The 434,154-nt window shown below is 43.4% G+C and overlaps 1 protein-coding gene across 1 annotated transcript; it reads left to right on the forward strand.

The window, feature by feature from the left end:
- Positions 1-84,718: 84,718 nt before the first annotated feature.
- On the forward strand, positions 84,719-350,359 carry LOC145342093 (gamma-aminobutyric acid receptor subunit alpha-3-like). Its single transcript, XM_080187307.1, has 10 exons — positions 84,719-85,220; positions 113,786-113,918; positions 127,749-127,870; positions 183,483-183,550; positions 275,021-275,241; positions 321,992-322,074; positions 322,499-322,642; positions 339,849-340,001; positions 344,120-344,331; positions 349,887-350,359. The coding sequence occupies exons 2-10, from the start codon at positions 113,833-113,835 to the stop codon at positions 350,211-350,213; spliced, it is 1,416 nt and encodes a 471-aa protein (XP_080043433.1). The 5' UTR covers positions 84,719-85,220; positions 113,786-113,832; the 3' UTR covers positions 350,214-350,359.
- Positions 350,360-434,154: the final 83,795 nt, after the last annotated feature.

Below are 434,154 nucleotides of genomic sequence, written 5' to 3' on the forward strand. Positions count from 1 at the left end.
TATACTCTGGAGTGGTAGGGTTACACATTAGAAGTGACAAAATTAAATATTAAATTATTAAACAAAAGCAAAATACTGCAGATGGTGGAAATGTCAAATGATAACAGACAATGCTGAAAAAGACACAACATCTATGGAGAAAGAAACAGAATTAATGTTATGAGTCTTACACAGATTCCATATCCACTGATGCGGCCAGACTTGCAGAGGTTTTCCAGCAAGTTATTTTTATATTGCACTACTAATATCAGGAATTACCCTTTAACCAGTTCTATTAATACTGGAAAAGACCCATTCGCTAGTACCATTAATAGTGGGATAGATACATTACCAGTACCATTAATACTGGAATAAACCGATTCAAGAATAGCGTTAATACTGTGATAGACCATTCAACGGTGCCATTTAATACTGGGATAGTCGCATTAACAGTGGTGTTAATAATGGGAGAAGCTCATTAATAAATACTATTAACACTGGGATAAACCCATTCACTAATACAATTAATATTACCAGAGAAACTATAAGTGCTGTGTTTGCACATTCTCCCCGTGTCTGCGTGGGTTTCCTCCGGATGCTCTGTTTTCCTCCCATAGTCCAAACATGTACGGGTTATGTTAATTGGCCGTGCTAAAATTGCCCCTTAGTGTCCTGAGAAGGATTAGCGGGTAAATATGTAGGGATATGGGGTTAGGGCCTGGGTGGGGTTGTAGTTGGTGCAGACTCAATGGGCCAAATAGCCTCTTTCTGCACTGTAGGATTTCTATGATTCTAATTATTACTAGGGTAAAATCATTCAACTGTACAATTAATATTGGGATTAACTCATGTACCAGTACTATTAATATTTGGATAGAGTCATTAACTGGTGCTATTAATACTGGGACAGACCTATCAACCAATACCATTAATACAGAGAAAGAGCCATTAACCAGTACTATTAATACTGGGATAGACCCATTAGCCAATACCATTAATACTAAGATAGAGCCATTAACAAGTACTATTAATACTGGGATAGGTCCATTCACCAGTGCTATTAATAAGAACATAAGAACATAAGAAATAGGAGCAGGAGTAGGCCATCTTGCCCTTCGAGCCTGCCCCGCCATTCAATAAGATCATGGCTGATCTGTCGTGGCTCAGTTCCACTTTCCGGCCCTCTCCCCATAACCCTTAATCCCCTCTCTTATCAAAAACCCATCAACCCGCTTCTTGAAAATGGGATAGACCCATTAACAAATATCATTAATACTGGGACAGAGGCGTTAACCATTTGAATTAATACTGGGATAGACACATTAACTAATGCTATGAATACTGGGATAGAGCCAGTAACCAGTACCATTAATACTGGGATAACTCCATTCACCAGTACTAATACTGGGATAGGCTCATTAACCAATTCTATTAATACTGGGACGGAGCCATTAACCAGTACTATTAATACTGGGATAGACTAATTAACCAGTACTATTAATAGTGGGATAGACTAATTAACCAGTACTATTAATACTGGGATAGACTAATAAACCAGTACCATTAATGCTGGGATAGACCCATTAACCAGTACTATTAACACAGGGACAGACACATTCACCACTACTATTAATACTAGGATAGACTCATGAAAGAGTACCATTAATACTGGGATAGAGACATTAATCAATACAGTTAATACTGGAATAGACTCATTCAACACTGCCATTAACAGTACTGTAGTATTAATACTGGGAAAGGCTCATTAACCAATACTATTAATAATGAGATAGACCCATTCACAAATACCATTAATACTGGGATAAACCCATCAACCAGCACTATTAATACTTGGATAGGTCAATTCACCATTATTACTGGGATAGATCCATTAACAAATATCATTAATACTGGGACAGAGACATTAACCATTAGAATTAATACTGGGATAGACTCATTAACCAACACCAGTAATACTGGGATAGTATTAATAGAGGTTGAGGAATAGTGGTTGAACTCAGTAGGCCTGGAGGTCAGGAGTGCATCTGCTTCAATGCAAGGAGTATAACAGGCAAGACAGATGAACTTAGAGCCTTGATTCTTGCATGGAACTTGGATGTGGTTGCGATAACAGAGACTTGGTTAACACAGGGACAGGTCTGGCAGCTAAATATTCTGGGATATAAGTGTTTTAGGTGAGACAGAGGGGAAGGTGAAAGAGGTGGGAGAGTTGCAATATTGGTTCGGGAAAATGTTATGGCTGTACAATGGGAGGAAAAACCATGTAATGAGACACTGTGGTTGAGAACTCAGAAACAGGAAGGGGACAGTCACGATGATGGGAGTGTACTACAGGCCTCCCAATAGCCCACGGGAAGTTAAAGTGGGAAACTTTAATTTTCCTCATATTGACTGGAAATCCTGAGGGCTAGAACTCTGGATGATGAGAGTATCCAGGAAGGTTTTTTTGGAACAATATGTGGATCGACCAACTAGAGAGAGGGCTATACTGGACCTGATACTAGGGAATGAACCTGGCCAGGTCATCAAAGTTGCAGTGGGGGAATATGTGGCAAATAGTGACCATAATTCTGCAAGATTTCAGATATTCATGGAAAAGGAAGAGTGTTGTCCTAGGGTTCAGGTGCTAAATTGGGGGAAGGCTAACTACAACGGATTAGGCAGGATTTGGAAGCTATTGTTTGGGAGAGGCTGTTTTAGGGTAAATCCACATTTTGCATGTGGGAGCCTTTTAAGGAGCAGCTGATCAGAGTGCAGGATGGGCATGTGCCTGTGAAAAGGAAGGTCAGGAAAAGCAGGATTCAGCAACCAGGGTAATTGCGAGTCTAGTCAAAAAGTAAAAGGATGCATACATGAGGTCCAGGACACTAAAAAAAGTTGAAGCACTTGAAGAATACAGGGAAAGTAGAAAAGAGCTTAAACAGGGAGTTAGGAGAGCAAAAAGGGGTCACGAAATGTCCTTGGCAGACAGGACTAAGGAGAATCCCAAGGCATTTTATAAAAATATTAGGAACAAGAGGGTAGCTGGAGAAAGAATTGGTCCACTCAAGGACAAAGGAGAGAAATTATGCGTAAAGCCAAAGGAAGTGGGTAATGAGTACTTAATGATTACTTTGCGTCGGTATTCACAAAAGAGGGACATGTAGATTGATGGTGCCTCGGAGGAGTACGTAAACACTTCAGAACAAGTCATCATTATGACGGAGGAAGTATTAGGTAAATTAAAAAGCATTAATATGGAGATCCCAGCATTGGACTGGGGTGAGCACAGTAAGAAATCTCACAATACCAGGTTAAAGCCCAACAGATTTATTTGGTATCACAAGCTTTTGGAGTGCTGCTCCTTCATTTGGTGAGTGAGAGTGAAACTCACCTGATGAAGGAGCAGCGCTCCAAAAGCTCATGATACCAAATAAACATGTTGGACTTTAACCTGGTATTGTGAGACTTAAAAAGTATTAAGGTAGATAAACCCCCAGGGCCAGATGGCATCTATCCTAGCTAACTGAGATGAAATTGCTGGCCTCTAACAGAAATCTTTATTTCCTTATTGGCCACTGGTAAGGTCCCAGAGGATTGTCCTGTTATTTAAGAAGGGTAGCAAGGATAATTCGAGTAAATATAGGCCAGTGAGCTTGATGTCAGTGACAGTGAAATTGTTGGAGAAGATTCTTAGAGATAGGGTTTGTACACATTTGGAACAATGGTCCTGTTAGTGACAACAGCATGGTTTTGTAAAAGGGCGGTCATGCCTCACTAATTTAATTGAGTTTTTTAAGGAAGTCACAAAAATGATTGACAAGGGACGGGCTGTGGATGTTGCCTACATGGACTTTAGTAAAGCATTCAATAAAGTCCCTCATGGCAGGCTGGTGCAAAAGATTAAATCACATAGGATCAGGGGTGAACTAATTAGATGGATACAGAACTGGCTTGGCAATAGAAGAGAGAGGGTAGTGTTAGAGGGTGTTTTTCTGAATGGAGGTCTGTAACTAGTGATGTGCTGCAGGGATCAGTGCTGGGATCTCTGCTGTTTGTAATATATATAAAAATAACTTGGAAGGAAAAATAGCCCATCTGATTAGTAAGTTTGCAGATGGTACTAAGATTGGTGATGATGTAAATAGTGATGAAAGTTGTCAGAGAATACAGCAGGATAAAGATAAGCTGGAAAATTGGGCGGAGAAATGGCAGATGGAATTTAATCCAGGCAAATGTGAGGTGATGCATTTTGGTAGATCCAATTCAGGTGGGAGCTGTAAAATAAATGCAGAACCATCAGAAACATAATCACACAGAGAGATCTGGCAGTACAGGTCCACAGACCCTTAAAACTGGCAGGCAGCACAGGTGGCAAAGGTGGTGAAGAAAGTACATGGCATGCTTGCCTTCATTGGGCTGGGCATCGTGTATAGAAATTGGCAAATTATGTTACAATTACATAAAATGTTGGTTAGACATTTGGAATACTGTGTCCATTTCAATTCTGGTCACTACACTACCAGAAGGACATGGAGGCTTTGGAGGGAGTATAGAAGACGATTATCTGGATGTTGCCTAAGGTGGAGGGTATTAGCTATGAGGAGAGATTGAATAAATTGGGATTGTTCTCCCTGCAAAGACAAAGGTTGAGGGGCAACCTGATAGAAGTTTATAAAATTAAGAGGGGTATAGATAGGGTGAACAGTTAGAAGCTTTTTCCCAGGGCAGAAATGATAATTACAAGGGCGCACAATATCAAGGTAAGGCAGGAAAGGTTCAGTGGAGATGTGTGGAGGAGGTTTTTTTACGCAGAGGGTGGTGGTGACCTGGAATGTACTGCCAAGTGAAGTGGTTGAGACAGATACACTAGCAACATTTAAGACCTATCTGGATAGACACATAAACAGTCGGGGAATAGAGGAGTACAAGCAATTGGTCTAGATCGGACAATGTGATTGGCACAGGCTTGGAGGCCCAAAGGGCCTGTTCCTGTGCTGTACTGTTTTTTGTTCTTTGTTTTAAAGAGCACCATCAATACTGAGATAGAACCATTAACCACTGGGATAGACCTATTAACCAGGACCATTAATACTGGGATAGAGTAGACCCATTAAGAACATAAGAACATAAGAAATAGGAGCAGGAGTAGGCCATCTAGCCCTTCGAGCCTGCCCCACCATTCAATAAGATCATGGCTGATCTGTCGTGGCTCAGTTCCACATTCCCGCCCTCTCCCCATAACCCTTAATCCCCTCGCTTATCAAAAACCCATCAACCTGTGTCTTAAAAATATTTAGCGAGGCAGCCTCCACCACTTCAACGGGCAGAGAATTCCAGAGATTCACCACCCTTTGAGTGAAGAAGTTCCTCTTCAACTCCGTTCTAAGCCGCCCCCCCTTTATCTTGAGGCTGTGCCCCCTCGTCCTACTGTCCTTTCTGAGCGGGAAGAGTCTCTCCACCTCTATCCTATCCATCCCATTCATCATCTTATATGTCTCAATGAGATCTCCCCTCATTCTTCTAAACTCTAACGAGTACAAGCCTAGTTTATTCAGCCTCTCCTCATAGCTCAAGCCCCTCAACTCTGGTATCAGCCTAGTAAACCTCCTCTGCACTCCCTCCAAGGCCAAAATATCCTTGCGTAAGTGCGGCGACCAAAACTGCACACAGTACTCCAGCTGCGGCCTCACCAGTGCCCTGTACAGCTGCAGCAAGACCTCCCTACTTTTATATTCAATCCCCCTCGCTATAAAGGCCAGCATCCCATTTGCCTTCCTGACCACCTGCTGCACCTGCAGGCTGGGTTTTTGCGACTCATGCACAAGGACCCCGAGGTCCCTCTGCACCGTCGCCTGCTGCAGTTTTTCGCGCTATTGATACAGGAATAGTCCCATTCACCAGTAGCATTAGTACTGGAATAGATACATTCACCAGTACCAATAATACTGCAATAAACACATTAACCAGTACTATTAATAATGGGATAGTCTCATTAACCAGTACTATTAGTACTAGAAAACACCCATTAACCAATACCATTAATACTGGGATAAACCCATTCACCAATACTATTAGTATTGGGATACACCCATTCACCAGTACCATTAATAATGGGATAATGACATTCGCCAGGAATCTATGAAGCATTAGAAATGGAAGAGGGATTATAATTAGCTTCTCAACTACGAGACTAAGAGGGGAAAAAATAACGAAGATTCTCAGTCATGATCATTGAATAGTCTGTATGTAGTTGTTAGGTCTGAATGGAATAAGAACAGCAGCATGAGTAGGCCATTCAGCCCTTCAAACCCGCTCTACCATTCATTAATATCATGGCTGGTCTGATTGTGGTTTTACTTCAACACACCTGCCTGTCCATCCTGAACTCCTGACTCCTATGTCTATTAAATATCTTACTAACTTAGTTTGAATATATTCAGTTACCCAGCCTCCACTGCTCTCTGGGAAAACAAAATCCACAGAGTAACAATGTTCAGACAGAAAAAAAAATCCTCATCTCTGTCTTAAAAGGGAGATCCTGCGAAGATAACCTGCCATTAGGAAATATAATTCTATAATTTTTCTTGTGAGGGGCATGATTAAAGGTCAGCTTTGTTTACACGGTGCCACTTTGTCTGCACCAGGCAGTTCACATGCTGAGAATACAGGCCAATGATTGATTTTACTGAATGGGCTGTTTGCTTTAATCTGAAGTAATGCATTTTTGTTAATTTTTAGTATTTTCCTTGGGGGTTGCAGAGCAGGGTTTGATTAGGTTGTTTGACAAGACATAGGATCATGTGTTAATGGGCAGAGCTAAGCTTGCAGGGAAAACACAGTTTTTTTATTTTAAAAATTGTTTCTGAAAGATGCAAGAAGTCTTTCTTTCTCTCTCTCTGGAGGCTGCTGTTTTGAAGCTATCAGAGGACAAGTGTCACCACCACCCTCTGTGTAAAAAAACCTCTTCCACACATCTCCACTGAACCTTTCCTGCCTTACCTTGATATTGTGCGCCCTTGTAATTGTCATTTCTGCCCTGGGGAAAAGCTTCCAACTGTTCACCCTATCTATACCCCTTTTAATTTTATAAACTTCTATCAGGTTGCCCCTCAACCTTTGTCTTTGCAAGGAGAACAATCCCAATTTATTCAATCTCTCCTCATAGCTAATACCCTCCACCTTAGGCAACATCCAGATAATCGTCTTCTATACTCCCTCCAAAGCCTCCATGTCCTTCTGGTAGTGTAGTGACCAGAATTGAAATGGACACAGTATTCCAAATGTCTAACCAACATTTTATGTAATTGTAACATAATTTGCCTCAGCAAGTACGCAACACTTCAATGAAAACAATCCAACTTTGTTCGACCTTTCTTCATAGCCCATGTCCTCCAAACCAGGCAATATCTTGGTAAATCTCTACTGTACCCTTTCCAATGTATCAACATCCTTCCAGCAGTGTGGTGACCAGAGTTGTGCACAACACTCCAAATGTGGCCTAACTAAAGTCTTATACAGCTGCAACATGATTTTCCAATTTCTATATGCAGTGCCCCAGACATTGAAAGCCAGCATGCTATACAACTTCTTGACCACCTTGTCCACCTGAGTTGCCACATTCAGGGAACTGTGGATCTGCACACCAAGATCCCTCTGTACGCTAATATTTTTAAACGACTCCACCATTTACTGTATACTTTTCTTCCGCAGTAGATGTTCCAAATTGCATCATTTCCCATTTGTCTGATTAAATTCCATCTGCCATCTAACGGCCCAGGTCTCAAGTCAACTTATATCCTGTTGTATCCTCTGACAGCCCTGCCCACTATTTGCTATTCCTCCAATTTTTGTATCATCTTCAAATTTACTAATCAGTCCACCTACGTTTCCGTATATAAATATATATTTATATATATTATATATATATATATAATGTATATATTACAAAAAACAGAAACCTTAGCACTGATCCTTATGGAACAGACCTCTAGTAGAAAAGTACCTTTCCACTGCTACTTTCTTCTTCTATGTCCAAACTAGTTTTGTATCCATTTTACAGCTCACCTCAGATCCCATATGACTTCACCTTCTGTATCAGCCTGCCATCAGGAGCTTTATCGAAAGCTTCCCTGCCCTGGTCAATTTTTTTGTCACTTCCTCAAAGAATTCAATCAAGTTTGTGAGACATGACCTCCCCTTCACAAAACCATGTTGCCTATTGCTAATAAGCCAGATGTGAGTACATTCTGTTCCTAAGAATCTTCTCCAATAATTTCTTCACCATTGAAATAAGGCTCACAGGCCCATAATTTCCTGAATTCTCTCTTCTACCATTCCTAAACAGAGGAACAATGTTAGCTGCTCTCCAAACCTCTGGTACCTCGCCTGTAACTAAAGAGAATAGAAAGATTTTGGCCAAGGCCTGAGCAATTTCTTCCCTCACCCCTATCAGTATTCTAGGATAGACCCTAACTGGCCCTAGGGACTTGTCCACTTCAATATTATTCAAAACCACCTATATCACTCCCTTTTTATCTCAACATTCTCCTTTCTACGCTCACCATCAACCACATCCTTCTCCTTTTTGAATACTGATGCAAAGTACTTGTTAAGGATCTTACCCACCTCACCTCGTTCCACACTAACATTTCCTCCGCTGTCCTTGGGTGACGTAGTACCCTTTCCTTAGCTATCTTCTTCCTCTTTATCTGTACATTAAAGCCTTGGGATTCTTCTTAATTCTGCCAGCCAAGGACATCTCATGGCCCTTTTTTGCCTTCCTAAGTCCCTGTTCAAGCTCTTTCCGCTATCTAAGAGCCTTATCCATTTTCAATTTCCTAATATTTATGCACGCTTCCTTCTTTTTTCATTAAGCTTGCAATCTCTCTTGTCATCCAGGATTCCCAAATCTTGCCATCTTTATTCTTTATTTTTACAGGTACATATTTGTCCTGAATTGCAAACAACCGACTTTTAAAAGATTTCCACATATTGGATATGGATTTACCCTTGAACAGCCACCCCCAGTCCACATTCCCTAGCTCCTGCCTAATACTGTCATATTTAGTCTTCCCCTAGTTTAGTACTTTCACTCCGGGACGACGTCTACCCTTTTCTACAAGTATCTTGAAATTTATAGAATTGTGATCACTGTACCCAAAATAGTCCCCCACCGAGACATCAATCACCTGTCCGGGCTCATTTCCCAGAGCCAGATTTAAGATAACCCCTTACCGAGTTGGACTATCTACATATTGCCTCAAGAAGCACTCTTGGACATACTGAACAAACACTACCCCATCCAAGAGCACTAAAGGAATCCCAATCTATGTTGCGAAAGTTAAAATCACCCATCACCAAAACTCTGCTGTTTTAGCATCTTCCCATAATCTGTTGACATATTAGTTCCTCCACTTCACATTAGCTTTTGGGAGGTCTGTAGTACAACCCAAACAGTGTGATTGCACCGCTCCTGTTCCTGAGTTCGATCCATATGGCCTCATTGCATGATCCCACCAAAGTGTCTGTATAGCTGTGACATTCTTCCTAATTAGTAAAACAACACTCCCACCTCTTTTGTCACCCTCTCTATCTCACCTGAAGCATCTAAATCCTGGAATGCTGAACTGCCAGTCCTGCCCTCCTTTCATCTAAGTCTCCTTAATTGGCACAACATCATAGTTCCATGTAGTAATCCAAATTTAAGTTCATCCGCCATACCTGTCATACTCTTTGCGTTAAAGCAAACACACTCAGACCATCTGTCCTATCATGCTTTGTACACTCTTCCTGTGTATTATTTCTCTTAGTCTTACTGAATCCATTCACTGTGTTCTCTACAGTGTCTGTGCTGTGGCCCTTTTTGTTTTTTGTCTTTGGTTTCCCTGCCTTCCATTTTTCCCCTTACTATCTTTGTTTCTGTTGCTACTTCCCTTTTACTTTCTACATCGGTTCCCATCCCCTGCCACATTTAGTTTAAACCCTCCCCAACAACATGAGCAAAGACTCCCCCTAGGATATTGGTTCTAGTCCTGCCCAGAGCGTCTGATTTGTACTGGTCCCACCTCTCCCAGAACCGGCTCCAATGTCCCAGGAATTTGAATCCCTCCCTTTTGCACCATCCCTCAAGCCAAATATTCATCTTAGCTATCCTGATACTCCTACTCTGACTATCATGTGGCACTGGTTGCAATCCTGAGATTACTACCTTTGTGATCCTACTTTTTAGTTTAATTCCTAGCTCCCTAAATTCAGTTTGTAGCACCTCATTTGGTTTTTTTACTTATATTGTTGGTGCCTATATGTAACACAATACCTGGCTGTTCAGCCTTCCCCTCCAGAATGTCCTGCAGCAGCTCCAAGACATCCTTGACCCTTGCACCAAGGAGGCAACATACCATCCTGCAGTTTCATTTGCATTCACAGAAATGCCTCTCTATTCCCTTCACAACTGAATGTTCTATTACTATAGCTCTGTCACTCTTTCTCCTGTCCTGTGCAGCAGAGCCAGCCATGGTGCCATGAACTTCACTGATCCACCTCTCCCAACAGTATCCAAAATGGTATATCTGTGTTAGAGGGAGATGACCTTCCTACTCTTCCTCTATTTGATGGTCATCCATTCAGTAATTTTTATCTGTGGTGTGACCAACTCACTGAACGTGCTATCCATAATTTCCTCAACATTGTGGATGCTCCAAATTGAATCTATCTGCAACTCTAGAGCTATCATGTGGTCTAACCTTAGCTGTGTTTGGACACAATTCTTGCACGAGAAGGAGTGGGCCACCGGAAGGATACCTAAATTCCTACATTGCAGAAGTGGAGCATAACATGGGTTTGGGATCTCCTGCTAAGGCTTAACCCTTAAGTTACATTGTGAAGTTGAGTAGACTAATTGTGGTGTTTGTAAAATTGTAAAATGCTGGGTAGAAAACATGGGTGGCATGGTAGCACAGTGGTTAGCACTGCTGCTTCACAGCTCCAGGGACCTGGGTTCAATTCCTGGCTCAGGTCACTGTCTCTGTTGAGTTTGCACATTCTTCTTGTGTCTGCGTGGGTTTCCTCTGGATGCTCTGGTTTCCTCCCACAGTCCAAAGATATGTGGATTAGGTTGATTGGCTATGTTAAAATTGCCCTTTCGTGTCCTGAGATGTGTAGGTTAGAGAGATTAGCGGGTAAAATATGTAGGGATATGGGGGTAGGGCTTGGGTGGGATTGTGGCCGGTGCAGACTCAATGGACTGAATGGTCTCTTTCTGCATTGTGGGGTTTCTATGATTGTGTGATCTTTTTAAAAAGGCGGTGCTTTTTCGGTGCTTAGAAAGTTAAAAAAATGCAAGTACCCATAGAGCCCAAATCTGAAACATTTGTATCAAAAGACCAAGCAGCAGTGTTACCTAGGCAACAGGATTTCAGACTTTTGAGTTTATTTTTAATTCAACCAATCAATTTGAATTAGGCACTTAGATACCAAAAACCTATTAATTTTAAACCTGATGGTTTTGGCAACATAGGATTAATCCTATTGTGCGGGATACTAATATTTCATCACAGGTATAAAAGGAAGGGGGTAGTGGGACAAGGAGGGAGAGCAACTGTCACACGCCATAGCTCATGGCTCTTAGTGCAAAGCCTCATCTAGATAGCAAAGATACCAAAGAAGCAGAATCAACAGAGAAGGCTCAGAATATTCCAGAAGACACAAAACCTGGTTTGTATTTTAGAAAGTGACTAAAATCCTAATTTTTTGTTATTGAGTGGGAATTGTATTTGTTGGAACAACAGTTCATTAGAATCATGTTTTGTTCGGTTTGTTAATAGTTTAGTTAACATGTTCACTGTTAGATAAATAAATTATTACTTGTTGATTTTAGAGAGAGTTTCAGGGAGTTATTTTGATTTAAACACTAAAAGTTGCCAAAGAGCTGATCGTACCACTTAACACTCACTTTTTGCAGATTATTCGGTGAGTTGCTCCTCTGTCAGTGGTTAGTATTAGTTCTCAGGGGGGTGAATCCATCTCCCCTTCATAACCATTAACTTACAATTACAACTACAATGCCAAGAGAAAAAAGAGAAGAAAAACTATTTACCAGTCAATCACTTTCTTGCTGGCTGTGATGTTATGGTTCGATTTCTTTCTATTTCTCACTTGCCCTCAAGTCTCCCTCGCAGGTCAACCTCTCCATTCCTCCCGAAGATGAGTACCTCTTTTCCCTTGACACTGAATTCCTATTCAGCTCCAGATTTCCGATATCCTCACTCTGGCTGAATCTCACTCTGGCTTGCAGTCATCCTCCCACTGGTGGGGCAAATTTAGTGGTCATGCATTTGCCAAAACAACTGCCTTATATACAGTTGAGGTAAGCTGAGGTGATTGCACATTGGTTTTAAATTCCAAAGTGTTCACACCTATTGAGGCTGTAATCAGGCTTCAATCATTGACAGATAACTGGCACTTACCAATAGTTACCACTCAGCTCCAATTTTCCAATATCCTCACTCTGGTTGAATCTTACTCCAGTTGCTGTCTCCCTCCCACTGGCATGAGCAAGCAACCATACATGTGTTTTAAATTTAGCAACTATACATATGTTTCCTTATCTAATTCATTTATATTGATAATGAAATCAGGCAACATCTGTAACAGTCTCCCATGATCACCTCCAAAACACCAATCTTCACCACCCAGTAAAAACACCTTCAAATTCTGCTCCACATCACAGTCTGCACACTACCCCCACTCAAAATACTGGAGATTCATCAAATGCATTCCTTGCTGCTCTCCATGTGGATGGTGGACTGATAGACTTGATAGACTGAGAGCCTGCAAGATTGGTAGACTGTTATTCTGATAGACGAATGGGATGGTGGACTGATAGACTGGCAAGCTGGTAGAATGATAGACTGGTAAGCTGATAGGTTGGCAGGTTGATACACTGTTACTTGGCACTGAATGTGGTGCAGCAGTAAAATGCTTCCCTGTCTTTGTTTTAGTTTGGTATTTTACATTGGGGTGATGATTCATTGGTTTCATTGCTGGCTCAACGGTGATGTGTTACTCAAAACCTTCAAAACATACAACTGTTTCATCAAAACATTCTGGGTACATTGTCACCTGGTTTTATTTGTATCAGACTGGCGGGGGGTGGGGTGCGTGGGGGCTTTTCAATGAGTGTAATTGTCTTCAACCCTCAACGACACCTCCTTCACCTTACGGTTTTACTGAGATCAGCCGCAGCTCTTCAAAACAGCTCAGCCCCAGGATAGCAGAACCATCTGTCTGTTAACCAGTTCTCAAACTATGCCAGTATATTACCCCCAATCCGATATGCTCTAATTCTCTTTACTAACCTCATTTTGGGACTTGCTGAAAAGCCAAACACACCATACCTACTGGTTCACATTCATTAATGTTACAATTAACGTAGAACAACAGAACCAAAGATCTTCTACAAATACATAAAGGGCAAAAGAGTAAGAAGGGAGAGACTAGTGCCCCTTAAGGATCAACAAGGTCATCTATGTGTGAATCTACAAGAGATGGGTGAGATCCTGAATGAATATTTCTCATCAGTAATTACTGTTGAAAAAAACATGGATGTTAGGGAACTTGGAGAAATAAATAGTCTTGAGGTGTGTACCTATCACAGAGAAGGAGGTACTGGAAGTCTTAAAGTGCATTAAGGTAGATAAATCCCCTGGGACCTGATGAAATGTATCCCAGGACATTGTGGGAGGCTAGGGAGAAATCTCCCCTGGCTGAGATATTTGAATCATCGATAGTCACGGGTGAGGTGCCTGAAGATTGTTTAAAAAGGTCTGCAGAAAAAAGCCTGGGAGTTACAGGTGGGTAAATTGTTAGAAGGTATTTTGAGAGACAGAATCTACAGGCATTTAGAGATGCAAGGATTGATTAGAGACAGTCAACATGGCTTTGTGAGTGGAAAATCATATCTCACGAATTTGACTGAGTTTTTTGAAGGGGTCACCAAGAAGGTAGATGAGGGCAATGCAGTTGATGTTGTCCACATGGACTTTAGCAAGGCCTTTGACAAGGTGCTACATGGTAGGTTGTTGCATAAGGTTAGATCTCATGGAATCCAGGGTGAGGTATCTAAATGGATACAAAATTGGCTTCTTGACAGAAGCCAGAGGGTGGTTGCAGAGAGTTGTTTTTCAAACTGGAGGCCTGTGACCAGCGATGTGGCTCAGGGATCAGTGCTGGGTCCATTTGTCATTTATTTTAATGATTTGGATGAGAATATAGGAGGCATGGTTAGCAAGTTTGCAGATGACACAAAGATTGGTGACATAGTGGATGGTGAAGAAGGTTATTTCCAATTGCAACAGGATCTTGACCAATTGGGCCAGTGGGCTGACGAATGGCAGATGGTGTTTAATTTAGACAAATTGTGAACTAGGGCAGGACTTACTCAGTTAATGGTAGGACGTTGGTGAGAGTTACAGAACAAAGAGATCTAGGGTACATGTTCATAGCTCTTTGAAAGTGGAGTTACAGGTGGACAGAGTGGTGAAGAAGGCATTCGGCATGCTTGGTTTCATTGGTCAGAACATTGAATACAGGAGTTGGAATGTCTTGTTGAAGTTGTACAAGACATTGGTAAGGCCACACTCGGAATACTGTGTACCATTCTGGTCACCCTATTAGAGAGAGGATATTATTAAACTAGAAAGAGAGCAGAAAAGATTTATTAGGATGCTACTGGGACTTGATGGTTTGAGTTATAAGGAGAGGCTGGATAGAGTGGGACTTTTCTCTCTGGAAGCTAAGGGGTGATCTTATAGACGTCTATATAATAATGAGGGGTACAGATCAACTAGATAGTCAATATCTTTTCCCAAAGGAAGGGGAATCTAAAACTAGAGGGCATAGGTTTAAAGTGAGAAGGGAGAGATACAAAAGTGTCCAGAGGGGCAATTTTTTCACAGAGAGAATGGTGAGTGTCTGGAACAAGCTGCCAGAAATTGTAGTAGAAGTGGGTACAATTTTGTCTTTTAAAAAGCATTTAGATAATTAAATGGGTAGGATGGGTATAGAGGGATATGGACCAAATGCGGGCAATTGGGATTAGCTTAGGGGTTTTAAAAAAGAAAAGGCGGCATGGACAAGTTGGGCCGAAGGGCCTGTTTCCATGCTGTAAACTTCTATGACTCTACAACCAGAGAAAAGTTATATTGCAGAAAGAAGCCATTTAGCCCAAAATCTGTGCTGATCAAAAAAAACTATTCATTGATTTTAACCTCAATTTCCAGCACCAGATCCCAGAGCCTTGCAGCTTCCAGCACTTCAGATACAGATCTACATTCCTTTTAAATATGTTGAACATTTCAGCTTCAACCACTAACTGAAGGAATGAATTCTAAATGCCCATCACCAAGAGATTTTTCCTCATGTCCTCTCCAATCCTTCTACCAATCACCTTAAATCTATGACCCCTATGCTAGGGAAAACAAATCTTTATTGTCTACTCTGTCTAGGCCTGAAAAAAAACTTCAACAGGTTTGTCAAACATAATATCTCTTTCATAAATTCATGTTTATTCTGTGCAATCATATCTTCATTTTCTATTTGTCCATTTATTGTAATAGTTTCTAACATTTCCCTGTTACTGGCATCTAACTAACAGATCAGGAGTTCTCTGCTTTCTCTTTCCCTCCCCTATTAAAGAGTGGGGTTACATTTGCTACTTTCCATTCTAGAATCTATAGAATTTTGAAAGCTAACCACCACAGTGTCCAATGTCCCTACAGCCATCTTCTTCAACCTTCTGGGATGTGGCTTATCAGGTCTAAACAGAGGTGGACTTGCAATGAAACGCATCATGCCTAGGCACACAGTCCCAACCAATGGGGTTCCCCCATGCTGGCTGGTGGCTTTGCGGCACCAATCAGAACCTGAGAACTCTGAATTTGCTGATAGGCTCAAGATGAGGGTATCAGCAACAAATGCAGAGCAACACCTGAATGTTGGAGAACCCTTAGAAAAATCAGTGTGCACGAGTTTAGTGACTTTGGAGGAGAGAACAATAATGAGGGTGTCTAAAAATATTTTTTAAAACAGCAGCAGCCCAGGTTTTTTAACCAGGTTTAGAAGGTCAAATAACCAGGCAGGCAACCTGAGCTAATAGCGAGGTCGGAGTTTATCTTGGGCGGGGGAGGGGGTGGGGGGGGGGTGCGCGTGGTGCAAGCTCGTGAGGGTTAAGCAAGGAGGGCCATCAAGAAAAGTAGTGGAGCAGCTCTTGACCCCCAGGCCAAGGCTAAAGGAGGGTGTGCAGGCAACCTAAGCATCAAAAAAACAAACCATTTTCTGTCCAGGTCCAGGGACCTAGGGAGGCCAGGGCAGTCTGAGCAAACACGAGTATGCCTTGGGTATGAATACCAAAGAGGAGGTGCTGATGATTTTACAGGAGAACAGTGGGGTGACTCAACGAGGCCAGCAGTGCTGAGAAAAACTGAACAATGAGCCAAGGGCGAGGTGAGGAGGCCAGAAAGCCAAGCCAGCAACCAGAGAACCAACAGAACAGCGATGTTGTTGAGTGAGCAGTGGCAACCTGAATGCTGAGGAGGCTGAGGAGGGCAAAATAAGCCTGCTCTTTCAGGAAATTTATTCATTAACATCAAGAAAGATCAGTCAATATGAAGAGTCACTCTCAATCTGGCATTCAAAAACACAGTAAGTTGAAGGTGAGGCAAGAGGACAGTTTGTCATTTTACTTGAGAAAGTTTGAAGTATTGAGCAGTTCTTGAACTGCACAAATTATCTTTATCTACCAAAAGTATGGGTGAATTATCTGATGACTTTGACTTGCCAATTTTCAAAGATACCACATCACCTGAAAAAGTTGAACAAGAAGTTCAAGAACAAGTAGTGGACTCTGAATTGGGAATGGAACTACAAGATAGTGCTCAAACTCATTCTTCAGCTGCTGAAGTGATGGAAGAAACTTATTCTGAAGATAGTGCCTTATGGTCAAAATCTGTCCCATTGCGGTTGATTGAATATTCTGTAATAAATGGATCAGAGAACATAGGTAATGTGGAAAATGTGAGCGTTTGGAGGCCAAAAGCAGATTACAAATCTTCATAAGTCACATTTTCTGAGAGTGAAGAGAAATGAAAATTAAAAATAGGTTGATTTTTGGAAATCTCTCAGGCTACTGTGATGCTTGCAAATGATTCACTCTCCCTAGTAAAGGGAAATAAACATTCATCAATAGATACTCTAACTCATAGAAACCCTACAGTGCAGAAGGAGACCATCTGGCCCATCAAGTCTGCACTGACCACAATTCCATCCAAGCCCTACCCCTATATCTCTACACATTTACCCACTAATCCCTCTAACCTACGCATCTCAGGACACTAAGGGTTAATTTTAGCACGGCCAATCAACCTAACCCATTTGGACTGTGGGAGGAAACCAGAGTACCCGGAGGAAACCCACGCAGGCACAAGGAGAATGTGCAAACTCCACATAGACAGTGACCCAAGCCAGGAATCAAACCCAGGTCCCTGGAGCTGTGAAGCAACACTGCTAACCACTGTGCTACCGTGCCGCCCACTGCAGAAGTGTTGGAAGAAAGCCTGCTGATTATGAAACTTCCAAAAGTCATATTAAAGGTATGTGTGCATTTGCTCAAAGATGGAAATTATCTGGAAGAATTGATTCTATGTTATCAGCTCAATGTTCCTACTGGAGGAAAGTGCTGAGGCATGTTATTTCCACAATCAAACAGCTGTCTTCTTTTGGAGCTTCCTCTAAAAAAGACATGATGAGTCATCAGTGTCAAGTCAAAGAGGTAATTTTTTAGCCTGCCTTGAATATTTCAGTGAATTTGATGAACTTCTCAAAGAGCATTTGAAAAGCTATCAATATTGTGGTTCAAAGAGCAACTTTTTAATACACAGAACCAATGATGACTTTGGGCCCAATTTTACCATTTTGATTCTAAGTGCTGATCTGAGCGTAATTCAGATCCAACTGGGAAAACTGCTCTCAGGCAATTCCATATGCACTTAACCTGAAAAAATTTGCGAGTCTGAATCATGCTGTGGGCGGGGCTTATCGTGACCAAGATGCTACAGCTCCAATCAGAGTCTTCAACTGTGCACGTGCAGTGAACAAAAAATTTGAAAACCGCACCCTGTCACATTGCTCCCAGGCCACAGGAAGTGTTAAAGTGGCTGGGAGCAAAAAGCTGGAGCGATGGCCCCCATAGATATCACCCCATCCCCACAACATAACTGTTCCCCTTATCCACCCACCTCCCCCATTACCCAGACCAATCACAACCCCTTGCCCCCTCCTTCACCCCTACTGATCACCCGCAGGGTGGCAGTGAACCCCCTTCTCCCCCCCCGCCCCCCCACCAATCGCCCACAGAGTGGAGCAGACTCCCTCTGCCTCTGGTTCCCCCTCCACCAGGGAACAATCTGGCCTACCACCCTCCTCCTCCCCCACCAGAGAACCATCTGGCCTCCCTCCACCTCCCTTCCCACCCCACCAGAGAGCGATCTGGCCTCCTCCTCCTCCCCTCCCCTCCACCAGTGAATGATCTGGCTTCCGTCCTCCTCCCTCCCCTGTAGAAAGATAGGAAAGGGATACCATAAGATTGGCAGACTCTGCTAGGCTTTTTATTTAATATTAACTCAGATACAGAATTCATTTTATCAATGGACAGCAAGTTTGCTGGTAATTGTAATGAGGTGTTTTAAATACTTTGTAGTTTTAAAGGTACGTGTAATGCCTTTAATTAGTCCATACATAAAAATATATCTTCTATACATTTTTAGAAGTTAAACAAAGAAACTTAGATGCAGTTACAGTGCCCTTTTGATACCAAACAGATGTTAGATACATTCCATTAAAGCACCCAACTGTTGAAATCAAAAGACCATAAAGGAGATTTAATTGCCTCATCAGACACCTTATCAAAAACAACTGATTCAAGAGTAAGTTTTAATGAAGCTGCCTTCACAGTTTCTAATCAAGACAGAGTCAGAAATCTATTAATGTCTCAGCTAACGGAAGAATTATGGTAGGGGACTTAGTAGGAACTGACAAGAATTAATGGTAACAGAATGATACCCCTTGAATTTGTAGGTGGTGATAAGAAGCTCAGTCATTGAATTGATAAGCAAGAGACACATGTATTTCGTTAAGTTGCCAATAAACAAAACTTATCAGGGCTGTAATCAGAGAATGTCCTGAAGGCAAGTTGAGTTGACCACATCCCTTAGAGATTCAGTTAACTTCACTGATAAGGCCATAAAATAATACATTTTTTTAGGACCGCTTTATCAATAAAAAGGATGCCCATCTAAGATTGTTTTAGGAAAGATACTTTGTGAGGTTGCTATCAAAAACAGAGACGTGGGGCCCAATTTTACCAAAACTTTGTGCCCATTTTCAGGCACGAAATCACGGTAAGTTTGGGCGTTGGGTCAGTAACGCGATCTGCACCGAAACCGAGCAGATCGCACCTTTACCGACACTTGATTTGGGTGCGGATCCGGTCAGCACCCCAATCGGGTGGCCTGACGATTTAAATGTATTAGCATGCATTTAATGAACTGCGCACCCAACCCTACCACCAAATCTCACTTTATCGTCTTTGGGTCCGTTCCGGATCCGCCCTGTTACCAACCTGCAGAATAAAAATCCGAAGCAAATTCCTATTCTGCAGGGGAACCTCCGAAGCCCATTCTCCTCGAACACCCTTTGCAGACCCCCCCCACTAACCACCCTGACATACCCGTTCCCCCGTCCCCCCCACAGTCCAAACCCCCTGGGAGGCAGGGCCCCCGGCAACTGTGCCTCCCCCCACCCCACCCTCCATGGTCATACTACCCCGGGAGGCAGGTCCCTCCTTGGCAGAGCACACCCCCAACCTACCTCAATTGCTGCTGTCCCTCCACCATCCTTCTGACCTGCACTCGTTGATGTGGAGATGTCGGCGTTGGACTGGGGTAAACACAGTAAGAAGTCTCACAACAGCAGGTTAAAGTCCTGTTGGAAAGTCCTGTTGGAGTTTAACCTGGTATTGTGAGACTTCTTACTGCACTCGTTGGAGAGCCTGCAGCACCTTCCTGGCCTTCCGCTGGCATCTGCTGGAAAGGGGGGACGCTCAGATGCATCTCTGGTTGGGTGGGGGTGGTGGTGGAGATTCTCCCAAGTCCATACTCCCCCCATCCTCCACCACCTGCCCGCTCCCCCCCCCCACTCCCCGCCAACCAGAGATCCATCTGAGCACCCCCCCACTTTCCGGCAGATGCCAGCAGAAGGCCAGGAAGGTGCTACAGGCTGTCCAACGAGTGCAGTAAGAAGTCTCACAACACCAGTGCAACAGGACTTTAACCTGGTGTTGTGAGACTTCTTACTGTCTTTAACCCAGTCCAACGCCGGCATCTCCACATCATTTGTTTTTCACGCCCGGGCGCGCTGTTTTAGTTTTTTTTCGAACTGCGCATGCGCAGTTCAGAGCTTTGATTGTTCCAGCAGCGCGAAGCCCCACCCACAGCGCGGACCGGATCAGAGTCGGCAAAAAGTGTGTGGGCACGCTGGAACGGGGATTCTGGACTCACATCCGTTTATGACTAAGAGACTAGAGGACAGGCTTAGAGATGATATATTGGGGTATCTCACGAGGTATCGTGATCTCATAGACCATGGTGGTTCAGTATTTTTTCTATTGGATCAGTACTTAAAGTATGTCATTTGTAACACGTTTGATTGGATTGTGTCCAACTGACTATGAGCTGCAGAATTGTATAAACCAGGATGCTTTTCTTTGTCCTGTGGAGTGGTGTCACTGAACCATCGTGTTAAGAGACTACCCCTTGCTAGCAAGTAAAATAAGGACAATCTGCTGGTTAAGCACCTTGTGTTAATGTGTGTTTGCGTTAAAGTTGGACTTGGGAAGTCGAGATTTCGATACCACACCGTGCACCGCCCCCACCCCCCACCCTCCCCACGACCCAGAGAACAATCTGGCCTCCCTCCTCCTCCCTCTCCCCCCACCAAAGAATGATCTTGCCTCCTTCCTGCACCCCCCCAAATAACCAGAGAAAGATAGGGCCTCCCTCCTCCGCCCCCCCTGCCACCACCAGAGAATAATCAGGCCTCCCTCCACACCTCCCTCCCCCCCCCCCCCCACCCCCACCGCACCCCCTCCACCAGAGAATGCTCTGGCCTCCTTCCTCCCCCCACCCTCCACCAAAGAATGACTGGGCCTTCTCCTCCCTGCTCCCCAACCAGAGAATGATCTGGCACCTTCCCCCCATGCCACCACCACCCCCCCACCCCCCGGCCACCTCCCAACAACCAAGCTGGAGCCACCTTTGCTGAGCATGTCTGTTTCGCACCGAGTCTGGACTGGCACACATGATGATACGTGATCTTGACAACAGTTTGGCTTGGGTTTGAATTGATCAATCACAGGCTTGTTTTCATGAGTTAAAAAGCATTGAGGCAGTTTCCATAAGTTAAAAGGCATTGTATTTCTGTGGCTTTTCTGTATTTTTGTGGCTTGCATTATATGAGCTAATAGTGGATGTGCATAGGAAGGTGATTATGTCATTTGCAGGTGGGGCTTGACATCAGTGGTGGGCAGGACTTGACATCACCAGATGTGGAACATCATGTCATGGGGACGGGGCACAGAGTGTGACATAATTGGGGGGGGGGTGCCCAGCACAGAGGAAGATCATGGGGCCCCCAAAAATGCAGGTTTGCCAATGGTTCCAGGGGATTTATCAAATTTCAATCCAATTAATTTTGAGTGCCACCTCTTTACTAATGCTAATTTCTTTCAGTTCCTCACTTTCACTAGTCTGTTGGTTCCCTTGTATTTTTGGGAATTTTTTCTACTTTGCCCCGTAAAGACAAGGTTATTATTTCGTTTCTTCACAATTTTCCTGTGCTCCATTATAAATTCTCCTGTCTCTTCCTGCAACGGACCTACGTTTGTCCTTGTTAATCTCTTTCTTTCCACATACCTAAAGAAGCTTTTAGAGTTGCTCTTTATGTTTCTTGCTAGCTTGCTTTAATATTCTCTTTTCATTTTCTTTGTCACTTTCTTGGTCCTCCTTTGGTGGATTTTGAATGACTGTATTACCCATGTTATGTGCCGCTCTCATTTCCTGATTTATGCTGTGCCCAATGTTTCCTCTACAATTTGGAGGTCGATAGACAATTCCCACCACATTTTGATGTTGTTTGCTGTTTCTTAGCTACACCCAGACTCTACATCTTGAACTTTCTGTCTAAGGTTCTCTCTCACTGATATATTGATCTTGGACAAAAGCAAAGTACTGTGGATGCTGGAATCTGAATTTATTATTTTTAATTATTATTATATCTGCTGGAATTTGACCCTTTGAAGGGTCATCTAGACTCGAAACGTCAGCTCTTTTCTCTCCTTACAGATGCTGCCAGACCTGCTCAGATTTTCCAGTGTTTTCTCTTTTGGTAATATACTGATCCTGCCTTTTTGACAGTGCTACCCTACCTTTGTTTCCTTTTGGCCTATCCTTCCTCAATGACAAATATCCTTGATTATTCAGTTCCCAGTCTTGCTTTCCCTGTATCTCCATAACGGCAATTAAATCAACCGATTTACCTCGAATTGTGCCTTCAAATCATTTACCTTGTGTGAACGCTGTGTGAATTCAGATAGAGTGCCCTTAACATTGCAGGATTCCCTTCTGATCTGATTTAATGCTTACTTTCATTTTATCTGCCTTCTAATTTCACTTACTACTTTTCTACTTTCTGTTCTCATCTTTGCTACCCTCCAATCTGACCTCCCTCTCAAGTTCCCATCCCATCTGACAATCTAATTTAAACTCTCCCCAACAATACCAGCAAATCCCCCTGTAAGGATGTTAGCCCCAGTCTTGCTAAAGTACAGGTCACATCTGCCCCAGAACTGGTCCTAAAGCCTCAGAAATCCGATCGATGCTCTCTCTCCTGCATCATTTCTCCAGCCATGTTTACAGTTGCTCAATCCTCCTAGTCCTCTGCTCAATAGCATATGGTGTGGGTATGCCGGCGTTGGACTGGTGTAAACACAGTGAAAAGTCTGACAACACCAGGTTTTAGTCCAACCTATTTATTTGATAATATACTCACAAGCTTTCGGGCTAGTCCCTTCGTCAGGTGAATGGAGAGTTCTCCATTCACCTGACGAAGGGACTAGCCCGAAAGCTTGTGAGTATATTATCAAATAAATAGGTTGGACTAAAACCTGGTGTTGTCAGACTTTTCACTGCAATAGCATATGGCACATGGAGTAATCCTAACATTATTGCTTTTTAACTATTGGTTTCTAATTTATTTCCTAACTTCCTGAAATCTGCTGTCAGGACCTCCTCCCATTTCCTATTTATGCCATTGGTACTAGTGTGGGTCTTAATTCTGGCTGTTCACTCTCCCCAGGGAGAATGTAGGTGACATCCTAGACCCTGGCACCAAGAAGGCAGCACATGACACTGGAGTAACATCCATGGTCACAGAAACACTTGCCTGTTCCCCTGACTTTTGAATTCCCAATCACTATTGCTCTTTCACTCTTCTTTCTCCCCTGCTGTGTAGCTGAGCTGCCTGTGGTGTCATAGACTTGGATCTTGCTGCATTCCTCAGAGTAACCATTGCTCTTACCAGTGTCCAAAATGAAAAACAAGTTAGTGTGCAAGCAAGTAGCACAGTTAGTCAGTAATGACCATGCTTCTAATTGGTGTCATCAAGTTAAAAGTGGGTGTCCATTGTTGCCTAGCAGCCACATCTTGATAAGCCTGTTTGTACATCCAAAGCAATTAGGAGCTTGCACTAATACTGGATGACGGCATTGTAACAGCTCCCAGGAATCTTTCACCGAGTTACATAAAAGATTTTTTTAAACACCAGCTGCACATTGATGGAATAGAAGCCCTTGTGGTTGATGAATATTCTGGGAGGATCTGGATTGTCAGAGGTTTGCATCAAAGACACAAACCCATTGTTTGTTCTGCCGGCTGTCATCACAGAAAAAATTAACATATTATCAATTTTTGAAACTAACACATCAGTCAACGGTCTTACCCACTTTGGGGCGGTACATATCCTGGTTACGTCTCTGCCTGAGCCCAGGATGGATTCTGGCACAAAATATTGAAGTAACAAGTCTCACAACACCAGGTTAAAGTCCAACCAGTTTATTTGATAGTAATCCCGCAAGCTTTCGGAAACGGTGTTCCTTCATCAGGTGTGTGGAAGGTTCTGATCAGAGGAGGGCATATAAAGTCACACACACATTCACAGGTTTTAAGTCGGTCCACCTCGTGTCCAACGAGGGGCATACACGCGATGGGTCGTACTGGGGCTGCTCTTGGTTGTTCGAGATTGGCCTAGTGCTTCATGTCGTTAGTGTGTGCCTAAACTGGACAAGATACCAGGCAAGACGACAGCTCAGTGACTATCGCTGATTGCTATGCAGACACATGGATTTGGGCCGGTGTCTGTGGGAGTTTGCGCATTCTCCCTGTGCTTGCGTGGGTTTTCTCCAGGTGCTCCGGTTTCCTCCCACACCCCAAAGATGTGCTGTTAGGCTGATTGGCAGGAATAAATTGTCCCTAAATCAGTTTCCCTCAATCTGGATGGCCATAAAACATTAGACAGGGGTCGTGGGGGGAGAGGGGGACTGGTGGTGTTGAGATGGCGGCGCAGGCTCGTTGGGCCGAAGGGCCTGTTTCCCAGGCTGATTTTGTTCTTTGTTCTTTGTTCTTTGAAGTCTCCAGGTCCACTAGCGTCTCCCCTCCCCCACCTGAAGTGGTGCCCTCTAGCAGGATTTACAACTGCTCCCTACTAATGGGGAACAGGTGGCCGACCTTGCTGGCCACTGAGGTTCCCCCCAATGAGTTTGGGAGTAAGGTGGGGGGGGGTGCCCTCTGGACACTGCCAGTCTGGCCCCCTGGCAGTACCCAAGGGACAAACTGACAATGCCTGAGCGGCATGTTGGCATCAGGCAGTACCAAGGGAATGCCAGAGGGGCATATAGGGCAGGGTCTGGTGGGGTGAGATCAGTGGGGGTGGGGAGACCCATTGCCACTTTGCTCAGGGATCGGTGGCAGACAGAGGGTGGACAACAATTGGGGCTGGGTAGGTGGAGGTGGGGGGGGGGGTTTGGATTTGCCCAACGATCAGGCTGACCAGCGATCAGGAGGTCAGCAATGCGGGGCCACTGCACAAGCGCCGATCTCCACTCTGACAGATTGGTGTATGCGCAGTGGCCAGCTCAGCGCTATGCTACCAGCCTCTCCAGTAGGAATAAGCCCCTCACACTAATTTTCAGAGTGAATCCCACTAGGGCACTCTGCAGTGTACAGAGCATGGAGATTCATTCTGAAAATCACACTAAAAAAATTGGCGGGAGTTACTTCAGTTTTCACACAAATTCGGCACTTCAAAGTTTTTTGGAAGAATCGCCCCATATACTTTGTTCATAAAATATTTGGAAGAATAATAAAAACATTTCAAAATGGCCATCACACAAAGTGCAATAATATTCAAGTTCTTTGTATACATCATGCTGGATAGATGTTATAGACATTTCAAAATGGTCATTACAAATGGTGCAAAGGCATGTAAAAGTTGTCTATATTGGTCAAATTGCACTCTGAGATGCTTCAATACAACTGAGGTGCACGCATAATTCACTGTACACATTCAGTGAGTCATTCAGACTGAGGGGGTTCAGTATAATTCTCCTCTGCTCAGTTCACTGTGACTAAAAGGCCTTACACAGTGTCCTTTCCCCATTATGCCTTTGCAGTGGCTGCCACAAGCTATAATGCATCCCTCGGCATGTAATCTTGGGCTTTGGAATGCGTCAGTCTGCGACACTCAGTCAGGGACAACTGCTTGAACTGGAAGCTCAACAAGTATTAGATAGACCAATGAGAGAGCGTCTCTGCCCTGCTTCTCCACTCTCTGTAAGAAGCCTCGCAACACCAGGTTAAAGTCCAACAGGTTTATTTGGTAGTAAACATCACTGACTTTTGGAATGTTGTTCCTTTGTCAGGTGAGTGGAGAGTTTAGTCACTAACAGGGCATATAAAGGCACACACTTTACAGAATACTGATTAGAATGTGAGTCTTTACAGCTAATCTCCTTTTCAAGTCTTAAAGGTGCAGACAATGTGAGTGGAGATAGCATTAAGCATAGGTTAAAGAGGTGTATATTGTCTGCAGACAGGACAGTAAGTGAGATGTTGCAAGTTCAGGCAAGTCATGGGGGTTACAGATAGTGTGACATGAACCCAAGGTCCCGGTTGAGGCCATCCTCATATGTGCGGAACTTGGCTATCAGTCTCTGCTCAGCAACTCTGCGCTGTCGTATGTCGTGAAGGCTGTCTTGGAGAACGTTTACCCGAAGATCAGAGGCTGAATGCCCATGATCGCTGAATTGTTCGCCAATAGGAAGGGAACAGTCTTGCCTGGTGATTGTATTGGTGTTCATTCATCCGTTGTCATAGCGTCTGCATGGTCTCCCCAATGCACCATGCCTCGGGACATCCTTTCCAGCAGCGTATCGGGTAGACAACATTGGTCGAGTTGCAAGAGTATGTGGGGTGTACCTGGTGGATGGTGTTCTCACATGAGATGATGGCATCCATGCTGATGATCTGGCATGTCTTGCAGAGGTTGCTGTGGCAGAGTTGTGTGGTGTTGTGGTCACTGTTCTCCTGAAGGCTGGGTAGTTTGCTATGGACAATGGTCTGTTTGAGGTTGCGCGATTGTTTGAAGGCAAGAAGTGGGAGTGTGGGGATGGCCCTGGCGAGATGTTCGTATTCATCAATGACATGTTGAAGACTCTGGAGAACATGTCATAGCTTCTCTGCTCTGGGGAAGTACTGGACAACGAAGGGTACTCTGTCCACCGTGTCCCGTGTTTGTCTTCTGAGGAGGTTGGTGCAGTTTTTCACTGTGGCGCATTGGAACTGTCGATTGATGAGTTGAGCACCATATCCTGTCCTTATGAGGGCATCTTTCAGCATCTGGAGGTGTCTGTTGCAATCCTCCTCATCTGAGCAGATCCTGTGTATACAGAGGGCTTGTCAGTCGGGGATGGCTTCTTTAATGTGTTTAGGGTGGAAGCTGGAGAAGTGAAGCATCGTGAGCCATTCTCTGCCAATGTAATTCACATTCAAGTCTTAATGCTTTCTAACAATGATCACTGATTTTTTTTTATTTTCTCTTTGCTATCTGCATTTGCTAATGACAACACTCTACTCACCATTTCACCAGCCTCCCACTCTGTTAAACGTACCACATCAACAATCTTTGGAAATCAGAACTCATATTGAATATTTTGATGCTGCAGCCCATCCTCTCACACAACAGTGTTAACAGCCTCACACCCAGATCTCACATTGTGCACAAACATCTAGCTATTCTGCTATGACAGGCCAATCACGCACACATTGCAGCAAACCCATTGACTCTTTTCATTCTGTGTCTTTCATAACAAGGTGGTCTATAAGAGGAGGGGCAGGGTGACATGCATCTTTTAAACCCTTTCGGGGAGACTGTGCTAAAGGCCTAGAAGTGACAGGGGAAATTGCCTTGGGATGACAGTGTGTTGCTTCCTGATAAACCTTCCCAAATCCCACTTCATCCATATCTTGCCATCTGACATAAAGCTGTACAAGAAGTGTCATCCGGTCAGACAGTGCAGTCTGACCATGAATCGTAGAATCATAGAACCCCTATGGTGCAAGATGTGAAAATGGTGCAGAAGAACTGAGGCCCGTGAACCAGATGGCACATATTTAACTTAATTGGAAAAGAAGCAGTGGAGACAAGAGGAGAAATCTTTTACCCAATGAGTCGGATCTGGAATGCACTGCCTGAGAGTGTGGTGGAGGCAAGATCAATGGAGGAATTTGAGGATCATTATGTGAAAATGAAGAATGTACAGGGTTAGAAGAAGAAGGTGGGGGGATTGACACTCAGTAAATTGCTTCTCTGGTGAGCCAGCACTGACACAATTACCTCCTGTGCATATCCACTATGATTCTGTGAATACTATGTATGTTTTTCCAACAACTAACAGAAATTTACCAATATGTCAATGTCTAAAACATCCATTTGCATTACCTTTGCAATTATAAATCTGTACTTATTTTTTAACCATTCTATGTGATGTCACATAGGAAGAAACAGGCTGCTCATATCCTTGTTCTGACTGGTCACATGTTCGTGATATCCTCGAAGTTTGAAATCCATGAAAATCCTGTCAAAGATTGCTCTCAGTGTACCTTTGCAGAGCAAAGTTTGCCATCAGGACATAATACTGGCTAGGCCACAGCTAGAGGATTGTGTGTAGTTCTGGAATCCACATTATAGGAGACATGTGATAGCACTGGAAAGGGTGCAGACGAGATTTACCAGGATATTACCTGGGCTGCAGAGTTTCAGTTATGAAGAGAGATTGGATAGACTGGGGTTGTTTTCCTTGAAGCAGAGGAGATTGAGGGTGGATATGATGGAGATGTATAAAACTATGAGGGGCATAGATAGGCTCAGCAGGAAGAAACATTTCCCCTTGGTGGAGGGATCAATGATTGGGCAGGGGGGGAGCACAGATATCAGGCAAGGGACAGGAAGTTCATAGAGATGTGAGGAAAAACTGAAAGGGTGGTGGAGACAGAGACCATCAAAACATTTAAGAAGTACATAGATGTGCACTTGTGATGCTAAGGCATTCAAGACTATCGGTTGAGTGCTGGAAAATGGTATTAGAACAGTTAGATAGTTTGTCCTTGACCAGTGCAGATGTGATGGGCCAAAGGGCCTTTTGTCTGAGCTGTATATCTCTGGCTCTATGACAATATGATTTGACCATTAGGATACTGCATTGAGAGAAATGGAATCCCTTTGAGCAGAATCATCAGTGGCAAGTCCTGCTTCATCACCAACACACTCAATCTAGTTACACTTCCCTGTCAGCACTACATAACACATCAGTGACACAGTTAGGGTATCATTTATCCTATTGAAGATGGCGCTCAGAACGTGCCCGTCATTGCTGAAGAGCTGCAGGCAGTTGTTCAATTGTTGTGGTTGTACCCTTTTGCAATTAGTCATTTTATCCATGGAAGAAAATATAATCACATTTGTTCAGGATGGCCAAAAGTATTTTAAAATAAATCACTAAAGTTTAACAACTGTAAGAATGTAGGAAACACTTGTACACAACAAGCTCCCAATAATTTGACTTAATAATTAAAGATAATCTCAATAATAATTGACTCAAAGATAAAAGACTCTTTGTCAAAATGTCCCATGGGAGTTTTTACATACACAAACAGGTTTAATGTCTTATCCAAGACAAATACTTGGATTTTCAAAAGCCTCTGATAAGGTATCACAATGCTCAAGAGATGGCTTCAAGAGAAGAAATAGCTGAGTGCATAGGAAACTGGCCAAAGATAGAAAACTGTGCAGGGCCAAAGATAAGAAGACAGTAGAAAGCAGTGTTATTTATAATTTACATCAATAATTTGGATTTAGGAATAAATAACTTATCAACATTTACAGAGTGAGCGGATGCAGCTAACACTCAGGAAAAAACACAGGAAGGTATTGGGTAGGAAGGTAAGGAAAACTTTCAAACCAGACACATAAGTCACAAATTAACTTTAATTTTGACAAATGGGAGATGCTGCACTTTTCTAGAAAAAGAGACAATGCTTACACCATAGGAAATAAGAATTTAAACAAAGTAGAGAGCAAAAGAATCAAGGATAGAGGTGAACAATTCATTATAAATAGCAGCAGGGGTCAACAAAGCAAATAAAATGCTGACGTGGTACTGTGATTTATTCCTAAGTGTATAAAACTCAGAAGTAATGAAGTTATGATAAACTTTGACTGGACCCCAGTCAGGTAACACATAGTGTACTGCGTACAGTTCCAATCTCCATTATCTAAAAGCACATTGAAGCATTAGAGGTGTCAATGATTTGGAAATGTGGAGCTAGAGCTAAGAGGAGAAAAGGTGACTCTACATACTCAATTCTGTTCAGGATTATTTACCCAGTGACAGTGAAGGCTAGTTGTAAAGAAAACATTTCCAGTTGTGGGAGAATTTGAGGGCAATAAGTGCAGAATGTTGCTAACAAATGGGGAAATTGGTATTCCAAAAGGAAAATAGGGCTAAATTTCTTCAGCCAGAGAGAATGTGGAACTCACTTACACAGGGAGTGGTTGGGGCATATTGTGAACACTCTTTGAAAAAATATTGCAGGATACACAATTTTCAGAAAGACAAACAGAATGGCAAAGGAAGCGGGACAGCCCTAATTGTAAAGGATGACAGTACGACTTTACTGAGAAAGTATATTGCCTCATAAGATATTGAGCTAGAATGTGTTTGGATGGAATTTAGAAATAGCACACTGATGGAAGTGGTTTATAGACCCCCTGACAGTACCATAAAACCCCAACACTGCAGGAGGAGGCCATCAACACTGCACGAACTCTCTGAAACAGCATCACCGCAGGCCCGCTCTCCTGCCCTATCTCCATAACTCCATGCATTTACCATGAGTATTCTACCTAACCTATACATCTTTGGACACTAAGAGGCAATTTAGCATGGCCAATCCACCTTCCCTGCAGATCTTTAGACAATCAGAGGAAAATGGAATGCCCAGAGGAAACACATGCAGACACAGGGAAAATGTGCAAACTCCACACAGATAGAGACCCAAGGTTGTAATCAAACCTGGGTTCCTGGTGCGGTAAGGCAGCAGCGCTAACCAATGTGTCACCATGTACCCCTAGTTATACCAGCTTAGCCTATTGAGGGTGCTTCTGCCTCTGAACAGCAGTCACCTATGAGGCTGGGACTCTCCAGAGTTTAGGCCACCAGAGGACATCTACCAAGGTCATCACAGGCATCAGGACATAACAGTCAGCAGGCTACCTCCACCCCTGTTGTGGATGTCAGGGTGGTACCAAGGTGCAGTGGTTGGGTTAGGAAAGTTAAAAGTTCAATTTCCCCGCCTTCTCCACAGTTTGAGTAGTGCAGCAGGCCAGGGACAGTAAGCAGGAGAACTGTATTGGAATTTGGATGCCGGTTGCGATTTTGCCAGGCCATCTTTTATGATGATATCAGCCTCATGCTGGGAAAGAGCACAAGACTGATTAAAATATGGAAATTAACATTTCCATGTCAATAGTGAGCCTGGGATGGTATCATCTGGGGTCACTAATGTTTCTCACCCTGTCGGGGGACATTCCCACCAGTGAAGGTTAAAGCTGGTCCCCAGCAACAGGGGCAAGATGTGATGGCCACGTGGTGGGGGCAGAGGCCATTGAGACCCCCCCGGGAGGCCGGGGGCAGGGATGTACCCCTTGGGCAGTACAGCCTGGTGTTGCCCCCAGGACACGAGGCAGTGCCAAGGGGGTGGGGCCTGGCTGATCAGTGGTGTTGGAGCAGGAACCACTGCCACTCTTCACAGCTATCAATGGGAGAGAGAGGGAGGATGGGGCAGTTGGGGCTGGTCATTTAGGGGGAGGGTCACCCTGGCCACTGGGAGTGCAGGAGGAGGCGATGGGGCTGGCTATGGAAGGGGAATGTTTTTCTGGCCATTGGGGGAAGGCAATCAAGTCTGGCCATGGAGAGTGGGGCAATTGGCGCTGGCCTTTGAGGAGATCAGGCTGGTCACTTGAGTGGGGGGGGGAGGGTGGGCAATCGAGGCTTGCCACCAGGATGAGGAGTGTCAGGGCCAGCGATTGGGGCTGGGGGTGCTGAGACTGGCAGTGGGGCGGGGCATGGGGGTTGGAGAAGCCACTGGGGGCGAGCGATTGGGAGGGGAGAATAATGCATGCACAGTGGCCCACTCAGAGTGCTGATGCTGACCTCTTGGGTGGGTTAGGCCCCACACCTCCTCCTTTCCAGAATGAATCTCCCATGGACTCTATGAAGCACAGAGTGCTGGAAATTCACCCAAGTGCACCCAAAAAACAGGCAGGAAAATCTCCTGGTTTCCTACCCATTTCTATGCACTCCTGCCCCAGTTGCTGAGTAAGTGCCACTTGATAGCACTGTTGATGACCCCTTCCATCACCTTACTGAGGAACGAGAGTAGACTGATGGGATGGTAATTGGCTGGGTTGGATTTGTCCTGTTTTTGTTTGGATTTGTTTCTTGTGGACAGGAAACACCTGAGCAATTTTCCACATTGCCAGTGTTGTAACTGCTTTGGAATGGCTTGGCTAAGGATGCAAAATATCCTAAAGCACACATTTTCAAGACTGCTGTTGGAATATTGTCAGGGTCCATTGCCTTTGCCATATCCAGTGCCTTCAGCCATTTCTTGATAACCTGATAACATGGAGTGAATCAAATTGGCTGAAGACTGAAATTTGTGATGTTGGGAACTCTGGAAGAGACCAAGATGGATCATCTCACTCGACACCTCTGGCTGAAGATTATTATAAATTGTTTCATTATCTTTTCAACAACTGATGAACTGGACTCTACCAACGTTGAAGATATGGGTTTGTGTGGAGCCTCCACCTCCAGTGAGTCACTTAATTTAGCATTCACAACTGGAAGTGGCAGGACTGCTGTAGAAGAGTTCCCTGAACATACTGCAGAAGATTTTACCCCTCTTTGCCTTTGACACTAATGTCACAATCTATATTTTGATTGTTAAAGTCACCCCTTTATAATTTATAGTTGATAACTGTAATTTGCTTGTTAATTCATGTTTAATTTACATTGTTTCTGATTTTTACAGTATAGGTGGTTAACTAAGATGTGTTTGGTTTGTTTGACTCCTGTGCAGTAAAAATTAATTTGTGTTTCACCATGAAACCATCTTGTGGTTTAATTTTTTCAGTAAATAACTGGGATTTTACTTCCAAAAGGATTATTGGTCTCTACTGAGCTCATTACAATATTGACAAAAAGTAGTAAAAGTGCAGGAGAGTTTGAGAGAACAGTTAATAAAGTATACAGTGTCCTAGACTTTGTTAACAGGGGCCTTGAATGTAAAGGCATGGAGGCTATGTTAAACTTTTATAGAACACTGATTCGGCCTAAATTGGAGTATTATATCCAGTTTGGAGCATTGCAGGCACAGGAAATTCATGAGATTCATCCTAGTAATGACGATACTGTGCCTTTAAGGAATGTATTTGGGTCATGTTTCTTGTGCAGGATATCGAAGTTTGTTTTATTATCAGCGCCATTTTGTCTGCGCCAGCAGCCCTGCTGTTGCTGCAGTAACATAATTGATCTTAATTGCTAAAATGTTTGTTTCAATTGGATTAATGCAGGTTTTTTTTTGGGTTTTTCCAATTGGGGCTTGATTTGATTTCATTTGTTATTGCCACATCAGTTAATGATAGGGCATTGGGGAGAGTTACAGGACAAAGAGATCTAGGGGTACATGTTCATAGTTCCTTGAAAGTGGAGTCACAAGTAGACATAGTGGTGAAGAAGGCATTCAGCATGCTTGGTTTCATTGGTCAGAACTTTGAATACAGAAATTGGGATGTCTGGTTGAGGTTGTACAAGACATTGGTGAGGCCACACTTGGAATACTGTGTGCAGCTCTGGTCACCCTATTATATAAAGGAAATTATTAAACTAGAAAGAGTACAGAAAAGATTTACTAGGATGATACCGGGACTTGATGATTTGGGCTATAAGGAGAGGCTGGATAGACTGGGACTTTTTTCTCTGGAGCATAGGAGACTGAGAGGTGATCTTATAGAGGTCAATAAAATAATTTATTTTTTACTTACTCAGCAACTGGGGCAGGAGTACATAGAAATGGGTAGGAAAACAGGAGATTTCCCTGCCTGTTTCTTGGGCGCACTTAGTGAATTTCCAGCACTCTGTGCTTCATAGAGTCCATGGGGAGATTCATGCCGGTAAGGAGGAGGTGTGGGGTCTAACCCACCCAAGAGTGGCATGATAGCACAGTGGTTAGCACTGCTGCTTCACAGCTCCAGAGACCTGGGTTCAATTCCCAGCCCAGGTCACTGTGTGAAGTTTGCACATTCTCCTCGTGTCTGCGTGGGTTTCCTCCTGGTACTCCGGTTTCCTCCCACAGTCCAAAGATGTGGGGGTTAGGTTGATTAGCCATGCTTAAAAAAAAAATGCCCCTTTGTGTCCTGAGATGTGCAGGTTAGAGGGACTAGTGGGTAAAATATGTAGGGAAATGCAGGTAGGACCTGGGTGGAATTGTGTTCAGTGCAGATTCGATGGGCCGAAGGGCCTCTTTCTGCACTGTAGGATTCTATGATAAAATAATGAGGAGCGCAGATCAGTTAGATAGTCAATATCTTTTCCCAAAGGTAGGGTAGTCTAAAACTAGAGGACATAGGTTTAAGATGAGAGGGGAGACACTAAAGTGTCCAGAGGGTCAATTTTTTCACAGAAAGGCTATTGAGTGTCTGGGACAAGCTGCCAGATGTAGTAGTAGAGGCGGCTACAAGGTTGTCTTTTAAAAAGCATTTAAAAAGTTACATGGGTAAGATGGTATACAGGGATATGGGTCAAATGCAGGCAATTGGGATTAGCTTAGGGAGTTACAAAAAAGGAGGCATGGACAAGTTGAGCCGAAGGGCCTGTTTCAATGACGTAAACCTCTCTGACTCTATGTATTAGTATATAGTGAAAAGTATTGATGTTTGCATTGCATGCTATACAGACAAAGCATACATAGAAGGAAAGAGAGTGCAGAATATAGGGTTACAGTCATAGCTAGGGTGTAGAGAAAGATCAACTTAATATGAGGTAAGTCCATTCAACAGTCTGATGGCAGCAGGAAAGGAACTGTTCTTGAGTCAGCTGGTACGTGTCCTCAGACTTTTGTATCTTTTTTCTCTTCGGAAAAAGATGGAAGAGAGTATGTCCAGGGTACGTGGGGCCTTTGATTATACTGGCTGCTTTTCAGAGGCAGCGGGGAGTGTAGACACAGTCAATGGATGGGAGGTTGATTTGCGTGATGGACTGGGCATAGTCCATGGCCCTTTGTAATTTATTGCGGTCTTGGACAAAACCATGTCACATCCATGACACAGCCATGCCAAGCTGTGATTTAGCCAGAAAAAATGCTGCATCTGTAAAAGTTGGTGAGAGTCACAGCAGACACGCCAAATTTCCTTTGCCTCCTGAGAAAGTAGAGACGTTGGTGAGCTTTCTTAACTATAGCTTCGGAATAGAGGGACCAGGACAGATTGTTGGTGATCTAGAAACGTGGAAACTTGAAGGTCTCAACAATTTCCACTTTGTCCCATTGATGTAAACAAGGGCATGTCCACTACGCTTCCTGAAATCGACAACTATCTCCTTCATTTTACTGACATTGAGGGAGACATTATTGTGGTCACATTAGTTCACCAGATTCTCTATTTCCTGTACTCCACCTCGTCATTGTTTGAGATCCAACTCACTATGGTGTTGTCATCAGCAAACTTGAAAAATCGAGTTGAAGGGAAATTTGGCCACATGGTCATAGGTATAGAAGGAGTATGGTAAGGGGCTGAGGGTGCTGGTGTTGAGGATGATCATGGAGGAGGTATTGTTGCCTATCCTTAATGATTGTGGTCTGTGGGTTAGGAAGTCCAGGTCCAGTCACAGAGAGAGGAACCAAACCCCAAGCCACGAAGTTTGGAGATTCCCCTACTTTTGGGAAAAGATATTGACTACCTAGCAGATCTGTGCCCTTCATTATTTTATAGGCTTCATTTAACACCATTTGGAATAATGATGTTAAATGGAGCTGTAGTCAATAAATAGGTGCCTGACATAGGTGTCTTTGTTATCTAGGTGTTCCTGGGTTGAGTGCAAGACCAGGGAGATGGCGTCTGCTGTGGACATGTTATGATGGTAGGCAAACTGCAGTGAATCCAGGCAATCTGGGAGGCCGGACTTGATTTGTGCCATGACTAACCTTTCGAAGCACCTCATAATGATAGATGTCAGAGCCACCAGGCAGTAGTAATTACGAGATGTTGCCTGGCTTTTCTTTGGTACCAGAATGATGGTCATCTTCTTGAAGCAGGTAGAGACCTCAGACTGAAGTAAAGAGAGGTTAAAGGTGTCTGCAAATACCCTGCCAGTTAGTTCATACAGGATCTGAGTGTTCCTCTGGGTAACCCATCCGGGCCAGTGGGTTAACTTTTGAGAAGGGTGCTCTGACATCTGCGATGGTGACCTGAGGCTGCTGTACAGTCCAGTTGGGGATTGAGAAACCCTCTGGTTCTAGGGCACAGTTCAGTGAAGCAGGAGTGAGCCTTAGGTTGATTCGTAAGTAAGGTCAGGTGGCTAGGTGGTACTAGGTTCACAGAGAGAAACCCAGTTCAGTTGCTTTTTGGGAAGTGAAGAAAGAAATATTAGCTTTGGATTTCTTTAAATGCTGGAGACTGGAATCTGCCAGAAACTAAGTTTATGTCTCTGAAGTTCAGCTGTTTGATGATATATACTTCTCTGGAAATTGCAGTGTGGGAGTCAAAAGGCAGGTATCTTGTATCTGTCCAGAGAGGTTAAAAGGCTGGAATCAATCATCCACACGAACGTGTCTGTTTTTGATGTTAATTGGTTCTGAACTAGGATTTTAACAATGGGGATATTGCTTAAATTGGAACTATAGAGATGGATAGCTGTTAAGAATTGTTCTTTGTCATATTTAAATATTTTAATAAAGACAGACTGACGGGAGACCTAATAGAGGTCTACAAAATTATGAGAGGTATAGACAGGCTGGGTAGTCATAGGCTATTTCATCAGGAAGAAAGTGTCAATTACAAGGGGGCACATGTTCATGATGGCAGAGGGGAGTTTAAGGGAGATGTAAGGGGAAGGATTTTCACGCAGAGAGTGGTGGGTGCCTGGGAATGTGCTGCCAGAGGAGGTAGTGTAAGGAGGCACCTTAGCAACATTTAAGAGGCATCTGGATGGGTACATGAATAGGGAGGGAATTGATGGATACTGACCGAATAAGGGCAGGTTTTCTTTAGTTTAGTTAAGGCATCATGATTGGCCCTCCGAGCCCCTGCCAACAGGCCTGTTCCTGTGCTAAACTGTTCTTTGTTTTTTAAAACACATTCTGCTCACTATACAGCCAAAATTTTAAAAAAAGTGAGATCTAGGCTAACTTCACACTATATCTTTGAGTTTCTGATCTGGTCCCTAATATTGGTTAATGGGGAATTTTCTTCTGAGAAGACTGGATTGGTTTGTATTCACCGGCGTTTAGAAAAATGAGAGTCCTGGAGTTTCTGCGTGAGAGAGGGTGATCACTTTCAATTCCCTTATTGGCCCCTCAAGTCAGGTGACCCACTTCTGCTGCACTGTTTTAATGAGACAGACACCACATACAGAGAGACTAGGGCCAGCGGGCATAATCTCAAAGTATGATGTCTTTCATTTAAGACAGAGATGAGGATGAATTTGTGGAATTCTTTACTGCAGGGAGCTATAAAGATTGGGTCATTAAATATGTTCAAGGCCAAAATAGATAAATTTTTAATCAGTAAGGGATTGAAAGATTATGGGGATATGGTGGGAAGGTGAAGTTGAGGATTATCATCTCAGGTCTGTCATGATCTCATTGAATGGTGGAATAATTTGATGGATCAAAGGCCTACTGTTGCTCCATGCCTTCTAAGAAAGTATGCAGGACAGATTGATAGGAATGATTCCAGGGATAAGGATTTCAGCTGTGTAGACAGATTGGAGAGACTGTTACTGTTTTATTAATTGAGGAGAATATTAAATGGAGGATCAAAGTCATGAAGGGTCTGAACAGAATAGACAGGGTGAAACTGGCATTTAGGAATTGGATTATGATCTAAATGAAGGATGTGCAGTATTACAGGAAAAAGGCAGGAGATTGGCACCAAATGATTTGCTTATTTGGAGAGTCAGTATAGTTGCGATGGAATGAATGGCCTCCTTCTGTACTGTAACAATTAAGGGATCTCCCAGTTTTCCTCTTTTCTATATCAGGAAGGTCCCCGTCGCCCCTTTACACTAGGACAAATTCCTCCAGCCCCTTCCTCTTGGTCAGAGAGGAGCAGAATAAGAGAGCACTAGGTTTCATCCACAGTGCAGCCTTCCCCAGGTTGCAAGGTGCTGTACAACGCTCTGCCATAGTGCCGTATGTTCACCGTTATGTCAGTGGTTTGCGACCACCAATTCCACATCCTGCAGCTCTGATAGACACAGCTTCAGAGGTGACCTACACTCAGAGCCATGATGCTTTTAGAGATATCATCAAGCAGCAATGATTCTGCTACCCACACCCCCACGGAGAAGCTTTTCAGAACAGCCTTGATTTGTTACAAGTCACTCGAGAGATGAACGCAATGTGCCCTCTCTTTCTATTTTTGATGTATGTTTTCTCTCTCCTTGGCTGTCCTCCAAATATTAACTTTGTCCTTGATGCCTTTCCCCGACCAGACGGTAGTCCTGAAGCTGTGACACTGCCACTCTCTCGCTGGCCTCATGATCTGCTACAGTCCAACCGCGCTGAGCATCACTAGCTGATAACTATCATCCTCCCGATGATAACTGTGCTGTAGTCCTGCAAGGAGCGATTCAGAGATTTAAAGTCGGCAGAGTGGGGGCCGGGATTAAAGCAGCAGGAAAGGGGGCCGGGATTAAAGCAACAGGAATTGGAACTCGGATAGAATAGCTGGAATGTTACTTCGGATCTGTAACAGGTGGAATGGGAGCTGGGATAAGTAACAGCAAGTGAAACTTGCAAAGTACTGACACAGCACTTGGAACTGGTCAGCAGTGAAATATTGAAGTTAATCATCCAATTCTGAATTTCCAGCTCACGTGGCCACCCAAGACACAGGAGCTTTATCCAGATTCTGTTAATGTTTATTCCTCAATCAATGTCAGAAAAACAGATTAGCAGCTCATTATCACAGTGCTCTCTGTGTCAGTTTGCTGAACACATGAGCTACTATGTTTCCCACATTACAACAGTGACTTCACTTATACCTCTGCTAAAAGGCACATGAAACATAGCTTTGCTTGGATGTTGCAAAACCTACTATTTCCAAAGTTTTCGTTTTTATGTTAAAGTATACTTCATTGGCTGCAAGTCATTTTAGCATGTTCATCTTTCATGAAAAGCACTTCATAAATACAAGTTTTTTTTTCAAGCCTGGTTCGAGTTCCTCCTTTTACCTTATTCTCAACCAAAGTGAGTTCCTTCTGATCCTGTCACTCCTTAACTGTGGCAGTAATTCTAACGTTAGTCTGATATCACTCTCGCTGTTTTTGACTGTTTTGAGGAGATCATGTGCTGCTCTTTGTCTCCCTTCTCCTTCAGCGATGGCTTTGCTGCTGATTCTGCCTTCCTGTTATCACCCGCTGCCTATTCACATCTTTTCTTATATTATTGTCATCTCCTTTTGCCTTGATTGTTCATCCCTTTCGTCATTTAATCTCTTCTACCTTACACCCTGTCAGAGAGCTTCCCTTTATTCTTTCCTCTCACTTCTCCCTGCCTGCTTTAACAACGCTACATCTCGAAACAACCCTCATTCAGACAAAGGATTGTTGACCTGAAATATTGGCTATAACTTCCTGGCTCCCTAATGCGAGGTGGTCCACTTTGGTAGGAATAATGGTAGGAACGACTATTACTTATGTGGCGAAAAACTGCAGCAGGCGACGGTGCAGAGGGACCTCGGGGTCCTTGTGCATGAGTCGCAAAAACCCAGCCTGCAGGTGCAGCAGGTGGTCAGGAAGGCGAATGGGATGCTGGCCTTCATAGCGAGGGGGATTGAATATAAAAGTAGGGAGGTCTTGCTGCAGCTGTATAGGGCACTGGTGAGGCTGCAGCTGGAGTACTGTGTGCAGTTTTGGTCGCCGCACTTACGCAAGGATATTTTGGCCTTGCAGGGAGTGCAGAGGAGGTTTACTAGGCTGATACCGGAGTTGAGGGGGTTGAGCTATGAGGAGAGGCTGAATAAACTAGGCTTGTACTTGTTAGAGTTTAGAAGAATGAGGGGAGCTCTCATTGAGACGTATAAGATGATGAATGGGATGGATAGGATAGAGGTGGAGAGACTCTTCCCGCTCAGAAAGGACAGTAGGACTAGGGGGCACAGCCTCAAGATAAAGGGGGGGCGGTTTAGAACGGAGTTGAGGAGGAACTTCTTCACTCAAAGGGTGGTGAATCTCTGGAATTCTCTGCCTGTTGAAGTGGTGGAGGCTGCCTCGCTCAATATTTTTAAGACGTGGGTTGATGGGTTTTTGATAAGCGAGGGGATTAAGGGTTATGGGGAGAGGGCGGGAATGTGGAACTGAGCCACGATAGATCAGCCATGATCTTATTGAATGGCGGGGCAGGCTCGAAGGGCTAGATGGCCTACTCCTGCTCCTATTTCTTATGTTCTTATGTTGGTTTTGGGGATTATCCCAATGATACCTAAGTTCAATTGCACTACACTGGGAACTGACAAAGTGAACTAAGTCATTAACTTTGGATAGTTCTGCCAGTTTTACACCAATAGTTACTCTGAAAGAGTCAGAAGATTTAAAAAAAAACACTTCTAACTTCAGCATAACTATTTTAAATACCCAGACCCACACAGGACACACCCTCCCAACACTGGCCCCAACAAAGCACCCACCCCACATTATTCCCCACCCACAGTGAATTTCCCCCTCCTCCTAAACTTAACCCCACCAATCCGATGGCACCCCCATGACCTGAAATACCCCCACCCCTCGCCAACCCAACCTGCACTGTCCCTGACATCTGAACTCTCTACCACACATATAGAAACATAGAAGATAGGAGCAGGAGGCCATTTAGCCCTTCGAGCTTGCTCCACCATTCATCATAATCATGGTTAATCATCCTACTCAATAGCCTAATTCTGCTTTCTCCTCATAATATTTGATCCCATTCACCCCAAGTACTATATCCATCCACCTCTTGAATACATCCAATGTTTTGGCATCAACTACTTCCTGTGGAAATGAATTCTACAGGCTCACCACTCTTTGGGTGAAGAAATGTCTCCTCATCTCTGTCCTAAATGGTCTATCCTGAATCCTCAGATTGTAACCCATGGTTTTGGACTTTTCCACCATTGGGAACATCTTCCCTGCATCTATTTTCTCCAGCCCCGTTAGAATTTTATGTCTCGATGAGATCCCTCCTCATTCGTCTGAATTCCAGCACAAATAATCCTAACCTAGTCAATCTCTTCTCATACATCAGCCCCGCCATCCCCAGAATCAGTCCAGTAAACCTTTGCTGTACTCCCTTACAGCAAGAACATCCTTCCTCAAAAGGAGACCAAAACATGTCTGACTCCACCTGCCCTCAATGTATAACTCCTCTCCAGCAACGTCTGGACTCTCCATTCCTAGTTTCTGAACTCTGTCCCCCTGATATCCGACTCTACCCATGTCTGAATTCCCACCCCCTCTCCATGTCCAACTTCTTATCCTGCTTCCCCCCTGAGACTCCTGTACTCTCCACCCCCATGCTTTCCCCCTTCCACGATGCCTGAATTATAGAATTATAGACCGGTGAGTCTTACTTCTGTTGTGGGCAAGGTTTTAGAAAAAATTATTAGGGATAGGATTTATAGTTATTTGGAGTGTAATGAATTGATTAGAAATAGTCAGCATGGTTTTGTAGCAGGTAGGTCGTGCCTTACTAACCTTATTGAGTTTTTTGAGAAGGTGACCAAAGAGGTGGATAGGGGTAAGGCAGTTGACGTGGTATACATGGATTTTAGTAAGGCGTTCGATAAGGTTCACCATGGTAGGCTTCTGCAGAAAATGCAGATGTATGGGATTGTGGGTAATCTAGGAAGTTGGATCAGGAATTGGCTATCAGATAGGAGACAGAGGGTGGTGGTGGATGGTAAATATTCATCATGGAGTGCAGTTACGAGTGGTGTGCCTCAGGGATCTGTTTTGGGGCCACTGTTGTTTGTAATTTTTATTAATGATCTGGATGAGGGTATAGTTGGGTGGATTAGTAAATTTGCTGATGACACCAAAGTTGGAGGTGTGGTAGATTGTGAGGAAGGGTGTCATAGTCTGCAGGGAGACTTAGATAGGTTGCAGAGCTGGGCCGAGAGGTGGCGGATGGAATTTAATGCGGAGAAGTGTGAGGTAATTCACTTTGGTAGGAGCAACAGATGTGTCGAGTATAGGGCTAACGGGAGGACTTTGAATAGTGTGGATGTACAGAGGGATCTAGGTGTGTGTGTACATAGATCCCTGAAAGTTGGGAATCAAGTAGATAAGGTTGTCAAGAAGGCGTACGGTGTCTTGGCGTTTATTGGTAGGGGGATTGAATTTAGGAGTCGCAGTGTAATGTTGCAACTGTACACTACTCTAGTGCGGCCGCACTTGGAGTACTGTGTGCAGTTCTGGTCCCCGCATTACAAGAAGGATGTGGAGGCGTTGGAGAGGGTGCAGAGGAGGTTTACTAGGATGTTGCCTGGTATGGTGGGGAGGTCCTATGAGGAGAGACTGAGGGATCTAGGGTTGTTTTCGTTGGAAAGAAGGCGGCTAAGAGGGGATCTTATTGAAACATATAAGATGATTAGAGGTTTAGATAGGGTGGATAGTGATAGCCTTTTTCCTCGGATGGAGAAAGCTAGCACGAGGGGGCATGGCTTTAAATTAAGGGGGGGTAGCTACAGGACGGATGTCAGGGGTAGGTTCTTTACCCAGCGGGTGGTGAGGGATTGGAATGCCCTGCCTGCTGCAGTTGTAAATGCGTCTAGTTTGGGGGCGTTTAAGAGATCTCTGGATAGGTTTATGGACGAAAAGGGATTGGTATAGGCTAGTGGGTCATTGTTTTTGTAACTGGTCGGCGCAACATCGTGGGCCGAAGGGCCTGTTCTGCGCTGTAATGTTCTATGTTCTATGAATTCTCCTCCCCTAGCAATGGCTAACTCCATCCCCATGTCCAATTCCCACCCTGATATTTGACTCCCATCCACCATGTCCAACCTGCCCCCCCGCCCCCTTCACCCCCACTCCCCACCGTGCTTGCCCTGACTGTCCACTCCCACCATACTGGGGGGTGTAGGTGGGGGGAAGAGTTTGGGTATTGTGGGAGGGAGGGGGTGAGATGGCCACGGAGAAGGGGGTGGAATAGAAAGTACAGGCATGGGGGGGAGGGGGGGAGAGCTGGGGGGTGGGGAGCCGGGTGGTGGTGGAGAGTTTAGACATCGGACTATGTCTAACTCCACTCTCCTCAATATCCAATCCCCTAGCTTAGACATTTACTGTCTCCCTGGCCTGTTATTTTCAGTGGGACATTTAAACTCACCTGCTTTATGGCAGCTATTGCTGCAAAAAAAAGGCGCGTGTCCTCCTTCACTCTTGTTTTACACTTGACACTGGAGCGAAGGACACAGTGTGCTGCCTTGATCTCACCCAGCCTGATATCGGAAAGTCGGGCCAGACTGACGCTGGTAATTTGAGCGCAGGTAAATGGGAACAGAGTGTCAAATCTGCTGCTGAAAACCACTTGGAGGAATTTGTGGCCTGTTGAACTTTGCTTTGTCTAGCTTTCAGATGCTCCCAGAGCGGTGAATGTTTCCAGTGTTTTTTTTGTTTTTTTAGTAAAAGTTTCCAGTTTTCACCATATTTTGTTGTAAATTTTATTTTACTGACACTCCTGTGACTCACCTTGGACTAGTTTACCATGTTAAAGGCACTTTATAAATTCATGTTTTATACTTTGCTGTTGAATCGATTTAAAATAGGATCACGGATCCTTAATTAAACTGCAGAAAGAAGTAACAATTTGTAACTGCGATCCCATTAAATCGAAGTGTTTTGAAGGAGTTCAAATGGAACTACTACCAAATGCCAATGCAACTGGAAGTTATCGTATTTCAAAGCTGAACACTAACCTTTTTAAATAAACTCCCTCTGCTTTTACAGCTTCATGAATAAAGTTCAAGCAAAATAAATTCACACCGACATATTCAACTTAAAATGTGAATCCACACATTTTTCCGAGTTCTGACTCCTTAATGCAGCTTCGACACATTCATTCCTCTCACGGATTCGAAATTCAATGAACACAATTCTCTTTTTATATGACATTCAAGGGCCACGAGCCAAAGGATTATTTTTACAGTTTAAATCAAATCAAAAACATGACAACTCAAAAATGATATGCATGTGCATATATAGAGAAAAAAAATGAATCATCTTAAAACGGCGCACTTTCAGAAAGGACATTGCCTGAAAGGCTTAAAATGCTTCAAACATCAAAGACAGGACGACGTAGGATTAAACTGGTTTTAACCCTGTTAAACATTTCAAAATCAGCAACTTCCAGACATTCGCCTGAGGAATGTTAGAGAATCCCATTCCATTATCTTTTTTCTCCGTTTTGACCACTTGTATGGTTCTTATCATTGCTTGAGAAGTTTGGCGTTTCTCTGGAGGCCTTGCATCCTGACCCTCTTCCTCCCACTCATATCTTGGTGATGCTTATGCTTTCTAATAGCCTCCATTAATTATCTAGAGTTCACCCCTTCCTACGAGGAATTTCTGCTCTTGTTGTGTTGTGGGTGAATAAAACTAGCAGTTATGACAGGCTGTTCTTATCTATCCCCTCCACTTTCCCTTGATAGCGTGTTAAGTTCTGGGCCAGGACTGTCCCAGCCCACTGCGCTGTTCCAGGAGTGCAGCGGGCCGGAAGTTGGGGATGGTGAGAGGGACTGTAGTGAGGTTCGTGACCAGCATCATTCCGGTTGCACGTCTCCCAGGAGTTTAATTTGAGCGGGCCCGATATTGACGCGGAGCTGATTATCCTCATTTCAATATGATTAGCAGGTCCCGGGCAGTATTCACTGTCCACTCCCTCTGGCCAGGGAGTGTCAGACTCAGGGAGGACACAGGGGCTGGGCCAGGGAGACCGTCCATGTGGGGGCGGGGTCTGCAAGGCCGGGGAGGAGGGAAGGGGGGGAGGGGACGGAGGGGAGAGGGAGGGTGGAGGCGCTGGGCAGCGGTCTGGAGTCCTGTACTGTGTCGCCACTGTGCCTGCACAGATCTCCGCTCTGCTAGATCAGCACATGATGTGGAGATGCAGGTTTTGGACTGGGGTAAAAACAGAAAGCAATCTCACAACACCAGCTTTAAGTCCCACAGGTTTATTTATAGCAAATGTCACAAGCTTTCAGAACACGCTATTCCTTCGGTCTTAACTCCTACCCACCTGACGAAGGAACAGCGTGTTCCGAAAGCTTGCGACTTTAAGCTGGTGTTGTGGGATTTCTTTAGGAGAGGTGCAGGGGCCAGCTTAGGACTGTACAGTTGGCCTCTTTGGGCAGGAATAGGCTCTGCCCTTATTTTCCAGAGTGAATCCTGTAGAGGCACTGCAATGCACGGAGTGCCTGAGATGTGCTTTGGTTGGTATGCCCAAAAAGCAGGGGGGAAATACTCCCGTTTTCCCGCATATTGGGAATTTGGATTTTTTTGTAAGAACACGGTGCCCCTCTTTGTCTCATCCTCGACAGAATCAAACCTGTTAAATTGTTAGAGGTCAGATAAACCCCAAAGTATACAATGAAGTTAGGCTAGGCTTACATCCCATCCGGTCCCGGCAACTTATCTATCTTGATCTATCTTCAAAATTTCCAACACATTCTCTTTCTTAATGTCCACACATTCAATCTTTTCAGTCCGCCACAAGCCTGCAGTACAACCACCCAGATCTGTTTCCACCGTGAACACCGAGGTAAAGTATTCATTAAGCACCTCTGCTATTTCTACCGGTTCTGTACAAACTTTCCCACCTTCACATTTTATAGGTCCTATTCCTTCACATCTCATCCTTTTACTCTTCACATATTTGTAGAATGCCTTAGGGTTCTCCTTAATCTTACCTGCCAAGGCCTTCTCATGACCCCTTCTGGGTCTCCTAATTGCCTCCTTAAGTTCCTTCCTACAAGCCATATACTCCTCTAGATCCCTAACATTGCCTCGCTCTCTGAACCTTTTGTACGCTTTTCTTTTTGACAAGGTTCATTACAACTTTCGTGCACCATGGTTCCCATAACCTACCAAAACCTCCCTGTCTCATCAGAACATTGTTGTGCAGAACTCCGGACAAACATTCCTTGAAAATCTGCCACCTTACTTCCGTACTTTTCCCCGTGAATACCTCCTTCCAATTTACTTGTCTAATTTCCTGCCTGATGGCTTCATATTTCCCCTTACTCCAGATAAATACTTCCGTGGCTTGCCTGATCCTATCTGTTTCCAATGCTAGCATAAAGGAGATAAAGTTATGATCACTATCCCCAAGATATTCTCCCACTGAGAGATCCGACACCTGTCCAGGTTCATTAGCCAGTACCAGATCGAGTACAGCCTCTCCTCTTGTAGGCTTATCCACATACTGTGTCAGGAAACCCTCCTGAACACACCTAACAAACTCCTCCCCATCCAAACGCCTTACCCTAGGGATATTCCAATCGATGTTTGGGAAATTAAAGTCTCCCATCGCGACAACTGTGTTATTACTACATCTCTCTAGGATCTGTTTCCCTATCTGCTCCTCAACTTCCCTGTTACTATTGGGCGGCCTAGAGAAAACACCCAGCAAAATTATTGACCCCTTCCTGTACTGAATTTCCACCCACAGAGACGCTGTAGACAATCCCTCCACAGCGTCCACCTTCTCTACAGCCGTGACGCTATCTCTGATAAACAATGTCACTCCCCCACCCTTTTGCCTCCCTCCCTGTCCTTTCTGAAACATCTGAAACTCGGCACCTGAAGTATCCAGTCCTGTCCCTGAGACATCCAAGTCTCTGTAATGGCCACCACATCACATTTCCAAGCAGCAATCCACACTCTAAGCTCATCCACTTTATTCACCACATTCCTGGCATTAAAGTAGACACATATCAAACCTTCGGTCTGAGTGCTCCCCTTCGCCATCACCTGTCTAACCTCCCTCTTACACTGTCTACAATCCTTCTCTATTTGTGAGCTAACCTCCTCACTCCCCGTCACCTCAGCTTGATTGCCTCCCCCCAGAATGGCCAATCAATCTAACTGGCATATCTTTGGAGGAATGACTGAAGTTGGAAGAGAGTATGTCCAAGGTGCATGGGGTCCTTTATTATGCTGGCTGCTTTTCCGAGGAAGTGTAGATAGAGTCAGTGGACAAGAGACTGGTTTGCGTGATTGACTGGGCTGTGATCGCAACCCTTTGTAGTTTCTTGCAGTCTATGGCCAGAGCAGGAGCCATACTAAACTGTGATATATCTGGAAAGGATGCTTTCTATGGTGTATCTGTAAAGGTTAGTGAGAATCATAGTGGACATTCTGAATTTCCTTAGTTTCCTGAAAAAGTAGTGGCATTGGTGGGCTTTCAGGATCATAGCGTAACTGTAGCATCATCGTAGCGGGCCCAGGGCAAATTGTTTATGATCTGGACACCTGGAAACTTTAAGTTCTTACCATTTCCATTTCATCCTCATTGATGTAGACAGGGGAGTGCCCTCCACAACACTTCCCGAAGTTGATAATTATCTCCTTCATTGAGGGAGAGATTATTGTTGTCACACCATTTCACCAGATTCTCTATCTCCTTCTGGTACCTCATTTCATCATTGTATGAGATCCGACCCACTACAGTGGTGTCATCAGCAAATTTGAAAATCGAGTTGGAGGGGAGTTTGGCCACACAGTCACAGATGTATAAGGAATATAGTAAGGGGCTGAGGATGTAGGCTTGCTGATCACCGGTGTTGAGGATAATTGTGGAGAATGTGTTGTTGCCTATCCTTACTGACAATGGTCTGTGGGTTAATATCACAAAATGTAGATTCAGGGTCAACCAAGTTCCCTATGTGGATCACTTACTCATAGCTGATGGTGCAAATGCTGATCAAAACAAAACAATGACCAGACTTCATTCCTTGATACAGAGAGGTCAATGGATGTTGAATGATGTTGTGTTTAACAAGTTCAAGCAAACGATCACAGCCTCGCCAATGCTTCAATACTTTGATGTTCAAGCATCCATATTCCTGTCAGCAGACACTTCCCAGGAAGGACTTGGTGCAGTCTGTATCCAAAATGACAGATCAATAGCCTTTGCTTCAAGGGCCTCACTGAAGTTATGCTCAAATTGGGAAGGAACTCCTCACTTTAGTCATCGCTTGTCAGAAATTCCATCGTTTCATATATGTTGAAATTGATTATTAGCCACTCATAACTATTTTAAAAAGGTATATGCACAACTGCAGGTCATGATGCTAAAGCCACAATGTTATATGCTACAATTTGTCATTTACAAATACAGTGAGTACTTCACTTGACTGATATTCTTTTCAGCACCTTCTTGCCCACAGACCAAGTAGATTGTGAGGAGGATATTGACATCACGGTGCCACGGTGGCACGGTGGTTAGCACTACAGTCTCACAGAGCCGGGGACCTGGGTTCAATTCCAGCCTCGGGTCACTGTCTGTGTGGACTTTGCACATTGTCTCCTTGTCTGTATGGGTTTCCTCTGGGTGCTCCAGTTTACAAAGAACAAAGAAAATTACAGCACAGGAACAGGCCCTTCAGCCCTCCAAGCCTTCCTGAATTAAACTAAAACCCCCTACCCTTCCAGGGACCATATCCTTCTATTGTCATCCTATTCATGTATTTGTCAAGACGCCCCTTAAAAGTCACTACAGTATCCACTACCTCCCTCGGCAACGACAATGTGAAACAGTAGAGGCATTACAGTCCAGAGATGTGCAGGTTAGGTGGAATGGCATTGGAAAGTTATCCCTTAGTGTCCGAAGAAGTGTAGGTTAGATGGGTTAGACATTGTAAATGTGTAGGGTTGTGGAGAGGGCCTGGGTAAGATACTCTGTCAGTGTATCAGTCAGAGTCGGTGCAAACTGGATGTGTCAAATGACCTCCTGCACTATGGGGATTCGATGATCATGACCACAGAAATATTTTGCTCTCCTCAAATCGAGGAACTTAAGGAGGCCGTATAAGCAGAACTCACATGCAGGTAACTCCACAATGTCATTGTGAAAGGCTGGCCCAAGTTCTCAAAGGAGCTTCCCCACAAGTTCCACCCATTCTTCTCTATCAGAAAGGAGCAAATTGTACACGATCTACTGATACTGAGTGGCCAGTGATTCAGCACCCCCACATCTCTACAGAGGTACCGTACCCAGTAACTTCACTGGGTATGGGCTGGAGGCAACAAGATACGGGGTAAAGGAATCCCTGTAATGGCCCTCCATGTGTATGGACATGGAGAGGGAAGTCTCTCGTTGAGCAATACACTTAAATTGCATCAAATTAAGGAATCACTGCAGGTCCATGAGATCCCAGATCTCACATAATCATTCATAATAGCTGAAATCTTCAAATGGATTGGAAAAAAAAAGCAAAGATCTTGTGGAATCATACTCTCGTTGGAAATTGACTGAAAGTGAAGTTTCTTTATTAGTCGCAAGTAAGGTTTACATTAACACTGCAATGAAGTTACTGTGAAATTCCCCTAGCTGCCACAGTCCTGCAACTGTTTGGGTCAATGCACCTAACCAACACGTCTTTCAGAATGTGGGAGGAAACCAGAGCAGTCAGAGGAAACCCATGCAGATACAGGGAGAATGTGCAAACTCCATACAGAGAGTGACCCAAGCTGCAAATCAAACCCAGGTCCATGGTGCTGTGAATCAGCAGTGCTAACCGTTGCACTACCATGCCCCGACCCATCCAACCTCTCTCTCCCCTACTCATGGTTACTCAACAGACATGATGAGTAAATTGTTCAAAATCAAACTCATGAGCCACAATGACACAAATGGCACCTAACAGAAGATAATGATGAACAATGCTCGCCAGTTCCTCTCCAGTGAGTTCAGATATTTGCACAGACATTGGATTTTGAGCAGATCATGAGTAGTCGCCTGTACCAACAGTCCAATGGCTTGGCGGAATCGATGGTTCACTCAGCCAGGCACATACTAAAGAAATGTGCCCGAGAACAAACAGATAATGATGTTGTGCTCATTCCTCAGCCTGTGAAATGTGCCCTTGTCAGCACAGCAACTGTCATCCTGATGCACCAGGACCATGACCCTCATTGTCAAATCCTCTCACAACCTAAAGTTGCAAAAAAACCCGAGCGATGCCCTTATGAAGCGATGAGGAAGTGTTACGTTTGAAATGCTCATGCTCTTTATCCTCTGGGACCTAGTCAATTGGTCAGGATCCAGATCATATCACAAACAGCCATGAGAGATTGGCAGCGGTACGCAGCCATGCCCTATAGCCAAGCCACATGCTTTCCTCAGACAGTACTCAGTACACATGATACTGGCATCATCTACTACAGGTATCTGAAAAATCAATCACCACAATATCCCAGCCATCCAGCCTGCAATCCAGATCCCTACACCAGTGGAAATGAAGGCTCCTCCAGAGAGCAATGCAGCCCTGCAACCACAGGTTCACCACAAGGATGCCTGATATTACCCATACTGAGGACACCAACCCAAGGGCATCTCCAGCACAGCTAACTGGTACAATCATATGCCCAGGGAACCTGTTTATTCATTTTATCATTAGTGTCACAAGTAGGTTTACATGAAGTTCCTGTGAAAATTTCCCAGTCTCCAAACTCTGTTTGGTGCCTGTTTGGTTACACTAGCATGGCCAATGCACCTAAGCAGCACGTCTTTTGGACTGTGGGAGGAAACCAGTGCACCTGGAGGAAACCTATGCAATTATGGGGAGAAACATGCAGCCTCCGCTTAGACAGTGACCCAAATCAAACCCAGATCCCTGTGAGGTATTGTGAGGCAGCAATGTTAACTACAGTGCCACTATGCCACCCATGTCATCCTGATTAAGCCAATCCAAGGTTCATGGATTAGGTGATGAACTTGTCTATGAACAGACTTTGTTATTTAAAAGGGAGAGGAAAGAAGATGTTATTGGCAATTCGCCAGCTGCAGTAGCCCAATCACTCTTTCATTCAATGTAATTAGTTGTGTGTTGTTAGCCCTGTTTGACTTTGTATGTTGTAAATAGTTTGCACTTTGTTCTCTTACAATGTTGCACCTTTGCTATACCTCTATACCACCAGTTGTCCTAACTTAAACAGGAACGATATAGACTGGGTGGTCATGTGGATGCTGGGATGACGTGAGTACAAAAGAGGTCACATGCCAGGAGTGTGGGAATTCTCCTGGAGCATGGCAGATGTAAGATGTAAGAGCTACTCAGTTACTGTGATAAATATCTGCTGTTTGTTAGTCTCTGGTCACCAGTTATTGGAACACAGCGTGGATTGTGGAATGTCAATAAATACTTTATTAACAAGGGGAGAAAGGTTATCAGGAATGTAGGGTTGAGGTTACAATCAGATCTGTCATGATCTTATTGACTGGTGGAGCAGGGTCAAAAACCTACCCCTACTCTAATTCATATACCTGTATGACTTTTCTGTTACAGAATTCTCTTTTCTCAATTATTGGTTTGGCAACTATCTTTAAGTCAGCTATAGTTTTTTGAGAAGGTGACCAAAGAGGTGGATGGGGGTAAGGCAGTTGACGTGGTATACATGGATTTTAGTAAGGCGTTCGATAAGGTTCACCATGGTAGGCTTCTGCAGAAAATGCAGATGTATGGGATTGTGGGTAATCTAGGAAGTTGGATCAGGAATTGGCTATCAGATAGGAGACAGAGGGTGGTGGTGGATGGTAAATATTCATCATGGAGTGCAGTTACGAGTGGTGTGCCTCAGGGATCTGTTTTGGGGCCACTGTTGTTTGTAATTTTTATTAATGATCTGGATGAGGGTATAGTTGGGTGGATTAGTAAATTTGCTGATGACACCAAAGTTGGAGGTGTGGTAGATTGTGAGGAAGGGTGTCATAGTCTGCAGGGAGACTTAGATAGGTTGCAGAGCTGGGCCGAGAGGTGGCGGATGGAATTTAATGCGGAGAAGTGTGAGGTAATTCACTTTGGTAGGAGCAACAGATGTGTCGAGTACAGGGCTAACGGGAGGACTTTGAATAGTGTGGATGAACAGAGGGATCTAGGTGTGTGTGTACATAGATCCCTGAAAGTTGGGAATCAAGTAGATAAGGTTGTCAAGAAGGCGTACGGTGTCTTGGCGTTTATTGGTAGGGGGATTGAATTTAGGAGTCGCAGTGTAATGTTGCAACTGTACACTACTCTAGTGCGGCCGCACTTGGAGTACTGTGTGCAGTTCTGGTCCCCGCATTACAAGAAGGATGTGGAGGCGTTGGAGAGGGTGCAGAGGAGGTTTACTAGGATGTTGCCTGGTATGGTGGGGAGGTCCTATGAGGAGAGACTGAGGGATCTAGGGTTGTTTTCGTTGGAAAGAAGGCGGCTAAGAGGGGATCTTATTGAAACATATAAGATGATTAGAGGTTTAGATAGGGTGGATAGTGATAGCCTTTTTCCTCGGATGGAGAAAGCTAGCACGAGGGGGCATGGCTTTAAATTAAGGGGGGGTAGCTACAGGACGGATGTCAGGGGTAGGTTCTTTACCCAGCGGGTGGTGAGGGATTGGAATGCCCTGCCTGCTGCAGTTGTAAATGCGTCTAGTTTGGGGGCGTTTAAGAGATCTCTGGATAGGTTTATGGACGAAAAGGGATTGGTATAGGCTAGTGGGTCATTGTTTTTGTAACTGGTCGGCGCAACATCGTGGGCCGAAGGGCCTGTTCTGCGCTGTAATGTTCTATGTTCTATGTTCTATGTTCTATAAGTAGATATTCCCTGAATTACTGAGGTCTGATTCACTCTCCATATTTGTTATGTCTAAACCATTAATTAAGGCCATCCAGGAAACCCCAGATAGTTACAGGTTTCCTGTGGCTACAATTGCAACAGAAAGACATTCGGCTGTCAACTGGAATTTCCACATGATTTAGAGTTGATTGCTTTTAAACATTAGCTTTCAATATACATTGACTAATAACAGGATTTTTTTTATACAACTATTCTCATAAACTCACAGAAGGAAGTCATTATGTCTATTGAGGCAATGCTAGCTTTCAAATCCAGTCAACCTTATTTGGCCCACTCTAACCTATAGCTCTGCAAGTTATATCTCTCAAGGGTCCATCCAATTTTCCTTTGAAATCATTGATCCCCTCTGCTTCCATCACCTCATAAACAGTGAGTTCAAATTTATGGAATTACAGCTTGGAAAGGCAAGAAATTCATACAATTTGTTTCTTCCACATGGTCCAAGCTGATCAGATTTACACTTTTGTATGTTATTATTTAGATGAAATGTGAATGATTGCTCTAACCTTTGTAAGGGCAAGGTCTTACCTTTCTACTCGTCTCACTTCTTCTAAATAAAAGGTTTGGTTGTGGGTATCCGCATGTTCCCAGTTATGCCTGTCTCTTTATGGGTTAGGTGGAACATTCCTTGTTTCAGTCCTACTCTGGCCCTCTCCAACAACTTTTTTACTGGTACATCAACAACTATTTTGGTGCTGCTTCATGTTCTTGTCCAGACCTGGAAAAATGTATTAATTTAGCTTCCAATTTCCACCCCTCTATCACCTTCACATTGACCATTTTTGACATTTCCTTTCCCTTCCTTAGCCTGTCTCCATTTCTGGTAATACAATGTCCATCAATATCCACTACAAGCCCACTGATTCTCAAGCTACCTTGACTATAGCAGTCCATACCCTATGTCTTGTAAGGACTCCATCCCACTCTCTCAGTTCCTTCACCTCCATCACATTTGTTCCAATTATACCTTTTTCCAAAATTGCGCTGCTGATATGCCTTCCCTATTCTTTAATCATAGTTTCCATCCTCCTGTGATTGATGGACTATGTCCAACCCATCACCTTGGCAACACTGTCCAACACATCACTGCACCACTGCTCTCACCCTTTCTCCTTCCTCCCCGAAGCAGGATAGAGTCACCCTTGTCCTCGCTTTTCACTCTACCAGTCACCACATTCAAACAATCATCCCCCACTATTTCTGCCAACTCCTCACTCCCCCTGTCAGCATTCCATAGGGACTGTTCCCTCTGGGACACCCTGATCCACTCTTCCATCACAGCCCTATACCCAGCCACTTTTCACGGATCTTCCCATGCAATCACAGAAGGTACAATATTTGCCCATTTACCTCCTCCCTGCTCATCATCCTAGGGCCCAAATACTCTTTTCAGGTGAAGCACCACTTCGTGTGCATCCCCCTTAATCTGGTCTATTGCATTCGCTCCTTCCAATGCAGTCTACTCTAGTTTGGAGAGACCAAATGCAGACTGGATGACCACTTTGCAGAACACCTTCGGTCTGCCCGCAAGTAGGACCCAGGCCTTCCTGATGCTTGCCATTTTGACAAACCATACTGCTCTCCTGTCCACATGTCTACTCTTGGCCTGCTGCAATGTTCTAGCAAATCCTAATGTAAACTGGAGGAACAGCACTTCATCTTGCGATTGGGCACTTTCACCTTCACCCTATTTCCATTCATTTTGTTTTATTTCATTTTATCTTTTTTATTTATTTTTACTTTCTAAATTTTAACATCTTCCATCGTTTCATTTGTCCACTTTTAAAAAAAATCTTGTTTTCCATCTTGTTTTCTTCTCACCAATGGTCCCCCACCACTCCATTACAGCCGTCTATCACATATGTCAGATTGTCCCTTGACACTCTGCTTATCTTTTTTCTGATTTTTTTAATGGTCACTGTCAGCACCATTCTTAGCCATGATCACACCATTTACATCGTCTTTGTCTTTTTGTCTATGACATCTTTGTCATTCTCCCTCTTCCATTCACCTTCACAGTACATATCTCATCCTATTTTCTTTGTCTTCAGTTCTGACGAAGGGTCATCCCAACTCAAATGTTAGCTCTATTCTCTCTCTATAGATGCTGTCAGACCTGCTGAGATTTTCTGGTATTTTTTGTTTTTGTTACATTTATACCATTTGACTGATTTGGGCTGGAGGTACTCATTAAAGTATTGACACCATGGTGAGTTGTTTATCCTAAACAGGGTCCCCCTGGTTTATTTTTTGTCATACATAACCTAATTATTTAAGTGTGTGTTTTGTTGTAAGAGGCTGTGTGGTCATGTTGTTTACATAGAACGTGAGTCCTCATCTCTCCAACTGATTCATATAGGTGTGTTACACTTCTCTATACTTCTCTGCCCGGGGCTTTACATGTTTACCAGCCTACTTATTAGATATGTAGGTCTTGTAGCAACTAGATCCTTATCTACGTGTAGAACGATTCGTGATCCATGTGTTTTTCCTAATTCTGTCATTTCAGTCTTTGACTACCTTTGTTACCACATCCTCCCATCAACATTTTTCTGTACATTTTTTCTGTAACTGAAATACTGGAGTTAAGCAAGATTACATACCTGACCGTTTGTGTCACACTAGAATACACTAAAACCTATCATTGTGCTGATTCTGTCATACTATTATTTTATATCGGCCTGTTACACACATTATTCAAACTAATTTTCTTGTGTTTATAGCTAGTTCTGTCACATCAATCATTACATAAGTCTGTTACACCTACCATTATGTCTCACACATATATTTTACATCAGTCTATTCTTTGACCTAATTCTGCCACATTTATCATTCTGAAGAAGTTTGCAGCAAGTACTACTCTAAATAGTTCACTACCTCTTTTTACACCCATCAATCTACCTCATGCCATCACATCCAGCATTCTAATAAACAATTGCATCTATTGTTTTACCAAATTAGCTTACATCCATTGTTCTAACTAACTGTGTCATACCAATTATTCTATCTGATACTATGCTTTCTTTTCACTTTGATAATGCTATGATTAAATTAGAATGGGCATATGTATTGGGAATGACAAAGCCCTGACTAAAGTGGGAGAACTGCTCCACAGAGCAGTCAAGCAGCCTGAAATCATCAGACTCGCTGAATCATACCTCATAGCCAATGTACCAGACTCCTTTGTTACCCGTCCCACAGGCAAGACAGACCCAGCAGGGACATAGGGCAGGACAATATGAATCAGTCAAGAGGTAGTTAATCGGGGAATCTCAACATTGACTCTAGAATCTATGAAGCCTGGAATGACAAGGTAAAAAGATGACCATAGTCTGCTCTCCCTTTTGAGAGGGAGAGTCGACTGCTGATGATTTAACCTAAGGGTCACCATGCCTCAGGCCAGGGGCTAGGTTGAGAAGGCGGGCCTCAGTCATAGTTAGAGGTCATAGAGGGTTACTGCATGGAAACAGGCCCTTCAGCCCAACTTATCCATGATGCTTTTTTTTACCCACTAAGCTAGTCCCAGTTGTACATGTTAGGTCCATATCCCTCTATAACCATCTTTAACTGACTAAATGCTTTTTAAAAGACAAAATTGCATCTGCCTCTGCTGCTACTGTTGGCAGCTTGTTCCAGATGTTCAGCACGCTCTGTGTGAAAAAATTGCTCCTCTGGACCCTTTTGTATCTCTCCTCTCTCACCTTAAACCTATGCCCTCCAGTTTTAGACTCCCCTACTTTTGGGAGAAAATGTTGACTATCTAGCTATTCTATAAAGACTATCTAGCTGATCTATTGAGATGAATAATCTCAGCTGGCACAGGAATTGAACCCGCGCTGTTGGTGTCATTCTGCATTATGAACCAGCCATCCAGCCAACCGACTCCCAAGAATCTGTGTTAGATGATTACAGCAGTACACAAACCTGTAATCACAGATATTATGTCAAACCTGACATCAAGGCAGCATTTGGTCGAGTGTGGCATCAAGCAGCCCTAGCGAAACAGGTGTCCATGGGAATTAGAGGGAAAACTCTCCACTGATTGAAGTCAAAACTGTGTTGACTAGAAATTGAACTGGGCTAGCTCTGTAAATACCATGGTTACAAAACAGAGTCAGAGGCTCGGAATCCTGCAGAGAGTATCTCGCTTCCTGACTCCCCAAAGCCTGTCCACCATCTACAAGACACAAGTCAGGGGTGTGATGGAATATTCCCCACTTGCTTGGGTGAGTGCAGCTCCAGCAACACTCAAGAAACTTTATATCGCCCATAATAAAGCAGCCCACTTGCCTAGTACCCCTTCATTCACTAACATGAGAATACGAGAAACAGGACCAGGTGTTGACCACTCGACCCATTGAGCCTGATCCACCATTCAGTACAATCATGGCTGATCTTGGGCTTTGACTCCAATATCCTAGTCACTCCCATATCCCTTAGTTCCCTGAGAGATCAAAAATCTTTCTATCCCAGCCTTTCAAATAGTGAACAATGGCATGAGCAATTTTTCTCAAATTTTTTCCGAGGACTTACTTTTACCAAATGGCCATCCTTCGCAACACATGTCACATGGGATGTGTCATGAAATATGATCTCTTATGCAGTATATCAAAAATCGGGGGGTCCATTTCAAATTCATTTTCTAATTTATTCAGCCCATATTCCGGCACAAAGGAAATTGGTGTCAGCATTTTGCAAACTACTCTCATCAGCTAATGCATTCAAAATAAATATTGAAATCAAACAATACGCTCATGTGCTATGAATAGCAAACCACAGAAAGTTGACAATCATTCGTTAGTGACAGATTTCTCATTTATGATGCACCTTTGGAATGCAGAGCTCGCCAGATCTACATGCTGCTTTTAAGTAGAAACTTAATAAGGTACTCTCCAATTATCTCAATCTGTTACAATCCCATCAATAAGCCTCCCTGGTAGGATACATCACATCAATAACTACATGTAGCTGCATCCAATGAAGTCTATGGGAATTAGAGGGAAAACTCTCCACTGATTGAAGTCAAAGCTCTGTTGACTAGAAACTGAACTGGGCTAGTTATGTAAATACCATGCTTACAAAAGAGAGTCGGAGGCTCGGAATCCTGTGCTGATTATTCTTTCTCACATACATCCGTAATCTAAAAAGATTAAACAGCTCAGTGGTTTTCCTGTTTTCAGATGTCATCTCATTTTGAACTTAATTCAGCAAAATTTTTATGCACACAGGGGAAAAATAATGGATGCGATCTTATCAGCCATTGAACCCTCACTCCCATTGCAGCCCAACCAAATCACCGCAATGGGATGGGAACATCCCACCAGTGTGAACGGCCATAAAATTCGGGTCAGTGAGTTGGATTGTGAAATAACAACTATACTTGTCAAACTTTGAAGTTATAACCTGCCTTCACTGTGGGAAACTTAATTTAAATATTAAAATCAGGCAGAGTCCACTGACTAGGCAAAGTGCAGTACTACTGCTAGGGTCACAATTTAAATGGGATTTACTGAACATTTATACCACCTTCAATAAAATGTGTGTTATAAACAGAGCAGCTCTCATTTTTAAACAAGATCACAAAACATCCTGCATTGTTTTAACAAGATCACAAAACATTACATTCGATGTTTTTTTGAACAGGATTCATTTATACGGCAATGAAAATTTACCTGGAGACCAATTTTCAACATCCCACGACCCATCTAGAGGTTGTGTCCACTTTGAAAAATGCTAGGGTAGAGAATTCCAAAATTTCCCAACACTTTGAGTGAAGGAATATCCTCACCTCAGTCCTACATGATCGGGCCCCTTATCCTGACACTGTGCCCCCATGTTTTAGATTCCCCGACCAGGAGAAACAATCTCTCCACATCCACCCTATCAAATCCCTTCAGAATCTAATAGTTTACAATAAGAACGCTTTTCATTCACTTAAACTCCAGAGATTATAAACCCAATTTACTTAGTCTGTCATAATAGGACAACCCCCTATCCCAGAAACCAATCTAATGAATCTTCACCAGAAATCGGCACGGATCTGATTTAAATATTAAAATAAGTATTTGAATATCATTAGTTAGCACAAGACTGAAGTTTTAGTGAATTTCAGTCTAATGCTTATGGGGATTACACAGACTCTATTTCAGTTTATTGATTATCAGGATTACACAGACTCTATTTCAGTGTATTGATTATTATTACACAGAAACTATATTTCAGAGTATTGATTATGGGGATTACACAAACCCTATTTCAGTCTATTGGTTATCGGGATTATGCAGTCCCTGTATTTCAGTGCATTGATTATCAGGATTACACAGATTAAATATTGGGATTGCACAGATCTATTTCAATCTATTGATTCTGGGGATTATGAGGATTTTATTTCAGAGTATTGATTATGGACATTATATAGACTCTATTACATTGAATTGATGATTGGGATTGCACAGACTCCATTTCAGTGTATTGATTATCTATTTCAGACTATTGATTTTGGGGATTATACAGACTCTGTTTGAGCATTGATTCTGGGAATTGCACAGACTCTGTATTTCACTGTATTGTTTATGGGGATTACACAGACTCTGTTTCAGTGTATTGATTATCGGGATTGCATACATTCTGGGCCTGATTTTACCATTTTCATTCTAAGTGCTGAATCTGGGCGCAATTCAGATCCGACTTGGAAATCTGCCTTCAGGCACCCCCATACGCATTTAACCTGAAAAATAATCGCAGGTCCCATTCGCTTTGTGGGTGCTGTTTATAATGCCTGAAATGATTGGAGCTCTGAACTGCGCATGCGCAGTTAGAAAAATGTTTGGAAAAGCACACCCGTGTCAGATCACTCCCGGGTCGCAGAAAGCAGAGAAAACAGTCTGGGAATGAAACGCGACAGCGATGGCCTCCACAGACATCACTGTCTCCCTTATCCACCCACCTCCCCGTTACCCAGATCAATTGCGACCCTCTGCCCCGTTCCCCCGTCCACCGATCACCCACAGAGTGGCAGCGGAACCCCTGCACCCTCCTCTGACCCCACCAGGGATCCATCTGCTCCTCTCCCCCACCCCTGCCAAACCACCACCACCATCCCCCCCACCCCCCCACACAACCAGTGAGCAATCGGGCCTTCCCCCTCCCCCCACCAGAGATACATCTTACCCATCTCCTGCCTCCCCTCCTTCCCCCTTCACCCCACTTCTACCCCCAGAGAATGGTCTGGCCTTGCACGGGTTTCAGTAAAGTGGCCATCTGCGCGAATGCAGGCGCGGATCGCGTTAATGGCCTCACGCCTGACTTTATCTTGTTTTTGTGCCTGAAAACGGGCATGACACAATGATAAAATAAGGCCCTCTATTTCAGTGTACTGATTAGGGGGATTACACAGACACACTACTACATGTACTGATTTTGGGGATTACACAGACTCTATTACAGTGTAGTGATTGGCAGGATTACACAGAGTCTATTTCAGAGTATTGATTACACAGACTTTATTACAGTCTAATGATTATCGGGATTACGCAGACTCAGTATTTCAGTGTATTGATTATGGGAATTACAAAGAATTTAAATGTACTGACTATCGTAATTACATACACTTCATTACAATGTATTGATTATCGGGATTACACAGACTCTATATCTCAGTGGAATAATTATCGGGATTACACAGGCTCTATTACAGTGTAGTGATTATCAGGATTTCGCAGTCTCTGTATTTCAGTGCATTGATTATCTGGATGACATACACTTTATATTCATTATCGGATTACGCAGACTCTATATATATTTCAATCTGTTGATTATCAGGATTACACAGGGTCTATTTCAGTCTATTGATTATCAGGATTACACAGATTCTATATTTCAGTACATTGATTATGGGGATTACAAAGACTCTATTTCACTGTACTAGTTATCGGGATAACACAAACTATATTACAGTGTATTGATTATCGGGATTACACAGGCTCTATTATGGTGCATTGATTACGAGATTACAAGACTCTTTCAGTGTATTGATTTTGGGGATTACACAGACTCTGTATTTCACTGTGATGATTATCAGGATTACACAGATTCCATTTTAGAATATTGATTGCACAGACTCGGTATTTCAATTACTGATTATCGGGATTACACAGATTCTGTATTTCAGTATATTGATCATGGGGATTATACAGACCCTATTTCAGTGTATTGATTATCAGAATTCACAGACTCGATATCAGTGTATTGATTTTGGGGATTACACACACTGTGGGCACTATTTTACCATTGCGTCGGGTGCGAAAACTAGGTAAAGTCGGGTGTGAGGCCATTAATGCAATCTGCACCTGCGTCCATGCAGATGACCACTTTACTGAAACCTGGGAATGGCAGCCATCCAATTCGTACCTGCAATGGGCACAATGGCGATTTAAATGTATTTGCATGTATTTCAATTGAATCAATGAACTGGCCGCCAAACTTTATCAGCATTTCCCCCTTTACCATCACATTCGCCAATCTAGAAATTCGCCAAAATAAACCTGCTGAATAGAAATCTGAAACGGGCGCTCCAGCTGCTGAAGAGTGAGTTCAGAGCTTCCATCAGCTCTCTGACTCAGATCAATGGTAGTGGGAGGAGGGAGGTGGGTCACATCATTCTCTGGTTGGGGAGGGAGGGGCAGGAGGCCAGATTGTTGTCTGGTTGGGAGGAGGAGGAGGAGAAGGTGGAGGAGTGGGTCAGATGTACCTTTGGTGGGAGGGGGGTGGGGGGGGGTGCAGAGGGCTGATCATTGTCTGGTTGAAGGGGAAGGAGGAGGCGGGTCAGATGTATCTCTGGTGGGGAGAAGAGGGCGGGCGGAGGGCTGATTGTTGTCTGATGGAGGGGGCAGGGACGTTGATCATTGTCTGGTTGTGGGAGTGGGGGAGGACAGATCATTGTCTGGAGGGGGAGGAATGAGGCCAGATCATTGTCTGGAGGGGGAGGAATGAGGCCAGATCATTGTCTGGAGGGGGAGGAATGAGGCCAGATCATTCTCTGGAGGGGGAGGAATGAGGCCAGTTCATTCTCTGGAGGGGGAGGAGTGAGGCCAGATCATTCTCTGGAGGGGACGGGGAGGGAGTGAGGCCAGGTCGTTTTGGGGGCTGGGGGGGTGGAGGGAGATAGGTGAAATGTATCTCAGGGGTGGAGGGAGGATGCCCAATCGCTCACTGGTGGGGGATAAGGGTGGCAGGGGTGTCTGCTGTCACTCTGCGGGTGATCGGTGGGGGGGGAAGGGGGCAGGGTTCGTGATCGGTCTGGGAAGTGGTGGAGGGTGGGTGGATGAAGGGGACAGGATATCTGTGGGGACCATCGCTCCTGGTCTTTTTGCTCCCGGGTCACTTTCTCCACTTTATGCAGCCCTGGAGCGATCTGACATGGGTGCGCTTCATCAAGTTTCTTTCTAACTGCGCGTGCACAGTTCAGGGCTCCGATCGTTCCGGGCGCGCTAAGCTCCACCTACAGCGTGATTTTTTTTCAGGCTAAGTGCGTATGGGGGCGCCTGAAAGCAGATTTCCAAGTTGGATCTGAATTACTTCCAGATTCAGCACTTAGAATGAAAATGGTAAAATCAGGCCCTCCGTATTTCACTATATTGATAATCAAGATTACACAGACTCTATTTGAGAGTATTGATTACACAGACTCGATATTTCAGCCTAATGATAATTGGAATTACACAGACCCTATTTCAGTCTATTGATTAGGGGGATTACACAGACTCTGTATTACAGTGCATTGATTATTGGAATTACACTGATTCTATTTCAGTCTACTGATTATCGGGATTACGCAGACTCTGGGCCCAGTTTTACCATTGTGATTCTAAGTGCTGAATCTGGGCACAATTCAAATCTGACTTGGAAATTTGCTTTCAGGCACCCCCTTACATACTTAGCCTGAAAAAAATTGCGAGCCTGAATCGAGCTGTGGGTGGGGCTTATTGTGCCCGAATCGCTGCAGCTCTGATCGGAGCTTTGAACTGTGCATGTGCAGCGGAAATTAAATTGAAAAACGTTTTCCCATCACATCACTCCTGGGCCGCAAAAATCAGATAAGGCAGCCCGGGAGCAAAACGTGGAAGCGAAGGCCCTCTCAGATATCATTCCACCCCCAAAACATAATTGTCCCCCATATCCACCCCGCCACCCAACTACCCAAACCAATTGCAGCCTCCTGCCCCCCTTCCACTCCACCAATCACCCATAGAGTGGCAGCAGTCCTCCCCTGCACCCCCCGCCCTGCCCAATCCAGAGATCCATCTGGCCTCCCCCCCCTACCTCCCCAAACAGAGAATGATCAGGCCTCCCTCCCCCCCATCACCACCACTAGAAAGCGATCTGGCCTCCCTCCCTCCTCCCTTCCACCAGAGAGCGATCAAGCACCCCCTTCCCCCTATCACCAGAGAGTGATCAGGCCTCCCCTCCCCCTCTATCACCAGAGAGCGATCAGGCCTCCCACTCCTTCTGTCCCTCCCCACCAGAGATACATTGGACTTACCTCCCTCCTCCCTTGCTCCCCACCAGAGAATGATCTGGCCTCCCCTTTCCTCCAACTCTCCCCATCAGAGAATGTTCAGGCCTCTTTTCTTCTCCCCCTCCCTCACCAGAAAACAATCAGGCCTCCTTCCTCCTCCCCCTACCACCAGAGAATGATCTGGCCTGCCTCCCCTCTCCCCAGCCCTCCACCACCGATCTGAGCCAGAGAGCCATTGGAAGCTCTGAACTTACCTCTTCAGAAGCTGGAGCGCCCCGAACAGACCTTTGCCAAACATGTCTGTTTCACGCGATTGCTTGGTAAAGGGGGAAATGCTGATAAAGTTGGGTGGGCAGCCCATTAATTCAATTTAAATGCATACAAATGCATTTAAATCGCCGTTGCGCCCATTCCAGGTGTGGTTTGGATCACGGTCATTTTCGGGCCTTGGTAAAGTGGGCATCTGCATGGACATGGGTGCAGATCGCGCTAATTGCCTCACTCCTGACTTTACCAAGTTTTTGTGCCCGAAAACGGGTGTGACACAGTGGTAAAATCAGGCCTTCTGTATTTCAGTCTATTGATTATCGGGATTACGCAGACTCTGTATTACAGTGTATTGATTATCAGGATTACACAGACCGTATTTCAGTCTATTGATTATCGGGATTGCACAGATTCTATTTGAGTGTATTGATTACCAGGGTTGCACAGGCTCTATTACAGTGTATTGATTATGGGGATTACGCAGACTAGGGTGAGGTAACTAAATTAGCTAAATGACAAAATTAGCTTAATGACAAAAGACAGATGGTGGTTGTAGAGAGTTGTTTTTCAAACTGGAGACCTGTGATCGGCGGTGTGCCTCAGGGATCAGAACTGGGTCCACTGTTATTTGTCATTTATGTTAATGATTTGGATGACAATACAGGAAGCATGGTTGGTAAGTTTGCAGATGACACCAAGACTGGTGGCATAGTGGATAGTGAAGAAAGTTATCTCGGATTGCAATGGGATCTTAATCAATTGGGCCAATGGGCTGAAGAATGGCAGTTGGAGTTTAATTTAGGTAAATGCGAGCTGATGCATTTTGGTAGATTGAACAAGGGCAGGACTTACTCAGTTAATGATAGGGTGTTGGGGATAGTTACAGAACAAGGAGATCTAGGGGTAAATGTTCATAGCTCCTTGAAAGTGGAGTCACAGGTGGACAAAGTGGTGAAGAAAGTATTCAGCATGCTTGGTTTCATTGGTCAGAACATTGAATACAGGAGTTAGGACATCTTGTTGAAGTTGTATAAGACATTGGTAAGGCCACACTTGGAATACTGTGTACAGCTCTGGTCACACTATTATAGAAAGGATATTATTAAACTAGAAAGAGAGCAGAAAAGACTTACTAAGATGCTACCAGGATTTGATGGTTTCAGTTATAAGGAGAGGCAGGTTAAACTAGAACTTTTTTCTCTGGAGTATAGGAGGCTGAGGGGTGATCTTATAGAGGTCTATAAAATAATGTGGTGCATAGATTATCTAGATAGTCAATATCTTTTCCCAAAGGTAAGGGAGTCTAAAACTAGAGGGCATAGGTGAAAGGGAAGAGATACAAAAGGCTCCAGAGGAGAAAGCTTTTCACACAGAGAGTGATGAGTGTCTGGAACAAGTTGCCAGAGGTAGTAGTAGAAGTGGGCACAATTTTGTTTTTAAAAATCATTTAGACAGTTACATGGGTAAAATGGGTATAGAGGGATATGGGCCAAATGCAAGCAAGTGGGACTAGCTTTGGGATTTAATAAAAAGGGCGGCATGGGCAAGTTGGGTCAAAGGGCCTGATTCCATGCTGTAAACCTCTATGACTCTAGTTCAGTGTATCGATTGTCGGGATTATGCAGTCTCTGTATTTCAGTGTGTTGATTATCGAGATTACACAGACTCGATGTTTCGGCGTGTTGATTATTGAGATTACACAGACTCTGTTCCCAGGCTTCTACCATCATGTTTTGACTATTTTCAGATACGATGTGGTCTTAAAGTGGGGTGTAAAGTGATCAGCATGATTTGTGACAATTTTCATCTCCAGTGCCATTCTATGACAACAGGATTTCAGGCATGGTCCTCTCTGGCCTCTCGCCGGAAATAGGTCAACTTGGCCTCTCCGGTGGAACTGGTGGCCATTGAAGCCCCTCAGGGAGGCCGAGGGCAAGTGGGTGGTGTTCCCCTTGGGCAGTTCCCGACTGCAGTGCCACCTTTGCACCTAAGCAATGACCACCAGGCAGAGCCAGAAGGTACGCCAATGATGGAGGGGCCAGTGGGGAAGGAGATAGTGGGTGTGCGGCTAATTGTGGGAGGGGCCTGTGGAGGCAGGGCTAAAAGGAAGAGGCCTGTGCGGGGCAGGGCTAATGGTGGAAGGGGGCCTGTTGTCACTTTGTGTGATTGGTGAGGGGAGGACAGCGGGTCCGCGATTTGTAGGGGAGTTAGGAGGTCTACAATTTACCTGGGCAGCAAGGGTCCCCAGGGTCTTCATCTACGGCTGCAGGCCCCCATGATTGCAGAGGTGGGAGGTGCTTCAGGCTTTCTGTAGTAGCAGAAGTCTGACAGTTCTCTCTTTGTCCGTCAGACCCCTGCTACTGCTAATGCACGTGTGCAGCATCAGGGACTTGTACATTACCTCCCTGTGCAGGGTCTTGGGCATATTAAGACCCGGCCACCAGCTTTTGCAGCAAGCAAAAGACTTACTCAGAATTTTGCAGCCTGATTGCTTATTGTTGTTGGGGGTGGGGGGGGGGGGGGGGGAGGTGGGGGTGGGTGAGCTAAAGACCGATCTGAAACTCTCGCAGTTTCAAGTCCATCCAGCACTTAGACATAAAATGGTAAAATGCTGGCCTCTATTTCAGTGTATTGATTATGGGGTTTACACAGACCCTATTTCAGTGTACTGATGATTGGGATCACACAGACTCTGTGGGGGTGGTCTTACCATTGCATTAAATTGGAAAAGTTGGGTGTGAGATGAGTGGCGCAATTTGCACCGGCTTCCACCACAGTTTGCACTTTACCAAGGCCTGAAAATGGCTGCAACCAGGAACCTGCCCAAAATGGTTCAATTTTAATATTTTTGCATCTATTGCAATCCATTTAATGAGCTGCCTTACCAGCACCTTACCACCTTACCAGCACGTCTGCCTTTATCACCATGTTCACGTGTACAGGTATAGAGGTCACTGAAAGTGACAATGCAGGTGAGAAGGTAGTCAAGAAGGCATACAACATGCTTGCCTTCATCAGCCGGGGCATTGAGTTTAAAAATTGGCAAGTCCTGTTGCAGCTTTATAGAATCTTAGTTGGACTGCACTTGGGATATCGTGTTCAATTCTGGTCGCCACACTACCAGAAGGATGTGGAGGCTTTGGAGAGGGTACAGAAAAGATTTACCAGGATGTTGCCCAGTATGGAGGGCATTAGCTATGAGGAGAGGTTGGAGAAAGTTGGTTTGTTCTCACTGGAACGACAGAGTTGAGGGGCGACATGAGAGAATTCTACAAGATTATGAGAGGCATGGACAGAATGGATAGTCAGGAGCTTTTTCCCAGGGTGGAAGAGTCAATTACTAGGGGCATTGGTTTAAGGTGTGAGGGGTAAGGTTTAAAGGAGATGCACGAGGCAGAGGCAGATTTTTTACACAGAGGGTGTCTGGAACACGTTGCTGAGAGGTAGTGGAGGCAGATAGGTAGTGACTTTTAACGAGTGTCTTGACAAATGTATGAATACGATGGGAAGAGGGGGATGTCGTCCCCGGAAGGACAGGGGGTTTTAGTTAAGTCAGGCAGCATGGTTAGTACAGGCTTGGAGGCCGAAGAGCCTGTTTCTGTACTGTAATTTTCTTTGTTCTTTGTCCTTTGTGCACCCATGCTGTATAAAAATCCAATTTGGGTACTCTATTGGTGAGGATTTGTGAGGAGATAAGTACCTACTGTCAGATGGCTCCGTGCTGTTCATGGGAGGGTCCTTTTATGGTGACCATGTTGCATTTTGAGTTGGGAGGGCTCTGCGAGTGTTTGGGGGTTGGTGGGGGGTGGGGGGTTGTTGCTCAGCAGGGTGTCTGATATCCAATTTGCAGCACGGACCCAGGTCTCAGCACTGACCTTGGGTCATGGGGGTGCTGCTGGGTCCTCGTGCATGCAGCACTCTTCCAGCTGCAGGATGTGTCCAAAGCCTTTAAATTGCATTGCTGCAGCTTCAGAATTTTTCAAGTAGCTGTGTCTGTGTTCATTATTGCGCGAGTTCTTGATGTGTGTTACTGGGAGGAGGATGGACGTGGTGGGGTATTTTTGTGGGGAAGCCTATGGCTGGGGAATGGGGAGGGCTGTGTTGCTGCGGGCATGTGGGTGGGGAATGGGAGGGTGTGTTGGTGGGGAACATGTGGGTGGGGAATGGTGGAGTCTCTGTGTTGTTGAGGGCATGTGCATGGGGAATGGGAGGCATGAGGGTGGGGGGGATGATCAGTATGAGCAGTGTAAGTTCCTGGGCTAGGGGCAAGTAGCGTTCATTAAACTGTCCATGTGTTTGTCCTCTTCTCCAAATTTCCACCCCCCTCCACCCCGCCACCACTTTAGATTGAAGAAATGGCTTTTGCGATGCAATCGATTGATCTTGCTGCTCTTTTGGTTGCTGTTGCAGCTGAGGGAGAGGAACAAGAGGATGGATTGTAGGCAGAGGAGGCCCAGGCCTTACCAGTTGCAGGCGTAGAAAGAGATGACCACTAGAGGCAGGAAGCGGTCACCATTTGCCCATGGTGGCAGGGGGGCGGGTGTGGTGGTGGGGATGTGCAGGAGAAGGAGGGAGCAGAGACACTGGCAGTTCCGCATACAAGTGTCGTTTGAATAAATGTGGGACACTGTACGCCGCCGATGGCTCTGGCTCTGAAAGTAGGGATTGCAACTCCTGTGCCACTTTTGCAGGACCTGGCACTTTGGGGCTACCTGGTGCCTGTCAAATTAACGTCCACTCTGAACTTTTATACCACTGACTCCTTCCAGACCCCCAGCGAAGATGTATGTGACATTTCACAGTCAGCTGTCCACACATATGTCAAGGATGTCACAGGTGCCCTGAATGCCCAGTCTGGCCAATATATCAAATTTCACCTGGACTAGACCCTACAGGAAGCCTGGGCTGCATGATTGGCAGCCAACAAGGGGATACGTTGCATCCACATCGTCCTCAAGGTGACCATGAATCCATGAATATTCTTCAGTAGAAAGGGGTTCCACTCCCAAATGTTCAATTGGTTAATGACCACAAGATGAACAGTATGGACTTCTGCTGCAAACAGCCCGGCAGCATGCATGACAGTTTTATTCTGAAGAGCTCAGACATTCTGGAGGCCTTTGAGGAGGAGCCCAGCCTGCAGGGTTGGCTTGTGGGTGACATGGGTTACCCACTTTGGACTTGGCTGATAACACCTGTGACTGATGGGGAGACCCAGTATATTGAGGCTCATGTAGCCACCTGCGCAATAATGGAGAGGTGCGTAGGGCTCCTGAAAGTACGATTCAGGTGCCTACAATATCCTGCATTGTGATGGCATGCTGTCCCCTTCACAACCTGGCGCAGAGGAGAGCTTTTGGAGGAGGAGGAGGATGTGGAGGCCAACAAGTCAGGCATAGGCGTCACTGAGAAGGAGAGTGCCCAGCAGGAAGAGGAGGAGGAAGAGAAGGACCATCCAGGAGCCGGAGGGCTGGCAGCAAGAATGAGGCATGGAAGGGTGCCTAGGGAGGCACAGATTACCAGGTGCTTCACTAACTAGGGGTTTGTGTTTGTGCACATGGGTTCCATCACCCCAACCCCCGCCCCCCCACCACACCAAAGTCCTACTATCTCCTGCAACATTGTAACGCCAGAGTGGCGGGGCCTTATATGCTGTGTTAGAGAGTTTCTTTGGCAGGCAGGAAAGCGGTGACAATTCGCTAAGCACCATTATGATGATGCCCTGGTCAAACTAATTGACTTCCTGAGCTTCGTATGCATGCTAGCACATGCCCACGTCTGTGTTGTGGGTGAGGGATCACCTCCCCTCACTCATGTCGCTCTCCTCTCCCTCACCCCATACAGGGCCCCGGAGCAGTTAGGATGGGGGAGGGGAGGGAATCGCTCATGTTTTCTGGGGAACCAATGGCTTCATTTTCTCTGTGACACAGTATTGAGTGGCTTCCCCAACTGACATGGGCGGCACAGTGGCACAGTGGTTCGCACAGGTGCCTCACTGCTCCAGGGACCAGGTTTGAATCCCGGCTTGGGTCGCTAAATGTGTGAAGTTTGCACATTCTCCCCATGTCTGCATGTGTTTCCTCTGGGTGCTCTCATTTCCTCCCACCATCCAAAGATGCGTGGGTTAGGTTGGTTGACATGTTAAATTGCCCATAACATGCTGGGATGTGTAGGTTGGAGGGATTAATGGGGTAAATGTGTGGGGTTGTGGGGATAGGGCCTGGGATGGGATTGATTGTCAGTGCAGACTCAATGGGCCAAATGGCCTCCTTCTGCACTGCGGGGATTCTATGCTTCTATGACATCAACATGAAGGATCCTTCCGTTGACTGTCAAGGGAAGAAGATTCCTGTTCGAGGCTAATCTGAGACAAATTAGTCACAGGTAGGAGGTGAAAAGACATTTATTGATTACAGTAAAGTGTTTAAATAAGAAGTTCTAACATGAAAACTAAGGTGCTTAAAAATCTAACGAACTAGTGCAGCCCTTTGATTCAGCCATTTTAGTGCAACTACACCTTCCCAACCTTACATGGCCTACCACTATCTTCGTGTCTCCCCCAGAACATACATCAGAGATGGAGGGGGCCAGCTGCCGACCTCTCCCCGTTGCCTATGGTGGTGTGTGTCCTCTGGAGGGTCTGAACCTTAAGGGCCCTGGCTAGCTTCCAGGTGCCTGGGACGTTTTCATTACACCCTTTTCACCCCACTGCCCCTGAGGTGCTCCAGTGTCAGGAAGGGGGGAGTCAGAAGATGTAGCCACAGCCACAGTCTCCTGGCTGGAAGGCCGCAGCATGGACTCAAGCCCTTCCTCCTCCCTTGGGGTTCCTGTGGGCCCAGATCACTCCATGAGACGGCAATGTGTCCACTGGGAGCTTCAGAAAGCTCTGGCATCATCTGGCCCTGCTAGCCCTGGAGGACCACTTGTGTCCTACACATGGTGGTCGCAGCAAGTGCCCTCTGCTACTGGGCCACATTCTCAAGGGCTGCTAACGTAGCCCTGCTGTGTCTTAGTGCTGCCCTGCTAGGTCTCGTGCAAGCTCTCGACCCTCAGCCATGGGCCGCAGAACCTTGAGATCCTGTTGAGTCCCTCAGCTGCAGCCCACTGGGACTCCGCTGTGGCCTGCTGTGACTCGGCCATTGCTTGGAGCCTGCCACTGATGGTGAGGATTCCCTGCCCCAGGCTTTCCATTGTGGATGCCACTCTTGCAGTGTTGGCCTGGGAGGCACGCAAGACAGGCAATTAGCTGATCCACCTGAAAGCTTTGGGAATCCTTCTAGCAGCCTCGCAGTTGGTTCTTTATTCCCTGGCTCTGTTACTGCATCTCCAGCAGCTGAGGGGGAAGTGAACTCAGAGGTCCAGCATGTAGCTTGGGGACAGCTGAGCCCTCGCCTCTGGCAGCCCCCTGCATGCCAGAGGCCTTGGATGTTGCCCCCTCCCCGTGATGCACATTATCAGTTGTGCTCACCAGAGAGTGATTCAGAAGCCTCACCACCACCTGCACCCACCAAAGTGAGAGTATTTGGGATGATGAATTGTGAGGTGGACGTTGATGCCAGAATGGTGCTACCCTCGGAAATCTCTTCATCCATATCCTCCGAGGCCTCACCCGAGGTGTCTGGGGCAGGAGCCGCACTGGGGGCTGCGATGCCAGATACGGGGTGTCTGTATCTGTTTCTGCAACAGAGGACACAAGGTTAAGTTCAAGGGAGGGGGAGGAATCTGGGATGCAAAAAACTTGATTCACTTTTTCCACTGAACATAAAACAAAGCTCAAAGAAAATTACATCACAGGATTGGGCCCTTTGGCCCTCCAAGCCTCCAAGCCTCCTTTCTGGAGAGCCCGCAAAGGGCAAGTGCAGTGATACTCTTGGGGGGAGTGGGGAGGGGAGGAAGGAGGTGCTTGGGTGTCAGGGACTGGAAGAATGCAGGGAGCTGGGGGTGGGGGGATCTGGGGATGATTTGGAGGAAGAAGCTGGATGGGGTTAAGCACTCACCTTTGCTGCCGGCTGAGGTCATTGACCATTTTGTGGCATTGCTTCCCTGCGCTGGGGGCCAGTGCCCTGGCACTGACCAAAGCAGCGACCATGCTGCCCATCTGAATTGTAACCCCCTACCCTTCCAGGGACCTTATGCCTCTATTCCCATCCCACTTATGTATCTGTCACAAGGCCCCTTAAAAGTTACTATCGTATCTGCTTCCATGACCACCCCCCAGCAGCGAGTTTCAGGCACTAACCACCCTTTGTGTTAATAAACATGCTTCATACATCTCCTTTAAACCTTACCCCTCGCACCCAAAACCCATGCCTCTGAGAAGTTGCCTCAATTGAGTGGAGGATTGACAGGTGCTCACTTCTTGACTCCAGCCCAATTATGCTGTTCTGACAGCCCAAATCTCCCCTTCCCTGGACAGCTCCAGCACCCGCTCTTCAAAGGGGGTAAAGACCCAGAGGTCAGGTTCACTATCCTCTCTCTTCATGCACTAACGAGTGTTATGCTTGGTTTTCTGCAGTGGGGACAGAAGGAACCATGAAAGAAATGTTGGCGTGATTTCTGGAGAGCCCTCAAAGGGCAAGCGCAGTGATACTCTTGGGGGGGGAGGGCGGAAGGGGAGGAAGGAGATGCTTGGCTGTCAGGGGCTGGAAGAATGCAGGGTGCTGGGGGTGGAGGGATCTGGGGGTGATTTGGGGGAAGATGCTAGATGGGGTTAAGCACTCACCCTTGCTGCCCAGATGAGATCATTGACCATTGTGCGACATTGCTTCCCTGTGCTGGGGGCCAGTGCTTGGCACTGACCGAGGCAGCAACTGGCTCCCAGGCCGCTTTGCCATCATCTGCCCTGGGTATGAGTCCTGATGGGGGGGTGATGGGGAGAGGGTGTTCCGACTTGTCTCTGCAGTATCCAGCAACCTGCTGAGGTCGCCCTCCATGAATCTGGATGCTGGCCTCTTGCATGTTTCCTTGCACTGCCTGCCTGTGCATCCTTATGGTTTTTATGGAGCTGCCCCTTGTTAGGGCTGATCAGCTACAGGCAGTTTGGGAGAGCATTCCAGCAAGTTGATTGCAGTTTGCTTGTTAGCATCGAAGGGAAGGTAAATGAGCACTTGCAGATATACTGATGGGGGAGGGCACTGCCACTTTGCCTGCAGTCGGTGAGGGAGAAGAAGGAGCAGGATCACGCTGCCTGCGATCGGGGGTGGGGGGGGGTGGGGGGTGGTGGGGTGGAGGGAATAATGGGAATAAGGGGGTCAGTAATGTTGGGGGGGAGTCCAATGTCCATGGGACCAGCATTATCCGGCCTGGGAGGGATGTAGCAGGAAAGCAGAACTATTTTATTTTTTTCTGCACACGCGCAGTTGGAAGCTCCGATTGGAGCTGCAGAGTTTTGGGCTAAGCCCCGCCCACAGGCTTTTGCCAGAATTGGACTTGCTGACATTTTTGCAGGCAGAGTACATATGGGGGGGGGCCTAAAAACAGCCCAAATGACAAATCTGAAAGTCTCCCAGTTTCAAGTCTGCCCAGCACTTAGACAAAAAATGGTAAAATAGCACCCAGTATTTCCGTATATTGATTATCGGTTTTCACAGACTGGATGGCTGGAATTTTACTGCTGCGTTGCACCCATTTCTGGACACGACACAGTCATAAAGTGGGGCAAGAAGCAATTAGCATGTTTGCCATTGGCTTTCACGATCGGCACCATTTGACGACAATAGAATTTCCAAAGCAGTTAGCCTCTCACCAGAAATGGGCGAGAGGAAGATTAATTTATTGAAGTTTATTTATATAAGCACTTCAATGTAATTTGTGAGCCTGGCACTCAATCATCCAGGCCCGCCTGCCCCTTTTTAACCTTGGCAGAAGTAGTTCTCACCGGCAAGGAATAGACATGCTTCCCATGAACGGGAAGCAGTTGACTTGGCCTCATCCGTCAAACTGTAGGCCATTGAAGACCCCCTGAGGGAGGCCAAGAGGGGTGGGGGGGGTATGCCTTCAGCAGTGCCAGATTGGCAGTGTCAACCTGGCACTGGGACAATGTCCACTGGGCAGTGCCAGGGCAGGGCCAATGGGCAGGGGCCCATCGGGGAGTGGCCAATGGGATGAGGCTAATGGTGTAGAGCAGAGCTATTGGGGCCTGCTAAGGGGGAGGGGCTAATTGTTGTAAGGTATTTTGAGTGACAGGATCTACAGGCATTTAAAGTCACAAGGATTGATTAGGGACAGTCAGCATGGCTTTTTGAGTGAAAAGTCATGTCTCACAAATTTGATTGAGTTTTTTGAAGGGTTAACCAAGAAGGTAGATGCAGTTGATTTTGTATCATGGACTTTAGCAAGGTCTTTTATGAGGTACCTTGTGGTAGGTTGTTGCATATGGTTAAATCCCATGGGATCCAGGGTGAGGTATTTAAATGCATACAAAATTGGCTTATCATTATAGAAATCATAGAAATCCTACAGTACAGAGAGAGGCCATTTGACCCATCAAGCCTGCACCGACCACAATCCCACTCAGGCCCTACCCCCATATCCCTACATATTTTACCCACTAATCCTTCTAACCTACACATCTCAGGACACGAAGCATGGCCAATCAACCTAACCTGCACAGCTTTGGACTGTGGGAGGTAACCAGAGTACCCAGAGGAAACCCACGCAGACACGAGGAGAATGTGCAAACTCCACCCAAGCCAGGAGTCAAACTCAGGTCCCTGGAGCTGTGAAGCAGCAGTGCTAACCATTGTGCTACTGTGCTGCCTCTGACAAAAGCCTGAGGGTGTTTGTGAAGAGTTAAGAACATAAGAACATAAGAAATAGGAACAGGGGTAGGCCATCTAGCCCTTCGAGCCTGCCCCGCCATTCAATAAGATCATGGCTGATCTGAAGTGGCTCAGTTCCACTTTCCCATTTTCTCCCCATACCCCTTAATTCCCTTGCCTACCAAAAACCTACCTACCCGTGACTTAAATATATTTGGTGAGGTAGCCTCCACCACTTCAACAGGCAGAGAATTCCAGAGATTCACCACCCTTTGAGTGAAGAAGTTCCTCCTCAACTCCGTTCTAAACTGCTCTCCCCTTATCTTGAGGCTGTGCCCTCTAGTCCTGCTGTCCTTTCTGAGCGGGAAGAATCTCTCTACCTCTACCCTATCCATCCCCTTCATTATCTTATACGTCTCTATAAGATCCCCCCTCATCCTTCTAAACTCCAACGAGTACAAACCCAGTCTATTCAGCCTCTCTTCATAGTTCAACCCCCTCATCTCCGGTATCAGCTGAGTGAACCTCCTCCAAGGCCAAAATATCCTTGCGCAAGTGCGGTGACCAAAACTGCGCACAGTGCTCCAGCTGTGGCCTCACCAGTGCCCTGTACAGTTGCAGCAAGACCTCCCTACTTTTATATTCAATCCCCCTCGCTATGAAGGCCAGAATCCCATTTGCCTTCCTGACCACCTGCTGCACCTGCAAGCTGGGTTTTTGCGACTCATGCACAAGGACCCCCAGGTCCCTTTGCACAGTAGCATGCTGCAGCTTTTCGCCCTTTAAATAGTAATCCCTCCCACTATTATTCCTGCCAAAGTGGATAACCTCACACTTGTGAACATTGTACTCCATCTGCCAGGTCCTCGCCCACTCGCTTAGCCTATCTAGATCCCTCTGCAGACTTTCCACACCCTCCGCACAATTTGCTTTTCCACTTATCTTTATGTCATCAGCAAATTTCGACACCCTACACTCAGCCCCCTCCTCCAGATCATCTATATAAATAGTTGAGGCCCCAGCACCGATCCCTGTGGCACTCCACTAGTCACCAATCGCCAATCAGAATAGCACCCATTGATACCAACTCTCTGCGTCCTATTAGACAATGAATCCTCTATCCACACTAACACCTTACCCCCAACTCCATGCCACCTAACCTTCTGAAGCAACCTTTCGTGCGGCACCTTATCAAACGCCTTTTGAAAATCTAAAAACACCACATCCACTGGTTCCCCTCTGTCTACCGCACTAGTCACATCCTCATAGAAATCCAATAAATTCGTCAGACACGACTTCCCCTTAACGAATCCGTGCTGCGTCTGCTCTATCAAACAATTCTTCTCAAGGTGCCTCGCTATTTCTTCTTTGATGACGAATTCAAGCATTTTTCCCACAACAGACGTTAAACTAACCGGCCTATAATTCCCTGCCTTTTGCCTGCTACCCTTTTTAAACAGTGGCATAACATTAGCTGTTTTCCAATCTTCTGGCACTTCCCCGGAATCCAGCGAGGTTTGGAAAATAATCACTAAGGCATCTACTATCACCTCTGCCATTTCCTTCAGAACCCTGGGATGCATTCCATCCGGCCCTGGGGACTTGTCCACCATCAGTCCCGTTAGTCGGTCAAGCACTACCTCTCTAGTGACAGTAATCGCATTCAGGGCCTCAACTCCTACCATCCTTAATACCCGGCAAACTATTTGCGTCCTCCTCCGTGAAGACCGAGGCAAAAAACTTATTTAAGGCCTCAGCCATTTCCTCATCTCCTACCACTAAATCCCCCCTCTCATCCTCTAAGGGTCCAACATTCACTCTAGCCAGCCTCCTCCTCTTTATATATTTATAAAAACTCGAACTATCCTTTTTTATATTTAGTGCTAGTTTATCTTCATAGTCTATTCTTCCTTTCTTTATCATCTTCGTCAATCTTTGTTGATTTTTAAACCTCTCCCAATCTTCTACTCGCCCACTACTTTTAGCCACTCTAAACGCATCAGCTTTTAATTAATACTCTCCTTTATTTCCTTCGATAACCACGGCTGATTATCCCTTCTCCTATGATCCTTCTTTACCATCGGAGTAAATTTCTGCTGAGCGCTGAAAAAGATCTCCTTAAAGATCCTCCACTGTTCCTCAGCCGTCCTACCAACCAACCTGCGCCCCCAATCTACATTTGCCAATTCCTCTCTCATCCTATCGTACTCCCCTCTGTTCAAACAGAGGACACAGGTCCGGGACCCTACTTTCTCATCCTCCATCTGCATCAAAAACTCAACCATACAATGATCGCTCGTCCCAAGAGGATCCCTCACAACAAGGTCCCTAATTCTATCTGCCTCGTTACATAACACCAGATCTAAGCTAGCTCGCTCCCTCGTAGGTTCCGTCACACAGTGTTCAAGGAAACTATCCCGGCAGCATTCCAAGAACTCTTCCTCAAGCCCACCACGTCCGACATGGGTCAACCAATCAATATATAGATTAAAATCCCCCATAATTATCACCGTTCCATTTCTGCATGCTGCATTTATTTGCTTGTTTATAGCCTGCCCCACCTCCAAGTTATTATTTGGGGGCCAATAGACCACACCCACCAGTGTCTTCCTCCCCTTACTGTTCCTTATCTCCACCCACAATGATTCCACATTCTGCTCTTTGGAGCCTATATCTTCCCTTACTACCGCCCTGATATTATCCTTAATCAGCACAGCTACCCCTCCCCCTTTTTCCTCCCGTCTATCCTTCCTAAACACTTGATATCCCTGGACATTCAGCTCCCAGTCCCTGTCACCCTGAAACCACGTTTCTGTAATGGCCACCAGATCATATCCATTTGTGCTGATCTGCGCCACCAGCTCATTCACTTTGTTCCGAATGCTTCGTGCATTCAGGTAAAGTGTCTTTATCCCCGCCTTTAGCTGGACCCTATTTGAAGGAGCGCTACCAACCTTTCTCATGACCCCTACTCCCTTTATTATTGGGACATCCTTGTCCTTTTCCCATACCTGTACCCTCTCTTTTACTTTAGACATTGTAATTTCTCCTACCCATGCACCGTTCCCGCCCCCCCCCCAACCCAATTAGTTTAAAGCCCTATCTACAGTCCTAGTTATATGATTCGCCAGGACTTTGGTCCCAGCACGGTTCAGACCAAGACCATCCCATCTGAACAGGTCCCACCTGCCCCAATACTGGTGCCAATGCCCCATAAATTCAAACCCATTCCTCCCACACCAATCCCTGAGCCACCCATTCATCTCTTTAATCCTATCTACCCTACACCCATCTGCACGCGGTTCAGGTAGTAATCCAGAGATAACCACCTTGTCGGTTCTGCTTTTTAATTTCATTCCCAGCTTTTCATACTCCCTCTGCAGGTCCTTAGTCCCCGATTTGCCTATGACGTTGGCACCCACATGTACCACAACCACCGGATTCTCACCCTCCCACTCCAGGTTCCTCTGCAGCCCAGATGAGACATCCTGGACCCGAGCACCAGGCAGACAACACACCCTTCTGTATTCTTTATCCCTGCCACAAAGGACAGTGTCTATACCCCTAACTACACTATCCCCAATTACCACTACATTCCTTTTTACTTCTTCCTCTTTGTCCTGTGTCTGCATCACTGTACCGTGGGCAGTTTGCTCATCAACCTCACAGCCCTTGTTCTTGTCCACACTGGGAGCAAGAACCTCAAACCTGTTGTGCAGATTGAGAGGCTGAGGCCTTTGGGTCCCCCCCTCCTTCCTCCCCACTCCCCCCTCCTTCCTCCCCACTCCCCCCTCCTCCCTCCCACCCTTCCTCCTCCCAGCAGCACCCTCTTGTTCCTGACACTTATAGTTAGCCAGTCTAGAGGGTGTGTATGTCTCCTGCACCCCATTATCTACGGTACACTCCCTCTCCCTGATGAGCATCAGTGCCTGAAGCTCAGAGACCAGCTCATCTACTTTGAGCTGGAGCTCTTCCAGCAACCAGCACTTACTGCAGACACGGTCACTGGGAAGGACCTTGGGGTCCACCAGCTCCCACATCTTACAGAAACAGCACATCACATACCCCTCCATCACAGTCTCTTAGTAATTACTGAACACAGTTAAGAAGTCAAACTTACCTGGCCCTTTTCTCCCAAGCCCTTTGATCCTAAGCTCTTACAACTCACTCTGCTTCCCTCTCACTCGGCTGCCCGCTCCCAATGCTGCCCGCTGTCTACAGCAGGCCTCCTTTTAAACATTGTGCGGTAAAAGAAATCCCTTCTCACAAAGCCCCAGGGCCCACTTCCTCTCTAGTTTTTAAATCAGAAAAACCGTTACTAAGCCCGCGAAAATGTTTACAAAGGTAATCGCTCACCTTTACTCTGTGCGACCTTCACTCTGCCCCCTCCATCCAACAATTGTTTTTCAAACTGGAGGCCTGTGACCAGCAGTGTGCCTCAGGGATTGGTGCTGGACTCACTGTTAATTGTCATTTAAATTAATGATTTGGATGAGAATAAAAGAGGCGTGGTTAGTAAGTTTGCAGATGATACTAAGGTTGGTAGCATAGTGGGCAGTGAAGAAAATTATCTCCAACTGCAATGGGATCTTGATCAATTGGGCCACTGGGCTGACGAATGGCAGATGGAGTTTAATTTAGACAAATGTGAGGTGATGCATTTTGGTAGATTGAACCAGGGCAGGACTCACTCAGTTAATGGTAGGGCGTTGGGAAGAGTTACAGAACAAAGAGATCTAGAGTATATGTTCTTAACTCCTTGAAAGTGGAATGACAGGTGGACAGAGTGGTGAAGAAGGCATTCGGCATGCTTGGTTTCATCGGTCAGAATGTTGAATACAGGAGTTGGGATGTCTTGTTGAAGTTATACAAGACATTGGTAAGCCACACTTGGAATACTGTGCAATTCTGGTCACCATATTATAGAAAGGGTATTATTAAACTAGAAAGAATGCAGAAAGAATTTACTAGGATGCTATCGGGACTTGATGGATTGAGTTACAAGGACAGACTGGATAGACTGGAACTGTTTTCTCTGGAGTGTAAGAGGCTGAGGGGTGATCTTATAGAAGTCTATAAAATAATGAGGGGCATAGATCAGCTAGATAGTTAATATCTTTGGAAGGACTGGGGTATGAAGAAAGATTGAAGAAATTGGGACTCTTTTCCCTTGAAAGACGCCGACTGAGGGGGGATCTAATAGAGGTATATAAGATTATGAAGGGTATAGATAGAGTAAACAGAGGTAAGCTATTTCCTGTAATAGAGACACATAGGACAAGGGGCCATGGACTTAAGGTGAGGTGGAAGCGGTACAACACTGATATTAGAGGGAGGTTTTTCACACAGAGGGTAGTGGGGGTACGGAATGCTCTGCCAAGTAAGGTGGTGGAGGCAAACACGCTAGAGTCCTTTAAGAGTAACTTAGACAGGCACATGACTGAGTTGGAGATGGGTGGATATAGGAGAACCTTTCAAATAAGGGTCATTAGCATTGGGGCGTCCCTGGTAATGTAAATGGGTATAGTATGATAATAATTTTTTTTTTCTCTTTCATTCACAGGTTTTAAGTCGGTCCACCTCGTGTCCAACGAGGGGCATACACGCGATGGGTCGTACTGGGGCTGCTCTTGGTTGTTTGAGATTGGCCTCGTGCTTCATGTCGTTAGTGTGTGCCTAAACTGGACAAGATGCTGGGCAAGACGACAGCTCAGTGACTATCGCTGATTGCTGTGCAGACATGTGGATTTGGGCCGGTGTCTGTGGGAATTTGCGCATTCTCCCCGTGCTTACGTGGGTTTTCTCCGGGTGCTCCGGTTTCCTCCCGCACCCCAAAGATGTGCTGTTAGGCTGATTGGCAGGAATAAATTGTCCCTAAATCAGTTTCCCTCAATCTGGATGGCCATAAAACATTAGACAGTGGTTGTGGGTAGAGAGGTGGACTGGTGGTGTTGAGATGGCGGTGCGGGCTCGTTGGGCCGAAGGGCCTGTTTCCTGGGCTGATTTTGTTCTTTGTTCTTTGTTCTTTTCCCAAAGATAGGGGAGTCTAAAACTAGAGGGCATAGGTTTAAGGTGAGCGGGGAGAGATACAAAAGTGTCCAGAGGGGCAATTTTTTCACACAGAGAATGGTGAGTGTCTGGAACAAGCTGCCAGAGGTAGTAGTAGAGGCGGGTACAATTTTGTCTTTTAAAAAGCATTTAGATAGTTACATGGATACGATGGGTATAGAGGGATATGGGCCAAATGTGGGCAATTGGATTAGCTTAGGGGGTTTAAAAAAAAAGGCAGCATGGACATGTTGGACCGAAGGGCCTGTTTCCATGCTGTAAACCTCTATGACTCTAATAGGGGGAATGGACCTGCTGCCACTGTGTTGCAATTGATGGGGGGAAGACAATGGGACCACAATCAGCAGGAGAGTGAGAAGGTCTGCAATCGGTCTCAGTGGTGGTGGGGGTGGGGGGGCGGACAGCGGAGCTGCATATATGGCCATGGGGCTCCGCAATTGCAGTGGGGGGAGCTGCTTCATGATGCCTACAGTTGCAGGGATCTGACAGCTCTCTTTTTGCCTGTCAGACCCTTGCTACGGTTAATGCACATGTGCAGCATCATAGAACATAGAACATTACAGCGCAGAACAGGCCCTTCAGCCCTCGATGTTGCGCCAACCAGTGGAACCAATCTAATGACCCTCTAACCTAAACTATTCCAATGTTAATATAAAAGTAGGGAGGTCTTGCTGCAGCTGTATAGGGCATTGGTGAGGCCGCAGCTGGAGTACTGTGTGCAGTTTTGGGCGCCGCACCTGCGCAAGGATATTTTGGCCTTGGAGGGAGTGCAGAGGAGGTTTACTAGGCTGATACCGGAGTTGAGGGGGTTGAGCTATGAGGAGAGGCTGAATAAACTAGGCTTGTACTCGTTAGAGTTTAGAAGAATGAGGGGAGATCTCATTGAGACGTATAAGATGATGAATGGGATGGATAGGATAGAGGTGGAGAGACTCTTCCCGCTCAAAAAAGACAGTAGGACTAAGGGGCACAGCCTCAAGATAAAGGGGGGGCGGTTTAGAACGGAGTTGAGGAGGAACTTCTTCACTCAAAGGGTGGTGAATATCTGGAATTCTCTGCCCGTTGAAGTGGTGGAGGCTGCCTCGCTAAATATTTTTAAGAAGCGGGTTGATGGGTTTTTGATAAGAGAGGGGATTAAGGGTTATGGGGAGAGGGCGGGAAAGTGGAACTGAGCCACGACAGATCAGCCATGATCTTATTGAATGGCGGGGCAGGCTCGAAGGGCCAGATGGCCTACTCCTGCTCCTATTTCTTATGTTCTTATGTTCTTATATGCCTATCCACAGACCATTTGAACACCCACAACTGCTGCAGGCAGGGCATTCCACGCCCTTACTACCCTCTGAGTAAAGAACCTACCTCTGACTTCCATCCTATAATTACCACCCCTTAATTTAAAGCTATGTCCCCTTGAGTTAGCCATCACCATCCGAGGTAAAAGGCTCTCACTGTCCACCTATCCAATCCTTTGATCATCTTGTATGCCTCAATCAGGTCACCTCGTAACCTTCTTCTCTCCAATGAAAATAACCTCAAATCCCTCAGCCTTTCCTCATAAGATCTTCCCACCATACCAGGCAACATCCTGGTAAACCTCCTCTGCACCCTTTCCAATGCCTCCACCTCTTTCTTATAATGAGGGAACAGAACTGTACGCAATATTCCAAGTGTGGCCGCACCAGAGTTTTGTACAGTTGCAACATGATCTCGCAGCTCCGAAATTCAATCCCTCTACCAATAAAAGCTAACGCACCGTACGCCTTCTTAACAACCTTATCAACCTGGGTGCCAACTTTCAGGGAGCTAAGCACATGTACCCCGAGATTTCTCTGCTCGTCAACACTACTAAGAGTCCTTCCATTAGCCCTATCTTCTGTACTCCTGTTATTCTTACCAAAGTGAATCACCTCACACTTTTCTGTATTAAAGTCCGTCTGCCACCTCTCGGCCCAGCTCTGCAGCTTATCTATGTTCCTCTGCAAACTGTAACATCCATCCTCACTGTCTACAACTCCTCCAACTTTGGTGTCGTCAGCAAATTTACTAATCCATCCTTCTACACCCTCATCTAGGTCATTTATAAAAATGACAAATAGCAGTGGCCCCAAAACAGATCCTTGAGGTACACCACTTGTAACTGCACTGCAGGGACCTACTCATGTGCACTATCTCCCTCTGCAGGCTTTTGGGCAGTTAAGCCCCACCCACTGGCTTCTGCAGCGAGCAACAGATTTACTCAAAATTTTGCAGCCGGAGTACATATGGTTGGGGGGGGTGGGGAACCTAAAAACTCTCCTAGTTTCAAATCTGCCCAACACTTTGGCATAAATGGTAAAATGATGCCCTCTATTTCAGTGTATTGATTACCAGGATTACACAGACTCTAGTTTAGTGTATTGATTATGGGGATTACACAAATTCTCTTCCAGTGTTTTGATTATGCAGATTACACAGACTCTCTGAGAATTGACATATCTGACATAAAGTGATTGTGTACCAGAATTACCAAAGAGCTAAGGAAAGATGTCATTGTGGCAGGAAAGTGATGGTTCAGAAAGCTTGTTCTTAGAAAAATAATTGTAGAAACTAAAAGGGAAGAATGAACATTTGATGATCTATGGTAAATCAGAACAAAACTACACACAATGATAGGAAACAGGAGACATTTGTAAAATGTGCTCCTTGTATTGGTTACCATAGTGATAGAAAAATCACTCTTTAGTACCCAGTAGGTACTAAGTGCTCCAGATAAACAGGATTGGATCTTAATGATTGTTAATAGAATTGGAACAGGAATTCAGGTTTCATGTCTAAAATGAAATGCTTGAACTGAGTAGGACATGTATGTACAGGATGAAGATATGTCTATGCCAGCTCGTGTGTGTGTGTGTGTGTGTGTATACGTATATGTATGCATCTGTGGGTCTTTGCCTGTGCATTAGCACTGTTGTCTCACAGCATCAGGGACCAGGGATTCCGCCCTTGGGAGACTGCCTGTGTGGACTTTATACATTCTCCCAGTGTCTGCCTGGGTTTCCTCTGGGTGCTTCAGTTTCCTCCCATGGTCCAAAGATGTGCAGGTTAGGTTGATTGGCCATGATAAATTGCCCCTTGATGTCTGAAGATGTATAAATTAGGTGGATTAACCCTGGCAAATGAGCAGGGATATAGGGATCGGGTGGAGGTTGAACCTGGGTCAAATGTTCTTTCAGAGAGTTGGTGCAAACTTGATAGGCCGTATTACCTCATTTGGTACTGTAGAGATTCTATGGATCCACACTTCTTTGAGAGAATGTGTCTCTGTGAGTGTGTTTTTCTGTCAGTGCGTTTTTCTGTGACTGTGTTTCTGTGTGTACATGTTTCTGTGAATGCATGTTTCTGTGTTTGCGTGTAAGAATGTGTTTCCATGTGCACGTGTTTCTGTGTGTGTTTCTCTCTGTGCGTGTTTCTGCGTGTGTGTGTGATAATGTGTTTCCATGTGTGTCTGATTCAGTGTGTGCATGTGAGAATGTGATTCTGAGCATGTGTTTCTGTATGTGTATGTGGGAATATGTTCCTGTGTGTGCATATTTCCTTGGTGCATGTTTTTGTGTGTGCGTATTTCTGTGTGTGCATGAGAATGTGTTTCTGTGTGTGCGTGTTTCTGTGTATAACTGAGAATGTGTTTCCATGTGTGCTTATTTCTGTGTCTGCATATGAGAATGCATTTCTGAGTGCGTGTTTCTGTTTGTGCATGTGAGAATGTGTTTCTGAGAGCACATATTTCTGTTTGTGCATGTTTCTGTTTGTACATGTGAGAATGTGTTTCTGTGACCACATGTTTCTGTGAGCCGTGTTTCTGTGAGTGCATGTTTCTGTGTGTGCATGTGAGATTATGTTTCTGTGTTTCCGTGTGAGTTTTTCTGTCTGTGTTTATTTGTGTTTTTGTGTTGATGTAATTGCAGCATGTGAGAAAGAGAATATGTGTGCCTTTGTGTGTTTTTACATATTTCTGTATTTGCATTTGCCTATGTGTGTGCTTCTGAACATGCATGTCTTTATATGTGTGTGTGTGTGTGTGTGTGTGTAAGATTGTCTGTTTGTCTTTGTGTGTTTTGTGATTTGAACAGGTCAGACATCACTGAATCCACCTCCGGGGGAATCTGATGTGCAATGTCAGTGGGGGAGAAAAAGCAGACAACATATATAATCTTCTCTTTCTAGAAACAACATCTCCCAGACACACTGTGGGATATTAGTGAGACTGCAGCAGCACGAGGATATGTATTTTTTAAAAAAATCCCGTCCCTGGTAAGAGCTGAGCGATTGCTTATTGTGTAGTCTGCTTGCAGTGCTAGTCTGGGCTGCTGTTTGAGCTGAATGCAGTGTGCTCTCTCAGAGAGGTGATGTTGGAATTTATGATTCCGATTCCAGACAAAATAATAACCAAGGATTGTCTGAGAAAAGTCAGCATCTTCAAACATCAGCATCCAGCTTGTTGGAGGAGTCAAAGTACCTGGATCTGGAAATGTATTAGTGCAAGAGGTCTGACATGCAGCATTTTGGAATCTAAACTGAATCAATTTATTTGAAAAATACGTTCTGAGGTTGAACTACAGAAGGAATGGTTCCACAGTATGTCTTAGAGGTCTAGCAACAGAGAATGAAGATACAGGGAGTGAGAGAGAAAGAGAGGAATTACAAGGAATACAGGATGGATGAAACAAAGTATTTGTTGCCTGTTATCCAAAGGGTGTTGCGAATATAAATCATTTTGAAAGGTGAGCAGTATTACATATTAGTTTTAAAATTTCTTTCGTGTTTGAAAATATTGTAAAACATTCAGTCAAACTGTAAGGCAAAACTTGGGCCCCACAAGGGACAATAATTCTGGCTGTATTCTGTGAATGTGCCTTCAACATGTAATGTCCAGTGAGTTGCGAGTAAGCTCCTCATGAAAAAATAATTCAGCAATTAAATGTGAAGAATTTGAGTCTGAGCTTTGAATTCTGATCTTTAGAAGTATGTCCAGCAAAACACCCAAAAATAATGCTTAAAATTCAGGTTCAAAGCGATTATGTTTTTTTTGTTGGTGAGCTGGATTAAGACTGGATTTTTTTTAAGTGCTCTAATAAATTTTAATAAATTTATTATAGTTCAGGGAATGTTATGTAGCACAAGCAGAGGGACTGCATTGAAATGATGTGGCTGTAGTGAGCATTGATCCATCTGATTGTTTATAAAGAAATGGAAATATCTTCCAATTCATGTGCATGGTCCTGCTGCTCTGATGACTGCTGGAGTCATTTCACATAAATTCAGTGTATAGCACACACTGCCAGTCCTTTTCATTGTGTTTCCCATGTTTGGATGTTGATGTAAACATGCAACTAAAATGATAAGGGATCATACTGATGGAGCTAGATGTTTGTGGTAAGTGAATTTGCAAAAAGATCGATTTTTGGTGTAGCATTTGAAAATTTGGTCAGTTTTAATTGTTCCAGCAAGGCAGATATTTTCCTCCTCACTGCTGCTATGCTTATGTTGTACACATCTGCACCTGATTGCATTTTGTCACAGTCAGAGCTCAGCTGGGCTCATCTGATTGCTTGTAGACATGGTGCAGGTTCTGAATACACCAGCTGTCAAAAAGATCCCAGCGCTCAGAGTTAACAAAAAGTGACCTCTTATTTCACACAATGAATGTGTGAGTACAGACCCCGACATTACACATGTTGTCCTTTTTCCATTTGGTAACAAAATAAACAATTGACGTGATTAACTTTATAAGTTTCTTTGATTTATTTCTGAAAACCAGAGGCACTGAGTATACAACGGGCACAACTCATGGTTGTTTCTAAGTGCAGTGTCAATAATCAAACAGAGACAACTAACCAGATGCGTATTTCAAATGCAAAAGATCCCCTCACTAAACAATTTCAGGGAATGCTGTTCTCGTGCACGAGATGATTATCCTTTCATTGGCCTGCTCACAAATATTTGTACATTTACAGCAGTTCTAAATCTCCCTGGTGTAAGAACGAGCTTTGAAAACACTGTTTAAAATAGCCCAATACCAGAAGCTCAGTCATAGTGATCCTGTCGGAGCTCACAAATCACTAGGCTCCAGGAACACATTGTTTTGTGCCTATCTGATGTCGCTAATGCCACATGACTATGATGTCATTGATGACACATGAATTTTATGTGTCACATGACTGTTTTCATTGCTGACAGGGCTATGATGTAATCAATGACAAATAATTTTGTTGTCACAAATGACATGAGCTGTGATGTCATTGACGCATGATTTTGATACCATTAATGACATGGTGCTATGATGTCATTGAGGGAACATTATAGACATATGAATACAATTTTATTGAAGGCATTGACATGATTATGATGCAAAAAGTGTCACATTAGGTCATGGAATGATCACAGTACAGAAGAGAGCATTGAGTTTGCAAAGCCCATGCAATCCCTCAGCGAGACAATTGAAGCTAATGTTTCTCTCTGGCCTATTCCTGTTTTGTCAATGACGACTCAAGGATGCGATGTCACTCAGTACAGATGAATATGATGTTATTTTAAGAAACACTATGTAATGTCATTGATTATAATCGGTCGCAATATCACTGATGTCACGTGACAGTGATGTAACTGATGTCACCTGGCTGTGATGTCACTGATAACACATTGATGTAATATCAAGGATGGCGGGTAGTTGGAATGTCACTGCTGATGTTATGTGGCAATGATATCACTGATGATACATAGGTTTGATGTCAGTGACAAGATGGCTGTGATTCAATTGATGCCTTAGGGGTATGATATCAATGATAGCGTATAACATTTGGCGTCAATGATTAGACTTGTCTGTGATGTTATAGATAACACATGGCTATTTGTCATTTGACATTTGGTTATGATAACAGAGATTGCAGGTGGTTGTAATGTCAATGATGGTCAATCGTTCTGGTGTCATTGACATTGTATGGTCTTAATGTCACAGAAATTCATTCCAGTGATATGACTGGTGGTGTTGTGAATGTGAAGTTACCAACGGTACATGACTGTGTTGTGATTGATGACACATGCTGAAATTTCAGTGACACATCGGAACATAGGAATGTAAGAGCAGGAGTAGGCCATCCTGCGCATCAAACCTACTTCACTAATTAGGTTAGATCACGGCTGATGACCTACATTAATACCATTTTCTCATACTATCACTATTTTCCTTGATGTCACTGGTATCCAGGAATCTATCGATTTCTGTCTTGGAAGGCTCAAAGATTGAGCTTCCATTGAGCTTTGGATAGAGAACGCCAAAGGTTCACAACACTCTGAGTGTCAATTTTCCTCTTATCTCAGTCTTAATGATCGATTTCTTACTCTAAGACTATGCCCCCGGTCTCAGGCTCACCAGCAAACATTATATCTCCATCCAGCCAGTCATGTCCTTCATGAATTTTATAAGTTTCGAGAAGGCCTTGACTCTCTGACAGATCACCTTGCCCAGGCCACCCCCCGCTTTATCCCATAACCCGAGTCATTTACCCAACTAATCCCCCTATCCGACACATCTTGGGAAGATCTGGATCACCTGGAGGAAACCCACACAGACACCAGGAGGACATGCAAACTCCACACAGACAGTGATGCAAGTTGGGAATCAAACCCGGGTCTCTGGCACTGAGGCAGCCGTGCTAACCATTGTGCCACCGTTCCGCCTGGACTTCTTCAATCTCTCTTCATAAAACAAATCTATCATCCCAGGAATCAGTCTGATGAACTTCTATTGCCCTCTCTCAATGACAAATATATCCTTCCTTTGATTAAGAGACCAAAATTGTGCATAATGCAGTCTCAGCAAAGTTCTATACAATTGCAGAAATACAATTTTATTCCTGTACTGAAATCCCTTTGTGATGAAGACCAACATACTATTTGCCTTCCTAATTGCTTGTTACACCTTCATGCTAGCTTTTGTTGAATCATGAACAAGGGAACCAGGTCTCTTTGAGTACCCAGACTTGCCAATTTTTAAGTATTTAAGAAAAACCTTTCTGTTTTTCTACCTAACTGGATAACCTCACGTTTGTTCATATTGTATTCCATCCGTCATGTTCTTGCCCATCCATATGGTCTGTCCAAGTTCCCTTGAAACCTCATAACTTACATTCCCACCTAGTTTTGCAACATCAGCAAATTTCACAGTAGAAATGCACAAAGCATTCTAAGAATTGTAGAAAAGTGGTGGTCAAAAGGGAAATAGGAACTTAAGACAATCACAATCACTGGAGAGAAAGTCTGAGGAAAACAAATGGAATTAAGGTCCTCTGGATCTGATGGCCTGCAAGCTGGGGTTTTAAAAGAAGTGGCTGCAGAATTCATGGCTAGAATCTTCTGACAGTTCACGCTGGCAGGGTCTTCCTGACCTATCAATGATGCACCCGTGCCATGGGCTTCTAAGAAGATCCAGTTATCGGTCAATGGCAAATCACCTCTGCTACCATATAACATGATTGTTTGTATGGAAAATCCTGCCCCATAAATACATTGACTGTGACCTTCCAAAATTATCTAGGTTCTGGAAAGAATTTAGCAAATTTGTTAGCTGCAAATGTAACACCACTATTCCAGAAAGGAGGGAAAATGCACACAGGAATTTATACGCCATTTAGCTTCACATCAATCATTGGGAAAATACTGGAATGCACTGTGTTTGACTAATTTATGAGCATTTTCTGAAGACGTAACAAACAGGATAAATGAAAGGGAGTCAGTAGATGTAGTGTATTTGGATTTCCAAAAGGTATTTGACAAAGTGCCACATAAAAAAATTGCTGCACAAAATATGAGCTCAGTTTGTTGACAGCATTATCAATAGAGGATCGGTTTATTGTCAGGAAATGGTGGGTGGGATTCCCTGGCTATGCACGACCCAAGACCAGAAATTCCAACCCAAGCTCAATGGACCTTTCAATGGTCCACCGAATTTTTGTCTCACCTGCTGTGATACGCATGGTGAGCAAGACTGGAGAATTTTGGCCAATAAGTTGGGATATCTGGTTCACCTTCAGGCTGACAAACTGCAACTTGTAGGGTGTTACAGGAATTAGTTAGTAGTGGAGCCTTAGTATTTCTAATTTGTGTTAATGAGTTGAATGAACAGACCAACTGTTTTGTAGCCAAATTTGCTGATGATACTGTTACAGACCAGAGGGGGCCAATTTAGACGGTCCTGATTTCGCTGTTCAACATCTGTCCATAAACAGAAAGGTGTTTTTTAAAATCTGATTTCCCTCTTTGTAAATGGTGACCTATTTTCACCAATCCTTAAATCTGGAGTGTTCTAATCCTCTATGAATAAGTTGCACAACAAATTCAAGGTAAGGTAAAGTCAAATGATAAAAGCAAATGATTGTAGATGCTGGAATCTGAAACTTCACCTTCTGACTGGTACAGAAGGTGAATTCGCAGGGGATCAGAGATGAGCTGGCAAGATAGATACAGAACTGGCTTGGTCATAGAAGTCATGAGGTGGAGATGCTGGCATTGGACTGGGGTAAACACAGTAAGAAGTCTCACAACACCAGGTTAAAATCCGCCGGGTTTATTTGGTAATAAACACCATTAGCTTTCGGGGTTTGCCTCTTCGTCAGGTGAGTGGAGGTTCTGATCATAAACAGAGCGTATAAAGGTACACTCAGTTTACAGAATACTGATTAGAAAGTGTGTCTGTACAGCTAATCAAGTCTTAAAGGTGCAGACAATGCGAGTGGAGATAGCATTAAGCATAGGTTAAAGAGATATGTATTGTCTCCAGACAGGACAGTAAATGAGATGTTGCAAGCTCAGGCAAGTCATGGGGGTTATAAATAGTGTGACATGAACGCAAGATCCCGGTTGAGGCCATCCTCATGTGTGTGGAACTTGGCTATCAGTTTCTGCTCAGTGACTGCGCTGTCGTACGTCGTGAAGGCCACCTTGGAGAACGTTTTTTTTTTAGGCGTACTTACTCGAATGAATCCCTGACACTCTGTGCATTACATTACTTGCCATACCTATCCTTCATTTTCACAGGTACATGTTGGTCCTGAATTCCAATCAACTGTGAAGACAGAACTAAACCTGTTATTTAATTGCTTTGCCTTTTCTGTGTTCTTCATTATAAATAAGGGACCAACATTTAAGTTTAAGTTTTTTTTATTTGTTCATGGGACATGGGTGTTGCAGGCTAACCAGCATTTATTCCCATCCCTAGTTGCCCGAAGGCAGAGTCAACCATATTGCTGTGGCTCTGGAGTCACATGTAGGCCAGAACAGGTAAGGATGGCAGATTTCCCACCCTAAAGGACATTGGTGAACCAGATGGGTTTTAATGACAATTGACAATGGTTTCATGGTCATCAGTAGATTCTTAATTCCAGATTTTTTTTACTGAATTCAAATTTCACCATCCCTACTGTGGGGGGATTCGAACCCGAGTCCCCAGAACATTAGCTGAATTTCTGAGTGAATAGTCTAGCGATGTTACCACTAGTCCATCATCTCCCCACATCAGTGTCACATTAATACTGCTCACTGTGAAAATCCCCTACTTGCCATATTCTGGTGCCTGTTCAGGTCCGCTGAGGGAGAGTTTAGCATGGTCAATGCACCTAACCAGCATGCCTTTCAGACTTTGGGAGAAACCAGAGCACCCGGCAGAAATTCATGAAGACATGGGGAGAATGTGCTGACTCTGCACAGGTAGTGACCAAGCCAAGATCAAACCCAAGCCCCTGGCATGTGAGGTAGCAGTGTTAACCACAGTACCACCATGCAGCCCACTTGTCTTCACTGATTTTTTCTGCATACAAACAGAAGCTTTTACAGTCTGTTTTTATGTTACTTGCAAGTTCACTTTCATTTTTACTCTCTGAAACAATCTCTTGGCCCTCCTCTGCTGAATTCCAAACTGCTCCCAATCCTCAGGCTTGCTGCTTTTTCTAACAGCTTTAATATGACTCCTTTTTGAATTTAATATTATCCTTCAGTTATTTTGTAAATCATGATTGGGCCACTTTTCTTGTGTTTTTGCATCAAAAAGGAATATATAACTGTGTACAGTTCTGGTCACCCTATTATAGAAAGGATATTATTAAACTAGAAAGAGTGCAGAAGAGATTTACTCGGGTGCTACTGAGACTTGATGGTTTGAATTATAAGGAGAGTCTGGATAGACTAGGACTTTTTTCTCTGGAGCATAGAAGGCTGAAAGGTGATCTTATAGAGGTCTATAAAATAATGAGGGGGCACAGATCAGTTATCTTTTGCCAAAAGTAGGAGAGCCTAAAATTAGAGGGCATAGGTTTAAGGTGAGAGGGAAGAGATACAAAAGTGTCCAGAGGGGCAATTTTTTTCATACAGGGGGTGGTAAGTGTCTGGAACAAGCTGCCATAGGTAGTAGGAGAGGCGGGTATAATTTTGTCTTTTAGAAGGCATTTAGACAGTTACATGGGTAAGATGGGTATAGAGGGATATAGGCCAAATGCAGGCAATTAGGATTAGCTTAGGGGTTTAAAAAAAAGGGCAGCATGGACAAGTTGGGCCAAAGGGCCTGTTTCCATGCTGTAAACCTCTATGATTCTATGTTGCAATATAATAATTCATTCCTTATATATTAGCCTATCCATCATCCAGCCTTTTAATTAAGTTCCCCAATCTACCTCAGCCAAGTCACATACCAAGCCCTCATAGTTTCCTTTGTTTGGATTTAGGACCCTAGTTTCAGATCTGACTTTTTCACTTTCCATCCTGGTGAAGAATTTTAACCCGCTTTGGTCACTGTTCTCTGAAGAATCCCCCACAAAAAGATTACCAATTAACCCCTTCATAGAAACCCTGCAGTGCAGAAGAGGCCATTCCGCCCATCAACTCTGTACTGACTCTCCAAAATAGCATCTTATTCAGGCTCTATTCCCATTAACCCCATATTTACCCCACTAATCCCCCTAACCTACATATTTTGGGGCATTAAGGGGCAATTTATCGTGGCCAGTGCACGTAACCTGCACATCTTTGGACTGTGGGAAGAAACTGGAGCACCTGGAGGAAACCCACAAGACAGTCACCTCAGGCTGGCATTGAACCCAAGTCCTGGCGCTGTGGGGCAACAATGCTGGCAATTGTGTCATCATGCTGCTCCTCGAGAATAGCATGCTCCCGAGTCAGTTCCTCAATAAAATCATCTTGTACACCTTCCAGGAATTCATCTGCCACAGTATTATTGCTAATTTGTTTTGCCTAATCTATATGTAAATTAAAGTCATTTGCAATTATTGTAGTCCCCGTTTTTCATGAATCTCTAATTTCCTATTTAGTGTCATCCCCTGTGTTACTACTCCTGTTTGGAGACAAATAGACAACTTCCACTAATGTTTTTCACCTCTTGTTGCTTCTTAGCTCTTCCCAGATGATTCTGCATATGGATTTTCTGAGCCAATATCCTCACTGACTATTACACTGATTTTGTCTTTAACTAACAACACTCACTTCTTTTTCCTTTGTGCCTATCATTCCAAAATATTGAATACCCTGCATATTCAATTCTCAGCTTTAGTCACTCTGCAGCCATGTCTCTGTAATCACAATCATATGAATACCAATTCGGGCTGTTAATTCACCTATCTTGTGTGAGTGCCCCACGCATTCAGGTATAATGTCTTTAGATTTGCCTTTTTTAACATTTTTGTCATCTTTTTAGTAAAATGGCCCTACTTGCTGTCAGCTCTTGTTTCCTCTGCCTTTCGCTTTTTGCTTTTTATTTTGCTTTCTTTCATTTATATCTTCCCTCTCTTATGACTTCCTACTCAGGATACAATCCTCTAGTTTAAACCCTCCACAACAATACTGTCAAATACTCCTGTGAAGATATTTATCCTAGTCTTGCTGTGGTGCAACTGTCCAGCTTATATCATCTTATATGAGTCCCACCTTCCCCAGGATCAGTTCAGTGATTTGGTCACACTGCAGATAAATCAGGAATCCAAATCCCTCCCTCCTAGATTATCTCTCCAGCCACACATTCATCTGGTCTACCCAATTCCTGATCTCACTAGCATGTGGAACTGGGAGTATTCCTGAGATTGTTACCTTGAGGTCCACTTCTAAATTTATTTTCTAGCTCCCTCTACTCTGCTTTCAGGATCTCATTCTTCCATTTCCGGATGTCATTGATGAGACTGTGACTCTGACTTTTCACCCTCCCCAGAAGATACTGCAGGCTCATCCTTGGCGCTGACATCAGGGATGCAATATACCATCCTGATGTCACTTCTGCAGCTGCAGAAACATCTGTTGGTACCCTTTATGATAGAATCCCCTATCACTAAATGGACATGACTGCACTAGAGGGGATTCAGAGGAGGTTTACCAGGATTTTTTTTTGTGCGGGCAGCATGGTGGCACAGTAATTAGCACTTCCGCCTCACAGTTCCAGGGACATGAGTTTGATTCCTGGCTTGGGTCACTGTGCGGAGTCTGCATGTTCTCCCTATCTCTGCGTAAATTTCCTCTGGATGCTCCATTTCCTCCCACAGCCCAAACATGTGCAGGTTAGGTGCATTGGCCATGCTAAATTGCCCTTAATGTCCCGGGATGTGTAAGTTAGAGAGATTGGCAGAGTGAATGTGTGGGGCTTCGGGGTAGGGCCTAGGTGGGATTGTTGTTGGTGGCGCACTCAATTGCCAAATGGCCTCCTTCTGCACTGTAGGGTTCTATGATGTTGCCTGGGATGGAGTATTTGAGCTATAATGATGGACTGGATAAGCTTGGATTGTTTACTTTAGAGCAGGGAAGACTGAGGGGAGAACATGACTGAGGTATATAAGATTATGAGGTGTATAGGCAGGTTCAATAGGAAGCAGCTGTTCATCTTGGTTGAGGGGTCAATCATGAGGGGGCATAGTTTTAGGGTGAGGGGCAAGAAGATCCATTTAAGAGAAAAAAATCGCTAAGAGGGTGATGAGAATCTGAAATGTACTGCGTGGGAAGATAGTGGAGGCCAGGAACCTTATAATTTTTAAGAAGTATTTGGATGAGCATTTGAAATATCATAACATTTAAGGATATGGGACAAGTGCAGATAACGCATGATTGCTATGATTTGATTGATGGTGCATGGCTGTGAGTTCATTGATGACACATGGCTTTTATTTTACTGATGATTCATGGCTGTAAATTCATTGATGATGCACAAAAATGGGCTGCGATTCTCCCATCGAACCAACAACATTCCGGTGGGTCAAGTCAGGAGATGCACATGTCAGCCATTTCGAGGGTTCCCTGCTAGCACATCTCCCAGCTGGAGAAAAACGGGCACTGCCAGGAACCCACCGAAAATGGCAGGCTACTGATTAGAGTGGGTTTACATGCCTTTATATGTCATTATCAGGATCCACACGGCAATCTCCGCCCACGTCTGTGTCTCCCAACTCTTTGGCGTGATGTAACTTTGGCACAAATCAGAGTAGATATTTAAAAGTCTCAACCTGGCATGGCATCCATGAACTGGTGTGAGGAAGTAAGTGCTGCTAGGGGCAGCGTGGGGGATGTTGCAGGCAGGCCCTGGAGATGCCTGGTGGCCTTCCTCCTGCTGCCTTCAGGTGTTAGCCCATGGGCCAGTGATATCTGGGGTGGGGGGGGAGGTGGGGGCCGGGGGGCTTCTATTTTCTCACAGCTCTCTGGGTGAGGTTCCATCAGGGAGTCCCACTTACCCTCCCCCCTCTCTCCTGGGCAGCATTGTAGCCCAGTGTGGGAGGCAGTCTCGAGGGCTCTTGCTCCCCCTCCCTACTGTCCGGGCAGCACTGTAGGGCACTGTGGGAGGCAGCCTCTAGAGCTCCCCCTTCTATCACACCCCCCCACCCCGGGCAGCACTGTAGCACAGTGTGGGGAGACAGCCTTGAGGGATCCTGCTTCCGCTACCCCTCCTGGGCAGCACTGTAACACACTGTGGGAGGAGGCAGCATCGAGGGTTCCCACTCTGCGCCACCCCCCACTTCCTGGACAACGCTATTGCACAGTGTAGGAAGCAGCCTTGAGGCTCCCGCTCACCCTCCCCCTGCATGCCACTTTGCAGTGGCATTGTCTTGCTGCGGGGTGTGGTCAGGGACTTGACTAAGTGCTGGTGTTCTGGGGTGGTGGAGGAGGGTACCATGTGCTAACTGAGGCCTAACCAGATGAAGCAGCTGCTGCTCCAGGCCGGGGTGCAGAGGTTCAGACATGGACTGCGTGGAATCTGCTGTCACTGGGCAGACATCTGGTGCTGATTTGCAGTCTGTCTCTGCCCTGTGATACGGACCAGCAACACGTGCCTGTGTAAGGGATGCTGTAGTTGCACACATTGCAATGGCTCAAGGGCGTGCATTGCCCACGTCTGCACACCGACCTACATAATCTGTGCCAGCATTTGTCATGAACTGGCGTGAGGAGGTAAGTGCTAATAGGGGAGTGTGGGGGATGTTGCAGGCAGGCCCTACAGATGCCTGGTGGCCTTCCTCCTGCTGCCTTCAGATGTTATCCCATGTGCAATTAGTAGTTTATTGTGCTCTTAACATAAATGACTACCAAACCTTGACTAATGCTGACCTTCACCTGTGCCCTCTAGTGAACTACAGCTTTCTAACTTTGGGCTGTTTACTACTTCTTCTTGGTGCTACCCGAGGATGTACATCGGAGGTGAAGGTGTCCAGCTGTGATGCCCTTGGCAGACGTTTCCTGGGTGGCTGGGTCTTGGAAGACCCCAGCTGACTTGCGGGTGACACTGTTTCGGTGCCACCCTGTTCATCTCGCTAGCACTGAGATGCCCTGGTGTGACGAAGGGGGGGATCAGAAAGTCTTGGGATGTCCAGGATCTCTTGGGTGGAAGACCGTGGCATGGGCTCAGCCCTTCCTCTTCCCTTGGTTTGCCCAAAGGCCCCTGGGGGCACTCTGTGGGATGTCAGAGAAGCTGGACTGAACTCCAGAAGCTCCAGTACCACCTGGCTCTGCCAGTCCTGGAGGCCTAGATGCATCTGCCCCATGATGTGTGATTTCTCAGCCCTGGCCCTCTGAGACTTGGCCAAGCTTGGACAATCCTCCCAGGTGTCATCAGGGGGTCATAGGCAGTTTGCTCCAGAGCAATGGAGGCAGCAGCAACACACAAAAAGCCAAGTTCCTCTGGGTCCAGAGCTGTAAAAAAGAGCGCAAATTGGGGTCAGTGTGGCCGGGGGGGGGGGGGGGGGGGGAGGGGGGGGGGGCGGGTGGGAAGCAAAATATTCCATGCAGTATCGCCCTTACTTTGAGGAGGACCTAGGTTGAGGGTACGCTTCTGCTCATTTGCATGCTGGATGCCGACCTGGTTGTCAGTGATCAATCAGGAAGGTCCATCACCATCCAGCTCCATGGTGTGTTCCTCCATGCTGGTCAGCTGCTGCCAGTCAGGCACACCATCACCAGTCTGTGGTGCTTCCCATACATTGTAGATGTTCTTTTCCTGTGGGAACACAAGATGGATAGCAAGCAGTAACATATTGCAGTACATGGTGTGCAATGCGTGCCTGTGTCTTAGCTGTTGTGCTGACAGTTTCGGGGAAAGTGGTCACCAATGAAGAGTGCTCATTGAGGGGTGAGGGGAAGGGGTTAGTTTCAGTTCCTGGGGGAAGGGTCAGTTGTTGCATGTCCTTCAGGCGTCTAAGCAGGTTGGAGATCCATGCCAAGCATGTCTGGGGTTCCAAGTGGGATACTCACTCACCCTTGCTGCTTGAAGAAGGTTGTACATTTTCTTGCGACACTGCCTCCCAGAGCACGGTGTCAGGCATTCACCACTTCTGCTACCTCCTTCCACAATGCTATTGCAGATGTTTCCTTTGGGTTAGAGCCCTGGCTGGGGAACAGACGATCAAGCCTCTCCTCCATGGCATCTAGCAGGTGTTCCTGGTCAGCCTCTGAAAATCTGGGAACAGATTTCTGCACAGAGATGAGGCCAGCGATGTCTGTGGGGGGAGCTGTGCGGGCCAGCAATAGGCCAGTGATATCTTCGTGAGGGGGCTGTGGGGGCCAACAATGAGACCAGCCCAGCAATTGCAGTTGATGATGCATGTTTTTATTTTGATCGTTGATGCATGTGTCTAACTACATTGATAGTGAATGACTAGTTGCATTAATGATGTTTTGCTCTAATTTCATTGATGATACACTTAGTTAATTTTATTGTTGATGCATTTTGGTAACTTCATTGGTGATGCATGACTGCAATTTCGTTGGTGACATTTGCAGTAATTTCATTCATGATGCATGGTTTTAATTATGTTGATGGGGTGTCACTGTGAGTTCATTGGTAATGCATCTCTTTAATTTCATGGTGATGCATGGCTGTAACATCATTGATGAAACACGACTGTGGGTTCATAAATAATGCATTGCTGTAATTTCATTGGTGATGCATGGCTGTGATGTCATTGATGATGCACGATTGTAATTTCACTGATGACATGGCTTTTATTTCACTGATGAAATATTATTGAGTATACATGGCTTTAACTTTATTGATGATGGATGGCTGTAATTTCATTGATGTTGCTATGCAGGAATATAATTGATAATGCATGGGCGCAATTTCATTGATGCACGGCTAAAATTTCATTGATGATATATGTATTTACTTTTATTGTTGATGCATGTCTCTAACGAATGATGGTGAATGCTGTAATGATAATGCATTGCTGTAATTTCATTGATTGCATAATTTCAGTAATTTATTTGATGATGCACGGCTGTGCTTTCATTGATGCATGAATGTAATTGCATCGATGGTGCATGACTGTGAGTTCACTGATGCATGGTTGTAATTTTATTGCTGATGCATGGTTAGAATTTCAATGATGATTCTTACCTGAATTTTCATTGACGATGCATTAATGTAATTTAGTTATGGTGCTGTAATTACATTGATATTGGGTTGCTATGAGTGCATGCCGTTAATCTCACTGATGATATATGGCTTTAATTTGAATGATGCTGAATGTCTGTGAGTTCATTGATGAAGCATGAATGTAAATTAACTGATGATGCATGCCTGTAATTTCATGGAAATCCAATATCAATTAATTCAAATATGCCGTATGCCATTAATTTCATTAACATGCATGGCTGTAATTTAATTGATGATGCATAGCTATATATTGATTGATGATGCATGTTTTTAATTTTATTGTTGATACATGGTATTAATTTATGATGCATGGCTGTAACTTCATTGACAATGCATGTATTTATTTTTATTGTTTATGCATTTGGTAATGTCATTAATGATGCATGGCTCTAATTTCATTCGTCATGCATGGCTTTTATTTGATTGGTGATGCATGGCTGTAATTTCATTGCTGATGTGTGGTTGTAATTTGATTGATGCTGCATGGCTGTTCATTCATTGATGATGCATGATTATAATTTCATTGGCAATACATGCCTCCAAATTTATTGATGATTATTGACTGCATTATCATTGATGACACATGGCTATGGTATCACTGATGATGCACGTCTGCAATTTCATGGGTAATGGATTGCTGTTAGTTCATTGGTGCCATTTGCCATTAATTTCATTAACATGCATAGCTTTAATTTCATTGATGTGACATAGCTATAATTTTATTGATAATGCACTGGTATGAGTTTGTTAATGATATATTGCTGTAATTTCATTAATGCATTAATGCAAATTAATTGATTAATTAACCACTGTAACATCAGTGATGATTCATGGCTGTAAATTAATTCATGAAGCACCCCGCAATGTCATTATTGATGTGTGAATGTAAGTTCATTGATGATGCATGGCTGTCCTCAATGAATTTACAACAATGCATCATCAATGAAATTACAACCATGCATCAGCAATGGAATTACAGTCATGCATCATCAATTAACTCATAGTCATGCATCATCTTTTCTTTTATGATGCATGGCTGCAAGTTCATAATGATGCATTGTTGTAATTTCATTGATGATACATGGCTGTGAGTTCATGGATGATGCATAGCTGCAAGTTCATTGATGATGCATAGCTGCAAGTTAATTGATGATGCATGGCTGCAATTTCCTTGGTGACAAATGGGTTTAATTTCATTGAGGATGCATGAATGTAAGTTAATTGATGATGCACAGCTGCAAGTTCATTGATGATACATGGCTGGAATTGCATTGATGATGCATGACAGTACTTTCACTGATGATGCATGCCTGTGTTTTCATTGATGCATTAATGCAATTTCATTGATGTTGGATGGCTGCAAGTTCATTGATGACACATTTCTATAATGTTATTTATGATTCATGGCTGCAATAGCATTTATAACCTTGATGCGTGGCTGTGATTTTATTCAAAATTTATGGCTGTGAATTAGCTAATGATGCATGTCTGTAATTTCATTGATGGGTGGCTGTGAGTTTATTGATGCTGCATGTCTGTAATGTCATTGCTGATGCGTGGTTGAATGCCATTGATGATGCATTGTTGTAAATTCATTTATGGTGCATGGCTGTGTATTCATTGTTGATGCATGGCTGCAATTTCATTGATGATGCATGGTTGTAATTGCACTGATGATGCATGATTATGAGTTCATTGATGATGCATATCTATGAGTTAATTGATGATGCATGACTGCAACTCCATTGCTGATGCATGTTGTAATTTCATTGATGATGCATTGTTGTAAATTCATATGATGCATAGCTATAATTTGATTAATGCTGCCTGGCTCTGAGTTCATTGATGCATGGCTATAATTTCATTGGTACTGGATTGCCGTTAGTTCATTGATGCTGTTTGCCATTAATTTCATTAACACAGAGCTTTAGTTTCATTGATGTTGCGTGGCTGTAATTGATGATGCATAGCTGTGAACTTGCTAATGATGCATTGCTGCAATTTCATTGATGCATTAATGCAATTAATTGACGATGCATGGCTGTAAATTTATTCATGAAGCATCATTGCAATGTCATTGATGATGCATAAATGTAATTTCATTCATGATGCATGGTTGCAAGTTCATTGCTGTAGTTAATTACATCGGTGGTACATGGCTGTAATTTAATTGATGATGCATGGCTGTAACTTTTTTGATGCCACATGGGTTTAATTTCATTAAGGATGCGTGACTGTAAATTCATTGGCTGAAGGTTTATTGATAATGCATGGCTGTAATCATTGGTGATTCTTGGCTGGAATTGCATTGATAAATCATGACAATAATTTCATTGTTGATGCATGTCTGTATTTTCATGTGGATGTGGTGTATCTGGATTTCCAGACGGCATTTGACAAGGTGCCGCACCAAAGACTGCTACATAAGATAAAAGTGCACAATGTTACGGGTAAGGTAATAGCATGGATAGAGGATTGGTTAACTAACAGAAAGCAAATTGTGGGGATAAAAATGGGTGTTTTTCTGGTTGGCGATCAGTGACTAGTGGTGTGCCTCAGGGATCAGTGCTGGCATGGCAGCGCAATTGTTTACAATTTACATTGATGATTTGGAGTTGGGGACCAAGAGTAGTGTGTCAAAATTCACAGATGCCATTAAGATGGGTGGAAGAGCAAAATGTGCAGAGGATGCTGAAACTCTGCAAAGAGATATAGATAATGTAAGTGAGTGGGCAAGGGGCTGGCAGATGGAGTACAATGTTGGTAAATGTGAGGTCATCCATTTTGGTAGGAATAACAGCCAAACGGACTATTATTTAAATGGTAAAAAATTGCAGCATGCTGCTGTGCAGAGGGACCTGGGTGTCCTTGTGCAGAAATCTCAAGGAGTTGGTTTGTAGGTGCAGCAGATAATTAAAAAGGCAAATGGAATTTTGTCTTTTATTGTTAGAGGGATGGAGTTTAAAAACAACGAGATTATGTTGCAGTTGTATAAGGTGCTGGTGAGGCCACACCCAGAGTACTGTGTACAGTTTTAGTTTCCTTACTTGCGAAAGGATATAATGGCACTAGAGGGGCTGCAGAGGAGATTCACTTGATTGACTCCGGAGTTGAGAGGATTGGCTTATGAGGGGAGACTGCATAGATTGGGGCTATACACATTGGAATTCAGAAGAATGAGAGGCGATCTTATAGGAACGTATAAGATTATGAAGGGAACAGATAAGATAGAAGGAGGGAAGTTGTTTCCACTGGCGGGTGAAACTAGAACTAGGGGGCATAGCCTCAAAATAAGGGGAAGCAGATTCAGGACTGAGTTGAGGAGGAACTTCTTCACACAAAGAGTTGTGAATCTGTGGAATTCTCTGCCCAGTGAAGCAGTTGAGGCTACCTCATTGAATGTTTTTAAGGCAAGGATAGATAAATTTTTGAACGGTAAAGGAATTAAGTGATGAGTGGGCGGGTAAGTGGGGCTGAGTCCACAAAAAGATCAGCCATGATCTTATTGAATGGCGGAGCAGGCTCGAGGGGCCAGATGTTCATTGATGCATTAATGTAAATTCATTGATAATGCATGGCTGCAAGTTCATTGGCTCATTCCTGTAATGTTTTTGATGATATATGGCTGTAATAGCATTGATAACATTGATATGTTATTTTATTTGTGATTTATGGCCGTGAGTTTACTAACTATGCATTTCTGTAATTTAATTGACAGAACATTTCTGTAATGTCTTTGATGATGCATGGCTGCAATTGCATTGATGATCCATTAATGTAAATTCATTGATGATGCACAGCTATAATATTATTGATGACATTTCTGTAATGCTATTGATGATTCATGGCTGTAGTAGCATTGATGATATTGTTGCATGGCTGTGATGTTATTCATGATTTATGGCTGCGTGTTTGCTGATGATGCATGTCTGTAATTTCACTGATGATACACTCTATGATCTCATTAATGATGCAGGCTATTAATTTCTTCGATGATGCGTGGCTGTAATATCATTGATGATACATCAATGTAAGTTCATTGATGATACATCAATGTAAGTTCATTGATGATGCATGACTGTCAGTTCATTGATGACTTTGGGCTTTTAATGAATGAACAACAAACTGCTATAATTTCAACTAAGACTCATGGCATTGCTGTTACGGATTTCTGAAATTTTACATTTCTGAAATATCACTGGTGATACATAATTCTATTGTTAAAACATGGCTGAAATTTAATTGACATCACATGGCTGTAATTTTACTAACGACGCATGTCATTAACTTCACTGATGAACTAGGGCTGTACATTCCTTTATGACACCTGGCTAATTTCATTGATGTTGCGTGGCAGAATGACCTCTGATGAAGCAAGTTTGTTCCTTAACTGATGTCACAAACCTGCAATGTTTTTGATGACACACGGCTGAAATATCAGACATGACGGTAATATCACTGATGACACAGAGTTGCAATTTAATTTAGTTTAATTGGATGAGAAATGGCTGCAAATTAATCAGTAAAACATGGTTAAAATTCAACTGATGATGCCTGGTTATAAGGCCACTCATATTACATTGCTCTAATTTCAGTTATTTCATGTGGATGTCATTGCAGCTGTAATTTCACTCGACATATTCTTAATATTACTGATGACACAGGGCTACAATTTCAGTAATGACACAGTGTAGTAATATTGCTGATGACATAGATCTGTAACATTGTTAATGACACTGGGCTGTAATATAACCGATGACACAGCTGTAATATTGCCGATGACACAAGGCTGTAATTTCAGTATCGACACAGGACTGTAATATTATTGATGATGCAGTGCTGTCATATTGCTGATGATACAATGCTGTAATTTCAGGTTGGCACAGGATTACTGATTACAAAGCCGTGTATTACTGATGGTGCAGTGCTGCAATATTGCTGATGACACATTGCTGTAACTTCAATATTAATGATGTGGAGATGCTGGCATTGGACTGGGGTAAACACAGTAAGAAGTCTCACAACACCAGGTTAAAGTCCAACAGGTTTATTTGATAGCAAATGCCACTAGCTTTTGGGGTCTTTCCCCTTTGTCAGGTGAGTGGGGAGTTCTGTTCACAAACAGGGCATATAAAGGCACACACTCAATTTACAAAATAATGGTTGGAATGCGAGTCTTTATAGGTAATCAAGTCTTAAAGGTACAGACAATGTGAGTGGAGAGAGCGTTAAGCACAGGTTAAAGAGATGTTATTGTCTCCAGACAGGACGGTTAGTGAGATTTTGCAAGTCCAGGCAAGTTGTGGGGGTTACAGATAGTGTGACATGAACCCAAGATCCCGGTTGAGACCGTTCTCATGTGTGCGGAACTTGGCTCTGCTCAGCGACTCTGCGCTGTCGTGTGTCATGAAGGCCGCCTTGGAGAACGCTCACCAGAAGATCAGAGACCGAATGCCTGTGACCACTGAAGTGTGTGCCCTCTTTGTGAACAGAACTCCCACTTACCTGACGAAGGAGTAGCGCTGCAAAAGCTAGTGGCTTTTGCTATCAAATAAACCTGTTGGACTTTAACCTGGTGTTGTGAGACTTCTTACTTCTGTATTGACACAGAAAAATGATATTACTGATAACACGGTTTTGTAATGTCATTGATGACTTAGGGCTGTAATATTACTAATGACACATGATTGCATTTCAGTAATGGCATGAGTTGATAATATTACGTATGACGTGGGTTTGTAATATTGCCAGTGAAACAGGGCTGTAATTTCAGTACTGGCACAGGGCTGTAATTTTACTGATGACACAGGTTTGTAATTTTGCTGACAACATCAGGGTGTAATATTGCTGATGACATGGGGCTGTAATTTCCATGATAACACAGGGCTGCAATATGGGTGATCACATAGGGCTGTAATATCATTGATGACATAGGGCTATAATATTACTAATGACACAGATTTGTAATATTGCCAATGGCACAGGGATGTAATTTCAGTATCGACACAGTGCTGTAATTTTGCTGATGACGTGGGGCTGCAATATGGCTGAGGACAGGATTGTTATATTGCTGATGACACAGTGCTGTATAACTGGTGATACTGGGCTGCAATATTATAGAATACATAGGGCTGTCATATTACGGGTGACATTGCGCCCTATTTTACCATTGTGTCACGCCCGTTTTTGTGGTAAACTTGGGTGTGAGGCCATTAACGCGATCCGCGTCCGCACAGATGGCCACTTTACCGAAACCCTGAATTGGCCGTGATCAGCTTCACGCCTGAAACGGGCGCAACAGCAATTTAAATGTATTTGCATATATTTCAATTGAATTAATGAACTGCCCGCCCAACTTTATCAGAATTTCCCCCTTTACTGCTGCGTTCGCTAATCTGGAATTGTGCCGAAATGGACATGCTGAATAAAAATCTGAATTAGACGCTCCAGCTGCTGAAGAGCAAGTTCAGAGCTTCCAACGGCTCCCTGACTCAGATCGGTGCGGGGGTGGGAGGGGGTGGGGAGAGGAGGAGGAGGAGGGCCTGACCATTCTCTGTGTCAGGATGGGGGAGGGGAGTGAGGCCAGATTGTTGTTTGGTTGGGGGGAGAGGAGAATGGTCAGATGTATCTCGGGGGGGGGTGGGGGGCGTGGTGTGTGTGGGGGAAGGACGCTCATTGTCTGGTGAGGAGGGAGGAGGAGGCAGGTTGGAGGTTCCTTTGGAGGAGGGGGGTGTGAGGCCAGATTATTCTCTGGAGGGGGGGGGGTGTGTGAAGCCAGACCATTCTCTGGGAATGGGGGGCTATTGAGGAGGGAGGTGGGTAGGATGTATCTCTAGTTGTGGGGGTGGGGGGGGTGAAGTGCTGGCTGGTTCATTCACTGTTTGGGTGGGGGGGGGGTGGCAGTTGAATTTCTGGTGGCGGGGCAGGGAGGTCCGCTGCCACTCTGCAGGCGATTGGTGGGGGTAAGGGTCAGGGGGTCACAATCGGTCTGGATAGCGGGGGTGGGTGTTGATAAGGAGGACAGTGATGTCTGTGGGGACCATCGCTCTACTTTTCGCTCCCTGGCTACTTTCTCCACTTTCTGTGGCCCGGGAGCGATCTGACACGGGCGCGCTTTTTCAAATCTTTTCCAACAGTGCATGCGCAGTTCAGGGTTCCAATTGTTTCAGGCACACTAATCCCCACCCGCAATGTAATTCAGACCTGTGATTTTTTTTCAGGCTGAGTGCGTAAAGGGGCACCTGAAAGCAGATTTCCAAGTCGGATCTGAGTTATGTCCAGATTCAGCACTTAGAATGAAAATGGTAAAATCAGGCCCATAGAGCTGTAATATTATAGATGACACAGGGCTGTAATTCCACTGATGCACAGGGCTGTAACAGGTAAGAACCTTGTACCAGCTCCTTTGCCGAGCGTGGAGATGGAAAGGGCATTTGCTTCGGCAGGTTGGTGGTGAATTGCAACACATCTGTCTTCCTGCTTCTACCACAATTCAGTTCCCTCCACCACTGGTGTTAGCCCAGCTACAAGTGGGATTATGCAGCAAGCACAACAGTTACTGCGTTGTGGGCAGCTTGTTACCTCTGGATGGCAAGAGGGGAAAGGAAGTTGGGGCGTGATTCCTCGATCAAAGGAACTCAATTTCTGATCAAGTATGTGGGCATTAGGAAGGGGACCCCAAGACAGCTATTGCATGCCCTTGCTGCCGACTCCCTGCATCCCCCTCCCCCAACTTTACAAGCTTCTCCCCTCTCTTACCTTTTTGTCCTGGCTCATTTTGTCATCCTGGGACTCTAGGAAGTAAGGTTTCTTTCAACAGCTTCTGTGGCTTCCTCCATACTGATAGTGAATGAAGAACTGCCAGCCTCTGATTAGCTTTCTGATCTCATAAGATAAGACTTTGGCTCATGGGGACCTAATTCCAGAGGCAGCCCTGTCACTGGCTTTGGCATTGCTTGATTGTCATATGGAAAAGAGGCAGCAAGCGAAATCCCTGACACCTCAACAGAATTCCGGTCGATATCATTGATGATAATGATTGAAATTTAATGAGACATGTCCCAAATATCATTAATAATACATACTGGAACACATAGGTGGCATATGGCTATAACTTCCACTGAGGACACATGGCTGTAAAGTCATGGATGATATATAGCTGCATTTTCGCTGAGGAAAATGCCTACAGTTTCTTTGAGGACGCATGTTTGTAACATCACTCTGATATATCCTGCCATACTATACACAATGGAGAGACTCCATCTGTGGAATAAATACTTCCACATTTTTGAAATGTTTCAAATATCTGAATGGGAGGAATGTACAAGGGTGCAGGGAGAGGGCGAGGGAGTGGCAGTACATGAATTACTCTTTTGGGGAGCTAGCACATAAACAGTGGGCCAAATGGCCATCTCCTATGCTGTAATGATTCTGTGATTTCATTTGAAGACACATGGCTTTAATTTCATTGATGAAATGGCTGGAAGCTCATGGCTGTAAATAGACTCAAATGCCTGATATGAACGAATTCTTAAGGCTTAATGCTGTCTTTCATTCTTATTTAATTGGCTGTATATATTTGTGATTTTGCTCATGTTTCTGTTATCAATAATATTGAACAGCTCTATTGTCAGTCATGGTGAAGAGCTTGGTTATTAATGGGGAACTGTTGTTAATGTGCTGGTGAACTTTCTAGATATTAATGGAGAACTGTGATGTTGAACAGCTGTCTTACCGGCTTTTATGATGCGAGGATGTGCTGGCTAGGCCAGCATTGATTACCCATTTCTAATTGCCCTTGAGAAGCTGGTGGTGAGCTGCCTTCTTGAACTGCTGCAGTCCACGTATGTACATATACCCACAGTGTTGTTAGGGAGGAAGTTTGAGGATTTTGACACAATACCAGTGAAGGAACATCAGTATATTTCTAAGTCAGGATGGTGTGCTGTTTAGAGAAAACATATAAACAGTGGTATTTCCATGCATCTGTTGCCCTTCTCTTTCTTGACATTGCAAGTCATGGATTTTGAAGGTGCTATTGAAGGAGTCCTGCTGAGCTGCTATAGCACATCTTGTCCTCACTGATGTTACTGGAAAGATACAGGTCCAGAGCATTTGATTTCTGGGATTGCAGTACCCTAGAAGTAGTCCAGGAGGTGCGCTGGGGAAACCCTTTGGAATTCCTCATGCAAGATTGCATGGGAATTACCTGGGGAGCTGAAACTTCCAATTCCTATCATGTCCCAATCCTTATCCTGTCCCTAGAACCATCTGATACTCTGATTTAAATTGGGGACAGAGTCTCTAGCAGAAAAGTAATACAGGAAAAATTAGAAGAATTAAAATCACTTTTAACTCCTGAATCTTCTCATCCTGATCTTTCCCCCCGCATATTCACCCACAGCTAACCGATCCTCACAATTACCCCCACCCCGACTGACACCTCCCGTCCTGAACCAATCACACCTGTACCTGCTTCCCCTGCCTCCCCTGCCTGTTCCCTCAGTCATTGACTAGCTCCTGAGCCCCCAGTTATCCTCACAACCACCTGAGTACCCTTTCAAAACTGACCAGCTCAACCCTTGACCCATTCTACCCACCAACCTTTCCTACCCCACAACTTACACCCCAACCCTATCCGACCCACTTAGCTGATACTTTTCCCTTCTCCCTGGTTTCATGAAGTTCATCTGAACACCGGGAGCTGTAAACTTGGCTGCTTTATGGCAGCAATTGCTATAAAAACTTCTCTGATGCTACTATCCTGCACAGAAGCTGATGTGCTGCACATTTCTCACCAGGCCTGGTTCAGAAGGGCAGGTGAGAAATGTTCAGGGTTCTGGGTCTGTAAAAATGAGTGGAGTGGGAATCCAGCTGGAATTACCACTCCTTAGAAGCTCTGACCCAAGATGTTTAAGGCACTGGGTGGGGTGCCTATGGGCTGCTTTGTCCTGGATGGTGTCAAGTGCTATGGGAGCTGCACTCATCCAAGCAAGTGGAGAGTATTCCAACAAACTCCTGATGTGCACTGCGGAATTCCCAGCTTCTAATCTGCTTTTGTATTCACGGTATTCAGGAAGAGTTGGGCTCTGCACTTCTGGGTCAGGATCAAGGTCATCCAAGCTTTCCCAACTGTTCACTGTTTAATGTCACTTGTTGAGAGCTTGCCTGCTCATTGGATAACACCAGAATCAACATTGGTTGTGTATAATGTAGACAAATTTGAAATTGTCCATTTTGGCAGGAGGAATAAAAAAGCTTATTGAAATGGTGAGAGGTTGCATAATTCTGAAATGCAGAAGGATCTGAGAGTTCTAGTGTATGAATCACAATAGACTAGTGTACAGAACAGAGAAAAGTAATTTCTCCTTATCTCTGTCTTAAATGCGTTACCCTTATTTTTAAACAGTGACCCCTAGTCCTAGATTCTCTGAAAAGAGAAAACATCCTCTCCATATCCATCCTGTAAATATCCCTGAGGATCTTGACGATTTTGATCAAGTTGCCTCTTACTCTTTTGAATCTTAGTGGACACAAACCTAACTTCTCCAACCTTTCCTCAGTCTTTGAAATGTTCCTGAAATAATAAAGAATAACAACCATTAGATAATCCCTTTGAAAAACATTGTCTCTCTTCTCATGAAGTTGTCAATCAAACACAACAGTGACTGTTTAATTTACGTCATGGGTGGAATTCTCCCAAAAAAATTCTAAGTGTCATAAGGGCGAGAATAATGGAGTGATTTGTGTTGGTCTCTCAGACACACTCCATATGCAATCCACCCACATTCAGTTACTTTTTTGGAGATCTGGGAGTTGTATGGTGGTACTAGGGGGGAGGGCAGGGTCTAAATATGCCAGTTTCAGAGCACTTGGGCAATACTTTGTAAGAGTACCCCAATTTCACGGCACACTGGGAGACTCCCTCCCTCCCTCATATATGTTGGGACCTCCATCCCCAATCAGTGGCATGTTTCCCCAATCCCTCTCTGACAAGGGTCACCAGTGTGCCAGGTGGGCCTCACCAGTTGGGCACTGCCCAATGGGCACTACCCAGCAATGTCCCCGAAGGCTTCAATGACCATCATGCCAGGTCTCTGCTGGTGGAGTTCTGATTCATGCTGTTATCGTGTCCCGCCCATAGGCTGGAGACATCCGTGCGCTGGGATTTAAATAGACTATTCAATCCGGTTCATGCCATTAGAAAGGGGCTGGGAGACTTGCAAACTGTTTGGTGCCAGATGTGAAACCAATTTTTAGGCCCACACACTATTCTCCAGGAGCAGTGTGATCTGTGCAAAGTGTACGAGATCAGAGAATTCCATCACTGTCACCCCCCCACCTCCACGCCCCCCCCCCCGCCCCCCCCCCCCCCCCCGCCCCGCCTCCACCCACCCCCTGCCTGTTAAACATACAGGCATCAAAAAACCCATTTAAAGAATAATAAATTTATTAGAAAGCAACAAAATTTGCAATCAAACAAGTCCCTTTTGCAACTGTGCAAAAAAATTCCTGCCAGGCTAAATCCATTTATCGTTCTTGGAGCTCAGCTTCGCATTCATACTGAGGCTATCTTGCTTGGTGGGGCTCTAGCTGTCCCCAGTTGTGAACACTGTGATTGCTGCCTGTTGGAATCCACCTGTCATCCTTAATTGGATGACAAAAGTGATGGTGATCAATTGGAAGGTTACCTCCTGGAGGGTTGTTCTGGGGATGGCCTGAGCACATGGATTGTCTCAGGATCCTCTTATGGGCCCAGTCAGGCTTAGGGTATCTCAATGCCTACCAAAACTCAGGGGGTGGTGAGGGACTGGAATGCCCTGCCAGCTGCAGTTGTAAATGCGCCTAGTTTGGGGGCGTTTAAGAGATCTGTGGATAGGTTTATGGACGAAATGGGATCGGTTTAGATTAGTGGGTTAGTGTTGGTTTTTTTTAAAAGCTGGTCGGCGCAACATCGTGGGCCGAAGGGCCTGTTCTGCGCTGTAATGTTCTATGTTCTATGTTCTATGTTCTAAAACTCTGCAATTCTGTAGCCCCTTTCACAAATTCAGCATATCCCCAGATACTTAAAACATTGTGGCACTTTTAAGATGTAGTTTCTGTTGTAAACATCTCAACAACACAACACACAGCAAACTCCCACAGAGAGCAATGAAATAATGTCCAGCTAACGTGTGTTTTTTAGTGATTGGCCAGGGCACTAGGGAGAGATTCTCTGCACCATTTTGAACTAGTGCTGTGGGATTTTTATATCCATCGGAGGGGAGAGTCATCTCATCCAAAAGACATCATCCCCAACATCGTTGCACTGGCTTAGCACCGACAGTGTCAACCTGTGTTATCTACTTAATTCTTTAGAATGAGGCTTGAATATTTCACTTTCTGATTCATAGGAATGTGGGCTAATAACGGAGGCTAAATTATCATCTCATATAAAAATGGTCATAGATCATAGGGCAAGTAGATATGCTGTGAATGGACAAAAGTAAAGAATCTATCAACGTTCCTGTGGAAACAATAAAGATTTTTTCTTTCCTTCATGGGCTATGGGCATCACTGACAAGGTCAGCAGTCTTTCTCATTCCTCATTACCCTTGAACTGAATGGCTTGCTAGGCCATTTCAGAGGGCATTTAATAGTCAACCACACTGTTGTGGATCTGGAGTCATTTGTCGGCCAGACCAAACAAGAACCTGAGTTTTCCTTCCCTAAACGATATTAGTGAACTGGAAGGATTTGTGTAACAATCAATGATTGTTCCATCATCACCTTTACTTTATATTCCACATTTAGAATCATAGAACCCCCACAGTGCAGAAAGAGGCCATTTGGCCCATCGAGTCTGCACTAACCACAATCCCACCCAGGCCCTATCCCATAACTCCTGACACCAGGGACAATTTAGCATGGCCAGTCCACCTAACTGCACATCTTTGGATTGTGGGAGGAAACCAGAGCACCCAGAGGGTACTCATGCAGACATGGGGAGAATGTGCAAACTCCACACAGAAATTGACCCCAGCCAGGAATCAAATCCAAGCCCTTGGACCTGTGAGGCAGCAGTGCTAACCACTGTGCCACCATTTATTAACTTAATTTAAATTCCAACAGCTGTGATTTGACCCCGCGTCTCCTGGGCTCTGAATTACTGGTCCACTGATATTATCAGCACACCACAATTTTATGAGAAGTTGGGCTAGCAAGGATCACAAAGATGCAGGCCATTGCATCAAATAGTTGGCTTACTACCCACTTCAATTGTGGTTGCACATAGGTATTGAACCTAGCAAAGCCTCTCTGGGCTATTCAGAACCTTTGCAGAGAAACCCTCAATGAAGGAACAGGGGTGTTAGACTCCTTGTTTGAGAGTTGTTTTTCAAACTGGAGGCCTTTGACTAGCAGTGTGCCTCAGGGATCAGTACTCGGCCCACTGTTATTTGTCATTTATGGTTAGTAAGTTTACAGATAACACCAAGATTAGTGACATAGTGGACAGTGAAGGAAGTTATGTCCAATTGCAATAAGATCTTGATCAATTGGGCCATTGGGCTGACAAATGGCAGGTGGAGGTTAATTTAGACATATGCAAGGTGATGCATTTTGGTAGATTGAGCCATGGCAGGACTTACTCAGTTAATGATAGGATATTGGGGAGAGTTACAGGACAAGAGATCTAGGGGTACATGTTCATAGCTCTTTGAAAATGGAGTCGCAGGTGGACAGAGTGGTGAAGAAGGCATTCGGCATGCTTGGTTTCATTGAATTTCATTTCAGAACATTGAATACAGCAGTTAGGATGTCTTGTTAAAGTTGTACTAGACATTGGTAAGGCCACACTTGGAATACTGTGTGCAATTCTGGTCACCCTATTATAGAAAGGATATTATTAAACTAGAAATAGTACAGAAAAGATTTATTAGGATGCTATCAGAACTTGATGGGTTGAGTTATAAAGAGAGGCTCAATAGACTGGGACTTTTTTCGCTGGAGCGTATGAGGCTGAGGGATGACCTTATAGAGGTCTATAAAATAATGAGGGGCATAGACAAGATAGATAGTCAATATATTTTACCAAAGGTAGGGGAGTCTAAAACTAGAGAGCATAGGTTTAAGGTTTCTTTTCTTCAGTGTTCACTAAGGAGAGGGGCCATGTTTTTGAGAGTATGACACAGGCTGATAGGATGGAGGAGGTAGATGTCCTGAGGGAAGATGTATTAGCAATTTTGAAAAATCTGAGGGTCGATAAGTCCCCTGGGCCAGATGGGATACATCCTAGGATACTTTGGGAGGCAAGGGATGAGATTGCGGAGCCTTTAGCTTTGATCTTTGGGTCCTCACTGTCCACAGGGATTGTGTCAAAGGACTGGAGAGTGGCGAATGTTGTTCCTTTCTTCAAGAAAGGAAATAGGAATGACCCTGATAATTATAGGCCTTTTCTCTTTAGAGTGGAGGAGGATGAGACGCATTTTAATAGAGGTTTATAAGATGATGAGGGGGATAGATAGAATGGACGTGCAGAGACTATTTCCTCGGGTGGATGTAGCCATTACTAGGGGGCATCACTGTAAGGTTCATGGTGTGAGATATAGGAGGGATGTCCAAGGTAGATTCTTTACTCAGAGAGTGGTTGGGGTGTAGAATGCACTGCCTGCTGTGATAGTGCAGTCAGACACTTTAGGAACTTTCAAGCGTTTATTGAATAGTCACATGGACCACACCAGAATGATGGGGAGTGGGATAGCTTGATCTTGGATTTGGACATAGCTTGGCACAATATCGAGGGCCGAAGGGCCTGTACTGTGCTGTACTGTTCTATGTTCGATGTTCTAAGGTGAGAGGGGAGAGATACAAAAGCGCCCAGAGGGGCAACTGTTTCACACACAGTGTGGTGAGTGTCTGGAACAAGCTGCCAGAGATAGTAGTTGAGGCAGGTACAATTTTATCTTTTAAAAAGCATTTAGATAGTTACATGGATATGATGGATGTGGAGGGATATGGGCCAAATAAGGGCAATTGTGATTAGCTTAGGAGTTTAAAAAAAAGGGTGGCATGGACAAGTTGGGCTGATGGGCCATGTTGTAAACCTCTATGACTCTATGAACAGTGTATGAACTGAAGAATGTGCTAATTGGAGTACAGAGACAGGAACTAGTCCAACTCTTTGAAAGGCAGCCAGACACAAACCTGTGTGGAGCTGTGTAACCCAAATTAAAATTTAACAATTCATAAAAAACATTACCAAGGATGACAGTAACATTTCTAAAGGGTGAACATGGCAGAAACTAGACAAAGAGAGAGATAAGCAAGAAAGAGAGTGAAAAGGAGCGTTTTGGAAATGAGACTTACCTATCTATTTAATATTATTCTGCTTTTGGTTTCTCTTAGATTTCCATCCCATGTGAGCTTGTTGATACTGGGAACAGATTTAGGACATGGCTGAACAAGTTCTGGGCGTCCTCGTACTCTATGGCCTCCTCGTGATAGCCCTTCTTTCCAAGACCAGCCTCACTATGCATGGGTAAGTGGTTGCACCAAACATTTCATTTTCATGTAGGAGTTACTCAGTAGCTATAGCTGGCAGATATGATTATTGTCCAATGTGTTGGGAAGACAACAGCCAGAGTCAGAGGTGTATTATTTTGGGATTTTGTTGTAAGTGATGCTAGTATTGTCTATTTCATGAATTATTTTGAATTTTCTTTTCTTCATCTTGTTGGGGCATTTGTGAGTTGGGGCAGATTTGATGGATAAACTGTACTATCATACCAACTGTTCAAACATGAAAGGCAAATTCTGAGCGAGTTAGATTAAAGTTTTCAGCATATTGGCAGCATTGGGATAGTGTCAACAGTTCTTCCAATGAGGAAATTTCAACAACTCCATTCCAATTTCCTTGTCTTCTGGAATGATCTGATGATGCATCTTGAGGATTACCTTTCACAGATATCTTTCAGCCAGCAGCCATGAGGAAAAGCTCCTTGGTTTGATGTTTCAGCTGGTTGAAATACAGCAGTGGAAAAGATTAGCTGATATTGGCCAGAATGAGGAGTCCCTGAGAGTAAAGAGTTTGCGGATCCTGGAACGAAGATTTCTGAAGACTTATTTAACCCCATCCTATTGTGAAGCCATCAAGGCCTCTGAATGCTGAAGGGCACAACTCTCATAAACATATTCGAAAATATACTTGCAAAAATCCTCACAAGTGTACTCACTAGTATACTCACAAACTCACAAACACACTCACAAGCATATTCACAAACATGCTCACAACCATACTCGCAAATATAGTTACAAACATATTCACAAATTTACTCATAAACATACACATTTACAAATTCACTCACATATGAAGCAGTGTTTCTTAAGATGTTGAAAACTTGTAAAAGTTCAAGAGGAACTTGGGCATGCGAGTGAAAACAACACAGCAAGTTTGTATGCTGGTTACAACCAAGCAATTAGGAAGTTGAGTGGAATGTTGGCCTTTATTCTTGTACTCCAGTCTCTCTTTATTAATGAACTCTTGCTACAATTGTGCAGGATTTTGGTGAGGACAGACTTGGAACATTTCACAAAGTTTTGGTCTCCATTTCTAAGGACTGCATTCGAGGTAGTCCAGCAAAAGTCACTAGATGAGTTCAAGGTAGGAGAGGGTTGCCCTATAATAGGCGCCTGAGTCTGCACTCTCTAGAGTTTAGAAGAATGACTCATGATTCTTTTGACTGATATAAATGAGATGTCAGCTGGTGAAGCTACAGTCCAGAACCACTTGCATGCCAAACAATGGATGCAACATACTTTAGACAGAGCTAAATGACCCCATATCCAATGAATCAGCTCAAAGTTCTGCAGCCCTGCCACATCCAGTCTAAATGGTGGTAGGAAATTGAACAATTAACCAGAGGAAGAGGATCCACAAATATTCCCATTTTCAATGATGGAGAAGCAAAACACATCAGTGTCAAAGATAAAGCATTTGCAATAGAACTGCCGAATAGATGATCCTTCTTGGCCTCCTCCTGAAATCCCCAGTATCTCAGACGCCAGTCTTCAGCCAATTTGATTCACTCCATGTGATATCAAGAAACTTTTGGAGGCACTAGATACTGCAAAGGCCATGGAACCTGACAATATTCCAGCAATAATTCTGAAGACCTGTGCTCCAGAGCTTGCTGTGCCCCTGGCCAAGCTGTTCCACTACAGTTACAACACTGGTATCTACCCAACAATGTGGAAAATTGCCCAGGTATGTCCTATAGGTAAAAAATGGGACAAATCCAATCCAGCCAATTATCATGTCATCAGTCTACTCTTCATAATCAGCAAAGTGATGGAAGAGTTCAGCAACTGCATTATCAAGCACCACTCAGCAATAGTCTGCTCACTGATGATCAGATTGGGTTCCACCAAGGTATTTCAGCTCCTGATCTCATTACAGCCTTAATCCAAGAACTGAATTCCAGAGCTGAGTGAGAGTGACTGCCCTTGACATCAAAGCAACATTTGACCAAATGTGACATCAGGGATCCCAAGCAAAACAGGAGTCAATAGAAATTGGTCGGGCAGTGGTGGGAGGGGGTGGGGGGTGGGTAGACCCTCTACTTGTTGGAGTCACAATGAATCACTTCACATTTCTCTGCATTAAATTTCATCTTCCCAAAGATCTGTGGGTCAAGAATCTTCCTGTTCTGTCATGTGAAGATCCATGGCAGAAATCTATGACCCTGAATATACATCAACTTTGAATTAAGGGATAGCTGATGACATAAATAAGACTTCATTGCATTCCTTCTTACTCTAAGCCCACTTAGTTTCTTCTCTACTGCTAATTGTCCCTAATCCCTTTTTTTTTACCTAATTTGTCTCTACCAATGTGTACAATGGCCACTGGCTGTTCACCCTGCCCCTCCAGAATATCCTATAGCTGAACTGAGACATTCTTGATCCTAGCACCTTGGAGGAAATATACCATCCTCCAGTCATGTTTGCGGCCACAGAAATGCCTATCTGTTCCACTTACAATAGATTCCCCTATAACTATTGTATTCCCACCCTTTCTCCTCCCCTCTTTGACTGTTGTTGCTTTTCCCTGAGAGATCCTTCCTCCCAACAGCATCCAAAATGGTATATCTGTCTTGCAGGGGAATAGCCACAAGAGATTCCTGCACTGCCTGCCTTGACTTCTTGCTCTGCCTGGCAGTCACCCACTCCCTCCCTGCCTGTAGAGTCTAAGTTTGCAGTGTGACCACCTCTCTATGCATGCTAGCCACAATACTCACTGCCTTGCAGTGTCCCTAGCTGCCATTCTAGACACTCCCTGTACACATATCAACCCCAGGCACTGGAAATGTTTCTGACTTCCCACATAGAGCAGAAGGGGCAAGCAATGGCTTTAAGATTTTCTGCCAATACTTATCCTTTTAAATTAAAAATTTTAGAAAATACTTGAAATCAAATAATATCAATTACTTTCAAACCCTTTTTCCCTGGTCCTCATTGCAATAGAGTGTAGCCCTTACAAACTATAAACCACAAAATAAAGACCTTACTGTCTTGGAGCACTTACAAGATATATTGAAAGGAGAGGATGCACAGTCAATGGTCATGGTACACATTAGTACAAATAACCTAAAAGAAAGGACCAGGGTCTCAAAGCTGAATTCAGTGAGCTAAGAAGTAAGTTGAAAAGTTGGACCTCAAACATAGTGATTTTAGGATTATTACCAGTGTAACATGCTAGTCAGAGTAGAAACAGTGGGATATATCGGATGAATATGTGGCTGAAGTATGGTATGAGGGGAACGGTTTCAGATTCTTGACTCATTGCAACTGGTTCTGGGGGGGTGGTGGGACCATACAATCTGGATGGGTTATATCTGGACAGGAGCGGAGCAAATGTGCGGGGGAGTATTTGCTAGATTGGTTGGGGAGAGTTTAAACTAAAATGGCAGGGGGATGGGAACCGATGCAAGGATCAGAGGAGGGAGAATCAAGGACAGAAATCAAAGACAGAAAAAAGGAATAAGTAAAGCGATAGGCAGAGAAACCAAGAGCCAGAATCCAACATGACTCCAGTGAAGAAACAGTTGAAATGGGACAAATAATGTTAAAAAGACAAGATAATCACAATAAAGTTGATGAAATAATCATGCAAATAGATGTAAATAGTTATGATGTAGTGGGGATTACGGAGAGACATCGCTGCAGGATGACCAGGGTGGGAACTGAACATCCAGGACTATTCAGTATTTAGGAAGAGTAGATAAAAAGGTAAAGATACGGGGCTAAATTGTTAGTTAAAGAGGAAATCAACAAAATATTGAGAAAAGATATTGGGGACAGTCTTACCAATTCTGAGTGCCAAATGAGCATGAAAATGAAAGAGAATCCTGCCATTTTTTGGTGAGTTAAAAATTGAATCTTACATCACTTTGAAGAAAAATGAAGCAAGATCTGTTTCCCGCCAGCAGGGAAGGGGGCAGAGCTTACCAAAAGCCAGCAGATATCAGCAGAGTGCGCCACTGTGCAGTCTCAGACCTCTCTGTTCTGTGCTATTGTACCCCCACCAGCCCCACACCCCCCTCCCCTCACACACACACACACACACCAGCTATTGCAGGGTTCCACATAAATCCATAAATCTCTAGGGCCTGATAATCTACATCCAGAGTATTTAAGGAAGTGGGCCTAGAAATAGTGGATGCACTGGTGGTCATAGTTCCTACAGATTGGAAGGTAGCTAATGTAGCTTCACTATTTAAAAAGGGAGGTAGAAAGAAAACAGGCAACTAAAGACTAGTCAGCCTGACATCAGTGCTGAGCAAAATTCTAGAATCCATTATCAAAGATTTTATAGCAGAGCACTTAGAAAACAGTGATAGAATCAGACAGTCAGCGTAGATTTACAAAAGGAAAACCATACTTGACAAACCTATTGGAATTCTTCAAGGATGTAACTAGATGACGAAAAAGCTGGTGGATGTCCCACATAAGAGATTAGCATGTAAAATTAAAGTGTATGGGATTGGATAATGTATTGAGATAGGTAGAAAACTGGTTGGCAGACAGGAAATAAAGAATAGGAATAAATGGGTCATCTTCCAAATGGCAGGCAGTGACTCGTAGGGTACCACAGGGATCAGTGCTGAGACCCTACTATTCACTATATATATTAATGATTTAGATGAAGGAACAAAATATAATATCTCCAAATGCAGATGACACAAAACTGGGTGGGAAGGTGAGCTGTGAGGAGGATTCAGAGATACTTCAGTGTGATGTGGACATGCTGAGTGAGTGAGCAAATGAATGGCAGATGCAGCATAATGTGGATAAATGTGAGGTTATCCACTTTGGTAGAAAAACAGGAAGGCAGATAATTATCTGAATGGCTATAAATAGAGAGAAGGGCCCTGGGTGTCCCCATACACCAGTCGCTGAAGGTAAGCATGCAGGTGCAGCAGGCAGTGAAGAAGGCAAATGTATGCTCACCTTCATTGCAAAAGGATTCGAGTGCAGGATCAGGGATGTCTTGCTGCAACTATGCTGGACCTTGATGAGGCTGCACCTGGAATATTGTGTCCAGTTTTGATCTCCTTATCTGAGGAAGGATGTTCTTGCTATCAAAGGAGTGCAGCAAAGGTTTACCAGACTGATTCCTGGGATGGCAAGACTGGCCTATGAGGAGAGATTGAGTCAGTTAGGAATATATTGTAGATCAGATAGAGACAGGCTGATTTAGAGAGAATACTGATACTGACTGAAGGAGAATAGACTCTGCAGTGCATGAAATGATGACGCTTGCAAGTAACCTTAATTTTCTTCTGCAATTACGTTTAGACATGTAATACACAGCTGATTGGTTTGTAAATAATAAATAGTATATCAGTCAGTTGAACTGAAATTGTGGGAAGGAGATGGAATGATTGAATTCATGTTCATTCTGCTGACTGGCTGAACATTGAAATAAAGAATTAAAGCCACATAGCTGAAAATGTGATAACTTCACAGAGCTCGATTAGCTCACACCTGAGAAGAATCTGAATGGTATTATTCATGGCTGACAGGATTGGGAGAGAATTGGTTACAGGTGGCTTCCCGCTTGTTTAAATGTTACAACTGTGGAAATGTATTTCACAGAATGCAAATTCCCATCATAGTTACCTGCAAGGCCCAGGTGGGATTGTAAGGGGTAATATAACTAGAAAAATCTCTGCTGTTATTACAGAGAGGACACTCTCTGCTGGTGTTATAGACAGGCCACCCTCGGCTGGTGTTATAGACAGGATTCTCTCTGCTGATATTGTAGACAGGGCTCTGTCTGCTAGTATTATAGACAGGTCCCTCTCTGCTGGTGTTATAGACAGGCCACCCTCGGCTGGTGTTATAGACAGGATTCTCTCTGCTGATATTGTAGACAGGGCTCTGTCTGCTAGTATTATAGACAGGTCCCTCTCTGCTGGTGTTATAGACAGGCCACCCTCGGCTGGTGTTATAGACAGGATTCTCTCTGCTGGTACTATTAACAGGGCTCGCTCTGCTGGTATTATAGACAGGCCACTCCCTGCTGGTGTTATAGACAGGGCTCGCTCTGCTGGTATTATCGTTAAGAATCACAACACCAGATTAAAGTCTAACAGGTTTATTTGGCATGTGATAAACCTGTTGGACGTAAACCTGGTGAGACTTCTTACTGTGCCCATCCCAGTCCAACACCGGCATCTCCACATCATGATGGTATTATAGATAAGACTCTCTCTTGGAAACATAGAGACTAAAAGCAGATGTAGGCCATTTGACCCTTTGAGTCTGCTCTGCCATTCGTTTTGATTATGGCTGATCAAATTTAATATCCTGATCCCCCCTTCCCCCCATACCCCTTGATCCCTTTAATCCCAAGAGCTATATCTAATTTCTTCTTGAAATCACACATTTTGGCTTTAACTACATTCTGTGGTAGAGAATTTCACACATTTCTGGTGAAATTCTCTGGGTGAAGAAATTTCTTCTCACTTTAATTCTAAGACGTTTCTTCCTTATCCTCAAACTATGACTCCTTTATTCTTGACTTCCCATCATCAGAAATATTCTTTCTGAATCTAATTCTAACCCTGCTAGAATTTTATAACTTTCTATGAGATCCCCTTTCACTCTTTTAAACTCCAATGAATATAATTCTAACTGACTTAGTTTTTTGTCATATGATAAATCTGCTAATCCAGGAATCAGCCTGGTAAAACTTCGCTGTACTCCTTCTATAGCAAGAATATTCTTCTTTCAATAAGGACACCAAGACTGCACAAAATACTCCAGGTTTGGCCTATACATCCCTATCAAAACATCCCTATCCCTATACTCAAATCCTCTTGCTATGAAGGCCAACATATCATTTGTCTTCTTTATAGCCTGCTGTACCTGCATGCTTACTTTCTGTGACTGAAGCACAAGGACACCAAGGTCTCACTGAATATCCACCACCCTCGGCTGGTGTTATAGACAGGCCACCCTTGGCTGGTGTTATAAACGGGATTCTCTCTGCTGGTACTATTAACAGGGCGCCCATTCAAGTAATAATCTGTCTTCCTATTATTCCTGCCAAAGTGGATAACCTCACATGTATCCATATTATATTGCATTTGCCATGCATATGCCTCTCATTCAGCCTGTCTAAATTACACTGAAGCATCTCTACACCCTCCTTACAGCTCACCCTCACACCCAACCTTGTATCAATTTGGAGATAATATATTTAATTCTCTCTTCCAGATCTTTAATATACAATGTCAACAGTTGGGGTCATGGTACAGATCCCTGAGGTACCTCACTAGTCACTGCATGCCAATCAGAAAAAGATACATTTATGCCAACTCTTTTCTTCCTTTCTGCTAACCAGATTTCTATCCATCTCAAGACATTCCCCCCAATCCCATACACTTTAACTTGAAATAGTAATAATCTGCTATGCGAGACCTTGTGAAAAACCTTCTGAAAGTCTAAATAAACTACATCCGCTGGTACTCCTCAGTCAACTTTAGTAGCTACTTCCTCAAAGAATTCCAATATGTTCATCAAGTATGATTTCCTCTCTGTGAATCAATGCCGACTTTAAGTATACTACTGCTTTCCATGTGCTAAGTTATGAAATCCTTGAGAATGGACTCCAGCAACCTCCCCAGTACTGAAATTAAGTTCACTAGTCTATGTTCCCTGTTCCCTGTTTCTCACTACCTTCATTTTTGATTAGCAGGCTTACATGAGTCACCCTCCAATCTGTATGAACCAGTCCAGAGCCCAAAGAATTTTGGAAAATGACCATCAATGGATCTATTATTTCCTGGGCCACTTCCTTAAGTACATTTTGTCTGTGGGAAGTCATGTCTGATAAATCTTTTAGAGTTATTCAAAGAGGTAGCCAAGTGGATGAAAAAGGGTAGGGCAGTAGATGTTGTTTATATGGACTTTAGCAAGGCCTTTGACAAAGTCCCACATGGCAGGCTAATCTGGAAGGTTAGGTCACATGGGATCCAGCCAGAGCGAGAAAATTGGATTCAAAATTGACTTGATTGCAGGAAGCAGAGGTTGTTTGTCGGATTGGACTCATGTGACTAGTGGTATGCCTCAGGGGTTGGTGTTCAGACCTTGTTATTCGTTATTTACATAAATCATTTGGATGTGAATGTTTTTACAATCCTGGAGAGGAATCTGAAGAAATTGTATAGAGTGGTGAAGGATTCTTATCCCATGGCAGATATGGAGATGAGAAATAAGAAGCAATGTTTTGCAGGAATGCATTCAACCACATGAGATTTATTCTGAGTCATTTATTAAACATTGGTACGGTAATAGATCGAGAGTGACTCAATGTGGTTTGAATCAACAAAGATCTTATTGCCAATATTAATAATATATACAACAAGATCAGTCAGAATTACAATGCGACTGTTCTACTTGGCTCCCCTAGTTCCCATTGTGAGTTGCATGGTACATGCCCTCCTATCAGTTGGCTAAGCCACCATAACAATCCCCAGGGTCCGGCCCAATCACGTGACCCTTGGGAAACTCCTTAAGGGGCTGTGCTACTACACTCCTTCCCCCCAAACTCTGAAATATACCTATGGTGGGAGGGGTGGAGGTGATGGCACAGTGATATTATCACTAGACTATTAATCCAGAAACTCAGCTAAAGTCACTCTGTATGTAACCAACCCGGGTTCAAATCCTGCCACGGCAGGTGGTGGAGTTTAAATTCCATAAAAGATATCTGGAATTAAGAATCTACCGGTGACCATGAATCATTGTGGATTGTCAGAAAACCTATCTTGTTCAAGGAAATTTGCCATCCTTACTTGGTCTGGCCTACATGTGACTCCAGAGCCACAGCAATGTGGTTGACTCTCAACTGCCCTCAGTAGCAAGCAAGCCACTCAGTTGTATTAATCGCCACAAAAGGAATGAAACTGAGCACACCTCCTAGCAATGGCCTAAACACCGAAAAAGACAACAGCAAGACAAATAGCTGTGTTGACCCTGCAAAGTCCTCCTTATTAATATCTTTGGGCTAGTGCCAGAATTGGGAGAGCTGTCTCACAGACTACTCAAACAGAAACCTGATATAGTCATTCTTATGGAATCACACCTTGTCGATAACACCCTAGACATCACAGTAACCATTCCTGTATATGTCCTTGTCCCATTGGCAGGGGTAGAGGTGGCATAACGTCGGGAGGAAATTGCCTTAGGAGTCCTCAACATTGACTCTGGACCTGATGTGTCTCATGACTTTAGGTTAAACATGGGGAAGGAAACCCCTTACTGGTTACCACATACTACCTTCCTTCGGCTAAAGATTCAGTACTCCTTCACATTGAACTTGGAGAAAGCACACAGAGTGACAAGGGCACAAAATATATTCTGGATGGGGGATTTTAATGTCCACCAGCAAGAGTGCTCTGCTGCAGCACACTGTTCGAGATGGTCAGGCGCTAAAAGATATAACTGCTGAACTGGGCTTGTGGCAGCAGTGTGTACTATCTACAAGATACACTGTAGAAATTTAACAAAGATCCTTAGCCAGCACCTTCCAAACCCATAACCATTTTTATCTAGAAGGACAAAGGTAGCAGATATATGGGAATACCACCACCTGCAAGTTCCCCTCCAAGCCACTCACCATCCTGACTTGGAAATATATCGCCATTTCTTCACAGTTGCTGGGTCGAAATCTTTGAATTTCCTCCCTAATATCATTAGGGTCAACTCATAGCACGTGGACACATTTCAAGAAGACAGCTCACCATTACCTTCTCAAGGGCAAATAGGGATGTGTAATAAATGCTGGCCAGTCAGTGATGCCCATGCCCTATGAATGAATGAAAAAAAGAACAAAGAGAAGGATTGGTAAGGCCCAGAGTAGGATTTAAATAAGAAGGATAACAGTAAGAATCACTAGAAAAACTCATCAAAGATTTAATGACTTGAGAAATTTTTGGAATTCTTCTGCCTTGAATGATTTGCCATTGTCCAATACCACCACTTCTGAAATGCCCTGGATAGCGACTATCTTCCTTAATTTGTTAATGGTGCCCTTGGCTGTTATGGACTTATTGCATGTCCTGCCACTTGGAAGGTGTGTCTACTTAGTATAAGAAACACATGACCCATAAAAGGCCCAGCAAAATCTGTAAATTTGTCCCAACAACCACCCCCCCCCACCCCACTCCCCACCAACCCCCTCCAACACTTCATCTTTAAAAGTTATTTCCATACTTCTACTTTGGTAGGCTTTTAACAAGTCTGACTTCTCTCACACTGCCATCCTTGCATGATCATCTTTTTTACTTTTAACAATAGAGGCCTCTTTCTGTCCACAAAAATTTATGTTATAAACCCACCAACAAGGCAGATGACTGTACAGCCTGTTTAACTTCTATGAAGGCTTCCCCATTCTTCTCCCCATTCCCATCAGTGGTGTTTTTTAACAGCTGGTGAAGTGGAGCTAAAATGATAGAAACAATTTTTAAAATAGGAAGTGACCATACTGAGAAATGACTTCAGCTCTGATACATCTTTTGGCTGTAGGATCTCCTTGATGGTTTTTACCTTTTCTTCCAAGAGGTGTAGACTTGTTGACTTCACTCTAAACCCAAAGTAGGTGACCTTTTCTGGTTGAAATGTACATTTCTCCCGTTTCAACCTAACCCTTGCTTCCTTAAACCATCTCAATATTTCTTCTAAATTTGATCCATGTCCTTCAGGTGAGAAACAAGTGATCAGTTCATCATCCAAATAAACCATTACATAGGGGCTGTCTTGCAAGAGACTGTCCATCATCCGTTGGAAAATGACACAGACTGATAAGACTCCAACCCCATACCCCAACTCGAGCTGCTGACAGGCATGGCTGACGTCAAATTTAGTGTATTTTAGACCTCCTGCTAGTTTAGCATAGAGTTATTCAATTCTGGGTATGGGGTGCTATCTATCTGTGCTCTCCTATTGACAGCTAATTTTATCACCACAAATTCTTACAGCCTGATTCGGTTTTAAAATGCAGACTATGAGTGCAGCCCTTTCAGAGAATAAAACTTCCATCCTCCTGAGCTTGATTTCCACTTTGAGGTGAAGGGTGTAAGGCACTGGATGGGCCTGAAAAATGTAGGTGCTTCTTCCTGATCCAGATACAGCTGAGCTTTAGGTCCCCATATACATCCTAATATATCTCAGAAAACCTCAGAATATTTATACAGTAACTCCGGAAAACCTCCATTCCTCATTTCAGCCAGTTTAACCAATCACAGCCCATTAAACAAAGTCTGCAAAGCTTGATTACCAAGACCAGCAGCTTTGCTGCCTGGTTCTGATATGTCACTGTTACTGTTCTGCATCTAAAGTTCACAGTGTCTCCCTGGTGTATGAGGACAAAATGAGCCATTGTCTGAACCACTACCTTCCTTGCAGTGAGGAGACTGCTACAATGACTTTCTTTGCAGTGATTTGATTGAAATGAGTGCTTGCTGGGCCGCTTCAGGAGGCAGTTAAGAGTCAACTAGATGCAGTGGGTTTTATATCATGTATAGGCCAGACCAGGTAACAATACCAGATTTCTTTCCCCAAAGAACATTCGTAGTGAACCAGATGGGTTTTTATGACAATCTTGCACTTACATGGTAACTATTACTGTGATTCACTTTTCATTCCAGATTTATTAGATTAACTGATATGCACTTCCCAAACTGTTCTGATGGGAATTGAACTTAAGTCTCCAATTCAACAGTCCAGGCTTTTGGGTTACTAGTCCAGTGTCATAATCACTGGAATAGGGGAATGGAATAAATGACCTGGGAATGCTAGTTCTGATATTTTTAAAGGATAGGCTTGCAGACCGCAAAGATTACAAACAGAGTTTTATTGGAAACGTTTTTATATGCTGTTAGGATGGACTACCTGTGGGCGCTCATGAACAGCCGATGGCATCATCAATATGTCACATGATTGGACTCTTAAAGTGACCTTCTTCCAAATTAGAACAAACATGAAAACACAACACTTTCCTCCCCTTCATGTCAAAGATCCCTGCAATGAAACACAATATAACATTAACAATCAAAATTCTCAATATGAACAATTAATACACACAACAGTCATAGGATACCGATTTCTGGGTGGTTGTTAACGAATCTCAGATGTCTGGATTTTCATTTTGGCTGTAATCTCTGATAGTTTTGTTCAGTTAGGATGTCCTCTGTAGTTGCCTCAAGCAGTTGAATTTGGAGGATGACCTCAGCTGAAGTCCTGCCTTCCATAATTGTTTCTGATGTTGTCAGGTTCTGAGGAATGTTTAGGTCTTCACTTGGCACAGTTTGGTGTGGACTCTCAGTTGACTCTGTTTCTGGCAAATTAAAAGTTGGTCTGTATGTCCTCTTCACGTTGCATCATCCCGAGTTTGAATAGTGTAGGAGACTGGTCCTATCTGCGCTAATCTGATAGCAGGTATCCGCTTCTCACTGGTGGTCTAGTTCCTTTCCAATACTCCCTGATCTTTCTAAAACAAGTGATGTTTAGTTAGCCCTGTTCTCACATCACAAAACCTGACTTTCCTGTTTCCTCTCAACAATTTCCCTAGGTGGCTTCAGTAAATCAAATGCTGTGCATAATCGGCATTTTATCATGATTTGGATTGTCCAATGTGTTGTATTTGTGCATGTCATCAGGAATTGGCTTTGTCATTTAGACATTGATGCTTGCTCATGAGTTACCTTAAATGAATGCTTCATTGTCTGAACAAACCTTTCAGCCAGTCCATTTATAGCAGGATGAGAAGGAGCGGATCGGATGTGTTAGATTCTGTCCTCTTTTAGGGTTATTCGGGTTATCCAAATCTTACAGAAATCTCAGTCTTTCTATTGTTCTTTCTGAGGACATAGTCTTCATAATGGCGACTTCAGACCATTTCAAACCACAATGAAAAGCATTTGTCCAGCAGAATCTATATGAAATCTTTGCTATGGCTCTTCCGGTCATTACAGTAAGGAGACTCACAACACCAGGTTAAAGTCCTGGTGTTGTGAGACTTCCTACTGTGTTTACCCCAGTCCAACGTCGGCAGCTCCGCATCGTGACTACCTTCTGGTCATTCCCATGGGTGTAATGGTACTAATGACAGCAGCTTCTGAACTTATGTACAAGTCTAACACATTCTCCCTTACTCCTCAATTTCACTAGCCAGCTCTGGCCATCAAAAATAGCTTCTGGCTATCTCCTTCGTCCTTACTATCCCACAATGGTCTTCATAAAATTAGGAAATGGTTCATTCGCAATGCTGGAATGAGAATCCTCATTCCCCAGAGAAGACAACCAGCCTCTAAAGATAGACTGAGTCTTCAGGTAACATATAGCTTCAAGTCTGGGTTTGTAAGATAATTAGAGATGGTTTGTGAATGATTGTTGTGGGAATTAATATTTCTCCTGGCTGCAAGAAATGTCCATATGTTGACCCTAAAAAAGGCATCAGCATCTCCTCTCAAACACCTGCCCTTGTAATTTCCCTGGCATTGTATGTCGAGTCGGATAGATTGATCAGATCCCAAACTGATTCCATCATACATGGAACACCCATCCTCTTCACAATGATGGCAGTGCTCCCCTGAAACCACATACTTTCACCTCTAGGAGGAAGGGCAGGTAAGTCGGTTGCCAGTTGGTGACGGGATCCTTCAATATCCTCTCAGTTTCCTGGGCCCAATGGACGTTTCCTAAACATTCTTCTCTGATTGTAAATATGCAGCTTTGTTTTCTTCACTGCAGGAACTTTCCAAAGTTTTTGGAAAATGAGATTGATTCTTTATGTTCTTAGATTTTCCAAGAAACATGCCCGCCCAGCACCAACAGAGGGGAAGGACAACATCACCATCTTCACCAGGATTCTGGACCGTCTGTTAGATGGATACGACAACAGGCTGCGGCCTGGACTTGGAGGTAAGAATCACAACAACTCCATTTAGTCAAGCAGCTGAGCTAATTTAAAAGTATTCAAAGTCTGGTGCACACTCTAACTTTCTGTTCCACAAACTATTTAATAAGATACATATTGTTCAGTGTGGTGAAGTGTTCAAAACCCAGAAGGTGGAAGTTAATATAGTTACAAATTAGAAGAGATCTCATAGAATGTTTTCCATCAAATGAGCAGCTGAATTTCTAGGAAAATCCATTGCTGCAGCAGTAAAGATGGACTTCTCTGGGAACTACCACAGTGGCAGTTCAATATTCCCTTATCAAGGAAATTAGGGATGGACAATAAGTTCATGTATTGACAAAGATACCAACATCCTATCAATTAATACAAGAAAAACTTGTCAAGTAAATGCATACCTGGAAGCAGAGACAAGGTAGAGGATATTGGAATAAAGCTGATTTATGAGATCCAAGTTTCTGGTGAGCAGATGTGATGAAGGATAGGGTGAGTAGATGAGATTGAGGGACAGAGTGAGTGGTTGAGGTTAAGGGATAGGACAAGTGGATGAGGTTGAACTGAAGATGGGAAAGTGAGGTTGATTGATTTGGCTCATGGGGTTGAGGGATATGTTACAAGTGTGGCACACCATGCCTCTTCTGATTCAGAGATTTGAGAGCTGACATTGGAGTGGCGTGTTGGGGGAGTGCTGCACTGTTAGTGCTGCCATCTGTCAGATGAGATATTAAACTAAATTTCCATCTGGTCTCTCAGATGGTCATAAAAGATTCCATGTCATATGGGATCAAAATTGTAAAAATTTCAGAATTGTAACAAAAAATTGCAAATGTCACTACATTGTTTCAGAGTGTTATAAGAAAGAAACTTATGTTTCTTTACAGGGTTGATAGTCTAATGTCAATTGCAAGGTGGTTACTGGAATCTGCTATTAGGACCAAAATGTCTAAATACCTCAGCAACTATTGGATAATCCAAGAACCCATACAGATTTGTAAATTTTCAAACTCGTCTAACTGGCATAGTTTAATTTTTGTGAGTCATATTGGAATGTCCATTGATGTTACTCCCAGAAGTCATTCACACAACAGGATATGGGCAAAACTGAGAGTCTATGGAATTCAGGACAATCTGTTGAGATGGATAGGAAACTGGTTAAGAGGTAGGAAACAGACTATAAAAATTATGGCCCAAATTGACTATATGTTACAGTAGTGTCCTTTTGGCACCTGAAGGTTTATTATACTTAGAACTTACTAGAGAATAATAGTTCTAAATTTGCAAATGGGAGAAAGTTAGGTGGCACTGTAAGCAATGTAGATGAGGATGTATAAACTGTGGTCAAACCCATTCTGCAATGTTATGTTCAGGTGTGGATTCCAAACAGGATAGATGTATTTTGAGTGGAGATTCACAAGAATGAGATCAGAGTCAAAAGGATTCAATTATGAGGACAAATTGCCATATCTTTTCTGGAATATAGGACATTAATGGGGTGATATAATTGAGGTGTTTAGGATGATTAAAGATTTTGATTTGGTAGATGTTCCTTTGCATTGGAGAATCAATCCAGTATTTAAGAAATTGAGGGAGGAACACAGAGATTAAAGACCAGTCCATTTATTGTGAGTTGTGGGGAAGTTACTGCAATCTATCATCAAGATATGGGCTGGATTATCAGTTGTTAATGGGGGGTGGAAATGGGTGTGGGTACAGTTTGAAAGTTGCATTTCCAGAGGGTGACTTTGGATGGATCTTCACAACTCTAAGATAATTTATAATTTTCAGAAAATGTAAATGGGCGGGGAGGAGGTTAAACAGACACAAATTAATGCCTCCTTCAGGAATAGAGTGGTATATCCACATTTGGAGCAAATGTGAAGATAGAGGGCATGGTATGTTGGTTAGAAAATTTTTGTGAAAAATCTCTCCTAAAGACTAAGGGCACTGTGACAACTGGAATTGCCAGTTTTTGTTGGGTAAGAGCAACAGGGAAATGGAACAAAGAAAAGACGTGATGGGCTGAAGGCCCTGTTGCTGTACTGTAAAACTCTATGACTAACATAAATGGAGTTCAGGTCTCAGAGGTCACAAACTAATTGAATAGTGGAACAGGCTGAAAGGGATGTTTGGCCTCCTCCTGTTACAATGTAATTCAGAGAGAACTGAAAACCCTCTGGAGAAAGATTGCATTTCATATTCTTTGAAGTGACTGTGCGACTGGATTAAATGAGAACTAATGCTTTCCTTTTGAACAAACAGTTTGGAGGTGTGACAGGCCATTTTGCTGCAGTCAAAGCAGATGGACAGCTTTGTACAGATATTACCAGTTTTAACAAGTATGTTTAAATGAAAGTAATGGCACCATTCATTTACTGAGTGACATTTGCAATCGCTATATTGCAACACAAAAGGTCATTACAATAAATCAGTCCTTGTTCAAAAATTAATATCCATTATCCACCTTCCCCTGCTCAACTTCCAATGTGCCCAGACTCTGGCTGGAATTTTCCACTTATAATAACTTCAAAGGTGACTTGTTGTAATGTAAAGTTATAAAGAGTTTATTACCAATGATGAATAGATATATACAAACAAGAGTCTGACAGAACTGAATACACATCAAATCTCTTGTCCTCTCTGGCTCAAACTGAGTATCCTCCCCTACACAGGTCACATGCCCTTGCACTTGATTGTCTTGGCTTCCTGCGCTGCCGCTCTATAGTGGCCAGCGCGATTACGTGGACCTCAGGGATTGCTCCCTTAAAGGAGGAACATTACCACATTCCTTCCCCCATAACTCCTGAGTTCACATATGAATGAAACAAAAGGAACATCATTATACGTAGGCATGCATAAGTCAACAAGATATCAAGAATACCCTAGGAAAAACTCATTGCGTTAGTCACTGAGTGATTGAATCCAGTAATGAACATATTAATGGTCAATTGTTTCAACTATGCAGGTTGTGGTTTTACTTGGACAGTGTATTATGTGGACCAGCTTAACTGATACTTGGGGATCTCTTGATGAGACATGGCAGCGGTATGAAACAAACACCTGCTTCAGGTTGGGAGATGACATTCTTCAAATGGGTGGTCCACCCTTGTAAGATCACAGGAATCAGACTCCTCATTGGTACTGATGTGGTTTCTAGAGGGATATGCTGCCATTGTTAAATTGATCTGCAATGATGATGCTAGATATGAAGAATGATCAAGCTATTGTGTTTAGAAAATATGTAAATTTGTATTTTACTCACTCTGGCCTCACTCTTTACTACTCACTCTTTGTTTCTTACTCACTCTACTACTAAGGAAGGCAGAGATTTTTCATCAAAAAACTCACAAAGTTGTTAACCACTGAGAATAAGAATTTATAGGACAAAAAGAAGATAATTTGCAAATTACACAGTTTGTACATCCAAAATCACAGAAACTGAGGGCTCTACTTCAAGATCAGGGAAGGGTAAGTAAACAGTTTGGGTCATGTTGAGACCAAAATGGAGGAGGTATTATGTTCTTGTAAAATATTAAGGTAGACAAGTCCCCAGGGTCTGAAGGGATATATCCCAGAGTACTGAGAGAGGCAAGGGAGGAAATTGCTGGGGCCTTGGGAGAAACATTCATATCCTCACCGGTGACAGGGGAGGTCCCAGAAGATTGGAGAATAGCCAGTGTTGTTCCTTTGTTTAAGAAGGGTAGCAAAGATAATCTAGGTAATTTAGGATACTTCAAGACAGGATTTACCCTCACTTGGAAATAAATGGAGGTATTATTAGCGAGAGGCAACATGGTTTTGTGAAGAGGAGGTCGTGTCTCACTAACTTGATCGAGTTTTTCAAGGAAGTGACGAAGATGATTGATGAGGGTAGAGCAGTAGATGTTGTCTACGTGGACTTCAGTAAGGCCTTTGACAATATCCCTCATGGCAGACTTGTGCAGCAGGTGAAATCGCAGCCGATCAGAGATGAGCTGGCAAGATAGATACGAAACTGGCTCAGCCGTAGAAGATAGAGGGTAGCAGTGGAAGGGTGCATTTCTGAATGGAGCACTGTGACAAGTGGTGTCCCTCACGGATCAGTGCTTGGACCTTTGCTGTTTGTAATATATATAAATGATTTGGAAGAAAATGTAACTGGTTTGATTCGTAAGTTTGAATTGTAGATACTGATGAGGACCATCAGAGGATACAACAGGATATAGATTGGTTGGAGACTTGGGCGGAGAGATGGCAGATGGAATTTAATCTGAACAAATGTGAGGTAATGCATTTTGGAAAGTCTAATATATATAGGAAATATATAGTAAATGGCAAAACCCTTAAGAATATTGATAGGTAGAGGGATCTGGATGTACAGGTATACAAGTCACTGGAAGTAGCAACACAGGTGGAGAAGGTAATCAAGAAGGCATACAGCATACTTGCCTTATCAGCCGTGGCATTGAAAATTGGCAAGTCATGTTGCAGATTTATAGCACCTTAATTAGGCTGCACTTGGAATATAGTGTTCAATTCTGATCATCATAGTACCAGAAAGATGTGGAGGCTTTGGAGAGGGTACAGAAAATATGTCACTTCGCGTGGAAGGCATTAGTGATGAGGAGAGTTGGAGAAACTTGGTTTGTTCTCACTGGAGCAATGGAGGTTGAAGGGCAACCTGATAGAAGTCTCCAAGATCATGAGGAGTGTGGACAGAATGGATAGTCTGAAGCATTTTCCTAGGCTGGAAGAGTCAATTACTCAGGAGCATAGGTTTAAGTTATGAGGGGCAAGGTTTAAAGGAGATGTACAAGGCACAGAAGGTGGTGGATGCCTGGAACTTGATGTGGGGGGAGGTAATGGAAGCAGATAAGATAGTGATTTCTAAGGGGCATCTTGATAAATACATGAATAGGATGGGAATGGAGGGATATGGTCCCTGGAAGGGCAGTGGGTTTTAGTTCAGACAGGCAGCATGGTCGGTGCAGACTTGAAGAGGTGAAGGGCCTCTTGCTATTCTGTAATTTTCTTTGTTCTTTGTTATAAGATGCTGGAGTTTTGGATATGAGATATGATGACCTTATTGAACAAATCACTGCTCAACATGAAATCTCCCTTAAATATTGCTAGACACCACCTCTCCCTATAGTGAGCTTGTCACTAGCTAGATGGTTTAATGATGCAGTAGTAGTGGACTTGAAAGTTTGGGACAATAACAAGGATATCCTACACTTCATGGATATGGTTACTAAATTTAGCCTAACCACTGTGATAAAGTTAAAAAGATCATTGTTGATAAGATCATGGAAAAATGGGTAGGAGCAGGCTTAGGAACACTAACAAAACTCCTGCCAGATTATGATGGGAATTTGCAAATAAGGGCTTTCAAAATATGTGCGAAAATCTAAACACTGTAGTAATGCACACTTCAGCTCAGAGCCTGTTTATTAGAGGGCTTTGTGAAAGAAACCATGTGGTAATAAACAACATGTTACATAAAGTATTGGCTGTTCAACCAGGTTGTAAATTGCAAACAGCATTGGCATGGTGGTGTACATAAATAACTCTTTGCAAATGGTTGGGGGGTATAGTCCGTACCAGTTGGAGTGTCGAAGAAATCCAAAGCTGCCTTCCATGCGATCCACTGCCCCTTCTACTTGGAAAGGGACTAGCATTAGCACTACTTTTTTTTAGCTCATCTGAATGCCTTGCATGCAGACAGAAAAGCCTTCATTAAAGCAGAGGTTTTGGAGATAATTTGGTGATCCCTATGGCACTGCATAAGGCTGTCGCAAATACCACTTTAACAAGGACATATGGTATATTATGAAAGGGAAGGCCATAAAGAGTGGAAAAGACCTGGCAAGCTAAGAAAGAATAATGGGTAAGTGGTAATTGTACAACACAGCAATCAAATTGTTTAGGTACATTCTTCATGGTTGATTGGTATACATGGTGGGAGAGCAGGAAAAGCCTCTGGTAAATATAAAAATTGGCTGAATGAAGACCAAGAGACAAGATTTCTGGATTGGCGAAACGATATAAAGATGTTGAAACCCAAAAAGCATAGTATCCATTCTGACACTGAACCAGAAGGTGGTCGTGACCACCAGAAAAGGGTCACCAACTTGTAGATGAAGTCCACTCATACCGGAAAAAAATTATATAGAAAGGGACAGGACTGAATGTAGCAGCCATAGTTTATTGAGAATGAAACCTAGAGAGCAAACTAGAATTCTCAATAGAAGTTGAAGCCCTCATAATGGAGAGAATTTAGTAGCTGCTAATAAACTGGAAAATAGGCCAATAAAGGAAACCAAACAGAAAGAGTTAGAAAGTTGGAAGGAACTTACTGAAGTACCTGATAGGGGGCAACCAGCTTTATCTCAAGGGTGGATTGATACAGTGTGATGATACTTTGCCTTTAAGAAATACATTTATATCATACTTCCTGTGAGGGGTATGTTTAAAATTCGGCTCTTCTACATGGTGCTAATGGAATTCAATGAGACTGCATGTGAATATTAACTATCCTCAGCATGTTTTTTTCCTGCCATGCTGTCATGAAGGTGACCCTGGCATCAAAATCAGATATTACATGAATGGGAGCTGCTCAATGTGAGACAACTCCAAACAGAATCTAAGGTCTCCAAGGATATACTGTGCAAGTTTGTGTTTACCAGTGACTGTGCAATAACTTGCGGTTCAGAGCTAGACACACAAATTAGCAGACTTGTTCTCCAGTGCATGCGACAATTTAGGCCTTGTGATCAGCATGAAGAAACCTGTAGTAACGTACCAGCCTGCTCCAGGAATGCCTATCTCAAGCCAAGGTTTCAGTCCATGACCAGAAACTGTCAGCAGTCAATACATTCACTTATCACAGCAGCACATGCTCCTGAGTTGTCTATATCAATGATGACAGACATGCAAGAATTTCCAAAGCAAGTATAGCTTTTGAAAAACTTTGAACATCAGTATGGGATTGAAGAGGAAGTTAATATGCACAGATTAAAAGTCGACAATAGTCCTGCCCAATCTGTCCTATGCATGTGTGACTTGGACTGTGTCCAAGGAATAACCAATTTCACTTGAGCTGCCTTTGAAGTGCAAAGATGTGCAAGTTAGGTGGATTGGCCTTGCTAAATTGCCCCTTAGTGTCCCAAGGTGTGTAGGTTAGGTGGATTAGCTATGGTAAATGTGTGGGATTACAGGGATAGGGTGAGAGGGGAGACCTGGGTAAGATACTTAGACAGCCAGTACAGACTCAATGGGCCAAATGGCTTCTTCTGCACTGTAGGGATTCTATGATTTTATGACGTTTTCTGAAGATGCGAGGGCAAAACGTCAAATATAGAGAAGCTCACCTGAACTGACATTGTCAAACATCCACGCCATGTTAAGACAGTCACATCTGAATTGAGCTAGTCATGTAGCCAGAATACCTGATACTCACTTACCAAACTGAATCTTCTATGGAGACCTTGGCCTGATTTTTTCAAATGACAGGATTTCCCCCTTCCCATCATCCAAAGAGTTGGCTAGGCCCACATTACCAGCCACTCCAAGTGCAGCCATTTCAAGTTTGAATGAGTGGAACGTGGCTGCAGACAGGACTTCCGCTCCTTGCTCAGGAAGGACTGCAGTGGACTGAAGAACACTGTGTCTGAATTTAAGTCCTGGAACCCGATGACAAGGTAAGATTAAGAGGTCCCAGAACAAGGAGGGTAGGGAAGGCCTGGGAGGAGTGTAAGGGGGATGATCAGGGGAAAGGCTGCAGTGAGATGACAGTCCAGTGGCCAACAGTCAGAAGAAGGCTTCTGATGGTTGGATGGAACCCTACCCACCCTATCCTGCTCAAAATCTAGGCCTGTTCTTTTTCAGACTTCCCCCATAACAGCGAAATTCTCCTGATCTCCTCTTCTGTAAATAGGAGAATGGGATTTCTGTGTATTTCAGGCACTCTGATGGTAACATGCATTTGAGTTTGTGGAACCTTCCTTTTAAGATTTTCCAGATTTTGTTGATCCATACTCACCTTATGCTCATCTAACTACCGCTCCACCCCCCACCCCCCACAACCTCCCTCCTCCCTACAACCAGTGAAAGTGAGAGGGCATGGGATCCAAGGGGCTGTTGCCTTGTGGATCCAGAACTGGCTTGCCCACAGAAGGCAAAGAGTGGTTATAGATGGGTCTTTTTCTGCATGGAGGTCAGTCACCAGTGGAGTGCCCCAGGGATCTGTTCTAGGACGCTTGCTGTTTGTCATTTTCATAAATGACCTGGATGAGGAAGTGGAGGGATGGGTTGGTAAGTTTGCTGACGACATGAAGGTTGGTGGTGTCGTGGAAAGTCTGGAGGGATGTCAGAAGTTGCAGCGTGACATAGATAGGATGCGAAACTGGGCGGAAAAGTGGCAGATGGACTTCAACCCAGATAAATGTGTAGTGGTCCATTTTGGCGGTTCAAATGGGATGGAGTATTATATCAAGGGTAAGACTATTAGCAGTGTAGAGGATCAGAAGGACCTTGGGGTCCGAGTCCATAGGACTCTTAAATTGGCCTCGCAGATAGAGGATGTGGTTAAGAAGGCGTATGGTGTGCTAGCCTTCATTAATCGAGGAATTGAGTTTAGGAGTCGGGAGGTAATGCTGCAGCTTTATAAGACCCTCGTCAGACCCCACTTGGAGTACTGTGCTCAGTTCTGGTCGCCTCATTACTGGAGGGATGTGGAAGCTATTGAAAGGGTACAGAGGAGATTTACAAGGATGTTGCCTGGATTGGGTGGCACGCCTTATGAGGATAGGTTGAGGGAGCTCAGTCTTTTCTCCTTGGATGAGAGGTGACCTAATAGAGGTGTACAAAATGTTGAGAGTATAGATCAGGTGGATTCTCAGGGCTTTTTCCCAGGGTTGCTCCGAGAGGACACAGGTTTAAGATGCTGGGGAGTAGGTGCAGAGGAGATGTCAGGGGTAAGTTTTTCACTCAGAGGGTGGTGGGCGAATGGAATCAGCTGCCGTCGGTGGTGGTGGAGGCAAATTTGATAGGGTCTTTTAAGAGACTTCTGGATGAGTACATGGGACTTAATAGGATTGAGGGTTATAGGTAAGACTAGCAGATAGGGATATGATCGGCACAACTTGTGGGCTGAAGGGTCTGTTTGTGCTGTAGTTTTTCTATGTTCTATGTTCTGTTCTAACCACCCCTCGCCACTACCTAGACATTCTGAGAGCAGAGTGTAGGAGAATAGTGAGAAGAGAATTTACGTTAAAATACAGTTACAACGAGGGACAAGGTTCTTTAGCCTAACCAATCCTTATTGGCATTTACTGCCTACATGAACAAATTGTCTTAATCACATTTATCTGCCTTGTGAATATATATCCCTTCATCCATTTCTCCTTCAACCTGAATGTCACATGTCAGGATGAAAGAAGAACCATGGAATCACAGGCTTATTTGCAGGTGTCACATCATTTAATCTGCCATGTTGTCTAACTTCCCACCATGTGCTGTGACCTTCATCAGAATGCAACATGACATACAGTTCAACCCAAGTATCCAGACACATTTGACTATCATTATGACACCGGGGATGATTTAAAAACAAACAGTTTGCAAGGCCATCCTGTACATGGGACAGTCACATGGTCTACACAAAACCTCTCTATTTCAAATTCATGAAGCATTATTCAACACGAGCTGACACTCAGCACAGTAAAGACACTTGCTCAATCCTTGTCTTTATTTTCATTGATGAGTTTGGTGCCACGTTGATTTAATGTCACATCAAAGTCTTTCACTTCAGTTTTGGAGCTGGCTGTGATAATTGTAGGTTGTATTATGGGGTTTCTGATAATAGGCCTGTGTATCAGAACTGCAATCCTCCCAGCATGCCAGTATCCAGTTCATGCCTCACTGTTCTATCTGATTGGCTCCTAATTATTGTATTTATTTCCATTATATTATTAAACAGACAAAGTCAGTATTGGAGTCAACAGTAGAAAGTGACAGAAAGTGAAATTCTCCATTTGGCTTTGCTGCAATTGTCTTGTGCAGTTTCCCAGATGTGGGCAAATAATATGAGGACAGTGGGTCTCACATTAAAATATTATCCCGTTAAAACCGATAAGTGATGTGGCTCAAAATATAAAGGAGTTTATTACCAACAATGAATAGTGGTTTACAACAAGGGTCTGTCTGACAGAACTAAATATGCGACTATTCTCCAATCCAGCCTGGCTCCAACTGTGGATCCTCCCCAACCCAGGAATATGGGGCCTATCACCAATATGTTTAACTTCCCACCTCAACACTGCATTGCATCCGGCCAGATCACATGGCCGTTAGAGATTGTCTCCTTAAAGGGACCATACTACCAGGATTAACGTGGAACTGAGTACGCACATGACCCAGAGCCAGCGGTCATTGTGATGTTGAGCAATGATATATAAAGACCTAAACATGAAGAAAACTTCTTGTCTGTATCCTTTGCTCTATATATGCATATAGTTACAAGTAGTTAAGGGAGACCTGCTGTTAATCTATTAAAGAACACAGCAACTTCTTTACAGAGCACAGTTCTGTGACCAACACCCTCCCAAAAAAACCAACCTGGATTTGACTTCAAACATCTTCCTGATAACCCCCTACATTTTTTTGTGTTACAATTCCTACAGTGCAGAAGGAGGCCAGGGAGAATGTGCAAACTCCACATAGACAGTGACCTGAGGCCAGATTCGAACCCGGGTCCGTGGTGCTGTGAGATAGCAGTGCTAAACATTGTGCTACCATGCCTTCTTTCCCCTCTGTTACATACAGAAGATGGTGCTTTAGCGTTCGTAGACTGTCTCCCCTTCCCAACCTATCTGAAGTGAGGCTCAAATCCATTACTTTCCGATAGATTTGCAAACGTCACTCAATCATGATGAGACATGTTGGGCTCGTTGGGCCGAAGGGCCTGTTTCCTGGGCTGTTTTTGTTCTTTGTTCTTTGTTCTTTATGAAACTATACACACAAATGGCCTCTGGGAACTGTGACCAAGCTGACTCAATCAGACGTTAACTGAAGTCAAATGCCAGCAAAGCCAACATCTGGATCAATAAACGAACATCTATAAACTAGAAGTTTGAAGAGGCTAAAATAGAGCATAGCTAGAAAGAGTAGCTATGAATACTGAACTCAAGAGAAGATACAAAACAGAAGGGAAAACAAAGAGATCAAACCAATTTAAGAACGGTGTAGAATACTGTTCTGTGATGGATGCTTTGCCACACTAAGGGGATTATATAAATGCGAGTTGTTGTTCATTCAGGCTCACAATAAATCTCTCCCTGGTAATTGAGTACATTTATTATTGTATTTAGAGTTTATTCATTGTTAGTTTTAAGTGATAAATCATTCAATGATGTCTCAGTAGAAATATTATTTCAATATTAGTGTTTGCTTCCATGTCACAGCACATGAACTGAGGCTAAAAGTGATCAGATGAGGAAGTCTAGGTATCTGTGAAGCAAGAAGGAGTTGAGGGTTCATGTACGTCTTCATTAACTGAGCTATTACAAGGTTACAGACATGTGTCCTTATACAGGCTCATAGGGAGGTACACTGTAGCTTTAGCTCCCATTTGTCAGTCTCCAGGGGGATGTTTGTGCTCTAAATTCTCTTATAAATGCTAATGTTCTGTGACTTGCTGAGTGTTTCATGATAACAGTGATCTTATTCTATCTACAAAGATAGTTAAATTCCCCCAGCTCCTCACGGCAATAAAATAGTGTAAATATCATTTGGATCCAGTTTGAATTTCAGCTCATCCCCCTCCACCTCAGCTTTCTTCTCAAACTCAGAGACCTGACCCTCCCTGGATTGGTTAAGCATCATGATGTGGAGATGCCGGTGTTGGACTGGGGTAAACACAGTAAGAAGTCTCACCGCACCAGGTTAAAGTCCAACAGTTTATTTGGTAGCAAACGCCACTAACTTTCGGGGCTTTCCCCTTTGCCAGGTAAGGGGGAGGTCTGATCACAAACTGAGCATATAAAGGCACACACTCAGTTTACAAAATACTGATTAGAATGCGAGCCTTTACAGCTATTCAAGTCTTAAAGGTGCAGACAATGTGAGTGGAGATAGCATTAAGCATAGGTTAAAGAGATATTTATTAGAAACATAGAACATTACAGCACAGTACAGGCCCTCTGGCTCTCAATGTTGTGCCGAGCTATGTCCAATCCCAAGATCAGGCTATCCCTCCCTATAATTCTGGAGTGCTCCATGTGGCCATCCAATAACCGCTTGAAAGTTCCTAAAGTGTCTGACTCCACTATCATTGCAGGCAGTCTATTCCACACCCCAACCACTCTCTGAGTGAAGAATCTACCTCGGACATCCCGCCTATATCTCCCACCATGAACCTTATAGTTATGCCCCCTAGTAACAGTTACATCCACCTGAGGAAATAGTCTCTGTACGTCCACTCTATCAATCCCTCTCATCATCTTATAAACCTCTATTAAGTCACCTCTCATCCTCCTCCACTCCAAAGAGAAAAGCCCCAGCTCCCTCAGCCTTTCCTCATAAGACCTACCCTCCAAACCAGGCAGCATCCTGGTAAATCTCCTCTGCACTCTCTCCAATGCTTCCACATCCTTCTTATAATGAGGTGACCAGAACTGAACACAATATTTCAAATGTGGTCTTACCAATGTCCGATATAGTTGCAGCATAACACCACAACTCTTAAACTCAAATCCCCTGTTAATAAACGCTAACACACTCGAAGCCATCTTCATGGCTCTATCCAATTGAGAGGCAACCTTCAGAGATCTGTGGATATGAATCCCAAGATCTCTCTGCTCCTCCGCATTCCTTAGAACCCTGCCGTTGACCCTGTAATCTGCATTCAAGTTTGTCCTACCAAAATGAATCACCTTACACTTATCAGGGTTAAACTCCATCTGCCACTTTTCAGCCTAGCTCTGCACCCTATCAATGTCTCTTTGCAGCCTGCAAGAGCCCGCCACCTCATCCACTACTCCACCAATCTTGGTGTCGTCAGCAAATTTACTAACCCAGCCTTCAGCCCCTTCTTCCAAGTCATTGATAAAAATCACAAATAGCAGAGGACCCAGCACTGACCCCTGTGGTACACCACTGGTAACTGGCCTCCAGTCTGAAAATTTTCCATCCACCACCACCCTCTGTCTTCGATGATACAGCCAGTTACTTATCCAATCGGCTAAATTTCCTTCTATCCCACACCTCCTTATCTTCTTCATGAGCCTACCATGGGGAACCTTATCAAACACCTTACTAAAATCCATGTACATGACATCAACTGCTTTACCTTTGTCCACGCACTTAGTTACCTCCTCAAAGAATTCAATCAAATTTGTGAGGCAGGACTTACCCCTCAGGAAACCATGCTGACTTTCCCGGATTAAACTGCATCTTTCCAAATGGTCATAAATCCTATCTCTCAGGACCCTTTCCATTAACTTACCGACCACTGAAGTAAGACTAACTGGCCTATAATTACCAGGGTCATTCCTATTTCCTTTCTTGAAAAGAGGGACAACATTTGCCACTCTCCAGTCCTCTGGCACTATCCCTGTGGACAGGGATATATCTTGTGTATTGTCTCCAGACAGGACAATAAGTGAGATGTTGCAAGTCCAGGCAAGTCATGGGGGTTACAGATAGTGTGACATGAACCCAAGATCCCGGTTGAGGCCATCCTCATGTGTGCGGAACTTGGCTATCAGTTTCTGCTCAGTGACTCTGTGCTGTCATATGTTGTGAAGGCTGCCTTGGAGAACGTTTACCTGAAGATCAGAGGCCGAGTGCCTGTGACCGCTGAAGTGTTCGCCAACGAGAAGAGAACAGTCTTGCCTGGTGATTGTTGAGTGGTGTTCATTCATCTGTTGTCATAGCATCCGCATGGCCTCCCCAGTGTACCATGCCTCGGGACATCCATTCCTGCGGCGTATCAGGTAGACAACATTGGCCGAGTTGCAAGAGTATGTACCGTGTACCTGGTGGATGGTGTTCTCACTTGAGATGATGGCATCCATGTCGATGATCCTTGCAAAGGTTGCTGTGGCAGGGTTGTGTGGTGTCGTGGTCATTGTTCTCCTGAAGGCTGGATAGAGGTTGTGCGATTGTTTGAAGGCAAGAAGTGGAGGTGTGGGAATGGCCTTGGTGAGATGTTTGTCTTCATCAATGACATGTTGAAGACGCCGGAGAAGATGTTGTAGCTTCTCCGCTCCGGGGAAATACTGAACAGCGAAGGGTACTCTGTCCACTGTGTCCCGTGTTTGTCTTCTGAGGAGGTCAGTGCGGCTTTTCGTTGCGGCACGCCGGAACTGTCGATCAATAAGTCGAGCACCGTATCCTGTTTTTAAGAACAAAGATCAAAGAACAAAATCAGCCCGGGAAACAGGCCCTTCGGCCCAACGAGCCCGCGCCGCCATCTCAACACCACCAGTCCCCCTACTCCACCCACGACCCCTGTCTAATGTTTTATGGCCATCCAGATTGAGGGAAACTGATTTAGGGACAATTTATTCCTGCCAATCAGCCTAACAGCACATCTTTGGGGTGTGGGAGGAAACCGGAGCACCCGGAGAAAACCCACGCAAGCACGGGGAGAATGCGCAAACCCCCACAGACACCGGCCCAAATCCATGTGTCTGCACAGCAATCAGTGATAGTCACTGAGCTGTCGTCTTGCCCAGTATCTTGTCCAGTTTAGGCACACACCAACGACATGAAGCACTAGGCCAATCTCGAACAACCAAGAGCAGCCCCAGTACGACCCATCGCGTGTATGCCCCTCGTTGGACACGAGGTGGGCAGACTTAAAACCTGTGAATGAAAAGAGAAAAAACATTATTATCATACTATACCCATTTACATTACCAGAGACGCCCCAATGCTAATGACCCTTATTTAAAACAATCTCCTATATCCACCCATCTCCAACCCAGTCATGTGCCTGTCTAAGTTATTCTTAAATGACTCTAGCGTATTTGCCTCCACCACCTTACTTGGCAGAGCATTCCATACCCCCACTACCCTCTGTGTGAAAAACCTCCCTCTAATATCTGTGTTGTACCGCTCCCCCCTCACCTTAAGTCCATGGCCCCTTGTCCTATGTGTCTCTATGTGTCTTATGAGGGCATCTTTCAGCGTCTGGAGGTGTCTGTTGCAATCATCCTCATCTGAGCAGATCCTGTGTATACGGAGGGATTGTCCGTAGGGGATGGCTTCTTTAACATGTTTAGGGTGGAAGCTGGAGAAGTGGAGCATTGTGAGATTGTCTGTGGGCTTGCAGTACAGTGAGGTGCTGAGGTGACTGTCCTTAATGGAGATGCGTGTGTCCAAGAATGCAACCGATTCCAGAGAATAGTCCATGGTGAGTCTGAGGGTGGGATGGAACTTGTTGATGTCATCATGTAGTTGTTTCAGTGATTGTTGACCATGAGTCCAAAGGAAGAAAATGTCATCGATGTATCGAGCATATAGGATCGGTTGAAGGTCCTGTGCGGTGAAGAAGTCTTGTTCGAGCCTGTGCATGAAGATGTTGGCACATTGAGGTGTGAATTGGTTCCCATGGCTGTTCCACATGTCTGGATGAAGAACTGGTTGTTGAAGGTGAAGATATTGTGGTCCAGGATGAAGCGGATGAGTTGTAAAATTGCATCTGGAACCTGACAGTTGTTGGCGTTGAGTACTGAGGCAGTTGCAGCAATGCCATCGTCGTGGAGGATGCTGGTGTAACGTGCTGAGACATCCATTGTGACGAGGTTCAACTGCTCCATGTGTGTTGAGTTTCTGTAGGAAGCCCATCCCCCAAGATCCAGCAACTGCCCCTCCGCCAAAATCCAGATAGTGTCCCTTCAAAATGGAAAAGGTGAAAGAGAAACTGCAGTTATTCTAAAAATGTTTGAAAATATTTGTCTGCCATGAAGCAAAAAGTAAAGTTTATTTGTTAGTCACAAGTAGGCTTACATTCACACTGCAATGAAGTTACTGTGAAAATCCTCCAGTTGCCACATTCCAGTGCCTGTTCGGGTACACTAAGGGTCAATTTAGCATGGCCAATTCACTTAACCTGCACATCTTTGGTCTGTGGGAGGAAACTGGAGCACCTGGAGGAAACCCACATAGACGTGGGGAGAGTGTGCAAACTCCACACAGACAATGACAAGACAGCAATCAAACCAGGGTCCCTGGTGTTGTGAGGCAGCAGTGCTAACCACTGTGCCACCGTGCCACTACCAAAGAATATAATATTCAACATTCACGTGTTTAACCAAAAAAACTGTTGAATAATCATATATAGCAACCTTGAAAATCTTACCAAAATAGCCTGTTTGGCAAGTCTGGGAAGTTCCTGTTCCTTTGCTGACTAACTGATGTGTTAGTCGGGGAATGAATAATCTGCAGGGTCCTCACTGATCTTGTCCTCTAGTTGCGAGACAACTACTTAACATTACAAACAGCCATTAACATCTGCATGAAAAAAGCAGCTAGGAGTTTAGACGGGAAACAAAAGTTTTTATGGTACAAGGCACACCTTGCCCCAACTGCAATGGCCATCAGCTTCAGAACAGAACAACATGTTTGTGTCTACTGGATGCTGCAATAAATGTGACAAATTGGACCATTTCACAAACTGCTGCAGATCGAAGCCACAGCAACTTTCCTTTGCTACCAGCCACATTACAGCTTGGTCAGTCCTCCAAGGTTTGGAGCGCAAGCAAGATGAAAGAATCGGAGCTCAGCCAGAGCAACTGAACCAGTGAACCTCCAACAATGATCTACTGTGAGAGAAATGACATTGTCGCAGAACAGGGTGAGGTCTTCACCACCCTCAACGTAATTTGCAGGAACACAAAACTGAAGGTAAAGATTAACACTGGAGCAAAGTGTAGTGTATTGCCCAGCCGAAAAATATGGCAATTAGACCATTGGCAGCAATGGACCCCAAAACTCAGATAGACCATGTAGCCTATGACAGACAAACCATCCACACTGACAGTGTGGCCATTCTCCACTGCACGCAGGGTAGCTTCAAGTTTCATGTAGTCAACCAGAACATGAGGCCACTGTTAGGTCTTTTGGATGGCATCACACTGGGATCCATCCAACTTAGAATCATAGAATCATCGAAAAACTACAGCACAAACAGGCCCTTCGGCCCACAAGTTGCGCCGATCATAGTGCTGCCTACTAGGCTGACCTATAACCCTCAATCCTATTAAGTCCCATGTACTCATCCAGAAGTCTCTTAAAAGACCCTAACGAATTTGCCTCCACCACCACCGACGGCAGCCAATTCCGCTCACCCACCACCCTCTGAGTGAAAAACTTACCCCTGACATCTCCTCTGTACCTACTCCCCAGCACCTTAAACCTGTGTCCTCTTGTGGCAGCCATTTCAGCCCTGGGGAAAAGCCTCTGAGGATCCACCTGATCAATACCTCTCAACATCTTATACACCTCTATCAGGTCACCTCTCATCCTTTGTCTCACCAAGAAGAAAAGATTGAGCTCTCTCAACCTATCCTCATAAGGCATGCCACCCAATCCAGGTAACATCCTTCTGCACCCTCTGCACCCTTTCAATGGTTTCCACATCCTTCCTGTGACGAGGCGACCAGAACTGAGCACAGTACTCCAAGTGGGGTCTGAACAGGGTCTTATACAGCTGCAGCATTATCTCCCTACTCCTAAACTCAATTCCTTAATTGATGAAGGCCAGTACATCATACGCCTTCTTAACCACATCTACTACCTGTGAAGCGATTTGAGAGTCCTATGAACCCGGACCCCAAGATCCTTCTGATCTTCCATGCTGCTAAGAGTCTTACCCTTAATATTATATTCCTTCATCCCATTTGACCTGCCAAAATGTACCACCACACATTTATCCAGGTTGAAGTCCATCCGCCCAGTCTTGCATCCTATCTATGTCACGTTGCAGCTTCTGACATCCCTCCAAACTATCCACAACACCTCCGACCTTTGTATCATTGGCAAACTTACCAATCCATCCCTCCACTTCCTCATCCAAGTCATTTATAAAAGTCACAAACAGCAAGGGTCCCAGATCCCTGGGGCACTCCACTGGTGACCGACCTCCATGCAGAAAAAGTCCCATCTACAACCACTCTCTGCCTTCTGTGGGCAAGCCAGTTCTGGATTCACAAAGCAACGTCCCCTTGGGTCCCATGTCCCCTCACTTTCTCAATAAGCCTTGCATGGGGGGCTGTATCGAACACCTTGCTGAAGTCCATATAAACCATATCCACTGCTCTTCCTTTGTCCGTGTGTTTATTCACATTTTCAAAACACTCAACCAGGCTCGTAAGACACGATCTACCTTTAACAAAGCTGCGCTGACTACTTTTGATCATACTATACTTCTCTAAATGTTCATAAATCCTGTCTCTCAGGATCTTTTCCATCAACTTACCAACCACTGAGGTTAGACTCACCGGTAGATAATTTCCTGGGCTACCTCTATTCCCTTTATTGAATATAGGAACCACACCCGCAATCCTCCAATCCTCTGGAACCTCTCCCGTCTCCATCGATGGCGCAAAGATCTTCGCCAGAGGCTCTGCAATCTCTTCCCTTGCCTCCCACAGTAACCTGGGGTACATCCCATCCGGTCCCGGCGATTTATCTATCTTGATGCTATTCAAAACTTCTAACACATCCTCTTTCTTAATGTCCACACACTCAAGCTTTTCACTCCACCCCAAGCCTGCACTACAACCTCCAAGATCTTTTTCCATCGTGAATACCGAAGTAAAGTATTCATTGAGCACCTCTGCTATTTCTATCGGTTCTATACAAACTTTCCCACTGTCACATTTTATGGGTTCTGTTCCTTCGCATCTCATCCTTTTACTCTTCACATATTTGTAGAATGCCTTAGGGTTTTCCTTAATCTTACCTGCCAAAGTCTTCTCATGACCCCTTCTGGCTCTCCTAATTTCCTTCTTAAGTTCCTTCCTACAAGCAGTATACTCCTCTAGATCCCTAACATTACCTAGCTCCCTGAACCTTTCGTACGCTTTACTTTTCTTTTTGACTAGTTCATTACAACTTTCGTGCACCATGGTTCCTGTAACCTACCATAACCTCCCTGTCTCATCGGAACGTTGTCACACAGAGTTCCAGACAAACATTCCTTGAAAATCTGCCACCTTACTTCGGTACATTTCCTTGAGAACATCTCCTTCCAATATACGTCTCTAATTTCCTGCCTGATGGCTTCATATTTCCCCTTACTCCAGATAAACATTTTCCTAGCTTGCCTGATCCTATCCCTATCCAATGCTAGTTGACAAAGTACCTCATAAGAGGTTATTGCAGAAGGTCGAGGGACATGGAGTTGGGGGTAGGGTGTTAGCGTGGATAGAGGATTGGTTGTCAAATAGGAGGCAGAGAGTGGGGGTCAACGGGTGCTATTCGGATTGGCGGATGGTGACTAGTGGAGTGCCCCAGGGGTCGGTGCTGGGGCCTTAGCTTTTTACCATTTATATAGATGATCTGGAGGAGGGAACCGAGTGTAGGGTGTCGAAATTTGCGGATGACACCAAGATTGGGGGAACGGCAAATTGTGCGGAGGGTGTGGAGAGTCTGCAGAAGGATCTAGATAGGCTGGGCGAATGGGCCAGGAAATGGCAAATGGAATTTAATGTTGGCAAGTGTGAGGTGGTCCACTTTGGTAGGAAGAATGGTAGGAAGGACTATTACTTACGGGGCGAAAAACTGCATCAGGCGACGGTGCAGAGGGACCTCGGGGTCCTTGTGCATGAGTCGCAAAAACCCAGCCTGCAGGTGCAGCAGGTGGTCAGGAAGGCGAATGGGATGCTGGCCTTCATAGCGAAGGGGATTGAATATAAAAGTAGGGAGGTCTTGCTGCAGCTGTATAGGGCATTGGTGAGGCCGCAGCTGGAGTACTGTGTGCAGTTTTGGGCGCCGCACCTGCGCAAAGATATTTTGGCCTTGGAGGGAGTGCAGAGGAGGTTTACTAGGCTGATACCGGAGTTGAGGGGGTTGAGCTATGAGGAGAGGCTGAATAAACTAGGCTTGTACTCGTTGGAGTTTAGAAGAATGAGGGGAGATCTCATTGAGACGTATAAGATGATGAATGGGATGGATAGGATAGAGGTGGAGAGACTCTTCCCGCTCAAAAAAGACAGTAGGACTAGGGGGCACAGCCTCAAGATAAAGGGGAGGCGTTTTAGAACGGAGTTGAGGAGGAACTTCTTCACTCAAAGGGTGGTGAATCTCTGGAATTCTCTACCCGTTGAAGTGGTGGAGGCTGCCTCGCTAAGTATTTTCAAGAAGCGGGTTGATGGGTTTTTGATAAGAGAGGGGATTAAGGGTTATGGGGAGAGGGTGGGAAAGTGGAACTGAGCCACGACAGATCAGCCATGATCTTATTGAATGGCAGGGCAGGCTCGAAGGGCCAGATGGCCTACTCCTGCTCCTATTTCTTATGTTCTTATGTTCTTATGTTCTTATGTGTAAAGGAGATAAAGTTATGATCACTATTCCCAAGATACTCTCCCACTGAGAGATCCGACACCTGTCCAGGTTCATTAGCCAGTACCAGATCGAGTGCAGCCTCTCCTCTTGTAGGCTTATCCACATACTGTGTCAGGAAACCCTCCTGAACACACCTAACAACTCCTCCCCATCTAAACCCCTTACCCTAGGGATATTCCGATCGATATTTGGGAAATTAAAGCCTCCCATCACGACAACTCTGTTACTATTGCACCTCTCCAGGATCTGTTTCCCTATCTGCTCCTAAACAACCCTGTTACGATTGGGCGGCCTATAGAAAACACCCAGTAAAGTTATTGACCCCTTCCTGTTCTGAATTTCCACCCACAGAGACTCCGTAGACAATCCCTCCACAGTGTCCACCTTCTCTACAGCCATGATAGTATCCCTGATCAACAGTGCCACTCCCCCCACCTCTTTTGCCTCCCTCCCTCTTCCTCCTGAAACATCTGAAACCCAGCACTTGAAGTATCCAGTCCTGTCCCTGAGACATCCAAGTTCCTGTAATGGCCACCACATCACAATTCCAAGCAGCGATCCACGCTCTAAGCTCATCCACTTTGTTCACAACACGCCTAGTGTTAAAATAGACACATCTCAAACCTTTGGCCTGAATGCTCCCCTTCTCCGTCACCTGTCTATCTTCCCTCTTACACTGTCAACAATCCTTCTCTATTTGTGAGCTAATCTCCTTGCTCCCAGTCATTTCATTTTGATTCCCTTCCCCCAACCTTTCTAGTTTAAAGTCTCCCCAGTAGCCTTAGCCAACCTTCCAGCCAGAATATTGGTCCCCCGAGAGCCAAATGCCACCTGTCCTTTTTGTGCAGGTCACACCTGCCCCTAAAGAGGTCCCAATGATCCAGGAACCTGAATCCCTGCCCCCTTGACCCAGAGGTACACGCTCTGCAATGCCAAGCCCCAGAAATGAGAGGGCACAAAGACTTCTTCAACTGCAGTGTCATTGATCAGCTACCAGTAATATACCACATGAGACTAGTTGACTTGGTATCATCAACAGTCTGTACTTGAGAAGAGTGGTAGTCATGAAGCAGAAAGTAGATGATCATCAGGAATGGATGATGACAACTCCCAGTGACAAGGCCACATAATGGGTTCCAGCAATGGTGGCTGCAGTAAAGAATGATGGCATGACCCAGTTCACTTAAATAAGGCACTGCTTACCCTGTGAAGACAGTGGAACAGGTGATGGCAGAAATGCACAACACTAATGTTAGAACGTAGAACATAGAACATTACAGCGCAGAACAGGCCCTTCGGCCCACGATGTTGCGCCGACCAATTAAAAAGCAATGACCCTCTAATCTAAACCAATCCCTTTCCATCCATAAACCTATCCACGGATCTCTTAAACGCCCCCAAACTAGGCGCATTTACAACTGCAGCAGGCAGGGCATTCCAATCCCTCACCACCCTCTGGGTAAAGAACCTACCCCTGACATCCGTCCTATAACTACCCCCCCTTAATTTAAAGCTATGCCCCCTCGTGCTAGCTTTCTCCATCCGAGGAAAAAGGCTATCACTGTCCACCCTATCTAAACCTCTAATCATCTTATATGTTTCAATAAGGTCCCCTCTTAGCCGCCTTCTTTCTAACGAAAACGACCTCAAATCCCTCAGTCTCTCCTCATAGGACCTCCCCTCCATACCAGGCAACATCCTGGTAAACCTCCTCTGCACCCTCTCCAAAGCCTCCACATCCTTCCTATAATGTGGGGACCAGAACTGCACACAATACTCCAAGTGCGGCCGCACCAGAGTTTTGTACAGTTGCAACATGACGCTGCGGCTCCTAAATTCAATCCCCCTACCAATAAATGCCAAGACACCGTATGCCTTCCTAACAACCTTATCTACTTGATTCCCAACTTTCAGGGATCTATGTACACATACACCTAGATCCCTCTGCTCATCAACACTATTCAGAGTCCTACCGTTAGCCCTATACTCTATACATCTGTTATTCCTGCCAAAGTGAATTACCTCACACTTTTCCGCGTTAAACTCCATCTGCCACCTCTCGGCCCAGCTCTGCAACTTGTCCAAGTCTCTCTGTAAACTATGACACCCTTCCTCACTATCTACCACACCTCCGACTTTGGTGTCATCAGCAAATTTACTAATCCACCCAACTATACCCTCATCCAGATCATTTATAAAAATTACAAACAGCAGTGGCCCCAAAACAGATCCCTGAGGCACACCACTTGTAACTGAACTCCATGATGAATACTTACCATCCACCACCACCCTCTGTCTCCTATCCGCCAGCCAATTCCTAATCCAATTTCCTAGATCACCCTCAATCCCATACATCTGCATTTTCTGCAGAAGCCTTCCACGGTGAACCTTATCAAACGCCTTACTAAAGTCCATATATACCACGTCAACTGCCTTACCCCCATCCACCTCTTTGGTCACTTTCTCAAAAAACTCTGTAAGGTTAGTAAGGCACGACCTACCCTCCACAAAACCATGCTGACTATCTCCAATCAATTCATTACTCTCTAAATAACTATAAATCCTATCCGTAATAATTTTTTCTAAAAGCTTGCCCACAACAGAAGTAAGACTCACCGGTCTATAATTCCCGGGGAAGTCTCTGTTCCCCTTCTTAAACAATGGGACAACATTCGCTATCCTCCAATCTTCTGGCACTATACCTGTGACCAACGACAACCTGAAGATCAGAGCCAGAGGCTCTGCAATCGCCTCTCTTGCCTCCCAGAGAATCCTAGGGTAAATCCCGTCCGGCCCAGGGGACTTATCTATTTTCAAACCCTCAAGAACATCTAGCACATCCTCCTTATCAACCGCAATACTGTCCAGTTTACAACCCTGTAACCCAGTGTTCTCCACAGCTACATTTATGTCCCCCTGCGTGAATACCGAAGAGAAATATTGGTTCAATGCCTCTCCAATCTCTTCCGGTTCCACACATAACTTCCCACTGCTGTCTCTAACTGGCCCTAATCTTGCCCTAACCAATCTTCTGTTCTTAACATATCTATAGAACGCCTTAGGATTCTCCTTAATCCTATCAGCCAAAGTCTTCTTATGTCCTCTTTTAGCCCTTCTTAACTCACTCTTTAACTCCCCCCTAGCCAATCTAAAGCTTTCCAGTGCACTACCTGAGCCCTCAAGTTCATCCTGACATAAGCCTCCTTTTTCCTTTTAACCAGCGAATCAACTTTTTTAGTGCACCACGGCTCCCTAGCTCGACCATTTCCTCCTTGCCTGACAGGGACATATATATCAAGGACTCGCAGTAGCTGCTCCTTGAAAAAACTCCACATTTCGGACGTTCCGAGACCCTGTAGTCTCCTAGTCCAACCTATGCTTCCTAATTCTCCCCTAATAGCCTCATAATTACCCTTCCCCCAGCTAAAACTACTGACCCGAGGTTCATGCCTATCCCTTTCCATCACTAAGGTGAACGTAACCGAATTGTGGTCACTATCACCAAAATGCACAACTTCCAAGTCTAACACCTGGTCTGGCTCATTTCCCAGCACCAAATCCAATGTAGCCTCACCTCTAGTTGGCCTATCTACATACTGGGTCAAAAAACCTTCCTGCACGCTTTGTGCAAAAACTGATCCCTCTAATGAGCTAGAGCTATAGCTATTCCAATCAATATTAGTAAAGTTAAAGTCCCCTATAACAATTACCCTATTACTTTCACTCCTATCCAGGATCGTCTCTGCAATCCTTTCCTCAACCTCTCTAGAACTTTTAGGAGGTCTATAAAAGACTCCCAACAGGGTGACCTCTCCTCTTCTATTTCTAATCTCAGCCCATACTACCTCAACAGACAAGTCCTCATCAAACTTTCTCTCTGACACTGTGATACAATCCTTGACTAATAATGCTACCCCTCCCCCCCTTCTACCTCCTTCTCTACTTCGACTGAAGCATTTGAACCCCGGAACCTGCAACAACCATTCCTGCCCCTGCTCTATCCATGTCTCTGAAATGGCCACAACATCAAAGTTCCAGGTACTGATCCACGCTGCAAGTTCATCCACTTTATTGAGAATACTCACATTAAAGTATACGCATTTCAAACCCTGCTCCGCTCCACCCCCATGATGCCGTGCATTGCAGTCCCCATCTATGCCCCCCTCACTTTCACCCCCGCTACTCAGGATCCCACCCCCCCCTCTGAATCAGTTTAAGCCCCCCTGCATATCCTTTGCAAATTTTCCCCCCAAGATATTGGTTCCCCTCTGATTCAGGTGTAGACCATCTCTCTTGTAGAGGTCCCACCTTCCCCAGAATGAGCCCCAATTGCTCAAGAACCTGAACCCCTCCCTCCTGCATCATCCCCTCAGCCACGAGTTCAAACTTTCCCTCTCTCTGTTCCGCTCTAAACTATCCCGTGGCACAGGCAAGAGTCCCGAGATAACCACTCTGTCTGACTTGGCCTTAAGTTTCCACCCCAACTCCATAAATTTCTGCTTAATAACACCTTCCCTTAACCTCCCTATGTCATGTGTCCCCACATGAACTATGACTTGGGGCTGATTTCCCTCTCCCTTAAGAGTCCTGAACACCCTCTCTGAAACATCCCGGACCCCAGCCCCTGGGAGGCAACACACCAGCCCTGAGTCCCTACCATTACCTCTGACTCTCCTATCTGTCCCCCTAACTGTGGAGTCCCCAATCACTAGGCCCAATCTTTTACATCCCCTAACCACCTGAGCCTTCACAACAGGCTCACCTCCAGAGACCTGCTCCCTTTGGCAATCTCCAGTTGATTCCTCCTCAACTGTAGCCTCCAGGACAGAAAACCTATGTTGGAGGGGAACAGCCCTAGGGGATTGTCCCCCCAATTGCTTCTTTCCCCTCTTCCTAGCAGTTACCCAAGACTCATTTTTAGGAGTGACTATCTCCTTGTAACTCCTATCGATGTCCGCCTCAGCCTCCCGAATTATCCGGAGTTCCTCCAATTCCAACTCCAGCTCCTTAACACGCTCCTCCAGAAGCTGCAATTGTACACACTTCCTGCAGGTAAAATCAGCAGAAACACTACTGGTCTCACTCACCACATACATACCACAGGAGGTGCAGCTTACTGCCTGAACTGCCATCCCTGAAACAATTTCCAGCAGGAAAAAAAAACTTCCCACACACATATAATTAGGTTAGAGGAGGGGGGAGGGTGGGATTCTCTACCAGTGTAGAGGATCGGGTATCCTCTCTGAGCCAATTTATACGGTCAGAGACCTGAAAAAAAACTACAAATACCGGTAAGCGTCCTAGTGACGACTTCCGGTTTCTAACTTTAAAAAAAAGAAAAAAAAACACCCCCACTCGCAACTTTAACTGGAAATAAAAAGTTAAAAATTTAAACAAGAAAATTTACCTCACAAATGTTTTCAGCTTCCTGGATGTGAAATGTGGGTTCTGGCCTTTGCTTCAAGGGCTCTTACTGACACTGAGAATCATTATGCTCAGACAGGGAAGGAAATCCTCACCTTATTCTTCGCCTGGCAGAAATTTCATCACTTCATATATGGTTCATCAGCCATGCACATTCTGCACATGATGTTAAAGCTACAATATTCCAATCTCATTGTCGCCTACAAATGCAGTAAGGAGCTCTACTCGGCTGATATCCTTTCCAGAACCTTCCGACCCATTACAGACCAGGCAGATCATCAGGAAGACATAGACATCATGACAATAGAAGTGCTGTCCTATTGTAGGATCCAGGAACTCAAAGATCCTTACAGATGGATATTCCATCATGAGGGGCATGCTAGATTCCTCAAAGGAGTTTCTCCATGGGCCTCACATATTCTTCACCATCAGAGATGAACTAACCATACAGGATGAATTGATAGTGTATGGCCAACAATTTATCATCCCTACTTCTATTCAGAGCTACCACAGTCAACAACTTCACCAGGTCATTGAATTTTGAAATTTTGCACACATATGGGACTTCGACCATATCATGAGCAGCTCCCTATATCCACAGTCCAACATTTTGGTGGAATAAGCGGTTCACTTAGCCAAGCACCTTCTAGAGAAATGTGCCCGAGATCACAGATTAGTGTGCTGCACTCCTCAGCATGTGAAATCTACCACAACAGGGTCTGCCCTCATCAACACAGTGACTCTTTTCCAAGCGCACCTGGACCACTATTTCTACTGCCAAGGCTCTGCTGCAGTCTAAACTTTAAATCAATGTGAGTGGTGCCTCCTGCAACATAGACTGAGACACAAAATGCATTATGATTCCAATGCTGAAAGGCTAGGCCCTCTGACACCTGGTCAAATGGTCAGGATCTAGATGGCACACTGCCTTGACAAGTTGGTGGTAATACACAGCTATGTCCAGAGCTGAACAGCTCTGTGGTAGCGTCAGATGGTGCTCACTATGTACTCAACTGCCATCACCCACGACAGGCATCAGAACCAGTACCAACAGATACCACAAAACCCTAGTCATCCAACCTATAACACAGGTCCCCTAAACCAGTGGAAATAGAGGCTCCTCCAGAGGCTGCAAGCCCTGTAACCATTGGACACTCTGCTGGACTGCCCTAGGTCATCCACACTGAGGTCACCAGCCTGTGAAATAAAGTACAACCAGCATAATCATACACTCAGAGTGTCACCGCCTAGTCTGCAACTGGCCTTTGAATTTCATCTTTACACTATGAAAAGGGGAGGTTGGAGGATGTAGAGGCAATGGGCTATGCACCAACTACCAACTGCAGCAGCTTAATCTGTATCTCACTATATGTGACTAGTTATGTGTTGTTACCCAGTTCAATCTGTATGTTACAAAATGGCTTGTACACATCGTCTGTTCATACACAGTTACATTAATAGTTGTCGCAATTTAAACCCGAAAAATGTAGACTGAATGGCCTGATGATGTGGCTACAAAAAGGGTCACATGTTGGAAGTGTGGGAGTTCTCCCTGGGAGCACAGACAGAGGACAGGCATGAAGTAGCTTCTCAGCTAGTGAATGAAGTATTGTTTTTACGAGTCCTTCTTGTCAGTGTTTGGGAACACAGCAGGTGATCTGTTGGTTTGCAGTTCAAAGAGAGACATGGTTTAAAGAATATGCAATAGTGGGATTGTATTGAGGAATGGAATGGAGTACAAATGCTTTGACTCCAATTTTACTCAGGAGTTAGATATTATGAGACAATCACAGGGAATGCTTACCAGTCACCAATATAGGCTAGTGAGCAGAGGGCTGATAGGAAACAGGATTTGTTACAAATAAGGAGAGGGCAGTGGAGATTTGGATAACCTCATGCTAACAGAGGTTAGAATGTGGGAGAATAGCAGTCTGAAACAGTCAAGTCTAGAAATAATAAGGGTGTTCAAGCAGCAGACAATCAGAGTTGAGCCAAGTTGCTGAGGCCCTAGTCACGGTGTAGAAATATATCAGGAATTTCATCTCAGGGACAATATGAGGCCAAGGCTGCAGATAATCGGGTTCTCTTCAGATGCTTGACAGGGAGATGGGTGGAATTGAGGAAGAGGGAATAACATGTATGGTGGCGATCAAAGTCAATGGCTTCAGGTTTGTAGTATATAATTGGAGGAAAGCTCATGCAGTAATGGATGTCAGATAAACTATTCGGTAATCCAGCAAAAGTGGAGCAGAGACAGCTGATGGTGAGGTCAAGTTGTTGTAATCAGGAGAGCTGAATGGAGCTGAGATAATCACCTGAACTCTGGACATGACACAATCAATTTGTCAAAAGAAACTGTCATGGATGATTAAAGAGGTAAAGTGCAACAAAAACTGAAATGAGAGAATATGAAAAGATAAATAACACACAAATCCTGGTCAACGAGAAAGATACAAAGGACAACAAAGGGTGACAGCACGGATAATAAGAGCTACAAAAAGGGAGTTTGGAAATAAATTTCAAGGGATTTTAAAATCTAAACAAAGTATTGTTACAATTATATTATGGAAAAGGTGGTGGCCAGGAACAATGTAGTTCCCTTGGCAATCACTAAGGGCGATGAAAATAAGGAAAAGATAGAGGTGTTAAATAATTAGTTTGCTTCAGCATTTACAGCACAAGAAAAAGTCTTCATGTCAGAAATTTCAAAAAAAAATGTTGAATTGGGGACAGAAACCCACCAAATTAGCATCAACTAAATAACAGGAATCAAGAAATTTTTGCATTAAAAAAGTGAAAGTTTCCAAAACCAAAGATTTCTGTAGTAACATGTGGCCCTGTAAGGGGCAATCCTCTGAAGGCCATATGATAGAGCTGGACCCTACGGAGAGAGTGCATGAGAAGCCGGACCAGTAAAGAGTAAAGGCGTGCATCCTGGAATGGGGAGGACATTCACCTGGAGCCAGAGAGGAGGAGAGAGTATGCCTATGCATGTATTCTGTCAGACCCTTATCCTTTATATAGTTATATTAGTTTAATAAACCCTTTGTAGTTGGAACTGTTTCAAGTTGCCTTCATTTATTACACTGGTGATGAGGAAAATTTATGCTAATCATCGCAAGGTTGCAGGGTGCATTTACAGGATTGAGGAAGGTGATCAACGAAGCCAAGAAGAAACAAGTACAGGTGCTCTTAAAATGCCTTTAATCATGAAAATAGAGTTATTTGACCAAGAAGTTGAAAGTTGGGGCAATATTTTGAAAGATTGCATAATTTCTTTGTGGCTAACTAGGTCACTGCAGAAAAGAAATGAAACTACTCACGATCTGTGGCCCACAAACTTACAGCTTAGTGAGGAGCCTAACATCACCTGATGCTCCAGACAATTGTTTTTCAATCAAATATTGAGACTGGTCAAAGACCATTTTAACCCCTGACTTTCAATCATTATGGTGAGGTATAAGTTTGATTCTGCTGTGAGGGAATCAGATCTCCAAGTTCATGGCCAGAGTGCAATGTTTAGCATAGCTCTACAAATTTGACCCACCTCTGGGGGAGATGTTAAGTGACCGTTTGGTCTGCGGAATTAACAGTCTCACAATAACAAAAAAGCTGCTGGATAAGAATAAAATCTCTTTGAAAAAATTGGTAGAGATAGGTGACTCAATGCGCTGAGCGAAGCGGAAGTGAATTACAAGGCATGCCCAACAAGGTGAACCATTTGTGATGAGAAATGGCTGCTGTAAGGAACAGCCTGAGTGAGGGTGCTGCAGATCCTGAGAGGAGTAGTACAGCACCAGGGATGGAAATGTGTTTTTGGTTTGGGGGAGAGCACTCGTAGGAAATAGGTCAGTGTAAAAATTATACTTGTATTTTGCAAAATGAAGGGTCATTTGCAGGTTTGGTGCAGAATAAAGCAAGCAGGACAGAAAGCACAAGAAAACAATGGTTAAAACAATTGTTAAAACAATTGGCTGAGGAATTCAACAAGGAATCTGAAACTTATACTTTAAACCAGGTCCAACTCAACAAGGTGCCACCTATTGAGATAGTCCTGATAGTCAATGGCAAACTTCTGAAGATGGAGATCAACACTGGACCCACAGTCACAATCATCTACTATTTTATCTACTTATAAGTGAGAGATGCTGAAGACAGTCGGGACAGCTGCAGTACCAGTATCCTGTAGGAACCAAACAGCACAGTTATCAGTTCTGGTGATTAAGTGTCACAGACCTTGTTTCATGGGTTGAGACTGGTTGAAACAAATAAAATTGGACTGACTAGAGATATTGAATATTCAGGATGGAGGTTTCCAAGCGCTCCTGTGCAAATACTCAGAGGTTTTCTGGAGGGAACAAGGGAGAAAAGAAAGAGCTAAAGCCAAAATTTACTTAACCCTGGGGGTACGCCTGAATTCTTTTGTCTCGTACCTTCTGTACTTCATCATAAAGTGGAAGTGGAATTAAAAAGATTGGAAGGTTTGGGTGTCATAACACCAGTGCAGTTTTCTGAAAACCTTATTCTGAAGCCGAATCTATGGAGCCAAAAAGCTAACTGCAAACCAAAGAGATCAATACCCCACTCCAAGGAATAAGGATCCCTGTGCAAAATTAGCAGGGAGCCTTAAGTTCACCAAGTTAGATCTTAGTCATACACACCAGCGGCTGGATGAAGACTCCCAAAGGTTGGTCATCTTTAACGCCCACAAAGGGTTATATCAGTATACTCACCTTCCATCTGGAGTCTCAACAGCCTGTTCCATTTTCCAGTGCATTATGCAAAGATTATTGCAGGGAATACCCAAAGTCGTGGTATATTTGGATGATGTCCTAATAACTGGAGTGTCCCTGGGCAAACCAAGAAGAGCTCCTGAAAAATTATAAAAAGTCGGCATCCACTTAAAACAAGAGAAAGCACCTTCAAGTTGGATGTGCTTCAAGGTAGGTACCAAGGATTTCAACTCCTTGAGGACAACGTGTAAACTATCAAAGACTTATGATGGCTTAGGAATGTGATGGAGTTAAAATCATTCCCAGGGATGGTAAATTATTCTGCGTGTATCCTACAGAATGTGTTCATGACTCTGGTTCCATTATACCAACTTCTGAAGAAGCATCAATGATGGAAATGAGGAAAGGCTCAAAAAAGTAAAGCAGGCCTTACAATCATCAAAACTCCTTACTTCGATCCAACCAAACTATTGGTAGTTATTTGTGGTACATCACCATATGGAGTAGGAGCAGCTCTTTCCACAAGATGTCAGATAGAATAGAGAGGCCAACTGCATTCACATCCTTATCTGACGCTGGGAAGAAATATTCTCAAATTGACAAGGAGAGTCTTGCAGCTATCTACGTGGTGAAAAGTTTCATTGATATGTATACAGGAGGCACTTCACAATTGTATTGGATAACATGCCTTTGTTGGGACTACTCCGAAAGGATAAGCCTGTGTTACTGATTGCCTCTGCGAGGGTACAGAGATGGGCTCTATTGTTAGCTCCATACAGCTATTCCTTCCAGCATTGACTAGGGGTGCAAATATGAAATGTGGATGCACTCAGCCGTCCACCTCTGCCGCACCCAATACCGTCACAATTTGTACTACAAGAAATAGTGTTGGTATTACCCCTGATGGAGAATTGCTGGTCTCAGCTGCCTGTGTAATGTCGAAAGAGATTGATTGCTCTCCAAAGTTAAGAGGATGGTGCTACAAGATTGGCACTATGACAAGTCAGAGGAGATCAGGCCCTACTTACAGTGCAGGACAGAGATATCAGGCGCAATTCTCCCATCACCACCCACAACTTCTCTGGTGGGTCGTGTGGTAGATGCATGTCACTGGCCTTGTTCCCAGATTTGTGCATGTGCCGGGAGTGCATGCACATCTCCCAGAGCCGACAAACAGTTGCCAGTCAGACCATGCTGGAAACCAGTGGGAAGACAGATAGGTAATTTGAATCTGTTTTAAATGTGTTTTAAATGTATTTTCAATCTAATTATCTGGAACTTTCCAGTCCCGATTGAATCTCCCACTCTGCCAGGAGTACTTCATTCCAGTGGGGTCTAGACTAGCTCCCCACATTCAAGGAACTAGTGGAAGACCTCCCCTGAATGAAGGGGTGACAATCGGGGCCCCTCAGGGGGTTGGGCAGTTGGGAGGGGAGGGTGTGGTGCCTCTGGGCATGTGTATCCTGGCAGTGCCAACCTGTGCACCTGGGACAGCACAGGGGGCATTTTGGCACTGCCCATTTGGCATCGGCAGTGCCAAGGGGGTGGGGCCTATTATGGGCAGGGCCTTGGGGTGGGGGTAGAGTGTCCAGCTGCCATCCTGCAGTCAGGATCGGTCTGGGATGGAGGGAGGGTGATGGTTGTGGTGGGCATTGGGGGGGAGGGGTGGGACGAGGGGTGGTAGTCTCCCAGGAGTGGGGTAGAGGGGCAAACAGACCTTGCCTCGTGAGGGGGGGGGGGGCGTTAGGAGGGGAGGGCTGACCTGGGGGTGGGGGGAAATCAGTGGTGGGGAGGGGAGAGGTGGTCTGCTGAGGTGAGGGGGTTGGGGAATCGCCAGTGCGGGAGGGGGGCATCCGGCCTGGACATCAGGGTGCTTCAGGATGGGGGGAGGTCAGGTCAGGCCCAGAAATTGCTATGGGGGCTGCAATCGCGCCATGGGGGACTGGAGCGGCAGCACTGCAGGGGGCCGAGGCTGGCCAGCGATCGAGCTGCCCAGCAAATGGGGAGTCTGACAGACCGGGACCGCTGCACATGTGCAGAGTTCCAGAGTTGTCAGACTCTGGTGCAAATAGGCACCGCACCCTCCTGGGTTTTTAATGATATTCACGACAGGCAGTGCACAGAGTGTGGAGATTCCGTGAGAAGCTGAACTGACAAAACAGTCGGCATCTAGAACAGTTTTCCTACCAATTCAACGCTTTTGACAGAATCACGGCCATCGTGTCAGGATGGTGTGTTATTGTGGGAGGCCCGTGTAATAGTGTCACACCAAGGGAGTCAGCTTTTACTACAGGAGCTGCATGATGCACACCCTGGACAGAGTAGGATGAAAGCATTGGCTGGAAGCTGTGTCTGGTGATTGAAAGGAATGGTCAACCAGTGCGTGAGTTGTCCATTTTAACAGTCATTGTCACCACTGGTAAATACCCATCAATGGGAGTGGTGTTGTTTGGTATATTTCTAATATCTTGCAGCACATTCTAATATCTTAATCAACCAGCACTGAGTATAATAGATTTTACTCAAACACCCCTGCATATATCAGGCAAACTTTAACAATTTTCTCTCTCTCTAGCTAATTGATGATTTAGAAATTCATAAACTACCCTGGATCCTTGTGATTCTGTCAGTATATTGAACTCTCAAGTCTGTCTCTCTCTTTCTCCTTCTCTCTCTCTCTTTCTCTGGTCTGGAGCTGCTCTTGTTGCTGCCATGTCCTGGGGAAAGCTGGAGAGGTGGGTTTTCTCGAAAATTGTTAGCATAGTTTTCTTACACCTGTCTGGCAATCTTACGGAATCTTTTGAGGATTTGGCCCATCAGTACTTAGGTCTGAGTAGTTTCACTTCATTGTTGATGGGTTTCAGTGGGTGTTAATGAGTTTCAATGGTTGCCCTTCGTTTTTGTGCCCTAGATGTCTGGTTTCAGATTCTAATATACATTAAATCTTTTGTTTCACTGATGCATGTCTATCCCATGTATATACTGGTGATTTGTTTCTCAGGAAATGTATAACTGTCCCTTTTACACATGCTAATGTGTCCTGGGTGTGTCTTTGGTTTCCAGTTGTCTAAGTCTGTATCTTACAAAGGGTCTGTTTCCAGGCAGACTGTTTTGGATTGAGGTAACCCCAGCATACCTTGCTTCTAGGGCTATTTTTAAGTTAGTTCTTATGTCATTTTGCTGTGCCTGCACCCCTGGCCTGATGCTCGTCATGATGTGGAGATGCTAGTGTTGGACTAGGGTAAACACAAGAAGAAGTCTCACAACACCAGGTTAAAGGGGCAAACCCCAAAAGCTAGTGGGTTTACTACCAAATAAACTTGTTGGACTTTAACCTGGTGTTGTGAGAATTCTTACTGATGCTTGTCCAATGAATCCATCCTACTCAAGCAGTTACAGGCTGCTACAGCAGCCAGTCCCACCATGGTTAAGTTCGTACATAGACTTTGCAGGCCTGTTCATGGGACATGTGTTCCTCATCCTGGTTGATGCACATTCAAAATGGCTAGATGTCCAGCTAATGAAACCTACAATGGCCACAACCACCATTGGCAGGTTGCAGCAGATTTTTTGCCATCTGTGGCATTCCTGAGGTCTTAGTGTCAGACAATGTCACTGCATTTACAGCTGAGGAGTTCAGTCAATTTGCAAAGCCTGATGGGATACACCACGTATGTTCTGCCGCGTATCAGCCAGCCTCAAATGAGCCATTCAAACATTTAAAGCTTCTGTGCAGAAGCAATCTCACAGACCACTGACTTTACATTTGGCAAGTTTCTTGTTATCATATAAGACATCACCAAACACTGCCACTGGGATTATACCAACTGAATTATTAATGGGATGATGTTTACAAACCTCCTGGATTTGGAGTTTCCAGATTTGTGGGAGAGGTTGTGGAGGCTAGGCAAGCTTCCCAGAAAGAGTGCCATGACTTGAAGAAAAGGGACAAAGTGTCCAAAGTTGATGATTAGTATTCTCAGACTGTGATCCCTTTTTCTGGACACCCCAAAATTGAAAATAGCCTTCCTGCATCTATCCTATCTAGCCCTGTTAGAATTTTGTAGGTTTCTATGAGCTCCCCCCTCATTCTTCTGAACTCCAACAAATACAATCCTAACCAACTTAATCTCTCCCTATGCATCAGTCCTGCCATCCCAGGAATCAGTCTGGTAAACCTTCTCTGTACTCCCTTTATAGCGACAATATCCTTCCTCAGAAAAGGAGACCAAAACTGCACACAATATTCCAGGTGTGGCCTCACCAAGGCCCTGTATAATTGCAGCAGACATCCCTGCTTCCATATTCTAATCCTGTCATGATGAAAGCCAACATGCCATTTGCTGATTTCCTTCAGTTCCTCCCCTCACTAAACTTTGTGTAACATTTGTAGTACATTAATTGTATCCTATGTTTCTATGGTACCTCACTGTTAAAGTATGTATTTAGTTGGTATGTTTTTCTTTGTTCCCCATTTTAAATTCCCATTTTTGTCATTTGGGTGAATTGAACAGCTGAGTTTTTAATGCTGAAATAGTTTTCAGGATCCTTTCAGAGAGTTAGAATTCCTGTCAACCACAAAATTAGTTGCTTGTAATCTCATTACAACAAAATCAGTTTGTTGTATCAGTGGAGACAAAAAGCAGGCTTAGAGACCTCGTGATACTACAGCCGACGTTTCTTAAGATGTTGTTTTACTGCCCATATTGTCACTGCCATTTATAATTTTCTGCAGTCATTATTTTTAAAGATGACAAAGAGCCAAACATGGAAGTTTCATGAAGTGACTAAAATGGTTTCTGCTTTAATCCTTTACTCACCAAGAAACAACATCAAAGGTCAAATAAATGAACAGTCACATAACTCTGCAAATCCACGGTACACAAGAGACAGCAGTACACAAAGGCAATTCCCCAAAAAACCTCTTCATAAACAGAAAAAAACATATTGTGTACACTATTATTTGAAATTACAAGTTACTCATGTACACAACCATAAAGAAAGTCATCACAGCAAATAGAAAACTGCTCATCCTAGTCTGGTTCACTTCTGTTAGTCTTTGCATTCAGACATTGCACACAAAAGCAGGTCTTCTAATGCAGTGGTTTTTCATCCAGTGTGCCATGAGCACTGTTCAAGTGGGCCATGAAAAAGGTAATAAAAATCAACGAAAAGCAATCACATTGGCGGCGATTCTCAGAGTGCTGAATTGGCGGGAAAACCGTCTTGGATGTGGAGGCTATGGAGAGAGGGCAGAAAAGGTTTACCACGATATGGAGCCTAATATGGAGGCTATAGCTATAAAGTGAGATTGAGTAAACTAGGGTTGTTCTCCCTGGAAAGACGGAGGTTGAGGGGCGACCTAATAGAAGTTTATAAAATTATGAAGGGCATAGATAGGGTTAACAGTTGGAAGTTTTTTCCAGGTCGGAAATGACAAACACAAGGGGTCACAAGTTCAAGGTAAGGGGGGGGCAAGGTTCAATATGATCATGCGGTGGATGTATTTTACACAGAGGGTGGTGGGGGCTTGAAATGCACTACCAAGCAAGGTGGTTGAGGCAGACACACTAGAATCATTTAAGACTTATCTGGATAGCCACATGAACAGATTGGGGGGCAGAAGGACATAAACGGATGGTCTCAATTTGGACACATGATCGGTGCAGGCTTGGAGGGCCGAAGGGCCTGTTCTTGTGCTGTACTGATCTTTGTTTGTTCTATCACGACTGTTCTTTCAGTGCAACTTCAGACCTGAATCTCCACACTCTGTTCAATGTAGAGGTCATAATCATAAATATCATTAAAACCTGGGGGGTGGAGGTGGGGGGTGGGGGGTGGGGGGAGGTGGGGAGGGGAGCGGGTGGATGATGGGGGAGCCTATTCATGCCAGAGGCTGACAGTTCCGGAACTCTGCGCATCCCAGTCGTGGCGAGCCTGGGACCCACACAGTGCTACCCCTGCAGCCCCCACTTCATGGCCCAATCGTGGCCCCCATAGCAATTCCTGGGCCAGCCCCAACCCCTCCCTGTCCTGAAGCGCTCTGATGTCAAGACCCCCGCACTCAGCATTGGTGATCCTCCCACCCCCCTCACGCAGGCAAACTCCCGTGACAGGAGGCAGACCGCCCCAGCAGACTGCCACACCCCAGCCTGTCCCGATTGCTGGCCTCCCTCCAGCCCAGACCAATCCCCATGCAGAGTGGCAGCAGGATCCCCCATTCCCACAGACCACCCCGTAGGCTTGACCACAATAGGCTCCATCCCCTTGGCACTGCCTGATGCCTGATGGGCAGTACCAAGGTGCCCCTGGGCATGGGCACTTTGCCCCTTGGGCATTGCCGGGGACACAGGCTGGCACTGCCAGGGTGCCCATGCCCAGAGGGCACTACTCCCCAGCTGCCTGACCCCCTGGGGGGCCCAATTGCCCACCCTTCACTCCAGCAGGGTTTCCCACTAGTTCCTCGAACTCTAAACCCCACCATAGTTAAGTAGTCCTGGCAGGGTGGGAGACCCAATGGGCCCAGCAAGTTCCATACCAGGCTCGATAATTATGTTTAAGATAAATTTAAAATACATCTAAAAAAGATTTAAATCACTTACCTCCATTCCTGCTGATTTCTAGTACAGTCCCGACTGCAACTGTTTTCCGGCTCTTGATTCCCATGAAATGGCCAACACGTGCATTTCCTGACCCAACCTGCCAGAAATTTGCGGGTCACGATGGAAGAATGGTCCCCATTGTTTCATTGAGTAATATTCAATGCAACTAAAATTATAACACATAAGATTCGTGAAAATTAATCATCAAAACTTGTTTCAGCTTTTTCCCCATATAATAGAGACATAGGGTGGAATTTTCCTGTCTCACCCACCATAGGGATCATTGCGAGCAGGACACGCACCATGCAAATGTCCGTTGACCTCAGATAGGAATTTCCGATCTTGGGGTGAGCGTGGCTGTAACATCCCACCCATAGAGTCATAGACAAGCAGAGAGTGCCTTCATTGCAGGAGGAGGCCATTGAGCCTATCGAGCCTGCAATGATCTCACCCAGGCCATATCCCTGTAACCCCATTTATTTACCTTGCTAGTATTCTGACAATAAAGGCCAATTTAGCATCACCAATCCATCTAACCCATACATCTTTGAACAGGGGGAGGAAATCGGTACACCCGGAGGAAACCCATGCTGACACGGGGAGAACGTGCAAACTCTACACAGACAATCACCCGAGGCCGGAATTGAACCGAGGTCCCTGGTGCTGTGAGGCAGCAATGCTAACAACTGTGCCACCGTGTCACAATGCCATGCATCTTTTGATCCCTTTAGCACCATGAACTATATCTAGCTCCTTGAAAATAGACAATGTTTTGACCTCAACTGCTTTCTATGGTAGAGGATTTCACAGGCTCACCACTCTCTGGGTGAAGAAATTCCTCTTCATCTCCTACATGGTTTAAACGGTTTACCCATTATCCTTAGACTGCGATGCCTGGTTCTGCTACAGCACCATAAGGGAACATCCTTCCTGCATCTACATATCTGTTAGAATTTTATAGGTTTCCCCCACATTATTCCAAACTTCAGCAAATGTGATTCTAACCAACTCAATCTCCCCCGATACATCAGTCCTGCCATCCCAGAAATCAGTCCGGTAAATCTTTGTTGCACTCCGTCTATAGCAAGAACATCCATCCTCAGATAAGGAGACCAAAACTGCGCATAATATTCCAAGTGTGGCCTCAGCAAGGCCCTGTATAACTGCAGCAAGATATCCTTGCTCCTGTACTCAAATCCTCTTACAATGAAGGCTAACATACTATTTGCCTTCTCTACCGCCTGCTGCACCAGTAAGCTTACCTTCAGCAACTGGTGTATGAGGACACCCAGGTCTCATTGCACATTCCCCTTTCTCAATTTATAGTCGTTGAGATAGTCATCTGTCTTCTTCTTTGTAGAGGTCTTTTGATCCTAAAAGGTGAACATTCTAAACGCAAGGAGCCAAAGGGTGAAATTGAAATGATGTGATAGTTTTTACCAGTCACCATAGAAACCAAGTAATGGTATTTGTATGTTTTTTATTGATAGCAAAACAGACAAAACAAGCAGTAAAATTGATTATATCCATCTTTCTTTGCTGGATCTAATTTATAATCCCTTGACCTAAGAAGAAATGGAAGAATTTTATTCTTCCACTTATTGAATCATTGATGAAACATCTGAACACCAAGAAGGAAAAACAAAATATGTTTGGAGATAGTATAATGAGAGTGATCTAGCCTTTGGGTTTTCATGGACAGGAGATGCCCTTGCACTTTACGTGAATGTCTCATCTGCAGAGAGAAGTTGGCAAACTTTGTGATGGTAATATGAAATTCATGACGTGAAAAGATGAAATTCAGAATTGAGTGCTGCCTGTGGAACAGATGCAGGGCTATGAATAGTTAGAAATAGTTGATTTTAGCAGATTTTGAAAATGTATCTGTGGTCATTTTTGAAGAAGAGGTATTCTATGGTAGATTTGTAACATGAATGTATTTGATCTTCATTTGGTTTGTTATATTCATCATGTTGTGACCCTCTTGTTGTGGACCGAATCAGAAAGTCAAGTTAGCCTAGACGTTAATTTTTCCTTTCGGTTTTGGCATTAGGGTGACTATAAGGTATTCTGGTCCAGGTATGATTCAATTGACCTACTAGAACGCTTTTATCAAAACAAACTTTATTTGAGAGCACAGTTAGAATATAACAAAAAGACTAAGCTTCTTTTTACTAATTTAAATGCTTAAATATAACAAGATATAATTCTTAACAGCTCTCTATCTCTGCAGTTCCAATATAAGCAGCACCCCATTGACATGAATTCCTTCTTCAGAACCAGTTATCACCGAAAACAGATATGTTCACGTGGATGCCAGATTTCTAGCCTTTTAACACTCATGGACAGAGATACAGACAGACACCTGTCTTCTCACTCTCATACAACCATCTCCAGAGAAAGATCTACCCCAAACAGCAGCATGTCAGAGAAAGAGACTTATTTCCTGGCAGATTCCAGTCTGACACCAAAGAGAGGCAGAGAGATAATGTTATTCTCTATCAACTCCAAGCAACATCTGAGCTTGATTTCCCTGAATCAGCTTAGCTCTAACCAGTCACCTGATTTTCCTGACAATCAACCTAATTAAGTTCGACTTTGCAAGTCACCCCAGGCAAACACTAAACTAACCGAACAGCATTAGTTCAGATTAACACCAATGTTCAAGCAATTAGGACCAATTATGCTGCTGCAGTAACAATGCAGACTGCCAGATACAGACAAAAGAGCACCAATAATAAAGAACTGCTATACGGATCATGTACAAGGAACATGACACAAATACATTTCTTAAAGGCTCTCATGTAAGCGTATTAATGTGATGTTTATGCTTAATCGATTCAGCTGAAAAAAAGTGGGTGCACCATGGAATTGTTTGTCTCATTTAAATGTGCTGTGTTACTGAAAATTTGGGAATCACTGTATGTGTGTGGGTTATTGGTTGTTTGTCTGATGTCTGCTGGTTCCTGGGTTATCTCTGTGGGAAATGTTATTACCATGGTGAGTGCTGCTGCTGATCTGTCCCATTTGTCATGGAACAGTTAACCTTTTGGACGGATGCTTATTGCTTTTCTTGTTCAATTGGCAAAATCAACTCTTCCTCATCAGCTGCCTGCTGTGAAGGAGCAGCTTCTCCAATTTCATGTATATGTTGACAGTTGTGATGATATATCTAGCTGTTTACTTTGACCGTGTTCAATTGAGATGATAACTGCTTCACACAACTTCCAAGTTATCCAGTGGGTTGAATTTTGTCGATTGTGTTAAATGTTTTCATTCTTATTGGCTCTTCAACACTCAACTCCAGCAATAATTTTGATAGCTCTATCAAAGTGAAATTTGACTCTATAATTTCACTTAGATGTTGTAATTCACTCCTGTTATTACACCTGGTTTCAGTAGTCTGGTTGTGGTGCGACATTATGCACTAAACTGGGCTATTTTTCATGCCCTCAGTATCTATGTTTCTTCACTCTTAAAGTCACCATGTTTACAAAGAACAAAGAACAAAGAACAATCTAGCACGGGAAACAGGCCCTTCGGCCCAACGAGCCCGCGCCGCCGCATCACCCTACACCTATTCTACCCTGCATGTCTACGAATGGAACCCTACTCAGTCAGATTCAGGGAAGAAATAGTGTCAATTTGGTAAAAACCGATTAGCCTAAGAGCACATCTTTGGGGTGTGGGAGGAAACCGGAGCGCCCGGAGGAAACCCACGCAACCACAGGGAGAATGCGCAAACTCCCACAGACACAGGCCCAAATCCATGTGTCTGCACAGCCAGCAGTGCTAGTCACTGAGCTGTTGTGGAGCCCGTCTACCGGTCCAGGATCAAGCACACACACCAACATGAAGTACTAGGCCACTCCTGGAACTTCCAAGAGCAGCCCACGCACGACCCGCCGTGTGAATGCCCCTCGTTTGACACGAGGTTTACATCTGTGTGGGATCTAACTGATTTTTTGATGATTCCCCTGTTAATTTTCACCGCAGCCTCAGCCTTCCATTTGATTGGGACTGCTGTGGAAATTATGTGTAGGCCTGAATTTCTAAACCATTTATCAAATGCCTGAACACTTCACATGTTCCTTGTTCTTCTAGGGGGTTTTAGTTAAGTCGGGCAGCATGGTTGGTGCAGGCTTGAAGGGCTGAAAGGCCTGTTCCTGTACTGTAATGTTCTTTGTTCTTTCTTTGTTGTTTTGTTCTTTGTGAACTGAGGGCCATTGACGTTCATCACAATGTCATGATGACAGAAGTGTGTTTTCAGGCCTTCTACAATTTCACTGGCAGCTGTTAACACCAGCTTGTTTGATACCCAGTAGGCTGAATAGTAGTCAACAGTGACCAAGATAGGCAGATCCAAAGAAGTCAAAGGGGTCTACTCAAAGCTTCATTCATAATCTGTCTGGGATGTCATGAGTCATGACCAGCTCTTCCCGTTCCTTCATTTGATGTTCATTAGAAGAATTCCTTAATCCCTTTGTTTCCGTTTGGACAGTAGAGAATTTCTCTTGCTTCCTCAGACTAGACTTCATTCATTAATGGCTTGCATGGATGCACTTTACCATCTCTTTTCTCATCTTGTTAGAGATAATGATTCTAATCCCTTTGTACAAGATACCATCCTAGAATACCGCTTCATCTCTGTCTGCCCAATACTCTCACAGCAGCAGGTGAGTGCTCGATGGTTTCAGGCCATCCTTTCTTCACTTTTCCTGTCGCACTAGGAGAGTTACATTTCATTATCTAGTTCTATTGATTAAAATGCTCACAAGCAAAGACAAATCCAAGCACTCTTTCGCAACCTGTTTATAGCATCGTTCAGTTTGCATTAACATTCTGGATGCAAATACAACTGGTTGCCCTTGTTACATAAGAGTTGTTCCAAGTCCTTTCTTGTTGGCATAAGACTGCAGAGTGACTTTGCCATTGACATCATAGTACCGCGACACTGGTTTTGCATTCACGAGTTGTTTGATTTAACTGAAAGCTGCTTCTTGTTCTGTGCCCCAATACTATTGAACATTTTTTACAGTGAGCTTGTGTAAATATTCAAACTCCGGTGACAAGCTGGGCAGAACTTTGCCAGTTAATTCACAAATCGTACACCTTCTTCACATCTGTTGGTTGCTGCATCTCTGCTACAGCTTGCATGTTATCATGAGCAGAGCAAATTCCTTTTGCTATCGTGATTTTAGTTATTTTCTGTTACAGCTTTTTCTTATTCAGCTTCAGGTGAATAAACTTTTTTGTGCTCACTCTAGCAGTATCAGTACTATTATTACACAACTGTGCCATTCTAGCTAGGTGTCTGCTGAAGACAGAGGTCTGCAAGTTGTTCTAAAACTCATTTTCACTCTGGAAGCTTCAAGATTATTAACACAATTTATAGCAAGTATATTTATCGGTGCTAACTGTACTTAAAATGGCATTTAAATCTCTAAGTAATGTTGCTTATTTGGAAATGAAACAGTCATAAGTTAGAAAGTAAAGTTGCCTCCTTTGATTTTTAAATATTGTTCAACTGTTAATAGTCAAGCTGCTTCCTTTGTTAGAGTTATATTTAAACTGTGTTATTAAATAAAATTTGTTTTACTATTTAAAAAATCCTTAATATGTCAGTGAAATTACTCCTGGAGAAAAGTATCCTTTCCTCACATTTATGCGAAAATAGAAAAGTTGTTGGGAGCTAGTCTAATTTCCTAATGTAATTTGGGATTCTGGTCCAGGGCCCTAACAGTTACTTGTGATCGTAGTCAATGATGGCTTTTTCCATCATATCTTCATTTCTGTAGGCTAGCAGATCATCCACAATTACTTCTATCTCTGGAAATTCATTGAATATCTTGTGCTGTCTGCATGGATACTCTTCCAGAGCGGTAGAAAAGTTAAGTGACATGCACAACCAGCTGTTAACTCCTAAATAACATCCAGAACCCAGTAAGGAAACCTATTGCTTTCATCAAACTTCACTTAGCGCCAGTGTCTATCTGACACTTCACATTAACTTGATGCTTCCCTTCTTCAGTCTTCATTGCAATAGTCACAAACTACTTGTTACTCTGAAGTGTAAGGGTACCAGCCTGTTCTAGAGTATAGAGCAGGCTTGTCCAACCTTTTTGGTTGGAGGGCCACATTCCGGGTTTTCCCTTGCTCAGCGGGCTGAAAAGCAATTGTTGGAAGAAAAGGCTCAAAGGAATGGAAATTTATCCTGCTGTTACTCCAAACAACATAAATCAGCATCATCATAATCAAGCCTCAGATAAGAAGACTAATTAATCTCTTCTGTCCATTGAGCTTTGCCTCAGTTAGGCAGCTGTCCATGATGTCTTCACAAATACCTGATGTTGTATCCTGCAGTGTCCCACAGCTGATGCCCATGTTTGAATGGTGAACCAGATGCTGTATTCTCATCATGCTTCTTTGCACATGGGACCATGTTTCCAGTGTTCCCTCACTAGCAGGAAGCCCCATGTATATATTCTGGAGGAAAGATGATTTGTAATTTATATCGACCAGCAAGAATCTATGTTTTTTTCTGAGCTCGTCTTACAGGAGAAGACTAATTGAAATTGCAGTTGTAAATGCGCCTAGTTTGGGGGTGTTTAAGAGATTGGTGGATAGGTTTATGGACGAAAAGGGATTGGTTTAGATTAGTGGGTCAATGTTTTTTTTTAAAAATAAGGCTGGTCGGCGCAACATTGTGGGCCGAAGGGCCTGTTCCGCGCTGTAATGTTCTATGTTCTATGTTCTATTGCCTTACAGTGTCTATAGCACTACATGCATGCATTTAGTGAGACAGCTGAAATTGCTTCCACTTGCATGAGAACTCGAGTTCACCCTCACATCTGAGGTGCCGATATGGAATATTCCAGATAGATGTTCATCTGTTGGCGGTGGTCTTGATTTGAAAAAAAAACTGCTGGCATTTATCCACATCATACAGCATCTGCCATGCATTTGCCCCCTCACTCAGCTTGTCCAAATCACACTGAAACATCTCTGCATCCTCCTCGCAGCATATCCTCCCATCCAGTTTTGTATCATCTGCAAATGTGGAAATATTACATTTTTTTGCTGTTTAAATCATTAATAAATATTGTGAATAGCTGGAGTCCTAGTATTGCTCTCTGCAGCACCCCACCAGTCACTGCCTGCCATTCAGAAAAAAGACCTTTTTATTTCTACTCTTTGTTTCCTGTTTGCTAATAAGTTTTATATCCATCTCAATACACTACTCCCAGTCCCATGTAGTTTAATTTTACATGTTAATTTCTTATGTGGGACTTTGTCAAAAGCTTTCTGAAAGTCCAATTAAACCACGTCCACTGGCTCACCTCATCAACTGTACTAGGTACATCCCTGAAAAATTGAAGTGTAAATGTGTAGGTAAATGTGTAGTGGTCCATTCTGGCAGGACCAATGGGATGCAGGAGTACAATATCAAGGGTAGGAGTCTTAGCAGTGTAGAGGAGCAGAAGGATCTTGGGGTCCAGGTCCATAGGGCTCTTAAATCAGCTTTGTAGGTGGAGGATGCGGTTAAGAAGGCTTATGGTATGCTAGCCTTCATTAATCGAGGGATTGAGTTTAGGAGTCGGGAGGTAATGCTGCAACTTTACAAGACCCTTGTCAGACCCCACTTGGAGTACTGTGCACAGTTCTGGCCGCCTCACTACAGGAAGGACGTGGAAGCTATTGAAAGGGTGCAGCGGAGGTTTACAAGGATGTTGCCTGGATTGGGAGGCATGCCTTATGAAGATAGGTTGAGGGAGCTGGGACTCTTCTCCCTGGAGAGACGAAGGTTGAGAGGCGACCTGATAGAGGTTTATAAAATGTTGAGAGGAATAGATAGGGTGGATTCTCGGAGGCTATTTCCCAGGGCTGAAATGGTCGCTATGAGAGGACACAGGTTTAGAGTGCTGGGAAGCAAGTACGGAGGAGATGTTAGGGGTAAGTTTTTCACTCAGAGGGTGGTGAGTGAGTGGAAACAGCTGCTGTCAGTGGTGGTAGAGACGAGCTCACTGGGGTCTTTTAAAAGACTTCTGGTTGAGTATATGGGATTTAACGGGATTGGGGGTTATAGGTAGGTCTATGGCTTGGTAGGTATGGATGCGATCGGTGCAACTTGTGGGCCGAAGGGCCTGTTTGTGCTGTAGTGTTCTATGTTCCATAAGTAGATTTGTCAAGAATAATTTCCCTTTCATAAATTCACTCTGTCTGATTCTACCTCACTGTATTGCTTGAAAACAGCTATTAGTCACATGATGGACCCATTATGTACTACAGCGGAGATGTAAGACTCTGCCTTCCAAGCTTGTTTGCAAGAGGTGCAGAAGTGATCACCATCCTTAATTGATAGCGAACTCCAAATTTCTGTACTGATTTACAAGGAGACATGTGCAAGTCAAGTGAGCTCTGTAAAAGGGGAGGTAAAGTGTATCATAAACAGCAGTATAAGAAAGAACATTATAACCAGTGATATAGTTTTCAGTAAAGTCCCCATCCCAACCAGTTTAAGGAAAAACTCAGGTGATCCATTCGTGAGCACCCAAACAACAGCATGCTAACAATGTTTGAGTGCAGCACTCAGTGTTTGTGATATAACACCACTCAAAAGACTCTCATTTCAAGAGTTTCTTTCTGTAATTGAGTCCATGGCCCAGTCAGACCACCAGCCAGGGCCCAGGTCGAAACCAGGGACTTAGGCCTGCGAACAGCCCAGGGGGCCTGAGTCAGGTTGTTGCCAACCCTTGCTCAGGTGCTCGCTAGCCTATTAGCCATTCTTCACCCACTCTCACTTCTGTGCACTTACCTTTCAGCTTTGAGAACTCCAAGCCTTATAGCTGATGATACTACAGTTATCCAATCATAGGCTGGTTTCACCCTAAACTGAGCCTGTCAGCAGTCAATAAATGGCAAAACAAGACTGAGCAGCTCTAAGCATTTTTTGAAATTCTTTATATGAATTTTTAACTTTGTTAGCTATGCTGGGAGGGTGTGATGGGCACTGAAATAGACTTTGTGCGCCATGTCCGACATGCCTTAGATAAGCCTGGTATAGAGTGAGCTATCAGAATATTGTCCAATATCTTTATAGGCTTGCTTCTCTTCTTTACAGTAAACCTGTGTGCAAAATGATTCAGCTTCTTGCAGTTAGAGTACTGCTTTCTCCACACTGGACATTCTTCTTTTTCTTTTGTTTGGTGTCCTCCGCAATATTTACAGCGAGCGCTCCTGCCTTGATCTTTCTTTTGGCCTTTCTGTCAATACTAGCAGGATGTGAGGGCTTTAGAGAGGATACAGAAAAGGCTAACCAGGTTATTGCCTGGTTTGGAGCGTATTAGGTTTGAGGAGAAGTTGAACATCGGAGGCTGAAGGGCAACCCAGTGGAAGTTTACAAAATAATGAGAGGCATGGATAGAGTTGATAGTCTTTTTCCTAGGTTAGAAATGTCAATTACCAGGGGACAGGGGTTAAGGTAAAAGGGGAAAAATTTAGAGGTGATGTGAGAAGCAAGTTTTTTACACAGAGGGTGGTAAATGCCCGGAATGCGCTGCCAGAGGAGGCGGTAGAAGCAGATGCAATAGCAATGTTTAAGAGGTATTCTGACAGAAACATGAATAAGCAGGGAATAGAAGGATATGCACCACAAAGATGCAAAATGTCTTTAGTTTAGAAAGGTGCCATGTGTTGGTGCCAGCTCGCTGAGCTGAAGGACCTGCTCTTGTGCTGTACTGTTCTTTGTTTTCCATTGTCTTGAGCTTCGAAAGCCTGAACTACCTTTAAGAACAGCCAAAGCTTTGTCAGAACGTCAATACTCTGTAGCTGATGTTTGATCATTCCAGTGTTTCTACACATGTCAAAAGCCTGTTTCAGAGTACCTTCGCTTTGGAAGTGCAGAGTTGGGACAATTCCAAATACCCTGGAAACGTTTGGAGGCAGCCACAGGGATGATTATATGCCCCTTAATACTCCCTATTATGGCTTTTCATACCCTCAATGCCAATCTATGCATCTCCACCTATAGCCCCTCTGTCATGTCAACCCATGTTTTCCACTCACCAATCTCTGTTCTTATTTTCTCCATGTTCATGCAATATCTACTATGGGCAGACCTCAGGACCCACGCTAAGATCAAATCATGTTCTTAAGTTCTTATATATGAACTCAGTATTTTAAAAAATGTAATTGATAAAAAACTATATTTACTGTTTCTTAATGACTTATAAGAAAAAAAATGTATTCATAGTCCAACTTCAAAGACTTTATAAGGACTTGGACCTATTAATCAAACGATGACAGGTTGTGATAACGATAGGTTGCGAAATCAGTCACACAGCATTAATCCTGTAATGGTAACACTAATATTGTAATGGTAAGCCTCTTGTTTTTGTCAGTAGACGTGGTGATGTAGCAATCATTGATTTCTTTTTAACATCCAAATATTTAAAGGGCAGGAAATTTAAATTTTTGACAGCTTACCAGCTCGCCTTGACAGGTCCCCAAACAGTTCCAATGAACTGTTCCAATGAGTTTATCCACTTTTGACACAAGTTCATGTCTACTTTTAGCATTCTCAAAAGCACACCAAAAGGACACCTTGCTTCTCCCAAAAGATAGCTGAAATCTTCCAAAGGTGTCTGTGGGCCATATTTAAATATCTACCTTACTCCTCCTAAAAGCTATTCTGCCTCTCCAAAGATCAATAAATTTATATCTGCTAGTGTCAAATCTAAAGTGCGCAAGCTGTTATCCCTACTTTCTCTTGTGAAAGTCAGATCAGACTAAAAGTAGTGACAATTTTACATGTGCTGCCACCTCTGTGAACCACAGATATCCAGTGTTTAACCTGCCCCATTCCAGCTCACTGTGAAATGACATTTCAAGCATGGGACTTCTGGAATTGGGCTTCAGTTCCATTTTGGCAAAGAAAAAGAGCCTCTTAATCTATCTGAAAATTGTGGCCTAACTTCGTCTTCCCTTAGCAGACATGCTTTCGAGACATCCCTGCCTCGAAAGCAAATGTTGTCCCCTTGTTCAAGAAGGGGAGTAGAGACCATCCTGAGAATTATAGACCAGTGAGCCTTACTTCTGTTGTGGGCAAAGTTTTGGAAAGAATTATAAGGGATAGGATTTATAATCATCTAGAGGGAAATAAATTGATTAGGGATAGTCAACATGGTTTTGTGAAGGGTAGGTCGTGCCTCACAAACCTTATCGAGTTTTTTGAAAAGGTGGCCAAAGAGGTGGATAAGGGTAAAGCAGTTGACGTGGTGTATATGGATTTCAACAAAGCGTTTGATAAGGTTCCCCATGGTAGGCTACTGCAGAAAATGCAGATGCATGGGATTGAGGGTGATTTAGCAGTTTGGATCAGGAATTGGCTAGCTGATAGAAGACAGAGGGTGGTGGTTGATGGGAAATATTCAACCTGGAGTTCAGTTACAAGTGGTGTACCTCAAGGATCTGTTTTGGGGCCACTGCTGTTTGTCAGTTTTATAAATGACCTAGATGAGGGTGTAGAAGGATGGATTAGTAAATTTGCTGACGACACCAAAGTTGGAGGTGTTGTAGACAGTGAGGATGGATGTTACAGTTTGCAGAGGGACATAGATAAGCTGCAGAGCTGGGCCGAGAGGTGGCAGATGGAGTTTAATACGGAAAAGTGTGAGGTGATTCACTTTGGTAAGAATAAGTGAGGTGATTCACTTTGGAGTACAGAATTATTGGTAGAGGGATTGAATTTCGGTGTTGTGAGGTCATGTTACAACTGTACAAAACTCTGGTGCGGCCGCACTTGGAGTATTGCGTACAGTTCTGGTCGCCGCATTATAAGAAAGATGTGGAGGCATTGGAAAGGGTGCAGAGGAGGTTTACCAGGATGTTGCCTGGTATGGTGGGAAGGTCTTATGAGGAAAGGCTGACTGACTTGAGGTTATTTTCATTGGAGAGAAGAAGGTTACGAGGTGACCTGATTGAAGCATACAAGATGATCAAAGGATTGGATAGAGTGGACAGTGGGAGCCTTTTACCTCGGATGGTGATGGCTAACACAAGGGGACATAGCTTTAAATTAAGGGGGGATAATTATAGGACGGATGTCAGAGGTAGGTTCTTTACTCAGAGGGTAGTAAGGTCGTGGAATGTCCTGCCTGCAGCAGTTGTGGACTTGCCAACTTTAAGGGCGTTCAAATGGTCAGTGGATAGGCATATGGATAACATTGGAATAGTTTAGGTTATAGGGTCATTAGATTGGTTCCACTGGTCGGCACAACATCGAGGGCCGAAGGGCCTGTACTGCACTGTAATGTTCTATGTTCTATGTTCTGTCTCTGATGAGATGGTCTTTTGCTCAAACACACAAGATTTAGCTAAATGTTTCAGTGCAGTCACATACTGATGGATACTTTCCTCTTTACCTGAGCTGGGATGTTGAACCTGCACAGTGGGGTTTTACAGCCTTGCTCAAATGAGACTAGAAATTCCCGCCCGAGGCCACTGGACATTTCAGTTGTCCGCCTCTTGCCCGTTCTGATTCCGTGACAGGCGAGGCAATAGAATTCTGGCCGTAGTGCTTATAAACAACATTCGTAGAGGATTCAAAGTGGATCTTCAAGGCTTCAAACATTTCACAAGACTGCCTTTTCTGCTGCTCGCTGAGGCCTAGGTGACATACAGCTAGGGACACTCTATTCCCAGCTCTGACCGCAAAGGTGCCACTACTATTTGTTCAGATTTTTTGGTTAATTCTGTGGTGATTTCATGCTTCTGCCAGTGGAGACTGGGGGAATTTTCAGTTCATTCTCAAATCTGCCTTCATGTCCGGAGAAACTGGTAATGCAATACCCAGAGCCACACTGACTCATGAAGCAGTCAATGCCTGTACAAAGTTGCAGAGTAACATTTCAATTATTCTCTGCTGTTTCCTAGACTGGCTGACTTTCCTATGGTAATGGTGATATTGGGTTGATTAGTCACATCCTGGTTTATTTTTTGAAGACATTCAACCTGAGGAGCATAAAACTTTGTTTCAGAAAGATGCATTCAATTCAGGAATGTCTTCTGATTGTCTCAGGATAGGTATAGTTGACATTTTTTAGTGTGGGATTTATCCATTATCTTTGTGAGATAGTGAGGGAGTTTTTAAATGCACAAGACAGGACATCTGATCTTCAATGGCCATCTTTGCAGCACATCAACCATTTGGAAAAGAAAATGTCACTTTCAAAAAGTATATTTTGAATGAAGTCCATACCTTGAAAGTTCGTAGCATGAATATCTTTACTGGGAATGACAATATTGGAATACAAATGGGCAGAAATTTATGTTTGAATGAAAATGAGCTGAATTTTTTTTGAACTTTGCAAGTATTTGTGAGGCGGTAACCTTCCCTGACCCTAATCTTGTTCATTGCCACGGGGTATGCATGGGAGGTGACCAGTTAGCTGACCTCCTCTACACTCACTATCCATTAAGGATAGTGTGCAGGCTTCAGAGATGGGAGGTGGATGCAGCATAGTTCACTGCAAGGATTCACTGTATTACTAATGAGACAGCTCCTGAGGGCCAAGCAGCAGAAATGGAAAGGAATGAGTGCACAGCATGCATGAACTCTGCTGATGTGAGCCATGCTGTGTGGGATTTGGTGTGTACACAGGGAGTGGCCACAATACATAGTCTAAAGTAGGTGGATTGAAACATCAGCACATTGATGGGATGTCAGTGCAGCCACTTCCCTCCTTTAATTTCAAACAGCTGAATATATGTTGAGCAGCAGAATAACCCATGCTCCCATTGACAGTTGGTATAACTGGACTAACCATATAAATACAGAGGCTACAAGAAGAGATCAATAGTTGAATAATTCATCCCCTGACTCCTCAAAGGCTGTACACCATCTATGGAGCACAATGTCAGGAGTGTGCTGGAATAATCTCCAATTTCCTGGATGAATGCAGATCCTACAGTACTCAAGAAACTCAACACCATTAGGACAAAGAACCATAGAACCATACAAAATTACAACTCAGAAATGGGCCTTTTGGCCCTTCTTGTCTGTGTCGAACTATTTTTTGCCTAGTCCCACTGACCTGCACTTGGACCATATCCCTCCACACCCCTCTCATCTATGAACCTGTACAAGTTTTTCTTAAATGTTACAAGTGACCCCGCATTTACCACTTTACCTGGCAGCTCATTCCACACTCCCACCACTCTCTGCACGAAGAATCCCCCCTTAATACTCCCTTTAAATTTTTCTCCTTTCACCCTTAACCCATGCCCTCTGTTTTTTTTCTCCTCTAGCCTCAGTGGAAAAAGCCTGCTTGCATTCACTCTATCTATAACCATCAAAATCTTATACACCTCTATCAAATCTCCCCTCATTCTTCTACGCTCCAGGGAATAAAGTCCTAACCTATTCAATCTCTCTCTGTAACTCAGCTTCTCAAGTCCTGGCAACATCCTTGTGAACCTTCTCTGCACTCTTTCAACCTTATTTACATCCTTCCTGTAACTAGGTGATCAAACTGTACACAATCCTCTAAATTCGGCCTCACCAATGCCTTACACAACCTTATCATAACACTCCAACTTCTATATTCGATACTCCGATTTATAAAGGCCAATGTACCAAAAGCACTCTTTACGACCCTATCCACCTGTGACGCCACTTTTAGGGAATTCTGTACCTGTATTCCCAGATCCTTCTGTTCAACTGCGCTCTTCAGTGTTCTATCATTTAGCCTGTACGTTCTACTTTGGTGTGTGCTTCCAAAGTGCAATACCTCTCACTTGCCTGCATTAAATTCCATTTGCCATTTTTCAGCCCATTTTTCTAGTTGGTCCAAATCCCTCTGCAAGCTTTGAAAACCTTCCTCACTGTCCATTACACCTCCAGTCTTTATATCATCAGCAAATTTGCTGATCCAATTTACCACATTATCATCCAGGTCATTGATATAGATGACAAAGGAGCCGGCTTGAGCGGCAGCCATTGTTCACTCACTGCAACACTGATGAAACAGTAGCAGTCTACAGTCTACTAATGCCATCTACAAGGTGCACTGAAGCAACTCACCAACGCTCTTTTGACATTATCTTTCAAATTAATGACTTCTCCCACCTAAGCAAACAACACCAATAGACATGTGGAAACACCACCATTTCCAACCACACATCACACAAACCATATTACCATTCCTTCACTGTCACTGGTTAAATTCCTGGAACTCCCTCCCTAACGGCACTATTGGTGTACCTACACTACTTGGACTGTTGCAGTTTAAGAAGGCGACTGACCACCGCTTTCTCAAGAGTCATTATAGTTGGGTAATAGGAGTTTCCTAGCCAGTGACGAATGTTGTTATGTCCTTACAAAATAAAACTTTGAGCTTATTTGCATTAGAAGCAGCAAGGAACCAATCATGCGAAAGGGTTTGGATAACATTATTTACTGGTTCATTTATTCACGGCCAAAGATCAACAGACTTACATTGCTGTAGAGCTTGGAAACACCAAGAGAGAATGTGCAAATTCCATACATGATGTGGAGATGCCAGTGTTGGACTAGGATAAATACAGTAAGAAGTCTCACAACACCAGGTTAAAGTCCAACAGGCTTATTTGATAGTAAATGCCACTAGCTTTCGCGGTTTGCCCCTCCGTCAGGTGAGTGGGAGTTCTGATCACAAACAGAGCATATAAAGGCACACACAGTTTACAGAATACTGATCAGAATGCGAACCTTTACAGCTAATCAAGTCTTAAAGGTGCAGACAATGTGAGTGGAGAGAGCATTAAGCATAGATTAAAGAGATGTGTATTGTCTCCGGACAGGACAATAAGTGAGATGTTGCAAGCCCAGGCAAGTCATGGGGATTACAGATAATGTGACATGAATCCAAGATCCTGGTTGAGGCCATCCTCATGTGTGCGGAACTTGGCTACCAGTTTCTGCTCAGCGACTCTACCCTGTCGTATGTCGTGAAGGCTGCCTTGGAGAACATTTACCATAGATCAGAGGCCGAATGCCCGTGACTGCTGAAGTGTTTGCCAACAGGAAGGGAACAGTCTTGCCTGGTGATTGTCGAGCGGTGTTCATTCATCCGTTGTTGTAGCGTCTGCATGGTCTCCCCAATGTACCATGTTTCGGGACATCCTTTCCTGCAACGTATCAGGTAAACATTGTTGGCCGAGTTGCAAGAGTACGTACCTTGTACCTGGTGGATGGTGTTCTCATGCGAGATGATGGCATCCATGTCAATAATCTGGTATGTCTTGCAGAGGTTCCTGTGGCAGGGTTGTGTGGGGTTGTGATCACTGTTCTCCTGAAGGCTGGGTAGTTTGCTGCGGACAATGGTCTGTTTGACGTTGTGCGGTTGTTTGAAGGCAAAACGTGAAGGTGTGGGGATGGCCTTGGCGAGATGTTCGACTTCATCAATGACATGTTGAAGACTCCAGAGAAGATATCGTAGCTTCTCCGCTTGGAGAAGTACTGGATGACAAAGGGTACTCTGTCCATCGTGTCCCGTGTTTGTCTTCTGAGGAGGTCAGTGCAGTTTTTCGCTGTGGCGTGTCGGAACTATCGATCGATGAGTCAGGCGCCATACCCTGTTCTTATGAGGGCCTCTTTCAGTCTGGAGGGGCCTGGTGCGATCCTCCTCATCTGAGCAGATCCTGTGAATACGGAGAATTGTCCATAGGGGATGGCTTCTTTAACGTGTTTAGGGTGGAAGCTAGAGAAGTGGAGTACCGTGAGGTTATCTGTGGGCTTGCGGTACAGTGAGGTGCTGAGGTGACTGTCCTTAATAGAGATGCGTGTGTCTAAGAATGCAACCAATTCCAGAGAATATACCATGGTGAGTCTGATGGTGGGATGGAACTTGTTGATGTCATCACATAGTTGTTTCAGCGACTGTTGATCATGAGTCCAAAGGAAGAAAATGTCATTGATGTATCCAGTGTATAGCATCGGTTGAAGGTCCTGTGTGGTGAAGAAGTCCTGTTCGAGCCTGTGCATGAAGATGTTGGCATATTGAGGTGCAAATTTGGTCCCCATGGCTATTCTGTGTGTCTGGATGAAGAACTGGGTTGTTGAAGGTGAGACATTGTGATCCAGGATGAAGCGGATGAATTGTAAAATTGCATCTGGAGATTGGCAGTTGTCGGCGTTGAGTACTGAGGCAGTTGCAGCAATGCCATCGTCGTGGGGGATGCTGGTGTAGAGCGCCGAGACATCCATTGTGACAAGGAGTACTCCTGGTTCAACTGCTCCATGTGTGCTGAGTTTCTGTAGGAAGTCCGTAGAGTTGCAAGAAAAGCTGGGGTTTCTTTGTACAATGGGTTTCAGGATGCCCTCGACGTCGCTGGAGAGGTTCTCAGGAAGGGTCCCATTGCCCGATACGATGGGACGGTTGGGTGTGTTTGCCTTGTGTATCATTGGGAGGCAGTAGAGATCTCCAACGCAGGGAGTAAGTGGAATGAGAGCACGGATGTCCCGATGCATGGTACATTGGGGAGACCATGCAGACGCTACAACAATGGATGAATGAACACCGCTCGACAATCACCAGGCAAGATTGTTTCCTTCCTGTTGGCGAACACTTCAGCGGACATGGGCACTTGACCTCTGATCTTTGGGTAAACGTTCTCCAAGGCGGCCTTCACAACACACGATAGCGCAGAGTCGCTGAGCAGAAACTGATAACCAAATTCCACACACATGAGAACAGCCTCAACCGGGATCTTGGGTTCATGTCACACTATCTGTAACCCCCATGACTTGCCTGGGCCTGCAACTAAGTGCAACTAATCTCACTAATTGTCCTATCTGGAGACAATACATATCCCTTTAACCTATGCTTAATGCTATCTCCACTCACATTGTCTGGACCTTTAAGATTTGATTAGATGTAAAGACTTGCATTCTAATCAGTATTCTGTAAACTGTGTGTGCCTTTATATGCCCTGTTTGTGATCAGAACTCCCACTCACCTGACGAAGGGGCAAACCCTAAAAGCTGGTGGTGTTTATTACCAAATAAGCCTGTTGGATTTTAACCTGGTGTTGTGAGACTTATCAAATTCCACACAGGCAGACACCCAAGGCAGGATTCAATCCCAGGTCTCTGGCACTGTGAGGGAGCAGTGCTAACCACTGTGCAGCTATGCTATGGACTGGACAGTGTGGAATTTTAATGTTTTTTGTACCAGACTGTATGGAATTTTAATGACTCACCGACACTGATATTTTGAACGTTAAAGGAAAGTCTTATTAAGAAATGTTTATTTTTTGTTTTCTCACAGAAAGCGTGACTGAAGTTAAAACAGACATCTACGTTACCAGCTTCGGGCCTGTGTCTGACACAGACATGGTGAGTGAATTAGAAGATGGATTGTGGGATTCACTTAAGGGTTGGACTGATGAATGAGAAGTTGCAGGTTTGCATTCTATTGCATTGCATTGCAATTGTATTGTATTCTCATTCTCCCCTCATGGAGAGCATGAGGGGAGAATGTGAAGATTACAGGTATTCATCCACCATTTTAAACATTCAATCCATCCACTATCAATGCTCAGTTGCAACGGTCTGTACTATCTACAGGATGCACTGCAGCAACTCACTAAAGCCCATATGACAGCACCTTTCAAACCTATGGCCTCTGCCACATAGAAGTACAAGGACAGCAGGCATATGGGAACACCGCCACCTGGAGGTTCCTCTGCAAGCCACTCATCATCCTAACTTGGAAATGCATCACCATTCCTTCATTGTCACTGGGTCAAATCCTGGAACCCCTTCTCTAACAGCACTGTGGGTGTACCTACACAAAAGGAACTATAGCAGCTGGAGGAGACAGCTTACCACCATTTTCACAGGGGTAATTAAGGATGGGCAATAAATGCTGGGCTAAGCCTGCAATACCCATATTCTGCCCAATGTCCAGAGGAATGATTGGAGCAGGTGTAAGACATAGTTATATATAGTGTAGGATGGGAATATGGGATCTTGTCTGAAACATGGAGGCCTGCCAGTTCTTCTAAGAAAATATTTTAAAGTAATAACGATTCTTCGGGGCAAGATTGACCAGCTATAATGATAAAAGTGTCTTACTCGATACTACTGCTCTCCGCATGGAAAAATGTCAACTTTCAACAGAAAAATTGCTATAAGCTCTCATCATGCCTCTATTGGCCAAAAGAGTTATTCAGTATGATTTCACTTTCCAACTCTTGGCCCCAAGCTCTGTAGGCGACAGCATTCCAAATATATATCAAAGTCTTATTTAAATGTGTCGAGTGTTTCTGCCTCTATTATTTCAAGCAGTGAGTTTCAGACCCATATCATGCCCTTGAAAACCTACTCAAATTCTCCGACCCTGGCAAAACCCTCGGAAATTTCCTCCATACCTTCTTTAGTGTGGTCACATCCTTTCTGCAATGTGGTGACCAGATCTGTACACAGTACTCTGGCTATTGTTTCCTACAGTTCTAGTATCGCCTCCCCCTACTCCCATATTCTATATTTTAGCTAATTAAAAATAATTCTGGAAATCACCTTCCCTGTTATCTCCGGGATTTCTGCATTCCAAGGTCCTTTTGTTCCTTGATACTTCTCAATATCCTATCATTTGTTGATATTCACTAAGGAGAAGAACATGACAGATTTTGCGGTCAGGGACAGGTGTGTGAACGCTCTCAAAATTATCAATATATCGAAGGAGAAAGTGTCGGATATTTTCATGTATGTCCTCCTTGACCACAGATGAGGTTCCAGAGCACTGGAAAATAGCCAATGTTGTTCCCTTGTTTAAAAAAGGAAGCAGGGAAATTATAGGCCAGTAAGCCTGATGTCAATGGTGGTGAAGCTTTTGGGGAAGATGCTGAGGGATAGGAAGAAAATGGGCTAGTTAGTAACAGGCAGCATGGTTTTGTACAGAGAAGGTCATGGCACACCAACTTGATCATTAAGAACATAAGAACATAAGAAATAGGAGCAGGAGTAGGCCATCTATCCCCTCGAGCCTGCTCCGCCATTCAATAAGATCATGGCTGATCTGAAGTGGCTCAGTTCCACTTTCCCGCTTTCTCCCCATAACCCTTAATTCCCTTGTCTGACAAGAACCTATCTACCCGTGTCTTAAATATATTTAGCAAGGTAGCCTCCACCACTTCAACGGGCAGAGAATTCCAGAGATTCACCACCCTTTGAGTGAAGAAGTTCCTCCTCAACTCTGTTCTAAACTGCCCCCCCTTATCTTGAGGCTGTGCCCTCCAGTCTTGCTGTCCTTTCTGAGCGGGAAGAATCTCTCTACCTCTACCCTATCCATCCCTTTCATTATCTTATACGTCTCTATAAGATCCCCCCCCATCCTTCTAAACTCCAACGAGTACAGACCCAGTATATTTAGTCTCTCTTCATAGTCTAACCCCCTCATCTCCGGTATCAGCTGAGTGAACCTCCTCTGCACTTCCTCCAAGGCCAAAATATCCTTGCACAAGTGCGGTGACCAAAACTGCACACAGTACTCCAGCTGCGGCCTCACCAGTACCCTGTACAGTTACAGCAAGACCTCCCTGCTTTTGTATTCTATCCCCCTCGCTATAAAGGCCAGCATCCCATTCGCCTTCTTGATCACCTGCTGCACCTGCAGACTGGGTTTTTGCGACTCATGCACAAGGACCCCCAGGTCCCTCTGCACTGTAGCATGCTGCAGCTTTTTGCCCTTTAAATAGTAATCCATCCTACTATTATTTCTGCCAAACTGGATAACCTCACTCTTGCTAACATTATACTCCATCTGTCAGGTCCTCGCCCACTCGCTCAGCCTATCCAGATCCCTCTGCAGACTTTCCACAGCCTCCGCACAATTTGCTTTTCCACTCATCTTTGTGTCATCAGCAGATTTCGTCACCCTACACTCAACCCCCTCCTCCAGATCATCTATATAAATGGTAAATAGCTGAGGCCCCAGCACTGATCCCTGTGGCACTCCACTAGTCACCAACCACCAATCAGAATAGCACCCATTGATACCAACTCTCTGCCTCCTATTAGACAATGAATCCTCTATCCACGCTAACACCTTACCCCCAACTCCATGCCCCCTAACCTTCTGAAGCAACCTTTCGTGCGGCACCTTATCAAACGCCTTTTGAAAATTGAGAAACACCACATCCACCGGTTCCCCTCTGTCTACCGCACTAGACACATCCTCATAGAAATCCAATAAATTCGTCAGACACGACTTCCCCTTAATGAATCCGTGCTGCGTCTGCTCGATCAAACCATTCCTTTCCAGGTGCCTCACTATTTCTTCTTTGATGATGGATTCAAACATTTTTCCAACAACAGACGTTAAACTAACTGGCCTATAATTCCCTGCCTTTTGCCTGCTACCTTTTTTAAACAGCGGCGTAACATTAGCCATTTTCCAATATTCCGGCACTTCCCCGGAATCCAACGAAGTTTGGTAAATAATCACTAAGGCATCTACTATCACCTCTGCCATTTCCTTCAGAACCCTGGGATGCATTCCATCCGGTCCTGGGGACTTGTCCACCATCAGTCCCACTAGTCGATCAAGTGCTACCTCTCTAGTGACAGTAATCGCATTCAGGCCCTCAACTCCTACCATCCTTCTATCTTTAATATCCAGCAAACTATTCGCATCCTCCTCCGTGAAGACCGAGGCAAAAAACTTATTTAAGGCCTCAGCCATTTCCTCATCTCCCACTGCTAAATCCCCCCTCTCATCCTCCAAGGGTCCAACATTCACTCTAGCCAGCCTCCTCCTCTTTATATATTTGTAAAAACTCTTACTGTCCTTTTTTATATTTAGTGCTAGTTTAGCTTCATTGTCTATCCTTCCTTTCTTTATCAACTTCTTAGTCATTCTTTGTTGATTTTTAAACCTCTTCCAATCTTCTACTCGCCCACTACTTTTAGCCACTCTAAATGCATCAGCTTTTAATTTAATACTCTCTTTTATTTCCCTCGATAACCATGGCTGATTATCCCTCCTCCTACGTTCCTTCTTTACCATTGGAATACATTTCTGCTGAGTACCGAAAAAGATCTCCTTAAAAATCCTCCACTGTTCCTCAGCCGTCCTACCAACCAATCTGCGCCCCCAATTTACGTTCGCCAATTCCTCTCTCATCCTATCGTACTCCCCTCTGTTCAAACAGAGGACACAGGCTCGGGACCCTACTTTCTCATCCTCCATCTGCATCAAAAACTCAACCATACAATGATTGTTCGTCCCAAGAGGATACCTCACAACAAGGTCCCTAATTCTTCCTGCCTTGTTACACAACACCAGATCTAAGATAGCTCGCTCCCTCGTTGGTTCCGTCACGCACTGTTCAAGGAAACTATCCTTACAGCATTCCAAGAACTCTTCCTCAAGCCCACCGCGTCCGACTTGGGTCAACCAATCAATATGTAGATTGAAATCCCCCATAATTATCGCCGTTCCATTTCTGCACGCATCAATTATTTGCTTGTTTATAGCCCGCCCCACCTCCAAGTTATTATTTGGGGGCTTATAGACCACACCCACCAGCATCTTCCTCCCCTTACTATTCCTTATCTCCACCCACAATGATTCCACGTTCTGCTCTTTGGAGCCTATATCTTCCCTTACTACCGCCCTGATATTATCCTTAATCAGCAGAGCTACCCCCCCTCAACTTCTTCCTCCCTTCTATCCTTCCTAAACACTTGATACCCCTGGACATTCAGCTCCCAGTCCCTGTCACCCTGCAACCACGTTTCCGTAATGGCCACCAGATCATATCCATTTGTGCTGATCTGCGCCACCAGCTCATTCACTTTGTTCCGAATGCTTCGTGCATTCAGGTAAAGTGTCTTTATCCCAGCCTTTATCTGTACCCTATTTGAAGGAATGCTACCAACCTTTCTCATGCCCCCTACTCCCTTTATTATTGGGACATCCTCAACATTTTTCCACACCCGTACCCTCTCTTTTACTTCAGACATTGTAATTTCTCCTACCCCTGCACCCCTACCACCCCGCACCTCCCCCCCCCCCCCCCCCCCCCAGAGTTACTTTGAAGCCCTATCTACAGTCCTAGCTATACGATTTGCCAGGACTCTGGTCCCAGCATGGTTCAGATAATTGATGAGGGAAGGGATGTGTATGTAGTTTATATGGACTTTATTAAGGTGTTTGACACGGCCCCACATGGATTGGAACAAAAACTAATTTGGGATGGGCTGGCTGGATGGATACAGAACTAGCTTGATTATAGAAGACCAAGAGTAGTTGTAGAAGGGCGTTTAGTGATAGAACGGAGATCTGTAGCTAGTGGTGTTCCACCGGGATCAGTGCTGGGACCTCTGTTGTTTGTATAACGTACAAATGATCTAGAGCAAAATGTGGATAGTCTGATTAGTGAGTTTGTGGATGGCGTGAAGGTTGGTGGAGTTGCTGATAATGCCAGAGATTGCCAGAAGATACGTGGATAGATTGGAGGCTTGGGCACAGAAATAGCAGATGGAGTTTCATTGGGACAAATGCAAGATGATGCATTTTGGAGGATCAAATTTAAGTGTGAACTATATTGTAAATGCAGAACCCTTAGGAACATTGACATACAGAGGGTCTGGGCTTGCAGGTCCACAGTCCCCTAAAAGTGGCAACACAGGTGGCCAGGCTGATTAAGAAAGCGTATGGCATGCTAGTCTTTATCAGCTGGGGTCTTCCGTATGAGAGTAGGGAAATTATGTTGCAGCTATATGAAACCTTAGTTAAGCCGTATTTGGAGTATTGCATGCAGTTTTGTCACTACACTACCAGAAGGACATGGAAGCTTTGGAGAAAGTTCAAAGAAGGATCACCAGGATGTTGCCTGGTCTAGAGGGTGTTGGCTATGAGGAGAGATTGAATAAACTAGAATTATTTTCACTGGAAGGACAGTGGCTGAGGGGAGACCTGATAGAGACCTACAAATTATGAGAGGCATAGACAGGGTGGATAATCAGAGGCTTTTTCCACAGGTGGAAGTGTCAGTTACACGGGGGTATAGGTTCAGGATCAGAAAGGGAAAATTTAAAGGAGATGTGCAGGGGAAGTTTTTCAAACAGAGAGTGGTGGGTGCCTGGAACATGCTGCCAGACAAGATGGTGAAAGCAGGCACATTAGCAACGTTTTAGAAGCATCTGGATGGGTATATGAAGAGGGACGCAGTCCGAGTAAGGGCAGAATTTTTTTTAGTTTAGTTACAGCTTCATGATCAGCATGGGCTTTGAGGGCTGAAGGGCCTGTTCCTGTGCTGTACTTTTCTTTGTTCTTTGTTCTTTATTATTTTGCCATGTTTACCCTCCCCAAGTGCATCATCTCACAATTCTTTGGATTGAATTACCCATCTGACTAGTCCATTCATATCTGCCTACTTCATGATTGACCACATGGCCAGCATTTGTAACCTTCTGCAAAAATTTTAAAGCATGCCCCAACATTTGTCTAAATCATTGACACATACTACAAACTGAGAAAAAGACCGTACTGAGTGAAGTGGCTCAATGCAATAAATGCTGAGAGGATGTTTCTCCGTATGGGAGAGTCTCAGACCAATAGGCATAGTCTCAGAATGAAGGAGTGCTAATTTAAGACTGAGATGACGAGGAATTTCTTCTCTCGGAGGGCTGTGAGTATTTGGAACTCCTTGCCACAGAAAACTGTGGCTGCGGAGTCCATGTGTATATTTAAGACTAAGACAGATAGATTTTTGATCACTAAAGGAATCAGTTAGGAAAATGCACGTGAAAAATGTTGGATCAGTCATGATTCTATTGAATGGTGGAGCAGGCTCAAGGGGCCAGATGGCCTAGTCCTATTCTTCTTTCTTGTGACATTATAGAGGCTTGCAGAACCAATCTTCTAGTCACAAATACACCCACTAACCAGAAACCCTTACTTCTAATTCCTGTTCCACTTTTTGATCCAATGCTAATTTTCTCTTGAATCCCATGATGTTTTAATTTTCTGACCTCTCTGTTAGATCAATCCTTATGAAAAGCCTTGTTAAAATCCATGTCAACTCCATCAAGCATCTTTCTTGCTACTACAGTCAACCAGGACTTTGCTTTAACGAATGCATGCTGGTTGTTCTAGATTAATCTATGCCATGAGTCATGTGCCACATAAGATGATTAATGAGATACAGACACGCTTTGTTGACTTCTGCAGTCCATCGTTGGCTATGTTTACTGTCAAGTCTACCAAGACTCTTAGGTCTCTGTCAGTTTCATGCCAAGGTACTCTTAGTGGTCTTCATAAATTACAAGCGTAACCCATTTTATCCTTCTACATACAATTGTGCCTGTCTTATTTTGAGATTTGGGGGAGGGTTTTCAAACTGAGTTATATTTATGGATTTTGTATTAAAAAATTAAGTAAAGGCTACACAGGATTAAAAGGGAGGCCACAATTTGACAGACAGGACGGACTGAAGGTGTTTTTGTCACAGGGAATCCAATTGTTACGTCCAGTATTGCGCAATGGGCATTATAGGCAAACTCCAGAACATAAGGTCCTCAGACTACTTGTTGCCAGGCTCTCTCATCAAAGGATTAGAAAGTCAGGAAGAATTTGTTTGATTCCACCTACTTTTGAGGACAGAATTTACGTGTTCTCTTTCTCTGCCTTGATCACAATGTTTGTGTGTAAGAGGTGAGTGTTTCCTTATCCTCAGAGTGACTGTCCCAATTAAGTCCCAGTAAGCTTTATGCAGTTTTGAAATAAAGAAGGTTAGTTAAATCACCCACTTACCCCAAAATAACACAATGTTTCAGTGACTGATCTCACACAAACAAAGACTAGATGCAGGTGAAGATAATATACTGTTACAACTGAAAATTATTTCAGTCTCTTTTGTGTCAAGGGTATAGTTTCTGAGAAAAAAAGGTGGTAATTTAGTTGGAATATAGAAACATAGAAAATAGAAGCAGGAGTTGGTCAGTCGGCACTTCGAGCCACCCTGCCATTCATTATAATCATGGTGGATCATCCAACTCAATAGTCTGACCCTTCCTCCTCCGCCTCCCTGCCAGATCACCTTCACCCCAATATATCCAACTCATCTTGAAAATACACAATATTTTGGCCTCAACTACTTTCTGTGGTAGCGAATTTTACAGGTTCATCACACTCTGGGTGAAAATATTTCTCCTCATCACGGTCATTGAGGCTGTGTCTTACCCCATATCCTTAGACCTCTGGTTCTGGATTCTTCTACCATCAGGAACATCCTCCCTGCATTTACCCTGTCTAGCGCTGTTCAAATTTTGCATGTTCCTCTGAGATCCCCATCCCTTCATTCTTTTAAAATTCAGCAAATGTAACCATAAAAGATTCAGTCTCTTCTCATTTGTCAGTCTGCCATCCAAGGAATCATTCTGGTAAACCTTTGTTGCACTCCCTCTAGAGCAAGAACATTCTGCCTCAGATAAAAGTTCCTCAGTCCAAAGATGTGTTGGTTAGGTGGATTGGCCATGCTAAATTGCGCCTTAGTATCAGGGGGACTAGCTAAGGTAAATGTATGGGGCTATGGGAAAAGGGCCTGCGTAGGATTGTGGTTGGTGCAGACCCGGTGGGCCAAACAGTCCCTTTCTGCACTGTATGACTGATTCTATGATAGGGAGACCAAAACTGCATATAATATTCCAGGTGTGGCCTCACCAAGGCCTATATAACTGCAACAAGATATCCCTGATCCTGTACTAGAATCTTCTTGTGATGAAGGCCAAAGTGCCATTTGCCTGCTGCCGCTGCATTGTAGGCGACTGGTGAACGAGGACACCCAAGTTTCACTGCACATTCATTTCCCTCAATATACGTCCATTCAGATAATAATCCACCTTCCTGTTTTTGCTACAAAAATATGACCTCACATGTATCCACATTATAATGCATCTGGTATGTATTTGCCCACTCACTCAACTTGTCCAAATCTCTGCATCCTCCTCACAGCTCAGTCTCCCAACCAGCTTAGTGTTATCTGCACATTTGGAGGTATTACATTTAATTCCTTCAACTAATATATTTTGTGAATAGCTGGGGTCCTAGCACTGATCCCTGCAAAATCCCACTAGTCACTACCTGTCATTTGGAAAAAAAAATGTTTATTCCTATTCTTTGTTTCCAGTTTTCTATCCATCTGAATACACTACTCCCAAATGCATGTGCTTTAATTTTACATGCCAATCTCTGATCTGGATTTTTGTCAAAAGTTTTCTGAAAGTCCAATTAAGCTACATCCACTGGCACACCTCGTCAACTCTATTCGTTACATTCTCGCTTGAAGAGTTCCAGTAGATTTGTCAAGCATAATTTCCCTTTCGTAAGTCCATATTGACTCTGTTCAATTGTATCACATTTAATAGCTTTGCTATAAAATCTTTGATAATGGATTCTAGAATTTTCCCCACTACTGACGTCAGACTAACTGATCTACAACTGCCTGTTATCTCTCTATCTCCCTTTTTAGATAGTGGGGTTACATTAGCTACCTTCCAATGTGTAGGAACTGTTTCACAATCTATAGAATCTTGGAAGATGCCCATCAATGCATCCATTATTTCTCACGCCACTTCTCTGGGATGAAAATTATCAGGCCCTGGTGATTTATCGGCCTATAATCCCATCAATTTTCCCAACAACATTTCTCACTAATACTGATTTCCTTCAATTCCTCCCTCTCATTAAACCCTTTCCCCCCAGCAGTTCTGGTATCTTATTTTTGTCTTTCTCTGTGAAGAACCAAAGTATGTATTTAGTTGATCAGTCATCTCTTTGCGCTTCATTATGAATTTGCTTGTTTCCGCCTGTAAGGAATTTACATTTGTCCATACCAATCTTTCTCTTCTTACATACATATAGAAACTTTTACAGTCAGTTTATATGCCATCCGTAAGCTTATTCCCATACTCTATTTTCCCTTTCTTAATCAATCTTTTTGTCTCTTTTACTGAATTCTAAACTGCTCCCAATCTTCAGGTCTGTTGTTCTTGTATGCCTCCTTCTTGGATATAATACTATCTCTAATTTCCCTTGTAAACCATGGTTTGGCTACCTTTAGTAAAAAGTCTGACAACACCAGGTTTAAGTCCAACCGATTTATTTGATAGTGTTTACCCCACTCCAACGCCAGCATATCCTCATCTTGGCTACCTTTCCCATTATACTTTTGTGCCAGTCAGAAATAAACAATTGTTGCAGTTTACCCACGCACTCTTTAATTATGTGCCATTGCCTATCCACCATCATCCCTTTACGTAACCTTTCCCAATATCCATCACAGCCAAGTCATGCCTTAAACCATTATAGTTTCTTTATTACGTTTCAGGACACTCATCACAGAATCAGCTATGTCACACTCCATCTCAATGAAAAATTCTATCACATTACGGTCAATCATCCCTAAAGAGCATCACACAACTAGATTGCCAATTATTCCTTTCTCATCACACCATACCCAGTCTAGGATAGCCTGTTTGCTAATTAGTTCCTCAGCGTATTGGTCCTGAAAACCATTCCTTATACACTCCAGGAATTCCTCTTCTACAGTATTGTGACTAATTTGATTTGCCCAATCTATATGCAGATTAAAATCATTCATAATTACATATGTTACTTTATTTAGAATGATGAGGGGAGATATTATTGAAACTTACAAGATGCTGCGAGGCCTGGATAGAGTGGATGTGAAGAGAATGTTTCCACTCGTAGGTAAAGCTAGAACCAGAGGTTACAATCTTACATTAAAGGGATGATCCTTCAAAACAGAAATGGGGAGGAATTTTTACAGCCAGAGTGATGAATATGTGAAACTCTTTGCCGCAGAAGGCTGTGGAAGCCAGTTCAGTGTATGATAGGCCCCTAGAGTCAGCGGAAAATAGAGGAAAGAACATGTAGGCAGTTCACTGAAGAATAATAACCAGGTAATTACAGTAGTGGATTTCAATATAAATTGGGATAATCATAGTGTTAAGGGTTTAGAAGGAGTAGATTCCTTGTAATGTATCCAGGGGAGTTTTATGTATCACTCTGTGTCAGGCCCAACAAGGGATGGCACAGTGCTGGATCTGCTTCTGCGGAGTGAAGCTAGACAAGTCATAGAAATCATAGAAACCCATCGAGTCTGCACCAACAACAATCCCACATAGGCCCTATTCCTGTAATCCCACATATTTATCCCACTAATCCTTCTAACCCATGCATCCCAGGACACTAAGGGGCAACTTAGCATGCCAATCCACCTAACTTGCACATCTTTGGAATGTGGGAAGAAACCAGAGCACGTGGAGAAAACTCATGCAGACATGGGGAGAATGTGCAAACTCCACATAGACAGTAATCCAAACCAGGAATCAAACCCAGGCCCCTGGAGCTGTGAGGCAGCAGTGCTAACCACTGTGCCACCATGCTGCCCACTGTTCAATGTGGCAGTGGGGGAGCATTTTAGCAATCGTGGCCACAACAGTTCAAATTTGTTGAGGACAAGGAGAAAATTGGTCTGCAATAAACAGTTTTGGATTGGGGGAAAGCAGAATTTGTTAAAACAAGATAAAGCAAGATCTGGCCAAAGTTGACAGGCAACAGCACCTTATGGGAAAGTCTAGCTATTAGCTATGGGGAGAGGTTGGAGAAACTTGGTTTGTTCTCACTAGAATGACGGAGTTTGAGGGGCGACCTGATAGAAGTCTACAAGATTAGAAGTCTGCAAGATTATGAGGGGCATGAACAGAGTGGATAGTCAGAAGTTTTTTCCTAGGGCGGAAGAGTCAATTACTAGGGGGCATAGGTTTAAAGGAGATGAACGAGGCACATTTTTTACACAGAGAGTGGTGGGTGCCTGAAACTTGCTGTTGGGGGAAGTAGTGGAAGCAGGTACAATAGTGACTTTTAAGAGGCGCCTTGACAAATACATGAATAGGATGGGAATAGAGGGATATGGTCCCCGGAACGGTAGAGGGTTTTAGTTCAGTTAGGCAGCATGATTGGTACAGGCTTGGAGGGCCAAAGGGCCTGTTCTTTTGCTGCAATTTTCTTTGTTCTTTGTTCTTTGTCTACAGTGAGCAGTGGGGGCATTCAAAAAGGAGCTGGGAGAGTACAGGTCCAACATGTTCCCTGTAGCAGCAATAAGTTCAGGGAACCCCAAATGTCTAGGACAGTTCAGGTTTGAATATGAAAGAAGAGAAAACCTTTCAGCGAGTCAAAAAGGAGCAATTCAGTTGCGGCCCTAGAGGAATATAGCAAGTGCAAGAGAGGTCTTCATTAATAAATTAGAAGAGCAAAAAGAGGGCATGACCAAGGACATTGCAAAAGATTAGGGAGAATTCTAATAAATACATTAGGTTAACCAGGGAAACAGTAGGACCCATTGAAGACCAAGGAGGCAATCTGTGTGTGAAGCTGCAGGACATTGGAAGGGTGTTAAATGAATTCTTCTCATCGGTCTTCACTCAGGAAAAGGAGAACATAGGTACAGAATTCAGAAAAAGGTACTGTGAAGACCTTGAGCAGTTTGACATGGGAAGTGAGGAAATATTGGAGTTTTGACAGTCTTGAAAATGGACAAATTCCCAGGGCCAGATAAGTTGTATTTCAGGCTGCTGTGGGAGGCGAAGCAGGAAATTGCAGAAGCTCTGACACAAATTTTCAATTCTTTTCTGGCCACAGGGGAACTCATAGTAAGAAGTCTCACAACACCAGGTTAAAGTCCAACAGGTTTATTTGATAGCAAAAGCCACTAGCTTTTGGTGCACTGCTCCTTCGTCAGATAAGTAGGAGTTCTGTTCACAAGCAGGGCATATAAAGACACAAACTCAATTTACAAAATAATGGTTGGAATGCGAGTCTTTACAGGTAACCAAGTCTTAAAGGTACAGCCAATGTGAGCAGAGAGAGCGTTAAGCACAGGTTAAAGAGATGTGTGTTGTCTCTAGCCGGGATAGTTAGTGAGATTTTGCATGTCTAGGCAAGTTGTGCGGGTTACAGATAGTGTGACATGAACCCAAGATCCCAGTTGCAGCCGTCCTCATGCGTGCAGAACTTGACTATCAGTCTCTGCTCAGCTATTCTGCACTGCTGTGTGTCATGAAGGCCACCTTGGAGAATGCTTACCTGAAGATCAGAGGCCAAATGCCGGTCACAAGCATTCGGCCTCTGATCTCTGGGCAAGCGTTCTCCAAGGCGGCCTTCATGACACACGAAGTGCAGAGTCGCTGAGCAGAAACTGATAGTCAAGTTCTGCACACATGAGCATGGCCGCAACTGGGATCTTGGGTTCATGTCACACTATCTGTAACATCCAAGATTTGCCAGGAATTGCAAAATCTCACTAACTGTCCTGTCTGGAGACAACACACATCTCTTTACCCTGTGCTTAACACTCTCTCCACTCACATTGTCTGTACCTTTAAGGCTTGATTAGCTGTAAAGACTCACATTCCAACCATTATTTTGTAAATTGAGTTTGTGTCTTTATATGCCCTGCTTGTGAACAGAACTCCCACTCACCTGACAAAGGGGCAGCCAGCACTCCGAAAGCTAGTGGCTTTTGCTACCAAATAAACCTGTTGGACTTTAACCTGGTGTTGTAAGACTTCTTACTTAATTGGGGATAGTCAGCATGGTTTTATCAGAAGGAGGTTATGCCTAAGAAATTTGATAGAATTTTTGAAAATGTGATCTAGTATGCGATTGAGGGAAGTGCAGCTCATGTATTTTATATGGATTTTAGCAATGCCTTTGACAAGGTCCCACATTTTAACTTATTATTTATTTGTTATTATTTATTTGACTTATTATTCTCACATGCATTAGTATACAATGAAAAGTACTGTTTCTTGTGCGCTATGCAGACAAAGCATAGAGAAGGAAATGAGAGACTGCAGAATGTAATGTTACAGTTATAGCTAAAGTGTAGAGAACGATCAACTTAATGAAAAGTAGGTCCATTCAAAAATTAATGGCAGCAGGGAAGAAACTGACCTTGTGTCGGTTAATAAGTGACTTCAGACTTTTGTATTTTTTTTCCAACGGAAGAAGGTAGAAGAGAGAATGTCTGGGGTGTGTGGGGTCCTTAATTATGCCGAGGTAGCAAGAAGTATAGATAGAGTCAATGGATGAGAGGTTGGTTTGCATGATGGATTGGGCTACATTCGTGACCTTTTTCAGTTTCTTGCAGCCTTGGGCAGAGCAGGAGCCATACCAAGCTCTGATACAACCAGAAAGAACACTTTCTATGGCGCATCTGTAAAACATGATGAGAGTCATAATTAATGTGCCAAACTCCCTTAGTTTTCTGAGAAAATAGAGGCATTGGTAGGCTTTCTTAACTATAGTGTTAGCATGGGGAGGTTCAGGACAGGTTGTTGGCGATCTGGACATCTAAAAACTTGAAGCTCTCGACCATTTCTACTTCATCCCCGTTGATGTAGACAGAAGCATGTTCTCCATTACGCTTCCTGAAGTTGATTACAATCTTCTTTGTTTTGTTGACATTGAGGGAGAGATTATTGTTGCCACATCAGTTCACCTAATTCTCTTTCTCATTCCTGTACTCTGTCTCATCATCATTTGAGATCCGACCCACTACGATGGTGTCTTCAGCAAACTTGAAAATTGAGCTGGAGGGGAATTTGGCCACATGGTCATAGGTGTATGAGGAGTATAGTAGGGGGCTGAGAACACAGCCTTGTGGGGCACTGGTGTTGAGGATGATCGTGGAGGAGGGTTGTTGCCTATCCTTACTGATTGTGGTATGTGAGTTAGGATGTTCAGTATCCAGTCACAGAGGGAGGAGATGAGGCCCGGGCCACAGAGTTTGGAGATGAGTTTCGCAGGAATAACGATGTTGAAGGTGGAGTTGCATTCAATAAATAGGAGTCTGACAGAGCTGTCTTTGATATCTAGTTGTTCCAGGGTTGAGTGCAGGGCCAGAGAGATAGTGTCTGCTATGAAACTTTTGCGGCGGTAGGTGACATGGGATCACATGGGAGACTGATTGAGAAGGTTGAAGCAGATGGAATTCCAGGTAACTTGGTGAGGTGGAGCTGAAACTGGCTTAGTAATAGAACACAAAGCGTGATGGAATGACTGGAGGCTGGTGTCCAGTGGCATGCCACAAGATTCAGTGCTGTGACCCTGATTGTTTGTTATATATATAAATTATATAGGTGATAACATTTTAGTTTAAAGTTTATTTATTGGTGTCACAGGTAGGCTTACATTAACAATGCAATTAAGTTAATGTGAAAATCTCCTCGTCATCACACTCAGTGCCTATTCAGGTACACTGAGGGAGAATTTAGCATGGCTAAAGCATCTAACCAGCATGTCTTTGGATTGTGGAAGGAAACTGGAGCACCCAGAGAAAACCCATGTAGACATGGGGAGAACATGCAGACTCCACACACACAGTGAGTGACCTGTGTGCGTGGAGATCCCTGGCACTGTGAGGCAGCAGTGCTAACCATCTGCCACCATGCCACCTGTGGGCAAATAACAAGCAAGCTTGCAAATGACACCAAGATTGGTAGGGTGGTTAATAGTGAAGAAGAAAGTCGTGGGTTACAGGAAGGTAAAGATGGGTTGGCCAGATGGTAGAGTAGTGGCAGGTAGTATTTAACACTGATAAGTATGAGGTGATGCACTTTGGAAGAAGCAACAAGACAAGGGAGTATTTAATGAATGGTAGGACACGAAGAAGCTCAGAGGACTAGATGGATTTTGGGGTACTTATTCACAGATCCCTGAAAGCAGCAAAACAGGTGAATAGGATAGTTAAGAAAGCATATTGGACACTTTCTTTTATCAATTGTGGCATGGAGTGTCAGAGCAAGGTAGTAATGTTGGAGCTGTACAGAACATTGGTTCGGCCACAGCTAGAGTACTTTGTGCAGTTCTGATCACCTCACTATAGGAAGAATGTGATAACACAGGAGGGGAGCGGGGCGAAGGTTACAGGTGTGATTCACCAGCAAGTTGCCTGAGATAGAGCGTTTGAATTATAAGGAGAGAGTGGAAAAGCTTGTTTTAGTCTTATTTTCTTTAGAGCAGTGAAGGCTAAGGGGGGGCATGATTGAGGTGTATAAGATTATGAGGGGTATAGACAAGGTGAGCAGGGAGCAGTTGTTCCCCTTGGTTGAGGGGTCAGTCATGAAGGGGCATAGTTTTAGAGTGATGGGCAGGAGACTTAGAAGGGATTTGAGAAAAGAAATTTCACTTGGAGGGTGATGGGAATCTGGAGTGTACTGCTTGGGCAAGTAGTCAAGGCTGGAAACCTTACATCTTTTAAAAAATATTTGGATAAGCATCTGAAATATCATAACCTTTAAGGATATGGGACAAGTATTGATAAATGGAATTAGTGGTAGTTATTGTTGGTGCAGACTCAAGGGGCCAAAGAGTTGTTTCTGCACTGTACAACTCCACAACTCTATACTACATCAAAACTGTATCTTGGATGATATTGAGATTGATTTCATTTGATTATCCCACTAAACACTTTTGAAATGCTTGAACAGCAACTTGATTCAATGTAGCTTTTCAATTTCAATTTAAGAAACAAATAACCTTCAGGTTTGATGTTCTTCCATTGAGATAGGAATGTCTACAGTTACTTTCAGAGGTAATTCTCAAATCACACCCCCTTGAGTACACTGATTTGGCAGATAACTAATGACTTACCATGGATTAAAGCCAAGCCCTAGAGGAGGCTACGTTTTTATCCAGTTTTTCCCCAGGCTGTGCTATTCGATGATTCTTTATGCTGTACTTGTACCAAATGCTTTCCAGTGAAGGCTGCTCCATAACTCTCTTGAACTACTTTCATCTCAAAGAAGTGCTCTCAATATTCTTTCACCATCATCAATGAAGTGACCTCAAAAACTCTGAACACTTGTTCTTACAAAAAACTATTTTTGGGATTTTTTTTCCTTAGGGCCCAATGAGTTAATTGCTTAACATATATTTGCCCACCAGACACAGTAAGAGGACTAGGCAGGCATATCCTCTGGATATACTGCTTTGGATATGGTTGGGGGAATGGTCTGTCCGGGGAGAGCAGCAACAACCAAATTCATTGCACCACTGTCGACTCTGCTGTATGGGAGAGAAGGAGAAAGTGTGGGAAGCAATAGGGATTCAGTTGTATGGGGAATAGATAGACATTTCTGTGGCTGCAAACGAAACTCAAGGTTGGTGTATTTTCTCCCTGGTGCTAGGATCAAGGGCATCTGAAAGTTGCTACAGGACATTATGGAGGGGGAGGATGAACAGCCAATGGTTGTGGTACACAATGGTACTGTGATAACCCTCAGGATTTACATGGGGAATTCTTGATTGATCTCCCTGTGGGACTCATAGAATATGAATTCCTGTGGTAATAGGTAATTGCCTATCCTGGTGGAACTCATCTCCTTCAGCTGGTCGATTGATTCATCATCGTGGATGGGATTCATGTATACACACCACAGAGTTGTGGTTTAACTTTGATTTGAGAATCAAGCATCGTTCCTTTCTATGACAGAGGTAAAAAGATGTGATGGGGTCTGAAAAGCAGAATATAAGGAGTTAGGAAGAGAGTAGAAAAGTAGGAATCAAAGATAGTGGTCTCAAGATTACTACCAGTGCCACGTGCTATTCGGAGTAGAAACAGCAAGATGTATTAGTGAGTATGGTGGCTGGAATACTCCAAAAAAGTCCAAGTGTTGAATTCACAGGAAAACTGGAGTAATTCATGGTGGTTTTTTTTCAGTGGGAGTTTACACTAGAATCTCCGATACCCTGTGCACTGCAGAGGCCACCAGCATGAATATCATTAGATTTCAGGGGGCAGGGTCTATCCCCACTGGAGATGCTGAAACCAGTGGGCCTCTGCACATGTGCAGTAGCCCCAAACTGTCAACCTCCCATTTGCTGGCCAGCATAATCAAAGGACCCCAATGCACTCCGGATATAATCTCTTCTATCTTCTTCCATCAGGAAATAAGAGCCTGAGATCACGTACCAACCAACTCAAGAACACTTTCTACCCTGCTGCCATCAGATTTTTGAATGGACCTGCCTCACATCAAGTTGATCTTTCTCTACACTGTGGCTATGATTGTAACACTATATTCTGTACTCCCTCCTTCCCTTCTCTATGAGCAGTATACTTTTTCTGTATATTGTGCAAGAAAAATTACTTTTGACTATATCCCAATACTTGCGACAATAATGAATCAAATCAAATCAAAATGGGAAGACAGATTACTATCTGAATGGCTGTAGATTGAGAGAAGGGAACATGAATTGACACCTGGGTGTGAAGATAAGCATTCAGGTGCTGCAGGCCGTGAAGAAGCCAAGTGGTATGTTGACCTCCATCACAAGAGGATTCGAGTACAGGAGCAGAGATGTATTACTGCAGTTATACAGGGCCTTGTTGAAATCACGCCTGGAATATAGAGTGCAGTTTTGGACTCCTTATCTGAGGAAGAGTATTCTTGCTATGGAGAGGATGCAACAAAATCAATTCTAACTGATTCCTGGGATGGAGGGAATGACATACGAGGGGAGACTGAGTCAGTTAGGAAACTATTCGCTGGAGTTTAGAAGAATGAGGGGGGGGTGGGGTGGCGGGTGGAATCTCATAGAAACCCATGAAGTTTTAACAGGACTAGTCAGGGGAAATGTAGAAAGATGTTTTCAATGGTGGGGCATCCAGAAGCCAGAGTCATAGTCTAAGGATATGGGGTAAATCTTTTAGGAATGAAGTGAGGAGAAAATTCTTCACCTAGAGAGTGGTGAGCCTGTAGAATTTGTTACCACAGAAAGCAGTTGAGGCTGAAACACTGTGGAGGCAATCTTACTAAAAATATTCTAAGTGGAAAAACAGTGTCAAAATGGGAGAGCAAATGCCCATTTTTTGGGCTCGGTCCCCAACTTAATCAGAAGGCACTTCGAAAAAAAACTGAGGCTGTTGCAGGCTTTGATGTCAGCCTTTTGATTGATGACAACTTTACCCTTTGAGTAACCAGGCACGGAACAGAGTTTTCTGAAGCAGTTGTTTTAATACAAGCTATAGCAAGGATGTTGGGAAGCTACATTCACATCCCTGTAGCTAGCCAGAATGGCATATTCTAAGAAGCAAAGGCAATTAAAGTTTTCAAAACCAATTACAAGTAATTAGCATAAACCAATCACAAAATTTCATAGTACAGTTCATTTCTATTTCTGTGGTTCACTCCCATTTTTCAGATATCTGATTTATGTGCTTTGCAAAAATTACTGTCTGTCTGTGAAGGCTCTTATAAGAAGACATTTGTTTTTCAGCCTGTGTGATTTTTTAAAATGTGTGTGACTATTAACTTTTACAAGACAGTATGTGATTCTCATCAACAAGATGAGTGGGCAGAGCCTTTTCATGCTGAGAAGCCAACTGCTAAGCTCTAGTGGTGCCATTACCCTGAACTCTCAGTGCACTGAGTACAAGTATGTACATAATGCTCTGAGAGCTCTGTCACTCCAAATACACCCAACTTTGATCCATCCCCAGTCATCCCACGCCGGCTGATCCCCACCCCCCGAACTCTTCCCCCTCCACCCTGACCGAATGCAGCTCCTGACCCACCCTCAGCTGATTCTCACCCTAAATCCCCACCCCCATGAGGAGTAACCCTCCACCCCGCTTCCCTTCCAGAGCTCCTGCACTGCCTTCCAGTCAAGGCTCCACCTCTGTCATGGACCAACTCCTCAGGCCCAGCCCCTTTGGGCTATAAACTCTGCTTAGGCCCTGCTCCCTTGGCACTGGTGCCTGGCGGATGGTAATGTCAGGCTGGCACTGGCCAAGGGGCACTTGTCCTGTCCTGCCTCCAATCACCTGGGGGAGGGGAGAGGGGCTCAATGGCCTCCAATCCCACTGGTGAGACCATCACATCAGATCCCCGTTCCTCACTCGTTCCACAATTGTGTCCAGGACTCACTAATCACATTAAAATCCCCTGATTAATATTGAAAGCAGCCTCATGCCCTTCTTGGGCACAAAGCTGATTACGCTGGCAGAACAGTGCCAATAACGTTGTGAGAGTTGACAAACTGGGTGTGAGCCCAATTTTCCGCCTTTTTCCTGATCTTACCAGCTCATCATGTCGATCGACTGGCATGACAAACCGATAAGATCACAATCTATATGTTGACAAGGAGTCAGATATAGCTCTTGGAGTGAAAGGGATCAAAGGATATGGGAGGAAAGTGGGAAAAGGTTACTGAGTCGGATGATCAGCCGTGTTTATAATAAATGGTGGAACAGGCTTGAAGGGCTAAATGGCCTACTCCTGTTCTTATTTTCTATATTTCTGTGTTCAATTGCCGATTTCCTTCTGTAGCTGTTAAAAACCTAAACATTTAATAATGACAAATATATATTTTCAGCAAAGTCAAAGCTGTGTGAATATATAAACAGATAATCTCAGCCCAGAACAAAATAAATCCAGCAACCTGTGATCCACCTTAAATTATTTGTTTTGTGGTGGAATCATTTATTTTGGGTTTTTTTTCATGTCTGTGTGTTTTTATACATTATATGTGTTGTATATGTGGAGGGTGATCCTTTGCTGACTGCAGAATTTAGCATACCTAGCTTTGTTACATTTACTCCTACCTAGGAACAAGGGAGGAACCCTGCTGAGAGATATGAACAGGTCACACAGGTCAGTTGGAGGATCAGTAAAGAACAGTTAGTGAACAATGTGTTGGGGGTAGACACAGAGACTCCATGGAGCTGAAGTGCTGCCATTACTTGTACTGCTGAAAGATCAGGGACTCAGAGAAGCAGCATGGGGCAAAGTAAACGCACAAGGAAGCCCCAAAACAGTTGTTGGCAGCAGCGTTGCTAAGCTGGGACCATGTCTATGTTTAAGCACTGGAAAGTACCCAACGCAGGGACACGATGTCGGTGGGAGGTCAGATCAGCTGGAAAAGTGATCAGGAAGGCTAGTTGGAAGCAGATTTCAGAGAGACCTGTAATAACATGCATTTTGGTTAAAGATGGTATTTGTGGAATTCGGATAGAGTGGAGCTGCTCTCAGCCTGGGGATCGAACTTGTTCTTTGAAAGATGGGACCTAAAAGTCCTCAGGAGGAAAAACTGAATTTGAAGATTTTTTTTGTAATCACAGTCATGGCTTACACCTGAGTGTGTTGTTGAGAAAATCTGGGGAACCTGGGTTAACTCCTGCAGGTCTGATAACCTATACCTCAGAGTATTAAAGGAAGTGGCCCTGGAAATATTGGATGCACTCATGGTCATCTTCCAAAATCTGATGGACTGTGGAACAGTTCCTAGAGATTGGAGTGTGACAAACGTAACCCCACTAGTTAAAAAGGAAGGGAGAGAAAAGAGGGAGAATTAAAGACCAACGAGCCTGACATCAGTAATGGGGAAGGTGCTAGATTCTACTATAAAAGATGTGATGACAGAACATTTGGAACATTCTAACAGGATTGGACAAAGTCAGCATATGTTTACAAAACCAAACCATGCGTACCAAATCTACTGGAGCACTTTGAGGGTGTAACGAGTAGAATAGATAAGGGAGAACTAATGGATGTGGTGTATTTAGATTTTCAGGAGTCTTTTGATAAGGTCTCACATAAAAGCTAGGGGAAAAATTAAAGCACATGGGATATGGGCTAATATATTAGTATGGATCAAGAATTGATTAGCAGACATGAAACAGAGAGGGGGAATAAATGGTTCTTTTTCTGAGTAACAGGCAGTGACTCGTGAGATATCACAGGGCTTCAGTACTTGGGCTCCAGCTGTTCACGGTATATATAAATGATCTGAATGAGGGAACCAAATATAGCATATCCAAGTTTGCTGATGACATAAAACTAGATGGAATTGTGAGTTGCGAGGAGGATGCAAGGAGGCTTCAGAGTGATTTATATAAGCTGAGTGAGTGGGAAAACACATGGCAGATGCAGTACAATGCGGCTAAATGTGAAGTTATACACTTTGGTGTTAAAAACAGAAAAGAAGAATATTATTTAAATGGTGGTATACTGTGAAGTGTGGATGCACAAAGGTACCTGGGTGTCTGTGTACAGTGGAGGGGCAGGTGCAGCAAGCAATTAGGAAGGCAAATGGTACGTTGGGCTTCATTGCATGAGGATTTGAGGTTCAAGGTAGGGATGGCTTGCTACAGTTATACAGGGCCTTGGTAAGACCATGTAGTTTCGGTCTTTCTTCATGAGAAAGGATATACTTGCCGTAGAGGGAGTGCAGTGGAGGTTCAGAGGGGTGATACTGCGGTTGGCGGGACTGAGCTGTGAGGAGAGATTGGTTCAAATGGATCTGTATTCACCAGAGTTTAGAAGGATGAGATTCTGATTGAAATGTATAAAATTCTAACAGGGCTGGATAGATTAAATGTAGGGAGGATGTTTTCCCTTGTTGGGGAATCTAAAACCAGGGGACACAGTGTCAGGTTACAGGATAGACTATTTAGAACTGAGGTGAGGAGAAATCTCTTTACTCAAAGGGTAGTGAACCTGTGAAATTCTCTACCATAGAAGGCTGTAGAGGCCAATTCACTGAATACATTCAAGAAAGGGAGATAATTTAGAAATTCTTAATGGCTTCAAGGGATATGGGGAGAAAGCGGGAATATGGCATTGAGATCACGGATCAGCCTTGATCATATTAAATAGCAGGGCAAGCCAAAAGTGCTAATTGGCCTATTTCTACTCCTAGTTTCTATGTTTTTATGTTTCTATGTTTAATCCCATTCCAGTAAAATTAGTCAGCTTGTGGAAGGCTTAATTGTTTGTATTGTGATAAAATCATTTTTTGTTGTTTTTTGTGTCTAAATTAGCATCTGTGGAGGTAGCTGCCATTTAATGCACAGCTTGTGGTGTGTGTGAGACCGAAGTTTGCTTGTTAAATCATGTTTACCTCATGTTAATTCTGAAAGTAGAAGATAGATTGCATTGACTCTTTTGTTAACCCGTGTAATTTTGCTTATGGTTATTTAAAACTGAAATCCTGTGGCTTTATTCTCTTAGTGAGCACTATGGATTGTAAATTTGATCCACTTTAATGAAAACAAAGTTACTGATTACTTAGCAGATTGTAACAAAATGCAGGCTCTGGCCTGGAATCCTAATGATGTGAAAAAGTAGAGCCAAGATTAGTCTGATTCAGCCAGTTTTGGCTGACATCACATAGCTTTCAAATTGACTTGAAGGAAACTTGATGCATGGAAAAGAACCAAACTCCATTTTCTTTGCGCCTTTAGCAGCGACCCTAGGAATTTATTAAAGTTGTTGCCTTCAGTGTTCATTAAAATTAAAGTTACGCAATGGTCTGAGTACAATTAAATTGTGACAAACATATTTCAGCTTCACCTTGACTTCCACTTCTCCACACATAAGCCGTGAAAGCACAGCACTTTTACCAGATTTTTTTAAAGGAATTGAAAAGCTATTAAAACAAGCAGAAATGATCAGTACCATGACATTTCCTCTCAGGAAGACATAATCTCAGGTTTCTCATCACATTGTAATGGTGGTTGTAGAGGGTTGTTTTCAAACTGGAGGACTGTGACTAGCAGTGTGCCTCAGGGATCGGTGCTGGGCCCACTGTTATTTGTCATTTATATTGATTTGGATGAGAATATAGGAGGCATGGTTAGTAAGTTTGCAGATGACACCAAGATTGGTGGCATAGTGGACAGAGAAGGAGGTTATCTCCAATTGCAACAGGATCATGTTGATCAATTGGGCCAGTGGGCTGACGAATGGCAAATAGAGTTTAATTTAGGAAAATGCGATGTTATGCATTTTGGTAGATCGAACAGGACAGGATTCACTCAGTTAATGGTAGGGTGTTGGGGAGAGTTACAGAACAAAGAGATCTAGGACCACATGTTCATAGCTTCTTGAAAATGGAGTCACAGGTGGACAGAGTGGTGAAGAAGGCATTCAGTATGCTTGGTTTCACTGGTCAGAACATTGAATACAAGAGTTAGGACATCTTGTTGAAGTTGTACAAGACATTGGGAAGGCCACATTTGGACTACTATGTGCAGTTCTTCATAAAAATCATAGAAACCTTACAGTACAGAAAGAAGCCATTTGGCCCATCGAGTCTGCACTGACCACAATCCCACCCAGGCCCTACCCCCATATCCCTACATATTTACCCACTAATCCCTCTAACCTACGCATCTCAGGACACTAAGGACAATCTTAGCATGACCAATCAACCTAACCTGCACATCTTTGGACCTTGGGAGGAAATCGGAGCACCCGGAGGAAACCCACATAGACACAAGGAGACACAAGGAGACACAAGGAGAATGTGCAAACTCCACACAGACAGTGACCCAAACCAGAAATCGAACCCAGGTCCCTGGAGCTGTGAAGCAGCACTGCTAACCACCATGCTGCTCTGCCACCTAATTATAGAAAGGATATTATTAAACTAGTAAGAGTGCAGAAAAGATTTACTGGGATGCTACCCGGACCTGGTGGTTTGAGTTATAAGGAGAGGCTGGAAGACGGGGACTTTTCTCTCTGGAGTGTAGAAAGCTGAGGGATGACCTTGTAGAGGTCTATAAAATAATGAGGGACACGAATCAGCTCAATAGTCAATATCTTTTCCCAAAGGTAGAGGAATCTAAAACTAGAGAGCATAGGTTTAAAATGAAAAGGGAGAGGTACAAAAGTGTCTAGAGGGGCAATTTTTTCACAAAGAGTGTGGTGAGTGTCTGGAACAAGCTGTTAGAGATAGTATTAAAGGTGGGTACAGTTTTGACTTTTAAAAAGCATTTAGACAGTTACATGGGTCAGATGGGTATAGGGGGATATGGGCCAAATGTGGGCAGTTGGGATTAGCTTAGGAATTTAAAAAACAGGGTGCATGGACAAGTTGGACTGGAGTGCCTGTATCTATGCTGTAAACCTCTTTGATTCTATGATTTGCAAAAAAGATCTTTTCTTTCCCTTCAGTTTTGGATTTTTGGATCAATTTCTCTGTTCTAAAAAATAATTTATTTCTGTTTTGTGGTTGAATGGTTTCAAATGCTTCTTACATTATGAGCTCTTTGGCATGTCTCTCGATTGTTGCTAGAGAATTGATGGTAAATTCTCAGATCGTTCTTGTTTTTTACTCTCGTCAGATTTCTTCGCCACATAATCAATCACAAGATCAAAGAGTGCTGTCACCTTCTGAATACTGATTATATTCCACTACAACTAATATCCCTTGTACTGATTAGTCTGTTTCAATTGGAAACTTTGCACTACTTCAGTTGGATTACTACACTTAGTATTCAGTTTTCTTTCTGTTCCAATCACATGTCCATTATTGGGGATTGTTCACGTAATTTATCATTCCACTGTAAACACAATAAGAGACTGGTTTCCACAATTTAATAGGTTCAACAACAAGCTCAACAACACTAATATAATTTAAACTAATGAAAGTTTAAATGCTGCTATAGTTTGCTTTTTCTTTGAGAGAGAGCTGACTGGTGATAATTTAACCTGAGGATCACCACATCTTAGGCAAAGGGCAAGGTCAGGAAGGCAGTGGACTAACGTCAGCCAGTATGGGAATTGAAACCTGCACACGTTGACATCACTCGACATCACTAACTAGCCGTTCAGTCACTTGAGCTAAACCAACCCCTTAGCTTAAATTAGGTCAAAACAGAACAGTTAATGAGCCAAATGCCGCATGATTCTTGTCTATGATTACAAATAAACCATAGTAAATTGCTATTCTCCCTCTGATTCTTTTTTCAGAGGCCTTTCTAAATGAATAAAAATGTGAAGATAAAAAGTTAGATTTCATAGTAAAACAAAATCCTTGTACCATTCTCACACAATCGGGGTACAAAGTCTGTAGACATGGAAATGACAGGGTATTTCCCTTTAGAAACCATTCATCAACACACAGGTTTTGTAACAAAACATTTGACGGAAGGAACCTGCAGATGTTTGCTTGGTGTAACTCCTCAGCTTATATTTGTATTGCACCTCTAATATAGGAATCCAGTCAAGGCAATTCACAGTAGCAAAGTTTGATACTGATCCACAGCAGGAAATATCACAGTGATTGTCTAACCACTTGGTTAAGAGATCAGTTTTAAGCTGCATCTGGAACGAGGAAAGTGAGGGGTAGTAGTGGAAATGTTTGGAGAAGGAATCCCAGAGTTTAGGGTCTCGGCAACTGAAGATACAACTATCAATGGTGGCATGATTAAAATCGGAGATTCTCAAGAAGATGGATTTAGAAGATGCAGATATTTCAGAGGGTTGTGGGACTGGAGGAGATAATAGAGATCAGGAAGTTTAAATCATGAAGAAATTTGTAAATAAGGATGAGGATATTAAAATCAATATGCAGCTTGGCCAGGTGCTAATGTCGATTAGAAAATGGAGAGTGATAGCTGAACAGAACTTAGCAAGGGTTAGGACAAAAACAAAAATGTTTCAGATCAGTTCAAGAATAGCAGGAGTGCTTTGGAATAATCAATGTTACGCAGGCAGAAATGTCCAGTTTAGTGTGAGCGGAATATGTAGTCAAAAATGACGCCAATGTTGCAAACTGTCTGGTCCAGACTCAAACATTTGCCAGGGGGTGGGATGGATTGAATATGATGTGGAGACGCTGGCGTTGGACTGGGATAAGCACAGTAAGAAGCTCACAACACCAGGTTAAAATCCAACAGGTTTATTTGGTAGCACAAACTTTTGGAGTGCCACTCCTTCTTCAGGTGAGTGAATACGACTGAGTAGGGCAGAGTCTGTGGTTGGGGTAAGGACAATAGTTTTCACCATCTCAATATTTAGTTGGAGGAAATTTACACTTAGTTGTTGGAAATACAATTTGATGGAGACATTGGAAAGATCCAGATCGTGGTGAGGTAGAATTCAGTGTTGTCAATGTACATGTGACAGTAGTTGTTGTATTTTCAAATGTAGCAGAGGGGTAGCATGGAGTGAGAAATTAGAGATACCTAGGAGACTACAGAGATAATGATGCAGGAGCAGGAAGAGAAATCCTTACCAGTGATTCTCTGGCTATGATTATATAGATAAGAATGGAATCAGATAAGAGCAGATCCATTCCAGCTGGATGACAATACTTTGGAAGAGGGTGATGTGGTCTGAAGATAGTTTGAGAAGGATGAGGAAGAATAATTTACCTTTGTCACAATAATAAGGCATTTATTTGTGACTTTCATAAGAGAAGTTTCAGTACTGTAGTGGGGCAGAACCCTGACTGGAGGGATTCAGGGAGGTACTAGAATCAATCATTAAATAAAGAGGTTATAGTTGGGCATTTAGACAAGATCAAAGTAATCGGGAAGAGCCAGCATGGCTTTGCGCAAGGGAAATAATGTGGAATCAATTTACCAGAGTTCTTTGAAAATGTAACGTGTGCTGTGGATAGAGGGGAACCTATAGATATACTGTTCTTGAATTTCCAGAAACCAGAGAGTATGCATAAATGTGTCGACATCAAAATCTCTGTTTGGCTTGTTGAGCTGTCTTACCTCGTTCAGTGTGGACTGAATACACATTAACCTCAGCAGCCTTCTATTAGGAGAGCCACAAGCTAATCAAGGGTTGAATCAATTATCCTTTTTGATAGATGTCACACAACAAATCGTGAGCTGATGATTGTTTCCTGACCCTAAGATTATGTCAGGCTTTAAAAACTGGGGATGCATTTTTACACTCTGCTCCACAGCTTGTCCCTGTGCTTTGGGTGCCCTGAAGCTTTAAAATGGTGTGGACCATGCTGTCAGCCACTTTGAGAAAACATACAAATGTAAAAACAAGGAGCAGAGGTAGGCTTATTAAATGACAGAGAAGGAGCCTTCTCTGTCATTTAATAAATTCATGGCTGATCTGATAGTAACCTCAAATCTGCATTCTGCCTATCCCTGATAACCTTTCACCCCTTTGTTACCAAGAATCTATCCACCTCTGCCTTAAAAACATTCAAAGATTCTGCTTCCATTGCCTTCTGAGGAAGATAGTTCCAGAGATTCATGATCCTGAGAGAAAAATATTGCTTCATCTGTTTTATTTTTAAACAGTGAACCCTAGTTCTATATTCTCCAATAAGAGGGCACATCCTGTCCACATTCACCCCATCAAGGCCTCTCAGGATTTTAGATGTTTCAATCAAGCCACCTTTTACTCTTCTAAACTCCAGTGATACAAGCCGAGCTTGTCCAACTATTACAATAAGACAACACATCCATTCCTGGTATTAGTCTAGTAAACCTTCTCTGAACTGCTTCAAACACATTTACACTCAGCATTCAGTTTTCTTTCTTGAATAACGAGACTGATAGTGTACAGAGTACTCCAGATATGGTTTCGCGAGAGCCCTGTACAACTGAAGCATAACCTCTGTACTTTTGTAATTAATTCCCTCACCATAAACAATAACATTCTATTAGCTTTCCTAATTACTTGCTGGATCTGCATACTAGCCTTTTGTGACTTGTGCATTAGGACACCCAGATTCCCCTGTATCTCAGAACTTTACAATTTTTCACCATTTTGATAAAATGCATCCTGTTTGATGGCAAATGCTGGACAGACTGCTTGTATAGGCATACTGTTCATGTTTTGGAACAGTGACGATTTGTTTGTGAATGCCAGCTGTTCTAATTGCATGAACATTTCACAAACTTGGCCTCTGTCTGTCCGCTGACCATTTGTATTAGTTGGTCTCAGCTGAGTTTGCAGACAGCATCATGACGGAGTGCTCATGATGGCAGGGAGTTGATCACCTTCTGCATTGGAAAGGATGGGATCCAAGTTCTCCCTGACAACTTCACAAGTCTGTCATGAAGGTCTACCAGTGTGCAAAGTACAGCTGTGTACATGCTCATCGACATTCCCGTGTAGGCCCATTGAGTCTTCATCTGGGTCTGCTGCAGCAGAACTTGTCTGCACTGCACCCTCTGTTGAATTAACACACAGATATACTGCAACTCTTGACTAGGCAATATTATATACTCTAAGTATGAGCGCATGTCCTATACTAAGTTTGCGCAGTGCCAGTATCTGAGGTGCTACATAGATGTCCTTGTTACCGAGGTGTTCCAGGGTTGAGTGCAGGGCCAGGGAGATGGCATTTGCTGTGGACCTGTTGTGGCAGTAGGCAAACTGTAGTGGATCCAGGTAATCTGGGAGGCTGGAATTGATTTGTGCCATGACTAGCCTTTCGAAGCATTTTATAATGATAGATGTCAGAGCCACCGGCACACCGCTTGGTTTTTCTTAAATACCGTGATGATGGTAGTCTTCTTGAAGCAGATAGGGACCTCAGATTGTTGTAAAAGAGGTTGAAGCTATCTGTGAATAACACTGCCAGCTGATCACGCAGCATGTGAATGCTCATCCGGTACCCCATCCGGGCCAGTTGCTTTCTGTGGATTGGCCTCTGAGAAGGCTGCTCTGACATTGGCAATGGTGACCCCTGATGCAGGTTCATTTAGGGTTTCCAGGGTGGAAGGCGTGCTCTCGCTGACCTCTTGTGCAAAACAGGTGTAGAATGCATTGTGCTCATCAGGGAGCTCATCAAATATGTCCAACTACCCGGTAATGTAGAAACAGTAGATATACAGTTACCTAACCACCCTATTCCAGCACCCCCACCCCCCCTCCCACCATTGCGGTGCTTTCTGTACTCTGAAGAGTATCCAATCTTAAAAACTTGGCCAAGTAACAAATGAAGTCGGAAAAAGAAATCACGGATTGTCGAGAGGCTTGTTTGCCTTTGAAGGATTCCAGTCCTTGTGCTGCTGGTTCTTGAGGTTTTTCATTGTTACTGATTCTCCTTGAGAATCTTATGATTTGCAGCGATCAAGTTTTCTGGTGGGTCTTTCAAATCACAAATAGCTCAACTTTGACCGGCAAGGTTTCAGAAGAAAAAGAGACGGGGTTGGGTTCTTGCCCCTGTAATAACCTCTATCTCCCTGACTATACAAAAATCCATCTAGGAGCTGGATCATCTAATCCCTCTCTGAGTCGGTGTCTCCATAAAGCAGGTTGTGTCCTTCACAAATGCAACATAGTAACACTAATTGTTAAGGTAAAATTTTCTTCAAAAATAGTTCCATACATTTGTATGTCCAACTGATGACATAAAGTAACATTTTGCATAACACATCTTCGTAGACGTGCGAGATTCATTGATTGGCCATGGTAAATTGCCCCTGAGTGTCCTGGAACGTGTAGGTTAAAGGAATTAGTAAAATTACAGGGATAGGATCTGGCTGGGCATACTGTTGGTGCAGACGCAATGGACTCCTTCTGCACTGTAGGGATTCTATGATTCTATAGTATCAAAAATAATAATGAAAAAAGAAACAAATGGTTACCTGTCACTCTTGAAGCCTAACAAATATAGCTTGCTCTCTAGTTATCTCAGTTTCCAAATAATTCTGGACAGACCCTCGGTATCATGTACATGATCTTTAACTGATTGGATTGCAAATACAAACTCCATCAAAGTAACCTGTAATTCCGGATTTTGAATTTTGTTTGAGATTACAGCAACCAAAGTTATGGCTCTGTCCTCAGCCCCTGGTAAAATCACCCTGAGACGAACTGGGATTGCTCATCTAAAGAACAAATTACCTCTGACGCATCAAGTGAGACAGGTAAAGCCAGTCAGATTTAGTGATAGAGGGGCCACCTAAACTCTTTTGCTGAAGAATGGTATGACCTTTCCACCAGAGAGTGCATGCAATATCAAGGTTTTTGTGAATCACACTTGGGGAAGAGTACCCATAAATTTGTATGGGGTACTTCTGGAGTATGGCCTTATATCTGGACTGGTAACTGTGGCCATTGCTCATCTGCAGACAGGATCAACTTGCTCCTCAGAAATAACTTAAAGGAAGTGAAGATAATCGCTGCCCCAGTAGTCTCCAAGAGACCAAGTGAGATCTAGAAGACAGGACAGTTAGGGGAAAAGGTTCCTGGCATTTTCTTTGTTTGTGTGACTCAGTCAATGGCCAAAGGATCCCATTGTTGGAGGTTAAATTAGGACCACAGGCAGATTCCTCTGCTGCCTGGTTTTCCAAAACTTTTATTTGAAGATTTGGATGACCGGTAGGAAGTGATAAGTAGGTTTCCCTTGTTCAGTGCTCAATAAACTGACTAGAATTTGTCAAATTAAATGAGCTGAACTGCTCAAACTGAAGCTGATGCTGTGGGAGGTCAGGAGTTCTCCTATTTAAAATTGGGATGCTGATGAAAAAGTGGAGACCTGCTCACAAACTTGTGGATGAAGAGTGAATGGTGATCCAGCAGATGGTGGTGCTACCATGCTACCATAAGGAGATAGAGTCATAGAGGTTTACAGCATGGAAACACGCATTCTGGCCCAACTTGTCCATGCCGCCCTTTTTTTTAAACCCCTAAGCTAATCCCAATTGCCTGCATTTGGCCCACATCCCTCTATACCTATCTTATCCATATAATTGTCAAATGCTTTTTAAAAGACAAAATTGTACCTGCCTCTACTACTAGCTCTGGCAGTTTGTTCCAGACATACACCACCCTCTCTGTGAAAAAAATTGCCCCTCTGGACACTTGTGTATCTGTCCCCTCTCACCTTAAATCTATGCACCCCTGGTACCCCTGATTCTCATACCAGCTTTTGGGAAACCAAAAAAAATGTTCAGCAAGATGTTGGTAGATTGTGTGGGACTGCTACCAAAAACAAAAGAGGACCTGCAGTATACACTCACTGTCGTGGATGTGGCCACTCAGAGAACATCTTCGTTACAAAGGTGGAACCTTACCACTCCTAGTATAAATCATGTTTGGGAGGCAGGTTAGGACATCCTTGACAAGCCATCACCTGTCAAAACTCGCAGAAATACAGGAAAAATCTCTCGATAAACAAGGGAAAATGAAGGTGGCGCATGACTGACATACAGGTGCGGAATTGTGTGTAGTGTTAAGAAGATAGGAAATTGTAGTGGAGTGATATCTATCTATAACTTCACCAGCTGACCTTTTTTTAAAACAAAAAAATGTACTGACCAAAGATGGCTGATACAGGTCACCTGATGTATGGCATTGTAAGTGGACTATTTCTAAACTATATGGATTGCGGATTGCACTGCAGACATGCTTGAAATGTTGCTCATCGAATTTCAGACCTAGGGATGTCACAGTCCACTTCAAAAAGCATTACCGAAAGGAAGTTATTAACGATGAAAGGTGTTGGAATTTAATCAACTGTAATCTTGTCAAGACAATGGGGAACTGCTAGCCAGTCATGATACGCAACCAAAAGACACTCAGATCCCTGTGGAGGATGAAAGAATCACTTTACCTATTAGTTTCTACTATCTTGAAGCATGTCAAAAGTTTCTGCAATGAAACATTAAAATATGAACAATGATTCTGCAGACATAGTAACGAAATTCCTTTGGAATTTAAGAATTGGGTTTGCCAGGCAGAAACAGAGGAATCCAAAGAAGCTGCTAATGGAACAGTAAGGAATCTCTCTCTCTCTTAAGTAAAGCCCTATCTCTTCAGTCCACAAATCCAGCATAAGAGGTAATGAATGTTCATCAGAAAGAGTCACAGTAGAAAATCAATGATTCCTAGAAGACGGTTATGAATTCAAAAAAGAAATTGTCTCCAGCAAAATGCAGTATAAGGCTCTGGTCAGATCCCATTTGGATTATTGTGAACAGTTTTGGGCCCAATACTCCAATACAGCATCTTACCCAGGCCAATCCCCACACTATCTCTATAACCCCATGTATTTACCCTGCTAATCCCCCTAACATACACACCTTGAGAAACTAAGGGGCAATTTAACACAGCCAATCTACTTAACCTGCACATCTTTGGACTGTGGGAGGAAACTGGAGCACCCAGACGAAACCAATGCAGACACAGGGAGAATGTGCAATTTCCACACTGTCACCCAATACTGGAATTGAACCTGGGTCCCTGGAGCTGTGAGGCAGCAGTATGCTACCATGTCTCTCTCTCACTCACTCACTCTCTCTCACTCTCTCCCACCCTCTCTCACTCTCTCTCTCACTCTCTCTCACACTCTCTCTCTCACTCTCACTCTCTCACTCTCACTCTCTCACTCTCACTCTCTCACTCTCACTCTCACTCTCTCACTCTCACTCTCACTCTCTCACTCTCACTCAATCTCTACAGATGCTATCAGGCTGCTGGGTATTGCCTTCGGTATTCAGCAAGTGCTGTGCTGTCCGAGGGCCAGATGACAGCTTAAACTAAGGTTCAAACTAGCCTTTTAAATTGGTGTAGAAGATTCAGTGGATCTATTGGAAGAAAAACAGGGGACTTGCCCTGGTATCTGATCAATATTTATCTTTCAAATAATGCCTAAGTGTAATTTATCTGTTCACGATCAGATTGCTTTTTGCCTGAGTTTGCATTATGCAGATTAGTTGCTGCACTTCCTACATTAACCTTCAAAAGCACTTCATTGGCTGCAGAAATCTTTGTAATGTCCTGAGTTTATGTGGAGAACAGAGTGCTTCATAAACTAAGTGTTAAGGTTACAACCTTGGAACGAATGGGAATTCAATGCAGAAGAAGGGGACTGCTTTTAAAGCCTGGATATTTACCTTTGAGATAGGAAGTGGGGCTCAATCTGCCCACCTCAAGAGAATGTGCCAGCAAAGATAGGGATGGGGGAGGTGGGGAGTGAGTGAGGGCAGGAGTCAGACCAGTTAACCCAGGAAAAAATTCAGAGGCAGCCATAGGGGCTGCAGGGAGAAGAGGTGGACTGTTTAAATGGCCCACTTAGGTGCAGTGTGACTTTATCCAAGCTAAAATAAAAACAGAATGGTCCTCCAGCCCTCACACCTTCCACATACTCTCCTTGACAACTTCTGCCCCTACTCACCTTTATGGTCTCTCATGCCCACTAAACCAAGCTATAGCATTTCCATGCCCATTCATCCACTGTACACTGTATGGAAGTAATGAATCCTATAGTATTAGTAGATAGTGTTTCAAAAGAAAGAAAATTAATATTATTTGATAACATTCCATTTTCTTTTTACTACTGGACAATAAAAGTGTCATCACTCAGACACTTAAAATGCCAATAACAGAAATGACAAGCCCTTGAAATTTTTTAATCTTGTGAAAATAAACGTTGTGAAATTGACAGCAGAGATCAGAGAGACAGAGCTGTCAAGCAAACAATGTTTTCTTTGGGGCTCACGTGTTTTAAAAGTCTAATTCATATCTGGGCTCTCAGCCAACAGTAATACAATGGAACGGCATGCGGTAAATTGTTCATATAAAGATCCAGTGCAGGCATAACAGGTTGAATGGCCTCTTTCTCTGTTGTAACAATTCATTGATTCTGTGACCTCTTTCTTCTAAACCTCAATAAGTATAGGCCCAGCTTGCTCAACTAATATGTTGAGGAATCAGCTAAGGATAAAACTATTTTTGATCTTGTATTATGCAATGAGGCAAGTTTAATTAGCAACATAATTGTAAAAATACAATGAGAAATAGTTATCATCACACAGTTGAATTCCACATTAAGTTTAGTAGTGAAATATTCAAATCACAAACACAAATTTCTAAACTGAAACAAAGCCAATTATTTGTGTATGAGGGGAAAATTGGCTGAAGTTTATTGATAAAATTGACTTAAAGATATTACAGTAAATAAACAGTGGAAAACAAACATTTCTAAATATTCAACAAAAATATATTTAATTAAAAAATCAAAAGATTAGCAAGAAAGATCCACTTGTGGCTAACAAAGAAAGTTAAGATTAAAAGAAGGGGTTTATAAAAATGCAAAAAATAGAGCAAGCCTGAGGATTGAGGTTTTAGAAACCAGCAAACAACAATTAAACGTTGGGTAAAAAGGAAGAAAAACAATAAAAAAAGACAGTAAATGAGACATATAAAAACAGATGTAAGAGCTTTAGTTTAAGCAAATCAGAGGTGGTCTCTTGAAACATACATGATTCTTTAAAGGTGGGGAAGGCAGGATGTTTGGTTTCTGAGGGCAACATGGGAACAGGCAGAAAAGTGGAATTAAGATGATATACATATAGAGTCATGGAATTATACAGCGCAGAAGAGGCCCTTTGACCCATTGAGTCCACATTGACACATTAGAAACACCTGAATTCCCACCTAATCCTATCTGCCAGCATTTGGCCATTGCCTTGAATATTATGAGATAGCAAGTGCTCATCCAGGTACTTTTTAGAGGATGTGAGGTAACCCGCCTCTACCATCCTCTCTGACAACACAGTCCAGACCATCACCACCCTCTGGGTAAAAATGTTTTCCTCACATTAAAATCCCTACATTACAAAAGGAGGCCATTCGGCCTATTGAGCCTGTACTGACCACAATCCCACCCAGGCCCTACCCCCACACATTAACCTTGCTAATCTCCCTGACAAAAGGGTCAACTTAGCATGGTCGATCAAACTAACCCACACATCTTTGGACAATGGGAGTAAACCCATGCAGACACAGGGAGAGCACGCAAACTCCACACAGACAGTGACCCGAGCTGGAAATTAAACCCACGTCCCTGGCATTGTGAGGCAGCAGTGCTAACCACTGTGCCACCATGTCACCCATGATACTGATTATGTGCCATCTGGTCACACGACATGTCATTTGCAGTCTGCAAACGGTTCCTAAAGTCGTTAATGCATTCCTACACTGGTAAATGATATGTATAACAGGTAGAAGTTCAATTGCACTTTAATCTGTTTCAGATTTTGAGACTCTGAGGTTAATTACTGAGAATAATTACTTTGGGTTTAGCAGCTGAGATAATAGATCTTTCAAAGTCAGACTAAAAGTGTCACTTCATCAGTTCGCGATTTCAAAGCTATACTTATTTTTTTCTTTGTTGAGAGTAAGACTAATGTTGCTCAGAATTACTTTGATAATTCAGGGGCCATCAGACCACTTGAGAATACAAACTGAACATATTCTCATAGAATCCCTATAGCGCAGAAGGAGGCCATTTGACCCATCGTGTCTGCACTGACAACAATCCACCCAGTCCCTAATCCCGTAAACCCCATGTATTTATCCTGCTAGCCCCCCAACACTAAGGGGCAATTGAACATGGCCAATCAACTTAACCCATGCATCTTTGAAATGTGGGAGAAAACTGGAGCACCTGGAGGAAACCCACCCAGGCACAGGGAGACCACACAAACTTCACACAGTGATCCAATTCAAGGAACCAAACCCGGGTGCCTGACGCTGTGAGGCAATAATGTTAACCACTTGAATTAATTGCTGGATTTTGGCTCCTAAAGATACGCATTTGTACTACAAAACAACCTAAAGCTATTTAAAGCCAAGAACACACTTTAAAAGTGTAGTCACTTTTGTAACGTAGGAAATGTAGCAGCCAATTTATATGCAGCAATCTTCCACAAACATCAATGCAATAATGGCCACATAAGTTGTTCCATCAGTGTTGGTTGTGGAATCATTTTTAGCCAGGATACTGGGAGAAACTCCCCTGTTCTTCTTCAAATAGTACACTAGGATATCATACTCAATTTAGTAGGCATGTTAGGTAAAATTCGTGTTCTCGTTGTGATAACAGAAATTATTTACAGAGTCTGCCGATGTAGGAAAACATTAAACTCATTGGAACATCTTTTACTGTGAATTACATCTCAGCACAAGGTTCTAGAAGAGAACACAAGATCGTGTCACATTGCACCACTTCCTGTGATGATATATCCTTTAGCATGTCACACAATTAGCATTAGCCCCTTACAAAACATCTTCCCCAAATCTCGGATTCTCTGCTTTATATTTCTTCCTCAAGTCTCTGACTTCCATTTCCTATTTGAAAGAGCCAAACACTGTGGTGGATTTACTAGTCTATCTGAATGGGTCCTCAGCCCCTTTGGAGGAGATTTGGATATGAATTCTGAGGGTGATCTCAGACTCTGCTGGACAGGAGAATTGATAGATGAATCGAGCTCACCAATCTGGCAGACATGTGGATTGTTAGATGAATACAGAATGTCTGGCCTATTTGGTTGTGTAGATGACTGCTTTGGCTGTGTAGGAGATTTTATTTGTGTGGAAACCATGCACATCTATTCCATAACACTGTACCATTTTGGATGAGGTAGGATGTATTCAACCAATTGTCCAAAGTGATCTTGGTCCCGAATCCAGTGGCTGTCCTGGTTGGGGGTCTGACAGGTTATGTACTTCGTGACTTTTGTCATAGTTGCACATCTGGCTGGAATGATACTCGTCCTTTTTTCCCCTCACCTTGTCCAAGTTATCAGCTTGTACATGCTGTATGAGTGAATGCATTTGAAAGTAGGACATTGGGCTCTCAGTCTTCTTCCCATGAAGAGTTCACAAAGTGCTGAACCATTTTGGAATGGATTGCTACAATAGCTCAGAAGTGCCATTGGAATGTCATCGCTTTTCATCAATGCCCCCTCTTTTCTTTCAGCTTCACCATTGGCTTGAGGGTATCTTGGTGATCTGATAAAATAGACTAATCCACATGCTGTTGTGAATTCATTAAAGTATTCATTGTCAACTGCAGTCTGTTGTCTGGGATCTCCTTCAGTGATGTAATCACTGATTCAGAACTGTGGCCCTACAGTTACTTGACTTCTATCCATCTTCAGCAGTATCCACCACAATCAAGAACATTTTATCTCTATACTGGAAGAGGTTGATCCCAAGATGTTCCAAGGTCTCAATGGAAAGGAAGATGACACCGACTGTTCTCTTGTCTTCTAATGATGAATAGCACAAATAATAATTTAATTTTATCTCTTCTGGTGACTTTGAGAGGCCTGGCCACCAAGCAGAATATTTTGCTTTGGTTCGACATTTTGCGGTGTCCTTGGTGTAATTGTTGTAGTATATTGACTCTCAGGATGACTAATCTCTCATCACCGATGAATGAGTAAATCATCAGTTGCACTGAAGTGTTCTTTTTGTTCATAGTACTGTCTGAATATGGGGTTGTGTACATGTACATGTTGTATGATCATTCTTTGATGCATTAGTCTTGGACCTGAGCATTTGGAAAGCTGTTGCTGGTAGATTTGTGGCTGTTGTCATTGCAAAGCTTCCTATCCCTTCAACAAGGGCTACATTACCTTGTTCAACTCTTGTCACTGAGATACAGGACAAAGCATCTGCTACAGTCTGCTATTTTCCTAGAACATTCTCTGTCTTTGCATCAAACTCCTCATCTTCAGACTGGATCATTGTACACCTGGAGGCATTTTTGCTCACTCCTTCAGAATTTAAGAGAGCTTGTGATCTTCTGTCTCTATTTTGAAGTGGGGACCAGGAACGTAATCCACAAATTTTTCACAAGGCAAAAAAGCAACAGAAGATTCTTTTTCTATTACTGCATATCCCTGTCGTAAACTGCTTTATACTTTCCATCCATATATTTCTAAAAGACCGCAGCTCCCAGTTCTGTAGAAGGTGTATCTGTAACGATGACAGTTGTTAGTTCTTGCGCATAGTGAACTAAAATATCAGGTGATGTGAGCATCTCTTTGATTTTCTCAAAAGACCTCTGTTGTGTTTCCTCCCAGCACCATGTATTGTCCTGTAACAACTGACTGTGTGACTCACTGACAGCAGCTAGTTTGGGTAAGAGATTTCTGAATTGGTTTACCATTCCCATGAATCTCCCGAATTCAATCATGTTTTGAGGAGCTGGAAACTTCTTGATTGCTCTTGTTTTCTGTGGATCAGCTCTAACACCAGATGAATCCACAATATACCCAAGGAATTTGACAGTTGGCTGTGAAAATTCACATTTATTGTTAAGTGTAGGTGCTGCTTTCTCTTGGCATTGCAGCATGGCTCACACTCTAGTGTCATGTTCTGCCTGTGTGGGCCCATAGATCAGAACATCATCCATGTGACACACAACACCATCCAATCCTTCCTGTATATTCAATATTGTCTCCTGCAAGATTTCTGGCACTGACATCAAGCCAAAATGTAACCTGTTGAAAGAAAATCTCCCAAATGGAGGAATGATGGTTGTGAACAACTTAGATTCTTCATTGAGGGTAGTTGTTAAAATCTAGTATTTGTATCTCACTTTGTGAAGATTGGAGTCTTTCCCAATTTTCCTAAACTTTCATCCACAGACAACATACGGTGAACTTTATATTTAATTGCTTTGTTCAGTCGTGTAAGAATTACACAAACTCTAATCTGACAGGTTTTCGAACTGGGACCATTCCCGAGCGCCAGCTGTCACCTGTCACAGGTGAAATGATCCCTTGCTTCAACATAGAGTCAATTTCCTCCTTTACCTTTGGCCAGAGCGGATAAGGAACTTTCTGGGTGTAATCAGACACACTGGCTTCATTTTAGACTTTAGAGTGATGTGCTACGCTGTCTTCAGCTTCCTAGTCCTATGAGTAGCTGTGGAAATTCAGCTCTGAAAATTTGAGGCTGATTTTCTGGGCTTTCCAACTCCTCTACTTTGTAAATCAGATATCAGTTGGCTCAGGCTTCCTGCTTAAGAGTGAACAATCCTGGGTCAGGATCACATCTGAGGTTTCAGTGATTTTTCTCTCTACATATTGAAGGTTGTTCTTTGGGTTCCATCCTGGTCCATCTCATTTTTTTTATATGATGGCTGAAGAGAATTTTACTCCAACCCATACTTCAACATCAGAAAGAACCAAAACTGCTACCATTGTGTCCAACTTAAAATGTCTCTTGCTTCTCCCCATGAGGATATCAGCATTCCAAAAGCTTCTGCTTGGATCCTGGATCTCTCTAAGGAAGGATATCTCAACATCAGTGATATCTTCCATTTCATGTAATTAACGCCTCTCAAGGCTTCTCTATCAGTTTATTCTGTATGGTCTTCTTGCTGTGACACACAAGCTGGAAGTGACCCTTCTTTCTGCAAAAGTAGCCTTTTTTTTCCAACCACACTAATTACAGCTTGATGGCTGCCCTTCCTGCCTCCCTGCTGTTGTATGGCCTCCTCACTGAGTAATTTGTTTTTTGGATCTGGTTCACCCTCTCACCCTGAATCACTGATCAATTTTGCTTCCTGAACTCCGTTTGTTGACAGATGAATTGCCTTTCATTGAATCCCTATGCTGCTGATGGAGGCCATTTGCCCCATCAAGTCTGCACCGACTCTCCAAAGGGGCATCTCACCCAGCCTCACTACACCTGCCCTATCCCCATCATCAAACATTTACCATGGCTAATCCACCTAACCTACAACATCTTTGGACACTGAAGAGCAATTTACCATGGCCACTTCACATTTTTAAGGTTAAATCATCTACTGATTGCAAGTGGATCAGACAATGCTTCTTCCAAGACATGGACAATTCTGTTCTTGATTAGTTCATCTTTTAAACTGCCACATTCACAGTTCACTACAGGTCTGCACAGATCATTGATAAATGTATCAATATACTCCTCTTGTCATTGGGTATGTTTGTTAAATTTACCCTGCTCACCTTGCTGATTGAAGTAGGCATTGAATATTTTTACTACTTTATCATACATAATTTCCCGAATAGAAGTATTGAGTACAAAAGTAGGAAAGTTGTACAGAAACTTTATAAAACTCTGGTTAGTCTACAACTAAAGTTCTGCATTCAGTTCTGGTCACCATTATTTAGGAAGGACGTGAGGGTCTTTGATAGGGTGTTCAAGAGATTTACCAGAATGAGTCCAGAGATGAGAAATTTTATTTGAAAGGTTAAGTTGGAGGTGACATCACAATATCACAGTGGTTAGCACTGCTGCTTCACAGCACCAGGGACCCAATTTGATTCCGGCCATGGGTGACTGACTGTGTGGAGCTTGCATGCTCTCCCTGTGTCAGGATTTAGCCATGGTAAATGCATGGGGTTACAGGGATAGGGAGGAGGAGAGGGCCCTGGTAGGATGCTCTTTCAGGTAGCTGGTGCAGACTTGATGGGCATAAAGGAATTCAGCACTGAATTCTGCACTGTAGGGATTCTATGGATTCTAAGATGGAGTTGTACAAGATTATGATATTGTTAATTGTATCTAATTTTTTATGATTCCTGTGTTTTAGAAATATGATTTTGTTTGGAGGTTGAGATGCCTACATATAAAATAAATGAAAATAATGGTTTTGAGAAGCTGACAAATAAGCTTAAGAGTAATTGCAATTTAAGGAATATCCTATATTTACTGGAGAGAATCAATAGGGACAGTCAATTGGGCGACACGGTGGCTCAGTGGTTAGTACTGCTGCCTCACAGCGCCAAGGACATGTGTTCGATTGCGGCCTCTGGTCACTGTGGGGAGTTTGCACATTCTCTCCATGTCTGCATGGTTTCCTCTGAGTGCTCCAGTTTCCTCCCACAGTTGAAAGATGTGCAGATTAGGTTGATTGATCATGCTAAATTGATCCTAATGTCAGGGGGATTAGCAGTGTCAATATGTGGGGTTACAGGACTAGGGCCTGAGTGGGTTGGTGCAGATTCAATGGCTGAAAGGCCTCCTTCTGCACTATAGGGAATCTATGATTCTATTCTTTGATCCTATAAACTGAAGAATGGGTTATCTCTGAGTTTCTCGGTGGGGCAACATGATATCCAGATTTGTCTCAATAAGAAATTCAAATTATTTCTCAGAATAAAACAGAAGTTTTGAAATTGGGGTAATTAGTTTAAATTTCTTTTGGGGCCATCCCAGGTGTACCACATTGCATGGAGATAGATTTCAAAGAGGTCTATAAAAATATTTTGGGTTTTCAGTGTGATTTCCCATTAAACAACCAGTCAATCTGGGAGTAACGTTGATAAGGAGAGCAAAGAAACCTTGCAGCAGCTATAACTGAACTGTGGACCAGTAGCAAAGTGCTGTCAGAGACCAGGAGTGTTTCTGATTTGGGGTCGCTAACCAGTGTGACCCATGCTTGAACTGGAGAGTCCACAGTTGTGAGATGCAGAAGGAGAGCTGGATTGTTGCCTACTTGGATGCTAGTGGAAGGATCCCAAAAAAAATAACTTGGAGAATGGTGAAAACACTGAGGTGTATCAAAGTGAATTCCTGTGGGATATGACATACAAGAGCTATGATGCACATTGGCTTGATCCAAGGAAAATTGACAGAATCCTCAAGATACTATGAAGTGTGAGGGTGGAAATGAAAGAAGAACAAGAAAAGGTCTGTTTTGATTTTTGGGTTTGAATTATAAGTGAATGCAAAATAATATTCTTAGTGCTTGCTTTGCTGAGTTTTTGTGAGTGATGTTATTTCAAACATGAAATCTTGCAGCCTAATTTTTTTCAATTAATAACTGGGATTCAAATTTCATTTTTCAAATAACTGGTCTCCACCACAAGTTTAGATCAGACAGACAAAGGAAAGCCCTTCCCATTAGCAGATAGTAGTGGGTCACTAATGTAAGATTTTGGGCAAGTGATGTGAGGAAGAACTTTTCTAACATTGCAAGTAGGAATGTTCTGGAACTCGCTGGTGGAAGCAGAGACAATGAATCATGTTGGAATTGGATGGATATTTCAGCAAAATAAATTCCCAAGTCCAGGAGACTAATGCAGGGGAATGGGATTGATTGGATTGCTCCATAGAAAGGAAGCATGGCATCTATGGGCTGAATGACCTCTTCCTGATCAATAATTATGCAATGATTCAATATTCACTCCTAAGACATAGAAGCAGAATTAGGCCACTCAGCCTATCGAGTCTGCTCCTCCATTCAATCATGGCTGATATTTTTCTCATCCCCCATTTTCCTGATCCCCTTATTAATCAAAAATCTATCTATCTCTGTCTTAAAGACACCCAGTGACCTGGCCTCCACAGCCTTCTGTGACAAAGAGTTCGATAGATTCACCACTCTCAGCCTGAAGAAATTCCTGTTCATCTATGTTTAAAAGGATCACCCCTTTAGTCTGAGATTGTGCCCTCTGCTTCTAGATTTTCCTACCAGTGGAAACATCCTCTCCACATTCACTCTATCCAGGCCTCACGGTATCCTATAAGTTTCAATAAGATCCCCTCTCATCCTTCTAAACTCCAACGAGTATTGACCTAGGGTTCTCAACCGTTCCTCATAAGACAAGCTCTTCATTCCAGGGATCATTCTTGTGAACCTCTTCTGGACACTTTTCAAAGGCCAGCACATCCTTCCTTAGATATGGGGCCCAAAACTGCTCACAATACTCCAAATGGGGTTTGACCAGAGCCTTATACAGCTTCAGAAGTACACCCCTGCTCTTATACTTTGCAATCAAAATGACCAGATAAACAATCATCCATTTTCTTAGTGATAAACATCATGGTAATTTATCAATCACATGTTGGCAACAGGAACACATTTGGAAGTATTGTGAGGCATTATCTCACTAACAGCAACTTGATCATGAAGTCAGTCAATATGCTATCAGAAGAGGTTTCAGAAAAAAAACAATCAGCACTCAGAATCACAACCTGACCTTCCTTACACCCTTTCTGTGCTGTCCCTGGAAGAAAACATTTGCTTTCATTTTTTCCGAAGAGTAATTCTCAAAGCTCCTTGTCAAATTTAAAATTCTTGTTCTTCATGTTTAACATTTTCATACGATATTATAAATATATGCAATGAATTCAACTGATTTTTCATATGCAAGCTTTTAATCTAATTACTAATTCTCTGCAGAGTGCTCATTGAGTCAGTTAAAATAACTGAATAAGTTTAACTTCAAACTTGGACAGTATGAAATCTATGGTGAGAATTATAGAATAGAAAGAGTAAATATGCTTTATCCACTACAATTAAACTAAATTGCTTGAGCAATTTTGAATCTTTCAGCCAATCCTGAATTTTATATTTGCTGATGTTGTTACAATAAATATTTGCTGCACTGGTGGTGCAAACTTTGCCTTCCATACAACAGACATCTTCTGCAGCTGGGCACAGGCTTCCACTGAAATATATAGGGACCATTCTGATACATCCTCCATTCTCAATAGCACCTGGCCATTTTGAGCCCAGAATCGTAAAATGGATCCAATCCAGAGAGTGATATATATTATAGATTTAGGGAATAGTAAAATCAAGACAAAAAATTGCTGGAAAATCTCAACAGGTTTGGCAGCATCTGTAGAGAGAGAAACAGAGTTAACATTTCAACTCCAACATGAACAACACTTCTTTGGAACAGAAATGTGGTGTGTTTTATGCTGTTGATAGGTTAGACAGCAAGGAAGATTATGTGACAAAGACGCCATGGAAAAAATGCAAAGAGACTGGGAATGGTAACAGTAAAGGAACTAAACATTGATCCAAAATAGGTGTTAATAGCAGAATAAAGATCAGCAAGTGATTTCAGTGACTACATGTTAAACTACAGCGTTAGGGTAAAATGACAGGTCACTTCTGTTCAAACAAGAATTTTACACATTACAGAATGGAGGTTGTGAAATAAATTGAATTAAATAAAGGCTCAAATACAGCTTTGAGCGGATGGCATGATCGTCTTTACAGATTGAACTGGCTGCAGTCTGATCATTATTGAGAGTGAAATATTTCTAAGATCTTTTGAAAGGATGGGTAAATTGGAAGACAAGGAGAAGTAATGTCTTGGTAATGTCTTGAGATGGATAGAAAGCTGGTTAGCAGATAGGAAGCAAAGAGTTGGCATAAATGGGTCTTTTTCTGATTGGCAGTCAGTAACTAGTAAGGTTCCATAGGGATCTGTGCTGGGACCCCAACTGTTCACATTATGTATTAATGATTTAGAAGAGAAGTAAATGTACTATCTCCAAATTTGTAGATGATAAATAATTGGTGGGAGGGTGAGCTGTGAGGAGGATGCAGAGATGATTCAGTGTGATTTGGACAGGCTGAGTGTATAGGCATTTGCATGGCAGATGCAGTATAATGTGGATAAATGTGAGGCTATCCACTTCGGTAGCAATAATAGGAAGACAGATTTTTACTTGAATGTGTGTAAATTGAGAGATGTGGACACTCAACAAGACCTTGGCGTGCTCGCGCATCAGTCGCTGAAAGTAAGCATGCAGGTACAGCAGGCAGTGAAGATGGCAAATGGTATGTTGGCCTTCATAGCAAGAGGATTTGAGTATAGGGACAAGGATGTTTTGCTGCAATTGTATAGGGCATTGATGAGGCCCTATCTGGAGTATTGTGTCCTTGTCTGAGGAAGGATGTCCTTGCTATAGCGAGAGTACAGCAAAGGTTTACCAGGCTGCTTCCTGGGATGGAAGATCTGCCATATGAGGAGAACTAAGTTGGTTAGAATTATATTCACTTGAGTTTAGAAGAGTGAGGGGGATCGCAAAGAAATTTATAAAATCCCAACAGGGTTAGACAGAGTAGATTCAGAAAGAATGGTGGGGGAATCCAGAACTAAGATCATAGTTTTTTAGAACTGAGCTGAGGAGAAATTTCTTTACCCAGAGGGTGGTGAATGTGCGGAATTCACTATAACCAAATGTTATTGGGATCAAAACATTGTCTGATGTCAAGAAGAAATTAGATATAGCTCTTGGGGTTAAAGGATCAAGAGATATGGGAGGAAAGGGGATCAGGATATTGAATTCAATGATAAGCCATGATCAAAATGAATGGCAGAGCACGCTCAATGGGCCGAATGGCCTACCGCTGCTTCTAGTTTTTATGTTTCTATAAAAGAGAAAAAGTGATCCCTGTAGGGAGCATAGGAAATAGGGGCAGGAGGATGCCATTCAGTCCCTTAAGCCTTATTCAATTAGATCATGGCTGATCTATCTCAACATCATTTTCCTGGCCTCCCATATCGATTGCTACTTCTAAAATCTAGAAATTTATTAATTTCTGTCTTCAACATACTCAATGACTGAGCTTTCTAGTGTAGAGAATTCCGAAGAGTCACAACCCTCTGAGTGAAGACATTTTTCCTCTGCCGACCTTTTATGCTGAGATGATGACCCTATATCCTAGAATCCTTGTTGCACCTCACCTATAGAAACTATATCTTCCCCAGATAAGGAGATCAGTGCTGGAAACTTCCGACCTTGCCCGTGGCTGGGAGTCTCTAGTGAGGCTGCAGTGAATGGAGTTTTGAACAATTGAACAATTTTTTGTGCAATGTGCCAATTCTTTGTTCTCACTGGCAGCAGGGGATGAAGAGGGAAATCAGAGAATCCCGCCGCAAAACTGTACAAAGTACTCCATTCCATAGAAGCTGTGCTTAAAATATATCTTATTCCTCAAAAAGAAAATGGATGCAAAGTATCTGTAGGCCTCCTGATAATTACAGAGGCAGAATATGCTAACTCAGTTTAATTTTAATTTTCACATCAGTGAGGTAAATAAGAATACCTTAAGTATTCATCTAATACTTAAATGAATTCATTTAAGATGGTTTCAGGAGCAATATGTTCTCGAACCAACTCAACAATAGACGGCTGTAGATTAAGTCATAGATAATGAGGTAATCATTCATGTAACAATAAAGGCATATTTATTTAACAGTAATCTTCATATAAACAAATTTAATGCTAAATTTGAAAAGGGGAAATGAACAGTTACTAAGATTTTGAACTTACATTAATGAACCTTAATGGTATGTGGTGGTACTGTCGACAGTGATCTGGTCAAGCTATGGATGAACAGCGGGAGGTGCTGAGTAAAGTAAGTGGCTGCAAATAGGAGACAAGCGATGGAAACCTCCGACTTCAGCCATAGCTCAGGTTCTCTGGGAAGGCTGCAGTGAATGCAATTTTTGGCTGAATGCCAATTCTTTGCTTTCGATAGCAGCAGGGGAGAGGTGCAATGGGTGAGAGAGAACATGAACAAAAGGAAGGAATTACAAAAGTGCAAAGTAGATCCAGGGCACTGGGAAGGATATAAAGAACCAGCAAAAGAAGACAAAAAGGTAGTAAAAGTTGCAAAAAGGAAAGTGAAAAACAAACTATATCAAGATTAATACACAAAAAACGTTTATACAATTATGTTGGAAGATAAAGGGCAGTAAAATAGTAATTTGGGCCTTTAAAAGCAGATGATGTAACATCATGATTAAAAATAAAGAAATGACAGACATGTTTGATAATATTGTGTCAGCCTTCACTGTGGAAGAGTAGAACAAGATTCCAGAGAAAATAATAAATCAAGCACTTCAAGTCATTAAAGTTAACATGAGCAAGAAGGTGGCATTCGAGAAACAATGGCCTAAATCTTGTTGCATTTGGATATGGACTGTTTCAGGATCTGAGGAGTTGCAAATGGTTTGAACATTGTGCAATCATTCCCATTTTATTATTCATTCATGGCAAGTGGGCATCCTTGGCAAGGCCAGCATTTACTACCCACCCCTAGTTTCCCAATGAAAAGGTGGTCAAATGCTACCTTGATATAAAGAACAATCACTCTCACCTCACTTCAGTTCTTTTGTCCATGTTTGAACATGGCTGTAATGAGGTCAGGAACTGAGTGACCTGGCAGAATCCAACCTCAGCTTTTCATTTTCCCTTTTGCAATTCTTATTACTTTTTAAAATTTCTTTGCTGGTTCTTTATATCATTCCCATTGCCCCAGACTTACTGTGAACTTTCCTTCCTTTTGTTCATGTTCTCTCTCACCCATTGCGCCTCTCCCCTAAGGGCTGAATAATTGCTGATTGTGTTGTTGATGACCCTGTCCATCATTTGCTGATGATCGAGAGTAGACTGATGGTGCGGTAATTGGTTGGGTTGGATTTGTCCTGCATTTTATGGAGAGAACATACCTGAGCAATTCTCCACATTGCCGAGTAGATGTCAATGTTTCAGCTGTACCAGAACAGCTTGGCAAGTCCTGGAGCACAAGATGGATAATCTTCTTTACACTTCTGGATGAGTATGGTGGCAAATGATTCAGAATTATCTTTTGTATTGATATGCTAGATTCCCCCATCATTAATGAATGAGATATTTCTGGGGTCTCCCCCAGTGAATTATTTAACTATCTACCACCATTCATGTCTGGATGTGGCAGGACTGCAGAGTTTAGATTTAATCCATTGGTTGTGTGATTATGTAATTCTATGTATAGCAACCTGCTTTCATTACTTACTATGCATTTAGCATATGTTATGCCTTCACTTAATTGACAGCTCACTTTTAGGTTTATCCACAGTTGCTCCTGGCATGTCCTGAACCCTTCATTGAACCAAGGTTGATCCCCTGGCTTGATGGTAAACTAGACGAGGAGATTTGCCTGGTCATGAAACTACAGATTGAAGTTGTGTAAAATTCTGCTGTTGCGGATGGCCCACAGCACTTCATGGATGTACAGTTTTGAATTGCTAGATCTGTTTGTAATCTCTCCCATTCAGCGCAGTGGTGGTGCCACACAACACGGTGGGGTGGCATGGTAGCACAGTAGTTAGCGCTACTGCCTCACAATGCCAGGGACCTGGGCTCGATTCCCAGCTTGGGCCTCTGTCTGTGTGGAGTTTGCACATTCTCCCTGTGCCTGCGTGGGTTTCCTTTGGATGCTCCAGTTTTCTCCCACAGTCCAAGGATGTGTGGATTAGGTGGACTGGCCATGCTAAATTGCCTCTTAATGTCAGGGGGACCAGCTAGGGTAAATGCATGGGGTTATGGGGATAGGGCCTGGCTGGGATTGTAAAACATGTAATTAGACAGACTTGATGGACTAGAGCTGATGCAAAGAGAGGTAGCAGCAAGCACACTGCGATCTCTGGAAATATCTTTGCTTGAAAGCCTTTTCCAAACACCATACTCTCCAAGTTGTTAAAGGCAGTCAGCGAGAAGATGAAGAGTTTGGACCCCAGGAATCCTCCAAGGATGGTGAGCCACTCTGAGGAGGCCAGCTTCTGACTGTGGATGCACATCCAATGGGCTGAATGGCCTCCTTCTGCACATCCAATGGGCTGAATGGCCTCCTTCTGCACTGCATGATTCTATGAACATGATGGAGAAATGTGAAGACGGGACTTTTCCTCCACAAGGACTGTGTGCTGGTCACTCCTATCAAGAGTGGGCAGATACATCTGTGGCAGGCAGGTTAGTCAGGATGAGCTCAAGTATGTTTTCCCCTTTTGTTGGTTTCCTCCCTGCTTTGGTCCCAGTCTAGCATTTATTTCCTTTAGAACCCAGTCTGTGGTGGTACTACTGAGGCACTTTTGGTGATGGACTTTGAAATCCCTATCCAAGGTCTGCAAAATTATTAATTTGACAGTGAAAGACTAACTGAGCAGGGAAACTGTTACAAATGGGATTCAGTGAGCTGCACTTGCATTGAGGCAGCATAGATATGATGGGCCAAATGGTTGCCTTTCATGCTGTAATCATTCCATAATATTATACTGCATTCCAATGCTGATGTCATTCATTTTGGAGCAAGTAGTGAGATACCTGAGTAATTTTTAAATGGTGGGTAGCTAGGAACTATGACTCTAACAGTGATGGTCAAGGAGATTCAGGGGTCTATTTGTAGACAGATCATTAAAATGTAATAGTCAGGTACAGAGAATAGTGGAAAAAACCTAGAGGAATGTTAATCTAGAGGTTTATAATATGAAGGAGAAGAAATTTGATTACTGATGTACAAAGCCCTGATTGGAAAATATTTGGAGTAATATGTCGAGCTTGGGATACTGAGCCTTAAAAAGGAATATCAATTTGAATAGAGTGGAACATGGATTCACCCGAATGTTACCAGAGCTCCAAGCGGTAGATTATGAAAACAGATTATATAAATTAGGCTTGTGTTCCTTGAAATTTGATAGGTTAAGGGGTGATTTGATTGAGATTATGAGGATTTTGACAGGAATTGATAGGTTAGATAAGGAGAAGCAATTTCTACCAGTCAATCTTTCAACGAGAGGCAGGTCATGCAGCAGAGAAACTGAAAAATAAACAAGGTCAAAAACTTCCTCTCTCTCAAAAAGCAGTAAATGTGAATGAAATACATAATTTTAAATCTGGGGTTGATATATTTTGGCTAGATAAGGTTATAAACTGATAAGGAATCCAGGCAAGCAGGTAGAGTTAAGATACTAACCAAGCATGACCTGACTACAGCAGAAATGCTGGAAGGCCTGAGCTACTAGCCCTGTTGCTATGGTTTTCATGTTCCTATAATTATTAACGTATGATAGAACATAGAACATTACAACACAGTACAAGCCCTTCGGCCCTCAATGTTGTGCAGAGCTTTGTCCAAAACGAAGAACAAGCTATCCCACTCCCTGCCATGTGCTTATCCAATAACCACTTGAAAGTTCCTAAAGTGTCCGACTCCACTATCACAGCAGGCAGTGCATTCCACCCATCCAATCACTCTCTGAGTAAAGAACCCACCACAGACATCCCTCCTATATCTCCCACCATGAACCTTATAGCTATGCCCCCAGTAACAGCTAATCCACCCGAGGAAATAGTCTCTGAACGTCCACTCTATCTATCCCCCTCATCATCTTATAAACCTCTATTAAGTCGCTTCTCATCCTCCTCCACTCTAAAGAGAAAAACCCCAGCTCCCTCAACCTTTCCTCGTAAGACCTACCCTCCAAACCAGACAGCATCCTGGTTAATCTCTTCTGCACTCTTCAATGCTTCCACATCCTTCTTATAGTGAGGTGACCAGAACTGCACACAATATTCCAAATGTGGTCTCACCAAGGTCTTGTACAGTTGCAGCATAACCCCACAGCTCTTAAACTCAAAACCCCCTGTTAATAAACATTAACACACTATAAGCCTTCTTCACGGCTCTATTCACTTGAGCGGCAACCTTTAGAGATCTATGGATATGAACCCCCAGGTCTCTCTGTTCCTTCACATTCTTCAGAACCCTGCTGTTGACCCTGTAACCCACATTCAAATTTGTCCTACCAAAATGAATTACCTCGCACTTATCAGGGTTAAACTCCATCTGCCACTTTTTGGCCCAGCTCTGCATTCTAGAAATGTCTCTTTGCAGCCTACAACAGCTCTTCACCTCCTCCACTACTCCAGCAATCTTGGTGTCCTCAGCAAATTTACTGGCCCACCTTTCAGCCCTGTCCTTCATGTCATTGATAAAAATCACAAATAGCAGAGGACCCAGCACTGTTCCCTGTGGTACACCGCTGGTAACTGGCCTCCAGTCTGAAAACTTTCCATCCACCACCACCCTCTGTCTTCTATGAGATAGCCAGTTGGCCAAATTTCCCTCTATCCCACACCTCCTTACTTTCTTCATGAGTCTACCATGGGGAACCTTATCAAACGCTTTACTAAAATCCATGTATACGACATCAACTGCTCTACCTTCATCTACACAGTGAGTTACCTCTTCAAAGAATTCAATCAAATTTGTGAGGCAAGACTTACCCTTCACAAATCCATGCTGACTATCCCAGATTAAACTGCATCTTTCCAAATGCTCATGAATCCTGTTTCTCAGGACCTTCTCCATTAACTTACCGACCACCAAAATAAGACTAACTGGCCTATAATTACTAGGGTCATTCCTATTATCTTTCTTGAACAGAGGAACAATATTTGCCACTCTCCAGTCCTCTGGCACTATCCCCGTGGACAGTGAGGACCCAAAGATCAAAGCTAAAGGCTTTGCAATCTCATCTCTTGCCTCCCAAAGAATCCTAGGATATATCACATCTGGCCCAGAGAACTTATCCAAAATTGCTAATACATAGAACATAGAACATTATAGCGCAGAACAGGCCCTTCGGCCCACGATGTTGCACCGACCAGTTAAAAAACAATGACCCTCTAACCTAAACCAATCCCTTTCCATCCATAAACCTATCCACGGATCTCTTAAACGCCCCCAAACTAGGCGCATTTACAACTGCATTTACATCTTCCCTTAGAACATCTACCTCCTTCAGCCTATCAGTCTATATCACATTCTCATCCTCAAAAACATGGCCCCTTTTCTTGGTGAACACTGGAGAAATGTATTCATTCATCGCCTCTTCTATCTCTTCTGACTCCAAACACAAGTTCCCACTACTATCCTTAACCGGCCCTAATCTCACCCTGGTCATTCTTTTATTTCTCACATTAGAGTAAAAAGCCTTGGGGTTTTCCTTAATCCGACCTGTCAAGGACTTCTCATGCCCCCTCCTAGCTGTCCTAAGCTCTTTTTTTCAGCTCATTCCTTCCTACCTTGTAACCCTCAAGCAGCCCAACTGAACCCTATTTTCTCATCCTTACATACACTTCCTTTTTCTTCTTGACAAGACATTCACCCTCTTTTGTGAACCATGGTTCCCTTACTCAGCCATTTCCTCCCTGCCTGACAGGGACATACCTATCAAGGGCACACAGTATTTGTTCCTTGAACAAACTCCACTTTTTGTTTGTGCCCATACCTGACAGTTTCTGTTCCCATCTCATGCTCCCTAATTCTTGCCTAATTGCATCATAATTACCCCTCCCCCAATTATAAACCTTGCCCTGCCGAATGGCCCTATCCCTCTCTATTGCAATAATGAAGGACACTAAATTGTGGTCACTATCTCCAAAGTGCTCTCCCACAAACAAAGCTAACTTTTGGCCCGGTTCATTAGTCAGTACCAAGTCCAATGTGGCCCCACCTCTTGTTGGCTTATCCACATATCGTGTCAGGAAATCTTCCTGCACACACTATTCAAAAAACTGTCCCATCCGAGCTATTCGACCTATAAAGATTCCAATCAATATTTGGAAAGTTAAAGTCACTTATGATAACTACCCTGTGACCTCCACACCTATCCATAATCTGTTTTGCAATTTCCTCCTCCACATCTCTAATACTATTTGGGGGCCTATAGAAAACTCCTAACAAAGTGACCGATCCTTTCCTATTTCTAACTTCAGCCCATATTACCTCAGTAGGCAGATCACCCTCGAAATGCCTTTCAGCAGCCATTAAACGATCCTTGATTAACAATGTTACTCCTCCACCTCTTTTACCACCTTCCCTACTCTTACTGAAACATCTATACCCTGGAACTGCCAATAACCATTCCTGTCCCTTTTCTAACCATGTCTCCATAATAGCCACTACATCATTGTCCCAAGTATCAATCCATGCTCCAAGTTCACCTACCTTATTCCGATCATCTTATTCCGGATGCTCCTTGCATTGAAGTAGATACACTTCAACCTACTTTCCTGTCTGCCAGTACACTCCTGCGACCTTGATACCCTCCTCAGTACCTCACTACACTCAACACTGGCTTCTGGACTACAGCTCATTTTCCCATCCCCCTGACAAGTTAGTTTAAACCCCCTCCGAAGAGCCGTTGTAAATTTCCCTCCCAGGATATTAATGCCCCTCTGGTTCAGGTGCAAACCGTCCTGTTTGTACAGGTCCCACCTTCCCCAGAATGTGCTCCAATTATCCAAGTAACTGAAACCCTCTCTCCTACGGTGAAGCCTTCCATTGTTTGCTGGAGCAGATGAGTGAAGGAGCAGAGAGAGAGATAAGAATTTACCTGTTAAAAACCTGTTTAAATAAGTTTAAAGCACTTTGTTCCTTGTAGAACTGTTTAAATCATTTAAAAGCATTTTTGCGGGCTTTTGGTATTTACCGCTTTAAGAATTCTGAGGGAGTGGTTAGAAGGGAGTTGTGGGCCAGCAAGCTTTAAATCAGCGCCAGGTTTAAAAGGAGGCCTGGCATAGACAGCGGGCAGCGTCGGAGCGGGCAGTGGAGTGAGGGGGAAGCAGAGTGAGTTATTAGGGCTTAAGATCAAAAGGGCTGGGGAGAAAAAGGGCCAGGTAAGTTCGTGTGGAACTTTTCAATACTACTACAGTGAATAATGGAGGGGCATGTGATGTGTTGTTTCTGTATGATGTGGAAGCTGGTGGACCCCAGGGTCCTTCCCAGTGACCATGTCTGCAGTAAGTGCAGGTTGCTGGAGGAGCTCCAGCTCAAGGTAGATGAGCTGGCCTCTGAGCTACAGACACTGAGGCTCATCAGGGGGAGAGAGGGTGCCATTGATAATGGGGTGCAAGAGACATCCAACCCCCCTAGACTGGCTAACTCTAAGGGTCAGGAACAAGAGGGGGCTGCTGAGAGGAGGAAGGAGGGTGGGGACCGGAGGAAGGAGGGTGGGGACCAGAGAAAGGAGGGTGGGGACCAGAGGAAGGAGGGTGGGGACCAGAGGAAGGAGGGTGGGGACCGGAGGAAGGAGGGTGGGGACCGGATTCCTCAGCCTCTCAATCTGCATAACAGGTTTGAGGTTCTTGCTTCCAGTGTGGACGAGAACGAGGGCGGTGAGGTTGGTGAGCAAACTGCACACGGTACAGTGATGCAGACACAGGACATAGACAAAGAGAAGGTGAAAAGGAACGTAGTCGTAATTGGGGACAGTGGGGTTAAGGGTATTGACACTGTTCTTTGCCACAATGACAAAGTGCACAGAAGGGTGTGTTGTCTGCCTCGTGCTCGGGTCCAGGATGTCGCATCTGGGCTGCAGAGGAACCTGGAGTGGGAGGGTGAGAATCCGGTCGTTGTAGTACATGTGGGTGCCAACGACGTAGGCAAAATGCGAACTGAGGATCTGGGGAGGGAGTATGAAAAGCTGGGAATGGAATTAAAAAGTAGAACTGACAAGGTGGTTATCTCTGGACTACTGCCTGAACCGAGTGCAGACGGGTGTAGGGTTAATAAGATTAAGCAAGTGAATGGGTGGCTCTGGGATTGGTGTGGGAGGAATGGGTTTGAATTTATGGGGCATTGGCAGCAGTATTGGGGTAGGTGGGACCTGTTCGGGAGGGATGGGATTGGTGTGAACCATGCTGGGACCAGAGTCCTGGTGAATCGTGTAAATAGGACTGTAGATAGGGCTTTAAACTAATTGGGGGGGAGAGGGTGCGAGGGTAGGTGATGTTACGAGGTCTAAAGTTAAGGAGAGGGTACAGGTAAGGGAAGAGGCCAAGGATGTCCCAATAATAAAGGGAGTGGGGGGCGTGAGTATGGTTGGTGGCGTTCTGGCAAATAGGGTCCAGGTGAAGGCTGGGATGAAGGCACTTTATCTGAATGCACAAAGCATTCGGAATAAAGTGGATGAGCTGGTGGCGCAGATCAGCACAAATGGATATGATCTGGTGGCCATTACAGAGACGTGGCTGCAAGGTGACAGGGACTGGGAGCTGAATGTACAGGGCTATCAAGTGTTTAGGAAGGATAGGCGGGAGGAAAAAGCCGGGGGCGTAGCTCTGCTGATTAAGGATAGCATCAGGGTGGTAGCAAGGGATGATATTGGAGCCAAGGAGCAGAAAGTGGAATCGTTGTGGGTAGAGATTAGGAACAGCAAAGGGAGGAAGACACTGGTGGGTGTCGTCTATAGGCCCCCGAATAATGATCTGGAGGTGGGGCGGGCTGTTAACGTGCAAATAAGTGTGGCGTGCAGGAATGGGACGGCTGTAGTTATGGGGGATTTCAATCTACATATTGATTGGTCGACCCATGTTGGACGCAGTGGGCTCGAGGAGGAGTTCCTGGAATGCTGCCGGGATAGTTTCCTGGAACAGTGTGTGTTGGAGCCGATGAGGGAACGAGCTATCTTGGATCTGGTGTTATGTAATGAGACGGGTAGAATTAGGGACCTTGCGGTGAAGGATCCTCTTGGGGAGAGTGATCATTGTATGGTGGAGTTTCTGGTGCAGATGGAGGAGGAGAAAGTGGGTTCCCGGACGCGCGTCCTTTGTTTGAACAGAGGGGAGTACGGTAGGATGAGAGAAGAATTGGCGAATGTGGACTGGGGGAGCGCATTGGAAGGTAGGTCTGCTGAGGAGCAGTGGAGGATCTTTAAGGAGATTTTTCTTGGTGCTCAGCAGAAATTTATTCCGATGGTCAAAAAGGACAGTAGGAGGAGAGGTAATAAGCCGTGGATAACGAAGGAGGTGAAGGAAAGTGTTAAATTAAAAGCGGAGGCGTTTAGAGTAGCTAAGAGTAGTGGGCGAGATGAGGATTGGGAGAGGTTTAAATGTCAACAAAGATTGACAAAGAAGTTGATAAAGAAGGGTAGGAGAAACTATGAAGCTGGGCTAGCGCTTAATATAAAAAAGGATAGCAAGAGTTTTATAAATATATAAAAAGGAAGAGGCTGGCTAGGGTGAACGTTGGTCCCTTGGAGGATGAGAAGGGGGACTTAGTGGTAGGGGATGGGGATATGGCTGAGGTCTTGAATAACTTTTTTGTTTCTGTCTTCACGGAGGAGGACGTGAATAATTTGCCGGGTGTTAGAGATGGAAAGGTGGTAGGACTGGAGGGTCTTAATGACATTACTGTTACTAGAGAGGCGGTGCTCGACAGACTGGAGGGGCTGATTGTGGACAAGACCCAAGACCGGATGGATTGCATCCGAGGGTTCTGAAAGAAATGGCGGAGGTGACAGTGGATGCCTTGGTGGTTATTTTCCAGACATCACTGGATTCCGGGGAAGTGCCGGAAGATTGGAAAACGGCTAATGTTATGCCATTGTTTAAGAAGGGTGCCAGGCAAAAGGCAGGGAATTATAGGCCGGTTAGTTTAACGTCTGTTGTAGGTAAAATGTTAGAATCCGTCATCAAGGAGGAAATAGCGAGGCATCTTGAGGGGAATTGCTTGATAGAGCAGACGCAGCACGGTTTCGATGAAGGGAAGTTGTGTCTGACAAATTTACTGGAGTTCTATGAGGATGTGTCTAGGGCGGTGGATAGAGGAGAGCCGGTGGATGTGGTCTTTCTTGATTTTCAGAAGGCGTTTGACAAGGTACCTCACAAGAGGTTATTGCAGAAGGTCAGGGGACATGGAGTTGGGGTAGGGTGTTAGCGTGGATAGAGGATTGGTTGTCAAATAGGAGGCAGAGAGTGGGGGTCAATGGGTGCTATTCGGATTGGCGGATGGTGACTAGTGGAGTGCCCCAGGGGTCGGTGCTGGGGCCTCAGCTATTTACCATTTATATAGATGATCTGGAGGAGGGAACCGAGTGTATGGTGTCGAAATTTGCTGATGATACCAAGATTGGTGGAACGGCAAATTGTGCGGAGGGTGGTGAGAGTCTACAGAAGGATCTAGATAGGCTGGGTGAATGGGCCAGGAAATGGCAAATGGAATTTAATGTTGGCAAGTGTGAGGTGGTCCACTTTGGTAGGAATAATGGTAGGAAGGATTATTACTTACGTGGCGAAAAACTGCAGCAGGCGACGTTGCAGAGGGACCTCGGGGTCCTTGTGCATGAGTCGCAAAAACCCAGCTTGCAGGTGCAGCAGGTGGTCAGGAAGGCGAATGGGATGCTGGCCTTCATAGCGAGGGGGATTGAATATAAAAGTAGGGAGGTCTTGCTGTGGCTGTATAGGGCGTTGGTGAGGCCGCAGCTGGAGTACTGTGTGCAGTTTTGGGCGCCGTACTTACGCAAGGATATTTTGGCCTTGGAGGGAGTGCAGAGGAGGTTTACTAGGCTGATGCCGGAGTTGAGGGGGTTGAGCTATGAGGAGAGGCTGAATAAATTAGGCTTGTACTCGTTAGGGTTTAGAAGAATGAGGGGAGATCTCATTGAGACGTATAAGATGATGAATGGGATGGATAGGATAGAGGTGGAGAGACTCTTCCCGCTCAGAAAGGATAGTAGGACTAGGGGGCACAGCCTCAAGATAAAGGGGGGGCGGTTTAGAACGGAGTTGAGGAGGAACTTCTTCACTCAAAGGGTGGTGAATCTCTGGAATTCTCTGCCCGTTGAAGTGGTGGAGGCTACCTCGCTAAATATTTTTAAGACGCGGGTTGATGGGTTTTTGATAAGAGAGGGGATTAAGGGTTATGGGGAGAGGGCGGGAATGTGGAACTGAGCCACGATAGATCAGCCATGATCTTATTGAATGGCGGGGCAGGCTCGAAGGGCTAGATGGCCTACTCCTGCTCCTATTTCTTATGTTCTTATGTACACCATCCCAGCAGCCACTTGTTTATCTGCACTCTCTCCTACCTGAGGTCAATGGATGCTTCTGTTTTCTGCCCCTCATTTGCACTGATTCCATGGTGGACTGGATGATAGAATTCTGGCATGTGTGTGTGAGTGAATGTGTGCCTGTTGAGCGTGCGAGAGAGTGAGTTTTTGTGAGAAAATGTGTGTGTTTGTGTCTGTGTGTGTGCACCTATGCATGCGCAGATCTGTGTCGGCAGCCGGGCGCGTGCAGGTCTGTGCCCGCGCGAGTTTGTACGGATGTGAGAAAGAAAGAGAGGGAGAGAGTGTGTTTCTCTGGGTGCTCATTCCCCTTCCCCCACACATCAATGTGCAAGTTATCTGGCTGAGGGTGAGTGATTGAACACGATAGACAGGGAGTGAGTAGGCACACACATTCTCACCCTGTCACATTCAAATGGCCTTTATTTGTTATTTATTTATCACAATTATCAATGCTGGCATTGGACTGGGGTTGGCACAGTAAGAAATCTCACAACAATGGCTGTGTGGTTGTGATTCATCACTCACCTAATGAAGGAGCAGCAATTCAAAAGCTCGTGATACCAAATAAACCTGTCGGACTTTAACCTGGTGTTGTGAGACTTCTTACTGTGCTCATAATTATCAATTTATTGTTGTGACTTTTTTTTGCTCAGCTGCTTTCTCATATGCAATATGAATGCATGCAATTATTTCGTCAGGTCTTGTCAGATTTTCAGGGTTGCCTGGGGCTTTCCTCTGATAGTATGAACTTCTCGAATGCCAACATTTTTCCTGTCACTAATGTCCACTCCCCAACAGTTCCTGTAATATATTTTCAGAATTTTTTTTCTGTTATTTGCTGTTGAGATGTGGGAGTCGCTGGCAAAGCTAACGTTATCACTCAGAAAAACAGGATTTCTCTTTAACACTCAATTGTTGTCTCCATTTCTGAAACATTGCTGAGATGTTCTCAAAATTCTGCCCTCGAGCCTGTTACACAGGAAGAGCAGGAGGCCATTCAGTTCCTTGAGCGTGCTACACAGGATGAGGAGGAGGCCATTCAGCCCCTCGAGCCTGCTACACAGGAACAGGAGGAGGCCATTCAGCTCCTTGAGCCGATTAAACAGGAATAGAAAGGAGGCCAGTTAGCCCTTTGGACCTGTTACACAGGAATAAGAGAAAGTAGTTTAGCCCCTCAAGCCTGTTACATAAGAAGAGGAAGAGGCCATTCACCCCCTCTGGCCTGTTGTTTTGGAACAGGAGGAAGTGATTCAACCACTTGAATCTGAGTACAGTAGTGAACCATTCTAGTCCCTCAAATCCTATTCCAAATTTGAATTAGATCATCCTTGGATAATTCCATTTACTAATTCTTCCGGTTTATCTTATGATAGTGTTACTAACAGAAATATAGTCTGAAAACTCCAATTGTTCTCCAGTACTCATTGGATAAATTTGTGGGAGAGAATTTCAAAGCTCTACTGTGCTTTGTGTGAATAAATTTCTGTTCTGAACAGCTTGTCTTGAATTTTATGATTATACCTCTTGTTCTGGACTTGTCACCCAACCTGTACAATTACATGCAAGGTACCACCAGCATTTAGGCCTTTGGCCATTCTGTAGGATGTGAACTTCACCTTCTCAATGAAAATGCAATGTTAGCATTCATTTCGAGATGACTAGAACAGGGATGTTCTGTTGAGGCATTACAAGGCCCTGGTCAATCAACATTTGGAATATTGTTAGTAATTTTGGGTCCTGTATCTAAGGAAGGATGTGCTGGCTCTGGAGAGGGTCCAGAAGAGGTGCATGAGAATGATTCTGGGAATGAAAGGCTTGATGTATAGGGGGGCATTTGAGGATTTCGGATCTTACTTGATGGAGTTTAGAAGGATCTCATTGAAACTTACAGAACATCGAAAGGCCTGGATAGAGTGGACGTGGAGAAGATGTTTCCATTAGTACGAGAGACTGGGATCCAAAGGAACAGCCTCAAAATAAAGGGGCAACTGTTTAGAACTGAGATGAGGAGGAATTTCTTTAGCCAGGGAATGGTAAATCTATGGAATTCAGTGCCACAGAAGGCGACATGTCAGACAGACAGTGTAGGGGTGTGATATCTCTTGCTGCACTGCTATGTGAAATTTAATGGATGTTGAAGTGGGAAAGGCATAAAATGTGGTTTTAATCTGTTTGAATGCCATGGCTCCCTGGTGAAAGGATTAATTTACTTCCATCACCTCTCCAAAAGAATTCATTTTTAGATATGTTTTGCTCATTGATAAAGCCTCAGGTCTCCCTATCCCCACTCACCACCTAATCACTGCTTTGTTGTCATGGCAACACCCCATCACTTTTCAATTTCCGCAAAGGGTCGCATAGCGTTTCCATGGTTACTTCCTCAGAAAATCTCCTCTGTAAACATAATGGTACCTCATACAGAATGTAGGTAGAACACTCCCACAAGAGTACTGAGGACCTTCACTTTGATAAACCCCTGCTGATGGGGAACAGGAGTTACGAGAAATCAGATTCAAAGACAGCACCATGTCCCCATATCACAGTTACTTCACGTTTTACTTATATACTAGAATACTTTTCAATAACATGTTTGAATCCATAGATGTTTACAACAGAGAAAGAGACAATCAAGTCCTTTGTGAGTCAGCTGCCTCTTACGTAAATCTATCAAAATATTTGCTAATACCTCATTTTCTCCCAATCCCAAACCAATTCCAGTGCCTTGCACTTCCCTGTAATCTCATATCATTCCCAAACTAATCCAACTGTTCTGTTCGCATTCCATCATTCTGAATTATTCCCCAAACTAATCCCACTGTCCTACTCTCTCCCCGTAACCCTGTATTAATCCCAAACTAATCCCACTGACCCAGTCTCTCCCCAAAGCCCCGTATTAATCCAAAATTAATCTCACTGCCCCATTCCCTCCTGATACCGTTGTATTAACCATAATACTTCTATCCCATTCTCTCCCTGTAGACATGTATCATTCCCATTCTATGACAGGACCATCTCCTTGCCCCATAGCCCTGTATCAACCTCAAACTAACCCCACTGCTCTGCTCTCCCTCCATAGCCCAGCTTCAATTCCAAATTATTCCCAATACCCCACTCTCTTTTATCAATCCCAAACTAATCCCACTGTCACACTCTCTCCCCATAGGCCTGTATCAATTTCCAAACTAATCCCATTGCTCCAGTCTCCGCCGTAATCCTGTATAAATCACCAAGTTAATCCCGCTGCCCACATTCTCCCCATATACCTGTATCAATCCAAACTAATCCACCTGCCTGAGTCTCTCCGGAGCCCTGTCTCAATCCACAGAGGAATCCCACTGTGCCATTCTCTTCACATAATCCCGTATCATTACCAAACTACTCCCACCATCCTGTTCTTTCCCTATAGCCTTGTATCAATCACAGACTAATCTCAATGCCCCAGTCTCTCCCCATAAACCTGCATCAACCCCAAACTAATCCCACTGTTTCACTCTCTAGCCATGGCCCTGTATTAATTCCCAAATTAACCCATCTGTCCTCTCCGCAGACTCCTGTACTAATCCCATTGTCCCACTCTCTCACCACACCTTCTATCAATCCAAAATTACTCCCTCTGCCCAATATCAACCCTAAACCCATTATCAATGCCAAAACTAATCCCACCGCCCCACTCATTCATGAAACCATGATAAATCCCAAACTAATTCCACAGCTCTGCACTCTTCTTATTGCCTGTATCAATCCCAAAATAATTGCACTGCCCGTTCTCTCCCTATATCCATTATTAATCCCAGACTAAATCCGCAGTTCAATTTTCTCACCATAACCTTGTATCAATCCACAAACTAATACCACTGTCCCACATACTCCCTATATACCTATATCAATCCTAAACTAATCCACGAGCCTCAGTGTCACCCTATAGCCCTGCATCAATGTGCAGACTAATCTCACTGTGCCACTCTCCTCCCTGCATCGTACCCAATCTAGTGTCAGGATCTCTTCCTCACCACATAGCCCTGTAAGAATCCCAGATTAACTGCACTGTCCCACTCTTGCCCGATAGCCCTGTGTCAGTACCCAAACTAATACCACTGCCCTGCTATGTCCCCATAACACTGCGTCAAACCGAAAACTAATCCAATCATTCCAATCTCTCCATTACTCTATATCAACATCAAACTAATCCCACTGCACAGCTCGCTCCGCATAGGCTTGTATCAATTCCCAAACTAATCCTACTGCTCTACTCTCTCCCCATAGACATTTTTCATTTCCCAAACCAGTCCCATTGCTCCACACTCCACCATATCCCTGTATTGAACCCCAAACTAATCCCACTCCCCCACTCTGTCCCCATAGGCCTGTATCAATTCCCAAACTAATCCCATTGCCCCACATTCTCCCCGTATACCTGTATCAATCCCAAACTAACCACAGTGCCCCAGTATATCCCCATAGCCCTGCCACAATCCCCATTAATCCCATTGTGCCACTCTTTCCCCATAGTCCTATATTAATCATCAAACTAATCCCACGCTTCCATTCTTTCCCCATTGTTTTATATCAATTTCCAAATTAAACTCAGTGCCCCAGTCTCTCCGTATAAACCTGTATCAATTCCCAAACTAGTCCATCTATTTGAATATCTCCTCACAGCCCTTTCTCAATCCCCAGAGTAATCTCCTGTGCCACTCTCTCCCAATAATCCTGTATTAATCATCAAACTAATCCCCCTGTTCCACTCTCTCCACATTGCCCTGTATTTTTCTCTAGTGCCGCGATCTCTTCCTCCCACATATTCCTGTATCAATCCCAGATCAATCCCACATTCCCACTCTTTCCCCATTGTTTCATATCAATCCCAAACTAATCTCACTGTTATACTCTCTCACAGAGCCCTGTAAAAACCCATACTACCCCCACTGCCCTGTCTCAAAGCCCTGTATCAATCCCAAACTACTCCCACTGCCGCACTCTCTCCCTATAGCATTGTATAAATGGCAAAGCAGATTATGGATAGATGCAGAGGTCACAGGTAGTAATCATGGGCGACTTTAACTTTCCAAATATTGTTTGGAACTTTTATAGGTTGAATAGTTCGGATGGGACATTTTTTGTACAATGTGTACAGGAGAGTTTCCTGACACAATATGTGGATAAGCTGACAAGAGATGGGGTCACATTGGGCTTGGTACTGGGTAATGAACCGGGCCAAGTGTTAGATTTGTTTGTGGGAGAGCAGTTTGGAGATAGTGACCACAATTCGATATCCTTCATTATTGCGATGGAGAGGGATAGGGTCACATGGCAGGGCAAGGTTTATAATTGGAGCAGGGGCAATTAGTAGTTTGGGGCCGTTTAAGAGGTCCGTGGATAGGTTTATGGATGGAAAGGGATTGGTTTAGGTTAGAGGGTCATTGCTTTTTTCTTAATTGGTCAGCGCAACATCGTGGGCCGAAGGGCCTGTTCTGCGCTGTAATGTTCTACGTTCTATGTTCTATGTTCTATAATTATGATGCGATTAGGCAAGAATTAGGGAGCATAAGATGGGAACAGAAACTGTCAGGTGTGGGAACAAATGAAAAGTGGAACTTTTTCAAGGAACAAATACTGCGTGTCATTAATAGGTGTGTCCCTGTCAGGCAGGGAGGAAATGGCTGAGTGAGGGAACCATGGTTCACAAAGGAGGTTGAATGTCTTGTCAAGAGGAAAGAGGAAGTGTATGTAAGGATAAGAAAACAAGGTTCAGTTGGGTCGCTTGAGGGTTACAAGGTAGCTAGGAATGCGTTAAAAAAAGGGCTTAGGAGAGCTAGGAGTGGGCATAGGAAGTCCTTGGTGGGACGGATCAAGGAAAACCCCAAGGCTTTTTACTCATATGAGAAATAAAAGAATGACCAGGGTGAGGTTAGGGCCAGTCAAGGATAGTGGTGGGAACTTGTGCATGGAGTCAGAAGAGATAGGTGTGGTGTTGAATGAATACTTTTCTTCAGTGTTCACTAAGGAGAGGAGACATGTTTTTGAGGATGAGAATGTGACACAGGCTGATAGGATGGAGGAGGTAGATGTTCTGAGGGAAGATGTATTAGCAATTTTGAAAAACCTGAGGGCTGTTAAGTCCCCTGGGCCAGATGGGATACATCCTAGGATACTTTGGGAGGCTAAGGATGAGATTGCGGAGCCTTTAGCTTTGATCTTTGGGTTCTCACTGTCCACACAGATAGTGCTAGAGGACTGGAGAGTGGGGAATGTTGTTCCTCTCTTCAGGAAAGGAAATAGGAATGACCCTGGTAATTATAGTTCAGTTAGTCTTACTTCGGTGGTCAGTAAGTTAATAGATAAGGTCCTGAGAGATAGGATTTATGACCATTTGGAAAGATGCAGCTTAATCCGGGATAATCAGCACGGTTTCGTGAGGGGTAAGTCTTGCCTCAATGTCGTATACATGGATTTTAGTAAGGCGTTTGATAAGGTTCCCCATGGTAGGCCCATGAAGAAAGTAAGGAGGTGTGGAATAGAAGGAAATTTGGCCGATTGGATAACTGGCTATCTCATAGAAGACAGAGGTGGTGGTGGATGGAAAATTCTCAGACTGGAGGCCAGTTACCAGTGGTATACCACAGGGATCAGTGCTGGGTCCTCTGTTATTTGTGATTTTTATCAATGACTTGGAAACAGGGCTGAAAGGTAGGTCAGTAAATTTGCTGATGACACCAAGATTGATGGAGTAGTGGATGAGGTGGAGGGCTGTTGTAGGCTGCAAAGAGACACTGATAGGATGCAGAGCTGGGCCAAAAAGTGGCAGATGGAGTTTAACCCTGATAAATGCAAGGTGATTCATCTTGGTAGGATAAACTTGAATGCAGATTACAGGGTCAACGGCAGGGTTCTGAGGAATGTGGAGGAACAGAGAGATCTTCAAGTTCATATCCACAGATCTCTGAAGGTTGCCACTCAAGTGGATAGAGCCGTGAAGAAGGCTTATAGTGTGTTAGCGTTTATTAATGGGGGTTTGAGTTTAAGAGCCATGGGGTTATGCTGCAACTATACAGGACCTTGGTGAGACACATTTGGAATATTGTGTGCAGATCTGATCACCTCACTACAAGAAGGATGTGGATGCATTGAAGAGAGTGCAGAGGAGATTTACCAGGATGCTGCCTCATCTGGACGGTATGTCTTATGAAGAAAGATTGAGGGAGCTAGGGCTTTTCTCTTTAGAGTGGAAGAGGATGAGAGGCGACTTAATAGAGGTTTATTTGATGATGAGGGGGATAGATAGAGTGGACGTTCAGAGAATATTTCCTTGGGTGAATGTAACTGTTACTAGAGGGCATAACTGTAAGGTTCATGGTGGGAGATTTAGGAAGGATGTCTGAGATAGGTTCTTTACTCAGAGAATGGTTGGGGTGTGGAATGCACTGCCTGCTGTGATAGTGGAGTCGGACACTTAAGGAACTTTCAAGTGGTTATTGGATAGGCACATGGAGCACATCAGAATGATAGGGAGTGGGATAGCTTGATCTTTGGTTTGGACATAGCTTGGCACAATATTGAGGGCCGAAGGGCCTGTACTATGCTGTACTATTCTATGTTCTATGTTCAAGGCACTGCTGTCTGGCCATAGCCCTGTATCAATTCCCAAACTAATCCAACTGTCCCTTCTCTCTGCAGACTCCTCTATTAATCCCTAACTTTATCCCACTGTTCTGCTTTCTCCCCATGTCTATCATAAATCCCAAACTAATCCCATTGCTCTGCACTCTTCTGCCTTTACTCATCCATATCCTTTTATTCCCTCCCTATTCCTGTACCTATCCAGATGCCTCCTAAATGTTGCTAATGTGCCTGCTTCCACCCCTTCCTCTGGTAGCGCATTCCAGGCACCCATCAGTCTCTGCCTGAAAAACATCCCCTGCACATCTCCTGTAAACTTTCCCCCTCTCACCTTGTAATCTTGTATCAATCTGAAACTAATTCCTTCATCCCACTTTCTCCCCATAGACCTGTATCAATCGTAAACTAATCTCACTGCCCCAGATTCTTCCCATTACCCTGTGTCAATCCCCAAACTAATCCCATTGTATGCACTCTTTCCATAGCCTTGGATGAATCCTAGAATAATGCCATTGCTCCACTCCCTCCCCATAGCCCTGTGTCACTCTCAGAATAATCCCACTGCCCAGCTCTCCCCACATATCTCAGTATCAATCCCAAACTAATCCCATTGTCCCTCTCTCTCCTCACAGATGGTAAACATGTTGTCATAACATCCTACACCTTTTTCAGCTTGTAACAGTGTTAAAATGATGTCTCCTCCAATCAGGAAATCCCTTTTAAAATTTTATCTAGCTTGATCAGATCCCCTCTTGTCATTCTAAACTCCAGTGAGTACAAGCCCAAACTGTTTAACCCCTCCTTGTACGTCAACCTTTCATCTCCGAAATCAATCTGGTGAACCTCCTCTGAACTGCCTCCAATGCCACCGTATCTTTCCTCAAATAAGGAGACCAAAATTGGATGCAATACTCCAGATGTGGTGTCACGAACACCTATGCAATTGCAACAACACTTGTCTACTTTTATACTCCAGTCCTTTTGCAATAAATGCCAGCATCCCATTTGCCTTTTTTATTACATGCTGCTTAAGTCTAAAGAAAGCAAGTTATGTAGGCAAGAGGGCCGAGTAGGCTTAGATTGGCAACTAGATTAAAAGATGTTACATTTATGTGATCTGGATGATTGAGGTTGAGGTGATTTTGGCATTGTAATACATAAGAAAAGAACATAAGAACTATGAGTAGGCCATCGGGCCCCTTAGCGCCTGCTCTGCCATTCAGTAAGATCATGGCTGATCTTTTTGTGGACTCAGCTCCACTTACCCGCCCATTCATCATAACCCTTAATTCTTTTACGATTCAAACATTTATCTTCGCTTCCCTTAAAAACATTTAATGAAGCAGCCTTAATTGTCTCACTGGGCAGGGAATTGCACAGATTCACAACCCTTTGGGTGAAGAAGTTCCTCCTCAACTCAATACTAAGTCCCCCTTATTTTGAGGCCATGCCCCCTCATTCTGGTTTCACCTGCCAGTGGAAACAACTTCCCTGCTTCTATCTTATCTATTCCCCGCTTCTATCTTATCTATTCCCTTCATTATCCAAAAAAGATCTCCCCTCATTCTTCTGAATTTCAATCAGTATAGCACAGTCGATTCATTCTGTTCTCATAAGCCAACTCTCTCAACTCCAGAATCAACCTAGTGAATCTCCTCCGCACCCCCTCCAGTGCCAGTATATCCTTCCTCCAAAATTGTACACAGTACAAAACTATGGCTTCACCAGCACCTTATACAGCTGCAACATAATCTCCTTGTTTTTAAACTCCAACTCTCTAGCAATGAAGGACAAAATTCCATTTGCCTTCTTAATTACCTGCTGCACCTACAAACCTTGTGATTCATGCACAAGGACGCCTAGGTCTCTCTGCAGCATGCTGCAATTTTTTGCCATTTAGATAATAGTCCATTTTGCTGTTATTCCTACTAAAATGGATTGAAGATGGTGTAGGCTGAATAGATTCCTGATTGTTCTGTAGATTAGGGCAGATCGGTGGCATAGTGGCTCCTTACAGTTCTTTGGACCCAAGGTTCGATCCATCTCAAGTCACTGTCTGTGCGGAGTTTGCATGTTCTCCACACGTATGCATCAGTTTACTTTGGTGCTCTGGATTCCTCCCACAGTCCAAAGATGCGCAGGTTAGATGGATTGGCCATGGGAAATGTGTGGGATTACAGGGACAGGAAGAGGAGGGTGCTGAGGTGCATTACTCTGTTAGAGAGTTGGTATTGACTCGATGGGATGAATGGCCTCTTATGCACTGTAGGAGTTTTATGATTCTGTTCTATGATTATCTCCAGGTAGTTCACTGGAGGTGAGATGCAGTGTTACAGTGAGGAAAATGAAGGTTAGTGCATTGACAGAGCTGTGTTTGACTTCATTGAGATTGTGTTTGTGGTGGTTCTGTTCGTGACAATCTTGGTTAACATGCATTTTGGAACAGGTAGGGGATAATAGAATCATCGAATCATGGAATCCTACAATGCGGAAGGAGGCCACTTAGCCCATCAAGTCGGAACCAACCACAATCCCATCCAGGCCCCATCCCCATAACCCCATGCATATACCCTAGCTAGTCCCCCTGACACTAAGGGGCAATTTAGCATGGCCAATCTACCTAACCCGCACATCTTTGGAATGAGAGAGGAAACCAGAGCACCCAGAGGAAACCCACGCAGACACCGAGAGAATGTGCAAACTCCATAGAGAGTGACCCGAGGCCAGAATTGAACCTGGGTCACTGGCACTGTGCCACCCAATGGAATCACAGAATAGCTATAGCATAGAAGGAGAACTTTCAGCCTGCTGCATCTGTGCTAGCCCATTTTGTACCACTCACTTTGTTCCCAACAGCTCCAGGAGGAAGACAATCAATCATTAAAGGCCCAGTTAGGAGCCAATTTAAAATGCAAAAGCAACTCTGCCATTGGTGAATCCACCTTAAAAAGAGATTACCAGCAAGCTGAAGTAGTTTTCCAGCATCAGCAACAGCCCAGGAGAGATTTGCAGTAATACAAAGTCCTGTTAAGGGAAGCCAGCAGTCATAACCCCAACAATTTCCCTGGAGTGGTTTCCCCTTAATGCTCACCTTTTTCTTAATTTTAAAATGTATCCTTGCCTACTCGCTGCAAGCTGTTGTCTCTATGGCCTATTTCAGCAATAATGCTGATGGTTTCTGGCCTATTTCAGCAATGTCTCTTTGGCCTATTGCAGCATTGGTGCTGTTGGCCTCTGACCTGTTTCGTCACTATCTCTCTGGCCTATTTCAGCAATGTCTTTCTGGCCTATTTCAGTAATGGTGTCGATAGTCTTTGGCTTATTTCAACAATGTCCCTGGCCTATTTCAGCAATGTCTCTCTTCGGCCTGTTTCAGCAATGTCCTCTTTGGCCTAGTTCAACTATGATGCCGATGGTCTCTGGCCTATTTCAGCAATGTCTCTCTGGCCTATTTCAGTAATGGTGCCAATGGTCTCTGACCTATTTCAGCAAACTCCCTGGCCTACTTCAGCAATGTCCCTCTCTGGCCTATTTCAACTATGGCACTGATGGTTTCTGGTCTATTTTGGCAATCTCTCTGGCCTATTTCAGTAATGTCTCTCTGGCCTGTTTCAGTAATGTCTCTCTGGCCTATTTCAGCTATGGTGCTGATGGTCTCTGGCCTATTTCAGCAATGTCTCTCTGGCCTACTTTCAGCATTGGTGCCCATGGTCTCCGATCTGTTTCATCAATACCTCCCTGGCCTATTTCAGCAATGTCTCTCTCACCTATTTCAGCAATGTTGATGATCATCTTTGGCTAATTTCAGCAGTAAAAAAATGAAGCCTTGTTTAACAGCTCGACTTAAATTTAGAACTTTAGAAATTCTGGTAACAGAATTTGCCTGCCGGTGGAATTTAATTCTTTTCATCCAGATGCAAGCATTTGGTTTTGGGTCAGTGCTAATCACCAAAGTGTAGGGCAGTTGAGTCATCACTGGGAACTTGGAAATACTATGAAGTGTCAGAGAGCTGAAGCAGAGTGGCTCTGGAATAGTGTGGCTCCTGGACAGAGTGGCTTAATTGGGAATTCAGAAACAGTGGGAATGTGGAGAAAAAGGTGGAATGATCCAGAATATAAAATCAATGGTATAAGTGACTGAGGAATATAGATAATGAGAGTTAAATCACAGCTACAGGAGCTGATCTGTGAGTAAGCAGAGGACTCGCGAGTTTACTATCAAATAAATTGGTTGGACTTAAACCTGGTGTTGTCAGACTTCTTACAGTAAGCAGAGGGACAGAGCAGAACTCCTGCTACACACTTGGTATTTCGTGGGTGAGTTGTTTCAACAAAGAACATTACAGCATAGGAGCAAGCCCTTCAGTCCTCCAAGCCCGCATCGATCATCTGCCTGTCTGAATTAAAACCGTATTTGTCAAAACACCCTTTAAAAGTCACTATCGTATCTGCTTCCACTACCTCCCCCGGCAGAGAGTTCCAGAAACCCACCATCTCTGAGTAAAACAAATTGCCTCATACATCTCCTTTAAAATTTGTCCCTCGCACCTTAAGCCTATACCCTCTAATAATTAACTCTTCCACCTTAGGAAAAAGCTATGACTATCCATGCTCCTCATAATCTTGTAGACGTCTGGAGTTACTGGAGTTCTATGAGGGTGTGTCTAGGGCGGTGGATAGAGGAGAGCCGGTGGATGTGGTCTTTCTGGATTTTCAGAAGGCGTTTGACAAGGTACCTCACAAGAGGTTATTGCAGAAGGTCAGGGGACATGGAGTTGGGGGTAGGGTGTTAGCGTGGATAGAGGATTGGTTGTCAAATAGGAGGCAGAGAGTGGGGGTCAATGGGTGCTATTCGGATTGGCGGATGGTGACTAGTGGAGTGCCCCAGGGGTCGGTGCTGGGGCCTCAGCTATTTACCATTTATATAGATGATCTGGAGGAGGGAACCGAGTGTAGGGTGTCGGAATTTGCTGATGACACCAAAATTGGTGGAAAGGCAAATTGTGCGGAGGGTGATGAGAGTCTGCAGAAGGATCTAGATAGGCTGGGCGAATGGGCCAGGAAATGGCAAATGGAATTTAATGTTGGCAAGTGTGAGGTGGTCCACTTTGGTAGGAATAATGGTAGGAAGGATTATTACTTACGTGGAGAAAAACTGCAGCAGGCGACGGTGCAGAGGGACCTCGGGGTCCTTGTGCATGAGTCGCAAAAACCCAGCTTGCAGGTGCAGCAGGTGGTCAGGAAGGCGAATGGGATGCTGGCCTTCATCGCGAGGGGGATTGAATATAAAAGTAAGGAGGTCTTGCTGTGGCTGTATAGGGCATTGGTGAGGCCGCAGCTGGAGTACTGTGCAGTTTTGGGCGCCATACTTACGCAAGGATATTTTGGCCTTGGAGGGAGTGCAGAGGAGGTTTACTAGGCTGATGCCGGAGTTGAGGGGGTTGAGCTATGAGGAGAGGCTGAATAAATTAGGCTTGTACTTGTTAGAGTTTAGAAGAATGAGGGGAGATCTCATTGAGACGTATAAGATGATGAATGGGATGGATAGGATAGAGGTGGAGAGACTCTTCCCGCTCAGAAAGGATAGTAGGACTAGGGGGCACAGCCTCAAGGTAAAGGGGGGGCGGTTTAGAACGGAGTTGAGGAGGAACTTCTTCACTCAAAGGGTGGTGAATCTCTGGAATTCTCTGCCCATTGAAGTGGTGGAGGCTGCCTCGCTAAATATTTTTAAGACGCGGGTTGATGGGTTTTTGATAAGAGAGGGGATTAAGGGTTATGGGGAGAGGGCGGGAAAGTGGAACTGAGCCACGACAGATCAGCCATGATCTTATTGAATGGCGGGGCAGGCTCGAAGGGCTAGTTGGCCTACTCCTGCTCCTATTTCTTATGTTCTTATGTTCTTATGTCTATCAGGTTGCCCCTCAACCTCTGTCATTCCAGTCAGAACAAGCCAAGTTTCTCCAACCGCTTCTCATAGCTAACATCCTTAGGGAGAGTTTTGCTGCTGCTGTTGGGATGTTTAAATTAATTTGACAAGAGGATGGGATATGGAATTGAGACAGAGTAGGGGATGATGCACAGCCAAAAATAGAAGAAAAGAACTAGTCAGTCTGAAAGACAGAGTGATTCTTGACAAGTTAAGGCACAAGGGAAGTAGTATGGCAAGACTGGATAGCATGCAAGGAGTGTTGTGAGTAAGGTAGATGAGTTGAGGGTGTTGATTAACAAATGGGAATATGATATTCTAGCTATCACGGAGACGTGGTTGAGGGAGGGGCAAGACTGGCGGCTCCATATTCGGGGTATTGAATCTTTAGGTGATTGGTGTAAAAGAGGATGTAATGTTGCAATATGATCAAAGAGTTAATTACTGTAGTGTGGAATAATAGAATCCCTACAGTGTAGAAGGAGGCCATTCAGCCCACTGAGCCTGCACCGATTCTCCAACAACAATCCCACCCAAGCCTTACCCCCACAATCCCACACATTCACCTTGCTAATCCCCTACACATCTTGAGATTCTAAGGGGCAATTTAGCATGGCCAATCAACCTGACCTGCACATCTTTGTAATGTGGGAGGAAACCCAAACATCCAATGGAAACCCATGCAGACATGGAGAGAATGTGCAAACTCCATGCTGAGAGTCACCTAAGGCCAGAATTGAACCTGGGTCCCTGACACTATGAGGCAACAGTGCTGACCACTGTGCCACTGTGTCAGAGGGATGATATCTTCACAGGCTTCTCAAATGAGTCCACATGGGTAGAACCTTAGAAACAAAAAAAAGGGGCAATCACATTGCTGGTAGTGTACTATGGGCCTCCAAACAGTCAGGGAGAGATGATAGAAGAGCAGATATGTGGGCAAACCCCTGAGAATGGTAAGAGTAATAGGTTCATAATAATAGAGGATTCCAACTTCCCTAAAATTAACTGGGATAATCAAAGTATGAAAGATTTAGGAGGTGTGTAATTCATAAAATGCATCCGGGAGATCTTTAATGCCAATCTGTAGAAAGTTCCACAAGAGAGGGGTGCTGGACCTAGTTTTAGGGAATGAAGCAGACAAGTGGTAGAAGTTTTAGTAGGGAAGCATTTTGGTGACAGTGACCATAACTCAACAGGATTTAAGGTAGTTATGCAAAGGGACAAAGCTAGACTAGAAATAAAGGTTCTGAATTGGGGGGGGGACTAACTTTAATAGGATAAGACAGGACATGATCAAAGTTAACTGGAAGCAGCTACTTGCAGAAAGCAGAGCAGTGAGATCCACCAAAAAGGAAATAGAGCACTGGGCTAGCATGTTCTTGTGAAAGAGAAGGATGGGAGCAACAAGTGCAGAGAACCCTGGATGTCAGGTAATGGAAAAAAAATGGCTGCTTGTAGTATACACTGAAGGCTTAAAACAGTGAAAGCCTAGAGGAGTGTAAGTGCAGGGGGTTACTTAAAAAATAAATTAGGACAGCGAAGAGGGGTATGAAAAAACACTGGTGGGTAAAATTAAGGAAAATGTAAAGGTTTTTTAGTAGTATATTAAGGGCAGGAGGTTGACCAGGGAAAAAGTAGGGCCCATTATGGATCAATGTGGCAATTCGTATGTGGAGCCAGAAGATGGTGAGGTTTTAAGTGAGTACTTTTCATGTGTTTTTTTAATGATGGAGAAAAATGATGTAGCTATAGAAGAAATCAGGAAGAGACAATGTGATTTACTTGAACGACTTAACATTGAAAGGGAGGAGTGGTCAATAGCTTCAAGTGGATAAATCCCAAGGCCCAGATACAATGTAACCCAGGATGCTGTGGGAGAGGTGCCAGAGCACAAGAGGACAGCTAATGTGGTACTATTACTTAAGGTGAAAAGCAGAAAATGATATAACAGTGAGTCTAACCTTTGTGGCAGGGAAATTATTGGAAGAAACTCTGGTGAAGTTTATTAAATTTATTTATCAGTCACAAGTAAGGCTGACATTAACACTGCAATGAAGTTACTTAAAATTTCCCTAGTCACCACACTCCACCTGTTTGGATCAATGCATCTAAACAGCACGTCTTTCAGACTGTGGGAGAAAACAGAAGCACCCGGAGGAAACCTACGCAGACACGTGCAAGAATGCGCAAACTCCAATTTTATGGAGTGACCCAATCACTGGAATTGAACCCAGGTCCCTGGCACTGTGAGGCAGCATTGCTAACCGGTGTGCAACCATGCTGCCCATATGAGGGACATATTCTGAGAAATTCTGAGGCAAGAATTAATCAAGGATAATCAAAGGGAGATCATGCCTCACAAATTTGATTGAATTTTTTGAGGAAGTGACTATGTATGGGGATGAAGGTAATGCAATTGTTGTAGACTTCATGGACTTCAGTACGTCTGTTGACAAGGTCCCACATCAGTTACTGATGAAGCTAAGAGCCATGAGATTCGGGCAATTTGGCAAACTGAATCCAAAGTTAGCTTAGTAATAGGAGGCTGAAGGTGATGGTGGAAGGTTGTTTTTCTCACTGGAAGTCTGTGTCCAGTGGTGTTCCGGAGGGATTGGTGTTGGGTCCCTTGTTTGTAATGTACGTTAATGAGCTGGATGTGAATGTAGGGGTATGATAAGTAAGTTCGCAGATGACACAGAAAATAGATGGTGTGGCAAATAGTGAGGAGTAGATTGACAATATAGATGATCTGGTTAGATTGGCAGAACAGAGGCAAATGGAACTTAAAGTTAAAGGTTTCTTTATTAGTCACAAGTAAGGCTTATGTTAACACTACAATGAAGTTACCGTGAAATTCCTCTAGTTGCCACACTCCAGTGCCTGTTCAAGTCAATGCACCTAATCAGAACTTCTTTCATATTGTGGGTGGAAACCAGAGCATCCAGAGGAAACCCACACAGGCATGGAGAGAATGTACAAACTCCACACTGACAGTGACCCAAGCTGGGAATCAAACTCAGGCCCTGGCACTGTGAGGCAGCAGAGCTAACCACTATGCTACCGTGCCACCCCACATTTAACCTTGAAAGGTGTGAGATAATGCATTTTGGGAGGATTAACAGGGCAAGGAAATATTCAATGAATAATCTGACCCTAGGAAGTACAGAGGATCAGAAGGACATTGATGGCATGTCCATAGATCTCTGAAGACAGTAGGACAGATAAGAATATGTGGTTAAAAAGGCACATGGTATATTTTTCTTATTAGCCAAGACATCGTGTATGAGATAGGGAGGTTATGATGGAGCTGTGTAAAATGTTGGTTCGGCCACAGCTGGAGTACAGAGTGTAGTTCTGGCCATCACATTATAAGAAGGGGGTGTTTGGACCAGACAAGGTGCAAAGGAGATTCACTAGGATGTTGTGTGGGGCTATCAAGAGGGTGTGGTGAGGCTGGGGTCGTTTTCCTTAGAGCTGAGGAGGGACCTGATCGAGAGGTATAAAATTATGAGGGATATAGATAGGTTGGATAGGAAGGAACTGTTTCCCTTAGTAGAAGGAACAATAACCAGGTGGCATAGATTTAAGGTAAGAGACAGGAGCCTTAGAGAGAATTTAAGAAAAAAATGTTTTCACCCAGAGGGTGGTGGGAACCTGGAATTCACTGCCTCATAACCTCATAACATTTAGGTATTTAGGTGAGAACTTGAAAAGCCGTAGCATACAAGACTATGGATCAAGTGCTGGAAAATTGGATTAGAATAGATAACATAAGAAATAGGAGCAGGAGTAGGCCATCTAGCCCTTCGAGCCTGCCCCGCCATTCAATAAGATCATGGCTGATCTGTTGTGGCTCAGTTCCACTTTCCCGCCCTCTCCCCATAACCCTTAATCCCCTCTCTTATCAAGAACCCATCAACCCGCTTCTTAAAAATATTTAGCGAGGCAGCCTCCACCACTTCAACGGGCAGAGAATTCCAGAGATTCACCACCCTTTGAGTGAAGAAGTTCCTCCTCAACTCCGTTCTAAACCGCCTCCCCTTTATCTTGAGGCTGTGCCCCCTAGTCTAGTCCTACTGTCTTTTTTGAGCGGGAAGAGTCTCTCCACCTCTATCCTATCCATCCCATTCATCATCTTATACGTCTCAATGAGATCTCCCCTCATTCTTCTAAACTCTAACGAGTACAAGCCTAGTTTATTCAGCCTCTCCTCATAGCTCAATCCCCTCAACTCCGGTATCAGCCTAGTAAACCTCCTCTGCACTCCCTCCAGGGCCAAAATATCCTTGCGCAGGTGCGGCGCCCAAAACTGCACACAGTACTCCAGCTGCGGCCTCACCAATGCCCTATACAGCTGCAGCAAGACCTCCCTACTTTTATATTCAATCCCCCTCGCTATGAAGGCCAGCATCCCATTTGCCTTCCTGACCACCTGCTGCACCTGCAAGCTGGGTTTTTGCGACTCATGCACAAGGACCCCGAGGTCCCTCTGCACCGTCGCCTGCTGCAGTTTTTCGCCACGTAAGTAATAGTCCTTCCTACCATTCTTCCTACCAAAGTGGACCACCTCACACTTGCCAACATTAAATTCCATTTGCCATTTCCTGGCCCATTCGCCCAGCCTATCTAGATCCTTCTGCAGACTCTCCACACCCTCCGCACAATTTGCCTTTCCCCCAATCTTGGTGTCATCAGCAAATTTCGACACCCTGCACTCGGTTCCCTCCTCCAGATCATCTATATAAATGGTAAATAGCTGAGGCCCCAGCACCGACCCCTGGGGCACCCCACTAGTCACCAACCGCCAATCCGAATAGCACCCATTGACCCCCACTCTCTGCCTCCTATTTGACAACCAATCCTCTATCCACGCTAACACCCTACCCCCAACTCCATGTCCCCTGACCTTCTGCAATAACCTCTTGTGAGGTACCTTGTCAAACGCCTTCTGAAAATCCAGAAAGACCACATCCACCGGCTCTCCTCTATACACCGCCCTAGACACACCCTCATAGAACTCCACACGACTTCCCTTTAATGAATAGGTGCTTGATGACTGATGTGGACACAATGGGCGAAGGGCCTCTTTCCGTGCTGTAAAATTCTGACTGTTATGGCTGCTGCTGAGCTGCCAGTTCTCCGATTGGAGTGGTAATTTTTTGGGGCAGGCTGCTGTTATTAGGTCAGTTAATTTGCTGCCTCCAATAAAATTCAGTGGGAAGTCCCCTTGCTATTTGTTTATGAGTGTCAACATTAGAACCTACACACAAATGGTAAAATTCTGGCCTTTTGTTTGATCTAAGACTGTCTTTACAATTGGATAGTTTTTTTCTGTGGGTGCTTTTGATCATAACAAAATGAAGCTTTGCTACAAATTATGTTAGTTCTTTAAATTCTTTAAATTGCTGAGAGATTTAATCTAGTTTTCCAATCTACCCTATGGGCAAGAGATACCCACTGAGGATGTGGTTAATGATGCCTGTGTGAAGGCCCCAGAGTGTAGCTGAGATCTATGACAAGACTCATGCTGCTTCTCACAGCCCGATGGAGCAGACCATCAGGATACTGAAGATGAGGTTCCGGTGCTTGGACAGGTCTGATGGAGCCCTGCAGCACACTCCATAGAGGATGTCGAACATTGTCATTGTCTGCTGTGCCTTTCACAACCTGGTGCTTCAATAGGGGCAGGAGCTGCATGAAAAGGAGATAAAGGAACAGATGACGAGGATATCAAAGTGGATGGCAAAAATAAGGCCCTGGAGAGTGAGGAGGTCAGCCATCAGGCAGTGGCGATAGACAGAAAGGGGCAAAGAGCTTGAGATGCCCTCATAGCAATCCGATTCATGGATGGTGGTGATTAGGGGCTATGAGATGGTCCCATCATCCTGAAATCCCTTCACTAAGCACTGCTCTTCGTCTGACTGCTGGCAGCACACTCCTTCACTGATAAAGCTCCTCATGGGGAGGGAGTAATTGCCCATAGTCCCTGCATTGCTGGAGTATAAAGATAACTCGCGGTAGGGACAGTGCATTGTGCCTCATAGAGCTTCTGTGAATATCTGATTGAAGGCAGCTCATGAACTCTGTGACCAGGGCAATATCTCATGATCTAAAACCCTCCTTGGTGATCTGCGCCCTTGAGGCTATGTCACTAGAAGTCGTTGCACACTTATCATAAGGGTCTAGCTGCTGGGTTACATAACGTACAAATTAGGAGCAGTATAGGCCGCTTGGCCCCTCAAGCCTGCTATGCCATTCAATCAGATCATAGCTGATCAGATTATGACCTCAACTTCACATTCCTGCCTATTCCTAATAACGTTTCGGCTCCCCCTTGTTAATTAAAAATCTATCTAGCACTGCCTTAAGAATATTCAAAAACTCTGCATCAACTACGCTTTGAGGAAGAGTTCCAGAGATTCACGATCCTCTGAGAGAAAAAAATTCTTCTCATCTCTAGCTTAGATGGGTGATCCCTTGTTTTTAAATGTGACCTCTCATTCTAGATTCCCCAACAAGCGGACACATCTTTGCCAAACTCTGTCAATACCCCTCAGGATCTTAAAGGTTTTGATCAAGTCACCTCTTACTCTTCTAAACTCCAACAGAATCAAATCTAACCTCTCCAATTTCCCTTAGAACAACCTACCCATTCCTAATAAACCTTTTCTAACACATTTACCCCCTTCCTTACATAAGGTGACATGTAGAGATCGCACACTGACAATGATTGTGTAGAGTGATGCTGGCCCTGAACATTGTGGGGGATGGCCTCATGACCAAGGAGAAACAGACATGAGTGATGTGTTCTGTCATTGTGAGGTGATGCCACCAGTGAGCTGACAGCCTTTCAGAGAGCAGACGGAGGAGGCTCTGGACTGAGCACCTAGCCTTGCTGTGGAATAGGAATGCAGTTGTCTCAGCAACACTACAGGAAGAAATCTAATGAGCCCAGAGAACCATAGAGAGTCACAATACTTGAGAATTTATTCACGGAGGTGTGTGGTTATTTATATATGTGCTCACTTCAAATACCTAACACCCATGCCTGTGCTGTACTACTGAAGCTTCTGAACCTTGCTCACCCTGCGCTACGTCATGATGTATCTCCAGGACCCACAGTGGAGATGGAGACAGTGTGCTGTCTGCCACACCCTGTTGCCCGTGATGACTTTGGTAGGAGTACTCTAGATCGGGATCTGGAGGGCCAAAACCTGCTTTTGGGGTGCTGCTATGTGGCAGTGCCACCCTCCTTAGCCTGTGGAACAATTTTGAACACAGGAAGAGGGGGTTTTTATGGGCTGAACACTTCACACACCTGGTTGGATGCACCAGCAGCCATTCCTCCCAAAGACTGCCTGAGGGGCCAAGGCTTCCTCTTTGGGATAGAGAGACAGCTGAAATAAGGTCAAGAAGTCCTGATGCCACAAATGCCAACACCATGGAGTGCGTGTCCTGCAGAGCGGGCTTTGTGACCCACAGTGCAGCACGTAACTTTTGCATCAAGGTCATTACTGTGGATGCCAACCTTGCTGTATTGAGCTGGAGTGTCAGCGTAATCTCATCGGACATAAGCCATGAGTACTCCTTCATCCTGTCTTTCAATCCGAGTTGTGTTGCTGACATTCTTTTCTGATGTTCCCTAGGACGCTCACCAATTTGTGACACTGAGGTCCCTGTAATACTAAGTCTCACAACCTGAGGTTTGTGTCTTGTCGCTGATGGATGTGTGGGTGAAAGCTGTAATGCATCTTCCATCTCCAATTCTGGAGAACTCACCTGTTCTAGTCTCAGAGTGGACTTTAGGAACTGGCTGCGGGAGGCTCCAAGCTGCTCCCCCGTTCTGCCTGCAAGAGAAGAAAGATTTCATTAGTGCATGGCAGGGACAAAACGATAGAGACCACAGGACTCACCTTAGTTTGATATGATGGATGATGTTGTTCTGGGTCACACTTGGTTTATCTGTGTCCACTTCACCCTTAGCGCTTGAGCACTTTCTCCTCAAACTCTGTGAGGACTTTTAACTCAAACATCCCGTCTTGGACGTCTCCCATTTATTATGCACCAGCTTGCCCTGCAATAAAACGGATGGAGAGTGTGTAAGCAGGCTGCATGCCAGGCAGCTGTAAAAGATGCCTGGCACGTGTGGATGGTGAGTGAGAGCAGGGACGTGATGAGATGACCCAGAGAGGAGATGAAGATGTGTGGAAGAGTGAGCTGGCAGTGCGTGAGCTCCCTGTGGATGTGTGATAGATGTGTGTGAGAAGAGAATGAGAAGAATGATGAGAAGAGTGACTTATTCATCCTCTTCCTGCACTGGGCACATGTCCTTCTCAGCAGAGAGCTGGCACTTACTAGTGTTGTCACTGTCTCACATCCAGGGTTGGTGACCTGGCTATGAGTCTTCTCCGTGATCACAGTTAAAGGACAACTCAGCCTTGCTCTGGTAGGGACCCTCTGATGAGGGTTTCCTGTGAGAATCTAGGGGTATTCGTCTTCAAAGTCATCCTTGGTATTGGACCTTGCACAAGTAACAGGAGAGCGCGGGGGTAGTTTTTAAATGGAGCATCCTGCTTGTTGGAGTGCTCAGCTGATGGTGCGATGAGGCAGGCGAATCAGGCACGGAGGTTTGAAACCCGTGCAAATGTTTTCTCACAATCCGTAAAATATGGCACAAAAATCTGCCACTACTGCCAGCAGGCCAAATATTGCTTTTCCCACCCACTACCGTACTCTGTCAAATATGGGAACAAAATACCCAATGTTGCTAGTCTATCTTTTTTTTCAGAAGATAAGTTCTACTTTGACTTGAAACCTTAACTCTGCTTCTCTGTCCACAAATGCTGTCACACTTTGACAGTAAAACATTATGGGACGTGCTGAGCTTGTGCAGGCATTTACATTAAGTTAATTTTTTCCTTGGTTTCAGCTGGTCATTTCAGCAGCATCATACTGATGTTGTGAGTGGTTATTATTGGGGGAGTTGAGGCAAACCTCGAATTTGTCAATCATAGCAGTCAGTATTGACTGGGACAGAGCATGGGTCTACACCACTTCCCTCAGTGCAACTAAGGATGCATTTAAAGACTGCACCATTCAACCAAATCACCAAGCTTCCAACATTTGAGATTCCATTTGCCCTTGAGTCCTCTGCGTTGCTACAAATGACTGTGACCAAAAATATTCTGGCAGAAACATCATATCATGTGATAAGAACAAAGAGAAGGTTACAGAGTTCTGGCCCTGAGCCAGTCCCGCCTGACAATAATGAGAGTCATTGCTTGTGATAGGGTCTAGACAAGGCCTCAAGGTCTCCCAATGCAATGTTCATCAATCCATTCTCTTCAGTGTGTGAGTTGAATGCTCAACTGGGATGATTCACCTTCATCTATCAGTGGAATATTTTCCCTGTGTCTGATAGTAAGAGAGACGAGTTTGTTTGTTCCCGCTCCTCTGAAATGTGTTCAGGTATTTCTTCTCTCGGGGAATTGTCGGGGTTATTGAGAAGTGCTGGGATACAGCATGCCATCTATATCTTTTGAAAACCTTTATTATTTCAATTCTGCTCCCTTCTCACCTGAAGCCCCGAACTCCAATAAATAGACATTCCCACCCAGCAGCCCACCTTGATAATGTGGCCATTTTAGTCAATGGTTGCGTCAGATTGCGCAACCATCGGGGTGGGGGATGCTAGTGAACATTCCATATTTTGGCCTCCATCAGCCTTGGGAACAGCACTGTGTAGTGTGTCAAACCTGGACCTTTTTTGAACAGTATAGCTCAATCAGCACTGGGCATTGTCATCATGTCGTGAATCATTGGGAGTGGCAGCTTGCCTGTATCTAGATATATAGCACTCGAAAATTACACAGAATATGCAGCACAGAAATAGGCTATTCAACCCAACAGACCAATGTTAATGTTTACACTGCATACTAATTAGGACTAGGTCTGAATGAGATGAATCCAAATATACTAAGACTGTGAGAGTGGAAATTGCAGGTGCACTGGTCATAATTTTCCAATCCTCCATAGACTTAGTGACAGAAAACTGGCAAATTGCAAGTCGTTACATCCTTGTTTTAAAAATAAGGTTACAAAGATAAGCCTGCCAAATAGTTAAACAAAGCCTGTCCACAATCTACAAGGCACAAACCAGGAGTGTGATGGAATACTTTTCACTTACCTTGATGAGTGTAGCTCCAACACTTAACACCATCCAGGACAAAGCAGCCTACTTGATTAGTACCCCATGCACAAACATTTAATTTCTCCATCACCAATGAACAATAGCAGCATTTACAAAATGCACTGCAGTAATTCACCATGGCTACTTAGGTAGCACCTTCCAAATCCAAAGCCTCTACCATCTGAAAAAATAGGGGTTGCAGACACATGAGAACACCACCATCTGGAAGTTCCCCTCCAAGTCACTTACCATGCTGACTTGGAAATATATCGCCGTCCCTGCACCACCGTTGAGTCAAATCCCTGTTAGCGAAAATCCCTCCCTAACAGCACAGTGGGTGTACCTACATTACATGGACTGCAGCAGCTCACGATTACTTTCTCAAGGGCAATTGGGGATGGGCAATAAATGCCAGTCTAGCCAGTGACACCGTGATCCAGTGAAAGAATATTTTAAAATGGTGGTTAATTAAGGAAATCCAGCAGGAATGTGTTAAAAGAAATTGCATTTGACTAACTTGCTGGACTATTTCTGAAAAAAAAGAGATATGCTGTCAAAGTTTTTAATCTTGCACATAATCAGGGCAGCTTACATAACATTTCCAATAATAATAATTTACACTGCATGGGCAGCAAGTGCTGATTTGTTGGCAAGTGGGCACTTTATTGGTGAAGCTATTGCATGAGGATTGCACCAGGGAACAGTTAACTGCCAAACTTCTGTTCAAATCAAAATAAGCAGGTTGACTCTGATTAGTCAAGGCATTTCCATATGGGGAATGAATCCAGGAATGGCTTCTATTTAGTTGAAAAAGGTGCAATATGTGGATATGCTCCATTTGTCTGCAATGGACAGAACCAGATGTTTGTGAATATATATGTGGCTCCCAGCATGCATGTGAGCCACACTGTGAGTCAACTTACAATCTTAGATTGGTTTTTAGTATCATTCTTAGCACAACCAGGATTGTTTAACAAGTGTTATCCAATTACAGATCACATGTAATGTTGGACACTGTGTTTTGGGTTTTTTTGAACATGGACTGGTTAGGTACGGTCTGCATATTGCCCATTGTGAACAGCAAAGGGATATGCTGTTTGATATGATTTGCCAGTCTTTGGGATGTATCTAGCATCACACTGGTACTGAAATTCATATATCACATTATTAATTTGTGTGAATGCAGAATGTTTTCTTGTTGTGACGGCAGCATCTTGTCACTCATGTTGCTGCTGTATGGCAGCAAATTGAAATAGCTTCATTTGTTACTCAAAGTATTGAGATGCCTTACCCTTCCAAGTAACCTGAGGTGGACTGAGCATTTCCAATGGCATTGGGTCTATTCATGAGTGTGTGTGAGACGTATAGTGAGCAATGCTGTGATCGGGTAGTCATTATCCTGCAGTGTCCTTGACGCCCTATTTCAGTATCAAGCTCACTCTGAGCAAATGGTCAAGGCCTATTTACCAGGTTTCTGCCAAGGTCAATTATAGCAAGTGGAATGGTAGGATTCCCAATGTGTGTATTGACCAGTGAAGGTGGGCTTGAGGTAGAGAGTAAATATTTCCCACTTTCTATGCCATTTAGCTTTGACAACGAGTTATCTGGACTCAAAATGTCAGCTCTTTACTCTCCTTACAGATGCTGCCAGACCTGCTGAGATTTTCCAGCATTTTCTCTTCTAGTTTCAGATTCCAGCATCCGCAGTAATTTGCTTTTATTCAGTGTTTAACTCACTGCCACTTCTCTTCCAGAAATGCCTATCCTGAAGAAGTATTGCTCTTCTTTCCGACAGGATTTCTGTATGTCTGTCCCCCCACATCCACCTTCATTTCTCTCTTAGTGTTGGACAAGGTATTTACCAAGACTCACTTCCATAGCCACATTTCCTTCCTCAGTGATTGTCTTCATCTCCGACTTACCTCACGTGGATTTCAACTCAAATTCCACCCCACATGTAACCTCCAGGGTTACAACATTCTTCGAATTGATGTTCTCACCACATCCTGAAAACCACATTCAGTGTCATGTGCCGCCACATGAAGGCACTCCACATCTCTCTCCAGCAACACCGTCTCACTCTCTCAAAGTTGTCCCTGTTCCCAGTTTCATTTCATCTTCTACATTATTCGACATCTTAACAAGACAGTAGAGGGAAGTTGTGTGTGGAACCGGAAGAGATTGGAGAGGCATTGAACCAATATTTCTCTTCGGTGTTCATGCAGGGGGACATGAATGTAGCTGTGGAGGACACTGGGGTGCAGGGGTGTAAAATAGTAAGTATTGCAGTTGAAACCGGGGATGTGCTGGATATTCTAGAGGGCTTGAAAATAGATAAGTCCCCTGGTCTGGATGGGATTTACCCTAGGATTCTCTGGGAGGCTAGAGAGGTGATTGCAGAGCCTCTGGCTCTGATCTTCAGGTCATCATTGGTCTCAGGTATAGTACCGGAAGATTGGAGGACAGCGAATGTTGTCCCATTGTTTAAGAAGGGGAACAGAGACTTCCCCGGGAATTATAGACCGGTGAGCCTCACTTCTGTTGTGGGCAAGGTTTTAGAAAGAATTATTAGGGATAGGATTTATAGTTATTTGGAGAGTAATGAATTGATTAGAGACAGTCAGCATGGTTTTGTAGCAGGTAGGTCGTGCCTTACTAACCTTATTGAGTTCTTTGAGAAAGTGACCAAAGAGGTGGATAGGGGTAAGGCAGTTGACGTGGTATATATGGATTTTAGTAAGGCGTTTGATAAGGTTCACCATGGTGGGCTTCTGCAGAAAATGCAGATGTATGGGATTGGGGGTAATCTAGGTACTTGGATCAGGAATTGGCTGGCAGATAGGAGACAGAGGGTGGTGGTTGATGGTGAATATTCGTCATGGAGTTCGGTTACGAGCGGTGTGCCTCAGGGATCTGTTTTGGGGCCACTGCTGTTTGTAATTTTTATTAATGATCTGGATGAGGGTATAGTTGGGTGGATTATTAAGTTTGCTGATGACACCAAAGTCGGTGGTGTGGTAGATTGTGAGGAAGGGTGTCATAGTTTGCAGGGTGACTTAGACAGGTTGCAGAGCTGGGCCGCGAGGTGGCGGATGGAGGTTAATGCGGAGAAGTGTGAGGTAATTCATTTCGGTGGGAGTAACAGATGTGTTCAGTATAGGGCTAACGGGAGGACTTTGAATAGTGTGGAGGAGCAGAGGGATCTAGGTGTATGTGTACATAGATCCCTGAAGGTTGGGAATCAAGTAGATAAGGTAGTTAAGAAGGCATACGGTGTCTTGGCATTTATTGGTAGGGGGATTGAATTTAGGAGTCGCAGCGTCATGTTGCAACTGTACACAACGCTGGTGCGGCCGCACTTGGAGTACTGTGTGCAGTTCTGGTCCCCACATTACAGGAAGGACATGGAGGCTTTGGAGAGGGTGCAGAGGAGGTTTACCAGGATGTTGCCTGGTATGGAGGGGAGGTCCTATGAGGAGAGACTGAGGGATTTGGGGTTGTTTTCACTGGAAAGAAGGAGGCTAAGAGGGGATCTTATTGAAACATATAAGATGATTAGAGGTTTAGATAGGGTGGATAGCGATAGCCTTTTTCCTCGGATGGAGAATGCTAGCACGAGGGGGCATGGCTTTAAATTAAGGGGTGGTAGTTATAGGACGGATATCAGGGGTAGGTTCTTTACCCAGCGGGTGGTGAGGGATTGGAATGCCCTGCCTGCTGCGGTTGTAAATGCGCCTAGTTTGGGGGCGTTTAAGAGATCCGTGGATAGGTTTATGGATGGAAAGGGTTTGGTTTAGGTTAGAGGGTCAGTGTTTTTTTTTAAAAAAACTGGTCGGCGCAACATCGTGGGCCGAAGGGCCTGTTCTGCGCTGTAATGTTCTATGTTCTATGTTCTAACACTTTTCCTGTTTCTTTCAAATCTCAAAGGAACACAAGATTCAACAACTTATCAACACCAGTGCCCATCCCTCCACCAGTCCCAATCTCTCAAACTCCATCTCTTCGAGCCCCAGACCTTGCCATGTCTTCGCCAGACCCTCCGACCTTCCCTTTCTGAGGCTGAGTGTGCTATTCTCAGCAAAGGGCTCAGTTTTGTACCTTTACATCCCCACCTCAATGAATTCCGGGCTCAACATAATATTCTCTCGTTGCCTTTGTCTTTGTGCCTAGTTCTTTGGGCAAGAGTTCTCACCCTGTTCTACAGATCCTTTCACGTGCTCCAACATTCTGCCTCCAGTTGGACACCCCCACCAGCACAATTACCTGCCCTTGATCTTTTCATTGGGAACTGTCAACGGGACGTTGACCGTCCTAAGTTTTCTTCCCCCTTCACCAATTCCAACCTCTCTCCTTCCAATCTTTCCTCTTTCCACTCTTCATTCCCTTAGGTCTAATTCTGGCTTTGTCGTTAAACCTGCCAGCAAAGTGGGTGTTGATGTTGTCTGGCAGACTGACCTCGACCTCACAGAGGCTGAGTGCCAACTCTCAGATACTTCCTCCTACCTCCCCCATGACCATGACCACCAAACTGAACATCAAGCTGTTATCTCCAACACCGTCACTGACCTCATTTCCTCTGGATGCCATTCCCCCCACAGCTTCTAACCTCATAGTCTCCCAACCTGGACAGCTCACTTCTACCTACTTCCCAAAATCCACAAAAGGACTGGCTGGTAGGCCCATTGAGTCAGGATGCTCCTGCCCCACTGAACTTATTTCCTTTTGGCTTGACTCCATCCTCACTCCCCTGGTCCAATCCCTCCCCACCTACATTTGGGATTCCTCTGATCCCCTGCGTCATATTGACAGCTTTCAGTTCGCAGGCCCGAACCGCCTTCTATTGACCATGGATGTCAATCTCTCCACACCTCCATCCCACACCAGGATGGCCTGTGAGCTCTTTGCTTCTTTCTTGAAAAAAGGCCTGAACAATTCTCATCCACCACCACTTTTGTCTGCCTGGCTGAACTCGTCCTATCTCTCAACAACTTCTCAATTAACTCATCCCACTTTCTCCAAATCAAAAGAGTAGCATTGGATACTTTTATTGGGTATGTGGAACATTCCTTATTCCAAGCCTACCCAGGTCCCCCCCCACAACTCCTTTACCAGTATATCAATGACTAATTTGGTGCCACTTCATGCTCTTGTCCAGAGCTTGAAAAATTAATCAACTTTGCTTCCTGTTTCTGCTCCTCCATTGCCCTCACCCGGTCTATTTCACACTTTAAAAATGTTTTCAGACACTTCCCTAGCCTTCCTTGACCTTTATGTCTCCATTTCTGCCAACAGACTATCTACCAATCTTCATTACAAGCTCACTGACACCCACAGCTACCTGGACTACAGCTCTTCACAGCCCACATCCTGTAAGAATTCCATCCCTTTCTCTCAGCTCCTTCGCCTCCATTACATTTGTTCCGATGATGCCACTTTCCAAAGTAGTGTTTCTAATATCATAGAATGAAGACAATCATAGAATCCCCACAGTGCAGAAGCAGGCCATTTGGCCCATCGAGTCTGCGCCAACAACAATCCCACCCAGGCCCTACCCCTGTAACCCCACATAGTTACCTTGCTAATCCCTCGAACTGTGCTTCCTGGACCACTAAGGGGTAGTTTAGCATGGCCAATCTCCCTAACCCGCAGATCTTTGGACTGTGGGAGAAATCCCATGCAGACATGGGGAGAACGTGCAAACTCCATGCAGACAGTGACCCAAGACGGGAATCGAACTTGGGTCCCTGGAGCTCTGAGGCAGCAGTGCTAACCACATGCTACCCTATGGCCCCTAATATGTACTCCTTTTTCCTCAACCATGGATTCCCATCTGCAGTTCTCAACAGGACCCTCAACAGCATGTAGCCCATCTCCCAGGCCACAACCCTCACCCCCCTCCCCTCCTTTCCAAAACAAGGATAGAATCCCCCTTGTTCTCACATTTCACCCCACCGGCCTCCGCATGCAAAGCACATTTTCGCGAACTCCAGCGTGATACCACCACCAAACACAACTTCCCTTCACTGCCTTTGTCAGCATTCTGCAAAGACTGTTTCCTCCAGGATAACCTAGTCTACTCCTCCACTATACTCTCCCGTCACTCAAGGCACCTTCCTATGCAATTGCAGAAGGTATAACACCTGTCCTTTACATATTCTATGCTCACCATCCAACGTCCAAAACATTTGTCCCAGGTTAAGCGGTGTTTCACTTGCACCTCTTTCAATTGGTCTGTTGCGTTCGCTGCTCCCAATGTGATCTCTATATCAGAGAGACAAAGCATAGACTGGGAGCTTTGCTATAAGCAACTTCAGTCTGTGCGCAATCAGGACCATGACCTTCCTGTTGCTTGCCATTTTAACACACAATCCTGCTCCCATGCCCACATGTCTGTCTTTGGCTTTCTGTAATGTTCCAGTGAAGCTCAACGCAAACTGGAGGAACAGCATCTCAGGTCATAACATTGAATTCAACAACTTCAGATGATTTGCTCTACCCCATCTCGGCCCCCTTTGTTTTTATTCAACTTTATTTAATTTTTTGCTGTTCTCTACCTTTTATTTCTTTATTGTCTTTCTTCAGTTTTCTTCCCCCCCATCCACTCTTTTCCCCTACTTCATCCCCATTCCCTTACCATTCCTCTTCCCCCTTCCCCTTGTCTACATTCTACCTCTGTTCCATCCTCCCCAACACCCCCTCCTCAACATCTTCATCTGTCACAGCTTACAGCTTCTCTGACATTCATTTATTCCCTTTATTCTCTCTGTGGACAGCTATTAGTAGTCTTTTCCCCTAGTTTCTATGGCATCTTTTAATTCCTCCCCCTGCAGTATAAACATCTCCCACTTTCTATGCCTTTTAGTTTTGACAAAGGGTCACCTGGACTCAAAATGTCAGCTCTTTTTTCTCCTTACAGATGCTGCTAGACCTGCTGAGATTTTCCAGCATTTTCTGTTTTGGTTTGAAGTAGAGAATAGTTATGAACTCCCTAGATTTCTCAACCAGCGCATTGAGGAAAAGGAGCTCATTTCAAAGGTGAATTTCAGCTCAGGATACAGCCCATTAAGGTGTGTCAGGCAGCTGTGGATTCAAATTTGGCAAACGTATCATCCATGGTATCGGAAATATGCAAGGGTGGGATGTTAGGGTAATTCCATCAAAGAGACATTTTTCATGGAGCTCACCAAAGATGTTTGTGACAACTGGGCTGAGAGGAATCCCATGATAACACATTTATTTGAACATACACAATGTTGTTAAAACTCAACTCAACTGAAGTGAACCTCTCTAGTTTTTCCCCCTCAGAGAAACCACCCATTCCTGGTGTTAAATGAGCAAAGCTTCTCTGAACTGCTTCTAAAACAAATTTCTTTTAATGAGGTGACCACTACTGTAAACAGTATTCCAGATTTGGTTTCACCAATGCACTGCACAACTGAAGCATAACCTCCCTACTCCTTTATTGAGTTGTCCTCACAATAAACTGTAATGTTCTATTAGCTTTCCTAATTACTTGCTGTACCTGTATATCGGCTTTTAAGATTCTTGTACAAGGACATCCAGATCCCTCTGCATCTCAGAGCTCTGCAATCTCTCACCTTTTAGATAATCAGCTTTTTTATTCTTCCTACCAAAATGGACAATTTCACATTTTCCCACATTATACTCCATTTCCCAAATTTTTGGCCAGTCACTTAGCGTATTTACATCCCTTTGTAGCCTCCATATATCCTCTTCACAATTTACTTTTTTATCAGTCTTCGTGTTATCGATAAATTTAACAATCATGCCTTCAGTCTCTTCGTCCAAGTCATTTATATAAATTGTAAACAGTTGAGGTCTCAGCATTGACGTCTGTGACACACCATTTGTCACATCCTGCAGAAAAAGACCCATTTATGCCTACTCTCTGTTTCTTGTTAACTAGACAATCTTTAATCCATGTCAACGTGTTACCCCCTACACCACGAGCTTTCATTTTATGCAACAATCTTTGATGTAACACTTTATCAAATTCCTTCTGGAAATCTACGTACATTACATCCACCAGTTTCCCTTTATCCACAGCACATGTGACTCTTTCAAAGAGCTCCAATGCATTGGTTAAATGGATTCTCTTTCACAAAATTATCTCTGATTGCTTTGAAATTTTCCAAGTGCCTGACTATAACGTCATTAATAATGACTCCTAACATTTTCGCTATGACAAATGCTGGGCTAACTGGTCCTGCAGTTTCATGCTTTCTGTCTCCCTCATTTTTTGATTAAAGAGATACATTTACTAACTTGCAATATATAAAGGAAGCTTCCCCAAGTCTAGGGATTTTTGGAAAATTAAAACCAATGCATCAACTATCTCCTTGAGCACATCTTCCAAGACCTTGGGGCAAAGTTCATCTGGATCTGGGATTTGTCAGCCCACAGACCCAATCATTTACTCAGTACTATTTTCTTGTTGAATGTAATTTTCCGGCGATCCCCTCTCCCTTCCAATTCCTGATTTACAACTATTTCTAGCATGTTTCTTGTATTCTCAAAAGTGAAGACAGATGTAAAATAACTTTATTTTATCTGCCATTGCCCTCCTTTCCAATATTAATTTCCCAGCTGGAGGTTTTATAGGACCAGTGCTCACTTTGTCTACTCTTTTTTATATTTAAAGCACAATGGCACAATGGTTAGCACTGCTGCCTCACAGTGCCAGGGAGTCGGGTTCAATTCTAGCCTTGGGTGACTATCTGTGTGGATTGTGCACACTTTTCCAATGTCGGCATGGTTTTCCTCGGGGTGCTCCGGTTTCCTCCCACAGTTCAAAGATGTGCATGTTAGATGGGTTAGCCATGTTGGGGTTACAGTGGGGTGAAGGCCTGGGTAAGATACTCTGTCAGACAATTGGTGCAGAATCAATGGGCCAAATGGTGTCTTCTGCATTGTAGGGATTCTATGACTACTTATAGAAACTCTTACTGTCCACCTTTCTCCTGTACACTAACTTTTCTCTCATTAATCTTTTTGTTATTTTTTCATCTTTATATTCTTTCCAATCCCCTGACCTGTCATGCATTTATGGAAAAATTATGCATTTTCTTTAAAGTTTAATACTATTTTTGCTTTTTGAGTTAGCCATAGATGGTGGACCCACCCCTTGGAATTTGTCTTTCTCATTGGAATATGTCTTTCCTGTGTATTCTGAAATATCCCTTTAAATGTCTGTCATTGAATTTCTGTTGATTTATCCCTTAAGAATATTTGCCAGTTCACTTTAGCTAGCTCATCTTTCATGCCCTCATAATTATCCTTATTTAAATTTAAAATAGTAGTCTAGGACACACTCTTCTTTCCCTCAAACTGAATGTAAAATTCAATCATATTCAGATTGCTGTTACCTGAGGGTGCCTTCACTTTGAGGTTATCAATTAATCCTGCCCCACTGCACAATATTAAGTCTAGTTCTGGGCACCACAACCTAGGAAGGATGTGATTAGAGAGAATGCAGAAAAAAAATTACAAGAATGCTTCCAGAGCTGAGGAATTTCAGTTATGCAGGTAGATTTGGGAACTTAAGACTTTTCTCCTTGGAGAAGCGAAGGTTCAGAGGAGATTTGAGAGTGTGGCGGAGATAGGTTCACACAGCGTGTGGTTGGGATCTGAAATGTACTGTCAGTGAGTGTGGGGGAACCAGATTCACACAATGAGTGGTCAGGATCTGGGGTGCATTATCTGAGATTGTGGTGGGGACAGATTCCAGCATAGCTTTCAAAAGGAAATTAGAATTTCATCCAAAGAGAAAATAAATTGTAGGGCTACAGGAAAAGGCAGATGAGTAGAATTAGCTGAGCTGCCCTTGCAGAGATCTGGTACAATGGGCCAAATGGCCCCATCGATGCTGTAATCATTTTATGCTTCTACTTTGTTAAACATTACAAACTGAACCTGAAACGTTGGTGACATAGACAGGTGAACAGAATTCATCCTTTGCTTGGCAACATTAGTGAAAGGGTTTGGTGCGGCAGGGAAGTAGTGATAGGTGCATGCACAGGGACAAGCTGAGGAAACAACCTCTGCTCCTAACTATCTGATTACCTCCCTGTTTTTCCTGAATGCAGGAGTACACCGTTGACGTGTTTTTCCGACAGAGTTGGAAGGATGAACGGCTCAAATTTAAAGGGCCCATGCGCATTTTGCCACTAAACAACCTTCTGGCCAGCAAGATCTGGACTCCAGACACTTTCTTTCACAATGGAAAGAAATCAGTGGCGCACAACATGACCACTCCAAACAAACTGCTGAGGCTGGTGGACAACGGGACCCTGCTCTACACAATGAGGTAAAGAATCATCCATTCTTCCTGTCATCCAAACTCAAATCACTCTTTGTTCAAATGATCCATTCCTAATTGCATCATGCTGCAAATTCCACTTCTTATGAAGAGCTGCAAAACACCAACCAAATTTCATCAGTTGATGTTAATTTTCTTTATTCTCAGGATGTGATCCTCTCTGATATTTAATGTCTTGAGAAGGTTCTGGGGGTGAGCCGCATTTAGTCACTGGCACCATTTTTTGATCCAACTGTGTGTCTGACTTGGCCAGTTCAGAGGGCATTTAAAAGTCAACACATTGCTGTGAATCAGGTACACATATAGGCCAGACGGGTAAGAATGATAGATTTCCTTTCCTAAAGGACATCGGTGAATCAGATGGGTTATGAAAATCTCACAATTTCACATTCACCTGTACTATGGCCAGTTTTGCACTTTTTAAACATTGAATCCTAGTTCTCAGTTTGCTGGGTGGCTAGTCCAATAAGATAACTCCACCTGCACTCTAATCTATTACTATGTGTCACCTTACTCCTTTGCTCTGCTTTACTGAAGGCAACGCCCCATGCTGGGATCCAGACCCACTGATGTAGGTATGAAATGTGCATCGCCACGGCCTCCAACAGTTGGTAATGTTAGTACTTGTACTATTGTCATGTTTTCTGTTGTAACAAAGGTTTTCAATAACTGAGAATAGTCGTAAGTTTCAATATTACCAATAGACATCTGTAAGCTATTTATCCATGGACGCACATTCTCAGAGGAACGTTGCTCTATCCACTGTACATTACGGGGATACATCACAATCCAAAGATAATTAAGTGGATTGGTCATGCCAAATTGTTCCTTTGCGTCCAAAGATGTGTAGGTTAGGGGGATTAGTCAGGTAAATATGTGGGTTGCAAGGATCAAGTCTGAGTGGGATGCTCTGTCGGAGAGTCAGTGCAGACTTGATGGGCCGAATGGCTTCTTCCTCACTGTAGGGATTCTAAATTCCATTCTCAAATCCCTCCAGGGCCACATCCCTATTTCAGTAACCTCATTCAGAAATACAGTGCTCCAAGATTTCTCCAGTGCTGATCACTTGCACATTTTCCATTTTAATTGCTTCACCATTGGTGGCTGTCTCTATAGCACCTAGGCCTTAAAATCTAGAAGTTCTCTCTGAATATCTCTGGCTCTCTACCTCTTTCTCCTGCTTTAAGCTGTGTTAAAACATGCAACTTTGACCAAACTTTTGTTCATCTATCCTAATGGCTTCTTCTCAGGTTGGTATCATATTTGTATGGTAATGCTCCAATCAAATGCCTTGTGATTTTCACTGTGTTAATCAAGGCTAAGTAAATGAAAGATATTGTTGTGCATCAAGATATCTGCATATATGGACTATTTCTATCTGCATATACGTACACAGTTATTTTGTGTGTTTGAAACCACGTGTATACATATGGTTGTATTTAAGCTTGTGTGTTCACGTGTGTTTGTAACCATGAGTGTATATTTGTGTGCTTCTGGTCATAAGTGTACGTATTTGAAGATACATGTGATGTGATCGGCGCAACTTGTGGGCCGAAGGGCCTGTCTGTGCTGTAGTGTTCTATGTTCTATACATGTGCTTGATTGTGTGAACATGTATAAATTATCAAGGACATGTGTGTGCATGTTTGCAGCAGTGTGGATATTTGTGATTTTACCCATGTCTTTGTCTAAGTTTTTACCTATGTGCATGTGTGCAAATTAGTAACTGCATGTCCATATACATGATTATAGTATATATTCATATTCATGTTTGTACACATGTATTCATGTGTATGATTTAACCATGTGTACATATATCTATCTGCAACCATATGAACATGTGTTTTTACAAACTATGATTGTGAACCTATCTGTTGAGTCCATTTGTTTCCATGTGTTTATACACGTATGATTGGAACCAATTGTATATGTGTCTCTGAAACAGTGGGTGGAATTTAGTTTAGATAGCTCAGGATATTGGCCATTGATCGAAGAGCTGGAGACAGCTCCACATCATCTCTTTCTGAGTTCTGCCTTTCTGGGTCTGGTGAAGAAGTGTGGGCTGTGTGGGCATAGGCAAGTGCGTTTAGAGGGGTGCAGTTGGGGGATTGTGGGGGCAGATGGGGATAGGGATAGGGGAATGGGGTGGGGAAGTGTGTAGGGAGGTGGGGGAGAGTGGGGGTGGTAGGGGTAGGAAAAGGGGAGTGGAGGTGAGGGGTGGTGGAGTGTGGGGGCTTGGGGAAGTGGGGAAGTATTGTAAACTAACTTTAAAAATGGCTGCCAGAAGCTTTAACAAACAGAAGCCGAAATTCTTCTCATTTGCAGCTGGATTCTCCACGGCCACTGAAGTTAATGTGTTTTGGCTGGAATGTAAAGTTTCCTGCTTTCACTCGCAATGGTTCCTGACACAGACAAGACCAGAGAATCTCACCCAGAGAGTGGGACCTCTGCCCATAGTAGAAGAATTGTCACCCTCAAGATCTGACCACCAGTCTGATTAAGCTGCTTTCATGTTCTAGCAGTGCCTGAACTCGCTGTGGGTGCTGCTAGGACTGTGTCATGGGTACGAGGAAGTATTTTGTTTGAGGAGGGTTCGAGCACTCTGTGGAAGGTGTGTGAAGAATGATGGAGGTTTTGGAGTCCAGACAGGCAAAGGGTGGTGGAGGTGGTGTGAAGTGCCCCAGATGAACAGATGGCACCCCCAAAAGAATGTCCCCACATTTTTATTTTAGATGAAAAAACTAGCTTTCTGACTCTTCCCTGCCCCCCACTACCCAGCCTATTATGGCACTGGAGGTGGATGGAGGTCCCTATATGCCCATTAATTTGGCACTTTAAATACCTCATCAGGCCTAAGGATGGGCACTGTATAGGCACTTTATCTATCCCCTCATATTATGGGTCCAGGGTCAGGATGGGTGGAATGGCAGTGGGCTAGCCATTCAAGCTATTTTATATTGCATAGGCAAGAAACTAGATGCAAACTCAATTTTTCATACCTCATGCAATCTTACCGGTTCACCCAGCCTCACCCATCAACCAGCAGGACATGTATGTGCATGTGTTTTTGATATTTCTACATGTGCATGTTTATGACTATGATCTTCTGTTGGTTAGTTTCTGTGTGTTTTTAATTTGTTCACTTGTAACTGTACTTATATGTTTTCAATTGTTTGTGATGTGACCGTTTATATGTAAGAATTTGTTCATAACCATGTACACTTTTATAACAATGGCTATGCATGTAACCATGTTTATACATTCATCAGTGCATTTGTTACCTGTGTAATTGTAATCATGCATTTACAAAGCAATCTATATTCATGCGTTTCCTAGCATCTGTGTGTATATGTTTGTAATTGTAATGTCTATGTGTGTTTATAAATGTGTGTTCACATGCATGTTTGTATGAGTGCATTCGTAATCATGACTATACATGAAGAATAAATAGCAAACAACAGTATAGCACAGGAACAGACCTTTGGCCCTCCAAACCTGCACCAGTCATGATGCCTGCCTAAACTAAAACTGTATGCACTTACAGAGTCCATATCCTTCCATTCCCATCCTATTCATGCATTCATCTAATTGCCCCTTAAATACAGCTATCATACCTGCACCCACCACCTCCCCAGACAGCATGTTCCAGACACTCACCACCCTTTGTGTAAAAAAAACTTGCCTCCCACATCTCTAAACTTTTCCCCATGCACCTTAAATCTATGCTGCCTAATACTTGATTTTTCTACCCTAGGAAAGAGCATCTGATTATCCAGTCTGTCCATACCATTCATAAACTTATAAACCTCTATCAAGTCACCCCTCAACTTCCATCGCTCCATGAGGACAAACTGAGTTTATCCAATGCTATTACCCTCCAGACTAGGCAACATCCTGGAAAACCTCTTCTGTACTCTCTCCAAAGCTTTCACATCCTTCTGGTAGTGTGGGAACCAGAATTGTACACAATATTCTGAGTGAGGCCTAACTAAAGTTCTGTACAGCTGCAGCATGGCCTGCCAATTTTTATACACAATGCCCTGACCGATGAAGGCAAGCATGCTGTATACCTTCTTGACCACCTTATCCACCTGCATTGTACTTTTGGTGGACATGTACCCTCAGATCACTCTGCCTATCTATATTTCTAAGGGTTCTAACATTTACTGTATAATTCTTACATGCATTGGACCTTCCAAAATGCATCACCTCACACTTGTTTGGATTAAACTCTATCTGCTATTTTCCTGCCCAAGCCTCCAACTGGCCTATATCTTGCTGTATCCTCTGACAATCCTCCTCTTTATCCACAACTCCATCAATTTTTGTGTTATCTGCGAAACACAGACCAAATACATTTTCCTCCAAAATATTTAGATATCCTACAAACAACAAAGGTTCCAGAACTGAACACCATGAGTCTTCCACTCAGAAAAGTACTCCTGTACTGCTACCCTCTGTCTTCTATGGTCAAGCTGGTTCTGTATCCATCTTACCAGCTCTCCTTTGATCCTGTGTTACTTCACCTTTCGTATCAGTCTTCCGTGAGGTAGCTTGCCAAAGACTTTACTGAAGTCCATGTGTACAACATCCACTTACAAACATGCACATTAACATGGGTAAACAGTTACAAACACACACATTAACATGGATAAACACAGTTGCAAGCATACACATTAACATGGATAAACACAGTTACAAAAACATATTAATGTGGATGAACACAATTACAAACACAAAGTTATTTGGAAAAACACACTTACAAACACATTAAATGGGATAAACATACTTACACACTTATAGACACGCACATTAACATGGATAAACACAGTTACAAGCACACACATCAACATGGATAAACACAGTTACAAACACATCTTAACATGGATAAACAGTTACAAACACACACATTAACATGAATTAACACAATTACAAAAATATATTAACCTGAATGAACACAGTTACAAACATATCCTGTAACATGGATAAACACAGTTACAAAAATACACTAACATGGATAAACAGTTACAAACACATTAACATGGATAAACACAGTTATAAACACCCATATTCTCATGGATAAACACAGTTATAAACACCCATATTCTCATGGATAAACACAGTTACAAACACACACAACATGGATAAACACAGTTACAATAATATATTAAGGTGGATAAACACAGTTGCAAACATACACTAACATGGATGAACATAGGACAGATGTCAGAGGTAGGTTCTTTACTCAGTAGTAAGGGCATGGAATGCCCTACCTGCAACAGTAGTGGACTCGCCAACTTTAAGGACATTTAAATGGTCATTGGATAAGCATATGGATGATATTGGAATAGTGTAGGCTAGATGGGGTTTAGATTGATTTCACAGGTCAGCGCAACATCGAGAGCCGAAGGGCCTGTACTGCGCTGTTATGTTCTATGTTCTAACACAGTTACAAACACATACATTAACATGGATAAACAATTAAAAATACTCATTTACATGGTTAAACACAGTTACAAAAACACACACTTACATGGTGAAACACAGTAGCAAACACATATTTATATGGATAAACACAGTAATGAACACACACTTTAGAATGCATACATAGTTAAAAAACACTCAAAAGTGGATCAGCACAGTTACAAACACACACATTAACATGGATAAACACTGTGACATACACGTATTAACTTGGATAAACACAGTTACAAACACAGGTTAACATGGATAAACACAGTTACAAACACACATATTGACATGATTTATCTCAAAAACACACATTAACATGGACAAATACAGTTGCAGGGATAGAGATAAACACAATTCTTATTAACATGGATAAACACCATTACAAACACACATTAACAGAGATAAAGACAGCTACAAACACACAAAGTTTGATAAACATGGTTACAAACACTGAGATTTCAATGGATAACGATACAGGGCAAAATCTTGTACCATTCTGTTTCCTGATGACAGGACCAGAGCTGAGTTGGTCGTCAGGTTGAAGGTGTTACATCTTGCTTTATACAGTCAATTGTGGACAGGCTCCACAGCTGTTTACCTGTGTTAATGTCGATGTTTATAACTGTTTATCCATGTTAATGTGGGTGTTTATAATTGTGTTTGTTTATCCATGTTAATGTGTATGTTTGTAACTGTTCTTATCCATGTAATGATGTGGGTTTGTAACTATTTACCCATGATATGATGTATGTTTGTAAGTGTGTTTATACATGTTAATGTGTGTGTTTGTAACTATTTATTCATGTTAGTGTGTGTTTGCAACTGTGTTTATCCATGTTAGTGTGTGTGTGTTTTTTCCATGTTTATCCATGTTATGATGTATGTTTGTAATTATTACCCATGTTAATGTGTTGGTAATTGCATTATCCATGTCAATATGTGTGTTTGTAACTATGTTTACCATGTTGTTGTGAGTTTGTAACTGTGTTTGCCGATGTTAACGTCAGTGTGTAACTGTGTGCGTTTGTAATCATGTTTATCCTGTTAATGTGTATGCTTTTTAACTGTTTATGTATGATCATTACTCTGTTTATCTGTGTCAATGTGTGTTTGTTACTGTGTTTATCCATGTTAATGTATGTGTTTGTAACTATATTTAGCTATATTAATGTGTGTGCTTGTTTATCCATGTTATATGTGTGCTTGTAACTATTTACCCAGTTAATGCATATTTGTAAATATGTTTATCCATGTCAATGTTTGTGTTTCTAACTGTGTTTACCATGTTAATGTGAGCTTGTAACTGTGTTTACCCATATTAATTTGAGATTGTAATTGTGTTTATCCATGTTAAGGTGCGTGTTTCTAAATGTATTTATCATCTAAGTGCCTGTGCTGTAACTGTATTTATCCATGTTAATGCCATAGAATCATAGAATCATAGAACCCTACTGTGCAGAGAGAGGCCCTTCAGCCCATCGAGTCTGCACCGACCACAATCCTACCCAGGCCCTACCCCCATATCCTTACATATTTTACCCAATCCCTCTAACCTACGCATCTCAGGACACTAAGGGGCAATTTTTTTAGCATGGCCAATCAACCTAGCCCATGCATCTTTTGATATAATGTATGTGTTTGTAAATGTATTTATCCATCTGAGTGTTTGTGCTTGTAACTGTATTTAACCATGCTAGTGTGTATGTTTGTAACCGTGTTCATCCATGTTAAAATATATGTTTTTAATTGTGTTTATCCATGTTAATATGTGTGTTTGTAACTTTATCCATGTTATGTTTGTTTATCCATGTCAGTCTATGTTTGTAACTGTTTAATCATGTTAATGTGTGTGTGTTTGTTACTGTATTTTTCTATAAGTATGTGAGCTTGTAACTATATTTATCCATGTTCATGTATGTGTTTGTAACTGCATTTATCCATGTTAATGTGTGCTTTTGTACCCATATTTATCCATGTTAATGTGTGTTTTTTTAATTGTTTGTGTGTGTTCATCATTGTGTATATTTGTGTCAATGTGTGTGTTTGTAACTATTTATCCATGTTTATGTGTGTTTGTAACCATGTTAATCCATGTTATGATGTGTGTTTGTAACTATTTACCCATGTTAACATATGCTTGTAACTGCATTTATCCATGTCAATGTGTGTATTGTAACTATGTTTACCATGTTAATGTGAGTTTGTAACTGTATTTAGCCATGTCAGTGAGTTTTGAACTGTGTTTGTCCATGTTAATGTGTGTGCTTGTGAATGTGCTTGTAACTGCATTTATCCATGTTAATGAATTCTTTTAGCTGTTTATCCATATTAGTGTGTGTGTTCATTACTTTGTTTATCAGTTTAAATGTGTGTGTTTGTTACTCTGTCTGCCCATGTTAATATGTATTTATCTCTGTGTTTATCCATGTTAATGTGTGTGTTTGTGACCATGTTTATCCATGTTAGTATGTGTGTTTGTAACCATGTTTACCTATGTTAATGAGTTATTTTAACTGTTTATCCATGTTAATGTGTGTGTTCATTAGTGTGTTTATCAGTTTAAATGTGTCTGTTTGTTACTCTGTCCATGTTAACGTCTGTTTGTAACTGTGTTTATCCATGTTAACATGTGTCTGTAGCTGTTTCTCCATGTTAATGTGTGTTTGTAACTGAGTTTATCCGTGAAAATGTGTGTGCTTTAACTGTGTTTATCCCTGTTAATGCGTGTTTCTGTTTATGTATGTTAATTTTTGTTTATCCATGTTAATCTGTGTTTATAAGTATGTTTAACCATCTAAATGTGTGTGTTTGTAATTGTGTTTATCCATGTTAACGTGTGTTTATCTAGGTTAACGTGTGTTTGTAATTGTGTTTATCCATGTTAACGTGTGTTTATCTAGGTTAACGTGTGTTTGTAATTGTGTTTATTCATGTTAATGTGTGTGTTTGTAACTATGTTTACTCATGTCAATGTGTGTTTTTGTAACTATGTTGATCCATATAGATATGTGTTTTTGTAACTGTGTTTACCCATGTTAATGTATGTGTGTGTTTGTAACGGTTTACCAATGTTAATGTATGTGCTTTTAGTTGTGTTTATCCATGTTATTGTGTGTGTCTGGATCTGTGTTGATCCATGGGTGATCTTGCCAGCTTATGACACTAGTCAATCAGTGTATCACACCTTTGATATCGCGAGAAAGGCAAAAAACTAGGTTACACCTCTTGCAATCTTCCCAGCCCCAGTCTGCTGGGAGAGCCAGCCTCGTGGAAGAGAATAAGGCTGTTTTAATATTTAATTTCTAATTTTACTCATATTAGTGACCCGGTACATACTCGCCCAGGCTCGCTTGCCTTAACAATCTCAGTGAAGGTCCTCACCGGCAAGGATCATGTATGTCCCCTAGCAACAGAGACCAGACATGATGGCTTCGCTGGTGGGACCAGAGGTAATTAAGGCCTCCCCGCATTCACCTCCAACCCCCCCCCCCCCACCCCCCCCAACCAAAGATGATCAGGCGCATTATGGTGCGAGGCCCATTGAGAGGGCAGTGAGTGGTGTGAAAAGGTGTGGTTATCAACTAGGTCACTGAATGATGAGGTTGCGATTGCTGGGAGGGTGATCAGGAGGGTCAATTGGCTGGGCTGAGTGAACATGGAGGAAATCACCCAGGAGAGGAGTTGGGGGGGATGGTGAACGAGAGGCACAGCTGAGTTGGGAGGATGTGATTGGGGTATGCTGCGATTGGGAGCGGTGGTGGGGGGTGGTGATCAGGGCCAGGGGGAAGATGAGTTTTTTCCCAGTGCACTAAACATGTACACTTTAATGCACTGGGAGATCAGACACATGCACAATGGCTCCCTCTAGCAGTCATCATCCATCCTCCTGATAAGAAGAGCATCTGCCTCATTTTTTGTTGTGTTAATAGCTTTGTCTCTCCATGTTAATCTGTGTATTTGTAACTGTGCTCTCCATGTAAAAATATATGTTTGTAACCATTTTATCCATAGAACATAGAACATAGAACATAGAACACTACAGCACAAACAGGCCCTTCGGCCCACAAGTTGCGCCGACCACATCACCTACCAACCTACAGACCTATCTATAACCCTCAATCTCATTAAACCCCATATACTCATCCAGAAGTCTTTTAAAAGACCCCAGCGAGTTCGCCTCCACCACCACTGACGGCAGCCGATTCCATTCACTCACCACCCTCTGAGTGAAAAACTTACCCCTAACATCACTTCTGAACCTCCCTCCCCGCACCTTAAATCTGTGTCCTCTCGTAGCGACCATTTCAAACCGGGGAAATAGCCTCTGAGAGTCCACCCTATCTATTCCTCTCAACATTTTGTAAACTTCTATCAGGTCGCCTCTCAACCTTCGTCTCTCCAGGGAAAAGAGTCCCAGCTCCCTCAACCTAACTTCATAAGGCATGCCTCCCAGTCCAGGCAACATCCTTGTAAATCTCCTCTGCACCCTTTCAATAGCTTCTACATCTTTCCTATAGTGAGGCGACCAGAACTGCGCACAATACTCCAAATGAGGCCTGACAAGGGTCTTATAAAGTTCCAGCATTACCTCCCGACTCCTAAACTCAATCCCTCGATTAATGAAGGCCAGTACACCATACGCCTTCTTGACCACCTCCTCCACCTGCGAGGCCGATTTAAGAGTCCTGTGGACCCGGACCCCAAGATCCTTCTGCTCCTCAACACTACTCAGACTTCTGCCCTTAATAGTGTACTCGTTCATCCCGTTGGTTCTGCCCATGTTAATGGTTGTTAATAATGATGCTTCTGCTTGTTAATGTGTGTGCTTGTAACTCTGCTCATCAATGTAAATGTGTATTTTAACTGTTTATCCCTGTTAATTTTTTTGTTTGTAACTGTTTATTCACATTTATGTGTGGTGACATCTTACCAACATTAATCTAAGTTCAGAATGAGTGTGGAAATGGGAGAATTTCAGATCTGTTATTTTGGTGAGGCCACCTGATGATTTGACACTCCATTCAATTTTTAAAAATCCTTAATTTGTTACTCACCAGTATGGGAATGGGTGGGGCCTAATTCAGCCAAAAGCTGGTTCATTGCAGCAGACAGCACCATTGTGCACATGCAAGTTTCTGTGGCCCAACAGCACAGAGATCTGTCACCATCTCTAGTGATATCAGCAGGACTCCATGGCCCACCATCACATCCCCTACCGCCACCGCAAGGCTCTGCAGCTGATCATGATCACCCCCCCCACCCACCTGGAATGATCAGCCACCCATCACCTCCACTCTCTACGATTGCCTCACCCCCACACCTGGAATGATCACGACTCACCCTACACCCCACAATAAATCGCTGTGCAGAGTGGCAGCGATTCCCATTCCCTCCCACTACTCATTGCTTATAGAGTGGCAGTGGTTACCATCTTCCTCTCCCCAGCAGAGTTTGCAGCGGTTCCCCCATCTATGGAGTGGCCTGACCTCTCTGTTGGCCCAGCCCAACTTAGGCACTGCCCACCTGGTTCCAGGCTGGTGGTGCTGGGCAAGTAGTGCCAGGGTGCATGTTGGGCAATGTCTGGCTGGCACTGCACAAAGGCCACCACCTAATGGGCATCAATGACCTGAAGTTCTACCAGCAACACCTTCAAGTCTGGTCCTCGTTGGGGGACAATATGTGCTCCTCGCCTGAGAGAACCTATCCTGGTAGGCTTCAGAGGTAAGTGAGCCTGGATAATTGTGTCCTGGGCTCATTAATTCTATTTGAAACACTATGTAAATATACTTAAATAACATATTCATGTCATTTTTGGGCACAAGGCTGATCGTACCAGTAAGATTGCAGGAGGTGAGAAATTGGGCGCAAACCTAATTTCCTGGCTGTCCCATGATCTAACCAGCTCGACCGATTTGTAAGATCACCTGGTGTGTCTGTAACTGTGTTGAAACATGTAAATGTTTGGAACTGTGTATATCCTTTTGTAACTGTGTATATCCATGTAAATATGTGCGTTTGCAACCGTGTTTAATGAAGTAAATATATGGGCTTATAACTATGTTTACCCATGTTAATGCATGTATCTGTAACTTTGTCCATATTTATATGTGTTTGTAACTGTGTTTATCCATCTTACTGTGTGTGTTCATCAGTGTGCATATCCATGTTAACATGTGTTTGTAACTGTTTATCCATTTTTGTGCATGCGTTTGCAACTGTGTTGATCCATATTAGTGTGTTTATAACCATGTTTATCCATGTTGATGTGTGTATATAACTGTTTATCCATATCAATGTATGTAGCTGTTTATCCACCTTACTGTGTGTTAATGTGTTTATCCATGTTAACATGTGTACAGATAACTGTGTTTATCCATGTTAACGTGTTTGTAACTGTGTTTATCCATTTTTGTGTGTATTGTACCTGTGTTGATCATGTTAGTATGTGTTTGTAACTGTGTTTATCCATGTTAATGTGTCTTTGTAACTGTTTATCCCTCTTAATGTGTGTTTTGTATCTGTTTATCCTTGTTAATGTGTGTGTTTCCAATTGTGTTTACACATATCAGTGTGTCTTTGTAACTATTTATTTATGTCATTGTGTGTGTTTGTAACTGTCAGTCCATGTTAATATGTGTTTGTAACTGTGTTTATCCTTGTTAATGTGTTTTAACTGTGTGTATCCATGTTAGTGTGTGTTTGTAACTGTATTTATCCATATTAATGTGTGCTAGTGTTTTTATCCATGTTATTGTATGTTTGTAAGTGTTTATCCATGTTAAGGTATATGTTTGTAACTGTTTACCCTTGTTAATGCATGCTTGTAACAGTTTATTCATGTTACTGGATTCCGGGGAAGTGCCGGAGGATTGGAAAACGGCTAATGTTACGCCGTTGTTTAAGAAGGGTGCCAGGCAAAAGGCGGGGAATTACAGGCCGGTTAGTTTAACGTCTGTGGTAGGTAAAATGTTAGAATCCGTCATTAAGGAGGAAATTGCGAGGCATCTTGAAGGGAATTGCTTGATAGGGCAGACGCAACACGGTTTCATTAAAGGGAAGTCGTGTCTGACAAATTTACTGGAGTTCTATGAGGATGTGTCTAGGGCGGTGGATAGAGGAGAGCCGGTGGATGTGGTCTTTCTGGATTTTCAGAAGGCGTTTGATAAGGTACCTCACAAGAGGTTACTGCAGAAGGTCAGAGGACATGGAGTTGGGGGTAGGGTGTTAGCGTGGATAGAGGATTGGTTGTCAAATAGGAGGCAGAGAGTGGGGGTCAATGGGTGCTATTCAGATTGGCGGTTGGTGACTAGTGGGGTGCCCCAGGGGTCGGTGCTGGGGCCTCAGCTATTTACCATTTATATAGATGATCTGGAGGAGGGAACCGAGTGTAGGGTGTCGAAATTTGCTGATGACACCAAGATTGGGGGAAAGGCAAATTGTGCGGAGGGTGTGGAGAGTCTGCAGAAGGATCTAGATAGGCTGGGCGAATGGGCCAGGAAATGGCAAATGGAATTTAATGTTGGCAAGTGTGAGGTGGTCCACTTTGGTAGGAAGAATGGTAGGAAGGACTATTACTTACGTGGCGAAAAACTGCAGCAGGCGACGGTGCAGAGGGACCTCGGGGTCCTTGTGCATGAGTCGCAAAAACCCAGCCTGCAGGTGCAGCAGGTGGTCAGGAAGGCGAATGGGATGCTGGCCTTCATAGCGAGGGGGATTGAATATAAAAGTAGGGAGGTCTTGCTGCAGCTGTATAGGGCACTGGTGAGGCCGCAGCTGGAGTACTGTGTGCAGTTTTGGGCGCCGCACCTGCGCAAGGATATTTTGGCCTTGGAGGGAGTGCAGAGGAGGTTTACTAGGCTGATACCGGAGTTGAGGGGGTTGAGCTATGAGGAGAGGCTGAATAAACTAGGCTTGTACTCGTTAGAGTTTAGAAGAATGAGGGGAGATCTCATTGAGACGTATAAGATGATGAATGGGATGGATAGGATAGAGGTGGAAAGACTCTTCCCGCTCAAAAAAGACAGTAGGACTAGGGGGCACAGCCTCAAGATAAAGGGGGGGCGGTTCAGAACGGAGTTGAGGAGGAACTTCTTCACTCAAAGGGTGGTGAATCTCTGGAATTCTCTGCCCGTTGAAGTGGTGGAGGCTGCCTCGCTAAATATTTTTAAGAAGCGGGTTGATGGGTTTTTGATAAGAGAGGGGATTAAGGGTTATGGGGAGAGGGCGGGAAAGTGGAACTGAGCCACGACAGATCAGCCATGATCTTATTGAATGGCGGGGCAGGCTCGAAGGGCCAGATGGCCTACTCCTGCTCCTATTTCTTATGTTCTTATGTTCTAATGTGTATGTTTGCTACTGTGTTTACCCATGTCAATGTGTGTTTGTAACCGTGTTTATCCATGTTAACATGAGTGTTTGTAACTGTGTTTATCAATGTTAATGTTTGTGTTTGTAACTGTGTTGATCCCAGTTAATGTGTGTGATTGTAACCATGTTTATCCATGTTAGTGTGTGTATTTGTAACTGTATTTACCCATGTTAATGGGTGGTCGTAACTGCTTAATGTGTAACGGTTTATCTCTGTTAATATGTGTTCGTAACACAATTTATCCATATTAATGTGTTTGTAACAGTTATTCATGTTAATGTGTTTGTAACTGTTATTCATGTTAATGTGTTTGTAACTGTGTTCATCCCTGTTGGTGTGTGTGTAACTGTGTTTATTCATGTTAGTGTGTGAGTAACTGTGCTTATCCATGTTTATATGTGTTTGTAACTGTTATCCATCTTACTCTGTGTGTGTGTTCGTCAGTGTGTCTATCCATGTTAATGTGTGTGTTGATAACTGTTTATCCACGTTAACTTGTGTTTATAACTCTGTTTATCCATCTTAATGTGTGTGTTTGTAACTGTGGTTATCCCTGTTAATGTGTGTGTTCACAACTGTTTATCCATGTTAATGTGTGTGTTTCCAACTGTGTTTGCCCATGTCAATGTGTGTGTTTATCCCTGTTAACATGCGTATTTATAAAAGTGTTTATCCCTCTTAATGTGTATGTTTATAACTGATTATCCATGTTAATGTGTATGCCTGTAACAGTGTTTATCCATGTTAATGTGTGTGTTTGTAACTGTGTTTGTCCATATCACTGTGTGTTTGTATCTACTGTGTTTATCCATGTTAATGTTTGCTGTAGCTGTTTATCCATCTTAATGTGTGTGTTCATTAGTGTGTTTATGTCACAGTGTGTGTTGGTAACTGTGTTTATCCATGTTAATGTTTGCTGTAGCTGTTTATCCATCTTAACGTGTGTTTATGTCACAGTGTGTGTTGGTAACTGTGTTTATCCATGTTAATGTCTGCTGTAGCTGTTTATCCATCTTAATGTGTGTGTTCATTAGTGTGTTTATGTTACAGTGTGTGTTGGTAACTGTGTTTATCCATGTTAATGCGTGTGTTTGTAACTGTGTTTATCCACGTTCATGTTTGTTCATAATGATGCTTCTCCATACTAACATGTATATTTGTAGCTCTATTCATGAAATGTAAATATGCATTTTTACCTGTTTATCCACGTGACTTTTTGTGTTTTTAATTTAGTTTATCCATGCTAATGGGCGTGTTTGTAACTGTGTTTATCCATGTTAATGTGTGTATTTGTAACTGTGTTTATTCATGTAAATGTTTGCTCATAATGATGCTCCTGCATATGAATACATGTACTCGTATCTCTGTTCATCAAATGTAAATGTTTTTAGCTGTTTATCTGTGTGAATTTTTGTGTTTGTAACTGTGTTGATCCATGTTAATATGTGTGTTTGTAACTGTGGATGTCTATGTATTTGCATTTGTTTGCAGCTGTATTTAAACATGCTGATGTGTATGTTTGTAACTGTGTTTATTCCTGTTAATCTGTGAGGCCATCTTAGCATAAGTTCAGAACAAGCGTGTAAACGGGAGAGTTTCAGATGTGTTATTTTGACGAGGCCACCAGTTGAAACTTACGACACTCAGTACAATTAAAAAACCTTGATCTGTTTCTTGCTGGTATGGGAATGGGTGGGGTCTAAATCTCCCAAAAGATGGTTGATAGCAGTTGATGGCACCATTGCGCGTATGCAGGTTTCTGTGGTCTGACAGCACAGAGACCTCTGCCTCTGCTGCTATCAGCTGGCCTCTATGGCCCAGCACAGCCCCCCACCACTACTACAGGGCTCTGCAGCTGATCGCGGTCCCCCTGCCTGCCCGATATGATCAACCTCCTACCACCTCTGCCTGCAATGATTGATCCCCCCCTCCCCCAGTGCTATGTTCTATGTTCTATCACGCCCCATCCTATCCCACCCACAAATCGCTATGCAGAGTGGCAGTGATTCCCATTTCTTCCCACCATCAATCCCTTGCAGAGTGTCACGCTTTTCCTGCCCCCGTTTTCCTGTCCCCAACAATCACTGTGCGGAGTGTGCAGTGGTTCCCCCATCTACGGAATGGCCCGCCCCCTCAGGTCCTGCTCAACTTTGGCTCTGCTCTCCCCTTGGCACTTCCCACCGGGTGCTAGGCTGGCGTGCTGGGCTGGAATTGTCAGGGTGTCCAGTAGGCAGTGTCAGAGCACCAGGCTGGCACTGCTTAAAGAGCACACTCCCCAGTGGGCAGCAATGGCCTCAGTGTTAGAGTTTAGAAGAATGAGGGGAGATCTCATTGAGACGTATAAGATGATGAATGGGATGGATAGGATAGAGGTGGAGAGGCTCTTTTCGCTCAGAAAGGACAGTAGGACTAGGGGGCACAGCCTCAAGATAAAGGGGGAGGCGGTTTAGAACGGAGTTGAGGTGGAACTTCTTCACTCAAAGGGTGGTGAATCTCTGGAATTCTCTGCCCGTTGAAGTGGTGGAGGCTGCCTCGCTAAATATTTTTAAGATGCGGGTTGATGGGTTTTTGATAAGCGAGGGGATTAAGGGTTATGGGGAGAGGGCGGGAATGTGGAACTGAGCAGCGACAGATCAGCCATGATCTTATTGAATGGCGGGGCAGGCTCGAAGAGCTGGATGGCCTACTCCTGCTCCTATTTCTTACATTCTTATGTGCGCCCAGCAAGGCCTTCATTTCTGGTCCTCGCCTTCCCTGGTGGGCCACATAGGTAAATGTGCCTGGATGATTGTGCCGGGCTCACTAATTCTATTTAAATCACTATGTAAGTATACTTAAATAATACATTCATGCATTTTTTGGGCAGAAGGGTGATAGCGCCAGATATTGGCTGCTGGTAAGATCGCAGGAGGTGAGAAGTTGGACGCAAACTTGATTTCTCAGCTCTCTCATGATCTTACCGGCTCGACCAATTTGTAAGATTGCCCCGTGTCTCTGTAACTGTGTTGAACCATATGAATGTATGTGTTTATAATTGTGTATACCCATGTAAATATGTGCATTTGCAACTGTGTTTAATGAAGTAAATGTGAGTGCTTATAATTGAGTTTACCCATGTTAAGATGTGTATTTGTAACTTTGTCCAGGTAATTATATGAGTTTGTAACTGTGTCTATCCATGTTAATGTGTGTGTTTGTAACTGTGTCCATGCTAATATGTGTGTTTATTGTTTGTCCATGTTAACTTGTGTGTTTAGTGTTTATCCATGTTAATTGTGTGTTTGTAACTATGTTTTTCCATGTTAATGTGTGTTTGTAACTGTGTTTTTCCATGTTAATGTGTGTGTTTGTAACTGTGTTTATCCATGTTAATTTGTGTTTGTAACTGTATTTATCCATGTCAATGTGTGTTTGTAACTGTATTTAATGATGTTAATGTGTGTGCAACTGTGTTTATCCATGTCAATGTGTGTGTTTGTAACTGTTTGTCTATATTAATATGAATGTCTGTAACAGTGTTTATTCATGTTAATGTGTGTGCTTGTAACTGTGTTCATCCCTGTTAGCATGTGTTGTAAATGTATTTATGTATGTATTATGTATGTATTTATGTATGTATTTACAAACACACATGTTAATGTGTGTTTGTAACTATTCGTCCATGTTAATTTGTGAGTTTGTAACTGTGTTTGTTCATGTTAACATTTGCATAACTTTGTCCATGTTAAAATGAGTTTGTAACTGTGTTTATCCATGTTAATGTGTGTTTGTAACTGTTTATCCATGTTAATGTGTGTTTGTAACTATGTTTTTCCATGTTGATGTGTGTTTGTAACTGTGTTTTCCATGTTAATGTGTGTGCTTGTAACTGTGTTTGTCCATATTAATGTTTGCGTAACTTTGTCCATGCTAATGTATGTATGTGACTGTTTTTATCCATGTTAATTTGTGTGCTCTTAACTCTGTTTCTCCATGTTAACATGTGTGTTTGTAACCGTGTTCATCCTTGTTAGTGTGTGTGTTTGTAACTGTGTTCATCCCTGTTAGTGTGTGTTTGTAACTGTTCATCCATGTCAACGTGTGTTTGTAACTATATTTAATGATGTTAATGTGTGTGAACCTGTGTTTACCCATGTCAATGTGTGTGTTTGTAACTGTTTATCCCTGTTAATGTGTATGTCTGTAACAGTGTTTATCCATATTAATGTGTGTGCTTGTAACTGTGTTCATCCCTGTTAGTGTGTGTTTGCAAATGTACTTATCCATGTCACTGTGTGTTTGTAACTGTGTTTATCCATGTTGCTGCGTATGTTTGCAACTGTGTTTATCTCTGTCACTGTGTGTGTTTGTAACTGTGTTTGTCCCTGTTAATTTGTGTTTGTAACTGTATTTATCCATGTCAATGTGTGTTTGTAACTGTATTTAATGATGTTAAAGTGTGTGTAACTGTGTTTATCCATGTCAATGTGTGTGTTGTAACTGTTTGTCTATATTCATGTGTATGTCTGTAACAGTGTTTATCCATGTTAACATGCGTGCTTGTAATTGTGTTTATCCTTGTTAGTGTGTGTGTTTGTAAATGTATTTATCCATGTTACTATGTGTTTCTAGCTTGTTTATCTATGTCACTATGTGTGTTTGTAACTGTGTTCATCCCTGATAGTGTGTGTTTGTAACTGTTTATCCATGTCAACGTGTGTTTGTAACTATATTTATCCATGTTAATGTGTGTTTGTAACTGTTTGTGGTATGCCATGAATTTCTGGAACTTTCTTCCTCAAATGTAAGTTGCAGCAAATTCTTTTAATATGTTAAGACAAAGCTAGATAGAATTTTGATTAAAAAGCGGGTGAAAGGTTATTGGGGGAGGTAGATATGTGGGTTGAATTTACAGTCAGATCAGCCATGATCTTATTGAATAATGGAGCAGGCTCCATTACAAGCTCACTGACACTCACAACTACCTTGATTACAGTTCTTCACATCCACATCCTGTAAGGAATTTATTCTATTTTCTCAGTTCCTTCGCCTCTACCGCATAGTTCTGATGGTGCCACTTTCCAAAATAGCGCTGCTCATATGTCTTCCTTCTTCATCAATCATGGTTTTCTACCCACTGAGGTTGACAGGTCTCTGAACCATGTCCAACCCATCCTCCAGGCCACTGCTGTCAGCCAGTCCTCTCCCAGAACGAGGATAGTTTCCCTCTTGTCCTCTCTTTTCACCCCACCAGTCTCCGCATTCAAAGGATCATCCTCTGCCATTTCTGCCAACTCTAGCATGATGCCACTACTCAACACATCTTCCCCTCACTCCCCCTGTCAGCATTCCAGAGGGGTCGTTCTGTCTGGGACACCCTGGTCCACTCCTCCAACACAGCCAACACCTTGAGTGCCCAAGGTATCTTTCCATGTAATTGTAGAAGGTGCCCCTTTATCTCCTCCATGCCCACCATACCATGTCCTAAACACCCCTTTCACGTGAAGTAGTGCTTCACATGTACCTCCTTCAGTCTGGCCTATTGCATTCGCTGCTCCCAATGCTGTCTACTCTATATTAGAGAGACAAAACGCAGACTGGATCCACAAGCAGAACCCAGGCCTTCCCTTCGCTTGCCACTTCAAAACACCATCCTGCTCTCCTGTCCACATATCCATCCCTTTTGCAATGTTCTAATGCAAACTAAAGGGACAGCATCCCATCTTCCAATTGGGCACTTTATAGCCTTCGGGACTGAACATTGAGTTCAACAACTTCAGAACATGAACTCTCTCCTCTCCCTTCACCCCATTTCCATTTATTTTGTTTCTTTTTTTCATCTTGATCATCCATTTTATCATCCTTCTTTCTCACTCCTTTTTTCCATTTCTCCATTCCAGCTCTCCTACTTGCCAACCCTGCACCCCAGCACCCCCCCTCCCCATCCCCTTCCAGCACAACTGGCACATGCCTCAGGCAGTCCCTTAACCATCTATCCCTCTGTTCTGCCATTCACACATTCTGATCACTTAATGGACACTCTTAGCACCTTCTTAGTCTTCTGTACCCTTATTTACATCCCTTAGTTCAACTCCGGCACCAACCCCCACCCCCCACCCCCTGCCCCACCACCCACCCTCATTGTATAAATCACTGTTGATTCTCTTTACTCCGAGCTCTGACAAAGAGCTCAAATGTTGCTCTATTCTCTCCCCACAGATGTTGTCAGACCTGCTGAGATTTTTCAGCATTTTCTGTTTTTGTTTCAGATTCCAGCATCCGCAGTATTTTGTTTTTAATCTTAGAAGCTGCTGTTTTGAGTTTTTTAAAATAAAAACTGCTGTTGTTCCATCTTTAAAAACTCAACCAGTAGTTTGCAGCCCAGTAAATATATAAAGACATCTTCAATGTAAAGTATGGCTTTAAAGCAGTTCCCATGTGCATACATATATGCTTGTAACCATGTGGTTACATGTCTGTGCCTGTAATCATGTTATTACATGTTTGCATGTGCAACCATTTGTATGCATTTATGTTTGTTACTTTTTAACATGTGTTTGTAACCAGTATGTGTGTTACATTAATCATGTATGTACGTACATGTTTGAAACCATGTTTACACATGAGCATATTTGTGGTCATCTGTGTTCATCTGTATGTTTATTCCTTTATATTTATCTGTGTGCTTGGATATATGATTACATGTTCATTTTTATAACTGCCTGTTTATGTAGGTATATGTTTCCATGAATGTGTCTATTTAAGTGGATGTTTGGAACTATATGTATACCAGTATGTGGTTGTAAACATGTATGTGTACAAGCTTGTGATTATATGCAACCACATGTGTGCACCAAGGAGAGTCTAGTTCTGGTATTTAAAGAAAAGCAAGGAGACAAGAGAGAGAAAGAAGCAATGATATCCGAGAGCTAAGATTTAAAGATCTTAATTCAAATGAAAATTTTAACATAGAAGCATAGAACAGGACAGCACAGTACAAGCCCTTCGGCCGTCAATGTTGTGCTGAGCTATGTCCAAACCCAAGATCAAGCTATCCTGCTCTCTACAATCCCAAGATTGTAAGGGATCAGAGAGATTTGTGTCTAAAACACTAGTGACTTCTGTTAGCGCGAGTGGGCAAAACGACCACTACGGACTCAGGGTGAAGTTCAATAACGGCACAGCTTTATTTTCTTTACGTCGATGGAGAAGCGCAGTCAGGACATACAATCGGACTGTCCCGAAAGCGCTCTAAAGACTCCCCCACAACGGGCTATAGTTATACCTGAACTTCGCATTTCAAATGCTAATCCTTTATTTACAGTATTTGACTTCAGCCATCCTGTTTCGATGTTTTCGAGTGTTGGAGCAATTGTTTTAAGTGTGTGTTAATCGTTTTTGTCTGCTTGGTTATCAGTGGTCCATAATCTATTTGATCAGTGTCTGTAACTTTGTGATTTTAGTGGAGGGCTCTGAGGATAGCTTTAGTTTGCTTCCATTTTGTGTGCCCAATTTCATAAAATTTGTTGTCCGATAACACTTCTATTTCTGACCAGGTTGTATTTTAGTGTTCCACGCTCTCAATTTGTGGCGCGATAGTACGAATCATTAATGAAGGAATAAATCCATTTGCCCTTTTTTTTGACTATGCCAATTAAATTTCACTTCCTCAATGACAATATTTTAATGGAAATTGCATAGAAACTAGAAGCAGGAGGAGACCATTAGGCCCTTCAAGCTTGCTCCATCATTCATCTTGGTCATGACTAATTATATTCGATATCCTGATATCCCCACCACCCCTCCTTCCTCCCTTATCCCTTTAGACCCAGGAGATATATCTAATTTCTTCTTGAAATCACACAACATTTTGGCCTCAAATACTTTATGTGATACTTTCAAATACCTTTCTGCTCACCTCAGTTCTTAGAGGTTTACCCCTTATCTTCAAACTATGACCCCCCTAGTTCTGGGCTCACCCACCATTGGGAACATTCTTTCTGAATCTGTTAGAATTTTGTAAGTTGCTATGAGATCCCCTCTCACTCTTCTTATCTCCAGTGAAATGATCCTAACTGATTTAATCTCTCCTCATATGACAGATCTGCCATCTAAGGAAAAAGTCTGGTAAACCTTCAATGCACTCCCTCTATAGCAAGGACATTCTTCCTCAGATAAGGACATCAAAACTGCACACAATACTCCAGGTGTGGCCTCACCAGTGCTCTATACAATGGCAGTAAAACATCCCTATTCCTATATTTAAGTCCTGTCATTATGAAGGCCAATATACCATTTGCCTCCTTTACTGCCTGTTGTACGCGCTTACTTTTCAGTGACTGATGCATGAGGATACCAAGGTTTTGCTACATACCCATCTCTCTCAATTTAAACCCATTCATATAATAATCTGTCTTCCTATTATTGCTACCAAGGTGCCACCACATGCATCCACATTATATTGCATTTGCCATGCATGTGCCCACATACTCAACTTGTCCAAATCATGCTGATACATTCTGCAACCTCCTCATGGCTCACCCTCCCGCCCAATTTTGTATCTTCTGTAAATTTGGAGATAAAACATTTACATTCTAAATCATTAATTATATAATGTGAACAGTTGGGGTCCTAGCACAGATGCCTGTTACAGATTGCCAATCAGAAAAAGACCCATTTATGCCAACCTTTGCTTCCTATTTGCTAACCAGCTTTCTATCCATCTCAAGACAATCTCATTCACTTTACCTAGTAGTCTGCTGTGTAAGACCTTGTTGAAAGCCTTCAGTCGCTGGATTCCGGGGAAGTGCCGGAAGATTGGAAAACGGCTAATGTTACGCCGTTGTTTAAGAAGGGTGGCAGGCAAAAAGCGGGGAATTATAGGCCGGTTAGTTTAACGCCTGTTGTAGGAAAAATGTTAGAATCCGTGATCAAGGAGAAAATAGCGAGGCATCTTGAGGAGAATTGTTTGGTAGAGCAGACACAGCACGGTTTCGTTAAGGGGAAGTCGTGTCTGACAAATTTATTGGAGTTCTATGAGGATGTGTCTAGGGTGGTGGATAGAGGAGAGCCGGTGGACGTGGTGTTTCTTGATTTTCAGAAGGCGTTTGACAAGGTGCCTCACAAGAGGTTATTGCAGAAGGTCAGGGGGCATGGAGTTGGGGGTAGGGTGTTAGCATGGATAGAGGATTGGCTGTCAAATAGGAGGCAGAGAGTGGGGGTCAATGGGTGCTATTCGGATTGGCGGTTGGTGACTAGTGGAGTGCCCCAGGGGTCGGTGCTGGGGCCTCAGCTATTCACCATTTATATAGATGATCTGGAGGAGGGAACCGAGTGTATGGTGTCGAAATTTGCTGATGACACCAAGATTGGTGGAACGGCAAATTGTGCGGAGGGTGTGGAGAGTCTGCAGAAGGATCTAGATAGGCTGGGCGAATGGGCCAGGAAATGGCAAATGGAATTTAATGTTGGCAAATGTGAGGTTGTCCACTTTGGTAGGAATAATGGTAGGAAGGACTATTACTTACGTGGCGAAAAACTGCAGCAGGCGACGGTGCAGAGGGACCTCGGGGTCCTTGTGCATGAGTCGCAAAAACCCAGCCTGCAGGTGCAGCAGGTGGTCAGGAAGGCTAATGGGATTCTGGCCTTCATAGCGAGGGGGATTGAACATAAAAGTAGGGAGGTCTTGCTGCAGCTGTACAGGGCACTGCTGAGGCTGCAGCTGGAGTACTGTGTGCAGTTTTGGTTACCGCACTTACGCAAGGATATTTTAGCCTTGGAGGGAGTGCAGAGGAGGTTTACTAGGCTGATTCCGGAGTTGAGGGGGTTGAACTATGAGGAGAGGCTCAATAAACTAGGCTTGTACTCGTTAGAGTTTAGAAGAATGAGGGGAGATCTCATTGAGACGTATAAGATGATGAATGGGATGGATAGGATAGAGGTGGAGAGACTCTTCCCGCTCAGAAAGGACAGTAGGACAAGAGGGCACAGCCTCAGGATAAAGGGGGGGTGGTTTAGAACGGAGTTGAGGAAGAACTTCTTCACTCAAAGGGTGGTGAATCTCTGGAATTCTCTGCCTGTTGAAGTGGTGGAGGCTGCCTCGCTCAATATTTTTAAGACACGGGTTGATGGGTTTTTGATAGGCAAGGGGATTAAGGGTTATGGGGAGAGGGCGGGAATATGGAACTGAGCCACGACAGATCAGCCATGATCTTATTGAATGGCGGGGCAGGCTCGAAGGGCTAGATGGCCTACTCCTGCTCCTATTTCTTATGTTCTTATTAAAGTTTAAATAAACAACAGCCAGTATTCTGCTTGGTCAACGCTTCCAGTTATATCCTCAAAGAATTCCAATAGATTCATCAAGCATGATTTCCCCTCCAAATCCAGGCTGATGTTGCCTGATCATATCATTGCCTTCCAAATGCTGGGCTATGAAATCCTTGATATGTGGGTGAGGTTGATTGGCCATGCTAAATTGCCCTATAGTTAATCAAGGGGATTAGCAGGGCTACAGGGACACGGCCTGGGATTGTCTTCGGTGCAGGCTTGATGGATTGAATGGCCTCCTTATGCATTTTAAGGATTCTATGATTCTTTGTGAAGACTGAAGAAATGTATGAATTTAGGTCCTCAGCCATTTCTTTCTTCTCCATTATGAATTCTCCTGTTTCAGACTTTAAGGGGCCTACATTAGTTTTTGACGACCTTTTTCTCTTTACATAACTATAGAAACGTTTTTTAAAGTTTAAGGTTTATTTATCAGTGTCACAAGTAGACTTACATTAACACTGCAAATTACTGTGACAATCCCCCAATCGCCACTCTCTGGCGCCTTTTCAGGTACACTGAGGGAGAATTTTAGCATGGCCAATCCACTTAACCAGCAAGTCTTTTAGACTGTGGGAGGAAACTGAAGCACTGATAGGAATCTCACACAAACATGGGGAGGACATGCCGACTCTGCACAGACATTGTACCAACCTGGAAATTGAACAGGGTCTTGGCACTATGAGCAACTCTGTTAACCACTGTGACACTGTGCAGCCGCACAGTCAATTTTTATGTTCACCGCTAGCTTACTTTCATTCTCTATTTTTCCCTTCATAATCAATCCCTTGGTCCTCTTTTACGGATTTTTTTAAACTGCTCCCAATCCTCAGGCCTATTGCTTTCTCTTGCCAAGTGCTATGCTTTTTCCTTGAATCTAATTAATCTCTAATTTCCCCTGTGAACCATGGTTTGACCACAGTTCCTTTACCACTCTTGTGCCAAAGAGTAATAAACAACTTTTGGAGTTCACCTATTTATTCCTTAAATGCCTGCCTTGCCTGTCCACTGTTTTTCCTTTCAGTAATGTTTCCTAGTCCATCATGGTCAATTCATGTCTTATACCATCATAGTTACCTTTATTGAGATTTAGGACCCCAATCTCAGAATCAGCTACGTCTTTTTCCACCTTGACGAATAATTCTATCATATTATGGTCACTCATCCCCAAGAGTTCTCTCACAACCAGATTGCCAACTAATCCTTTGTCATTGCAGAATACTCAGTTCAAGGTGACCTGTTCCCTTGTTGGTTCCTTAAATTATTGGTCCAGAAATTCATCCTCCATTGTACTGTGACTAATTTGACTCTCCCAATCTATGTGCAGATTATTGTCGCCCATTATGATAGATGTCCTTTTAACACATGTATCTCTAAGTTCCTGTCTAATGCTTTTCCCAATATTAACACTACAGTTTGGTGGTTTGTAAACCAACGCACAATTTTTTTTTTACCTCTTGTTTTTTAAATTGACCCATACAGATTCCACATCATCTCTGCTAATATCTTTCCTGAGTATCTTCTTTAATCAACAATCCATCACCTTTCTTCTGTCCTTCCTAAACACTGAACAGTCCTCAATGTTTAGTTCTCATCCTTGGTCACCTTGGAGCCACATCTCTGTAATGCCAACTATATCATATCCCTTTACACCTATCTGTGCAACTAATTCATCCATTTTGTCCGAATGTTTTCACTGTTTTTATTCTAGCGTTTAATTTCTTTGTGTATCATTTTTCTTATTCTCATTAGTGTCATTTCCTCTTGTTCTTCATTTCTCCTGCTCTGAATCCTTGCAAAGGTTCCCATCTGCCCTGCCATGTTAGTTTAAATCCTCCTCAACCATTTAGGAAGTATGTCATCCCAAAGACATCAGTCCCAGTGCTGCCCAGTTGTAGTCTATCCAGTTTGTACAGAACCAACCATGGTGCAACAGATTTGTCTGTTGTTCTTTTCTGCTGAAAGACCATTCCCCCCAACAGTATCAAAACGATATTCCCATGCTGCCTGCCTAGCCCTCTTGCTCTGTCTGGTGGTCACGCATTCCCTTACTGCCTGAACCTGCATTGTGACCACCTCTCTATATGTGCTATCCATGATATTCCCTACCTCTTGGATGCTGCACATTGTCTCCAGCCGTCACTCTAGCCCTGAAACGCAGGCTTCCACGAGCTGTAGCTGGAGCGACTTCCTCAACATATGCTGGCCCCAGGCATTGGAAACATTCCTGATCTCCCACAAGGAACACAACGTGCAGACCATGACTTGGAGCTTTCCTGCCATGTCTTACCCCCTTAAGTTAAACTTTTGAAACATGCTTGATGTCACTGTGATATTGCTCCTTATGTACCTGCTCGGCATTTATTATTAGAGTTAACCCTTTACTCTATATAAATATTAGCAAATAGAATGAGTCGAATAAAGTACAAAAAGTGAGAGTGGGACCGTACTAGAGGTGATAGTTCCATATTAGGTAGGAATGGACAAAGTATGCAAAGACAGAATAACAATGTAAGTACATAAATGCACAAAGTAGGGCAAATAAGTTTAGTGAGATACAATCACTAGCAGCTGTCTGGAATATGCTGTTGTGACATTGCTGTGATATGCTGTGGAAAGATTTCTTCAAATATAGAGAGCTGGATGCAAAGTGTTCAGAAAAGGTAGGGAAGGAAAAGGGCAGGTGAGGTGGCATTATTGATTAGGGAAGACATCGCAGTGTTGGATACAGAGGAGGCGTTTATGAGAACTAAGTCAGAATCCACTTTGGTGAAGTTGGGAAGAAAAAAATTGGATGATCACATTGCTGGAATTATTCTTTAGACCACACAACAGGGAAAGAAAGATAAATGAATGAGCAGAGATCTGCAGGAAGTATTTAATGGCAAAATTGGAAGATGTTAATGATACAAATTCTAATAATATTAGAATAAAGGTCAAGGAGGAAGAGGAATTTCTGAAATGTCTTCAGGAGATTTTCCTTGACCAGTTATGTTGTTGGTTCATCTAAGAAGGAGAAAATGCTGGATCTGATGCCGGGAAAAGAGGTGGTCAGATGGACCACAGATCTATGGGGAACAGTTAGATAAGGGTGATCATTGTATTGTAAGGTTTAAATTCGTAATGGAGAAGAGCAAGGAACAATCTGAAGTAGAACCTCTAAATTGGAAGAGTACTAATTTCAGTGGAATGAGAGGAATCTGGCCAGGATAAAATGACATGAAAATATTTAATGGCAAAACGGGTGATGTTATCAAGGAGATGTTTCAGGTGCAGTCTAGATATATTCTAGATACGTAGTAAAACATGGGGGTGGGTCCTATTGGAGACAAAGTGGGTGATATATGCTTAGATGAGTGGGGCAAGGTTAGAATTCTTAATGACTGCTTTGTATTGGGGTTTATTAAGAAAGTGGATACTGACAAAATATCAGAGGAAACGGAGATTAGATGGGGTGAAAATTGAGAGGGAGATAGTAGCGGAGATGCTGGCTATGATTACAATGGTCTGGATGGCTTGCATTCCTGCTTGCCAAAGAAAATGGGGAAAGAGGATGGAGATAGCAGAAGGGTTTCCCATAATCTTGAATTGGCCAGTGACAAATGAAGTACTTTAGTTCAGAATAGAGTGTAAGGGCAGTTACAGTCATCAATGTTTGAGAAAAAAAATCAAGGAAATAATTAACAAGCATTTGGAGAAGTTTGAATTTAATTAAGGTGAGTTAGCAGGGATTTGTAAAATTCTGTCTGACTAATCTAATTGAATATCTTGATGAAGTAAAAGAGACGGTTAATGAAGGGAATGCAGTGGGTTTTGTGTATTGGGATTTTAAGAATGTGTTTGAAAGCTTGTAACCATGTGTGCATATCCGTGTTTACTTACTAATACTTACTAATATGCCTGGTTCTGCAAACATGTCTTTACAGGTATGTGTAAATGTGCCTCATTTTCAAATGTAGCACCATTGATATGGAATATAATCATGTACAAGGACACCTACAGGCATAACTGATACTACAATGCACCACTTAGAGGGATTTTATAGAATCTACAGTGCAGGAGGAGGCCCATCGTGTCTGTACCGACCACAATCCCACCCAGGCTCTATTGTCATAACCTCTCATATTTACCCTGGTAATCCCTTTGACACGAAGGTTATTTTTAGCACGGCCAATCAACCTAACCCACACAACTTTGGATTTGCATTTCTATAGTGCCTTACTTTGCTCCAGAACATGCTGAAGCATCTCAATTTTTTTGATCCGTTACCAGGGCTGGTCAAAGTCCCATTGCTTCCTGTCAATTCCCTGACTGGAACAGAGTTTGGTTGCTGAGGTGGGGATCACAACTGCTATAAAAAAACTGCTGAAATCCAGTTTTATATCAGTTCTGAGTCCCTCCATGGCCTCTCTTCTTCTGTTATCTCCTCCACCTCGGCCAGCACGTACAACCATGCCTCCCTAAATTCTGTCTCAGATCATTTCTGCATTCCGTCTTTCATCCCACCCTCAGCAGCCATACTTTAAGCTGTCCAGCTTCCTTGTACAAATCCTTGCCATATCCATCTTTCCAGTTCTTTATAAAACCATTGACCCCCAAACACTTGACCTAATCCCCTGTCTTAATATCTCCCTTTATTTCGTTTGACCCCTCTTGATGTTTCAGTGAAGCTTGTAAATGCTTTTTGTGTGACAGTACTAAAAGCACAATATAAGTTGTGATTAGTGTTGTGGCAAATATATTACCTGTTAGGGTCAATGTACATGTGAAGTAGAGCTCTCAACCAGTGCAGAACTCACACCCACTATCTCAGTATCTTTTCCTCCTCCCATTTCTCAACTATATGCTGCCCTTGGGAAAGCACAGTGATTTTCTCAAGAACATTGGCCACCAGCCAGCTCCAACTCGCCACACACCTTCCTTAGGTCAGAAACAACTGTGCTAATTTTAAATAATAGTAATTATAAAGGAATGAGAGCAGAATTGGCTGGAGTGGACTGGGAAAGGACTTTAGCAGGAATAACAATTGACCATTGATGGTAGATGTTTCCAAAAGTAGTTTGTGTCTCACAATGAAACTATATCCCAGTGAGGAAAAAGGATTCTAGGAAGGGGATAAATCAATCATGGTTAACCAAGGAAGTTAAGGATATAGTAAATGGAAAGAAAAAAACATATAATGTAGCTAAGATGAATGGTAGCCAGAGGATTAGGAAAGTTTTAAAAACCAACAAAAGCTGACCCAAAAAAACAAAGAAGGACAAGATAAAGTGAGGGTAAACTAATAAGTAATACGAAAATGGACAACAAGAGCTTCTTTAAACATATAAAAAGGAAGAGAGAGGCCAAAGTGAACATAGGCCCCTGAGAGAATGATACTGGGGAAATAATAATGGGAATGAAGAAATGGCAGAGGAGTTAAACAAATACTTTGGATCAGTCTACACATTGGAAGAAACTAAAATTCCAAAAGTACAAAATAAACAAGGGAGGTGGAGCGTGGGAGGGGAAATAAATACAACAACTTGTTGAAGTTGTACAAGACATTGGTAAGGCCACACTTGGAATACTGTGTGCAGTTCTGGTCACCTTATTATGGAAAAAAAGGATATTATTAAACTAGAAAGAGTGCAGAAAAGATTTATTAGGCTGCTACCAGGACTTGATGGTTTGAGTTATAAGGAGAAGCTGGATAGACTGCAACTTTTTTCTCTGGAGTGTAGGAGGCTGAGGGGTGACCCTATAGAGATCTATAAAATAATGAGGGGCGTAGACAAGGTAGACAGTTAATATCTTTCCCCAAAGGTAGGGGAGTCTAAAACTAGAAGGCATTGGTTTAAGGTGAGAGGGGAGACATACAAAAGCATCCAGAGGGGCAATTTTTTCACGCACGAGAGTGGTGAGTGTCTGGAACAAGCTGCCAGAGGTAGTAGTAGAAGCGGATAAAATTTTGTCTTTTAAAAAGCATTTAGACAGTTACATGGATAAGATGGGTATAGAGGGATACGGGTCAAATGTGGACAATTGGGATTAGCTTAGGGGTTTAAAAAAATGGCAGCATGGACTAGTTGGGCTGAAGGGCCTGTTTCCATTCTGTAATCCTCTATGAATCAATAACTGTCACTAGAGAAAAAATACTAGGAAAACTAATGGAATTAAAGGCTGATAAGCTCCCTTGACCTGATGGGTGGCATCCCAAGATATTAAAGGAAATAATTATTATGCCACTGTGCCACCGTGGGCATCTGTAATGAGAGAAAAGAGCTGACGTTGAGTCCAGATGACCCTTTGTCAAAGCTAAAAGGTATAGAAAGTAGGAGATATTTATACTGCAGGGTAAGGGAATGAAAGATGAGTCATAGCCGTAGAAACCAGGGGAAAGGCTGCTAATGGCAGTTCAAAGAGAATGTGTGAATATCCACAGAAGCTGTGAATGGCCGAACGGCAGAGAAGGTGAAATCAAAGGGTAAGCTATGATAATGAAGATGTGGGGAGAGGGGTGAGATGGGTGAGAAAAAAGTACAGTAGAGAAAAAGGGGGAAGGAGAAGAAAAGATAAGGAAAGGGAGGATAAAATAGGGGGAAAGAGTGGGGAGGGAAGAAAAATAAAGACAATAAAGAAATAAAGTTAGAGAAGAGTTAAAAATTCAATAAAATGAAACATAGGGTTAAAGTGAGTAGAGTTAAGCATCTGTAGTTGTTGAATTCAATGTTGAGAGTGGAAGGGCTAGTCGAAAGATGAGATGCTGTTCCTCCAGTTTGCATTGTGCTTCACTAGAACGTTGCAACAGGCCAAGGACAGACATGTGGGCATGGGAACAGGATCGTGCATTAAAATGGCAAGCAACAGGAAGGTCAGGGATCACCAAATTGAAGGAGGTGCAAGTGAAATGCTGCTTAACCTGGAATGAATGTCTTGGACCCTTGGATGGTAAGCGTGAAAGAGGTAAAGGGGCAGGTATTACACCTTCTGCATGGGAAGGTGCCGTGGGTGATGGGAGAGATATTGGAGTGGAGGAGTGGACTAGGTTTTCCGGAGGGAAGGGTCTCTGCAGAATGCTGACAGAGGGAGTGAAGGGAAGATGTGTTTGGTGATGGCACCACATTGGAGTTGGTGAAAATGGTGGAGGACTATGCTTTGTACGCGGAGGCGGGTGGGGTGAAACTGAGAACAAGGGGTCTCTATCCTTGTTCTGGGAGGGTGGGGAGAGGGTGAGGGTTGTGGCGCAGGAGATGGACCACATGCTGTTAAGGGCCTTGTCAATAACTATAGTTGGCATCATTAGAACAAATGCGATGGAGGCGAAGGAGCTGACAGAAAGGAATGGAGTCCTTATGGGATTTAGGGTGTGAAGAGCTGTAGCCCAGGTAATTGTGGGAATCAGTGGGCTTGTATTGGTAGATAGTCTATTGCGGAAATAGAGACAGAAAAATCAAGGAAGGGAAGTGTCTAAAATAGACCAGGTGAAGGCGATGGAGGGGTGGAAACTGAAGTGAAGTTGATTAACTTTTCCGGATCCAGACGAGAGCATGAAGCAGCACCAAAATAGTCATTGATGTACCAGTAAAGAAGTTGTGGGAGGGGGTCAGGTAGGCCTGGAATGAGGAATGTTCCATATACCCCATAAAAAGACAAATGGAGCTAGGACCCATGTGGGTACCCATTGCTGCACCCTTGATTTGGAGAAAGTGGGATGAGTTAAAGGAGAAGTTGTTGAGAGATAGAATGAGTTCAGCCAGGTGGAGGAGAGTGATGGTGGTTGGGAATTGTTCAGGTCTCTTTTCGAGAAAGAAGCAAAGAGCTGCCAGGCCATCCTAGTGTGGGATGGAGGTGTAGGGAAATTGCATATCCCTGGTGAATAGGAGGCGTTAGGACCTGCAAACTGGAAGCTGCCACGATGACGCAGGGCATCAGAGGAATCCTGGATGTAGGTGAGGATGGAATGGACCAGGAGAGTGAGGATGGAGTCAAGATAAGATGAAATAAGTTCAGTGGGGCAGGAGCGTGCTGACACAATGGGCCAGGACAGTCTTTTTTGTGGATTTTGGGAAGCAGGTCGAAGCAGGCTGTCTAGGGTTGGGAGACTGAGGTTGGAAGCTGTGGGGAGGAAGGCATCCGGAGGAAATGAGGTCGGTAATGGTGTTGGAGATAATGGCTTGATGTTGGTATGGTCATGGTTCAGGAAGAGGTAGGAGGAAGTATCTGAGAGTTCACGATCAATCTCTGCAAAGTTGAGGTCAGTCTGCCAGACGACAACAGCACCCACTTTGTCAGTAGGTTTGATGACAAAGTCAGCATTGGACCCGAGGGAGCAAGAGTGGAAAGATTGGAAGGAGAGAGGTTGGAATCGGTGAGGGGGGCAGCAAACTTACGACGGCCAATGTCTCGTCGACAATTCCCAATGAAAAGATCGAGGGCAGGTAATTGTCCCGGTGGGAGTGTCCAATTGGAGACAGAATGTTGGAGGCACGAGAAAGGATCTGTGGAACAGAGGGAGGATTCTCGCCCAAAGAACTAGGCACAAAGATGAAGGCGATGGAAGAAGAGTTCAACATCATGTAAGCCCGGAATTCATTGAGGTGGGGATGTAAGAGTACAAAGCTGAGCCCTTTGCTGAGAACAGCACGCTCAGCCTCAGAGAGGGAAAGGTCGGAGGGTATGGCAAAGACTCAGCTGGGACTAGAAGAGATGGAGTTCGAGGGATTGGGACTGGGGGAGGGCCTGGCATTGACTGGTGTTGATAAGTTGTTGAAACTTGTGTTCCTTAACATATGCAAGAAGCAGGAAAAGTTTCTTGTTAAGACGTTGAATAATGCAAAAGATGAAATGGAACTGGGGACAGGGACAGCTTTGAGAGAGTGAGATGGTGTTGCTGGAGAGAAATGTGGAGGGTCTTCATGTGGCAGCACATGACACTGAGTGTGGTTTTCAGAATGTGGTGAGAACGGCAGTTTGAAGAATGTTGTATATCCTGGAGATACCTGTAATCCTGGAGGTTACATGCGGGGTGGAATTTGAGTTGAAATCCACGTTGGGTAAGTTGGAGGTGAAGACAGTCAATGAGGAAGGAAATGTGGCTGTGGAAGCGAGTCTTGGTAAATAACTTGTTCAACACTAAGAGAGAAATGGAAAACAGTGAAGGTGGATAGGGGGAGGACATATGGAAATCCTGTTGGAAACAACAGCATTACTTCTTCAAGGTAGGCATTCCTGGAAGAGATGTGGCAGTGAGTTAAACACTGGCAGTGTGGGTGTATGATGGCAGTGTGAAGACTGAACCTCTTGCTCAGTGGCAGGAAATGTGGACTGAGGTGTTTCATGATGTTGCTTTCTAAATTTCTAAAAGTTAACCTATTCACAATTTCGTCCCGAGGAGGCAAGACAGGCTGGAACTGAGCCCTCCACTTCCCAAAGCAGAATGAGGTGGCAATGGAAGTGACCAGATTCTGAGGCAGGCAAGGGGTTAGAGGCTCTGTCTCCAGTTGCTGGGACATTGGTACAGTTCTATTCATGATTGTTGGACCTTAATCATCATCCACCCATACTGCCATGTCCCCTCAATGCCCCATGCCTCTAGTGTCCTTTTATACCCCCGTGCATCTTCCTTGATCGTACATACTCTTTCTATACTATGCTACCCAATGGGGATCCATCCTTGTTTCCCATGCCCACTTTTCAACAATACAAAAGGTATGGAGTTAATGAGCTCCATAATAAGTCTTTATAATGCCAATGAAACTATCAAAATAAATAAATCAACTGTTCAAAAACCCAGGAAAAAAAATTGCTCATCATAAAAGTTCAGAAAACTGTTAAAAACAGCCATTCATAGTCCCTTGAAAAAACTTTAAATCTTCTGAACTGCTCACAAACTTTTTTCAAATAAATAGACATTCAAAACCAACTTGAAGAAACAAGTTTAGCTTATAACACTATCAGTTCAACAAACCTAACCACTATCTTGATATAAGTGATAAACAACTCCCTCTATGGATGAAACTATTAGTGGGTCTTGGAATGCAGTCAGACATTCATAATAGGGTCCCTCTTGTAACTTTGTCAACAAAGTCCACAGAGCTAAATACATCGAATCTTTTCAACTCGGCTGATCAGATGATCATCTACCATTACAGATAACTGACTGGCTGAATAGATGGCTGAGCTGCCAGCATAAAAGGATCATAAAAGGATCATAAAATTCAGTTGATTTTCTTTGGTCCCTTCCATGACTCCATTTCCTAACTACCAATTTCATGCCCACCCTGGCAACTGGCTGAGTCTAAGACTGTTCACAATCTTGGTGCCATATTTGCCCCTGACTGAACTTCTGATCACATGTTCTCTTCACCATCTGACACGGTCAGACATCGACTTAGCCGATCTGTTGCTGAATCCCTCAGTCAGGTCTTGGTTACATATGAACTGAATTACTCCAAAACATTCCTTGCTAACCTCACATCTTCCACTATGTATACATCTAAAACTTTACCACCCATGTCATAAATCACAGCGTGCCCATTCACTATCACACTGTGCTTATTCCCAATCCTGCAATACCTTGATTTAAAATCTTCATTCTGGCTTTCAGATCGCCTCACAGCATCAAACCTGTCTATCTCTCTGACCTCCTTCAGCTCCTCAACAGTCTGAGATATCTACACGTTTCTTATTCTGGCCTCTTGAGCATCCCTGATTCTTATGGCTCCTCTACTGGTGGCCATGCCTTCAGCTGCCTGTGTCCTGCTTCCCTCCTAAATGCCTCTGCCTCTCTATCCTCCTTTGAGAAGCTCTGTAAAGCATATTTTGCTGGTCAGTTATCCTAATATCTCTATTTGTGCAGTCCTGAGACACTGCATTAAAGGCACCATATTCAGGTTGTTGTTCAGTAAAACACTTAGAAATTCTGCAATATACTTTTGGCCTTAAACGTAAGCCCTAATCACTAATCACTATTCCCTCCCTTCAATCATCCTCTCTCTCTGCATCAGAACACTTTTATTCTTTTTCTAATTCCAGTAAAGCTCAGCATCCTAATCAATTTCATCTACATTTTTGGATGAAATGTTAAAACCTATTGAATGTTGATCAACATCTATTGGAGAATGATTAGCTCCTATTGATCAATGATTGGACTCTATTGGTCAATAACTGGACCCTATAGGTCTCATTGGATGATGATTTGACCCATTGGAAAATGATCTGCTCCAATAGGACAATGATCTGACCTTATTGGAAAAATTATCTGACCCTATCTCATCTTTTGTTTCAGGGAAGTTGAATCAATCTCAAAACACCAACAGAATTGGAATTCTGTGCATGAGACAATTCTCACATTCTTCAGTCAGTGAAATTATTGCCATATTAAAGATTGTGAATTCAGCTAAAGTAAAGCTGATGTTTCATAATTGACACAAGAGGACAAAGGTCAAACAGAGGAAAGTCAGACCCTCAACACTTACACTAATCTGCAGTTTTCATGGTCATTTATAGTAAAAATTTGTTTGAAGCAGTAAGCAAGCAGGACATTGCTTATCAAAGTAACTCCTGTATTCCCCCTCCTCTGAAGGTGCTGACCCTCTCTCCCCCTCCCCTGAAAGTGCTGACCCTCTCTCCCCCTCTCCTGAAAGTGCTGACCCTCTCTCCCCCTCCCCTGAAAGTGCTGACCCTCTCTCCCCCTCCCCTGAAAGTGCTGACCCTCTCTCCCCCTCCCCTGAAGGTGCTGACTCTTTCTCTCCCCCTCCCCTCATAGTGCTGACTCTCTCTCCCCCTTCCCTGAAGGTACTGACTCCCCCCTTCCCCCCCTCTGAAGGGGCTGACTCTCTCTCCCTCAAAAATAATATTGTGTGTTACCCAGTCCTTTTGGACCCTAATCAGTATTGCTTCATACATGTCATTCGTTCGGTAAAACACATACATGTTTCATAAGTTAACTTGAAAGATTTTCCTGATGTCCCGTATTTGTGTGAAGCCAGGAAGATTAATCCATAAACTGAACTTCAATGAGGTTGTTGCCATGAAGTGAAAGATATCTTACTTTTTATTCACTGGGTTATAGGATTCAGTATTGTACACATATATATGATTGTCGAAATCTTGCTGTTGTTGATGCCGGTGGTATCTTATGGTCCCGCTGACAGTGCACTCCCCCCCACATCCCTCCCACCACCCAAGGGTTTCCAGTGGTGAAGGGTGCTTTCAATGGAAAACCGCATTGACAACAACAGAACCGTAACATCCTGCCACCAATAATTGGCGCACTGCATTCTACTGCCGCAAAACACACCACAGAGAGGGGAAAAATATCCCATCCAGTAAGGTCATAAAAATTATATTAGTTAAAATTAAGGAAAAATGGACAGGGAACTGGACTTGGGACATGTGCAAAAGCTTTGGCCAATAATGGAGGGATTTGCTAACAGTGATAAATTCAGAAACATGTTAATATTAGAGTCATAGAAGTTTACAGCATGGAAACAGGCCCTTCAGCCAAGATTGTCCGTGCCACCTCTTTGTTTTTAATAACAAAGCTAGTTCCAATTGCCTTCGTATGGCCCATATCCCCCTATAGCCATCTTACCCAAGTAACTGCCTAAACGCTTTTTAAAAGACAACATTGAACCTGCCTCTGCTACTACTTCTGGCAGCTTGTTCCAGAGACTTGCAATCTCTGTGTGAAAACATTCCCCTCCGGATCCTTTTGTATCTTTCCTGTCTCACCCAAAACCTATGCCCTCTAGTTTTAGACTGCCTACCATGGAGAAAAGATATTGACTATCTAGCTGATCTACGCTCCTCATTATTTATAGACCTCTATAAGATCATCCCTCAGTCTCCTATGCTCCAGATTAAGAAGTCCCAGTCTATCCAGCCTCTCCTTATAACTCAAACCGTCAAGTCCCAGTAGTATCCTAATAAATCCTTTCTGCACTCTTTCTATAATAGGGTGACCAGAACTGTACACAGTATTCCAAGTGTGGCCGAAGCAGTGTCTTGTACAACTTCAACACTCGTGTATTCAATGTTCTGACCAATAAAACCAAGCATGCTGAATCCTTTCTTCACTAATCTGTCCACCTGTGACTCCACTTTCAAGGAGCTATGAACCTGTAGCCTAGATCTCTTTGTAGTATAACATTCTCCAATGCCCTACCATTAACTGAGCAAGTCCTACCCTGGTTCAATCTATAATCATTAATTAATTCAATTAAACTCCATCTGCCATTTGTCAGCCCACTGGCCCAATTGATCAAAATCCCACTGCAATCCTCAGTAACCTTCTTCACTGTCCACTGTGCCACCAATCTTGGTGTCTCTGCAAACTTACTAACTATACCTCCTAAATTCTCACCCAAATCGTTAATAAAAATGACAAATCAGTAGATCCAGTACCAATCCCTGAGGCACACCATTGGTCACAGACTTCCAGTTTGAAAAACGACCCTCTGCCTTCTGTCATCCAACTGGTTTTGTATCCATTTGACTACTTCACCCTAGATCCTGTGAGATTGAACATTATGCAACAACCAACCTATCATGTAGTACCTTGTCAAACGTCTTGCTAAAGTCCATGTAGACAACATCAACTGCACTGCCCTCATTGACCCTCTTGGTTACCCCTTCAAAAAGCCCAATCAAATTTGTGAGACATGATTTTCCACTCACAAAGCCATGTTGACTGTCCCTAATCAGTTCTTGCCTCTCTAAATGCCTGTGGATTCTGCTCCCAGAGTACCTTCTAACAACTTACCCTCTACAGGTGTGAGGCTCACCAGCCTGTAGCTCCCAGGCTTTTCCCTGCAGCCCCTTTTAAGCAAAAGCACAACATTTCTCACCCTCCAATATTGTTGCAGTGAATACAACAGTTGAGTGTCATTTTAACAAATATTAGAATCATGGAGGTTTACAGCATGGAAACAGGCCCTTCAGCCCAACTTGTCCATGCTGCCCCTTTGTTTTTAATCACTAAGCTAGCCCCAATTGCTGCCGTTTGGCCCATATCCCCTATAGCCATTTTATGAAAGGAATCATGCAGTAATTGATGAAACAGTGTGTAAAATTTTGGCTGATGGATCAGAATTAAATTGGTTATCACCTGAGCATAGGCAGTTCACAGAAGGAATTCTCTTCAGATGGCTGGAAGATATTAACCTTACCAACTAACCCCAAATTGCCTCCTGCTCTTTGTGATAATCCTCCTGTTGTAGCTCATATTGCAATTGATGCAACATTTTCTGAACATTTATAAATACTCTGCAAGCAGCAAAACAACTTTTTATTGAGCCTGAAGTATCAGGAAATTCATGGAAGTCTGAGACATTGCTTGAGAGACCTGAGAAAGCATTCAGTTCAGGACACGGTTGGTCATTGGAAGTGGACCGGCCCTGCTAATGGAATAGATAAGGCCACTAACCATGGTAATCAAACCGTCAAATTTCATTTCTCCTGATTAATTGATTATAAATTGATTATAAAATCTTACATATTTTATAGAATAATAATAGAAGTAAACTTTTATCTCAAATACTCATGTTCAATTGTGGATGGAGGCTCCCAAGAATATAATGTTGCGGCTCAAGGGCTGGACAATGGTAATGTGGATGATCATGACAGACAGAACAGAGCTATCACACCCATAAGACAATTACCCACAGGGCATACTCTGATAATATATATTCATGAGGTGTCTAGTGAATGCAGGGATGCAACAATTGCGGGACCTGTAGAAAAAATTTCTGGATAGTTTAAATGTTGGTTGAATGTTCACAATCAAGGGCAAGATGTGCGATCCACAGAGAGGAGGAATGGGCTGAAAGAATAAAGTGCAAGTAGAAAGAAAGAAAGAACAACACAGCACGGGAAACAGGCCCTTCGGCCCAACGAACCCGCGCCGCCGTCCCACTGTCAGTGACCTATTCATGATTTTAGTCTACGCCTAATGTGCGAGGATCAGGGAGGTCCAATTTAGGGACAATTTAGTACCCAATCAATCAGCCTAAAAGCACATCTTTGGGGATGTGGGAGGAAACCGGAGCACCCGGAGGAAACCCACGCAACCACGGGGAGAACGTGCAGACTCCCACAGACACAGGCCCAAATCCATGTGTCCGCACAGTAACAGAGATAGTCTCTGAGCTGTCATGTTGCCCTCGAGATGGTCCAGTTTAAGCACACTAACGACATGAAGCAATAGGCAACTCCCGAAGCAACGTCCAAGAGCAGCCCACTACAACCTGCCGCATGCATGCCCCTTGCTGGACTTAAATGCCTGTGGAGACAAAAAAATTCATTATTAAACAGGCAAAGACTGTAACATCCCTGAGGCAAAACGTATTCCCAAGCCTACAATGTTTAGTAAGGCCTACTATATCCCCCTATATGTAGCCCGCTCATGTGGCTGTCTAAGTGACTCTTAAACAACCCTAGCGTGCCTGCTTCCACCACCTTACTCGGTAGTGCATTCCACACCCCCACTACCCTTTGCATGAAAAACTGCCCTCTAATATTTGTCTTATACCTAGCCCCCCTCACCCTAAGCCCGTGACCCCTCGTACTGAGAGTGGATCTGAAAGTGACACTTGTATCAGAAAATGATCACTTTCTATGGTGCAAGATCAGTAGTGTTAGTCCCAAAAGATAAAAAAATTATAAGCAGCGACTGTGACTTTCACTGAAATAAGGTCAGGACTGTACTTGTTCTTTCTGGATGCAAGATGTTCAGAAAAGTTAGGAAAGCAAAGAAAGGAGTTGGAATTTCTTGTCAAAGTTGTACAAGACATAGGTAAGGCCATACTTGGAATGCTGTTTGCAATTCTGGTCACCCTATTATAGAAAAGATATTATTAAACTAGAAAGAGTGCGGAAAAGATTTACTAGGATGCTACCAGGACTTGATGGATTGCGTTATAAGGAGAAGGTGAGTAGACTGGGGCTTTTTTCTCTGGAACATAGAAGGCCGAGGGGTGATCTCATGGAGGTCTATAAAATAAAGAGGAGCACAGATCAGCTAGATAGTCAATATCTTTTCTCAAAGGTAGGGGAGTCTAAAACTAGAGGGCATAGGTTTAAGGTGAGAGGGGGGAGATACAAAAGTGTCTAGAGGGGCAATTTTTTTCACACAGAGGGTGGTGAGTGTCTGGAACAAGGTGCCAGAGGTAGTAGTAGAGGCGGGTACAATTCTGTCTTTTAAAAAGCATTTAGACAGTTACATGGGTACGATGGGAATAGAGGGATATGGGCCAAATGTGGGCAATTGGGATTAGCTTAGGGATTTAAAAAAAAGGGTGGCATGGACAAGTTGGCCGAAAGGGCCTATTTCCATGCTGTAAACCTGTTTGACTCTATAATTCTATAAAGAAAGTGTGCAAACACTATTTGTTTAGAAGAATATTATTGTACTGGAAAGAGAGGATGTCCCACTGGCATCAAAGATGAAGTTTTTTTGGTTAGAGCTAAAACAAAATTAGAGGTATCGTTAAACTACTGGCTAATGCAAAACTTATATAACATATTTTCAAGGAAATTAGGGAGGTGCAATAACTGTGGAGTAACAGGGGTCTTCAACTATCCTAAAAGAAATTAAGATACTAATAGTGTTGAGGGCAGAGAGTGGGAAATGTTGTTAAAGTCTGTTCCTGAGAATTTTTTTGATCAATATGTTTCTGACAAATTCTCAAATTAATTCATGGGACATGGATGTCGCTGGCTGGCCTGCATTTATTGCCCACTCCTAGTTGCCCTTAAGAAGGTGGTAGTGAGACCGGGAGGAGTGTGGAGCAGACCGGGAGCAGTGTGGAGCAGACCGGGAGGAGTGTGAAGCGGTCCGGGAGGAGAGTGAAGCAGATTGGGAGCAGTGTGGAGCAGACCGGAAGCAGTGTGCAGCAGAGCGGGAGCAGCGTGAAGCAGACCGGGAGCAGTGTGATGCAGACCGGGAGCAGCGTGAAGCAGACCGGGAGCAGTGTGATGCAGACCGGGAGCAGTGTGATGCAGACCGAGAGCAGTGTGATGCAGACCGGGAGCAGTGTGATGCAGACCGAGAGCAGTGTGAAGCAGACCGGGAGCAATGTGAAGCAGACCAGGAGCAGTGTGATGCAGACCGGGAGCAGTGTGATGCAGACCGGGAGCAATGTGAAGCAGACCGGGAGCAGTGTGATGCAGACCGGGAGCAGTATGAAGCAGACCGGGAGCAGTGTGATGCAGACCGGGAGCAGTGTGATGCAGACCGGGAGCAGTGTGATGCAGACCGGGAGCAGTGTGATGCAGACCGGGAGCAGTGTGAAGCAGACCGGGAGCAGTGTGATGCAGACCGGGAGCAGTGTGAAGCAGACCGGGAGCAATGTGAAGCAGACCGGGAGCAGTGTGAAGCAGACCGGGAGCAATGTGAAGCAGACCGGGAGCAGTGTGATGCAGACCGGGAGCAGTGTGAAGCAGACCGGGAGCAGTGTGAAGCAGACCGGGAGCAGTGTGATGCAGACCGGGAGCAGTGTGATGCAGACCGAGAGCAGTGTGATGCAGACCGGGAGCGGTGTGATGCAGACCAGGAGCAGTGTGATGCAGACCGGGAGCGGTGTGATGCAGACCAGGAGCAGTGTGATGCAGACCGGGAGCAGTGTGATGCAGACCGGGAGCAATGTGAAGCAGACCGGGAGCAGTGTGACGGGGATCTAGTTCATTCTGAAGCAGATGGGGAGGAGTGTCGAGCAGGTCATAATCACTGAAGCAGACTTGGAGGAGTGTGAAACAGGTCAGGCTCTCTGTGAAGCAGACTAGGAGCAGTAGGATGCAGGTCGGGATCTCTATGAAGCAGACCGTGGGTAGTGTGAAGCAGGTCAGGGTTGAAACAGGTCAGGTTCTCTGTGAAGCAGACCTGGAGCAGTTTGTAGCAGGTGATGATCACTGTGAAGCTTCTGGGAGGAGTGTGAAGCAGATTGGGAGAGCATGACGCAGGTCAGGATCACTCTGAAGCAGATAGTGAGGTGTGTCAAGCAGGTCAAGATCACTGAAGCAGACTGGGAGTGGTTGAAGGTTAACTATATCTGAATTAGGCAAGATTTGGAGACTTTGAGGATAAATCGATATTTGGCATATGGTAGTCTTTTAAGGAGCAGTTGTTCAGAATGCAGGATAGACATGTGCCTGTGAAAAGGAAGGTCAGGAAAGGCTGGATTCAGGAACCATGGATGATTCGAAAATAGCAAATGTGACACGATCATTTAAAAGAGGAAGTAGAGAAAAGGGGGTAACTATAGGCCAGTTGGCTTAACTTCTATAGTAGGAAACTGCTTGAATCTATCATCAAGGAAGAAATAGCAAAACATCTGGGTATAAATAGTCCCATTGGTGAGACGCAGCATGGGTTCATAAAGGGCAGGTCATGTTTGACTAATTTGGTGGAATTCTTTGAGGACATTGCATGCAAAGTGGACAATGGGGAACCTGTGGATGTGGTGTATCTAGATTTCCAGAAGGCATTTGACAAGATGCTGTACCGAAGACTGCTACATAAGATAAAGGTGCTTGCTGTTGTGGGTAATGCATTAGGATGGATAGAGGATTGGTTAACTAACACAAATCAAAGAGTGGGGGTAAATGTTTTTTTTTGTTGGTGGTCAGTGAATAGTGGTGTGCCTCAGGAATCAATGTTGGGACAGTGTTTATGATTTACATAGATGATTTGGAATTGGGGACCAAGTGTATTGTGTCAAAATTCGCAGGTGACACTAAGATGAGTGGCAGGGCAAAGTGTACAAAGGATGCTGAAAGTCTGCAAAGGGATATAGATAGTCTAAGTGAGTAGGCGAGGGTCTGGCAGATGGAGTACAATGTTGGTAAATGTGAGGCCATCCATTTTGGTAGGATTAACAGCAAAATGGACTATTATTTAAATGATAAAAAATTGCAGCGTCCTGCTGACTTTGGTGTCCTTGTGCAAGAATCACAAGGAGTTGGTTTGCAGGTGCAGCAGGTAATTAAGAAAGTAAATGGAATTTTGTCCTTTATTAAGAACAAAGAACAACCCAGCACGGGAAACAGGCCCTTCGGCCCAACGAGCCCGCGCCGCCGCATCCTCCTACACCTACCCTGCCCTGCGTGTCTGCGAGTGGAACCCCTAACTTAGCCAGATTCAGGGGAGAATAGTGTCAATTTGGTATACCAATCAGCCTAAGAGCACATCTTTGGGGTGTGGGAGGAAACCGGAGCGCTCGGAGGAAACCCACGCAACCACAGGGAGAATGTGCAAACTCCCACAGACACAGGCCCAAATCCATGTATCTGCACAGCTAGCAGTGCTAGTCACTGAGCTGTTGCGGCACCCGTCTACTGGTCCAGGATCAAGCACACACACCGACACAAAGTACTAGGCCACTCCCTAGAGAGATGGAGTTTAAAAACAGCAAGGTTATGTTGCAGCTGTATAAGGTGCTGGTGAGGCCACACCTGGAGTACTGTGTACAGTTTTGGGCTCCTTACTTGAGAAAGGATATACTGGCGCTGGAGGGGCTGCAGAGGATATTCACTAAGTTGATTCCAGATTTGAGGAGGTTGACTTCTGGGGGGAGACTAAATAGATTGGGGTTATACTCACTGGAATTCAGAAGAATGAGGGGACATGTTATAGAAACATATAAGATTGTGAAGGGAATAGATAAGATAGAAGCAGGGAAGTTGTTTCCACTGGTGGGTGAAACTAGAACTAGGGGGCATAGCCTCAAAATAAGGGGAAGCAGATTTAGGACTGAGTTGAGGAGAAATTTCTTCACACAAAGGATCTATAGAATTCCCTGCCCAATGAAGCAGTTGAGGCTACCTCATTGAATGTTTTTAAGACAAGGATAGATAAATATTTGAACCATAAAGGAATTAAGGCATATGGTGAGCAGGCGAGTAAGTGGAGCTAAGTCCACAAAAAGATCAGCCATGATCTTATTGAATGGCAGAGCAGGAGCCAGATGGCCTACTCCTACCCCTAGTTCTTATGTTCTTATGACCAGGGAAATTGTGATTCTAGTCAAAAAGAAAAAGTATGCATACATGAGGTCTTAGCAATTAAAAACAGGTGAAGCACTTGAAGTTTGCAAGGAAAGTAGAAAAGAGGTCAAACAGGGAGTTAGGAGGGCAAAAGGGAGTCATGAAACATCGTTGGCATGCAGGATTAAGGAGAATCCTAAGGTATTTTACACATATTTGAGGGACGAAGAGGGTAGCTAGAGAAAATTGTTTGTCCACTTGAGGACAAAAGAGGGAAATTATGTATAGAACCAAAGGAAGTGAGTGAGATCCTTAATGAATACTTTGCATCGGTATTCACAAATGAGAGCGACATGTTAATTGATGATGTCTCGGAGCTATATGTAAACTCTTTAGAACAAATCTTCATTATGAGGGAGGAAGTGTTCGGTGAATTAAAAAGCATCAAGGTCGAAAAATCTTCAGGGCCAGATGGCATCCATCTTAGATTACTAAGGGGGACAAGAGAGGAAATTGATGGGCCACTAATAGAAATTTTTGTTTCCTTGTTGGCCACAGGTGAGGTCCCAGATGTTTTGCGATAGCCAATGTTAAGAGAGATAAAAAGGATAACCTGGGTATTATATGTCAGTGAGCTTGAAGTCAGTGATAATGAAATTGTTGGAGAAGATTCTTAAGGATAGGATCTATATACATCTCGAACTGAATGGTCTTATTAGTGACAGACAGCATGGTTTCTAAGAGGGAGGTCATGTTTCACTCATTTGATTAATCTTTTGAGGAGATGGCAAAAATAATTGACAAGAGAACGGCCATGGGTGTTGTCTATATGGACTTTAGTAAAGCATTTGACATGGTTCCTCATGGCAGGCTGGTACAAAAGATTAAATCACATGGGATCGAGGGTGAACTAATTAGATGGATTCAGAACCGACTTGATAACAGAGGTTATCACTGGAAGGGTGTTTTCCTCAATGGAGGTCTGTAATTAGTGATGTTCATGATGTGGAGATGCCGGCATTGGACTGGGGTAAACACAGTAAGAAATCTCACAGCACCAGGTTAAAGTCCAACAGGTTTATTTGGTACTGACAGAAGCAGGTAGTTCAATTTGGAATTGGATGGCGATAGTTGTAGCTTTGTGTTGGTGAAGAATGCATCTTACCAGGCTGAGAGAGCCAGCAGGAGGTGATGGTCAATTGGCCTGCATTTGAAGCAGAGAAAATTCTAGCGTTATCATTCACACGTGGAATGTAAGTGGGCTGTCTACCTCAGTTTTGAAAACTTGGTGAAGAAAACTAAGCTCCATGTTATTTGGCTTTATACTTCAATCGCTTTTCAGGTATTCAGTTTAGTATAACAAATCAAAGAACCAACTCAAATTCATTGAAGCAAACTTTTATTTATTTAACACAAAGCACCAAACTTAGAGCAGGTTCAACATTTTAGCTTACACTTCAACTCTTAACATTAACTCTTTAACTGAAAGCGGATACCACTCAGGTCGGAATGAAGTGGCCAAGTCTGTTTCTGATGTAGATGTGTTCTCTCGTGGTTTCTTTGTTTTCTGTGAAGATGTTCCTTTGGGGCATAATTGCAAGGTTGGGGGTCAAGTTATCGCTGAAGACAAAGGCTCAAACACATCTCTTTATCCTAAACTTCGCACATTCTTCCATGAAGTTCTGTACCATTCAGCCTAATCAGAAACCGATCACACTGTTTAATCATGGAGTTACTTGTAAATAACTCCCAAATGTTTATACCAAGCTGCACGTAAGTTACTTAGTCTTACCATATATGGTATCAATGGCTCTGACATGTCTAGCATCATCCAAACAACTATCCTTGTTTGGGTAGCACAGGAAGTTGCGACTTGCAGCAGCTTTTGAACCTGCATCTGTTTTTGATTATAACTTGACTAAAAAATCCCAGCATGCTTGATTCTCACTGTCACAATTGCTCTTACAGCCAATATTGACATTGTTATTGTAGTTGTTGCCAGTAATCATTGTTATAGTCAGCCCTCTGGTCACAGCTAACTTGAAGCTGGTGGAGGAAATCTTAGCAGCAGTCTTCATACAGACTTGTGACAGAAAGTGGTCAGGAGAATTAATTCGGGAAGCTGAAGGGAGGTGGTGGATATCTGTCAGCAACCCAAACAAAAGGCGAAGGGAGCTACAGTTGTTAGGGTCACATAGTCAAAAAGACAATGGAAGGACCCTCATAGAATCTTACCTCAGTGGTATAAGTGGGGAATTAAGAAGAATTAAAATACATTCTGGAGACTGTGGCATTGCCTTGAGATGGTCTCAGTAAAAATGGATGAACCTTCAAGATTTTATATGTTAAGGGAAATCTTGGGATGGGTTGAGGGGGTGAAGTAAAAAGTAGAACTGAATCTATGTCTTAAGTCTTTGAGCTGTACTTCTAAATTGATGCTTGCTAAGAATCTTTTTATATTCATAATAAAATTTGTTTTCATTTAAAAAAAGGGAGTTTGAGAGGATATTTAATTGAAGTGCAGAAGTTATGAAGGGACCCAATGGAGTGGATCAGAATGACCTATGAAGTTCTGGCTGTGAGTTTTCATACAGTAACTGGTCTCTTCTTTTGCTGTGTCTGCAGGCTGACAATAAATGCAGAGTGTCCAATGCACCTGGAGGACTTCCCCATGGATACACACGCATGCCCACTGAAATTCGGCAGTTGTAAGTCTGGGTTGTCAACTGATTCATCAATTCATTCCTAGTTCAATTGAGGATATAACTTAGCTACTTGCTGAAGACTAGTGAGCATAATAAAGTAGATGTTGGTGATTCCCCATTTGGTTCCTCCCACAAAACCCTCCTGATACAGAGATTCTTTTAAATTCTGATCAATCTGCCATTGATAGAGTGGAAAAGCCCTGTAAGGAAGTTCCTCCTGCTTGTTCTAATATTTCTGGCTTTGAAGAGTGGGTTAGATGTTGCATGCTGCAGTCTGCTCGATTGTAACAAGTCAGGAGTACGAGATATAATTTTGCCACCAGTGGGAGGGAACAGATGCAATTCCTAGTTTACCAGTTTATCCACAGAAACAGAGCTATCTGTAGGATTATACACATATCCTGAATCTGGCTAATTATTTCAACAGATGCCTATACTAAGTCTGAGGTGCTATATGTCTGGACACATGGGAAAGCAAGTTCGGTGGTTGTTGCTGAGGATGGATCCCGATTGAACCAATATGATCTGTTGGGACAGACTGTTGGAACAGAGGTTATTCAGTCAAACACAGGTAGATGATTTAAGCTATTGAATGACATATACTCCTGCAGGCATAAGTTGGGGAAGATTACGATATCTCAGGACAAGCTAACATGAAAATAAGATTTTTGGCTCTATCACATCACAACAACTGCCAGACAAAATCATTATATTGCTTCACACTTAAAGAATTGTCCCTCATTGAATGTGAACTATCTCCTCTCTTGGGATAGGAACTGTAAAGCACTAACTATTTTCAAGGTTGTGGGTTTTAAACTAAAACAAAAAGATGTGGGTTGCACATGTAGGTTCAAAGAATCACACCATATCATTATTGAAAGAGATGTTCTCTGCGGAGAACAGAAAATGAAAAAAATACAGGAGCCTGTGAAACACCTCGTAGATGTCACTATGAAATCATATGAATGCCTCTAAAATCATTCATTCAACAACTTAAATGTATAATGGTAACAATCTCCTCCATTGGACATTAACAATTTACTCCTGCTGGACAGTAACAATCACATCTCACTGAGCAGTAACAATCTCCTTTCAGTGGACATTAACAATCTCCATTCACTGGACATTAGCAAATTCTTCTCACTAGACATTAACAATGACCTCTCGCTGGATAGTAAAAGCTCCTTCCACTGGACACGAGCAAACTCCTCTCACTGGACACGAGCAAACTCCTCTCACTGGACACGAGCAAACTCCTCTCACTGGACAGTAACAGTCTCCTCTCACTGGACAGTAACAATCTCCTCTCACTAGATAGTAACAATCACTTTTCACTGGACAGTTAAAATCGCTTCGATTGGACCTTAACAATTTCCTCTCACTGGACAGTAACAAACCCCTCCAATTGGTCAGTAAAATTCTCCTCTCCATGGATCTGAACAAGATCCTCTCACTGGACAGTAGCAATATCCATTCACTGGACAGTAACAATCTCTTCTCAATAAATGAAAGCAAATTACTGCAGATGCTAGAATCTGAAACCAAAAGGGAAAATGCTGGAAAATCTCAGCAGATCTGGTAGCATCTGTAAGCAAAGGAAAGGATTGATGTTTTGAGTCTAGATGACCTTTTGTCAAAGCTAAAAGGCATAGAAAGTGGGAGATACTTATACTGCAGGGTGAGGGAATGAAAGTGATGCATAGCCACAGAAATCAGGGGGAAAGGCTGCTAATGGCAGTCCATAAAGGAATAAAAGGTGTGAATGGCCGAATGACAGAAGCTGAAATCAGTGGGTAAGCTGTGACAGATCAGGGTGTGCGTGTGTGTGTGTGTGTGTGTGTGGGTGGGTGGGTGGGGAATGGGTGGGAGAAGGGAAAATTTAGAAAAAGGGGGAAAGAGGAAGCAAAGGGGGGGAAAGGTAAGGAAAGGGGGGATAAAGTAGGAGGAAAGAAAGTATGGGGAGAAAGCGGGAAAGTGGAACTGAGCCACTTCAGATCAGCCATGATCTCATTGAATGTCGGGGCAGGCTCGAAGGGCTAGATGGCCTACTCCTGCTCCTATTTCTTACGTTCTTATGTTCTTAAGCGTATGGGAAGAAAAATGAAGAAATGCAATAATGAAATAAAAGGTAGAGAACAAGAAAAAATTAAATAAAATGAAAACAAAAGGGGTAGAGCTAATCATCTGAAGTTGTTGAATTTGATGTTAAGACTGGAGTTCAAGGGATTGGGACACATAGAGAGCCCATAATGGGAAATGGTGTTGATAAGTTGTTGAAGCTTGTGTTCCTTAATATCTGCAAGAAACAGGAAATGTTTGTTGTTAAGATGTCAAATGATGTGGAGGATGAAATGAAACTGGGGACAGGGACAACTGTGAGAGAGAGTAAGAGTAAAAAAGATGTTGAGTGTCTTTATATGGTGGTGCATGGCACAGAGTGTGGCTTTTATGATGCAGTGAGAACAGCCGTTCAAAGAATGTTGTATATCCTGGAGGTACCTGTAATCCTGGAGGTTACAGGCGGGGAGGAATTCTCTTCATGGACGGCCATCAGCAGCCTTTTCCCCTGGTTACTGTGGCAATGACTCATCTTTCATTCCCTCACCCTGCAGTATAATATCTCCCACTTGTTAAGCCTTTTAGCATTCATAAAGAGTCATCTGAACTCATACAACCTCCTCTCACTGGACAATAACAATCAGCTTTCACTGGACATTAACAAATCCCTCTGCAGTAACAAACTCCTCCCACTGGACATTGAGAATTCACTGCACTGGACAGTAACAATCTCTTCCAATGGGACATTAACAATCTGCTCCAGTGGACATTAACAGACACCTCTCACTGCACATTAACAATCTCCTCTCACTGAACAGTAACAGTTGCAGCTCACAAGACACTAACAACCTCACCACTGGATTGTAACAGTCTCCTCTGACTGGACAGTGTCAATCTCCTCTGACTGGACAGTAATGATCTCCACCAATGTACATTAATAATCTTCTCCCAATGGACAGTAACAATCTCCTCTCATTGGACAGTAAAAGTTTCCTCTCACCGCGCAGTAGCAATCTACCCTCACTGGACAGTAGCAATGTTCTCTCACTGGACAGTAAGAATCACATCTTACTCGATACTAACAAACTTGCCACTGGACTGTAACAGTCTCCACTCACTGGACAGTGACAATCTCCTCTCATGGGACAGTAACAAACTCGTCTCACTGGACAGTAGCAATCTCCTATCACTGGACAGTAAAAATCTCTTCCCACTTGACAGTAAAAATTGCCTCTTACTAGACTGCAACAATCTCCGCTCACTGCACAGTAATGCTCTCTCATTGGACAGTAACAATTCCCTGTCACTGGACAAGCAGAATCTCCCCTTACTGGGTAGTAAAATTCTCCACTCACTGGACAGTAACACTCTCCTCTCACTGGACAGTAGTAATCTGCTCTCACTGGGCATAGCAACCTCCTTTCACTGGAGAGTAACAATCTCTTTTCACTGGATAGTAGCAAACTCCTCCCACTGGACATTAATAAGCTCCTCCCACTGGACCATAACAATTTCTTCCCACTGCACAGTCACAATGTCCACTCACTGGACAGTAAAAATCTCCTCTTCCTGGGCAGTAACAATCACATTTCACTAGACACTAACAATCTTCCCACTGGACAGTAACAGCCTCCTCTCACTGAACAGTAACAGCCTCCTCTCACTGGACATAACAATCTCCTCCCACTGGACAGTAACAGCCTCCTCTCACTGGACATAACAATCTCCTCCCACTGGACAGTAACAGCCTCCTCTCACTGGACATAACAATCTCCTCCCACTGGACAGTAACAATCTCCTCTCACTGGATAGTAACAATCTCCTCTCACTGCACAGTAACAATTTCCGCTCACTGGACATCAACAATCTCCATTCATTGAACAGTAACAATAATACCTCACTGGGCAATAACAAACACACCTCACTGGGCAATCTGATCTCTCTGGACATCAACAATCTCCATTCATTGAACAGTAACAATAATACCTCACTGGGCAATAACAAACACACCTCACTGGGCAATCTGATCTCTCTGGACATTAACAATCTCCATTCACTGGACAATAACAACCTCCTTCACTGGACATGAATATACTCCTCTCACTGGACACTAACAATCTCCCCTCACGGGACATTAAAAATATTTTGTCAATGTTTGTTCAGTAACAAACACCTCTCATTGGACAGTAACAACCTCCTCTCACTGCACAGCAACAATCATCTCTCACTGGGCATTATCAATCACCTCTCTTTGGTCAGTAACAATGTCCTCTCACTGGACAGAAACAATTCCTTCTCACTGGACAGTAATAATCTGCTCACACTGGGTATAATAACATCCCCTCACTGTACAGTAACAACATCCTCTCACAGGACAGTAACAATCTCCCAACACTGGATATTAACAATCTCCTCTCACTGGACATTAACAATCACCTTGTTATGGACAGTAACAATTTCCTCTCACTGAACATTAGCAATATCCTTTCACTGGACATTAAAACTCCCCTCCCATGTGCATTAAAATCTTCTCTCTCTGGATGTTAACAATCTCCTCTCACAAGATAGTAATAATCTTTTCCACTGGACATTAACAATCTCCTCTCACTAGATAGTAACAATCTCTTCCACTGGATATTAAAAATCTCCTCTCACTGGATATTAACAATTGCCTTTCACTGGGGATTAACAATCTCTCCCACTAGACATTAACAATCTCCTCCCACTGGACAGTAAAGAACCTCATCTCACTGGATATTAACACTCTCCTCTCACTGGACATTAACAATCCAATCACCCTGGGCATTAACACTCTCCTGTCACGGGACATCAACAATTTCCTGTCATTGGACATCAGCAATATCCTTTCACTGGACATTAACAGTCACATCACACTGGGCAGTAACAGCCTGCTCTCACTGGATTATAGCAACCTACTCTCACTGAACTGTGGCAATTTCCTCTCGTTTGTACAGTAACAATCACCTTCCACTGAACATTAACAATCTCCTCTCACTGGGCAGTAACAATCTCTTCCACTGGACAGTAACAGTCTCCCCTCCGTGGACATTACTCATCTCCTGTCACTGGACAGGAGCAATCTCCTTTCAATGGACAGTAAAAATGTCCTTCCACTGAACATTAACAATCTCCTTCTCTGCACAGTAACAATCTCCTCTCACTTGACTTGAACAATCTCCTCTCACTGGACAGTAATTATTTCCATTCACTGGACAGTAATTATTTCTTCTCACTTTTCAGTAGCAACCCACTCTAACCGGACATTAATAATGACATTAACAATTTCCTCTCACTGGACGTTCACAATCTCCTTCACTAACAGTGACAGTCATATCCCAGTAGGCATTTACAATCTCCTCCACAGTACCAATCTCCTGCCACTGGACAGTAACAATCTCTTCCACTGGACATTAACACTGCCCTGTCACTGTACATTAAAATCTTCTCCCTCTGGACATTAACAATCTCCTCTCACTGAACAGCAAAAACCTCACTTGCTGGACACTAAAAATCTCCTCTCACTGGACGGTAACAAACACCTCTCATTGTACAATAACAACCTCCTCTCACTGCACAGTAACAATTACCTCTCACTAGACATTATCAATCACCTCTCTTTGGACAGTAACAATGTTCTCTCGCTGGACAGAAACCATTCCCTCTCACTAGACAGTAACAATCTGCTCGCATTGGGTACAATAACATCCCCTCACTGTACAGTAACAACATCCTCTCACGGGACAGTAATAATCTCCCATCACTGGATCTTAACAATTTCCTCTCACTGGACATTAAAAATCTCCTCTGATTGGACAGTAACAACCACCTCTCATTGGACAGTAACAATCTCCTCTCTTTGGACAGGACAATCACCTCTCACTGGACAGTAACAATTTCCTCTCACTGGACAGTAACAATTTCCTCTCACTGGACAGTAATAACATCCTCACTGGACATTAACAATTTCCTCTCACTGGGCATTAACAATCTCCTCCCACGGGACAGTAACAATCTCCTCTCACTGGACAGTTGCAATCTCCTCTCACTGAGCATTAACAATATCCAATCACTGGTCAGTAAGAACTTCCTTCACTGAACATGAATAATCTCCTCACTGGAAATTAAAAAATCTTCTCTCACTGTACAGTAACAAACATCGCTCACTGGACAGTAACAATCTCCTCTCACTGGACAGTTGCAATCTCCTCTCACTGGACAGTTGCAATCTCCTCTCACTGGACAGTAACCATCTCCTCTCACTGTACAGTAACCATCTCTCAGTGTACAGTAACCATCTCCACTCAATGTACAGTAACCATCTCTCACTGTACAGTAACCATCTCCTCACTGTACAGTAACCATCTCCTCTCACTGGATACTAACAAGCTCCACCTACTGGACAGTAGCAAACTGCTCTCAGTGGATATTAATAATCTCCTCCCACTGGACAGTAACAACCTCTTCCCACTAGTCAGTAACAATCTCCTCCCACTGGACAGTAACAACCTTGTCCTACTGGACAGTAAGAATCTCCTCTCACTGGATATTAACAATGTCTGCTCACTGGACAGTAACTATCTCCTCTCACTGATCAATAGTAATCCCCTCTAACTGGACATTAATAATGACATTAACAATCTCCTCTCACTGGATTGTAGCAATCTACTCTCACTGGACAGTGGCAATTTCCTCTCACTGTATAGTAGAAATCTCCTTTCAATGCACATTAACAATCACATCACACTGGGCAGTAACAATCTCTCCTCGCTGGACGTAAAAATCTCCTCTCACTGGCCGTTACCAATATCCTCTCACTAGACATTAACGATCACATCACACTGGGCAGTAACAATCCCTTCACATTGTACATTAAAATCTTCTCTCTCTGGACGTTAACAATCTCCTCTCACTGGGAAGTAAAAATCTCCTCTCACTGGTCAGTGCAATCTACTCTCACTGGGCAGTAACAATTTCCTCCACTGGATATTAACCATCCCCATTTACTGGACAGTAACAACCTCCTTCCAGTGGACATTAACATTATCCACTCAATCTCATTCCACTGGACATTAACAATCACCTCTCACTGGACATTAACAAAATCCTCTCACTGGACATTAACAATCACTTCACACTTGGCAGTATCAATCTCCTCTCACCAGACATTAATACTTCCCTCTCACTGGACATTAACAATCTCCTCTCTCTGGACATTAGCAATCTCCCCTCACTGGACATTAACAATATCCTCTCCTCTCACTGGGCAGTAACAATCTCTCCCACTGGACATTAACAATCTCCTCCCACTGGACAGTAATATTCTCCTTCCACTGGATGGTAACAGTCTCCTCTCACTGGATATCGACAATCACATCATACTTGGCAGTATCGATCTCCTCTCTCCGGACATTAAACACTCCCCTCTCACTGGACATTAACAATCTCCTTTGAGTGGATATTAGCAATCTCCTCTCACTGATAGTAACAACCTCCTCTACCGGACATCAACCCAACTCTGCTCACTGAACAGCAACAATCTTCTCTCATTGGACAGGAGCAATCTCCTCGCACTAGACAATAATAGGCTCCTCACAGTGGACATTAATAATCTCCTCCCACTGGACAGTAACAACCTTCTCTAACTGGACAGTTAGAATGTCCTCTTACTGCACAGTAACAATTACCATGTCACTACCCACTAACAACTCCTCCACTGGACAGTAACAGACCCCTCTCACTAGACATTAACAATCTCCCCTTCCACTGGACAGTAACAATCTCCTCTCAGTGGACATTAGCAATCCCCTCCCAGTGGACAGTAACAATCTCCCGTCACTGGACAGTAGCAATCTCCCGTCACTGGACATTAACAATTGCCTTTCAATGGACAGTAAAAATGCCCTTCCACTGAACGTTAACAATCTGCTCTCGCTGGACAGTAACAACCTCCTCTCGCTGGACAGTAACAATCTCTTCACACTGGACAGTAACAATGTCCTCTCGCTGGACAGTAACAATCTCCTCTCGCTGGACAGTAACAATCTCCTCTCGCTGGACAGCAACAATGTTCTCACACTGGACAATAACAATCTCCTCTCGCTGGACAGTAACAATCTCCTCTCGCTGGACAGTAACAATGTCCTCTCGCTGGACAGTAACACTCTCCTTTTGCTGGATAGTAACAATGTTCTCACGCTGGACAATAACAATCTCCTCTCGCTGGACAGTAACAATCTCCTCTCGCTGGACAGTAACAATCTCCTCACACTGGACAGTAACAATCTCCTTTTGCTGGATAGTAACAATGTCCTCACGCTGGACAGTAACAATGTCCTCTCGCTGGACAGTAACAATCTCCTTTCGCTGGACAGTAACAATCCCCTTTCGCTGGACAGTAACAATGTCCTCTCGCTGGATAGTAACAATCTCCTCTCGCTGGACAGTAACAATCTCCTCACGTTGGACAGTAACAATGTCCTCTCGCTGAACAGTGACAATGTCCTCTCGCTGAACAGTGACAATGTCCTCTCGCTGGATATTAACACTCTTCTGCATTGGACATTGTTGGAGTTGGGCATGGCTTGCTGCGCCAGCATTTGTTAGCAATTCCTAACTGTCTCTGAACTCTATAGCTTGCTGAAGAAAATTGTCATCTGCATTGTTGTGTGCTTAAGGACATGTAGACTGAAGCAGGTAAGGACAGCAGGTTTCTTTCCCAAAGGGAAAGTGATCCAAACTGGGTTTTTACAAAATTCTTACTGAGACTATTTTTTAATTCCAGATTTTCTTCAGTTGAATTTAAATTCCACCTGCCATCATGGTGCCAATATCCCAGAATATTAGCCTGGGCATCTCAATTACAAACCCAGTGATGTTACCAAAATATCACCATGAGGGCTCTTCTTGTATTGCATGAAGCATAAATAGCAACAAAGACAGGATGGATCAAATCATCTGCCCCCATCTTGTATCTTCTGAATATTCCTCTGAAACTTTTCTTGTCCTGTCCGAGAAAAAAAGCTTAGAACATTTTTATCCTGTTTTGTCTTCTGTTGTAGACAGGTAATTGTTCCTTCCTGTAACAGGGTACTTACATCTGATTGTCTGTGCCATATTTTAGTTAGGCCATGATTGATGGATTGACCCAAAGCTGATTTTATATCATTGGTTTCAATCCAATGAACTTACTTGCTTCTTATTACTGAGCATCTCTTCCACTATCAAGATTACATGCAAAGTCCCATCAATGACATCCAGAGCATCCAGTAGACGAATATATACAACCATTGAGAATGAAGACAAGATTTAATGTCAAGTTCCTGAGCTACCCAATCAGTCCCAGGTATTAATCTTTTGTTAAGAGAGGATAAGTACATCAGGAATTTAATGAATGATGTCAGAATCAATCTGAGCTGAGTAGCTAAGAGTCAGAAGGCTGAAGGACACTTACTGATTTCAGTTCAGAAATGATGAAGATGCATTCAAATTTAGGCATTTGAAATTGTATAAACGAACTTCTTTTGACAATTAGAAGGGAACAATTGAAACCATAAAGATTTGCTGAGTGTTTGAATACTAATGATATCCTCTCGTGACTCCGCAGTGGGAAACTTTATTTTATTCCTAATTGCCCATTCACTTTTCCCAAGGGCTGAGTACTGTTTCAAAGGTGGGGGGATCCCACTGGACCTTTGCACACATGGCTAATTTTCATATGCTGCAGTAGTGATCATCAGCAGATTGTTAACCTCAAAAAACAAGAACACAAAAATAGGAGTAGGAATAGACCATGGAGCCCATCAAATGTGCTCCGCCATTCAATTTAATCACGCTTGATTTTAGACCTCCACTCTATTTTCCCACCTGCTCCCATACTCTTGGTTCTCTGAGAGACTTACATTTGTCTATCCTGCAAGAGCTTTTGTTTTGGCACCTTATCTCGTGAATTTTGGAAATTTAAGTGTACTACGTCTATTGGTTAAAAGCAAATTACTGCAGATGCTGGAATCTGAAACCAAGAGAGAAAATGCTGGAAAATCTCATCAGGTCTGGCAGCAAATGTAAGGAGAGAAAAGAGCTGATGTTTCGAGTCCAGATGATCCATTGTCAAAGATAAACCTGCTGTTTTTCCTTCATCTATTCTACTAGTTACATACTCAAAAAAACTCATAAGTTTGATTGACAGGATTTCCCTTCTGTAAAACCATGTTGACTTATTCTCATCATACTAGACCTTTTTAAGTCCTTAGTTATGACTTCCTTCATAATCGATTCCAACATTTTCTTAGTGACTGATATTAATCTAATTGGCCCAGCGTTCAGTTATTCTCTCTCCTTATTTGAAAGCATTGTTACGTTTGCTAACTTCAAATCCAATGGAACCATTCTAAAACCTGAGGAATTTTGAGAAATCATAACTAGCACTTTAGCTATCTCTTTTAGAACTGTAGAGTTTACGTAATCAGGCCCTACGGATCTATTGGATTTTTGTCCCTTAACTTTCTCCATTCTCTCCTCATACGAATATCCTTGTTTGTGATTGGAGTATGTTGCTTTCAAATTTAACATGGAATTAATGATCATTATTTCCCAGTTGGTCTTTTACTATGACATTATTAATTTTAACCCTGCTTCATTACAAAATACTAGAGCTAAGGCAGCTTCATCTCTAGTTGGTTTCACAATGAATAGCACAAGGAAACTATCACAAATATATTCTGAAATTCATTTTCTGGATCACTCCTGTCAATTTGATTGTCCCAATCCTGACGAAGATTGAAGTCTGGCACAATTATTACATTTCCTTTGTTACAAGTGTCAATAATTTCTTGTTAAATGTTCTGCCCAGCTATAGTTAGGGGGCCAAAAACTACTCCCTACAATGTTTTTTGACTCTCCTATTATTATGAATTTATTCCTAATTTCTGCCCAAACTGATTCTACTTCAAGATCTTGTGAGGCTGGATTCTTTCACGGAAAAGTCCTTCGGTCATCCTGTACAATCAAGGCTACCCCACTTCCTTTGCCATTCTGTTTTCCTGAAACATTGTGTACTCTGCAAAATATTTATTTCCCAACCCTGTAACCATGTCTCTGTAATGGCAAAGGAAGTGAGGTAGCCTTGAATAGATTCAGTGAGGTAGCCTCCACCTCTTCAATGGGCAGAGAATTCCAGAGACTCACCACCCTTTGAGTGAAGAAGTTCCTCCTCAACTCCGATCTAAACTGCCCCCGCCCCCCCTTATTTTCACCTCCTCCATGATCATCCTGAACACCAGTGCTCCACAAGGCTGTGTCCTCAGCCCCTTACTAGGCTCCTTATATACCTATGACTGTGTAGTCAAATTCTCCTCCAACTTGACTTTCAAGTTTGCTGGTGGCACTGCTGTAGTGGGTCAGATCTCAAACAATCATGAGATGGAGTACTGGAACGAGATAGAGGGCAGAATTTTACGACCTTGTTGCGCTCGTTTTATGGTGGGAAAATGTCTCAAAAGGTGCCAGGGTTGGCACTACCAGTGTGCATAAAGTGGCTAGTGGGAATGGCGCCCTTTTTCAAGCACCTTGCAATTTTACGACACTCAGATTTCTGGCATGGTCAGCTTATCGCCTGAAGTGAATGAGAGGCTGATTAATTTATTTAAATTTATTTAAATCCTGCTCGACATCTGCTTAGCAAGCCCAGCACTCAATCGTCCGGGCTGGCTTGCCTTTATGGCCTCACCGAAAGACATTCTCTCTGACGAGGAAAATACCTGCTCCCCATGAACGGGGAACATTGTGTTGGCCTCACTGATGGAACCAGAGGTTATGGAGAGCCCTGATGAGGCTGAGTGTAAGGTGGGGTTGCACTTGGACAGTGCCACACTGGTAGTGTCACCCTAGCACTTTGGCACTGCCAGCCTGGCACTTGGGCAATGCCCATTTGACACCATCCACCTTTTGGCTAAGATCAAGTGTAGTATCGACATGCTGCACTTGGTTGAAGTCATTAGGTTACATTTCAGCTTCATTTGAAGCAATTTTTTAAAGCGGCATCTCGGCCATTTGGCTAAGATGCAAATAAGATCAAGCCCTGGAGGAGGAGCTACACCTACTCCAATCAGCTTGGATCATGTAGATCAAGCCCAAGACAGGAGGTGAGAGCCCTGTCTTGTCAGCTTGGATCGGGAATGTCCCAACTTGTTGGGACTCTGAATTGGGTTTAATTTGACTTGATTGGATTGGAATAAAGTTTAAAAAAAATTTGACACCATCCACCAGGCAGTGCCATGGGCAGGGGCTGTGTGGCAGTGCCGGGGGAAGGGCCGTGGGGGCATTGCTAGGAGGAGGAGCCAAATGGGGTTGGGGAAGCCCACTGCCACTCTGCCTGCGATTGGTGGGGGAGGGAGGGCCTGCTGCCACTCTGCCTGCGATTGGTGGGGGAGGGAGGGAGGGCCTGCTGCCACTCTGCCTGCAGTTGGTGGGGGGGCAGGGGTGGTGAATGGGGCCACAATGAGTCTAGACGGATGGGGGACAGAACGACTTCATCTCAAGCCACAGGCCGCTGCGATTGTGGCGGGGTTGGGTGCATGGGTGGAGTGCTGTTGGTCGAGGCTTCCTACATTAGCAGGAGCCTGACAGCTCTCTCACTGTCTTCAGACCTCTGTTATTGCTAATGTGCACGTGCAGCATTAGAGGTCTGTGCAATACCTCCCTCTACAGATTGGCTGGTGAATTTAGCCCAGCCCACAGCCTCTCTGGCTAGAAACTGACTAGGTCATCTTTTCAGAGACCAAGTGCATAAGACTGGGTGTGAAAACTCACCCAAAAAAATGGATCAGGAATTATCCTAATTTCACGCTAAATTCCAGCCAAGAATCTCATGAACTCATTTGATGACAATAATCTCTCCCTCAATGTCAACAAAAGGAAGGAAATTGTCTGTGACTTCAGGAAGCGTAGTGGAAAACACGCCCCTGTCTGCATCAACCGGGATGAAGTGGAAATGGTCGAGAGCCTCAGTTTTCTACATGTCCATCACCAACAACCTGTTCTGGTCCCTTGGTGCCAATGTTATAGTTAAGAAAGCCCACCAATGCCTCTACTTTCTCAGGACGCTAAGGAAATTTGGCATGTCCGCTACGTCCCTCACCAACATTTATAGGTGCACCATCGAAAGCATTCTTTCTGGTCGTATCATGGCTTGGTATGGCTCCTGCTTTGCTCAAGACAGCAAAAAACTACAAAGGATGATGATTGTCCATCACACAAACCAGCTTCCCATCCATATAGTTCCGGCTGCCTTGGAAAAACAGCCAGGATAATCAAGGACCCCACACACCCCAAACTCTCTACAAAAGCCTGAGGACACATACCAACTGACTCCAAAACAGTTTCTTCCCTTTTGCCATGAGACTTCTGAATGGTCCTACCTCGCATTAAGTTGATCTTACTCTGCACCCTAGCTGTGATATCACACTACATTCTGCACTTTCTTCTTTTCTTCTGTATGTATGGTATTCTCTGTCTGTATAGCTCGCAAGAAACAATACTTTTCACTGTATACTATCAGATGTGACAGTAATAAATTGTGTAGGTGAAGATAGAGCAGTTGATATTGTTCGTATACGTGGATTTTAGTAAGTTGTTTGATAAGGTTCCCCATGGTAGGCTCATAAAGAAGATAAGGAGGTATGGGATAGAAGGAAATTTGGCCGATTGCATAAGTAACTGGCTGTCTCATAGAAGACAGAGGGTGGTGGTGGAAGGAAAGCTTTCAGACTGGAGGCCAGTTACCAGTGGTGTCCCACAGGGAACAGTGCTGGGTCAGTAAATTTGCTGATGTCACCAAGATTGGTGGAGTAGTGGATGAGGTGGAGGGCTCTGGCAGGCTGCAAAGAGACACTGATAGGATGCAGAAGTGGGCCAAAAATTGGCAGATGGAGTTTAACCCTGATAAGTGTGAGGTGATTCATTTTGGTAAGACAAACTTGAATGCAGATTACGGCAAGGTTCTGAGGAATGTGGAGGAACAGAGAGATCTTGGGGTTCATATCTACAGATCTCTGAAGGTTGCCACTCAAGAGGCTAGATCTGTGAAGAAGTTTTATTGTGTGTTTATTAACAGGGGATTTGAGTTTAAGAGCCTTGGGGTTATGCTGCAACTATACCGGATCTTGGTGAGACCACATTTGGAATATTGTGTTCAGTTCTGGTCACCTCACTATAAGAAGGATGTGGAAGCATTGGAGAGAGTGCAGAGGAGATTTACCAGGATGCAGCCTGGTTTGGAGGGTAGGTCTTATGAGGAAAGGTTGAGGGAGCTGGGGCTTTTCTCTTTGGAGTGGAGGACAACGAGAGGCGACTTAATAGTGGTTTATAAAATGATGAGGGATATAGATAGAGTGGACGTGCCGAGGCTATTTCCTCGGGTGGATGTAGCTGTTACTAGGGGGCATAACTATAAGGTTCATGATGGGAGATATAGGAGGGATGTCCGAGGTAGATTCTTTACTCAGAGAGTGGTTGGGGTGTGGAATAGACTGCCTGCTGTGATAGTGGAGTCAGACACTTCAGGAACTTTCAAGTGGTTATTGGATAGGCACATGGCGCACATCAGCAAGATAGGGAGTGGGATAGCTTGATCTTGGGTTTAGACATAGCTCGGCACAATAGTGAGGGCTGAAGGGCCTGTACAGTGCTGTACTGTTCTATGTTCTGTGTAAATCAAATCAAAATCATTGGTGGAGACAATCCATTGGCAAAATCCCACTGGCATAAAAACAAATTTGGTACTCCGACTCAATTCTCTATCCCTCCATTATTCCCACATCTGAAAATGGAACGGAAATGACCAGGCATGTTGTTCTGTGAACCTGAAGTTGGGACATATTGGGGAGTCATTCTCCCACTTTCAAGGTATTGCTATTTATTACTTTGATTGTTCAGTTGACTTGCAGCAGGGTTATTCGTCCTTCTGATGGATTTTAATCGAATTCTCCCACTGTAAGCAGCTTATGCTGCATTGTAATTACAAAGAAAACATGGTTATGTTCATCATGTGACTTGTACAAGTTCAAAACCCTTTGTCTGAACTAAGCAGATGTGTTGATTATACATCCTGTGATGTTGGTAAAAACTTTGAAATTCATCCCATCTAGTTTGGATGGGAAACTATCATAATGCAAGGAAGACTTGATGGGATTTCATATTTATTAAACACATTATGTTTCAATGTTTCTTTTGTCCATGGTGAAATAGAAAAATAATTTGTCTGGAATGCTCTCGTTTTATTGTTGATGACCTATTCTTAAGCAGAGGGATGTGTGAATTTCCTGGTTGGCTGTATATATCCAGACTTAACTAGGCATTTGCTTGAGACTCAGGTTGTCTAGAGTTCAAAATGCCAAAGATCTTGTGCTTGTCCATGATTGTGTCAAAATGTTTTAGTGTATTATCTGAACATTCATAATACACTGGATTTGCACAAGTACATTTAATTGGTCACACCTGCATATATGCCAAGACTCTTGGAAATTGACCACAAAGAAACTGGATATAGGGTCTTCTGAAATCTTCTGCCTTGTGTGCAACCTTTAATTGTCTTGTTTCTTGCCTTGCCTGGAGCCTGAACCATAGCCATGCAGCAATGACAAAGTTACAAATCACTACTGTGATTGAAGCAGCAATCAACCTACTATCGACTCATGTGTAGCATTACAATTGCAAGCAACTTGCCAACTGTACTAGTAGTTACTAGCAGTTTTATGGGAAAATAACAGCATAATGGTTTTGTCACTGGATTAGTCCAGCTTTAGGAAGTTTTTGGCAATAGAACTGCCAATAAAAGTAGGCTACTCCCTAAAAAAAGAAACAGAAAATATGGTGAGGATTCTTGGTTTCTATTCCCTCGAAACTTGCCCTGATTCACGAACTCTACAACCAGAGATAGTAGACTAGTAAATATGACCATTTGGCCATTGAGGCAGAACTGATAATGTGTAAATGTTTTAAAAACATTTCTTGCAAAATATTTACAGGTGCAGTAATAAAACAAGTTACTGGCACACATTTTCTGTTTTTAATTTCAGATTTCCAGCATCTGCAATCAGATACAATAAATTTCCCTTTTGTAAAGAGTTCTGATCTTGTTTGGATCGAAGATGCCATTATTGTCAAACTAAATTTAAATCAATTTGGTTAATGTTTGAAAAGCAACTAATTTTTACACCATATGTCTTGAATTTTAAGTGTTTGTCTCTTGATTTATGAGGTAATGGGGTTGACAAGTCAGGAAAAGTGGTCTGGAGTATTTTATATACACACACAAGACGGCAAGCCAAGCCTTGAATTAACTACTCCTCTGGAGGATGACAGTACTCTTGACAGTGCGGCATTCCCTCATTAGAGTGATGGAGTGTCAGCCTTAATTATTTATTCAGGTCTTTGAACTAGAGCTTGAATCCTGACCTTCCATTTCAGAGCTGAGCTGGCTCTCATTGTAACCCAATTGTAACGCTTCAGCAACTGCCAATTTTAATACGACTAGAGGAGTCAATAACAAGGGGGCATAGATTTCAGGTAAGGGGCAGAATATTTAGAGAGCATTTGAGGAAAACCTTTTTCACCCAAAGGGTGGTGGGAATCTGGAACTCACTACCGGAAAAGTGGTCGAGGCAGGAACCTTCTCATCATTTAAGAAGTATTCAGATGAGCAACTGAAATGCTATAGTGTGCAAGGCAATGGACCAAGTGCTGGAAAATGGAATTAAAATAGTGTGTGATGGCCAGTGCAGACATGGTGGGTCAAAGGGCCTCTTTCTATGCTGTATGATTCAATGACACAGAACTTAGTAGTAATGGAGCTGTGGATTTTACTGTTCCGACCTAGCTGGGGTATTTAACATCCAGTCAACATGGTGTGTTGTTTCATGCCTCCACTCAAGATTATTCCACAAACTCAGACCTTCATGGGTATACAGTGATTGGTTCTGGAATCTAATAATAGTCACAGTTTAATTAGACAGTTTGGACATTTCTAAAAATAAAGCAGTATTGACTTCTCTTAATTGTTAATTCGCTAATTTGTGGGACTGTATAGTAATTGACTTCTTTATTTGCCTCTGAACAATAATGAATACATTCAAGAGTATTTACCTAACTATGAAGCATTTTGGAACATCTTGAGGTTATATAAGATACTGTATAAATGCAACTTCCAATAGGACCAATAAGGTGCTAAATGGATGCATATCTCTAGGGATCTCTCTGTTATTCAAAACTCTGCTGTCCAGACTTTATTGTGCCTTCCCATTCACTATTACCCTTATCTTTACTGGCTCCTGATAAAGCAACTTTGAAACTTTCCACTTGGCCATCTGCCCTAATATTATCTAATGTGACTTGGCCTCCAGTTGTTCTTCATAATGTTCCTGTGAAGCACCTTAGGACATTTTATGTTCTCTATAAACACATGAGAATATTTATAGGGAGTCCCATGAATATATATGAGGGAATACTGATGAATGTGATAATATTTATTGGTGTCATAGTGTAAATCCATCACAGTTAATGGGCTTGTCTCTGAGTGTCATTGTCATAGTATATGCAATAACCTGTGAGATGATAGCTTAATGCACATCCAATATAAATAATCTAGCTGCTGATGGACAATGCAATTACCTTTACTTAAATCTTTGCCTTCCATGTCTCTTCAGGTGAATACATTGTCATGACGACTCACTTCCATCTAAAGAGGAAGATTGGTTACTTTGTGATCCAGACATACTTGCCTTGCATCATGACTGTGATTCTTTCCCAGGTGTCCTTCTGGCTGAACAGGGAATCTGTCCCTGCACGCACTGTGTTTGGTGAGTATCTGTTGTGCATTGAAGACAACATATAATCAATTCTCTTTATTTCTTGGCTGGTCTCCCACCTTCTACCCTCCATGTATTTCAGGTTATCCAACACTCTGCTGCCTGTGTCTTAACTTTCACAAAGTTCTATTCCCCTATCACCCAATGTGCTCACTGACATACACTGGTGCCTGGTCAAGTAATGCCTTTATTTTAAAATTCTAATCCTTGTTTTCAAATTCCTCCATGGTCTTGGCCTTCCTTAACTCTGTAATCTCCTGACCCACAACCCTTTGAGACCTCTGTGCTCCTCAAATTCTAGCCTCTTGAACATCCCTGAATCTTGTCACTCCACCATTCATGGCTATGGGCCCCAAGCATTTGAATTCCCTCCTTACATCTTTCCACCTCTCTACCTCTCTTCCCTCCTTTAAGACACTCCTTAAAAGGTCCCTTTCTGACCAAGCTTTTGGTCATCTGACCTCATACCTTATGTTGCTTGGTGTTATATTTTGATCTATAATATTCTTGTGAAGCATCTTGGGATATTTGATCATGTGAACATTTAGAAATAGAACATAAGAACATAAGAACGTAAGAAATAGGAGCAGGAGTAGGCCATCTAGCCCTTCGAGCCTGCCCCGCCATTCAATAAGATCATGGCTGATCTGTTGTGGCTCAGTTCCACTTTCCCGCCCTCTCCCCATAACCCTTAATCCCCTCTCTTATCAAGAACCCATCAACCCATGTTATTACTTGTGCACATTTGTTCGCCCATTGTCGTCAATGAGGACCTCACACCATTAGTCATTTTGAGGCTGGTTGCGGTGTGTCCAAAGATGACTGATCAGGCCAATTCGGGCAAGGAATGTCCTGGCACATATTGGACAGACTTGTGTAGGCACTGTAGTTGTTGCGCTGGTGGCTGGGGACATGCACAGCTCATGCTTAAGTTGTGCTTCAGCAATGTGCCTTGCTTCGTAAGCTTGACAGCCCTTGTGGATGAGGAAGCACCAGGTATGGCGGCTTTGTGCCAGCGTTTCCCAGGTGGTCATATCTATGTCAAGCAACTTCAGGGAGGCCTTGAGTGTGTCTTTGTAATGTTTCTTCTGCCCTCCATGCGAGCGTCTCCCAGCAGAGAGTTCCCTAAAACGGAGCTGCTTGGGTATGCACTCAAAGAACAAAGAGAACAAAGAACAACCCAGTGCGGGAAACAGGCCCTTCGGCCCAATGAGCTCGTGCTGCCATCTTAACAAAGCATTTTCCTACACCTACCTTGACCCGTGTGTGTGCGTATGGACGACATGACCTGCCCACTGGGTTCGCGCTCTCATCAGCAATGTGTGGACTGATGGTAGACTTGCTCTAGAGAAAGCTACAATGTCTGGTACTTTGTCTTGTCATCTGATGTGTAATATTCTGTGAAGGCAAGTCATGTGGAAATGCTGTCTTGCATGCCCTCGATACACAGTCCATGTTTCGCAGGCATACAGGAGGGTAGTGAGCACCACGGTGCTGTAGACCTTCAGTTTTGTTGCTGGGCGGATTCCTTGAAGTTCCCATACAATGGAGAGCAATCTACCCAAAAGCAGAACTTGCCTTTGCTATTCTGCAGTTAATTTCTGTACATATTTTGTATGTGTAACAGGTCTAATTAACCATTTCAAAAATGATTGCATGTAGCTGGTTTACTTCATTTATTAGTTTATTTAGTACTGTCACAAATAGGCTTACATTAACACTGCAGTGAAGTTCCTGTGAAAATCCCTTAGTTGCCACACTCCAGCGCCTGTTCGGGTACACTGAGGGTGAATTTAGCATGGCCAATGCACCTAACCAACACGTCTTTCGGGCTGTGAGAGGAAACTGGAGCACTGGGGGAAACCCATGAAGACACAGGGAGAACATGCAAACTCTGCGTAGACCATGGCCCAAGCTGGGAATTAAACCCGGGTCCCTGGCACTGTGAGGCAGCAGTGCTGACCACTGTGCCACCATAGGAAAGGAGGACTTCTTTGGTTTGGAACTCTCCTTGCCCATCAACATCAAATTCAGTGATCTGGCATATTTAAACTGGAGACAGCCGGAAGGCCAGTTTGACCATCCAACCTCCATAACTCTGAGAACAGGGAGAGAAGTTGCAAACTCTAGTTCAAAGGAACTTAAGCTGTCAGTCGGGATTCTGAGTGAGTAATCCATATTAACCAATCAAAACTCAGAGCTCGGGACACAGTTTATTATTATTCTGCCATTCCCACTCACTCTGAATTAACCTTTTGTTTTGTTACCACACCATTTTGACAGTGGTTAGCACTGCTGTCTTACAGCGCCAGGGACCCAGGTTCAATTCTTGGTGCCATGCTGCCCAACTTGCCTAACATTTGTGCAGATATAGCCCAGGTCTTTCTGTTCCAGCACCCATTTTAGGATTGATCTTTTATTTTATGTTGTTTCTCCTCATCCTGCCAATAAAAATGTATCACTTTATACTTCTCTGGTTTAAATGCATTTGCCACAACTCCACCCGTTCCACCATCCTATTTATGTCATCATGAAATCAGTCACAGTCCTCCTCGCACTTCACAATTCTTCCAAGATTTGTACCATCTGCAAATGTTGAAGTTCAAGCCTCTACATGCACGTCTGTACAATTGAAATAGATCTACGAAAGAAGTGGACCATGAAGTGTTAGGATGATTGGAGTTGAAAAGGTTAATGTGTGCAACTGTGAAAACAGTACCACCCACATAATGATATGAGACACATGACCAAAAGTTGGGAGGGAAAATGCTTATGGACGCAATTTTTCTGAAAAATTACCAAGGGTAGAATTTTATGAAAAAATTCAAAGTGCTGAATGAGTGAGAAAATGGAAAGAGTTACAGACTTGATTTTTGGGAGAGTTTAAACATGCAATCTTATTGCACTTAGCTGGAGGGGGGCGGGGTGTGGTATGGTATCGTGTCCAACGAGGGGCGTACAGGCGATGGGTCGTACTGGGGCTGCTCTTGGTTGTTCGAGATTGGCCTAGTGCTTCATGTCGTTAGTGTGTGCCTAAACTGGGCAAGATACTGGGCAAGACGACAGCTCAGTGACTATCACTGATTGCTGTGCAGACACGTGGATTTGGGCCGGTGTCTGTGGGAGTTTGCGCATTCTCCCCGTGCTTGCGTGGGTTTTCTCCGGGTGCTCCGGTTTCCTCCCACACCCCAAAGATGTGCTGTTAGGCTGATTGGCAGGAATAAATTGTCCCTAAATCAGTTTCACTCAATCTGGATGGCCATAAAACATTAGATAGGGGTCATGGGTAGAGAGGTGGACTGGTGGTGTTGAGATGGCGGCGTGGGCTCGTTGGGCCGAAGGGCCTGTTTCCCGGGCTGTTTTTTTTTTGTTCTATGGAGCCTAAGCTCACTGGGGAAGCTGGCTGCTGAACTCTATGGATACAATTGCGCAGGCACCCCAATCTCTCAGGGGATTTCCTGCTGCCTTCCCTCTCCCTCCACACAGACAGACATCGAGAATTCCCCCTCCAGGAATTTCCTCTTGCCCTCCCTTCTATGCCCTCCAACCCACCCCCCTCTCCTGCCCCCAGACCTCAGGACTCCCCCTCCTGCCATGGATATCAGCACTGCTCCCCCATGGGCATTGAAATCTGTCCCTCTTTTCCCTATCCTGCTTGCTGATCACCCCATTGCAGAGTTTCCTGCTCCACCTCCCCCCCTCCACTGATCCTCCCCTCCTCTGCAGCATTCCCCCCTCTTCCAACGTCCCTCAAAGCAGAGTTCCCCCAACCAAACCTATGGACCTCACTGCTTGTCTCTCCCCCACCCCTGGTCAAGACTCCACCGCATTCCACCCCCTTAGCACGGCCCCTGGCAGAACCAGAGTGCCATATGGGCACGACTAGGATGCCAGGCAGGAACTGCCCCATTGTTCCCTCTTTCTGGCTCCTAATATTGCCCCTCTCTGTGCTCAACTGCCTCTTCATGCTCTACCCATGCACAACACTTCCCCATATGAAACCTCCCCGCATGATCCTCCGCACAACCCTTCTGCATGATGCATCCCCACTGCATAATATAATATGAACCAAACAAGTAGCAAGTTTCATGCAATGAATTTTTTTGCAGGAGTCACCACAGTGCTAACGATGACCACACTGAGTATCAGTGCCAGGAACTCCTTGCCCAAGGTGGCATATGCGACAGCCATGGACTGGTTTATCGCTGTCTGTTACGCATTTGTGTTCTCGGCACTGATTGAGTTTGCAACCGTGAATTACTTCACCAAGCGGAGCTGGCCATGGGATGGCAGGAAAGCCATGGAAGCTCAGGAGATGAAGGTGAGCTCCACAACACACCATTGAACATCACTGTGTGGCTTGCTAGTTAATGCAAATGATTTCTAGGACACAGAATCAGGAATAGGCCATTCAGCCCATCACATCTGCTCCACCATTCAATCTGAACATAGCTAATCATCTGCCTCAATGTCAATTTCTTGTGGTATTCTTAATATCATTAATATACAGAAAACTATTGATTTCTATCTTGAACATGTTCAATGATTGAATTTTCACAGCCCTCTGGGGTAGAAAATTTCAAAGATTCACCTTCTGAGTGAAGAATCTTAAATGGCCTTGCTCTTTATTCTGACACTGTGTCCCCTGGTTCTAGACTCAACAGCCAGGAAAACATCTTAGCAACACCTACACTGTCACACACTGGAAGCATTTTTTAAGTTTCAATAAAATTATCTCTTATTCTTCGAAACTCTAGAGAATACAAGCCCAGTTTCCTCAATCTCTCCTGATAAGACAATACTTCCATCCCAATGATTATTTTGGTGAAACTTCATTGCATTCCTCTATCGCAAGTATATCCCTCTCATTACAGTCCCAGTTAGTGTTATAACTGGATAGGACGATCCCAGAATGGAACCCTGGCTCAAAAGATAAGAGTTGTTTTTAGTTTTGGTTTTATCAAATGTGGAGCAGACAGAGTCACAGGACCATCAATTATTTAACAACAAAAGAAAATGTTTATTAAACATTAAAGCAATGGATTATGATACAATTCTCCTTTACTCCTTTAGCCTAACACTTGCACACAGGCTTAAGGTTGCAGGTGACAAAATACAATTGAAGCTACAGTTGTTTCATCAGCACCCAAACTTTACAGATTTCTCCTCAGAATCCTCCCTTCTCCCAGATGATTTTCTACATGAGAAGGTCAAAGTTCCACTGTCAAAAATAGACTGTAAAATTTTCTTCATAGCAAAACTTTCACTTAGTGATCTGCATTCCAAAGTTAATGTTTTCCAAAGACTCGGTTGACCAGAGCTTCTGCTCCACTGTAAGCAGTGTGTCAGTGGATTTCAAACCAGATCTTACTGACTTTCACTTCCACTGTTACACCACATTTTTGAGGTTCCAGTCACTATGTTACAATGATGTGCCCCATCTTTTTCTGGTTCTCTAAACGTAAGTCTGTTCTCCAGTGGTCTAATCACTTAGGACCCATTTTTACAATTGTGTGTAAAATCAGGCGTGGGGCCATGAATGCGATCTGCACCCACGCAGATGCCCACTTGACTGAGATCCGGGAATGGCCGCGATCTGATTCACGCCCGAAACGGGCGCAACAGTGATTTAAATGCATTTGCATGCATTTAAGAGCTTCAAGTTCAGAGCTTCCAATGGCTTTCTGACTCAGATCGGTGGTGGTGGTGTGGAGTGGGGGAAAGAGGGGGAACCGGGTCTGATCATTCTCTGGTGAGGGGTGGGGAGGGAGGGAGGCAGGTCAGATGTACCTCTGAGGGGAGGGAGGCCAGATTGTTCTCTGGTTTGGGGGAGAGGCAGATACAATGTATCTCTGATGGGGGGTAGTGGGGGGGAGAGGCCCAAATCTCACTAGTGGGGGAGGCCAGATGGATCTCTGGTGGGGGGAACAGCGGGAGGCAGGGGCGTCCGCTGCCACTCTGTGGCCGATCGGTGGGGGAGGGAGGAGGCAGGAGGTTGTGATCGGTCTGGGTAGCGGGGGCAGTGGGTGGATAAGGGGGACAGTGATGTTTGTGGGGGCCACCGCTCCTGTTTTTTGCTCACAGGCCACTTTCTCTGCTTTCTGCATCCTGGGAACGATCTGACATGGGCGTGCTTTTTCAAATTTTTTTCAAACTGCGCATGCACAATTCAGAGCTCTGATTATTCCGGGCACACTAAGCTCCACCCACAGCACAATTCAGAACCACAATTCTTTTCTCAAGCTAAGTGTGTATGGGGGTGCCTGAAAGCAGATTTCCAAGTCAGATCTGAATTGCGCCCAGATTCAGCACTTAGAATGAAAATGGTAAGAATGGGCCCTTAGTTTCAGATTTCCTGAAATCTTTTTGTTACATCTCTCTGGATACCTAGATTTTCACCAATCCCTTACTCGTGTTCTCTGTACAATTCTAGCTGGCTGTTTGAACTATTACTCCATTGTAAGGTTCCAGCTGCAAAGCAGACTTGAGAGACCCATTCTATCTCTCATCCAGTTTCCAACTGAACCACAACTAACCTGACTAGCTTTCTCCTACAGATTTTGAGACAAAGGAAATGTCTGCTCAGCCCACAGGTTGCTTGGAAATCATCAGGAGTCAGCATTCTGAAGATCTAAAACACAAGAGATATCAGAATGAAACCCCTACATAGACAAACTTTGTTTGCTCAACCTGAAAACTAATCACAGCTTCCTTGCCAGCACAGAAATATTAAATTAAACCTAAGACTTTATTTCTAATGTTTATCCTTACAAATAGAAATCTTTTAAAACTAACTCTGGTTTCCTAACACTCCTTAGATAAGAAGACTATGGTTGTACACATTACTCCAAATATAGTCTCCACAAGGCTCCATAAAATTTAGACACTCTGCTCAAAAGGCAGTGAGAGCTGAGTCATTGAATTGCTTTAAGGCAGAAATGGATAGATTATTGTTAGGCAAGGGAGTCAAAGGTTCTGCGGGGCTGGATGAAAATATGGAATTAGAAACATGAATACATCAGCCATGATCTTATTGAGTAGTGGAACATGCTCGAGGGGCTGAATAGCCAAATTCTGCGCTAATTTTTATTGTTCATAAATAAGAGGTAATGCATTTTGGTAGATTGAACCAGGGCAGGACTTACTCAGTTAATGGTAGGGCGTTGGGGAGAATTACAGAACAAAGAGGAATAACAGATGTGTAGAGTATAGGGCTAACGGTAGGACTCTGAATAGTGTGGATGAACAGAGGGATCTAGGTGTATGTGTACATAGATCCCTGAAAGTTGGGAATCAAGTAGATAGGGTTGTTAGGAAGGCATACAGTGTCTTGGCGTTTATTGGTAGGGGGATTGAATTTAGGAGCCGCAGCGCCATGTTGCAACTGTACAAAACTCTGGTGCGGCCGCACTTGGAGTATTGTGTGCAGTTCTGGTCCCCACATTATAGGAAGGATGTGGAGGCTTTGGAGAGGGTGCAGAGGAGGTTTACCAAGATGTTGCCTGGTATGGAGGGGAGGTCCTATGAGGAGAGACTGAGGGATTTGAGGTTGTTTTCGTTAGAAAGAAGGCGGCTAAGAGGGGACCTTATTGAAACATATAAGATGATTAGAGGTTTAGATAGGGTGGACAGTGATAGCCTTTTTCCTCGGATGGAGAAAGCTAGCACGAGGGGGCATAGCTTTAAATTAAGGGGTGGTAGTTATAGGACGGATGTCAGGGGTAGGTTCTTTACCCAGAGGGTGGTGAGGGATTGGAATGCCCTGCCTGCTGCAGTTGTAAATGCGTCTAATTTGGGGGCGTTTAAGAGATCCGTGGATAGGTTTATGGATAGAAAGGGTTTGGTTTAGGTTAGAGGGTCATTGCTTTTTAACTGGTCGGTGCAACATCGTGGGCCAAAGGGCCTGTTCTGCGCTGTAATGTTCTATGTTCTAAAGAGATCTAGGGGTACATGTTCATAGCTCCTTGAAAGTGGAGTCACAGGTGGACAGAGTGGTGAAGAAGGCATTCGACATGCTTGGTTTCATCAGTCAGAACATTGAATACAGAAGTTGGAATGACTTGTTGAAGTTGTACAAGACATTGGTACAGCCACATTTGGAATACTGTGTGCAGTTTTGGTCACTCTATTATAGAAAGGATATTATTAAACTAGAAAGAGTGCAGAAAAGATTTACTAGGATGCTACTGGGGCTTGATGGACTGAGTTATAAGGAGAGGCTGAATAGACTGGGACTTTTTTCTCTGGAGCGTAGGAGGCTGAGGGGTGACCTTGTAGAGGTCTATAAAATGATGAGGGGCATAGACAAGTACATAGTCAATTCTTTTCCTAAAGGTAGGGGAGTCTAAAACTAGAGGGCATAGGTTTAAGGTGAGAGGGGAGAGATACAAAAGTGTCCAGAGAAGTAATTTTTTCATACAGAGGGTGGTGAGTGTCTGGAACAAGCTGCCAGAGGTAGTAGTAGAGGCGGGTACAATTTTATCTTTTAAAAAGCATTTAGATAGTTACATGTGTACGATGGGTATAGAGGGATATGGGCCAAATGCAGACAATCGGGATTAACTTAGGGGTTTAAAAAAATAAGGGCGGAATAGACAAGTTGGGCCAAAGGGCCTGTTTCCATGCTATAAACCTCTATGACTCTATATGCCCATCTCGATATCATTCCGGTTCTCATGCAAGGTCACTGCTGAAACATTGGGCTGAATCTTATGAGAATTTGGCAGAGTGTGGATCTCTCCAGCTCCACTGGCCAGTTTTATCTCCAAATCTTGTCACTTTAACTGCCAAAATAGTGGGCCCAGTTTGATCATCGCTCTGAGGAGGTGGGAACTCTTAAAGCCAGGAACTGGTTCCACCAAGATTGGGACAGCCCAAACATTGGAACAAAAATTAATCTCATTCCCCCCTACTATGGAGGTATCTATGTTCCTTCAACACCCCCTCCTTTCTGATCATTGCCAGCATCAACTTTTCCCCCAGTCATCCCCAGTATCGTTCTCCCGTTCCCCCTAATTATCCCCAACATTGACCTCCCCCATCCCCGATCATCACTCTTCCATCCCCAGCATCCTTCCCTCTTCCCACTGATCGTAGGCCCCATTCCTTTCCATAATCAGCAGTATTGCCCCTTTTCCATCCCCTGCCTTGCTAATCATCACCAGCATCCCCATTACTTGCAATGTCTACTCCTACCCCCACCACAAATCAATGAGTCCCTGCACATGAGTCTTCCCCTAGGGCTTGTCCCTGGCATTGCCCTGGCACAGGTTGGCACTGCTAAACTGTGCCAGGGGCAGTGCATGGGGACATTGCCACTGTCTGGCCATGTCCCTCTGTCCCAGAAGCTATAGTGCCATTTGTGCCCCCAGGGTGTCCCCCAGGACAGGTTCAGGTCTGGGTGAACTTGGAAACCATATTGCTGTGTATCACGTCAACGAGGGACGAAAATTTTTGGGGGGGGGGTGGGTGGGTATTTCATTATATCTAAATTTATTGAAACGAATGTCAATTGGATCTTTGCCCATTACGAACCTGATTACATTGCTAGCAAGGGCGATCAGAGATCACGATCTTGCTGGCGAGATTCACGATTTTGGGATCTCACTGGATCTTGAGCCCCCTCGGCATCGATCTTGCAGACAGGGAGTACAGACTCAAGATCCCATCTTTAACTCTGTTTCTCTTTCTACAATGCTTGCAGACCTGCTGAGAATTTCCACTAATTCTGGTCTTAATCCTTATAATATCATGCCCTGTTTGCAGATCCACATTTCACCTTGAAATGTCAGTTACATTCTGTTTACCCCTTCATTCAATGTTGGCCTGTTTGTATTTGATGCTTAATGATCTCTAAATCCACATTCCTTGTTCTAGAAAAGGGAACCAGTCACCCTGGCCAAGAAAACCAACAATACGTACAATATTGTTGGGACAACATACACTCTGAACATCACAAAGGATCCCAGCTTGGCTACCATATCGAAGAGTGCAGGGGCCCACGCTAAGCTGAGCAAAGTCGAGGAGAAACTACTCAAGAGCAAGAAAACTTACAATAGCGTCAGCAAGGTTGACAAAATGTCCCGAATTGTCTTTCCTGTTCTCTTTGTTATTTTTAACCTGGTTTATTGGGCCACATATGTCAGCAGAGAACCAATAATCACAGGCATGATCCCCCAGAAAAAGACTCCACTCCCAGCTTGATCTCAGGTGTTTTCTGTTTGTGTTTTCTAACTAAAGCTGTTTGATGTGTTTGAAGGAACGTACTTGTTCATTGTATAAGTCTAACTGAAATTGTATTTCACTGTTTGCATGGCCATATCACTGCTGGCATCTTCTCACAAAACTTTCACCGATCACCTGAAGGATGTTTCTGTAACGTGTGTGTGTGTGTGTGTGTGTGTGTGTGTGTGTGTGTGTGTGTGTGTGTGTGTGTGTGTGTGTGCGCGCGCGCGCGTGTGTGTATGTCCTTTGCTGGCTGACAGTGACCCCTCGGCCTGCTGACAGTGACCCCTTAGCCTCGCTGCCTGAAGAAGCTTGTGCTATAATATTGATCTAATCAAAGAACAAATTCTTCTTTCTTTATTCTTTGGAAGGATTGTTCAGTGCTCTGCAAGGACTGAATAATGATGCCATTTAAGCTTTTGGCTTTAAACTGAGTGCACACACTTGCCTGGCCACCATGCCCTCACTAGTTTGCCCACACCCTCCCTCACTCACACTCTCCAGAGTATGTGCTGCTTATCTTTTATTGATTCTTTTACAGGATGAGACAGCATCAGACACCATTTGTTCTCCATCCTGAGCACCTTTTGAAGCGCACATGCATCCTCTCCTACAACACATGTCCTTTAACTCATACAAACTTCCCAGCAAGGATCAGTATAAAATGACCAGAAACAGAAGCTTAAAGCTAATTACAAATTCCCCTTACATCTCCCCCACCCCCATCCCCCCACCCACAGACCCAGGGTCAGGAAGCCTATTCCAATATCAGTCCTGATTGTAGTAAGTTAACTCGATACCAAGTATTGGTTAGCCTGTGGACTCAGTACTCTTGTCCTGCTCAGTATTATTATGGCCATTGACCCAGTTACAGCATTGCCATTTCTTCTTTTAGAAATATGAGATTAAAAACGTGATAATTAAATGCAATTTAGATTGTCATCTGCAAGTGAACGTGGCCAATGCCCACACGATGTCAATGGGTAGGGGATCAATCTGAGCAGTGATTACTGCTTGATAATCATCCTTGTTGAGTTGCATCCTGATTGAAAGGTAACAGACTATGAAACACATGTCTCACCATGTTGTGTCAAGCTGTGGCAGTTCACAGCCGATAATAGTGCAGAGTTATTGTGTTATTAATAATTATTTGCTGAGATTGAGTAAACTAGGGTTGTTCTCCCTGGAAAGAAGGAGGTTGAGGGGTGATCTAATAGAAGTTTATAAAATTATGAAGGGCATAGATAGGGTGAACAGTTGGAAGCTTTTTCCCAGGTCAGAAATGACAAACACAAGGGGTCACAACTTCAAGACAAGACAGGCAAGGTTCAATACGGATATGCGGAGGACGTATTTTACACAGAGGGTGGTGGGGGCCTGGAATGCACTACCAAGCAAGGTGGTTGAGGCAGACACGATAGGACCATTTAAGACTTATGTAGATAGCCACATGAACAGACTGAGAATAAAGGGATACAAATGGATGGTCTAGTTAGGGGCGCATGATCGGTGCAGACTTGGAAGGCCAAAGGGCCTGTTCCTGTGCTGTATTGTTCTTTGTTTACATGAAAAGTACTGTTGAATTATGGTAGTTATGATGTGGAGATGCTGGCATTAGAGTGGGGTTAACACAGTAAGAAGTCTCACAACACCAGGTGAAAGTCCAATAGGTTTATTTGGTAGCAAAAGTCAGTAGCCTTCAGAGCGTTGCTCCTTCGTCAGGTAAGTGAGAGTTCTGTTCCCAAACAGGGCATATAAAGACACAAACTCAATTTACAATATAATGGTTGGAATGCAAGTTTTTACAGGTAATCAAGTCTTAAAGGTGCAACAATGTGAGTGGAGAGAGCATTAAACATAGTTTAAAGATTGTCTCCAGACAGGACAGTAAGTGAGATGTTGCAAGCCCAGGCATTTCGTGGGGGTTACAGATAGTGTGACATGAACCCAAGATCCTGGTTGAGGCTGCCCTCATGTGTGTGGAACTTGGCTATCAGTCTCTGCTCAGCGACTCTGCATTGTCATGTCATGAAGGCTGCCGTGGAGAACGCTTACCCAAAGGTCAGAGGCCGAATGCCCGTGACCGCTGAAGTGTTCGCCAATAGGAAGTGAACAGTCTTGCCTGGTGATTGTTGAGTGGTGTTCATTCAGCCGTTGTCATAGCATCTGCATGGTCTCCCCCATGTACCATGCCTCGGGACATCATTTCCTGAAACGTATCAGGTAGACAACGTTAGTGGAGTTACACAAGCGTGTACTGTATATCTGATGAATGGAGTTCTCTCGTGAGATGATGGCATCCGTGTTGATTCTCCAGCACGTCTTGCAGAGGTTGCTGTGGCAGGGTTGTGTGATGTCATAGTCACTGTTCTCCTGTCAAACTGTCTTGCCTTCAAACAACCACACAACCTCAAACAGACCATTGTCTGCAGCAAACTACCCAGCCTTCAGGAGAACAGTGACTACAACACCACACAACGCTGCCACAGGAACCTCTGCAAGACATGCCGGATCATCAACACGGATGCCATCATCTCACGTGAGAATACCATCCACCAGGTACACAGTACATACTCTTGCAACTTGGCCAATGTTGTCTACCTGATACGCTGCAGGAAAGGATGTTCTGAGGCATGGTACATTGGGGAGACCATGCAGATGCTATGGCAACAGATGAATGAACATCGCTTGACAATCACCAGGCAAGTTGTTGTTGCGGAACACTTCAGCGGTCATGGGTATTCAGCCTCTGAGTTTCGGATAAGCGTTCTCTAAGGTGGCCTTCACAACACACGACAACGTAGATTTGCTGAGCAGAGACTGATAGCCAAGTTCCACACACGAGGGCAGCCTCAACCGGGATCTTGGGTTCATGTCACACTATCTGTAACCCCCAGAACTTGTCTGGGCTTGCAAAATCTCACTAACTGTCCTGTCTGGAGATAATACACATCTCTTTAATCTGTGCTTAATGCTCTCTCCACTCACATTGTCTGTACATTTAAGAGTTGATTATCTGTAAAGACTCGCATTCCAACCATTATTTTGTAAATTGAATTTTTGTCTTTATATGCCCTGTTTGTGAACAAAACTCCCACTTACCTGACAAAGGAGCAACGCTCCAAAGGATAGTGGCTTTTGCTACCAAATAAACCTGTTGGACTTTAACCTGGTGTTGTGATACTTCTTGCTGAATTATGGTAGCTCAGGACAGGAAGGAAGGGAAGGCAGCTGTAGAATGCAAGTACAGTGCACCGGAGTGCTGCAGGTGTGCAGACGCTGTGCATCACAGTACTTTCGGATGAAATGAGACAAGGATGGAGTCAGATGATATTATGAGGTTGGAAATCACTGTTCTGAGTGATGGTGTGGATATGTAGTCACACGTTCTTCTTAGAGTCAAATGCAACACCAAGGTTGTGAACAGTTTGGTTCAATTTCAGAGAGTTGACAGAAAGTGAGATAGAGTCAGTGACTAGGGGATTAGTATGTAGCTTGTAGTGGAATCAAAGACAATGGTTTCAATCTACCCAAGATTAAATTGGAAAAGATTTCTGTCGTCCTGATAATTGATGTTGGGCATGCAATCTAAATATTCAGAGACAGTGGCAAGGGTGAGGTAGAGTTGGGTGTCATCAGTGTACAGGGAAATAATGGGCTGAATGGCCTTTTTCAGCACAGTAGCCATATTATTATGTAGCTGTTTTGGATGTCACCAAGTAGCAACATGTAGATGAGAACTAGGATGAAATAGGAGCATGGATACTTAGGGGATAGCCAAGGTAATGGTGCAGGAACAGGAAGAAAATCCATTGCTATTGATTGTGTGGCTGCAATTAGAGATAAAAATGGAGTGATCCTGTCTTGCTGAGTGACTCAGGAGAGGTGTTGCAGGAGGATGGTGTGGTCAAGCAGGTCAAAGGCAGGTCGAGAAAGGAAAGTTTCCCTTTATCATAGTCAAAGAGGATGCCATTTGTGACTTTGATAAGAGCTGCTTTGGTCGTCTAACAGGGATCTGACTGGAGGGATTAAAACAGGGAGCTCCGAGGAGATGGGAACAGATATGGGAGGTGATAATATATTCAAAGATATTGAAGAGGAGAGGTAGGTTAGAGCTAAGGCAATACTTTGCAAGGATGAGCGAATCAAAGAATACAATCTTCTGAAAAATGTCTAAGAGAGAATTAGGAAACATAGGGTGGACTAGGAGATTACAGGGATTGGGAACGTCCGAAATGTGGAGTTTTTTCAAGGAGCAGCTACTGCGAGTCTGTGATAGGTATGTCCCTGTCAGGCAAGGTGGAATTGGTAAGGCTAGGGAACCGTGGTGCACCAAAAAAGTTGATTCGTTGGTTAAAAAGAAAAAGGAGGCTTATGTTCGGATGAGACGTGAGCACTCGGATAGTGCACTAGAGAGTTTTAGATTGGCTAGGAGGGAGTTGAAGAGCGAGCTAAGAAGGGCTAAAAGAGGACATGAGAAGACTTTGGCTGATAGGGTTAAGGAGAATCCTAAGGCGTTCTATAGGTATGTCAAGAACAGAAGGTTGGTTAGGGCAAGGTTAGGGCCAGTTATAGACGGCAGAGGGAAGTTATGTGTGGAACCGGAGGAGATTGGTGAAGCATTGAACCAATATTTCTCTTCAGTGTTCACGCAGGGGGACATGGATATAGCTGAGGAGGACACTGGGTTGCAGGGGAGTAGAATTGACAGTGTTACAGTTGATAAGGAGGATGTGCTGGATATTCTGGAGGGTCTGAAAATAGATAAGTCCCCTGGTCCGGATGGGATTTACCCCAGGATTCTCTGGGAGGCAAGAGAAGTGATTGCAGAGCCTCTGGCTCTGATCTTCAGGTCGTCGTTGGCCTCTGGTATAGTACCAGATGATTGGAGGTTAGCGAATGTTGTCCCATTGTTTAAGAAGGGGAACAGAGACTTCCCCGGGAATTATAGTCCGGTGAGTCTCACTTCTGTTGTGGGCAAGGTTTTGGAAAAAATTATTAGGGATAGGATTTATAGTTATTTGGAGAGTAATGAGTTGATTGGAGATAGTCAGCATGGTTTTGTGGCGGGTAGGTCGTGCCTTACTAACCTTATTGAGTTTTTTGAGAAAGTGACCAAAGAGGTGGATGGGGGTAAGGCAGTGGACGTGGTGTATATGGATTTTAGTAAGGCGTTTGATAAGGTTCACCATGGTAGGCTTCTGCACAAAATGCAGATGTATGGGATTGGGGGTGATCTAGGGAACTGGATCAGGAATTGGCTAGCGGATAGGAGACAGAGGGTAGTGGTTGACGGTAAATATTCATCATGGAGTTCGGTTACAAGTGGTGTGCCTCAGGGATCTGTGTTGGGGCCACTGCTGTTTGTGATTTTTATTAATGATCTGGATGAGGGTATAGTTGGGTGGATCAGTAAATTTGCTGATGACACCAAAGTCGGAGGTGTGGTAGATAGTGAGGAAGGGTGTCATAGTTTGCAGGAAGACTTAGACAGGTTGCAGAGCTGGGCCGAGAGGTGGCGGATGGAGTTTAATGCAGAGAAATGTGAGGTAATTCACTTTGGTAGGAATAACAGATGTGTTGAGTATAGGGCTAACGGGAAGATTTTGAATAGTGTGGAGGAGCAGAGGGATCTAGGTGTATGTGTACATAGATCCCTGAAAGTTGGGAATCAAGTAGATAAGGTTGTTAAGAAGGCATACAGTGTCTTGGCGTTTATTGGTAGGGGGATTGAATTTAGGAGTCGTAGTGTTATGTTGCAACTGTACACAACTCTGGTGCGGCCGCACTTGGAGTACTGTGTGCAGTTCTGGTCCCCACATTACAGGAAGGATGTGGAGGCTTTGGAGAGGGTGCAGAGGAGGTTTACCAGGATGTTGCCTGGTATGGAGGGGAGATCCTATGAGGAGAGGCTGAGGGATTTGGGGTTGTTTTCGCTGGAAAGAAGGCGGCTAAGAGGGGATCTTATTGAAACATATAAGATGATTAGAGGTTTAGATAGGGTGGATAGTGATAGCCTTTTTCCTCTGATGGAAAAATCTAGCACGAGGGGGCATGGCTTTAAACTAAGGGGGGGTAGTTATAGGACAGATGTCAGGGGTAGGTTCTTTACCCAGAGGGTGGTGAGGGATTGGAATGCCCTGCCTGCTGCAGTTGTAAATGCGCCTAGTTTGGGGGCGTTTAAGAGGTCTGTGGACAGGTTTATGGACGAAAAGGGATTGGTTTAGGTTAGTGGGTCATTGTTGTTGTTTTTTTTTTAACTGGTCGGCGCAACATCGTGGGCCGAAGGGCCTGTTCTGCGCCGTAATGTTCTATGTTCTATGTTCTATGTTAAGTGCCGAACGAGCAAGAATCATACCGGGTTTTTAAGTGAGCTGAGTTGCAATTTTATGGCACTTAATACACAGAAAGGGCCCAGATGCACTTCTCACAAGTTTTTTGGGAGGGTTTGGGCATATAAAGCCTAAGCTTGCCAGTGAAGCCAGCGCTGATATCATGGGGCGCAATTGCACAGGTGCCCTGAATTGGGTGATCTCCTGCTACCCCCATTGGGCATCGACCTCTGCCCCAGTTGCTCCCTGTGCTAATCCCAACCCCCCACCCCCTGATCACTTCCTGTCCTATTCTTTCACCTCCTTCGCGATTGTGCATCCGGGACTAACTAATGCCATGTAAAGCATGTCAGAAATATTTAGATCGGTTTTGCACTTTTTCTGGGCACAAAGCTGATTTGCTGGCAGAACAGGGCCAATAAGGTACAAGAGACAAGAAACCAGGCATGAGCTTGATTTTTCACCTTTCACCCAATCTTACCACCTCACTTCACTGAACAGTGGGTGGAGTGAGGTTCTAAAATTGCGGCCTTGCCTTTTTCTTTATTAAGTAGATAGTAACAACATTATTGATAGAAAGAGGAAGAGTCCCATTTTACAGTACTTGGTCTGTAGCTGTGTATGCTATGGGTTTTCAAGTGCTGATCTAAATGCTGCTTAAATGTTGTGAGGGTTTCTGCCACTACCGCCCTTTCAGGCAGTGAGTTCCCAATTCCCATCACCTTCTGGGTGAAAAAAATCTTTCCTCAAATCCCTTCTAAATCTCCTGCCCCTTACCTTAAATCTATGCTCCCTGGTTATTGATCACTCTACTAAGGGGAAATGTTTCTTCCTATCTGCCCTAACTATGTTACTCAATTTTGTACACCTTAATTCCCCCCTCGGTTTTCTCTGCTCCAAGCAAAACATCCCCAGCCTCTCTTCATAGCTGAAACCCTCGACCCCAGGCAACACCCTGGTAAATCTCTTCTGCACGCCCTGCAGTGCAATCACATCCTTCCAAAAGTATGGCAACCAGAACGTCACACAGTACTCTAGCTGTGGCCTAACTAGCATTTTATGCAGCTCCATCAGAACCTCCCTGCTCTTGTATTCTATGCCTCGGTTAAAAAAGACAAGTTATCGATCTGCCTTCTTAACCAACTGTCTGCCTGTCCTCCTGCCTTCAGGGCCCTATGGACATACACCCAAAGGTCCCTCTGCCTCTAGTCCTCTGTATTTCTTGCACCCAACTGTTCATTGTGTATTCTCGTGTCTCGTTAGTCCTCCCAAAATGCATCACCCCATACTTTTGAGTGTTAAAATTTCATTTGCCTCTGATCAGCCTGCCTATATTGTCCTTTATCATCTTGTATAGCTTTCAATTCCAAATTTTATTAATTGAATTTAAATTTCATCAGTTTACATGGTGGGATTTGAACCCATGTCCCCAAAGCGTTACCTGAGCTTCTGGACTATTAGTTCAGTGACGTTACAACTGTGACACCACCTGTACTGGGTAGATGACAAGCCAAATATCCTTGGTGATGTTCTTACCCTGGAGCCACACTGGAGCCTGAGTGAAAATCAGGAGTAGGATGATGAGCTTCATGCTTCCATTTAAAATTAGTGCTGTCCAACTTGCAAATCAAAGCCTTGGTAGTCAATAGGACCTCAGCCATATTTTGACCATGGCCTGTGTGGGAAAGTGTGAGAAAGATGTGGGACCTGCCTGGTTGAGAAAACCTAAACATGATCCAAAATAAATTTGCCTTGCCTCCTGCCTTGGATCTCCTTTCTTGCCCACACTGGGCTGGTTGTAGATACTGCCCTATATAAGACTTAGCAGTAAAAACTCAGTAAGTGCCAGATGCTGAGCTAGCAGTTTAGGGCAGAGTTGACATCCTGTCTCCACAAGAAGCCGTTGAGATAGGGGTCAAATGAAAATTGACATCAGTCGATTTTTGTTTAGTGAGGACATTATGGATTGTGGGACAAAGGTAGGTAAAAAGAGTTCTTATACTGATTATCGATGGTCATATTGAATGCCAGACTAGGGTTGGCAAGCTGAATAGCTTCCCCCTGTTCCAATGTTCGTATGATCAATATCTGTGCCTACAACAATACACTGATTCACAGATTGCAACTTACTGACCAAACTGTAAGAGAGGCTCTCACCATAAAAAAGTGAAACAATGAACAGTTCTTGCCAACCATTGAATGGCTATGATCAGCAGCTGTGTGAAGGGAAGACAGGGTAAACGGGGGTAGAGCACAAAGTGACACACAGTGAGTGGCATTCGGGCCCTATCTTCCCACTTGGTCTTCTCAAATATGAACGATGTTCTAGGGAAATATGAATTGAAGATCAGTCATTCCTGATCAAGGAGATAGGGACAAAAACAACAGAGACTACTCCAGAAAATTCTTTGGGAATGATTTGTAATAGGATTAGTGAAGGTCTGAAACTAAGAATGTTTATTTCATGACTGAAAACGAAACAGAGGATGGGAAAAAGCAATATTTGAGAGTAAATATCTTCATTTTGATGATTAAAAAATAAGAATTTCTTCATTTTGTGGCCCTCTTACACCTTCCTCAGGCAAAATTTCTGAACAAAAAGAGAATAAGAATGTGGGCTTCACTGTGAATACAATTCATCAGGAATTATGTCTGACAAAGTCCAGCCTCTTTTACCTGAGGAACCTGCTTCAGGTTCAACAAAATCCCCTCTGACTGTAAGTAACAGAGCAAGACACTAAGACACAGCCTCCTCTTCATGAGAGTGATTACATGTCATGTAACTATTAACCCTTCTGTACATAGAAACAGCCCCTATCACCAAACTCTGCTTCCTTTGTAAATATATTTCTGAATTTTGACTACTCCTCAGTAGCTATTCTGCTTCCCACTGGATACTCTGGTACTGTAGAATCTGAAGTATATTGTTGCCTATCAGAAATGTAAGATTCAATTATCAGGGTAACAACAACAGAATACAGATTTCAAAAACAGAAAACCTTATTCCACTCTGGCTCTTTATGTAATCCACAACAAATTAGTTCTTTGTTGCCAAACACAAAATAATAGGATAATTGTGTGGACATGGGTGGCACAGTGGTTAGTACTGCTGCCTCACAGTGTCAGGGATTGAGGTTCAATTCCAGCCTCGGGTCACTGTCTGTGTGGAGTTTGCACATTCTCCCTGTGTCTGCGTGGGTTTCCTCCGAATGCTCTGGTTTCCTCCCACAGTCCGAACATGTGCAGGTTAGATTGATTGGCCATGCTAAATCGAGTCTAGTTTCAAGGGGATTGGCAGGATAAATATGTGGGCTTATGGGAATAGGGCCTGGGTGGGACTGTGGTCGGTGCAGTTTCAATGCGCTGAATGGCCATTTTCTGCACAGTAGGCATTCTATTAATTCAACAGAATAGGATAGTACAACAGTATAGGATAACAGGAGACTTATTGAGGCTGTATCATCTTCTTTAAAAAGCAGTGTCAGTTCGCCCCATTTTCCTCACTCTTTCTTCATAATCCTGAAATTTTCTTTGTTCAAATAATGATATAATTCTTGATTGAATCTGGCAGCCTACCCAATAGTGCATTCCAAATGCTCACCAATTGTTTCTTCAAATATATATTTCCTCCTTTTTGCTTCTGGTTCTTTTATCAACCCATCTGCCACTGGAAATACATTAAATGGAGATTAACTATTTAAAGCCTTCATGATTTTGAACATTTCTATCAAATCTCCTGTCTTTGCTCAAAGGAGACCCACTCAGCTTCTCCAATCTATTGTAAATTCTCTACTGTCTCCAAAGTTGTTACATCTTTTTGAATAAGCGATGCCCAAGATTGGTCACAATGTTTTATCTAGCACCACACTAGTGTTTTTTGAAAGTTTAATGTTTACAGTTTGGCTTTATATGATGCCTCTATTTATAGAGCCTAAGATCCCACATTACATACAACTTTGTTAATCTGTCCTTTTAAGCACCCTTGGGTCACCCTTTTTCTGCACCTCCTTTAAAATTGTACCATTTACCTTTTTATTGCCTCTTCTTATTCTGTTGACCTAATATTTCACCTCTCAATTTTCTGATTTGAATTTCATTGTCATGGTAGCCTGGCTACAATGTAATCGATGCCAAGAACTCAATCACGCTTATCAAATATATTCTGCTTTGAAAATGTCCACTCTAACTCTCCTTAATTAGATCAATGCTTGTCCAAGTGACTATTGATTTCCTTTTGGATGATTGGCCTGCAAGTTTCTTCTCTTTTTTGAATCAGGGTGCAATATTTGCAATTCTCCAGTGCGCTGGCACATCCCTGTATCTGAGAGATTTGCAAAAGTGTGACCAGCACCTTCACAGTTTCTACCCTTATTTCACTCAGGAATTATTCACCGTACTTACCATTTCCCTCTTCATTTAGTAGTAGGCTATTTCCCCGGGTTGAAATGGTTGCTACGAGAGGACGCAGGTTTAAGGTGCGGGGAGGAAAGTACAGAAGTGATGTTAGGGGTAAGTTTTTCACTCAGAGGGTGGTGAGTGAATGGAATCGGCTGCCGTCAGTGGTGGTGGAGGCGAACTCGCTGGGGTCTTTTAAAAGACTTCTGGATGAGTATATGGGGTTTTATGGGATTGGGGGTTATAGATAGGTGTTGATGTGATCAGCGCAACTCGTGGGCCGAAGGGCCTGTTTGTGCTGTAGTGTTCTATGTTCTATGTTCTATGAACAACCTCCTTTATTTTTGTCAAAGCCCTCTTCCATGATGAACATCAGCCATGCCTCTAATTCCATCAGTACATTTCCATTGTTCTAATCAACCCCATCCACCTCTGACAATCCTTTTACTCGATCGGTTAATATGCCTACTGGAACCTTTGAGTTCCATTTTAACGTTAGCCATCAATCTCCTCTCATATTGCTTCTTTACTCCTTTTTTCATTTCTCCTTGGTAATTGTTTTTTTGATTTTCAGTCTCTTCCCTTATATTATCAAACTGGCATTTCTTATGCACCTTTTTTCCTTTTCATCCTAATCTTCAATTCCTTTAGCATCCAAGAGCTTTGGATTTGGCTGCCTTCCTTTTATCAGACTCAGACTCAACCAAAACCATCTCATAGTCAAAGGACATCCATTACTCAATTTATATCTGCCTGTCAATATTTATCTGGGCAGATCTCTCCTCAATTCCTTGAAATTAGCATTTAAGTAAAGTAATTTTGCTTTGGTATGCGCAATCATAATTCATTTAAACACTATGATATCCCACAGACTATTCCCAAGATATTTCCCCACTTTGACATTTTATTCATTCCCTAGGCCAGATCCAGGAATGCCTCCCTCCTTATTGGGCAGGAAACATACTGACAAAGACAATTTCCTGAATTCAATTCAGAAATACCACCCATTCTCTGCCCTTCACACAATAACTGCGCCATTCAATATTTGGATAATTAAAATCATCCATTATCACTACTCTATTGTTTTTGCACCTCTCAGGATTCTGTCAACAAATCTGCTCCTCTATCTCCATCCCAAATTTGGTAGTTTATAAAACACACCAAGTAACTCCGTTATGTTCAACCGTTTTTGGTCTTTCATTCCTCAAGAACATTAGTAGTATATTATTTTCCTTAATTAAAACTGCTACCCCTCCACCTCCATTCTCTTCTTCCCTATCTTTCCTTAATACCCTTAGTATCCAGAAATATTAAGTATCCAATCCCCTGCTTTTCTGAACCAGGTCTTGGATATCACCAATACATCATATTCTTATTTGTGCTTGTAATTTCTCAACCTTATTAACCACTGCATTAGGTACAGAGAGACTCCAAAACAAATATAATCTCTTTATCTGTTTTATGACTGCAACTAATTCTGGATTAATTCTAACTCAAATATACTTCCCCAGATCTCTGCACACTTATATCCACTTTGTGATATTATGTCTTAGTGCCCAAGCCACTGCTTAATTATGTTAACGTCTCCCTAACCTGTCCACTGTCTTGAGCTATCTCCATTCTCTACTAGTTATTGTCTTGGTATTAATGCTACATTATCTATTGCGTATTTGTGCATTGAGCTTATTCTCAATTGTCTTTGTCTTAAATAATCAAAAGTACTTTAAATAACTCCAACGCATCAGGTATGCAGCTCTCATGGTGTTCAGATCTACATCTGTAAATTAAAACTGTGAGATGCCCAACAGCAGTTTGACCATATGGACTTGTATAATCTTGGAAATGCTGTAACTTCACCTATGCTAATGTTATACAATGTACTTAATGATTAAAATGCTGGAATGCAAAACATGGCTTAATGCACGACTTACCTTGCTTTTCTTTGAGCTCAAACACTGTACAAGCCACAATGCTATCACATGAAATAGTTTAGACATCATTTTTAGAGAGTGTATCATTGATGTTAGACCTTGTGATTCAGATGCAGAGACACTAAGTTATGCTTGCATTAATTCAACGCCAGCTCAATACAAACCAGCGCAGACCAAGTAAGCCCAATCCACTTCTGTGCTTGGTATGGCTCCTGCTGCTGTGTCCTAGACCGCAAGAAACTACAATAAAGCCCAGTCTATCATTCAAACCAGCCTCCTATCCAATAGCACTGTCTACACTTCCCACTGCCTTGAAAAAGCAGCCAGAATAATCACCCCAGATATACTCTCTTCCATCTTCTTCCTTCAGGAAAAAGATACAAAAGTCTGAGATCACATACTAACTGACTCAAACAGCTTCTTCCCTGCTTCTATCAAACTTTTGAAGGGACTTATCCTGCATTAACTTGATCTTTCTCTACATCCTAGCTATAACTGTAGCACTACATTCTGCACTCTCCTTTCCTTCTCTATGTACTGTATGCTTTGATGGTATAACACATAAGAAACAATACTTTTCATTGTATACTAGTACATGTGACTGTAATAAATCAAATCAATTCAATGTTAGTCCAATCCAAATCAATCCAATCCAACTCAATCTAATCCATTTTGCCCAATCCAATTCAGCCTGCCCAATCTAACTCAATAAAATCCAACCTAATACAATCCAACTCAATTCAATCCAATGCAGTCCAGTCCAACTCAAACAATTCCATGTCAGCCCAATCCAATTTAATCCAATCAAACTCTCCAAGAGTAAATGACTCAACTAGTTTTCCCTTTTTTGTTGGTATAAAGAGATGAGAGAGGAGAACAGGCAGCTACATGCGAAGAAGGGGCTTGGATCTTGCCCCTCACGGATATAAAGAGCGTGTAAGACATAAATGCTCTTGCAAGGTCACTCTACTGAATTACAAGAAATAAAAAAGCAACACTGAAAGTCTAAATTAAACACTACTGTATTGACAAAGTTTGCTAGAAACACCAGTTAATAATAAACTTGTCAGTCACAAATATGTACGATTATTCAGTGAATGGTTAAAGCTACTGCTGATATTATTCTTTAGCAACTGACCAAGTTGTCCAGTGACAACAATGATCTTGGCTTCCACACACCCGCTCCTCAACAGCCCTCAAGGACAGAAGGATGTTTCATTGAGAGTTTCATACTGTCCTATCAAAATTCATCTTGAGGTATAATGTAAAATCTAATTATGTGTTCAAACACAATTTTAGAAAGTTCGCTCTGGCATTATACATCAGTTTTAAACTTCATTTAGTCAGATGCCATTCCTTTTATGTGTTATGGATGTCTTTAGATTATCAGCATATACACATATTTACGTTCTTGCCTTGGCCATCCACATTACTAGACCACCAAGGTAATTAAATAATTAGAATCCATGAAATTATAGAATTCCTACAAGTTATTGCTTGTTGAATTAAGTACAAAGTTGATCTGATAAAGCATATTTAAAACAGCATGTTTAAACATAGTTTATCTAATAAAGCATATTTAAAATATAATTGGTTTCTTGTGGATTTAGTTTCTCTGTGTTTCAAAGAACACAAACTCCGACATCATCGAACATTAGTTTTCTGCAGTGTTCAGAACACTCTGCGGATCATTTAAATTCACTGAATTAACAGTTTTTCAACATGTTCAATCATGTCTATGTTTAACCCTTGTGAATTCATTTTACAACCATTCAAGGAAGCTATTATGTTTCCATGTTTGTTTTGTGTTTATCAAAATATTACATTTCAGAAAAATAGCAGCTTTGAAATGTGTCTGTTTATTGCTTTCAACCTGATTTTGTGGCTTTTGGACTGTTGTTAAATATACCATGCCTTTGAAAGCGTTATGTTCTATCACAGGCTATTGATAGTGTTTTTCATTCCAAAAAGCATCTTTTAACAGGTTACGTCAGTACTAAGCCTTTTGTCATCTGCAATCCATGTAGATCAGATTTGGTCGTTTTCTGTCCACTTGCCTCCAACAAGCACCATTCTGGATATCACTGAAATCATTGATCTTCCTCCTGAATTGAATAGCTTTTGCAAATCTCAACCACAATCACCAAATATCACTTACAGTATGATTATGTTAGCCAAAAATGTTACAACCTTTTAGATGAGTTGGTGAGAGGGACTATCACTTCGGTTGGGATTTGTGTTTGCTAAAATGAATGGGTAATTCTGAAGGTAAAGCACCATGTTGAAGAATGTAAAAATACATTAAAATAGTACACATGAAATGATATAGGAAGAATGAAGAATATTGAATACTTGCTTTCTGAGTATCGTCTCCCTCAACACTGGCAGCATGATCCTAATTTGACCAGTCAACAAATATCATGTATAGAAGAGAATCAGCATGTTTGTCAATGTATGAAATACTTAATAATGTAACATTGGAACTGAAACAAAAACAGGAAATGCTGGAAAATCTCTCCTGCTCTGACAGCATGTGTGGGAAGAGAAAAAAGTCAACGTTTTGCCGTCAATGACCTTTCATCAGAGCTCAACTGAACTGAAGTTGCTTTAGTAGTAAAGGATTGATTCACGCTTTGAGGATGACCGAACGTTGCCTGTTAAGTTGACATTTCAAAGTTGTGTAGTACACCTGGAATGTGATTTTGGTGCAAAGGCCCCAAGCTCTCCTGGTTATGCCCCAGTGAATAAGGCATAAGAAATAAATGATGTCATAGGAGATGTGTCTGCAGCCACAATTCCAAGCAAATACCTCCAAGCAAACAGCACCAAAAGAGGAATGTGAATGTTTATTCGGCCAAAATGGACAACCTCACACTTATCCACGTTAAATGCCATCTGATAAATTTTGGCCCATTCTCTTAGTCTACCTATATCCATCTGTAAAATTCTATATTCTCTTCACTGCCTGCTTTCCCACTTATTTTAGTATTATCCACAAATTTTGCTATGTTACACACTATCCCTGCTTACAAATCATTTATATAGATTGCAAACAGTTGAGGTCCGAGGACTGACCCCTGTGGCACCTCGCTAGTTACATTTCATCAGCCAGAAAATAACCCATTTACCCTGACTCTCTGTGGTCGAGCTGGTGATCGCAGGGGAGCGGGCCAGTGATCAGGGAGGGTGGAGTCGTAGGGGTTGAGTTGTCAAGTTGTCAGTGCAGGGAGGTCGTGATAGGCCATGGGCCCTGCGATAGCTGGGGGGAGGGGAACTTTGTTTAGGCAGAGAGGTTGGCTGACAGCAGTAGAGGCTGAGTGACAGAGCCCTGCTGCTTGAGAACTGCACATGCGCAATTGCACACTCTGTTGCTCTGAGTCAGCCTTCAGATGATTTAACCCATGCCCCCTGACTGATAGGCGAGAAACCGTTTTAGAGGGTTTTTTTCTCTAAGCGCATAAGGTTGCAGATTTGAACTCAACCAAAAAATAGATTAGAAATTTTTCTATTTTTCCCCCCATTTTGGACTTAGAATGTTTTTGATAAGACCATCCCTAAAGCCTCTAAGATGCTGAAAAAAATCACTCCAACGTCATCAGACTCCAAACATCAAGAACAGCTGAGATGCCGTCCCCAATGTGGGGTCCACCTGAATAATATTTAGCAGCAATTCCTAACATAGGTAGGAGATAGCATGAAGAGAATTATTCGGTGCAGGGTTTAGGAGAGAAGTGCAGGCAAATAGTACAGAGGGTTAATTGTGCAGGATTCATCCCATCAAAAAGTGGTGATAAATCTGCAAGGATACTGGTTTTTTTTTGCTACAAAGAGAACACTCACTATCCCCTCGAGAGGGAGAATGAGAGTGAGAGAGACAACTCCCACACACTGCCCTCTTGAGAGAGAGAGAGAAAGTCTCAGCTCACTCACTGAGAAAGAGAGAGAGAGAAAGGGCCACCCACTCATTGCCCACTGTAATGTTGTGCATAAAAATTGAAATGAAATATCTGATCGCCTTTGCTGTTTCCCTTATTACTCAGTTTGACAACATATGATTCTGAATTGGCAATAATTTCAAAGTGAACCAGATTTAATTAGGAATGATTAATAATTCATACTGAGCTATCCATAGTGCTCTATGGATCCTGGTTAATTCACAATATTATTGGCCTCACATGACTCAAGTTGACATTTAATTGTGGTATAAGTACTGAACATTCTCATTGTCACTTCAACAATCTCTACATCTCCTGCTGTGTCACCATAGTAACAACATCATTCACTGAAGCACATCCATCCTTCTGCCGTTTGATTTCGCAATCTGGTGTAATACTGAGCCAGACGAACCAGGACTGCTTTGGCTCTGGGAGAACCACAATGGTTCCATGTCTCTGCTGAGTTACTTTAACCAATCTTTGTTTAAAGCATTATACAAATATAAATTCTCATTATTGTTAGTGCCAATCTAATTCCGGGATGAGACAAAATTTGTCACGTGTTCTTCAAATGAACTGGGACAAACTTAAGAAGCTGTGCATCTCCTTTCTGCACTGTACTGTTCCATCATTCCCTGCTTTTAATGGACAAAGATCATTGGCCGCTCACCCCTTCATTGGTCAAGTGTCGCAACAGATCCACAGCAGACAGCATCCCCTGGCCCTGCACTCAACCCTGGAACATCTAGATAACAGAAACAGCTATATCAGACTCCTATTTATTGACTACAGTTCAACTTTCAACACCATTATTCCTACAAAACTCATCTCCAAACTCTGTGGCCTGGGCCTTGCTCCTCCCTCTGTAACTAGATCCTGAACTTCCTAACTCACAGACCACAATTGATAAGGATAGGCAATAACACCTCCTCTGTGGTCATCCTCAATACCGGTGCTCTGTAATGCTATGTTCTCAATCCCCTACTATACTCCTTATATACCGATGATTGTGTGGCCAAATTCCCCTTCAACTCGATTTTCAAGTTTGCTGATGACACCACTGTAGTGGGTTGGATCTCAAACAATGATAAACAGAGTACAGGAATGAGATAGAGAATCTGGTGAACTGATGTGAAGACAATAATCCCTCCCTCAATGTCAACCAAATGAAGGAGGTTGTCGTCGGCTTCAGGAAGCTGGAGAACAGTGGAGAACATGCCCCTGTCTACATCAATGGTGACAAAGTAGAAATGGTCGAAATCTTCAAGTTTTTAAGTGTCCAGATCACCAGTAGCCTTTCCGGGTCCCCCCTTGCCAACATTATAGTTAGGAAAGTCTACCAACACCTCTACTTTCTCAGGATATTAAGGAAATTTGGCATGTCAGCTATGACTATCACCAACTTTTACAGATGCACCATAGGAAGCATACTTCCTGGTTGTGTCACAGCTTGATATGGCTCCTGCTCTGCCCAAGACCATAATAAACAACAAAAGATCATGAATGTAGCCCTATCCATCATGCAAACCAGTTCCGCGCCCCTCCCCCCGCAAACATTGACTCTGTCTACACATCCCATTGCCTCAGCAAAGCAGCCAGCATAATTAAGGACTCCACCCTTCCACCTTCTTCCATCAGGAAAAAGGTACAAAAAGTCTGAAGTCATTTTGAGAGTAAGAAGTTGGCCCATAACAGGCTCCTGGTCTCTCACAGTAGAAGCCTGATCTCTCGGCCTATCCAGTGACAACTAAAGCAAAATAGATGCATCAGGATAGGATTTCAGACTTGGCTGTAATTCCCTTTGTTGAATAGCCTTTTGATGTTCATTGTCTCAGTTAACGTATGATGAATGGGGTGAGGTGCTGAAAGTTCCACATTTCAACATAGAACACAATATTCAGGAAAAGGAGGAAGGAAAAATAGTGAATGAGAGGGAGAGAGAAAGAGCCTGAAACAACTTTCAGTCTTCCACTTGTAATGAAGAACAGCATCACTGAGTTATGACATGTGTGTTTATAATTTATTGACCTCTCCACAGAGAGTTGCAGTTGCTAAATGCAGGAATGGGTCAGAAATCGAGGGTAAGATCAAAGTGACACATGCATGGATTGTAAGATGCCTTATCATGTTTTTAGTTGAAAGATTTGTAGTTCAGAAGGCAGGTTTGAAGCAGAGATGATCAAACACATTGACTACTTTTCACTCTTTGAATAAGCACAGATCCAGGATCTTCAGAAATGGATCACGATAACTTGAATCAATGTTAAATGTTACATTCTCTGAAAGGTACCAAAAAATTTTGCTGTCTTTTAGTCGTATAAACTCATCAGAATAGTTAGTTCTGATAGTTCCCTTATCAACAATTCTGGAGGGAGCTTTTTAAAGTATCACATGATCAATAAAAGAAACTGTGAGTACAGGATTGAGAATTCATTTTCCAAATGAAGTTTTTTTTAAACGACCTCCCTCCCCTTTCTAAAGCCCCTGACTTGTTCTGGGAAAGAGTTGTAAAGGCCTCACCAACCTTTGTTATCTACTCATAATGGATAAACTTTGTGTATGGGCTTGCACAACCAACATTGACTGATTTGATTTGATTTATCATTGTCACACTTATTAGTATACAGTGAAAAGTATTTTTTCTTGCATGCTATACAAACAAAGCATACCATTCATAAAGAAGGAAGTGACAGAGTGCAAAATGTAGTGTTAGAGTCATTGCTAGGGTATGGAGAAGGATCAATTTAATGCAAGGTAGGCCCATTCAAAAGTCTGATGGCAGCAGGAAAGAAGCTGTTCTTGACTTTAACCTGAGAAGAAATCCACAGAGACATGGGGAGAACACACAGTCACCCAAGGCTAGAATTGAACAAGGGTCCTGGTGTTGTGAGACACCAGTGCTACTCAACATGCCACCTTGCCGCCTACTGGCTAGTTCCCAACTTATGGGACTTTAAGGACCATTAATACTAAATTAAGGTTTTCAAATTTCCCCGTCTGAAGATTGTAGTATTTCAAAAGAGAAATTTGCAGACCCCAAGGTTACAAACAAGAGTTGTATTAGAAAGGTATTTACTCTAGATTGCTTAAGTAGTTTAACTGTTTGCTCACCTAAACTGCTGATGATATCATCACTACACCATGTGATCAAACTCTGAAAGTGACCTGGTTCCAATTAGGAACAAACATAAATACACAATAAGGATCAGTCTAATCTTTCCTTGAATATAGCTTCAGTTCCTTCTTTTTCCCTAAATCTTAAATGCCACTAGGTTTTGGAACGCTGTTCCTTTGTCTGGTGAGTGGAGAGTTCTGATCACAAGCAGGACATTTAAAGGCACACACAGTATACAGAATACTGATTAGAATGCGAATCTTAGCAGCTCATCTGCTATTCAAGTCTTAAAGGTGAAGACAATGCAAGTGGAGATAGCATTAAGCATAGGTTAAAGAGAAATGTATTGTCTCCAGACAGGACAGTATGTGAGATGTTGCAAGTTCAGGCAATTCATGCGTGCGGAACTTAGCTATCAGTTTCTGCTAAGCGACTCTGCGCTGTCGTATGTCGTGAATGCTCTCCAAGGCAGCCTTCGTGACATACGACAGCGCAGAGTTGCTGAGCAGAGACTGATAGCCAAGTTCCGCACGCATGAAGACGGCCTCAACCGGGATCTTGGGTCCATGTCACACTATCTGTAATCCCCATGAATTGCCTGAACTTGCAACATCTCACGTACTATCCTGTCTGGAGACGATACACATCTCTTTAACCTATGCTTAATAATATCTCCACTCACATTGTCTGCACCTTTAAGACTTGAATAGCAGATTAGCTATAAAGACACACATTCTAATCAGTATTCTGTAAACTGTGTGTGCCTTCATATGCCCTGCTTGCTATCAGAACTCTCCACTCACCTGACGAAGGAACAGGGTTCCGAAAGCTAGTGGTGTTTACTACCAAATAAACCTGTTGGACTTTAGCCTGGTGTTGTGACACTTCTTACTGTGTTTACCCCAGTCCAATACCGTCATCTCCACATCTTGACTACCAAAGGCAGGAGCCAGCGCTCACTCACCTCTTACATTAGAATTAATACAGTTAGAAGGAAAGAATGAATATGGTTTATTACAATAATTTATTATGGAAGATAAAATGTTTATTATGGTTTATTAAGGGAGCTTTCAAGAGGTTAAATTATTGCATGGAAAAGGGCTAGGGAATCCATGTAATTTACTAAAAGGACCTTTACAGGAATTTGAAATTATATAATTTTATTAGAAAATGTTAAGTAAAATTCCACACTTGGAATAAAAGACACCACTCAGCTAACATGTTGGTGTGGCACAGACACATGGGTTGGATGCTTACATGGTCAACAGCCAGCTGGTATATATAAACTTCAGACATCTTCAGGATCCATATCATTAGCTTGAATACCTGGTGACCTCTGTACTTCTCAAAGAGCTAAATTAACAGCACAAGGCCAAAGCTGGTAGCTACAGGCATTAGGGACTGATTAGGAAAGATACAGAGGATATGTAATGGTTTGGGTAGCAGGCAGCCTGCCTCAGAGGTTCCTGGATGCTGTTTCAGGAAGCAGTCACACCCTTTAGATTAACCACTTTGAATTCAGCCAGTGGTCAGGGATAGGACGGTGTCAGTGAGGCAGGTAGAGGGATCCAAGGGATAGCATTGCAGGTGCCTCAACGCTTATCCCTGTCCAAGAGATACAAGAGTCTGAGGTCATGTACCAGCCGACTCAAGAACAGCTTCTTCCTTGTTACTGTCAGACTTTCGAATGGACTTAACTCGCATTAAGTTGATCTTTCTCTATACCCTAGCTATGACTGTAACATTACATTCTGCACTCTCGCCTTTCCTTCTCTATGAATGGTACGCTTTGTCTGTATAGCGTGCAAGAAACAATATTTTTCACTGTATGTTAATACATGTAACAATAATAAATCAAATTGAATCAAACCTTGTGCGGATGAGAGAGAGGGCTGTAGGAGGAATGAATAAACTGACCATGGCACCATGATTCAGGGAATTGTTCAAGTGGAGGGAGAAAAGACAAATGTAGTCATAGCTGGATTAGCATACTATAACACAGACTACACTGAGACACTTGGCTGTCATACCTCTCTCACACTCCTCAACCACCACTACAGCAGACTCCTCAACCTGGAAACCAAGATAGTGTTCATATTCTCAACTTGCGTTCAGGTGCAGACCAGTTGTGAAATACTGCCAAGCATACGGGACAAGGGAACTACGCCATCTACGCGCACACTAAGAGCAGGAAACTTGAGAAACTCGGCATCACCATCAGCAGCCTCCCCTGGTACCACAGTATAAAACGGTACCACTGCAAAGAAGTCCATTGTCAACTTGTCAGACGACACACTTCAACCAGACGAAATTGAAGTTCTCAGTCAGGGCTCAATTTCTGCCCCACCACCAAAATCGATCCCATCAGTCTTGCAGCAGAGGAATTCATAAGGTGAATGAGGCTGTGGGAGTTCTTCCACAAACCCCAAGAGGCCAACAGCGAACACAATGAGACAGCAAATGAAACGAAAGAGAGATCTGCGTGCAGCAACCGAAGAGAAAAGGGTCAAATTGGACTCCTTCAAAGGCTGCTGCCCTCAACTCGACAGATATGCCCAAGTTGTCAGGAGGTGCGTCAATGCCAGATTCATCAGCTGCACTCACAAGACAGCCCCGAACATCACCCAAGCACAACGCAACGCCATCTGCGCTCTCGAGACCAACTGCAACATTGTCATCAAACCAGCAGACAAAGGATGGGCCACTGTCATACTGAACTGAACAGATCACTGCAAAGCAATGTACCAACAACTGAACAACGAGGAACACAACAGACAGTTACCTGCAGATCCAACAAAAGAACACACCCATCAACTCAACAAGTTGATCAAGACCATGACCCGGACCTCCAGAGCACCGTCTGTGTTCTCATCCCATGTACTCCCCGTGCTGGAGGTCTCTACTGTCTCCTGAAGACACACAGGCCAACATACCCAATAGTCCCATTGTATCAGGCAATGGGACCCTGTGTGAGAACATCTCTGGCTATGTCAAGGGCGTCCTGAAACCCATTGTGCAAAGAACACCCAGTTCTATCATGACATTACGGATTTCCTACAGAATCTCAGCGCACATGGAGCAGTTGAACTAGGGGTACTCAAAGAACAAAAAAAAATACAGCACAGGAACAGGCCCTCCGGCCCTCCAAGCCTGCACCAACCATGCTGCCCAACTTAACGAAATCCCTCTATCCTTCCGGGGAGCATATCCCTCTATTCCTAGCCTATTCATGTACTTGTCAAGAAGCTCCCTAAAAGTATCCGCTTTCACTATTTCCCCTGGTGATAAGTTCCAGGCACCCACTGTGTAAAAAATCTGCCTCGTACATGTCAAAAGAACAAATAACAAAACTGCCCGGGAAACAGGCCCTTCGGCCCAACGAGCCCGCGCCACCATCTTAACATTACAAGTCCCCCCTCCACCCATGACCCTTGCCTATGCTTATGGCATTCCACATTGAGGGAAAACTAATTTAGGGACAATTTTTTACCTCCAATCAGCCTAATAACACATCTTTGGGGTGTGGGAGGAAACCGGAGCAACCGGAGAAAACCCACGCAAGCATAGGGAGAATGCGCAAACTCCCACAGACACTGGCCCAAATCCATGTATCTGCACAGCAAACAGTGATAGTCACTGAGCTGTCTGGTTGCCCAGCATCTGGTCCAGTTTAAGCGTACACTAATGACATGAAGTACTAGGCTATTCTCGAAACAACCAAGAGCAGCCCTCGTACGACCCATCGTGTGTATGCCCCTTGTTGGACAACAAGGTGGACCGAAGCACCTGTGGATTAAAAGAGAAAAACATTAGTGTCATCCCCATCCTTATACGTTACCAGGGATGTCCCAAGGCTCCTGAACATTATTTAAAACAATCTCCTATATCCCTCCATCTCCAACCCACTCATGTGCCTGTCTAAGTAACTCTTAAACAACTCCAGCGTGCCTGCCTCCACCACCTTGCTTGACAGAGCATTCCATACCCCCCACTACCCTCTGTGTGAAAAACCTCCTTCTAACATCCATATTATACCTCGCCCCCCTCACCCTAAGCCCGTGGCCCCACGTAATGTGCGTTTCTAACAAAGGAAAAAGCTTACCACTGTTTATCTATCCATACCCTTCATAATCTGATACACCTCTATTAGATCTCCCCTCAGTCGCCTTCTTTCAAGGGAAAACAGCCCCAATTTGCTCAATCTTTCCTCATAACCCAGTCCTTCCATACCAGGCAACATCCTGGTAAATCTCCTCTGTGCTCTCTCCAGGGTCTCCACGTCTTTCCCGTAGTAAGGTGACCAGAACTGGACGCAGTACTCCAAATGCGGCCGAACCAACGTTCTATACAACTGCAACATTAGACTCCAGTTCTTGTACTCTATACCCCTTCCTATAAAGGCTAACATACCATAAGCTTTCTTTACAACCTTCTCCACTTGTACTGCCACCTCCAAAGACTTGTGCACTTGCACCCTCAGGTCCCGCTGCATTTCTATACTCTTTATAGGTCTACCCTTTATCATATAACTCCCCCCTACATTATTTTGGCCAAAATGCATCACCTCACATTTATCAGGGTTAAACTCCATTTGCCATGTATCTGCGCAATATACCAGCCTATCTATATCCCGTTGTATTGCCAGACACTGCTCCTCACTGCCCGCCAATCCAGCCATTTTAGTGTCATCTGCAAATTTGCTGATCACACCACTTACTCCCTCTTCCAAGTCATTTATGTATATTACTGAGCCCTGCGGCACACCACTAGTGACAGACCTCCAGCTAGAAAAGGACCCTTCCACTACTACTCTCTGTCTCGTCTTACCAAGCCAGTTATCAACCCATCTAGATACCTGGCCTTGTATTCCATGAGCCTTAATCTTTTCAACCAACCTACCATGAGGGACTTTGTCAAACGCCTTACTGAAATCCATATAGACAACATCAATGGCTCGCCCTTCGTCAACCGTTTTTGTCACCTCCTCAAAAAACTCTACCAGATTCGTAAGGCAAGACTTCCTCTTAACAAAGCCATGCTGCGTATCCTTAATCAGATCGCAACACTCTAAGTGCTCATACATCCTATCTCTAAGAATCCTCTCCATCAACTTGCCTACCACTGACATCAAACTCACCGGCCTATAGTTACCAGGGTTATCCCTCCTACCCTTTTTAAACAATGGTACCACGTTCGCTATCCTCTAGTCCCCTGGGACCTCACCTGTGTCCAAAGAAGAGACAAAGATTTGCGTCAGAGGCCCAGCAATTTCATCTCTCGCCTCCCTAAGCAGCCTAGGATAAATGTTATCAGGCCCTGGAGATTTATCAGTTTTAATGCTACCTAAAAGCCCTAACACTTCCTCCCTCGTAATGAATAGTTCCTTCAATTGGCCTACAGCTCCCTCGAAGACCGTACCAGACATCAAGCCCCTCTCCTTCGTGAATACCGAAGCAAAGTATTCATTCAGGATCTCCCCCATTCCCTCGGACTCTCCTCTAAACCTTGCCCCTTGCACCTTAAAGCTATGCCCCTAGTAGCTGACTCTTCCACCCTTGGAAAAAGGTTCTGACTACCCACTCTGTTCATGCCTCTCATAATCTTATAGGCTTCTATCAAGTTTCCCCTCAACCTCCGTTGCTCCAGTGAGAACAAACAAAGTTTCTGCAACCTCTCCTCATAGCTAATGCCCTCCATACCAGGCAACATCCTGGTAAATCTTTTCTGTACCCTCTCCAAAGCCTCCACATCCTTCTGGTAGTGTGGTGACCAGAATTAAACACTATGTTCCAAGTGCGGCCCAACTAGGGTTCTATAAAGCTGCAACATGACTTGCTAATTTTTAAACTCAATGCCCCAACAGTTATCAAATCGAATGACAGTTGATTAAATTGGATTGATGACATTGACACTGCTTGTCACGATGGATGTCTCGGCACTTTATACCAGCATCCCCCACAACGACGGCTTTCCTGCAACTGCCTCAGGATTCAACTCTGACAACTGCCAATCTTCAGATGCAATTCTACAACTCATCCACTTCAACCGGGACCACAACCTTCAACAACCAGTTCTTCATCCAGAAGCATGGAACAGCCATGGGTACCAAATTCACACCTCAATATGCCAACATCTTCATGCACAAGTTTGAACAAGACCTCTTCATCACACAGGACCTTCAGCTGATGCTGTACACTAGATACATCAATGACATTTTTTCCCTTTGGACTCATGGTGATCAATCACTGAAACAACTAACTGATGGCATCAACAAGTTCCATCCCACCATCAGATTCACCATGGACTACTCCCCGGACTCGGTTGCATTCTTGGACAAATGCACCTCCATCAAGGATGGTCCCCTCAGGACTTCATTGTACCACAAGCCCACAAATAACCTCATGATGCTCCACTTCTCCAACTTCCACCCAAAATACATTGAAGAAGCCATCCCTTATGGATGAGCCCTCTGTATACACAGGATCTGCTCAGATGAGGAGGATTGTAGCAGATACCTACAGATGCTGAAAGACGCCCTCATAAGAACAGGATATGATGCTCGACTCATCAATCAACTATTCTGATGCGCCACAATGATAAACTGCACGGAGCTCCTCAGAAGACAAATACTTCAGCAGTCACGGGCATTCAGCCTCTGATCTTTGGGTAAGCATTCTCCAAGACAGTCTTCATGACACATGACAATTCAGAATCGGTGAGCAAAAACTGATAGCCAAGTTCTACAGACATGAGGGCAGTCTCAACCGGGATCTTGTGTTCATGTCACAGTATCTGTAACCCTCATGCCTTGCCTTGGGCTTGCAAAATCTCACTAACTGTCGTGGCTGAAGACACTTCACATCTCTTTAACCTGTGCTTAACCCTCTCTCCACTCACATTGTCTGTACCTGTAAAAGCTTGATTACCTGTAAAGACTTGCATTCCAATCATTATCTTTTAAATTGAGGCTGTGTCTATGTGAGCCCTGTTGTGAACACAACTCTTCACTCACTTGAAGGAGCAATGCTCTGAAAACTTGTGCTACCAAATAAACCTATTGGACTTTAACCTGGTGTTGTAAGACTTCTTACTTAGTATAGTATAGTCAGGGGAATAGACACTATTCTCTGTGGCCAGGATTGAGAGTCTCAAAGGCTGTGTTGCCTGCCAGGTGCCAGGGTTCGGAACATCTGCCCTGGGCTGGAGAGTAATTTTCAGTGGGAGGGGGAGGAGTCAGTGTTGTGGTCCCTGTAGGTACCAATTATATAGATATTCATAGGTAAAATGAGAAAGAAAGTTCAATGTTGGCCGGTTGAGGATTAGGCACTAAAGTAAAGAACAGAATTTCCAAGCTTATAATCTCTGGATTATTACCTGAGCCACGTACAAATTGGCAAAGAATACGTAAAATTAGAGAGAAGAATACATGACTCAAAGACAGATGTGGGAAAAGTGGGCATCAGTTCATGGGACACTAGCATCAGTGCATCAGAAAGTAGGTGCTGTACCATTGGGACAACTTACATTTGCACCATGCTGGGACCAGTGTACTTGCGAATCGCATGACTAGGGAAATAGAGAGGATTTTAAACTAAAGAAGCAGGGTGAGAGTTCAGTTGCTTGGACAATTGGAAAGTCAAAGTTAAAGTTAGAAGTACATGTTAGTGATCAGTCTGTGTGTCAACAGAAAACTGCAGATAGAGGAGGGGTTCCAAGAATGGAAGGTTTAAAAAGTCAGGGATATATGAGGGAGCAGTGGCACGGGATATTCAGAAGGAACTTGACTGTCATAACGTGATAGGCTAAGGCAGGAAATGTAAACAAAAATATGCAACACAGAACAAATCCAAAGTTGTAAGCAGCTGTAAAAAAAACAAAGATAAATGAAGTTATCTGAATGCTCAAAGCATTTGCAACAAGACAGATGAGTTGATTGCACAGATTGCAATATGAGTATGACACATTAGCTTTTATAGAAATATGGTTGCAAGATGACCTGGATTGCACCTTCAACATTCCAGGGTTTACAATGTTCCGAAAGAACAGGCCAAAGGGGAAAGGAGTGGAGTAGCATTGTTAATCAAGAAAGAATTCAGTGCAGTGCTGAGTCGTGATATAAAGGCAGTGGATAGAGGTGTAGAATTGGTTTGGGTTGAAATCATGAATAGGGGAAGAATGAAGACAAGTGTGGGAGTAGTCTATAGACTCCAAAATGTGACCTCTGAAGAAGTCAGAGCATAAATGGGGAAATTTTAGTGGCATATTTGAAGGGAACTGCAATTATCATGGGAGGTTTTAATCTGCATTATGAATGGTCAAACTAAACCGACAAGGATAGAAGAAGAATTTGTGGAGTGCAACATGAATTGCTTTTTAGAGCAGTACATTGTTGAACCGACCTAGGAACAGGCTATTTTAGATTTTATTTTGTGTAATAAAGGATTAATAAGGGATCTTGTGTTTAAGGATCCCTTAAGGGATCCCCTAAGGCCTAAGGAGTGGCACGGTAGCACAGTGGTTAGCACTGCTGCTTCTCAGCTTCAGGATCCTGGGTTTGATTCCTGGCTTCGGTCACTGTCTCTGTGGAGTTTGCACATTCTCCCCTTGTCTGTGCGGGTTTCCTCCCACAGTCCAAAGATGTGCAGGTTAGGTTGTTTGGCCATGCTAAGAAATTGCCCCTTAGCGTCCAGGGATGAGTAGGTTAGAAGGATTAGTGGGTATAATATGTAGGAGTATGGGGATAGGGTCTGGGTGGGATTGTGTTTGGTGTAGACTTAATGGGCCGAATGGCATCTTTCTGCACTGTAGCGTTCTATGATTCTATGGTGGCCAGATTATGATAGAATTCCAGATACAGTTTGAAGGTGAATACCACAGATCCATAACCAGCGTCTTCAACTTAAATAAGGACAACTATAATGGTATGAGCAAGGAGTTGTCTAAAGTGAAATGGGTAAATAAACTAAGATACAAGTCAATAGATGAACAGTGGCAATAATCAACAAGGAAATAGCTAATCATTTGAGAAAGCCCAACATAATCAACATGGTTTAATGAAAGGTAAATCATGTTTGACAAATTTGCTCAAATTCTTTGAGAATGAACGGGGAGAACAGATAGAGGAGAACATGTTTTTAGATTTCCAAAAGGCATTTGACAAGATGTCACATAAGAAGCTGGTGCATAAAGTTACAGACCGTGGAATTAGAAGAAGTGTGTTGGCATGGATTGAAAACTTGCTATCACATAGAAAACAAAATTGGAATAAATATGTTCTTTTCAGAGTGGAAAGAGTTAACTAGTGGAATACTACAGGGAATCAGTTCTTGGCCCACAATTGTTCACTATTTACATTAATGAACTGGAGGAAGGAACAGAATATAAGGTTTCCAAACTTGCCAATGATATGAAGGTAGGTGGAAGGGCATGTTGTGATGAGAATATTGTGATTCAGCAACAGGATATGGATAGGTTGGGTGCCTCGGCAAAAACTCAGCAAATGGAGTTTAATATGGGGAAGTGTGAGTATTGCACTTCGGTAGGAGGAATTAATAGGCAGATTATTATCTAAATGGAATCAAAACAATGAAGACAATTGTCCCAAAAATCCAGCTTCCATAAACCTGACCATTCCCTGCAAGGGTTGAACTGTCATAGAGGAAATAAGCCCCAAAGAAAAATATCAGCTAAATGATCAGCACAGTAAAGGCAAGGTTTCCACTATATTTAATCTGTAAATATTCTATTATATTCTATTCCACTGTAATTATTGGCAAAATTAAACTTTTTTCCGTATTCAATGCCTATATACTGTTCCAGCAGACCATATAGCAGAAACAGCAGAGAAATGGGGCAGAGGTTACAAAGAGAGATAAATTGCATCACAGAATGGCTGCTGTTGTGCCGAGCTACGTTCAAACCCAAGATCAAGCTATCCCACTCCCTATCGTACTGGTGTGTTTCATGCGCATATCCAATAACCGCTTGAAAGCTCCTTAAGTGTCCGACTCCACTGTCACAGCAGGCAGTCTATTCCACACCCCAACCACTCTCTGAGTGAAGAATCTACCTCGGACATCCCTCCTATATCTCCCACCATGAACCTTATAGTTGTGCCCCCTAATAAAAACCATATCCACCCGAGGAAATAATCTCTGCACGTCCACTCTATCTATTCCCCTCATCATCTTATAAACCTCTATTAAGTCACCTCTTATCCTCCTTCACTCTAAAGAGAAAAGCCCCAGCTCCCTCAACCTTTCCTGATAAGACCTACCCGCCAAACCAGGCAGCATCCTGGTAAATCTCCTCTGCACTCTCTCCAATGCTTCCACATCCTTCTTATAGTGAGGTGACCAGAACTGAACACAATATTTCAAATGTGGTCTCACCAACATCTGGTATAGTTGCAGCATAACCCCAAGGCTCTTAAACTCAAACCTCCTGTTAATAAACGTTAACACACTATAACCCTTCTTCACAGCTCTATCCACTTTAGTGGCAACCTTCAGAGATCTGTGGATATGAACTCCAAGATCTCTCTGTTCCTCCACATTCCTCAGAACCTTGCCATTGACCCTGTAGTCCACATTCAAGTTTGTCCTATCAAAATGAATCACCTCGCATTTATCATTGTTAACTCCATCTGCTACTTTTCGGCCCAGCTCTGCATCTTATTAATGTCTCTTTGCAGCCTACAAGAGCCCTCCACATCATCCACTACGACAGTCAGGTACTGGGAAACATAGGTTTAAGGTGTGTGGGGAAAAGTTTAGAGGAGACGCACAAGGCAAGTTTTTTACACAGAGGTGGTGAACATTTGGAACGCTATGCCCAGGGAGGTGGTGGGAGCAAGTACGATAGTGACATTAAGGGTCAACTGGGTGAATACATGAATAGGATGGGAATGGAAGGATGCAGATGTCGTAAGTGCACACGGCTTTAGTTTAGGAAGGCATCATGGTCAGTGCAGGCTTGGATGGCCGAAGGGCCTATTCCTGTGCTGTACTATTCTTTGTCCTTTGTTTGGTGAGAAACTGCAGGTGAGTGAAGTATAAAGGGATCTATGTATTCTAGTTCATGAATCACAAAAAGCTAGCAGGTAGGTCCAACAAGCACTTAAGAAGGCAAATGGCATTTTGGCCTTTATTGCAAAGGATTGGAGTTTAAAAATAGAAAAATTTTGTTACAATTGTATAGGGTGTTGGTAAGGCTTCACCTGGAATATTGTTTTGGTTCCCATACTTAAAAAAGGATATAGTAATATTGGAAGAGGTCCAAAGGAGATTCAGAAGGCCAATTCCTGGGATGAGAGGGATGTCTTATAAAGAGAGACTAAATAGTCAGTGTCTGTATTCCTTGGAGTTTAGAAGAGTGAGGGGTGAAATTATTCAGACATATAAGATCTTCAGGAGGCTTGACATGGTAAGTGATGAGATGTTTTCACTGAGAGAGTTTTGAAAAGGTGATATAGCTACAAGATAATGGGTTGGTCATTTAAAACTGAGGTGCGTAGAAATTTCTTCTTGCAGAGTGTGGTTAACCTCTAGAATTCTCTGCCCCAAAGGGTGTGGAGTGGGTCATTAGAAGTATTCAAAGTGGAGGTCGATAAATATTTGATAGATCGAGGAATAAAGGGTTATAGAAAAACATCACTGAAAAGGAGTTCAGCTATGATCATACTGAATGATGGGGCAGGCTTGTTGGGCCTGGTGGCCTCCTCCTGCTTCTATTTCTTGTGTTGTCATGAAAATCTGCAAATAGAAGTATTTAATAATATAAATCTAAAACAGGCAATGTTAGAATTTAAGCAATGAATGCCTACATTCTTCTCAATGTATAAATATCCAATGATTTCTCAGTTGGGTAGGTTTCTGCGTCAAAGGACAGCGCTCCCCCAACGCGTTGGCAAATAAACAATTGTGTACATGAGACTCCAGAGATTATTTTGCATGCTAATTGTTCTACAACAATACATTTCTAAAAAAGCCTCAAGGCTTGTGTCAAAGGGTGTGAAACCTCACTCACCCAAAATCCAACACAGCTGATAGGATGAAACTCGACAGAACCAGAGCAACCTAACGTACTGCTGTGTGCCCTCGTGATTTGGCATTTTCCAGTTTATTCCTTTGACCCCGAGCCTGTGTCACTGACAACATAACCTCATGTTACATTGGCAGAAAAAGAGATACCTTCAGTGTGAGAGTAAACTTCAGATCAGTGTGTGAAAGAGACAGAGCTGAGTGCTACAATCAGGCATGACCTTGTTCGCTGACATCAGTCATTACTTCTCATATATTTCTTCTTTGAATTAATGGCTGTCATCTGGGCTCTAGGGTTGTCTCCACTCATTAAGCGGGATTCTTCAAAGGAAGGAGATTGTTGAAAGCCAAGGGTATGAAACTCGCAGGGGACTGAATACATTGAAAAGATGTTTCTTTACAATTCAATCCTAGTGGGATTGACATTGCATTGATAATAGCTTTGAAGTCCCTAGCCTGGGCCCCAGCCAAGATTTGAATATGGTGTCACAGTCAAAAAAAGGAGTCGAGGGAAATTTTACAGAGTTACTAAAAAACATGCAGGGTCATGGGTTGATAGGACAGCAAACTCTGTGACTGTTGGAGGATTTAGTTGAAAACAGAAAACACTGGAAAAAGAAGGTAAGGCAGCATTTGTGGAGGGAGAAAGAGAGTTAATACTTCAGGTCAGCAAGGGAGTGGAGCTAATTGGGTAGTCTTTTCAGAGAGCTAGCACAGATATGGTGGATTGGATGGCTTCCTCCTGTGCTGTATGATGTTATGAGCCTATGGCTTGAGGTGGATTGAGATGAGATGGCACAGTGGCTAGCACTCTGCCATCACAGTGCCATCACAGTGCCAAGGACCCGGGTTTGATTCCTAGCTTTGGTCACTGTCTGTGTGGAGTTTGCACATTCTCCCCGTGTCTGTGGGGGTTTCCTCTGTGTGCTCTGGTTTCCTCCCACAGACCAAAGATATGTGGGTTAGGTGGATTGGCCCAGCTAAGTTGTCCCTTGGTGTCGGGGGAACTAGCTAGGGTAAAGGCATGGGGTTATAGAACATAGAACATAGAACACTACAGCACAAACAGGCCCTTCGGCCCACTAGTTGCGATGATCACTTCTATACCTACTAAGCCATAGACCTATCTATAACCCCCAATCCCATTAGATCCCATATACTCATTCAGAAGTCTTTTAAAAGACCCCAGCGAGTTCGCCTCCACCACCACCGATGGCAGCCGATTCCATTCACTCACCACCCTCTGAGTGAAAAACTTACCCCTAACATCTCCTCTGTACTTGCTTCCCTGCACCTTAAATCTGTGTCCTCTCGTAGCGACCATTTCAGCCCTGGGAAATAGCCTGTGAGAATCCACCCTATCTATTCCTCTCAACACCTGAGAAACCTCTATCAGGTCGCCTCTCAACCTTCGTCTCTCCAGGGAGAAGAGTCCCAGCTCCCTCAACCTATCTTCATAAGGCATGCCTCCCAATCCAGGCAACATCCTTATAAATCTCCTCTGCACCCTTTCAATAGCTTCCACGTCCTTCCTATAGTGAGGCAACCAGAATTGCGCACAGTACTCCAAGTGGGGTCTGACAAGGGTCTTATAAAGTTGCAGCATTACCTCCTGACTCCTAAACTCAATTAATGAAGGCCAGTACACCATACGCCTTCTTGACCACATCCTCCACCTGCGAGGCCGATTTAAGAGTCCTATGGACCCGGACCCCAAGATCACTCTGCTCTTCAACAAAGCTAAGACTCCTACCCTTTATATTGTACTCCTTCATCCCATTGGTTCTACCAAAATGGACCACTACACATTTATCTGCATTGAAGTCCATCTACCACTTCTCCGCCCAGTCTTGCATCCTATCTATGTCCCGCTGCAACTTCTGACATCCCTCCAGACCATCCACAACACCACCAACCTTCGTATCGTCTGCGAACTTACTAACCCATCCCTCCACTTCCTCATCCAGGTCATTTATGAAAATGACAAACAGCAAGGGTCCTAGAACAGATCCCTGGGGCACTCCACTGGTGACCAACCTCCATGCAGAAAAAATTATGGGGATAATGTCTGGGTGGGATTGTGGTCAGTGCAGGCTCAATTAGTCAAATGACTTCCTTCTGCACTGAAGGATTCTATGATTCTATGACAATACTCAATCCTCACATAAAAAAGATTGTTGATAAGGAAACTAGAGATTTGCAGACTCTCTGTGCTTAAATACTAATTCCAATAACGACATCTGAATTGGCAGTTTCAGTTTAAACAAAAGTGACATTTCCTCAAAAGGTTCATTTGACAAAATAGTTGCTAGCTCCTCATTGTCACCAGATGGTGAGACCAAATGCCTCAAACCACAAGACAGGAATGGTGTGTGTGTGTGTGTGTGTGTGTGTGTGTGTGTGTGTGTGTGTGTGTGTGTGTGTGTGTGTGTGTGTGTGTGTGTGTGTTCCTCAGTAGTCCTAGAGGGGACAGTTGATTGGTGGTGATTTAACTTAAGGTTCACCACACCTCAGGTGAAGGACAAGGTTAAGAAAAATAACCTTGGCCATGCGGGAATTTAACTTGTGCTGTTTGTGTTGCTCTGCATCACAACCCAGCCATACAGCTAACTGAACTAACCGACTCATCTGACTGACCTCATCAATGTTATTATGAACATTAACATAGTGGTTACGCTCCTGGATTGATGATCTGGGGGACTAGATTCAGAGACATGAGTTCAAGTCTCACTATGAGAACTGCACAATGTAAATTCAGTTAATTAAATAAATTTGGTATAAATAACGAGCAATGGTGAGAAGATGACCCTGAAAACTATCATTTTGCCAACACATCCATCTGATTCATTAATGTCTTATGGAGAAGGAAATTTTGCAAAGCTGGGCCGCCTACATGTGACTCCATGCCCACATCAATGTGATTGACTCTGAATTGCCCTCTGAAGTTGTCCAGCAATCCATTCAGTTAAACTAAAGCACTTCAAAATCTACGAATAAGAATAAAACACAACAGACCACATTAATTGCACACAAGAATAAGTGGCATGGTGGCACAGTGCCCGGGACCTGGGTTTGAATGCCAGCTTGGGTGACTGTCTATGTTGAGCCTGCACATTCTCCCCGTGTCTTGGTGGGTTTCCGCGGGTACTCCAGTTTTCAGTCCGAATGACGTGCTGGTTAGGTGCATTGGCCACGCTGAATTCTCCCTCAGTGATTGCAAACCCATGAATTCTCATGGCTTCAGGTTAAACATGATGTGGGTATGCCGGTTTGCAAAACCTCACTTACTGTACTGTCTGGAGACAATACACATCTCTTTAAACTGTGATCAGTGCTCCTTCCACTCACATTATCGGCCACTTCAGGTCTTGAACAGCAGGTTAGGTGTAAGGATTCGTATTCTAACCAGTAATCTCTAAACTGTCTGTGCTTTATATGCTCTGTCTGAGGCCAGAACTCTCCATTCACCTGACGAAGGGGCTAACCCCGAAAGCTTGTGAGTATGTTATCAAATAAATAGGTTGGACTAAAACCTGGTGTTGTCAGACTTTTTATCAGGTTAAACATGGCCAGGAAACCTCCTTCAAGTTACCTCCTAATGCATCCCTAAAGCTGATGAATCATTGATCTTCCATGTTGAACACCATTTGTAAGGAATAATGAGGATAGCAAAGGCACTGAATGTATTCTGGGAGGAGGACATCAATGTCCATCACAAAAAGGTTGGTAACACTACTACAAACTGACTTGGCTGAGTGCTGAAGGACAATAACTGTTACACAGGGCTTATGGCAGCTGGTGACAGAACCAACAAGAGAGAAACATCTTTTTGACTTCATCCCTGTCTTGTTTTTATGGTACAGGCTGCCCAATATTGCTATTGTGAAATAACTTTATTAAGAACGTAACATGGTCACAATTGCAGGCCTGCAGTCCAGGTACAGCTATCATTTACATGTGTTCTCTTTTCCCTGACTCCCAGGTCAGGTGATTCAATAAAGTACAGAATGTACGATATATATCTGATACAGGAATATACTACCACAATCAATCTAATATCATGGCAACACTCATCAATTTACCTGTCACAGGTTTATTATTTCTGATATTCATGGTCTTGCTGTGCTAACACAGATTATTTAGAGCATGCTCAGGTAAGGAAAACTTAAGGATTAACTTTTATTTGAGAACTATTTTATAGTGGCCGCAGTTTGCTTTGAAGTCTAAAAGAGAAAGCAAGATCATTGTCGTTGCAATCAGTGAGAAGCAATGTTGCAATGGTACTGTCTCTGGGTTGGTAACTCAGAGACCAGGGTACTGCTCTGGGAACCCGGGTTCAACTCCCACAATGGTGGATCGTGCAAGTTAAATCCAATAAAATCTGGAAATTAAAAGCCTAATGGTGACCATCTGGTTCACTAATGTTCTTTAGAGAAAGAAATCTGCTATCCTTACTTGGTCTGGCCAATATGTGTCTCCAGACCCACAGCAATTTAATTAAATGGTGTCTGAAAATGGCCGAGCAAGCCATTCAATTCAAGGGCAATTAAGGATGGACAATACATGCTGATCCAGTCAGCAATACCCACATCCCATGATTTAAAACAAACAATTCCTGCATATCACATAGTTAGCATTATTTTTAAGTCATATGTTGATAGGTTCTTGGTAAAACATGTTGCTATTAATTGGTGGAGAAGGCTTGAGTGGCCAGCTCCTACTTCTTGTTTGAATGTTCATGTTTGTATGTTTGTCTTCATACCTGTTCAACATCTCCATCTCATTGTTCTTCAGCAATGCTTTCACTGTGCAAACTTTTCACTCAACTTCACCACTGGCTTGAGGATATCTTGGTGAACTGGTAATATGGACCAACCCATTTGATATTGTGTAGACTTTAAGGTATTAATTGACAAATTGCAATGCATTGTCTGACATTACAGGGTCTGGGATTCCACGAGTTGCAATTTTTTGGCAACATAACCATTGCTTCAGAAGTCTGACACTGGAGTTGCTGGACTTCCATTTGTCTGTGTCTGAATGAATATAGCTCCCAATCCTGTAGAAACTGCATCTTCAGCAATGTTGAATGTAAGTCCTGCTTCCGGTCGGTTTCGTAGCATAATTCACTCTACTGTCACGCATTGGCTGAGCATGGATCAGGACATCATCCATGTGACATCAGACTCCATTCAATCCTCTCAGATACTTGACATGGTTCTCTGCACGATATCTAGTGCTGATGTGAGGCCAAAGGGTAATCTATTGAAACAGATTTAATTGAAACCAAACTTCCCAAACAGTGCAATGAAGATTGTGAAAATCATAGATTTTTCATCAACAGGTAATTTCTAAAATCCAGTATTTGTATCCAGCTTCGTGAAGGTTGTAGTCTTTCCTTATTTGCTAAGGAAAGATTGATTTTCTTTGATTTCTTTGATTTTCTCAAAAGACCTCTGTTGCGTTTCCTCCCAGCAGCATGTATTGTCCTGCAACAACTGACCGTGTGACTCACTGACAACAGTTAGTTTGGGTAAGAGATTTTCAACTTGGTTTACCATTCCCATGAATCTCCCAAACTCAATCATGTTTTGAGAAACTGGAAACTTCTTGATTGTTTTCTGTGGATCAACTCCAACACCGGATGAATCCACAAAATACCCAAGGAATTTGACAGTTGGCTGTGAAAATTCACATTTATTGTTAAGTGTAGGTGCTGCTTTCTCTTGGCATTGCAGCATGGCTCACACTCTAGTGTCATGTTCTGCCTGTGTGGGCCCATAGATCAGAACATCATCCATGTGACACACAACACCATCCAATCCTTCCTGTATATTCAATATTGTCTCCTGCAAGATTTCTGGCACTGACATCAAGTCAAAACGTAACCTGTTGAAAGAAAATCTCCCAAATGGAGTAAAGATGGTTGTGAACAACTTAGATTCTTCATCAAGGGTAGCTGTTAAAATCTAGTATTTGTATCTCACTTTGTGAAGATTGGAGTCTTTCCCAATTTTCCTAAACTTTCATCCACAAACAACATATGGTGAACTTTACGTTTACTTGCTTTGTTCAGCTATGTAAATCTGCACAAACTCTAATCTATCTGACAGGTTTTAGAACTGGGACCATTCCCGAGCGCCAGCTGTCACCTGTCACAGGTGAAATGATCCCTTGCTTCAACATAGAGTCAATTTCCTCCTTTATCTTTGGCCAGAGCGGATAAGGAACTTTCTGGGTGTAAACAGACACAGTGGCTTCATTTTAGACTTTTGAGTGATGTGCTACGCTGTCTTCAGCTTCCTAGTCCTATGAGTAGCTGTGGGAATTCAGCTCTGAAAATTTGAGGCTGATTTTCTGGGCTTCCCAACTCCTCTACTTTGTAAATCAGATATCAGTTGGCTCAGGCTTCCTGCTTAAGAGTGAACAATCCTGGGTCAGGATCACATCTGAGGTTTCAGTGATTTTTCTGTCTTCATATTGAAGGTTGGTGGAAGCAGGCACGCTAGGGTTGTTTAAGAGTCAATATGAGCGGGCTACATATAGGGGGATATAGTAGGCCTTACTAAACATTGTAGGCTTGAGAATACGTTTTGCCTCAGGGATGTTAGTCTTTGCCTGTTTAATAATGAATTTTTTTGTCTCCACAGGCATTTAAGTCCAGCAAGGGGCATGCATGCGGCAGGTTGTAGTGGGCTGCTCTTGGACGTTGCTTCGGGAGTTGCCTATTGCTTCATGTCATTAGTGTGCTTAAACTGGACCATCTCGAGGGCAACATGACAGCTCAGAGACTATCTCTGTTGCTGTGCGGACACATGGATTTGGGCCTGTGTCTGTGGGAGTTTGCACGTTCTCCCCGTGGTTGCGTGGGTTTCCTCCGGGTGCTCCGGTTTCCTCCCACATCCCCCAAAGATGTGCTTTTAGGCTGATTGATTGGGTACTAAATTGTCCCTAAATTGGACCTCCCTGATCCTTGCACGTTAGGTGTAGACTAAAATCATGAATAGGTCACTGAGACAGTGGGACGGCGGCGCGGGCTCGTTGGGCCGAAGGGCCTGTTTCCCATGCTGTGTTGTTCTTTGTTCTTTGTTCTTTGTTCTTTGTTGTTCTATGGGTTCCATCCTGGCCCATCTCATTTTTTTTACATGATGGCTGAAGAGAATTTTACTCCAACCCATAGTTCAACATCAGAAAGAACCAAAACTGCTGCACCTATCTCCAACTTAAAATGTCTCTTGCTTCCCCCCATGAGGATATCAGCATTCCAGAAACTTCTGCTTGGATCCTGGATCTCTCTAAGGAAGGATACCTCAATATCAGTGATATCTTCCATTTCATGGTTCTTACCACCTTTCAAAGAATTCTTGATCTATTTATTCTCTACAGGCTTCTTGCTGTGACATCAAGCAGCATTTGACAGAGTGCGGTATCAAGGAGCTGGAACAACACTGGACTCAGAGAAATCATGGGAAGAGAACCCTCGGCTGATTGGAGTCATACCTGACACAAAGGAGGATGGTTGTGATGGTGGTTGAAGGTCAATCATCTCAGCTTCAGGACATCATTGCAGGAGTTTCTCAGAGTAGTGACCTAGGCTCAACCATCTTCAGCTGCTACATTAATGACCTTCCGTCCATCATATGGCCGGAAGTGGAGATGCAGCAGTTCAATAAGACAGCTCAGCACCATCTTCTCGTGTGATTAATGATGGGCAATGAATGCTGGTTTAGTCAGCGATGCCAAATCCCATGAAAGAAATAAAATCTTCAGGCAAAAGTAGACCCAGTTCTCTGCCCACTGCTTAATTTAGAGGAGATCTCTCTGCCTGTGCTGACTAACTGATTGCTTGTTGCCACTCTCAAGATGTGTGAACCTTATCACAACTTGGTTTCTGGCAGGTGATCACAGTATCTGAGACCCATTGTCCAGACAAATGGTCCCTGACAACTTGAACCTTGACACACACTTTTGTTTGAGATTTATCCATTGCTATCTTCTTGTGAGAGAAAGGGATTCTCTTACCACCCATTCTGTGGAATTCCATTCTGCAGACAAAAGTTTACAAGTTCAATGTGTGTTAGGCAATGGCAGTTAGTTGGTATCCATTAAATCATGATGTGAAGATGCTGGTGTTGGATTTAGGGAAAGCACAGTAAGAAGTCTCACAATACCAGGTTAAAGTCCAACAAGTTTATTTGGTAGCACAAGCTTTCGGAGCACTGCTCCTTCTTCAGATGAGTGAGGAGTTGTGTTCACAAACAGGGCATATATAGATACAAACTCAATTTATAAGATACTGTTTGGAATGCGAGTCTTTACAAGTAATCATGTCTTAAAGGTGAGGGTTATGCACAGGTTAAAAAGGTGTGTATTGCCTCCAACCAGGACAGTTAGTGAGATTTTGCAAGCCCAGACAAGTCATGGGGATTACAGATGGTGTAACATGAACCCAAGATCCCGGTTAAGCCATCCTCATGTGCGGAACTTGGCTACCAGTTTCTGCTCAGCGATTTTGCGTTGTTGTATGTCATGAAGGCTATCTTGAACTGTAATAGATCCAGGTAACATAGAACATAGAACACAGAACAGTACAGCACGGTACAGGCCCTTCAGCCCTCAATGTTGTGCCGAGCTATGTCCGAACCCAAGATCAAGCTATACCACTCCCTATCATTCTGGTGTGCTCCATGTGCCTATCCAATAACCGCCTGAAAGTTCCTAAAGTGTCTGACTCCACTATCACAGCAGGCAGTCTATTCCACACCCCAACCACTCTCTGAATAAAGAATCTACCTCGGACATCCCTCCTATATCTCCCACCATGAACGTTATAGTTGTGTCCCCTAGTAACAGCTACATCCACCCGAAGAAATAGTCTCTGAATGTCCGCTCTATCTATCCCCCTCATCATCTTATAAAATTCTATTAAGTCACCTCTCATCCTCCTCCGCTCTAAAGAGAAAAGCCCCAGGTCCCGCAACCTTTCCTCATAAGATCTACCCTCCAAACCGGGCAGCATCCTGATAAATCTCCTCTGCACTCTCTCTAATGCTTCCACATCCTTCTTATAATGAGGTGACCAGAACAGCACACAATATTCCAAATGTGGTCTCACCAAAGTCCAGTATAGTTACAGCATAACCCCACAGCTTTTAAACTTAAACCCCCTGTTAATAAACGCTAACACACTATAAGCCTTCTTCATGGCTCTATCCACTTGAGTGGCAACTTTCAGAGATATGTGGATATGAACCCCAAGGTCTCTCTGTTCCTTCACATTCCTCAGAACCCTGCCATTGACCTTGTAATCCACATTCAAGTTTGTCCTACCAAAATGAATCATTTCATAACCTGCGAGGCAGGAATTGATTTGTGCCATGACGAACCTTTCAAAGGGCTTCATAATGATGGATGTCAGAGTCACCGAACGACAATCATTAAGGCACACTGCTTGGCTTTTCTTTGGTACTGGGATTATGGTCATCTTCTTGAAGCAGATAGGGACTTCAGATTGTTGTAAGGAGAGTTTGAAGCTGTCTGCGAATACCACCACCAGCCAATCCACGCAGGAACTGAGTGCTTGTCTGGAACCCCATCCAGATCCTTCACTTTCCATGGGTTGACCTTCGAGAGTGCTACTCTAACATCTGCAAAGATGACCTCAGGTACAGGTTCATCCAAGGTATGCTGGATGGAGAGTGAGTTCTCGCTGTCCTCTTGTTCAAAACGTGCATAGAATGCATTGAGTTCATCAGAAAGGGGTGTGTTGGTGCAATTTTACATCTTGTAGACTGTTATGTTTTACAGACCTTTCCATAGTCGTAGAACCATAAAATCCCTATAGTGCAGAAGGGGGCCATTTGGCCCATTAAGTCTGTACCGACCACAATCCCACCCAGGCCCTATTCCCATAATCCCATGCATTTACCCTAGCTATTCCCCCTGACACTAAGGGACAATTTAGCATGGCCAATCTACCTAACCTGCACATCTTTGACCAGTGGGAAGAAACCAGACCATCTGGAGGAAACCTATGCAGACATGGGGAGAACGTATAATCTCCACACAGACAGTGACCCGAGCCGGGAATCAAATCCACGTCCCTGGCGCTGTGAGACAGCAGTGCTAACTGCTATGTAACCATGCCATCAATAGTCATTGTGTCTGCCTGATCCAGGACTAGCTTTTGGCATCTTTGATGGATCTCTTTGGATCATATCTGGCTTTATTGTGTAGGTCAGGGTCGCCTGACTTGAACGCCTAAGATTTAGACTTCAGCAAGCAATTCTTCCATGGTTTCTGGACTCTTGAGAGGAAAAAACCACTTCTGACAGAAGAGAGCTTCCTGAGGTGGACCGGTGCTGGGCCTAACAATTTGATTAGCTTAAGGAGACTTTGGATATGAAAGAATTACAGTGTTGAAGTAATCTATGCTGGCCAACCTTCTTTAGATGGAGGAAGGCTGGGAGAGATAGCTTCCTAGCATCTGGGTTAGCTCAAGAAGAAATAGAACAGAAGAGAAGAAGGCTGTGAATAGAACAAACAAGAAATACCTGCAGAAATCAGCTTCATCCATCCTTTCACTTTCTGCCACTTGTAAACCATCCTCATACATCACAGATCATAATGTTTTCCTGTCCATTTACTTCATGAATCTTTAAAATTCTTTACCCCAGAGGGTTGTAGATGCTCCTTTGTTGAATATATTGAAGACTGAGATAGACAGATTTTTGGCCTCTCAGAGAATCAAGGAGGAGTGGACAGGAAAATGGAATTAAGGTAGCAGATCAGCCATGATTGTATTGAGTGATAGATTAGACTTGATAAGCTAAATAGCTTACTCCTGCTCCTGCATCTTGTGTTCTTTTGAAAAAGCGTTGATTTCCAGCAATGAGTTTGAAATAACTGCCTTTGACATCAGACTAGACTTGGTTGAGTGTTGCCTGAGTAAACTTGAAGTCAATGGGAACTGGAGAAAACTCTCCATTGATTGGAGGCGTTGATCTTAGCTTCAGGAGATTATTCCAGGAAATCCTCAGAGTAGTGATCTGGCCCCAACATCAAGGATGTGATAGCAGTAGAAAGGAGGAGATTCATCAGGATGTTGCTTATGTTGCAGTATTTGAGCTATAAAGAGAGACTAGATAGGCTTAGATTGTTTTATTTAGAACAGAGAAGGCTAAGGGGGGGATATGATTGAAGTGTATAAGATCATGAAGGGTGAATAGGGAGCAACTGTCCCCTTGGTTGAGAGGTCAATTATGAGAGGGCATAGTTTTAGGGTAAGGAGCAGGAGATTCAGAGGGGATTTGTGAAGAAATATTTTCATTCAGAGGATAGTGGGCATCTGGAATACTCTGCCTGCGAAGTAGCGGAGGCTGAAAACCTTCTAACCTTTAAAAAATATTTGGATGGGCACTTAAAATATCATAACATTCAAGGATATGGGGCTCGTGCAGGAAAGTGGGATTAGTGCGACTTTGGTGGTAGATATTGGTGATGCATTGTCAATGGGATGAAGGGTCTTTTCTCCACCAATGACTCTATGACTCCATCTTCAGCTGTTTCATCAATGACCTTCTTCCATCATAACGGGATGTTCGCTCAGGGCTGTATAATGTTCAACAACATTTTGTGACTCCTCAACCTGCAGGCAGCAAAACTTGGACAGCATTCAAGTTTGAGTTAATAAATGGCAAGTAACCTATACACCACACAAATACCAGGCAATGAACATCTCCAACAAGTGACTGTCTGAACACATCACCTTGACATTTGACAGTGAGTGGTTAGGATCTGAAATGCACTGCCTGAAAGTGAAGGTAGATTCAGTCGAGGCATTCAAGAAGAAATGGGATTATTATCTGAATAGGAAGAATATACTGAGTGATGGAGAATAGACAATTAAGTGGTCTGAGGTAAGTTGTTCCTTTGGGGAGCCAGTGCAGACACAATGGCTGAAAGGCCTTCTTCTGTACTGTAACTATGAACAACATTACCATTAATGAATCCCCATCATCAAAATCCTGAAGGTCACCATTGACCGGAGACTAAACAGGGCCAACCATAGAAGTAATATAGAAACCTAGAAAATCTACAGCATAATACAGGCCCTTCAGCCCACAAAGTTGTGCCGAACATGTCTCTACCTTAGAGATTACTAGGCTTACTTATAACCCTCCATCTTACTAAGTTCCATGTACTTATCCAAAAGTCTCTCAAAAGACCCTATCGAATCCGCCTCCACCACATTACCGGCAGCCTATTCCACGCACCCACCACTCTCTGAGTGAAAAATTTACCCTTGACATCTCCTCTGTATCTATTCCCCAGCCCCTTAAACGTGTGTCTTCTTGTGGCAACCATTTCAGCCCTGGGAAAAAGCCTCTGACTTTCCATTCAATCAATACCTCTCAACATCTGATACACCTCTATCAGGTCACCCCTCATCCTTCTTCCCTCCAAGGAGAAAAGGCCGAGCTCCCTCAACCTATCCTCATAAGGCATGCTCCCCAATCCAGGTAACATCCTTGTAAATCTCCTCTGCACCCTCTCTATGGCTTCCACATCCTTCCTGTAATGAGGCGACCAGAACTGAGCACAGTACTCCAAGTGGGGTCTGACCAGGGCCCTATATGGCTGCAACATTATCTCTCAACTCCTAAACTCAATTCCTTAACTGGTGAAGGCCAGTCCATCATACACCTTATTAACCATAGCTTCAAACTGCTTTAAGTGTCCTTCTGATCCTTCTGATCTTCCACACTGCCAAGAGTCCTACCATTAATATTATATTCTGCATCTTATCTGACCTGCCAAAATGAACCACTTCACACTTATCTGGATTGAACTCCATCTGCCACCTCTCCGCCCAGTCTTGCATCCTATCAATGTCTCGCTGCAACTTCTGACATCCCTCCACACTATCCACAACACCTCCAATCTTTGTGTCATCAGCAAACTTACCAATCCATCCCTCCACTTCCTCATCCAAGTCATTTATAAAAATCACGAAGAGTAAGAATGCCAGAACATATCCCTGGGGCACTCCATTGGTGACTGACCTCCAGTCAGAATATGACCCATCTATAACCACTCTTTGCCTTCTGTGGGCAAGCCAGTTCTGGATCCACAAAGCAATGTCCCCTTGGATCCCATGCCCCCTCACTTTCTCAATAAGCCTTGCATAGGGCACCTTATCAAATGCCTTGCTGAAGTCCATATATAGAACATAGAACATAGAACATAGAACACTACAGCACAAACAGGCCCTTCGGCCCACGAGTTGCGCCGATCACATCAACACCTACCAACCTACAGACCTATCTATAACCCTCAATCTCATTAAACCCCATATACTCATCCAGAAGTCTTTTAAAAGACCCCAGCGAGTTCGCCTCCACCACCACTGACAGCAGCCGATTCCATTCACTCACCACCCTCTGAGTGAAAAACTTACCCCTAACATCACTTCTGAACTTCCCTCCTTGCACCTTAAATCTGTGTCCTCTCGTAGCAACCATTTCAACCCGGGGAAATAGCCTCTGAGAGTCCACCCTATCTATTCCTCTCAACATTTTGTAAACTTCTATCAGGTCGCCTCTCAACCTTCGTCTCTCCAGGGAAAAGAGTCCCAGCTCCCTCAACCTAACTTCATAAGGCATGCCTCCCAGTCCAGGCAACATCCTTGTAAATCTCCTCTGTACCCTCTCAATAGCTTCTACATCTTTCCTATAGTGAGGCGACCAGAACTGCGCACAATACTCTAAATGAGGCCTGACAAGGGTCTTATAAAGTTGCAGCATTACCTCCCGACTCCTAAACTCAATCCCTCGATTAATGAAGGCCAGTACACCATACGCCTTCTTGACCACCTCCTCCACCTGCGAGGCCAATTTAAGAGTCCTCTGGACCCGGACCCCTAGATCCTTCTGCTCTTCAACACTACTCAGACTTCTGCCCTTAATAGTGTACTCGTTCATCCCGTTGGTTCTGCCAAAATGGACGACTACACATTTATCCGCGTTGAAGTCCATCTGCCACTTCTCCGCCCAGTCCTGCATCCTATCTATGTCCTGCTGCAACTTTTGCCATCCTTCCAGACCATCCACAACACCACCGACCTTAGTGTCATCAGCGAACTTACTTACCCATCCCTCCACTTCCTCATCCAGGTCATTTATGAAAATGACAAACAACAAGGGTCCCAGAACAGATCCTTGAGGCACTCCGCTGGTGACTGACCTCCATTCAGAAAACTACATCTACTGCTCTTCCTTCATCAATGTGTTTAGTTACATCTTCAAAAAATTCAACCAGGCTCGTAAGGCATGATCTGCCTTTGACAAAGCCATGCTGACTATTCTTAATCATATTATACCTCTCCAAATGTTCATAAATCCTGACTCTCAGGATCTTCTCCATTAACTTACCAACCACTGAGGTTAGACTCAGTGGTCTATAATTTCCAGGGCTATCTCTACTCCCTTTCTTGAATAAAGGAACAACATCCGCAATCCTCCAATCTTCCAGAACCTCTCTCGTCTCCGTTGATGATGCAAAGATCATTGCCAAAGGTTCAGTAATCTCGTCTCTCGCCTCCCACAGTAGCCTGGGGTACATCCCATCTGGTTCCGGCGACTTATCTAACTTAATGCTTTTCTAAAGCTCTAATACATCCTCTTTCTTAATATCGACATGCTCAAGCTTTTCAGTCCGCTGCAAGTCTGCACTACAACCACCAAAATCCTTTTCCACTGTGAATACTGAAGTAAGGTATTCATTAAATACCTCTGCTATTTCTTCTGGTTCCATACAAACTTTCCCACCATCATACTTGATAAGTCCTATTCTTTTAAGTCTTATTCTCTTGCTCTTCACTTACTTGTAGAGTGCCTTGGGGTTTTCCTCAATCCTGCCTGCCAAGGCCTTCTCATGACCCCTTCTGGCTCTCCTACTTTCCTTCTTAAGATCCTTTCTATTAGCCGTATACTCTTCTAGATCTGTCACATTACCTTGCTCTCTGAACCTTTTGTAAGCTTTTTTTTCCTTCTTGACTAGATCTATCACAGCCTTTGTACACCACAGTTCCTGTAACCTACCACAACTTCCCTGTCTCATTGAAACGTTGCTATGCAGAACTCCAGACAAATATTCCCTGACAATTTGTCACATTTATTCTGTACATTTCCCTGAGAAAACCTGTTTCCAATTTAAACCTCCAATTTCCTGGCTGATAGCCTCATAATTCCCTTTACTCCAATTAAACACTTTTCTAACTTGTCTGATCCTATCTCTCTCCAATGCTATTGTAAAGGAGATAGAATTATGATCACTATCTCCAAAATGCTCTCCCACTGAGAGGTCTGACACCTGACCAGGTTCATTTCCCAATACCAAATCAAGTACAGCCTCTCCTTTTATAGGCTTATCCACATACTGTGTCAAGAAACCCTCCTGAACACACCTAACAAACTCCCCATCTAAACCCCTTACCCTAGGGAAATTCCAATCAGTATTTGGGAAATTAAAATCTCCCATCACGACAACTCTTATTATTACACCTTTCCAGTATCTGCCTCCCAACCTTCTCCTCAACATCCTTGTTACTATTAGGCAGCCTATAGAAAAGACCCAGTAAAGTTATCGACCCCTTCCTGTTCCTAACCTCTACCCACAGAGACTCTGTAGACAATCCCTCCACGACATTCATCTTTTCTGCAGCCATGACTCTATCTCTGGTCAATAGTGCCACTCCCCCCCTTTTTGCCTCCCTCCCTGTCCCTTCTGAAACCTGGCACTTGAAGTAACCAGTCCTGTCCCTGAGTCACCCAAGTCTCTGTAATGGCCACCACATCACATTTCCAAGTAGTGATCTACCCTGTAAGCTCATCCGCTTTGTTCACAATACTCCTTGAGTTAAAATAGACACATCTCAAACCTTCGGTCTGAGCGCTTCCCTTCTCTATCACCTGCCTATTCTCCCTCTCATACTGTCGACAAGCTTTCTCTATTTGTGAGCTAACCTCCTCTCTCCCAGTCACTTCAATTTGATTCCCATCTCCCAACCTTTCTAGTTTAAACTCTCTCCAGTAGCCTTAGCAAACCTCCCCACCAGGATTTTGGTCCCCTGGGATTCAAGTGCCACCGTCTTTTTTGTACAGGTCCCACCTGCCCCAAAATAGATCCAATGATCCAGAAACCTGAATCCCTGCCCCCTGCTCCAATCCCTCAGCCACGCATTTATCCTCCACCTCATTCCATTCCTACTCTCACTGTCTCGTGGCACAGGCAGCAATCCCGAGGTTACTACTTTTGCGGTCCTTCTTCTCAACTCCCTTCCTAACTCCCTATATTATCCTTTCAGGACCTCTTCCCTTTTCCTAGCTATGTCATTGGCACCAATGTGTACCATGACCTCTGGCTCTTCTCCCTCCCACTTCAGGATATCTTGGACGCGATCAGAAACATCCCTGACCCTGGCACTAGGGAGGCAAACTACCATCCGAGCTTCTTGACTGCGTCCGCAGAATCGCCTGTCCAACCCCTTCTCTATAGAGTCCCCTATCACTACTGCCTCCTTTCCCTCCCCTTCTGAGCCATAGGGCTGGACTCTGTGCTGGAGGCACGGCCACTGTTGCTTCCCTCAGGTAGGCTGTCCCCTCCATCAGTACTCAAACAGGAGTGCTTATTATTAAGGGGCATAGCCACTGGGGTACTCTCTAGTGCCTGGCCTTTTCTCTTCCCCTTCCTAACCATGACCCACTTGTCTGCCTCCCGTGGCCCCAGTGTGGCCACCTGCCTGTAAATCCTCTCTATCACCTCCTCACTCTCCCTGACCGGACAAAGGTCATTGAGCTGCAGCTCCAGCTCCCTAACGTGGTCCCGTAGGAGCTGCAGCTCGATGCACCTGGTGCAGATATGGACGTCCGGGAGGCTAGGAGACTCCAGGACCTCCCACATCTGACACCGAGAACAACAAGTACTGTATTGTTTAATATAGTACTTTAGTATAGTACAGGTTGAAGCTGTCTAGCACTGAGGCTACTAGAACAGGTCAGAATCTGGAACCCTGTGGTGAGTAACTCACCTCCTGATTTTCCAAAGCTTGTCCTCAAGTCAGGAGTGTGATGGAATATTTTTCACTTGCCTGGATGAGTGCGGCTCCAACACCATCAATGACAAAGAAGTCCCTTAGATTGGCACCCCTTCCACCACCTTCAACATTCGATTCCTCCACCACCTGACGCACAGTAGCAGCAATGTGTACCATCTACAAGATGCAATACAGCCATTCACCAAGCCTCCCTCGACAGCAGCTTCTAATCCTCTACTGCCTAGAAAACAAGGACAGCAGACACATAGGAACACCACCAAATGATCACTTCTGAGTTACATCTAATCACCTCCTGACTTGGAAATATATCGACATTCCTTCACTGTCGCTTGGTCAAAAACCTGGAATTATCTGCCTAACAGCACTACGTGAGTACCTACACCACATGGACTGCAGCAGTTCAAGAGGCAGCTCATTATCATCTCCTCAAGAGCAATTAATAATGGGCAATAAATTCTGGCCTAGCCAGCAATGTCTACATCCAATGAATGAATAAGAGGAACGCTAATGCTGGGAAATGAAAATCTTTGAGAAGATGTTGTCATTCATTATTATTGGATTAGTGAAGATTTCATTTGCTTATAACTTTTAGTAAAAATTCTTGAAAGGAAAATAAACAGAGTTCTTTCTGAGTTCAGAGTAATCAGAGAGATTTGTATCTTGTAAGCATGTGAATGAAGACAAGCATGAAAAAGCTTATTGGCCCATTGACCCATTCCTTTGTACCTTATAAAATCAAGTCTTACTATAGGTAATTGCTCAGACATGGCTATGCTAGTTAATACTGAGACATCTATGTTTAACTTTGCCTCATGTTGTCCAATGTCAAACTATACAAAGCATAACCTCAGGTGGAACAAATGTGTCCACTAATGAGTTGAACTGGAAACTTGTATCTCTCTTAGATAGGCTCCTTCAATTCTTTCAAGAATATTTGAAAACACACAGTTTAAAATAAGACCAGGTATGAAGAGTTAACCTGAAATATTTACAACACACGAGTGCACAGACCAACAGTTATAATTAGATGCAATTCAATGAACACAATTTGTCATGGTGTAAGAATATAAAATGATGAACATGCCAAATTTCCATACATCAGTGGATAATCTTAATTGATTTAAGCAAAATAATTCCTAATTCCCTCTAAGATTCTCCTCTGAGCTTGACATAAACTTTCCCATGCAGTTTTCTGAATGTGACAGACTCTAACTCAAATGTTCCATGTTTTGGAGAGTCTGAAGGAAAAATTTGCTGGATAACCATTGCTGAAGACTCTGGATCAGAAATTACTAATGGTAGGTGTTTATTCATTATTATGGCAGGCTAAATAAAATTTGTCATATCTTTATCAGTGACTTTTTTATCTTGTGTGTGAATAAGCTTTGCTTTAAAACTATAGAACTTAAGTGTAACTACTTTCCCAAATCCTTTTTGTAGAAATGTGTTCACAAAGTTTCAAACCAAGAAACTCTCCCAGAGTATTATCCAGATGTGTGTTGAACATACTTAATGTTTTGTCTCTACTCTTCTGTTTTTTTACATAATTCCAAATGACGTCCAATTGAAAACTGTCTGTTTCCTACCAAAGTGCAAGTGTTAATGCTGAGGAATGCATCACTCTGCATTTTAAATACATTGTGAATGTCATGCAGCGTAAATGCATTTCAGGTGTAGAAATCCAATGTACGTGAATTAAGGGCTTTCTAAGAACATTGTAAATCATTCTAAAACATTAAAGGTGTGCTGAGAATTCATCATATTTGAGTGAAAAGATAATATTTTGTATCTGTATTACTAGTATAAGTGCATTGCAAGTTCACCATAAGGAATGCAAATCATGCAAGCATATTATGTATAAGGAATTTATTGTTAATGCATTCCAAGGCCCAAATCTTTGATTCAGTTTTGGGACTGTAGTGCCCAACACTGATCAGAAGGAAAACTGCCCACTTACCTGGATATATTTCTTTTGGTCAAATTTTCAATGCACTTTGTAGGATAATTTCCTCAGTGCAGAAATCCGTGGAGAGACCTGAGAAGAGGATTAGCAGACAGGACATGCCCCCTTTTTTATGGCACTAGTTGCCCTATTCAGGTAAGTATTTAAGTATTCCAAAGGTTTCCAGTGTGTCAGTGAATGAGTGTGTGTGTGTGATTGGGTGAAGGGAGCAGAGGCGGGGGGCGGGGGGTGGGGGGGGTGCGGTGGGTAGGTGGGTGAGTTTGGTAATGTTGTAATCACTTTAAGAGATAACATGTTATTTGTGCATGTTATTGTTGTTTTTCTCTTTTAATCCACAGGTGCTTTGGTCCGCCTTGTTGTCTAACAAGGGGCATACACGCAATGCGTTGTGCGAGGGCTGCTCTTGGATGTTTCAAGAGTAGCCTAGTGCTTCACGTCGTTATTAAACTGGACCAGCTGATGGGCAACACGACAGCTCAATGACTATCACTGTTTGCTGTGCAGATACATGGATTTGGGCGAGTATCTGTGGTAGTTTGCACATTTTCCCTATGCTTGCGTGGGTTTTCTCCAGGTGCTCCGGTTTCCTCCCACAGCCCAAAGATGTGCTCTTAGGCTGATTGGTGTAGCAAATTGTCCCTAAATTAGTCTCTCCTCAACCTGATTTCCAATGTGGAGTGCCATAAGCATAGACAAGGGTCATGGGTAGAAGAGGGAACTCAGAATGTTAAAATGGTGGCGCGGGCTCGTTGGGCCGAAGGGCCTGTTTCCCGTGATGTGTTGTTCTTCTTTGTTCTTATGTTAACACATAGGTACCATGGATGTTAATCATGTGACCAGCAGATATTGTTCAGAGGAGCTTTCAGTTTTGCTAGCACATGTGGTGTGAAGAAATTGCAGCTTTGCTTTCCTGTTAACAATAACCATTGGAGCTTTAAAATAAATATGTTTGCTGAGTAATTCTGTGCTACATCTTCAAATAAACCAAACCCATATTCAGTTTATCAGACCTGTGTCAGATTGATATCTTTGCATTAAGCATACAAAGAAACACAAAATGATAACAGCAGTGGTTCTTCTTAAAATTATGAATTTCGATTTCTGTACGAAGACTGTGTACCACTGAAGATCCTGGAAGGCAGAGTCTCTCCGCATATAATATTTCACAGAACAGTGAGTACATGATTTGTGGGACAGCTAGATTGGTGGTGAATTGGGTAGTCCACTTTGATTTGGGCAGCTGATTTTGAATTGGGCAGTACAAGTTGCAGTGCAACCACAATGTCCTCGGGTGCCATTCCCGCACAAAAGATAAAGTATGTGAAATAGCAAAATGCCTGAAATCCAGCCACAAAAGAGGAAAGGAAAAAAGCAGCATTTGTTTTGCCGAATCTCTCCACAGGAGAGAGAAGTTAGCTCAGAGACTATCTCTGTTGCTGTGCGGACACATGGATTTGGGCCTGTGTCTGTGGGAGTTTGCACGTTCTCCCCGTGGTTGCGTGGGTTTCCTCCGGGTGCTCCGGTTTCCTCCCACATCCCCCAAAGATGTGCTTTTAGGCTGATTGATTGGGTACTAAAATTGTCCCTAAATTGGACCTCCCTGATCCTCGCACGTTAGGCGTAGACTAAAATCATGAATAGGTCACTGAGATAGTAGGACGGTGGCGCGGGCTCGTTGGGCCGAAGGGCCTGTTTCCCGTGCTGTGTTGTTCTTTGTTCTTTGTATATCTTTGTTACAAATCGCATAGACATTGACACCATTCATAAAATACACCAGGACATAAACACCAGGATGGTCAACAAAACCCTAGCATGAAATGGAAAGCCATATGTGTCCTATACAGATTTATGCGTTTTAAATAAAACCAGATAAATAAATGGTGAAAATAAAGATAACCATTGGAAATGAAGAGTTGTATGTAGTCAAGTTGTGTGTGAAGTGTGGTCTGCTGCATCCACTACAAAGCTGTACCAGGATTTTCATAATTCACAGGTGCAATCCAATGATTCAGACATAGAAGGGTGAATTTTCCCATTCCATCCACCACAGGAATTGTATCAGGCGAGGGGCGGACTATGGAAAGGTCCATTGACTTCAGATGGGATTTTCCGGGGCGAGTACAGCTGGAAAATCCTGCCCAGGGTGTGAGACACTCTCTATGGTATTTGGTATCACAAAATTCTGCATTTATCTATTCAGTGAGCAATATCTTATGGAAACTGACTACAAACCATTAGAAATGGTTTGGCATGAGTCACTGACCAGTGCATCAGCAGACTACAACAACTTCTTATAAAAATACAAGGCTGTGTCTTTGAAGTCCACTAAAAATCTAATAGCAAAATGGTTCCTCCAGACATGCTGAACAGGTTACCTAATCTGACATTGCACTGGACAGCTGAGCAGGTTACATAATCTGACGTTCCACTGGACATACAAAACACTGGCATCAAAGATGTATTCACTATTGGGTCTGATGGATTTTAGTCAACCTGAGTGCAGTCATCTTCAAGAGGTAATAGCAAGTGACCCACAACTGAGGGCATTATGGGCAGCCAGTGTAGAAGATTGGCTTACAGGACAAGTCCTAGACATGCTCATCTATTTTTGGTCATACAGAAATGAACTGGATTTTTCAAGCGGTGCAATTTTCAAAGGAAGTAGCTACTTGCACTTAAAGCTCTGAGCTACTGAGCCTATCAGTAGGAAACTTGGGAATGAAACAGACTGTGATTGGATGAGCAATGAACACTGGCAAATGTGGGTACTTGGAGGGAGATAGACTTGATGTTGCAAAGGGCCTCAATCATCAGACTTTCCCATGGCTCCAGTCGCTCTCCCTGGCACAGATGCATTATCTCAGTTTTCCCCTCAACCCCCTGCTTCAGCCCTGGCTCCTGCCCCTCCCATGGTGGACACCTGTTATTGGACACTGCTAGACCTTAGGCCTTGTTCCAGGTTTCACTTCTGATCACACCTACGCCAACACCCTCACAGCCAATTTCATGAATAAAAGTGAGCAAGTGAGTGTGAGGGTGAGTGAGTGAGCATGAGAGTGAGTGTGAGGGTCGGTGAGGTAATGAATGTGAGGGTAGGTGAGGGTGGGTGAGTGTGAGTGCGGTAAGCACGTGCAGAAGAGGGTGAGTATGTTGCATGCCTATGTGTAAGTGTGTGAGAGTTGGAGGTGAGAGGGATGGTAGAATGTGTATCTGGCTCACCATTCCTAACCAGTCTCAGGCTTCTTATTCATCCCTGTTGTGTATTCATGTTTGTTCCTAGTTGGAACAAACTCATATTAAGAGTCCAATCACATGGTGTATTGATGATGTCATTGGTTGGTGTGTGGCCAAATGGGTCGTCTATCCTAACAGCCTGTAGAGTGAACACCTTTCCAATGCAAGGCTCGAAGGGGAGGGGTCCACCTTTTAAGCAACACTTCATTGTGCCTAGACATAGTAATGCTGGTGAGTTTCTGCTTCCTGGACCTAGAATACCTGATGCTAAAATGCCGCCCCTACTACCTTTACCCAAGAGTTTGCCTCTGTTATCCTGACAGCAATTTATATCCCACCCCAAGCAGATGTGAAGACAGGCTGGACAAAACACATACCCCCAAAACTAGTCTTGAGATGAAACAGTCTGAGGCCTTGTTCATCGTCGCCGGAGACTTCAATCAGACCAAGCTCAAGACATTACCACCAACACTACACCTGTCAACCAGAGGCGCAAACATCCTAGACCACTGCTACAAAAATATCAAACATCTCTACTGCTTATCACCCACCCACACTTTGGCAAATCAGACCACAAGACTGTGATCCTGCTCCTGACTTACAAGCAAAAACTGAAGTGGGAGAATCTGTCAAAGAAAGTCGTACAATGTTGGTCTGAGGAATCAGCTGATCCTCTATGGGACTGCTTTGAGTCAGTGGACCGGCCAATCTTTAAAAACTCAATGACCAACCTGAATGAATATGCCACTTCAGTAATTGACCTCATTAGTAAGTGTGTAGAAGACTGTGCCAAAGGAGCAAAGCCATGTGTTTCCCAACTAGAAACCATGGATGAACAGGGATATTACTACTTGCTAATAGCCAGGTCTGAGACGTTCAAGTCAGGTGAACACAGGAAATCTAGATGCAAGCTACAGAGAGGAATCATAGTTGTCAAAAATCAGTCCCGAATCAAGCTAGAGCCACAGGCTAACTGCACAGACTCCCACTGACTATGGCAAGATCTGCAAGACATAACAAGCTACAAGCTGAGGGCATGTAGAATTATTGGCTCCAATGCACCCCTTCCTGATGAGTTGAATGCATTCTATGCCCGTTTTCAGGAAGAGATCAGTGAGAGGCTTCCATCCCAGAAGACTCGGCTGAACCAGTATCCAATGTTACCATTGCAGACATCAGATCAGCCTTCTTGAAAGTCAACCCATGGATAGCAACAGGCCCAGGTGAAGTACCCGAGCAAATGCTCAGATTCTTCATGCTGATGGGTATATTCACAGACATCTTTAATCTTTCCTTACACTGATCTGAATCCCTATCTGCTTCAAGGAGCCGACCATCACCCCAAGGTACCAAAGAAAAGCCAGGTAGTGTGCCTTAACGACTATCACCCAGTGAATCAGGCAACCATCATTATGAAGTCCTTCGAAAGGTTAGTCATGGCACGAATCAATTTCTGGCTCTTAGGTTGCCTGGATCCACTACAGTTGGTCTACTGCTGCATCAGGTCCACAGCAGACACCATCTCCCTGGCATTACACTCAACCCTGGAACACCTGGAGAACAAAAACACTCATGTCAGACTCCTATTTATTGACTACAGCTCAGCCTTCAATACTATTATTTCTGCAAAACTCAACTCCAAACTCCATGGCCTGGGGCTCGGTTCCTCCCTCTGTGATTGGATCCTAGATTTCCTAACCCACAGACTACAATTAGTAAGGATAAGCAACAACACCTCCTCCATGATCATCCTCAACACAGGTGCCCCACAAGGCTGTGTCCTCAGCTTCTTACTATAGTCCTTCCATGCCGATGACTGTACGGCCAAATTCCCCTCCAACTCGATTTTCAAGTTTGCTGATGACACCACCGTAGTGGGTCGGATCTCAAACAATGATGAGATAGAGTCCAGGAATGAGATAAAGAACCTGGTGAACTGGTGCAATGACAATAATCTTTCCCTCAATGTCAACAAAACGAGAAAGATAGTCATCGACTTCAGGAAACACAGTGTAGGACATGTCCCTGCCTACATCAACGGGGATGAAGTAGAAATGGCCGAGAGCTTCAAATTTCTAGATGTAGTTGGATTCTAGCTTCAAACTGTGAGAGTTTAGTTTCAAATCCTGGTTCTTTGGAAAGGTGATGAGGCACAAGTTTTTGGTTACAAACTTTTATTTCAGAGGCACGTGGTGGTCAATCCAGCAGTACAGTTTTGTAACAAAAATGGTTTCCTCATCCCTCTCTTTTTATAGTGCCTCTCCGTTGCTGGGCAGGTTTTGCAACTTAAGCAACCTTGAGAGGTACTTGGTAAGTACCTTTCCATTGCTCTTTAGGCTGCAGCTTGAACCAGTTCTAACCAGTTCCACAGCCACAAGCCTGTTCGCAAACAACCCTGTGTCTCACCCAGCACATTGAATCCACCGCAAGTGGCAACAGTTTGATGCATGATAGAGATGTTTTCCCTCAGTGTCCAGATTATCAACAACATGTCCTAGTCCTTCCACGCTGATACTATAGTTAAAAAGCCCACCAGTTCCTCTAGTTTCTCAGGATGCTAAGGAAATTTGACATGTCTATTACAACTCTCACCAACTTTTATAGATGCACCATGACAAGCATTCTTTCTATTTGTATCATAGCTCAGTATGGCCCTCGCAAGAAACTACAAAGGATCGTGAATGAAGCCCAGTCCATCACACAAACCAGCCTCCCACCTATTGGCTGGAAGACATGGCAACATGGCCACCCTTGTAAGATCGTGTCCAAGGCCAGCGGAGAATGTCATTCTGCGAGGTGGCAGGGCGGGTGTGTCGGTAACATCAGGACCATTGCCTCAGAAAAGCAGCCAGCATAATCAAGCACCCCATGCATCCCAGACATAGACTTCCGCTTTCTTCCATCGGACAAAAGATACAGGAGTCTGAGATCACGTATCAACTAACTCAAGAACAGCCGTCAGGCTTTTGAATGGGTCTATCTCATAAGTTGATCTTTCTCTACACCGTAGCTATGACTGTAAGACTATATAACCATAAGACACAGGAGCAGAATTAGGCCATTTGGCCCATTGAGTCTGCCCTGTCATTTAATCATGGCTGATATTTTTCTCATCCCTAATCTCCAGCCTTTCCCCCATAACCCCTGATCCCCTTATCAATCAAGAACTTATCTATCTCTGTCTTAAAGACATTCAGTGACCTGGCCTCCACAGCCTTCTGTGGCAAAGAGTTCCACAGATTCACTACTCTGGCTGAAGAAATTCATCCTCATCTCTATTTTAAAGGATCATCCTTTTAGCCTGAGATTGTGCCCTCTAGATCTGGATTTTCCTTCCAGTGGAAACATCCTCTCCGTGTCCACTCTATCCAGGTCTCGCAGCATCCTGTCAGTTTCAATAAGATCCCCCCCCCCACCTCCCCATTCTTCTAAACTCCAACAAGTTCAGACCCAGAATCCTCAACTGTTCCTCACACGACAAGCTCTTTATTCCAGGGATCATTCTTGTGAACCTCTTCTGGACCCTTTCCAAGGCCAGCACATCGTTCCTTAGATATGGGGCCCAAAACTGCTCACACTACTCCAAGTGGAGTCTGGCCTGAGCCTTATACAGCCTCAGAAGTACATCGCCACTCTTGTATTCTAGCCCTCTCGACATGAATGCAAATGATGCATTTGCCTTCCTAACTGTCAACTGAACCTGCACGTTAACCTTAAGAGAATCCTAAACATTGATGCCCAAGTCCCTTTGAGTTTCAGATTTTGTAAGCATTTTCCCATTTAGAAAATAGTCTATGCCTCCATTCCTCCTTCCAAAGTGCAAATCCTCACACTTTCCCACATTGTATTCCATCTGCCACTCATTTGCCCACTCTCCTAACCTGTCCAAGTCCTTCTGCAGCCCCCTTCACTTTCTCATTACTATCTGTCCCTCTACAAATCTTTGTATCATCTGCAAACTTAGCAACAGTGCCTTCAGTTCCTTCCACCAAATCATTAATGTATATTGTAAAAATTGTGGTCCCAGCATTGGCCCCTGAGGCACACCACTAGTCATCGGCTGCCACCCTGAGAAAGACCCTTTTATTCCCACTCTCTGCCTTCTGCCAACCCTCTATCCATGCCAGGATCTCACCCTTAACATCATGAGCACTCAACTTATTTGATAGTCTCCTATGCAGCACCTTGTCAAAGGCCTTCTGGAAATCTAAATAAATCATGTCCACTGGCTCTCCTTTATCAAACTTCCTTGTTACTTCCTCAAAGAACTCTAACAGATTTGTCAGACGTGACCTCCCTTTGACAAAGCCGTGCTGACTCAGGCCTACTTTATCATGCACTTCGAAGTTCTCTGTGATCTCATCTTTAGCCAAGTTCCGCACACATGAGGACAGTCTCAACTGGGATCTTGAGTTCATGTCGCACTATCTGTAACCCCCATGACTTGGCTGGGTTTGCAAAATCTCACTTACTGTACTGTCTAGAGACAATACACATCTCTTTAACCTAATGCTCTCTCCACTCACATTGTCTGCATCTTTACAACTTGAATAGCAGGTTAGTTGTAAAGACTCGCATTCTAATCAGTATTCTGTAAACTGTCTGTGCTGTTATATGCTCTTTCTGAGGCCAGAACTCTCCATTCACCTGATGAAGGGGCAAACCCTGAAAGCTTGTGAGTTTACTATCAAATAAATTGGTTGGACTTTAACCTGGTGTTGTGAGACTTCTTACATGCAGTGCGGTGTGGCACTGTGCTATGTACACACGCAGTGCAGTGTGGTACAGTGCTATTGTCTTCCCCAGAGCAGAGAAGCTACGACATCTTCTCCAGAGCCTTCAACATATCATTGATGAGAACGAACATCTCGCCAAGGCCATCCCCACACCCCCACTTCTTGCCTTCAAACAACCGCACAACCTCAAACAGACCATTGTCTGCAGCAAACTACCCAGCCTTCAGGAGAACAGTGACCACAACACCACACAACGCTGCCACAGCAATCTCTGCAAAACGTGCCAGATCATCGACACAGATCTCATGTGAGAACACCATCCACCAGGTACACAGTACATACTCTTGCAACTCTGCCAGTGTTGTCTACCTGATACGCTGCTGGAAAGGATGTCCTGAGGCATGGTATATTGGGGTGGCTATGCAGACACTACGACAATGGATGAATGAATATCGCTCGACAATCACCAGGCTACACTGTCCTCTTCCTGCTGGGGAACACTTCAGCAGTCACGGGCATTCGGCCTCTGATCTTCGGGTAAGCGTTCTCCAAGGCGGCCTTCACAACACACGACAGTGCAGAGTCGCTGAGCAGAGACTGATAGCCAAGTTCCGCACACATGAGGACGGCCTCAACTGGGATCTTGGGTTCATGCCACACTATCTGTAACCCCCACGACCTGCCTGGACTTGCAAAATCTCACTAACTGTCCTGTCTGGAGACTATACACGTCTCTTTAATCTGAACTTAATGCTCTCTCACTCACATTGTCTGTACCTTTAAGACTTGATTACCTGTAAAGACTCATTCCAATCATTATTCTGTAAACTGAGTTTGTGTCTTTCTATGCCCTGCTTGTGATTAGAACTCCCACTCACCTAACAAAGGTGCTGCGCTGCAAAAGCTGGTGGTTTTTGCTACCAAATAAACCTGTTGGACTTTAACCTGGTATGTGAGACTTCTTACTGTGTTTACCTGGTCCAATGCTGGCATCTGCACATCATGACCAAGCAAAACAAACCAAGCTGATGCAATCTCTCTTCATAACTTAAATATTCCATCCGAGGCAGCACCCTGCTAAATCTCCTCTGTATTCCTTCCAGTGCAATCACATTTCCTGACCCTTTCTAACCACACAGGTTAACCACCTGTTTAGAAATTGTCTTTCCAGACAGAATCAATGCTGTTTAGCTAATCTCTAAAGGATTCTTGCTATGCAGTAATTACCTGTTAATTAAAGACCCTCATTTCTTCCAACTCCCCCTACTGAGAAGGAAATCTCCCGAATGATTTTTCACAATTAATTTTTAGGTAACATAGTAATTCCTATAACACAAGCTGTTTTCCTAATGATACACATTGTAGATAACACACTCACGTTTCTAGAATTATCTGATTACGATAGGCTTGGTTTGGGATACACTGCCTGCAGACCTTAGAATTCTCCACTTTGAAAAGGAAATATCCTTCGTCTCTCAAAAGAGTGCTGTTAATGTCTGGGTTATTAGCATATATGTACAGACAATGAAAGCACCAGATTGTGCATGGATTTAAAAGATTTTCCAGCTCACCTTTCACTTGGGGCAGCACAGCGCACAGTGGTTAGCACTGCTGCCTCACAGTGGCTTGGGTCACTGTCTATGGTGGAGTTTGCACATTCTCCCTGCATCTGTGTAGGTTTCCTCCAGGTGCCTTCCACAGTCTAAAGATGTGCATGTTAGGTTGGCCATGCTAAATTTGTCCCTTGACATGAGGGAGATTTGCAGAGTAAATATATCACATTATGGGGATATGGTATGGGTGGGATTGTTGTCGGTGTAGGCTCGATGGGCTGAATGGCCTCTTTCTGCACTGCACGGACTCAATGGTTCTACCCCTATCCATCTTGTGGATAATTATTTTTGAGTATAAATTTTCCTTTGCCTTCCACAGTCCCAAACCAAAATTCCTTTTACTTTAATAGTACCCCTTTGGACTACTACTATCCTAAAGTCAGTTTCTTTATGGAGTGTGTCAGGGCTTTGATAATTTAAAAATGTCTTCTTATTCCTCAGGCCATATTAACTATTTCATGTCAGGCTCTTTAATAGTTTAAAATATCTGAGACTCGTTCTTCAATGCAGCTTCATCATGCTCTCTTGCATGTCAGTTACTTCACACTTTTCCCTATCTGTTGCATACTATCTTTGGTGATTTTTCTTTCCTTTCCAAATTTTCTAGGCAAAGTTTCTTTTGCTATATGTCACTGCAACATGCTCAGTGATAGTCCTTCTGGCCTTTGCCACAATCAACTGTTTATCAAGTCCAGAGGGAAAATGCTTTGTATTTTGTCAATCAACTTCATCATCTGGGCTTCACTGTCTTTAAAAGGATGCACAATTTGATATTTCTTATTGATTTTCCAGTAATCTTGTCAAAAGGTCAAAGAGATGTCTATCTCAACATCTTTGCTTATTTCCTCCTCTATGGTCCAATGTCTCAGATCATGGCTCGCTCATCAAATTGAATTCCTTAAAAAGTTCGTAAGCAAAGGCACAATTATCTCCAAAAGAAAAATATTTCTTTCTTTGCACTAGGACATCTATCAATACCAGAATGACATTGAACAACACTCAAGGTCCAATTCCATTTGATGTTGTCATTTTTTCCCTAACTCTATCTCCTCAATCACTTCCTCATTATGTTTTACACCTATAGTAGTTACTATCTTGTCTTTCCATGAGTGCTGGAAAAATTTTACAGTCCAATAACATGTTTTCATAGTATCTTTAAAACAGAAATTAAACACTTGCATGAAATGTTCTACCTGTTTATTCATTCACTTAAGCATTTTATTTTCTCAAAAGTAACTCATTAGATTGTGCCTGACTGTTCTCATTTTAAGATTACCCCATATTCAAATAACAGTATTGTAAAGCTGACAGGTTTTGTTTGTGTTCAATTTGTTTATGTTACCAAGAAACCACCTAGACTATTTTTCTCATTAGTTTTTCATTTGAAAGTTAGAATTTGTTCATCCCGTTAAATGTCAGGTAAATTTCTATTTGAATACTTGAAATAGCAACTCATATCAAGTTATTTCATCAGTTCCAATTTCAGAAACAATTGTGCCCAGGTTTGGTTATTTTAAATGGTGGTTTAACATCAAACACAGAAAGTGTTTACAATCAGTTTAGAAACAATTTTATTGCTCTTGTACTGAAACACTCTGTCTCGAAAGATAACAAGTTGGAATAAATAGCCTGAAGGGTTAAGGATAGCTCTCCAAAAGGCAAGGCTTCTATTCTTTGTTATAATACCCAGAACTGCAAGATTGACTCAGAACTAGAAACCATCATCATCTGATTAAAAAAAAACAAAAGCACAATAATCCATTGTGGTTCTGACCAAGAATCTAATAGGTTAATGTATCCAATCACAGCTGTAAATGTAGAAACTTAAAATCTAGAGTCATAGAGTCATAGAGGTTTACAGCATGAAAACAGGCCCTTCAGCCCAACTTGTCCATGCTGCCCCTTTTTTTAAAACCCCTAAGCTAATCCCAGTTGCCTGCATTTGGCCCATACACTTCATACACATCTTACTCATGTAAATATCTAAATGCTTTTTAAATGACAAAATTGTACCCGCCTCTACTACTACCTCTGACAGCTTGTTCCAGACACTCACCACCCTCTGTGTGAAACAATTGCCCATCTGGACACTTTTGTATCTCTCCCCTCTCACCTTAAACTTATGCCCTCTAGTTTTAGACTCCCCTACCTTTGGGAAAAGATATTGACTATCTAGCTGATCTGTGCCCTTTATTATTTTATAGACCTCTATAAGATCACCCCTCAGCCGCCTATGCTCCAGAGAAAAATGTCCCAGCCTACCCAACCTCTCCTTATAACTCAAACCATCAAGTCCCGGTAGCATCCTAGTATATCTTTTCTTCACTCTTTCTAGTCTAATAATATCCTTTCTATTATAGGGTGACCAGAACCGCACACAGTATTCCAAGTGTGGCTTACCAAAGTCTTGTACAACTTCAACAAGACATTCCAACTCCTGTATTCAATGTTCTGACCAATGAAACCAAGTGCCTTCTTCACCACTCTGTCCACCTGTGACTCCACTTTCAAAGAACTATGAACATGTAACCCTAGATCTTTTTGTTCTGTAACTCTACCCAATGCCATACCATTAACTGAGTAAGTCCCGTCCTGGTTCAATCTACCAAAATGCACCACTTTGCATTTGTCTAAATTAAACTCCATTTGCCATTCATCAGCCCACTGGCCCAATTGATCAAGATCCTGTTGCAATTGGAGATAATTCTCTTCACTGTCCACTGTGCCACCAATCTTGGTGTCATCTGCAAACTTACTAACCATGCCTCCTATATTCTCATCCAAATCATCAATATAAATGACAAATGGCAAGTGGACCCAGCACTGACCCCTGAGGCACACCGCTGGTCACAGGCTCCAGTTTGAAAAAACAACCCTCTACAACCACCCTCTGGCTTCTTCAAGGAGCCAATTTTGTATCCATTTAGATATCCCACTCTGGATTGTGTGAGATTTAACATAATGCATCAAGCTACCATGCGGTACCTTATCAAAGACCTTGCTAAAGTCCGTGTAGACAACATCAACTACACTGCCCTCATCTACCTTTTTGGTTACCCCTCCAAAAGAACTCAATCAAATTTGTGGGACATGATTTTCCACTCACAAAGCTGTGCTGACTGTCCCTAATCAGTCCTTGCGTCTCTAAATGCCTGTAGATCCTGTCTCTCAAAATACCTTCCAACAACTTACCCACCATAGCTGTGAGGCTCAATGGCCTGTAGCTCCCAAGCTTTTCCCTGCAGCCCTTTTTAAACAAAGGCACAACATTTGCCACTCTCCAATCTTCAGGCACCTCACCCGTGACAATCAATGATTCAAATATCTCGGCTAGGGGACCACAATTTCCTCCCTACCCTCCCACAGTGTCCTGGGATACAATTCATCAGGTCCCAGGGATTTATTTACCTTGATGCACTTAAAGACATCCAGCACCTCTTCTCTGTAATATGTACACTCCTCAAGACATCACTATTTATTTCCCCAAGCTCAATAACATCCATGCTTTTGTCAATAGTAAATACTGATGAGAAATATTCATTTAGGATCTCACCTATCTCTTCTGGATCCGTACGTAAATGACCTTGTTGATCCTCAAGAGGCCCTTCTTTCTTCCTTGTTACTCTTTTACCCTTTATGTATTTGTAGAAGACCTTTGGATTCTCTTTTGCCTTATCTTCCAAAACAATCTTGTATCCTCTTTTTCCTCCGGATTTCTCTCTTAACTTGACGCCCACACCCCCTATACTCTTCAAGAGATTTACTTGATTCCATCTGCCTATGCATGTCATGTGCCTCTTTCTTCTTCTTGACCAGGGCCTCAATATCCCAAGACATCCATGCTTCCCTACTTCTGCCAGCCTTGCCGTTCACTCTATGAGGAATGTGTTTACCCTGAACCCTGGTTGATACACTTTTGAAAGCCTCCCATTTACCTGACATCCCTTTGCCTTCCCCAGACTCCCCCAATTAACCTTTGAAAGTTCCTGCCTGATACCATCAAAGTTGGCCTTGCCCCAGTTTAGGATTTTAACTTTTGGGCCAGACCTATCATTTTTCATAGCTATCGTAAAACTAATAGAATCATGATCACTGTTCCCAAAGTGATCTCTCATTAACACTTCTGTCACCTGCTCTTCCTTATTTCCCAAGAGGAGCTCAGGTTTTGCCCTCTTCCTAGATGGGCCATCCACATACTGAATGAGAAATTCCTCCTAAATACACTCAACAAATTTCTTTCCATCCAACCCTCCAATACTATGGCTGTCCCAGTCAATGTTGGGATGATTAAAATCTCTGACTATTACCACCCTATTTTTCTTGGAGCCATCTGTAATCTCCTTACATATTTGCTTCTCAATTTCCCGCCGACTATTTTGAAGCCTATAGTACAACCCTATCGAAGTGATTTCCCCCTTCTTATTTCTCAGTTTTACCCATATAGACTCAGTTGCCAAACCCTCGGATATATCCCCTCTCAGTACTGCCGTGATGCTTTCCCAAATAAAAAGCACAACTCCCCCTCCTCTCTTACCTCTTGTTCTATCTTTGCTATCACATTTGTACCCTGGAACATTGAGCTGCCAGTCCTGTCTCTCTCTTAGCCATGTTTCAGCAATTGCTATGATATTCCAGTCCCATGTATCCATCCATGCCTTGAGTTCATCTGCCTTGCCTGTCATGCCTCTTTCATTGAAACAAATGCAGTTTAATGTGGCCTTCCCTTGCTCTCTGTCTTGCTTTTGCTTGATCTCTCTGATACTAGCATTACATGATGTAGAAATGCTGGCGTTGGACTGGGGTAAACACCGTAAGAAGTCTCACAACACCAGGTTTAAGTCCAACCAGTTTACTATCAAACAAACTGGTTGGACTTAAACCTGGTGTTGTGAGAGTGGGATTACTATCAAATAAACTGGTTGGACTTAAACCTGGTGCTGTAAGACTTCTTACTAGGATTACAGACACTGCCTTTACTACTTAATATGCTCTCTTTAACTTCTGTGCTGTGCTCAAACTTCTCTTCTGTCTCCCTTTTGTTTTGGATCCCACCCCCCGCCCCCGCCAAGCTAGTTTAAAGCCTCCTTTCTAGCTAATCTACCCTCCCCCCCATAACGTACATTTAGTAATCAAGAGGTTGTACGATGAATTATTAAAATGCAGAAAGAGTTAGTTCTGCTGCAGGTTTGCTGGTGCTGTGTGGAGGACTGGAATATGAGGGCATAGAGAAAACTTGGCTTCAATTTAAAAACCTTCCTCAAGCAAAAACCAAACTCCATTTTAAATTTGCTTTATTAAATTCTTTTGCTAGTTTTTTTCCAAAGTTTAAATTAAATTCCAATTGTTTTGAAACCTTTTAGCATTTTGTAAGACGTTCCTTTTCTCCTTTAAACAAGTTTCAAGTTCTGCTGTTTACTCCTTAACCAAATTTGAAAAAAAGAGTAAAACACATCTTTAATTTGAATTTTTGTGGTTCTTAGTTCAAATTGAATTGCTGCCAAACTTCTTCAAGACTTCAGGCTTATCTTTCCACTTTGGGAAGGAACCATGAAACTCTTTCACAAGTACACTTTAAATCTGTTTTTGTACAAAAAAACTATCTCCTCCCACTATAGAAATTCACAGCATTGTAAATTAATGTCAATTGTTTCCAAACTTCTTAGCTTCTTCCTCAAGTTGATTTTTTTGAATTTTTGGTGTTTGGAATCAACATCCTGCTTTAACAATGATATGAAGGTAAGGTATATTCTCAGTTGGGCACAGGTAACCCTTCACCGGTTCAGGATGAGGATCCATGCATAATGATGATGCTGGGGTTAGATCTCTCTGTGCGAATACTTGGGTTTTTGTTGAAGACATGTTGATGCTAAGTAGGACCTTGTGAAAATCACTGTTCTCTTTCCTTAGGGCCCTAACCTCACCAGGGGAAAAGTACAAGGTGACAACCTCTTCTTTGGTAATGGTAGGTGTTTTTTCATCATTCACCTCAACCTCTGTTCTTGCCCTGGGGTTGGGTAACCCCATACACCAGCATTCCATTATCACATAGGAGAGGTGAAGGAAGGGGAAAAGTGTTATTCCAGCAAAGTTTGGAATCGTCTCCTCTGGATTTGGAGATAGAAGCTACATCTGCTCACTGACCAATCAGTACAGGACAGATCCCAAGATGTCCGGGTGGGTATCTCCTGTCCTGTTCATCATCCCTGCCTAAGGTCAGCTTTTTAGTTTACATCATGCTGACGGTCATTTCCCGATGCTTTCTAAACACTTGTATAGAAGTGCTGGCTCCCAACAACTGGCGATCAAGGACTGAAAACAATAACACTTTATCAAATATTGAACAACTCTTGCATATTGTGTGTCTACCTGTGCTCCAGGAAGAACTCCCACTCCACTGACATGTGACCCCTTATGCACTTGCATCAACCTGATACCCAGTTGACAACCCAAGCCACATTTTCCCTGTTTCAGTTGGAACCCAGTATTACTGAGATGTAATAGTGAACAAGAACTGTCACTGGATGTAGACTTTATTTATAGACATGTACAGCAGAAAAGAAGACAATTCAGTCCATCGTGTCCATTTTGGTCAATGAATATCTGACTACACTAAATCCCATTTTCCAATGCTTGGCCCATAACCTTGGAGATTACAGCAGTGCCAGTGGATATCTAAATACTTTTTAAATGTTACAACACCCTTTCAGCCATGAGTTTCAAACACCATCCTTGGATGGAAAAGTTTCTCCACAGCTCTTCTCTTAGCTTTCTATCTCTTACTTTAAATCTATGGCCCCTGATAATTGACCCCTTTACTAATGGAAAAAGTACGTTCCTATTTACCCTATCTACACCCCTCATAATCTTATACATTTCTATCAGATCCTCTCTCCACCTTTGCTGCTCCCAGCCTATCCAATTTTTCCTCATAGTTGAAACGCTCTAGCACAGGCAACATCTGATGAATCTCCTCTGTACCCTCTCCAGTGCAATCAATCCTTCCTATAATGTGGTTACCAGAGTTGCCCACAGTATTCCAGTTGTGACCCAACTGGTGTTTTACAACATAGAAATTGAACAGGCTAACAATGCTATGTTATAATGGTTGCAGAGGATATGGGGGATTGTCGATAGATCTCACCATGAGTCTTGTGGAGCATGAATTCTTCTATTGTCTGAGTGAGGGGGCTCACCAATAGGAACAGAGCAATGGGAGTTTAAAAGCAGCTGTCTCTACCCAGGTGGGTCCCAGGGCTTTGACTTATGTCCTGAAACTAGAGAAGCAGCGCTTCACTTACTGAAAAAATAAAGGGCATTGGCGATGAAAAACTGGCTTCGGTGAGATTATTACAGTGTAACTTTTTACACTGTGTGAAACATGGATCATGCTGCAGCTTATACCCATGCAGAGACCCATCATGTCTCCTTACTCCTCCCCGCTTTTGTTTAAGAAATGAAGACTTATTGTAGACCAGTCCATAACATAGTCCATGAACCTTGTATTTGGATTACCCATGTGTCCTGAATGTGTGACTGTACCAGTTGGCTGTGCTGCAGATACTCTTGGGTTGGAGTTCTCAATGCGGGTGGCACCAGGTGTCCTTGAGATGTATTCAATGGCTGCAAAGTTAGCTGTGTTGGCTTTTGGAGGAGCTTTTATTTCCATAAGTATCGGGGCCTGGATTGTGGGCTGGATGGCTGGCTTACAGTGGTGGTTGATGGCGTTGGTTTTGATACCTTCAGTAGGCGATGCTAGTTTTTTTATGTAATGGGCATCGTCTGAGGCTACCATGTTGCTGTTTGGCTGTGGGCATGGGTGTGTACCACTGCCAGTCAATCGTGGCTGCGTGTGGTCTGGATCCTGACTATCTGACCAGATGTTAAAGGGCAGAATCATTTTGATCATTGTCAGCACTCCACTCACATTGGGTTCAATGTTCAGTTGTAAGAGGGATTTAGCAATGGTGATTGTGGTCCTGGTGTGCCTGGAGGACAGTCACTGTGTGACAAGGGCAGACCTGTCTGGACACATTTCACAGGCCAAGGAGTGCAGCATAGTAATCTGTTACCTTGGGCACATTTTTCAAGTATGTGCTTGGCTGGGTGATCTGTCCCTTCCATTTGGCTGTTGGACTGTGGGTACAGGGTACTCCTCATGATGTACTCAAAGTCCTATGTGTGTGCAAAGTTCCTAAACTCACTGTAGTGGAGCTGGTGAATGTTGTTCGTTTATCTTCTGAGGGATGTAATGTCTGGCAAAGTGTCTGTTGAGCTTGATGATGACTATGTTTCTCTTCAAATCTGGCAACTGGTCAAGTTCAAACCACCCCAAATACGAGTTGACTTAGACTAAATGATGTTCACCATTCCGTTTGAAAATGTCATCAGCCATGAGTGATCATGGGAGGTTGGGGACCTCATGTAGGTGCAGTTGTCCAATGGCTTGATGTGACTTGGTTGCTCCGATTACACTCCAAACTCCAGTTCATTTACCCTGTTCATGCTATGAACGCTGGAGCAGTGATATGACACTGTTATTGCATAGTATGATATGACACTTATTGCATATAATGTGATTTGAGTGGCTGCAATGTGGCTGGTGACATAGGAAGGCTGCTGTGGCTTGGATCCGCAGCATTTCACAACATGGTTCCATTTGCCACATTTGTTACAGCGTTTAGCAAATGCCTGACACATCATTCTGTTTGTGACTGATGACTTCCAAAGTTGGATCAGGGCGCACTCTGAAACTCACCAAGTGAGGGTGCCAAAAATATTTATTTTGCTAGGATTTTTAAAATCGCAGCGTAGGACTGAATTGATTCATCAAATTTTTGGTTGGCAGTGTTAAATACGTGTGTCGAGTATGATGCTCTTTACTGGCAAGCAAACGTGCTTGAACTTTTTGAATATTATCTTGGGGTCCTTGTTCTCCTCTACCATTTGGAAGATATAAGATTCAAATTTCTGAATGGCCTCAGGCCCGCTAGATTTAGTAAAGTATATTCCTGTACCTTCTTGGACTTTTCTGATAAACCATCACCTTAGTAGGTGTGCCACTCCTTTTTAAACTTGACCGAGTTGTCTGCAGTGTTTTCATCGAATATGAGTGTGTCAATGTGGCAAAGTCCCTGTGCCATTCTGCCAACTCCTGACACTGGGGGTGATTCTCACAGTCAACTGCTTTAGCTGGGAACCTCACGCAGAGGCTATTTAGTGGGGTCTCCGTGAGTCTCTGTCTGTCAGATTTCTGACACCGGCAGCTCTGCACCACCAGAAATTGGCATGCAATTTATTTAAATTTGAATTTGCATGTAATCAGTGAGCCCAGAAGGCTCCAGGCCCACTAAAGACTCCCCCCACCTCAACCAGCAGGGTTTACAATAGCTCTCTACTTGTGGAGAGCTGACGGCCTGACCCTGCTGGAGTGAAAGGGAGCCATCGAGACCTTCCTCCCTCCCCCCCAGGAGGTCATCGGAGGGGAGGTGTCCCCTGAGCATCGCCAGCTTGCAGGGCCAGCCTGGTCCCTTGGCAAAGTCCATGGGGCAAAGTGGCAATGCCCTGGGGGCACCTTGGCTAGTGTGCCCAGAGGTATCAGACCCAGGCCCGCTAATGATATTTGAATACTGATTTTAATGTTTAGATCGGCTCTGCACCGATTTCCAGCTCTGAGTGGGTGACACCAGAAATCCTGGCTCCGGAGGTGCGTGGAGGCTGTGGCACTCAGCGGGTAGCTTGATAAAAAGGCTCCGCTGATATCTCTAATACAGTTGCACTGCTAGAGCAGGGCAGCAGGCTGGGACAATCGCTACTGTTATTGAATACAAGCAGTTTGATATGACACTCAGTGTTATTGTATATAAACAGTGCGATACGCTACAGTAATTGTATACAAAGATTGTGATATGACACTGTTATTGTATAGAAATAATGTGAAATGATGCTGTTATACACAAACAGTGTGATGCAACACTGTTATTGCATACAGACAGTGTGATATAATGCTGTTGTTGCAAACAGCAGTGTGATATGATGCTGTTATATATACAGACTGTGATATATGATGCTGTTACTGTACACAGTGTGAAGTGATAATGTCATTGTATACAGAGGGTGTGACGTGACACTGTCACCGTATACAGACAGTGTGATATAACACTGTTATTTTACAGTGTGATATGACGCTGTTATTGTATGTGTGATAAGACACTGTTATTGCACACAGTGTGATATGACACTTACTGCATACAGTGTGATGTCACGTCACATTGCATACAATAACAGTGTTGTTTCACACCGTATGCAATGGTAATGTCATATCACACTGCATGCAATAACAGTGTTGTATCACACTGTATGCAGTAAGTGTTGTATCACACTGTATGCAATAACAGTGTCATATTACACTGTGATGCGATGCTGTAATTGTGTATGTGCAGTGTGACATGATGCCTTAAACATGTTCGTTCAGTGTGATGTGACACCATAGTTGCAAAGATGAAGTGTGACGTGACACCATAGTTGTGCACATACAGTGTGGTGTGACACCGTAGTTACGCATGTGGAGTGTGATGTGATGCCATAGTTGCATATGTGGAGTGTGACGTGACGCTGTAGTTGCGTATGTGCCATGTGACATGATGCCATGGTTGTGTACGTGCAGTGTGACATATTGCCCTGGTTGTCTACATGCTGTGTGACGTGACACCATTGCTGCATACGTGAGTGTGGCATGACACCGTAGTTGCGCACGTGCAATGTGGTGTGATGCCATAGTTGCACACATGTGGTGTGGGATGATGCCGTTGTCATATATGTGCAGTGTGGTGTGACGCCGTAGTTGCATAAGTGCAGTGTGATATATGTAGGGTGATATGATGCTGTAATTATGCACGTGCAGTGTGGCATGACGCCATAGTTGCGTGCATGCAATGTGGCGTGACACTGTGGTTTTGCACATGCAGTGGATGTGATGCTGTAGTTGCACATATGAATGTGGCGTGACACTGTAGTTGCACACATGCTGTAATGCATGATGCCATAATTGCATGTGCAGTTTGACATGATGCCACTGTTGCGAATGTGTATATTTGCGTAAGTGCAGTGTGACGTGACATTGTTGTTGCGTACATGCAGTGTGGTGTGACGCCGTAGTTATGTACGTGCAGTTTGACATGACACCATAGCTGCGGACCTGCAGTGTGGCCTGACACTGTAGTTGCGCACGTGCAGTGTGATGTGATGCCATAGTTGTGCAGATGTAGTGTGATGTGATGCTATAGTTGCGTACATGTACTATGGTCTGACACCGTAGTTGCGCATGTGTAATGTAGTGTGACACTTAGTTTTGCACGTGCAGTGTGACATGATGCTGTAGTTGCGAAGGTGCAGTGTGGCCTGACACCGTAGACGCATATGTGCAGTGTGTTGTGAAGGCATCATAGTTGCATACATGCAGTGTGACGTGACACCGTAATTCCATATGTGCAGTGTGGCGTGACCCTTAATTGTGAATATACAGTATGGCGTGACACCGTTGTTGCATACGTGCAGTGTGACATGTTGTGGTAGTTCCATACGTGCAGTGTGGTCTGATGCTATAGTTGCATATGTGCATGTGGCTTGACACCATATTTGCATACACGCATATGGTATGACACCATAGTTGCACACATGCTGTATAGCATGATGCGTTTGTTGCATATGTGCAGTGTTGGTGTGACGCCATAGTTGCGTATGTGGTGTGTGATGCCTTAGACACGTATGGGCTGTGTGATGCAATGTCCTAGTTGTGCACGTGTAGTGCTACGTGACGCCGCAGTTCCATATGTGTAGTGTGGCATGACACCTTAGTTGCACAACTGCAGTGCGGCGTGACGCTGTAGTTTTGCACATGCAATGTGGTGTGACACCATTGTTGCACAAGTGCAGCATGGTGTGACAACGTAGTTGTGCACGTGCAGTTTGACGTGACACCTTAGATGAGTACGTGCTGTGTGACATGATGCCATACTTGCGTACGTGCATGTAGCGTGACACCATAGTTCCATACGTGCAGCATGGCGTGATGCTGTTGTTGCGCATGTGCAGTGAGGTATGATGCCATAGTTGCGTACATGCAGTGTGAATTGACACCATAGTTGCATATGTGCAGTGTCACATGGCACCTTAGTTGTGTACATGCAGCATGGCATGCTGCTGTTGCTCATGTGCAGTGTGGCATGATGCTGTTGTTGTGCATGTGCAGTGTGACGTGACACCATAGTTGCATACATGTAGTGTGACGTGACGCCTTAGATCTGTAGATGCTGTGTGATGTGACACCGTCTTTGTGAACATGCTGTGTGACATGACATCTTAGATGCATATGTGCAGTGTGACATGATGCCGTAGTTGCGAACGTGCAGTGTGATGTAATGCTTTAGATGCGTACATGCTGTGTGACATGACGCTGTAGTTGCACACGAGTAGCATGGACTGGCGCTGCAGTTGTGTATGTGCACATGGCGTGACGCCTTGGATGCGTACGTGCAGTGTGACATGACATCGTCTTTGCGTATGTGCTGTGTGGCGTGACACCATAGTTGTATACGTGCAATGTGGCCCAATGCCTTAGAGGTGTATGTGCAATGCGATGTTGCACCAGAGTTGCATACATGCAATGTGGCATGTAGTTCCGTCACTTCACACTGCACATACGCAACTATGGCATCTCATCAATATGCAAGTACACATCTAAGCCATCATGTCACACAGCACGTATGCAAAGACAGCGTCATGTCACACTGTGTTTATGCCTTTGATGCGTAAGTGCAGTGTGACGTGATGCCGTAGTCACGTACATGCACTGTGAAGTGATGCTGTAGTTGTGTACATACAGTGCAGTGTGATGCCATAATTGCATACTGGTAGTGTGGCATAACGCCACAGTTGTGTACATGCAGTATAACATGATGCCACAGTTGTGTATGTGCAGTGTGAAGTGATGCCATAGTTGCATACGTACAATGTGCAGTGTGGCATGAAATGATAGTTGAGTGTGTGCAGTGTGACGTAATGCCTTGGATGCGTGCATGCTGTGTGACGTGACACCGCAGTTGCGTACGTGCAGTGTGACATGACGCTGTAGTTGCTTACATGCAGCGTGGCGTGACACTGTGGTTGCATTCATGCTGTGTGGCATGATGTTGTAATTGCTTACGTGCAGTGTGATGTGATGCCTTCGATGCATACGTGCTGTGTGACATGACACCGTAGTTGCATACATGTAGCGTGGCCTGGCACTGTAGTTGTGCCTGTGCGTGTGCCGTGGCGCCATATTTGAGTACATGTGTGTGGCATGACACCATAATTGCATACATGCAGTTTGACGTGATGCCGTACTTGCATACATGTAGCGCAGCCTGGCACCATACTTGTGTACATGCATGTGGCTTGATGCTGCAGTTTTGTATGTGCAGTGTGGTGTGACACCATAGTTGCGTACATGCAGTGTAACGTGATGCCTTAGATGCGTACATGCAGTATGATGTGACACCGTTGTTGCATACGTGCAGTGTGGCGTGATGCCGTAGTTGCGTACATGCAGTGTGACAAGACACTGTAATAGTGTACATGCAGTGTGGCGTGACACCTTATTTGCGTACATGTAGTGTGATGTGATGCTGTAGTTGTGTATGTGCAGTGTGACATGACACTGTAGTTGCATATGTGCAGTGTGGTGTAACACTGTAGTTGCATACATGCAGTGTGGCATGACACTGTAGTTGCATACGTGCAGTGTGACGTGATGCTGTAGTTGCGTGCATGCAGTGTGACATGACGCCTTAGATATGTACATGTTGTGTGATGTGACACTGTAGTTGCATATGTGCAGTGTGACATGATGCTCTAGTTGCGTATGTGCAGTGTGGCGTGACGCTGTTGTGTACATGCTGTGTGACATGATGCAGTAGTTGCATACGTGTAATGTTACGTGATGCCTTAGGTGCATACACACTGTGTGATGTGATGCCACAGTTGCATACATGCAGTCTGACATGACACCATAGTTGTGTATGTGCATGTGGCGTGACGCTTTAGATGTGTATGTTCAGTGTGGTATCACACCATAGTTGCGTACATGCAGTGTGGCCTGACACTGTAGTTGTGTACTGGCAGAGTGACATGATGCCATAGTTATGTATGCGCAGTGTGGCATGAAGCCTTAGATGTGTACGTGCAATGTGATGTTGTGCTATAGTTGTGTACATGCAGAGTGGTGTGATGCCGTAGTTGCACACATATAGTGTGACGTGACGCCTTAGATATGTACATGCAGTGTGACTTGATGCCATTGTTGTGTACATGCAGTGTGGCGTAATGCCATAATTGTGTATGTGCTGTGTGACATGACACCATAGTTGCATACATGTAGTGTGGCCTGGTGCCGTGGTTGTGTGTGTGCATTTGGCATGACACCACCGTTGCGTACATGCAGTGTGACATGATGCCATAATTGTGTACGTGCAGTGTAATGTGACACAGTAGTTGTGTATGTGCAGTGTGACATCGCGCCACACTGCATGTACGCAACTACGGCACAATGTCACACTGCAAGTTCGCATCCAAGGCATACATATATGCAACAACGGCGTCATGCCACACTGCACATATGCAACTGCATCATCACGCCACACTGCATGTATGCAACTACGGTGTCACGTCACACTGCACATACACAACTACGGCATCACGTCACACTGCACGTATGCAAGTAGTGCTATGTGACATGACACCGTAGTTCCATACATGTATTGTGGTCTGGTGCCGTTGTTATGCACATGCATGTGGTGTGATGCCGCAGTTGCATATGTGCAGCGTGGCCTGATACCATGGATGCATCCATACAATGTGGCATGACATTGTAGTTGTTGCAGTGCGACGTGACGCCGTAGTTGTGAATGTGCAGTGTGGCATGATGCAGTGTGATATGACACTATTTTATACAGTGTGATATGACACTGTTATCATATACAGTATGATGTGACACTAGTATCATATGCAGTGTGATGTGACACTATTATAGCATGCAGTGTGATGTGACACGTATGTATACAGTGTGCTATGACACTGTTATTGTATGCAATGTGATATGACATTTACTGTATGCAGTATGATATGGCACTGTTGTATGCAAACAGTGTTTTATATACTCGGTGCTCTTGTATACAAGCATTGTGAAATGGCACTGTATTATTGTATACAAACACTGCGATTTGTGCTGTGTTGTTACATTGTATACATATAGAATGATATGGCACTGTGTTATTTTATATAAATAGTGGGATATAGCACTGTACTATTGTATACAAACAGATTGATATGGCACTGGTATTGCATATAGTGTAATACGACACTGTTATTTTGTACAATGTGATATGACACTTATTATATATAGTGTGATGTGACACTGTTATTGTGTACAGTGTGATGTGACACTGTTATTTCATGCAGTGTGATGTGACACTGTTATTGTATGCAATGTGATACAATATTGCATATAATATGACACTGTTATTTATGCAGTGCGATATGACACTTATTTTATAAAGTGCGATATGACACTGTTTTTGTATACATTGCGATATAAGTGCGAGGTGATTCATTTTGGTAGGACAAACTTGAATGCGGGTTATAGGGTCAATGGCAGGGTTCTGAGGGATGTGGAGGAGCAGAGAGATCTTGGGGTTCATATCCACAGACCTCTGAAAGTTGCCATTCAACTGGATAGAGCCGTGAAGAAGGCTTATAGCGTGTTAGCATTTATTAACAGGGGGTTTGAGTTTTAGAGCCGTGGGGTTATGCTGCAAATATACAGGACCTTGGTGAGACCACATTTGGAATATTGTGTGCAGTTCTGGTCACTTCACTATAAGAAAGATGTGGAAGCATTGGAGTGAGGGCAGAAGAGATTTACCAGGATGCTGCCTGGTTTGGAGGGTAGGTCTTATAAGGAAAGGTATAGTGCCAGAAGATTGGAGGTTAGCGAATGTTGTCCCATTGTTTAAGAAGGGGAACAGAGACTTCCCTGGGAATTATAGCCTGGTGAGTCTTACTTCTGTTGTGGGCAAGGTTTTAGAAAAAATTATTAGATTTATAGTTATTTGGAGAGGAATGAATTGATTAGAGATAGTCAGCATGGTTTTGTGGAGGGTAGGTCGTGCCTTACTAACCTTATTGAGTTTTTTGAGAAAGTGACCAAAGAGGTGGATGGGGGTAAGGCAGTTGACATGGTATATATGGACTTTAGTAAGGCGTTTGATAAGGTTCACCATGGAAGGCTTCTGTAGAAATTGCAGATGTGTGGGATTGAGGGTGATTTAGGAAATTGGATTAGGAATTGGCTGGCGGATAGGAGACAGAGGGTGGTGGTTGATGGTAAGTATTCGTCATGGAGTTCAGTTACGAGTGGTGTGCCTCAGGAATCTGTTTTGGGGCCACTGCTGTTTGTAATTTTTATAAATGATCTGGATGAGGGTATAGTTGGGTGGATTAGTAAATTTGCTGATGACACCAAAGTCGGAGGCGTGGTAGATAGTGAGGAAGGGTGTCTTAGACTACAGGGAGACTTGGATAAGTTGCAGAGTTGGCCGAGAGGTGGCGGATGGAGTTTAATGCAGAAAAGTGTGAGGTAATTCACTTTGGCAGGAATAACGGATGTGTAGAGTATAGGGCTAACGGTAGGACTCTGAATAGTGTGGATGAACAGAGGGATCTAGGTGTACGTGTGCGTAGAACCCTGAAAGTTGGGAATCAAGTAGATAGGGTTGTTAGGAAGGCATACGGTGCCTTGCGTTTATTGGTAGGGGGATTGAATTTAGGAGCCGCAGCGTCATGTTGCAACTGTACAAACTCTGGTGCGGCCGCACTTGGAGTATTGTGTGCAGTTCTGGTCCCCACATTATAGGAAGGATGTGGAGGCTTTGGAGAGGGTGCAGAGGAGGTTTACCAGGATGTTGCCTGGTATGGAGGGGAGGTCCTATGAGGAGAGACTGAGGGATTTGAGGCTGTTTTCGTTAGAAAGAAGGCGGCTATGAGGGGACCTTATTGAAACATATAAGATGATTAGAGGTTTAGATAGGGTGGACAGTGATTGCCTTTTTCCTCGGATGGAGAAAGCTAGCATGAGGGGGCATAGCTTTAAATTAAGGGGTGGTAGTTATAGGACGGATGTCAGGGGTAGGTTCTTTACCCAGAGGGTGGTGAGGGATTGGAATGCCCTGCCTGCTGCAGTTGTAAATGCGCCTAGTTTGGGGGCGTTCAAGAGATCCGTGGATAGGTTTATGGATGGAAAGGGTTTGGTTTAGGTTAGAGGGTCATTGTTTTTTAACTGGTCGGTGCAACATCGTGGGCCGAAGGGCCTGTTCTGCGCTGTAATGTTCTATGTTCTATGTTCTAGGTTGAGGGAGCTGGGGCTTTTCTTTTCAGAGCAGAGGAGGATGAGAGGCGACTTAATAGAGGTTTATTAGATGATGAGGGGGATAGATAGAGTGGACGTGCAGAGGCTATTTCCTCGGGTGGATGTAGCTGTTACTAGAGGGCATAACAATAAGGTTCATGGTGGGAGATATAGCAGGGATGTCCGAGGTAGATTCTTCACTCAGAGAGTGGTTGGGGTGTGGAATGCACTGCCTGCTGTGATAGTAGAGCCGGACACTTTAGGAACTTTCAAACGGTTATTAGATAGGCACATGGAGAAACTAGAATGATAGGGAGCAGGATAGCTTGCTCTTAGGTTCGGACATAGCTCAACACAATATCAAGGGCCGAAAGGATTGTACTGTATTGTGCTGTTCTATGTTCTATAACACTGTTGTTGTATACAGTGGGATATGACACTGTTATTGTATGCAAACAATGTGATATGTACTCAGTGTTATTGTATACACGCAGTGTAATATGGCACTATGTTATTGTGTACAAGCATTGTGACATGGTATGTGTTATTGTATACAAACAGAGATATGTCGCTGTGTTGTTATATTGTATACAAATAGCATGATATGGTGCTGTGTTATTTTATACAAAAAGCGGAATATAGCACTGTTATTGTATACAAACAGTTTGATATGGTGCTGTGTTATTGCACAGAAATAGTGTGATGTGTGCTGTATTCTTCTTGTACACAAACATTGTGATTTGATACTGTTATTATGTATAAACTGTGTCATATGGTGCCGTGTTATTGTATACAAACAATGTGATATGGTGCTGTTATATACAGTGTGATATGGTGCTGTGTTATTGCATACAAACAGTGTGATATGGTGCTGTGTTATTGTATATAAGAAGTGTGATATGACACTTATTTATGCAGTGAAATATGACACTGTTATTGTATACAGTGTGATGTGACACTGTTATTGAATAAAATGTGATGTGACATTGTTATTGTATGGAGTCTGATATGACATTGTTATTGTATGCAATGTGATACAGCACTGTTATTGTATGCAGTGTGACGTGACATTGTTATTGTACGTAGTGTGACATGACACTATGATTGTATGCGGCATGATACGGCAGTGCTATTGTGTACAATGTGATATGGCACTTTTACTGTATGTGAACAGTGTGATATGTACTCGGTGTTATCATATACAAGCATTGTGATATGGCACTGTGTCATTGTGTACGAGCGTTGTGATATGGCATCGTCTCATTGTATACAAACACTGATATTGTATACATATACTGTATATAGTGCTGTGTTCTTTTATACAAATAGTGTGATATGCGCTGTTTTACTGCATACAAACAGTGTGATATGGTGCTGTCATTGTATACAGTGTGATATGACACTGTTGTTGAACACAGTGTGATGTGACACTGTTACTGAATGCAGTGTGATGTGGTACTGTTATTGTATGCAGTGTGATATGATACTGTTATATGCAGGGTGACATGGCACTGTTATTGTATGCAGTGTAATAAGGCACTGTTACTGTATGCATTGTGATATGAGACTGTTATTGTATGCAGGGTGACATGCCACTGTTATTGTATGCAGTGTGATATGCCACTGTTATTGTATGCCATGTGATATGACACTGTATTTGTATGCAGGGTGACATGGCACTGTTATTGTATGTAGTGTGACATAGCACTGTTATTGTATGCAGTGTGATTGGCATTGTTATTACATACCGTACGATATGACACTGTTATTGTACGCAAACAGTGTGACACGTATTTGGTGTTATTGTATACAAGCATTGTGATATGGCACTGTGTTATTGTGTACAAACATTGTGATATAGAACTGTAATATTGTGTGCAAACAGTGTGATATGGGACTGTGTTATTGTATTGTGTACAAATAACCTGATATGGTGCTGTATTATTTTACGCAAATAGTGGGATATGGCACTGTTATTGCATACAGTGTAATATGACACTTACTTGTTACAGTGTGATATGACAGTGTTATTGTATGCAGTGTGATATGGGAGTGTTATTGCATACAGTGTCATATAGCAGTGTTATTGTAGGCAAGCAGAGTGACACGTACTCGGTGCTATTGTATACATGCATTGTGATATGGTACTGTATTATCGTACACAAGCATTGTGATATGGCACTGTGTTGTTGTATACACTGTGATATGGTACTGTATTGTTATATTGTATATAAATAGTGCTATATGGTGCTGTGTTATTTTATACAAATAGTAGGATACGGCACTGTGTTATTGCATACAAAAAGTTTAATATGGCACTGTGTTATTGCATACAGAGTAATTTCTCACTTATTTTACACAGTGTGACATGACATTGTTATTGTATATAGACAATGTGATAAGACACTGTTATTGTATACAGACAGTATGATATGACACTGTAATTGTATGCAGTGTGATATAGCACTGCAATTGTATACAATGTGATATGACAATGTTATTGTATGCAGTGTGACATGCCACTGTGTTATTGTATGCAGTGTAATATGACACTGTTGTTGTATGCACTGTAACAATGACACTGTTATTGTTTGCAGTGTGACATGGCACTGTTATTATATGCAGAGTGATATGGCACTGTTATTATATACAGTGTGATATGATACTGTTATTCTACACAAACAGTGTGACATGTACTCAGTGTTATTGTATACAAGTATTGTGATATGGCGCTGTGTTGTTATATTGTATACAAATAGCTTGACATGGTGCTGTGTTATTTTATGCAATAGTAGGATATGGCACTATGTTATTGTATACTAATAGTTTGATATGGTGCTGTTATTGTATACAGTGTAATATGACACTTATTTTACACAGTGTGATATGACACTGTTATTGCATACAACGTAATATGACACTGTTTGTGTACTGCATAATGTGACACTGTTATTTTATGCAGTGTGATGTGACACTGTTATTGAATGCAGTGTGATGTGACACTGCTTTTGTATGCTTTGTAATGTGACACTTTTATTGAATGCAGTGTGACGTGACACTGTTATTGTATACAGTGTGATATAACACAGTTATATGCAGTGTGTTATGACACTTATTGTATGCAGTATGATTTGACACTTATTATATGCAATATGATATGGCAGTGTTACTGCATACAGTGTGATATGGCAGTGTTATTGTAGGCAAATAGCGTGACATGTACTCAATGCTACTGTGTACAAGCATTGTGATATGGCACTGTGTTATTGTGTACATGCATTGTGATATGGCACTGTGTTATTGTAACACTGTGAAATGGTGCTGTGTTGTTATATTGTATACAAATAGTGTGATATGATGCTGTGTTATTTTATACAAATAGTAGGATAAGGTACTGTTTCATTGTATACAAACAGTTTGATGTGGTGCTATTAATGCATACAGTGTGATATCGCATTGTTATTGTCTACAGTGTGACATGACAATGTTATTGTATAGAGTGTGATGTGACACTCTTATTGTATACAGTGTGGTATGACACTGTTATTGTATGCAGCATAATATGACACTGTTATTGTATGCAGTATGATGACACTGTTATTGTATGCAGTGCGATATAACACAGTTATTATGTGCAGTGTGATATGACACAGTTATTGTATGCAGTGTGATTTAACACTGTTATTGTATTCAATGTGATATGGCAGTGTTATTGGTGAAAACGTATTAAAAAATGTCAGCGTCTTTTCCTGCGAGAAAACCAGATCTTATGATGCTTTGCCAAAAAATAATCAAGGGGAAATGTTTCACACCATCATGCAAGAGGGTAAGGCCTCAATATGCTGGGGAAGCCCAGTTACACTGAGATTGTGGTACCATGTTTAAAGGGCACCCCAATCAGAACAGAACATGACAGGGTAGAGAGCCTGGGTAAGATAATAAGAACATAAGAATATAACTATAGGAATATCACTATAGGAAGGACGTAGAAGCTATTGAAAGGGTACAGAGGAGATTTACAAGGATATTGCCTGGATTGGGAGGCATGCCTTAAGAAGATAGGTTGAGGGAGCTGGGACTCTTCTCCCTGGAGAGGCGAAGGTTGAGAGGCGACCTGATAGAGGTTTATAAAATGTTGAGAGGAATAGATAGGGTGGATTCTCAGAGGCTATTTCCCCGGGTTGAAATGGTCACTACGAGAGGACACAGATTTAAGGTGCAGGGAAGCAAGTACAGAGGTGATGTTACGGGTAAGTTTTTCACTCAGAGGGTGGTGAGTGAATGGAATCGGCTGCCGTCAGTGGTGGTGGAGGCGAACTCGCTGGGGTCTTTTAAAAGACTTCTGGATGAGTATATGGGATTTAATGGGATTGGGGGTTATAGATAGGTCTATGGATTGATAGGTATTGATGTGATCGGCGCAACTTGCGGGCCGAAGGGCCTGTTTGTGCTGTAGTGTTCTATGTTCTATGTTCTATAAGAAATAGGAGCAGGAGGAGGCCATCTAGCCCTTCAAGCCTGCCCCGCCATTCAATAAGATCACGGCTGATCTGAAGTGGATCAGTTCCACTTTCCCGCTTTCTCCCCATAACCCTTAATTCCCTTGTCTATCAGAAATCTATCTACCCGTGATTTAAACATATTCAACGAGGTAGCCTCCACCACGTCAATGGGCAGAGAATTCCAGAGATTCACCACCCTTTGAATGAAGAAGTTCCTCCTCAACTCTGATCTAAACTGTCCCCCCCTTATCTTGAGGCTGTGCCCTCTAGTCCTGCTATCCTTTCTAAGTGGGAAGAATCTCTCTACTTCTACCCTATCCATCCCCTTCATTATCTTATACGTCTCTATAAGATCCTCCCTCAGCCTTCTAAACTCCAACGAGTACAGACCCAGTCTATTCAGTCTGTCTTCATAAGCCAACCCCCTCATCTCCGGTACCAGCCTAGTGAACCTTCTCTGCACTCCCTCCAAGGCCAATATATCCTTCCGCAAGTGCGGCGACCAAAACTGCACATAGTACTCCAGTTGCAGCCTCACCAGTGTCTTGTACAGTTGCAGCAAGACCTCCCTGCTTTTATATTCTATCCCCCTCGTGGTAAAGGCCAACATTCCATTCGCCTTCTTGATCACCTGCTGCACCTGCAGACTGGGTTTTTGCGATTTATGCACAAGGACCCGCAGGTCCCTCTGCACAGCAGCATGCTGCAACGTTTCACCATTTAAATAGTATTCCATCCTACTATTATTTCTTCCAAAGTGGATAACCTCACATTTGCCAACATTATATTCCATCTGCCAGGTCCTCGCCCACTCAGTCAGCCTATCCAAATCTCTCTGCAGACTTTCCGTAACCTCCATGCGATTTGCTTTTCCACACATCTTCGTGACACTCATCTTCAAGATACTCTGTCAGAAAGCTAGTGCAGACTTGGTTGTCCAAATGGCTTCCTTTAGTGTCAAGATTCAAATGAAACAATACCCCAGCATATTATTATATGCATACCATGTGTTACAATACTGTGTTAATGTATACAAACAGTGTAATATTATCTTTGGTGTTATTGTGTACCAACAGTGTGATATGACATTTGGTGTTATTAAATACAAACAGTATGATATGACACATATACAAATGGCATGATAACGACACTTACTATATACAAACAGTGTGATATAACAATCTGTTATATTCATGCGAATGGCACTTTTATTGTATCCGAATTGTATGATTTAACACTGTGATATTATATCAAAACAGCATGCTATCACACTGCTTTATTGCATACTATATTACAGGTCACTCAGTTCTTCTATACAGTTTGAAGTGACAGTGTGATATGGCAGTGTTCTTATAGTCTGTGTCATTTAGGGTTGTATACAGTTTGAAGTGATATTGTTATATACAGAATGACATGGCATTATTTAGTGTGATATGACACTAGAAGCAATGGGATGATTATTTTTGAGCAATGTGCACCATCACCTTGTTGGGCAATCTGGATGAGTTAGCTCTCCCAGGAGAAGGACTCGCCCACTGGAACACATATAGTTGAAATTTGGCTGCCT

Source organism: Carcharhinus amblyrhynchos, chromosome 4, assembly GCF_965287045.1.
Source record: "Carcharhinus amblyrhynchos chromosome 4, sCarAmb.v2.hapA, whole genome shotgun sequence".
Classification (NCBI taxonomy): Eukaryota; Metazoa; Chordata; class Chondrichthyes; order Carcharhiniformes; family Carcharhinidae; genus Carcharhinus; species Carcharhinus amblyrhynchos.

What these genes read in the sequence shown, in the direction of transcription:
- LOC145342093 (XM_080187307.1), top strand. Translation starts at nt 113,833, where the DNA reads ATGGCTGAACAAGTTCTGGGCGTCCTCGTACTCTATGGCCTCCTCGTG. An exon ending in ACCAGCCTCACTATGCATGG is followed by an intron (nt 113,919 to 127,748) that starts GTAAGTGGTTGC and finishes TTATGTTCTTAG; the next exon opens with ATTTTCCAAGAAACATGCCC. An exon ending in CCCTGCACGCACTGTGTTTG is followed by an intron (nt 340,002 to 344,119) that starts GTGAGTATCTGT and finishes ATTTTTTTGCAG; the next exon opens with GAGTCACCACAGTGCTAACG.